This window comes from Stegodyphus dumicola, chromosome 6, assembly GCF_044657685.1.
Source record: "Stegodyphus dumicola isolate Sdum_Otavi_A_Nest chromosome 6, ASM4465768v1".
Lineage (NCBI taxonomy): Eukaryota > Metazoa > Arthropoda > Arachnida > Araneae > Eresidae > Stegodyphus > Stegodyphus dumicola.
Genome location: NC_140773.1, coordinates 106,534,342 through 107,040,226, shown reverse-complemented (window position 1 = coordinate 107,040,226; position 505,885 = coordinate 106,534,342). Strand labels below are relative to the sequence as shown.

General features: G+C 32.7%; 1 protein-coding gene across 2 annotated transcripts; it reads left to right on the top strand.

Annotated features, from left to right (window-relative positions):
* Nucleotides 1-79,504: 79,504 nt before the first annotated feature.
* LOC118192424 (dual oxidase maturation factor 1-like) lies at nt 79,505-372,798 on the top strand. Of its 2 annotated transcripts, none has more exons than XM_085818777.1 (10): nt 79,505-79,927; nt 170,946-171,135; nt 199,383-199,440; nt 257,928-258,062; nt 278,691-278,753; nt 308,993-309,146; nt 337,857-338,068; nt 358,666-358,768; nt 363,707-363,955; nt 371,585-372,798. In XM_085818777.1, the coding sequence occupies exons 2-10, from the start codon at nt 170,968-170,970 to the stop codon at nt 371,670-371,672; spliced, it is 1,230 nt and encodes a 409-aa protein (XP_085674903.1). In that variant the 5' UTR covers nt 79,505-79,927; nt 170,946-170,967; the 3' UTR covers nt 371,673-372,798. The 2 variants fall into 2 exon arrangements, with proteins under 2 accessions (XP_085674903.1, XP_085674902.1); XM_085818776.1 differs by lacking the exon at nt 79,505-79,927 and adding an exon at nt 165,351-165,613.
* The last annotated feature ends 133,087 nt before the right edge of the window (nt 372,799-505,885 follow it).

Below are 505,885 nucleotides of genomic sequence, written 5' to 3'. Positions count from 1 at the left end.
CAAAATAAAACGCTTGACGCTATAAGCAAATTTAATTATTTGAAATCCTTTTTGGGAGGTACTGCTTATAACGCCATTGACGGTTTCGATTTAACCGAAGAAAATTACGAAACTTCAGTTAAACTCCTTACAGAAAGATTTGGAAATAAAGATGTACTGATAAACGCCCATATAGATAAATTACTGAAAATAAGACCTCTAAAGGATTCTAATGACATTCAAAATTTCCGTGAGTTATTCAATTACATACAAAAACATATTCGATGTCTTGAATCATTAAATATGACCTCAGAAACATATGGAGCTTTATTAACACCTATTTTGCTTACAGTGTCTCACAAAAGTGATGGGACACTTGTGCTTTACAAAAGGAAACTGTAATAAAATAAATTAAAAAAAACATGTAAAAATTTTTTGTGGGTGTGTTTCATACTTAAATTTAGTAACAATTATTACATAACATACATTTTCTGAAAATATTAAAATATTAATTTAATAAAAATACAATTGTTTAAAACGGAGCAAAAAATGGCTCACATAAGTGATGGGACACCATTATATACTACTACGTACTATAATAAAAATATTTTTGGGGGTTTTTATTTTTACTCAAAAGCAATTGGTAATAATTTCTAAAATCGTCTGCTGTATTTCTCTCGAGTTTGTTTTGGAATTTTTGTGTTTTTTAGCTCTGTGCAGCCATGAATGCTAAACGAAAAGAAACTTTGCCTGAAATTCGAAAATTAGTTATTAATTTGCATATTGAACGTGGAAAATCTATTAGAGAAACTCCTGAAACAGTTAACTTGAGTCATTCGACAGTTTACAATATCATTAAACGATATAAAAAGAATCATATGATTCAGGATGAAAGAAGACCTGGCCAACCATCAAAGCTATCCAATGGAATAAAGCGAATTATCGTTCGAAATATTAAAAAAAAAAAATCCAAGAATGAGTGCTTCTAAAGTTGCTGCTGATTTACAAGCATTATATGGAGTAATTGTTAAAACTGAGACTATTAGAAGAGTAATTCGATCTGCTGGATATTGTGGTGATGGCGATAAGGAACGCGCCTTGCGCCCTCCGATAAGTGTGGCAACCCTAGAGGAGAAGTTTCTTACGAGTAGCGAGCAGAGCGAAACAGGCAGGCTGTCGGGCAGTGTGCGCGAAGTTCCGAAATAAAGCTTAATTTTTATTGTGCACTATGTCTTGTTAATATTTATATTAATGCAGTAAGAACATAATCTGTGATATGGAATTCGAGGATTGGTGGTAAAAACATAACCGGAAATCACTATAATGGTAACCCGGACTGTGTTAAATCGTATGAACAGTTCTCAAGCACTTTCGGTTTTGACTACAAGCCATCACTCAAGATCTCCAAACCAGAAGTAATGGATTACATCGGTTTTCGTCCTCCGGATCACAGATGAGTAGTAATTATAGATCATTTTATAATTCTGTTTTCTACTTATCATTTAATTTAGTTTTCTTTAGTTAAATTTTTGCTTTTATTTTGGCTTAAAAACCTTGCACAATGTCTGATGTTCATGCCGTCCAAATTCCGGTTTATAACCGATCAGACCCATCTTTATGGTTTATTATGTGTGAAAGTACTTTTGCTCTTGCCACCCCCAAACCTATCACAGAATCCATTACTAAATATAATTATGTAGTTTCTCGTCTTCCTCCAGATATCGCATCACTAGTACGGGATTTACTTATGAAACTAGACCCTATTGATCCATATGCAAAGCTTAAAACTGAGTTAATAAATCGTTCAGGAGAATCTTCTCAGCAAGAAATTCGCCAATTATTATCTGGAGAAGAATTAGGTTCTCGAAAACCTTCCGATTTGCTTAGAAATATGAAACGTCGAGCAGAATCTTTAAATGTTCCTGATAACTTAATGTTAGAATTATTCCTTCAACGTTTGCCTTCGACTGTTCAGTCTATTTTGGCAGCGGTTTCCAATTTAACTGTAGATAAAGCTGCAGAAATTGCCGACAGAATTTTAGAAGTAAATCCAACCCCAGGGACTTGTGCCGTTTCTCGCACAGTCGATCAGTCTCTTGAGGATAAATTATTTAAACAAATAGAAAAATTAAACAAACGTATTGATCGCATTTCTCTTTCTCGTGGTCGCTCGCCAAATCGCGGAGATCGCAATAAGGAAAGAAGCAATTCCAAAAGGAGAGATTATTCTGTTTGCTGGTATCATAGACGTTTTGGGAAAAAGTGTAGAGATGACAAATGTACAAAACCTTGTTCATGGCAGGGAAACGAAACCAGCAAAGAATGGAGGCGACTTATTCTTTGCCTCAAGTTTCACGTCGCCTGTTCGTTCGTGACCGTAGAACAAACCTTTCATTCTTGGTCGATACCGGCTCTGACGTGTCCTTACTTCCAGCAAATAATTCTCAAAAACGGAATTCGTCCCAACAAACACTTTTCGCTGCTAATTCTTCTACTATTCATGTTTATGGTCAAAAAACACTTTCTTTGGATTTCAAATTAAGACGACAGTTTACATGGACTTTTCTTATAGCAAAGGTTAGTACACCCATTCTTGGAGCAGATTTTCTCCATTTCTTTGAATTGGTGCCTGATCTCAGAAACAAATGTCTCAAAGATTTAAAAACGCATTTTAAAACCGTCGGTTGCGTGAAAAATGCAAGCATTTATTCAGTAAAAACTGTATTTAGTGATACACCATATCACAAAATTTTAAAAGAATTTCCTTCAGTTACTAGATTACCAGATCCTAACCAACCTGTTAAACATAACACCGTTCATTATATCATAACTAAAGATCCACCTGTGGTTGCAAAACCTCGTCGGTTAGCTCCAGATCGCTTAAAAAAAGCAAAACAAGAATTTCAAACTATGATGCAATTGGGGCATTTGAGACCTTCGAGCAGCAATTATGCATCCCCACTTCACATGGTTCCAAAAAAGGGAAGTCTGGAATGGAGACCTGTAGGAGATTATCGAGCATTGAACGCTCAAACGATAAAAGACAAATACCCTATTCCATGCTTAGCCGATTTTACTGCTGCATTGCACGGTACCAAAATTTTTAGTCATGTCGACCTGATTAAGGCATACCATCAAATACCAATTAACCCAGCCGACATCCACAAAACCGCCATATGCACACCATTCGGTTTATTCGAAAGTACCCGTATGCAATTCGGCTTATGCAATGCATCTGCGACTTTTCAACGTTTTATAGATGAAGTCACGCGGGATTTAGAAGGCGTTTACGCTTTCGTCGATGACTTGCTCATAGCCTCTAAAGATTCTGAGGAACATTGCAGGCATTTGAAAGCTTTATTTTCCAAACTTCAGGAATATGGACTTTGCATAAATGTTTCAAAATGCACCTTTGGTCAAACGTCTATTGATTTCTTAGGTTTTCACCTTAGTGAAAACGGAATTGAACCTCTTCCTGACAAAGTCAAATGTATTTTAGATTTTCCTCAACCTACCACTCTCACTCAGCTTCGCCGATTTTTAGGCATGTTTAACTTTTATAGATGTTTCATACCTAAAGCAGCACATATTCTTTCTCCTTTAATAAAATTGTTAGAAGGCTATATTAATAAAAAGAAATCTCGTTTTCGTGTTCAGGATTCATCCCCACAATTAAATTGGAACGAGAATGCTGAACAAGCCTTTATTGCTGCCAAAAATGCCATTGCTCAGGCTACCCTTTTGAGACACCCTATTCCCGGAGCCCAGCTAAGCATCTGGGTAGATGCCTCAGACGTCGCAATAGGCGGCACACTTATGCAGTTGTCTCAACAAACATGGGAACCTATAGCATTTTTCTCTATGAAACTCAATAAAAGTCAACAGAAATGGTCCGCGTACGATAGGGAATTATTTTCTATTTATTCTGCAATTAAGAAATTCCGACACATGTTAGAGGGCAGAAATTTTATAATTTATACGGATCAAAAACCGTTAATATACGCTTTTAAACAGAACCCTCATAAATGTTCACCTCGGCAATTGCGCCATTTAGATTTTATTTCTCAGTACTCTACTGATATTAGGCATGTGCAAGGTTCAAAAAACGTCGTTGCTGACGCTCTTTCAAGAATCGAAATTGATTCCATAACAAAATCTCCATTTTTGGATTTTAAAAAATTTTCGGAAGCTCAACGGCATGATCCGGAGGTACAAGACCTTCTCAAAAACAACACATCATCTTTGAAACTGGAATTTAAACCGTGCCAATATTCTGATGGTAATATTCTGTGTGACATATCAACAGACATTCCTCGTCCATTTGTTCCGAATTCCTTTCGTAGACTCATCTTTAATCATCTGCATAATCTGTCACATCCAGGAATTGCAGCTACTACGAAGCTTATTTGTTCTCGTTATGTATGGCCCGATATGAAACGTCATATCAAAAATTGGGTGAAATCCTGTGAATCTTGCCAAAAATCGAAAATTACTAGGCATACTAAAGCACCAGTGGGCACATTCTCTCTTCCTGATGCACGTTTTTCAGAAATCCATATGGATATCGTCGGACCGTTACCTCCATCAGAAGGCAACGTGTACCTTTTGACTCTAATAGATAGATTCTCCAGATGGCCTGAAGCCATTCCCATCCCGGATATGAAAACGGAAACCATTTGCAGAGCCATCTTCAACTGTTGGATATCTCGTTTTGGCTGCCCATCGATCATAACAACAGACCAAGGTTCTCAAATGAGATCCGCACTTTTTGCAGAATTTACGCGCATTTTAGGTACGAACAGAATCACAACAACAGCCTATCATCCAATGTCCAACGGCATTGTTGAACGATTTCATCGACATTTAAAATCTTCTCTCAAGGCTCACGAGACCAATAACTGGACTGAAACACTACCAGTTGTTATGCTTGGTATTCGGACAGCCGTAAAGGAAGATCTACAGTCATCTTGTGCTGAACTGGTGTACGGCACAACTCTCAAGCTGCCTAGTGATATGATAACGTCATCTAAGATATCTCCGTATGACACACAATTTATCACGAATCTTCGGCATAGAATGCAACAGTTGAATCCAATAGCAACATCTGCACATTGCCAAGAAAAATGTTACGTAAGTGCTACCTTAAAGTCGTGTACGCATGTATACTTACGTGTCGATCGAGTAAAGCCACCTCTGTGCCAACCATATACAGGTCCGCATAAAGTTCTTTCTAGAACGGACAAAACTTTCACAATTGATATTAACGGTCTGAAATCTACTGTGTCTATAGACCGTGTGAAACCAGCCTATTTGCTTTCGGACTCTAATTTGCCTGAACTAAAAACAAATAAAGACTTAAAGACAGTTCAGCAGAATAAATCTGCAAACGAACTCTCTAAGACACAAACTGTCACCAGATCGGGAAGATATGTTCACTTCCCTAAGAAACTTGCTTCTTACATAACAATTTAAAACATTTTTTTTAAATTCATATCTTAACATATTTTTTGTTATTTCATTTTTATTATATGTGTCAATACCTTGTTATATATTGAATTGCATTTTGATCTTTTCTAATTTTATATTCTAATTTTGTAATCATGTAAAAAATACCCGACAGCACGGATACTCTGAGATAATTTCATAACCTATGTCGTTCCTTTGAATAGCCATTAAAGGAACTGGGGGGAAACTCTGTGGTGATGGCGATAAGGAGCGCGCCTTGCGCCCTCCGATAAGTGTGGCAACCCTAGAGGAGAAGTTTCTTACGAGTAGCGAGCAGAGCGAAACAGGCAGGCTGTCGGGCAGTGTGCGCGAAGTTCCGAAATAAAGCTTAATTTTTATTGTGCACTATGTCTTGTTAATATTTATATTAATGCAGTAAGAACATAATCTGTGATATGGAATTCGAGGATTGGTGGTAAAACATAACAGGAAATTTCCATAATATCACGGTAGAGCAGCTAAAATTCTTCGTAAGTGAAAAGAATAGAAAACTCAGACTGGCTTTCGCAAAATCCAACATAAATAAGAATTCTGATTACTGGAATGAAGTTATATTTGCTGATGAGAGTAAATTTAATATATTTGGTTCTGACGGTAGAATCTTGGTGTGGAGAAAACCCAGGGAAGAATTTCGAAAACAGAACTTGGTGCCAACATTAAAACATGGTGGAGGAAGAGTTATTGTGTGGAGGTATATGTCGTCCGCTGGAGTTGATACTCTTGTTTTTATTGACAGTATAATGGGTCAGTACAAGTATATTGACATTTTAAATCAAAATTTGAAATCTTCAGCGCGAAAATTGAACTTTCATAACGATTTTAAATTCTACCAGGACAATGACCCCACGCACTTTAGACTCTGGCTGCTGTATAACTATCCTGAAATAATAAAAACACCACCACAATCTCCAGACTTAAATCCCATAGAGAATATTTGGCAAGAACTGGAATCAAGAATTCGCGAACACACCATTTCTTCAAAACAACAATTAAAATCGGTGCTTCAAGAAGAATGGGGTAAAATCACTCCAGAACTCACAAAAAAATTAGTCGAATCCATCCCAAGAAGATTAAATCATGTTTTAAAAGTAAAAGGAAAGCCAACAAAATATTAAAACCTTTTAAAAAGTAAAATTTTTAGATAAATATTTGATGGAGACGTAAGTGTCCCATCACTTATGTGAGTCATTTTTTGCTCCGTTCTAAACAATTGTATTTTTATTAAATTAATATTTTAATATTTTGAGAAAATGTATGTTATGTAATAATTGTTACTAAATTTAAGTATGAAACATACCCACAAAAAATTTTTACATGTTTTTTTAATTTATTTTACTACAGTTTCCTTTTGTAAAGCACAAGTGTCCCATCACTTTTGTGAGACACTGTAAAACATTGCCCGTAGATTTGTTTTTGGAATATAATTAAACAGTTTGAAAATCAAATTACGATTTGAATCACCTACTGGAATTTTTCTCAGCAGTTAATTGCAAGGGAAAATACAGCTTTGCAATCGAAAGAAGCGGCGTCAATTTCTCCTCCCACCCGACAAACAAAACGCGGGAGCAAGCTGTCAACTTGGCATGATAAACGGGTACCAGATGTATCGTCTGCCTCGCAGTTGCTGTCTACAAATGAGAATCAAAATTATAAACTTTCGAACTGCATATTTTGCGATTCAGATCATGAAAGTTCTGAATGTCGGAATGCGATTCGTTTAACCTTAGATGAAAAAAAGCAAAAATTGCTTAAGTACGGATTATGTTTTAAATGCTTGAAACGGAACCATATTTCCCGCTTATGCAAGACCAAAGTTAAATGTTCCATATGCGGTAAAGCTCATTTTTCAATAATGTGTAATACTGTTAAGGATGATTCTCACGGAAATAATTCTACAGACATTATTGGGGAGGAAACTAATAAAAAGGACTGTGTTCTGACAAATAAATCTTGCATGCAGTTAGTAAATTTGCAAACTTTAGTAGTAAAACTTCGTGGGGATGGAATCGAAAAATATGTGAGAATTTTAATAGATAGTGGTTCCCAGCGATCCTGCATTTCGAAGTATGCAGTTAGTATAATGAATTATAAAACAAGTGGTAAAGAAGAATTAATCCATGGTTTGTTCGGAGGAATTGAAAAGAAAGAAACTCATAATAAATATCTAAGTAGTCTTAAAGGTGATTATCACTGTAACTTTCAGGTTTTCGATCAGGATGAAATATGTACTGACATTCCTCAAATTCGTAGAGATATATATCTTACTGAACTGCGAAAACATGGAATTTATTTAACTGACATGCCGAATAAATCTGTGGATTTGATGTATGAAAAATCACCTTTAGAAATTCATGTTCTTTTAGGTGCAGATGCGGCAGGAAAGCTTCTAACAGGGAAGGTTAGACAACTAAAATGTGCGTTATCATGCGTACACACTAGATTAGGATGGACAATGATGGGGAAAACTGAAAAGCGTGAGTTCTCTAAGAGTACGAAAACTGTATTGTCACTTCATGTTAATGATGCTAAAATTTCGGATTTATGGTGTCTTGACTCGTTAGGAATAACGGATCCTGCTACAACCCACACAAGAAAGGAAATTAATGAAATCGTTAAAACATATTTGTGTCAGTCATTAAAGAGAGATAGAGAGGGTAGATATCAGGTCTCTCTTCCTTTGTTAGAAGGGCATGAGGTTTTACCTGACAACAGAGAAAAGGTTAAAATCCTTCGTCAAAAATCTTCAGTCAAAAAACTGTCCGAAAGAGTATGAAAATATTTTTAACGAATGAGCTGAAGAAGATATAATAGAATCTGTTGAAGATAAGAAAACCGAAAACTGTCATTACCTACGACATAGGGCTGTAATTAAGGAAAGTTCCACCACAAAGATTAGACCTGTGTTCGATGCCTCAGCGAAGGAAAGGAATGGTGTGTCCTTAAATGACTGTTTAGAAAATGGCCCAAATTATTTGGAATTAATACCGAGTATTTTAAACAGATTCCGCCTAGGAAAATACGGGGTTATCTCAGATATACGTAAGGCCTTTTTGCAAATAGGTATCTGTCCTCGAGATATAGACTTTCTTAGATTTCTCTGGTGGTTGGTTGGTAACGGAGGACGGGGACGCCTGATGTCTAACAGAGGTAAACAGGCATGTGTCCCGCGCCCTCCACTAACCAGGAAAAACTCTCTGAGGCCTCAAGAGGTCGCCTCGGGAGCTTTTTAGGATGTTAACAAGAGCATTTACATGGCCATACAAGGGCAGATTGCATTCGTTTTACCGTTTTGACATTTGTTGTTGCAATTTGCTATGGTAATTTTGCATATTCACAATAAAATTCAAATAAAAATACAAATTAAATATACAGGTACAAAAATACAGTTACAAAATAATAGGATTAAAATACAGGCTCATATGTTAAAAAATAAATAAATAAATAATTAAGTATTATGCATATGCAGAAGAGGAAACGTTAAATACATTTGATTGTACATTATTTGATAAGTGTCTGTAATAGGGACTTATGTAAGTTTTAGGAGTAGACTTATGTGTTTGAAAATGGGGAACTGCATGCTGACTTAGTGTATCATGCCTTGAGAGTTTTGGTTAATGAGGAGAGCACAAATCTTGGCCCATTCTCTTGAGCTTGTTAACAACTTTTCAAATTGTATTTACTGCCGGTTTGTGCTTTATAAGGAAGCGGTGATAAGCTTCACTATTGTTGATGGGAAGAGTGAGGTGATTTCCTGCTGTCAGATGGCATTCAAAAACATAGTGGTCTGGGAAGCCTTCCGCTCCGCAGGCGCATATGTCCGTGGTTGTTATGCCATGTCTATTGAAGTAGGTCGGGAATGGGCCGTGTCCCGTAATATAAGCCGTAAGAGGAACTATTGCAATGTTGCGTTCAGTGCTGACTTTCGGGAGGTAGCTGTATGTACGTCTTCCAGTTGTGCAGTGCGTCCAGTCTTCCTGCCAAAGATTTAGACCTTGACCCCGTAATAGCCCTTTGAGGTAGGAAGGAGGGGCTGGGATTGTGATTTTTTTCAGCTTCTGGATTAGTGGCTGCTTGCTTGGCCAGGCTATCAGCTGCTTCATTCTCCTCATTTTCTGCATGTGCATCCATGTTAAGGAGAGATTACATCCATGTTAAGGAGAGATGTTTTTGCGGGTTGCGCTGTAAAAGTTGTTGTAATTTGATGATCAAGGGCGAGGTGTGGTTGTGATTATCTAGTGCTAGAAGTGTTGACATACTGTCAGTGAAAATTTTCGCCCGTTCTATATTATTATTGAAAATGTAATCTACCGCGGTTATAATTGCTTGCATCTCCGCCTGTAACACACAGTTGTTTAAGTCAAGGCGTCCTTTCCGTACATGGATGATTCTTCCTTTGTCATAGTGTGCAAAGGCGCTGCCTACTCCGTCTTCCTGCTTAGAGCCGTCGGTGTATATTTGCGTATCCCTTGAAACTCGCGTCATTGACAGTGGCTGTATCCGTGAGATGTTAATTCTTATTCCTGTGCTTTTACGTGAGGGATGAGTGTGAAGAGTGTTACCTGGGCTTTGAAATTGCAAAGGGCTGTATGTTATGTTGCCAAATGTTGCATCTTTCCGGAGGTATATGAGGGTGGTGTAGACTGCCTCTTGTTCTGCCCATATGTGGAGTGGAATGAGCCCTGCAAGGACTGTCGCTGTGGTGCGGTACGCTTTACAGAGATTCAGGGCGAATGGTTGTTGAAGAGATGTAAGATGTTTGATCTTTCGTCCTCCCATCGGTTGGGCCCATACGGCAGCAGCATACAAGACTTATTTTTCAGCTACCGCATGGTAGAGGATCTTCTGAATATGATGATTCGGACCCCAGTTTCAACCTTGGAAGGCGCGCGCCTTTTTGGCTATAGCTGATGTTTTGCTCTTTAGTTCTTGTATGTGAGGGATCCAGGTTAGTTTTTTTATCCCAGATTACACCTAGGTATTTTAGCGTTTGGACAATCTTTATGTTGGCTCCTTGTAGTTTGATGCAGGGGCAGCGCGTTGGATTCGTGCCTGCTTTGGGTATTATTATTGCTGATGACTTTGCAGTAGAGATTGTAAGCTTTAAGTTGCTGCAGATATTGGCGAGGAGGGAGCAGTCTTCGGTGCCGTTTTTCTCGAGCTCCGCACGAGTGCGACCTTTGACAAGAAGAGTTGCGTCGTCTGCGTAGGCGATGACACTTGTATGTCGTGGCCAGTTTGCATCCAGTACAGCGTTGAATGTTAAATTCCAGAGAATCGGTCCAGCAAAAGAGCCTTAGGGACATCCTCTTTCTTGCACTTTGAAGGTAGTGTCGTTGTTGATGGCTATGAGAAGACTACGATTCTCTAGATAACTACTAAAAACGCTGAAGAGGTTGTTGAAAACTGTGCGTCTCGGAGGGCCTGTCTTATCGCTGGCCACCAGAGTGTGTCAAACGCACTCTGGAGGTCAATGGATATGAAAGCTGTATGGAAATCTGTGGTGCTATTGCGTTGAATTGTTTCACGAATTTTTCAGAGGGCATGCGTAGTGGACAGACCAGTGCGAAAGCCATACTGCCTGGGGCTGAGATGATTGTTGCTATGGAGATGATATTTTAGTCTGTTAACAATTAATTTCTCGTAAATTTTGCCCAGGGTTGGCAAAAGGCATATCGGGCGAAAAGAGCGCGGATCTTGCGGGCTTTTATTCTTTTTCAGAAATAGGACAACTTGTCCTTTCCTGAATGCCTGCGGGAATATTTGGTTGTCAAACAGTTGGTTAAAGAATTTGTAGAAGAAGGAGGGGCGTGCGTTGTAGGCAACTTTGATGATGCTATAGTCCACGCCGTCCGGACCTGGGGCCTTTTCCAGGGGTAGGTGTCGGAAAATTTGCTTGACTTCCTTGTCACTAAATGGTATATCATGTGGAGTCGGTGGGATGTTGGTATTCATGCGAACAATTTTCTGTGCTAGCGTATCTTCCTCCACGTTGTCTGTGGGGAAGACTTCGTTGAGGATTGTGGTGGCTGTATTTTGTACTGGATTGTCGTTGCTTGTATTTGGTGGCTGCATGAAGATTTGAGCTGGCTGATATATTTTACTTGAGGCTAGCTTGTGCAGGATTCCATACGGATTGCTGTTTTCGTTGCAAAATTTCCTCCAACTGGTAATTTTGGCCGCTAGTATGTTGTTTTTGTAAAGAACATACGCTCTTTGCGGAATGTCGCCAATAGTTGGATTTTCCTGTTTTCATTGGTGGTGATACGTATGCGGCGTCTGATAGCTCTGCATTTTTGCTGTTGTCTGAGCTCTTTCGTCCATCACTTAACTCCTTGTATTTTCTTTGCTGCGCGTGTGGGGAGGAGTTCACTACAGACAGCTTTAAGGTTTTCAAGTAGTCGTTCTGTGAAAATCTCCATGCCTTCTGGGCTGTTGTGAAGCGCAAGGTTGTTTTCCTCATTACTTAAGATGCGTGTGAAGGAGCGACTGAGGGGGCGGATCTTGTTGCCTTGAAGCCTGTACCTACGTAGGACTGTGATTTTCGTGTCACAGTTTATGAGAAAGTGAAGGTATTTGTGATCGGAGCAGCCCTCATCATCGACCACAGTCTAGTCCTGCACTAGGTTTGTGATGCTGCTTGAACAGAGGGTGAGATCTGGCCAGCCCTCATGATGGGTATTATCAAATGTAGGTGGGGAATCGGGTGTATTTAATAGATGAATGTTATTGGCTGCCAGAAAGTCCTCGAGCTCCTGTCCCTTCGTCGTAGTATCTGCACATCCCCATATGGTGTTATGCGCATTAAAATCACCACTAAGAAGCAGAGGGGTTGAAGGGCATCGTTGTATGGTGTCAAGAATGTTTGAGGTGGTGCCAGTGATACTGTCCGTTGGGGAAGAGTAAATTGAAGCTATTATGTACTGTGCGTTATTGAATGCTAGTAAGATGGCAACAAAGTCTCGTTCTTGCTTGATGACTAGTGGAGACCAGGATGGATTGGTGCATGCTATTGCGGCTCTGGGGGATTGTTAGTTAGTTTCTGCTTTACGTTGATAGACTTTCCACGATATAGGAAGGCTTGCTACTTGACCCTTTCTACAATAAGGTTCCTGTATCAGGAGTAGATCTGCATCGTGGGATGTTGCATGGGTGACTGCTTGAGATGTCGCTGCCTGCGCTCTTTGCAGATTAATCTGGACGCATTTTATGGGGCTAAATGTTACTTGGTTGTTGTGGTCTGTAGGCATAGATTGATGGATGTCCGCAGTGCTATTACTCGTAGGTTGTGCTGCGTTTGATTCTTTCAACGTACCTGCTGTAGGTGGGACAGGAGATATCATAGGCGGGGTGGGAGCAGGATATTTTGTTATTATTTCTGTAGTTATTGCAGTTCTTGACGTTGTGGCTTCCGGAGCAGTACGCACAGTAGACTTTGTTCTTGCAGTCTTGCTGCGTGTGCCCAAATTCCTGGCACTGGAAGCATCGTCTGGTGTTGAAGAATTCCGAAATTCGGTGCACTTTCCAGCCAAGATACAATCTGGGGTATTGCATGATGCGGTGAAAGGCTGATGGCTGACATTCCAGCACCCATTTGACGCCATTTGCTTTATCTTTTAGCCGGTATAAGATTTTTGTAGTGCTGCTGGTAAGGTTATATTCAGAGCCTAGTGCCCGTTCAATGTCCTCCTTGGTGACGTCTAATTTTACGTCGTGAATTGCGACTCTAGGTAGTCTGACTGCTGGCAGTTTTGTTTTGTCAAATTGTTTGCCTTGCGTGCTTTCTAGTGTCTTTGTGAGGTGGGTGAGATCCTCTTTGGTGGCGCAGTCAACAGCAATCCCCTCCTTCTGGATATTTCTAACTGAGTGTATTTTTACACCTAGTGATGGGAGAGGGAATTTGGCGTTTAGGTGTTCCTTTAGTACTTTCCTTGTGGCGTTCGAGTCTTCTTTTGGGTAAATAAGAAGTGTGTGTTTCGTAGAATGTGATGCCACTTGCGCGTAAGAACGCTCGATAACCGGAGCTGCTGCTGGGTGTATTGTTGGTTGAGGTGGAGAGTAGGAGAGTCCTGAATCAGTATTAACACCTGTGTTGGTTTTAGCTGGAGGTGGAGTGGCAGCAGGTCCTCTGGTGGCTAGAGTCTGGAAGGCCTCTAAATGGCCAAGAGTTTCTTTCTTTGCTCTGTCGGTAACAGGTACTTGTTACTTTTTGTACTGGGCCAGTGTCATTGGCTTTCTCGTAGATTCAGTTACTACGATTGTTGCTGCGTCGAATTTGCAAAGGCGCACTGACGCTTCTGCATCAGGCATAGTGCTGGTTTGTGCTGGAAGGAATATGGGTGATGATGAAGTTGAGTATAAGCAATCAAGGGGTATTTTGGTGTATTTACCAGTGTAGAAATGCCGCTAGATAAGTTGCATGTAAGTTGTATGAGTATACATAAGCACTGGTCATACACTGCTCAATCAGGATAGTAGGAATACTCTGCTCAATCTGGGAAAGTGACAAGTAAGGCAAGTAATACTCTGCTCAATCAAATATGACAGGTAACACACTGCTCAATTAATACAGTAGCAGTAGAGCTGTACACTTCTTAATTAGTAAAGATAAATTAATAAGTCTATGAGCCGTATAATAAAGGTATAGAACATGATATCACACAGAATACAAGCACTGAAACTATTCTCTGTATAAAAATTAAATCAATCAAATTATTATTATTAGCTAGAAGTATATAACATAAAATATCAGCATAAATACTTAATTAGTTAAATTATTGTAAGCCAGAATTATATAATTATACAACACATCAGGGGGAAAACTTGATTAATTAAATTTTTGTAAGCTAGAAATACATTACACAAGATACTAGCACTTACTGATATATAAACACTCACAAATATAAGTATAGTTAAATGTATAAAACAGGAAAATATACAAGATACGATCACTGAATCAAATATGACTGAATTAAATATGACAAATACTCTGCTCAATCAAATATGACAGGTAACACACTGCTTAATTAATAAAGTAGCAGTAGCGCTGTACACTGCTTAATTAGTAAAGATCAATTAATAAGTCTATGGGCCGCATAATAAAGGTATAGAACATGATATATATCACACAGAATACAAGCACTGAAACTATTCTCTGTATAAAAACTAAATCAATTAAATTATTATTATTAGCTAGAAGTATATAACACAAAATATCATTGTAAGCCAGAATTATATAATTATACAACACACATTAAGGGGGGGAAAACAATTAATTAATTATTATTATTATTATTATTATTATTTAAGCTAGAAATATATTACACAAGATACTAGCACTTACTGATATATAAACACTCACAAATATAAGTATAGTTAAATGTATAAAACAGGAAAATATACAAGATACGATCACTGAAACGAATCCTTGCAAAACTGCTACTATTTAGAAAGGTGGTATACAGGATTAAGGAATGAATACGCAGCTAATTTAGCAGCTCCTAATTGAACGCACAAAATCATAAGTTTAAACAGCTATTATTACCCTGATGCTATTTAGGTGATTGCTATTGTGTAAATGTAATGCAATCTTAATTATTGCTCGTAGGATTATCGGATATTTTGTTTACTGGATAATTAAAACAAGCCTACCTTAAATGCAGGGCTTCTTCTGCGCTTCCTTTGTTCTCTATCCTATGAAGTAAACACAATTATATTTATTAAGCACTAGTAGTGCTGAGTACTACACATACACTGTATTCGCACAACACTATTATTGTATCACTAATTAGCTCACACTACTACGTTAATTGTTGGTTTCAGCTGAGAAAACCGAAGTTTAAAGAACTAGCGAGAAAAGTTATAGAAAATGTACAATCCGGCGGACTTTTCCAAATTCTGAGCCTTAAGTTCCTGATTCGTACTGCTACGTCACACTGCTATGTGGATTGCTCTTTTCAGCTGGGAAATCCTTGGTCGTTTATCTTCTGTGTATTTCATCTGTTGAATTAGGTAATCCAAAAGCGAAGGCACAACACAATTAGAACAGATCACTATAACGCACTAATGAGCACTACACTGTAAGAACTGATGTCAACACACTCACCATGATACGCACTACGCTGTGAGAACTGATGCAACATACTAAGATGAATAATTAAGCTAAAAAAAAAGGCATAATTTGCGAACCACTAGTCAGAATTTCATCAGATAAAGAAACTTGGATCCGTCTCGATGAGCAGAGATCAAAGATGCTAACCCTCTCTTGGTACACTAATTAGTTCTACTATTAACACTGTGTATAAAAACCCCCACTTCTCTATTTTTGAAGCATTCCTTACGGTCACTCCGTAGCGAATTCCGTTGGGGAGGGGGAGACGAGTGCAACGGCCTTTTGCTCAAGGTCAGAGTTCACAATCGCATTCCAGTCCGTGTGTAAAATCAGAAATTTAATAATATTAAATTCCCTAATTAATAGAACGACTTGAGCTTGGTCTTAAAATGCTCCTGAAAAGCTTACACATCCGATGGTAAAAGTTACTTGAAGATCCAATGAGCGGCGGCTCATATAGAACGGTGGAAAGTTGTAGCTTGCGTAATTACAATACTTTTGCCATTTTAGAGTTTTGAACAATCTGAAAATTCATAAATCATTTTCTATCAATCTCTCTATCACAAATCTGGTATCTTTGTAATCCTTAGATTTTCCTCTTTACGATAATGCGACATTTGTATGCTTTAGCACAATGTTTCCGCAAGATGAACAGGCAAGAAGCGGAGCGATAAAAAACGCGTGCGTCTCCTCAGAAGGTTGAGGGGTCTCTGATTTCTCTGGTGGGAAGAAGGAGATTCCGAAAAATTGAAAATATATCGACATAAGCGCGTTGTGTTTGGCGTTAATACCAGTCCTTCTTTTCTCGCCGCCACACTGAATTATCATCTCGAGAATGTTCCTGAACATCAACAAGAGGTAGCTAAGAAATTAAGTGAATCAATGTACGTCGACAATTGTGTGGACAGCGTTAATACTATTAAAGAACTAAACACTTTCATTAATGTGTCGAAGGAAATTATGTTGACTGCTAAATTTGATTTAAGGGGATGGTGTTACGATGAACCTAGCGGTGAAACTTTAAAAGGAAATCCTTGCAATGAAGACTCCGATAAATCCGTATCAGTTCTGGGGTTGAAACTGAATTTATCAAATGACTCTTTGTCCTGTGACTTTAAAGATAGTTCTGCGAAACAGCCTGTCAGTAAAAGGAATATATTGTCAATAGTACACAGGATTTTTGACCCGATTGGGTTTACAGCTTCTGTTACTCTGATTCCTAAGCTAATGCTTCAAGAATACTGGAAACAGAAGATTTCATGGGATAACAATTTACCTAAAAGCATTTCTGACAAATTCGAAAGTTGGAAAAATAAATTGCACAATTTGGAAAAAATAGCTATACCCAGAAGAATTTTTGCTGACACAGAAAGAATTTCCGATTTATCTTTACACGTGTTTTGTGACGAGAGTAAATCTGCTTATGCCACATGCATATTTATGCGAAGCTGTAATGAAAATTCCGTTACATGTCAGCTCATCTCAGCTCGATCCAGTGTGGCACCTACTAAGCCGATTTCCATACCACGACTAGAGCTTTTAGCTTGTACGATTGGTGCTAGACTGGCACATCGTGTTAAGGAAGATTTGAGACTAGAAAGCTTGCCTATTTATTATTGGAGTGATTCTATGGATGCCTTATTTTGGATAAAAAAGAATGAAAACTGGGCCGTTTTCGTTCACAATAGAGTGAAAGAAATCCGTACTCTAAGTAATCCAAACGACTGGAATTATATTCCTGGAACGCTAAATTCAGCGGACCTCCCTTCCCGAGGATGCAGTCCGGAAACCTTAGTCAAATCGAAATCGTGGGAGGGTCCCGATTGGTTGAGAAATGATCCAGAAAAATGGCCTACTTCTGAAATTGTACCGAATTTTGACATTATAAATGCTGAAAGAAAGAAGACAATAATTTCTGAAGTTAATTCGAATGCTATGACTGAAGTTAATTTTGATAAGATTTCTTCGTACAATACCATTCTAAAGATAATATCTTGGATCTTCCGTTTTGTTAAAAATGTCAGACTAAATCCTAATGAAAGAACTTTTGGAACAATTACAGCGGAAGAAATTAAAGGAGCCGAATTAACTCTTTTGAGATTAGTGCAGAGTGAATTATTTTCTGGATTAGATGACAAAAGATTACGTGTACTTCAACCAATGATTGATTCTAACGGAATTCTTAGGGTCAAAACCAGAATTCTGAGAAGAAATGATAGAGAAAATTTTCTATTATTCTTCCTTCAGATCATTCTATTGGAGTAAAATTAATTAGAGCTAAAAATGAAATGAACAATCATGCAGGAGTACAATTTTTAATATCCGCTTTACGAGAACAATATTGGATTTTAAAAACACGAAAGACTGTCAAGAAAGTCATAAGAAGCTGTGTTGTATGTCAGAGGTTCGATACTAGTTCTTCGAAAACACCCATTGCTCCTCTCCCTGAAGACCGAGTAATAAGAGAAGCAGCAGTCTTTGAGATTGTAGGTGTTGACTTGACTGGACCGTTGATATTGAAGGGAAATCAAAAATCATGGATAGTGATTTTTACCTGTGCTTTTTTTTTTCGCGCAGTACATTTGGAATTGATTTTCTCGCTATCAACTGAAAGTTTTCTGCAAGCGCTGAGACGTTTCATTGCTAGACGTGGAAGATCCCACACCATCTATTCCGACAATGGAACGAATTTCAAAGAAAGTGATAGATTATTCAAAAGCTTAAATTGGGATAAAATCTTAGAACAAGCTAGTATCCACAGGATCACATGGAAATTTCTTTCGCCATCAGCTCCCTGGTGGGGAGGATGGTGGGAGCGATTAATAGGAGTCCTGAAAAGAATACTTCGCAAAGTTTTAGGACGATCATCTCTGAATCATGAAGAAATGATAAAAATTTTGTGTGACTGTGAAGCAATAATGAATAATCGTCCATTGACGTATGTCTTGGAAGATGTTGAAGATTTATCTCCGATCACACCTTCCATGTTTCTCCATGAGATTCGACAAATTGGAGTTCCTGATCTGGATAATATAGATGCGAAATCTTTAAACAAAAGGCTTATTTATCGACAAGAACTTTTACAAGATCTACGTAAAAGATTTCGAATCGAATATCTTGGACAGTTACGGCAAAATTATGAACATGTAAAAGCTTCACAACCTCTGAAAATAGGAGATCTTGTTTTAGTGTTCGATGATAATAAGAAGCGAACAGACTGGTTATTGGCGAAAGTAACCGAGATTTTCAGATCTCGGGATAGACATGTGCATTTAGTTAAGATCAAGACTAAGCTTGGAGAAGTTTTGCGACCAACCAAGCGTTTGTATCCTTTGGAGATAACATCATCAGATGAAGTCTAGATTTAGAAATGCGGCAAGCAGCTCTTCTGATGAAACAGAGACTTACTGCGATCCTGATATTCGTAATGACTTGCCTTGAGATCTTAAGAACGAAAAGATTCCATTGATGACTACAAGAAGTGGTCGAATGGTAAAGCCTGTTCAAAGGTTAAAATTTTAAATTTGATTTTTCAGCAAATTTAAAGGTGGGAGTATGTTGAAACTCTCACCGACAACCACGTGATTTGCGCATGCGCGCAGCAAGAACTAAAACAGAACTTTTTTAACTGAACTTTGAGAACTCGTGATGGACGTTTGAGTGAAACATGTAATCCTTCTCTTATGTGTTATATATATATTTTAGTTTAGTGATATGATTGTAAATTAAATATCTTATTATCTTAGAAGTCTCTCTCTTTCTGTGAGTAGTGCATCGATGAATGAAATTAAAATGTTCCCGGATATGCCTTTGGATTAGAAAGAAGATCGATTAAAAGGTAAATCTTTTTACCTTTTATTTTCTAAAAAATTATTATGATTAAACAAATACAGTTAGTTAATCTTAATGAAATTAGTAGCTTTCAAGTTTTATTTCTGAGAAGAATTAATTAGTTGCAAAGGGTTTTTTTTAAGTCCGTTTGCTCACGTCCAGATTAAATGGAAAGCATATCCATTAACAAAAATGTTTTCTCTAAAGATATTTCTGCTATGTAAGTAATTTTAGCTTTTCCTATGCATGATTTCCTAGGTATGGTCGAATAACTATCTATAAACTTTCGAATTTTATCATAATTGTTTATTGAAAATTAGATTTACATTTCACTCTTCCCAATAATGTAATGTCAATCAAAATGAGTACGTAAATGTAGCCTAAGGATGTATTACTTCACCTTGCTTGACTCTGTTTCCGGGTTTCCTGAAGAATCAGGAGGGTCAGACCTTTGATGCCTTTTCAACAACATTCGTTCTTGCTGACCCCCTTCTAGTGGCTTCTGATAAAGAGTCGCTACTACTTGAAGGAGGAAGTGCTTATTACCATAGTAAATATTCTTTTCACTTTGTTTTAATCCAAATAAAACTAACTTCCTTATTTGTTATGGAAAATATTTCGTCGCAAGTACCTTAAAAATACATGTAAAAGGATTTTAAACTTCGAAATAAGCATTACAGAAGAATTATCACAACCCTGTCTTCTTTCTTCTCTCCTACGTATTTACGGTTAAAATTTTTGGACCGTTACCAAATGTTGCATAACGTTACCATGCATTTATCTTAATTGAAACTTGACAAGTCTTGCCGTTGCGCGAAACATAACATCGGACTGATTTTAAACTATTAAATTAGATGGGTTGGACATGTTTAGCCGGCATCCTTATCAAAGCGAAATGCGAACAGATTCATAATTTAGTACAACCATGATAGTTTCATATAGTTGAAATGAATAAAAATGTGCATAAAAGGACTTGATGCATATTTATTTTATTTAAATGTAAAGCGCATAATATATCAAATAGAAATAGCGAAATTTGCACATAAAGTTGGAACTGCACGTTTCTTGTTTTTATATTTTCCCTTTCATTAATAACATCTGATAATTATAAACATTCATGAAGATCTTTTTTCTATAATTAACAGTTCTAGATCATTAAACCTTTTTTTGGGGTTCAATATGGTCTTAAATATGATTTCATAAGTTTGAATTCCGAAATATCTCCGCTTCACTAGTGGTCGAGCGGTCACTGAAATACATGTAGTTCAAAATGGGTGAGAAATCAGGCGAACCGGCTAGCTAGCTGTATGGTTGGTTTTCGTGGTTTTCTCCATGTGTAACGTGAATTCGAACCCTTTTTCCTTAGAAAATTCTGCACGAAGGCATTCCTTCTCTTAGGCAGACACCCCTATTGTGCTTTGCCATATTCAAATATCCCAATCGAAAAACTCCTTCTACTTCCATTATAATTACTCTAGTGAAGTTAAGCTAACTTGTAATGCGAGAAAAGCCCTTAAAAATTATAGAAAAACATCGGCATATAATATTTTGTGACATTGTGAAACTTTTTAATAAGCCTGGAATTACACGGTAATCATCTCATTGAAGGTATCAAAATTATTACTATATTAAAATTTTTAACTATATTATTAACTATATTTATTTGAAATAAACATCACTATGCAAACAGATCCTTAAAGTTCTCTTTTCAATCATTCTTCCTAATTTACAAAAAATTTAAACGCTATATTATATCCAGTTATATTTTCAAACTTTATTTGAATGGAATTTAAGGTCATGTTAACAATAATTGAACATAATTATCTTCTAAGCAGTTCTTTAGAATTTGCTTTTATCAAAATTTTCATAATCAAAATGGTGAAACATAGATCTACTCTTCACATTGAAAATTCTATTACTTAGTTTATTTTTTGCTGAAAAAAATTGCTGCATTCCTAATATTTATTAAATAGCTCGTTAAGTATGGCTGCTCTTAAATTTTTAATAAGCTCATACAAAACATTAAGAGGCTCATTTATATAAAAATGGAGATATAGTGACACTTTACTTGCACATAAATTTTTCACTGAATTTCCTTTCATACAGTGACTAATAAAGAAACCTGATAAATATAACCTGATCTAGTAAGTGTAGAGAAATATGTTTTGTTATAATTTTTCTGGAATTATCATTTATTATATCATTTATACATTTTGGTTTTATTTCAGTCTCTCATATTCTTTTATTTACAAATTTTGTATGTAATACAGTATAATAGACTGGTGATATTACGATTTAGTATATTTAATCTGTAAGAAAATGCAGTTGAAAATGAATACAGTTATTGGATTATATTATAAAATTGGCATTTTCAAACGTAACTTTAGCAACATCAAGTGCAGCTGGATTCAAGGCATGTGATGCATGTTTAAATGGTAAAAAGATTCTAAGATATGTGCAATTTATTCCCTAAACGAAAGTTTGCTTTATGCTACTTCGCATTTACAAAAGACGGACGTTTTTTCTATAAAGAATTGAATAAAGGAGAAAAAAATCAATCTAAGCTGCCATGCATATTATTATCTATTTCATATTTCAGGCAGGTCTTAATTTTAAAAATTAGAAGTATTGCAGGCTGAGAGAATGCTATCAGGAATGGTTAATAAAATAAAAATAACTAAAACAATAAGTGAGGTATAAATAAATAAAATAAATTGTAGAGATAAACACAAATATTAATAAATTTTACACAAAGTAATGATAGATTGGTAAAAATTAAGTAAAATAATAAAACAAAGAGAAGCAAGTAAATTAATAATAAATTAAAAAAGCTTTATCAGAATTGAATGAAATAATAGGACAAATATAAGGTGACTAAATTACTAATAATATAACAAGAGAGTGAAAGAAGGGTCATTACTCTGAACAGTATTTTTCGGTGTCAGATAAAAATGCTTTATTACTTCGGTTTTTAATCATTCAAAATGTTCTTGACGAGATAATTGAAGCCTTAGTTTTCTTGTCCTGGTGCCCATAAAAATTCCTCTTCCTGAAGGAATCCGCAGTTCGATGTAGGGGTTTCTTTCTCAGCTATTTAAGTTTACCCGCTTATTTTGTTATTCATAAGGAACGCGAGTATATAGTATCAATACCAATTTTATTAACTAAAGTTGCAATAATAATATAACTCTGTTAATGTTGAAATTTAATTATACAAAAAACAAGGCCCAGAGCTTATTTTTAAGGCTTCGGTTGGAATAAAGATTTTGCTCAGAAATTTTGACTTAAGAATTGAGCAAGTAGGTAGTGAAACAGTGTAGGTACTGGCTTTCGATTTACAAATTACTATCTTTCTCACTCACTGTCTCCTACGTTTTTTTATAACTACTGAGCTTAAAGTATTGTCGTCATGGCAACAGCTTTTTTTAAGTGGTAAACTTAATGTAAAATAACAAATTTAAATATGATTCCAGGACTTAATTGATTTATTAGTGAATGTGTAAGCAAATTTTTATTTATAACATATTAAAATCTATTACAAAGGTCGTTTTTTTCTCGAGGCTTGTCTCATAATTATGGTAACAATAACTTCGGAAGACGCTCGAGTCCCCAAATATTTTTCTTCTTCATTTCCATTTACCATGCTTCGTTTCACGAAAAGCGCACGAATGAAAGCCAACTTGAAATGCAGTCTCAAACTGGGTGAAGAAAATAATTGCTGTGCGGCGATGACGACAAACTACACGATTGTAAATGAGAAAGGGTCTTAAAGTTTTTGAAATGCCTACTTTAAGTTAATAGACTATAATTAGTTGTGTTACTGCTTCATTTCTGCCATCGACACCACCCACATATTAATATAAATCCTCAATCGTCAAAGTATTTTCAAAATTATTAGTGTTAATCCCACACCTCGAAACGAAACCAGTTAAAACGAAAAGTTTGCCAAGTTTCGCTTCTTACTCCGTGAACGCCTCGGGAAGTTCGCTTTTCTTCCGCAATAAAATTACTGTCCTGATTGTCGCCATTGCCATCAACTATGGACTTTACGCCAGAGCTTGCAGTTTGCTGGAAGGGTACGAGATGGTCTGAAGGGGCCCTAGAACAGATACGAAATTTTCATTACAAAAATTTATTATCGGTGCGATATGACATTATTACAGGGTATGAAAATAATTTACGAAAAATATTATACTGTGGAAGTAAAAATACAATGCAGAGGGAAAATTAAACACAGTCTGTATTTTTATTTAGTAGGAAATAAGTACAATGCTAAAATATGTATACATGCTTTCTGGAAAACTTAATTTCAGGATTAATTTAAAACTTTTTAAAATAAGAGTTTTTTTCGGGAAAATGTTACGCACATTAGTGTCTAAAACTGCGGAAACCATTTGGAAAAAATTGTATTTTTGAGGTCTAATGATTCATAATACCATATGTTTTTGAGTGATACCGTAAAATTATGGAACTATGAAATAGCTACGGAACGCATAACTATGGAAAGATAACTTAATTAAGAATGCAATACAATAACATATATGAAGGTTTTTAACAAGAGCAGCAGCCATAAAGATTATAAGAGGTTTAATATACGTGTAGAAAACGAAATATGCGAAAATTCTCACAATGTCAGTTAACTGAGTAATCTTTAGCATTAATCACGGCCTTGCAATGTTTTCCGACAGAGGAAATCAAGCTTTTTAGTTCTGCAGCAGTGAAATATGATTACGTTATAACTACATTTAGCCCAGGGCAGCAACATGGAACTGAATTCTGTTATATAGAAATGCTTCATTATCTTGAAAATGATCCTGTGCGGGAGGTTAGTTTCGGCTTAATTATTCCATTTATGTATTTTTGGACATTTATATTTCCAATTATTACACAAATTTCGCTCGCATCTTTTGGTCTCACACAACCGCAAATCATGAAACTAACTGTTTCACAGTAGATGTAATGAAATCAGAATGCAAAAGAGAAACTGACTGAGGATAATGAATTACGAAAGGAATTTGTAACTGCAACAAAAAATAAATGTGCAGTGGAGAATTCTCAATTTGTTTTAGATTTGAATAACTATAGTAACTTAAAACATTGAAAATTGCGGTACTATTAAAAAAATTCTTTGTTACATTTAGAAAGCAACAAACAGAAATGGAACCTTACACTGCAGCTGAATTCTTGAAGACAAAAAGTATGAAGAAAGGCTTGTGTTCCTTTCTAAATCAGAATGCCTTAAAAAGGGTTGACAAATTCCTAAGGAGTCATCTTTTTTTATAAGCTAGCCGCATTTTTAGATGAAAGCGTCATTTTACGCGTGAGAGGTAAGCTTATATAAAGCAGATTTTCCAATGATGAAATATATCCAATTATTTTACCCAAACAGTCAAAGTTCAGTAAGTTATTAATTTTAAGAGAACGTAACAAATTTTTCCATGGTGGAGTGTCTGCGACTCTTGATAAAATTAAAAACATATTTTTAATTACAAAGGGTAGACAAATTATACAGGGGTTTTTAAGAAAGTGTCTTATTCGTAGCAGATACTTTGCAAAAGCCGCTAAACAAATAACAGCTCAATTGCCAAAGAATTAAATATGCAAAATCTCCTATTTAATGTATAAAGAGTTGATTTTATGGTCCAGTCCTTTTTCGTGTGGGAAAGACCACTCAGCAAAACTCATAAGCCTTGTTCAGACGTGGAGTCACTAGAGCACTTCATGTGCAATTAATTATTGATATGGGGAAGAAAAGTTTTATTTTGTGCTTAACACGCTTTTGAGCAAGAATGGAAAATTGTAAGGTCATCATTTCTAATAATGCTAAGAATTTTAAAACTATACACATCATACTGAAAGGTTTTCCCAAATTTTGGCTACTGGACTTAAAACATTTCGTTGCCATACACGAAATACCATGACAGTTTATTACCCCTCATTCCCCATGGTGGGTTGAGCTCTATAAAAGGCTCATTAGAAGTACAAAAGACCATTTAAGGAAATTCCCTGGAAAGGCTTGTCTTAGTTTCGAGGAAATGACAACCATTATTGCCGAAATCGAATTAGTATTAAACCATAGACCTTTTACTCGTACAAACAATGCGTTAGTGAACCCATATTCTAGCCCATTTTTGTTTTCTGGTCAAGAAAATGTTAGCTATCCTATATACAATGTTGTGCAAAAATTAAGGACGAGACGGTTTTTTTCAATATAACTTTGTACAAAAGCTTTCCAAATCAACACATTTAATATCGTAAGATCCCCCATACGTAAGGACATGAGTAATGTAAGCAACACTTACTAAAAGAGAAATCGGAGGAATAAAAAGAAGCTTTATTGAAAAAGTAGCATGGAGCGCAATGCGGCTGAAGGCCGAAACATCCCTGTGATGGGTGTCCAGCAAGAAACATCCGGTCTTTAATAGGGGATATATTCGCCCCCGACTGCTAGGCAGGTTTCACAGCGTCTGCCCATGCTGAGAATGAGGGTGTTAGTGAGTTGTTGAGGCATTGCTGCCCATTCGTCTTGCAGCGCCAATCGAAGCTCCGGAATCGTTACTGGTGGTAAGGTACGAGCTACCAAGCGTCTGCCTAGAAAATCCCATACATGCTCGATGGGATTGAGAAACGGAGATCGTGCCGGCCAATCCATACGTTCAGTATCCTCACTCTCTAAGAGCTGTTCGGCAGCTACTGTGCGATGACATGGTGCATTGTCGTCCATGAAAAGGAACTGCGGACCCATAGCGCCTCTAAAAAGACGCACATATGGAAGAAGAATCTCTTTACAATAACGGATCCCGTTGACTGAACCTGCGTCGAAGATGTGAAGGTCTGTACGACTACCAAGCATGATGCCTCCCCAAACGAGAACACCGCCACCTCCATACCTGTCCCTTTCAATGATGTTCGAGGGATGATTGCGGCTTCCCCGCTCTCTCCAGATGAGTATGCGATGAGAATCGCTACTCGGACTGAATCTGCTCTCATCTGTAAAGAGTACTCGTCCCCATTCATTGTCTCTCCAATTCCGGTGTTCCCGGCACCACAGAGAACGCCTTCTCCGATGGGCAGGCGTTAGAGGTACACACCGTACAGGGCGTCGTGCAAACAGATCACCACCGTGCAGTCTTCTGGCCACGGTAAAACGCGATATCGGTCGTCCAGTCGCTTGTGTCGTGTGTCTAGCGATTTCTCCCGCTGTCTGCCGCCTTTTTCTTCTGACCTGTAAGGCAATATACCGGTCATCTGCGGGTGTGGTTCCTCGTGGACGACCACTACTAAACCCCCGGATAGCTGTTCCTGTAGTTTGAAATTGTCTCCAAAGTCGTTAAACGATGCTGTGAGCAATTCCGAACTCTGCAGCCACACTTGTCACACTGCGGCCTTCCTCCAACTTCCCAATGATTCGACGTTGGGTAAAAGCATCAAGATGTCGTCTAACAGATTGATAAGTCGCCATTTCTCGCTGAGGCAGCAACTCGGTGTGATTTTAACTGCTATACGGCGTGCAATCTCTTTGCCAGAAATACTGATCTTACACCGACAACATGCTTTATACTACTCAGACACTCCCCCATTACGTCTACCTGCATATATGCGCATGTGCTACCGTACATCACCTTACTTAATCTCCTGATTGGTCTTTCTGTCCGCTCTGCCTCTTCGTTCAGCTGATATGCTAATTTTTCGACTTCGTCCTTAATTTTTGCACACCAGTGTATTTCGTTGCAATTTTTGACAACGTTCTACCAAGGGTGGGATCATTCGTCAAAAATTGTACCAGACTAAACTTTTACATCAACTCTGGGCGAAACAGAAAGCTAATTATTTTATGCAACTGAGAAATGCTCATAATTCTGTAAATCCATCACCAGGAAAGGATCTTGCAAAAAGGAGACGTAGGGACCACTAAATCAAATTTTTTATAACCACTTGGTATTGTGGAAGAAGCGTTTACACGTAGTGAGGAATATATACGTTCGTGCCTTGTTCCAAATGGAAATGAACAATATAAACTGCAAATCCAGCTACTGTATCCATCTTAAATAATTTGATATTTCCCCATTAATATTGCTTTATGTATAACCAGTGTTCATAAGTACAGTGTATTGTCATAATCGTAGTACTATTTGTATATGATATTTTGTGTTTGTGTAAGTAATTTTCGTTGTATTTGTTTTCTTATTTATATTTAGTGTACTCTTAATACAGCACAGGTGGAGTACATTCAAATTTATATATTTGTACTGCGCTGCACGTTCACATGCTCAGAAAGTAGCATGTGCGCAGTAAGATGTAGTGCATAAAATATATTTTGCGTATCATGGCAGTTTATAAAAAATAAAGGAAAATGGAAGTTCGGATGATTTGTTTTTGTGTGTTTATGCTTCGATGATTTCTTATGACTGAGTTTTCGCGTCCGAAAGTGAACATAATTGTAAGATAAAGCACATGAAAAACATAAAAGGGAAGATAATATCAGTTCGCATGTGAAATGATGAAGTTTTGAAAATATTAAAACCACACCTAGCACTAAACAGCGTGTACAAATACATAAATTTGAATGTACTCCACCTGTGCTGTATTAAGAGTACACTAAATTCATTTGGAAGGTGAAGAAGTGTGGAAAAAAAACTCTGTTGATTAAAAAATCATCAAGGTTATTCTTTGCATCGCAAGAAAAGGAAAGAATTATTAGGACGGAGAAAACTCGGAAGTATGGTCCGTCCTATTTAAAATATGGTTTTGTGTCAGCACGTGATGATCGAGAGAAACCATTTCCTGAGATATGCATCAGTATACAGTCAAATGATTGAGATATAGAAAATTTATTCGCATTTATATATTGTTCACTTGAATAAAACTTAGAAAATATAATTTCTTGAATGAAAAGGGAATGATTTTGAAACTGAAAAGACATTTTTTACAAAACAGAAAAATTAATGAAAAAATTGGGAATTTTTTTTAAAATTGCCCTATTAACTGTAAAAAAGAAAATAATTAATGCATTTTAGGTAAAAATTTAATTTTGCCTGGTGGGGTTCAAATTATTAAACAGGTCGCAGTTCGGAAACAGGAAGATCGTTTAAAAAATTCCATATGTGTTTGAAATGGCTAAAATAATTGATCATATTTATGGGATTATTAGGCCCACGTAATATTTGGTTTCAGATATAAACGTGGTACCTGATATAAATCTTATTCAAAGATCTGACGATGCAGATTTGATTAACCTTTTTCATGCTTGTTGAAAGTTCAGTTATGAAATTTTGCGCGAATAACCGCTTTGTTTGGGAATGCATTTATATATGTGAACAGTCTTTTTTTTTTCCCCTCACGGTTGAAAATTAACACGAAAAGAAGCCGATTGACCAATGAGCATCTGTAATACGTGACAAAAAAATTGGCTGTGCAGCTGGATGAATCCAATCATAGTTCAAATCACAATATTATTAATCTTAGATATCTTTAATAAGATATTTCTTCAGGAAATAAATTTTCATTGGTTGAGAAATGTGGTTGCATTGACGATATTGAAGCTTCGAATTCTGCCGACTTTATTATAATGAAAAAGACATAGCAATGTTGATGGCGTGAACTTAGATCCATACCGAAGAGGAAACTTAGCAGCCCAGCAAGACCGGATTTAGAATTGATGAGGCTCTAAGCTATTTTAAATATGAGGCCCTTTATAAGTCTGTTATACAGTATTTTTAATTTTTTGGAGCCCCCAAGAAAGTGGGGACCCTAAGTTAAGTGGGGGCTTATACGTAAGCCCTAAAATGCAGCCCTGTAAGATTTAATTTTGGATTTTATTTCAATTGACATTTTCAGCCACAATTTAGTTGGCATTCTAATCATTCCCATTCAAGAATATTTACATTTTTGAAACTGCTGCGATAGGAAGAGAGCAGAGCCAAATAGCATCTTAACAGGAATAGAGGTAGAAGCTAAAGTGCGCAATTATCCAATATGGCAGCTTGTTAAGAGAAAGGTTTAGTTCTCGAAATTTTGAGTTCAGGTTCCGAATTAACTACGTAGTCAGCGTTATGCAAGCTATGTGACATAGATTTATCCAGAAATGAGGCAGCCCAGAAAAGTTATTACAATTTTTAGAACAGAGATGGAGAAATAAGGGCTATTGCTAGTTTAAATTATAATTTTGAGATTCACATACTTTTTACCTTATATATATTGGGATTTATTTTAGAGGGAAAAAATCTAGTAAAACATCAGTAATATTCATTGCATTATTCATGGGAAACCTTTGGTTTTTGGAAAAAATGCAGCCAAATTGGGAAATTAGCTTGCAATAACTTCAGAATTCTAGATTAGCTATAAAAAGCATGTCCTTCATTATCATACATGAGTTTAATGTTTTGATCCTGACTGAGATTAGTACAATTTAGAAGCGATTTGCTTGAATGTGTCTGCATTCTCTCCACTTTTTTATGTTAAAAATGAGAATAGATTTTGTATATTTACAATAATCATTAGTTGTCTGAGAACTGGGTACTTTTCCGTTTCGGCGGCGCAAATCCCGCCAAGCAAACGTTGTTGGCGACAGCATACAGTATGCACATAAAAAATGTTAACAAATGTTCGTTCTAAGAATTTTTTTTTTTTTTTGAAGGCATAAACATTTTAATATGGTTTAAAATTTTGTAAAAAGTCATTAAATAAAGACAATAAATTTGTAAAAAGACATTAATTTAAGAATTTACTATGCTTTCATGGTTCAACATCCTGATTTAACGGTTTGTATCACGTGACCCCAAGTGATCTCATCTCACGCAAACTACGCTGCAAAAATCTAATTCTCTCAGTAATTATTTACATTAATTTCAAGTTAAATTTTAATTTGGAGTACAAGTTTAAATGTAAAAATTATTTCAATTTGTAGGAATAGCTTTCTCAGAAATTATGCAAAACCTCAGTGCTTTACTTCGCTAGTTGCATTCTCGTTAGAATTGATGAATTTAAGCCTTCATTTTGCCTTTTCTATATTTTCGCCTTCGGGTGAGCTGTGTGATTACATCCTAATTAACTTAATTACTGCGAATGGTCTTAACTACGTTGTAAAAATTCTATGTAATTGAATTCTATGAATTTTATGTAATTGTGATTCTATGTATGCCAGTATTGAAAGACAATTGATCTGATAAGAAATGGCTGCGACTTGTTTTGAAAATGAGGTGTAAAAGGTTACCAACGAAGATATTCCGTTTGGCAACAGTTGTACCATTATTGGCGATTTTATCGTTTGGCCGGCAAAACGGAAAAGTACCAAGAATTATATTATCAGATTAAGATTTATTTGTGCCAGAATTTTCTGGCACATCTGTCACATTAGATAAATATCGAATAAAGGGCTTTCCGGATTATTTGAGGCCCACCAGCGGTCGAGCGGTAAAAACGCTGAACACTGGTAGTTCGGTCTGAGGTTCGAAGCCCACGAACGGGCTGGCTGCATGGGCGCTTTCATGGTTTTCCCCATGTGTAACGTGTATACGAGCCAGTTTCCCTTAAAAAGTCCTCAACGAAGGCATCCCCCCCTCCCTTTAGGCAGATAGCCCTCGTGTGCTTTGCCATAATTGAATAATCCTAATCCGGATTATTTGAAATTATTTTTAAGTTTGTTTTATTTTTATTTTGTATATTTTTATACCACATTTCACATGTTTAATTTGAAAATGACACAGCATCCAGAGGTATTAAAGATACTTTTATAATGTACCTTGAGGGTGGAAAGTTATAACTCAGCGAACATTGTATTACATTATGTTTATTTGACCTGGAACTTGGGCTGTAATGTGTCTAAGAAATAACGTTATTGTGAGCAATAATAATAATTTTAGAAGATCTAGGAAAATGACTTGAAAATTGGAAATGGAAAAAAATGAAGGGGGGGGGAATTCTCTCTAGATTAAAAAAAATTCTTTTGTTTTTTCCTTTAAAAAAAGGGGGGGGCAAAAAACCTCAAATGTCAGGTACTATCTTTGAACGAAAGGGAACCTGAAACAAAGTGGTAAATATGTATTATTTGAATATAATTTTTAAAGAAAATATACAATGAATCTTTCATGGACACCACCTTCTGTACACAATCGCCTTCAAAAGCATTTTTGAAAACATAAATGGATTAACATTCGGAGCGGGGACTTGGTGGATGAAGGTTCACCGTCGGGATTTGTGCCTGCCTCTCAGATCCGGTTAGCAAGTACGTCCGTCTCGCGTGGTTTGCCTGAGCGACCACGTGCTTCTGCTAATCTGATTGCATCAGCATTTTTCAATGCTATTTTACGGTTTGTTTTACCTGTGAAATGCTTATATGCTTTCACTATTTTAATATTTTAGATTATTTTTGGAGTATTATGCAAATTTTTGATTTTAATTACCACGTGTTTTGCCAAATTGCCTGATTGCTGGTAAGCGACTAATACTGCGATTTTGCAATTGATTAAGCTTAACTGCGCGTTTTGAATAATTAATTGGATAAATTTAAAAGTAATTTTGGCGCGTTTGACTTTGGACAACACACGTAGTTACCCCCAAGCTTTCGCTTCAGGTGACTGTCAGGGGCCTCGTGTGTTCTTCGCCTGCACATCCGTCTGTGGAGAAGGCTGTCGAGTCAGGGCTCCATTCCGGGGTGCAGGACTCCATTTTTATGGGCGCTGGATTTTTTTATTTTGCTGCGTTTAATTTCTGCGTAGCGGACCATGGAGAGGCTTGTGGAAATTTACACAAATCAGCTTAAGGAATTAGATAAAATCAAAGACAAAAATGAAGGGAAATTATCTGACATTGAAAGAACATTTTACAACTTTTTGCTTAGCTCCCTAGAGATCGTGAATGCATTAAAGGCACAAAGTAATGAAAAACAAAATGATAATGTCAATGATAACACACCTGTGCCTAGCACAAATAAAAATTATGATGAAAACAGCAGGGCTAGAAGTCCAATAAAATTACATGACGACTCCACTACCAGTACCGAAGAAAAAATTCTAGATCAAGACACAAGTTCAGACGAAGAACCCATTAAACGCCGCAGAGGCTACCAGACCGTAAGAACAAAAACCCACAAACCAAATGCTAAAAAAGTAAAACTCAGTATGCACACACAAATAATCTCACCGATCGTTTTGGCTAATCAAGCTAGCACTAGCACAAATGATCAAGAGGCAAATAATGATGTGAAAACACAATCTGAATCTAGACGGAAAAATGAAACTGACAATAACATGGATACCAACATATGCGAAACGGAAGATAATGTTAATTCAGATAATCAGATGTTAACAAATAATAATAACTCACAAGGAATTAACACAGACAGCAACACACAAAATTCAGTGAACAACACACAAAGAAAACTTCCACCTTTAATTCTTAAGGAGAATGTCATGACTTGAAATATTAAAAAAGTATTTCATACCAAAAAATTCTCATTTATCGGACAAAATTTGCGGGATGATGGTATAAAAGTCATTGCAGGAGACACTGATAGTTATAGAGGCATGGTCAAAGTACTCAAAGAGCTCAAAGTTGAGCGCCACTCATAAATATCGCCTCAAGATAAAAACTTAAAAGTGGTAATAAATGGATTCACTACTACTTCAGATATAGATGAAATACAAACTGAATTAGAGGAACTGAACTACAAAATTATTGAAATCAAGCAAATGTCAAGACGACGTGGTGGTGAAGTCATCCCACTCCCATTGTTTCTTGTAACATTACCAAAGAACGACGACTCGAAACGAATCTATAATGAATATAAACTCTGTGGTATGAAAATCAAAGTAGTCGAATACAAAGGCAGACAAGGGCCCATACAGTGTTTTCGCTGTCAGGGTTTCAACTATACTCAAGCCGGATGCAATTATGCTCCGAAATGTGTCCGATGTGGCGGAGGCCATTCAATAAAAGGATGCCCTGACAGAAAAAATCCTGATAAGCCTCTATTTTGTGCGAACTGTGGGGGACCTCACACGTCCAGCTTTAAAGGTTGTGAAAAGTATCCCAAGAGTAATAACAACACAAATAACACTGCCAAAAACAAAACCTACTCAAATCGAATCATAGAAGGTAAAAGTTATGCACAGGCCATATCATCAGGTTTTTACTCAGATACTATCAACGAAGCAAAAACAGTTTTTCCTAATCTAGCTGAGCTAGTAAAAATTATTAAAGGCGCTGGCTTCCTACAATTAACACAACAAACCAAACAGATAACCCAAACCAATCCGGAAAATACAAAAACACAGCCATTATTATGGGCCAACACAGGAATAGTCGTGCCCCCATTCAGTTCATGACCTGGAACGCGCGTAGCGTCCAGAATAAAATTACGGAACTACATAACTTTCTACTCGTGTATGATATTGACGTTGCACTCATCACAGAAACGTTTGCGACTCCTTGTTACAACATGAAAATCGCAAACTATAGGTGTTACCGATGTGACAGATTGAGTCATAGAGGTGGGGAAAAGCTCCCTGCAATCCTGCCTTATCAGTGAAGACCGCAATAATGGCTATGAAGCAGTTACAGCATTTGTCTTACTTCCATTTTACGGTGTTGTTTATTTTATAGCACTCTATAATCCTCCGAATAATCTACTTGACATAGACAAACTAGCAGAACTTCTTCCTAATAATAAACATATTATCCTGGCTGGAGATCTGAACTCGAAAAATACAGAATGGGATTGTCGAAGGACCACAACAATGCTGAAGTCCTGCTTGAATTCATAAATAACTATCCCATTTACTTTTATGCACCAACTGACTATACTTACCTCCCGGATAATCCTAGAAGAGGAGATATTCTAGACATCATCCTCACGAATACCTCCATACCAATGTATTTAGATGTTAAAGTTGAATTAACCTCTGACCATGTGCCTATATTAGGTACCAACAGATGCGATGACAACAAGTTTAAAAAAGTCACCGACTGGCAGCAGTATTACAATCATTTGTTAGAGAACCCCCCCCCAATTATCAATTCTCTTAAAAACAAGGAAGGCATAGATAATGCAAACGAAATCCTTAACAATAGTATCCTTAGCGCCTACAATACCGCTACCAAGAAAATCCCAGCAGATGAAGACAGTATCAGGTTACTTAGAGAAATTAGAGATATGATCAAACAGAGAAACAGACTGAGAAAGAGGTGGCATATCTCTTGGGACTCAGGGGCCAAGAAGGAATTAAATAGAATAAATAATAAAATTAGAAGCAAAATTAGAATACATCGGGACGAGGCTTGGAACAATAAAATAGAGATCTTTAACGAACCTGGAAATGCTCTCTGGTCTTTCGCGAGAAATCTTCGACGCAAACCCCCCTGCAACAAACCAATTTATAGCAACAGCAGAATTGCGCTCACGTACAAAGAAAAGGCTGCCCTCATGGCTGAGCATTTAGAAAAGCAGTTCGTTCCGAATCAAGACCCTTGTAATCCACTCTTCTCTTATAATACACGGCAGATCATCAAAGACTGGTTGGAAGGTCCTGGAGCCAAAAACGCACAGAATATACTTCGCCTACCAAGGTGAAGAACATTATCAGAAAAATGAAAAACCAGAAATCCCCTGGTTATGATGAAATATCGAATGTAGCAATTAAAAATATGCCCATTAACACTGTCACAAAGTACGTCAGCAATATTAATGCCTGCCTGGAAAATAACTACTTTCCTGACAAATGGAAAATCGCGAAAGTTATTATACTGCCCAAGCCGGGAAAGAATGTCACCAAACCGGAAGGATATCGCCCGATTAGCCTACTGCCAGGACCAGGCAAAATCTTTGAACGCGTCATTTACAAAAGAATCGAACCTTATATTGATAAACTCTCACCGGAACAATTTGGCTTCCGTAAAAATCTCTCCATGATTAAACAGCTTGTACGCCTCTGCGAATTCATTGGATCTGCTCTGTTCAGACATCAAAGTGTTGCCTTACTCATGCTCGACGTGGCAAAAGCCTTCGACCGCGTCTGGCATGAGGGGCTTATTCTCAAGCTCATTACGCTTAACTTCAGTAGAGATTTAATTTTATTGATCAACTCCTTCATACGTAACCGCAAGTTCTTTGTAAATTTTGGCAATGAACACTCCGAGACAAAATACCTTAAAGCAGGAGTAGCACAAGGATCTATTCTTGGCCCAATTTTACATCTGTTTTACGTCTCAGACTTCCCCAACACTGGTACAGATCTCAATACTTACCTCGGATGGTATGCAGACCACACGGCTCTTGCCGTGAAGTCTCATAGCCAAGAGCATGCATTAGTGAAACTCCAAGAGAAAATTCCAGCCATTGAGGAATGGTGTATAAAATGGAGAATCGCAATTAACGGCCAAAAATCACAGCTGATTATCATTGGCAAAAAACACTCAAGAATCCCCATTGACAAGAAAATTAAAATCTTTGACGAAGAAGTTCCATTAGTTAAAAAAGCTACTTACCTTGGGGTGGTTTTAAACCACAGATTTACCTGGAAAGATCACATCCACACTATTAAATGTAAAACCTCTTATGCCATTAAAAATCTCCTTCCACTAATTTGTAAAACTTCCAGATTAGATCTAGGAAGAAAGAGACATATTTATACGGCAAATAATCAGACCAATTTTTTGTTCGCTTCTCCCGCCTGGGATACCTACACTCAGAGCGACATGAAAAAATTACAAGTCACGCAGAACAAGCTACTTAGAATCATTACAAATGCGCACTTCTATGTATCCAATGAGACCCTTTACAGGGACTTACGTATCGAAAGTGTTGAAGAATTTCTTCACTAGGCTAATAAAAAGTTTTTTGAAAAGGCGAGAAAATGCTCTCATATGCAGCATTTTAAAGTGTTCGACTATCACATTTTTGCAGAGGACTCACGCATCAGACCACTCGCGGTCTTCCTCACCCGAGATTCAAATTTTCCAACGTAACTTTATCACGAGTGCAACGTAGCTGTATATATGTACATAGACTTTATTAATTTGTATGTAATTATCTATATTCATACTATCATACTTGATGTATAATCTCATGTATTTGTTCTAACCTAATAAACTGAAACGTATTATGTGTAACTCTTTATTATATCACGAACAACTGAACATGTCAGATTTTCACCCTGCCATCGCCTCTCCTGGTCTTCGGCTGCGTCTGTTTGATTCTCTACACCTGTGACGTCTTGCAGTCACCCCCTCTTCCAACTACCAAGCCTCCTTTCAATTGTCATCGTTACCCACCGTCATGTGCCCTCCGGGCCAAAGTGTCAAGAGCCGGAAACGTTGCGTCAAAACAGCAACATCCCGGCAATATGGATGATGAATAGAATAGAAAAAAATGGATTAAGCATCATCTCTTTATGATAACTACCTCCACAAAGAGAAGTGGATGGTTGCCTTAAAGAAATTTCACTCTATAGGTGCACATGTAAACAATGTATAAGGGCGCCTACTTCCGCCCTTCTCTACAGTCCTAAATTATATTTACGTTGGCTTCGCCAAGAGTATTTTAAGCGTTTTGATCGCTTTCAAACTTCGTATGCTATATCAGAAGACATTAATTGAACTTGAATTAATTACAATTTGAATATTACTTCATGCTTCTCACTTTACACATTTTTTTAAATTATCCCATTTTACACTTTGTGAGAAAAATGGAACTAAAAACGGAATTTGAATTTCATCAGCTGTTTTTTTCATATGTTATTGGCATTCGTAAGTAAATTTTACGAATTATTGTCGAATGATAAATTTTGAATTTCCATATTTCCATAATTTAGTTTTAAATACCCTTTCTAAGGGTTTGTTTGGTATTAAGAGCGAAAGTAATTTTCTATTCTAATTTATGTTAAGTAAAATGCTTAGCCTAAATAAAAAAGAAATGTAAAGTTTTTTTATCTTAGTATTTAAAGTTAGTAAAATAGCGTTAAGATTACCGGGTTTCGGAAAAATTTAAAAAAAAATTTATTTGATTTGAATTGTGTTCAATAGATGGCAGCACCATAACTATTAAAAATGGCTTCAGCTTTCGAAATTTTTATTGTTACATATTACTTTTTTTTTTTTTTTTTTTTTTAAATACTTTTCCTTTCTTCCTTTTTTTTTAAATCAGAAAGTAATTTATTAGCTAATTTTTCTTTTTATTTCGAGGCGACTGGATATTTTATCGAATTTACGCAGCAGGAGGTTAAGAAAGTTTTAATCATCAATTACTTTTAAATTAATTTTATTATTAATTAAAATTATTTTCCCCCTTCAGAAAATTTAAATTGAGAAGTCAATTTGAAACTTCAAAAATTTAAATATAGAAATAGCACTAAACATTAGTGTATCACATGAAAAAAATTAAAGTTTATTTAATTTAAATTTAAAGAAATTTAATAAATTAATTTACAATAAAAATGTAAAGAAAAATTTGAATGATGTTACTTCTGCTAAACATTAGTGCATCGTATGAAAAAAAAATCTTAAAGGAGTAAAATGAATTTCAATACGTTAATTAGTTAATTAATTATTATTGAGAATTATTACCATAATACTTTACTTCTACTTCGATGTTCAGAATAGTTGTATGTGTCATTGCTTGTTCTGTCGTGTGTGTTATCTTATGTATAAAATAGGATATCATTTCGAAAAACACAAAGCCGTCTTTTTTGCATTTCTATATCTGTTATCGGCACAGAATTGACATTTTGAATTTCATATGTAAATGTTCCTAATGCATTTTTAGAAATCATCAATTTATTGATGGTAGAAAGAACGCATCCTGGAATTAGAGATCTGAACTTCATATTTTACTATAATGAATCTGCGCTTGCAGCTGGTCAGCTTAAAATTGCAGTAAAGTCAATTAAAGGAAATGATGATTCAAATTTTGTTAAAAAACATTCTAAATTTTTGTAATTGTGGAGGTCCTAATTAACGTAAAGAGTAAAAAACCTCTTGCTAAAACCGAAATGTCAAATAAACAAAAAATTTGATTACAGAGATCCTTCTCTATTAAAGAATTGAAATGCCTGTGATATATTTTTCCTGTCGAAAAATAGGTCACAGAAAAAATAACTGTTATGGTTGTAAGTAAAATTAAAAACAAGGAATTGAATCAAAATGACAAGCTTTCATGACAACTGCAAATGAGAAGCGTGCTTCCAGTTGCACCACGAAGGCATGAAGAAAGAGAAGAAAAATACCTTATTTACACCCCTTTCTAAAGGACGATCGAGGATGAGGGGACCCAATCGCCAAATACTGGTGCGGACGAATTATCTTCCGCCACTTTTTTAGTTCGGGCGCCATTGCAGAGTCATTTAGAATTTTTTTCGATGCTAAGAAACTGAAGTAATACGCATTGCTTCCTCTGGGATTCGAACTGCGGACCTCTCGAATGCGGGTCGATGCTTCCAATTACACTACGACGGCATGCGGAGAGAAAGGAGAAAAGACCTTATAAGTTGTATCCTTCGTGAAATTTATAAATTTGAAAACAGTGTTAAATTTAAGATTCTGATTTGTGAAGTTTGAAATGACTGCAAATTTAATGCTAAACTCTAAAGTTTAAACTAATAGGGTTATTAGCACTACTACTACTTCTTGTATTACAACTTGGACATTTTTTATGTTCAGTCCAGCTATATATATCGTTTATTGCATTGAGAGTATCATATCATGCATAAAATAAAATGCCATCTAGACGAATACTAGGCTTTTCTTTCCTGGATATCTGACAATTATTAACTCCCAGAGTTTTAAATAATGAGAAAGACTATAGAGTCATTAGGGTTTTTGAAGCAAAAGACGTGAAAAATACGCAGTGCCCTCGTCGGGACTCGAACCCTGAACCTCTCGAATATGCTTCCAATTACACCACGAAGGTATGCGGGAAGCACGGAGAAAATACCATAAAAGACTTTCAACTTTTCACTAATGTAACAAAAGAACTCCCTTCTGCCTTTTTTTTACTTTAGGAGCGTAAGAATGTTTTCTTGAAAGAAAAATTTCCGTAAAATGAAGGAACGGTGTTATTCTTTATTTAATAAAGATAGTATATGTATTAATTTATTTATAACTTCAACTTGCTTTAAGTACTGTTTCGTTTTTGGTTCGCGTGTAGTGAAATAATATTTTTAAACACTTTGAGAAACCTCTTTGTGATGCTAATTGTTTCCAGTTTGCGATAAAATCGTGCGCGCGATCAACAGACGCTGTTGCCACGACCATGCTTGAAGTAATTTATTTGTCCTCAATATTATAAAAATGCGCTGTTCGACACAGTGTAAGCTCATTTAAAAGACATCTTACCAGAACATTTCAACAACAGTTATCTTATTCCAAGACTGTTATTAAAAAAGTAAGTTTCGAACGCCTTATAATCGGCAGATGCAAAAATTTCTGACACTACTTTTTATTGTGTCCACTATTCTGTCATCTAAAATGAAATCTAATATATAACATTTACGTCGCAGACTTCTCCATATGTTTCATTTTCAGATTTTATTGAAACTGTAATACTACACCGTTTTAATAGTTTAATATTCCTCTATTTTACAGCAGTTTATGTTTAAAAAATAAATGAATAACACAAATTTTTAAAATTAAATGTTTTCTTGAGCTGACATTTAATTTTAGTCAACAGTAACAATTAAGTTTTATGAAGGTAGCAATCAATATCTTTTTTACTTGATAAATTTTCTTTTGGTTTTTACTGGAAAATATTTGTACCGCTTCCTTTACTTCAACTTTTTAAACTGTTCAATAATAAACACTTTGAGATCTTAGACTGCATCTGGTGTTTCAGATTGCTTGAAGTCCCTTTCCTCTGACAAAACGACTCATTATGGAATTTTGAATTTTTCACAAAGATATCAGTTCTGATAGCTGGAGTAGATAGCAAAGATACTACAAAGAGTTTCCCGCTTCAGAAAACATGATATAAAACCCAGGAAATTTGAAATAAAAAATCACAGACCAACACTTGGCCACTTCTAAAAATACCAGCGAACACAAACTGAAATTTAGACCCTGTGTACCACCAACTGGTACCAAGCAATAGCGTTGATGTATTAGTCAGAAGCCAATTGGTTAAAACCGCAAAAGAATGATAGTTTCGTCTGCAAAATGAGCTAGTTATATGAGCGTTTTTATGGTTTCCCTATGTGTCGCGTAAATTCAGCCATTTCCTACTGAAAGTTTTTCTGTGAAGATTAAAACTGATGGCCCTCATGTGTTTTGAATATTTAAGCTTGCCTACAGCCAGACCAGATTTAAGTGTCATGTGAGGACATTGCACTCAACAGCTTGCTTAGATCTTGCTTAGAAGTTAATGCAAATATATTTATCAACTCACGAATTTTAATTGAGGAATTACTACCCATTCACTGAAATCTTTGTTGAGTCACGATGCTCCTTCGGGTTTGTCCTTGTCGTAGATTTTTAATATGCGATTTAGTGATGCTAATATTGTATTCGGAAACTTTTTATATTTGTAACTAAAGCTGCAATTATCTTAAAGGTAACATTATTAAAAGCAGTATGACCATTTACAAGCTTATGCATGAAAACAGGTATCATTACTCCTAGCACCGTATAAAGGCCAGTTACCATATGTCTCTGTGTGGTAGAATGTAAACAAAAATAATAAAAGGAAGTTGAAAAAATTGAATATCGTGCTAAAGGTAATTAAAAATCGCTCTCAGGTGTTAGCTTGGAATTTGAAGGTCATAGTGCAATTTTTTATTTCATTTCATTTATTTATTTATTCATTTGATTTGTTTGAGAATTTCTACAAAGATAGTGATTAATGATATAATGAACAACGAGTGTTTCGGAGTATTTTTTAATGTTACTTAGCACTTTGTTTATACATTTCCTTTTCATTTAGTATTGAAAAAATATAATGAATTTACATGTTTATTTACAGATCAGCCTTCTCAAAATATCTTAACAACAACCATAATATCTTTTTCAGTTTATTCAACACATCATTTGCTTGCTTAAGAAGGTTTATTCTTTTCATTTTAAGCGGAAATTTCCGCTGAAAAAAAGTTTAGACATTTCACGCATCAAGAGGCAGTTTAGTCAAGTTTAATACCGTCTGCGGTACCAGATCATTTCATAAAAGAATAGTTCAATTCCTCTCTCCCGATCATACACAGCTCATTAATTTGCTTTTATACATCAAAGCCATTGTTTAACATTTTACTATTCCAAACCATGCTTTTAAACTGTTGTTGTGCCTTAAACATCTGAATGTTTGCCACTTTTAAATAAAAAAAATGTTTTCCTTCAGCCACTTTGAAAAACTAATAACCACTTCCATTGTTTAGGTGACGGAAATTTCTAAAGGCCTTTATGTTTCGCCATGTTTGTTTATCGTTGTTTCCGTGGTTTTCAATAGCAATAGAGCAAAGAAAGAATCTCCCCCTTCTCATTTTCTTTTTCTGTCCGAATCTACATAGATACCAAAGGTTAGGACGTCGTAAGATTTCTGTCTTTGGAAAATTCACGCTTATTTTCTTAAATAAATGAACATCTGATTTTGGAAGTTTGCCATAATGTTTTTAATTTCATGCTTTAATATGTAAAGTTTCAAATTCACATTTATACAAACAGTATCCGAATTTCATGGTTTGACATGTAATATTGATTTCACGCTCTCATGTGGGATTCTTGGAGAATAAATGCGTCAATGTTTCCTGCTCAATTTCTGAGTAAACTTGTGTTCTTTTATAATGTCAATTTTCCCGAAACTGTATTAAATCCCTACCTTTTATGAAGATCTTATTCAATCGTAGGTAAATATACATAAAAAAAAAAAGCTTTGTTTTTATTTTATCTATTGGAGTTAATAACTATAACATTAATAATAAATTTGTAAACTTCATCTGATCCCTTACTTGTCGTTTAGAATCATAATATTGTTACGAATTTTGTAGGTTATGTAAATAACTTCAGCGAAATTATACGTGAAATTGTTGTATTTTTTGTATAATGTAAAACGAAAATCTAAATAAGCGAAGCTTTACCGCAAAAATAAGAATACAGGGGCAAGTCTATTTAACATTCAGTAAATGGATTTCAGCGAGATATTGCCAAGCTGGCAGACTAATTTGGCGTAAAATTGATAAAAGTCCCCAAATTTGGCGGCCATTTTGCGAATTTTGTGTCTGGTTCTTGTATAACTGTAATGGCATTGCAACTGAATAACTGCAACTAATGCTCTAGGTAACTGTAACCGTATCCGGCCCTCATATGACTCCCAGTAATTTCGCGAAGTACTAGAGATTTCTAGGCTGCCGGGGAAAACTATATAAGACAGGATGGAGTATCAGTTTTTCAGAGCTGAATGCGAAGTATTGAGACATCCTTGAGAGCTTCGCCTTTTAGATGCGTTTTGTATTGCGTTGTGTTTAACGTTCTTAGTAGTATGAAATGTAACTACTGATTGAACTCTGTATACTATGAAGAGCTGTACATCTGTTTTTGTGAAAGGTTCCTGAACTGTGAAGTGTTTCTTTTTGTGAAATAAATTTTATTAAGCTGTCATTGGTTCTGTGCTCATTCAATTTATTACGAACCGTACGCACGCAACAACATTCTACAGATTCTATATAGACTCAATATAGAAAATGTGAGAATACAAGTGTGCCAGAAAAAAGTAAAGTGAATCATAAAACTTTTTTTTATTAGCATACGGTTTATTCCTTAAATTAAAAAAAGTCAGCAGCTATGAATATATATTTTTAGGCAATCGTTGCCTTTAAATGAAGTTTCATTGCTCAAATATACTTTTTCTGGAAAATGTGTACTCTCAGTAACACTTACAAAACTGCAAAATCTGTCTGGATCATTCCCATAAAGAGTATTGATTAGTGTTAACAAATTTTTCAATAGACGGAGCTTAAAAATGCGATTGCCGCATAATTTTGAAATTCTTATCTCACACATGCTTGCCTTACATAATTTTTCTTGAGATATGATTCCATCACTTCATCTTGCTTTGGGATGGGAGCGCTGATGTCCGCGACGTTCCAGAACATTACCATGAATATTCTGGACAGTTCTATATGCTATAAACTCATCTCTTAATTCCAGTGGTCGGAAATCGCTATCTTTTTGAAACACTGGATGATAGGTCTATCTGAAACTCTCTTCTGAACTATCTTTGGACTTTCAAACTTTGGCATTTTCAAACTTCCAGTTGCATGTTATGATGCATTTTATTAATCTATAGCTTATTCTAAATTCAGCCATTATTTCAAAAAGGATCAACCCGAAAAGAGAGAAAAAAATTGAATCATCAGATAGTGGGACACTTTGTTATATTTCAGAAATCGACTAAAGCAATAATATGCTTCATTAATGTCGATTTACTCTGTTACCACTGAAAATAAACCAGTCACAGTATAAGCAGTTTTGCATTCTTGGTATGAAAATGTCATCGTATTTAATACTTTTACCTCTCAAGTAAAACAAATAATGGGTTTCCCATTATATCTCCTCTTTTCCTTATAGAACTTAATTACTAAAGACAGTTGCAAATATAAGACTGTTATATAACTGATATATGACAGTTGCAAATATAGGTATCTAAATGGAAAACTTTTAGCAAAATTATGCTCCTTTTCTACGGTTTGAGATCGTAAATTTGAACACGTTGCTCGAAAAAGTATCTATACAGTCTTGATTTTTTAAATATTGGTTTTAGGCATGTGCTTGCAGTTACAGATTTTCTTAAAATGGTGTAAAGAATTTTATGCTAATAATTTCAGCTTGCAATTGCGAAAAATTTCGGGTATCATATTTCAACAAAAATATCCCTTTTGACTCTTCTCGAATCCATTTGAACGATGTTTTTTCGTGACGTCTGTACGTACGGAGAGAATAAAGGACCCTTTTTCCCCAAACGAATTTAAAAATTGATTTAAAACGGATTTAGAAGATATTTTTTCGTGACGACTATACGTACTACTTACGTACGTACATGACTCAAAAACGAGTAGTTTCAGAACGTTAAAACTTTGTATATGAGACTGCCATAATATTTAGTTGTGCACCTCTTTTTCTGGTTGCAATCGGCCTCACCGAAAGTTTATAAATATAGATGTATAAATAAATATACGTATATATAGATATATATAACAAAGTGGATGTATATATATATATATATGTGTGGGGTTTCTTTTAAATCAGAGCACGAACGTAGCATTTTTAAATGCTTTATTTTAATAATAAGAAATAAAAAGTAATAAAGATAAATTAAGTAAAGATAAATGTTGCAGGATTAAGTTAACAGTCCACCGGATTCATATAATGATGCACAGACAGTCCTTTCACACAAACGACTATGGCTAGCTTTAAATAGTATGTACGGCTAATGGCATAACAGCTAAAGGCAACTAAAGGCGAAACATCAAAAGAAGACCAAGAAGACCGTCTGTCTTCTTTAACTCTTGAAGAGGAGCGAGCCGTCTGCTCACATCTACCCTCCACTCTCGACCACGTCTGGACGCTATCTGGAATGATTCGCACTGAGCTATGCTGCGATGACGTCATTGCTGGTATTCTAATACAGCATCGGGCGTTGATGATTTCCACAGCTTCGGCCAGCCTGAAGAGGCATCGTCCTCGATGTCTGTTGAATGGAAAAAAAAAAAAAAAATCAGGTCTTAGGTTTTGAGATGATACAAACATCAAATCAATTTGACCATGGCTTCAATATGGTCAGCCGCAGTAGATGTCAAATTTGGTCCTTCATGGCATCCTACTTTTTCGACTTTATATCTGTCATTTGGTCTTACAGCTACGATTTTATACGGTCCATGAAACTTAGGTCGTAGTTTCAAACCAGTCCCATACTGAATTCTCTGAATGGCTACCAAGTCGCCAATCTTGTACAGTTTCGGTTTCTTTCGTCTTTTGTTAAATTGTTTTCGATTCTCTTCTTGAATCTTCAAAATGTTGTTTTTCGCATCTTCTCTCATTTCATCACGTTCTTGCATCAATTGCTTTAGATATTCTTCATTCAATATCTCACTAATTCTCAAATCTTCTTTGTTCTTCATTTTCGTGCCTATGAGAAGCTCAAACGGTGAATATTTTGTACTTCTCGTAGTTGTGCTGTTGATTATTCTCTGGACATCTGGGACATACTTAAACCATTTCGTTGAATCTTCATGTGATAATTTTGACAAAACAGGAATCAAAATTCTATGAATTCGCTCAATCTGTCCGTTACCTCTTGAAATACCGGTAGTAATTTTGACATGTTCTATGCCTTCTTCAGTACAATACGCTGAAAATTCTTTCGATGTAAAGGCACTACCTCGAGATGAAATGATTCTGGCTGGATTTCCAAATACAGTCTGTTGTTGCTTCAATTTCGAAATAACTTCTTGTGTAGTTGGTGATTTCACTGGGTAGAACCAAGTAAATTTCGTAAAAGCATCGACAACGGTTAGAATGTGTTGGTATCTCTTGTTCATCGATGGAAGAGGTCCAATAAAGTCGACATGGTACGTACTCAAGGGAACGTTTTCTTGCGGTACAGGATGAAGAAATCCTTCTGCTTTTCCTTGCTGCTTGTTGTACAGTATACATTCTATACAGTTAGCAATTACTTTTTCAACTTTGCATTTCAGTCTGGGAATATAGAATTCTTTCTCTACAGCATTCATAGTTTTATCTACAGCAAAGTGACCTTTTTTATGTACCTTCTGTATGATTTCAGTCTGTAAGGATTCTGGCACTACTAGCAGAACTTTACCATTTTCAAATTTGTACAAAATATCATTTCTTACGAAGAATCCATTTTCTTCTCCCTTCTCAACTAGATTCTTTATCAATTTCACATGTTCATCTTCATTCTGTTGTTGTGCTAACCGAATCTTCTCAGTTACATCGGATGTGTATGATGTTAAAATTAGAGCATTTATACTTAAAGCATCGGCATGTTTCATTTGGCTTCCTGAACGACGTACAATTTCGTAATCGAATTCTTGAATAAACATTGCCCATCTTGCAATTTTAGGAGTTAAATCTTTCTTATCTAAAGTTTTCTGAAAAGCACTACAATCAGTTACAATTTTGAATTTAGACCCTAACAAATAGTTTCTAAACTTCTTCAGAGCTTCTATAACTGCAAGGGCTTCTAATTCGTAACTACAGAGTTTCTCTTGCTGCGATGAAGTCTTCTTACTCATATACTGGATTGGATGATAATTACCATCATCAGACAATTGGAGTAATACCGCACCAAAGCCTTGACTACTAGCATCAGTATGAAGTTCTAATGGATATCCTTGCCTAAATATGTGTAGAACAGGTGCTTGAGAGAGAATTTCTTTTAATCTGCAAAATGCTTCCTGTTGTTCGGAATCGAATTTAAAACCAATACCTTTTCTAAGCAAGTCACTAAGAGGTTTAGCTATTTTAGCATAATGAGGAATGAATTTACGAAAATAACCTGTTAGTCCTAAAAAGCTTTGTAGTTGTTTACAGTTACGCGGTTGTGGAAAGTTTCGAACAGCAACAGTTTTGGAAGGTGATGGTCGAATAGTTCCGTTTTCAATTACATGTCCCAAAAATTCAATTTTACGTTTTAAGAATTGGCATTTTTTGAAATTTATTTGTAAGCCATATTCCGAAGCAGTTTTGAATACTCTTTCTAATTTATCTAAATATTCAACTTCATCATTAGCCGGTATGACTATATCATCCATATAAATAATCAGTACACCTTCACTTAACAAGTCACGAAATATTGATTAAATATACCTTTGAAAAACATTTGGAGTAATACATAAACCAAAAGGAGCTTTAAGAAATTCGTAAATACCATTATGTGTTACAAACGCGATATATTTGGTGCAATTTTCATCTATGTCTACATGGAAAAAGCCACTTTTCAAATCTAGTGTCGTGAAGACCTTTGATTGCTCTAAACGATCAAGTATTTCCGGGATTAAAGGCAGTGGAAATTTGTCTTTAATAATCTTCTTATTTAATTTCCGATAGTCAATGCATAATCTTTTAGAATTATCCCGCTTGTTACACAAAACGATAGGCGCAGCATAGTTAGAGTTGCTAGGCTTTAATATTTTTTCTTTCAGCCATTTTTTAATTTGATCGTCAACAATTTTTTGTTCCGCGAAAGAGATGTATCTTCTATTTTGACAGACAGGAATTTCATCACATAAATTTATTTGCATCTTAAAGTCAGATTGTCTATTTTTCCGAGGCTGGTACGAATTAATTAAATTACTCAGTCTTTCTTTATGTTCGACATTCAAAATATGCGATAAATCAATCTCGTTGACAGAAATAGCATTCACCAGATGTGAAAGGTAATTAATTTTGAAGCCACTTCTGCTTTCGGGGTTTTTGTTTACATTAACGGAGACGCCAGACGATTGAGAAAAATCATAAACATTCTTCAATGACACAGCAATATTCAAATTTCCCATAACGCAACGTACGTTAGAATTTCGATATGACTCAGCAGTTATCAAGTCTACATTACTTTTATTCCAAAGAGAAATTATTTGAGGGCCATTCTCGGTAAAAGAGAAGTTAAACTGATTCATTACATCCAAACCTATTACAATTTGATTACATAAATTACATAACGACTTAACAACATAGATTTTCTTACGAAGTGAAAAACTATCAATTGAAATATCAGAAATGAAAAAGCCGATGGGATACGTTTGCTTTGATTCAATTCCGTTTAATGTGATATCGCTACAATTTAAATTTGGAGAACCAATTTGCTTGTGTAACTCTACGCTGCATATCGTCACATCCGAACCAGTGTCAACTAGACTATCAACTAAATGATTATTTATTTCTACAGTCTTCATAATTATATCCTTATCAAAAATTCGTTGTAATAAGGCTTGTTTCTCGGGGTTCTGCTCTAGACAGTCAGTTGATTTATGCTCGAACTTTTTACATTTAACACATTTTATTCCCTTCGATTTGTTTACACAGTGCGATGACCGATGCCCATATTCCTCGCAATTTAAACATTTGACCTTATTAACGTTAGATTGATTTCGATTTGATGACGCAAGCTTACTTCTATCTTTAACTTGCGTGTCTACTTTCGGTTTCGGATTTTTAAACTTATCATTGTCCGATCTCATTCTATAATAAATTTTAAGCCTTTGTTTAAATTCAGATATTGTTTCGCAACCATATAGTATAGTTTTCCTCACCACAGAATCAGGAATACCATCAATAACGTATTTAATTAATGAAGCATCTTCAATGTTACCTCGCGAACACATTTCTTTCATTTTCAAAAAATATTCATCTAAAGATTCATTAGGCATTAATTTACGCTTAGATAACATTTCATGCAACTCAGCAGAATTAAAAGCTTTACCAAATTCATATTTCAAAAGCTTTTTTAACTGACACTAGTCATTAACTTTAGGTTCACTCTGAATAAATAGTTTCGCTTTACCTTTTAATGATCTTTTAGCAAAAACTAATTTATGCAAATCACTCAATTTCAAAGAATTTATAACATCTTCAAATTCATCAATCCATTTATCAACATTTTCATATGCATTACCAGAAAAAGGATTAACAATACTTTCAATATCCGAAAAACTAAGATGAGGTTTAAAATGATCTTGAATTGGAAGCTGCATACTGTTGTTTACTTGAGACTCATTAAAACCAGGATTGTCTCCTTGATTATCATCAAGCATTACTTCAGAAATTTTATTAATATTTTCATCTTCAATATCACTATTTTCTTCATGCAAAATATTTTCAAATAATACAGATAAATCACATAGGAAAGAGACAATTCGGGTTACTACCTCCGATTTCAAACCTTCTGAATTTATGCACAATACATTGCAAACTTTAATTAACTCATTCAAAGTAAAACTATTCTGCACTGTATGTATTTTCTTATTAAATTCTTCAGAATCTGGTTTAAATGTAAAGCCAGAAAATTCACGTAATCTTTTCCGGTTATTTCGATCTCCATCAGTATTAAAAATAAGCTTATGCAAACTGTTGATTTCAGAACTTTTACCGTTCTTTAAAGCTGCTTCCAATTCTGGAATTTCTACTAACGTTATATTGGAAAGAAAGTTTTGTACTCACCCGACAGATGATCGTCTTCAATAGGGGTAATCCACACACTTTATACGAGTAATCCAATATATCCAATAGCATGAAAGAATAGTTTACTCAGTTCACAGTTCATAATACTACACGCACACTTTGGAGTTCGAGGCCGCACGAGTGGTCGCCATAAATTGTGGGGTTTTTTTTAAATCAGAGCACGAACGCAGTATTTTTAAATGCTTTATTTTAATAATAAGAAATAAAAAGTAATAAAGATAAATTAAGTAAAGATTAATGTTGCAGATTAAGTTAACAGTCCACCGGATTCATATAATGATGCACAGACAGTCCTTTCACACAAACGACTATGGCTAGCTTTAAATAGTATGTACGGCTAAAGGCATAACAGCTAAAGGCGAAACATCAAAAGAAGACCAAGAAGACCGTCTGTCTTCTTTAACTCTTGAAGAGGAGCGAGCCGTCTGCTCACATCTACCCTCCACTCTCGACCACGTCTGGACGCTATCTGGAATGATTCGCACTGAGCTATGCTGCGATGACGTCATTGCTGGTATTCTAATTCAGCATCGGGCGTTGATCATTTCCATATATATATATATATATATATATATATGATGTACCAGCTTTAGTTGTAGCTTAAATTATCAGACGATAAGTTTAAAAAAAAAAAAAGGATCCATTTATTATTATTCAGGAGAAATAGCAGTTACAAAATCAGATATCCGGAGTAAATAAAAAGAATTACTAATAACTTTTTGTATGAAGTTTACTGCATCGTGACATTTAAGAAAAAGCCCCCGATATTCCTTTGCGAGTCCTTTTATAGTCTCTGGAAAAGCGGAGCTTCCAAGAAATGACGTCAGCCTCTTCAGCCAATCCAGTTCGCTTTAAATATTTCCAGAACATTCTATAACTGTACGTGTACAAAAGGCGGGAAAATCAACTTGACTACGGGGCTGTGCATTTAATTCCACGAACTTTCAAATAAGAGACCGTCGCCATTAAAAATGAAAAGAACATACAGTTAGAATTTTAAAATGTATTCTTGACTATGGAATTTTGTTATTACAAATATATATATATATATATATATATATATATTTATATATATATATATCCACTATATATATTAATCCACTCTGTTACCCGGCTCGGTGAGCTCAGTTTTATTTATTTATTTATATGTTGGTATATTGTGCGTTTTTTGCTTTAAAAATGGTTTAATTGTGCTGTTTTTATGTTCTGGTTAAGGTTTTTATGACTTTAGTTAATCTGCATGCTAAAGCTATAGAATAATCAAATCTGCATGCAACAGTTATGTAATTTAAAAGCTGTGCTATTAGGCCTATCGAAGACGACATTTGTTTACATTTGAAACTCTTAGTAGCATAGTGAACTAAGTTTCTGCGCCTTTAATGTCTTTTTGTCGATTGGAACCAAAAGTAAACTTTCAGATTTGTGCTCCGAAAAATCTGCCCTCCTGCCCGCTGACCGAATTTCTTGTTTTTACACTATAGGCTTTAATTTTAATTGTAAAAATGTTTTTAACTGTTTTGTTGTTTACCTCTTTATTTGTTATTTTATGTTTTTCCATATTTTACAATTTTTAATGGAGATGTTCTGAGTTTTTATGAATTTTTGCCTTGCCGCGAAATGAGAACTGAATTAATTGAATGAGAAACATATCTCTAATGAAATTCGAGGAAATAAGTTTAAACCAAATGTGGCAAAAAATGTGTAAACTTTAATACGCCGTATACTACGGGGGGGGGGGAAAGGACGCAGTTTTATATTTCTCGTTCTACTGGGCTTAATTGACGAACTTCAAATTGCGTTTTTCATGCGACTTAGGATATATATTAGATTTATATATATATCATTGTTTTAATATAGGTATTTTGACACAAAATAGGACTTTTTATGAAATGACATGCCAATGGGTTTTCCATATTATGATTGTACGACTCAAATTATACCTAAAAACTAAATTTCGTAAAATTTGGTGCGAAATTTGCGGAGAAATTCAAAAATTTAACTTCGCGTATTTTTTTCAGTTTGCACCAAGAATAATTCACTTGGAGAACTTCTTAATTTATAGCACCCTAGTTTCTTTTCCTTTTTTTCAATGCAGACAAGTAGGAAAAAAACTCATCGTTCATACTTTCAAACAATTTTAACAACTGCATAAACCACATTTAGCGTTAGTCGCCAATATGTAAATTCATATATATCTTAAATTTTAAATAAAAACTCTCATTTTTTGCAGGCGTGCCTAGAAATACATCTACTTTAAGACAATGTTAATAATTTTATAGGTTATGATTCAAAATGTTTTCGAAAAATTTATAAAAATTATTTAAAAATACAAATTTTAAAAATAAATAATTAAAAATATGGGCGAATTTTATTCGGAATGAACATAAATATCGAAATGTGAAATGAAAAATCAAATGAGTTTAATAAAAAAAGAGATATTAACAAATATATGCCAAATTCAATTAACATTGAGGACCTAAAATTTTTGAGAGCTAATTTTTTAAAAAGTACTCGTGACTTCGCAGTTTGGCATAATTTGAGTTGTAGAATCGAAATACTGAAAACAATTGGCATGTAATTTCAGAAAAAGTCCGATTTTGTGAAAAAATACCTGTATTAGATTAATGCTATGTATAAATTTAATACATATCCTAAGTCGCGCTTTCAAGACATAAAACACGTAAGTTGAATTTCGTCAATCGGCCCAGTAGAACGAGAGATAAAGAACTGTCCTTTCTTTTTTTCTTTTTCTTTTTTTTTTTTTCTTTTTTTTTTTTTTCATAGTATACAAGGAAGTCATGTGGTGTCCACATCAGATTTTTTTAGTGTGTTTTAAATGATGGGGGGTTCTGCATATTTAAAATCCATCTTTTTATATTATTTCTCTAGAGCAAAACTTTTAATCGATAAACAGTGAAAACGCGCAATAAATTTAATTATCTGAATACTTAATATTTTATTCGTTGGAGTGCTTTATATTTAAGTGAAGTATACTTATATTTAAGTATACTTATATTTATATTTAAGTGAAGTATACTTATATTTATATTTAAGTGAAGTATACTTATATTTATATTTAAGTGAAGTATACTTATATTTATATTTAAGTGAAGTATACTTATATTTATATTTAAGTGAAGTATACTTATACTTATATTTAAGTGAAGTATACTCTGCAGAAATAACTGACTGACATACATTAAAACTTCCATACCTTCGCAAATAAACTTCTCAGAGTTATTTCATATATTTATGGGGCCAGCTAGAAAATTTTTGAATGTCGATCTGTGATGGGCACTCTGGTAAGTGATCTAAGTCAAATTTATTCTCGAATATCTCCAAGAATTTTCCACAGAAAAGTATAGAATTTTTTGTTCTTGGCTTGTCATAGCATAATAAACAATTAACCAACTAAAGCTTTTGTTTGAGGAGAGACACATAAAAATTTAACTTAATGTACTACAAAAATATTGAAATTGTCTTCGTAAATCTCTGCACGTAATTTCGAGCCACTTTGTGACTCGAAAGTACAATTTCAAGGATCAGCATTTAAGGAAATAAAAGTTGCAGTAATCCTTTTCCGATATCCTGCATAACTGAAGTTCTGGAATCAGGCGCAAATCAAACAGACTGCGTTTTGGTGATCTTTGAAATTCTGAGATTAAAAAATTTGTTATTATAAAGATTCGATTTCAAAAATATCTTTTTCTTTCATTCAACTTGCATTTTGTCTTTCATTCAACTATGGGTGTACATCTAGTATCTTCAACATTTACTAGTTTATATAGCCTTCAGTGAATGCGAATTTAAAGATCATTTACTATTTTTATGCTGAAAATTAAATTTAGTTATAGTATACAAGCTTCAAAATGTTGCACTTACAAAATAAAGAATATCAGGAATTTACGACAAGCTCCCGAAATCTTCGTTTTTAAATTTCTAGAATCTTAATTGCATAATTCTTTTCAAAGGAGTTTTGAAAATGGCAGTTTACGGAAAATGAATTGAATCCAGAGATTCTTTTGTAACTTAAAATTTTCTAATTAAAAATGAAAGATCCAAGAGATTTTAAAATAAAAATTAAAGTTTTTTATCAGGTAAATATGTATAGCAATCGTTATTTCGAATTAGTAATAATATGAAATTATGTTAAAACGTTTTAAATAATGCCGATATTAAGACAGTACAAATATTTACCATTGAATGTATATTCTTTCAATATTTTTGTAAAACTGCACTACATTAAAGAATAGCTGAGAAATATAACAGTGCATAAACTTATACATAAAAATTGCTGTCGAACAATTTTTATGCAGAATTGTTGTCGATTATTCATTATTTCTATTACTCTGCAGAAATAACTAGAAAAAGTCTTAGTTAGCTTTTTAAAAATGTTAACGTTATAAAATTGGGCTGCAGTATTGCATTTCATGCAGTTGATTTGGATATTTATATAAAAACTACAACTATTGATATTGTTATACACTATAACTGTTGCTATAACTTTAAAGTTTGGAAAAAAGCACAAGCATTAGACATCCTGCCAATAAATATATTTCGGGGAGGTGTTTTAGCACAAATGCTTCAGTCGTTAAATATCATTTAAAAACTGTTAAGAGTTATTATAAGAACCCTGTAAGTTCTTCTTTCGACATGAATTTGAATCCTAATCTTTAGAACGTTTTATTGGTAAAAACTGTTATTTAATTTTCTGGTATTTTTCCACCAGAGGGACTATCCAGAAAGATTTCGTTGCCAGCCTCGAAAATCGCGACAGTATCTTCAGGTTTGAAATATGGCTGAAAATAGGAAAATTCTAATTTGAATAAATAATTTAACAGTTTGAATAGATAAATAAAAGCTTTAATATATATATTAATAACTTTAAAATAGTATACAAGTAATACAAATATTTAATTAAGGGATTTAGAATTATAAAATGCATAAGTTTCCATCTATTTGATGTAGGCAATGATGGCTGATATACGTTTTAAATACTCATGCTAAATTTAACGTATGCTGAGTATTAAGATTTAAAAGTTGTCTTGCTAAATACGCACAGAATGTGATAAAAGTTTTTCTTTTATTTTTTTTTATTTAAATATTTTTATTAAGATGCGTAAAATGTATAAAAGAATAGCTTTAAGTGAAGCATGGAAAAAGTAAACTTTGCTAATTAATGCATATAAGCAGAGTACAGTTTTATTATTTTTGGTAAATGATGGTTTGCTGGTAGCAAATTGAATGAAACTGCTAAGTACTGATAGTTCGATCTGGTTCAAATCCAGTGAAACATGTGATTGTAAGGGGTGTGAGTGGTTTTCCACATGTATAATGTGAAAACGAGACAGTTTCCTTTAAAAAGGATCTGTATGAAAAGATTTCTTTCCTTAATCTGATAACCCTTGAGTGCTTTGTGTTCATGAAGGAACTTATTTGTACAGAAGCGAAAGAAAAGAAATACTGACAAACAGATAGATAATTTAACATAACATTTTAGTTATATATAACATAAAATCTCTCTATAGAATGACGTGCGGACAACATATGCTTACCTTCTGGCCACATGCGTTGATCGGAATCATCTAAGAAATCGCAAAGTTTTAGACAGACGTGAATAAAGCAGAAATTTATATTTTTATTGGTTTTCTAAAGTAAGCCCCAAGGACAAAGAATTACACTAAAGAAGGCTTAAATCGGTCGCTTCAGTTTCCCATAGTGTCCTTAATTTGGGGCTGGTGACTAAATCTACTCCTTGGATTGCTGTTGTTAATCAGATCATACCATTACAACCATCTCTTTCCAGGGTTAATTATTTTTTTCTGCTTTTCAGCAAAGAGTACAATCACCCAATTAGAAGAAAATAAAATTCAGAACCTTCGACGATTCATTGAATAAATGGCATCTGTTTGTTTCTTTCAAATAGCCGAAAGCAAGGCTAAACTTTCAAGCGCGCGCGTGTTCCTTATTCTAAACAGAGAAAAGCGGCATTGAAAGAAATTGAATCGTGAAGATGAACAATAACTCCAACTAACCGCTGTTACCCCCACACAAAGGCCAACGTACTGAGTAGACCGGATTTATTGTTTTCTAGAATAAAAGTACGGCGCCTTCCGAGAGAGCTGTAGGGCGCAGAAGACAATGAAGCTTCCACATAACTAGAGTGGTCGTAGGATGTTTTTAAGGTATTCAAAAATGGAAATTTGCAATTTATAACGCCACTTGATTTCTTGCGAGTGATATGATAAATTATATTCGTCAACACTGATTTTGTGTCTATGCAATTTCTTTATTAACTCACATTTTCAGGTCAAAAAGAATTCACTTCAAAAAGAACTTGTTTTACTTTCAGTAACTAAGCAGTATAGAAATCCGTTTCCTTTCGATATGAATTTTAATCCTAAAGACTTATGTCGGAAGGAAAGGAATTTATGCTGTTCCTTATATACTTCTGTGTGTTGACTACAAAAATAAAATCAAATTTTTTTCCCATCAGTTTTTTTTTTTTTTTTTTTTGTGATATATGAAATTACTTTGCATGATATTCACTGTTAGCCTTGCTTTTCCTTCTGCGATTACTGGAATATCCCGGCCGACAGAAACGTTTTATAAACAGATTTTAAATCATCAGAAAAAGGCTTACAAGAATCAGTCATTCTCTCATTCAATATACAAAAAGGTTAAATTGTGCTATCCATAGTCATTGGTTAGTGTTGTGTTAGTTTGGTTAGTGTTGTGTTAATTTGTTAGCGTTGAAGCGTTTTTTAGGCAACTTTCAGTTTTGTCGAATGTAACCCTAAACGCAATAAGTGAACCTTTAAAAAGGCTATTCTTTTAATATCGAAAGTTATACAAATAACTTTCTTGACGTCTTCAAAATGTGTATGTTAGATTAAAAATACGTAAGCGAAAATTCTAATTTAAGTCAGCAATAGCCTCTTAATTCCTCATTTTAATTTGGGTACTTCCCCTTCCTATACTAAAAATAGTAATAATGCGTTATTTCTAAATTAATTTTGTTTCTGCTTCCCTTGCCTTCAAGACGGTGCTGTACTGTTTCCTTTCTATCGCAGCAATATAAAAAATGAAAATGTTTTGAAATAGGCACAATTAGAGTGCCAAGTGAATTGTGGCCACACATGTCAATTGAAATAGAACTGAATATTTAATCTACCTCGACTGCCAGATTTGCTCTTTATTATGGATTAATACCTACGCTATCAATATTTCTACATCATTACATCTATTTCTACATTATTACATATATATGTAAGCTAAAAAATATGAAACTCAAAATCACTGTTTTTAATTTGCGTACTTCACCTCTTTCTAAAAATAGCAATAACTTTTTCTAAATCGCGTCACTGATAAAACTAATAGAATTCTTGGTCAATCGCCGTTCAAGACTTAAACAAAGGTTTTCAGTCTTATATATAGGCCTTGCGAAAGAGCGCATTAACTTTTTCTGCTCGAATTTTGCCTGGCTAGGTCATATCTTGTCGCTTCAGTATATCTTCTATTGTTTAAAAATGTGTTAAGTGTATATAAAATTATGGGATCCCACCCATAGTGATGTGAAAAGAAGGAAATATGTCTTAAGCAATTATTCTTCAAGAAAATAAAGTTATGTGGTGAATATCCAGATAATTGGGGTTTTCCCTCCATCAATGCGCATTTTATTTGTTCGCGATCTACAAATCCCTAAGATATCTCGGCCATGATAAAAGAGTAATTTGTGCCTTTATCTATGAAATTGTTACATGTATATAAAATAATCTAGAGATAATAATTAAATAAAAATTAGATCATGAAAAGGAACATCTATTTTGCAGGAGATATGCATAATAAAATCTAAACAAAAATATTTCAAAGTTGAAACAAACAAACAAACAAACAAAAAGGTTCAATAAAATTCAGTTAATTTAATAACATTAATAAAACTGATATAAAATTTTAAAAAATTGAAAATTTAGAAGAAAGGAGTTAAGGAGCAGTCGAAGAATTTTCTAAACAGCCACGTTTTTAAATTATATCTAGATAACTGTTAATACCAAAAAACATTTAAAGAAATTCTGATGTGTGCGCTACATGACTGCCTTGCACGGAATGTTAAATTATACACATTTTTTCCTGCCTTTCATTTAAACTTACTTCCTCGAATTTCATTAGATATATATTTCTCATTCAATTAGTTCACTTCGCGACAAAACAAAAATACATAAAAATTCAAAATATCTATGTTAAAAATTGAAAGATATAGAAAAACATAAAACACCAAATACAGTTATAACGATCACAAAATTTTCTCTCATAATTAAAATTACAGTTTCTACGCAAAAACAAGCGATTCGGCTAGCGCGCAAGAAGGCGGATTTTTTGGGACATAAAACTGAAAATTTACGTTTGGTCTCATTCGGCAAAAAGACACTGAAGGCTTAGAAACTGATTGTTGTGAACGCCATGATGAGTCAATATATGGGATAATTTAATAACTTAAATGATAATTCCAGAATAGATTAAGCATAATTTAATTCGCAATAATAAAAGAAGACGTTACTTTGTTATTGCGAAGCTTAGTCGTTCTAGATAGGCAACAAATCCATTATACTGATAAGTTTCAAATGTAAACAAATGTGGCTGCTATGGTAAAAAAATTAGGTTTAGCCGCACTTAAACAACTTTTAAATTGTTGATAATGCTACAACTATAACATGGAGGGTGACTAAAGGCATTAAAATCTTAATCGGAAGATAAGAACACATAATTCAATCCTTTGTAAAGCAAAAAAGGCACAATTTAAAAACATATAAGAGTAAAGAAACTGAGCTCACTGAGCCGAGTAACAGAATGAATATATATACATATATTTATAGGCTTTTGGTGCAGCCTATTGCAACCAAAATAGGTGCACATCGACATGTTATAACAATCCTATATACAAAATTTTAATGTTCTGAGGCTACTTGTTTTTGAGTTATGCAAGAAACATACATACATACGTAAGTACAGACACCACGAAAAAAATCTTTTCTGAATCTATTTTATATTCAGTTTTATAATTCGTTTGGGGAAAAGAGTCCTTTATTCTGTACAGATATCTTACGTACAGATATCACGCAAAAACATGGTTAAATCGCATTCGATAGCGGTCAAAATGGATATTTTCGTTGAAATATGATACCTGAAAATTTTCTAAATTTAAATTTTTCCTTTTTACTCTTTACCTTTTCAGAAACGTGGCTGTTTTGAAAATTTTTCGGTTGCTGCTTGACTATGGAATTTTTAACATATTTTTATATTTCATATCAGTTTCATTAAGCTTATTGAATTGTTTTTGTTTCAGTTTTAGTATGTATTGTTTTAATTTTGATATGTATATTTCCTGTTGGAGGGTTGCCGGCCTTTCATGATATAATTTTAATTTAATTATTATTAACAATAATTTTAATTTAATTATCTCTTGATTATTTAATCAGATTGACAATATACTGGCGGCTTTATATATCACCTTAATTTGAAATTTCTCAATTTATATATTAAAACCCAGGAAGAACCAGCTGAATCTAAAATTTTACAATTAAAAAAAAAGGGGGGATGATAAATGTTTTCAAGATGTGAATGAAAATATAATTCAAAACTTGCGTATATATTTCCTTAAAATTCTGGTAGGAAGTTTCGAAAATGCTTAAAGTTTTAATGCAATTTTCGTCTTTCTCAAGATGAAAGCGAGGTTCTCTAAGTTTTAACGCGGATTTATCCATATATTAATGGTTTTCGTTTTACTAATTAACTTGTTTGTAGATTTTGGGTGCATGGATTTTGATTTATGAAGACATAATAGTGAAGAGATTCAAGAAAACTGGAATGTTTAGTTCTGATGATGGTTTTGAAAATCATCGCACAGGGCAAGACTACTGAACGTTGATGAAGATGATGACAACGGTGTCGATGGCTACGACTTGCAGGCTGCTGTAGCAGACAAATACAGACAGCAAGCAGCAGTGGATGATTTGAGGCCTAGGAAGCTGCAGTGGACAACAATAAAACCGAACGAGTTTCAAAGTACAAGTAGAAATAAAAATATCTTATTAGACATTGGTAATGTTAATATTACCGCGTAAGCTTATTGTAATGCAGGTTTCTTTTAAATAAATAATATTGTGATAGTTATCGGTAGTTTATTCATGAATATTTTGCATTTGCTATATTCTTACTGTAACCGATTTCTTTGGAAATTAAATTACTCGCATAAGTTTCCCATTTCAATTTTCATTCGATAAAATTAGTAAAAAAAAAAAAAAAAAAAAAAAAAAAAGATGGGAAATACGTGAATGAACAGGATATTAAAACATTTACAACAGAAAATGCTAAATTTAGGTTAGAAATAAAAATTCATTGATTTGATATTGAGATATATTTTCCCGCGCTTTTAAGAAATATTTGCATTAAAAAAATTTCGAAGAAATTTTCTCAGAAAGAAAGATTTCAAAATAGATACGTGTCACTGAAACTGCGGTCAGTAAAGAGTCACCTCTTGCCTTTCGATGAATATCGAAACAGAAAAAATTGCATTAAGGTCATAGTATTGGAGCTTTTTAGTTACTTACTTAAGAAACACTCTTCACTTGAGAAAATGAAAGGGGAAACACGGTATTGCGCAGAAATGTGTGATGACTACTTTCATTTGACACGAAATCTTGACGAAGTTCAGATCCTTTATTTTTCTTTCTCAGAGTTTCCCGATCAGGTGGGCATGAAGCAACCAGGAATGAAAGTGGAAATGCAATCCAAAGTTTAAAAAAGGAAAAATTAAAGTACTTTACGTTTGATTTTTATTTAGCAATTATGCTGTACTTTTCCTTCTCGAAAGAATGCTAAAAACTGTGAGTAGAAAACAATATTTTTTCTCCTATCGGCTCTTGCAGCAATTTCGATACTTTCGCAACTTCTTTGCTGCCACTTTCCAAGTCTCTTTTGACCTCAATACTTACACTCGCATAGCTTCTGGCTTTTGTCTTGTCATACTAAGATTGCTCTTTGATTGTGATACTTTCTATCACTATCGCGGGACATTTTTCGGCTATCATTTTAACTCAGAAAAAAAATGTTGCTTGAGATATTGTTTGAAATTTAACTTTATAATGCCAGAAATTTCGTAACCCTGTTGAATATTGCCTTAGGATTTAAGGATAATATTTTTTATCACGCAAATTTCAAACAGAAGGTGTTTCAAAACGGGATAAAAAATTCTGCATGATAATAGGATAGGAAATAAATAGTAATAAATATACGTTTTTCTTGTCTTCTATATGTCGAGTAAGACTGAAGTTTTAACATAGAAATATATGACTGCTTCCATTACTATTGCGTACAAGCCATCCGAATTCAGTTTCTTGTCATATTTTTCCCGGTATGCCTTGCCCTTAACTTTAGCGCTGGCGGCAATATGTAATTCTGCCTCTTAATCTGTCTGTCATCTGCATAAAATAAATGCAAATTATTTCCTATTTAAATAAATTAAATTAAGACGTTTGTCGTTCAAATACATGCGATGTGTGATTTACTGTATATGTTATAGTATATTAGTATATGATTAATATTTTTTGGCTATACATTATAAAACATTGTAGAGAGACCTAATTAATGTAATTTAGAAACGAAGATACATCATACATACACTTGACGTTTTTAGAAAAACGTTACAAAGTGTCTGGCGGGCTAAGGTCTGAGATCGAAACATACGATTCAACACTTTCTTTTATTGAATTACAATTAACTAAAAGACAAAACCTAAATACAGAAGAAGAGATTGAAGAATTTTCCAGAACCGCTAGTAGCTAACTACGGCGCATTCTGTAATGAAGGAGGGTGAAAAAGTAATGAAAAGAAATAAAGCAAGTGGTTCCATCTAGGGCTCGAATGTATACAATTGATTCTGAAATTTGCTACCATAACAATGATTAAGATTTAAAAAATAATCATGCAGTTTTTGAAATAGTATAAAACATATTTATAGTTTCTACCTTAAATCTTTTAGTCAAGGCTTGATTTATAAAAGTAGAGGCCCGCAGTTACCCTCTTCGAAGCCGTACCCACTCTGATTTTCAAACGTAGCAAAAATTACTAACACAAATTACGTATTTTACAAAAAGGCTTAAGAATTCAACGTTTATTTATTTAAAGTTACTTAAATAAAAATTACATTTCTTTTTTTATACACTTTGTTTTTATGGTTTCAATTAATGATGCATTACATAAAATATAAACTTATGCATTTTAAACCCCAGTCTATTTTTCTTATTTATAACAAGTCTTGACTAGTTAAGTTACAAAGATAAGACCAATTTAATATAATTAAATTGTTTTCAATTAAATAAACATGCATGTAGATAAAACGCAGAACTAAACAATTCAGCTTTTCTTATCTTTCTGATGGTTCCCCCCCTACCACGTAAAAAAAATTGCCATCCCTATTTTAGATGCATAAAACTACACAGTAACTTAACAGTATCGCTACCTAATGATAGTTAAAAGTTTAAAATACTGTAGAAGAATTTGGAGGCTTCGTTGAAAGAAGGTCTGGGGCACATCCTCATTTGCCCTCCCATAAATCAGGCCGTGAAGGTATTCAAAATGTTTCGCAAATCATCAACCACAAAGAAGCTATATGACAAAAACACGGAAAAGAAGAAACCGGTAAAATATTTCGTAGATTCTGATTCCACAAATTCTTTCTACTTTTTCACTTTTCTTATAAAAGGGGAAAGAACTTCAATACCTAATAAAGACAAAAATCAAAATTTGATGAACCACCTTTGATGGAAAAGCAAACTAAAAATTTAAATAAAATCATCAAGAAAGAAGTAGAATATTTTCAATGGGAAAAAATGTTCAAACAACATCGTAAGATTTCCTAATGACTGCTAAATCAACAGGTGTAGAATATGGGAAAGCTTTCACAGTAGCTGGTTTGCTGGTTTATAATAAACAAAATATAGATCTGAATAACGAAATCGAAGCTCACCCAAATTAAATACATTGCGTGCCCCTTTTTTTAAGAGCAGTTGGTAAATAAAAGATAGGAACTAGATATATAAATATAGATTTGTAATAAAGATATAGGTATATAAATGCGTTAACTTAACACATATTATTTTAAATTGATTTTTATGTTTATATCACATCAATTTATATTTTATATTGAGAATATTCTTATTTTAATAAATTTTTTGTAATACCTGATTAAATTTTAAGGCCTATTTTTTGTTAATTACTTTCACATTTTCAACAAATGTTTTAAGAAGAAAGAATACTGATTAACCGGTTTTAATGAAATTTTACCAAATTATTGGCAACTGTAGGGAAAAAAAAGTAAACTTGAAATCCTTATTTATAATTTTAAAATTTAAAACTTTCTGTATTTCTGTAACTTTTCTTTCATATGTAAACAACTTTATTAATTAATTTCGAATTCACTGATATTTTCCGTGCTGTAAGTGCTGTAGGAAATATTTGAAAGTTTAAGTTAATTCAGCCTGCTGTTATAGTAGTGGTTCCTAGAAGCTCTAAGGGCTCCGCATGCACTTTCCAAGGGTTCCTCAGCCGCTATAAGCCAAAATAAAATAAGTAAAAATTGAATGAAATTTAAGAATACGTACGGAAAAAAAAAGTAGAATCAAAAACAGAAGTTATTTTCTGAAAGTAGAAAGTCTCCATATTAATTTTCGTGTCTCCTCTAGCAAATGATGCTTGGCATTTATTTGGTATTGAACATTCGGGAAGCTTCTCGCTCATTCTCAATTCTTCGAGAATTTTTGAAAGTTTCTGGAAAGTAAGGTCCATGTAAATACAGATGACTTGTCGATATGGAGTCAATTCACAACGATAGTTCGTAGCGAAAATATCGTGATTTCTTAGAGATTCTTTTACAAGATTTTTGTGCATTTGATTTCTTTAAGAGTTTCAAAGTGATAATAATAAACTGCATCAAGTCGCTATCTCTTAAAGACTGAATTCTATGCACTAATGTATAAAGTATGTGGGAAGCACCATAAATCCCTTCTGCCTCACGTTGAAATAAGATGGTTGCCTCGAGGCTTTTATATGAGCACAACAAAGCAACCATTGGCTCTCATTAAACTTTTTTCTTTATATTATGTCTTAATTTAGGCCTATAGTTGCCTAATAATAGAATTAAATTATAGTTGTCTTTTATAAAGACTAATAAATATTTCAAATAACAAGTATTGAGAAAATACGTGTTTGAATCGAACTATACGTAATGATTACTTATACAAACGAATTTATTGTAACGGCCTTAATGCTGCTGTCAGAAATAATGGAAAATATCTGTTATAGCAACAAATGATGTTTGCCGATCAAAAAGTTTTATTGAGCTTTGGAAGCATCTTTATATATAGCTAACGTTTGAAAATACCATGTTGAGAATAAATTGAGATATTATGGTAAAGTTTAAAATTTTAGAATGTAATTTCACGCAGACCGAACAACTGTTTACATATTTTCGTATTCTACATTCCTTTACTATTTACACTGTTTTCCTCTTCATGTAATACACAGATGACCTCGTTTGTTTTGCCATACTTAAATAACTTAACCTAACTTATTCAAATAATACAGTTCTTAAACATCATTAACTTGAAAGACTTAAGATGGGCGTAACGAGGTCTGCTAGAGGAGCTAATTCCAAAATGGGCTCAGCGAGTCAAAAGGTAAAGTAAATGCTATATAAGAGGGATAACAAAGGCGGCTCGTAAACTTTACCTAAAGTCACTGGACACTGGTAGTTCGGTCCGGCTTTCGAATGCTGGAATGCTGTCGAACGGGCAGCCTTCATCGGCGTTTTCGAGGTTTTCTCATGTGTAACGTGTATACAAGCCAGTTTCTCTCAGAAAGTGCTTCACGAAGGTATTCCTCCTGTTAAGCATAGAGTGCTTTGCCATAATAAAAAAAAATCAAAGTAAAACAAAGCAAACGCTATACGTTACCGTTCATCCGCTAATTTTTTGCTAGTTCTGTTTTCATTTCTTATTACATGAATGTTTAGTTAGAAGAAATCTTATGATGAAAAATGTGTGTGTTTATCATTATCTATCTATCTCTATATGTATAGCTACACTTTTTTTCGGTGTGTTTCTTTTCAGGAAATCCAGGTTCATGCAAACTATTTTGCAAATTCATTTGTGAGTACTATACATTCAAAAATATAATTTCTAGATCATTTTCAAATAATTGTGAATTGGTAATTTTGAATTTTAAATTTAATTATTTTTTATGCCTTTGATTTTCACAGAAATTCGTAAGAAATCAGAAGTCTCCAAACGTCCGTTTACAAGCAATGACACTGAAGCAAAGTTAAAAAAGAAAGGAAAAAAAGAAAATTAAAGTTGTTAAGTGAAAAATAATTCATGTAATAATTTTATCCTAAAAAAATGTTCCCTGTTTGGGGGCATTTTCAGGGAAACGTGTGAATTAGATCTTAATCCTAATTACAAATTCAGAGACTTATTGAACTAACTTCCTCTGGAGTACTATTTACAGTTATCAGTAAAATAACCAAATTAAACTACCTTTAGAGCAAATAGCGTGTTTAGTAGCTTTAGGCTATAAGTTAAATTGGCCAGCGGGAGGCAAGCAATTTTTGTCAATCACGCAGTCGATATTTTCGGCTTGCGTTTAAGTGCTTGCTTATTTGCATACTTTCGTGTTTCCCTGAAGAGAAGCGTGGGCCGAGAGAAAAAGAAATAAGAGTATTTAAAATCTGATTAGAAACAGGTTAGAAAAAAAAGAGGGGGGAAGTACACATCGGAACTACAAATTCCTGAAGACCTCAGAATATTAGTTAGGAAACTACTGTATGTAAAAAAACTTAAAATAGATAAATTAAAATAATAAATAGCAAAGCTAAATTTTGTTTGCTTTTGCAAACGAAAATTAAATGCATATTATTAGCGAGCTCTTACAATAACGACTGATTAAAAATAAAATTGGAAGATATCCAGTTACATTCCTTTAAGACAATTAATTCTTAAATTAACATTATTTATTTATTTATTTATTACTGTATAGAAAGTTGGAGGTATTCCAAATTCTTGTCTTCGCTGCGAATAAAAACAAACATTTGCAGCTTATTTGATTTAGTTATATCAGACCTTTTTTATCCCAACTGAATGGGTGCTCGGATTTTAAAATTGCTTTGAAATCATAAACTGATCAAGTAAGTGTGCTCTTATTTTCATAAACTAATTATGGATAAAATTAAATGACAGAATACGTAAAGATAGTACTGAACCATTAAAGAACTTCTCAGCTCAGAAAATAGATGCTAGATGTCCTACATCACAAAGATACAATCACTTTTATATATACTTTGCTGGTTTGGCAATTACGGAGGGAGTTGGTGTTAAATTGGCTGGCACTGTTCGAGAGGTATAAAAAAAAGCTTCTCTTGATAAAAAAGCTTCACAATTTCATGCTGAACAGCATCTTCATAGTCAGCTTTTTACTTACTAAATACTTCATACGAAAATTTTCACCAAGTGGCAGTGCGAATCCTGAGAGGCAGGGGATTTTTAGAGGCCAATGGGAGCTGTGAAAAGTTGGAATGCGGTTAAAACCATTAAGCTCAGTGTTACATTGCTGCACCTTTTGGATTTTTTATCAGCTGTAACATTTATCAACAAAGCGCCCTATGATTAAATTTTAAAGTTTCCATTACCCATGCTTCGAACTGTCATTTTTAATTCATGTTTCTCAATTTTTTTTTAATATTAGGTTTTTCAAGGTCTTTTAAATCGAAGGCTCCATGCTTCCAACTGTTCCTTCACCAGCTTGTTCAACAGTATGAGAATTACATCCATGTTTTAAAATGGAAGCAAGCACTACTTTGTATTAGGAGGAATCGGAGAGAAAAAAAAATCTGATAAATAATATGAAACTGCACATTGGCTTTAAATGAAACCTGGTGAAAGAATGCATCGCATTGATTGTCACTTCCAGATTTATACAGAGTTATGTCATATTTATTATCAACAAATTGCACAGGATGTTACTCATTTTTAGAACGATTTTGTAAAGAATTAAACAAAAGCAAATGTTTTGGATCGAACATTTCTGAAATGCAATTTGAAACGAAAAATTTCTATTTGAAATGAAAAATAGCATATGCAACTTTTAAATTTATTCTCCTTTCAAAATGTCGCATGAACACAAACTGTGGATTGAAAGATAAGTTTCTGCGTTTTCCGAAGAGAAATATTCTTTTTCCACAACATTAAAATAGTGTGAAATGGAAGGTACTAATATTTTTAAGTGAAAAATAAGCAACGTTATTACTCGGAAAGGGTAGGACAATTAATTATTACTTCCACTTAATTTCTGTTTTTAAAATTAAATCGTTGGTGACAATAGAAATTTTGCCTGCGCAGAAATCAGTTAAAAAAAAAGTGCACCAGCTCTTGCCGAAGCATGTGGTTCAACGCAAAACACTTTATAAACTTTTTATAAAAACTATTTAGCGGGAGATAAATGGAAATACATTCTGGCCTTTCATAAAGAATTGGTTTACCTAAATGATTGTAAAAAAAGAGCTCTACTTATTTCGAAAACAAAGAGGAAGAAATATACAATAATGAATTTATCAATGCAAAGAAAGTTTCAGTAAGAGGTTTATAATTGTCGTAGGATTCTCTTACAATGGGAAGCTGAAAATAAGAAGAGTAGAAAAAAAAAAAAAAGTTAAAATAAACTCAACGTTCTGTCAACAGAAACTTTTTGTCCGATATTTACAGAAGAAATTCCATTTCTTTATCCCAATAGCTTCATCAAGACAGGGCGGAAAGTTATATTTCGAAAAGTACCACTGCATTATTTGAAAACATGAAGAGTGATACAGGTATTGTATATATACCTTTATCATGTATTCCTGCAAAGTTCCCTGACATTTCACTTATGGACTATTATGCCTTTGGTCTCTTGAAATGAGATATTTTAAGCGCAAACCCACCACGATTGACGGATTCTGGAAAGTAGTGGAAATGGTGTGGAAGTAAATACCCATGAAAATTTTACGAAAAGTCCTTCTATCATGGAAATTAATAATGTAGACTTATAGTGGAGAAGACAGGCTATCAGATTGAACGAATTCTTTTCCTTTTAAGCATTAGCTAAATCGTTCTAAGAAAGTGTAAACACCCTCTGCAGTTAGTACGGGAGCTGATATTAAAAACAAACACACAAAGGATGAGAATGAATGCAGTGAGAAAAATTACCTCAATATGATATGATGATCTACAGTGGTAATTTTGCTCAAAGATCAGTATTGTTTTGACGCGGTCAGTTTGGCCAATGAGATGTAGCAATAATGATAAATACTTTTTATTTACAACAGTTTTAAGTTTTTCTCTTATGTTGGATTGAGGACAGCATTCCCTCACTGCAAGGCATCATAATCAGATTTAGAATAAGTCATCAAGTTGTAGAGACATTATAATTTTTGGAAGCAGGAGAAATGAAAAATTAGCAAACGCTATCGCCGGGAATCGAACCACGGACCTCTGGAATACCGGCCCAGCGTGCAGAACTGCTACACCACGAAGCCACGCTAGGAAAGCGGGAGAAATACCTTATATACTCCCCTTTTTAAAGGGCGACGGGGGTTTTCAGGGGACCCAATCGCCAAATCCTGGGTGTGGAGAATCCTCATCCAATACCCTTTTAGTTCGGGCGCCACTGTAGAGACATTAGGATTTTTGGAAGTAGGAGAGATGAAAAATTAACAACGCCTTCGCCAGGGGTCGAACCACGGACCACTGGAATACCGGCCTAGCGTGCAGAACCACTACACCACGAAGGCACGCTAGGAAAGCGGGAGAAATACTTTATAAAGTGGCCAGTTCATACTCCTAAAATGCTCTTCTGAAAGTCCAATTTCGCCTGTCGGTTTTGGTGTTATCAGTTTTACAGTGTTAAAGTTTATGCTGTAGAGCATGCACAAACACGTATTTCAGAACATCATCTCCATTAAACACTTCTCGTTGAAATAACATCTGACTTAAGGCTGCGCTACCTAATGGATTAATAGAAGTGATCAGCGGGTACGCATTTACTGAAACAACTTTAAGCATTACAGGTTACTCACTGTTACGTTACGTTACAAGTTACGCATTATTATGTTACATAAAACATAGCATGGCGCACAAGTTCGGGCTTTAATTGTTTGTTCTTACTTTATTCATAATGATTTTTATGTTGCTCTGTGCGTTTAGCGCATTTGGAGATTAAGCATTTGGAAGAGGGGAAATAATATAAGATAATAAAATAAAGATTAAATAATAAAACAACAATAAAGATTAAGTAATAAAATAATAATAAAGAAATAAAAATAAAAATAGAGAGAAAACATAACAAAAGAAAACAAAAAAAGGCTGAAAAGAAAAATACATATAGTAGGATTAATACTATTCTTGCATATGCAATACACTGTACAAACAAATAAACAGTACTTATTGTTATACAGATGAATGAAAAAGGCCAACTTATACAATGTATTGTTTCCAGCAAATCAGTAAAACATATTATTATATAGATAAATGATAAAGACCATCTGATATAATGCATAAGTTTAGGACTGTTGAATGTGTGTAAGCAGGACTTGTTTTCAATTAACAATAAGAACAAAGTTTGAAACCAGTAGAAATGTAAGTTGGCAAAATAAGTGTTGCTAGAAATATAGTATAATATTTACGATTATTAACGAGATTGAAATGCTTTGTTCGGTGTATGTTTGTATGTACTATATTACTAAGCAATACTTATACTTTACTAGGCATGTACTACATCAAAACTTCTACCATCCCAATTCAAACATTTAATACTGTACAAGCAAATAAACTAAACATATTTTTATGCAGAAAAATGATGAAGATTAACTGGAAGGATACATAGATTTAATAATGCTACAAGCAAATGGACAAAACATATTCTTATCCAGATAAATGACAAAGTAACTGATACAAACAATATATAAATTTAAGATTGTTGTAAATGAGTTTGCAAGACTTGTCCATTAGTAGTAGGAGCAAAATTTGAAAGCAGGGGTGAAATGCAAGCTGGCAACAAATCTGTTGCTAGAAGTATTAATACAATATTTATGATTAAAAACGAAATTGCAAGGCCTTGCTAAATACATAAACGTATATACTGTATTTCTATATTGAAATTACTTTTTACTGAGCACGTGCATCAAAAATTCCTTCCGACCCAATACATACATTTGGTACTGTTACAAACAGTTAAACCATGCATATTATTATGCAGATAGATAGTAAAAGCTGACTGGTAAGATACATACATTTAATACTGCTGCAGGAAAATAAACAAAACATATTTTTACGCAGATAAATGATAAATACTAATTAATATTATACATATATTTAGGACTATTACAAGTAAACAATCAAGACTTGGTATCAGTTAATAATAAGGAACATACGTTTGAATCAATCTATCAAATCAATCAATCAATCAATCAAAATATCAAATAGCATACATTTGGAACCAAAGTTTAAAAACTCCAATACTATCATCTCAGTTACCAATATCATTCTCTATACAGTAACTACAAGCGCCAAGCCTAAGACACTTCCAGAGACATTAGGTTAATTGGAAGCAGGAGAGATGAAAAATGAGCAACGCCTTCGCCGGGAATCGAATCACGGACCGCTGGAATACGCGCCCAACGTGCAGACCACCACACCATGAAGGCATTGCAAGAAGGCGGGAGAAATACCTTATATACTGCCCATTTTAAAGGGCGAATGTGATTTATTGGACACTATCGCCAAATCTTGGGTGTGGAGAATCATCATCCACCACTCTTTTTTAGTTCTGGCGCAACTGTAGAGTTATTAAGTTATTTCGAAGCAAGAGAGGTGAAAAATGAGCAACACCTTCGCCGGAAATCGAACCACGGACCTCTCTAATACTCACCTAGCGTGCAAACCCCCACACCGCGAAGACATGCCAAGAAGGCGGGAGTGCGTGTCATATTTTGTAAAACTTTAACGAATTTTTGATTAATAAACTCAGCGATTTCAAAGCGTGCAATGGCAACAATGTACGAAAAAAAAAACATTTTTACGTTCAGCATCCGAGCTTGTATATCGGAAAGTAAAGACATGCTGTTTTTAAATATTTTTAGCCCAAAGAGACATTACCCTAAATGTTCTCGAAACGTGTATGTATGTGTAAATGAAAAATCTCCCCTTTGAGCGTAATATAAAATCTGAAAGCTTTCAGATTTTTTATTAGTATTATTTTTTTTATTTATTCGTTAAATATATCTCATATCAAAACAATCGAGTTAGTTGCATAATGAATTCAAACATCAAAGCACAATGAAAGTGCAAATAACGGGCTGACGGTAACGCCTTGAAGACAATGAAAGATTTTTTTCAATGGCATGAAAATTATTCCATCATCCGAAGGAATGGTTGCATTAACAAGATCCATTTATGAATTTTGCAATAAAAAAGTCCAAAATAATTAAATAACTAGCTATTGCAAATGCAATAGTTTTACTTTAAAACGTTCATTTAGAAACTATCATTTTACAAATTCTGAAGGCACACTTCAGTGAGCATTGAGATTGGTGTAAAGATATACAGGGGATTGTAATCATTCGTAATTCAAGTCATCCTTTCGTAACACTTTCGATCAAATGATACATCAAATTAATATCTCATTTTCAGAGTTGCTAGACCGACAAATTTTAAACGTATTTATATTTAAAAGGAATATTGAGCCTTTTGTTTCAGATTTTATTCCTTGTAAGATAAAAGATTTTGACACAGACCTGTAGTCCGTAAAAAAGTTTATTTTTCGAATGAACCAAAATCTATCTTCTTTCCTTTGTTGATATGATATAAGTCAACAGAATCGGGAATTTGTGAAACTTTATTTGAATGAGTTTCGACATTTTGCCAATGGCTGAGCACCATTTGAGAATATCTGTTATTTTCCCACGTTTCTTATATGAGTTTATATTATAAGTGATTTTAAAAACGCTTTAACTTATTTAAGTGCAATAATATTTAAAATCTTTCACTTTGAAAATAGTGAATTTCCCGAAAATTCACTAAAAGAGAAAGAAGAAGTAGAGTCAACTTCTGATGAACCAGGGTAGCACCAGCGGCCGAGCCGTAAACTCACTGAACACTGATAGTTCGTTCCGGGATTGAATCCCAGAATAACAGGCTGGCTACATGGGCGTTTTCGTGTTTTTTCCCATGTGTAACTTGTATAAGAGCTAGTTTCCCTTAGAAAGTCCTTCACGAAGGCATTCCTACCCCCAGGAAGATAGCCCTTAAGTCTTTTGCCATAATTCAATAAGCCAAACTAAACCAACTGATTAACCGAGTTAATACCAGGAACCATATTTACGATTAATTCAAAATCACGGTACCTTATACTCAAAAAGTTTAATCTGGAGAATAAATTCATTTGATTTTGGAAAATGAATTTATTTGATTTTGTGCGATGCACTAGAAGGAAAGAAACCCAGACCTGGGAAGCACAAGGCTGCGCCTTAAGACAGTTAAGTAAATGTCTTAATCCCTAGAGGTGCTGCCGCAAGCCTTAGAAGTGCTCCATGGAGGACCGAGGGACGGTTTTTGTTTCTAAAAGTCTGGGTATTAAATCAATGGTGGATGGCTACGCATTCACCGAGAAAGCATAGAACACAGTTCGACATCGTCTGTCCGCCATACCGGACCAAGGGGATTAATTCTGTACAGCAAACAAGCAATCATATAAAAAAGAACGCACTCTACATAATAAAAGAAAGCAAAATCAAGGCTGAAAAAAAAAAAAAAAAAAAAAAAAAAAAAAAACAAGTTATAAATGAAAAATATATACAAGAGAACTTGAGCAAAGTCATTTGGTTTAAACACTTGGAAAAAAAATCGATTAGAGCTTTTCTAGTTTTTCCCATATAATAGTTACGTATTCCTGTACACTGTTGTGAACAAAAGCAACTAATACGAGATACTAGGCAATTACCTTACGCGTTTTCCTTTCTCTTTTTGTGCTTTCCTTAAGCAGTTTTGTTCATCATTTACGTGTTTTGATAATAACTTTTTTATCGCTTGACAGTAAACAGATATAAGATTTTTGAGGACTGGTTAGTTAGCAACCCGGTTAATCCGCCTCCAGTTAATCGAGAGTGCAATCAGTCGTAAAAAGGAATATTTATTTTATAAACTGATGAAAATCTGGAGGACGGTTAATATTAATATTTTTTAGTGCCAGTTTCAAGATCTTTCTATCACTGTCACATTTAGAGCATAGAAGAAGCACACGTTCAGCACTTTCCCTCGCCGCCAACGCTGCAATCATAGAAAGTCTCTGGACCCAACTTAAATCTACTCAGACAACTTTTAGGTTTCTATGGCCAGTAAAGAATTGGGTTACTTTATAATTTGAAAAAAAAAAAAAAGAAGATGACATGAAAATCTCATTTTGATGGAGGGGAAAAATCTTTTAGTTAAGTTTCCTTATTTGAACTAATGTATTTTTGATTCTACGACTCCACAATACTATAATTCATGCCTTCTTAAGAAATTATTTAGGATACTGAAAATAATGTCAGTTTCGCGCTTGGTGGCATGCGGGTGTTGTTCGTTCCCAAAAACACCCGTATGTCCACGAACATATGCAAAAGTATTCGAAATGTTTTTTTTTTCTTTTAGGTTTTTAAGTTGTCTTTGAATCTCGACGATTATGTTATTAGAAAAAGAAATACATGTTAGAGTCTCCAGAGGTGAAAGGGAATCGGTACAAATGAGATATTCTGAAGCAGAACTACTTTGTCCAGAGAAAAGTTTGATGGCTAAATTTAAGCACAGAAGTTTCGCTATAAAAACCTTTCATTCTGCTCGAATTCTAAACTGAAAGCGCTAGAATTCCAGACCATTTCTGCAAACAATAAATTCGAATTCAACTTTGCTATCGATTTTACTGTTATCAGTATAACAAGTTACAGGGAAATTATCTGCGATTTTATTACTAAATTGAATAATATTAACAGCATTCTTTCTGAGGGATAGATGGATATAAAACACAGTTATAACAAGAGATAGAAGAAATAGAGAGGTTTTCCTAAAGGCACTATTATGAAGAATGGCAATGTCAGTAGGAAGAAATCTAGAAATTGGAATATGCTCTAGCTTATGGTATGATATCCACGTATGACCTGCAGAAAATATCCACCATTCTATTTGAAGACTATTAACTTCATTTCCTAACTGATGCATTTCAATAAATGAAGTAAACCCTATTATTTATGAATAGGCGCATTGTAATAATGAGCGGGTAAAGTATTAATAATATCACACTAAATTGTATCAGATTATTAGCCAAAAGGGGCAATTTGCCCAGAAGGGCTATTAATTTCGAAATGTTTTTTGTTTTTTGCGTTGGTTCACTGTAAACGGCGTTTCACTTTTCAATCTGTTGCCACCAAATATTAGAGCCCTGTATTATATTTAAAGGATTTAAATCTGCATGAATATATGTATGTTTATCGCACTGTTAAGTAACAGCGGCACCTAGAGACATCAAATTTTGAATAACATAGTCCTCCACTCGAATATGGGCATCTGGAAGCCCAAATTTGGAATTTGGAATTAGTTTTATTATTTATTTCATATTTTGTAAAATTTTAACGAACTTTTTATTAACAAATTAAATGATTACAAAGCGAGCAATGGCAACACGTACGGAAAAAAATTATCTCCAGCGCGCGAGACTGTGTATCGGAAATTCCAAAGATATGCTCTTTTTAAATTAATTGGCGATACTGCTGTTGAATTTAATTTTATGGTTTAAGTGCGAAGAACATAACATGATATTTAATAAATTAAGGTAACGCACAAAACGTTAAAAAAACGCCCCTTTGGGCGTAATATAGAATCTGAAAGCTTTTAGACATTTTTTATACGTTTTATTTTTAATAATTTTAAATTAAACTTATAATGAATTACTTCGCAGTAAGTTGTATAGAAGTAGTTGAAAGTAAACCTTATATTACAATTTGATTTTAATTGTTTTTTTTTAAAATTAATTTATCCAGTTGGCATACTATCTATAACGAGGTTTCGCATTTGACCAAAACCCGAAGTGAATGTATATTCGAAACTGAGAGAGATGTTCGTAACTTGAAGTTATCAAAACCTCACTTAGGTTTGAAGTATTAAATAAAGGCAAACCACACAACAGAATTTGCAGGCTCTTAAGAGACACGAAAATTAACCATTACAACACATGTTAACACTTGAAAGGAAGAAAACGCCTATTTACGAAGCTCTCAGCTGCAACTTTTTCCTGACTTCATTACGCTACTCTTTAACATCTCTTGTCATCGTGGTTAGCTCTACGAATTCTAAGCTCTGAAATAATTAATATAACTTATGGGGCAAAAAATGGCAGAAGAACTAAAATTAATAAAACAAGAGCATCATTATCAAATCAATAGTAACGACTGTCAAATATAAACATGATGTCTTTCTTGTCTTTCAAGTACTTTCTTGGGAATGTATGTGAATTTTAATATAAAGAGTCGATAGAAAAGAAATGCATTCAAATGTTAGAAATATTAGAATAATCATAAAAGCCTTACAAATAATAGCTTTACAATAGTTTCTTTAAAACTTCTTTATACGGAGATAAAACTCATGTTTTTTGACTTAAATTTTAACATATATTAAAAAGTAATAGTAATAAATAATTTAAAATGATTTGTTAATTATTAATAATTTTAAATTATTTATTACTGCTAACTGTTATATAAATTAATTGATTAAGTATTATGTAAATTAACTAATTAATTGCTATATAAATTAACTCATTAGTTATTATATAAATTCAAAACATATATTTTGCATATTAAAATATACATTTTGTAGGAATCCATTTTTCTCTAATTTAAATTTTATATTTATTTTTCACTTGAAATGCATATTTTCTACATATGCGCTTATAACCTACAGTTGTCTTGACATATCTTATAGAGTAGTAGTTCTTAATTTTTCTTGCTCCATGCACCCCCTTCACTATTGCTAAACGATCATTCCACCCCACGCCATTCCCAAACTCGAAAAATGCATACATATTTATTTAAATTTAGTTTATATTTTAATATGTTTTATAAATTAAAGAAGAAAACATATAAAAAATATTAATAAATATCAAAACTTGAATGAAAGTAGTTTTTATATATAAAAGGCTGAACTGCATTCTATCCCCTGGAGCTATGAAATTCCCCTCTAGAGGTAACTCCCACCTGGTTGAGAGTATTTACTATAGAGGTTCTAAAATAAAAAAAATCACGGATTACATATATAATGCATCAATTCACAGTTTTCTAATATTAAGATTTTATAAAAATCATTTTTGGTGAAGAGACGTTAAATGGTGCTATGGCACAACGAAATGAATTAAGGAAATGGATATTTTTTATTGTTGAAAATACCAGAGGTTTAGAAAGGGTACTGTGAGAAGATCCTAGACTTTTAGTACCTGAAGATTAAGATTAAGATGAAAGATTAATAGAGCAATATCTGATAAAGTCGAGTGGTAGCTCGACTTTATCAGATGTCATAAAATTTTACACAATTTATGACATTCGAAGTAAGCTTTCTGATACTGTCATAAATTTTTACACAATTTATGACATTCGAAGTAAGCTTTCTGATACTGTCATAAATTTTTACACAATTTATGACATTCGAAGTAAGCTTTCTGATTTATTCACAACACAAATGAATTTATGTATGCTATATACATTCACTATTGCAATTAGAATAAAGCTACTGATTTTATAAATCGCCACACTGAACCTTCGACCTCTTTCGTCAAAAGCCATTCTCAAACTAAATTTTCTGATTTACATAGAGGGCGCTACTTACATTTCAGGTTAAGCTTATAAGAACCAGGCACTACATAGTAGTAACTTTTACGAGAGACAGAATAAAGGAGGTTGTCCTCAATGAAATAGAACAGATATTTGTTAAAGCATCTTTCTTGACATGAAAAAGTGCTGAGAAGTCGAAAACATAGTGAACTCGAAAAAACTGTTGGATGAAAGAATTCTATAGTTTCTCAAAATAATAAATGTTAAGTTTTAGCAAATATAGAAGTGATAGAAATTCTGATTCTCTAATTCTCTTGTTTCAAGAGAGAATTTATTTTCAGAGAGGAATTTTGTTGGATTTATAAAAAGTAACAGTAACTAATATTTTATATTTAATATAATAGTAACTTTTGCCTGATTAATAAAACAAAAGAAAGAGGAAGGAAGAAACTTGCAAATCTAAAAGGCCGATATTTTGCCGACATCAACTTTTAATATAGTTAGAGATCTGTTTTGAAGTTTATAATTATTAAAATCTATTCCTTTAGTAAAAGGCACTTATTTTTCAATCATTTTGTAAGGTTTCCTTTGCCTCTTACCGCTTCTTTCGTATTGAAACTTGAAACGTCCGGCTATCATCGGAAGGTCCGGAGTTCGAATTTCGGAGACAGCACAGCGCATTTTTCAAGCTTCCGGATCCACAATTAAAGTGCCTACTGGTCTGTATAAGTGGCTCCCGAACTACTGACTGTTACTTTAAAACAGGCATTTTAATGCAACTGTCAGCCCTCCACCAATTTGCAGTCGTAACTCATGACATCATCACTGCACAGCATTTATTTCCCGCACGTCATATGAGACATTTTAAGCAAGTCTTCATTCTTGTGCTTTTCATGAAACGAAACTCACTAACGGAAATGAAGAGTGGGAAAAATTTAAAAGCTAGTCACTTTTTTCCACAGCTGTTGTTTCCCATGGCTACGGGTAAATCAGGCGGGGAAAACAACTTTGAAGTCCTAAATAATACATTTTAAAATAACAGACTATAAAAGGCATGGAACCACCAGATTTGGCGACTGGGTCCCCTGCCTATCAACATTTAAATGAAAATATTCCAATTAATTTACATTGTAAATGATGCATAGGTGTAATCTTGCATTAAGTATGTACTAAGTTTAATTATCTGTGAGATAAGTACTTTATTTTTATCGCATTTTTTAACTCTATGTTTATGGTTTTGAAATGAATTCTCAGCGTTATGGACTTAAAATTCCGGATAGAAGGGCTGCTTTTGTATTCACCACACGTGAAAATTTCCGCCAGGTCTTAACGCATTCGATTAAAGGTTGGCTGCATTTTGGAAGAAAAGGAATCAAGGTACAAAGTGAGAGAGTCGTTTTTTTAATTATAATCAAGGAAATACCATTTATTCATGACGTTTTGAGGATCTTTAAAATTTCAGGGCAAAACCTGTAACGTTCGAAGTGTTAATCAGCGTAATAACATGATTTACTTTCATAACATTATTTAATTTATAACACGGTTTAAATAACAATTTAGTTTAGTTTATATAACAAAACAGATGTAATGACTGTATTTTATTTCTAGATATTTCTTCTTAACTTTTTATGTTACATTTATTTTACAGCTTAGAAAAGTTAAATTGTAATTGAAAAGGAGAAATGTAGCCTTCATAATAATTAGACTGCGAGTTAAAAATACCTTGCAGATTTCCATTTATTCTGTAGTGGGGCTGTTCCAAACAGGACGCTTTTCGGGAGTTTTGAGTTATATATAGTCAGGCTTGTTTTAATTTTTTTTTTCATTAAAAAATTAGTTGCGTCACATTCGCAAGTAACTTTAGTTTTTAATAGATTTTGTATTAAGTAGATTAAAAACTTTGCCTTTTATATATTTAACTTTCCTGTGAATCACGTAAGGAAAATAAGAGGAGTCGACAGTTAGAAAATAAGAGTGTTTAATTGATAGTTTTATTAGAATTATCATTTTCAAACTTGTTAAACGAATATTCTAAAGAAGTTACAAGAACGCATAGTAAAAATTATTACTACTGCAACTTAAAAGCATGGGTGTATACCCCCGAAAGAAATCAGCGAGCAAAAATTATGAAATTAAAAAAAAAACTTACAGTATTTTATAAATAACGGCAAGTCTCCAATTTCTAAAATCCTCTCTAGATTACTATCATCTTTATTGTTTTTCGGACTCACCAGCTAAATGTTATCTACTACTAAGAATGAATATCTACTACTTATTTCCAGCCAAAATAGCTGACCGTTATCGGTCAATTAAATTAGATTCAAAATGAGTTTTTCTACACTGCAGAATGAAATACATATACAGTACACAGCAAGCAACAATTATAGTCCTTCTTACCTCAGAAAATAAACATGTCGTAGAGAAAGGCTATAAAGATAGATTCCTGTAGATAAGCGTATTATTTCTTATACTTGGTTATTTAAGGGCGGCTTTCGTAGATGTTTATTTAGTGCACAGGGACCGCCAAACTTTATTTCGTGATAAATAAAAAAGCTCAAAATTAACTCAAAATTGTGTCTTGAGATCATAACTTATAATCAAAGTCGGCCTAATATTCCTAGTAATATAGAGCAGGTGCAAAAATAAAGCCATTAAGTATGGTCAGGGCGTGTCATTTAATATATTTAAGCTGATAAAAAAATTATTTTTTCACTGTGGGCTACGAAAAACCACTGTCACTTTCATATGACGCAAGAAAAGAAATGAGATACAAGCGATGACCCGCTGGGCGAAAGCTGTAGGGAAAAAAGAAAGAAAAACAGAAAAAAATACATAGCTAATAAGCAAAAAAATAATAATGAAAAAAGTACAAGTAATCAGGATTTGTGGACAAACCTCTGTATGTGAGTACATGTGCGTTTGTTATGAAGCAGTGTGACGGCAGCAGCGTGGAAAAGAAATATAGGTCGTCTTCGCTTTGCTAGCAAGCAACCAGCCAAGCCAAGCTGCAAAGTGGACCCGTTCTACTCTCTTCACAAGAGTCGCGAATATCCTACAGAAAAGAACTCGCCTCTTTTTCCCTTCGACTGAAAGAGAACGAAGCAGCAGCCCGCAATCATATGCTTCGTTCGAAAAAGGAAGCGACAGCAATCGGAAAATTCGTCTGCTAGCCGGCGAGATTAGATTCCGAATGTCTCACTCTCTTCAGTGAATAACGAATCCTTCCGCATGTTAATTTCGCAAGAGAGCAAGCAAAGTGTACTGTGCGTGTGTGAGTGGTTTACGAGTTACGAAGCGGACGTCCTTGTGCTGCTTGACGATTCCGAAGTTTTGTTTCGTTTTCGACCGCTTACATCGATGTCGACATTACAGTCATCTTCATCGTAAGGCCATCATGGAAGCGGTGGGTAAGTCATAGAACTTTTCCTTTTTAAATTTGTTTTTTCTTCATTTCTTCGTTTACCGGAATATCGCGTAGTGACGTCACTATGACGTACTGGTTTTGTATTCGAATTAGGACGTGGTTATCCCCGCCGATTAACAGCCTGTCCAAAGGGAAAATGAAGGTTTTGCTATCATTGAACAAGATCGCGAATTTCTGACTGTAATAGCTTTGCCTAATCTTTATATCGATAAATATATCTTAAAACAGTTTGCTTATTTATTTAATTCATTATTTAAATTTTTTATTTGCTGTGATAAAACGTGAGAAATTTAAAACTAAATCGCTTTACATACATACATATATATATATTTCTCAGTAGTTAGCTGGAAATTGGGACTCTTTTCAAAATTAAAAAAAAATTCCAGATAATTCAGAACTGCAAAACTCTGGCCTAAAAGTATTAAATTTGAATTCTTTCAGATCCTTAATTTTTTCCCACCTGTATTCGACTGTTTGACTCCTACTTTGACTCTAGTTTTAAATAGCAGATGCGTTGAGACTCTAGTTTTAAATAGCGTCACATATATTACATTAGCATTAAATACTAATGTAATATGAGTGATGGGATAATACAACTGAAATTTCATCCTTGTAATTATGCATGCAGAAAATTTATAATCTGTTTGTAAAATGCAAACGAAGTTTTGAACTTGACATCAAGTCTAAATAGTAATTTTTAAAGACAGTTTTAGAACTAAGATTTGTTTTGGAAAGCTAAAAGATATTTTTTCTCCCGAGAAATTCGTAAAACACATTCATCAGATCAAAGTTGTCGGCAAGGAAAGTTCTTTTGATCTTTCATTGAAACTCATTAATCTGATAACATTATTATTTTATTGGAAGGAATTAAGAGATTAGAGTCAGTTACGTTTATTTAACTCAGATTCTCAATCCGGTAGCTTGAAACAGCCTTAAATTGCATTTTACAACCCTGAGAATGTGATAAGTCGAGAAACAACACAAAACGACAGGATTTTATTATTTTAACATTATTTGTGAATTCTTTGAATCGAAATTCAGTTTTTCCGTATTTTCTACATTTATAAATTTTGTTATACAATATTATTTATCCTTATACAAATAAACCAGTACTGGAAAAGTACTGTGTATTTATATTATATAAAGGAGGTATTAAATTAGCTAAAAGGCAATGACATTTTTTTAAAGTTAATTCTAATTAGTTAAGTTTTAAAAAAGATAATATTTTTTTTCACACATTTTTCTATCAGTCTTTTTTTATCATCAATAAATACATTGCATAAAACATCATTCATTGTTATGGTAGTCTTTTAATTTTCAGTACTTGCAACAAACTGCAACTGAATCTTGGAATAAGCATTTAGAGTGATGATAAGTTTTGGCTTTTAAATTATTGAAAATCTAAAGCAGGAAGAAACAAGAAATTTTAATTTTCTAAATACGCTTATTCCCTGACAAAATTTTCAACAGAATGGAAAACGTTTTAATAGTCTCACATAATAAGGAACTTTACTAAGATATTAATTAAGATTGTTACTAACGTAGATTAAGAGTTTGAAATTAAAATGAAAATATAATTCCTCAGTTTTTAGAATGTCATTAGTTTTGAATTTTTGCTATCTGCTGTTTGGTGCTGTCATCTTCGTCCAATTTTTTTTCTTTTTAGAATTTTGTTTCTAATGATATACAGGTTTTCTTGAATTTTTGTTTTATATACCTTTTTTTTCCTCTAATGATCTAAAATAGAATTATCTTCCTTATGATCACTCTCTGTATATGGCTTGTATTATTTTTTAATTTTTGTGCGTAAACAGTAACTCCTTATCTTCCCTTATTAGTCATTTTACAGAAATATGATAAAAATTATGTTATGATATTATTCGACGATTCGACCAATTATTCTACTCCAAGTTATTTAGTGTGATTCAAAATCTCTTAAGTCAAAATCTCTCTCTCTAGAAAAATCCCATTTTTAACCACCAATCCCACCGCTGGCTTATTTTGTTTCAAGTGTGCAATATTAATGATTGAATCACGAAATTTCTAACAAGTATCTTTCTTTAGAAGATTCTGGAAATGATCACCATTTTTTCAATCCACAAATCCCCAAAACGATGTATGGGTCTCACTATTTTATTCAAAGTGCTACTTAGAGATCTCTCATGGTTCTGTATAATGTTGCTATCAGGGGAGGAAGGGCTAATTGTAGTGGTGCGATCAATTTGCGAAAAGGTGTTGGCATCTTTTTTGTGCAAATTGCCCGTTGTTTGTCAAGACACAAGGGGGTTGCAACATAAACACAGTTTTTACAACATAAATTTTTACAGACAACATAAAATTTTTACAGCACCTTAACGTTCAGCTTATGTCATGACGAATCCAGCCTTCATAAAAATGGCGGGACGCCCATGTGGATGTCTTTACTTTAATAGCCACAGATGTGGTTACCGATTTATCATCAAAGTTAACACCTTTTAGAAAACTTCGGGCTGTTGGGACATGAAAATTCCCTGCTTATAGGCTATACAGTAACTAATTAGATTCAACAGTAATGAATTAGCGATGATTTAATGACGACTGTGTTAAGACGATGGGTTTACCACTAGTTTTTTTTGGGGGAGGCATTAAATATTTTTCTTCCAATGAGTTTATTTTTTTCCCCTGCATGAATCTTACAATTATGATTAAAGTTTCATGCATTTTTAACCATTCACATAAGCTGATGAGTTATGGATACTGGAGCCTCGGAAAATTTCGCGAATTCCCTATAGCGCTATCCGTTTTTGGTTGCTACAGAGGTCTTTCAACTTCGAACAAAGAAAACAAAGCAAACATCTGTTTTTACATGAGATTCATGACTCACTGACTGCTTTTTCTTCCCAAATCCTCCGTTCTTTGGTTATCCGCCCTCATATGAATGCTTTACCGAAGGTCAAACATATATCCCTAATTGCAATACTTGCAGATATTTTTCATTGTTAATGTAAATTAGACTTGTGGGATTTCTGAATCGCACTATATATGGTGTTAAAAACATCTTACAGTAAATACAATATTTTATTATATATATATATATATATATATGTTATAATATTATTAAAAAATTAAGATTTAAACTATTAAGAAATGCGTTTATTGCTTTTGAATCTCTCAGACAAGGTTTTACGTTTCACAGAATGACAAGATTCTGAAAACTGATTATACGTGAGATTCGTGGAAGATAAACGCTTTCTATTTCTCTTGGCAACTCTTGGATTGATATGCTCATGATGCATAACGTAAAGGATCCATAAATTTTGCTAAAATTTCACTGAGGAATATTTTAGAAGCAAAATGATAAAGAAAGGGTATCCCTTCTTAGTCAAGTAAAAGAATATTTCTTACATTCCATTTTATCATAAATTCCTTTGAAATTTTTGAATATTTCGTCGAAAGGAATATATTACTTTCACGGAGAACGGCAACACCTTTTTAATAAATAAGCTGTCGAGTCACGTAAGAGCCAGAAGAAACAGAGTAGCCTACAAGAATGCTTTTTTGTGCCTCCTCAACTGTGGCATTTGCATATTAAAAGCAGAATGAAGTAATGCATGGGGTATATTTTTTCAAGAACTTGTTTTGCAGAGAGTTCAGGGTTCAGCGGAACACGTGAACGGAACAGACATTTGGCTAATGTTCTCTGGTCCAAACGAGGTGGGAGAAATACAAAATACAGTGTTACTAGAGAAAGAGGCGCAACTATTGCGGAAATGGTTTTTAAGGCCGAATTTGACTAATTCACGCTTGCCAGAGGGCGTGGAATTTATATCTACTGAGAAATTAGATAACTTAGTAAACATTACTAAAATGTGAAATTAATGAACAAATTAACATTCAGAATAAATTAAATGGTCTAAAATAATTCCAAATAAATAGTCACTATTTATGACACGTTCTCATTTTCTACCTCGTGGGTCTTAATAAATTCTGAATTAAATAAATAAAATTTAAAGTTGCAATATACTAGTTAGCGAACTATCATTCTGTAATATAACTATCATTCTATAATGTATCATTCTATAATATATATATATATATAATTCCATTATAACTATCATTCTGTAATCATTCAATATCGAATATATTCTATGGTGTTAACGTAGCTATAGTAATATTTATGAATATTGCTATATCTATAGGTGTTAAGAATATCTTTTATTAATTTCGCTATAGGTAAAAATATTTATCAAAATTAAATCAACTATATGTATTATGTATTATACAAATTAGATGTGCTACATTTAAAATTAATGAGATATTTTATTAAAAAATAAACATGCTATCTTTGTATCTAATAATCAGTCGTGGTACAATTTCAGGTCATCATGGCACAATTTTCTGCAGCGCAAGCAAATAATAATAATAATTATTATTTGATAATTATTATTTATTATTTGCTTTATTATTTGATGATAACCATAATAAAGCAGTGGAATCGGAAATCAATGAATTCTTGTTAACGCAGGCTCTTCTTAAATAATTTTTCAAACTTTGAATCAAACTTTCAAACTTTGAATCAAACTTTCAAACTTTGAATCAAATCAATTTTCAAACTTTTCAAACTTGAATATTATACTTCTATAAAAGAGAATGTTGAATTTTGAAGTTCTAAGTAACCTCCTCTCATTCGTTGCAGATAGTGAAAGATAGGTGTAACATTCAGAAATGTTTACAGATCTACGCACTGGTTGCAGAACAACCAATATTCGAAAAACAACAATTTTATTTTTATTTATAAAGAAAGTATTTTGCATATTCCTCAAACATCTGTGGATAAAAATAAAGCAAAATAAAAAATAAAATTATCTGAAAGGTCTTAGATTTCAATGGTTGCCCTAAAGAGTTTGCTAAGGTTTTTTACGCTCTCATTGGGCTCGCAGTCTGCCAATCTGCTTTTATACTCACTTTTGCTAATTCATTAAAAAAATTACAGTTTTAGAATTAAGAATCGTTCTCCTCGCCCTTACGCCACATACAGTTCAACAGAAAAATCACATAATTTTTAATAGCAACATATGTTTACGATTCTCAATGCAGTGCTAAGTGTCGGAATATAATTTTCTATGATTTTAAGTCTTTTCTGAGTTCAACATATCGATGTTCGATTTTTTTAGTAAAATGATTTACAAAACGTTTTTCTTTTGCTTTTTACTTCCTTGTACGAAGTAAAGGAATATATATATATATATATACACACATACACTTCCTGTAACTCGGCTTTGTGAGCTCAGTTTTTTTTTATTCTTATATGTTGGTAAAATGTGCATTTTTTGCTTTAAAATGATTGAATTATGTTATTCTTATCATCTGGTTAAGGTTTTTATGTCTTTAGTTAATCTGCATGCAATATTTGCAGAATTCTGAAAAAAATTAAAATAGTTTAAGTGCGGATAATCCTAATTTTTGTTTACTATTGCAGGCATATTTGTTTGCATTTGAAACTTAGCAGAATAGTGAATTAAGTCAGTTTCTGCTTCTTCAGTGTCTTTTTGTCGAGGGGGACCAAAAGCAAACTTTCAGTTTTGCGCACCGAAAAATCTGCCTTGTTGCCTGCTAGCCGAATTGCTTGTTTTTGCGTAGAAACTCTAAATTGAATTATAAAAATTGTTTCTTAATTGTTTTAACTCTATTTGGTGTTTTATTTTTCTTATATTTTTCAATTTTCAATGAAGATATTTTGAGGTTTTACACATTTTTGCCTTACCGCGAAGTGAGAACTGAATTATTTGAATGAGAAATCTATCTGTAATGAAATTTGAGGAAATAAGTTTAAATGAAATACAACAAAAATGCGTATAATTTAATATTTCGTACAAGGAAGTCATGTGGTGTCCGCATCAGATTCTTTTATTAATATTATGTTCTCATTTACGCCACAAACATTCAATTCAACAGCAAAATCACAAAATATTTTAAAACATGCTATCTTTAGATTTCCCGATAAAGTGTTAGAGGTTGGCATATATATTTCTATATTCGCTATATTATTTCTTTAAAACTAGCCCCTCGTGCGCCAGCCGCCTGAGACAGTTATCATAAAAAAGAAAAAGTATATAAAGATTTGCCCAGCTGGTGTAATTTCATAAAAATATTGACTATTTCTAATTAGACATCTCATGGTTTTGATACATGTTTATGTAAATCAATCACATTAAAAAGCAGAAAAAATATTCTTAAGAACTGTGTTTATTGCTTTTAAATCGTTTAGTTTACTCCTCAATAAATTGCCAGATTGAATTTGAAAGTATCTTCGGGTTTATTGAATGGCAACACACTAGCGCTTGGAAGATAAAAGTCTTTTATCTCTGGCCGCGGCAACACATTGCTTTCATAGATTCGAGTTTATTAATGAAAACTGAAAGATTAATATTTTGCATTTTCCCGAATGCCAACAGTCTCGAGCGCTGGAGAAAATGCTTTATTTCGAACAGAGTTGCCACTACTCACTTTCAAATCGTTGAGTTTGTGAATCGAAAACTCTTTAAAGTTTTACAAAGTATAAAATAAATAATAAAACAAATTCGAAATTCTGGCTTCCAGGTTCGGAAATTCGAATGAAGGACTACGTTGTTCAAATTTGGATGGCTCCAGGTACCATCGTTTTTTTAGAATGCGAGGAGAATACATGCACACATTCAGATTCTTAATTATCAAATTCCTTTAAAAATAATACATGGCGATAATATTTGGTGACAATAAATTTGAAAAGGTGTACGCCGTTTATAATGAACCAAAGCAAAAACCCATTTCGAGACTAAATAGTCCTTTTTGAGCTAAAATAAAGTAGAGTTACGATGAAATGAAAGCCACTGTAGACAGTCAGGAAGCTAAAGCTGTCTTTAAAAGGCTATAATTTTTTTTTGCAAAATTACATAAATATGTTAAATATACTATCATTTTTGCAAAAATTTCACTGCCGAAGACTTAGGTTAACGTTTCCAAAGTAACATCTATTAAATACGAAGTAGTATAAATAACTGGTATATTACTAAATAAATATTACATTACTTAATTCTTAAAACTGCCATTTTTAGAACCATCGTCGTTACACGAGCATTAGCACTGCTATTTCTTCCTTTAGGCTACACCAGCATTTTAGTATTACGTGAAAGGTGTTTTAATAAACTAGCTGGACCCGTGCAGATAATTTGTATGAAAATATTTTACTATTACGCTTAGTCCATCATTCTGTCTTACATCCTTCTCGCATCCCTTCTCGATCTTTTTCTATATTCTTTGAGGATTCGCCAGATTTCGTAGCAAAAGTAGAGAGACAAAAAGAATTTTTCTATTGAAATAATATATATAATGATGCCTATAGACTATTTTGGATTTTATAATCGAATTGTTGAATATAAAAAACATTTGATAGTTTAACTAACATCAGTACTTCCAGCATGTGCTAAAATTAGAATAAAATAACCAAAAATAATATAGCTATTGTTGAAGAGATCTGAAGGAAAGAATTAAACTGATATGTATTTCACTCTTTGTATTAAACTGTTAAATAATAAAATGCTTTTTCGGACTGAAAAGTAAAATATCGTATCTAAATTAACGCTAGCGTCATCGCAAATGAATAAAAAATCTTTATAATTAAATAATCTTTGGTTTTACTCATTAAAAATCTAAATAGGTCTTTTAAAATTTGAAAATTTTAATTTCTCCGGGGCGAGGTCATATAATACGCCTACATCATAACGATAGTAGTAAGCTTATAGTAGAGTTATAATAACCAAGGTTGCAGAAACAGTAAGATTTTTGATGCTGAGAGACGTGAAAAATGTGGAATGCCCTCGCCGGGACTCGAACCTGGACCTCTCGTATACGCGCTGAGTGTGCTAGCCATTACACCACGAAGGCATGCAGAATGGAGGGAGAAAATACCTTACTACAAGTTTTGCTATTCCGTGATGTCAATTACTCACAGTCAAAAGCACCTATTCTGTATTTCCTTTGTGATTCACTCCTACTTCTTCCACACGTTAAGTGATGTCATCGATTTGAGTGCATGGAGCTTATAAAAAATAGACTAACCCAGTGGGCGGGGCGTGCGTCACACACATGTCGGGAAGAGAAAGTAGGGACGATTTAGTTTATCGTAACATTGAAACATATGGCGTTTGTATCACATAACTCTTTTTAATTATTAAATGTGATACGTTGTACAAATGATGAGATAGTAAAAATCACAGTTTTTGCTAATAAGTTTTATATATCTCATGAAACCAGTTTTTAGTGCATTTTGAGTATGTTTTTTACTGCATTTTGAGCATAAGCGTAATTCTTGTCTAAACATCATTACTTTGATAAAACGGTAAAAACTCTAAACAAAAAATTTATGAATTTACTTTTGCCTACAAATAAAGTAAAATTAAGTAAGATTGATAGTACATGATGCTATGAAACAAATAAGGTAAAATTAAACAAGATTTGGTAATTTTTTTAAATTTTATGAACATTTTCAGGCAGTAGTAGCAAATATTTATCATTTCAAATGTTTATAGAAACCAAGGATTGTTTTATTTATTTTTTCTGTTTTTAAAATTATTATGGTATTAAAAGATGATCATTTATGACAATATTAATAACTCATAAAATTCGGAGCATAAACTTTTCTGAGTGTAATTAAAAATTTAAAAAAAATTCGCAGTAAATAAAAAAATCTTATGCGGAACTAGAAATAAATTTAAAAAAATAATTACTATAAAATACAAGATATTATATGTCCAATCTTAAATTTTTATTAATGCGCCTAAAGTAACCTTGTAATTTTATATACCTGTAAATACTTTAAGCAGAATGACTATACATCCATAAATACATATCTATGAAAGTAAACAATTTAGGATATTTGTTGCATTGAAAAATTCGCTTACTTCACCTTTTATTTCAAATATTTGTGGAAACAAGATTATATCTATTTATCTATTAATGTAAATACACACACCTATATATATATATATTTAGAGAGAGAGAGAGAATGAAAAACAGATAATATGGTTTATTGATGCTTAAATAAAATTAATTTAGTAAATCTGCTTCGAATATTTTCTCTCTGTTTAGATTCATTGTAACATGCAACTGCATGATGCATTTTGATTTTTAAATATTGAAATATCACTGCTTTAATTAATTTAATCAGGTGCTTTTTATCTGGCTCATCATCATAAATATGGTCTTGAAGAGAAGGAGATATATGTGTTCCTACGCTTTTTAAGACTTTTATAGAGTCATGAAATTTATAATATTTTTTTTATTCAATTTAAACTCCTTTTCAGTCTGCCTAAAAATTATTTCTGCATTTTTGCAGATCATTCGGACGTCACTGGAAGGAGAAGTCAAACCTTTACATCCAGATTTATAATATTTGAAACCTAGCAAACCATCATATGGTTCTGCTGAAACTAAAGCTGAGAAACAGATATTACATTTTACTTTATAAGCTAAGCTTTTCACAACAAAAACAGCTATATAAGATGTATACTTTTCGTTCTTAAATGTTCTTATTTTTGATTAGTTATAATGCTAGGAATTAAAATTTACCTATAATTTAAAAAAGCAGCAAAAAATTGTAAATTTTAAAGAAAAACTTTCAAAAATGCATTTTTAGGCATTTTAGTATTTAGCTATAGTTTAGTATTAGTTATAGTTTTAGTAATTGTAATAGAAAATTACTTGGTTGAATTTTTCTGTTAGTTCAGATTTAAAATATTTTCTAAAAGAAGAAGTTACAAATTCGCTTACATCATAGGAAAAGCTAAAAATATATACAAGCCTGAAAGCATGCAACAGCTTTATAATTATTTAGAACGTTAATTATGCTTGAAAAACATGCTAAGTATTTAAAAAGCAATCTCAGTGTCAAAAATAAAAATATTTAAAAATTCTTACTTGTGAAATGAGGCACTACCCCCAGCTTTTTCGTGACAATTGTACGCGCTGCAATAGCCAACCATTGCTAATTTCTGGAAATCGTCCCTACTCCTCCGGATGTGTGACAACCGGGAACGCGCCAGACAAGGGAGAAAACGCAATTGGATTAGTCTATTTCTTATAAGGTCCATGTTTGAGTGCTGAAACCTCGTTTATTTACTCTATGTACAATTATGTACTAACACCCTATGCACAATTATGCTTTATTATTATAACGTGCGTTCGGAAATAACATATGCATTGATTTCATAAATCTTAGTCCGAAATTCAGAATTTAGGCTTCGAGATTGTATATATTCGGGAGACTGTATGTGTTCATAAAAGTCTTTAGGCTCTAGGTGTCTCCATATTTCCGCAGTGGAACGAACTCACATACTCACAGATTCTTCATTTTCAAAATAAATTATTTTATTGTAATCATGTAGGTTTCCTTTCTTAATGCATTGTCTCTTGTCGTGTAGTATGTTTCTTTAATTTAGGAAAGAATTATTCAATATCGACTCTATTGGAAAAACGGGCAGACAACTGATGTCGAATTTAAAGAAGTTTTGTTGTATTCCAGAAATCTAGCAAACTTGCTCTAACATAAAGTTACTTTACATTCACATTACGTGAACGCAGTGCGTGCTGTCATATTCACGAAAGAAGCCCACGAGCGGTAAAATAGCTAAACACTGGTAGTTCCGACCTGAGGCGAATGGTTTGGTTGCATGGGCGTTTCCGTAATTTTCCCTATGTGTAACGTGCATAGCAGTCAGTTTACCTTAGAAAGTCCTCCACGAAGGCATCCCTACCCTTAGCCAGATAGTCCTAGTGTGCTTTGCTATTATCTATCAAACCTAACCAAACATATTCAGGAAAGACACATGAACATTGTTCAGTTGCTTGCGAATGTCATGTGACCGGTGGTGTTGAGGAATTGTTTCAGTTATAAAGTTCTGGTTTGCATTTCAGAGCAGAACAACTGAAAAGCAATCAGTGTAACAGTCTCAGAAATTCCCTTAAAATCCGCCAACATACTTATGGAAATTCGAGTTGCGATTAAATTCTTATCATGTAAATAATGTGAAAACAAGAAGTTTGATTTTTATACTACAGTTTTACAAATATTTTGACTAAATGATACAATTAGAAATATGTATCCGTTTTAAAAATTATGAATTCTAAATGGTCCTAAGTTCAGGAATTTTAGTTATAAGAAGTATTGAAATAATAAGAATAATTAGGTTTAGATATAAAGCATGTTTATTTAACTTTTTTTTTCTTTTGAAGACATCCAAGCACTCAAATACTATAGTTCTTTACATGTAATGATAATAATAAAGTATGTACAGGGTGTCTCAAAAGTCGTTGCCAAACTTAACATGCTGGTCTGTCATACCACGACAAGTAAGATTTATATAGTAACTTGTGTCCGAAAATGCGAACGCTAGAGGGCAATGTTAGCAGGCTTTTAGGAGAGGGGGAAATGTGACCATTTCAGGCGAGGACGTTGCAGGAGGAGGATGAACTTGTTTACTAACTTAGTTCTTTACGGACAGTTTGTGAGACATTTTGTGGAAAGAGTGCTGCCGGATCTCATGGCTGACATTTCAGCAACTACACGCCGAAACATCTGGTTTCAGCATGATAGAGCGCCTGCACATTTTAGCAGCAATGTGCGGGAATACCTCCATAGACATATCCTGATCGCTGGATTGGTAGAGGTGGAGCAGTCGCATGACCACCGAGATCCCCCGACCTGACTTCCCTGGATTTCTACCTATGGGGATACATGAAATCCGTGGTGTACGAGACGACCGTAACATCGGACATGGATCTCGTCTCCAGGATCTTGGAAGCGGCGGCTCGCGTCCGTGACACACCTACCTATTTTGAATGGATGCGTGAAACCATGTGCCGATGTTCTAAATCATACATTGTGGTAAATGGAAGGAATTTTGAACATTTTCTGTGATTTAACTATGTTCCTTAATAAAAGTCGTAGTAACACCTCTTTCGACATCCTTTCTTTCTTTCCCTTTACGCTTTCCAACTCTGCCTTCTAGCGGTCGCCTTTCTCAATTTCGGACACAAGTTCCTAAGCAAATTTGTTTGTCATGGTATCACTGACCAGCATGTTAAGTTTGGCAACGACGTTTTGAGAATCCTGTATATAGACATAAATAAGTAAATAAATAAACACATAATAAACATGTAATCTCTACATATAATAAAAGAAAGAGTCTGTGTGTCTTTCGTTCGTGCTGCGCGTAAGCAAACAGACCCAGGGCTACGAAATTTGGTATATACGTGCATCTAGAAAAGAGCCAGTGCACCTCGAAGCGATTTTTTTCAAAATTCGAATCTGATTTGTATTTATTTTATTTTTTCGATTTTATCGCATCATTTTTGAATAGTTTCATTCTTTTAGAAATGCGGTTTGGGCAACAGGTTTTCATTCGATTATATACTGGACTGCTGAATATTAAATCAGCACTGTTGCTTCTTGGAAAAATGAGGGCGATAATTCTGTGCAGATTTTAAATTTAATGTTTCTTTGGATACTGGACGTTTGTTGAAAGAAGGCAGCGGGAAGTTGGTTAATTTATTTATTAGGATTATTAATATTTGTATTAAGGGATATTGCTTATTTCATTATATGTAATACATTTTTTAAAAATTTGTGTTCTTTTTTAATGAAGTTTGTTCTGCAGAATAAAATTCTGCGCAGTTTTTTAAATTTAACGTTTGGTGTTCCCTTCAGGCATTTTCCCGGTACATTTAAAAGCCAGACGAAGGCTGGCAGCGTAGCTGCTAATATACACATATAATAACAATAAGGTACATCTTAAAATATGCTTATAAAATGTGCGAGCTTCAGGAAATTCTTTCTTAGACGATTTATGGATTTAAATGTTTTGCTTAATAGTAATTTGTTTGAGATTTTAGTCTTGAAGTAGATATAAATCTATGAATCTATGAAAATGCAAATTTTATTCAAGTATGCTCTCCGATGCAGTATGAGAAGACAACGTATTAGTCTCTTCTACAAGAAAATGCATAGAAATGCAGGAGGAAGTGATGAAGAATTTTATAAAATTCATTCATCTGTTCTTTCAAATTATTCCTTTCCCGAAGCTTTTTCTTAAGAAAACGAATATGTTCGCAGAAAAGATGATAATGCATTCCGAATTTTAATATTCTAATTTGTAAATTATTAGCTGAGATCGTTTATACGATCTCAGAATAGTAGATAAAAATTTATTTTTAATAAATTGTGATAGGACATGTAATCATTTCACTATTTCAAGCAGTTATTGTTATTTTATGCTACAATTCGTAAATTGGATATCGCATTTCATAAATAATAATTAATGAACAAATTAATTGATTAAAAAATCTTTGAATGTTTACAGGTCACTAAACATCAATATCTGTTAATACCAAATTGTTTCGTGGCAAAGCAATATTTTACCTAACGTTTTAAAGAAATACGCAGATTTTATTTTAGTACCAAATGTTATTTTACTTCGTTTTACTATAAAATTTAGTACATTTTAGTGAAGCAGACAATTTTGCGCTTTTAGAAATATGATACACACTTAATAATAGCTTTTATAAATACACTTTTTTGAGGTTTTCTAGCTAATTTACTCACAGTAGAGATGTCGCAGAGAACAAATTTCTATAAAAATTTCTTTTTTTATTACTTCCGATTACATGACATATTATTACATAACAAGATATGACAAACTGACAGTTATTGCATAATATGACATTTGAAAATTATACAGTATAACAAGTAAAATTTTCTATGATTGCGAGCTTTTTCACAATGCGATTAAAATGTTTTGAATTAAAGAAAATAAACTTTGAAGAGGAAATAAATAATCTCATAATCTGTATCAAAAATGTTTTTTTTTTCGCTTTAAAACGTAATTTGCTGATATTATTTGAATTATTGTTGTTATTCTTAAGATGTTAATGGTCAATATCTTGAAATCAGCGTTCATCAGATATAAGTTTATAAAATGTGTGGATAATTTCGATGTACAAAAATGAAAGAATATAGCGATTTCCATTTCTAATCTTCTTAGAATGTATAATTAAAACAAATACTGTTTGTTTATTGTTTTTCAGTAAGCTTAAGAATGTTAATAATAATTAATTGTAAACAGTATTAAGTTTATAGTAAAATGCTTATTATAAATACAACGTAGTATTAAACGTTTTGCTGTGTATAATAATGATTAATACTTTTTGAACGACGCTTCCTCGAAGTGTTCTATCAAAGCAACAATATTTTAAAAAAATCCTTCAAGATGTGTTTATCGTTTTCAATCAATGGATTAAGTTCCTGGAAAATATTGCAGCTTGAAAGAAAACAATTGTTGCAAACATCAAGCGAACCACTGAAGAGCAATGCAGAGCTAATTTTTAATAATTAAGTAGTTGTTTAGTCAACTGCTAATTCTACTTATTTAGCGAATAATAATAATACACATATTTGATTCTTTATTTCATAAATCTTCACACGAAATAATTTATAATGAAAACTTTATTTTTGACATTTGACTTTCTTATCTTGAACAACTCAATTTTAAATGGAAGATTTTAAGGGGGCTTATTCCTAAACTACTAGGCCCACCGCAACTGCTTAGTTTAAAACAGTTTTAGAAGTTAACATTTTTTTCTGTTATAATGAAAGATGGGATGAAAACAGCTTGATTTAGTTCAGATTTAATGATAATACAGTTCTGTTTATGGAAATTATTTAAATAAAAAGAAAGTTGTGTATGTAAGTAAAATTCTTCATTTTTCCGCATAATACAAGTGCTTTGTATTAAACAGAGGGCTTGCAGTTAAATGGTTCAGCAGGTGAGAAACGCTGCTCAATAGTGTTTAAATTTAGAGAGTATAAAAAATACATTCTCAGAACCTAGAAGAAAACGACTTAACTTTAAAGACTAGAAATTAAAATAAAGAGTTCTATTATTTTCTTCTAAAAAGATGCTTTAGAGCAGCATTTCTCAAACTATTTCATGTGGAGATCACTTTCAAAAATTAGAATGTTCTGCGGACCACTTTATTCCTGATCCCTTCGAGAGCAATTTTTTAGCATATTTTGCTACTAGTATATTTATATTTTTAAAACGTAAATAACTGAAATTAATTTTTATAATATATTAATAATGCTGGTATTAAGTAATTAAATTAGCTGAAATTTCTAAATGTTTTTAATAGTTCAACTTATAGGATTATTTTTATAATATTAATATAAGTTGAACTATTAAAAACGCTTTCCAAAAGATCGAGAGTTTACCAAATATAGTACATCGTGCAATGTGACAGTACGCTCCGCATCCAGTATTTATTAAAAATAATGATTTAAGACATAAAGAGACTACAATTTAGTTTCATTTCAATTTGAAATTCAAAAATTAAATTGAACATGTGTTTTGTTGTAATAAAAATAACAAATAAATACAATAAGTATACAGATGAACAAAATGAGATAAATATAATAAGTACTGGGAACACAATGTTATAATGAATTATAATAATAATACTAAAGAGGTGTCAACGGGATTATTGCAGTTATTAAAGGTTATTAAAGTTTATAAAGCTCACAAGTGGAGAACTTTTAACATATTCACAAGATCTAAAAGTTTGTTAAATTTATACAGTATGAGAACTTATACTTGACAAAGGTTTAAGTCGTAGGAAAAGATTGCATATTTTTTTAAACTTCAGATACTGTTGTTTATCTTTAATTAGAAACCTTTGTATCGTCAAGAGATCAGTTTGTGGGTATTTTATGTGATTACCCTCAGTTAAGGGGCATGAGAAAGTGTAATGATCGGGAGTCCACGAATCACACTAGCAGCGTTTCTTAATCTGTGATCCACGGACTACAGATTAAGAAACGCTTCTTTAAATCAATACTATTATAACATAATTACAATGCAGTCTTCTGGCATCGGCTGAGAGTTTTCGCGTGCTTATAAATATTATGCATACATCTCTCATAAGAAAAGGCTAAAAATGTCAAAAAGAATATGTTACTCTTTTAATATTTAGTTTACCTAGTCCGGCAATCAAAGGGGTCTCTAGTTTAAGATGATGCGAGTGTAGAGGTATAATTGAATATGTGACATGGGAAGAATTTCGTTTTTAATTATGAAATCTTCTCGTTTGAGAAATTTTAGAGTTTTCTTGTCTTCCCATGAGCTGCCATCGGTGTTTATTGAACTTGCGCCATGCTCAATAAACATTAATGAGTGTTAAAAAGAGTTTATGGTGTTTTTAAATTTAAACTTTATTTTGCATGGATATTTGTATGTAAGTTGTAGAATTCTATTTAGTTTTACTGATAATTATTTTAATTTGTTTGATTTCTGTAGCATTTCTTATTCCCCTCGCGTTTCCTCGCCAATATGCGAATCAGTTACGGTGAGAGAAAGAGTATTTAAACTGAAGTAATAGGGGGACCTGAAAGTAATGTCGCTTTCTTACATTAAATTCACACGAATAAATTTTTAACACGTTTTTATTTTTAATCAATAATGTAATCACCCTCGTTATCAACAACCTTTTGCTATCTAGTGTGCAGATTTTCAATCCCCGCACCGATATAAATCAATTGGTTTTGAGTAAAATATCTCAAGATGGCATTTTGGACATCATTCAAATTTTCAAATTTTTTGGCACTAAGAAAATGTTGCAGGGATCGGAATAAATGAAAATTCGAGTGTACGATATCGGGCGAGTATGGTGGGGGTGCAGCACCTCCCTTCCCAATTCATTCATTTTTTCCAGTGTCCATCTTGCACAGTGCGGTCTTGCATTGTCGTGTTTTCAGAATGATGCCTTTTCTATTGACAATCGCCGGATATTTTTCGATTAAAGATTGGTTCACTCGATCCAATTGTTCACAATAAAGATCTGCATTAACAGTTTGCCCAGGTTTCAGCAATTAAAAATGAAGAATTCCGCGAATACTCCACCAAACACACAGAAGCGCCTCTTTGGGATGTAAACCCTTTGTAACCCATATTAAAACTGCCTTTTGCGTTTTGGATTATCATATAGGACCCATTTTTTTGTCTCCAGTAATCCAACGATCAAAAAACGGTTCTGTATGGTGCCGTTGAAGCATGTGATGAATCGGTTGGCTTTGTTCTCTTCGGACAGATTATGGGGACTCAAACAGCTGCTTTGCTTACTTTTCCATTCTGCTTTAAATGTTCTTGGATGGTCAACCAAGGTTGGGTTAAGAGTGTTTGACATGAATTTGCTTTCATTTCTGCCCTTAGCATGTTGTTGTCGACATGCGCAGAAACGACATTACTTTCCTGTCCCCCGTTTAGTTACTATTTACTATTTAGTTGTAACATTTTCTGTTTTCTGTTGTTACTGCTTACTATTTAGTTGTCACATTTTCTATTCAGTTCCTCATCGCAGGTAGTTGATGACTGTGTAAGCACGTAAGTACGTGCCGTCTGCCTGTATTCAATAAAAAGGTATTTTACACCCTTCCTCTTTGTATTCATCTTCGAGTCTTTGCGAAAAGTCGCAAGAGAGACATTTAAGTAGATCTAGTTACATTGTGTGTTAGTTAAGAAATTTAAAATCAGGAGCTTTTATTTTCTATTCATAAATTAATTGCAAGACAAATTCTTATTTTGATTATAGTAATTAGAAATAATCTATTAAAGCCAAAGCATGCGATTAGCATCTATTTAGCTGAGGGGAGTAATGCTTCCATTAAAAAGTCTGAAGACAGTTCTCTTGTACTTAACAGATCATGAAGAAAACCATGAATTATGTATGAAAGCGTACCGGTGGGCAATGTCAAACAAGCCCAGAACAAATATCAATATGTCGTGCTGTTGTTGACATACAATGGCTGGTTACAAGATATTTGCCATGTTTTTCCCCTAGATTCAGTTAATTCATATTATAAAGTTGAATTGCTTTGGTAGCATAAACTAGCATCAAATTCCCAACACATGCTATGCGAACTATCGCTATGTCTAGAGAGAATTACAGAGTCTCGAGAGTATCGAAAAGTTATAACAAACTTTTTTATTAAATCATAACTGTGAATATAAATGTACGTCTCGTGCACAACAGGATCAGCCAACCACTTGTGGCGATGTAACTTATAACAACAATCAAATTCAATATTCAAACAAAGGCTATGGAATTGGTTGGAGGCGAAGTGGTTTCAAACTTCTTACTGGTATAACAAATTAAATGTTGGAGACTATAACGCAAAGCTGAAGAATGAAATCTTTTCTTAGCTAGCGGAAACTTAGTAACGTGGTCTCGAAAGGCAGAAACACGTTCTTTCTTACTAACAGCCTTAACTTAAATAATCAATTTAATTAAATGTTGTCGTAACTTTCAGGGTAGAAATGTTCTATTTATAAACTTTTTGGATACCCTTATATGTTTAAGGTTATGCAATGTAAAATCATAACGAGATTTTATATCATTAATATAAGACTAAGTTCTTTTCTTTTTTAAATAAAACTCTAAGAATTATTATTTCAGTCAGTAGTTGCTATTTCAGAATTTTTTCGAAATTTATCTTTTTAAAACAGCACAAACGACCAACTCCATCACTATATTCGGCTGTGTATTGCTATCTGAAAATTATAATCCTGATCAAATGCGCAAGAAAACGATCAATTTGTAGCAAACTGCTGAAAAATTAGTGAAAATGCAATGTCAAACGGGAGTCCTGACACAGCACAAGCAGACCGTGTCAAATACTCCTCTATTAGATAGAGCAAGTGTAAATGTTATAAAATGAGACTGACCTGCCTGTATTAAATGGAACGCTTTGGGATATTAGAAGCAAAATGCTCTGGTCTATATTCCAGTGTTAATCACAGTGAGGCATACCAAATACATTATTAAGCTCATACCCAGGTCAGACTTTAAACTAGAAACTGAATTTTTATTGTCTTAATAATAGCAGACAATTGATTGTTTCGTCACATCGTAAACAGATGAACGGGTGCAACTGAAAACTGCTACTTTTACTTGCAAATTATGGTTATAAATCTCGCGAACGGGTTCATGCTTACGGAAGTTGCTTTGGCTTATAATACTACAGTCTTTATTAGCCATTTGATATATGTTAATGACAAAATTTGGAAGTTACCTCATTATATATAAAGCTTAATGTAAGTTTTTTACGTTATTTAATGTGTATGCATTTTTAAACCTATCTGATGTGAGCGCCTGTGTTTTTAATTTTACATTTAGAATTTGAGGATTTTTATTAAGTTATCATTATTCAAATCAACATTTGTTTGATTAAAGCAAATCAAGAGAGAGCTATCTCAGCCTGTTGAGAAGATGGTTTCTAAGGAAAATTGGTTCATTTTCCTGTTGCGCATCAGAAAACTACAAAAATCATATGTAACTAACCTTCTTGCCGGGATTTGAAAAAAATAATGGACATCTGCCTTAAGAAATCTGCCTGCTTTGGTGAAAATTAGAAAATGTGGATGTGCGATTTCACTTTGTTTACAGGAAAAATTCAAGAAGTTCCTGTGGATTGCGAGGAAATGGTTGATGAGCTGGCACCCCATGGCATACAAATGTGTTAAGTAAAATTATTAATCTTCGGCGAATTAAAAGGCCAAACGTTCAACTGGAATTTACAGTAATTATTCAAACCATCATGGCACAATTATAGTCTTGTAAGATGGAATATTGCCCTGCTAGAAAATTCCATTTTTGCCGGGGAAGACTGAAGCCATGAAATATTTAAATGCCCAGCAATTATGCTCATATAGCCTTCAGCTCTCATAATGTGTTTTAAAACAATCAGTGACCTCAGGGACACCAAGGAAAGTATAATACCTCCACCACCGACCTGCTTACGCCTGTATATGCGTTGTTTAACTATTTGGCTGAAAGATAGGATGCCCAGACACTGACGCCGCATTTAATGCAAAATAAATTGCAATCCATCCGATCAGGAAATCTTTGTCATTGTCGCATGGTCTAATCATTGTGTTCAAGAGTCCACTGTAACAGTAAACGTCGATGACTGATGAGTAAACAGAGGCACATGAAAAAAATGTCTGCTGTGAAATCTCACATCCGACGAATCCGATGAACTTACTCTCAGAAATACTTGGACTTGCGTTATATTCAGCTGTCAGATAGACCGGCAGGAACTAATTATTTGCTTTCAAACCCCCTTACAAGTGGGAGAGTTTCCGAAGGTCTTCATTTATTGATCAGGCGAGACTATATAACTCTTCGGTGTCCATTACCGGTTTCCTCGTTTTTTTTTTTTTTAATTTTTTTAAAAAATTTTTTCATAATAAGGCCCACCATTGGCAGAGCAGTCGCTGAATACTGGTAGTTCGGTCTGGGGCTCGAATCCGGAATAACAGGCTGGTTACAAAAGCGTTTTTTTTTTTTTTGTTTTGTTTTTCTTTGTAACGTGTGTACGAGTACTTTGCTATAACAAAATAAAACAAATCAAACCGTAGACACTAGTAAGAGCAGCTCGTGAATAGTTCGCGAGAAATGCCGTTTCGGTGATACTCTTTGCTAGCCTTCGGACAATCAAAAACTGACCAAGTCGTCTATCGCATTATACGCACATGTAAATGATAAAATGATAGCTTACTGTCACTATTAACCGTTACATAAAATTCCCATAATTCCATGTGCCATTTACGGCATTTCGGCATTATTCTCAAAATGTAGAGGTGGTCATAACAGTTTTAGTGATCAATATATTTTTGATACTACAAAATTTATTAGTGCAATTGTAAAATTTAGTTTTATGTCTTTTGTTCTTAGAGATGACTTATATGAAGGACGTCTTTTTTAAAACGGAATTTTAGGCACTATTAAGTTTATAGATGCAATATTTTAAGAACCCTTCCTATCATAGAAAACGTGTATTCTAAAAATAATATTTCAAAATCATAATCTTTGAATTTTGAAAATTTCTAACAGGATTAAATAAACGTATCTAAAACTAATATTTAAAAGATGACTCAACCAGCTTTTGATGATTTTATATCTAGGTTAATTACGTTTAAATTATGACTTTCCAATTATTCGACAATGTTAAGCCTCTTAGGTGTCTAGTTCTGCTTCTGTAATTATGCTTCTTAAAGAAGATTATCTGGTTACAATGAACGTTTTTTTACACTGTTGAAATAAGTGTATTTGATAATAAAGGAGTTGAAATTATTAGTTGATTGCGGTCATCTACAAAAACTGCAGATAAAAATAAGACATAATGCGTTGACATTCATTACACAAGTATAGTACGCCTATTTTAGTTTAATTGGTAGTTATGAATTTCAACTCTATTATATAAAAAATATTGTGTTAATTTCTGAACATTAGTTGAGAATCTACTATAATTTTTGCCCTATTATTCTTTCCATTTCAAAGTTGATACTAAATTATTTTCGTATAAAAATCAAATTTTGAACCTGTTGCATACACTTTGTTCTTCCGCACATCTATATGATTACTGGATGCAGTAATAATACAAACATGCGTAAATAGTGTGCTATCTGTATTCTTACGTAACCAAGAAAATTGAAAAACAAGGTTACCTTTAGCACACGCAGCTCTCTTTTCAGGGACTAGTGAAAAGAAAAAAAGTTTCTTCTGAGTACTACATTCAAGATGTGAATATTATAAATATTGCAAAACTTCAATAGAATATCGATACACCCAAAAGAGAAAAGAAATCGTTTATTTAATTCTTCTTTCCTTTGTACACCTCGTACATGTTTCCTATAACGCAAATTAAGGGAATTTTTTTTTGTCGTATTTTGTTTCAAGAATTATTATAGTTATGATATAAAATTGTCTTTTTTTTGGCAAATCTAAATACAAAACATAATTTGTTTCGACAAAATTAAACAACGAAATTACTTTTTCCTTCAAATTTTGAATTTGGAACGTTGAAATTGAGTCTTGAAATTTTGTATTTGGGACTGCTGTAACATCTAGCTTTGCACCTCTCTTTTTTACTGCAATCAGCAGTACCAAACGTTATATATCCATACCCTCACCTGGCTTAAAAGTCTTTATCTACATTTTCGCAGTTGTTGGTCTTTCAAAACTACTTCCAAATCCAGAAGTGTTTTAAATGACAAAAATATTCATGTTTTGGAAATATCAAATTAAAAGATTTAACTTTTAACGTGGTCTCCCGGTTCGTATTCGAAAAAATTTATTCTTATTATGAAATAATAAAATTATAAGTAGTTTGATTCCCGTACGACAAAAACTGTCTGGGATATTTAATTTCAAAATCTGCAATTTTTGGAAATAATTCAAGGAAATAAATTTAAGTGAAATACAGCAAAAAATGTGTATAATTTAATAGGCCGTTTAAGGAAGTCGTGGTATCCACATCAAATTTTGTTTCTTGCTATCGTGCGGCTGCTATAGTCTTTACACTTCAAGGCCATTTCTCGTTCCAAACCCTCATTCATAACCATGGCAACGACTGCTCCGGAACGAATCCTTTGATTTGTTAAAAACCCGTAATTCCCTTTACGGAGTATTAACGATACACATTATGGAGCTGGATATTATTATGGTAAGCGATGGCTGGATATTATTATGGTAACGGGATAAGCATATTATTATGGTAAACGGGAGCTGGATCACTATGACCTTGAAAAGCTTATTTTTAAGAAACAGAAGTATAACAATGGCGGAGTTTTAAACCAAAGGATTTGTTAGCAACCCTACAATTTTAAGTGATGAGGAGGTCACGTTTTATATCAATCGGAAATTTCAACGACTTAAATTTAATTTATACCTTCAGATAACTTTGAAATAAAAGTGACGTCAGATTTTTCATTGCTACTTTGACCAGAGGGAATAATTTCCTTATGTTCGGATGCAATGAGTTTATTTTTTTTAATAATTTTTTGTTCTTTCCTTTCACTGAAATATTTAAAATGTGTATTGAAAATTTGTAGTTTTAAGGTTTTAGATAAAGGTTCTAAAATGTAAAAATATGGAAGTTAGAAGCTTTTAAATAATGCTCTAAAATGTAAAAAATAAATATTTTTAGGTTTCGCAACATTCTTGGTAATAAACAATTGAACAAATCGTGACGCTGCTAACATCAATGGATTTTCAATGAAAATATGGCAAAAAAAAGTTTTAAGGGATTGAATATAATCATTCTTATATATGCTATGTTTATGTCTTTGCCTCTATTCCTTACATTTCTTATGAGTACCCCATGATTATATTTTTAGCCATTTAAGACCGAGAAATTCGGAATACCTAAAAAGGTATCCTTTTACATTTTAAAGTATTTAAGGAAAACTTTAACTTGAAAGACTTTTTAAATTTTTTAGTTTTTACCCTAATTAAAGAGAGAAAAAAATGATGGGATACTGCCTGTTAAATTTGTTCCAAACGACTGCTGGGTTTAGATGCGTAGACTAGTTCCTAAGAATTTTAAATATTGTGTGCACAACTGATCAATTTTTTTAATTGGCAGACAGTGTTGAAGAATTTCTCCACTGTAATTTGGTAACACACCGAAATTTGATAGTTTATTATTGATGATATAGTAGAAGAAGTGGAAGCCCCTTGATTTATTTGAAAACTAAAACAACTTCAGTCGATTTTAATTTGTTCTTATTGTTGTCATAATATCGCTTGGTGCGTTGTTTCCTTTTTACAGCTAAATGTTCATTATTATCTTCTTTCAACAAATCTTTTTTTAATTTATCTCCTTGGCTCCTGCACTGCATTTTTAGTGCGTCTTAATTTTCGACATTTTATATTTATTTTTGTACAAACAAAATCAGCACGCCGCTCTCACAACCACTCGCCGTTCGACTCCAACACAGAACTAAACGATATTATACCCTAACTTGTGCGCGTGCACTTGTAACGTCATCGATTTTGCCTAACTATTGTGACGTCCTTCTGTATTTTTGCCTAACTTTAGATCGTACTGTGGCTCAACCACGATTCAAATTTTCAAATTTTTTTGTGTGTTTTGTAATGGTTTCCTTTAACTCTCAACGAAGTCAGAAACGAAAGTATAGGGTTTGGGGTTATTGAGATATAAGCGTTCTAATACGGTATGTTTTGCGTCTTAATATTTTTTTTGTCTCTGAGACCGTCAATGTGGAACGTTAAAAAGTCTTTTGTAAGACATGGTGACATTGCATCTCTTCCCAATAAATCTATCGCTTAGAAGCTGATCCGGAAACTTTTTTATGTGAAACTGTTTTAATAAACATATGCCCTTTGGTTGCATTAAGTTCAATTACATTGCTTAAGATAGATTATAAATTATATTGAGAAATAACAAACAATTATAAGAGATGTGCCACATTAAATTTATTGAATACGATTACGGTATTACGTAAGGCAATGAAATACTACGATGTCTCCAAGCACTGAGCGCACTTAATATCGATTTTGCAAGATCGAACCAGTTGCTGCTACCCATTGCTCCATTAAACCTCATTGTAATTCTTATTTGATGTTTACGTTATAATACATTACTTACTTTTAAATATTTTCATTAATATCTTAACACTTTATATGTTAAGAAAGAGTTCAGTTTGACTTAATAATAACAATGAGCTCGCGTAGTTACGCAACCAATTCATTAGCTGCTTGTGCCTCAGACATTTCAATAGAGGTTGTTAAGGAATAGTTCAACAAAACTAAAGCGTGAACTTTTTGTCTTGCACACAATGAAAATGACTTTATTCATTGTTAAAAGCTATTTCCGATACCAACTTTGGGCATCAAAAAGAGGCAACACATTTCTTTCAAATTTACGTACCACTTCCGAAAGCAGCATTAGCAATTAAAAACAAATATAAAAGATAATTTTTTTTTTGGTATGTATACTAGCAGCAATTTTCTTAGGTCACTCTGCCACTGGAACTTTTTTATATTATACCTTATTGTGTCAGCTAGATCGGCAAACAGCTAAAATACTGGATATTTCGCTATTAATCTTGCACTGAAAGGTAAAGGAGAAAAAAGAGTGGTTTTAAGTTCCAGTAAGCGTAGATTATCATTTCGATTTTTATAGGCTAATGTCCTATCTATTTATTGCTAAGACCTTAACACTAATAGCACGAACTCTCGAATAGCTTACCGGTTTATTTTCAATATTTCCAGCGAGAGTGATTTAATGTGATTTAAATTACATGCAGAAACACATAACTTTGCTAAGGATTTAAAGGCATAGAAATCAAGACATCCTAACATGAATTACGTTTGATTTCATGTGTGTTGTTGTTGTGACTTTTCTCACTTATCTGACAGTAATATCAAAGCAAGTCCACGAAATTCATCGAGGCAAGGAGTGCAAGATTGCACTTGTCGTTGGCAAGAGCCTTGAGCACCATACAAGTGACAGTACGACTTTGCTCAGTTCTGCCCCAGTTTTGATAGAGAGAACCCCGGGGGACGGGTCCGAGGCTCCCCTACCACCAGTCGCCTCTCTTTAGGACTTTCCTCTCGCCGCATATTTAGAGCGCCGCACAGACACTACACATTAACAAACAGCCATGCTTTCTCCGGGATTCGAACCAGGGCCCTTCGGCACGGCATTCGGCATCGCTAACCACTATCCCGATTTTCGGCCTTTCATGTGTATAAATATAATGAAGACCAACAGCAGGCATAGCTTATAGCAGTGTGATTGAGATGACTATTTCTATGAATACATGACAATATTGAATTATGGTTCATATGTAGAAGCGAGGGAAAAGGTAGGTAATTTAGGGCAAGGACTAGAAGACTTAGGGATTAGAAGATGTGATATCACTGAAGTCTTTTAAATGAAGACTGAATCGTTTTTATACCAAACAGCGCATCAACTGCTGGTAATCAATCTTGGGACGTTTTCCAAGCTTACAACGTTGTTATGCACTTCCGCCGCTCATCTGGAGCTTTCAGCTTCAAACCATGCCCTGACTACGGTTTGAGCATCGGATCTTCTGACTGCTAACTGGACGCGCTACTAGTCTTATTACGAAAGCCCGCACTGGGAGAGAAGAGAATTCTTTATATTCTCTTCACTTAAGGGACACGAGAAACAAGTCCCAAAGACCATATTCATGTGTTGAAGAATTTCGGTCACCCCTTGAATTTGGCTGAGCGTCATCATCTAGATTTGATCTGAGATGCGGCCCACCGCATTTTAGTTCAAGCGCAGATGTAGAAATATTTATATTTTCGAGCAAGAAATATAAAGAAAATAAGCTATACCTTCGCTGGAATTGGAATAAGGGTTCTTCCTATTGTTACCTGGACATGCTACTAATTAGACCACATGAGCATGCATGAGATAAAAATGGTGAACGAGATGGAAAGCTAATTAATTCCAGATGAAAAGCTAAATTATTCAAAAATTAAGTGGGGTGGTTAAAAGTAGTATTAGGGTACTGAGGTAAAGAAGAATGACTTTTATTAGATCTAGAATTTCCTACCTTAAGGTACAATATATAATATACTTCTGGTTAAATAATGGGTAAATTTATTTACAAAGATAAAATAATAATCATAGGAATAAAATTATGATTACTGCCACTTAGTTTTCACTGTTTACACGATTTTATTACCAAAGAGTTGCAGAGTAAATTAAGTTGTTCGTCAAATTGGGTGACCATAATTTCAATTCGCCTGTTGCTTACTGTGATCTCCTTTCAGGGATATTGCGCCTGTGCCAGCATGAAATGCTTACTTCAACCTAATTCCTCTTTCGTGATTTTAATGTATTTTTTATTTCCTGAATAAGTGTAAATAACAGGTAATTTTTTTTACTTTTGCGATTTCTTATGTCTTTTGAAGAAAAGCACTTAAAATGCACCGTATGCAAAATAAATGTGCTGCAAAACGTTATGTTGATCTCCATATAGAATGCTTTGGACAATGGGTCAAAATATCTCCTAACTGCTGTTTTCCAAATGAGAATCCCCCCACAAAGAACAGTAGACGGTTCTTAATTAAGTTTTATAGTAGAAATACTCCAGACATTCCTTTATGATGCAAAAGGAATCTTTTTTGAAGTCAAAATTTCATTTAAAAATTTAGCTGCTAAAGGGTCCATTTTAAATGATGTTACTCTTTGAAATATCATTTATTAGTTATTTTTAAACCTCTTAGATATATGTTTCGTTAATTTGTGTAAGAATCAAGAAAGTCAAATGTCAGCTGGAAGGTTTTGATGCTTTGATTCCTATTTCCTATATATTGCGATGTGTTTGAAAAATCCTCCACTGAGTTCTCATTTTCAAATTCAAATTATTATGTTTTTAATCCACGTATGAATTACAACGGAGCCCGCTTCAGAAGCCCTTAAAGACTACATATGTGTTATGGATTAAATACGCCTATTCTGTGCGATTACAATCTTGCTTTTGTATTATGTAAATGAAATGTATTATGAATGATTACAATCTTGCTTTTGAAATCTGAATTACTGTAAATAAATATCTAAGTGTAAGAACTGAAATCAGATTCCATCGTCCACTTGTGGAAAATGAGAAATAGTTTTACTAAAATCATTTGTAGTTAATTTTGTATCAAAATGCCGAATATTGAAGTAGGTTTGCGATGCAGTTGCGGTTTTAACAGTCGGATGAATGCTTTAAGTAAATACGTAATAAGTTTAAGTAAATATACAGGTAATGCGCGTAACAGTTAGCTCATGCTTTTATATAGACTTTTGGCATGTATTCATAGCTCGTTTCTGTTACTCAAAGAATTAAGCTGCAAATGAAATTTAATATAAAAATCTTCCGAGTTGAACCTATGTTTAGAAAAAATAGGCTCCAGGAAGATTTTAGATTAAATAGCTGAATTCAAAGTTCAGAGCTTAACCATTACGTTGTGGAGGCAAATATTCTGCCCCTCGAAACAAATCTGAGACAATTGGGAGAGTGTCAGGAACCCTAATGAATGTACCACCTGGGACTCACTATAGGACGTCATTACAAAACATGTAAACAAAAGCAGGAGTCCCCAATATATATATATATATATCATTATTCTCTTTAGTAAATTTTTATGTTTACAAATGCAACTAAAATTAATCTTTTAAGTTGTTAACTAATAATATTCCTTTTGCTTTAAAAAGAAATTCTGCACAGAGTAGAAGGTGCATTTTATGCAAAAAGTAAGCCTTGATGTAAAGAACAAGAATACAGTTTAAATATTCTTGTTCTTTATTACGCAAGCTTTCTTGTAAATGAAAGTTAAGTATTTTAGATATAAAGTTTAAAAACAACAATAGAAAACTTTTATGTTGAAACTAACTGAACTTCTGTCTTGCATTTTATTTCTCTCTCTTCATACACATTAAAAACTGAGCGGAAGAATTGCTGTTCTGGAACGAAAGGAAAGTAAGATTATGAAACCAAAAATCATCTTTTAATTTGTAATCGGTATGTCCAGTTTTGGGAAGGAATCCGCAACTTGCATTGGCCTTACGAAATCGGGACTGGTGGGAATTTCTGTTCAAGTTTGAGCTTACTTCGTTTAAGTTCGCTGTCTGAACCCTTCGGCTACTGCTTTATGGTCCATGCTGTGACTGCAAATTACGTGAAGGGAAATAACCAAATAGTTAACCCTGCCTATCTTCATGATTATTAGGTTTTTAATAACTAATCTAACATTGTCTTTTACTTCAAGAATAAAGATAAATGTTAGAGAGCTGCCCCGTGGTAAATAAGCTGTTTTGTTTTTATGTACTATGTGCTTTAGACTTGCAAAAACATACTCAGCATGTCAATAGAACTTTCACAGACATTATGCCTTAATTATTAATTCCTGTTTCTTAAGAGTCATTATTACAAATGTTATTGAACTTCGGTTTAAATGTATAAGATCATAAATTTTGTTCTTTAATAAAAAGGAAGGTTTACAACATATGCAGATGAGTGATATTTCATGAAATAAAATGAAATGAAATGAAATATATGAAGATACTGATAAAAATGAAAAAATAAAATAACGTATATTAAATATACGACAAAGTAAAATAATATAGATAAACTAAAAAATAAAATAATGTAATACAATAGTATCTAATTTAACATAAAGGAATAAGTAATTGCCAAAATATAGTATTATTTTTAACCCAAAAGGGCTATTAGTCTCGAAATACGATTTTGCGTTGATTTATTTTAAATGAATTGTTTCACTTTTATTTCGAGTCTGTTGCCGTTTGGCAAAGTATAAGATATTTAACTTTCAAATTAAATCTGTTCTTTACTGATTACCAAACTAAGTTATTTAAAAGCAACAGATGCAGTTATTGACAACATTATTCCTTATTTCTTAATCTGACTGATTTTAAAAAATACATTTAATTCATGCTTTATCTAATAAAAACTAATCAACTGGCTGCTGAAGCAAGCCTCTGTTCGAAAAGGCATCTCCAAAAGTACAAATAATAGCACATCCTATTAATTATTACTGATGACTTACGGTATCTTTGAAGGAATCTAGTAGTAAAATATAATTACCCTTTTTTATTGAACGCATGAACTAAGCATTGCAATTAATACTACATTGACTTTCTCTGCCTTTGAAACCGTCTAATGGTAAAATATAATTAATTGAATATATGAACTAAGCACTGCAACTCATATTATAAAAATTAAAACATTTCTTTAACTCTGTTGATCACAATAAGCAGTAACAACTTTTAATTAAACTTCAACACTCTTTTACCAATATTTTTAAAAAGAATTTAAAACAATTTTGAAATCAGCTTTCACTCATGATGACTAGCAGATCAGCAAAAACCAGTAAGATCGTTTCTGATTAGGATTTTATTTTTAAAAATTCCTTTTTAAAACAGAATATTTTTATACAACTGCGTTATATATTCTTTCATTTTTCAAATTTATCAAAGATATATATATATATATATATATATATATATAATGTTCTCATATTAGTATAAGTGTATATGCTTCTGGTATCGTATAAAATATTTAGCTATTCTACCTGGGCCAACTGTACTGACAATATCTGCTAATAAACCATATTAAACATTAAAAGAGCCCTTTTAGGCGACCGTTAAAATCTGAACTCAGGGAAGGTGACCCTTTGTAATAACATAATGAAACGGATAGCAATAGGAAGAGAAATCTAGAAACCGGTGGGCTAGCTACGTAAGGCAATTTTTCAAAACCTGAACGTATTAATAATCATATAAATAAGTATCTCGATTCAATATAACACGTAACGCGAACTCTGCGCTTTCGAAGTATGCCTAGGGGCACTACTGCTCTAGAGAAGTAGCATGGAAAGTTATACCTGAATGACCACAGCATAGAATATGTATTTTTCGCATCAGTACCTGCACCTGTATCAATGGGAATGATAAACGTAGAGAGGTGATTTTCTTAGAGAAGTGATCCTTTTGTTTCCCCAGAATTAATGGCTGGGGGTATCAGAAGAATGTTTACTGTAATTTTCTGTTAAACACCTAACTGTAGAACTTTGTTTCTAATTAAATATGCGAATCAAATAAGAATAGGATATTTTTGATTTCATAACACAGAAATATCCATAATTTTGATTTTACATATTCTTTCTACAAAGTATGTCCAAATTGATATTAATAGGGTCTTTAATAGAGCAAAGATATTTATTTATCTAAGCTTTTCTAATATATATAACTGACTGTGAAAAATGTAAAAATTCTACAACTTACATGCAATGAAGAGGTATGAAAAAGCCAGTTTTAGCGTCCGAATAATAACCGAATTGTATTAAATAATATGGTCTTAGAACGCGCCGTTTAGTCCAAAATATACTGTAATTCAATCGTTTCTTACACTGGGACCTTAATTCTTCCATCATTTCTTTTAAGAGATATTTAGTCGTAAAACGTATGCCTTAATTGCATCATAGATCCGACATTAAGCGTATTGTCTATGATGTCAAGTCTATTGTTTGTACGTAAGTTTCACTATTTTAAATCTATGTTAACTCCCAGTGTATTAGGTCACTAGATATAGGCGGGGTAATGATAAAAAGCTTGATTGCGCAGCATACGTAGACATCCTTCGATAATTAACTAACCAATTGGCTACTGAAGGAAGCCTTTGTTTGAACATGGATCCTCAAAAATTACAAACAATAACGGTATCTTTGAAGGCATCTAGTAGTAAAATATAATTAGACGTTTTATTGCAGATGTGAGCTAAGCATTGCAATTTATGCGACAAAACTTTAAAGATTTCTTTAACTCTGTTGATCACCCATTGTGATCAAAAACAATATTTAATTAAATTTCAAAACTTTTATTATTACTAACATTTTTTAAAAGATTTTAAAAATATTCTGAGATCAGCTCGCATTTATGAAGATTAGCAGATCGGAAAAAATGCTAAGATCATTTCTGATTAGGATTTTATTTTGAAAAATTCATTTGCACAATAGAATATTGATTATTAAAGGATCCTAATGTATAGTGTACTAGTAATCTTCACTTATTATTTTTGTCCGTGCATAGTTGATTAAATAAAATGTGTTGCAGGGACAAATCCTTTAATTTAACCATTAGTTCTGGACTCATTAGCTAGGTCTCAGTTACAGAAACTTAGTCTAATCATTAAATGAATACGTAAATAAGTGAATAATATTTAAAACTAGTAAACGTGTCAAAATTGTCTCCAAGGAAAAACTTTATATATGTGATGGCGTTAGAAGCACTTTTTGTTAGATATATTACTTTTGCGAGAGTTCATAATTACCAATTGGATATATTGCAAATTAAATGTACTTTAAATTACATCAGTTAAGTATGTTTTTAAAATATAAAATACAGATTCAAAATACCAAGAAATGCGTTTGTTATACACTTACAGTTTGAAAGATACATTACCAATCTCATTTCACGTCGAATGGCACGCTGTTTAAAATCTCTTTCTTCTAGTACACATGAAAACCAACATGAAGATTTTATGTTTCGCGTACAACCAGTACTTGACAGATCCTTCCGTTTTTACTTCTCGGGAAATAACATCGCTACATAAACAGAGCATGATAACACAGCTAGTAATATGTAAATTTATAGCTAACTGCAGATTTGTTAGAACTCTAAATAGACTTATAGTGATAAACAGCCCAATTTTATGAGGGGAATTAAAGATGATCTTGGAACCTGTCTCGAAACCCAATTTTTTTTAGTGTCAAACACTTCAAGTCTTGTGCGAAAAAAACCGCAGTTTTCAATCCTTAGTACAAACGATTACAGGCGAAAAACATTGTGGCAAAATTATTGCAAAAAATATGTCGTGGAGAAAACAAAGCAAGGCGAAGACGTCGTACAAAATTTAGTAGAGGAAAAGAAAAAAAAAAAAAAAAAAAAAAAGGAAGTCACAGCTCTAAAACATCATGGTACAAAACATAGTTGTCGGAAATAAAGCGACTAAAGATATTGCAGTTTTAAAGCATAGTTGTCGAAAATATCGTGTTAAAAAATAAAGCACTTACAGATCATCGCAGGACAGTAGCATCGCAGACATGCGTTTTTCAGGTTTTAAAACCTGTAAATGCATATTCACATAATGATTTGGGAGCACAAGAAGGGATGAAGAATATTTTTACTTTCATGTTTCATATTTTTTAATTAACTAAAAAATGTTTGCTGAGAAAGTAAGAAGGAAATTTAAATATTCAAAAACAGAAAATGAGTAGAAAATTAATGCTACGAGTACTTGCAGTTAACAGAATGCTAAACTTGCATAGTTAACTAATAAAGTTCAATAATTAATTCATCTTTTTATGAAGTTTTATTGTGATGAAAAATATAGTCAAAAAAGATTTAAATAAGGAAGAAAAATGAAGATAATTGCATCAGGTTGCTTGTATTAAAATTGTTCAGCTAGTTACCAAGCTGTTATTAATTTTTTCGCCTTTGTTAATCTGATACCCTTTTGATGAAAACTAAACCTTGTTTTGTTACTCTTCATTCGTCTTCTCAAACTGTCATTGACTTAGATCTATGTCAATACAAAGTTGTTGCTTTGATAATTTTATGTCATTAACTTTTTCATATACCTAATGAAGTTAAATTTATTAGTTAATTCAAAAACATGAAATATAAAAGTAAAAATACTCCTCATTCCTTAATGGTTTCGCAAATTACGCGAATGTGCACTTACAACTTCTAAAGCCTGAAGAACGCGTGTCTGCGAGAATTTGTAAAAGGTTTTTTTTTACTACGATATTTTGGACGATGAAGTTTTTAAACTGCGATGTTTTTGAACCGCTTTATTTTCAACGAAGTTGTTTTGTACCGCGATGTTTTAGACTGCCATGTTGCTCTCTTTTTTCCCACGCTGCTTTGCCCGAGATTTTCGCTTTGAGGTGTTAAACTGCGATGTTTTTGAACCGCTTTATTTTCAACGAAGTTGTTTTGTACCGCGATGTTTTAGACTGCCATGTTGCTCTCTTTTTTCCCACGCTGCTTTGCCCGAGATTTTCGCTTTGAAGTGTTTCCTCCGCGACTTTTTTGTCCGTGGTGGTTTTGGCACGATTGTTTCTGAACTCTACTGAAGTACTCATAAACTTGAAATAATTGCAGACTGAAACGTCTAAAGTTTGCAAGGAAACAGGTTTTTAATCTATTTTTTAAGTTATTTATAATAAAAAACTATGAGAAAATATTTCTTTCAGCTCCCTCTTTTTAAGGGATAATTTTAAGTTTTAAATCGTAGTTACTGAAAGAAAAAACCCAGCAACATCTTATAGAATCTTGATAACATCTAAATTTGATACTTCCCTGCTCAGCCTAGCAAGTTATAAATCTTGTAAAACGGCATTAACTCACACAAGAATTTTAATAGCTTGCAAATTTTTATTTGGTTTGATTTGAATACTTCTGGAATGAATAGTGAAATACAGAAAAATGAAAACTTAAGGGGCAGAATTATTTAAATTTAAATGAATAATTACAACAAGACTAAAATTTTAGGAACAACTGATAGAAATATTTGGATAAATAACAGTGATAAGGGAATGTGTCATACATTAAGTGTTGTAACAAAAATTGATAATTAGTGAATTAACAGACTGTGTTAATTAAAGTTGATCCGAGTGATTGAAATAACCCGTGAATTCATAGGTTAGTAAAGAAGTAATTGTTTGACGCCTTAACTGATGATCGGATGATACCGTCATAATACTGATTATGATAGTATTATCCAACCATCTATTATAGCGTTAGACAATGTAAAAAATCACCACAAATGATTAATTTTTTTCATTTCGTCACGATATGTGATTCTTCAATTAACCGTTTCGGAGCACTACCCTTTAATTTCACGGATGCGTTCATACAGCAAAAGCAAAGCCATGGCTGAGTGAAAGTTGAAAATGAGGTGAATGAGTGCACCCTTTCGGTAATCTTTACGATATTGATTAAAGATGTTAAAATATAAGGACATTATAGAAAGATGTAGTATTTTTGCCTGTAATATTTTTCATTAGATACATAAGAGCTATATGTATCAGTCTGATGCTAATTAATGTTTCAATATCAAACTGAATCATATCTCAGCATTCTCAATATGTGAATTTCCTGAATCCGACATCCTTCACAAATATCAGCGAAAACTATTCTTTATCCCAATAAGTACGTTTTAAGAGACGTCGTTCGCAACAACGGTATACACTACTTTTCGCTTTTTAAATTTCTCATGTGTGAATTATTTTTCAATTTACTATCCTTCAAGAATCTTAAAGATAATAATTACAAAATTTCAAAATGGGCAGGTGCGGCAGATAGGATTGTCTACCCCTATTAAAATGTTTACATAATAGGTGAAGAGATTTCTGCTTTTGAAATGCTATTTTGGGCAATGCAATGCTGTTTTCGTATTTGACTTAGTCATTCATCTTTACTTTATTTTGAAATATTTGATTTAATTCAGAATTCTTTGTTAGGGCTGTAGAGTAATTAGATTATTTTGAAGGAGACATGAAAAATCAGCAATGCTCTCGACCTCACAATTACGCGCCGAGTGGGCTGCCGTTACACATGAAGTCATACTGGAAGGAGGGAGAAAATACCTCATACAGGGTGTTTCATAGATCATGGGACAAACTTGGAGGGGTGGTGGAGCGTACTAAAACATGCATTTTTTGTATAGAAATGTAGGGTCTGAAGTAACGGGTTAAGACAGGAACGCAACAAAACCACACGAGAGGAAAATGTGTTTATGTATAAAATCAACGCAAAGTGCTTCTTTGCAGTAATATAGTATTTACAATAAATGTTCAAAAAAGGGAAAACAAACAGTAATAGGAACTACAGCTGTGATTGGCTGGCAATGCAGCGGTAGAGGACGGTAGTGAGCCGGACAAACCACGATCCGATGCATCAGAGGATCATTCACAACTCTGATGTCGAGCGTGATGGGTAAGTTTACGCTCAGGGAAAAAATGACATGCATCTATTGTATGGCGCTGCTAATGGGAACGGAAGAGCAGCGTTACGGTTGTACCAGAAACGGTTTCCGAACAGACGTATGCCGAAGCACACAATGTTCGAGAGGCTGCATCGGTCTCTGTGTGAAAACGGGTCATTTGAAGCCACCTCTGACACTAGGAGTGGAAGAACAAGTGCACGACAATCTCGCATTGAAGAATCCATCTTGAACATTGTGCATGAATCACCTCAGACAAGTACAAGAGCTATTGCACGTCGTTTGCAGCTGAGTCATTCCACCGTTTGGAAAGTATTGCATGAAAATGGTTTACACCCATTCCATTTGCAGAGAGTAAAAGCGTTACAAGAGACAGATTACCCTCTTCGAGTTCGTTTCTGTCATTGGTTCTTGCAGCAGTGTGCGGCGCAGGCGGATTTTCCATCGGATGTGCTATTCTCTAACGAGGCATCTTTCTCACAGGAAAGCATCTTCAATAGCCACAACATGCACGTGTGGGCAACGCATAATCCACACGGCACACGTCCACATGTATTCCAAACCCACTTCTCCGTGAATGTGTGGGCGGGTATTATTAACAACTACCTCATAGGCCCATACCTCTTACCTGCACGTACAAATGGCTTATGTTATCATATTTTTCTGCAAGAGGTGCTACGGGAATTGCTGCAGGATGTTCCGGTTGTCGTTCGTGATCGCATGTGGTTCCAGCATAATGGTGCACCAGCCCATAACCATGTGCGGGTCCGCAATTACTTGCACGGGACATTTTCGGGCCGATGGATTGGCCGTGGTGAACCTGTTCGATGGCCACCCCGTTCGCCAGATTTATCCAGCCTGGATTTTTTTTCATGGGGCCATGTGAAAGAGCATCATTTATGAGACTCTCGTTGACGCACTGGAGAACCTCGTTGCACGACTATCCATTGCGGCTGTAAGCGTGCCCGAAATGCCTGTCGTTTTTACAAATGGTCCGTCATTCCCTTCTGCGACGTTACCAAGCATGTATTACTGCTGGTAATCGCAATTTTGAACATTTATTGTGAATACTGTACTGCTACAAAGAAGCACTTTGCGTTGATTTTATACATAAACACATTTTCCTCTCATGTCGATTTTTTTGCGTTCCTGCCTTCACCCGTCACTTTAGATCCTACATTTCTCTATAAAAAAAATGCATGCTTTAGTACGCTCCACCACCCCTCCAAGTTTGTCCCATGATCTATGAAACACCCTGTAGAGCTTCCGTTTGAAGAAGTAACAAATAAGAGAAAGAAAATTCCGGAGTATGATCTGAGATACTATCTCCTCTTTCATGCTTTTGCTCAACATTAATACCAATTAGGCGTACACGTATATTTTACTCTGATGGTGGGACTGTTCTGCGATATGAACTGAGAGAAATTTTATCTACAATGGTAACTTCGTAGTTCATAACAAGAACAGCATCTAAGATAATACTTCAGACGACATTGATGCGGTTTAAAACTGGATAAAAACGCAGCATATATTGGCGTAGATTTTGAGCAAAACTTTTTCAAATTCGAGGGCATTGGGAGATCTGGCATAAGTCTTTCTTCTTTAGAAGCAAAGACATATTTTCCAAACTTGTTTTTATTTCTAAGTTTTTGATAAAGTTAGCATAACACTCAAGAATATTTACGAATGTATATTTGCGGTTTATGGCAATACAGCACGCTTCTCTGCCAGAATCAGGAAGAGAATATCATGTTTAGCCAGCGAAAATAGTCATTCACAGTTGAAGCAACACTGTGAATGCAACTACTTTAGAAATACGTGCTAAAGTCGATGAATATGTGATGGAAAATAGACGACTGACAGTTTTTCGAACTGGTGCGAAAGTGAATATCAGTGAAAAATTCCTGCACAAATTTGGGGTTGTTGAGGATTTGCGTCAGATTATTACACATAATTTTGACACCATAAATATAGAAATCAATGTTCTTGAGAACTGCTGTTCATAAGCAATTCATAAAAATTCTTGTTTACAGCTGGCAGCTGAAGATAAAACATCATTTTATTACTATGACACAAAAACAAAATAGGAGAACATGATATGGAAGTATAATGGAGCTCTCTGACCCAGATCCCAGAGATTGCTGAAAATATTTTTTGCAACACTTTTCGGGATGGAAAGGATATTGCTCATTTCTTAGAATCCTCACTGTGATAACAAAAATTTATTATATTAATCTGCTGACTCAACTCTAAAAATCCAGAAAACTGGAATGCGGTGGCAAACTTAGCAGAAAAATATCGGATTTTTACAACAATGCTTCAGCAGACAAGAATGATATTTTCCAGATTACTATTCAACAATACGGATTTCAACATCTCTCCCTCTAGATCTAGACTTAGCCCCAAGTGTTTCAAAAGCTGAAGTAGCGTTTGCATGTTTTTGTTTTACAGCGATGTTGACGATTTGAAGTTTAAGGCTCAGGAATAGTTTGAAGATTGTGACAAAATCTCTGCCTCAATACTGCTGAACCAAATAATGTTGCATGGATTCATGGCGGGATTTAATTTCGGGGAGAGACTTTTATCTAAAACCAATTTTTCTGTAACTGTATTCTATTTATAAACTGAAATATCAGATTCTCGGAGAAGGCTCCAGCCCCTTCAACTCCTTCCTAAATATGGCCATGCATGGATTTCACTGTTTTATTGATCGATAGCCAGTCTCAATTCTACAGAGGCAAAGGTGGCATGTATCCCAGACGTCCAAGTCTTTTATGGTGTCAATAATACGTTTTCTTATAAAGTTCTGCTGTGTTTTTAAAAATATAAAATTAGAAACAAAACCTATCAAAAGAAAAGATTTCTTCTTCTACTGGAAGGAACTGGATTTTTTAATTTATAAAGATTAGACTTTTTAACTATCATAAGTTGTAATCAAACTTTTACAGAATGACAGCAAATTATTGCTAAGTAATAAAAAAACAATTGCGACTTGAAAAGGGGGGTCTTAAAACAAAAGAAGAACAGAAGGCACACCTGGTACTTACAACTCAACCAGCACTTATGGCGAAATTACTTACAGTAACAGTACGTTCAAATTTAAAACAGTAGTCAATGATTACACAATTCAATTTTACTTGAAGTTGGGCCGCACCTAACCGGCGTATGTATTCAAATAGCAAGCCCAAAGACTACAAATCTTACATGAACTATCAGAAACTTAGTAACGTGGCCTCGAGAGACAAAACACGCTCTGTCTTACAATCTAAAAACCCCAGTTTAAATACTCACGATTAATTTGTATTCTGGAGAAAAACCGGAAGGGAGAAGTGACAATAAAAAGCCAAAAATTAAAATTACTGATTAGTTTGACATAATATAACGTTACAAATTCTAATTTTTATTCATATACTTAATTATTAAATTAATAAACACGTCATTTGTATTAACATGGTCATATCTCTGTAACTTAATTGAGGTCTGAAGTGAAATTAATAAGGATTATTTAGATTCTTCCCCTTTTTTCAGAACAAATACAAATTTGAAATTTATCTCTACAATTTTTTCAATTATTAAAAGACCACGAAACACAAAAATTAGAATATCGTTTCATTTTACAAAGATTCTTTTCCTGTTCATTTTTATCAACTTTAGATATATTAATTTGTTTTGATCTATTTGCTTGTAGTTACAACCAAAATGGTTGCAACATTGTACAATTGTTAAATGATTTATTGGAATCAATTAGATAAACAAATACATTGAAAGGTTTGACCTGCAGAGTCATTAGACTTATCGAACCAGTAAACACGAAAAATACGCATTGTCATTGCCTGGACTCGAACTCCAGATTTTCCAACTGCCAGGCGAATGTGCTTTTCAATTACACCTCGAAGACAAGCGGTAAGGAGAGAAAAAGATGCCCCAAATAAAAGGCGACTGGGGAGGTAGGGACCCACTCCCCAAGTCCTGATGGGGACTAGACATCGCCTGCCATATTTTAGTTTGGAAGACAGTGTAGAATCGTTTGATAGATTTCAGAGCAAGAAATGTGCAAAATGAGCAGTGCACTCGCCGGCATTGAAACTCTGGACCTTCGGATTGTAAATCGGACGTGCTTTCCATCTACACAAAGGTACGCGAAGGACGGGTTAGTTTATTTAATCATGGCAAAGCACGCTAGTGCTATTTTCCTAAGGGTAAGGATGTCTTCGTGGAGAACGTTATAAGGGAAACTGGCTCGTATACCCGTTGCACATGGGGAAAACCACAAAAGCGGCCATGGAGACAGCCCATTCACCTGGAATCGAACCCAGATTGAAAATAACAGTGTTCAAGACTTTACCGCTCGGCTGCTGGTGGGCTTCGCGCTATAAGGACGGAGAAAATACCTTACAGGTCTAACCAGTTCCCCTGCCCTGCCAGGGTCCAATTCCATACATGATGATTGGAAGCACTACATTTAACCCTTTGCGGCACAGTGTGTCCGGTCTGGACACACCTAAAAATTTCCTTCTGTACGCACAGAAAAATTGAATGAAAAAGGATTTACAAGTTACTATAGATTATTCTGAACCTTCTTTATTTATAGCAGATGGCAGCTCAACACAAACCAGTCCATATATTTTAGCCATGTTTAGTTTTTTAAGGCCCTCATTTTTCAAAGAAATCTTCCAGATTTTTTAGGGTATAAAAGGAATTGTTTGAAAAGAAATTTCTATATTATTTTTTTGGCTGTATGCTCTTTGTATTCTGTATTAGTTTTAAATTTTTACCTTGAAATCTTGCCTAAAATCAAACAGCGAATCCTAGGTGTGCCCAGACCGGGCTCCCAATGATCTAGGACAACTGAGAGTCTGTATTCTTTGTTTCTCCGCATCTCATCGGTCAGTTCATTGACAACAATGCTCGTTTCAGCACTCTTTTCGAAGCTCTATTCAATCAGTGTGCCACTTTGGGCACACCCACAGAATTCAAACGATAACTGCTATCTTCACAAAATTTTACTTGTATACTCCTTTAGACCTAATTAGACTGCCTACGTTTTTTTTTTTTTTTTTTTTTTTTTTTATAAAACTCCGATTTTAAAAGGTTGCGTGCCGGAAAGGGTTAAGTAAATCTTCCTCAGAATGGAGGATTTCAAGGCTGAAATCTCACCTGAAAACGTTCTTCTATCATTTAATAAAATCAGATCAGTTCGTCTTTGTACCAACTTAAAATATTCTATAAAATTAAATTTGTTATCAATCATAACGCCAAGATATTTCATATTATTTACAAATTTGATTCTTTTGCCTTGATATTTCAAATTTGGTAGTCTAGTCTTTTACTTCCTCTGGGAAAAAAACAATTCACATGTTTTTTCAATATTAAATTGTAATTTTTCTTTGTTTTGCCAATCACTTAGTATTAGAACAGTTTCATCAAATAATTTTCTCATTTTTTCAAGGGAATCGTGTTTTATATGAATCATAATATCATCAAAATATGCAATTAATTCCACATTTTGAGAAAACGTCTGCTTCAGCAAGTTATCCACAATAATGTTCCGGAGCAGGAAAGCACTGCAGGAGCACTGAGGGCATCCCCTATAAATATTCTTTACTAAATCTTTACTCTTATTCTTAAAACAATTAAAAACAATTTTTATAATACTAAAATAACTTTTAAATAGATAAAACACATTTATAGGTATTTTTAAATCAATTAAACTATGCTACAAGGAAGACCAATCAACAGAGTTAAATGAAGCCGAAATGTCTAGGAGAAATCAAAGCTACGTGTTGTTCATCCCTAAAACGTCTGACATATCTAACAACCCGGTAAACTGCATCCTCCGTACTTCTTCCAAAGGTAAATCCATATTGAAACTCACTAATTGGACATTTATTAACCATAAAGTGTAAAATTCAATTAGTTACTAATTTGTCTAAATACCCAAAAATTATATTCACATATTCAAAAATTCAAATTTACCCCAAATATCCAAAAGTATAATGGGTCTTTGCTTTCCATTAGGCTTAGGTATCAAAATAATTCAACCAATTTTGCAACAATCTGGAAAAAGAGTAAACTTAAGACAGGCATTATATAGGCAAACAAACAAAAAAATTTTTTTTTTAGTTTTATATTTAGTATTTTTGTTTGTTGTTTGGGGGTGACTGCTTTAATGGATGCCCTCGTTTGTGGGTATACGGGGCCCCTTCTTTTGAGCTATGGGGACACTCGTGTCCAGGTGGGCTGAAGGGAGCCTCCAATTCTTACCTCACAGGTCTTCTGATAACTAATCTTCATTAATAACAACGTATGAGCTTGTATAAGAAACTGGCTTTAAACTGATTGGCCACATATATCTTCCAGCATTATATGCAGATTCGTGAAAAATCTGTTCAGTTCACTGAGGCCTAAACGTCTGACTACAGCTGTTGATGAAGGAATTGATATAAGTATGTTGTTTCAGGCAGCATTTGGAAAAGTTTTGTTGTTTTAATAAGTGAAATCAGAGCATTAGGAATTTTGATCAAATGTTGCGCGAATCTTTAGATTACATATATGATGTGTTGAATGTCACTACTTTTAAGAGAAACTTCGAAAAATATAGATTCCAAATAACCTTGTTTAATAACTTTGCATAGCTGAGTTTAAATTATATCAAAAGATAAAACCATACAGATACTTTTCCAAACACTTAGAATCAATCTATAATGGTATTATTATTTGAAATAAACTCGTGATACCTTTCAAGAAATGTAAAGTTGACGCCATGATAACGGTGAAACAGTTATACCTTTGATACCCGAGGCTGTGCTCGAATTTGATGGATGAAAAACCTTATGCATTAAGAGAGGACTACTGCTTGTTTACTTTAAGATTGTTTGGAATTGACGCTGTCAGTGTTTACAGTTGACGCCCACGAATAAGTCCGATATAGATAAGCAGTTCTTTTTTCCTGACCTGTATTGCTTAAATGTGATGTTTTCTTTCGATGCATTTCACCCTAAAGGGAGGACCCGTAGCCAATCGTTTTAGTTTGAAATGCCTTTGAAATTCTAATGTATTTATTGTTTACTTTTTTCTTATTGAACGTTTAAGGTTTTAGCTTAATTAAAGCAATGTTTATTTTTTCCAGTATGTACTTATGAAATTACCATATTTCGTATACGCAAGAAATTAAAAAATATAAAATGTCAGTTCTCAAGTAAGAGCTCAGTTGGAATATAACAGAAAACATTTGTACGTGACAGGCTTTGAAAATTATAGAAAAATGATACCAAAGTAGTGACTGAAAAGAAACCTTTGACATTTTTTATGTTAGAAAGTAGGATAATTTCTAATGAACTTGCTTGTTCAGCTTTAAATACAGTTACGAGAAAATTTCTCTAACCAGTTTATAATCAGCTACCATTTATTTTTTTCATACCATTTGTGCCGCTGTTAGTGAAAACTGAATTTTAATAAAATGTGGCAAACCAACTCATAGCCACTCTTAGAATACTGTCATTTTATGATCAGGAAAATATTAATTCATGTTCATATTTTTCGGGAAGTTTTTAGAAAATTTCCGAAATCTTTTTTTTATTTAATTTTCGTTAATCATCGGAATGAAATGCAACAAAAACTATTACAGACAAAATACCATTTCGAAAAAGTTTCTCTAAATTATAGCCATGAAGTATTAGCGTCATTGTTGCTTACAGAGGCCTCATTTACTAATCTTACGGGCTGCAAATATATTCTGCTAATCATATCGTTGCGAGTTACGGATTTGTGGAGATCTCTTCAAATAGTTACCCCAGATGAGCAGGAAGAAATTGGTAGTTTATTATAACAAATAGAAGTACACCTTTTTATTTTATTTTTAACCCAAAAGGGGCGTTAGCCCAGAAGAGATATTAGTCTCAAAATGGCATTTTCTGGCCTTTCACTAAAACGGGGAATCACCTTTAAATTATACTACCAAATATATACCAAATATGCTACCAAATATTATCACCCTGTAACATACTTAAAGAAATTAAATAATGAAGAATCTGCATTAATATATGTATCTTTCTCGCATTGTAAAAAAATGACGGTATATAGAGCTGTCAAATTTTGTGTAACGTGATCCTTCTCCCGAACATGGGCTACTGGACGTACAAATTTTGAATTTCGAATTTGTTTTATTTATCTGTTTCATATGTTGTTAAACTTTAACCAATTTTTGATTAACAAACTCAGTGATTGCAAAGCGAGCAATGGCAATACTGTACGAAAGAAAAATTTTGCCTCTGCGTGAGATTGTCTGTTGGAAATTCTAAGGACATGCCCTTTATAAATATTTTGTGATATTGCTGTTGAATTGTATTGTATGCGATTTAACATGATATTAAATAAATAAAGGTAACACACAAAACTTTATAAACTCCCCTTTTGGCGTAATATAAAATCTGAAAGCTTTCGTATTTTTTTATCTCATTTTCTTTTACTTATTTTCTTTCTTTATTTATTATTTTAATTTATTTATTGTTTTTTATTAATTTTCACACGTTTGCTGTGTTTTTGTACATTTGTTTATTTTGTTAGTGGTATAAGATATTTGTGTAAGCCTCGTGACATACTACTCTGTAGATCACGAGGAGTTAAAATCGCGAGGAGTTTAAAAAAAGACCCTCGAGAAATAGAGTTACAGATATCACTCACTGAGATGGGTTACAGATATCACTCACTAAAGAAATTCTAAAACGCACTTCAGCGAATTCTGTTTCCCTTAGAATTAATTAGCAACTGGTTGGCGGAGCCGCATAAATACGGCTGTATATGTTGTTGCCCGTACTTCTGGAAGCTTCTAGAAAAATCGCTCTTAGAGCTTCGAAAATGTCTTTTCTGAAAACTTCCAGGAAGTTTCCAAACTGCTAAAAAAATTCCAAATGTTTCTAATGTAATGATAAAATTCGTCGCCAAGACCTATCAGGAGAATTTTGCCTACACCTTAGGCTCCTTTTGTTCTAGTTTTATAAATTAAATGTTGTTGGATTTAGAATTACAAGATATGAACCTTAAAATTATTAACTAAATGAAAAAAAAAAAAAAAAGAAAAAGAAAAAAAAAGAAAAAAAAAAAGCAAAACCTTATGCAAAACACTCAGAAACAACAATGCCAACAAATGAACATAGTTACCTATTCACAGCACTTTCAACAAAATTGATTGGCTAGGGATATATCCTCTGTTTCAAAATCATTGCTGTCATCCATCTTGTAATGAATATATCATCATTACTGTGTGTTTTTATTATTTGTGTTTTAACGTTTTAAATTTTAAGAATTGTTATTATAACTAGACGTAGTGTTACAGTTGTAATAAAACTGTTGAGTAATCACCGATAATTTTTCATACCAGCAGCATTACCATTTGCAATATCATTTATTTCAAGTTTAAAAAGTGAATTTTTTAAAACTCTTTCCAAGAGTAAGATCAGCACTTCTCTGCAGGACATTTTCCATGTGTTCTTACTTAACCTGGCTCGCATTTATCCATGTACGTATATTTTTGGTTATCATAGTCTGGGGGGGGGGGTTAATTGATCTGGAAGAGGTAATTAGTCCAAATACTAAATGTGAAGCAAATTAGCTATATCGGAAGATAACTACAAAGTCGAGAAAAGGTTTAATTAACCTTTTATTCAAAATGAATTTAGAATATAAACGCACTTTCTTGTATTAATAATATCAACCACGGATGATGGTGATACAACTAAAATAACAGTCAAATTTAAGTTAAACGTGGATCAGTAGTCAAAGATTACACAATTTCAAGGCTACGCGAAGCTAGCTCAGTAATTTTACCGGAGCGTCAAAACCAAATTGTCGGCAGTGAAATAACGCAAAGGTGAATAATAAAAAAAATCTGAAAGGTTTCCGAACTTTTTAACGTTTTCTGTGTTACCTTTATTTATTAAAATATCATTTTCTTTGCACTTAAATCATAAAACTCAGTTCAATAGCAATGCCGCAAAATAATTTTAAAATGAGAATATCTTCAGAATTTCCAATACACATAGTTCCGCGCGATGGAGATAAAAAGGTTTTTTTCCTCCCGGTAGAGTGGTGCCATTGCTCGCTTTTAAATCGTTGAGTTTGTTACTCAAAAATTCGGTAAAGTTTTACAAAATAAGAAATCGACAATAAAACAAATTCCAAATTTCAAATTTGGTCTTCCACATGCCCATATTCGTAGGAGGATTACGGCATTCAAAATTCGATGACTCTATGTATTATTTTATCACAATGCGAGAAATATAGATACATTTATACAGATTTTTCATTATTTAATTTCTTCAAATATAATGCAGGACTCTAACATTTGGTGGTAACAGTTTGAAAAGTGATTCGCCGTTCATAGTGATTCAACGCAAAATCGCAAAACGAAAACAATAGTCCTTCAGGGACAAAGCTCTTTGAACAAATAAATACAATATCCGAGCTGGCAGGAACTAAACACGTAGCGTGCACGCGAAGCCAGAAATGTGCTGTCTTAAAACTTTCAAACCCTCATTTTAAATATTATCTGTCTCATTTGCATTCTCAAGTCATAATAACTGGTTAGTTTAAAATAATAATCTTACAACTTTTTATAGCAATACACATTTTTTTATTATCATATTAAAAAGCATCCAATTTTCGGATGTAATTCTGTTTACTATAATAATTTTATATTATAATAATTTTATATTATAGTAAGTAACTTTGACATGTAAGTCTTAGAATGACACAATAATTGTTAGAATTATTTATCACTGTCGTAACTTAATGAATTAGTGTTATAACTGAAGGTGTTAGTGTTATAACTAATCTTGACAATCTCATTCCTTTATTTGTGATGCATTTCACAAGTAAATTATCTTTTTGCGTTGGTGTCGACCGATAGATATTCGGTGATTTCTAAACTTACTGTCTTCCGGTGATTACGGTGATTTCTAAACTTATTGTCCTGACGTAGTCTAAACTGTCGTTTGTCTCTTAGAAGACGAAGGCCTTGGTTCGCCATTATGAATTTTAGTGTGTTTTTCCTTTTGTCAAATGCATGCATTCTGTGTTACTAGTCATTTCTTTCATTTTTCAGTATATAATAAAATGCAAAAAGCAGACATTTAGGACTAATCGGTAAACATTAATCACTTTATGTATAAAAGACTAATTTGTCCAGAGACGTATCGCTATTAATTATAAATTCGCAATCAGCATATACGATTTGATGGCAAAAAGTAAGTGGTGAAGAAAAGTTCTCTTTTCCAAATGTCATTCAATCTGTGATAATTGAACGCATTTAATGTATCCGCTTTCAGAATCAGTTATAATTAATCTGTCCTGGAGCTCTTGTATTTTTTGGAAACAACGGCTCTTACTGCTTGTAACATTAAAATATTATTTATAAAGGTATGGGAAGTATTTGATTTACAACTGAATGTGAAATTTGCATTTCATACCTATAGTTTAACATCCATATTCTTATAATCATGTTTTAAGAAGTTTATATGAGGTATCACGTCCAAGTACCTTTTGAAATTGAAATTGATTATTTTTAATTATCTAATTTTATCTATATAGTGATCGTTATATCAAACAAGTATCCAATCACTGATTTTAAGTTAAAATTGAAATGTTAATATTTAAATTCTTTCAGAAGAAATTATCAGAAGCTGTGTACTAGCTACGGCAGTATCAGATTATCTTGCGAGTTCGTTGACGAAACACCTGAGCTCGAACTCATTTGCGAAACCTAGATGGTAATAGTACTAAAATCTTTGAGTAGCAAGCAGGTTCCTTCTCGTGTTTTGTACATGAAAACTTCAAATAAAAAGATAGAATTTGATAGCAAACTCTAATGAAAGGGAAAATTCCGCAAATGGATTTAAGCAAAGAGAAAGAGATCGCTGATTTCGATAATAGTATAATGGTATTCTCCACCTGTGAAAGAGAGAGACATGTTTGGGATCATGACAATAAATTTTGAGTCATTAGTATGAGGGATAAAAACATGACAATGATTAAGACATTCTCATTCTTATAAACAAAAAATCTGATGGATCTTCAAGAAATAGAAATGAGATACTTATTTTTGCCCATCTGCAGAAGCATACAAAATAATCTGCTATTCGTGTGCGAAAAAAGACATACTTGCTCATTGCCAAGAGCATTTTGATTTCAAATCCTAGTGGAAATTATGTCATTACAATTGTACTTCATATATATAAATATGTTAAGCTTGCAAAGGTCATTGCATTCATTATTATTATAATAAAATTACGAAATTGAGAGAAATTATGTGATGTTTACTTAACAGGATGATATTGATGTTATTAGAAGAAGGCGTATCCATGTAGAATTTGTGTTATAGTCTTATACAGATATCTGGCGTAAAGCAAATAAGTGTATCTGTTACTGCATTACACGATTTTAAGATTTGCTTCTATACGGAACTAAGAGCAGAAAGATAAGCCACCCAGTTTAAAAGGCAGCCATATTTACATATATGAGTATATAAATGAAAGGATACATTTTAGTCCAGTTTGTTTGAAATACCCGAGGGTCAAAATTAACATGGAATTTAATTCGCATTAAAAGTGCCACTTTACCATCATTAGGAACACCTAAAGCCGCTTATTTCTTGGAAATTTATGTGAATAAATACATTATTCTTTTGAGTTATTGTACGGTACAAAAAATTGCCATAAACCCTCAGTATGAGGAAGAATGATTACAAAAATTATTTTAAATAGCTTCCAGGATTTATATTTTTACATTTTGAAGACAAAAATGTTAATTAAAATGAGACACATAAAAATGCATGGACTAATTATGTATTTTTGTTGCTTCTAACTATGACTTTAAAGACAAAATTTTCTGCACAAGTGTTCCTCTTTCCAAATTCGAAGTCACTGTTTTGTCAATTAATAAAATTCATAACATTTTATTTACGCAACTTAAATGTTTGTGATCAAAATGAATTAATAACTTTTATAGGAAACGTATCATTATGCTTTAACTCAATTTTCAGTTTTTACCTTTAAATCCCTGTTCAATTTTTGTTGCTATAATTTTTTTTTAAATACAAAATCATAGTTTGTTGCTTGCAAAACCGTACGACTGTTACCAAAAAATGATGCAATATGATTAAAATATAAATATGAAAACTATGTAATTATTGTTAATATTTTGATTTTTTTAAATTTTGTAATTTGAAATTCTGCTTAAATGTCTGCCGAAAAGAAAAATTCATCGATGTGTTTACTATACTTTTTTCATGCTTGCATTTTCTCCGGCAATAAAACTCATTACAAGTTGAGTCAGTTGTAGACTTTCGTCACTTTTTGAAGTGCTTACAACACATCCCATTACGATATATTCAATGGTGTGAAAAAAATGGTCCAGTTTAGAAAGCTGCCCACGTAAAGAGAGTCCAAAATTCACCCTCAAGATATTTTGTTTTTGTGACGAAGAAAAATTTTCCAATGGGAACAGAAGTTCATCTTTTCACTTTTCCCCTTAAGCGTTTGTTCTGAAAGGGAATAGAAGGCACAAGGGCTCGAAAAGTTCACGTTAAGAAAATACAATGTCAGACCTTTAAAAACCACTTGTAACTCTTCCTATGAACTAAAAACTACTTAAAAGGGCCTTTCGAGAAATTTTAGGCCAGAATTTTGAATTAGAGACCATTTGAAATGAAGGTGGCCAGATTTTAAATTTTGAGATCCCTGTGAAGTTGTTCATTACGAACAAACCAAGGAGCTCTTGTGAGTTTACGAAGATAATCGTTCTGGAAGGCTTGGAGTTTGTTTATGTCAGTGCTGGAAGCTGTGTTCCAGGCAGGGCAGGCGTATGTGGGGATAGATCTTAGAATGGAGGTGTGAATACATTTTTCCGTGTTAAATCAAGTGGGGATGAGGCGTTAATAAGTGAATTAAGTTTCCTGGAAACTACGATGGCCTTTTCAAGACCTACGGATATATGTGTATTCCATGTGAGCGAGCTGTTGAAATGGACTTCTAAATAAGTGGCCTGATTTACATTGAGGATTTTTTTCATTAAATAAAGTAATATCGATATTTTTTTAATCTATGACGCTCTATCAGAAGGATATTTGGATGCGTTTATTGAAGTCCTCCATTTCTGACACTATTCCTCGATCTCGTGTGTGAATTTCTGGCTCCTTGTGGGATTAAGAGAGCTGGAGAGAATTTCGATGTCATCTGCGTAACAGTCAGTGATATTAGTTTGCGTTATCAAGCATGAGAAAAATCTTTTACATATATTAAATAGAGAATACTCCCTGTGGGACGCCACTTTTAATTAAGGTGTTTTCAGGGAGGTGGTCTCACTGTCTTACACAGAAGAAACGGTTATTAAGAAAGGAATGCAGGACCTTAACCATTTCCCCAGGAAGATCCAGATAAGTAAGCTTGTAAATGAGGCCGTCATGCGGGATGCGGTCAAACGCTTTTACCACGTCTAGCATAAGAAAAACAGTTTTTTGGTGTTTATGTATAACAGCGCTCACAAATTCCACAATCCTAACCAGCTGCATAGTAGTGGATAACCCCTTCCGAAAACCGAATTGTTGGTTTGGGAGGGTGCTTAGTGCAGGCTGCAAAATATTAAGGATTATCCTTCCAAAAATTTTACTCAAGGCTAGGAGCAGGCTGATAGGGCGGAATCCATCCACTTTGGAGTCATCTTTCCCCAGTTTGGGAATGAGGATTATAACTGCTTGCTTCCACTTCATCGGGAAATAGCTCAAATAAACATGCTGTAGAGATTGTTTATAATTTTACTGGGGAGCTGCTTAGTCATTGTATTATAAATTTTATCTTTCCTTCCGGATTTCCTGTTGTGAAGATAGTTGATTTTGGTGGTTGAACTTGACTTTAGGTGGGGAGGTGAAGACAAGGAGGTTAGTAGCACTGGGTTGACTCAGACAATTATCAACTAAAGCGCTGACATGGTTTATAACATTTGTGTCCTAGGGGCTGTCATTAGGTGTGAATTGCTTAGAAAAGTGTCTGGCAAACGCGTCTGCGTTTTCCTTGTTGCTATAAATGTACCCGGAGTCGGCTTGAAGTGGTTTGTTGTTAGTTCTATTTGCTTTGAGTTTGCGAAAAGATTTCCAGAATTCCCCATCTTCTGCATTATGTTTTTCCAATTTTGTCATTTCAAACTTTGATTACGGTGTTCTTCAATCATGCCTTTGATTTGATCATGTCAGTTGAGTTTATTAATTTTCGATTTGATGGTTGGGTCACATGAGTAAGTGTAGATTTTGCACAGCCTGTTACGTGATTGGATGACGGTTTTAAAGTTATGCGGTAGCCTGAAATGACGTATTTTGCTGGTGAATTCAGTGGCAGAATTTTTAAGGGCATTTTCTATGCGCTTATTGACATTTAAAATTGTCTGATCAATATCATTGATTGTTTAAAGGGGCCCAATGGCAGGAGGTGTTGGTTCATATGATTTTGAAGTTGTTCCAGTGAGGAACTTTGTACCGATATGCCGTTGGTTGCGAGGACCGACCCTTTTTATGCCATTTATTTATAGTGTCACCTAGCGACTCGCCGTTTGCATTCCAACCATACATTCTATGAGGAATATTGCTCGCATAGCTGCCTTCTATCAACCTTTAAAGTTTTGCTCACTTGTTCAGATTCACCATGTATACAACTTTAAAATTTGGATTTATTCTTTAGTTTTTAATTCTCCCATTCTCATTCTCATGCAATGCATACCGTGTCGAGTCTATCACTTTCGCTTATTCGATTCATTACAGAATCGGGGTCTTACTGGCATCTAAAAAAACCTTCCACATGTATGATAATTTAATAAAAAGCAAAAGTTTTTCATTGAATTCAAGTGACTTGGATTGCATGAGAACTTTGTGAGGATCATTTTCTCACTTTATCTTTCTTTTTTTAAAGATTATTTTGATTTTAACTGACATGAAGATGTAAATTTATCCATAAAATGAAAGATGGATAATAAGATCACGAAAACAGAAGATTCTTTCCGTCTTCGTGTTATTCCTGACGGAAGTTGTGCCAGATTTCGTAGAACGAACTCGACGAACTTTTCTTTACGTGATTCAGTTCTATTACGAATAAGCAGAATTCTTCAAAACAAAAGTTTTACGAGGTAGAATTGTTGTAACTGGTACGGATTCGTGACTATGGAAAACAATTTTAGTAGACTACAAATTATCTTAAATATATGAAACTTTAATGGAAAATCTTTAACATCGCATATCATGACTAACCTTTCTAAAATTGTTTGGCATCAACATAATTTTCCATTTTAATACCTTTTGGTATTGCCTGTGGGATAATATTTATTCAAAATACGAAATAAGCATGCTCAGTTTCTACTTAATTGCAAGCTCCAGAAGAATAGTTAGGGAATACTTGATTTACGTAGTCAATGCTATCAAACTTCTACTTATTTTAAGCATATTTTGCAACTTATCATTGAGACAGCTCATTATTTGTTCCAAAACTAATACTTTTAGACTTCTGACTAGAAACCATATGAGTAAGGTACCACGTTAATTCAAAAATATTAACGGAAACGATTAGAATTTCATTGCGTAGCGATTATGAACTTTCGTTGCCACCAAAACAGTTAAAATTATCTTTATTCGGAACTTAGGTTTCTCGCAAGAAACAAGTCAAGCAACTAATTTTATTGGAGAAAATAAAGGCCCGAGTTAATCCGTTTAATTCCGCAAAGTCATTCATTATCTTCAAATAATGCGATTAAAAAATCGTTCTATTCAGAACTAAACTATTGTACACCGTTTTTGTTGTTAAAGTTGATTTTTCCACTGTTCCATGACGATGCATAGTGTGTTTTCGTACGCGGTGGAAATATGCTAAAATTGATATATAAATATTGAAATTCATAGCCTTTCGAAATTTTTTCTACTGGTTGTGGAGTCTGTCTTGAACGAGCTATGCAAATACGTGCAAAGAGAAGAAATGAAATAAAAATGCAACAGTAGCCAAGTTTTATTACTATTGTTATTACGATTTTCATCAAGTAACTTATATATAGAAAAGCCTAATTAAATGCGGATTTTTAGATATGATTTCAAGAGATATTACGTCCAAAAACAGTTGTATACCAGATTCAAGAAGATTATTTATCTATAAAAAGTTTCAAAAAATTAGCCGATGTGTTGGTAATGAAGAGAGATTAATAACGACATTTCGAGCTATGTTCATGTGATTAAAAAGAGTTTGAAAAAATATCTTGTAGGTTTCTCCACTGTGCAATTCTAAGTTACCGTTAAAAGTGAAGAATCTTAAGAACTGAGAAGCGAATAATCGCTTGAGTTCGTGTGACAGGACACAAAAAGATAGAAGGGTAAAATAACCCTTTATTATTCAAATAAGATTTAACAGAACTTCGTCTTGGAGTTGTACACCTGGGCTTCATTTTAAGAGACTAAGAATTAAACTAAACTAATCTTAATTAAAGATATATAGCCGAAGCTATCAAAATTCTAACATAGTTGGCTCCTTAACTCTAATTGACTGCGAAGCTATCAAGCTATCTGCTAATGCCGAGCGTAATAATAGTTTACGAGAGAGTAGCCTAAAAATGGCGGACGCGTGCAGCCAGAATATCTGGTATCTCTCCCACTAAGACACTAGAACTTCGCGGTTAAATACAGCTCTTCCTCATTAGCATTCAGACATGATTCTAAAACTACATTCTGGCCGGAAGTAAGCTGAAATTTAGAAGCGATAGGAGAGGAAGTTTAACTCAAAATTTAACTGTTAACAAAATTAATGTAATCCTTACAATCTGATGTAGACACCACATGACGTTTTTGTATGGCCTATGATAGTATACACATTTTTTGTTGCATTTCAATTAAACTTATTTCCTCGAATTTCATTAGAAATATATTTCTCATTCAATTAATTCAATTTTCACTTTGCAAGGCAAAAATACATAAAAACTCTCAAAGTATCTTCATTAAAATTGTAACATAACAGATAAACATAAAATCCCAAATACAGTTAAAAAATTGGTTTTTTTCAATTAATATTTTAATTAAAAGGTTTCTATGCAAAAGCAAGTAATTCGTGCAAGAAGACAGATTTTTTCGGTGCACAAAACTGAATGTTCACTTTTGGCCTACTCGGCAAACAGACATTGAAGATGGTGCAGAAACTAATTTAATTCCCTCTTCTACTAAGAGTTTCAAATGGCTGCTCCGTTAGGCTTAGTAGCCCTTTTACAACTTTTATATTGTTGACAAATCTACAACTATTGCATGCAGATAAACTAAAGGCGTAAAAACCTCAACCGGAATATCAGAACAACGTAATTCAATCACTTTTGAAGCGAAAAGTGCACAATTTACCAATAGCATAAAAAAATGAGCTCAGCGAGCCGAGTAACAGATTGAGGATATATATATATATATATAAACAAAAGGTAAGAAATTTAGAACCCATTCTACACAAATATCCAAAAAGAGTTGGACCTTCGTATATAATGGGTTCTAAATTTCTTAATTTTTGTCTGTACTGATCAATTTTCAGCAGAACATTGCGCAAAACTACTTAGAATAATTATGTTTTTAACAAAAAACTTTCTGTGATATTGTAATATATATATGTTTCATAAGAATAAATTGAATTTAATTAAATAAATTTAATTTAAATAAATTTAAATACAAATTTAATTAAATAATTCTTTGCGCCATTGCTGCAAGGAATGAAATTTAAATTTAAACAAATTAAATTTAAATTTTAACAAACACGTATAAAAGTAAAAAAGCAAATTTTTAAAATATGTATATTTTTTAAAAAATTTTTTTGGCTTTAAATTTGCTTTTTTACTTTTATACGTGTTTGTTAAAATTAAAATTTAATTTGTTTAAATTTATATATATATATATATATATATATGTATGTATAAACACATACACGTTATTTATATACATTTGGTACGGCTAATTGCAATCAAAAAGGGAGGTGCATAACGTGTTATAGTAATCCGATGTACAAAATGTTTACGTTGTTTACGTTTATACTACTCGCTTTTGAGATACATACGTCGGTACGTAAGTATAGACGTCACAAAAAAATCCCTTCTGAATCCATTTTAAATCCATTTTACATTTTACATAATTTTGCATTTAAAGAGTCCAGTATTCTCTCTGTACATACAGATGTCACGCAAAAACATCGGTCAAATGAACTCGAGAGTGTCAAAATGGATATTTTTGTTGAACTATGATACCAGAAGTTTATTTTCTCCATTTATTGAACATTTGGTTATCTTTGTAAAAATAACTTTGTTTGTTTTAATAATATTTTGTTATTCTTTTAAAAGCTCTTGTTTTATTTTTTTATACCCTTTTATTCAAAATTGTATATGAGTCAGATTTATAATTGCTCCAATAGCTTGTTTTGTCTACAATTGCAGTTATATAATTCTGGGTTTGTATTGTGCAATATGACTATATTATAGGTCGACGTAGTTTTTCTAAGGAATTTAAAATAAAGAGATATAAAATAAAATACAGAAGATTTATACAGTTTTTGGTTGAATCTGATGTGTGGCACATATGCTTTCATATTTAAATTATCGGTACGAAAGGTAATTGTCACTTTATAATGAATATTTTACAGTACAGCCGAAAAATTTTAATAAAAATTCGTAACATATTTAGAGGTAAATATGATTTAGAAACAAAAATGTAGTCTTAAAAAAATTAAATCATGCTCTTGCTATTTTGATTGGCTTTGCAGATCAAGAAGCACTGTTATGTAGTCTAATAACCGCTAATTGCTATATGTAAGTTTGAGAATATCCTGTTTTTTAGTTCTCAAAGGATAAAATTAAGAGGTTGTAATTGAAAATAATGGTTTAATGTTCTTTATAAGATTGATATAACTGCAGATAACCAGTCAAAGCATCTTTTCAGCAAATAATGTCGTCTAAGCAAGATTGGCACAAGTAATTACTATATTCCTTAGCAATGGTGTGTCTATTCTTTTACACTTATTTAATCTATGTTTGAAGGGTTTGATCTGAATTCGGGAATGAAAAGGACAGAGAAGCATAAAAGAAAAAGGAAAAACAGCTATTTTTTTCACATCTTTGTGGTCGTGAGCAGTTGGGATCCCTGAATTTTTGAAATAGAGGGGCAGAAATATTCCACAAAGTAGCATCATTTTCATTACTTTATTTCTTTTTAAAATATACACCTTACAGAAACGTTAAAATGTACGTCAAAAATTACACTGAATTCTTTAAGTGGTTTGTGTTTCGAACATTCCTCATCTACGGACTTCCGAGGGAAGCAATCGGATCTCCCGATGGCACTCCGCACGAAACTTTCAGAGGTGGTCAAGTAAGCAAACAAAACAAGAGGTGTGAAGTGTGACATCTCGAAATCGCCCGTTATCCCCAGAACACAGCTTATGAAGTTGGACGCGCGTCCGCAGTTTTTGTATACACGAATTGGCAAATATAAACATATGTATGAGTTATGAAGTTAATTACAATATCAGGCTCACTTCTGGTTGCTAATACGTGGGATGCATGGAAATATCTGTTGCATGCGTAGTGTGGTACAAATCGCGGACAAATAAATCTCTAACAAACAGTGCTGAGAAGGAATAAGCGAGTTGTTTTATTAGTCAGATGGCTTCTAATTCTCATGCGGTGACGGAAAAATCACAGAGTGACCAACAGACAGGACAGGAAGAATATGCTTGCGAGACATCAGGACTTTATCCATATGGTGATATAGGTACTGTCCCGTGAGACTACTTATCCACTGAAATATCCTACAGATGCTCCGTGCAAATTTTCCAAAACTTTTAGAATTTATACGTTAATAAATATATATTTCATAATAACAATTATTGCTGACAAATATCTTGCCCCTGTAGCCATGAAGCTCACAATTATCTTGCCAAGGTTACAGTGTTGCTAATTTTGTGACGAAATTTTAGATTATTTAATATATATCTTCGAATCTCGAATTGGGTTGTAGTTGGTCTAATGCTGTGATGTGCTTGTGTTAATGGGCATTAAAAGAGGTAGTGTTCTGGAGATCCTCTTTCTTTATAAACATAGTTGTATGAGGAAGAAATACAAGATTGTATTTCCTTCGTAGTAATAAGTGGGGAAGGGTACATGTCCAGATATGAATTGATTTAAACTGGGGTTACTGAGTCATCTTTTCCCGTTTATTATGTTGATTAGTTTATGTGTTCTTCTGCCTTGGGGAATAAAATTCCATTTGTTCGCTAAGATATATTTTGTTGTGAGCTCCTTTCAAACAGCACGACTTCAGCGTACACTAACAATCGCTTTGCATAGAATTTGTTTAATCTGTCTGAGCAACTAAAGTCCCGAGCAGGAACTGCTCTAGACAAAAGCAACATTTTGGAGGGACTCTTAATATGAACATATTGCAGCGACTCTTAAGATAATCATATGGTGGAATAACAGAATACAAAATAGCACAAATTTGACAGTATCACACTACCTGCAGCCCAGATTTCTCTCATCATACTACCGTAAAACAGAGTATTGCACGTATATGATATGTGACATTTTTTGACGGTGTACGTGAACTTTGTTGTCCACAGAATGCTTCAAATCTCACAGATACATTACGTTTGCCAGTCTATGACTGCAAATATTACTACTGCCTGTTCCACGTTTTAGAGATAGCTGGCGATTACAAAATAACTTTCTTTGCATTCAATTTATGATTCCCTTGCTTCATCTTTCCTGAATGTTTCGTGGAAACCCATTAGAAAAACCAGCGCTTTCCAGTAACTACAAGTGACCATTTATTAGAAGAGCAAGGTGCTAGATAATTATCCTTAACGGGGTCAAATTAATGTGATTAAACAGAGTACTGAATTTCAAAGGGAAATGATGGTTAGCATAGAAAAAAAATGAGCATCACGAATTACCAAATGCAGCAAACGGCTGATGTGTGTAGATCAACGTATATCTTTCAGTTCTTCAACAGTTAAAATTAAATATTAAAAAAAATGACTTGCTACAAAGTACCATTATCTTTGTGTAACAAAGAGCCCAAACCAATCCACGAATCTAGAAAAGATTCAAAATTCGTAAACTCGAATCTTCGCGTTTTTAACTTTATTCGAATCTTTCGAAGTCTAATCTATATACTTTCGAAAACTTAAATTTTATTAAATAGTCTTTCCAAAGCTTTAAAGCCAATATAAGTGTTCATTAAACAAAGAGAGTGATTTCTATAATTTCAGTAAGCTTACCATAATATTTGTTGCTCAAACCGTGACAATTTTATGAAAATAGTCCCAACACAAATGAAATCTACTATAATCTGTTATTTTGAAGTAATACTTTTGATGTTATTTTCCGTTTTCGAGTTACTTCTAACCATGGGAACAACAGCTTCGAAAAAAAGGTCGAATTGCATAAATTCCCCGCCCCCTCAACTTCATTGCGTTCAGTCTGTTTCACTTCATGAAAAGCTCGAGAATGATGGTTGGCTTGAACTACAGCCTTAAATAACGTTGAGAAAACAGATGTTTAGTGTGGCGATGACTACACGAATTAAAGTCACAAATAGAATCGCTTGCAGCGGCCTTGAAGTGTCTATTTTATAGTAACAGAATATGGGATATGTACCTAAGATTAAAAAAATTAAGTAATAAAAAATTGTTGACAAAAAACAACATTAAGTTAAAAGAAATTTTTAATAACTGAACATATCTTATTATTAAGAAGAACATACCTTATTATTATGTAAGATAATAATAAGAACGTATCTATTATTACCTTATTATTGTTAGTTTATTGTTAGTATTTGTCACTAGTGCGAACTTTTCTTAAAATATTTTGTTACTTTTAATCCCATCGAAAAATTTACTGCGATTTAATTTACCGTTAATTTTGCAGTTGGTTCAGCCGTTCTATCTTTTTCTTCCGTCTACATGATATTCATTATTTAGAATTTCGACTGCTACCCATGTACCTGGCACGCTGAAAATATGTTCTGTTTTTTGAACAAGAGTGGAGAACGAAATGTTCTCTTTTTTGAAATGACTGATTGGATTGGATTATTCAGTTATGGCAAAGCACACGAGGGCTATCTGCCTAAAGGGAGGGATGCCTTCGTGGAGGACTTCCTAAGGGAAACTGGCTCGTAGACACGTTACACATAGGGAAAACCCCGAAAACGCCCATGCAGCCAGCCCGTTCGCGGGATTCGAACCTCTGAAATGACTGAAAAGTTGTAATTACTTTTCTCCACAATTTTATTTTTCCAAATTTCATAAATATTTTGGTTTTGCAGTCAATATTTCATCAAAATGTTGATATTTGTTTATTTTATTATTTGTGACAATTTCCTTAATTTTTCTCTTGACGTTTCAGTTTCAGACTATGGTAATTCATTGTTGTTTATCCAAATAAAAGACTCTATTTCAAGAAAATTATTTTTCCGTTGCTCAGAATAAGAAAGACATCTGTCACAAAATGCTGTAAACTCTTGTAGGATTGTATTGATATTAATGGTTCCATCATTTTTTAGTATTCGAAAGTATATTTCTTTTCGTTCTTGAAACATAATTTTAATATCACGGCTTTCTTCAAGGTTTGCTTTTAAATTTCCAATTCTACTGACAACATCAGTTGCACTCGCTTTTGTATTTTCCGTAATCAAGATAGCTTTGTTAAATAGAGACGTCCTTGCGCAAATCACAAACACATTTCATCACAATCATTAACAAAAAACTGTTTTATCTAATTGAAAAGTGTTGTTGTGAAATAAAATAAGATTTCCGTCCTTTATATATTTCAAGTATTCTGCCAGTAGCTGGAATATAGCGAAAGAAAACGGGTGTTGCTATATTGAAGAAACTTGTTGCATTCTACATCTACAAATTCACAGATCGTTTTTACTTTAGAGAGTAGAACCCAATAAATATGGAAATATTTATACGTTTCGACCACTAAAGCTTCTGATGTTCACATGGTAGAAAAATCAGTAGCAAACTGACGGCAGTTGTATATGATGTGAACAATACTAAGATTACTTCGTCTTACTTTAATCTATCGTAAATAAAATTTTCTCTTCCATGTTTGCCCTCCAGCGACTGAGTAGTAAAGTTGCTGAACAGCGGTAATGCTGTAGGGTTTATATTTATTTTAACTAACATTTATTTTAAGTTTAAACTATCTTTCCTGTCAAGCCTTACTTTCCCCTGGAACTGCCAATGCCAGAATATGTAAATTTTAGTAGAACGCGCAAGGATTCAAATTATCAGCGGAAGTATTATGATTTAAATAGGAAGGAAACGAGTTCGGTGTGTGATATTCTTACTTCACGAGCGCGGAGGTAGTTAGCGAGAAATTGAAGAACCCCGCGTTTCGGCCTATGTGCTTGGCGGGAAGTAGTGTTAATCGTTCAAGTGAGCTTCAAGTCTGCTGAATTAGCAGCGGTATTGTAAAACGCGGTGACTTAGTTATTTTAGAGAGCCTCGTAGTTAGAGTCTTGTCTTTAATTTCTTTTCAGGTTATTATTTTTATTTGACCGCCGAGTTGGCGCCGTCTGTAAGCGTCAAGAGCACGCAATTGTAATTTATTACGTTGAATAAAAAGGGACTTAAACCCTTCACAAGACTCGGTGTTTTATCCAGTTTCCACAGTCACCTCTTGGTTGCGTGCAAGTTGGAGGCGCGCAACGTTACAATGCGATCCGGGATTCGAATCCCGGCAAATAGGCTGGCTGTATAGACGCTTTCCTGGCTTTCATATGTGTAAAGTGTATGCAAGGCCAATTTCTGTTAGAGAGTCCTCCACAAAGATATCCCCCCTCTTATAGAATAGTTTTAATACTGCAATTATTTCTCCCAAATCAATAAATGCGTTTGCTATGTTACAAGTTATTATAACTGATTATTAAATGCTCTGTCAGCATTTCTGCAGTTCCGTCCAGAACTGATTAAAATTTTAAAAGTTTAACTTTTGCGCCACAGTGTGGTCCAAAATACTGCACAAAAATTGACCCAGTTATAATTTCTTTGCTGTTAAAAAAATCTATTGGTGCAGTCACAATATGTATTTTATTTAAATCTTCGTAAAGCTGCTGTAACAACAGTGGCTCAATCATATCGCCAGTGTCAGCTTCGCATTTTATTCTGGCTAGTATAAACTCTGTTTTAGAGCTTCGAAATAAAGTTAGATGAACGATCAGCTTGCTTAGCTGAAATTGTGAATAGCAACATGAAATGAAAAAGTTGTTTCTTTGGCTGCTACTAAGAATTCTTTATCCCTTAAATCTGTACCTTTAAAATATAATAATATATTTGAGGAAGTTCCTTCCGCTGCTACTAGGCTTGAGCTATATTTCTCACAGTTCTGCCACATTTCAAGTGATTTATAGTGTCCGAACGCCCACCATGAGCTAGTGAAAATTATGAAAGGCACAGTTCTCATTTCATTTTGTCGGTACGATCATAAACCTTTTTCAAAAATTGATAATCCTTTTTTTAATTCAGAAGTAAACGCACGGTTTCTTTTTGAGATTTTGGAAATTATATTAATTTAATGTACAGTACAAAATAATCTCAAATGCCGATGCCCAATTTGAACTCAGCTACGAAGGGACTTGTGCAACAATGATATGGTCAGTGTAATTTCCAGTGTTGTCAACTCTAACAATTGAAACAAGCACTCTAAACATGAAATAAAATATCTGGATCTTGTAAGCTACATGATATTATACATTCTGTAAAACGATATCTGAAGACTGAAGAAATAAAACATCTAAATTCATTAGGTCTCATGTTTCAATTGCAATTTGGGGAAAAACATTTGGACAGCATTAAAAGTGCTTAGGCACAAAATATTTAGATTGGAAACAGTAAGCGTAACAGAGGGAATCTTTTAATTGCCAAATAGCTGTCTAACCCGAGACTGTCCTATTTTAACTATTCGTATATTTGACACTTTTAACATTTTACAAATTATCCGGGACAAAACTGGTCAGAACGCAGGGACTGTCTCATTAAATCGCGACAGTCCCGGTCAAAGCAGGACATTTCGTAAGCCTATATTTCAGTGATATTTTGATTACCAGTATCACTTCGTAGGGACTCTGAGTGTAACACTTTCTTATTCCTATCTTGCTTATGCGATCGCGTTTGCTCGAAAGACATAGTGTAGCAGACTAGTTCAACTAGCCATATAAGAAGTAATAATCCAGTCTTTTCCATTAATATCATCTCGTGGGGAACCCGAGTGCTACAATGTTTCAAAATGCCATCTAGCGAAATCTATCGGAATTTTTGGGTAATCAAATCGCTGCACTTTCTGTAAAATTCTCGTCACTTATTATCGGATTATTTCGATAAGTCTTTCACAGATAATCTAATATGAAAAAAATCCCGGATCTTTCCAATTTTCCAAACTAGAAATAAAATTGAGGCTCCTTCCCACTTCCCTTCAAATCTCTTTTTTTACTATTGCACGTATGAAATCTAAATTATACTATTTCCATTTATTTATTTTAATTTGCGCTTTTACATTACTGTATCAAATAGTAAATAAGCACTTAATTTTGAGATAACCTGTAGTATTGGATGCAAGCTGAGACTTTAGTTTAAGAAGAGATCGTCGAATTGATCTTATAGTCATCAAATATTTATTATTGAAATGGTTTGAAGCTGCGTTTTGTAAATAAGAGATTTATTTTGACTATAATCTAAAACATTTTCTGTCATGCTGGATTACAGGGCACGCTATCTTATTATTTTTCGAGATAATTTGAAATATACTTTTATTAACTCTTTGTATTTATTAATCGTAGAAATAGGATGTGTTATAGCAGGTGGCCCAATGTAAACCAAAGCCAGAGCAAGTGAAGTCTTATATATCCGGTTCGGTTTTTGTTGGGCCACCCGATATAATACCGCTTTAAAGTTCCTTCACTGGCTTTGGGTTCGGTTTTCCCTTGATACATCTTGTATTTAACTATAGCCAGCTAATTTTTATTATTGACGAACATTTGACTGCCCAAACACGAAGATTTGGTGGTTTGGAAATCCATATTTTTTTAATAAGTACTAATGCGAAATATAAACATTAAAATTATAAAGCGTCATACCTGAAAATCTTATCCATCGATTATAAATTGTAAATGAATGATATATGAGATATATATATATATATTATAAAATTTTTCTTCAATCTGTTTATTACTTTCATTGATCACCAGCGATCAATAAAAATACAGGGCATTATATACAAAACTAGCTATTACATTTGATTTAATAGAAAACGAGTTAACTTCAGACAACATTTTATATCTTTTGTCAGTTTGGGAAGTCCTAGAAAATTTCCAAAAATGCATCTTTGCCAGAATAAGACAGGAAATTTGTTTTTGATACATTAAGTTAATTTAAAAATTTCATAGTATCTCTAAAGTGCAGGAGAGAAGTGTCATATTTTTTCATCTTACGTTATACACAAAGTTGGAAACTATAGCTACTACAAAAAGAATTAAAATTAAATCATAGATTTCTGAAGTTTTGTCTTTATAAGTAAATTCTTTATTATTGAGCATTTAGCGTCTATATTAACAAAAAAGTATGGCATATTACTAAATTGAGTGGGCTTTTCAATGGCCTGTTGTGCAAGATTGTTAAAGCCTAGAAGATCGCTCTTAGCTCGGTTCTTGGTAAGTGTATGAGGCTGTCGTGGTTTTTACAGTCTGGAAAGAGAATACACGTGGGCTGTCTTAGAAAGTCCTTGATGAGATCGTTCTTTGAGGAATAAATCTCAATTGCGTTGCCATGATAAATGACCTTAATCTGACCCAAAACGAAACAAAAAAGCATTTGTGCGATGATTGTATATTTATTCTTTCATGAGCAATTTTATTTGCTTTAAGCCTTTTAATAAAGAATTAATTACTAAAATAAAATGACTTGCACTGAACTACATTGCATCATTTTGATAATTCTACTCTGTACCTGCTATATCTACTGCACCGATCATATACATGTGGCAGATAAATTGAATCAAAGATCTACAGTATTTCCAACATCCGTTTCTTTATTTTGGTAATCTTCTAATTTATGTTATATGCTGCAGCAAACTATTCTCATGTGCTTTGTAAGCACTTTTAGGATATTATCTTTAATACGATGTGAGTGAATATTTCGTTCGAAGTCATTTCACGCAAGGAAAATCTTCGTTCAACATTCGACATTCTTCAGTTTTTGAATAACACGTAATTTTTACTCCTTGTTCTAATACAATTAAAGCCTACCTAAAGTTTAATGCATTGCATTTAATATCTGAAAGATGATATTTTGATTAGACCGTTTCCAAAAGAATGGTGAGAACTTTTTAATATCATTTAAATCAATATTCGAAAGGTGATATTTTTTTTTTTTTTTTCATTTGATGCGTAGGTGCAAAAATGCTTTCAAAACCAAAAGAAGAATAAGAGTTATTTTATGAAAATAAGGTTTGGGTATCATAAAATTCCTTTCGTAGCAATTGGTTTCATTCATTTGCTTAGTTTATTGTTTTGTTTCAAGCAATGTAAGAGCATAAACTTCCTCATTTTTCTGAAACGAAAGCTGTCCAAATGATCTTAAATAAAACTCTTGCATGTCTATTTTAAACTGTAAATCGCTATACATATTCGGATTATGCAGTCAAAAACTATTGACCGATAATCAGCTAATGGCTATCAAATATGAACCGGTTGGGAATCAGAAAAGAAAATCTGATGTTCGCGCAAACATGATCTTTGACATGCATAAAAAGATCGTCACGTTTTATGTAATCCGATTTTCCTCGAAGATACTTACTTCGTTATTAAGCGTTTATAAATTAAAAAAATATTGTTTTACCACTAATTGATATTGTAGTTGATGTAAATTTTTCATGGGAGAAAGTAGTTCAATCTCATTAATTACTCAAGTGGCATCTGTGATATTTCATTACAGTAAATTTTGAAAAGAGAGAATCCGGCAGAACGGCTGGCTGCAGGTGCAATTTCATGATGGTTTTCTTCAAGAGTAATATAAATGCGAGCGACTTTAGTTTTCCATAGAAAATCCTTCACAAATAAGCCCAACGTTTCTTTAGAAAGGCCTAATGCGATTTACTTTAATTAGTTAACCAGCCAATAAGCCGAAAAAATAATATATTGCTTTATGAAGCTATATTTTTGCATCAAACTAATATGATCAAAATATCGATCTTCCGTTTGTTATGTATTAACTGTTATTATTTTCAAGCTTTAAGTTTTGCTTACTTAATTCAGTTTTATTCCGTAATTAAAGTTTTAATTTTTGCTTTAGTTGTTTAAAGTTGATTGTAAGTTTAAACTGTAACTTTAATTTTAGGTTTGGTTGCTTTAAAAGTTTTCTTATGTTGAAGTTGTTTAATTTTAATTTGAGTTTAGGGACTTAAGTTTACTTGGTTCTTGTACTTTTTGTTTTTGACCCTTAAGGTTGTTTAACTTTTAACTTTAATTTTTTTAAAGCCTTGTTGCTGCACTGTTGGTGTGTTAATTTGAAATTTTTTTTGAGGTAACTTAGTTTTTACCCCTCTTTCTATTAAAGTTTATCGAATTCATATTTTCTGACTGCTGGCAAGGTAAATGAATTGTATTTGAAACTCAATCTGAATAATGAGTGTGTATACTTAATTTCTGCTGAAGAAACAATTTATTATTGTGCTTGACATTTTAATGAATTTAATTGTTATGCAATAGTTTAATTTTTATTGTCCTAAATTCGTTTATTGGGATGAAAATCTATTCACTGGTTCTGAAAAATTTTCACATACAAAGTGTCGGCTGATAACTTGTTTCTCAGAATTCCTTATCTGGGGATTACTGCACCCCGAAATTCTTTCGCCAAGCGTTTTAACACATGTTCTGATGACTGCACCATCTGGAGTTTTTACTTAAACAGGACCCCGTTTGCTGTGATATCTCTAGCGGCGAAATGTTCTACGAAGAGTTTGTTTATGAGGGGGAAAAGTCGTTGGATAGGAAGCTCGCAATGTTGGAGCTGCACCTCGAGACGAGGGTAGTTTCCCGCCCCCTTTTCCATCACCAGAGACGGAGAAAAAAAATTTCATATAGACGTTCGAAGAAAAAATAACGATGACACTTTTACGGTCCAGCGTGGAGGCCAGCAGTTTCGGAGTCTAGGATGTGAAGAACGTTTAAATAACCTGCACCGAAGAAAGGCGTATTGAATCTATAATTCTGGCCCAATTCCTGAATTAAGAATGGCCTGTGGATTGAGGAAGCCTGGGTCCTGCCGGCTGGAAGCGGCAGAAAGGAGGGAAGCCTGGCCTCCGAAGCATTTGCTTTCTACTAATTTTTTTTATCACTTGCTTTCTTTTCTTCTTACAGATGATTTTTCTGACTAATAGTAATTATTTCCTGCAAGGAGATTGATCTCCTGTCATTGTTTTCACCTGTATCAAGTAATCGAGATTGTGCATGATGGGTCCTATCCGCGAACTGTGAAATTTTATATATGTTAAAGAATGTATGTTTTTTTTACAAGTTATTCTCCCCGTGGTTTCTTCAGATATTTAGATGACCAGTCACCACCAATTTGAAATGTAACTTGTATTCTCAATCGTATCACTATGAATAAACGTTAGTTGATTTTACTTACCTTGTATTGTAACCAATTTTAATTAATCATTTTACACTGGACCAATATTCTTTATTTAATGGGTTTACACTGCAATTTTTACACATCGCAATCTTATACATTGACTTGTTTCTTGAATGTGATTTACCATGTATTGATGTCATATAGCACTTATACTCTGAGAATATTACTGATGTGGAGAATTTTCACGCCTTTACCAAATACATGCATTAACATGAATTTTCTATTACACAGTGATGATATTTAGTAGTAATTATTGCATATGACTATATGTTTATAATGTTCTATAAATAATAACTTGAGACATTAATATCATTAAAACTAATTTTGCATTATTAGCCAAAAGGAGCATTAGCGAAGAAGGGATATTAGTCTCGGAACGGCATTTTGAGTTGAGTCACTCTAAAAATCTGAATCACTTTTCAGAATATTGCCGCCAAATGGTACCGCCTTGTAAAGTGAGAGAAAATTAAAAAAAAAAAAAAAGAAATTAAATGATAAAGAATCTGCATGAATGTATGCATCATGTTCTCGCATTGTAAGAACACGACAGTACCAAGAGCCATCAAATTTTGAATTACATAATCCTCTACCGGAACATGGGCAACTGGAAACCCGAATTTTGAATTTTGGATTTGTTTTATTATCTATATCATATTTTGTAAATCTTTAACGAATTTTTTATTAACAAATTCAACGATTTCGAAGCGACCAATGGAAACACTGCACGGAAAAAAGAACATTATTTATCTCCAGTCCGCGAGACTGTCTATCGGAATTTTAAAGATATGCTGTTTTTAAATATTTTGTGATAGTGTTGTTGAATTGAATTTTATATGGTTTAAGTGTGAAGAACACTTAAACCATATAACGACCTTCGTTCCGGTCTGCCAAAGAATCCTCACCTCATATGATATTTAGCAAAATAAAGGTAACGCACAAAAAGTTAAAAAAATGTCCTTTTGAGCGTGACATGAAATCTGAAATCTTTGAGTTCGCCCCTTTTTTTCATTTTTCCACTTTTTTTTGTACGTGTTTTCAAACAGAGTATTTTTTTATTTATTACCTAATTCTGCAAACGATTTCATGTTTCTTTAAAAGTGTAGCAATGAAGTTACGAGATATTAAAGTTTAACTGTGAGATTCCGGTTAGACGTATTAAAAAATAACAGCAGGATGGATGCTTATACGCGTTTAGAAGTTTTTCTTAGATCTTAATTTACTTTGTTTGCTTGATTTAATATGATTGATTGTAATGGTTTATTTGAAAAATGCTATATAAAAGCAGACAAAGTATTACTGCTTTCTAAATTAACTTATATGTTCTGCTAAGTTTGATCACTTTCATATTATCCGTTCATATTGCATACTAGCTAATTCATAGCGCTGGTGAAAAATGATGACTACAAACTCAACTCATGATTACAACTCATCTAAGCATAATTACAATTAACAGATTAGTGTATGATGTACGACTTTTGAACAACCGTAAAACTAATATCATACAACATTCAATATTTAAATTATGTTGAGAAACTGTTAAAATTTTGGCAAATTACAACCACCTGAGCGCGTAACAGTTGCTGTATCATTTGATTCACTTTTTAAAACCTGGATGAAAAGAAAATACATAAACATGGAACTTTATTTTTATGTGTGTACATTTTAAAACTGCATTAATTTTTGGATAAAAATTCAAAATAAAAGTGTTTTTTGACGAGTATAGGAACTTCCGATTTCTCGAAATGTTTTGTGCTTCGTTTGTAAGGTATTTCTCCCGCCTTCCTAGTATGCCTTCGTGGTGTGGTGGTCTGCACGCTGGGTGCGTATTTCAGAGATCCGCGGTTCGATTCCCGGCGAAGGCTTTGCTCATTTTTTATCTCTCCTGCTTCCAAAAATTACCTAAGATCTCTACACGTTAAGTTTCGGCGAACTGAATTTCGACTGTATATATTACTTTATCTGAAAAGTTAAAATGGAAGAGAAAAGCTAATTATGTAACTGTAATGAACAATCCAGAATCTATAAAACTGGGATCTGATAAAGCTAAACATCTTAACAAGAAGAGCCTCCCAGATGGTATAGTTGTTAGACGAACCTACTACGGTACCGAAGGGTCCGGGTTCAAATTCCGGAGAAGGTATGGATGTTTGTAAATGTATAATGTCTTTGCGGTATAGGAGCATTCTAAATATATGACAAGCCGAAAGTTTTCTCTTGAGGTCTGAAGGTAGGGGAGAGTGGTGGCAGACTCTCGGACCATCCCCGTGTCCCTGAAATCTGTCCCTGAAAATTTTGGTAGAAGTTGAAGTCCAACCTTCTAGAGTCTCTGGCAATCATTCTTCCATGAAATACATGGACAAGAAAGACAACAACAACAATAACAACTTTACAAGAAAGAAGCCAACCAGCAACGATTAATGGCCTCTTTTGTCCGCTTTTGCAAGAAAATAAGCAGGGTTTAAAAAAAAGTATAGGTCGATTTTGGTCTCTCCTAAAATTTGCTAGGTTTTTGATCCTGTTAGTCCTCTTTGTAATCAGATGCTACCTGAAGTTTTATTTTTTTCTCTTGACGAGTTTTTGGTGTTTACTAGAGTTACATTAATAAAATGCTAAAATGTTTTCAAATTTTCGAATAAAATCCTTTTAGTAAAGGTAAAAGAGAAGCACACACATATTTCAGATATCAAAATTATAGTTCTGTATAAAAACATCAAGAGATGCAGGTTTTTTTAAAGACAATAAATTTAAAAGAATTGTTCCTGCTCCTTTAACCAAGTGTGGCAAGGCGCACGATGCTATCTACCAAAAAATGTAAATACTTTCGAGATATACGAGATATAGAGAGATTTCAAGGGATGTAATAGGTTCATAGAAGATTTCAAAAGTTGTTGACTGGTTCATAGAAAAGTTTCGATATATATATATATATATATATTCAAGAGATATGTTTCTAGGGACGTATTTCAAGCGTTCATAAACAGAACTCGTTTAATCTATAGTATTAAGAGTCCATAAGTAAAATTCTTTTAATTCGTTGGAATAATTTAATAACTGTTCAAAATTTTCCTCTTTTAATAATGGTTAAATACTTTAGGATCTTTCAGTAATTAATTTTTTAATGTTAATAATCTGAGTATAAGATTTCCCTACCTTTTAAGTTTAACATAAAACAAATTTTACATGTTAGTAACATACAAGTATACCCTTACGTGAGAAATTATCAGCAATATTTATAGGATATTCAATTTAACTTTACGATATCAAAATCTATTACTGCAACTAAAGCTTCAGTTCATTGTAAAACTATTAATTGTCTTAAATAATGCATAGAACGGAAGAGCGTGAATAATGGCTCACTTCTGTGTAATGAACGGAACGGGGCAGACCAGTTTATCCACCAGAGTCAGAGGTCAACGCTTTTTGCGGTCGCTTCCTTCTCTGAAAAAAAAAAAAATCATCGCCTACGCGCCAATATTTGGCGCCCATTTTGCCAGTCAGTGGATTCATTGACTATTAATAGAAGAGTTATTTTATCGCGGAAAAAATTGGAATTTAAATTCGAGGGTGGGAAAAAGTTTAAATCGTGAAAATTTTTAAAAACGTAATGGCCAAGAATTTATTACAAAAATAATTTCCCTATCAAGAATTTACACTAAATATTTTTTCTAAGAAAACAGATTTGCCTTAGTGAAAGCAGTACTATAAACAGCTAATACCTAAATAAATTAGCACTGCACTGGCGTATTATTTTAATTGGCATTTTTAGTAATCAGCTAAATTCTGAAAAAGCGCCGTTACGAGAATTGTTACAAGAGAATGTTGAAAACGCAGTTACAAGAGAGTAAAATTTTCATTTCTGTTGATGGCATTTCGATGCATTGTATTGTTTCGTACATAGATTTTTTTTTCTTTACTGTATGGTCTGTTGTCTTTCAAAATGTTTTTAAATTCAAAAACTAATTAAAATTTTATAATATTAAAATGATGTTTTCAGAAGTCCTTGAGCATTTATTACGCTTCTAAGTTACCTTAGACAACTATTGAAAACCATATATCACTGACTTGAGTATTCGTAACTCGAAACGCTGTTCGAGGCAATTTCTGTTTAGATAATTTGTTCTCAAATCGAACAGTTCGTGCGATGACGTATTCGTGTACCGAGGTTCTACTATATACTAATTTGAATTTCTCAAACGTAACTGGGTTTGCATACAATATAAGACAGCAATGTCTTCCATGTTGTAAAATGGTGTCTAAAGTGAGGCTGATAAAATATCAACTCTAACAAACATACATGTAGTACAGCGAGTCATTATACTGTTGATGAACAGTTGATGAACACTGTGGTAGCAGCCCCATCTACTCCTGCATCATAGCAGCTCATAGCTCCTGGATGTTTTTTCTAAAAAAGATTGCGTATTACAAATATTATCCCTAGCACATTCCGAACATGTTCAATTCGGTTCAGATCCGAAGACCTGGCTACTTAATTTTAAGACCTGGCTGAAGGTATTTGTCAGATGGATTCTGCTTAATCCATCTGCCAAATACCTTTTGTTCGAAGATAGTCCACTATTTAAGCCCTATGTGGACAAGTGGTTTTGTCCATAAGAAGGGATTAAGAGCACTTGCGTTGCTTAAAAGTCGCAAATGAGGGTTTAAGATCTCTTTCTTCTTTGTATCTTTGACCAGTTAGTGAGCCTGACCATCCAGTTAACTGAGTGATGGATGGTCTTATAAGTCATTTGCTGTGCTGTCCTATAGATCACTTCCTGATACTTGTCAAACCATTATATATCCACCTAATGGTTTTTTTATATTAGTAGATAAAGTCAGGTTTCAGACGACAGCATATTGAGAATCAATTTTGAGCTGAATTTACACTATTCGTTGAAGAGAATTTGACTACACTAAAGTTGGGTCCAAAGATGAGGCTTTGTGCGTCACGCCAGATGGTCTTTCTCATGTAAAAAAGGGGAATACCGTTTCTTATAAGCTTAAACACAAGCTCTTAAACTAAGGCCCTAGTGCAGCAGAGATTTCTCTAGAGTGCTTTGTGCCTACAGCTGCCCATTGGAACCTGGCTAAAAGGGCGAAACGCAGATCTTTACCAGGTTTTGTGCCCCCTGGGCGAATGTAGATTCAGTCATTTGAAGCTGGTTTCAGAAATTTAAAAAAAAACTAAGCCTTAAACAATGACAAACTGAAAAAGACACAATGAGCTGTTTTGGAATATGAAATAAAGATCGCCTTCGTTTTCCGGTCTGCCACAGAATCCTCACCTCATCTTATCATATAATATTGGTGGTTATTTATTCTACACACGGCTTAGGAAATTAAGTAAAAGTTTACAACAAATGGTATGATTATCACCGATGCTTACGAAGGAAGTAAAAGTAAACAACTACATTTTACATATTACTCTATTGAAGTAATGCAACTGCATATTTGATACCAGCGCTTGGGAATTATGATTTGCCCACATACATTCAATTTTTGCTCTAGTATTTCAGAAATTCGGAAAAATGTATACATTTTCGTAATTTTAAATATTAGTGTACATTTTTTAAAGTATCAATTAATAATTAATTAATTCTCGAAATAATTTACAAATAACAAATTTGCTAATCTTCTGAATTTTGTGGAGTCACATTCATCGATTATACTTTTTCTAAGCCTTTGAAAATTAATAAAATTATTTTTGTTTTTAAGATACAAATTTTTCACTTAGATTATCTTGTAAGATAATTATATGTGTTATGTATAGTAAGAAACGCATTCTCCTGCTCTTTAACGAGTTTTAATTTAATTAGAATATACGCAATTTTCAACGCATTTCTTCAGTTTAAATTATTTAATGATTAGATCAGCTGAGTGGGTGAATTTTTTGCAGATTTTCATTTATTCCGGTTGTGACCTATGCGTTTATTAGTATCATACTTGCTTAGTTTTTAAACGTTTTATCACTGGTGTGATAGGTATATATGAAAAGTCTTGCAGTAGAAGTACAATTGAATATGAACTGTGCCAGAGCCGTGCTTAAATATATCCTTTAAATACTTTTTATCTTTCTGATGTTAAAATTATTTTTGATTTATTATAGTTTTAAGCTTGCTGTCTCTCACATACTTTATCGCTTATGTCTCGTTTGCTCCACTCCTGGATGGCTATATCGTAGAATCATTATGTGACTTATAATCGTACCATTTCTAGAATAATTTTACTTTAAGAATTTAGAAATAATTTTTCGTAAGATCATTTTCCATTTCGAAAAAATGATACGATTAATCTTTGTTCCTTTTGAGTGAAGAAGGTATAAGTGCAAAAATTTCGATGATATTAGGATGATAAAACATTTGTAAATTTTCTTAATTTACAATACTTTTGTAAGTTGCGCTAAAAAGTAAAAAATAGCATTTTAGCTGTGATAACGTTCTTAGTCATAAGTGAATAAACATAAAATCTCGGGGTGTTATATAAATGGGATAATATGTATTATATCATGGAGCCTACATTTAATTTGAAGAAACAATAATAGCGATAGCATAGAAAGGGTATATACAAGAATGATTTCATTCACTTCATTTAAATATATTTTTGACAGTTTTGATTTAAATTAATATCACTCTTTAAATTTGAAGAAATGTTGCATTGTCAATCACAAATTTGTATGTGGGTAAAATTTTAAGAGCAGCATATCCGTAGAAATGAGTCGAACCCTTATTTCAAGATTTTTCTCAAATAAACAAGAAAACCAGTTTAAAATAAAGCCATCTGAAAGAAGTAGGAAAGAGAAACAGATTAAAACTAAGTAAGTTCGAATTCCTTTTGCATCATTTACGAAAAATTAGAAGTTTTAACAGTTATAACATTTATGTATGCATTATACGACATAAGGTAATTGTAATTTTAAAAACTAGGCAATGATCTTTGTTGTTAGTCGATTAATATTAAAAATAATTTAAATTAAATTAAAAATATTTTATACTTAAATTATATGCTTTTTTATTCGTTTCTTTCTGGTTTGTATTCTTTTTAAAAATTTTATCTCATTTGAGATAAAATTTTTAAAAAGAATAGCCCATAGAGGCATTATTTGTATTCCAGTCAATCAGCTGTTAGCTCTGACACTTCATTTCTACGGTTATTACAGATTGCCTGTTTTCATTTACAATGGCAATTATAGTGGTCCACGATAATGGCATTTTCAGGTTTGATAGTGATTTCAAATGCTTCTCTAATATTACTAACTATATAAGCAGTGTAAAAAATCGCACACAACCGATGTAATGCAAAATGGTGTCTGTCCATATGCAAAGGATGCTGAGAGACACTATTACGTATTACGTTGGGCTGTGAAAGCTCGCGTTTGAAGAGGTTCTTACATGAAAGATACATACTCAGAATTCTTTACAATTTATGCAGTTGTCATTCATTAATAACTTAAATCTTAAAATCTTTCATTACTCTTTCTAGTTTCCTACTATTGCCAAAATTCTATTAAATTTTTGCAGCGTCAATATTATGAGAACAGTTTTAAATGCGTAGTTCGTACTTTGTTCACTGAATTATGTTATTATTAGCCAAGAAGGGTTATTAGTCTCAAAATGGCATTTTGCGTCGAATCTCTAAAAGCGTTGATTTACTTTTCAAAAAGTTGCCACAAAATATTATCACCCTTCATTACACTTAAAAAAATTAAATAATGAGAATCCTCATGAATGATTATACACTTCTCGCACTGTGAAAAGCAACAGTACCTATAGCCATCAAAGTCTGAATAATATAATCCTCCATCCGAATATGTGCTCCTAGAAGCCCGAATTAAGAATTTCGAATTTATCATCTATTTAAAATTTTGTAAAACTTAAAAAAATTTTTGATTAAAAACTCAATGATTTCAAAGCGAGCACAGGCAATATGGTACGGAATAAAATATTTTTATTTCAAACGTACGAGTCTGCTATCGCAAATTATAAAGATATGCTATTTTTAAATATTTTAGTTCAAAAGAGTGTTAAGTTAAAGGCTCTCGAAACGTGTATGCATGTGTAAATGAAAATAAAAATGTACCTTGTAGAGACATTAGGCATATTTTTGGTAGCAGGAAAGATGAAAAATTAGCAAATGCCTTCGCATATTTAAAGAAGCAGATATTGAAAGAAGTTGAAATTACTATGTAAACTACTAATTTAAATTTTCACTAAAAAAAAAAAAAAAAAAATTCTTTTTGTTCAGGGATTTAAATTGAATATGTTTTTCTTGGAGATGGTATATGAAAACTTTTCTCATTATAATTAATTATGAATTATTAATTGCATTAATGTATATATTGATACAGTTTTGCGTGTGATCATATTGAAGTTTATAAAATAAAAAGAATTTTAATAACGAATCTACTGTTTGAATAATAAATGCGAAAATTTACGCGATTACACTTTCTGAGCGGTAAAGTCACTGAACACTGGTAGTTAGGTCAAGTTTCGAATCCCGGCGAACGGCCTGGCTGCATGGGTGTTTTCGTGATTTTCCGGTTGTGTATAGTGTATGCTGTATCTTCTGAATGCATACGTGAATAAAGCGGGCGCAGCCCGATCAAAACAAGTGAACACTGGTAGTTTGGTCTAACTTTCGAATACCGGCGAACAAGGGCTGGCTCCATGAGTATTTTCGTGATTTTCTGCATGTGTAACGTGTATGCAGTAGCTTATGCATGCATATGTTAATAAAGCGGGCGCAGCCCAGGTAAAATCGATGTACACTGGTAGTTTGGTCCAACTTTGGAATCCCGCTGAACGTGATGCTTCCATAGATTTTTTCATGATTTTACTCATGTGTATTGTGTATGCGGTTATCTCCTGTATGCATAAGCGAATAAAGCGGGCGCAGCCCGCCCAAAACCGCTGAACACTGGCAGTTCCATCCAATTTTCGAATCCAGACGAACAGGCCGGCACCATGGGTGTTCAAGTGATTTTACGTATGTGTAATGTGTATGCAATACCTTATGGATTCATTTATGAATAAGGCAGACGCAGCCCGCACAAAACCGTTGTACACTGGTGGTTTGGTCAAACTTTCGAATACCAGCGAATGGGCTGCCTGTATGAATTTTCCGGATGTGTAACGTTTATGAAGTATCTTGTGGATGCATACGTGAATAAAGCGGGTGGAGAAAACTGGTAGTTCGGACGAAATTTCGAATCCAATCGTACGGGCTGGGTCCATGAGTTTTTTCGTGATTTTCCGCATGATTATCGAGTAAGCAGTATCTTCTGAATGCATATGTGACCAAAGCGGGCGCAGCCCACGAAAAACCGCTGAACACTGGTAGTTCGGTCCAACTTTCGAATTCCGGCGAGCGGGCTGGCTGCATGAGTGTTTTCGCGATTTTCCACATGTGTATCGTGTATGCAGTGTCTTCAGGATGCATATGTGAATAAAGCGGGCGCAGCAAGCGCAAAACCGATGAACACTGGTATTTCGGTCCAACTTTCGATCCCGGGGAACGGGCTGGCTGAATGCGTGTTTACGTGATTTTCCGCATGTGTAAGGTGTATGCAGTACCGTATGGATGCATACGGGAATAAACCGGTTAAAATCGCCGGAAACTGGTAGTTCGGTCCAACTTTCGAATGTAGGCGAATTTGAACATGGGAATTCTTTTAAAAACGAACAATGATAAACGGGCTTCAGCCCGCTCAGCTGGCGGGCTTGCCCGCTAGTATTAAATAAAATCTGAAAGCTTTCATATTTCTTTCTGATTTCTCAGTAAGAATTCTTTAAGTATTATTTTTGTTTATCCCCTTTAATTAAAAATAACTGTCACCTGCTTCTGTAAGGAAACAGTTCCGTGATCAGGACTATTTAACTTCTTTTGAGCCTTAGCCGATTCTTGCTTGGGACGGAAGTGTAAAATTAGAATCTAATAAAACTATTGAAATAGTTCGCAATGGATGGAGATAACTAAGCACCACTTCAAATAATAAACATTTTAAGAAACATCTGAATATTTTTGTAATGAAACTCGAACATTTCTCCCTCTCTGTTCTAGATTAATTAGACGGAATTTTACACTTCCGTCCCAAGCAAGAATCGGCTAAGGCTCAAAAGAAGTTAAATAGTCCTGATTACGGAACTGTTTCCTGACAGAAGCAGGTGACAGTTATTTTTAATTAAAAGGGATATACAAAAACAATACTTAAAGAATTCTTACTGAGAAATCAGAAAAAAATATGAAAGCTTTCAGATTTTATTTAATACTCAAAAGGTTATAAGGTCAAAGGTTATAAGGTTATAACTCAAAGGTTATAAGGTTATTTCTCCCGCCTTCCTAGCGTGCCTTCGTGGTGTAGTGGTTCTGCACGCTGGGCCGGTATTCCAGAGGTCCGTTGTTTGATTCCTGGCGAAGGCATTTGCTAATTTTTCATCTTTCCTGTTACCAAAAATATACCTAATGTCTCTACAAGGTACATTTTCGTTTTCATTTACACATACATACACGCTTCGAGAGCCTTTAACTTAGCACTCTTTCGAACTAAAATATTTAAAAACAGCATATCTTTATAATTTGCGATAGCAGTCTCGCACGTTTAAGATAAAAATATTTTATTTTTATACCACCGCGTTATCGAAGCCACTATCTTTCTTAATTAATAAAAAATCTTCGTAAAAAAAAGACTTGATAAATAAACTTTGTAAATACTTCCACAATTTTTTTAAATCTAAAAATGTATACACATCAGTCTTATTATAATGTACTTTAAAATTAATAATTCATATAAAATTTGTCATTTATTCTGGATTACGTTTCCAAATTCGATTAAAATGTGGATTTTCGTTTCTTTCTTTCTTTTTTTTTTTTTTTTAATTCTTATTTTTGTAGTATTCTGATATTTTCCGTAAGATGGAAAAAGAAGAAGTATAGTCTGAAAAAAGAGAAGATACTGGGGTTTTTTCCATTGTCAAATTGCGTCATGTAGTAATTCATCACGTGCTGTTGCGCCAGATGTGCAATGTAGCACGTGATAATATGGCGATGTAAAAATTCTGCGCACGTCATGTAATAAACGGGTTTCTTACGAAAGTCTGAGTGTCAGACATAATAAATATCAGTTAGACCTGGTATGTAAAACATTTTGAGAATGTGTTTGCTCAGAATGTTAACCAGGTAGTCTTACTTTGTAAGTTGAACATCTATCGTCTAACTATTGTGATAAGTATCTCCTCAAAATATTTCAACAATCGAAATTCAGAGGTAATACGCATAATCTGTAGCAAAACTGTGAAGAATAAAACTGAAATGCAAATTGTATTCGTGGCAGAAAAAAGACTCATTCAAATAAACTACAACAATAGGTATGTTCTTCGCATGAAAAAGACAAATCCATACAAACATTTCCCATGCTGTAATCTAGGGATCTCCAACCCTATGCCCTCGGTAACCGTTGCGCACACCAACGGTTTTACGTATGCCGTTGCTGTGAAACCACGGTAAAACATTATTTAAGTTTTCAATAAAATGTCTGTAATTTTTTATACTTAATAATAACTTAGAACGGTTTAATAAGCATATTTGAAAAAAGCGTGTCTGATTTTTTGTAATTTTAAATAGGCTTAACAGACGTGCCGTTTCAGCTGGGATTGTTCCAATTTGAAGATCTTAGCTAATTTGTCATTTGAACCCGATTATTTGTTAAAAATTAAAAAATATCAGATATATTATTTTCAACAATCAATGTCGCAAAGTACAGATCTCGACTTAAAGATGAATGAATATCTTGATGACTGCTTACGAACAGGAGTCTCCTAATTATGAAGCAGAGTTTCCTAAACTGTGGATCGCGACTCCCATAGGAGTCACGGGATCTACAGCAGGGGCTCGCCAAAAATTTTAGCAGTTTGGACATTACCAAATATTTTTTAAAGATAAGGCAACGCAGATAAAGAAAAAACGAAAACGATTCGAAGCATTTTTTTTATAATATAAACGTTCATTTTACTTGCTTTGCACGTGACGCTGTCGTTTCGTCTGTTACTTATTTAAAATTTTCATATTGTTCTATGTCGTAAAATTAGAAATTAAAGTTAATGACCTAAAACTGCAATAGTATATTACAGTACAAGTGAAAAATTGACGGTTTCACTCACGCGTGTGTCGGATTTGCGCAATGCTTATGGGGTCCCACAAAATCTTCGTAAATATTATGGAGGTCCTGGGGTCGCGAAAACAATCTCAGTGATAAAAAGGGGTCGCGAGTGAAAAACGTTTAAGAAGCCCTGGCCTAATGAAATGCATAACCAAATATCACAAATTTTATTTATTTTACATAAAAATAGAATCAAGAACTTTTCTATTGAACTTTCTATTGTATTGTTTTGAATTTTTGGGTACATTATATGCACCTCGCACAAAAAAAGGGAAGGTCAGTTCGATATCTCCTGTTTCTCGGAACCGATTGACGACATTTAACTGCATTTTTCATTTATACAAAGCACAACTTAGGATATATTAGATTTATATATAGCCTTGTTCTAACTTAAGTATATTGACACGAAATCAGCTATTTCTGTAATGACATACCGATTTTTTTTCATATTTCCATTTTGCAACTCAAATTGTGGCAAAGTGCGAAGTTTTGTAAAAATCGCACGAGTAGTTTTTTAAAAATTTAGGTCTCAAAATTTTAGTTCTTTATTATTAATTGAATTTGGTGTATATTTATTAATATCTCTTTTTTATTAAACTTATTTCATTCCTTCTTTCACAATTCGAAATGTTGATTCAATCCAAATAAGATACTCTGTTATTTTCTGATTTGTTTTTAAATTTGTATTTTGCAGTAGTTTTTATAAATTTTTAGAAAACGTTTTTGAATAATAACCTATAAAACCTTTGCCACCACCTTAAAACAGATGCATTTCTAGGCAAACCTACAAAAATTTAGAATTTTTTATTCAAAATTTTCGAAAATGTACGTCAGTTTATATATTGCCGTGTTTTGAAAAATGGCATAGTTGTTATAAGCGATAATTACGACAAATATAGTTTGAGCATTTTGTTAAAACTATTTGAAAGAATGAACCTTTTATTCCGCTCATGCACAATGAAACGGAAAGGAAAATCGGTTACCATAAGTTAAGAATTTCGCCAAGTAAATTATTCTTGGCGTAAACTGGAAAAACCGTGCCAAGATAAATTTAAATTTAAACATAATTTCAGTCGTAGAATCGAAATAATGGAAAAAATAGGTATGTCATATTAAAAAACAATCCGATGTTAGATGTATGTTAGATCAATGATATATATAAATCTTATACATATCCGAAGTCTCACTTTCCAGATATGAAAAAAGAAGATAAATTTCGTCAATCGGTCTAGTAGAACGGGAGATATAGAACAGTCCCATTTTTTTGGGTACGAGGTGTACATTATTAACTATATACGCCTATAAAATTTAGCATGAAAAAATAACTGTGTCCACGACCCCACCGATAGTCTAGAATGTGTTTTAAGGTATAAAACGGCTGGGGATACCTGTTGTAACCTATTCATACAACACAACACTGATTTAGATAACTAAATTTACTTTTTATGGTGAAAATTAAATATGCATGGATAAGCTGACTTTATCGGCTATAGAATAGTAGTTTTTCATAATCAAAGTCAAAAAGTGGCATGAATACTAAAAGCTAACAAAGGAAGTATTGTAATCACGAAAAATTTCGGGTACCTTTTTTTAAAGGAAACATTAGCTGTAGTGTTGACTTTATTGTATAACTACAATGAGGGGATTACTGGATTAACTATTATTCAATTATTTGATGTTTTTTGGGCATCAAATTTCTAAAAAATTGGAAAAATTAGCACTGCTTTTGAAGCTTTGCAAAATTTAACATTGCTATTTCAAAAAGAAAAAAAAGTTGGGATTTCAAGAGAGCAGAAGAAAATAAGATTGAAGTTGAAGAATCTATCTAAAAGTTCAGTAAAACATATATTTAATTTTATATTCAGAACTTAATAGATTATGATAAATCTGAATTAAGTACTTAAAGTAATAAATGAAGCATTTTACAATCAGCCTTAAATAAACGTTACGCAGAGCAACTGTGCGAAAGTAGTATGTAATTAATTTCAAAATTTCCCAACCACACGGTTGTTGCATTTTATTGAATACTTGTTTTGGATTAAGCATTCAACAAGTAGAATTACTCTTCAGACATTCAGCTTCTAATTTTCTCGACATTTGATTTATAGTCCGATGGCCCGAATATTAATTTGATGGGTCCAACCCACCGGAATTTCCCGGCTATCTGGCCGCTTGATCAGTGGAGTTACCCAGTGTAAATTTACTCAGCTGCCGGTATGTCGTTTGGGGCATTGATCTGGTAGAGCAACTTTCTTTCTTCTTTTCTAAATCAAAAGTATTGCCGCTTTCGCTAGCCACTAGAGGCCGCTTTTGCTAGAACCAGAGGCGCTGCTGAAAAACGATTCAGAAAGTAAAAACGTGTTCTACTCGTTGGAGTCAGTATTCTTTCCCGCGTCAGCGAAAGCAGAGGAAGCGCTTGAGGCATGGTGGTAGGCCAAAAGAAGGAAAAGTATTTATTCTGTCATTGATGCAAATAACCTAAACTGAGGAAAATATGTTAAATGCTTTCAACAATCCTTAATACAGTTAAAGAATATTTGATTCTGAAATGAATTTATTCATCCGAAAATAAATTAAAAAGTGAAAGGATTTTCATGTCTAGCTATCATTTGCTAAGTGACTGTCATGCCGGAGGATCACCACAGCGCTTATAAAAATATGAACATATACATGTCATGAATCGAGAATAATTTTCCTTTTTAAACTTTAGAAAGAGAGGTGAGATCAAAATCATTTTTCCCAAAAGCTTTAATTTAACAACCGCTTGGCACAACGTATGTATCACATATTAATTCCTGTTTCAAACGTTAGAACTCAATATTATGAGTACGAAAATGAAATAAAGGGCTGTAATGATAAAACAACAGATGCTGATGTCACTATTCGTCATTTCCTTTTAACGTTAGAAGAATTTGTAATTTTTAATTAATTTCATTTCCTTCCTATAATCAATGCTGTTTTCTCAGAATGAAATTACAGAAATACGAACATACTTATGAATATATAAATTCAACAAATAAATATAAAACAGCTGAAAATAATAAGCGAATTTAATTTTGATAATACGAAATACTTTTTAAAATTTCATGATTATGACATTTATGCAAAACCGAAATTAAGAAAGATCATTTCGTACATACTCATTATATTTTTCGGCCGATGCAAATATCAGATCATATGAAAAGTATTTAAAATGTTAATCAAAAGTGGCAAACCAATTTATGGGTTAAGAAAATATAATTTACAGAACTTTGTGTTTCATTCCATCATCTAAATGTTAGATAAGCTGTAGAGAAATGAATCTTTGACCAATCCTAATATACTCGGCCAGTCATATGGGCATCGATCTCGATAACATCGAACCTCCTATTTCTCAGCCTTCAGCAGATAGTTAATATGAATGAAATTTTTTTATAACTAGTTTCCTTTTAATATCATGGGGAAAAAGTGGCGAATAAGATTTTTATTGTTGCTATATGAGAGTGAATACGTAAGTAACATCAGACTCTTAAAAGGAAATGATATGAACAATTTTCAAAGAATGCCGTTAAAAGTAAGTTACAATGTATAAAAGAATTTGAATCACATACCCATTTCAGATATTTACAATAGATTTAAAAATATACGCTGTAGGATGAAAATGACAAATATTTTTCTTATATAAAGAAATAGAAGAGAGAAGAAGTCGATTTGAAAAAAATTATTTTCGAGTTTCATAGGATGGAATCCAACACCTCTGATTTTATTGGTTTTAAAACTAGGTCACCAGCATGTTGAAGGAGAGAGTGTCAGCTTTTTTATTTGTGTTATATAACTATGAATACACCATTAGCATAAGACAAGTGTTGTATAACAGCTCTAAATGGAAACTCATGAAAGCAATTAAGTAATTACGCGTAAAGCAAACAAGGATGAGGAAAAGAAGAGTTTGATTAGAAAGGCGAATTTCTTAAAGCGATTTAAGGAATTATAAGAATAATTAAAGTAATACGCGTACATTAAGCAAAATTCTGATATTTTTTAAATCTCTCCTTGCAGTGTACGTTTATTATTTAACTGATATATAAATGAAACAAAATTTAAATAGAATTCTATAATTTTGGTGCATTAGTTGATTACATAAGTATAATGTTTTTCCAAATTTAGAATTATTTCATTACCAGGTTCAGAATCTATCATTGGCAAAGGTGCTTAATTCCTAAATGTTTAATACTTCTGGATCTTAACAGAAAATGCTTATAGAGCAGTTCATTTTTAAATATAAAAATTTAACACGGTTGAAGTTGCGTAAAAAAAATGGATTTCGCGAAATCTTTTTTGGACCCCGAAAATCTTTCAAATATTGTTTAGACCGTAAATAACCAAGTAGATCTGAAAAACGTTATTGCTCATTTTATTTCAGTAAAAGCAAGAAAAATAAATTTACGAAAAAGAGCTTGAATAGTAATGTAATACTTAATTATATTAATTGTAGTGTTATTTGTAATTATCGCAGAGTATTTCAGTTATTTCAGTGTCAAAAAGGCACATCTTAATGTTTTTATTTTAAAATTATAAAGTATTACATGTATTAATTTCCTAATACATAAATTTATAATTGAAAATTATTATAATAGTTAGGGTAGGATTTCGTATTAATTCGATCTTTATTGAATATAAGTGTATATATATGCAGTTAAATTAATTGTATATAGGGGCGTGCATTTACCTCTTTGCCTCAGATAAAAACATACATAGGCATGGCTCTGAGTAAAATTATCGGGTTTTAACGAAAGTTTCCCGCCACTTCAAATATCGTTTGCGCAAACACTTTGCATTGGCGTGTTTAATCATATTTTGTCAAACGAGTTTTGGCATTTGAAACAAGGAGATTTGCTTTAGAACATTGTGTCGTGAAATTTGTAAAAAAATATCGTTATCATTTAGTACAAGGTGTCTGAAATGGAACTATCACGCTACTAGATTAGAAGTATCATTTGCTTCCAGTTCTGTTGAAAAAAGTCAGCTACAGAATGTCACGAAATCATGTGTAAAGCTTTAGGTACTAATCTTGTATCATATGACACTGTGAAGGTTTGAAACCGAAAGTTAAAAAAAAAGAGGGGAGGGGCAATGTGACATTCAAGAAGTAGAGCGCTCTGGCCTGCTTATTGATGTTGATGAGACCTGCCTGCGAGAACTTGTGGAAGAAGATTAGTATGCAACCAATCGAGAGCTTGCTAAGGAGTTAGACGTTAGGGCCATCTCCATTAGTTGCGATATGCATCGTATAAACTTGACGTACAAGTTCAATCGCATAAAACATAATGTTCCATCAAGATAATGTAAAACTACATGTGTATGCATTCACGTGCTGAACTCTGTACGGAATCGGATGGGATCTTTTGCCACATCCACCATACAACCCCGACATTGCTCCTTCGGACTTCTACCTTTTTTTTTTACACCTGCAGCTACATCTTGCTGGTGCTATCATTCATTCTGCACAGAACGCCCGAAATGAGGTTAATCTGTTTTTGAACTCGCGGCCACCAAGTTTCTGGGCCGAAGGCTTTGAAACACTACCATATCGTTGGCAGGAAATCATAGATTTGGTTAGTCATTACTACCCGCACTAAAATATTGCTTTTATGTCTTTTTTCTAACTTTATTAAAAACTTTCGTTACAACCAGATATTTCCCTAGTGACCCTCTGTTAATAAATATATAATAGATATTTATAAAAGCATATTTTATTAAAATTTCTGATGAGATAAGCGTTATGGTTTCCGAAGAATCTTAAGTATTTGATTTCAATAACCTTAACCCTTTTTTAAAAAAAATGTTAAATATTCAAATTTAAAATTAAAAAAAAAAATGTTTTTGACAGATAATACTTCTAAATGAAGAAACACGCGCTAAAATAATTTCTGTTAGCATATGTAATCAAAGAGTTAAAAATAAAAACCAAATTAAATATTTCTGTAAATTCTATACATTTTTTCTGACATTGTGGAATTGCAAATAAAGTACTTTACAAGTATACTTATAGTAGGGAAATTAAATTATTGACAAAAGCGATAGCTTTTCTGAACAGTAAAACTGTGGAACAACATCGTGCAAGTTTGGTTTGGTTTTTTGTTTATGGCAAAGCACTCCACGTTTATCTGCCCTAAAGGAGGAATGCCTTCGTAAACGACTTTTTAAAGAAAACTTACTCGTATGCATGTTACACATGTGAAAACCACAAGAAAGCCTATTTGTTTGAAATCGAACTCAGGTCAAACTAACAGTGTTAAACGATTCGTCCCGCTCGGCCGCTGGTGGACCGAGAAAGTGTAAGGAAACAGTTATCTGGTTTATTAGGTTTGAATATCTAAATAATTTAAAAATAATGTGAGCATCTTTCAACCAAGCATATGATAATTAACAGTAAATTTATTATAAACTAAGTTAAAAGTATCAAGTTACATACATAATTGAATTAGTGATTACATAATTGAATAAATTAAATTAATTGAAACTAAAAGTACTAAACAGATAAAAAGGCGGAAGGAATTCTGGAAAAAGTCTAATTAGCCTGTGTTACATAGTAGTTATCTACACAAGCGTAAAACTCTTGTTTAGAAACGTAAAACATTATGCAAAAGAGAAAATTAGCTATATGTTTACTTTTAAATTTAGCGTCATGCAACTTTCTTTGAAGTTGCTTCATACAACCCACCTGCCTTAGAGCGATCACTGAGTGTGGCAGCATGCGAGATCAGCGGCTTGGAATGCTTTCCCTCCATCGACTTTTCCAGTTATGAAAGCATTTTCTCCACAAAAAACTTTCGCTCACCCCACTCATTGGGAAATACCCCTTTGCCACGCATGCGCGAGCACAGTGCCTCCACCTGAATGGCCACGCGACCACGTGCTGCCGAAACTTTCTCCCTTGCACAATGGCCTGCCTAACACAAACCGAATGCACAATGCTCAGTTTCAGCACTTGGGCATCAAGCAGCACGTGAGCCTGACTGCCAACGGCCACCCCTCACAGCACCGCCACCACAACAACAAACAGCGATCACGTGACGTCAGCAGCGAGATGCTGGCCCTTGACCCCAATCCCTTCTCTCGGTTCCTAACTTGTCGACAAATTTCGTAGGATCTGTGTGAAGGTCGAGTGAGCCAGGCAAGGAAGTATGTCAGAAACGAGGTTTTGCTCGTAATGTGTTTATAGTAAGGTATTTATCATCAGAACTTCACTTTCGCTAGCGGTCAGTCTGACTTGACTCGTCTGGGGGTTCGTTGGTCATCGCCGAATCATCCTCTCCGATTTCATATAGCAGTAGCAGTAGAAGACTAGAGCTTGAGCTAGAAGAGGGAAAGGATTTAAACGGATTTATCTCTAACCAAAGGTGCGCTTCATTCTTTGCTGCTATTAATTTTAAGCTGTTTTAAGATTTTTAGCTTTTAAAAAAAGTTATAATGACTGTAAATTGAAAAGAGTCTTAATTTAAATTACAGATTTCATTAATTTATGTGTAATATTAATTATAATATTCTTATGAATTTTAATCTCATGTTCTTATAAATTTTTAATTTCCTGCTTACGATTTTAAAATTTATTAATTTAATACTAAATGCAAGTCTTTTTTACATTTATTATTTTTAAACTGAGAATTTTAAATTTATTTTATTGCGAGAATCTTGTCGACTTCATTGACTTTAATTTAAAGTATTTATAAAATTTATGTTGCATTTAAATTTATTTTTTATTTAAAAACACTTAAAGAATAATCAATATATAATAGTTTGCCCATTCTTCTAATAAAAATTATTTTAAAAAAGATATCACAAATTTATTTTGGGGGTAGACTTATGAATACCTCTGAGACCATTTGTTTCGTCATTAAACAAAGCATTATTCTTATGAGATTATCAGTATTCATAACTCACACTTTGAAATTTTCTTTCTGTTTTCATATGCAGTGCTGTGTATATGGTCAATATGAATGTCAATTAAAAATTTTATTTCTTCTAAATAATTTAAATTTTGTTTTACTGAGATTTTAAGTTATTGTAATTGATGAAAAGAAATACATTCAGAAATATAAATAAAATATTAAAATTAGATCTAAAATGTATTATTCTTTAGCATCATACTTATTTTGAGTTGCTTTTGCTGCGGTAGATCTCTCTTAAATTCGTTGTATTAATATTGAAGCATTAGCCGGAAGGCGCCCTGGTATTTGCTTTCTCTGTATTAAACATCCATAAGAAAGGAAAAAACAACTTTACAAGATGGTCAAATTCTAAGTCGAAGCGCCACGCCTCATCTATACTATGTTGCACGACAGTTGACAGAAATTTCTTTACTAAAAATAACTCTCTATTAATGCCTAGTCCAATTTTAAAATTATGGCTATGGTATATTTCATCGAGTGATATTAAATACACTTTTATAAATTAATCGCTTGAATTTGCTTTTTCTTGTGTTTTTAACTCTTTAAATATCTTGTTAGTTGATAATTGTTTTTATGCCGGCCCATTATCATATCCAACCCACCCGAAAATCATTATCTAGGCTAAAAATAAAGTTTTTCATATTCACTGTCAAAAATCATCCTAATAATCTTTATAATGAAAATATTATTAAAAAATTAAATTCCCTCCTTCTCTAAATTTACCTAAATATTGATAACTGGGCAACAAATAAAATGAATGTTTATCGAAAGCATTTATTAGGGAAAAAGAACTATTACAACTTTTTCCATATATCTTTTCTAATTTTACAATAAGTTACTCGGGAAGAAAATTTTTAAAGAGGTTCTGCATTTTTAATAACATTTTGCAACAAGTGCTCTTAACAATTATATGATTAACATGATTAATAATAGAATCTCCTAATTCTATATATTAAGTGTGTTTGCTACCAAAATTTTTTAAATAGCCTGTCAGCATGCTATTGCTTGCATAAAAAATAATATATAATGATATTGCGAAGTTCTGTAGAAATATAGTTATTTTAATTTTCAAACTGATTTTGACAGTCTGAAAAATCCATATTGTTGGATATAATTAAATTTGACGAAAGTTATAGCACAATATTTTGTTTCAAAATGCAACTATTTTTACATAAAATTAGCAAAGCAACAACCTTGTATTTAGCATAGAATTAGTCAAAAACTCAATCGATTTCGAGGGTAAACTCTTCATCCCTCTTCATAAGGAGCAAAGATATCTGCAGCATCCACATCAACATTGTACATTTCTTTGCTCCTATTGAAGAAAGACTTGTATCTGTTTGTCATTGAAATTAATGGAGATCATGATTAAATCTACACTAAACTCAAGGTTGTTTCTTTGCTAATTTTATATTTTATTCTGGCGTACTTCTCTTCTGTTTTGACAATTTTTTTGTTTTCTAAAAAACATTAATAATGCCTTTTCATTACTTAATATGTAGCAAGATATTTTGTTTACACTTTCGATGACGGGCTGCTCAGAAGCCCGTCATCGTCATTTTCGTGGTTTTTCCCATGTGTAACGTGTATACGAGCCAGTTTCCCTTAAAAAGTCCTCCACGAAAGGCATTCCTCCTCTTAAGCAGATAGCCCTAGTGTGCTTTGCCATAATTAAATACACCACCACACCACCGCTGCTTATTTATTTCTTTATTAACAGTTTCTATCTTTTTCTTTTGAGAAGAAACGTATATAACGCCATCTGAACTCGCATTGTGAAATAGCAAACTGGTAGAGTTTTAAATCTATTTAATGTTATTAAAATAAAAAATATTCTAAACACCAGTAGTTGTCTGGCTATAATAACGCGTTAGGGAGAATTAAGGTACTGCTCATAAGTTAAATATCAAGCTAAAATTATTTTCGTAACTATCGCCAGACTACTACTGGTTTCTGTCTCTAAATTGCAAGATACAGAATCTTAAACGCTTAAATTCCCTGATCTATAAGATGTAGAATATTATGCTTTTAAATTCTCTAAATAGTAAGATATAGAATCTTATGCTTTTAAATTCTCTAAATAGTAAGATGTAGAACCTTATGCTTTTAAATAAGACGTACTTCGTATATCCATATTCTCTAAATAGTAAGATGTAGCATCGTATGCTTTTTAAATTATTTAAACAGTAAGATGTAAAATCTTATACTCTTAAATTCCTTAAACTGTAATATGCAGAATCTTATACTCTTAAATTCCTTAAAATGTAAGCTGTAGAATCTTATGCTTTCAAATTCTCTAAATAGTAAGATGTAGAATCTTGTGCTTTTAAATTCTCTAAATAGTAAGATGCAGAATTTTATACTCTGAAATTATCTAAATTAAGATGTAGAATCTTATGTTCTTAAATTCAGATATTAACATAAGGATTTTTCATAAACTGCTACATTTAATCTACTGTCTTCTATATATTGTATTTGTTTCTATTCCCCTATCAGTGACACATGCAAACGGTATTTGATATAACCAAATATTTTAAGAAGATGCACAATTACAACAAATTAATTTCCTTATGAAGACGTTTAAGTAATACACACATAATCGTAATTAATTAATTATAAAAACCTAGTTGTTTAACATAAGTTATTTTTTAATGACAGAATCAAAAATATGATTGGAGATATTAATAGCAGTTTGCAAAAGTACTCCAACAGCTATCATTTTTCCGACTTGAAATACATTTAAAAATTCTTCCATAACTGGATTGATATCGAAATTAACAACTTCAGTAAGGCATTCATGCATAGTGAGTCAATAAACCTTTATCACTAAGTTTATACAATACCGAAAACTGAAAGTGACGACATTCTCATTTCTACGCCTTCAGTATATAATCCTTACGCAACGTCTTACACTTTTATATAGCTGGTTAGATTCCTTCTTAAAAGTATCTATTGAAATACTGTTTAAGTATCTGATTATGGCTTTTCTAATCTCTTCAGTGTCAAAATAATGCCCTTCGAGTTGGCATTTCTCTTTAGGAAAGAAAATGTAACCTTCACGTGCCCAATCTGGAGAGTCAGAAGATGAATGAGAGCTATGACACGTTTATTTGTTAGAAACTATATGATGAGAATGAAGTTATGTGACACACTGTCATGCAATAGCAACCAGGTATTCTATAGGGCTTTCCCAGGTCTAACGCACTGAATTCTCTTCATTGTTGTCTGTTTGGTACGCCTCTATAAAACATGGACTTTACAATCTGTCCTCGGGAAAAAATTCTTTGTTAAGCATTTTTAAATCAAAAAGGTTCACTAATATGGTCTTTGCTTGAAATTTCTGAAATCGAATTTTCTATGGCCGTGATGAACTTTCTCCAACCGGAGCAAATGCTTTCCGTGTTCTTTCAGAATCATATGCAAAGTACTAAATTTCATCTTCCCGCACAATTTATTTGAAAAGGATAAAGAATAGTTCCCGTTTCGCAGCGACATGTATTTGCTATTTTTTTGTTCATCTTTCAAGTCCGTGAAAGCAAATGTTCACTGAGTCAAAATAAATAATTAACTGCATAGAAAATTCGACGATATATTAAGAAACCGACGTAAAATGCCATAATAATAATAAGTACTGTTAATTATTGTTTTGAAGCTTTCCTGGAATTTATTAAAAATACTAGTTTAAAAACTTTGTAGACGTACTTCGTATATCCATATTATTTTAATAAATGAATAAGTATAATGAAATAAAAAGGGAGGGAGGAAGGAAATCGAACAATGTTAGATAAAATATATCCAATTTTAGTGTCTGTAAGAGATCTTGGATGGAATTTTAACGAGCATTCTTGCGATAAATGTTTCTGTCCAGCAATTCCCTAGGGTTGAAGAAACGACCGCGAAGAAAGTAGGCCTTCGCATGAAGAAAAGAACCCGGTTACGAGCACTCAAAATATTTCCGCCGGCATTTTGAAGGAAAGAGTTTCTGGATGAGTTAATTTTTCTTAGGAGAAAAAAAAAAAAAAACTTACGTGAATCATTCCCGAAAGGGCGGAACTCTGCGTCGCCGATAGTGTGAATAATATCTCGGGAACTTCTTCCTTTTGAAAATACACAATGCTATTAAAATGTGCATGACTATATTTAACGAATAAAGATAAAAAATGTATTCGCTATATACTATTTTACCTTATGCATATATAACTATGTTTTATATAATTAATATACTAAAAATGTAAAATGTATATAAATTACGTATAGATTAATAATATAAATAAAACTATAAAATGTTATAAACTTTTATTTTAAACTTTATTTACTTAAGTTGTGAGCGTTAAAATTACTTATAGCCTAATGTTTCATTTCTCCGCATCGCATTACGTCGTGATGTCAGAGTATAAATCATCTGCTGCTCCTGGAAAACTGACCTTTTCGAAAGTTGTTGTCAGTCCTTGTAGCATAAGATCTTTAATTTATATTTCGAATTATTACAGTACACTGCTTATTAGTGAAAGAAACCGAGTGATTTAAAAAAACCTTTTATGCATTTCTTAGTAATTTGCATGCATATTTGTGGATTATTAGAGTACTAGCAACAATACGTGTGCATATTGTGTATACGGAGACCCTTTTGAAAACATTCTGTAGAATTCTTATGTTAATGCTGGAGTTCGTAAAATTTGCATGGAATTCTGTAGAATTCGTATGCCATAGATCGAGAAATTTTGGATAAAATTCTTGGTTGAAGGAAAACAATCTTCAAAAATTTTCTTAATTTCTTTTTCAGTTTCTTGCTTATTGCCAGGAGAATGCTGAGGGGTTGGTTCGATGCGTTCCGAAGCGACGGAGGCCCCACTCTCTACACATTCGCCAACAGGACCCCCGTCACAGAAGATGTCCGGAACGTTCTCATCTACGTGTCGTTCTCCACCATCTTCGTCGCCTTTCTCATTGTTTTCCCAGGAATTCGGAAAGAGGTAACTCATTCGATTCTTTTTTAAATTTATGGTTTTTATTCTTAATTCGGTCTTGCAGGAGTTAAAAATTTGGTTTTGCCTCAATAGACAAAACATTCATGTGAGCTATCATTTTCATCATTATTTGTTATTTCGTACTGAATAGCATATTTTATGTTTTATAACAAATTTTCCTTTAAAACATACTGACTGTAATTTTCTTTCTGAGTTCATGCCAAGAAGTACCTATAAAAGATCCAAACATATGTGTGCAGTATACCAGCTGTTTACGAACTTTGTGATGAGACTGTTTTAATGTTTGCATTCATACGTTGGCTTACATTACACATTTTATTATTAATTAACCATTTAAATTCACACCAGTTCGTAAATAGTGCTGACAGACATGGAAGTTAGGAGATATCATTTAGTTGCTCTATCGGTGATACGTTTGATATTTTTTCAAGGACATTGTAACCGAAATGGAAGAGTTCTTTTGAGGCGTTTGTTTTCGTTCTAATTAAATTTCGCTGGGGACTTAATAATTCTGTCATAAACAAACTATACTTTTTAAGGTCAAGATACGGAATTCAAAATGAGGGAAACGTAATTCTTAATCTGAAGGTTAAGAGCTACATATGCACTTAGTATTTGATATTTTATATTCCAAGGTCACTCATTCGCGGTATGCAAGAAGGAAAAAGAAAGATTATAGCTTTAATTGAAAGGTACTGCTAATATTAACTAAATGACACGTTGTCGAGACTATTTAGTAAAAAAAGTGCCATTGCTTAAAAATGTAATAATTGCAGATTTATATATTCCAAATTTACAGTTCGATCAGGGCCATTCAGCAACGGAATTGATACCGAATATAACGAGCTTTGCTTTCAGAGGTATGAAAACGATATCACTGAAAACAACAAACATTGAACTCGATTTAATTTATACTCATTTTAAATATCTTCTTCGAATAAGCTAATTTACATTTTTTCCTGTGTGAATACAAATTTGTACCCACTGTGAAATGTTCCGAAGCGAACATGAATATAATTGCTTGTAGACTGACTCTGAACGTTACAAGATAGCTTCGAAAGTACTTAAAAGTTAATGAGTTAGTTTTGCGAAACTCTGAAACGTAGCAGTTTCGATCTATCCTGGATTTAAGTTATCGCGTTATAAGCTTTGGAGTGACATCAACAGAATAAAACTTTTTAATTTATGAATGGGATCACCACTTCTCAACATATAAAAGTTACCTCCAAGTGTACTGTCTTCCTAAATTAGAAAATCACTCTTAAAATAGGTACAAAAATACCAATATTTGGTACGTTTTTATACATAACGTATTGTTTGGCTTTGTTAAATGCAGCATTATGCAAAAGAAAAAAAGCCATTGCTTGCTCTGTTATACAGGAAAATAATAAGAAATGTATGCCATCATAAGAGATTTAAGAATATGCTCTTGATTTCAATGATATAAAGAAGGGCATTATTTATAAACCATTAAATTGAATAATTCATAGGACTTCAGTTGTGATTTGATTCACAGCATTCAAGCTTTTTATCATTGAAGAGATTCATTTCATAACATTTTCTTCAAAACGTGCTAACCAAATTTACTATATTTCTTCTAAAAACTCTTTTGACTTAGTTTTTTTTAACTGCTATGCTGTAGCATCATAAATTCCTCACAGATGTTCTAAAGAATTAAAATCTGGGTTTCGTAATCACCAATCTAAAGTTCAATGTATTTAAATTCGTTTAAAAATATTGAAGTCAATTTCATGTTATTCATTTCAAGTTTTCAATTCATTTTAGGTCAATGTTCAGTTGATAATAACATTTTATAGCAATAAGAAAAATCCCCCTTCCCATATTAAGACGAATAAGGAATTTGATGAAACATTTTGTGACCCTACCTTTTAGCTTTGTACAGATGTCATATTCATTTATAAGTAAAACTGTTTAAAATAAGTGCATTTCTACCTTCACATTTGTGACAGTCGATATACCCTTGAATGTATCTTTCATTTGATTGTTGTCTTAACAGTGTGTCCTATCTGTATTGAAAGTTAAAAAAAAAAGATTCATTTACCTAGCGTGTGCTTGCCCACTTTTCTATTGAAACATCATTATATTTTCTAGCTACATATAAGCACTTAAGTTCAGGTTATACAGTAATGGGTTTCTTGAATTGATCCTTTATAATGAGATATTTTTTAAGTGGGTCACAGTTTTCTGTGTTTTATAGATGGCGTATATTAATCTGCGGTATCAATTCTTTCACCCATCTTACGCTTTTTAACTGAAGAAATTTATGATTGTTAATTTCCTCAGCCATCCTTTTCTTCCTGTTTCTGTGTTAATTCTAACATCTGGTTGTTTCAAAATATGTTACATTGCAAAATTAAGAAAAACTCTTAAAACTCTTTGTAAAGCTTCAAAATCCAGATTTCAGGAAACACAAAACATGTGAAATGTCAAGTATGAAATCTACTTAATCTGCAACAAAAGCACAAACAAATAGCACAAGAAAATTATGAGGTTTTCAATGAATTATATTGTAAATTCATCTCCAATTCGAGAAGCGACAAACGTTTGACCAATTGAAATTGCATAGGAAAGTAAAATCTGAAAAAAATAAATTTTTAACTTTTATGTATTTTAACGTTGAAGAAATTTTCACAAAATGGTCATCTTCTTACTCGCAGTAGTTAGGAATTATTGAAAAGTAGTTTCGACAACTAAGAACTAAGCTTTGTTCCAATACATTTGCAGATATTACTGTATTTCGCATAATTTAAATGAATTATTTTAATTTGACAAATTTGTTTCTTTGTCAGAAAATAGAAAGAAATAAAACATTTATTTTCGACACAAAACTAAAATTTTGTATTTTTATAAACTGAATTTTTCGCGATATTTATCTTCTTTCATTTTAATAAAAACTTATATACATGCTCCTAGTTACTTCGTTTCTATCTAAGAGGAAAGCTAAAACCTTAAGGAGTTATAAGCTGCATTCCTTTCAACTTCTGAATAAATATCTCAACTCCAAATGTTCGGAAACTAGTAAAACTTCCTTAGCGTTCTTTCATAGTGGTCATTTGTCGTACTGAAACTAAAAATATGTATCTCCCTTATTTTCAAAGTCATTGCAGGGCAGATTTGGAAACTAGTGAAACTTAGATGAGCTGAAATTCTCACTCTCTGCAACAAAATTGCAAACTATGATGAAATTTAATTTAAAATTATTTACATTAATTCCCTATTTGAACAAGGTTTGTTTTAACTTAGAAAAGTATCTATAAACAACATTTTTAAAGTGTTTTGAAAATGTTAAGTTCAACAGACTAATGTTTGAACTTAAGAGGTAAATATTTAGTTTTAAGTTTTGTGCTGTGCAGCTTGACTTCGACTTGTCTCATCATAATGCTTATTTTCAATTACTTCACAAATCTAGTCTCCCACACCTCATCCCGTACCACTAGCCTCTTGAGAGGACTTTCGGCTCGCCGCATATTTTGAGTGCCCCAATGTCGCACGGAAACTATACATTTACAAACATACATGCCTTTTCTGGATTCGAACCCGTGCCCTTCGGGTACGGTAGTCAGAACCACTAACCAATATCTTGCTTGAGCGGTTTCACAAATCTTAATGCTTGCTACTTTATTACCTAAATAGATGCGCCCTTTGCCAAATGGTTAAGACACAGATCTCTCATAAATCTCGGATTATATTCGCTACAGCAAAAGAAGCTAATTGCATGAATGCTTTTAGAAGGTCATCCAAGGAAACGTTTCTTCCTGTACCAGAGACAGCTAGTGGCTGCTTAAGCAACGCATCTTAGCTAAATTTTCGTATTTTTAGTTTAAAATTGAAATTTTTTCTGTAAAGAATAATTTGTCTTTTCCATTCAGAAGGGATGTGTTGTCTTAATTATGTGATTTTTAAACTTAAATATCTACTTTCCAATGTTAGTATGATAATTAAGAGCACACATTATTATTAAAAATACCCCAAAACAAGCAGAAATTTTAAAATATTAAAATTATTTGAGTATGTTTTGAGATTGGCTAGAAAGTGATCATTACTTGCTGAATTACTATTTTTAGTTAGTTGACGGATGGGTGCTTGGCGTTGCGATAGTTAATACTACGCATTGCGGCATTTATTTCTTTTAATCGTATTTCTCGTATTAAGTATTTCGTAAAATTAAATGATAGCCGCATGCTAGCCATCGTAACAAAGATACGCTTCTATATTCAGTCAGTCAAAAATAGAAAGTCTGATAAGCCAAGATATTTACTTTCCTTCTTTACTTTCGAGAGATTTGAGAAGGGACATGCATGTGTACCTTTATGGCACGAGGACATGCACAATCTTCTTATGTTTTACACACCAAAAAGTGCGAAATTTTCGGATTGGCGCTTACTAAATTCGAATGACCATTTTGAACGTACTGCAAAATCCTTATGTGAGATTAGCAGGTTTGAAATTTATTTTAAATTACAACAATGTAAGGAAAAAGTATTTCCAGAAAATGAGAATACAGCATAAATGAAGAGCTCAATACGAGGCATCTGTTCACATGAGACAATATTTTGGTTGGGCATAACAGTTTTAAAAGTGGAAAATCAGATTTTGTTTACTAATGCATAAGAATTTTTGCATTTCTCCGTCTATATGAAATCATTGCATCTCGCCTTAGAAACATAGGACTCCTTATAAGAATTTCAACAGTATGATGATCGTTCTTGCAGTATAAGGTATTTCTCCCGCCTTCTTAACATGACTTCATGGTGTAGTGGTCAGAACGTTCGACGCGAATTCAAGAGGTCTGTGGTTCGAGTTCCGGCGACGGCATTTCTCATTTTTCACATCTCTCTTGCTTCAAAAAAATCCTATCATCTCTACAGTGACATGCAAACTAAAAAAGGCGGTGGATGATGATTCTGCACGACCAGGATTTGGGTAACTGGGTCTCCCCAGTCGCCCTTTAAACTCCAGTCGCCCTTTAAAAGGGGCAGTATATAAGATATTTCTCCCGTCTTCTGAGCATGCCTTTGTGGCGTACTGGTCAACACGCTAGACGCGAATTCGAGAGGTTTGAGCCCCGGCGAGGACATTGCTCCTTTTTCATTTCTCCTGCTGTCAAAAAATGCCTAATAGCTCTTCAGTATACAGTGATGAAGTTATATTTGTGTTTCCAAGCTTTTCACCAGTTTCAAGTTTTTCGTTCAGTGTTCTTAGTGTTAGAGTTAATATCTTTACAATGTTTGTCCAGTGAGAGTAAGTTATCCGTAGTATTCTTAGCATTTTTTAGTTGTGAGAAAGCTGTTAGAAACTAAACTACTTTCTAATAACTAAAGTTATTAGAAAGTTTCTTAGTAGCTTCACTGAGAGAGAGATTTCGCCAAAACGTTTGTTAATTCCTTTAGAGTTTAAAAATTTCAGTAATCTTGAATTTCAAGTTCACTATTTATTTGTGAACAGTGCGCTATTAGTTTCTTCCTTGTAAAGTTGTAATTGAAATAATCTTTTGAATTTTTAGTAAAATAAATGAAATAATTATTTTTTAAATTTAATTGGTGCTGAAAATGTGTGCTAAATTATTGAAGATGATTAAAAATTAAATCATACGGAAAGAAAACTCAATATCTAAAGAGGAAATTCTTAAAAAACAGGCAATAATTTGTTCACAATGCAAAGTGAAACACACATTACACTTGCAGCGTTACCTATGGGAATCAAATTTTGAATAATATAGTCCTACACCTGGACATAGACACCTGGAAGCCCGAATTTGGGATTTGAAATTATTTTATTGTCTATTTAATATTTTATAAAACTTATATTATAACGCATTTTTAACTCAACAATTTCAAAGGAAGCAGTGGCAACACTGTAGAAAATAAAACATTTTTATTTCCAGCGCGCGAGGCTGTCTGTCGGAAATTCTGAAAATATGCAACTTTTAAATACATTTAGCACAATGTGGCGTTAGCCCAAATGCTCTCGAAATGTGAATGTGTCTGATAATGAAAATAACGTTCATTTGGGCATAATATAAAAATCTGCTTTCAGATTTTACTTTTTTTTCCTTCTTTAAGATAATTTTGTTACAGTTTAGGTTACAACTTGTTTTTGCTCCTATTATATGTTTATTAGAGAAAATTGCTGCAAATTTTGTTTCAAAACTGATTCTCTTTCGTTACAAAACGAAAATTCGCACTAGAAGCATCTTCATCAATTTTAAATTACGGTATCTCAAGGAGATGTTTAGTGTTTTAAAAATTTGCTATTATTAAATTAACACAAAATTTTTTTTCTCCTTTTCAATAATAGAAGTGGCATAGAATACTGTTATAATTTTTTTTAGTTTCTTGCAGACTTTGGAAATGGTTGTTGGTTGACAACCTAAATTTAGAAGATCATTCCTCTGTAATGTAACGTTAAATTGAGAAAAAAGCAGCAAATTTTTCAGCTTCTGTCTTTATGAAATATTGAATTGCTTTTAAAAATCAAAATTTAGGGATTTATGATATAACTTAAAAGCGAAAGCTTCCTTTTTAGAGGAAATAAATATGATAAATGATCTGAAACAGAATACCTGGTAATTAAAGAGATACCTGATAATTAAAGAGACATAGAATGGGCTGCACAATGAGTCATGAAGCTAACAAATAAATATTTTAAATGATTCATTTCAGATTATAAAATGACGCTTAATTTTGCTTAAGTGCTACTGTAAAATATAGTCTAAAATCTGAATATAAAAGCATCAAACTTTAAAATAAAGGGTGATTTTGTATAAACAAATTTCAATTATACAATTATCTATACACTTGACCATTATTTAATAAAACTGTAAAGTCATTAGGTTATTTTGAAGCAAGAGACGTGAAAATTTTGCTGTGCCCTCGCCAGGACTCGAACTCTGAACATCTCGAATATGCATTGAGCATGTTTCCAATTATACCAGGAAGGCATGCGGAAAGCAGGAAGAAAATACCTATATACTCTTCTTTTAAAGGGTGACTGGGGATTAGAGAACCCAATCGCCAAATCCTGGTGGTGACGGATCATCTTCACCACCTTTTAATTTGGGCTCCATTTGTAGAGCCATTAGGTTATTTTGAAGCAGGAGACGTGAAAAATGTGCAGTGCCCTCCCCGAGACTCGAACCCTGGACCTCTCGAATACGCGCTGAGTTTGCTACCGTTATACCACGAAGGCATGCTGGAAGGAGAGAGTTTGGTTTGGTTTATTTAATTACGGCAAAGCACACTAGGGTTATCTGCCTAGCGGGAGGGAGGATTTTGTGGAGGAATTTCTAAGGAAAACTGACTCGTATACACGTTACACATGGGAAACCACGAAAGTGCCCATGCAGCTAGCCCGTTCGCGGGATTCGAACCTCGGACCGAACTATCAGTATTCAGCGACTATTCACCACCGCTCGGCCGCTGGTGGGCTGGAAGGAGAGAGAAAATAACTTATGACACATGATTTGTAAAAGTAAGCAATTCCTAATAAAAAGAAATCACTCTTAGCATTACCTTGCCAGCTATTAAAGAGTTAATTAGTTAGCACTCCAAGTTAGCATTTAAATCTTGGATTAGATTTCCGCAAGGGTATGGTTTACTTTTCAGGATTTCACAGATAACTAATGACGTACAGTTTTATTCTGAAAAATGTAAAAAATGGTAGTATCATTGTACAAATAACTCACGTAATAGAATAAAGGAGAAATTCGTAGAATTCGAAAACGTTTCCTGCGGAAAAGAAATTATACCATGCTTTTTCAGGTTTAAGAAAAATAGCCCAAAATTATATGTCATCTCTTATACTTTTCTTTTAGTTGCAATTTGGTTTCTGTACAGAATGCATTATGAATAAATATATCCGTTCTTTGAGACTCAGCGCTTAGTTTAGTCTTTAATACTGTAATTTCAACATATGAATATAAGAATAATAAGAAACTGTTTATCGAATAATGAATTCTCCATCAATATAACAAAACAATATGAATAGATACGGTATAAAATATGGACTCTAAGATTGTATATGGAACTAAAAATTAAACTAAAACTAAAAAGAAATATAGCCGAAGCTATCAAGATTCTAATCGAATTGGCCCCTTAACTCTATTTGACTACGAAGCTTATCAAGGGCCTGAGTACGACCGAGCTTAATAACAGCTTTAAAGAGAGAGTAGCCAAAAGGCAGACGCGCGCAAATCAGAAACTCTCATTCTCTCTCACTCTGTAAGTAGACTTCGCGGTTTCATTAAGTATTCAAAATGATTCCAAAACTACATTCTAGCCGGAAGTAGTAAGTTGAAGTTAAGAATTTCACAGGAAAGGAACTTAAAATTTAACTGTTAATAAAATTAACATAATCCTTACATGGTATATAAATAATAAAAATAGATGAATTCTGTTATACAGAATAGAATTAATATGAACATTTTATTACGAAACTTATATTTTGAATTGTTAAAACAATTATTTCGCTCTTTTAAATAATTTTTTCAGGTAAAACGCTGAAATTCAGATTCGCATTTCGCATTTATTTTTACCAGGAAACAAATATGAAAATTCTTAGGGATGTTCAAAAGGTATTTCAATTTCTACCACGGGAGACATTTTTATCAGAACCGCAATGATACAAATACGCTGCAAAACATTAGAGCAATACGACAAGGCCAACTTATTTTTAATTTAAATAATTATATAATTAGTTAATTTAATATCGACATGTTCTAGTTTTAAAATTTTTATTTTTTATTTTATAAATGCCAAACATTAGAGCTTAAGCCCATAAGCTTAATGAGCTCTCCAGTACTTTTTAATATTAGTTTTAAATTAAATTATACAAATCCATTTTGTAGGATCAGATCAGTTTTTGCAAGGGGCCTGGCTACGAAAAGCTTTTTTTTTTTTAAAATTTAAAATAAGGTCTCTGCTTTAAATTAAAAATTAGAATTAGTCAAATAAATACTTGAAAGTTTAAAACATATACATATATTTCCAGTATTATATTACAAAATATGGACACAATCGTTGAAGATATATTTTATTGCACGTTTTGAACAATCGCCAAGCAGGTCATTAACTTTTAGTTTGCAAACCTCCTACACTTGAGTAAATCAAAAATGCCAGTACGTTGTTGCTTAATTGATATTGATAAAAAACAAAAGAATACAATGAAAGACTGTCATTCAATTATTCTTACAAAATCTGAGAATGTAATTCATGTAATTGATATGTATTGATTTCAAAATATTATGCAAATCTATTTATTGGCAAACAAACTCACGGCACTTTTCTCTCTTTCTATTGTTTTTCCCCTGCATCATAAAAATAGATTGCATATCAATCATTAAAGAAAGCAAATGAGTTTGCCATTAAACAAATCGGAAATCATTTGTACCGCGATGTGAAGAAAAAAGTTAATTTCAGCGTTCTCTGGTTCAAGGCTGAAAAGAGAAAGAGAGCATTACGGATTAAAATCTTTCAAGTGGATATTCTTGCAACTTTGTTCATTCGGGTCATTGCCAATGAGACTTTTAGAATCTACGACATTAATTATTTGTCAATCCGCGATCTGTGCACCTCCAAATCGTTTATCGTAACAGAATGTCAGATCTTGTAACAATGCTGAGAAAACGTCTTACGAGTTAAAACGAAATGATCACGTGACTGTGACAATTTCAAAACGTGTTGCCGGGCGTTGCTTAAGATGTGCAATAAAGCAACTGCTTTAATGAGACGACGCATTAATGAACATTAAAGTATCAATGATTTCGTTATGAAATCGTTCCTCACAAATGACTTCCTGTTTGTTGGTTATAAAAAATATTTTTCCAAATGAATTTATAAACGGCGATTTTTAGAAGTCAACAAATTACAGTTGTGAAAGCTGCGCCATTCTTTGTTCAGTGAGATGAGAAAATTCGATTACCGTTGTTGATTAATCTGAGTCCTCAAATGCGGACAGGTTAATGAACAGTCATGGCTGGGTCAGGCGATACGTTTACTGTTAGTCATAGATCATTGGACAAAAATGGTGACAGCAGTAAACATGCGGCAGATTTCAGATTCTAGTTTTTTTTACATTGTTGCAACTTTTCAGGCCTTTTTTTTTAAGGTTACCGATTTTCTAGTTGGTGTCTGTCTCACCAGAATTGAATTTCTAGGTTCTGGTAACTACACTAAGGCTATTAAGTGAGGGAATGTTACAGCCTTCAGTTCAGGGATCTTGGGGCTTGAGCGGCTAAGTTCCATGCGAAATCATGTGAGATCGGTTTCTTTGACTACCATGCCGATCAAATGGTTGGATTCTATTGCTAGCGGAGGGATACTCTTTATAGCGCCACTCACAGGAGAGAAAGACTTGTTGTAGTGAAAGACCAGGCTTATCGTCGATGTTATACATAAGGCTAGGTTATTAGTATTCCCAAATCTGAAGCCCATCCAGGACATAAAACAACAATTTAAAAAAATAATAATCAACGTTTGAGTAGCACAGTCACCCAACTTCACGCCGGGAAGACCTACACTTGATACACGTACGAAGCGAATATTTACAAAATTGCCTTAAGAATTCAGATTTAAGTATTATTTGAAAGATTCTTAAGGTTAGTCAGTCATACTTACATTTTAGAATACACTCATGGAAATTATATGTATATTTTGTGTAAAATTTGAACATTTTGCTCAATTATGTATAAAAATATTATCTTTAATTTTAATATTACTGCATTCAAAATTGAATGCATTTAACATTCCTGCATTTTATCTGCAATTTTAGTGTTAAAGCTTGCTTTCTTTTAAAATTTTAAACTTCTCCTCGGACCGCGTTGTATGAAAGCGATGTTATATGCCAGTTTTCAGCTCTGCCAGTATAACTTCACGAAAGCAAACCCGCGCTGTAGAAATGGCATATTTTACGAGGAATTACATGCACTGAGCAAACGACACATAGAAAACTAGATAACTTTTAAAATATAAAATTAATGAATGAGCTATTCTGTTCGTTCTCTGAATTAGTTTTATCAAGAATGCGGTTTCTAAAATAAGAAGCGGACTTCTTTATTTGAACAAAATTTAGATTCCATTTTTGTGTTATTTTAATTCAAAGCTTTGCTCAGTTTATACTATTTATTTATATTCATTAAGATATGAAGATAACTGCGGTAGTACTGGTACGTTCTAGTTTATTTTATGAATGAAATACATATCTTTCTGGTATATTTTATTTTCTTCATATTTTTTAATAAATTTATGAGATTTAAGAAATTTCTTAGATTACATTATATATAATTAAAAGAAACGGAAATAGATCTCCTATAATATGGTATTTTCTCTCTCCTTTCCGCATGCCTTTGTGATGTAACTAGAAGCACACTCAACGCATATTCGAGAAGTTCACGTTTGGAGTCCTTGAGAGGGCATTGCACATTTTCACTTCTCCTGCTCCAAAAAAACCTAATGACCCTACTGTGGCGCCCGAACTAAAAGGTGGTGGACGATAATTCATCACCACCGAGATTTAGCGACTGGGTTGCCTAATCAGCAGTCGCCTTTGAAAGGGTGATTATATAAGGTATTTTCGCGCTTCTTCCTCCTCTCTGTATGCCTTCGGGGTGTAATTGGAAGCATACTCGACGCGTATTCGAAAGGTCCAGAGTTCGAGTGCCGGTGAGGGCATTGCATATTTTTTATGTCAAAAAAATTAATGACGCATTTGATGAAAATCATATAATAAATTTAGTAATAAAATTCTACATGACAAGATACCTAAATTATTTTGATATAGGTCAAATTCAGATCTATACATTTCTCTTTGTGTAATACATGAAACAGTAGCATCGTTTTTAAAAAAAAATAAAAAAACTGATTGATATTATTATAAAATAGTATTGCTTTTAGATTGAAGTTTAATTTTATTTATTATATATTGGTATCCCTTATCTCCCTTGCGAGTCAAGTATCCCTTATGAGTTTAAATAAAATTTATCACTGTAGATTTAAGATTCATTTTATTTCTCAATAAAAACTTAGTAGTATACAATGAAGTTTCTGAGTGTTCTTTGAAGATTATATAGATACTAACATTTTATGTAAAAGCAATTTATGTTTTCTGCCTGAAATCCGTATTCAAAAACAAGAACAATATAGGCAGACTAAAACAAAGTCTTAAAAATTACCATAACATGAAAGGAATCCTTAAAGAAAAATAATTACGAGGAGGAGCAGACAAGATGCGTCTTTTCCTTAGCTTTTAGAAATGTCATCTGAGATCTGCAGTAATATTACTCCTGCCACATAGCGCGGTAATTAGTTTCTTGGTATCATGAAGATGTGATTTCACGATTTTTTTTAAATTTTCGCCTTATTTTATTATTCGTTTCGTTAATAAAAGTAAATTCTCTTCACTGCGGCATCTGATAATTACTTTTATTTTATACGGTACCAATCAAACCAAAGTGTCTTAAAAGTTAAGTATTCAAAACTTTACATCTGATAGTTTATTAATCACATAATAAATTTATCAATAAAATTTTATACAGAAAATTCATAAATTATAATAATTCTGTGAATACATGGCTTTGAAATGTGCCAATATTCCTGCATCTGGAATACGACGAATATTTTTCCGATTTAGTTATTTAATACAACAGCATTCTCGTTTGTTTTACTTTTTTTGGAGGATCTTTCTAAATTATTCATGATTTTTAACGTTTCATTTTGTGATGTTTAAAACATTTCAGTTATTGAAACCATATATTTAAATTTAAGAAAATCTGTAGCAATACTTAAGAACATAATAATGCATATCTCGGACTTGTTGGTACTCAAACCATTAAGTAAGTAAATTGTAAGGGATAACAGCTAAATATAAAATGGCGGGAGCATTTTGGTATTATAAATGGCATTTTTTATGGACGTAACAAGAATTTCTGGCATCGGGGTCACGGTTTTGAATTATAGTTAAAATTCAAAATTTTGAATTGTTTGAAAAATTTAGATTTTTTTGAATTATAGTATTTAGCCAAAATTTTGAATTATAGTATTCAGTTGATAAGATAGTTAAAATTTAATTAGCTTTTTGATAAATTATTTTTGTAAAACTAAAGCATGATGTAACGTTATGAAGGATTATTAATAAGAAAAGTTTAATCAGCACAGCGCACATGCTTAATTAGGAGACATCCACAGATATTACAAAAGGCAGATAAATCCTCATACATATATTATTCATCCAATTTTATTAGTAATGAATATTCATCTATTGACAGACAGATGTGTCCTTCAGGTTAGATAACTTACATACTTCATATTCGTTGCCGGTACCAAGGTATGTTGTCTCCGATTCTAGCAAATCAAAATAAATGGCCTTTGTATGACCACTTTTTTTTTCCTCAACGGAACTATTCTTTACCATTTTCCCGTTATATACCCGCTGACCAAGGCTTTCAAGGTAATCATCCATTCCATTCCGCATACCGTGAATGGCCTGCCTCCCACTTTTTGCATGCTTCTAATAAGATAATTAAAAGTCAAGGTCGAATCTATGATCTCTCGCTTAAACGACAAACCTCGGGCACCGCCCAAGCATCAATTCTGATAGTTGCAGCTGTTGGAATAATCCTGAATTGAATCTGCGAATGCTTATGAAACATCGAAGGCTCTCCGATGGCCTTTCAGTTACAGGTTATGTAATCTGGGAGTTCCCGGAACTAAAGGTCACAACAAAAGGAATTTTTTATCTCTGGAACGTATCACGTCTTTATTTGGTTAGTGAAAGAAGACCTGTATCAAAACGGAAAAGTAATATGACATAAAGTTTAAATTCGACTTGAATGAAATATATGAAATCCTAGATTTTATTTAGACATGTGCATAATCTTTTCATAAAAATCTATTAGCGTCCATTTAAACGTATCAGGCAGGTATTTAAACCGGAAACTGTCATCCAGATGTTCTTCATAAAAATATAGCTAGCATCTAAATGCTCTACCAACCTAAATCAAAACTAAATTCAGAACATGCTGCCATTATCTTTTCTACAGCAACAAAAATTAAAAAAAAAGAGCAGTAAGTTGAATTTTTGCGTAAAATATGGAACAAATTAGCAACAAGACAATTGCGTCTCAGTTAACGAAACAACAACCGCTGATATGCCAGTCTAACCTATAATAGAAAGTTTTAATAATGCATTCAAGCGATATTTTTCTGAACCTTACTTTTTACATGTGAATTATACTTTTCTTAAATAATTCTATTTTGAATTTAACAAATATTTGGAAGAATAATGTCATAAAAGTATGTTGCTTTTGAAAATCATCATTGTCTTAAGGTTAGTTGAAGCAGAAGACCTGAAAAATGAGCAATATCCACCCCGGGATTCGAATCTGAACCTCTCGAATGCGCGCCGAGTGTGCTACCGTTACACCACGAAAGCAAAGGCAAGTCAAATACCAGATATAGTGAATAGACACTGTCGAATAAAAAAATGAATTATTGACCTAAAATATCCCACCTAAACTATTTTGTTTATATAAGTGACAGAATGGGCAAGATTGCGAAATAGTGGTAGTTCGCCTGGGCTTAATGTTTCCTGCAAACTGGCTGGCTGCACGAGATTTACCCCATGTGTAATGTGAATTCGATTCATTTTTCATTAAACCTTCTTTCTTGTAAGCGTTCCTTTTAAATCAAATAATCCTCGTGTACTTTGCCGCAATAAATCATCAAACCGACTTTTATCTTATATGTAAATCCAGGTGTTCTTAAAGAAATATCCCTATGGCATAGTTTAAAGGTATGAATAATCTACGAAATAAGAAAAGTCATCAAATGAAAAATGTTAGTTGTAGATGTTACTTGAAACAAAGTATAAAAACATTCAAATTTCTGGTGTTAGATATTTAAATTTATTGATTTTATTATATTTGTGGTCGTAGCTATGAAAGTACTCGTAATATAGGAAGAGACACATAGGTGGTCAGAGCAGTGGGAAAATCAAGCGTGGGAAGACATTAATGGTTTTGGATCAAACACGTTACCCTAACTACTATACCGTCTGGGCGGTAATTTTTAGTAACAACACCAGAGAAAACTTACCTAGAGAAATCCATGTCATATTAACTGCATATAATGAAGGTTATTGATGCTATGCATAACTATAATGTTTGCTTATCGTGACAGCGAATATTATCTATAAAAGTGTACTGAGATGACAAAAGAGAAAGCAAAAGTTTGTCGATTGCTAATTGTTCAGTTGGCGTACCTCTACTTTAGCCGTTACTCCCGTCATATATTTCGTACTTTAACAATTGCTTTCTCCAAAAGTTACTTGCTGTCATTTTGTGTTATAAATGTTTATGAAGTTGATTTCCTCTAAGCTGTTAAAATGAAGTTATGGCTAATAGCAGTTTTCAGGTTTATGAGGATTAATTTTATTTTTAAAACAATGTTAGCTTTATTTAGTAGCCATTAATTAATTAGTTGTTGAATTAGGATAAATTATACGCATATATATATTAATTTAGTAGCTGTTTGAGTGACAGCTTTCTTATTGAAACCATATTTTCTCTATTATTAAATTTAGCTATTTATTCCTTCTATTCACTTAAAGGCTTCCAACTCTTGTGGGATGCTTTTACGCCGATGTTTATAAACGAAACTGACTTATACAAAAGAAAAAAATGCGATTTCAATATCTCGTTGGCAATCCATAAGCAGGGCTCGTGATGAACTGTCAGTCTTTGGTTTTATCCCCGTATCTGCCTCTAACAGATCTTTTATTTAGGAAATACAAGCGTTTGAAAGTTACTAGGGATTCTCCTGATAATGCCTTATCTTCGAAAGTTCTTGCTATTTTTTTCCTTTCTCATAATATTTTTTTTCTAACTGCTGCCAATATTATGGAACAAAGTAAATAAAAAAATTGCGAAAACATTAATTTCATATGCAATCCTATGCAATAAAATAAGCACTTAAATATATATAAATAAGTATATTGTTGGTGTTATTGTGATGTATCTCACGTGTCTGACAGTAACATCAAAACAAGCGCAAGAAATGCAAGATTTGCGCCTGTCGTTGGCAAGAGTCTCGAGCATCATACAGGTGACAGTATGACTTTGCCCAGTCCCCCCTCCCCCATTTTGAAAAATAAAAACCACAGGGGACGGCCCGAGAGTTTCCTATCACTAACCTGTCGAGAGGGCTTTCGGCTCGCCGCTGCGTATTTCGAGTTTTCCCATGCCGCACAGACGCTATACGTTTACAAACATCCATGCTTGCTCCGGGATTAGAACCCCGGCCTTTCGGTACAGCAGTCAGCGTAGCTAACCACTGTCCTGGTTGGGCGGCATAAATAAATATAAAAATTCTTAATTTTGAAATATAATTTAAGCCATGCTATTTGTGTTTATACATTTAAAGAAAAAGCAGTGATAGAAAGCGTTAATATTTAAGGTTCAGTTTTTTATTACAAAAAATCATTCAAGTTCTATTTGCCTTAAAAGCGATACTTTTTTGGAGAATTTTATCGTAAAAACCGTTTCATATTCACATTACACATTCGTAAACTACAAAACCGCATATAGACAACTAGCTTTATTTTACGGAATCGAATCAGGGGGAGATCTACTAGTGTTTGTTTTGAGACCTTATCCACTCGGCCGTTGATGGGAACATTAATTAAACAACACATAAATAAGAATTTTAATTATCATGTATAGTTTAGATATTTGTGACAGTTTACATTTTTGTCACTGAAAAGTTTTAAAATGTTTTCTTGAATACAGAGAAAGAGAATTCTTTCGTATTTCCTATTATCATTAAGAACAATTCTGCTGCACAATTAAAACAGAAATTTTATTGCTTTTTCCAGCTGACGATCATTATGTCGGAAAATCAAATTTTGTGGTTACAGTTCCTGCAAACACTCTTCTTAATAACTCCGAACTTTGATATTTAAATGCTAATAATACAAAGATAGCCTACACGAGCCAAAGAAAAGACAACCAAGGCCTATTTGCGGTATCTTTGTATTACTGTTCTTTAGAAAATCATTTCAACCTTGAACTTTAGAAATGTTCTACCTCCTGCCGTTAAAGGACAGACAGAAGTTTCACAGGATTAATAATTCACTCAGGTATTCCAATTACGATGGGAATTCCCCATCTCCATTTACATAAATTAGTGAAGGGAAAGAACGTGTAGAAGAAACTGTAGTACCTTTCTGAGCGTATACTGAAGATTTATTAAGGTTTTGCTAGAATGTAATGTATTATCAGTGTACACTTTAAGCCTGCTGACGATACATGTCTGCTAATTTTTGTTTACTGCAGGGGAATTAGAATATTTAAAAAAGAAAAGTATTTAAGTAATAAGAAAATAATTTAAATTTTATTAGAAATGAATTTTATTAGAAGAAATAATTTAAATTTTATTAGAAGTTTCAAAATAATCTTTTGAGCAAAATTACTGTTTTTTATATTTTGAGATAAATAATAAAATGTAGTTGAGGAGCAATGACGTTTTCTATTGCGTCTATATAATATTTATATATTATCAAGATTTTTTTGTTTTATAAATTTATTTAAAATAAAGTTTATTTTTTCTTTGTAATGGTGTAATGGGAATTATCCATTAGCAATTAATTAATTTTCTTAGATGTTAACTGTATTAACATAACAATTAACAATTAATTCATTTACTTAAGTGTTCACACCTAAGTAAATGAATTAATTGTGAGGAGAAAACACTAGCAATTTATTTGCTTTAATGGAAATGCTTTCCAAAAAAAAAAATATCTGTTTTTATAATACGCAGAACTAATGAAGCGTATTATTTCGATGTCGATTAATAAATAATGTAATAATTTTTTATAAATATAATACTTTTGTAAATTTAATAATAAATAAATGTAGTAAATTTAAAATAAATAGATAACTGTTTTAAATTTAAAAAGTTAAAGGCCAGTTATTGATCACACCAGTTTTTTGCATTCTATCATAAATTTGATTTATTTATCCCTAATTTAATATTTCTCATTCATAAATATAAAAAGAGAAGTTTAAATAGTGTGTTAATTTTGATTTTACTTATATTTAAAATTTTTAATTAAACTAATTTTTCTAAAAAACTGTTTAACCAGATTAAGTACAATGTAAAAGGTTCTTAGGAGGAAGATTGTTAGCAGTAGGACAAATTAATATATATCTTCTGTTAGTATAAAGAACATCAAAGCATAGATGTACATGTAACATAATATTCTGTGCCCTAATGCTGTTAAGTTAAACTACTAATTATACGCAATGCTGCTAAATATAATGCTGTTAAGATAATTTACTTAAATAGCTTAAATAGACTTATAAAATTTACCTTGTAAATAGTTATTTGACCATTAAATGCAAAACCTGGTAGTATCTCTTCATTAAAAAATCAAATTAAGGTAACTTTCCATCATCTTGGAAAGAAAATTTTGTTTTTGAAGTGAGTAATAGGAAGAAAAATGACGAGTGGTTGAAAGACTCATAGAAGAAACATAATTATAGAAATCCTATTGAATTACCGAGTTTTAGTAACACTCAGGCTACAAACATTCTGAAAAACTGGTTTTCTCACTTGAAATCTCATGCAAATCTAATAAATAAAAAATACTCTCAAATCAGCTTTCCTATCCGAGAACTGCAATAAAATCCATATTTATTCGAAGAGCTAGACAGTAGAATCTAGGAATGATTTCAAAATAAACTTTAAATACAAAAGGAAAGCGTATGCTTTACGCTCAATTTGTTTTAGATAATTAGTCAAATAACGGAGAATTTCTATCTCCGGGGACCAACGGCATTAACTCGATAACAAATCAGTGCTGATATAAATGAAACTAAATAGGAATCCATGTAAGGTGCGAAGGAGCATTGGACTACATTTCGTGTTAATGCACGAAAGTATAAAATATCATGAAAAATTCAAACAATTTCTACAGAGGATATTATCTGAAATTAATTCCCTCCGCGATTCGAATGGGTGGGCAACCCCTGGTGTTTTGGCTAAGACCTGTAGTTAGACAGACTCAGCTCCTAGAATATATATTCAGTCTTCACGTGACTAGAACCATCGATTCTTCGGTAGGGACCATACTGACACTTTTTTTTCTGTCTCTTTTTGTGGGAAAACTGCATGGTTAGATATCGGAGGTTATCCTTGTGGGTTTGGCCAACGCTCCCTAGAACTTAATTCAAGGCCTTGGCGCGGAGTTCGTGACGTTACTATAGTAGGAATTCTTTCGTCCTCGCTAACTTTAAGGATGCGTATATTTGCCTTCTTAATAGGCTTATACGTAAATTGAACTTAAAATTTCATATTTAGTTCTCATCGTTTATAAATCTGGAAAATTCCTTGTTTTTATTAGAATGTGAAGAACCTAGGTTATTTTTTATAATTTTTTGATACGAATAAATATAATTTTTAATTCTGTTAAAAGTTATCATTACTGATTTTATCAAATTTAATCGCTGAGACACTCTTGTTAAAGGAAGAAACTTCACATTTAATAAATCGGAATCCAATTTTTACGCACTAATTAAACAGAAAGACTGTTTAAGACATGAAAGAAAGAATATTGATACAGATCCTACAAAATGAAGATAAATCCTAACTCGTTTAAATTAGGAAGATATTTTATCTGTATCTAGGGGGTGCTGGTCTTTTGGTCAACGCCAAGAGACAGTCTTTAACCAGACTTTGTTCTCTTTATGGGTGACCGGCTGAAGCCCGGTTGCCATTGTTTTAAAAACTCTGACTGTGTGCATAATTGTCGCCTTGGGTTGACCAGAGGGATGCTCTGCCACCTTGGATCGCCTCTGGAGAAGGAGGCGCATTAACTGTGTTAGGGCCTTGAAAAATAACCAAGGTCTGTGAGTTTCCCTCTCTGTTGTACTACTACTATTTGAAGTTAATTTTAAAAAAAAGTTTATTGAAATTGAGAGTATTTCCATTTCACCCAGATATACAGCCAAAGAGGGTAACTGAGGTACACTGCAAAAAAGTAAAAAAAAAAAAAAAGGACATTTCTATATCTTGGGTTCTACTGGGACGATTGAGGAAATTCAATTTGCGTTTTTCATGTCTCGAAAGCGCCGACTTAGGTTATGGATTAGATTTATATATAACATTGTTCTAATATAGTATTTTTATACAAAATCGGACTTTTTTCTGAAAGGGCATGTCGATTGTTTTCCATATTTCTATTTTACTATTCAATTTACGACAAACTGCCAAGTTTTGTAAAAGTCGCACGAGTAGTTTTTAAGAAATTTTCTCTTAAAATTTTATCTTCTCAATCTTTATTATTTTTTATATATATTTATTAATATTTATTTTTTTTTTTACTAAACTTATTGATTTCTTCTTCCAGAATTCGAAATTTAGGTTTATTCCAAATAAAATTCGCCCATTTTTTAATAATTGAGGGGTAAATCATAATTTATGGGCAGAAAAAACGAAACCATATATCAAATATTCCCGAACTATTCTAGTTCTTCAAAATATAAATTTCAAAATTATTCAAAATTTAAATCCTGATGATTTTCTTCAAGTCCTTTTTCACTGGAGAATCACTTTAAAATTTTAATTTAATTAAAAAGATTTCTTTTCGCGTCATTGAGGAGCTTTTTTCCTATCCTAGAAAATCTTAGCTTTTCTATAAATACGTCTATTCCTAATTAATATGCATTTCATTTTTACGTTATTGATACTGCATGCAGAAAACAACATACTTAATTACTGTGTAGGTTTACCATTACAAACAAAATTAAAATGTTCCTAACTCATATTATTTCAAGCTTTCCAGTTTTCACATAATTTCATGTAAATGAAAAATGACTAATTCAAAATTTAATTATAGTACTGTATTGGAAATGATTCTATACGTTATTAAAAGTCAGTCACGTTTTTCAATCTCATTACATAGATGCCTCTAAAAAATTACGCTTCTTAAGTATGAGTAGGAAATTAAAATATGTTTTACTCATTTCTTCAGTTCATGTTTCCTGATAGAAACCTGCTAGAACTACAATAAAAAGACTTCAACCAGGAAACAAAGCAAAATATTTCATTAATCTTATTCTCTTCTCGAAAAATTACTCATGATCTCCCATTGCAATATGGCCTAATATTTAAATGAAAGCAAGTATTTAGAAATACGGAAGTGGAAATGAGAATTAAAAAGCGGAACTTCAAAATGTAGAGTAAAATTTGAGAGAAATTCAACTGGAGTGACGAAAGTACTCTAATGAAAATCTAATATCTCGGGCACATGGGATTTACGCTATGTAGTTCATACATTTGCATTAATTAATATTTTTTTAATTCCTCAGTTTTAATAATGATTTATTGAAATGCATATATATATTTCCTAATTAACAGTTATAAAATACCAAGTTTTTAATATTATTTTCATTGTGCTTCTGTTCTAGACATGCTGTTTTTATCGAGCATTACTGCTTAGAGTAGGATATGCACCGTATAATGTACCTTAAAAATCTGTAATTTATACAAAAGTGAGTGATTTCAGAAAAGTTATCACCGATTATGGCCCTTCTAAAGTCTTGTTTTTATATTTATTAACATTAAATATATTTTAAATATATTAATATTCAATACAAGAAAAACGTAAAAATATGTATCTGTTGTGTTCTAGAACATTTAAGCATAAACTGACAGGGTAATCAAAACAAAATTTTAAATTAAAATTACCCCAGAAAAATATTTCAACAAAACCTCTAAATCTAGAAAAAAATTTCTTCTGCTTTACGTCGCCCTTTTTGTTTCCCGCAAATATTCATGATGCAAATAATTAACCTGTAGTCTCCAAATTTCAAGGCCGATTAATGACTAAGTTGTTAAATACACGAACACAAGGAGTTCGTTCACATTTTGTCTTTATGTGTTGACTATATGAAGATTTCTCGATTTTCTATACGTGTAGCATAAATACAGATAATTTTCTATTAGAATCCTCCACGAAGATATCCCTCTGCAAAGAGTGATAGTCTTATTGTACTTAAGTCAAATAATTGAATCGAATGCATTCTACAAACTACTGAAGCTGCTTCCGTTAAAGCAAAAAGTAACCTTGATTTCTAAAACTAGATATTTTAGAATTAAAATATAATTTTGTACCTTTTCTTCATGAAATGAATGATTAAATTTCTACAGAAATGCTGAAGATACTCTCAAAGACTGAAATGTTAGATTTTTGTATTTAAAGAACCTTTATCCCAAAATTCTCTATCTTACTTTAAAAAATTTAAAAATTGTTTTCTTTAGGTCTAGTGTCAATATTTAAGGAAGCAAGGCAATAGCCATCATCACTTTTCTGGAACACACTATAAACAAGACTATTACTTGGTTAAAATCAGCAATTTATATTTTAATATTCTAATGACTGTTATAAGCGAAACTAATTCAATTTTCAGTGATATATTTTAGTTCATCTTTCTGAAAGCGTTGTTTTGGTACGAGAAATAATACGAAGTAAAATATATTGATGCAGAAATTTCAGCTGAAAAGCTAATCATTACACGAGGAATCATTGCGGAGTATGCGCAAACAACGATTCATGCTTTTCATTTTTTTCAGAAATTTGCTGCGAAGTTCTGCAAGCTGCTGAGTCTGTCCCTAAAATTGTCCAAATCGTTCTGTACTAGCGTCTCGTTTCTAACATCGCTTGACTGATATGATATTAACAGTGTAAGCAAGTCTAATATCAATGAACCGATGTTCGTATGACGAGTTAAGCAATAATGTTTGTGACTGTTAATGTGTATGTGCAATAGGATATAGGAAGTCTATTGATCCGAAAATCCTCTTTAGAGAGCAGTGGCAGAAAAAAATTACGTAACCGTTCGATAGTACACGTTTAGAGGGCTATCAATCCACCCTAAAGTAATACTGAGCACAAGTTAGACTGTTCACCGAGACTTTGATAAGCAATGAAATACCCACCTTTAACCCATTGATGATATTTCCCTGTTATTGGAATAAAAATAATTAACACCATCCCTATTTAATTTTATTCTCTCATTCATGACTACTATGATGGAAATAATTAATAAAGTATCTCTTATTACTAATGAGGAATTTGTCTTTGCAAAACATTTGAACTTGCTAGCCGTATGTTAATTATGTCCAGATTTATCGCGATTATTGGAGAGTTAATTTCAAGAGTTTTTGAGGAAGTGCAGAGCGCCGATTACTTGAAACTTCTGGTAAATATTTGCTTGATGTATGTTGAACAAGTGTTTCATTTAGACACTTCATTAGATGAAGTGGTACTGGTGATTCAGATACTACCGAAATTGCAACAATTCAGATTTTTTACCTCTCTCCAACCTATATACATAGATATGGGACGTAATGGTTTCAGTCCAAAAAATTTGTGTTTTCAGTGAATAAGCAAGTGAGTTTTCAGTGAATAAGCATGAATTAGGGTGCCCATAACACGTTTTTAGTACTTTTACAATGATGTCTTTCTGGGTATAGATTTGTGACGATTTTTTGGGTCCATGATAATGCTCATATCAGATTTTCAAAAATTTCTATTTTCCTTATTTAATAAGTTTCCTTATATAATAAGGTTTCTGCATTCATATAAAGGATTAATTAAATTTTGGATAAACTTGAACAACCAGAATTTGTACTTGAAGCACTCAACAGTTTCTAAAAACAACCAGAAGTGATATTTTATTTGAAACCTATAACAGTTTTGCAGCAATCAACGTAACACATTGCAGCATATATAAATCATAACATAAAATAGAACGAGTTTACTGATAAATAAATATCGCGGGGATATACACACAGATCAAAATAAATTTAGATTTGTTGATATTATAGAAATAACATAGAAGAAAATTAAATTATGGTTTTTGTTTCGAAATATTTATTTCGAACATATTAAAAAAGCTTAATTTTCTTTAATTAAAAACAAATTAAATTATATGTTTTAAACTGACCAATAAAATGGAAGTTTTAATAAAAATCTAAAGGAGCAAACATTTGATTATGTTGGTATAAATTTAGAAAAAACTGGTTTTTGCACATGGCAAATTATACCTAGCAAAATTTAATTTAAAATTTAGCATCACTGGCCTTTCTACTTATTGGAACAAAAAATTATTAGGTTTTGTTTACAAACGATCAACCGAGTGGGAAACGTTACTTAAAACTTTTTGATATTTAAAACAGGAAATTGGCGGGAGGTCATGTGTCAGCTACATCAAATTTTTTAATGAAAATTTTTTGTCAGATGTCAGTGAAGCTAAGTTTCCCAAACTTCTCAGTTTAAACTTGTACGATTTTTTATGTTAGGCTTCAAAAGACTAGAATAAAAGTGAGAAGATTCGAGTTTTCGGAACTCAAATATTTATAAAGATTCGTGGAGCTTGAAAATTGTGTGTTTTATCCCTAATAAAAATAAAATGAGAAGATCGAATAAAATAGAGACCTTTTTAAATTTTAACTGCAGTTCAAATTTGATAGAAGATTAACCCTCTATTCACCGAAATAAATCATCGAAATAAATACAAGATTTTCATTTCCTGCATAAATATCCATTTATCATGGTCCAAGTTCCATATAATACTTCTTTTATAAATTCTTCATACGCCTGAATAATCTATTAAGAAAACCACCAATGAAGGATATCTTCTTTCGTGAAGGTTGCTCGTGATTAGCTTTTTTATCACACATGTCAGGCTCTCGTAACTTTCCGTTTAAAATAGAAAGAAAATCTAATTTTAAATATTTTTTCTTATGTTTGCATACAACAAGGACATTGCTCCTTACTCGTTGATGAGAATGATTTCCTGTTTCGCTTTAGTTTCAGTTAAAGCTCATTAATAAGCTGCGTTTATCTTATTTTACACGGAAAATTTTGGATGAATCTTTTCTTTAATTGTTTGTCTTAAGAAAGCATTTTTTCTGACTAAAATGCTCAGTGTTTTATACCGCAAAGTAACATGTAAACGTCAATTTTAACGTTTTAAAGAGTTATACTCTGAGTTTTCTTGTATCAAGAAATGGAGACTGTTTTAGATTGAAATTAGATTTTGAAATCGTTTTTAATTTTTTAAAGAGACCATCTAAAAAGTTCCGTTTCTTCCATGCCAGAGTAACATGTAAAGAGCATTTTAATAAGTAAGTAAAATTTACATTACCTGAGTAACATTTTAATTTTTTTAATAATTCGCCTGATGCGGTATTCCTTGCATGATGATCTTTTGAAATGGATTATAGCAAAACACTCTAGGACAATCCGTATAAGTGGGAGATGATTTATTCGAGGATTTTCTAAGGAAAACTGCCTCATAGTCATGTTACTCACGGGCAAATCTAAAAACTATGCAACAGATCATACGTCAAATTTTTAACTCTGTTAAAACTACATATGTTCAACAATTCTATCCAACACATAGCCGCTAAATACTCAATTGTTTAAATTGACTAAAATTTGATTGCTGTTAGTTTAATTCATTACGTCAAAGCATAGGAGGGCTCTCTGCTTAAGGTAAGGGTTATTTCTTGAAGGACTTCATAACAGAAGCACGAAAAAAAAGCACGGAAACGCCCACGTAGCGGATGCATTTGCCAGAATCTGAAACCTGTGACGAATTAATGCATTCAACCGTCTTAACCATTAAGCTACTGGTAATCCAGGACATTCTATTTAGAAACATCCATACATTTTTGGGGATTCGAATCAATTCCTAATGATATAGTAGCGGGGTTTTCTGACTACTACACCTTTCTCAGCGGCCTGACAGTTTAAATGTTTTTTTCAAGAGTTTGCCCGAAATAAACTCTTTGTTTTTTGTACTATGAAGTACCATATAAGAAGATTTTAATTCTCTAAAATGATAATTATGGTAATGTCCGAATGGAAAATTCTTTTGCATAAATTTTCATGTTAGCATTCCCCCTGGCTTTCTCCAATGTAACTTTTCTAATTTCTCTTAATTGATACATAAAAGCACAAAAGTTTCCTTTTTTTCCCCTTTCTTTTTTTTTCTGAATAACACTTTTTAAAAAAATCTCATCAAGAAAGCGAATCATTATTATGTTCTTTAAGCGAATTTTGGAAACAAATGTATCTACCAAACACTTTGTTAAAGCTATCTGTCAGGTATTTCTTACGTTTTTCGCGTAATTTCTTACTTTATTTCGAGTTGTACTAACAGATCTTTCAATTCAATCAGTATCTTTCTTTACATTATTGCGTTAATCATATGCACAGGTTGATAGACTGCCATTTGCAAAAGTTGTTGTCACTACGAGCAGCATCTTAGGCAACCAGTAGCAAACCACATCTATGCATGGGCCGAAGCTACTTCGAAAAATCGCAATGCATTGAAACGCATACGCGACTGCATAAATATTGCACGCAAAATCTCAGACAGGCTGGAGTAATTCTCAGCTGCCATCCTCGTCACCAGTACAGCCCCTGTATGCTCTGTACCTGTAATGTACTAATTTTATCTTAAGTTAGCTTATTCGGCTTTTCTTATTCCCTGTACATACTTATCTCTTTGAACTGTAAACCCTGACTTTTGAACCTTGAATTATGTATTTTGCCTTATTTTATGTATTGTTTTCACAGTTTTGTCTTTTTTATTTTATGTATTATTTCGTTTTTTAGTATTTTACTTCTTATTATTTTTAGTATTGCAATTTAGTTTTTAGCCCTATTTTAGATATTACTTTTACTGGTTATCAGTCACTTTCTTAATTGCTCATATATTGAACTGTACTCATTTATTGTTCACGTTGTGGATGTCGTTTGTAACCACCTATCCATAACTCTGTAAATATGTAACTGAAATTGTTCTTCTCACCCGCAATTCACCCTTCTTCCATCACTACACTAGCGTCTCGTCCAGCATTTGTTTGCACTGCCCTCAGCACTCGTCTTGAGCACAATATGTATATATAAGTGTGTTATGATGATCAAGTTATTTCTGTCAGCGGGGCTACCTGGCCGATATGCTAACTACCCAGTGGACCGGCTGCCTCGCTGTCGGTGGAAAGAAAGAAAGTACGAGCAGCATATGATCTTTGATTTAATTTCAAAATAGACATTGGATTATTTATCGGTGCAACAAACTAAGCAATTCAAAACAAATATGCATACTAATTGATGATATTATTTATGCCGTACTTATAGTCATTTTCCACCGTGTGAAAAATTCCTGCTATATAATTGTTTTAATTGAAATTAATTATTAAATAGAATTTCCTTTAGAAGTTATCAATTATGTTGTAATTACCATGCTTACAATATCGCGTATTTTGGGGAAAAGGGGTTAAAGAATCAGAATTCTGCCAGAATTTCTGAATAATGTTTTTCGTTTCTAGTTTAAACTAACACAGAATTAAACGAACTTTTCACATTTATGAGATGATATAATTTGTTAAGATTCTAACTAAATTAAAGTTACTTTGTTGGCTAGATCTTTATTTGAACTCTGAAGCGACTATTAGCCAAGTTCCAGCTGTATTAGTAACAACACATAAGGATGGCGAAAGACCCTCTTATTCAACTCAGTATGTACTGTGTATGCAGAGTGGGTACTACTGTGCATTTACAGGGTCTAGTCAAAACTTTGGGCGGCAACTGTTGATCCAAGTCAGGATCCTAACGAAAGAGCTGGCTGCTTTGCGGTTTACAGAGATTTTCCATATGCAGCCTGAATTCGAGTCATTCTCTCTTAATAAAGTTTTCAACGAAAACCTCCTTTCCTTTAGGCAGATAACCGTAATTCTCTTTGTCATAATCTTAGAAATCCAGATCTGTTCTAATTACTTCGACATAGTAGGTTTCATTTTCTTCTAAATAAATCAAAACGTATAAGAAATTTAGCAGTTATGAGCAAGTTTAAACAAACTTTAATTTTATTCACACTAAAATTATGTGTATAATTTTTTTCTTTCTCTTTTAATGATTTTTTAACTTTCACGTTAATTCTTGACTTTCTTGCAATGTTAGAATTTTAAATTAATTCATTGTTTGCATTGTTCTATTGTATATTTTATTTCTTTATTGTTTTATTTAATTGCTTCATTCATCGGAATCTTAACTTAATAAAATGCGTTTTATCTTGCATAATGAATGCTTTGTTATGCTTTGGATAATATGCACATTGTAAATTTATTTATTTTCTTTTTTTTCAGAAATTTTCAACATTCATCAGTGTCACGATTAGTTTATTTGTAGGAGCTGTCATTCTCAGTAAGTACTTATTCTGTAATATATACATATAATCTTTTAAATCATATTTATTGTTGAAAAAATAATAAGGAAAACAATAGACACTTTATATTTTTTATATGATTTGTGTAGAAATAAATCCTTTGATATTTATAGCCTCATTCACAAGCATGCAATATCACAGTGGTCGTTTAAATTCATAAAGCGTTGGGCTGCTTTCTCAGGTCAAGGTATTCATTGATAGAAAACAATTTTTTGAAATAATTTCATGGTAGTTTAACTGATCAAAGATAACTGCAGTACTTCATTCATGAGAGTGATAATTTTTCTTATATGTGTGTGATGACGGAAATGGAAATTTTAAATAAATATTTTGTTTATATTTTTTAAATCTATCTGTTTATATACTTTTTTAATTTGTCTCCTTGCTGTATTATCGGTTGATAAGTAAAGGTTACCAGTCACAAGAATATATTTGAATGAAAATATACAGTCTAATGTTTTGATTACGCATTTTTTACTTATATGTAGTCAATCTAATTTTAGAACACTATTTTTACTTCAGGAAAAATTTTAATGGGTTTTGTAAAAGAATTATTCTTAAATGATTGAAAACCTCCGGACAAATGCATAAACATATATCATATGAGTGTGTCTGATTCATGACGCATAGGTTGCAAATTAAAAATGATTTATTTACATCCTTTTTATCTGAATTACCCATGATCTGAACACTGTAAAATTTGTTCGAATGTTCGGATGCTGGTGAAACTTTTGTGGTAAATAAGGTACAGAAGTAATGATCGAAATTTTTCTAAGTTTTTTTTTAACTCCAAGTAGCCAAAATTTCAGTTCTTGGATTTTCAAAATTTCAAGTGATAACATTTCTTGTTCTTCCATCCTGTAGATTCCAGACTGCCATTTTTACTTTATTGTACAAAGTAAAGGAATTATAGTGAACACGAAAATTTTCTGGTTTGGTTTTCTCATTTTAAGTTGATGAAGTGCTCTTTTCCATAATTTGATTCTGATTGGTCATTCTGAAGAACATTACAGATAATTACATAATTATGATAATTTAAGATTAACGTTTATCTTGGTAGGTTTCATTTCCTTCCATAAAAACGTGACTTCAAATTTAACAAGAGAATAGCTTTCGACGAATCTGAAGGTTTTAAATGACAAATAACGATACTTCAGTTAGAGGTCGAGAAGTTTGTTAAGTTATTTTAAATTGCTACATAACAATGTCAAGAAATTATTTAATTTCAGAATCATGCAATATTTGTAACTTTTCTTTGAAAATAAGTACTATTTCTTTGCTGCAATATTTTGCGGCTAGTTTTAGAATTGCCTTCTAATCTTCTGTTGGATATTAATTTTTTTATCTGATGTACTGAGTAAGTTAAAAGCATATATAAAGAACGAGCCAAATTCGAGATTTTAAAACAATGTAGTCTTGTATTATAATGTTGAATTATTTTTTATTAACACAAAATCTTAAAATGCTAAAATAGTTATACTTTTCACGAATCTGGGTGTTTCTGATTAATTTATAATACATTATTTTAAATGTATAAGGGAACAAATTTTAAAATAGTTTAAGAGAAACATAAAGAATTGAGAATTGCAAAACATTTATCACCTGAAGAAAGTATAATACCTAATTTATAATAATATATATTTAGCTGATGATGAATGTTGAAAATGCTGTGATAACTGTGAACTTCTTTATAAAATATTAATATAGGCATATAGTGGTAAATATCTATCCTCAAAGCTTATTAGATAATACTGCAAATACTAATAATAATTCCTTAGTATTTCCACAACTTAACATATTAATGTAGAATCGGTACTTACTGTCTAGGAATATGATGTCTGTAAACTTACTTCTTAGGTGGCTGTCTAATAAACTAGTCCGATTTATTTAAAACTTGAATATTTAACGAAACATGAATAGTTGCAACAAACTGCAAAGTAATTACATACGTAGAAGGAAATAGATGAGATTATTTACAGATGAAGAGAAGGAATCGTCTTTTACATGCAAACATCTTTCAGTCGCGTCATCGTCTTAATGGCGGAATCGTCTGACTTCCATCATCGAAAAAGGTAAAAGATTTATTCTCACAGCTTGTCGCGTCATCCGATTATAATGAAGGATGCCATCCCACAACTGCTCGTCCATCCTGACGGAATGCGGCCTCGCATTCTCGTAGCACCACCATCTACATCTAGGGATCTGAAAAATAAAATTTAAAACAACAACAACAAAAAACAAACAAAAAAAAAAAAAAAGATTTTTATTTACTACTGAGGGAAAATTCGTCCTAAATGGTTTGTTTCAGCCATCTTCCCTTATCATCTTAACATCCTCAGAAATAACGGCGTTAGCTCTTCTTAAATGCTCTTTCAGTGTTCGTTCATTTTGAACAGTCTATCTGAATACATGTATTTTGCAAACACGTCTTCCTTTGATGTTGTCTGGAACAATTCATCTTCGTATTTACGTCTTCTTAAACATCACATAGATACGTCTTCTGAATGCGTCGTCTTAGATACCGTCTGGATACGTCTTCTGAATGCGTCTTAGATATCTTCAAGATCCGTCATTCGAATGCGTCTTCTCAAAATCATCTTCTTTAAGCCGTCTTCCTTCATACATTTTATCCTTAGACATCATCTTCAGTCTTCTTAAATTAGTTCACGTCTTTAAAATAATAGTCCATTAGTCAAATCGGGAGAAATTTGTTTAGTCGGGAAAAACTTCTAAATCAGGAATTATTTCTTCTTTCAATTTTCTTCCTGGATCTTCTGAATCTGCTTTTTCGCTTCTTTTTGCTCACCTTCTTTAATTTCTTTTGTTCCGTCTTTGCTTTCCGTATCAGCGTCGTTGTGATCAGGTTTTCTGACTGACTTCTGCTTTTCAATCCTCTCTTCTTCTTCGGTGGCCTCTGTAGTTTCTTCGTCTCCAGTGGCTTCTTTTGCTGCTCTATTGCAAGGTATTTACTGAAATTGTTCTAGTAGAATTCACATTTGATTCATCATCTTTAGCAACTGACTCTTCTTCGGAAAAATGATTCTCTTCAGAATCTCCTTCTGCAGTGTCGTTTCTCCTCGTTGGCTTCGAAGCTAATTGTATTGTGCTTGAGTTTCCTTTTTGCACTAATTCAAATTCATCTTTAATAGCAACATTTTCACTTATATCAGAATCTGCATCACTCGGGACGTCGTCAGAATTCAGGAAATCATTGCCACTTGCTTTGATTGTGGATGAGGTATCCAGTTTGATCACATTCTGTACTGTAACAGGAACTATACTAACAGGATCAGTTTCTGGTTTTGGAAGTAAGAAACCATAATTAACAACTTTTCAAATCCTTCTTTAGAACCATTTCCATTGCAATAAGCTTTTTTTTTTTTTTTTTTTTTTTTTTTTTTTTTTTTTTCTCTCTCTCTCTTCAGAATCATTCTCAGATTTCTTGTTTTCTGCGATAAAACAAATATTTGATCTAAATGAAAAACCATCAATTTGGAATTCACCTTCAAATCTCTCTATAGGTTTGTTGCCAAATTCCGTTAACTGTAGATCTGCCGACTTAAGTTCAGAAGAACCTATCTTCTTATGTATAACTTCTCGGATTAGCGTTACTTGAATTCCAGTATCTATTAAAGCATCAATTTGCAAATTACCCAAATTAACAGTTTTATGCATTTCTTTCTGACAAGTCTGAGTTATTGGAGTAACAGCTTTGGCATCTTGGATATTTTTAGATGATGTTTTCGAACAATCTAGGGCTTTGTTTCCAAACAAATCGCATTTAAAACACTTAAATCCTTTCCTTACTCTTACTGCTACAGAAATTCGATTTATGGCCAAAACTTCCACAATTATAAAACCTTGGCTCTTTAATCTTACTAGGTACAGCGCGTGTTTTATTTTGTGTGTTAGTACTTGAATAACCCTTATCTTTCGTATCTGGAACGCGAATTTTCTCATAAATTTTTAATTTCTCTTTGAATTCAGAAATAGTTTTACACCCGTAAAAAACAATTTTGTTGCTACTCTGATCTGGTATCCCATTGATTACATAATCAAGAATTGATGAATCATCAACAGAACCGCGACTGGCTATTTCACGCATGGCAATTAAATATTCGGAAAGTGATTCACCAGGTTTTAAGTGTCGTTTCTGTAATAAATTATGAAGTTGTGCATTGCTTATTTTAGAACCAAATTCAGATAAAAGATTTTCTTTTAATTCGTCCCATGATATTATACCCTTCAAACACCTAATAAATACTTTAGCAGAACCAGTAAGCAATTACTAATTCAGAAGTCAAACAACAAAATTCAGCGTTATATTTACAAAATTTTCACAGGACTAGTTTCGATGGTTTTACCGAACCACCATCCTCAGCTGCAAAACCGCAAATGAACAAGATAGGAAATAATGATTAGATAAGATAGGAAAGCCTGGACAAGAATAAGCAAGTGGCGCCATCTGTTGGTGAAACCAGAACTAAAATATAATTCTTTAAAGGCCGAAGGCAAATTTGGATTGGAATTAGGATCGTTAACTAGAACAGAAAGATTTTTATGAATGTGAAATGCCTCTAGAAAATCCAGTTCTCCAATGGAAGATGTTTTTTGAATAATTTTGGCAGCAGAAAAATTGAAAGTGTGATTTTAGGACCAACAATGTTGAGCAACAGAAGACTTCTGTGTTTCCTTTTTTCTAACATATGCCTCATGTTCCTTGACGCGAAATTTTACGGCTCTCTTAGTTTGGCCAATGTAAATTAAACCACACTGGCAAGGAATCCTATAAATACCCCAGGAATTCATATCCGGAATGGGGTCCTTGAGTATGGAACTCGGAATTTTATTGATGGGAGAATAAACAACCCGAAAGTTAAATTTCTGCAAAATATGTGCAACTTTATAGCTAATTGATGGAAACAAGGGAATGACAACAGAATTTTTATGATCTCCTAAAACAAGATTGTGCCTTTTAGTGTGTTGAGATGAGAATTTTTTAACTGCTTGATTAATAATGTTGGGTGAAAAGCCCCTGTCAATAGCTATTGCTTTTAAATAATTTAGTTCTTCATCAAGGGCTAGTTTGGAGGAGCAAACTTGAAGAGCACGGAAAACATAGGAATAAAATGAAGTTAACTTTTGTTTAGTCGGATGGCATGATTTAAAGTGTGGTGGAAGGCAACCGATGAAGGTTTACGGTAAACCGTAGAACTGAAGTTGGATGTGTTACGTGTGACCAGAATGTCGAGAAACGGAAGAGAATTGCAAGTCTCAAGTTCAAAAGTGAACTGAATAGCAGGATCAATAGAATTCATTGATGAAAGAACTTTATTTAAATCATCTTTATTACCTTCAAACAGGGTAAAAGTATCATTTACGTAGCGGAACCATGCCGGGAAATTTAAAGTTTCAAACAATTTTGATTCATAATAATGCATGTATATATCAGCCAGGATGGGACTGAGGGGGCTTCCCATGGCTAATCCCTCAGTTTGCTTGTAATATTTATTTTGGAAAACAAAATGTGTTTGTTTCAAAAGTGAGAGATTGAGTGAGTGTTGTTGTTGACTGAGAGAAATGTTGTGTTGAGTGAGAGAAATTGGCTCATCAATTTCGATGCAAGAGAAATGAAATTCGCGAAGTCTGGTTTCTAGACATCTTAATGCACCCTCCACTGGGACGTTGGTGAATAATGATTTTACATCAAAAGAAACCATGAGTAAATTACTAGGAGAAATGTTTTTAACTTTTTTTACAAACTCTATTGAATTTTTTATGGTGTAAATGTTATTGTCTAATAGAGTGGAAAATCTAGAAACTAAATATTTAGCTAATGGATACGAGGCAGTACCTGAATTTGATACAGTAGGGCGGAAAGGAATACCACTTTTATGAATTTTGGGAAGAGCATATAATCTGGCACAATTCGCAACAGATGGGATAAGCGAATGTTTTAAGTTGCTTGAAATGATTTGCGAAGATTTGATCGCAGTTTTTATTTTTGAGAAGTCCGAAGGTGAAGGATCTTTAGGGATCGGATTATATGGTCCTTCGTTTAAGAGTTTAGTGATACCATCGATGTAAGTGTTCTTATCCATGACGACTATCTGGCCACCTTTGTCGGCCTTTGAAATGATAATATCCGGGTTAGAATGAATTTCGCGCATTGTAGCTCTTTCTCTCGCAATTAGATTTGGTTTCAAAATTTCGCATTCGCTTCAATATTAAAATCAGAAGGAAAGTTACGCAATCTAGCTCTATTTTTTCGATCACCCAAAGTTCCAAACACAATTTGATGTAAAAGTTTAATTGACTTAGTAGGCCCAGTCTTTAAAGAATTTGAAATTCTGGGAATAGAATTTAAGGTAGTCATCTTAATTCACAGCATCATAGAACACTATTCTTAGAAGTAACAATGTGGAAATAATCAAAACAAAACTTACTTATCTTCTTTTGTAATATTCATCACGCTTCTTCCTAGGCTCATACCGGCCTGAGCGCCCAGTTCTCTAGAATCGGTACTTACTGTCTAGGAATATGATGTCTGTAAACTTACTTCTTAGGTGGCTGTCTAAGGGCTAATAAACTAGTCCGATTTATGTAAAACTTGAATATTTAATGAAACATGAATAGTTGCAATAAACTACAAAGTAATTACATACGTAGAAGGAAATAGATGAGATTATTTACAGATGAAGAGAAGGAATCGTCTTTTACATGCAAACATCTTTCAGTCGCGTCATCGTCTTAATGGCGGAATCGTCTGACTTCCATCATCGAAAAAGGTAAAAGATTTATTCTCACAGCTTGTCGCGTCATCCGATTATAATAAACGATGCCATCCCACATTAATATCTCATATTAAGTATGTTAAGTTGTGCAAATACTAAGAAAGTGGTTATCGAATTGTATTTTGTGGAACCTTGGTGTTACAGGCTATTCCTCGTGAGGCCTCACAAGTCAAATATTACAATTTGGGAAAATGTTTACAATGACATTGACTGCAAAACTAACCATCTAAAAATAATTAATTCAACGACATATTTTATTTCTATTGTTATTGCTACTTAAAATAATATGAGGCAATTTTTTTGAGTAAAATTGTAATGAAATAATGATATTGTTTTCAGTTTCCACACACACATGCACAAACGTATATATATGTGCGTGTGTCTGTGAATTTCCGCTTTCTAGTCTAAAAATAGTATTCTTTTTCTGAACTGCGTCATTTCGAGATGAACCCATTTCATATGACTCTTGCATAACACTGACAATGTAAATGGGACTAAAGGTGAAACATCCAATTATAATTTTAGATGTATAATATATTAAATATCCAGTCAAAATGCACTGAGAACCAAAACTAACTCAGTCTCATTCTGTACGTAACGCACTTGCTTTCTACACTTCGCTCTAGCTGGACTGCTGCCTGCCGCTCTCTTCCTTTTGTAAATCTAATCGAAAATGTAAAACTTTTGAAACAGACACAAGTAGTATCCCAAGTTGTGTGTGTCTGCAACGTATTTATTTAAACAAAAATGAAGATTTAAATCGCCTCGGCTGCCAGTTTGCTGTTCATTACGGATTCAGCATTCTACGTTCTATGCTTTTTACGTTTCTACGTCATCAACTGTTTCTACAGCATCATTACTTATAAATTTGTTTTTATTACAATAAGTGGCTGCTTCATTACACACACACAGATATATATATATATTAGGAGTTCCACAAAAGAAAATAATAGTTTTAGGAGTTCGCCAAGTCGACAAAGTTTAAAGATAGCTACTCTAAGGAGCATAAACATAAATGTTCGGTATATACAAAAGTATGCGTTTAAAGATGTTAGTTAACCTATTGGGATCCAAGATTAATACATATATTAAAGTCTATTTGCTTTGGATTTGCGTGGTGAGCCCAAGACTGTAGTTTGGAAAGAAACTTAAGTGCAGCTTGCATGCCAGATTAAGGTATTTCAATAAAGCTTTTATAAACGGGAAAAATTCGCTGCTCATATTAAGTAAAAATTATAATAAATTATACCAAATTTTTTAGTATGCTTAAAGCGGGGAGGTGGAAGGAAGCTAGGTGTCTGCCATGTAGTCATGATAAGAAAACTGGTATTTGTGAAAGAAATCCATAAAATAGATTGGCATTTTATCGTCGAGATTGTGAGTATGTCTTACCCGAACCAAGTATGCACAATCAAACTAACAATAAAGACACTGTGTATTGTATGCTTTAAAGCAATATTTTAAACATGCTCTAACACCGAATTCTTGCAGTAGATGTACTATCTTTATTTTATTTGAATATGATTCACCTCTTAGAGATAACCTGACCTCAAGGAAGGTAATGCAGTAACATAAAAATTCTTTAATTATCGTCTTTTCACGTTCTTTCCGACAATTCCTTGTCTTTTTCTTTCAAGCAAGATGAGCATCAAAATGCTTGATGTGACTATCCATAAAAAGTACCTAATTATCTTCAGCATTTTTCAGATAAGCATTTTACTTCCTCTTTTACATGTCGAGTCTTGATAAATATTGTGAGGCTTTCTATAAATTTCATTAATTATTATTTTCTCCCCTTCTCGCTATATAAACGCTTTTTTTTACTTTATGACAATACAGAATATGGCAATACAGAATGTGATGTGGTAATAATTCTTTACGATTCACTCAATACCCAAAGTTTTATTATGGCAATTACCTTATCATATTAATATAACAATGAAACAAGAATTTCATTTTTCACTTCAGTAGATTGAAAGTAGCACTATTATGTCCAGAAGTTTACTTTCAATAAATAGCCGCTCGGACGGTATAGTGGTTAGAGGAGCTTACTGCGATACCGAAGGGCCCGAGAAGGCATGGTTGTAAAGCAGCGATCACTGCTTACGTATCTCAGTTCAATATAAGTAATTAATCGGATTATGAATAAATTTGTATGCTTTTAATACAGGGAGACACAAGGAAATTCGAACACAAAGCAAGTGAAGACATGATTGTAAGGCGTTATTGTATAAAATGGCCCAAGATAAATCAAACCAGGCATGGGAGACTTTACTTAGGTTCGGTTTATTTTGAATTACCTTATATTATTAATTTCTGTAAACTAAAGAATGTTCGATGACTGTAAAGCCCCCTCTACACAAGGAGATATATCTCTGAATAAGGCTGTCTCGCAGACATGTCTTGTGTCAGGATTTCTTCTTCACAGGGAAATTAAAGTTCCTCTGAGCTGCTAAGGCCAATCAGAATAGTCAAAGCAGATGACGTGATTTGTAACCAATAAGAGATCTCAATCGACCTCACAACAATCATAACAATTTGCAAAGTTTTCAACGCCTTTATTTTTCTGGTATTATTTTTTAAAAATAAATTGTAGTAATAATAATAGTAACAATAAACAGGAAGCCGAATTGTAGATAGAAAGCAACAGTGATTAAAAATGCAAAATTGTAAAATGAAATATAATAAAATTAAAGAAGAGGGAAAGGAAAGCAATTAATTGTGAGATGTAACGCATATATGCTCGTAACATAAAAGAAGAAAGTAACGAATTTTATTTGAAATAAATAGATTAACTTTGAAATCGAAGGAAATGTGTATTTTTGAAATAGATTTCTCTTTGCGATGACTGTTTACATGTTAAATTATTCCGAAAACAAATTATACTTAGAATTTTAATTTTAATTTTAATTTGAGGAGTTATAAATTTTAATTACCGTATTTGCCGCGTATAAGACGCGCCAGCCTATAAGACTCACCCCCTTTTTATACAAATTTTTGAAACATAAAATTTTATTATTGATCATTATAATAAATTTACAGTTTTTTAAATATAAAGTAATACAAATACAAAGTCATACTTTCTGAAAATACCCAATCTATGTGGGAAGGAACACCTTTTAATCACCTTCGTCAAAACCCAGACACTCATCTCCAGAGCTGAATTAAGAGTTACTTGAAACCTCTTTCTAAATCAGCATCTGATTCCTCATACAACAAGCTGTTCTCTGTACCACCCTGTGCATTACTAATGCCACACTTCTTAATGATTTAACCACTGTCTCTGTTTTCACAGAATCTGATGAAACTTTGGCCGATTCACAAACGACGTATTGACGCAACGTATAAGGCGCAGTATCGGCGTATAAGACGCACCCCGTTTTTCAGACCTATTTTTAAAGAAAAAATGTGCGTCTTATACACCGCCAAATACGATAATTAAAAAAAAATTTAAAATTTAGAATATGTATGCGTATTGCGAATTACATGGGTAATCTAATTCATAAATAGTCTGTAACTCAATGCTCTCTGATTATGTGATTAAAGTACTCAGTCACAGTTTTGCAAACAGTTTGCTATAAAATGTTGCATAACTGAAAAATGTTCCGTTATCTTCTATTTCATTATCCTTACTGAAAATGAAAAGTAATCACCGAAGCTGTTATTAATTGGCTTTTTTCGCGATGACTTGATTTTTAACGCTGTTCAAAAATATGTTATCGCTAATCATTTATACGCTCAATAGAAGAAGGAAGACAAAGTGCTGTTTATGATTATGAAATGAATGTTCTTCCAAGGAATAGTTACGAAAGGAGAATATTTATTTTAGTTCCATTTCGCATGAATTTTTCAAATCCCTTTTAAAAGATGAAGCCTTGTTTTCGTGACAATGACAATAATTAAGCTTAGGAAATCTTCTTAATGGAAAAACTATATGTGCAGTTTTAACATGAATCTTATAAAAATCGGTTAAACCGCATGAATTATCCAAACGCTAAGAATTTCAAGAAAGGAAACAAAGCTTAATTTTTGATGAAGTCCATTAGTTCGTTAAGGCCGTACCCTTAACTGTTTCTTTGTTTTCACTTTCGCGTTTTAGTTTTTTGGTGAAGTTTACAGCATGGATTACAAACTAGTTTTTTATAATATTTTTATTTTTTTTATTAGCCCAAAGGGGCGCTAGCGCAGAAGCGTTATTAGTTTTGAAACGGCATTTCAAATCATTGCCGCCTCCAAATATTATCGCTCTCTTATATTTAAAGAAATTAAATAACGCAGAAGCTGCATGAATGTATATTATGTTTCTCGCATTGTGAAAAAACAGCGGTACCTAGAGACATCAAATTTTTAATAACTTAGTCCTTCAACCGAACATGAGCACCTGGAAGCTGAAATTTGGAACTTCTTTTATTATTAGCCCGAAGGGCGTTAGCCCAGAGGGGCTATTAATTTCGTTTTGGCATTTTGCGTTGAAAACTTTAAATGTCTGCTCACTTTTCAAACTGTTGCCGTCAAATATTACAGCCATAAATTATATCTAAAGAAATTAAATAATGAAGAATCTACATAAATGTATATATGTTTCTCGCATTGTGATAAAACGGCAATACCTAGAGCCGCCTAGATAATTTTGAATAACCTACGTTTTCACCCGAATATGGGCATCTGTAAGCCCAATTTCCAAATTCCAAATATTGCAGTTTGGAATTTGCTTTATTGTCTATTTCATATTTTGTAAAAATTTAACGAACTTTTGATTAATAAACTGAACGATTTCAAAGCGAGCAATGGCAACACTGTACGAAAAAAGAATTTTATCTCCAGCGTGCGAGACTTTGTATCGGAAATTATAGAGGTATGCTCATTTTAAAATTATTTTGAATTTTATGGTTTAAGTGATATTTAATAACATATTATGGTTTAAGTTTTTAACATGATGTTTAATAAATAAAGGTTACCCACAAAACGTAGCAGAACTCCCTTTTGAGAGTAATGTAAAATCTGAAAGCTTTCAATTTATTTTTCTATTTTATATTTTTTAAAACTTTAACGAATTTTTGAACAAATTAACATCATGAAGTACATAGTTTGGTGAAGAAAGTTAATTACAGCGGCTTAGCCAAGTATTTGTTTTTTAATTATTATTTCCCGTACCAAAGAACCACTTGTCAGATTTCGTCTAATGATGCGTAGTATATTATTAATTTGTTAGGTTATTCATTTGCGGGTTATGTTATTCATTCGCCCTGATCAATATAAGGATTAATGATGCTGGCTGCTGTGTCGTGAGGCATGGAATTAAATTCTGAAGAAGTCATGGATGCTTTTTAGTGTAAAAAGTCTGCTCGACAAAGAGACACTTTTATTACTGCCGAGCTAAAGTTCTCTCGAGTAAGACAGTTCATTGGAGAAATTATGGTGTCCCTTCTACTTTCTTCTGTCCTGTCCGTTCGTTAAATTATCTGTTCGACTCAGTAACTTGCCAATCTTATGAAATGTTTTTACGATACGTAATTTTTTTTCACGTTATGCTAGTTCTACCTTGATCATAAACTCAGCTATTTAAAAGCAATATACGTATCTTTCTGTAACTTAAAGTTTTATGTGTCTGATCAGCAATCCGTAAGGAAGAATAATAAATTAATAAGAAATTTTCCTGACTTCATATGACGTTGTCCAAGTTTTCTGCGAGCGAGCATCTTTTTTCTGTTTTGTGCAAATGAAAATGTTAAGCTGTACTCTCATGCGCACTTTTTAAAACAACTGTTACTAAATGCAGAATTTTATTTTCACCGGAAAGAAAATTGATATTTTCTGCAAAAACACCATCTATAGGTTAAACATATTCATTTTTTCAAAACTCTTTCACTTGATATTTTAAGAAAAAATTCAGTGTCATATTTCATTCGAGAGCTGTTATTTTAAATGTGTTTATCAAGTGATTTTGATATTCCAAATTTGATATTTTAATACTTCTTAAGCAATAAGCAGATTTTGTTCTTTTATGTTGATAAACAATGGTTCAGTATATTTTACTGTAAATACCAAATGGCTTGCAGTACTTCAGTTCAGTGTAAGATAAATATTTCATAAAAATTTCTACCGACTGAAACTGCTGTAATTAATATATTTTAAAATTTTGACAAGCAAGAGGAGTTAAAATGTTTAAATACCTCACTTAGATATAAATAATTGATCATATCATGAATAAAATAATATAATTTTCATTAATACTATTAGTTTCTGTAATTTAAAAAAATATCGACGAGTTTAAGGCATAATGGTCTATGCCTGTAATGCATATTGATTTATACTATTTTCAGTGAGTTCTTTGCTGTAATTCAACCATTTTTATGTTTCTGATAAGCGAATCAAGAGCACATTAAAGACTATCCTATTAATGCTGTTGTTGTTGTCTTGTTCATATATTTCATAGAAGAATGGTTGCCAGAGCCTCAAGGAGGTTGGACTTCTACATCCATCCCAGTTTTGAGATAGAGCACCCCGGAGGGTAGTTCAAAGGGTTAACCACCCTCTTCCTTACCACCAAACTACACGAAAGGACTTTCGGCTCGCCATATATTTACAGTGTCCCATACCGCAAAGACACTATACATTTACAAAGATCCATACCTTCGGAATTCGAACTTAGGCCCCTCAGTACCACAATATGCTTCCCTAACCACTATACCTTCGGGGTGGCCAACTATACTATTAATAATAGTAATAAAGAATGTTAATTATGTAGCATACTAAGCATCTTTGTTACAGAATCAGATGTTAATTTTAAAGGGGCAAACTATTCGAGAAATTTTTTCTTGTATGACTTACTAAAAAATGTGTCGAAGTGATGTGAATAATTGAAGATAACCTGTTGCTAAATTGCAGTCCAGTGGACTGTAATACTTCATAATATACTATTGAACAGTCTGTAGCACCGTGAAGATCACGAACTCACAGACGAACATTAGCAATTATGCATCATTCTTTATTTACATCACTTATATAATGCATGACGATCCAAACATAAGTGGTAATTTACAAACACACAAGTATACCAATAAATCCTCGAGTCGCTGACATGTACAGAGACGACCTGTCGCTCACTAGCGGAACTCATCAACACTTCACACTCTAGAAACTTCCATGGACTTACCAGTCACTCACCACGCGCAGCCCACCAGTCGAGGCCGGCTGCCATCCAGCGCCAAGTAAAACTGTCTCTATTTCTTTACAAGTTATTTGGAAAACAAGTTTAAAGAAAGCGTTTGGTAATCTTTCGAGAGCTAACAATATATATATAAATTATTGGAGGGATGCCGGTTATTATTTGTAGCCCTCCAATAACTTTATCTCTAATAAAAGAAGCAAATAAAGTAAGAATATCAAAATTAAGAATTCAAAGCATAATGAATAATAATGTTTTTCAACCCACAGATTTTGAATATCTTAAGCACAACTTAGAGCTACATCCTACATATTTTTACACAAAATCCCTATTGGGAACCTTTGAAGTCAATAAATATGAACTCACCCTATATACTGATGGTTTGAAATCTGAAGCAGGCGTCGGTAGTGCATATTGCGCATTCCGAAAAAATTCAAATATTAAAAACTGGAATATTCGTTTAAACAATAACAACTCAGTTTTTCAAGCAGAGCCTTTTGCAATCAGAGAAGCCATATGCTTCGCAAAAGAACTTTCTTTACCATCCTGAATTCTCTCTGATAGCGCATCTGGTATTCAAGCCATAATTGGACACAGTCGATCGCCTATTGCACAAGAAATTCATTTTCTACTTTCTAAACAATAATAGACCACATTTCAAATGGATTAAAGCACACATCGGTAATAGTGGTAACGAGCTCGCAGATGAACTAGCAAAAGAGGCTGCAAACAATTCTTCCCTTCCAAATTACTCAATTCCATATCCAATAGTATTACTAAAAACAAAATTAGAAACAGAATTAATACACTTATGGAAGCAAACCTGGACTGAAGCAACTACCGGCAGAAGAACTGTTACTTTCATATCAAAATCTTCCAGATCATTAATATCTACCAACCGTTCAATTACATTTTTCCTAACAGCTAATGGTCCATTTCCAGAATACCTTCATAGATTCGGACTTCACCATACAAATTTCTGTACCTGTGGGAATGAAGGCACAATAGATCATTATCTCTTTCACTGCAACCTTACTAAAAATTATCACCTTAAAGCATACAATTTAACTTCTGCTCAGTTATGGCTTCAATAGCTATTAAAAAGTAATATTCTAAGAAATCATCTTCATAATATAATAAATTATATCTCCGCAAACATCGATAATCTTAAAGGAACTTGAAATCATTATTCTTTGTTCATTTACCTTACTTAATACGCCATTCTTTCTACTACCTCATTTTAATGCTTTGACTCAAGACTATCTTTATTTAAGTACACCTTCAAGATCTCTCAAGCTCAATCAAGAATTTAAGAATATTTTCTAACATTATCTCCTTAATATATTAATAAAGTCTCAACTCAAGATTTTTAGTCAAGTCTTTTACTCAAGAATGACTCTCTATCAAGACTTTCCACGAGCTTTTCATTCAGGTCATCCTAATTCATTCAAATACTATTTCTCATCAACTTTTATTCAATTACTGCTCTTCATTCTCCATAATGAAATACTTTACTCTTTACAAATCTTACATTCTCAGCCTCTACTATTCTCATACATTATGTTGTTCATTTTCAAAATTTGTAATGATCTTCTTAAGTATTTACTTACGCATTTATGTTTCATTTACTTACATACTTATTTAGGTATTATGTATTTATATATATAATTTCTTATATTTTTATTACATAATTCTAAAAATTCTGATACTTTATTTGACTTCATATATAACAACATTGTATTTATCTTATTCTAAATTTTTAACTTTTATTTATTGTATCTATTTATGTTTACTATTTATTGTATTATTTATTTATATATTTATTTCCTGATATCTAATTTTTATTATGCAATTATCAAAATTCTAAAATTGTATTGTATTTTACATAACAACACAATTGGTACATGATTCCATCAGTTGAGCGTAAAAGCTGAATGTCTTAAAGGCTGTGCATCTGATGGTAAATAAATAAATATATATAAAAATTAACTGACTATAAAAAATTTTGAAGGAATATCTGATTATGATTTCGGATAAATCGATACTTAAAGTACGCACTTGCGAAGCACATTTTAAAAGCTTTCAACAAAGCATGGATGTATTGTTTTAATAAATGAAAGTAATTAGCAATGAAGTTATTTCCATTTTGTTTTGATAAAAAATCACTAATCTTCTTTATTAGGTATAATGTTTTGCACCAGATCTCTTTTCATACTGGACTTCCTGATATCAAAGCAATACGGGCTTCACATTTCGAATATTATATCTGGTGTACTTTATGCATAGATAATCTAGTAGTAACTAATATTTTAATAGAATACGATTAAATAATCATTATATTTGAACTATTATTAGATCTTTTCATTGCAATCGTCTCATTCGGAAATTATATTCAGTTTTTAAAATGAAAAATTATATATTGCAATACTATGTTCATACTACTCAATAATTTATTTTACCATAAGAACCATTTCTATCCTTTGTATATTAAAGTAATAATATGGTGTATAAAATAGACAAATAAAATAAAATCATCGCATGAACTTACTTTTTTCATCTAATCCTATATTTTTTAATACCTGAGAAGTAGTAGTCATAATTTAAGAAACACTGGAAATCTAATTTAAGAACAATTAATACAAAGCAGACATAGATAATTAAAAATGCGACAAATTATACAGATTAAGATCAGAGGGCAGACATGTAAATGACAATGCTGCAGCAAAATATTACGCTGATTCTTATTACTTTAATTCTTCCAATAATCGTTATTTAGGGTGTTATTTTAACTCAAACTTTTCTCATATTTTTTATTCTTTGAATTAAGTAAATTATATGCATTTTAATTTATCAAGAAAGATAAAGCATCAGTAATTCCCCAAGCGACATCTTATCAAATCTGAAATCGAGTATAAGATACACTATTAAGTGTCGTCTCATACTAAGAATTCAAACGCGCCGATTCCGAATAGGTCATCATACCGTGACAATACGTGAGCAGAAGGAAATTTCCATCGCTACGCTGACCGTATGAACATAATTAGATATGAATTTCTTGTTGAAAACTGAACTTAAGATACAGATCTTTTTTCCAGAGTGGTCACGTGCGCAGAATATGATTATGAGTGACATCAGGAAAATTGAATGATAAGTTCTTAAACCTCACAGTTGAAATGATGAACGTGGAAATAAAATGGTTGATTTTGCTTCTCAAAGTTCTGATTAACTTCTTGAAAATTAAATAGAGTCTTTGGTTTGGTTTATTTAATTATGGCAAAGCACACTAGGGCTATCTGCCTAAGGGGAGGGATGCCTTCATGGTGGACATTCTAAGGAAGACTGGCTCGTATACATGTTACACACGGGGAAAAACACGAAAACGCCCATGCAGCCAGCCCGTTCGCGGGATTCGAACCTCGGACCGAACTACCAGTGTTCAGCGACTTTACCGCTCGGCCGCTGGCGGGCCAATAGAGTCATTGTTTAAGAATAAAATATCAGCACTTGATAACGTTTGCTACAGATTAAGATAGTTTAAATCAGTTTAAGTTATTCATTAGTTGAAAACTATTCATGATAATTTATGGTAACAATATGGGAATTTAAATTTGCTTTTATTGCTAGAAAAGATAAAAATGGCTTTTGTATGTTTGCAGTGTTCATGAAAAAGCTAAACCTTCCGAAATATCGTTTAGTTGTAGCAAGCAGCGAGCACAGCAAGTGAAGGTACAGCGTTAAAATGGAAGTCGAACTACTCAAGTTACTCTCAGATTAGCCTCCATTTGGCCTGTAAACTTAATAGACATGTTTAGTAAATGAAATATATTTTAAATAATGGTAATTAGGAAGGCTTTACTTGTTACGTAAGAATAGCTGAGGAAATTTTGCATGTTAATTGGAAGTTATTAAAAATTTTTTATATGTTAAGTAACAATAACTAAAATGCTTTAAGATATTTTCTTCCTCCTTTCCGCGTGCCTTCATAGGGCATCCAGGTCCGACTAGCAATCGGGTGGTCCGGTATTCGAATCCCGACGAGGCCATTGCGTATCTCTTCGATTTTCTGCTTTCCTCAAAAATAATAATAATAATAATAATTAAAAAAAGTCTGAAAGCTTTCGGATTTTATATTATGCCCAAAAGAGACGCATACATGTTTCGAGAGCATTTAGGCTAAAATATTTAAAAACAGCCTAATCTTTAGAATTTCTGATAGACAGTCTCGCGGGCTGGAGATAAAAATATTTTATTCCTTACAGAGTGTTGCCTCTGCTCACTTTGAAATAGTTGAGTTTCTTATTCAAAAATTCGTTATGTTTTACAAGTAAGCTAATAAGTCATTTATCAACCATTCGATCTGGCAGATTGCCTCATTCAAGAACTAAGATGCTCCTCCAGGGAAGACTTTGATAGGACCGTTGAATGTTGATAATTCGATTCGGGTTCCAAGAACGACAATTCGACTAACTGCATAGGGCATACTTATGGTTTTCCACATATTTAATGCAAATAAGTCAGTTTTCTTTGCAAAGCTCACTATTCCTTTTCTTAGATACACTTTGTATCTAAGAAATGTGTCATTATGATTAAACAAGTTAAACAAACAAAATAACAACAACAGGGTATTTAAATTCCACGCAGGCTAGCAGTAGCTAGTTCTTAGAGTATTGTCATTTGAACGAGCATAAGAATGAACGTACGCTCCATTAATCCATATTTCAATTTATAAATGTACTTGCTTGAAAAATTTACAGAATTTGGTTTTCTGCAATAACACGAACTAGATCTAAAATTCTAAAATACGATATGCGATTTATCGCTATGCCTCGTAAGTGCCATAATGACAGGGGGAGACTATAAAGGGCCTTTTCATTAACTCAAATAAATTTTGACAGTAGTGAATCTGACAATTTGTGTCTACAGAAGACAACATGTTTAGCTTAAAATCAAAGATAATAAACTTAAATTAATGAATTATACCGCGCAAGCTGGCTATGACCGAAGTCGGCGTAAACAAGCCTAATGACAAGAATATTCAACGCCGCAAAATTCTAATCGCTAAAGAATCAAAGCTAGCAACGTGGCATTCAAGCAGGCGGAACATACCCCGAAAGCTTCTTTCTTCCAGTACTTCCTTCTTTCTACCTAATATTAATATCGTGCGAAATGGATATGTGCATTCTGGCAGGGAAACGAAACGAGGCTTGATAGAAAGGGGAATCAAAATAAAATTACGGGTTATAAAATTAAAATGATCCTTACAAACTGAATAACGTAAAGGCAACAAACATACATCTTACGAGTATGATTCATGTCGTTATTGCATTATGTTTAACAATGTATCTCTCTGATATAATTTATAATACATTTAATTATAATATATCCAACAGATAATTTTTATGAACATTTAAACTACTGTATTTTAATTATTATTAAAAATGTTTCTAAATCCGTGTACCTCAGGATAGAGTAAACTTTCGTGCAGCTGTTTTTTTAATTATGCAATTTAATTTTGAAAAAAAAATTACTCACACTTTTTTCTGTTTCCTTAATTATTTATTCTTTTTGATCCGATTCATAACAAAATAAATTCCATAATTTATTCTTATAAAAATAATCAACTGTATAGATTGACAGTACTTCCATATTAATTCCAAAAATTAAACGCTCATTTTTGAGTCCATTTTCTTTTCGGAATTTTATGAAAATTTAATCACTATTTAATTTTAAACAACCTAAAGGAAAAAGGTTGCAATTGTAACAACTGAATTGTTAGCATTTCATTTAAAAATTTTTTTTCTGTTTTTCTTTTTCTAACAATAGATCGCATTAAGTATTCTTTTGTATCTTCTTCCTGTACTGGAAATGCTGCCTTTGAGTATAATGAAGCTTTGAGCTTCAAGAAGGAATATACATAAAAGTTTTAAGAAAATTTCTAAATTTTTTATAAAATTTATTAAAAAAATTTTAAACATCTACGTATATATATATATATATATATATTGCATATGTTTATTTCGAAGTGAATACGAGATAAATTTTAAACGTAGTATTTAATCTAATTTATTTTGCATTATTACCACCAGTTGCTGCTGCTTTGAGCGCAGAGTTAGATTAGGTTTTGAAATGCTTTTTATTTTGTATTTCTTTTTGGACATGTATATAATTTTAATATACTCATATATGAAGGCTATAAGCTCAAAATTCATATATATGTAGTATTTTAGGTGCGTAGTTGAAGAGATAGATACAGAAACCAGCAACTTCCAGACGTGGCCGTTTCTAAACACAACTTTTTCCATGATAATTGGCATCAGCTCACTTTTGGTAGACTAGGCATTTATCCAATACAATAATTTTTATATACACTGGTTTTTAAAGGTATGACGTAGGCATTTTAGGCTGGGAAGCAAAGCAGCGCGGAGATGTTAGAAGGCGGAAGGTAGAAAAAGGAATGCTGTAGTTGTTTTGCAAAGAGTATTTTTAATAAGTATGATGAATAAGTACAGTAATCCGTGATTGGTTAATTTTAGGTTGTTATGAAATATGCAAAGATTTCGAATTTTGGAGAACAGATGAACTTAGGGGAGGAGAACATTAAATTTAGAATGGTTAATTTTAAGGTCGCCAATCGTTTCTTAGAGCAACCATCGTATTTTTTTATATCAAAGTAAACTGGTAAAACGCAAATTAAAGAAAATTAGTTTATAAATTAGTTAGTAAGAAAATTAGTCTAGGTTTTATTTTCTTTTTCCTTTTGTTTTTTCTGTTTCTTTTTTTCCTTTTGTTCTTTTTGTTTTGTTTTCCTTTTGTTTATATATATATATATATATATATATTTAAAAAGCCAATGGTATCTTATATATATGCTCATTTCATTCGATTCTTGTTCCAGAAATGATTTTCGAAAGTTTTTTTAATTTTTAATTCAAGTGTTCCACCAAGCTTTTTATAAGCCTTTGCCATATTATATTCGGATAATGAAAAAAAATCAGGTAAAGCAGTGTTAAATAATCAACTAATTTCGCACGAATAAACACTGTGTAGTTACGGAATTTTTTTCAAACCTCTTCATTTGAATTTTTAACCTTTCGAAAATTTAATTTTCGTTAATCATATTCGAAAGTATTGATTAGATACGTTTTCGTTATATTAGTCTGAAGATCACAAACAATTTTATCCTCGTTAGTAAGTTACTTCCACGCATTAGTAAAACAGGTTATATATAAGCTATTTCTTAATTTGTAAGAGTAATAAAGCATTTAAAATTTTAGTACGTAAGCCTAATCTCAAAATATCCCAGAAAACTTGAAACTATATTAAAACCTGAAAATAAGTTTTCATAAAGGGGCGGTCTCACTTGAATGACTGAAGAATAAAAAAAAAAAAGAAAAAGAAAAAGAAACAAAATTTGAAGATTTAACGCATCCTTGAAGCTATGATCTCTAAGAACTTCCTCCACCTTCACTTTCACGTCCAAAAGGGTCACGTGACTAGTTTTTTCCCTTTTGTTCATCACTTCCTCCTTTGGCACTTTTAAATAAATGGCAATGCCCGTCATGTGCTCAAAAAGTAAATTCTGCATTAGCTTAACTGCAAATTTATAAATATTTGGGCAGAAGAATGAAAGTATTTTCCTGTATTTAATTCTAGAAAACCACTCTATAAGTGTAAGTATTATGCAGCTAAGCTGCCACAAAGTGTGTGTATTGTATAATAAAATTGTCGTTTTTCGCAGATTTATCATACATAATACCATCATTAGATATCTAGAAAATGATTGATTTTTCAACTTCTTTTTATACAGGAAAAACGGTTTATACAAATAACAACAAATTGTTTTTAAAAAAACTGTTAGTAATTGTTTACTTCGTAATTGTTTAAGAGTATCCTATGTTACTGTTAAATAATGTTCTGATGGGTTTTATTTCTTCATTGATTTGTATGAGTAGATTAAACGCTGAGTTTGCTGACAACGTATGCGTTTTCGTTTCTCCATGTGCACCGTGAATACAGGCAATTTTTCTCAAAATGTCCTCCACGAAGGCCATACTTAACACAGGCAATAGTGAAATAATCTAGTCTATTAAGTTAAGCATCATTAAACGAGACCGTTTTACTTCGAGGAGAATATTCTGATTCTGATTCTTACAAAGAATTTTACTTTCTAGGCTTCATTTATTTCCGAAACTTTCAGTGCGTTTTCTTAACATATTTTTCTAAGGTTTGATCTGTTTTGAATGAGAAGATCTGCAATTTTGATGGTTAAACTACAGTTGTTCGGCTAAATTATGCTTGCTTATATGTCTTTTAGTATACGATTAAAGAGTTTGCAGGTAGCATAAACGAAGACCAAACTCCTAACATACTTAGAGCGAATTATCGCTCGTCTTAAGACAATGACAAAGACATGACAGTAAAGATCTAAATAATAATAACTGGTTAAATGAACATAAAGAAATCTGGTACAGTTTTGAAAGTCAGAGTTTTCCTTGCCTTACCGCTCTATTAATTGTTTTTAGTACATTATATGAAAACATTTTCGATTTAATATACTTAAAATTTTAATAGATATAAAGTACTGTTTTTCTCTGGATTTTTATTAATGCAGTTTGTCTCTAAGCTAAAATTTCATCCTGCTAACTTTGTTTCCCGTGATGTTAACTTGAAATAACGTTGCACGAATGTTGTTTCATTGGGAGTTCTGACAGACTACTTTCACTACTCTTGTGTTAGCTGTATATATATTGCGAAAAGTAATGGGATTTTATATGCCATGCAATAAGAAAACGTTATAACTTATTCAAGCTATTATTCGAGATGAGGGATTCCTAAACACAGTTTTAAACAATTCATACTGTAAAAGTAATGGTTCTGCATTTATGCTTCACCGAAAGAAAATAGTATTATGAAGGAGATTAAATATCCGAAATAAGATCGGTACAATATAAGAATGTGGAAATACTAAATCTCTAAATCCTATTTTACTAAACTAATCGAAAATCATAATGCTACGATTATGATGTAACTTAAGCAGCTGATGTTTACTTGGAGTGCGGCCAGTATCTGTCCAGACTTTTTGAGGTTCAATATGCTGTTTTCATTTTTGTTTTAATCTTCGAACATATGCGAATTTTCATTTAAATTGATGGTGATGCTACCTACAAGAACGTTAAAAATTATTGTTGTGTAGAGACATTAGGATTATTTTGGAAGCAGGGAAGATGAAAAATTAGCAACGCCTTCGCCGAGAATAGAATCACGGATCTCTGGAATACCGGCCCAGCGTGCAGAACCGCTACACCACGAAGGCACGCTAGGAAGGCGGGAGGAATAACTTATATACTCCCCATTTTAAAGGGCGACTGGTTTTTTTTAGGGGACACAATCGCTAAATGTTGGGTGAGGGGAATCATCATCCAACACCCTTTTAGTTCGGGCGCCACTGTAGAGGCATTGGGGTTTTTTTTTTTGTTTTTTTGTTTTTGGAAGCAGATAAGATTAAAAATTAGCAATCGCCTTCGCCGGGAATCGAACCACGGAACTCTGGGATACCGGCCACTACAGAACCACTACACTAGAAAGGCGGGAGAAATACCTTATAGTTGAATGGAATGATTATTGTGCATCCAACTCATCAGTTAATTATAAACTTCATAGAATTCGAAAGACCTTTCAGCTTCATGATTACTTATTGAAGATTACTAATAACTGATACTGATTTTTACTTCGTTTTACTGATTCGTAATATGTAACAATTACCTATTAATAAGTACTATGTTTAACATGTACGTGATTAACACGTACATGATGATTTATTTGTAATACTAATTCTTAGTTCGTTTGTTACCGCATCACCGATTAAATGTAGAAAAGAATTTCTTACTCGTAACGCTCAGTTTGATTTCTTAATTGTTTGGATTGATTGCTTTGAGTGATAAATATTCAAATTTTTCCGTTTAGCACATTTTTAGAGAAATCCATGCGATTACTTTTAGACTGATTTTTTAGCTGCGCGAAGCACTGTGCCGTAAGTACTCATTTGCATTCTTGGGTTTTGTATCGAAAACTGAACGGTTACAGTCTCTTAAATGATTCGCACTATTAACCCTTTTAAATGGTATGAGTTGATAGTCCGTTAATAATCTAAGATTCCGGTGTCATTCCACCTTCGTTTCTTATTCATGCAAAAACGAAAAAAATAGTATTTTATATATAAATAAATAAAGAATTTTTTGTTATATTTTATCAGTGTTGGAACCTCTACATATAATAATAAAAACATTTACATGTTCCCAGAAATGTTAGAGATCTTGTTTTCTTAAACTGATCTTTGAGCTTTGTTTATAACGCTGAATAAATTCTTGTTGTTAATATTATAAGTTTCTGTGTTAATACTGCCAATAAAATATTTCAAATATTTATTATTAGTAGTAATTTATATATATATGTAATATATTATAATTATTTATTCATTTATAATTATATTTATTAATCCAAAGCAGAAGTTTGTTCCGAATGGTATATTAGTCTTAGGAAACGGCATTTTGCGTTGAATCATTACAAACAGTGTTTCACTTTTCAAATTACTGCCATTAAATATTAGCACCCTGGATTATTTTTAGAGAAATTAAATAATGAAGAATCTGCATGAACGTATGAATGTTTCTATCGTTGTGAAATAATCAACGATTTCTAGAGCCATCAAATTTTGAATAGCGTAGCTCTTCACCCGAGTATGGGCACCTGGAAGCCCGAATTTTGAATTCCGATTTTGTTTCATTATAAGCGCAAAAAGGTGTTAGGGGTATTTTTCCCGAAATAGCAATTTTCGTCGGATCACTAAAAGCTTGTATCACTTTTCGTTGTATCACTTTTCTGATTGTTGCCACCAAATATTATCTCCCTGTATTATATTTAAAGAAATTAAATAATGAAGAATTTGCATGAATATATGTTTGTATGTTATACATGTGTGTTTTTTGCTTCTGAAACAACAACGGTACCTACAGCTATTCAACTTTGAATAAAGTAGTCCTCCAACGAATAAAACCACTTGGAAGCCCGAATTTGGAATTTGTGTTATTGTCTGTTTCATATTTTGTAAAACCTTAACGAAGGTTTTGATTAAGAAACTCAACCATTTCAAAGCCAGCAGTGGCAACACTGCGGAGAATCAAAATTTTTTATCTCCAACGTGCGAGACTGCCTATTGAAAATTCTAAAGATATGCTGTTTTTAAATAGCTGGTGACTTTGCTGTTGAATTGAATTTTATGTCGCGTAAGCGCGAAGAGTGTAATATAAATAATGTTAACACATAAAACGTTAACAACAAAAAGACAAAATATTTTGTAAAGCCATCTTACTAAGAAAATTGAACATTAATATGATGAATTAAAAAAAAGTGAAAAAGCCAACACTTAACACTGCATCAGGAATTCTAAATTTTGTTAAAATAAGCAGAAATGTTGCGATTTTACTGTTGAATTGCATATGGCATAAGTGTGAAGAATATGATGTTTAACAAAGAGCTAAAGAGTGAGTGCAACAGCAGATTAAGTAGACTGCGAGCTCAGCGAAAGCGTAAAAAAAAAACTTTAACAATGTCTTTCAGGCGACCGTTAAAATCCTACTTTTCAGCCTTTTTAAAATGTTTTTCAAATATTATCAATGTTAAATGCAAATTTGTTTCAAATAATGTGATGCAAAATTTCAGTCTTAAGTTGAATGATGTATTGGACAAATTTATAAATGAATTTACACTCTGTTTCACTGCATCGGCATTCTATCCGGAAATGATCAAATATAATTCAAAGAGTGACAGACTGAATATTTCTACAACTATCTAAATGCAAACTTCTTATAACTTAACTGCTTAGTTTTACGCAACACAAAACTAAATGAAAGATCTTATACATTCTATGAAAAGTTATTGATGTAAAGTAACGTTTATCGGTATATCACATCAGATCATTCAAGATTTATCAACCTTGTCCGTTTCATTTTTCAAACTGTTGCCATCAAACATTATTGACCTGTATTATATTTGAAGAAATTTAATAATGAAGAATCTGCATAAACGTATGTATGTTTCTCGCATAGCGATAAAACAACAGTATCTATAGCCATCAAATTTTGCGTAATCCAAATTTGAAATTTGGAATTTGTTTTATTATTGATTTCATATTTTGTAAACCTTTAACGAATTTTTGATTAACAAACTCAACGATTTCAAAGCGAGCAATGGCAATACTGTACAGGGGGGGAAAATGATCTCCAACGCGCGAGATTGTGTATCGGAAATTCCAAAGGTATGCTCTTTTTAAATTATTCGGCGATACTGCTGTTGAATTTAATTTTATGGTTTAAGTGCGAAGAACATAATATTTAATAAATAAAAGTAACACACAAAATGTTAAAAAATGTCCCTTTGGAAGTAATTTAAAATCTAAAACCTTTCAGGTTTTTTTTTTTTTTTTTGTGCCGCTATGAAGAAAATGCTCAAGTAGCATCAATGTTGAGGAAAAAATAGTAATTAAATTTAAATGCGTGGGTAAGATTGCTACTGGGAACGAAGACGTTTCCCTAAATACAACGTTAAGGGAAATGAAGTATTTTATTATTGAGGTTATTGGAATACTGCAATATGTATTTAAACTTCAGTCCTTTAACTGCAAGAACAAAACTTATAATATATTTATTATTTTTTCTTACAAATGGAAAAAGTTTCAAGTTCAGTGAGCTTAAAAAATAATCGATACTTTAGTACAAACATTATACCATTCCAACTATGAAAGTTTGGATAATACAACTATATTTAAACCAAATAGTACGCATCTTATTAACAAAATAATGACTTGTTTATTTCTTACTCAATTAATCAACCTTAATGGTTCTTACACCTTCTAAATGACTCTCTAAATGTATTCCTTCATCATACTAAGAATGCCTGAGAGCTATTTTACACGTAATTGAATAATAAGCTTTTATCTGCAATATTCACCTACTTTTTTTTTATTGAACAATATACACCATTTCATTTACCCCATTTCTCTTCGATGAGTTAAATCTATTTGATAATGACTCATTCTCTTTCGGCAACTTAACAATTTCAAATTAACGGTTCAGCCATCCTTTCCTCTTTACATGACCGTATTTAGGCTGATCTAATTTATTTTCTATCTATCTTATTAAGTAACAGAACAAAATGTGTTTTGTAACATGAAACAATTGAAAGTTCAGTGATACTATGTTTTATCATGACTAAACATTTTTAAAGGTGAAAGTGTTAAAATTAGGAACTGTTTGCTATTATACGAAAATAGTAATCGGAATTGGAAAGGAATACATTTACTTGCAAATGCAGTAACTTTCTACCTTTTTTAAAAGCTTTATCTTTGTAACAACGAAATGGAATTAGTCGTACTGTTTCAAAATTCAGAGTCTGATTATTAAGAGCTTCTTACATGATGTAATTCACTCATACGCAAAAGTTAAGTTTTATATAAACACTTTTCCCCACTGAAAATTGTTTATTTTATTAAAAATGTTATAACGTTTACCGGTGTCCTCCGAAAATATCGCGGAAAAAACAATGCAAAGCGAAAACGTCTTCGTACAAAACATGGTGGGAGAAAAGAAATCAAAAGGAAAATATCTCAGTTCTAAAACATGGTGGTACAACATATCGTCGAAGATAAATCGGTTCAAAAAATTCTCAGTTTAAAAACATCGTAGTCGAAAATATCATGGTAAAACATAAAGCAGTCACAAATCATCGCATGACGATAACATCGCAGACATGAGTTTTTAAGGCTTAAAATTTGTTAAATGCATAGTCCCATAATGATTTATGACCTTTCTTCTTCTTTTGATTTTTAGACTACGTTGTAGAGACATTAGGATTGAAGCCAGAGAGATGAAAAATTAGCAATCGCCTTCGCCGAGAATCGAACCGCTGACCTCTGGAATACCGGCCCAGCGTGCAGAACCATTATACCACGAAGGCACGCTAGGAAGGCGGGAGAAATACCTTATAACGTTTTTTAATAAAAATTACCGCTAAAACTTTATAAAAACATTAATTTATTAATGACCTTTATTAGTTAACTATGTAAATTTAAAACTTAATTATATTAAATTAATATTCTACTCTTTATCAGTTTTCAAGTTCTTAATTTCCATCTTACTTTTTCAGCCTAATTTATTTGCTAATTAAAAAATCTGAAATATAAAAATAAAAATATTCCTCTTTCCATCTTGCGCTATCATTAGACAAATATTCATTTACAACTTCTAAAGCCTGGAGACATGTCTACAATGTTATCAAGATGCAATTATTTGTAAGTGATATATTTTTTACCACGATATTTTGGAAAACGATGTTTCTAAACTGGGATGTTTTTCTTTTGCTTTTTTTTTATCCCACGATGTTTTGTACAACGACGTTTTAGCTTTGCGCTCATCTCCGCGACATTTTCGTCTGCAATGTTTTTGCTTCAGTGTTTTCGGATGTAATAATGTTTACCACTGTAGTTAAGGAATTTTAATTTCTTAAGAGATTTCTTGTTGCATTTTAATCAAGCTTTGTCTGTATATATTGTGCAGTTTTTAGCTGCGATATTAAATAATCATAATTAATAGAAATAACGCATAGCAATTTTATGAAATAGATAAATGAAACATGCAATACATTAGGAAAAAATGGCATTAAAATATTATTATTATTAAGGTGTTTAAGGACCTCACAAAAGAATCTGTCTCACAAAAGTTTAACTTCTACCTTCAAACAGTGAGCAATCGAAAGAATTAAGTTAAAACGGAAATTTTCTATGACTTAAAAATAAGTACACCAAACGTGTAGCTCGCATTCAGTGACAGCTGGGTTTTAATGAGGAGTGCGGTGACCATGCAAGAAATATAGGCTACTTCAAATTTACTTGTGAAAACAAAATTATCTGACAGTTAGGCGGTTAAATGATATAACACATTGCTTTGAAAATTCTAGAAAAGTTTCTTTCCGGTGTAAGTCAATTTGAAGTAGCCTATATTTCTTGCATGGTCACCGCACTCCTCATTAAAACCCAGCTGTCACTGAATGCGAGCTACACGTTTGGTGTACTTATTTTTGAGTCATAGAAAATTTCCGTTTTAACTTAATTTCAAAATATCCTTTTAATATTAAATAGATAATAACAGTGTTAGTTTATGTTGAGACCTTGCATGGGATATGCCCATTTTTAAGATACTTGTTTGTTAGAAGAATCCTATATACATGAACATTCTTGCCATTAATTTATATCCTATGCTTAATGCATGTACAGTTGAAAGAACTTCACGCGAAACCTAATCGCAATATTGTGCACGTATAACATACATATTTTTTATAAAAATCAGCGATTATGCTAATGGTAATGTGTATCAAAAACGCATTATAAGCATGAGATGTCCTTTTTCTAACTTTTTTCTAACTAAGTTTCAATGAAGCCTAATTTAACTTCAGACTAATAATCTTGGAATACCAGTGTGTAATCCGTTTCCTCACTCTTAACACTGATGAAACGTTTAAGGGTTACTACCAAGGATACAACTTCTTGTAGACTTTCAAACAACAAAATGCATTTCCTGATTGATCTAAATATTAGTAATGGTAGATCTGCACAATTGTCTATCTATCATCCCAAATTACTTAAAAGCAACAATCATTGGTGACCGATCTCAGCACCTCCGCCTAAAATTTCTTTAAATACCCCTTATTTATTAGTAAGAAAACACACTGTATTTAAAAGGTAATAATTGTTTGAAAAATAGTAATCTCATCTAATATCTCATGAAAATATGCAAATTATTATGCAAACAGGAATATGCTCAAAGTGGTAAACTTTTATACCTCGTGACCGTGTTTTAAACTTTTTTACCATCGAGATAAATATTTAAACTGAGAGAAATAATGAAACGAATTAAACGAAAATGTAATATTCTTTGCTATAAAATATTATGCCTCTGTGCCAGATATTTTCCACTTCTTTTTCAAAATTTCTCTCGCTACAAAACATTTCTTTCAAGTTATTCATCACGAGTTCCTTCCACATGGTCGTCATTTCATCTGATATTAATTCGCTGTTAAAAGAATACAGGAAACCAGTAGTAGATGATAAAAAGTTGCAGCAATTTTCTCAGAACTGAATCATATAATACGTTCGCATCTTAGCATTGTAAGAAATGGGGGCACAGATTTCTCGCCACTGAAGAGGAACAAACAACAAAAACCATGAACTTTAACCTCCGAGTGTTGTAGTGAACATGCCCTCAAATGCGTATTCCAGAACCGTCACAATGTCTTGAGATATTAGGATGGAAAGTGAACCACAAATTATATGACGGTTTGAGGACATTATTTTCTTTTTCGAAGTGTGCCATCCATTCATGGATTTATATCTAAAATTGAGGCGATTTTGCGTCTGGTGATGTTCAGTTTAAGAGGTCGCTTATCACGTAAGACTCTGAAGTATTTTTAACGTTACTACATTCCTTACGTGTGAAAATTTTGTAGGTAGAAATAACAAAACTTGCTCTGAATATAAGAACCCGTTTCCCAATTCAGTATAACGCAGGGAGAATAAGTCTTTAGAATATATCGTATAAAATCATTGTTTTTTCTTTTAAATCATGCACAATTCCATATCAATAAAAGAAACGTTTGTAGAAATTAAGCTTATCTTCTCTCATTGTGAGAGTTAGAGTGCAGTGCTAAAGAATATACTGTTTTGTCTTCTTGGATTTTATAAAATCCCGTTTTAATTAAAGTTCGGTCTATCTAAATAGTATCTAAGGGTAAGCTAAGGACATCAGATGATGTAGCAGGAAACGACGACTGTCCGTTAGACGTATCCTGTCTTCGCTGCTCATTAGCGCCAGTAAATGGCCAGAAAGTAGAATTTAATCTATACTTGTAGCAACCAATCCAAACTGTTAATGTAAAGGGACCAGACGTTTTGAATTGCACATAATACTTCTTTATTTTTAAAGGAAATATCTCAGAATATATCCAGTATTCCATAAGTAAACTCTAATTTCCACATAGATAATGTAATTTACGCTTGTGGGATTAAAACAGAAACAGATTTGCTATTCAAACAGTCATGCGTCCTAGATGAAAGAAAATTCAGAAATACACGGAAAGGGGAAAAACATTAAAATGTAAAGGAATGTTTCGGTTTATATTCTACCTACATTTTATAGTTGGGAATATGTAGAATAAAGATAAGCTATATATTGAATCCTTTAATCAATCACTTTGACAAGTACTGTATAATAAAAAAAATGGCGAATGCTTAACATTTGTCAGAAAGTGTTTTGACGAAAGAGCGTTATCTGATAACAAGTTAGATAATAAAATATTACATTTAGAAAGATGTGTAACGGTAGAAGAAAACTATAAACAAATATAAAATAATTATAAAACTGAAACTAATAGGAAACGGATCGAGGTTTCTTCTATCTTTACAGTGATGATATTTCTTTTGAATCTGCGAGATAAATAAAGTTTAACTGTTTTTGTTGGCATGAAATGTTGAACTTATTAGGAGCAAACCACACTGCCTCTTTGGATTATAAACAATCATTAGACCACTTTATTTCATCTTCGACATGACAAATGTTCTACTGGAAGAGCTTATTAGCCTTTTTAAGTACTGCCACAGATTTTACTACCTCTCCACGGTTCTATGCTAGTGGTATTTCCCAGAAGGTGTAGATCATCGCTTCTCAACTAGGGGGACAGGAAAGAGGAATTTTATAATTTCACGGGAGCAATGAGGTATTTCTACCCATAAGATATTTCTCCTGCCTTCTTAGCGTGCCTTTGTGATGTGGCGGTTCGATTCCCGGCGAAGGCGTTGCTCATTTTTCATCTTGCCTGCTTCTAATGTTCTACAGTGCCGCTCTAATGTCTCTACAGTGCCCCTCGAACTAAAAGGGTCGTGAATGATGATTCTCCACACCCAGGATTCGGCGATTGGGTCCCCTAAAAACCCCAGTTGCCCTTTAAAAGGGGGAGTATATAAGGTATTTTCCGCGCCTTCTTGGCATGCCTTCGTGGTCTGCACGCTGGGCGCGTATTTTAGACGTCCATGGTTCAATTCCCGGCGAAGGCGTTGCTCTTTTTTATGTAGCCTCTTTCCAAAAATACCTAATGTCTCTACAAGCCTTTTATTTAGCTGTTATGTATTTAGTTTTAATTTATGAATATAAAAAGTAATTTAAGTTTTTGTGTTTATTAACATTTCAACATTTTCTTGTTTGATTTATAAATCACATTTAAAAAATACACAATAATATATATGCATTTTTTTAGTTTTGAAAAAGAAGGGGGAGGAATGATTGTTTAACAATTATGAAAGGAGTGCGCGGGGCAAAAAAAGGTTGAGAATCACTTGTATGATAGACAGACAACTTTCAGGTTTACCTTCTAAAGTACACTAAAAATAAATTCAGATGGAGATTAAAAAACTGTTTACTAACACGTTAGCCTGACAGTTAAGTAAACTAACCAACAATAAACTTAACAGCCTCTACTTGCGGAAATCATGGAATAAATTTTTTAGCCAAATTAAAGTATTAAACGCAAAGTAACACACCCCTTAATAAGCTTTTCCTTGGGCCTAAATATTCGCGAAGCATAAGCGGCTAGCGAAACTAAAGCCGTTAAATCAATTCAGCAGCAGGGAAGCGTAACAGAAAAATCGTTCAGCGATAGCTGCCAAATGCTTTTTTTTTTCAAACTCAACAACTCTGCGCTTATATACATTAACTAATTTGCATCCTGGTAGGAAATGATGAAAATGAAGTTATAGCGAGGACGAAAAAATAAACTAACTGAATTAATTAAAACAAAACTGTAGATATATAGACTAGGACCATGTCTCCAATGGCCCTTCATTGATGACAAGGAGAAGAAAAGCAGCTGATGTCTAAACTCTGGAATCTATGATATTCAGGAAACAATTTAAATATTGTAACTACGTAAAGAGCTCATCCAGTCAACAGACATAAACGCAGAATTCTAGAAGAAAATACCGGGGAATATTAGATAATATCTTTAAAGAATGTTATAATTTTCATAACCTATTTTTTTATTTTCTGTAATGAAATACTGATGGAATAAGAAATGCAATGATAACTTTTTAAATAATTTAACTAGTTTCAAGAGAAAAATGACTCCAGAATATCTCGTTTTAGGATGATTTCGTAAAAATTTACCCATTTTGCAGTATCATAAACTAAGTGAGATTGGTTTTACTTTAGTACCTCTCCGTCTGATTTACATAGGTAAGTCAGGCCTTTTTTTAAGTCTAGGAGTACACAGTAAATTTGTCTACTAAAAATTAATTTCATATGCTTGTTTGTCCTACGCCATTTTGTTTACAAAAGTTTCCATAAGAAACGCTTTATTTTTCGTTACCAGGGAAAGACGTATGCATGCAGTCCTTGCAATCGAATTTTTATCGACAGGAATTTACTACGTTTTTCCTTTAACAACCTGCAGATTGGAAAAAACACGTACGGGATCTTCTTGTCAATAATGCATTATTTATTTTGTTATCTTATTTCGAACAAGCAAATCAAGGTTTATTTATTCGATAAAAAAAAGAGTTCCCAAGGTTGTAGTTACTACGGGTACTCGATTGAAAGAGTAATTTATTATGTAGCTTTTGAAGTAAATAAAAAATCAAAGGAAGAAACAATAATTCAGGTGTTTAGCTCAAATTATTAAGGGAAGAAGTTGTTTGAAAGCAGCAAAAAAATAATGGTAGAGAGAAAAATGTTTCAGTATTATCGTATATACGCACATCACTTAACTGCGCATTTCACTAAGTTCCCAAATATTTTTTTATAACTAATTTAGCTTTATGATCTTTTACTTGATCTAGAACTAATAACCCGTAATAATAGACGTGAAACGAATTATAATTAGATCTGAAGTATCTACAAGTCATGATAAGGTTTTTAATAAAAGTTTTATTAAACAGAAATTAGAATATAAATGCACGTTCTTGTACGGACAATATCAGCCAAAGCTCGTGGTGATGCAACTGAAGAATCAAACAATTCAAATTAAACGTGGATCAGTAATCAAAGGTTACGCAATTTAAATCTCTCTCTAAGCTAACTCAGTAATTCTAACCCCAGCGTCAAAATCAATTTGTTGGCAGCGAATAACGCAAAGCCAAAATTTACAACTGTCAAAGCTGGCAGGAAATAAACGTAGCTTTCACGAGTAGGCCAAAATCACGCTGCTGTGCTTGCTGATGATTTATATTTCACATAAATCTAATTTCAGCGTATTTTATTAGTTATAGACACGACCTTATATACAGAAATATTTCCATAAGTTTAGAAAAATGTAATTAGAGAAAAAATCATGGTTTTTACTGTTTTAACTCAGGAGTTATCTCAACTCCTACAAAATTACATCAGTCATACCGGATAAAACCTAAACTGTTCTCATAGAAATTTTTAAAAGAGCATCACAAGTAGCTTCAGCAGATAGACTTGTGAATAGTATGAATTCCGCTCATTTTGAATGATTGTCTAATAGACAATCATTCAAAAGTCCATGTTTGTCCATGTTTATAAACATGGACAATGCTTACGTTTCCTTCCTGAACGCGGTGAAATTTCTCCAGTAATATACAGTCTACGCTATTAAAATCTGTGCTCGTCTGCATGTTTGTTTGTGTCATTGTTTCCTCCTTCGTAATGGCGGGAGTTGAGTTTCGAGAGAGGTACCACCGAATTCCAAAAATTCGTGGGAAGCCATTTCGACCATTCTCATCTTCGTACAATTTGAATGTTATTAAGGAGAGATATTAAAACTCCAAAAACGCTAATTTCCGCAATCATTTTTTTCTGAGTGGCAACAGTCTTGCACGCTAGAAAGAAAAATCTGCTTTATTACGAAAAGTGTTGCCATTGCTCGCTTGCAAATCGTAGAGTTTATTATTTAAAAATATATAAGTTTTGCAACATTTGAAATAAAAATAGGATTGTCAAACATTTAACATAATATTATTATATAAGGTCATATTCTAAGGCTGAGAAAGCACGCGATTGCATATGGCGTCATTGTATTTCAAAAGGTTTTCGTTAAAATCAGGATTTTAATAAATAGCTGCTCTTCGCAACCTTTTTGTTTCATATTAGGATAATTGACATGATATGTTATTGCCACGTTGATATTTTTATTGATTTTTGACAAGAAGATGTTACATTTAAAAACTCAATTTAAAATTTAAAAAAAAAAAAATTCTGAAATGTTTCAGATTTTAAATTACGTCCAAAGGGGCGTTTTTTAACATTTTGTGTGTTACCTTTCTTTATTAAATATCATGTTCCTCGCACTTAAACCATAAGATCCAGTGCAACAGCAATATCGCAAAATAGTTTTAAAACGAGCATATCTTTAGAATTTCCGATACAGAGACTCACGCGCTGGAGATAAAAATGTTTTTTCTGCACAACGTTGCCATTGCTCGCTTTGAAATCCTTGAGTTTGTTAATCAAAAATTCGTCAAAGTTTTAAAAAATAGGAAATCGATCATAAAACAAATTTCAAATTTCAAATTTGGTCTTCCACATGCTCATATTCGTTGAAGGATTACGTTATTCAAAATTCGATGACTCTATGTACCGTTGTTTTATCACAATACGAGAAATATACATACATTTATGCAGATTTTTCATTATTTAATTTCTTCAAATATAATGCAGGACTCTAACATTTTGTGGCAACAGTTTGAAAAGTGAACCGACATTTATGAGTCCGACGCAAAATGCCAAAACGAAACTAATAGTCCTTCGGGATTCAAATCCCTTTGGACTAAAAAAATTCTAAAACCTTTCAGATTTTATATTACCCACAAAAGGGCGCTTTTTTAACGTTTTCTGTTTTACCTTTATTTATTAAATATCATGTTCTTCGTACCTAAGCCATATAAAATTCAATTTAATAGCGATATTAGAAGATATTTAAAAATAGCATATCTTTAGAATTTCCGATAGACAGACTCGCGCGCTGGAGATTTTCTGTACAGTATTGCCATTGCTGGCTTTGAAATCGTTGAGTTTGTTAATCAAAAATTCGTTAAAGCTTTACAAAATATTAAATATATAATAAAACAAATTCAAAATTCAAAATTCGGACTTCCAAGTGTCCATGTTCCGGTGGAGATTACGTTATTCAAAATTTTATGACTCTATGTACCGTTCTTTTTTCACAGTGCAAGAAACATACGTACATAGATTCATGCAGATTCTTCATTATTTAATTTCTTTAATATAGGGTAACAATTGTTGGTGGCTGCACTTTAAAAAGTGATACGCCGTTTATTGTAAACCGACGCGCAATGCTGTTTCGAGACTGATAGCCTTTCTGGGCTAACGCTGCTTTCGAATAATCATGACATCATACGTATGCGTATTAACCTAAAGTGTCAAAAGTTTTTGTTTCCTGGTTTACAGTTTCTTTTCAGGTGTACATAGAACTTATACATTTTGCTTTCGCCGAAGCTCACTCATCTGGCGGGTTTGCCTGCTAGTATCTATATATTTACTGTATGAAATAGATTCTATTAGAAAATGACCGGCCTGGTTACCGTATTGAATTATCTGAAGTCGTAGCATAACCGCATACTTTCATCTTTCTTGCCCATACCTATAATTAGATATGCTATTTCAGCATCACTTGGCTCAATAAAAACCAATTTCTTTGTTTATCTACTGCAGGTTTCAAAGATTTAAGAATTTTATAAATATACAGCTTTTACCTTTCAGCTCCAGGTAACAAACGCATGTTATGTTCCGGTTGCCTATATTTTACTAGAGAACAATGTGCTTGAGCAAAAGCTCGTATAACTCCCTTTGTTTACTGTGACTCTAAATGATTAATATCCACCTTCTGTCTCCCTTGCTGGTTCGTCGCCGCAATATAGACACTGCAGACTGGCTGACCGCGGAGAGACATGCTAAGTTTTAAAATCCCAAACCTGTCTTTAAATACTAACAAACCCCTTTACATTATGATGAGGAAATGGAAAGAAGTTATAGTAAAGGTTGAAATCAACTGAATAATATAAATAAAAAATCTGATAGTTTTCAACTTTTATATTGTGTTCAAAAAGGCGTTTTTTCATTTATACACACATACACATTTCGAGAGTATTTGAGCTAACGCCCCTTTGGGCTAAAAATATTTGAAAACAGCATATCTTTAGAATTTCCAATAGACAGTCTCACACGCTGGAGATAAAAATGTTTCAGTTCGTACAGTGTTGCCACTGCTCTCTTTGAAATTGCTGAGTTTTTTAATAAAAAATTCGTTAAAGGTTTAAAAATATGAAATAGATAATAAAACAAACCTGAAATTCATAATTCGGGGCTTCCAGGTACCCATGTTTTGGTGGAGGAGTACGTTATTCAACGTTTGAACGTTTGATGTTGTTCTAGGTACCTTTGTTTCTTCACAGTGCAAGAAACATATATACATGCATATGCCTCATTATTTAATTTTTTAAATGTAATAAAGGGTGATAACATTTCGTGGCAAGAGTCTGAAAAATGATTCAACGTTTTTACCGATTCGACGTAAAATGCAGTTTCGAAACTACAGCCCTTTTGCGCTAACTCCCCTTCGGAGTAATAATAACCTTACAGCCTTTTGCTATTTTCGAATAAATATCGAACGCTTTCGCTCTGAACGACGGTAAGAATAATTTTTCAAACGCAGATGGTCTTCTCATGTTTCTTCTTTGATTATTTAACAGCCAATCCAATTATTCATCCATTACTGTGACGAAGAAGTAATCTCTTAAGATAGTAAATTTCACGTCCTTAATTACTTTGCACGTATGTAAATGCTACTGTTATATTTCATGGATGGTGGTATTTGCTAATGATGTTGATTTTTACAAACGGTTTGTTGGTAAAAGGGATCAGAAAACAATGCTTGTCAATTATCCTTCAATTTCTTTTTCCTGTTCAATCCTTCTTTTTTCTGTTTTACTTTGAAATCTCAAATCCCTTCTTTCTTATTTGGTCATTTTGTTTGACCTTGTCGTTAGAAAATGTTGTCATATCATTTTCATCAGTCGTTGTAGAAGTACCGTACGACCTTCAGTTGAAGTAAATGGTAATATTTAGGCGTTATTGCTAATTGGTTTTGGAATTTATCTAGGCTAGTTAAAAAAATAGTAAACTGCTGAGCAAACTTAAATCTGATTTTTTTTTAAAAAATTGTTTTCTTGAAGAACTTCTGTACAAAACTGTGTAATTAGTTGCATGATACCATTCTTAACGGGGATTTACGAATAATTCTTCGCATTATAAACTGAATGATATGCTTTTTAGTTTTATGTAAATTTTTTATTTTAAGAATTTTGAATTGTTTATTCAAAATGAAAAAATGTGTTTATGGAAGATGTAATGAAGACAAATTAATCTTCAAATCACATAGGCCAATGTTTCACGTTACATCTAATTACTGTTTTCGTTTACGAAGAAAATATTACGCGTATTGCGGTAATTTAATTATATTCAATGAGGATATTATACACATGTTCTCTCAAAGTAAAATGTTTCGTATTGATTACATGTTATATATTTTAGCAAATTAGCAGTTGTTGCGAATAGCATATTGGTATTTACAATGTTTACCAAAAGCTAAGATTTTATTTACGGACCTTAGATTACGCCAGTTATGCATGACGCTATCCATTTCGTAAAAAGTAGTTCACGTTACCCATTTCAGCTGATTTATGAACAGCTTATTTAAAAAGTTTGCATTTTTAATTAAATAATTTACTAATGCTTTCAAAAAATTAACTTATTAGAGTTAAAATAAGTTATTTCAAGAAGCGCGCTCAGTGAGTTTCTTGAGGTGCACTGCGTTCATCCAGGTTTTTCTAAGATGCAAAAATTAAACAGCAAAAACATCTGTGCGGTTAAGGTCTTTAACCAAAAATTAAAAACTGACAAATTAATAATCAGTAACATTGCTTCAATTATAAGAGATGTTGGTATTAATGTTTAAAGTAATTGCTTACAACCTGAATACAAATAAAAAATACAAGCTACATGCAAATTGTTCTCAGTAAACTTCTATCTCTATAACGCAATAGTCTATTTGATTATTTTAAACAGTATGATACCATCTCTGAGATAGGTTTTTTAATAATGATAAATACAAAATGGTGTATTTTTTATTAAACTTTACTCATGAATAAGACTTCCAGCAGCGTCTCGTCAAAACAGTAAAGCATTTCAATTCAAAGTAATATTATTATGAGTATGCACAGAAAAATAAAGTATTATATTTAAGAAATAATAATTAGGTTAGCGAAAAATGATAAAATGGCTCAAATTTGATTTTATCATTTTAAGTGTTAAGCAATAAGAGAATTATGCTCTAAAAATAAAATAATGTATCTGAAGTTAATTATCGAAGTGAAAGAAAAACTGTTTTAAGGATCGAACCCAGATTAATTGTAGTAGCTAGCTCGTGAGACTTTTAATTACGATAGACCCTTGCCGAATGCAGACCTGCGCGATGTGAAACACATGCGTTTTCGTAATTGTCTGCATTTTGTCCAGTGCGAAGATTTCAGTTATACGCTGTACGCTGCAGAGCGTTGCCCGCTCCGCGATAGTCCTCTTTAGCGACTGATTTGAAAATATATTTATTGATAAAGTCAAATATTGCTTAGAAAAGCAAAAGCAGAGTTTTAAAGTTCTTTAATTCTCGATAATGCTTCAGGAGACGGTACTGAAAAGCACTCACAACTTTGCATCCAAATATAGAGGTTTTATTTCTTCGACCGAACACCACGTTCTTAATCGAATGAATGGATAAAGGAATCATAAAACCATTATAAGCCTATTGTGTCACACATGTTTACATCTCTGCGAATAAAGCACTAGAAAATACTTTTCTTAAAACTTTTCCCTTTCTAGAAAAATACTTTACTTTTCTTTCTAAAAAAATATTTTTCATAGAATGTAATTCTAACATATTTCATTACTTACGTAAAGAGGAAAACAAAGTTTTGTTGCAGAAATAAAATGCATTTTGTGCTGTCACAGGTCGATTTACGTCCAATGTACTTCTTAGTAAATTTAGGAATCAAATTACATTTTCCTGTTTTTGACCATTTAAAAATACTACCAGACTAAAAGCGGATCACAGATTGATTGCGAATCACAAATTGATTGTGCATATTTATGAATTATATGGGTTTTCTTTGTATTTATTTCTGTAAAATTATTATATTGATATTCGTTTTTCAAAAGATGATTCAATAAAAGTACCGCCAAATGAGAAACAAAACTACAAACAAAAGGCAAAATTTGGAAGTCACGAGTCCTTAAATTTCGGTACGTCTGTCGAAGAAGTCATGTTGACATCTGCAGCTACGTTTCTCCACTTTATTTTACTCGAATGCGTAAGATCGCTAAACACTTCTGGCTTCTGAAGTAATAAGTGCTAATTTTTGTAAAAAAAACTTCACACCATCTTGTTTTAAAATATTATAGTTGTTTATCTGTGGAATGAGAAATGACAAATTTCCAGATGCGACAACAGCTAATTAACATAACAGTTTTTTTCTGTTTAATAAATGAAGTCAAAATTTTTGTGGCCCAAAAATAAATAAATTCATTAATAAAACCACCGATGAGCTATATAATGATACACGGATAACAGTTTTAACACCTCTTGTTGACTTGAGCGGACATTTAAAGATTCTTAGTGAAGAGTCGAAAGAAAAGAATAAACTTATCATTGGCATGTACCCTTGTATTACACATTTTAGCGTTAAGCTGCAATTGCAGGAAAGGCAACTCGAATCAAAATCTTTCATACAATTTCTACATTTTAAATCTTTCTCTTTAATTACATACGAAAAATCTCAGAAATATGCAAAACGAATAGTATTATTAGGTGAACAATTTGAGGAAGATTATCAAACAGTTATTGATTTTAAGATGTTAAGTCCAATTTAACATTATTTTCTTTACCATTAAGACGAATATGAATAACGCACCACAAAATCAACAAATAGAGTTAATTAATTTACTATTGTGATACAAATCTTATTCAAGGATTTAATGATATATGCTTGACTAATTTTTGTCTAAATTTGTCAAAAGATAAATACCTTCAAATATGAATGTTTGTAATAAGAATAATCGCTTTGTTTAAACCTACATTTATAAGTGAACAATATTTTTATTAACTGAAAATTAATAAATCTAAAAAAACAATCCGATTGACAGATAGACATCTATAATCCACGATGAAGACTGTTTCTGTCAGTTTTTCTGTCAGACTGTTTCTGCTACAAACTTTATCAGAATTGAAACGTTATCAAGAGCCAAGCTGTAGTAAGAAGTAAAGAAGTTTATAATTGTCTACATACAAATATATGTATTTTGTTCTTCACGTGTAGAAGAAAACTTTAATAAATAAAAGAAAAATATATGCCGTTATTTATTCTCATGTTTTCTCTCACTTCGAAATTTTTCTCCTGAAATTTGAAAAGTTTTCATAAATTATTCTTTTTTTAGTTTAAGTAAGTTATTTAGGGGTAATTCAATATATTATTTGAAATATAAGTTTAAAAAGTTTAACATTTATCTATCAATATTTTGGAAATGCGCTATGTAACAAACGAAATTTCTTGCAGGTACCAAAACTTAGATTATCGACAGAAAATATACATAAATTAATTTTTGTTGTCCCTGTTACTATTGTTCACAATATTTAAAAAATATCTGTAAGTCATTAGGCACCTAAAAACAGAAGAGAGAATTTAACTGAATGAAAGTATCATATAATTTTAGCCAGTATCATATAATGTTCCCTTTAGATAAAATAATCTTTTTCTGAAAACTTTAGTTAATTTTGTTTATTTATCTATTGTTCTATGTAAGAAATAGTTTGTTTTATACAATGCAGTTTGTATAGCATATATGTAGCGTTGGTATACGCAACCAAAATGCTAAAATATAGATGTCTCTGCAGCGTACAGTAAACCTGCTGCGTATTTAATATACGACATATCTGCTGCTGCGTATTACCATTGAGAAATAAGTTTGCTGCGTATTACAATTGAGACAGCCTAACTTTTATCTCAATTGAATCAAAATTTGCTAACGGAGTTTCTTTTTTTTATGTTCAATATGTACGAAAAAATAAAAACAAATCATGATTTCTAATGGTAACCTTCATAATCTACCCACAAAACCTTTCACAATCGTCATTCCTATCATTCAGTTCAATGAATTCGAGGAGGGATGGATAAGGTCGAGTTTTTTTACCTTCAGGTTTGGGGGGGGGAGAGAGAAACTAAGAAAATAGACATATTTTTTTTTCACACACATTTTGTGGTTTTCCTGTACAGAGTTTGGGTCGTCATGTGACAAAGAACATGTTTTTCATCTATGCGTAAGATTACTTCTATTACAAAAAAAATCGTAGATAGAAAGAACTTACTTAATTTGTGTCTAAAATACATACAGGCATTTTCTTTGACTAAAAGCATTTTCTGGATGTAAAGGACTGAGGACTTCAGAGATCTCCTAAGAATCAACGTTATAAATCGTTTATTTACAAATCTTCAATGCAATGAAATGAAAGTACAGTTGACGACGTTGCATGGGATAGCTTTCTATCCCCGGACGTTTTAAATCTAACTTTCAACTCTGAAAATGTAACTGTCAGTAGCCTACTTGCTGTCGGAAGACTTATGATTAACTTATATAACAAGTTGAAACATATTTCATTTGTTATATGTACTAGATACTATATTCTTCCAATTAAATAAGCTAGAAAAGACAGTGTCGCTTAGAAAAAAAAAACTTTAAAAAAGTTTTGATATCTAGAAAATAAGTTTCAGAGGCAAGAGGGGCCCACCAGCGGCCAAGCTGTAAAGTCGCTGAATACTAGTAATTCAGTCCGAGGTTCCAATTCCGAAAGCGGACTGGCTGCATGGGCGTTTTATCCCCATGGACCCAGTTCTCTTAGAAAGTCCTCCATAAAGGGCATGCCTCCCTTAAGGCCGACAGCCCTCGAGTGCTTTGCCATAATCAAATAAACCAAAGCAAGCAGAGGCAAGATAAATGTGCCTATGTGTCCGCTTCTGTGCTAATTCATTTTTTAATGCACAGACCCTTTTTTATTTATGTATTTTCTAAAAAATAATAATGTAAATTTAGTTCTTCGTTTAACATATTAATAATATGTGACGACATTAACTTATGGTTTGTTATATGGAATATTTTTACCATAGCACGCGTTCATTATGCCAAGCATCATTATACCCTACAAAAGTTTTAATAGTAGGGGATAATTAGCTCTCTACGATTTCTCATTTTAGCGTTTAGCTCGAAATTCAGCAGTGAGTATTCTGTGACGCTAACACATTTGCAGCTATTTAAAAATGTATATATTTAAAAAGCAATGAGTTGAAGATTTTTAGTCTTCATCATTTTTAAAATATGTGAATACAAAATGGCTAAGTCAACACATAACTTTAACTATTTAAATTCTAATGTTTGTAGTAATCTTCAAAATGTTACGAAAATATTGCCACCTGCTCAGAAATTATATTAAACTTCCAAATAAACTCATAAATAATTGTACTATAAATAAACATTTTTAATCGTTATTAACCTATCAATCATAATTCAAATTTATACATTTTATAGGTCAACAGTTTCTGATTATTAACAATTACTATCTATACACGATTTAATTCTTCGAAATTCCTGCCCTAAAAGGCTATTTTGCCTTCTTAAACTCTTATCAGACTGTATGCTATAGAAGACCAAATGTTTTTTTCTCTTAAATCTGAATCTTCACAATATAACTCGGAAAGATATTGCTCAGCTAAATCCTACTTTATAATTAGGCTCATCTTCTTCTGTTATTTGCATACTTCTGTAATGAGTAATATGATTCAGAGAACGACAGCTGAAAAGAAAAGTAATTTGAAAATTTAATTGCTTCATAAAATTCTCAGTAAAGCATCAAAAAGTTATAAGCTGAAATAAATTGCAATTAATATGTTGATCTGATGTGTTACGTTATGTCTTACACATTAAAACATTAATTTTTATAATGTCCTAAAGTTTTAAAAAACGTTAATTTCAACTTTCTTCTGTTAAAAAAAAATTTCTCTTTGTTAGTGCTTTCGGAGTAAAAATTCATTTTATATGAAAATGTAGTAATAAATGTTACCTTTACAAATCAAGTTGAAATTAAAATCTGAATTTCAAAACTGAGGGAATTTGAAATATATATATATTATTATTTGCCCAAAGACTATTCAAAGGGTATATTGAGTTATTCTCGAGAAATTTAATTGTTCGCATTTGTTAAATATCTGAATAAAAAAGCGTACGTGTAAGTTGGTTCTCATAATTCACATCCTGGCAGCTGCATATTATTTCAAATTCCATTTTGATGTCATAGTTTTACCATGCGAGTTTAGAAAAAACCGAGAATGAAACAGCTCGGAACACATACTTATGCATCATTCGCAATTTTGAATTTATTCTGCCATGTTTTCAATCAGATGGTGGCAATTACTTAAAAGCTTTCCGGTGATGAGATATACTTAAGCCATTTCTTCATTTGTTAGTGCTGTCAAATGTTGCCATGAACATTGCGTCATAATTATTCCTCCGGGATGTTATCGGTGCCTAAAGAGAAGCCAAGATTCATTTTTTGACCGTTCCATTTTTTTCTCTCTGTCGTTGCTCTAATTTCTTTATATCTAAACTTGCCAGTATTACTTCAAATTATTTCCAAATCAATTTCTGTTAATTCTGTTCCCAATAAAGAGCACTGGATCTAGTTAAAATGTTTCGGTGCTTATTTAATGTAGAACATTTTAAACAAAGTGCACATATAAGTATTAAATTCAAGTCAATATTAGTTATCTTTCGTATTATTATTTGCATAACATTTTCGTATAGGCATACGCTTTTTTCATTTTAAAGATCAATCCTGTGTATAAATGTTACAAATTTAGCATTGCAATTTTTTTATTTTCTGGGGATCAGGAGAAAAGATTTGCAGTTTGATGCTTCAAACACTTGCAGCATAAAAGTGATCGAAAACCCTTTTCGACCTTTTTCATGGTGAGAAATATTTACTGTTACCTAAATACCGCATGTAAGTTAGAAAAAGAAAATAAATAGAAGCTTATGCGGTCGAGTTGGCAACTCTTATCGGCTAGTTTATATCAGTAAAACTAAAAAAGGAGGGGGTTAAGTTACGAAATCTGTACTGCAAGTGCAACGGTCAGCCTAACTGTTTTGTTAAATGGAACAAAACATTATAATTCCACATATTGTTGAAATGGCTTCTTCCATACACTAGTATGTAATATTTAATAATATGCGTGTCATAATCCTTTTCTTTATTGCAAGTAAATCATGAGTACGAGTCATGAACATTCTCTAACATTGAGCCCCTGACCAATAAAATAAAATTTCGGTCTGTCTGGTATGCATAGAAAGCTATAAGATGTTTTAGGATATTGACAGAAGCAATATGCACATATGGGAGAAGGGAGTTTAGAAAAGGGAAAACCAACGATAAAGATAAACCAGTGGGAGGCCAATCAAATGCACACCCGATTTTTGTTTATTTATTTATCTTTTAAAGAGGATTTAAGAGTTAGATTCAAGGGCGGCGTAAATGCATTGCTTGAAATGTAGTCTACTTTGAGTAGCGCCTTCGTGTGGAGGAAGACACTCTAACAGCGTACTGGATTTAGACGATATGTGTCATAAATATAAAAGGCTTTTTTTTCGTATTTTCTGGAACAACTTTCTTGTATCTCAAATACCCTATACATTATGCCGCTTAGATTGGTAATTCATCTTATGTCTGTCAGAAATCGGTTTTGTTTGCATTTTAAAATTTTAGCTTACATAAATTAAAAAAATTGCTTTGAAAAGTTACAACAAATTAAAAATGATTTATTCTTTTCTTCTAACAGCATTCAAAGGTTTTATTTTAAAAATTGTCAGGTTATGGATATAATGTTTTAAGTGACAATTTACAGATTCATAGTTTATATAAGATGCATTAGACTGCTCTAATTTCTTCGTGTACATCTAATTTAGCGATTTTTATTATTCTCTAACAAGTCTAGGAGAAAACTGAATGAAGTATGAATATAAAAGGAAGTAAACTTAACTTCGCTTCATGTAAGCAGGAACGTAAATTCAATTTTATTTGGCATTTTTATTTTAGTTTTATTATCAAATATCAGATATTTTGTCTCTCACGGCATCAGTTCACATGCTTTCTAGGAAGGCGATACTTGTGTTAGGAAAGATATAAGTTCCTGAGAAGGTTTTCCTAAGTCAGATTTGTTTGCAATTTCGATACCTGTTGAACAGCTTATTTAAGTCGTTTTATATAGATTATTTTCCGTGAAACATTTTAAAAATTCATAAAAAGTAAACTACGCAACAAATATTAAATTTATTATTCTGCAATAGAAGTAAATTTATTAAGTATTTTTTAATATATATTTATTTTATAAACACTGAATGTGCCCATCTTTGCTGATGAAGCAGAAATTTGTGAGTCATTTGGAAGACTGACTGAGACAGATTGCGAAGTTGGTTGAAGGAAAAGTTAAATGAAAACAATTATGGTTATCTCTTTCAACAAGTCAATTATCTAGCTCCCTACCATAGAGACCATTTGCGAAAATACAGGGGTTGGACAAAAATATGGAAACACCTTTAAAAAAACGTTTCTTTGCTTAATATGGTGTAGGAAACCCGTTGGCATCCAAAACAGCTTGCAGTCTTCTTGGAATGGATAAATACAGTTCCTGTATGTTTGCCAAGGGAATATTATACCATTCTTCCTGCGAAACGGTGGCAAGTTCAGATAACGATGTTGGCGGTGGATAACGAGAACGCACTTTCCGTTCCAATGTAGACCACAAAGGTTCGATAATATTCAGGTCTGGTGACTGTGGTGGCCAGGGGAGATGGGACAACTCATCCTCGTGCTCAGAAAACCAGTCCTGGACAATGTGAGCTGTGTGAACAGGGGCTTTGTCGTCTTGGAAGACACCATCACCATCTGGGAACAAAGTTTGTACCATGGGATGAACTTGATCGGCCAAAATGTTCACATAAGTCTTGGCAGTCATGTGACCTGACACAGTTATCATGGGGCTAGCAGAGAACCACGATATGGCTGCCCAAACCATAACAGAACCCCCTCCATGTTTCACTCTTGGCAACAAGCAGTCTGTATTATAGGCTTGAGATGGCGTTCTCCAGACGTAAACTTGGCCAGAAGTGGGAAACAATGTGAAAGAAGACTCGTCAGACCATATTACTCGCTTCCACTGCTCTATAGTCCAGGCCTTATGACTTAAACACCACCTTTTCCTGTTACGGGCATTAGCATCACTAATGAGTGGCTTCTCAATTGCAGCACGGCCAGCAATTACCTATTTATGAAGTTCCCTTCTAATTGTTTTGGTACTCGCAGGGTTCGGTAACACAACATTCATTTCAGCAGTAACTTTTGCAGCTGTGGTCTTCTTATTTTTCGTCACAATTGCCCTTAATGATCGTCTGTCACGATCACTCAGGACATACTTTCGTCCGCGCTGTGATTTAGCAGATGATGTTTTTCCGCTTTTCAAATATGCGGAATAAATCTTCGATACAGTACCTCTTGAAACACTAAAAACCTCGGCTACCTTGCTTACGGAAGCACCTACCATACGTGCTCCAACAATTTGCTCACATTCTGTTAACTCTGACATAATGCAATGACAACCTCACATAACAGTACTCCGACAACAACTGAAATGTTTAGCACATTTACGAAGTTGTATAGGTGGCGTCAGTAGTCGAAAACGCCAGCGCCACCTACATATTTCATTAAAATCAATCTTATGCATTTCACAAGGTGTTTCCATATTTTTGTCCATCCACTGTACATCACTCAAAATTTGACACAATGATAGAGACCATCTATAGTTATCTCTTTCAACAAGGCAATTGTTTGGCTCACTACCATAGAGACCATTTGTGAAAATACCTTACCCAAAATCTGCCACAATGATAAAGACCATCTATGGTTATTTCTTTCAACAAGGCAATTAATTTCCTGGCTTACTACCATAGAGACCATCTGCAAAACCTTACTCAAAATTTGCCACAATGACATAGACCATCTACGAGATTTCCTTAATCAAAACTTTGCGCAATGGCGGGACAGAACACGAAGGAAGAGAAAATGACATTTTAATATAGTTGCCACACATGTCTTTAAATTTAATTCCGTGCATTTTTTTTTTTTTTTTGCCACTGATAATTTTTGTGCCACCTCCGCTCTCTAATATCCAGGTTTTTAGCAATCGTGTCAGCGATTTTACGGCTCTGCGCAATTTTGATAGCCTAAAAGAAATTGGTTCTAGTAAGATTTATCGCATAGATATTCATCACATAACGGCTGAGCATTTGTGAAATGCGTGAAAAATTGATGCATTTATTTTTATAATAAAATTTAAGCCAGTTGTGTTGTTTATTAGTTATGAATGTTTAAAATGTTTTACAGAATGATCATAATGATTCCTATGAGGCAAGAGTTTTCAAACTTTTTAAATTTTGTACCACATAAATAAGAATTAAAAATCTGTGTGCCAATATATGTACCAAAAGGGCCGCCATTTTCCATTCATTTATCTTAATCAACATTTGCCACGAAGATAAGATCATAAAAACCTTCTCTGTAAGAATTGTGCTGCCAGAAATAATGTAATATAACATTAGTGGTGCAAGTACTGTAGTTTTAGAAGCTGTTATGTAGTAAAAGTAATATATCATAATAATAACAATAACATACCTGTAGTAATAATGAAACTTACGATGGAGGAAACTTAAAGGAATGGAGTAGTAGTTACAGAAACTACTCCATTCCTTTAAGTGAAATACGCAAGTATAAATAAAAAAATACGGATGCAAAATTTAAGTAGGAAATAAAAAATATTAGAAAACCGTAAATAAATAACACTTTAATCTAATACAGGTTTAGTGTCTTATTTCGTGAAAGAAGCATTTTTAAGCCAAGAATACAGTCTCGTATTGATTGTAAAATAATGATGGTGCTAATGCTATAAAAATGAAATGAATGTGTGTTAAAAATCAAAATTTGCTGAGGAAATGAACAGTTATAAAATTTTAAGACGAAAGTTTTGTCCTACTTGAATAATAGTATGATCAAGATTAACCACAATTATAAAGATTCTGCACTATCGAACCCCTTGTATAACTAAGGTTTGTTTAGTTGTGAGGAGGATAAAATAGTTCTCGAATAATTAGTTTAATTATTTAATTAAAAGTTAGTCCTATAGGAAGCCTTAAACTTCCGTTTTTTAACAGTGAATACCATAAATTGGATCTCACAGAGACTTATTTCAGAGTAACACAGAGACTTATTTCTGAGTATTATTTTTAAAATCAGTAAAGTGTAAGTTTTCAAGTCATTAACCGTCACAGATTATCCGTATTTATTGTTTAGTGGTTTGTTATTAGACCACAATTTCAAAGGCACGAGTCATATTAATCAACGCTATTAAAATTAACAGAAAATGAATATTTACTAAAAAATGGTCCAAGATTAAAGATAAATATCAAGAAGGTTATCTTAGGTTGGAAAATGATTGGCTAAGCTTCGATGTTTTACTCAAAAAATTTGCATTACTTTTCTTACAACATAACTTACTGTTAATGAAGTTTGTAGTGTAAAATAGGCTTAGTATTATTCCACACTTCTCAAAAAAGTTTACAAACTTATTCCTGAATTTGAAAATAAATGAAAAAGAAATTTGATATTTATTCCCTTTTGTAGATCAAACGAAATCTCATAAGGAACAAAAATTCAGAAACGTTAAAAAACATATTAACATTTAAATATTGTATGTTTTACATCTATATTAGATTATCCAAAATTTGAATTCTAAGACTAAATTGTATACAACAGAAATAGGAATTTAAAAATATGTTTCATCAGAAGACTATAAGAATATGTAAAAACAACTTTTAAATATGATTTTTTTAACTTTTTCTCCTTTATACAGTCAAGTCACATTTTGTACGATTTTTATGAGATTTTAAAGTTACACTATAAAATATAGCACGTATTTTAATTCCATCTGTAATTCCCCGTTGCACACTAGGGCAGGTATTTGTGCGTAGTAACTGGACTGTAACTTGTTTTCAATATGTTAGATTCCATCCATGTAACTGAACGCATAAAATCGAGCATTAATGAAGTAGATAGTGAAACTTTTATTACCATAAATGAACAATCAGTTTATGAAAAACAGGAGTAAAACTTAAACAATGATATCAGTGTTGAATTGCTAGTACAAAAATTAAGAGCTGAACATCGATAAAAAATTTTGGAATAGCTGAAACTTTGTTGGAGCATATTACGGAAATTGATACCGATATTGCATATAGCAATCCAATTTAATAAAAAATATATAATATAGTTCGCTGAAGCAAAGAAATTTATGTAGAGCAGCGGTTCTCAGCTTTTTGACTAACACTTACCATCTAAACAAAAATTGAAAAACTTTAGTACCATCGCTGCATTTTACCATGATTATTTTTCAAATTCTCAATGGAAATATTAAAAAATATATATTTATTTTGCCTTTTGCATAAATTATTGCTATTTATGTTAAATATGCACACATAAAAATGTTAGATTAAAAATTGGTTACCATTTTAATTATCAAAATTTAAGTTATAATACTTAAATTCTAAAATTTAGGGCGAAATTTGAGTCTGTTTAAAAGAAATTAATTTCTTTATTGTCTGGCCTTATTTCACTTAGTTTTAAACTTAAATTGGGATCCACTTTTAATTTTGTTCGGTATTTATTTTTCAAATAAAGCATGGAAGAAATCCTTGTTCGCACAAATAGGTTGTGCACAAAGCAATTAACAAAGACAAAAATTTAATAGCTTTATTTGAGATGCCTTTAAATTCTTTTTTTGGTTCAGGCAAAGGTTAACGAGTGTGTTATTTTTGAAAGCTTCAGTTCGAGTTCGATTACAGGAAATTTCTACCAATTATTCTTTTTCTTTATTAGATTTTTAGAACTTGATAATTAAAAATACTTTGTTTCTTTGCGTACCACCTATTTTTCTCTTGCATACCACCAGTGGTCCGCGTACCATCGGTTGAGAATCGCTGATGTAGAGAAAGACGAAAAATATGCAGACATCTAAATTGAAAATTTTAGAAAAAAAAAATAATTATGAGAACTGTGCATTATTTAAAATTGTTTATAACAAAATTATTTTATTTATTAATCACGCTTTATTTTTATTGAACAAAAAAAAAAAAAAAAAAAAAAAACTTTTTTGACCAATCATCATTTTTTGGAATTACTTACGTCCTTGATTAGTCTGGTTTCAAATAGTCTGCGTATGGATTATTCGAACTAAGCGAGGTTTGACCGTATTTTAATTGAAAGTCTCTTTGATTCAACTTGAAGTTTCTGACGAGAACTAAAATAACTAAAACACAATATTGTAAATTTTAAATATTTTTCCATTTATGCCTAAAAATCATACTAAAGCTGACTGAAAATTTTATTATCAAATATAATCTGAACAAAGTGATCAACGATGTCATTATGGTAATGCTCAAGCAACCTGCATAATGAGAATAACGTTCGATAAAGTACTATGCATATTCACCAACGGACATTCATTTCGTTTAATTAGCTAGTAATTCCTTTTTCCATAGTGTGTATATCACAAATACTGATAATTATTAATTCATAATATAATAATTTCAAAATTTTCTAGCAGTATCCTATATGCATTTCTATAAGTTCTACTCTCTTGGCTGCGTGCTCCAGTTTGCTGTTAGACGCTGATTAAATCTTCAATGGTTTAAAATACAAATTCAAAATCTGAAGACAAATATCTTTTACATAAAATGTTACTGCGACAGTGTCGAGACACCCGCAGAACTAATTACCGAATTAATTAACCATACCGCGAATTGAGGGTCAGTTTTTGCGCCGGCGTCTTCTCCAAAGCGGAGCACTGGACCAACTCCGAAGACAGTCCAGTGTGTTTCGTTCTACTTCTAAACCACGCTCACGAAATAGGTCTCGGTAGGGCCCCGGGCCACAAAGAACGGCCAACACTTGGCCTAGGGATTCCCGGAAGTGAGCTGCCTTGCATACAATGTCACAGTGAGAGCCCAACCCCCCATACTTCACTCTCCTCCCTCTTTCTCTCTTTATTATGTATTTATTTATTTTCTTTAACATTATTATTATCGCCTTTTCTAGAGTGGAGCGTTGGAGCGGCGGGAATTAAAAAAAGGTCACACGGGCGAAAGTGTTTGACTCGGTCACATGGGTTCGAGTTCTTCCCCCCTATTGGACAATTATAAGTGTTGGACACGAGTGACCGCTAATTTAATACGTTCTTTCCGATACTCGTCACCTAATTTACATTCGTGGACATCGATAATTATGATTTGTTTGCGATTAGCAATACAATCTTCATATTTAGATCTCGGTCGTAACTCAGTATGCTGCTGAGCAATTAACAAACATTAGTAAAAATCAATGTAAAAACACGATGGAATAGGGGGAAATTGTAATTTTCAAAAACTTAGAAAAATGCAGCACGTTGATACGGAAAGAAACTTGATTATATGATGCGTGACTCCGCTGCCGCTAACCTTCGCTGCCTCTTCGCCCAGACTTCTGGACGTTAAAGGTTTGGTTTTTGGTTTAGTTGATTATGGCATAGCACACTAGGGCTATCTGCCTAAAGGAAGGGATGCCTTCGTGGCGGGCGTTCTAAGGGAAACTGCCTCGTTTACACGTTAACATGGAAAAATCACGAAAACGTCCATGCAGCCAGCCCGTTCGCCTGAAATCGAACCCAGGTCAGAACTACCAGCATTCAATGATTTTACCGCTCGGCCGCTGGTGGGCTGGATTTCAAAGGACTCTTCCTGTAAGGGAATCCTGTACAACATTCTCCTGTTGTACAGGATGAGTACAACAGGAGTACTTACAGGATAAGTCAATCAAATGAAGATTAAGAGCTAACACTAGCAGATTTAAGGAGGGGGTGTAGTTCAATAGAGCAGATACTTAGACCTTTCGCACTCATTCAAAAGAAACTTTTTTCAAAATATTTTCTGTTTGTGAAATCTTTTATTATAACTGAATTTTAATATTTATTTAAGGAATTTCTCGCTATTACTTAATAGTTAATTTGATCACTTATATAGGCAGCGAAACGCTTTTGAAAAATGTTTAATCTACTGGTGATACTTAGAACTTTTATGTAAAAGCAATTGAATAATGTTTCTATGCTTAATCTAGAATTGTTTAAAATAGTTTCAAAACATACTGGTCTCTTTTCTTAAGTATATAAAAAGACAACTTATTTTCAGTAACCAAAAACTTAATGTTTAAAGTGATTTTTTAAGCATTTCCGTTATAACTCCTTAAAATAGTCAAACTGCCAGTAACTTTTTTACTAGTTTTAGACGTTGAAATAAATAACAAAACTGCAGAAATTTTCCTTTCAGTTTAAATGGAAATAGCGGGAATGGAACGCGTAATTTAGTAATTGAAACTCTATCCCCATTGAAGCTTCGAACACCTAAAAGCCAATTTTCAAAACTATGCCTAAGCTATGTTTCTGATTTTCAGGAAACTATTGTCTGGTTTTTGTAGTAAACTAATCAGCATTTCTTTTTTTTTCATTCAATGTAATTACACTCACACATACTCATCTACTTATGATTTTCAATTATAGTTTGCAGCAAACAGGCGATGAGTGTGTCTTTGTGAAGAGATTTTATCAATATCTTTTAAAAAATTCAAACAATATTTCTTTATTTTGATAACGGTCAAAATTAATATAATTTTCACCTTCATCTAAATGTGTAAAACTGATCAATGTCATATTCTTTGTCTATTTAGCACTAACTCAAGTCAGTGGGCTGTCATATTAGTAAATGATGAGAAATTATTCAACAACATAATTTTAAAATAAATTAATTATTCACAAAAACCGATCGAGGATTAAAAAGGAAAAAATAATTTTCTTTGAAAATAAAATCTTTAGTTCCCAAGAAAAGAATCTAATTTATGCTGATCACTGTGAATGGAATGGGATGACAATGTAAGAATATTTTTGTGTGCTAAGCAGAGAATTTAGTAAACTAATTTTTCACACTCACAAGTGAAGATTTCTTCTTCGGGTTATAATAAAAGATTTTTAATTTCCTATTTCACATGTTATTTATTAAGCTTCTATATCTTATTAGCACAGTATGAAACTTTTGATCTGTGCAGCTTAAAATCTCGTTATTACTTAATGAAGATTACGTGTGTTGTTTTACAAGCTCAGCATTCGATGACCTGCATCCAGTAACTCATGCAGGTTAAGAATACATATAGGTTTTGTGATCATGTTATCAAGCTCATATTCTCTCAAAACTCATATAATCTGATTTGTATCTGTAATCCTTCCCAAGTGAATGCTAATGAAACGGTACAGATTCTTTAAAATATTAATGAATTACTATTATATTATTTGAAATATTGTATTATACATGCTGCAAATTATGCAGTATAAATTAATTGCAATGATATTATTTGAAACATTATATTATACGTGATAACGCATTTTTCTTTTAATTCTTCTTAAAAAAAGAAAAAAAAAAAAAGAAAAAAACTGGAAGCTTTCAGATTTTATATTACGCCCAAAGGTGCGCCATTTTTTTTCCATTTACATGCACATACCCCTGAGAACATTTGTGCTAATGTATTTAAAAACAGCCTATCTTATGTAAATTTCCGATAGAGAGTGTTGCGGACTGGAGATAAAAAAATTTTTCACGTAAAGTACTGCCACTGCTCGCTTTGAAATCGTTGAGTTTATTAATGAAAAATTCGTTAAAGTTTTACAAAATATGAAAGAGGCAATAAAACAAATTCGAAGTTCCAAATTCGGGCTTCCAGGGGCTAATATTCGGGTGGACGACTAAGTTATTCAAAATTTGATGCCTCTATATACTTTTTTTTCACAATGCAAAAAACATGCATAAGTTCATGCAAATCTTCATTATTTACTTTCTTTAATACAGGGCAATAATAGTTGATGGCAAAAATTTGAAAAGTGATTTAGAGTTTTATAGTGATTCAGTGCAAAATCCAGTTTTGAGACTAACTCTTCTGTGCAAACGCACCTTTTGGCTAAGAAAAAGTTAGTGATTGAAAGAAGCCTATTAGATCTCTTAGTATTATTTTTCAAAAAGCTTCCTTCCACTCCCAAAACACTGTAAAAATACAGAGATTACCATTTTAGATGACATCATCATTTATCGAATATCTGATATAAATGAGAATAAAAAGAGAAATAAATAAATAAACAATTAGATAACTATTCGAATTATTCATAATTTAATTTGAAAATAGAAAATTCTTCGTTTCTTATAATAATGATGTAAGCTGGTATAGGTAGGTGATAGTTGGAAAAAGGGATGTCAGATTATAATTTGATGCGTATATAATAGTTTAATTATATTTAAACTCTATAATTCAGAGTACTTTCCCTTGTACATGCAATATCATACGGTGCCTAAAAACCATTTGCAAATTTTAAATAAGGTAGTGTTTGTTAATTAAAATTGTAATTAATTACTGCTATGTATCAATTGAGACAGATTGGTTACTTCATATTTTAGTCAAAAATATCCTGATGCCAATCAGTCTGTGAAACATGTATCATTCAGTTAAAAAGTGTTCTCTAGGTAAGGATATCGAAATTTTTATTTACAGAAACAAAGTTGATATCTTTGACAAATTCATATTTTGCTTAATCCAGCATTTTCTTTTTAGCCGAAAGGAGCAGAAGGGCTATTTATTATACGCCTCGAAAAGAAATTTTGAGTTGAGTCGCTATAAAACTCTGAATCACTTTTCAAATTATTGCCGCCAAATATTATCGCACTGTATTATTTTAAACAAATTAAATAAAGGAGAATGTGCATGAATTCAGATGTGTTTCTTGCTTGTGAAAAAACGAAAATACCTAGAGCCATCAAATTTTGAATAACGTAATCCTCCACCCGAATATGGGCACCTGGAAATCAGAATTTTGAATTTCGAATTTGTTTTATTATCTGTTTCACATTTTGTAAAACTCTAACGAATTTCGATAAACAAACTCAAGGATTTCAAAGCGATCATTGTCAACACTGTACGAAAAAAAAAACATTTTTATCTCCAACGCAAGATACTGTCTTCGGAAATTCTAAAGATATGCTCTTTTTAAATATTTTGTGATATTGCTGTTGAATTGAATCGAATGTGGTTTAAATGCAAAGATTATGGTATTTAATAAATAAAAGCTAAGAAAACGCCCCTTTGGGCGTAATATAAAATCTGAATGCTTCCAGATTTTGTTATTTTATAGAAAAAAATATTTTCCTCATATGAAGCATTTGAGAAATTATAAAAAATTTCCCGAAGAGTATATTCCTTCTGCGTAAAAACTGCAATTTTTGTAAAAATTTTATATTAGTATTTTGAATTTCTTGCTGAATTCAGAAAATTCTTTTCCAAATCCTTTCAAGTATGTTTTACATAATCAGAAGATAAAAATTTTAATGATAAATGTTTGTTTCTGGTGCATTAGCGTACGATTTTCATATAAAAATAACAGGCAATTTCTATTTTAATTAATTATATTTTATTTTTTTTTAAATCACAGCATCGGTTCTTATAAATGCTTATATAAATGAAATTGTACGAAACTGAAAATAAGGATCTTCGAGACGAAGTACTTGAACTTAATGAGTTTATTATTTCTTTCGACGGACATTTTTTAAATTTATTCTCAACACGAACATAAGCTTTGAAATGAATTTATGAACTGGCAGAAAATTTTATATTTTATGAGTCAGCATAACAATTCCACTATATACTAAAAGAGTTATACATTGTCATCTTAATTTTGTATGATTCTGCTAACCAATTATTAACCAATCCACATTATAATGAAAAATGCTAATCATCAAAAGTTAAATTTTTCATTTATTATTTTATCAAAGAGTCAGTAAACTGTCATCAGCTGAGAAATTTCAAAATTAAGTACTTAACATCGAGCAGATATTTAAATCTCATTAATTAGGAATGCATTTTAATCTATATTTCCTATACATGAAGCAAGTGAATGTATGTCAACTAATATGGTATTTAACGTCAAGTAGTTGAAATTAATCGTATAAATCAGATTTTCCTGTTACGCAATTTACTTTTTGATTTGGCACTGAATATGTAGATATAATTAAACATTTTGTAAATTCGCAAAATTGATTAATAGAGTCATGTATTTCTGCATATGTAACTTCTGAAATTGAGGAATTTTATTTCTGATGGTTTATATGCCAAGAAGCTAAAATAATAAAAGCATGTTGAAGATGTTATTGAATCCTCGGGTGTAAAATAAAGATAACAGGTGAAGTTTGCATAATTTTATGATTAATAGAATGTTATATTTTTAAAGAACCCTAATGCAATTTTTAATAAATCCCTTTATGTGTGTATATGTGTGTGTAATAGGTATTCGAATAGAAGTTGATCATATTTCAAATCCCTCCAGTTTGTAAAATTTTCACTTGCTAAGCAGAAGTACTGACAAAAATATGTACTGCCTTTCCAGTAAAAATATCAAAACTTAAGACAGCTACGTGTTACAAAATATATCCTTTTCTATTCCAAAAATATAATTTAAAAAGTGCATTTGAGATAAGTTAAATAATCAAAAATCACAATTCTACATTTACCTTTACATCGCGAATCCACTTTTACTTTTTATCAAAAAATCCACATTTTCTGTCCACAAATTCTTATTTACTTTTATATCAAAATCATTTTAACTTTTTACTGCAAACTTACATTTATTTTATACATCCAGAATCCACTCTATTTATTTTACATTACACTTCAAACTTAACGCATGAGAAAGGAGAAATGTATTTTCAAGTTATTAAATTAATAAATCTAAGTTCACATTTGCGTTTATTTTTCTTAGAAATTATCTACAGTAGATTTAATTTCTGTCAAGAAGTTTAGATTTCTTATAGTAAGAAGTTTAAATAATTTAGTTATTTTTATTTAGATGAAATGCACGCCATTATAGTAAAATTCTTTTTGGCGTAGCCATACTCGATATTTCTATGGAAAACTGAATTTTAGAGCAAGCTTCAGTGTTTATTTCTGTTTTCAGAATTCATTTATTTTGGCAATGCACTTGTTTTTATGCATTAAATTATTAAAACATTTGTTCTTGTTATTTATTTAAACTAATCCCTCTTATTTATTATTGCAGTTTCCAACTATGGCACAGAATGGCATGTAGCCCAAGCCACAATATCTAGTCCTTACAGGGCATTCTCCAAAGAGAAAATCTCAGCTAACGTAGGGGTGAAGATAGGACTCAACAGTGTCAATATAACACTCCAAGGTATGTTTTTTTTAGAAATTATATTGCTTGAAAATCCAAAACTGTGTTGAAAATCATTTCCGAAATGAAAATTAAATCATTTAACATTAATACAGTAGAATTTCCTCTTATCTAAGCATGGATTAACACGTGTTGCTCATTGTTCGAGGCAAACTTCTTAGTATAATAATGAATATTTTTCTAATAATTTATAAAAGCCTTATAAATAATAATTTATAAATAAATAATTTATATACCTCTAATAATTTATAAAAGTTTTATCACTACTATACCGAGTGCTAAGGAAATCCAAATAAACTTTCTAATATGGGTGTTCTAAATTAAACAGAATGTTTTTGTTTAAACAAGAGAAAGATCGTAAGCCTGCAGACATTTTAATGCTAAGGTAATAGGACCAAACGTTTCGGATTGTGCGAGACGATCCCGGATACATAATGGATTTTAGCGCCCATTTCAAAGTATGCCCCGGATTTTGTAAGTTACTGTTATTTTGGAAGTTTTGGTAATGCTGCTCCATATAAACATGAAGACGAACTGGCTCCAACGTTTTCAGTAACTTGGGCAATTAATACATCTGGTATCCCGTATAAATTAAAACATATTAAACATTCAAATCAAAATATGCCTTTATTTAGTTGCACTTAGAAGAACATTTGAGCTCGCACCCTCGGATAACTGCTTGCCTATGCCGCCTATTATTCGAACCGGTCTTGCGTGGAGATTTTTTTGTGGTATCAGAACAGAAATGCATGATTTATTAAATAATCTGGAATTCTAAATGTATAGTTTAAAAAGTTCGAGTATTCCGCAAAAAAACTAGTTCATGAAAGAATTTTTGGTCGTTTTCTAAGTATGTTTCTTACTTAAAAATGCATAGCTCAATTAAAATATTTTCTGTATTTTAGTTGAATAACTTTGAAAAATATCGCGAAAAGCATTGAAAAAGACTTAACTTTGAAAAGAAACTTAACTTTAGCAAGAAAATATTTTAACTAGGGAATATATGTGGTAATAAGTTATTTAATAAATTTCTCGCATTCGTCTCCCGCCATTGTGCTGACTAGTTTGGCTCCTTTGAATAGAGAGCCCACCAGCCGCCGAAAAGCCACCAGCGGCTGACAGTAAAGTAGCTGAACACTGGTAGTTCCACCAGTTAATACCATCAGATATTATATGGGTTCGATTCCACTTGAGCGGTCTGGCTGCATGGGTGTTTTGGTAGTTTTTCCCATGTATAACGTGTATACGAGCCAGTTTCCCTTAAAAAACTCTCCCCGAAAGCATTCCTCCTCTTATGTGGATAACTTTAGCGTGCTTTGCTGTACTGAAACAAACCAACCAATCCTTAAATAGAGTGTTGTTGTTCACCAACGTGTAACGGAAATATGAGCGAGTATCCCTTGGAATGTCCTCCACGAAGTTGTACTTCCTAAGGCAGTTCTCGCGTGCCTTGCCGAGATGTCTTTCCTTTTCAGAAGACTAGATTTCAGATAACAATAAAAGTTTTAAGATTTCTTTCAAATCATTTGCAAACGAACCTAACAAGAAGACATGTATTCGGATAGGTTAAAACAAATATGAAGTCAAATCAATAAAGGGAGCTTAATGATATTAATAATGATTGCTGATCTTTTAAATGTATGATGTGTCCAAAGTGTGATCTTTCTAAACAGTGAAGATTTCGAACCGTTAAAGGAAATTTGTTATGTGAGGAATAATAAGAACCGATGTATTAATTGTTTTCCCTAAATTGCTAAAATTGTACTATGCCGCACTTAATCTTGTCATTTAATACTAAAGCGAGAGAACAGGAAAAGCGATAAACGGTTATAAAACAAAAAGAATATTAAAACGATAAAATGTGTTACAAAACGATCTGTTTAGTTGTTAGAAAGGTGTACGTTTCGTCTCGTCTAATACCGGTATTTTGATTTTTCGCGTCGCATTGCATTAGACTGCTGGAGCATTAATCACCCGTTCTACGGCAGAAAATCTTTCTTTATTTCTCTTCTAAAGATAATGTTGCATGGTGAAATAAACTGAACGCTTTTGAAGAAAATTTCTTGGCGACATTTATCTTTTCTAAACAATATATATATATATCTATTTAGCACAATTTATAAATATGCCTTAGTAATATAGTTCCTAATCATTTACGCTCTTGGCGTAGTTAATAAAAATATTTCTAGTACCTTATGTTAAGAACTTAGCTGTATAGTAATATTTCGTCTGCATATTACCAATAAAATTTCTCATTTTACACAGCGGTTCCTAGAAACAACTCACAACGGTATTTAAAGCCATCAAATTTTAAATAACATAGACTTACCTCCGAACATGGCTACCTAGAAGTCCCAATTTTGAATTTCGAATTTGCTTAATTATCTATTCCATATTTTGGAAAACTTTAGCGAATTTTTTATTAACACACTCGGCGATTTCAAATCGAGTTGTGGAAATACAATACGAAGAAAAAAAACATTTTTCTCTCCAGCGCGCGACACTGTCTTTCGAAATTTCTACAGATACACTGTTTTTTTAATTTTTGTTATTTTGCTGTTGAATCGAATTTTATGTGGTGCAAGCGCCAAGATTGTGATACTTAATAATTAAAGTAAGCATACAAAATAATAATGATAAGACAGAAAAAAATTTTGTAAAGCCATCTGCATAATAAAACTGGATATTGATATGTAAACTGAAAATAGACTGAAAAAAAAAAAAGAAAAATGTATGGCAACACTTAACGCTGCATCGGAAATTCTAAACGTTATACTTCTATGGTAATTTAAAAAGTTTTGTAATCTTGCTGTTGAATTTTATATGGTGTGAGTGGGAGGAAAATGATGCTTAAAAGCCAAAAAGTTTTTTTTTTTTTTTTTTTTTTTTTTTTTTTTCTAAATTGGGGAATTGGTTTAGAAGGTGTGAATGCAACAGCAGACTGGTAGACTGCAACTCTGCGAGAGCATAAAAAACTTAAGAAACACTCTTGGGCGACCTTTAAATTCTGAAATCTCTCATTTTCTTATTTTTTGTATTTATTATTTTTAAAAGTACATTATAGCTAATATAAAAAGTAAGGCAATATAAACAGGATGTTACCATCAAATCCTATCCCATGTATCATTTTTAAAGAAATAATATACCAAATTTTTTTTAAATGTATGGCAAAATTTAATAGTTTTTCGAGAATCCTAAAGATATCCGTTTTAAAATAATTAAACTTTCAAGAGCCAGCTTGATGCTGTTTGGTGAAGCGTAAGATATATAATTTTTCTTTTAAATTTAATCTGTTATAGATTAAAAATTTAAGCGAGTTATAGAAATAAACGCAGTTCTATATCTCTTCTATTAATTACCAGTTGGACCTATGAAATAACACTAGCTGGATTTATTAAAAACATTATACATATTTTTTATTTTTATTTTAATATTTTCAGACAGCTGGCCGCGCGAATGGCTGGTTGTTTGAAAAGGGAAACGAACAACAAAAGCGATTCAATGCAGAAGACAAGTCCGAGAATAGCAGTCCTTCTTGGCTAACAAATGTATTGCAATGCTTAACACTCTATCACAAATTCCAAAAATATGCTGTTTAAAAAATTTTATGATTTTTTGTTGAATTTTATGTGTCGTAAATGCGAAGAAAGTAATGTTTAAGAGTAAAGTTAAAAATATAAAAAAGTTGTGTCAACAAGAGTGCGTCCAAAAGCAGATAGATAAACTGCGAGTTCAACAAGAGCCTGTAAAACTTAAAAAAAAATCCTTTCCTTTGGTGCATTGTTAAAATCTGAATCATTTGAGATGTTCTTTCTTTTCCTTTTATTTTTATTTAGTTTTTAAAATTGCACTAATATTTTTCTAAGAATTTAATGTAATAAAATACGTTAATTTAATTGTATACTTCTGTATAATGTACCATAAAATTTTCCGTTCGATACCTAGGAGATTTGTTAATGAGAATTTCAAAAATCTAGTTAGAAATAAGTTTTCAAGAATGGTTAAATGATTTTTTTTGAAAATAAAGCGGATAAAATTCTCGTTGTCTAGATATATGCATGTATGATTATAAGCAGCAAAAATAGTTTTGTTGAAAAAGTTTGATTAAACATAAAATGTTTTGATTAAACATAAAATTTTTTGATTAAACATAAAAATAAATAAACCTTAATAACCCTCTGTTGCGACAATAAAACCTAAAACCTTCAGATTTATTTTCAATATTTTAATTTGATGAGTTATAATCTATTCACATGTACAGGTAAAAGTATGGTGGACATCAGCGATGTACCATGGGTGAACTGGTAATGCCTTCCTATACTAACTATTAAAAAATTGAAAGCTTTCTAAGAGGTTACAAGCAAAGGTTGAGTAAATGTGCAGCTGAAGGTTTTTTAACCTATTATGGCAGATCGTGCAATTCCACCCTACATCCCACATCCAGTAAAATGGCCACTATGTCTTTTGGTCCATGAAGTTTGAATTTTGTAGTTTGGAATTAAAGAAGAGAATTTATATCGGAAATCAAAAAAGAGGAGGTAAGGGAATAATTGCTAAAAAAGCTAAGAATTGCTATTTCAGCCACTGATTTTATGGCTGACAATTCAGCATGGAAAGCGCTATTAATATTACGGAAATGGCCTTTCCGTTTGATGATATCTGAAATGGCAATTTGAAAATAAACTGCTGAGCCAACTTTTCAATTTTTGATTCATTAGTGTATGTAATTGGATATAAACTACTTGAATTTTCCTCAGATATGGGGAAATTGTTTTTGCTGAAGTGAAGCGCTGGATGAATAAGACGCTCTATTCGCATTAAACTACAATTACATTCATACAGAGTTTTATTCTTAAAAATATTTTACATAATATCAGCTTTATAAATAATATAAAGGATTTTATGCGAAAGTGAAAGATTTTGAATTGCTTATAAATATAGCAATACTCTGAGACCATGATAATGTAGCATATACAACGCCATTTTAGCTGATATAGAGCAGTGGTTAAAAGAACAAGGCTCTTTTGCGGTTAAATCATATAACGGAAACAATGATAGCTGTGAAGCTGTACGGCGTCATTACAATTGCACCGTCATGATATGGCTCTGTCGGCCCACACTGTGAAGAAATGGGCGGAAAGATTTGAAGAACGGACTAAATTTAAATTTGAACCACGTAGGGCCAAGGAAAATAGTGAGATTATCAAGGACTATCCAACCAATAAATGAGCAATCGAGAAAAGTCCGCAAATTTCTTCAGGACGATATACCAAGTCATTAGGATTAGCACATCTGAGTTCGGGTAGAATATTGCATGAAGATTTAAAACAGCATCCGTATATGCTCCAGGTAATCTATGCATTGCATCCATCCAGAACTGGCGATATGAACTGGCCTACAAGATCGCCAGATCTGACCGAATGTGATTTCTGTTTATGGGACCATTTAAAGTATCGTATGTTTTCACTCTTCCTCATACAATGGGTGGACTTAAAACTGCGATATGTGAAGAGATTTGAACCGTTACTACAAACGTACTGCAGAACGTTATGAAAAACGTCCATTCGCGAAAGCAGGAATGTTACCTCAGAAAGGGATGCCATTTAGAGGATGTTATTTTCAAAAAATGATTTGTTTTTATATAAATCTAGTAGCTGTACCTTCTTATATCCAGAACTGCGTAAAAATATATTTAGTATTATTGTGCATTAGATAAGTATAGACATACATTTTTTGCTAATACTAAGGTATGAAAGAACGATTAAAAATTATTTTATACTAAAAATTGGTGACATGTTTATTTATTTTTATGCAAGGTTTCGTTTCAATTATCCTGGATAGCATCGATCCACATGATCTAGGGTTAGACTGGAATTGATTTATTAGATTATGGCAGCTTACACTGGGGTACACTAGGGTTAAAAGGGGGAAAATGCCTTGATAAAATTCTTTCTAAAAGAAGCCACTTTTCTTTAGAAAGGTGGGTCGTGTTTATAACAAAGAAATTTACGAAGCTGCTTCTTTCATTGATATCTAAACCTGGTTCGAGCTTTTAATATATGCACTGGATCATTGGAAGGCCATGATTTAATTCTGATATTTGATCTCGGATTCGACTGTCAACGATCGAACCGGCTATATAGGATTTTTGACTTTCCCTCTTGTATAATATGAATACCATCTTGTTCCTCTTTGACAGCTAAGCCATTCTTTCAGGAATATATGGATAAACGTGCTTTATCGTAGGTAGTTAATCAAGCCATTTAACATCGAATAATCAAGGACCTACTATGTTAAGTCAATGCACGAGAAAAAAAACCTACGAATGCAAACATTTAACCATGGCATAGCTAAATATAATTATAAAACATTAATTTAGTAAAGTTTTATCAAAATTAACTTTTCACATAAGGTTTAAAATCCTTTGTTAGAAAACAGGAAGATAAGGATAAATAGTGTTTTTACATGTTCTGAAACGTGAACCATGTGCGATAAGAACAAAAAGTAATTTGAGGACATCTAACACGTTTGTATTCTGAAATAATCGTGACCGTTGAGGCCCCAGGAATAACTGTGATATATTCATCTCTGAGTAGCCTTTAAAAATGACATAAGCATTTATTTTTCGCTTTTAATAAATTGGCAACTTAAAATTCTTCCTGTCTATTTCCTTGACTATATTGTAGAACGAAACAAATGAGGCATTGTAGTTTGAAGAATAGATTCGACCTCGAATTCAGAAAACTTAGGAATACTTTCAGAAGGTCCCTGGATACCTCAAAAGTGACAAAGAAGTTTTTCATACTGTATAATTTTACGGCCTTCGATATAGCGTAATTTGATTTTAGAATGGCTCATGTAATATTTACCGGCTTTCAAATAAAGCTAAATAAATAAATATGATGTTGAAAAATAATGTAACGTTAAATAAAATAATACATATATGGAAGAAATAAAATGTTATATGAAGAAAATAATTCCAAAATATATTGGCAAAATTTATAATAATGTTCCAGCATTTTATTAAAATTTACTAAATACAATAGGCTTGCGTTTTTATGAACCTCTAGTCCATAAACTGTTAGGTTTACGAATTATTGCTTTGGTTTACAAAATATCTTTTAGAATTAGTACTATTTTCCGTTCCGTTTTACGAATTGAAATTATGCATTCTCTCTCTCTCTTTCTTTCTTTTCTTTTCTTTTATTTATTTTCCTTCCAAATGCTAGTTCTCTATTTCATTTCGATATTTCACTCTCTCAATCTGATAAAGAAACAAAACATAATTTTGTATTCATAAGAATCATAATGTTTCACAAGGAGACGTGCTTTTGTGTCCATAAACGAAGTTGACAATACAAGTTTGGAAGTATGGAGGCAGTCGTAACTAGAGAACGTATTTTGTCTTGAAATTGTCTGCATTAGTCGTCGTCCTGTAAGTATAATCACATATCTGTCGTTAAAAGTTATGCTGAAAAATCGTCGAAAGAGTGGGATTAAGGCTTACATGGAATTTTATTAAAAGTATTTTTTTAAGTGAGTTTAGAAATAAAAAATATTTTTCCAAATTTACAACAAAGAAACATTAACGAAAATTATATTTATTTAATGGAACTCTCATATATGAGCTCTTGATTTCATGATTTTTCTTAGCGATCCGTATCAGTTTGTGAAACTGAGACCCTATTGCATTTTAAATTTATAATTTTTTCCTGGTAAATATTAGTTACTTCATTATATTTTTGTATTTTATATGGTAATAATTATGTATTCTATAGTTTTAATGAGGTTGTACAGCAGACAATCATTTCATTGGGTTTAGCTTTAGGTCTTTTTCTAAATATGTCGCTCGAACGTTTTAGTTACTTCATTAATATTGGTTTTCGTCAGTACACTTATAATGTAATCATGCATGTTAAAATAGGAAATAGTTTATGGCATCGTAGCATGTTTTTTGTAAAATCTTAGCTTATATTAACTATAGCTAAACAGCTTATTTACTAGCTGGCTAAACAGTGCTATTATTTCGGATTTATCCTTCACACGGAACTTCATTTTCTCTGAAACTACAACAGTATTCCAATTTACTGTGAAAGCATAAAAGCATTTTTTTATTAATTGAGAAATTAATTAAATCTGCATTTAACAATAATAAATCTGAATTTAACATTGATAATATTTAAAAAAAAACAAATAAAAATCTGAAAGGTTTTAGATTTAATGGTGGCCCAAAAGGGTTTGTTAAGTGTTTTTAAGCTTTCGCTGAGCTCGCAGTTTGCCTGTCTGCTGCTGCACTCACTTCTGCTAGCCCGTCTTTATTTTTTTGTTTTGTTTTTTAGCTTTTTTATTAAGCATCGTTTTCTTAGCCCTTACGCCACACACAGTTTAACAACAAAACCACAAAAATTTTAAAAGCAGCATATGTTTAGAATTCCTGATGCAGCGTTAAATATTGCAATACGATTTTCTACTTTTCCAGTCTTTCCTTAGTTTAATATATCAGTGTTCAGTTTTATTATTATTAATGTTTTGCATGTTAACTTTATTATTAATTGTCACGTCCTTCGCACTTACGCCACATAAAATTCAGTTTAACAGCAAAATCATAAAATATTTAAAAACAACATATCTTTAGAATTTTCGATAGACAGTTTTATTCCGTACAGTTTTGCCATTGCTCGCTTTCAAATCTTTGAGTTTCTTAATCAAACATTCATTAAAGTTTTACAAAATAGGAAATAAATAATAAAAAGTATATAACTTCATTCTATGAAAATACTAAATGTTTTTAATTATATAGATCCTGAATTAAATGCATTATTTTTATTATGTAAATCAATCCAATTTAAACGTAAGAAACGAATATTCTTAAGAACTGCATCCATTGCTTTCAAATATAATTACTTTGTTAAAGCTAAAGAGATTACAGTGGGTGGAGTAAGTCTCCTCCTTATGTCCCATGCAATGAAAATGAAGCTATGAAATGTCATAGAATGACGTCACGACTTATCACGGGACATCTTTCTGAACTTGCATACGTTGATATTTTCTCTCAAGTTCAGTGTAATTTTATTTAACAATATATTTCGTATTCTTACTTGTACGCTACACGGTGGCCACGGTAAGTTGTGGTGTCAAGTTGTTGACATTTCTTTAGCTTCATTTTTGCGACGTTATGCTTACTCTATCTATTCTAACCCCCTTGGTTAATCCACAGCAGGCAGATTCAGATTGAAAGACAAATAGCTTACATTTTGCCGAATGGCAACAGACTCGAATCAAAAGCGAAACGAGCATTTATAGTGATTCGCGCAAAATTCCATTTCGAGACATATAGCTTTATTTGGGCTAATGAACAAACGAAACTAAATAAATTATTTAATAAAGTCTAGGAGTAGCAGATGATGATAAAACTAATGCTAGTAACATTTCAATAGTTGCAGAATGCTAGTAACATTTCAATAGCAAATACTCAGTGACAGATGAAACTTTAACCAAATAAATTGTCACCGAATCTACCAATATTTAAATTCATTTAGCGGTTTCTGCTCGAGCTTCAATACTGTATTATGACTACTAAAAACGAAGCCTACAAATGCTAAATTAAATTCCCTTAATGACTTTAAACTACCTCATTTAGCTGCAATGTGATCTATCTTTCAATTAATGAACTAATAGTGAACGTTAAATCTAATAGCGTAATTCTCCTGGCTACTAACTTCCGTACCTTGAATGCAGGTCATATTCCCTAGTTGCTTTGTACTAAGCCACAAAGACCTTTAATTATATGTCAACAATCAGATCTCTTTCATTTAATTCGAATTGTAATTTATAGATGCAATGCCTATAGGGCAGGATCTATTATCATCTAGCATCATGAACTATAGTCTTCAGAAACAATGATTCGAAATCTTAAATTTTAAGTTACTGGCATTAATATGTAAATCATTGAAGAGAGGAAGTGGATTTTTTTCTATCGGCTATTTTGATAGACGAAGACTAGCCTTATCCATACAAGAACTTCCTTGTCTAACGACGGATTGGTATTATTTCTAATCTCTTTAGAACTTTGGATGTTAGCATTTGTTGCGTGCGTTTTAATACCAGTTAAATTTTAATATATCTGAAGTTAGAAAGGTAGAAAAAAGCAGCAGGATTAAAATAAAATTGATAAATTAAATCTAAAATGCAGCAGGATTAAAATAAAATTGATAAATTAAATCTAAAATGCAGCAGGATTAAAATAAAATTGATAAATTAAATCTAAAAAGCAGCAGGATTAAAATAAAATTGATAAGTTAAATTTAAGACCCTGGCACAGCCTTCAGATAATAAATATTTCGCTCATGGAATGACATAAACTGCAAAGCATATGCATCGACATGGTATAAATATTGTGGCAATGATAAGGAAAAGAAGATTCTAAATTTGAGGAACAATGTTCTTGGAAATTCCTATCAATTGAGAATGCCTAAAATTACTGTCTTAGTCTAATGAAAAAACATGTGAGTAAAGCATTAGTGTAACTAAAATGTAACTAAAAAGGAAATTTTTCGTATTTTCATGTAAATAGTATGTATGTGTCTACTTGCAATGAAAAAATTAATGTTAGCATTCCAAAATATTTTGTCCGACTGTGATTAAAATATTAATTTATTAAAAATCGAAACAATGTTAAATATTTTGTTAACCTTGTTTCTATTTGTGTGATCAGACGTAAATAAATAAATATATGTCTTAAAAATTGAGCGGTTTCAGATATCAAAACAATGAGGAAAAACGAAATACAATGGGAAACCATTCAATTATATTTAATGACATTTTGACCTAATTGCATTGTTTACTGTTTACAGAAAAACGGAATGAATACAGCATTGTTCCGCCTGGATTTTAAAATTTAAATTTATGAATATGAGATATATACTTTAATTATCCGATCACGAAAGATATCCAGTTTCTTTTTAAAATGCTATTCATATACGGTAGCCAAACTTTTCTGCTTTTGTAATGCTGTCGTAATATAACATTTCTCTTCTTAAAATGCTCTTGCAATGTATTTCTCCCCTTTTAGTATTTTGTTGATGATTACTACATTTTAATTTCTAGAACGGGATACAAAAGTCTGCTGCCTTTGATTTTGAGGCTAACAGTTAGTCTATGTACTCAGTCTAAGCATCAAATGTGTTTTAGAATTTATTATTCTATTAACGTACGTCTACTAATATAAAAATGAAACGTTATCAAAGCTTATTTGTACGTTTTACAATTATATGTACAAACAGTAGTTTGGTGGATTTATTTGTAAATTTGCAATTAGTAAAAAGCAGACTGCATTAACACAACGGCCATAAGCGTCACGAGCTTCTATCTCATTCGAGAAGGAAAACCAAAGACCTGTACCCATAAAATTATTACGATGAACAATCTAAACTTTATCTGGCGTATAAACTCTGCCACGAGAAATCTCATTTCTACAGGATTCCCCCCCTCCCCCAAGAAAAGTTAGAATTATACACACACACACAAAATTACTTTACTTTTTTCTTTCCTTGTACGAAGTAAAAAGGAAGTATTGTAATCGCGAAAAGCTTCAGGCAGCATATTTCAACGAAAATATCCACTTTGACCGCTTTCGAATGCAATTTAACGATGTTTTTGCGTGATATCTGTACGTAAGGACAGAATAAAAGACTTTCTTCCTCCAAAAAAACTAAAAAACTGCTTTAAAATGAATTCTGAAGAGAATTTTTCGTGGCGTCTGTACGAAAGTATGTAAGTACATGCGTACGTACGTATCTCGCATAACTCAAAAACGAGTAGCCTCAGAACGTTGAAATTTTGTATATATAGGACTACTATAACATGTAGATGTGCACCTCGTATTTTGGTTTCAATCGGCCGCGCCAAACGTATATAAATATATTTATAAATATATCCACTCTGTTACCCGGCTCAGTGATCTCCGTTTCTTTACTCTTATATGTTTGTAAATTGTACATTTTTTTCTTTAAAAATTATTGAATTATGTTGTTTTTATCTTCCGGTTAAGGGTTTTATGCCTTTAGTAAATCTGTATGCAATATGTTTAGAATTATCAACAATTTAAAAGTTGTTTAAGTGCCGCTAAACCTATTTTGATGGCGGCCATTGCTTGTTTACATTTAAGCAGCTGAGTAGTGAATTTGTTGCCAATCTAGAGAAACGTAGCTTCGCAACAACAAAGATAAACGCCTTCATTTATTATTGCGATTTAAATCATGCTTAATCCTTCCTGGAATTTTTTCGAGGAAATAAGTGTTTACGATTTACTTAATTTTTAATAATTTAATTTTTAATAATTAGTAATTTAACTTTTAATAATTAGTAATTTTAGTAGAGATATTTTGAGTTTTTATGTATTTTTGCCATGTCGCGAAGTGAGAACTGAATTAATTGAATGAGAAATACTCAATCGTCTGTGAAAAACTGTTCCTTTTTGTTTTGTTTGCTTAATTTCTTTTATACATCGTTTAGCTTTATTATAATACTTGAATACAACATGTGGCAACGATTAGATAATTCTTTAAATAATACAAATTTTGTGTATTCTGAGTTATAATATGAACGAAATATAAGACTGTTAAGTGAACCTAGCGCCAGAGTGTCGCTATGGTAAACAAATAGAGTGAATTTTAAAGAATGCACTTATTCTATTGTGGTTTATGCGCTGTCGGTGAAGTAGATATAATTAAATCCAATAAGTTTAAACAAAATGCAAGAAAAAATGCGTATAATTTAATATTCCGTACAAGGAAGTCATGTGGTGTACACATCAGGTTTTTTATATTTAGATAAGCAGGCACAGTAATAGATTCCATAGCAATTATCCTAAATTTACTCTAGATTGTGTTAGGTAAACTCGAATAATATACTGAAAGGAATACTATACCGATAATTGTAACATCGACTGATAATTCTAACATCGAGAATACTATACATTAACATCGTTAACATCGAGCATACCATACATCGATTTATTTTGATTATTTAATTTATATGTTATTGGCAGACATATAATAACTTTTAAAGAGGAATCCATTATTGTTAAAGTAATCCTGATTCAGAACTCTTTTAGTTCAAGGAAAGAGTATATAGAAATAATGGCTATTGTTGAAAGAGATACTGAATTGTTAATAGTAGGAATTGATTTTATTACAGACAACCACATGTAAAAATAATATGAAAGTACCACAGGATACAAAGAAGGACATAGTCAACTCATATTGTAGCTAATTTTAATGCCTATTAACCCACTCCGAGTATTTCCAACGTATCAGTGATGGCCAAAGTGCAGTTCGCGAATAGTATACAGTTTTTTAGGCTTGGAAATTCGGTTCGTTTTGCAAAAATAAAAAATTTTAATTTGAAATACTACCTTCATTAACATCGAAACCTTCTTTAACAACCAATAAATAATTTTTTAAAGTTATTAGTATTATGTATGTAATAAATTCAACATTATTATATTGATGATTTCAAAAATTAGCGCCGTAGTCTAATCTTCAGTGCAGTATTTGCAAGACAATGCTATATCTAAAATCAATAACATCAATAGAGACAAATGAATCGGCAGTATGGCGTGTTAATTAAATATATCGTCCATTACTCGGCGATGTTATGAATACGTGTAATTATAACTTATATGAAGAATAAAAACATCAAACAAAAAGGTCTCTGGTGATCAGTTTCGTATTTAAATTGGTTAGTTCGTTATTTGATTATAGCACAGCAGACGAAAATTATCTGTCTAAAGGGAGCAAGGCCTTCGTAAGGGCAGCTGGCTCGTATTCACACTGCAAATTCACGTCACCACGAAAACCAACTATGCAGCTAACCTGTTCGCTTGGGTTCCAATCCAGAACGAACTAGCAGTATTCAGCAGCCTTTAAGCACCCATTTCATATTTAAGAAACTGATTTAGCGGTCTAAGATATGGTCTTCTCATGCTGATCGTCATTTTAGAGAAACTAAGCTTTTTGTTTCCCTCTTCTTTTTCTTTCCCTTTCTCTGTATTGAGAACAGTTCCTGAATAACACTTGCTGTTCTAATGTTCTTTCTAAAGAAGCGTTAAAGGTAAGAAATAACCAGTTCTGCTTTTTAAATTATCATTATCTTTACCCCAAAAAGTATTTTATAATATTTAAGAACGTTCTACGTTTATTAATCAATTAAATTTACTCCTATAAAAATCAGTCATCATTTTTAATCAAAAAAATTCTTTTTAAATAAAAAGATCATGTAATCAGTGTTAAAGAAATATTATTATCCCGAATGGGTATTTCCCAAAAGGGCTATGAATTTCGTTTTGACATTTTGCTTTGGTTCACTGTAAAAGTGTGAATCACTTTTCAAATTTTTGCCGCGAAATATTAGAGCCCTGCATAATATTTAAAGAAATTAAATAATGAAGAATCTGCATGAATGTATGTATGTTTCTCGCATTGTGAAAAAACAACGGTACATAAAGACATCAAATTTTGAATAACGTAGTCCTCCACTTCAATATGGGCATCTGGAAGCCCAGTTTTAGAATTTGGAATTTATTTTATTATCTATTTCATTTTTTTAATTTTTAGCACAAAGGAAAGTTAGTCCAGAAGGGCTGTTTGTTTCGAAACGGCATTTTGCGTCGAATTAATAGAAGCGTTGAAACGCTTTTCAAATTGTTAAAGAAATTAAACAACGAAGAATCTGCTCCAATGAATGTATGTTTTTCGCATTGTGAAAAATGACGGTACCCAGAACCATCAAAGTTTTAGTAACGTAGTCCTGTATCCGAATACGGGCACCTGGGAGCCCGAATTTCGAATGTGGTATCTTAACCGTTTCATATTTTGTAAAACTTTAACGAATTTTTGATTAACAAACTCAACGATTTCAAAGCGTTCCATTAACATTAACACCGCGTACATCTTCAAGCATGGATATTTTATGCACGAGGTTTCTTTTCATTTCTTACTGGTATTATGTTGTAGCGTAGCAACGCAAAGACGTTGCAATGTCTAATGGTATTTTGCGTCGAATGACTTTGAACGTCTCTGTCGTCGGCGTAATATAAAATCTGAAAGCTTTCAACTTTTTTTAATTAAATTTAAATCAGTTCATAATTGAAAAGTAAAGAACTTCCGGATTAAGTTTTAGGCATGAAGGTTTAATCAATTCCATAACGCATTCAACCGGCTTTGCCATATCCAAAAACAAAAATGGGCATAATGAAAAATTGCACTCTACTGGCGATTAAAGAGATTTGCAGACTAAATTTCTTATTCCTGGTTGGACCATAGATTGAAAATGACCGAATCCATTGGTCATTTAGCCATTCTGTACTGTCAAGGGTGCATTCAACATAGGGAATGAACACAGGAACATAGCGGACTTTAATAATTTTGCATCGGTTTGTTGTGAGGTTTTTGCATTCATTAGTGTCAAGAGCTTTTCGTATTTCTATTTTTTAATGGTAGTTGTTTCTTTATGAATTACTTTTAATTTGAGTACAGATGACTATGAAACTTTTTGTAGATTGTAACCCTTCTCATGATTAAAATTCTAATGCAACCACCAAGACAGTCTTGTCTAAAGAGGTTTCAAAAGACATTTATAATCACTTAGTAATCTTTTGCAGCAATACATAATATATAGTTAAAAGCATATTTATATTTCAATCTCTCATTGCTCTTACATACTCTTTTTACTGTCCTTTTATCAGCATTATCTTTTGTTGAACCAACATGATCAGTTAGTGAAATGAAATAAGATATGTAATTTTTATTGTAAAATATTCGTAAAAAGAGTTTTCTATTTTCTTCAGTAACCCCTTCAAATGTTTTTCTATGAATATGTATTACATTTCGTAAAAATCGCAACTTTCAAGCGGAGACTCAGCTCCAAATATTCTCTGCTGCAATACTAATTTTACACATCATTTCAATCTTATACAAGTAACCACATAGCTTCACTGGTGGAACCAGCTGGTGGAATGCGTCATAAATTAAAAGCATGGCCGGCCATCGGAGGAAAATTCTCACAAGAAATTATGTTTTTCTTTTCCTTAAATTTTCAAAGAAAAAAGTTCTCAATATCTTCTTTTGTACCCCTTGAGTACTGCTTGCGGATCCCCGAGTGTATATGAGCAACAGGTTGAAAATAGCTGCGTTAGGTAATTAGCTGCATTTTGACGTACTGTTGGTTTTAAAATGGCTCTCTTTAAATTATCTTTTGAGGGCAATATTCTTAAAAAAAGACTATGCAAAAGTGTAGCTTAATTAACTTAACGTTAACGACGCTTATTACTGTTTTTTGTTTTTATTTGAAAAGGAAAATACTTTTTAGATAATAAGGGAAAACTCTTTGAATACAGAAATCACATAAAAGTTACAGCGTGTTTCTTTTTATTTATCTAAGAAAGGATAATTCCTTCAGCAATATCTCAGTCTGTTTCTAACTTACAGATAAGAATAAATTTCATAATAATTCACAATTATAACTTTGTTTGCTTCGTTCTGAAGCGAATTTACTGTAAAGTCAATTTATACAAATTATATCCTTTCGAGAAAGATCACGCTTATATTAAAGACAGGTTTGGACGTACTCTTTCGTTTTTTCTTCCTGTTTTAGAATATAATAAACATGTTAAACGCGCTACATTCGTTTTTATTTTCCTAAATCTGTCATGTTTCTATTATAATACAAACCATTTTCGAGCAAAACTAAAAATCAGTCCAAGGATATTTTGGCAAAATATACAATACGATTAGAATTTTTTAATGATATTTTTATTTATGGGTAGTAAAAAAGAGTGCTTTCATAAATCCGTATTTATACAAACCCGTGTTTCAAAAGTGAATTAAATACCATTGAAAATGAAATGTTTAACAAAACACATAGACTCATTATATTTGTTGCTTACCATGCTGTAATTATTTTGCATTTTCATTCATTAATCAAATAAGTTTAATATTTTATAAATCAAATTTAATGAATTAAATTTTAGATTACTTCTTTCAGGATTTTACATATATGAATACGATAACTTCTCACTTCCTCGTAAAGGAAGTATTGTAATCGAAAAAATAAATAAATAAATAATAAAAAAAAAATTAGGGTATCATATATCAACGAAAATATACATTTTAACAGCTGCATTTGAACGATGTTTTGGCGGTACATCTGTATGTACGAAACGAATAAAGGACTCCTTTCCCCCAAACGGATTATAAAATGGATTTAAAATGTATTCAGAAGAGATTTTGTTTCGTGACTTTTGTATGTACTTATGTATGTATCTCGCACAACTCAAAAATGAGAAGCTTCAGATCGTGGAAATTTTGTACATCAGACCGCTATAACATGTAGTTGTACACCGCCCTTTTTGGTTGCAATCGGCGGCACCAAGCACATACGTATTTATATACTCATCCTGTTACCCGGCTCAGTGAATTAAGTTTATTATTCTTATATGTTGATAAATTGTGTATTTTTTGCTTCTAAAGTTATGTTGTTCCAATTATGTTGTATCCATTATGTTGTTCCAATGTTCCGATTAAGGTTTTTATGCCTTGAGTTAATCTGCATGGAATAGTTGTAGAATTATCAAGAATTTAAAAGTTGTTTAAGTGCTACTAAGCCTAACGAAGACACCATTTGTTTACGTTTAACATTCTTAGTAGAGTAATTATCAAAAATTAAGTCAGTTTGTACACCAACTTCTGTTTTTTTTTTTTTTTTTTTTTTTTTTTTTTCCGAGTGGAACCAGAAGTAGTTTCAATTTTGTGCCCTGAAAAATCTCTCTGTCTTCCTATCCTTTGCCCGAATTGTTTGTTTTTGCGTACAAACTTTTAATTGTAAGGATTGCTTTTTTTTAACTGTTTTAACTGTATTTGGTGTTTTATGTTTTTCTGTATTTTACAACTTAAATTCTGTATTTTACAACTTAAATGAAGATATTTCGACTTTTAATGTATTTTTGCCTTGCCGCGAACTGAATTAATTGAATGAAAATTATATGTCTAATGAAACTTGAAAAATTTTAAACGAAATACAGTAAAAATGTGAGTAATTTAATAGGCTGTACAAAGAAGTCATGTGGTGTCCACATCAGGTATTTTGCTAATATTTTAATTCTAAATTATTTGAAGCATGACTGCACTGAAAAATTAAGTCTCTATACATATTGTACTTTGAACAAAGCGCTTCGAAACTATCAGATATCAATCCCGGCATTTTCACTCAGAGCTGCAGTTATTTGTTTCTTAGATGCATAGCTAACAATTTTGGAACTAACTACAATTTCCACTTTTGTTCCTAGATACATAAGGTAATCTAATATCTTTTAATCCTAGATAAGTCTTTTTCGACTGTGTTGTTAAATCATTACTTTCTTAACTGATTTGCTTATTAATTTTTATCATTTTCAGTGACATTTATTTTTTATCATATAAACACTGGCAGTCATGTATGGTAATTTAGCTTGTATAAAATAATTTTATTGCTGTTAGTTATTAGGTCGAGTAAATAAATATATATCGCTTTTATAGGGATTTTTGAAAAAATGCAGTGAGATATTTATGAATAAATGCAACTGAATGAAAAAAAGAAGCCTGCCAATACGAATTTTTAAATTTAAGGCTGAGTTTAGGCAATGTTCAGTTTTAAATTTACTTATATTTATTTAAAATTTCTTTTCATATGGTATTATTTATTTTTAAAAATAAGTACTTTCTCCAAAGCGAAATTCTTAAATGATGGCGATGCCTCTTCAGTAATATTAAAACAACTAACTTTTACTACCACTTCAGCTTATGTTAAATGTTACATTAATAAATAATTTTTCCCATTATTCCAAAATCTATTGTTATTAGATATTAGTTTCCTGTTTATAAAAGATCCGTTATCATTTGACCAAACATGATCATTTCGAAGCATACCTTGTATACTTCTTTGCGTTTGTTAAAATGTTAATTTAGTGAATAAAAGTAAACGTATGTAAGATATAATGAAATGCATATGCAGCTAACTCATTCTTTCTCATGAAAAGAAAGATCGCAAATAGGAAAAGGAGCATATTTTATTTATTTATTTTTGTACAGTAAAGAGATACATCAGTTTGATGCATAGATAAAATCAGAATATATTTTATCGCATAAAAATTAGAAGGCAAAATTTTGGATTGCTTTGCTACACGTGATCGGTAGGGGAAAATGTAAAATAATTACTGAAGGAAAGAGAAAACAAGGACATTTTTGCTTTATCTGAGAATAGAATGATTTTCGTCAATAACTTTCTTTGTACAATCATTAGCGGTTTTAGGATCAGAAGTCAGAAAACATGAGCAATACCCTCGCATGGACTCGAACCTGGACCTATCGAAAACGCCCCGAGTGTGCTAATCATTACATCACGAAGACATGCAGAAAGGAGGGAGAAAATGCCTCACATACTTCCCCTTCTAATGAACGACTGAAGGTTACGGGACCCAGTCTTCAAATCCTGGTGGTGAAAAATCATCATCTACCATTTTTTAGTTCGAGCGCAACTGTAGAGCTGTTAGATTTTTTTTATGCTAGAGACGTGAAGAAATGAGCAATGCTCTCCCCGGGATTCGAGCCTGGACTTCTAGAATACGCGCCAAGTGTGCTAACCATTAAACCACGAAGGCATGCTTAAAGGAGGGAAAAATACCTTATTACAAAGCAATTTAACTAGCGTTTCTGAATTTTTACGACATTTTTCTGTAAAGCAATGTAATTAGAATTTCTTACTCTGATGGTTTTATTTTAAATATTTCAATATAATAATTAATAGTCGCTAAACACTGATCTAGATACATAAGCCGTTTTTTGACTTCAGTACAGATGCATGCCTTCTTGCCAAACTGTGATTATCTACACAGTGCCAGATATCTATATAATCCCATCTTAAATACAGAACAAGGAATTAGCAAATTGTTAGACTTTCATAAAGAATGAAACTTTGTCATGTTTCCTTTCAAACTGACACGCTTCTTAAGCCGTTTTTGGATTCAAATAATGTGATCAGATCTAAATAATAGCTCTTTTTAATATCATAGCAGCACATTTGTTAACTGTTCTATGAGTATTTAAGCTCACAGTCAAATTCACAAACCCAGAGAAAATTCTATCTTATATTGGTTTATTAAAACACTTCATGAAGAGGAGTTTCCTTTTTTCAAATATCTAAAATATTCTATATTTTTGCCCCTTGTAAATTAAAGTCTGCATGCCTATCTCCCTTATAATGCACAGAGTTTTTCTAATACTCTCGTGCGTTCTAATACCAGCATTAATCTAAATTACAATTTAATCTAATAAATGTAAATTTTAGATTGGAATGTTGCTTTTCGAATACCATTAAAATATACTCGAGTTTAAAGTATTTCAGGATTTTATACTTCAGTGCTAAATCTTGCAAAGAAGACTTTACTACAATGTGATTTTATGTGATTAATGTAATAAATAAGAAATATTTGATTTCAATCTATCAAATCGTCTGTTTTTTATCTTCATATGCAGTAGAATATCTTTGCTGTAAACTTAATGACGGTAAACCTAATAATTATTTTTTTTATTCTAGCCACAGCAATACATCATCGAAGCGAAGACATTAATTATAATGAGAGATTCCGATGGGTCGGAGGTAATTATGATTTCTTACTTTTTTTTTTTTTTTTTTTTTTTTTTCAGTTTTAGTTCACTGAACTTTTAAGGAATTTTTTGCTTCTCACTACCAAACATCAGTAACTTCATACCTTTTTCTGCCTTCAGCTAGTAATTATTTCAAAAACAAGACATTTTAATAGCCGCACAGGTTATGCAAAGAATACAAACTGATTTGTTACAAAATCTGATATGCATCGTAAAATAACAGAAATGCTGCAGTGCGCAATCTGCTCAGATGTAAAATTTCAATTTTGTTCAAAATTAGCAACTGATTTTAGTGAATTTAAGTTAATATATATAAAGAGACAGCATTTTGTAAAAATATACAATCCATGCGTTAATAAAACTGTACGATAGTTGATGATCGAAGTCCTAAAACTTAACTAACAATAAAAATCAATCAAGCTAAATATATCTAGTACAATCACTTAAGTTAAATCTAAGCTGTTTCTTTTCTAACCTGTGATTGATCATTGTGATATAATATGTAAATAACTGAATATTTATTAATTGAATTATTTGCATATTCTCGCATCTTTTGGAAATAAATTATACCGAAGCATGATAGGATAAAAATATAAAATAAATGATTGGTTGTAAAAATTTTAAACATTTAGCAATAGAAATACAACACAGCTAAACTTTCATCTTCTTTTGGTCTTAATTGCAGAAAGATGAGTACGTTTTACAGATTTAAAGGATGACGGAAGTTTTCTTTAAATGCAGCTGTAAAACTTATTTGTGTTAAAGATTCTCCTTTAACGTAAATAAAATGTACCTGTTGATAGTAAAAATTGAGCAATTTAACCCATGAAATACGTCCTAATAATTTTAAAGAACACGGAAAAGCTGAATTTTACAATTTATTAATGGTTACTACTATGATATTTCACATTTATTGTTTCCACATACCTTACTGCACTGGGAATTTGTTGAAATATCCGACGAATTATAGTCCACCACCTTTTAGTTCGGGAGCCACTTGTCGAGTGATTAGGTTATTTTGAAGTAGGAACGTGAAATGTATGCAGCGCTTTCACCGGGACTTGAACCCTGGCCCTCTCGAATACACATCGAGTATGCTTGCAATTGCACCACGAAGGCATGTGGAAAGGCGGGAGAAAATACCTTACAGATCAGATACGGTCCCTTTTCTTCAAGAACAACAGTTCTGATTTTTTTTTTTTCTTTTAAAGAAGAGTGTCTGATCGCCTTCAAAATCGCTAGAATTTTGTTCAAATTTCTGTGCTAAAATAAGGATGCTTTTTGCCTAGTTTTAAATTTTTAATTGACTTCTCCCCCTTGCAATTTGAGTTTAAAATAAGCTTTTTGGACCAAATCCCACAGCATAGACTGTTCAATAGGGCAAGAAACATCATTGGTTACGGCTCACTAATGACCTTCCCTGCTCAAAAGAGATGCATTGCTTGACCCCATGTTTATAACGTGATAAAGGTGTTGGTTTCGACGTGACTGGAGAAGTATAAAGCCCCATGGAATAATCTATACTTATGGTTTGAGTGTCACCAACACTGAACCGGGATGTGATCAGCTGTAAGGTTCTATATGATTGCCATCCTACTCAGATGCAGTCGATCCAATTATTTCATCACCTTGTACATTGATGTTTGTCCACGTAGAGTAGATATTTGTAATGAACTGGCAATATACCATTGCCACTGTTATGCATGAAACTCGAAGTCTTAGAACTATCTCTGGAGGTAGGAGGGCTCATCTTTATGCACAATGCAACTTAATGGAATTAAGTGGCAATAAATCATGCATATGGTAGCATTGGTTACGTTTATCAAACATACTCTAAAACACAATTTCAAAGACTCTTAATGTTACGCCATAAATCTATTAGTCGACTACTGCAGGGAAAATATCCATAACCTTAAAGTAAAGCTCCTACCTAATTGTTCTGACATTTCAGCTTATTTTCAATATCTAAAGCATTTACTTGAGCAAACGAAAAATAGCATAAGAAAGTTTTCGGATATAGCTATTAATTGTAAGCTAAGTTCTCTTATTCCGTTTTTATCATTTTCTACGTATGTATCTATATATTCTTTTTATGTTTAGATTCAATTCAATTACATTTTGAATCTTTTTTAAAAATATAGTACGAATTTATCTGTTTTAATTGTTTTATACTACGTTATTCGTTTTAAAAACTTTGCAGTTCTTTCATAGAAAACTGCTATTTTTTAAAAAAATAGGTATTTGTTTCTTAGGTTTTTCACACTCTGTTTCATTTCACTTAATTTGAGAACAAAAACGATTTCCTAGGATTTACGAACTTTTTTTTTTTTTGTTTTAATTAGAAGAATTTTATTCATGAATTAAATACATAAAAACTGCTTTGGACTAGTTATATTTTTTCATTTTTTTTACGATTGACAATATGTTGTTCTGACATTTCATCTTAAATACATCAATCTTTTTAATGACATAATGTTTTTAAAATGCTGCTCATTTTCCTTTCCTTTATTTTTATTTTCCTCTTAGTTATACTTTTTAAATATCAGAAAATTTACCGGTAATAAGAAATTTCCTGATTTTTCTTTTAATTTTATGCCTATGCATTGTTTAAGTAAAAAAAAAAGACTTGTTATGGTTATTCTGCGATTTCCTCAATTTAAAGCCGCAGTATATTGCGAAAAGAAGTAACACGAATTAGCAAGATGATGACTTTCATGATGTACGCTCATCGCATATTTTAGAAGCGTGTGTGTAATTATGGCAAAGCCTCGAGGGCTATCTGCCTAAGGGGAGGGATGCCTTCGTGGAGGACTTTCTAAGGGAAACTGGCTCGTATACACGTTACACATGGGGAAAACCACATATTTTAGAATATTGGTTTCTTTTGTGGTGTTCATAATAACAAAAGAGAGTTTGATAAGCATTCTACATATTGAATAGTATAGTACACATTTAAGGAGAATGATGTAAGAATGAAAAACTAAAATCATACGGTACAAATTTCGATACTTCCAACATAAAATGAAGTTCTTTTTCGTAAATCTTGCATTTTCTCAAAAAGTCGTCAACATTATTTTTATCTGCTTTTCAATTTAAGTTTTAATACACAAACATTCGCTAAAATTAGAAATTTCGCTTTATTCACAATATAATGTTTTTAAAATTGTTTTCATAACTCTTTTATATATTTGTACAATATCTTCTTATGACCATCCTCTAAATTTTTTTTACGTAAAAAACAAAATATTTATACACTCTTTACCTCCCTATTTTCTTCTTCGAGACACTTTACCTTCCCTTACTTTAACTACTTATAACCGTCTATTTGGCTTCGCCTTATCTTTTAAATCGTCGATCCTGAAAAAATCCTGAAAAAGCTGAAAAGCTGCTAGTTCTTGTGTCATAAGCATTTTAATTTATCTTAACTTGAAAATGTTAAATTTAATTTGCATAATAATGTTTATTTATCTTCCAGATTAAAACTTTTTTCTGTTTATTAAAAGTGTAGCTGAATAAATAATTTAAAATAATCTATATTTTTTAGTAAAGATTTCATACTTTTCGAAAAGTTTTATTAATATTTGCGCCTTCAAGATGCATAAAATAGAAACATTTCTAATATTGTACAATCTTTATTTCAGGCACGGGTGTTTAATTTATGTACCAAATCTTCTCTTTACTATTCTGATCCTGTCGTTTTTCCTATATTGTGACAACATACAAAAAAGCAATGCTTTTCTGGAATCATAATATTTTCAGAAGTGTTCCGATTTATATAAGTGTCATTTATAAATATATAACGTTGTGAAGCACTGTTAGCTGTAAATACTAGGTTAATGATAAATTATTTCATTCAAATTTTTGTGCCAGTTTATTTTATTAAATTCATTAAGAAGAAACGAAAGCTTAGAATAACAATCCTTAGAATTAATCTCAAGTACTGCGTCGATTATTTTGAAACAAAATTAAATGGTGCTTGATGTTTTCTAAAATTCTAGTACATTTCTTAAGAGAGGCCAATTGCGAAAGCCGTTAAGGCTTCCATTCATCGTGAGTTACGGAAGAAGAGAGGTGAATGACAGAAATTCAAGTTCATATTCTCTTCAAATGCATTTCCGCAATTTTAGCGCCAATTGTCTTCTTCGCTGAAAGTGGAAAATAACAGTTTCCCGAAAAATAGAAGACACGATAATAAGCACTGTTATTTTCAGTGTTCTTCAGCCGTTAAATCACTTTGCTACGTAGATCTATTTATTATTTTCCCTGTTATTCAACAGGTGTTGCAGTTTTGGCGTATTCGCAATATTCTCGGAGATTTTACTTTTTCTTGGTTTCGTTTTTCTGGTGCTTATTTTACTTTTTCTTGGTTTTGTAACTCAAGTAATTGTGAAAGGATTTTATCAATTTTCTAAGACTTTAATATAAACTTTTTAGTTACTTGACAAAAGCAAGATTTAATAAATGAGGCAGTAATTTTCAGACATGAGAATTAGAGGCTAGAATGGGAAAAAAATGTTTCATCTTCCTTTAAGGTAAAAAATGTTTTAAAATGTATACAGGTTACCAATTAACAATGTGAGGATTAGGTGTCTTAAGCCCCGCTTTATCTAAAATATGCATCTAACTTTTGACTGCACCAACTTGGCTGCTTACAATATGCGTCTAACCGGAAATTCAATCGATAATATGTATTATCGGTGTCGCAAATTATTTCTTATGAAAAACGCTATAACTCAGCATTCTGTTTATCTAAATTCACTTACTTTATCTCGAAGACGAATCTGTTCTTTTATAGATTCCTACCATTGAAAGTGCTAGTTGTACAGAATACTCGTCGCTTTCTTACGTTTATCGTGAATATGAGCTAGCTCATATAAGACGGACTTTCTTCAGGCAGATATCTCGAATGCTCTGCTACCATAAATCACCAACTAAGCTATGCCCTTATGTTTAATCCAATGTCAAAATGACCTAGACAATATACTTAAGAGAATTCAAAGGAATTTAATAGCTTTATTTTAAATTCCCACTTTATCGGGCCCTAAGAATCGTCGAGTGGTGAAGACCGTTGAATCCCGAGAGCTTGATCTGGATTCGATGCCAGACGAATGGGCTTTGGTTGCATGCTTTATTTTCGTAGTTTTGTTTTGCTTAATAAAATAACATTTACCACAATAAATTATCACGATTAATTTTGAGAACATGAAAATTTACCTCGAATGATGAAAAAATTCCGCAGATTTCTGATTTTTTATTACAGTTTATTACCTGCTCAAACTGCAGATTTATGTTTCATAGGTAAACAACTATATCGTTTTCATAAGAATTTAACAATGCTCTCTGAAGTAATAATTCTTCAAAATACAACCTTTAAAAGATGAACCTGAATTAACTTAAGTTTGTTTTGTACTTCCAAACGCGAGGATGTATAATTTTCAAAGTATTATAATGTCACCTTTCACTTTATCTTAATACCAATAAACAATTTCGATGCTGAGCGAAATTAGAAAAATAAAAATTTAAAAACAGGCTACATATAATGAAGAAACTCTATGTGTATAAGTCAGAATTCTGTTCTCTGAAATAGATATCCTGATCTTCTAAGAAGGCCACTGATAGCATTGCTGAAATTTGACTTGCTTCCTTTACTGATACAATGGGCATATATGTGATAAACCTTTTGGTTTAAATCTCATGGCAGGATATATAACGATCATTCAGAGCCACCCTACCTGGGTATTTCTTGAGGATATTCTTCACGGTATAAGCGCACGTCCTCAGGACATCCTGGAATATCTCTCTGACCTCCTAAACACATCCTCCGGAAAGATTAATGTCACATCTCGATATATCCTCACGATTTCCTCATCAGCAATATACGGGATATTTCCAGGATTTGAAGTCCCACCTACTAGATCCTCAGGATATGCCTAACTATCCCACTACAATTCAAAACCGCATCCCATTATATACTTAGAACATCTTATCTGTGTGTCATCGACAGTATACGGAATATTTTTAGGGTATAGTCCTACTTACTACGTCCTTAAGACATCGAGGAATATCCCTCTTTCCACCTAAACACGTCTTCCTTAGCACTTAATGCCACATCCCAGTATATCTTCAGACATCCTATCTTAGTCCCATTGACTTCGTACGGGATATTCTCAGGATCTGAAATCTTAGTTACTGAATTATAAGTATATTCTTTAATCCTCTAAAACACATTCTCCCGAGCGCTTAATGTCACACCCCATTATATCTTCAGAAATCCTTTTTTAGATTTCACAGAAAATTTTCTAAATAGGATGTTTGCTTTTATTGCTGTGCCTTATCTTTGTGTTTCTACTTTAATTCTGACGGTATCACGACCTTCTGTATTTTTAATAATTGCAAACAAACAAACTGGTTTAACTGGCTTTCGTTATTGCAGCTGCAATTCTTTAATCAAAAATAAATTAGAGCAGTCTGTGGGTATTAATTCTGGATTACTTGGTGATAAGTGTTTCTCTTAATATTTTAATTAATTCCACTGAGTTCAAGATACATAAATATGATGCATAAAGAAGGAGAAAAATATACTCACATAAATAAATGAATCGAGATGTAGTACTTCAACGCACGATATATATGTTCTGCTTTCTCCCTTAACTTTCAATTATCAACTTTATTATTCTGAAGTAATTATTAAAGAGAAAGGATTTTGAGTTTAACTGACTGCTATCATAATCCCTTGAATAGTTATTAAAATATGAATTAATAAATATTTTAAGGAATGTACCGTCAATTGATCGGCATGATCAAGATCCCGTTGATTATAAAATAAAAACTATTAAGAAAATTTTTAATAAATTGTTTATTCATATAAAGCTGTATCATGTAATACATGCAATCATATGAAATAAATATAAAGGGGAAAATACATTAAAATTATCTAACATAGTTTAAATCAGTAATATATTTTTAAATACATAAATTCTTTCTGCAATAAGTGCTGTATAAAAAGGAATAAAGCAAGAACACAAGAAATACGCAATAGAAAAGTTCGAAGAATGCAGAACTAGAATGGAAAACAAGAAACAGGTTGAATATTTTTCAACAAAGTGATTTAAGCATTAAGCAGTTTTATGCCAAATATTAAAAAAATGCATAAATGCATTAGACGAAGCCCTCATATTAAATAAAATAGAAATTTTTTGCAATTAGAATCTGTGATTTTTATTTAGAAAAATATGTTTATATTTGTTAAATTAATAACAATAATAATAATCATGTAATAAAACATAAATATTAATAAACCATTTTTTCTCAAAAAATGTGTTCTTATTTGTAATCTAATTGTGGTATGTTATGCGTCGTATACTATATAGAAAAATGGTTACAGGGTCTATGAAAAAAAAGAGGGAAAATTACTGATTTAAGTTAATGTTTAATGTCAAAACTTCTTAGATACTTTGAAACTTTTATTGTTATTAAAATCAGACAATATTGTAATCAGTTCGAGAGATTATTCCATCAATTTAAACAATTAAAAAAGTATAGAACTTAAAAGTTTTAACTAAGTTTGATTTTTTTTTTTTTTTTTTTTTTTTTTTTTTGTAAACATTCTCTGATTTGTAACTAGATTTCCGTTAATTATTTTTATTTCTGTTTTTTTCTGATTTAAATATTCTGTTAATTTTCGTCATCTATATTTCGCTGCAAGAAGCTAGATAGCATATTTTGAAATTGTATAGCAAAGTAATGGTACGTTGAAAACGAAAACAGTGTGTCTTAACTATTAAAGCTTTATTTTAATCAGTCAAACCTTTCGCATTTATTTTTAAAGGCAATTTTATTTTTATTTCTGTGTAACAGAACTAAAAGCCTAAACTGGGCATTTCGATTTTAACATTAACATTTTTAACTCTAATCGTTATCTCTCCGTCATAAAAAGAAAATGGTGAAATGGTTAAAATTATATGATTCTGAGCAAAAATCAACCTAGGATTAACTCTAAGTTTATAGAAACAAATATCGTTTTCAAAGAAAAAAAGGTACAGGAACTCTGAAAATAACAGAAATTTTCTATAAAATTAAGCCCAAATTGACTTTTGCGTAGTTTTATTAGCCTGTTTCTCTTTCACATACTGGTATTCCTTGATTAACGTGGTTAATGAATGTCGATGTTACTATGTCGTATATGCGATACTTTATATTTGATAATCATGATTATGATCACGAATATCAAATATAATAATCAATAGTAAAAATAATTAATAGCCCTTCTGGGCTAACGCCCATTTGGGCTAATAAATTAACTGATATCTATTACTGCATTCATAATTCGTTTTATGGCATCTTTAGGGAAGAAATGAATGAAAATTAAGTATTTAATAAATTGTTGCACAATATTAGCTGGTTTAAATTAATTGCTAAATGAAAACGTTTCAAGAGTCTCTTAAGCAGTTTGGTTTGGTTTATTCATTTGATTATGGCAAATCACTGGAGGGCTGAGAGGAGCCTTTGTGGAAGACTTTCTAACTTAAGCAGTGAGTTTCTTTTTGTGAGCATAGATTCTTCGATAACGGGCGCAATGGCTCTCTAGATATTGTTAAACAAACATACTTAGATTAACATATGAATTGACAATCATTAAGCTAATGCTTCTATATCAATTCCAAACTGCAAATGTTGCATCTATATTGTTATCTTCTTTTCGAACCTTATATTTCCATCGGCTCGTCCTTTTCATATGTTGTTCCAGTTTCAAGCACATCATTGACATTCAGATCAGTTCAGTTGAATTCAGTAATTCGTTAACATTTTCTGCATCAATCTCATCAAAGAAAGTGTTTATTAATTGCAATTTTAATTTCAGCAACATTTCGCTTGCATATTTTTACGTGATAAATTTAAAAATGCGTTGTCGATAAAAGGAGTTTCGTTCGTAATTAGTTTCGAATGGAACGTAATTATACCTACGTTACGCTAACTGTTTAATTACGCGATTTGCTAGCATGAGTTTTATAATCAGAATAATTTAAAATATTAATGTGTTTCTGTAACTTTCTTTTTAATTCAATGTATGTTATATATCGTATTATCGTAATGAATTTGCCATAAAATTTTGAACTGTTGTATTCGTACTGCATCTCATTCTTTTCAAAGCAGCAATTACTTCTTCTAACAATATTTTGATGCTCCTTAAATGGTATCTGTTATTTAGCCCTTTGGAGCTAGTGTGTACTAAAACGGACAGTGATATTTCATTACCAAAATTATTTTATTTTTCTCAGACTAACTGCCCCTCTCAAAAGACATCTTTATTTCCTGCATTTCATTTAGTTTATTTTATTGAAGGCATAAATGTTTTTAATAGCACTAATTATTTTTCAGTCTAAAAAAATTTGCATTTGAAAAGGCTAATATTAGTTAAGCCAAAACCCTGCATAGCAACCGGTGGGGGAAAATGCATTTCAAAGAATTCAAATCTGAAATCATAAATTTCGCAATAAAAGAGAGCATTTTCGGTAAAATTATGTTTCTTTCAGAACTGATGTATTTAAATTAAACTGTATCCGTTACATTTCGTAAGCGGTTGTGAGGGAATAATGAATTAATTTTTTTATTTTGCCAGGTATTTAACGTCATTTTAAAAGAATGTTATTCACAACAGGCGTTCTAATTCTCAATTTCATTTATACATTCAGATGCGAAAACGGATTCGTATAATCTTCAGAATCGCTAACAAGGAATCAGTGGGAGTAATGTTACACCCAAGTTCACCAAACCTTGACCTTACATGCGCTTAATGAGCTTCATGCGTTTACAGCATGATTTATTATAGGGCTTTACCTTTCCAAAGTAATGTTAATAGCAGAATTTTATTTTTAACTTACATCTCTTATAATTTTCAGAGGAAAATAATTAAATTTCCGTCTGACACATTAACCTTTTACATCCTTAAATGTGTTTTCAAGAATGTACTGTAGAAACTACTATGATGTTAATTCGTAACGCGAAAAAAATCATTATTTTCATGGTTTTGCAAAATTTAAATGTTGCCAAAATTCTCTGTGAATAGTTCAAAGTTGTAACTTCAAAGGTGTTCAAAGGTGTAATAAGAACTGCGCGCTTGATCGAAGAAACTGTCTCCTATTCCTTGCTAAGATGTAATAAATGAGCTCCAAGATTTGTTCTTAAATACAATTATTGCCAGCTTAAAATTTGATGTAAAATATCCGGTAATTAATTTTAGTAGTTCAGTTTTATAAATAGCATATATATGAGTTCGTTCATTTGCATAATTCTCCAATGTGTGTAAACGGTTTTGAGATGTAACTTGATATAACACGATTTCATGAGCTAAAAAAAGATGCTACGGCATTTTTAAGATTTTAAAGATGACCCTTGATGAGACTTTATCTCTTTAAATTTATCTCAATTTGAAAAGATATATTTTACTTAATTTCATTACGTTAGGTTTTCCATTATACTTTAATATTACAACCCGTATAATTTTAAAGTAGTTTTAAGACTTCATATTTATGTTATATTTCTCTTTTGGATTCCCTTAATTTTCAACACTTTCTTTTGATGTTGTTTAGGAGCTGCGTTTTTAATTTCTTCTCCTTTTTCTAATTCTTGGTATCAGCTTCTAAAACTGTTTCATTTCACAGGTGTTGTTATCGCTTTTGCTGAAAATCATTTTAAACTTTATTTCTCTTTTTTATGTACACAGTTTTTTTACATATACAGGGTGCATAGGAAAGTCCCTTTAGCCTGAAAATTATTGCTAACGGACAGAACTACAGCTATTCAAGTAAGGTAACGATATGGTATAAAGCGACTGCACCCGACATAATGCAAACGACACCGACGCCTCTAGTCGCGAAATTTAGAATATAGACATTATAAATCGAAGCGAAAGGAGATACAGCAGAATTTCCAATTCGAAACTTTTAGAGCATCAATTAATTATTACGAAACGACATTTGATTCACGGGGGTAAGGCAAATTGTCACCTGTATACCCAAAGATGTGCTACGATTCTATTACTGTTCATATTCACATTCGGGAAATGTAGCAGGGCGCAATTGCAGATTGTAAAGTTTTACTGTATTGTATGCAAAACATTAATTTCCAATGCATTTAAAATTGTAGGAGAAAAGGTGTTGTCTCTCGTTTCATACAAACAGCATAATCTTAAACCTCATTATAATCTCGAAGACAGACATTAACTTACTATCACTGTGTGACAGTTTTTTTTTTTTTTTTTTTGGTTTTGTGTGTGTGTGTGCGTGTGTGCTCGCGAGCGTGGGATGTTATCAAACTGTATTAAGTACGTATTTTACCCAATAAAAAGGTGTATATTTCCTAACACTTAGGGCTATTCACTTCAAACGTTTTCACAAAATGGAATGCATCGATTGCGGACATCTTTGGGTACACAGGCGAATATTTATCTTATCCGTGTGAATCAAATGTCGTTTCGTACTAATTAATTGATGCTTTAAAATTTTCTAATTGAAAAGTTTTTCCCATCTCTTTTTATTATCGATTTGCAATGCCTGTCTTCCAAATTTCATCACTAGAGGCGCTTTTGTCGTTTGCATTAGGTCGGGCGTAGTCGCTTTGCTATACCATTACCTCACTTGCATAGCTCCATTCGCAAGAATTTTCATGTTAAAGGTATAAATGTTTTAATTTGTAATGACCCCTAAAGAGAGAAACATATTTTAAATCAATGTTTGTGAAGCGTATCAGTGCAGAATTAATGGTTATCATATCATTTTTATTTAATGCAAATGAAGCTCTAACTCATACAAGAATGAAAGTGGAAATGAAATTATTCATCCAACAGCACTCATTCCGAAAAGTTTGGCAACCATAATAATAATAAAGTGATGCTAAAGAACGGATTAGAACGAAAAGATTTTCGTTCTAATGCGGGTCTTCATTTTGTAATCACGTAGTCTGTCAGCATAATACTTCTTTAAGTTATATTATATCTAAGCTGAAGACATGTTATTAAATAATATCGTAGAACAATCCTTCTACATGAGTAATAGCTCCCACGGGTTATAGTGCTTAGTCACGCTGACTGTCGTACCAATGGCCTCAGGTTCGAATCCTGGAGAAGACATAGTTGTTTACAAGCGTATACTGTTTGGTGGCACTCAAAATACAGGGCGAGCCGAAAGTCTTCTCGAGAAGTTAGTGGTAGAGGAAGATGAATAGGAGGCCCTCAGAACGTCGCCCGGGTTGTTCTTTTTCAAAACTGGAGCTGAAGCTAAGTTTAGCAGTACCTTAATCACCTGTGGTACTATGAAGGTGCTGGTCTAATTTCTACCTGCCTGCACGAGTGTCATTGCATCATCATTTTCATATACGTTATTCATTAAAACGGTATTACATAGTATATGTATAGCTTTCTAAACGAACGCTCTCATTTTTTTCTTTTATACATATTGAGTTATAAATAACACAAAAATATTTACCGTTAAAATATGTGCCGGTCTTTCGTCATGTAACCGAGTTTCAATTACGGATTTCCAATAACGGACCTCATTTACACTTCAAGTGCAAGACGCAGCTGACACAATTGTCCGGTTACAGATAGATAAGTTTCACGCACCGTCAAGCAACCGCATAACCACATCGTTTAGATGTTTTTTATTTTTTTTAATCCACGTGACTCCGAGCTTTCTCCGGAAGACGATTTGATTTAACTGAGCTTTCAATGTAGTTCTGATTCTCGTTTTCGTTAAAAAAAAAAAAAAAAAAAAAAAAAAAAAGAGGGAGTCTTTCACCTGAACCTTCTAACCACTTTGGAAAATTTTATTCTAAAATCTGGGAAAAAATGTAACAAAAAACCTTTTTTTAAACTTTGGATGCGCTACCGAATTTCTAAATATGAAGGAAACTGTACAGGGCAATTTCTTCACAAACTGAAAGATAAAGTTTACAGAGATTTATGAAATCAATAAACCATCAAAATACTAGATGCGGGATGATTTCGTTGTCTGTAAAATTTGAGTTCCCTGTAATATACTTATTTGTATAACTATAAAAATTGTAAAGTATATAATAGTACGTATAATATTTGTAAAATTTATTTGCAAAATCAGATAATAGTAAAAAACGAAAATTATCTGCTTTTCTCGAAGAAATTAAACAGTTACTGAGGTTTCAAAAGAAATATACGAAATGTGATTAGAATAGAGTAAGCTGATGAAAAAAAAATAAATTTATGAATGATATACATATAAAATATGAAACAAAATTATTTAACTTAACAGGAATCAATTGACGGCAATATACTTTCAAATTCATAAATTTTAATTAAACACATCCGCGCTTCAAAGACACACTTTGCACTCCCGCTGTCTCATGTTACGTCACTCTTCTCTTATGAAATTCCCTGATTTCTTCTCTTATAAAATATGAAATAATTTTACTTTATATTTTACACAGGTGACAGGTGAGAGCAGGTCCGGACACCCGGGCGGCTTACTAGGACTATTCGGGTATCGTACGGAATCCGCGACTGTACAACGCGAGAACTACATACATTTGGCACCCCAGAAGCGTGGCATCAGGAGCTTAAAAGAAAAGCTTGTTGATGCTGCATACTGAAATTTGAGCATTTTAAACTGATATTTAAACATTTTACAGTTTCAATTGAAATTTTAAAGTGATAATTAAACTGATATTTAAGTTAGTTTAAAGTGATAATTAAACTAATATTTAAACAAATACAATAATTGTATACCGATGCATACACTGTAGCTTTTACATAAATATTATACACTAATAATTTATTATTACCGTGGTGCCCTTTATGTTCACCTAGGTTTAGACGCTGGGAATATATTGTTAGAATAATGCTTGTTTTACACATGCGTACGTTGTTGCGTATGCATAAACATTTCACACTAATAGTTAAACATTTTACACTGATTTTTCTTTTAACCATTAGCCAGTTCTACAAGGATACATATACATATATATAGTATATATATAATATATTCAGGGGCAGCAATTTTGATGGCGTAGAAGTTTTGATCCATAATGACTAGGAAATTGGAGGCGAAGGCGTATTAAATGTTCAGTTTTATTTTTAGCAACATGTTACGGCTACACACAAGTCTGCGCAATAAATGTGCCTATTCCAAAAGGCTTATATTTTTGATAACTTTGTAGCAAGAAAGCAGCAGCAGTCAGACAGCAGTCTAGATAGGCCAAAGCGTGGAAAGCAAGTGCGTAATGTTTTGGATGAAATCTGAAGTCAAATTGGGTTAGTTTGGGTTTTCAAAGCATTTTGATTGAACATTTAATATTGCAGTACAATTACTATTGGCTGGTTGAGTTTTAGTTCCATTTACATCATCCATGGACCTTATAAGAGATAGACTAACCCAGTGGGCGGGGTGCGTGTCACCGACATGTCGGCAAGAAACAGTAGGGACGATCTGATTTACTTTAACACTGAAACCTATGGCGTTTGTATCACATAACTCTTTTTAATTATTAAATGTGATACCTTGTATAGTGATGAGATTATGAAAGCCACAGTTTTTTCCAAAAAGGATTTAATATATCTCATTAAAGCACTTTTTACTGCATTTCGCACATTGTTTTCACGCGTAATTCTTATACAAACATCTTTACTTTGTTAAAACGGTAAAAAACTCTAAGCACAAAATTTATTAACTTAATTTTGCGTACAAATAACGTAAAATTAAATAACCTTGATAGTATGTGATGCTTTCAAATAAATAAGGTAAAATTAAACAAGATCTGATAATTTTCTTAAATTTAATGACCATTTTCAGGCAGTGATTTTCAAAACTATAATAATATTACAAAACAATAATTTATTTGATTATATCGTCATTAACTTATTAAAGTGGAATATTTATTTTAGTAATTTATAAAATTCGGAGCATCAAATTTTCTGAGTGTGATGAGGGAAAAAAAATAAGGTAAAATAAAATCTAGAAGCAGTCAGATTTCTTATTGCGCCCAAAAGGAACCTTTTTTTAACGTTTTGTGTGTTACCTATATTTATTGAATATTATGTTCTTCGCCCGTAAACCACATACATTTCAAAACAGTATATCATTAGAATTTCCGAACTGGAAATAAAACAGTTATTTTCCGTACAGTGCTCGCTCTGAACTTGTTGAGTTTGTTAATCAAAAATTCGTTAAAGTTTTACAAAATATAAAATAGATTAAAACAAATTCGAAATTCGGCCGTCCAGATACCCATGCTCGGGTGGAGGATTACATTATTCAAAATTTGATGGCTCTAGATACTGTCGTTTTTATCACAGTGCGAGAAACATACATGCATTCATGCAGATTCTTCATTATTTAATTTCTTTAAATATATTACAGGGCGATAATATTTGGTAACAAAAATTTGCAAGGAGACACGGACATTTATAGTAAAACAGCGCAAAATGCCGCTTCGAAACTAACAGCCTTTCTAGGCTACCACCCTTTTGGGATAATAAATTAAATTAACAGTAAATAAAAAAAATCTTATACAGAACTAAAAATAAATTTAAAAAATAATCACTATAAAATACAAGCAAAATTAATTATTACGGTTAAATACAATTTTAATATTAGAATTAAATCTATAAAACTTTTTAAGGAGTCAAAAGTGTTTATCACTATCATATATTATGAAATATAGTTGAAATAAAATTCCTTTATAGAAATTGTGCTATAATACTCATCTATAATTTTAAACAAGCAGCACAATTTAGAATTTTAAACAAAACTTTCAAAATTTCGTTTTTAAATATTTTAGTATTTTTTACTTATTTACACCAATAAAAAGCATAAAAATTGCAAGAGAAAATTGCTTGCTAGTTCAGATTTAAAATATTATTTTTTAAAAGAAATAGTTACAAATTTCCTTTCAGCATAGGAAAAGCTAAAAACATATCCAACCCTGAAAGCATGCAATAGCTTTATAATTATTTGAAACGTTAATTATGCTTGATAAATATGCTAAATTTTTAAAAATCAATCTCAATTTCAAAAATAAAATATGTAGAAATACTAATTTGTGAAATGATGCGCTATAACCAGCTTTTTCTTCACAATTATATACTCTGCAATAGGCAACCACTCTTAAATTTCTGTAAGTCGTCCCTACTCCTCCGGATATGATCAAGGTGACAGCCGGGAACGCCTCAGACGAGGGAGAAAACCCATTTGGGTTAGTCTATTTCTTATAAGGTCCATGAATATGACATATATTTTTCTCGAAATGACGCATCAGTGCAAATATATGTTGCTATTTTTAGAATAGAGAAGGGAAATTAATTTACGCTGCTAATTTAATCTTTTACATATTCATTATTTTTCTTACATAAATATGTAATTATTTTTCTTACATAAATATGTTAATATTATTTTTTTACATAAATATGTAAGAAAAATAAAGACTGTGTAAAAGATCAAATTAGCAGTGTAAATTTATTTCCCTTCTGTGTTCTAAAAATAGTAACCTCTATTTCCACTGCGTCATTTCTAGATTAATCCATGTCATATGATTCTTACATGATTTGGTAATGTAAATGGAACTAAAACTGAAGCAGCCAATAGTAATTTTGCAGCAATATTAACTATCCAATCAAAATGCATTGAGAACCAAAACTAACTCAGTCTGAATTAAGATTTCACTCTGAACATAACGCACTTGTTTTCAACGCTTTGGCCTAGCTGATCTGCCTTCGTCTCCAATTTCCTATTCATTATGGATCAACACTTTTGCGCCATCCAAATTCTGCTCGTCATTACTTCTAAGTTTGTTTTTATTACACATATATATAATTATATATATATATACATTTACACACATATATACACATAAGTTACCCTGGTACATTTTACATATAGTTGATGTGAATACGTTAGTTACTTCAGAGTGTTCATGTACAGAGTTCCATCATATACACACTAAATAGCACAATAACATGCCGCCTAAGAACAATAGTGCAATACAGTGAGACACCCAGGAGTAAGACAGTTAGTAATAAAGTTTGAGCATGAATCAGTTGTGCACTAGGTGACATGACAAAGGTCCTGCCCCAAACCTGCAATTTTTTCCATTATGAATTTAACGTTTTCTGAGTAGAGCAGGCTGCTTAATGTAGATGCTCATGATTGGTACATCATTACCGGCAGCCGCAAGTGCCACGCTTCTGTGAGTAAGCATGCTGGTTATGTGATGATATGAAATACCAGCTTCACCGCACACACAGAAGTTAGATGAGACAAATAGCCTTTTACAGAAATACTTTGGGAAGGGACTGTGGCCTGTTACAAATCTTGTTACAAAGGACCGAGATAAGTCGATAATGTAGTAAAATACATAGACTCTTCTACCTTGAGGTGCTGCGTCCCATTCCTCTTGCCATTGTTTTAATGCATTCTCCCAGATCTCTCTTTTGAGATGAGATCTAGGTAGCAAAATAGGCATAGGCTGAACACTCATGTTTCTTCATGGGTTTCTTCGGATAGTTTGGCCAGGTTTGTGAAAAATGATATACCTGGATTTTGCTTCCGAGATTTTAAGACGTTTCTGGACAAGAGATGATGGAACAGGCCTATAACTTCATTGCAGTTTTTCTGGAGAATATCTCTGCTATGCCTTCAAACAATAAACGTGAAGTCGTCAGCAAATGCCAGGGTCCGTATATGTGATGGCCATTGAGCTTTAAGAATAGAATTAAAAGTAACATTCCTAATGTCTGGACCAGCGTATGATCCCTGTGGGAAGCCTAGAGTCTGCTTTTGAGTGATTATCCGTCCATTATGGACCACAATATAGCTCTGGTTGCTGAGGTAGCTGATGAATACTTAGAAAAGATTATTAGGAATACAGGCTTCATGCAATGCCTCTATTATGACGGGCCGCCACACAAAATCGAATGCACTTCAATGAAAATTGTAACAAAAAAAAAAAAAAAAAATCACACTTTACACAGACAAACTGCAATGGTATTTTCTCATTCCTTTCCGCTTGCCTTGGTGGCGTAACTGGAAGCAAAAACCTATTGACTCTACAAGTGGCGCCAGAACTAAAACATGGTACACGATAACGCGTCACCACCAGGATTTAGCGATCGAGCCCCCTAATCCTCAGCCGCCTAATCCACGCTAAATTATTTCCAGAAAACTAAGTGTGGGGCATTCAAAGTAACCACAGTATGATATAAATGATCAACGTTCACTGAAATTGCAATAACAATTATTTTCGTTTTTTTTAAGAGCACTTTCAAAGGACGTCAATAAAGCTGATCTTAAGACACAATAACACGCCGAATAAATACTAATTCAGAAGTCAAACAACAAAAATCAGCGTTATACCTACAAAATTTTCACAGGACTAGTTTCGATGGTTTTACCGAACCATCATCTTCAGCTGCAAAACCGCAAATGAACAAGATAGGAAATAATGATTAGATACTCAAGGACCCCATTCCGGATATGAATTCCTGGGGTATTTATAGGATTCCTTGCCAGTGTGGTTTAATTTACATTGGCCAAACTAAGAGAGCCTTAAAATTTCGCGTCAAAGAACATGAGGCATATGTTAGAAAAAAGGAAACACAGAGGTCTTCTGTTGCTCAACATTGTTGGTCCGAAAATCACACTTTCAATTTTTCTGCTGCCAAAATTATTCAAAAAACATCTTCCATTGGAGAACTGGATTTTCTAGAGGCATTTCACATTCATAAAAATCTTTCTGTTCTAGTTAACGATCCTAATTCCAATCCAAATTTGCCTTCGGCTTTTAGAGAAATTATGTTTCAGTTCTGGTTTCGCCAACAGATGGCGCCACTTGCCTTTTCTTGTCCAGGCTTTCTTATCTTATCTAATCATTATTTCCTATCTTGTTCATTTGCGGTTTTGCAGCTGAAGATGATGGTTCGGTAAAACCATCGAAACTAGTCCTGTGAAAATTTTGTAGGTATATAACGCTGATTTTTGTTGTTTGACTTCTGAAAGCTGATCTTCTCAAAGTTTTAAGTTTAATTGCTTATTTTTTAGACAAGGATAACATCCAAGTGACGAAACTTATTCGATGATTCGAGTTTTCAAATATTGAACCTTTTCGTGGAGTTCAGGATTTCGAATGCTTCAACTCAACTATAAGATACGAAGAAGAGATGATCATGTTAAATGATCAAAGGGCTTAAGTTTAAGTTAGCTGGTTAATATTAAGTATTAGCTGTTGATGTACGCATATGCATTAAGACGCTGATCCTTGTTCTTTATAATGGTTTAGAAATTTTTACAGATAAAATGTTTTCATCTTGCAGATAAAATATTATCAAGATTATCACGATCTGTCACAGAAGGTAAAATCTGGTGCCATCAGTGTAACTAGACAGCAACATATCTAGCATGAGATTTATTACTTTCACTATTAAAATCTAATTATTAGACACTGATAAATATTATATTAACTTTCAAAATTGCTTATATTACCTAATTCCATGAATAGAATTAAAGAGAAATTTTTTTCTGTAAATCAAAATACCTGAACCCCGGAACTTCAAACTGCTAATAATCTGGCGAATCTTTAATCCTGAGCCACTTACAATATTTAATTTTTCCTAATAAGGTTTGAAACATCAAGAATTTTTTTCGAAATTGTTGAATATATTGTTTTAATACTTGTAGCAAAAAGGGACTGTTTTGTTGCTTCAGCTTAGAAAACTCTCGGTCACGAGAAACAGGGATAGAAATCTCAGCTCGTAAGATTGATAAGGTAATATGTCCTATAAATAATATTTTAGAGGGATATCGTGTTACTATTTCAGCTTTTCTATAAGGAAATAGTTTAATAATCGCTTTTAACATAATTTTATATGTTACTTAAAAACTGGTTAACTATTTCTAAATAATTTGTTAAAAATTCAAAAATTACTATTGAAGCAATTACAATAGAATAGTAATAATTCTTAATAACTTTATATAAAACAGATAAGGGAAACAGAAAATTAAATCCAGATTTATATTGGAGCTACTGTATACCTCAGTTTTTAAGAAGCGCTTTTGACCTCCCCTCAAATAATGATCGTACGTAAGTCAGATGGTTTGAAATTTTATAATTAAAAAAAACGATCATAAAAAAATAAGAAATAATGTGGCAGAGTATAAGAAGAAATAAAATAGCAACAATGCAAAATTGAAAATAGTGCTATATGAAAATAGGCAGAAAATTATAAAGCATGGTCTCATTACATAATACGGTTGTAATTTCATAAAATCTACAGCAGTTTTATGCACCATTAGATTATGAAATTCTTATATTTACGTGTAACATAGAATATTATAGATTATGAAATACTTATATTTATGTGTAATATAGAATATTATATATTATGAAATACTTATATTTATGTGTAAAAATGGCATAAGATTAGTGTTTAAATCGTTAATCTTCTATCTTCTGATTACTTTGAACCATAGAGTTAAAGCCATTAAGTGCAAAACAAGTGCGAAGTTGCCACTATTCTCAGATTGTCCCAAATTACAAAGATAACAAACTAGTGAGTACCTCATTTCACTAAAAAAATTAATCAGGGCCAAGATAATCGCATATAATTAAAAGACGAAGCAGAGCAAAATATGAATTGTAAAGAGAATTTGAATAAAGGATTTTGATTTAATAAAACGCTTCCAGGCGTTAGCCTCATTTTTCACGTCTAATTAATATTTTTCTTAAATTACGAATTTATCAAATTTGACGGATTGCTATGTCAATCGTGTTTCGCGTCCGAAGAAAAACAACTCTTTTCTTCAATAATTTCCAACAATAAATTTTTGACAGCGGTTACTAGCGATATTTTGTAAAATACTCGTAGCTTTGGGAGTATAGCAAGATGATGGCTCTAATGAGTTAGTTTCTATTGGTAATAAGTTGCCGTAAGGTTACATAAATAATTTCATATTTGCCTTTAGACTATTCGAACTCGTATTAACTGCCTTCTCTTAAGTTCATTTTTACAGTTCATTTCAAATTGCAACATCAGCAGCTGTACTCCCATCATCGATCCGTTTGAGCCTACTTCGATTTCCTATATTTACCCTCGCGTAAAATAAAAGGACAAAGCCTCAGTTAGTAAGACTATTTACCCCAAAACTTGAAGATCTTTTGGGAAAGGCTAACAACATTTCAAATCAAAGTTCTGAGAGTATCAAATGTAAAAATATTATTTCTTATCACTTATTACTACGTACAAATGTTAATTCTATGAGGAGTATGCAATAAAAACTTGATGCAATGATATGTCATTAACAGTTTTCACATTGTGATTAACTGATGAAAAACAGTTCCAGAAAATGATTTACTGTGAAATCTAAAACAAAATGAGTCATATCACAATTTCTTTGTGATCTGATTACTTCAAGAAGAAATTGCGATTTTTTTATCGTTTTTGGCGATGTTATTAATTTTTTGACTAGATAATTAGCTGCTTAATTGCATTGTGACCATTTCTTTTCTCGTATTGAGTAAACACGACAATAGCGAATGGCTAAAATCTCTGAATAGTGTAATTCGATTTCTGTTCGAATTCCAGAGAACGAGCTGGCTGTATAGCTTTTTCATGGTTAACGTAAATACGAACAAACGAACGTAAATTCTCATAGGAAGGCTTCACGAAGGCATTCGTCTTCTTGGGTTCATAGTTCTTGTATGTGACGCAATATACAAATAAACGAAATTTTTTAAGCGAGAACTATAAATAAGTTTCGTCAAAATATGTTATGAATGATTTAAAGGTTTTCAAAATTCATTTTAAGTAAATGCAATATAGTTACGTGAAATATGCGTATAAAATCCTGAGGCTAATTTTAAAAACAGTAACCTCTTAATTTGAATCATATGTGTAGGTTTAAATTATGAAATACTTATATTTATGTGTAATATAGACATTATATCAGTATAGCTATTATTTTCTTTCTACATAGATAATATATGCTGCATAGCTATTATTTTCTGCATAGCTATTATTTTCTGCATATTTGCTATTCTTGCTGCATAGCTACTATATGCTATATACATTTAATTAAGCATGAAATAAATTAAATAGGAACTTACCTAATTATCTGTTCGGATTTAGCTATTTTGCATTAATAGACAATGGAGATTATTATTTTTATGTACGTTGGGCGCCAGTCGAGGGACTTTAAAAAAGAAAACGAGAGGCTCATACTGTGATGCCTAATTATCATTAAAACTTTATATTTCTAGAACTAATTCAGTGATTGTAATGTACATAATACTTGCTAATATTTTCCAAACGTGTAACTTTTAACTCAAAGTGTTCTAAATATACTTTTTGCTGATTTTATTTACAAAATTCACGTAATATTTTCCTACGAAAATATATAGTTTTTTATAACTAAGCTGAATTAATAACGTGGACGTTTTATTCAACGACGTCAGATTATTTTTAATTAGAAAGGAATTCGAAAATTAGTTTATTCGAGAGCTCCTAATTCTATATTTTCATTTGCAGACTTACATTTTTGTTGTTGTTATCAAAAAGAGCATATTTATGCCTGACATTTATCCTAATTTTATATTTATTATTTGCAGATTTATATTTTCTTATTGTAATCAAAAGCAGCCATATTTATACCTTACCTTTACTTATACCCTACTTACACATTGGTGAATGGTAGAATAAATGTATAGTAAGCATTGTGATATGAGTCCTAAAGTTTATCAATTCGATTAAATGAATTAATGATTTTTCTTTTATCAGACTAAAGTGATTTTATGCTTAATTTATATTGTCATCATGTTTTACAAAATTTCACCCTGATGTTAGAAGCCGAAACTAATGTGTTAGTGTTTCGTATTTGTGAATTAGCGTGTGCACATACGTAACATATCTATTGCATTTTTAGTTCGTATTTAAATACAGGTTCGAGTCCCGGCGAGGGCATTGCTCATTTTTCATCTCATCTGCTTTCAAAAGTACCTAATGTCTCTGCAAGCTATTAAAATATAATAAAAGTTTAATTAATGAAAATTAAACATATTGTAATATTTAAATATATGATATATTTTTATGTTAAATGTGAAAATATGACACCGTTATCCTTCAGCTGATTAATAATAAACGTAAAGCAGTGGAAAAAATTATAAGTTGCTATTCTTGATATTTTGTAATCATTTCCGTGAGACCTTTATTCTGAGTCTTGCAATGAGAATAAATAAAATTTTATTATACTTATTTGCACGCTGTTAAAAAGAGAAGTGAAACATTTATGTCTCAAAGTACAGTTTCATCAAAAAATACACTTATTTATTTTAATATAAGAAACTATACTTTTATAACTGTTGAAAAACAATTTGGAATTTGGAAAATTTCGAATTTTCTTTCGACATCAACACAGCGCGTGGGAAAAAGAAACCACAAAGGCACGAAATTTGCTATTAATCATTTAATACAAAACTGACCTGTTTTGTCGTCTTTTGTGCTTCTGAAAAACTCGCATTTTCACCATGCCGTGGTTCCAAATGCATACAAATCGTTTCAATTTTCTTAGTGAGGAAAATCGTGATGAGGGAAAATCGAACGAAACAGAATATTTTGAATGATAATGATATCGTAGAGAGGAAACTGAGCCTCCGATTTGGGGAAGAATTAGCATTTTTAAGAGAATAGAATAATCGATTGTATGAAGAATGAAGCATATTCGCCATGAAGAATAAAACAAAATATTGTCAAATAGCCTTAGACGTTTAAAGATTTCGACACATTGCTGCTTAAATGAATATTTCTTTCGGCTGCTGTGCGAAAGACTCAAAATGAAATTCAATATACTCTGTGTTCCACAAATCCATAATCTAAGAGAATTTAGTTAATATTTTACCCTTTTTTTATAACAAATATATCTAATCGATAGCACCAATTCCAACAGCATTCGACATAATATTAATTACACTGAACTTGCATTCCACTGAACATAAGATTAAAATTATCTCATTTGTCTTCTTCTATACGTGCATCTCGAAATGTGTCCTAGAAATTAAGACAATATATTTAAAGTATACAATAACAGGTATATAGTAGCAAGGTAGCACGGCACTTTTAGGAATATTTAGGATTCCTTAGATAAGACTTCTGCCGTTTGAGGGATTAAGAAAAAAAAAGAAGAAATTACCCTAAGCTGCTTATTTAATTGTACCCGACAGAAACTATATGGGCTGCTATGACTCTAGACTGCCTCATGAGAAAGCAGACTCTTGCGCCAACCATACAGGTAGATGATAATATTAGCAATAAACTCCTTAATAATTTCCATTAATTTACGGCGTTTTCCTACTCGTATACAAGTGACGAATTCGGAAGGATTCATCTTGCCATCTTGATCATTGAGCGAATGAATCCGTTTGCATTTTTCTCAAAAAAAAAAAAAAAAAAAAAAAATTCCTCTTCACAGCCAGTTGAAGAGAACCCACACGGGAGCTGACGGTAGAATGAATTTGATGGTAAACTGTAGATATTTTTCTTCCAAGGTGATTTTAGCTGTACTGTTATTAAGATTTTTTAGGGTTCTTCAGCTAAAATTCAATCGGGATTTCTAAGGCCATCCTTATTTCCTCGGTGTTCAATATAGAACCTAGAAACCGGCGATTAACTTCTCTGATGCTACATTTAATGTACACTTGCATATTTAAAAAGGAAATCATGTCAGTCTACAATTAAAATTAGTAGAATTAAAGAAATAAGAGTTGAGATTATGCATATTTAAAACAGTTATTTCATTCCTAATATTTGGAAATAATTTATTTATTTAAAATTGTTTGATCAGAATGAAGTTTCTTATAACTATTCACATTATAGTCTCCTTTTCTTTGGTAACATAAACTAATGAGAGCTAGAAGACTTGGCGAGGAATTATCATCGAGTCTTAAGGACGGAAACTCTAGAGAATAGTGTAAAGAACCCTTTCATGAATTCAATATAATTTTCCCATTCGGGCTTACACAAAGGCTTCTGGCTTAACTCAAACAGGTAGCAATGAACTTAAAATTAAATTCAGTAAGTTTAGCCTAACGTCTCCCAGGATAATTTAACGCGCAGGAGGGGTCTGACTCGTAAAGGTCGGTGTAAACAAGCTTAATGGCTAGAAGCACTCAACACCACAGAAATTTAATCGCTGGTAATCCAAAATAGCAACATGGCCTTCAAGCAGGCATAACACGCTCTAAAATCACCTTCCAAAGCCTTCCCTTAAATACTATACTTCTTTCTACCTTATTTGAATACACGCGCGCTTAATAACATTCTGGCAAAAAAAGCGTAGGTTGGAAACGAGAACCAAAGGAAAGTTGCTTTAAAATACAAATAAACTGTTAGATAAACTAAATGAATTCCTACAATGTAATGTAAAGAATAACTGTCGTGATTAAGCATTAGGAAATCAGCATACTGTTAAAAAAGAAATTAGAAATCAAAAGGTTATAATATTTTGATATGCTTATTTATAAGCTACCGAATTTGTATATTACTCTTAATTTCACAATTCTTGTCGTTTATAACAGAAATGGGTTAGTTTGTAACACTATCTAAAACGCGTTTCATTGAAATGTAGAACCGTCGAAAAACGAACATCTTCTTTCCTAGAAATAAAAATAGCGAATATCTAATATTTAAAGAAGAAATGTAGGGAAGAATAGGAATAAGAAATATTTGATAATTCGTATAATTAAATTCAAGAATTATTAGTCATCTTTTTAGTAATATATTTAGTAAAGGTAGATTTGGGTATTATTGGAAAACATTTGATAAATCACGAGAAATTATCTAAAAGGTGAAATACAGCAATATAAAACTTGTTTCCAAATGTTAAACACAATTAGTTTATAAATAAATGCGTTAGTTTTATTTATATAGGTTGAGAAAATGATTGTTACCTGCTATATATAAACATTCCAAAATTGAAAATATTTCAGTCTTATTATTCATTTTCATTTTTTTTTTCGTACATCATCTAAGATTTCAAGTTTAAACTAGAAATTTTCATTAAAAGAGGAGAAATCTTAGGGAAATTTTAAGATTATCCTTCCCAGTGCCTCAAAAAAAAGGTGATCCAATGAAATTTGGATGCTGTAATACTGTAGATTTAAATTTTTAAATTAAGTTTATTTTAAATTTTAAATGTACGTGCATATAGTGAAAGATATTTTCAAAGCATTTTCCAAAAAATTACATCTAGCCTTTTATTAATAAGTGATCAAGTTCAAACAGATCTTTCTGCCCATGAGCTATCAATCGCCTTTAATAGAGAGAAATTGATAGTTTTATTATTAAATATTGTTTTATATTGATTGTTTAAAATATTGTTATTATTGATCAGATTTAATATTAAATATTGAATCGAATTCCCATTTATATGCCACTTTTAATCAAAACTGCTTCTTCAGCGATTTCGATAACAACCTAAACAATTATTTCTGATGGATGAATCGTGTCGTGCAAGGACTGGAACGGCACGTGACCTGAATAATCTGGTTCATTGGGTGGGCATCGAGGACGAACAGAGCCTTAACTGCCAGGAAAGGGTTCTGTTGGTCACTTCTTGCTATGGGTGCGATGCATTGCGAGGGATTAATCACCCGATTAATGGTCACACTTCAATTAAAGACTGCTGTTTATCCACCTCTTCTCTGCGGGTGACCATTTGTATTCAAAGCGCGACAACTGCAGGTCTGGGTTGGGGCGTGATAGGTTAGGAGGTGCCACTCTTGCTCGGACAGTTTACTGTCTGTGTCACAAAATGGGTTGGACAGAAAGGATTCCCACGGTTTGGAAATTACGTTCAGGTGTAAAACTCCGTTGGATATTTAATTTGTTGTAAGAGTAATAATTTCACGCTTGCAACACAGATCGAAAATTCAAAATCTTGTGAGAGTGCACAAATGTTACAGAATTAGAAGTTCAAAGAAATCTCTTTCTCAATTTTATGATATCATGACCATTAGAAGTTTATAAGTTAAACATAATATGGACACATAACACTCATCAAAAGAAAAGACCGTGAAAAAAATAGTATTGTTTTAAATATTTATGCTAAAAGTATTTGAAAGCATTTAGAGTTCCTTGTTTTAATATCATTTTTTTTTTTAATCTAATACATGTTAGAAGTTGAATTGTTTCTTTTGGCCTACTGAGGTACAATTAGTTATGTTATACAGGATGATTCAAAACCTTTGCATAACGAACATAAATATATCATGAACAGTTTATCATAGATCTGTGATTTCAATTTAAAGAATGAATCAAGTATAAAGTTTTCAGACGAGATAAATTTCATTAGGTGATGCACAGCAGAATCTTAATCAGTTCTAAAGTCCATATAAGAACTGAATTATGATAAATAAAACTTTCGAGTTTAAATTTCCTAAATAGCAAATTAGAAACTCAAGTTTATGTATTTATGTTTATCTGACAAAAAAGATATCTTTTAGAAATTTATATTCAAAAATTTAAATGTATATCTGTCTTTCACAATATTTAAAAATAGTCACCAAAATTTCTAACTCAGGAATTTTAACTTGATGATAATTAATCACCTTATAAGGTATTTCTCCCACCTCCTTTGCGTGCCTTCGTGGTGTAGTGGTTCTGCACGCTGGGTCGGTATTCCAGAGGTCCGCGGTTCGATTCCGGGCGAAGACGTTGCTAATTTTTTATCTCTCTGGATTTTCCAATTAACTTAATGTCTCTATAACCTGATTGATTGATTCGTTTTATTTATTGATCTAACTTGAAAATGACTTCGAGAGAACAATTGTCTCGCTGGCACCTACAGCAGCTGCATAAAGATTTAAGTTTCCAGTGCCTCTTTTAATTAAAAGGTTCGACTTAATCAAACTTTTGTAGTTTGAAAGCCTATATTAGTTCAGTCGTTCCTTTAAGTGAAATCGTAAATTTACGATCAAAAGGAATTTTTTCTTTTAGTCAATTCGAATCGCTACTCTTAGTCAATCGAATGTGATAGGAAAAAAACAAATAAGACCAAGAAAGAAGGGAATGAACTTAAAATAGAAAACTAATTTGAATTACGACTATCAGAGTTATTCATGTACTATCCTTTATCAAGTTGTTTAAGACTTCCATTATATGATACGTTAGGATCTAGAAGGTTTGTTTTATTAGAATCCACTATCAGTTTTATTGAGAAGTTTGTCATACTCTTTTCAGAGCAAAGCATAATTTGAATACTTTCCAGAAATAAAATATATATCATTACATTTGATGGGAACAAACGACATTCCCAACTGAAGTCCACCATTTATGAGAAAATATTATCAAACAATTATTTATTAGTAATTACCTTAACTACGCACCAAGTCTCGCTGCGTTCATTATCGAGAAATCACGAAACTTCACATTGGTTTAAATCTCTGTACTCCTGTTTCTCACTAGAGGCACTTTTATAGAAACGATGCTATCTGTATTTGGAACAGAGGATATCTGGCCTCACCAAAAGCACAATGGGCCAAAATGATATTTTCCTATAATCTTTCACAGAATACAAGTTGATCAGTTTTCAACAGATTTTGAAGTAGCTGAATTTTTAACTGGGCCTCACAATTTAAACAGCTATTTAAAGCGATGGAACTTGCTTGAAATGCTTTGTGCAGCTGCGGCAGCGGCGATGAAGATGTAAAGCATACTATCTTTGAACGCGTTCATCGCGTCCAGCAGAAAGCAACTTTGAAGCGCCTGTCTGTATCTTTGTCACCAATTTTTTCTGAACTTTTCGGACTAAAGGGAGAATTTCTGCTTTTCAGAATTTTATTCTCTTTTTAGATTATTGACTTCTGTTTATTTTACTAAGTTATTTTTTCTATTCTGCAGTGCTATTTTATTACATATATTATTACATTTATTTATTGATTTTGTTAGTGTTGTAACTTACTTTGTGCTGTAACTTTGTGGACACGAAAAGTAGAAATTAGAGTTAAAAAAAAGAAAAAAGAAAGAAAGAAAATTTAATTAGTATAGTTTGTAAAAAAACTATGAAATACTATAATTAATGCTCTTAATTGTTTTTGCTTATTCGTCCAAGAGGGAAATAATAACATTAATCTTCAGTATTCTAACAGCGATTCTTTCAGAAATTATATTTCTAGTCTTTTAGCCGTTAGAATTAAGCGTGATGAGCTCGCATTAAAAAAATCATGTCTTTAGTGTGACACACGGAAGTCAGCTTCAAGTCAGGAATGCATCGTAAATAAAAGAATATTTTATTTCCTTTTTTATGATGATGCAGTTATATACCAAGATTTATGCTTAGTAGAATTTAATGAGCTATAAAGGACACTGCGGGTATGCAGGAACATTTTTTTTATTGTCAAATTGCGCCAAAAAGCTGCTTAAAAGTTCACAAAGCAGCCACTAATAGTAATAAAAAAAACATTTTTTCAACGGTAAAGGGTTTTATGGTGGTTGGCATATTTTATTATAAAGCCTCCGATGAGATTTTCTTATTTTCAAGAGACAGTAGTAATAAGGAAACGTGCTTTGATTTAGTCACGTGTTAAAGTAAATTAACTGATTATATGCGCAGGTCTTAATGAAAGTAAAACACACGGATCTTAATGAGACTCATAAAAAGATAAGTACAATACATAATGTGCGTAAGATAATCAAGAAACTTTTCGCAACAAGAACAAAAATAATTCGCAGAAATTAAATAAAATTGTCTACAATAAATATACACTTTAGCAAAATTAATGCAGACTTGTAAATAATGATTGTGAAATGACATAGAACCACTAAGATTTTACCCTGTCATTTTGTTGCTGTTACCCATAAAGTTTCTTGGCATAATCATTCTTGTATTATGCAGGTTTTAGTTGAAATCGAAAATGGATGTATGATGCACTTCTGTCTTATAATGGCGTATATTTCAAACATAAATTAAGAGTTTGAATAAGAAATAATAATGTTTTATGCGTTTTGAAATGTAAAAGGAAACGTTTTGCATTTGCAAAATGAAAAATCGTTACGGCTATGGATCCAGCTGCATATATGCTGCATAGCTGCTGACTAGAATATATAATGAAAGCAGAAGATGCCTTCTGTCTCCAAAACTGTGGATGCTATGCAATATTTTCAAAAATATGTATAACTTAATTCATGTAGGTAAACAATATACTAAACAACTGCTACTATTTCAGCCACAGAAATGAAACAGGAGTACAGGCATGCCCTAGTGAAAGGTCTTCCATTCCCGTTGCTCACCATTGCAGAATATTTCACTCAGGAACTGGAAGGTTTCTGTTGGGGAAGACGTTACAGGCTAGCGGGTTATTATTCTCACATACTTCTATGGTAAGTACAAAATTAATTCTTGTTAGTCTTGATATATTTTTTTTCAAACTGCATAATATTTATTATTGAACATCCAAATTTGTGTATATAAGAACTATAGACCAGGGGCTCTCAACCAGACGGAATTTCATAGTTTCTAGCGAGGAGAAATGCGATTAGCCTTTTATTTAACTGTTAAGCATTTAGTTTTAGTTTGTGATTATAGAAAACTACTTTTATAACAGGTTTTTAACGTGTACTTTAGTGATAGAATCCTCTCTTGTAACTGTTGGAACTTTATAGACCAGGTGTGGCCACCACGATCCCCCTACCTAATTCCGATGGATTTCTGGTTTTGGGATTATTTGAATTCTAAGATGTATATCCAACCCACGAGATTTGTCATAATTGAAAGATCCTATAAAACGGGAAGCTATACAGATTCCTCCTGCGATGTTGCGTTTGTAATTGTTGTGAAAGAATCTCCTACATGCAGTGCGTTATCGTCTGCGAAGGTGGGCACATTGAAAGCTTGTAATTCCAATAAAAGATTTTTACTATTTGATAAATGATATTTTGATTCCAATAAAAGATTTTTACTATTGATAGCACTAGCACTAGAAGAGGACCAATGATAGCACTAGCACAAGAGAAGATTTTTACTTCTCTTGTGCTAGTGCTATCATTGGTCCTCTTCTAGTGCTAGTGCTATCATTGGTCTTCATTGCAAAAGTTTACGCCGGCACTTTTCGTCATACGTGTAGCGTTCCAACGCCATTTATGGTTTTTCAATGCACTGATGAATTTTCCCAGGAAAAAAGTGGGTGTTGCTTTTCGAAAATTTCGAAATATTTTCATTGTAACAGAAACCATGAAAGCTCTATAGTTTTAAATCATCACATCGAACGCATACCTTAAAGTAAGAATACGTGAAGTTTCATTTCGATTAGTTCAGCGGATAGGTTGCTAGGGGCTCGGATATCGGGAAAGTTTTCCTTGCGATAACCATCAATATTCACATACTAAAAACAAGCAAGACTGCTATAAACTGCGCCTAAAGCTGAGCAATATATACTTTCGTTTCCCTTTGGCCACTAACTGATTTAAACCAGTTGATATTTAACTTGTTAGGATTTCGATTTCATTATGTAATTAAGGCAAAATCTCTTCCTAATCTCTGAGAAGATATCATATATGATAATGCGCACATTGACATTGTTAAGATCGTGAGAACCTAAACGTTTTTACCTTTACCTCATCCCTCCACCTACTTTAACCCTATCCCTGCACGCCAAATTTCACATTGCACGACTTGTTCACCATCATTGCTTTTGAAAAGTCCGTGATAGGAGATCAGTTCCAGTCGAACTATATCGTGATTTTTAACTTCGGAGAAAAAAAAAAAAAAAAAAAAAAAAACCAGTCTTTGATCTTATAAATGTGTCTTGAATGAATTCGAATTTTTCGACGTTATCTTCTTGAAAGTATTTTAGAAATTAGATAAGCTTACGAGCACTTTTTATAAACAATTAATGATTAACAATGTCCGTTAGACAGAATTCCTGTCTTATGATGAATACGTGGAGAATCGGATTTTAAGGCAGCATGGACTAACTGTCATTTTTGTTAAAAAAAATTCTGAAAGGTTTCAGGTTTTAAATTACGTCCAAAGGGGCATTTTTTAACGTTTTGTGTATTACTTTTATTTATTAAATATAATGTTCTACGTACTCAAACTATAAAATTCAGTTCAACAGCAATATCGCAAATTAATTTTAAAATGGGCCTATCTTTAGAATTTCTGATACAGAGTCTCGCGCGATGGAGATAAAAATATTTTTTTCCGTACAGTGTCGCCATTGCTCGCTTTGAAATCGTTTAGTTTTTTAATCAAAAATTCGTCAAAGTGTTACAAAATCTGAAACTGATAATAAAACAAATTTCAAATTTAAATTAGGGATTCCACATGCCCATATTCTATGGAAGATTGCGTTATTCAAATTTTGTTGGCTCTAGGTACCGTTGTTTTATCACAATGCGAGAAACATACATACATTTATGCAGATCCTTCATTATTTAATTTCTTTAAATATGAGGCAGGGCGATAATATATGGTGGCAACGATTTGAAGAGTGATACAGCCTTTTAAAGTTTTCGACAAAAAATGCCAAAACGAAATTAATAATCCTTCAGAGCAAATTGCCCCTTTGAACTAAAAACTAGACCTTTTTCTTTGCGCCTTTGTAATAACCATTTCGCTCCGGGTGTTCGCTTGTTTCGAAAATGTCTGTGAACCTATGCTATAATATGGGTTACTAGTATACTTATATTGTTGCCTTGTTCGGTATACAGATAGGCGGTTTCGGCTGCTATATAATTAAACCTAGATTCGAATCTCAAAGAAAGCATGGATATTTGTAATTGTCTATAATCTACCTTCTTGCGGGTGTAATATCGGTTCATGTCTTGTAGTACACCCCGAGAAAAGCTCCCACTGATGAGTCGATTGAATGGCTGATGGGATCAGCTATTCCTAGCTAGTACTTAATGTGCAAGTACCTGGCCCTGAAAAATATCTAGTTTAGACACCTCTTCTCTTTGATTTTTTTTTCAAAAATTAACATAATATTCTGAAAATCATAACTGCCCTTTACCTTGATAAAATGAAATTAGCTTAACCTTTATCTTGCATTATCTTTTCATCGTAAAGAATAAAATAAAAAATGTTACATTCCCGCAGAGAATATATTGTATTACACGGCATTATGCTTTAGGCGCCATCGCCAGAGAACAATTATGGAAAACTGAACCTACTTCCCGAAATTTTGAAGGTCAAACTTTCTTTCACACATTTCGTTGTTTAAATCGTATTATACTCTTCTCACGATACGATAGGCACGCATCAAAGCACTCGGCGAAACGGGAGGGATTGAATTCAAACGCTGGAAAAGAAAGAAATGCCTTCTGGCGGAAGATGTTCATTTTTTGGAGAAAGTAAAATAAGTGGAGCATGAGAAAATGCAGAAGGAAGTATAATACGTTAGAGCCAAAAAAAAAAAAAAGTTAAAACTTTTTTCATTGACATTTTGATTTAGTCGTTTATTTTCACGCGTGTTCATCAAACAAGTCTTTTTGTCATGTTTTTGCAGTGCACGAATCTATTTTACTTTATTCATAGATCATGCGCTTTTCTGCTCAAGTCAAGCTTTTAGCAAGCAAGATAAAGCTATGTATAAATAGGTGAAAAGGGGTAAAAATCTGCTTAGAAAATTGTTTTGAAACTGAGGTTGTTAATATTCTCAGTTTCAAAACTGTTGATTAAACTTTTTTTTTTTTTCCAATATTTGAAAGCACTGTAATAAGCTGCTTTTAGATTTTTCAAAACTAATATTCTTTTCTGAATGTTATACCTACATTTTAGAAATTATAATGCTTATTAAGATTTATACATTTCAAATTTTATAATTTTAGTTTTATATCTAGCGATTCATTGGGGACCGTACAGAAACTTTATTTGCTTAGGTAATAACGTATTTCCTCCCTCCTTACTGCTTGCCTTCGTGGTGTAATTAGCTAGTACGCCTTCGCGCTTAAGTTTTGGTAGTCCTTACCGTTTGCAAATTTAGCGAATACATTAGCTTTGTAATTCGGTAAGCCTAACTTCTTACCGCTTGCAAATTTAGTGAATATATTGGTTTTATAACTGGCTAGCACTCTTTACCGCTTGCCTTCGTGGTATAATTGGCTAGTACGTATGGCTAAGTTAGCGAGGTCTAGTGTTCGAAATCCGGAGAGGGCACAGCACACTTTTCACGTCTACTGCTACAAAAAAAGTTCCGCTTTACAAATAGGAAGTTGTAATTGTTAGCGATGGAATATTTTGAAGAATCTGTAGTCAAACATTTTTATGAGGAACTTTCTGTACTAATATTTCTATACATATTTATCTATCGTAAATATTAATTTATGGGTAATTTTAATTGGTTAGGGATAGCTGTTATCCCCTTCTCTTTACTTTTTAATTAATTTAATTATTTCAGAAACATTATGTTGTCAAATCCTTCATTTAGTTTTCTTTGGGTGCATGGAATAGAATTTACGTTGTCTCATTAATGTATGCATCCTCTCAAAAAGCAATGAAATACGAGCATCTTATTGCTTAAGTCAGCCCAGTCGTCTTAATTTCTATCACTCTAAAGTCTTTCTAAAGCATTTGTCCACTCGTGTACAAATTGATAAGAGAGTTGCACACTGACGGTTCATGTCGAATTCAAATCCTTGAGAATGGTTGGGTTTTCGAAGTTATTTTTATCAGTTTTGGCGTACCTTAGTTTGGCGTAGATTTATAAAAATCTAAGTCAAATTAAGGTTGCCTTTTTGCCTAATTTTAATTTACATGAGTTTGTATACAGTAATTTCATAAGTTTGTATACAGTCAAATTAAGGTTGCCTTTTTGCCTAATTTTAATTTACATGAAATTTCTTTACGTTAATTTAAATTTTGTAGTGATGAATGAAATTTTGAGTGACATTAAGCTTGCAAAAAATTGCATTTTTGTTTTATTTGATTCACCGCGATTTCGCATCATTCTAAGACGCTATTTCACGTCATGCACTTTAATTGCATTGACACACCTACCCGCACTTCAGTTAGGGCGAGTAAATATGAAAATTAGAGTCGATATGAATAAGAAAGGAAATAAGCTTAAGTACTTCAATTGATAAATCACTATAGGATGATAGACAAATCCTGCATCGTGTATTTCATAATCGCTGCAGGAATTTATTGAGATGTATATACGATAAATATTTATGCTTTGACAAGTTAGCTTGTTTCATATATGTTCTAGCTAGTATGAACCTAAAAAACAATTATAGTCATTTCGAAAGAAAACATTTCTTTTAAGCAAAATTATTCTTTTGATTATTTGATTACTTTTGCATAATAATGCTTTTTTCTAGAGATAAAATGCCACTTATCGTTTAATGCACATCCAAACTTTCCTTTATTCCCTACTACCCACGGATGATTTTAGAAATTTTGCTCTCCCCCCCCCTTCCGTGCAATAGCATATTTCGTGGCTTCCTTTCCATTTAAGTTGTTGTTGTTGTTGATAATCCTACTTTTCTGACCTATATCTGTTTAAGTACTAATCAGCTGTGCAGTGTACATCAATTTTAACTTTCTCAAAATAACACGCCCAGGGAAAATGCAGTTTTTGCTTCATCGATTAAAATAATTCGGTGTTACTCGTGTAGATATTTATTTATATTGCTACATCTTCCTTAGATAAGTCTATTAAGAAGGATAAAAGCTTATGCTCTCTGTAGAATTTTCATAAGTTTGTATACAGTACAATTTTACAAATCATAATATAAATAATAATATGTAACATACATTAGTAATGAAAAGAGAAGTAAAGTAATTAAAAGTATGATCTGAATTTTTTAATATAATATCTAAATTTTAAACAAAATTCGCCCTATCATTCAGGTTAAAATAGCATGCCGAATAACGATTATTGGAGAAGTTCAAAAAACAAGAATCAGCGTAATGTATTCTTGTTGTTTATTTTCTCCAAAAATTCGCTCCTGTAAGATGTTCCATAATATTGCAATATTACTTTTGTTGGTGCAAAAATATTTTTATCACTATATTTTCGCACTTTTATGAATACACACTATTGAAAACAAGCATGTAAACACCGGATTACAAACTACATTCGATTTTCAGATTATTTGATTCTTGTCTACGCTAATCCACCGTTAATGTGGTTTAAGATGATTAAGTCGAATATCAATGAGATCTAAAGTATTATGGTACTTTTGACACATAGAGATGACCATGAGAAGCTCGTTTTAAGTAGACTCATAAACATCTACACAAAAGAAGAAGCACGAAAAAGGCTATGAACGCAAAAGGTTTATATCTAAAATTCAACCAATACTCTCGACGGTTCTGCGGCTATGTAGTAATAATGTAGCTGAAAAAAGCATTAAGAGGATTAGACTGAATCAAATGTCCTTCTTTAAATAATCCGATTTTCTGCCATAGCATAAATTTCAGAGGAACTATTATTTTAATTCGAGACCTAGATGAATTACAACTTGCATTATGCCTTTAAGTCCATAAATTGTGTTCTAAGTTATGTTATGAGTATAATTAATTTCCATCAAAATCTCTAACAACTTTAAGGGTTGTTAGATTCTTAATGATGTTGTATGACGCTATGTAAAATGATTTGGATGAACTTCTATTCAACATTATTTCGTTAAACTTTTTCTCGTACTGGAGTCACATTTTTGTGTTTTATTTTTTATAACGAGTCCTAAATGTTTTTAAATGTTAAGTGCAGGGACCAGAGGAATGTATAAAAATTTTAATTTCATAATTTTCATAAAATTGATTTCTTTAAATTTAGAAATGTCCAAACATAAATATTTGCGTCATTTAAAACATTTTCGAAATTGAAAGTACATGTATACGTATTCGCCTTGAAAATCGGCTTTCATCCACGAAATCTACAATAATTAAGACATTTTCTTGCGATTTTTAATATTTTTATTGTTTGTACTTTTAGTTTATTGACTTTTTAAACTTCTATTTCTATAACATGTTTAATAGTTTCATATAAGTCTTCTTAAGTATTAAATTTAAATACTTTCAGTTACAATAGTTTTACATTTTATTTCCTAGAAGATAATCATAAAAAAGGAATTGTTAATTGTTTATGTTTATGTAAATTGTTGTTGTGTATATAAATATGTAAGATAAAAAATATGTAAATCAGCTTTATAATTCAATTTATTAATAGGCTTTTAATTCCTCCTTTTTAATTTAGGTATTTCCTCTCTATTCTAAAAGTAATAGTAATAACTTTTCTGGACTGCGCCATTTCTAGATTAATCTATATCGCATGCCTTGCGTAATGCTGATGGTATACCTCATTTGGAATTTGAACTCAAAATTTTGAGAAGTGAACCCTTTCCTACCTAACCCAAAATCTTCTCACTTTCACAAGAGCTTTCATGCTCACCAAGTTTTTTCATTCTGCTCTCTTTATAACGCGACAGTATAAAAAATGTAAATATTCTGGAAATAGGCATGATTAGAGAGCTAAATGTGAAGTGTGGCCAAATGTCAGTTGAAATAAAATTGAACGTGTAATATTACTCAGCTGTCAAATTTTCTAGTTATTGCGGATTCAATATTTTACCATTCTGCGCAATCAGAATTCTTCCTTTTCGATACGGATCTATCTCCTGTGCTATCTACGTTCTACGCTATCAACATTGCTACGTCATTTTCTCTTTTCATCGCACACACACACACACACTATAATCTTTACTTTCTGTAATTCTGAAAAAAGATTAATTATCTTATCTATTACGCAACTCAGTATCTGGGTATTAATCTGTTATGTGATCCGGAATGTAAATCTGGTATAAAAGGTTCTTTGCTGCTCTTTTGTTTCGACTCTTCTTCCTGGCCGCTCTTTAGTTCGCCACTCTCTTTGCTTTTTCTCGTTGCTAACTACGCCGTTACCTAAAATGTGATACGCTATATAAAACTGTGGGATGCATATTGCGCCCATATGATATGCGCAGAAGAATATGTTTCGATAATTAGTTCATTCTCCAGCAATAAAAATTGTGTTCAATTTGGCCACGTCTGTCTACAAGTCTGTCCTTCGTTATGCATCATTCAAACTACGCAGTGAATCAACTGCCCAAATCTTTTACGGCTATCGCCCAGTCATCAAGATAATTACAGTTATTATTATTATTACATATAATAATTTTAACATTTTTTATGGTTTTAAAATCATTTTCTAAAAAACTTTATATATATGTTATTAAATTGCACAGTTCATCTGTAATTTTTTGAAACTATTGCAAATCCCAAAATAATTTCCATTACATTTATCAAAACAAAATATGACTTAAGAGAACATGTAGTTTAAACCCCTAGTAGTTCCTCTTTATTAGTCATCATGAGTAACATGTATACGAGCCAGTTTCCCTTAGAAAGGTCCTCCAGGAAGGCATCCCCCCCTTAGGCAGTTAGCCCTCGAGGCTTTGCTGTAATCACATAAAACAAACCTAACCCTCTAGTAGTCAAGTATTATTATTATTACATATAATAATTTTAACATTTTTTGTTTTAAAACCATTTTCTATTTTTTGTTTCATGTTATTAATTGCACAGTTCATCCGTAAAGTTTTGAACAAAGGACAACTTAAATCCTGCAATATATTGTCAAAAGCCTTTCATACCAATGAATGAGATTTTATGTAAAAACATGTCTAATAAAATATTAAAACTTAATGTTGCAGAACCCATAACACAATATTCGGATTTATTGTCTTTTATGAATATGAAAGAGATTTGTAAGAACCACTGCTGTTTATTAAATCATTTACTGTTCAAAATAAAGTGCATTTGTAACACGAATTACCTCAAAAAATGAAGTAATATCTGTGACCAGATATGGATACCGATTTAGTTGGTATCAAGAAAAACAGAAATGGGTTCAAAATCTGCGGATAAAAATTCATATATTTCAATAAAAGAGGATAATTCGGTTTATTGTTAAATAGAAATCCCAAATAACTTCCTTTTTCTAAGACTGATAGTGGAAAGTTTAAGTACTTCAATGTACGCAAATATTTTAAATCATTTTCGTATTATTAAACATAAAAAATATTTAACCAATATAAATACTGTTCATTTGTATTGGATCAAGCACACGAATAGAATATTTTGTATTTGGCAATAAGTTAGCAGACTATTAAGTATTGGAATAATTTATTATATAATTTATTATACAAATAACTAAGGAAGATGATTTGATTGTTACTTCCTCTTCTTGCATGTCTGAATATTAAATGAATAAATCGTCCATTAGAATATTCTCGAAAAAATCCTTTTGTAATCGATTTGGTTCTTCCATATTATCATACCTTACAACAGCAGTTGTCTCAAACTGAAACTGAATTCGAGCCGAATGCACGATCTAAAAACAGTATTGATGGGTCAGGATTTTATCTTTTTCTTTTTTTGGAAAAAATTAATTTTTTTCTTAACAAAATAAAAAATATTTTAAATAACTTCAAATTTCGCTTACTAAACATTTATTGAAACACACATAAACAATAATAATAATATCGCAAAGGAAAACTTTCAAGTTTGTATCTATCTGAAATTTATATCTCTCTTTTCTATCTGAAATTCAAGGTTTGATAATCACAAGGCATTTTTGTCTGTTATAACTTCTAAGGTATTTTTCCCGCCTTCTTGGCATGCCTTCATGGTGTGGTGGTCTGCACACTGAGCACATATTCCAGGGGTCTGCGGTTCGATTCCCGGCGCAGGCGTTGCTAATTTTTCACCTTGCCTGCTTCCAAAAGTACCTAATGTCTCTACACTGTCTAATGCCCGAACTAAAAGGTGGTGGATGATAATTCTCCACACCCAGAAATTTGGTTATTGTGTCTCCTAAAAACCCCAGTCGCCCTTTAAAAGGGGGAGTATATAAGGTATTTTTCCGCCTTCTTGGCATGCCTTCGTGGTGTGGTGGTCTGCACGCTGGGCGCGTATTCCAGAGGTGCGCGGTTCGATTCCCGGCGAAGGCGTTGCTAATTTTTCATCTTGCCTGCTTTCAAAAATACCTAATGTCTTTACAAACTTTGCTATTGAAATATTAAAAGTATTTTAATACAATAACAACTTCAAATGCAATATGACGAACATGTTAGAAATATTTTAAGTTGTGAGAGCATTCAAAAAATAAATGACGTTGGAACGATACATGTACGACATTTATTTAAAATAGTTTCAACATGTTTAATTAATAATTAAATAACGTTCATTAATTTAATGAATTAAAAAGAAACAAATTTATGAAAACTTTAAAAGTTTCAGAAAAATATTTCCAAGTGAGACGGAACTTGAGAGTATATAATGACAACCTAATGTCTTTCTTTTATTTTTCTTCGACGCATAAATAAAAATATGTACGTTCGTATGCAAATAATTATAAACTTCTTTATGTCTTACTGCAGTTTGACTCTTGAAAACGTTTCGATTGCAATAAAATTTGTAGCCCTGGAGAGAAATTATTAGAAAATATCTTCCTCACGTATTCTAGAGGTTCATCCGTCAATCGTTTTCTTTTCTTATCAGTTTTTCATTACAAAAAAAGCTATTCACATATCAGTGTATTACTAAATAAAGCGATTACACTTAGTGCAAAAATTCGTAACTGAGTTTATTTAGTTTTTACAAAAGTATAAGTAAAAATTAGCAAAATGTGTATCTTCAAATATTCGAATAAGATTTATAACACAATGAATACTAATTAGCTTCATTTATATATTTTCTGTTGTGTTAACCATGTTCATTTTTAATGGTAATGAAAATATTGTAAACGCAGACTTCAAATAACTAAAATCTTGAAATCCTTAAAATTTTGTATTTGCAAGAAATACAAAATTAAAATATATTCGCGAGCCGCATAAAAACACTTCGGGAGGCACTAGTTTGACACCACTGTTGGTCACACTGTCAAAGAAGAATTACTTATAGCTTTCTTCAATTTCGTACATTTAACGTGTTCATTAGGCAAACCTGTTATAAGAATTTCTTAAGTATTTCCATCTATATTAGTTATCATTTGCCAGAGCTGGTGAAGTTTACTTACTGTTACTGGAGAAAAAATTCTAAATTAGATGTTTAGATGTCTTAGCTGCATCTCTGGGAGAATTAATGCAAACTAAGTATTACAAAATGGATACCAACTTTAGCTAAAGAAAACACTGTGAGCAACCTAATAAATAGATTACTTTAGTGCCTGCTCCGAATAATTAATATTCATATTATATATCGCCAGTAGCTCCTTCCGAAAGCTCTCCAACACCCAGGCCACGATGCTGAGGAGATTATTCTAACTTCATTTAAATTCACGTCTTGTCCAGCCAAACCTTTCTCGACCTTAATAGGTCCAACTGGCAATGCGGAAGTGCAGCACAGAATCGACCCCAAAATGCAAGTTGAAAAGCAGGAGGATAATAATAATAATAATAGTAAGAGAAGAAAAGCTTTTTTTCTGATCGCTTGGTCTTTGAATACTTGAGTTGGATATTATCTGTGTTAGTGGACGACAGAATTCATTGCTGTGCAACAAATCGAACTGATGCAGCATTGTTCAAGGTCGAATTCTGAACTATGTCGGCACGGCTCAAAACCGTCGCTTCTCAAGCTGTAATTAGTCTCGGTATCGGATAGCAATGGACTTTTGTCGTCGTTAGTTTACCCAACCGTTCGATTTAATTTTATGTACGGAAACGTGACTCTTAATAGATGTAGGTAGATTACATGAAAATGAAACCGGTACTGTTTCTGTAGATAACAATTAAAGTTTTAAAATTTTATGCTGTTTAAATGATGTTACTCTTTGTAAGAAATTTATGCAAATATGTTTTTGCCCTTATCAGGTAAATTTACGTTTAGGGAGCTATTGCTGAAGATACATGAATAAGTTTTCATTTTTAATAACTAGAAATCTTAAATTTAAATACTTAAAAGCAAGTTTAATTTAACCAATGAAATTTATTTATTACTTATTAAGTAATTCTTTTAATATATTGAACTATGCCCAAAACATTTCACAGATTTTTTTATTGCCGTTCTATAATTTTAGTTCTGTATGAGTTTTTTAAAATCTAGTGTCTCTACCACAAGTGAATCATTAAAAGGCATTATTTATAAATTATAAACATTCCATTAATTGTACACTGCGCAAAAAAAAGGGGGGGCAGTTTTATATCTCTCGTTTTACTGGGCCGATTGACGAAATTCAAATTGCGTTTTTCATGTCTCAAAAGCGCGACTTAGGATATGTATTAGATTTATATATAGCCTTATTCTAGCATAGGTATATTGACACAAAATCGGACTTTTTCTGAAATAACATGCCAATTTATTTCCATATTTCATTATACGACTCAAATTATTCCTAAATCTTAAATTTTGTAAAATTTGGCGCGAAATTGAAAAATTTATCTTGATGCATTTTTCTTTCAGTTTGAGCGAAGACTGATTTACTTCTGAAAGTAAGTGAACTTCATAATTTATAGTTCATTTCAGTGAACATTCATATAGTTCATTTCAGTGAACTTCATAATTTATAGCAACCTAGTTTCCTTTCCTTTTTTTTTCATTGGAGACGACCGAGGAAAAAAGTCATCATTCCTACTTTCAAATGATTTTAAGAAAGTGCGTAAACCACATTTGGCGTTATTTACAAAACTTTTACAAAACTTGGCAATTTGGCATAATTTGAGTCGTACAATCGAAATAAAGAAGAAATAGGCATCTCATTTCAGAAAAAGTCCGATTTTATGTCAAAATACCTATATTAGAACACTGCTATATATAAATCTAACACATATCCTCGAGATATTTCGAGACATGAAAAACACAAGTTGAATTTCGTTAATCGGCTCAGTAGAACGAGAGATACAGATTATAATGGGAAATAGGAGAACGGGAAATATATTTTTTTTTTTCGCAGTGTACATCATCTGAAAGGTTATGTGGTTCAAAATAGTTCAAAATACTTTATTGAAATTAAGTTATTCTAAATATAGAATATTAGAAATATTTCGGATGACTAAATTTCGATTATTAAAAATATTTTTCATAATCTCGGAGGATATTTTTCAAGACTTTTAAATAACTACATTGCAGTACGTTGCATTTCATTATGGTTATGCCACGCTTCAGTGATAGTATTGTTCTACGCTAATTAGTAAGTGAAAGCAGATAATTCATGGTCTCCGTACATTTAATGGACAACGATGTCTTTGATTGTGGTAATTTTTGTTCTTCGACTTCGTTACTTTTAAAAATCTGTCTATTTCTCTGTCCCATTCCAATGATATATCTGTTGACTGCTAGAGCAGATTCTAATATCCTTTTGTTTAATTTTATTTTAGAAGTTTTAATATGTATCGAAATTTGCACTACCGCCCTACTCTGATGATCACAAGGTCATTCAGCTTGCAAGACGTCAATGACCAACTGTCTTGGCAAGCTCAACTTACTAATTATTTCAAAACAAATTTGGTCTCTCGGATTTAGTTTTAAAATTTACCTAAATTTGATTCACTGGAACATATCGGTGAACTGGGTTGTAAGTGACCGCTAACTTATAAGTCATTTGTAATCCAAACTTTTGATGAAAACCAATATGCTTCATTTTAATTTTATTTAAAATTTTATATAAATTTACTTCTTTACTCCACATTGACAACTTGTATGTTTTAATCTAAGTATCCCTCAACTGCGAGTCATTAGGTCATAGCAGTCTTTATGGGTACCAGTATTCTTCGATTTAATTTAAATAATTATCTAAATTTAATGTACTGCCGAATGCTTGTGACCTAATTGTCGATCGCGGGTGACTGTCAAACTGTAGATAACTGGTGATCAAATGGAGATCATCTTCAGTTTAATATTGTTTCAATAATCTATTTAATGATGCAAGTTTAAAAGTAAACCAATAATACATACAAATACATGTAATTAATAATGCATCCAAATTATAGTTTTCATTAATAGATGTAGAATTGTTTATACTGATGAAGGTAAAGGTAAAGGTAAAGGTATGAGGGACACCAGCGACGTACCATAGGTCAACTGGTAATGCCTTTCCATACTAACTCTTTGAAAAAAAAAGGGGTAGTGAATTGCAAGTTTTATAAGAATTTGCATAGACTGAAGCTTTCCAAAAGGTCTAGAGATCGCCTATTATGGTACATCGTGCAATCTCACAGTACGCCCCGCATCCAGTATTTATTAAAAATAATGATGTAGGGCATAAGTTAGATTACAAAATAGTCGGAATACAATTTGAGATTCACAAGATAAATTGAACATCTGATTTGGTGCAAAAATAGGAGATAAACATAATTAATAAATAGATAAACATAATGAGATAATTATAATTAGTACTGGCAACACAATGTTAAAATGAATTGTAATAATAATGCTAAAGAGGTGGGTGTCCATGGGTTTTTTCAGATATATTGGTTTATTGCAGTTATTATAAAGTTCCCGAACGGAGCCATTTTGTCCATAAACACAGCATGTAAAAGTTCACTAAGTTTAAACAGTATGTGGACTTACACTTGACAGAGATCTAGGCCGTAGGAAGAATCTTTGCATAATTTTCTGAAACTTTGGATACTGATGTTTATCTTTAATTAAAAACCTTTGGAATGCCAGGAGGTCAGTTCTTGGGAATTTTATGTGAATATCCTCAGTTAAGGGGCATGAGAAAGTGTAATGATCAGGTATTTCTAACACCATGTATTCTATGTCTGATTAAGTATCTTGTTTTTACTTCCTTGTACGAAGTAAAATAAGTATTGTATTCGCGAAAAATTTCGGGTATCATATTTCAACGAAAATATCCATTTTAACCACTCTCGAATCCATTTGAACGATTTTTTGTATACGTACGATAGAATAAAGTACTCTATTTTCCAAAACGGACTGCAAAAGGGATTTAAAATGGATTCAGAAGTTATTTTGTTCGTGACGTCTATTCATGCGTGTATGTATCTCATCTAACTGAAAAACGAAGTAGCCTTAGATCGTTGAAATTTGTATATGGGACTGATATAACACGTAGTTGTGCACCTCACGTTTCGGTTGCAATCGGCTAAACTACATACCCACTATGTTACCCGGATCGGTGAGCTCAGTGTTTTTATTCTTATATATTGGTACATTATGCGTTGTTTGCTTTAAAAATGATTGAATTGTGTTTTTCTTATATTCCGTTAAAGTTCTAATGTTCGTTGTAATCTTCCGCTTAAGGATTTTATGCTTTAGTTAAACTGCATGTAATAGTTGTAGAATTATCAACAATTCAGAAGTGGTTGCTAAGCCTGAAGAGGCCGTTATTTGTTTACATTTGAAACTCTTAGTAAAATAGTGAATTAAGTTAGTTTGTCCACCAACTTCAATGTCTTTTTGCCAAGTGGGACCAAAAGTAAACGTTCAATTTTTTTGCACCAAATTATATGACTTCCTGTCCGCTGGCTAAATTGCTTATTTCTCCATAGAAACCATAAGCTAAATAATAATACTTCCTAATTTTAATTGTAAAAGTTTTTATTTTAACTGTTGTTAACTGGATTTGGTGTTTTATGTTTTTCTGCAGAGTTTATGATGAAGATGACTTGAGATTTTATGTATTTTTGCCTTCCGCGATGTGAGAAGTGAATAATTGAATGAGAAATATATCTCTAATGAAATTCGACGAAATAAGTTTAAATGGAATGCAGGAAAAAAAAGTGTGTATTGTAATAGTTTGTACAAGGAGGTCATGTGGTGTTTACATCAGATATTTTAAATTCTTTTTAAGGTCTGAAGTGATTAACAGTAGATGGTTTAATAATTTTGGATTATGATGTCTGCAAAGAAAAAAAAAGCTTTCAATTTAGAAGAAACATGATTAAAATTTATTAAAAATGCTGCTGACGTAATAAACAGTAATATAATCTTACTTTAAAATGGTAATAATGTGATGAGTCAAATAAACAAATTTCATCAGATCAGTATTTTTCATTTGAAAGAAGCTGCCCCTTATAATACTGAGACTTTTTACGGTTAATGTTTACAGTTTTTTGTTTTATTCCGTGATATGACAATTTATTAAATCCTTTTTAAATTTGAAGTATAAGATTGCTTTAGTCGTTAGTTTAATCTTCGAATTATTAAAAAATTAAAACGAAATTGGAAAATTGTTAAGTAATGAACTACATTGTTACGGAGGCATTTTTTTCTAAATTTAACAATTATTTCAAAACGAACTTTCATATGTTTTTATTTTCCTGGCGTTGTATTTGTTCAAGAAGGACTCAGTTCATTTGTTTGTCATCTTAAGCGCAGTTTCATGGAACGTAGAATATTATAATTATAAAGAAATATAACGTAGAATCGAAGTTTCTTGCTTTATCAAGGGATAATTCAATCTGCGAGAACGAGAAACACAATTAGATTGTGAAAACATATTTATGAATTAGATATTAGCTGTAAGAAGGAAAAAATATCGCACGGAGATTAAAAATACTATAAACTTTCCATCAACGGAGTGTAATAAGTTCTGTAGGGTTATGTCTACGTTTTCTGTTAAGAGGGGTACAGGAAACGTCGGATGGGGAAGCTTTCACTTCTAGTGGCGATTCTACAGTATTTATAATATCTCACGCAGGGAGCATCATTCTAGGAAACACATAGGCATTAAAGTACTTTTACATCTCTACATTAAGACAACCGCAATTGAATTCATATTTCCTAAACTTTTCACTCACAGAAACTACTGACGACGATGCATGACTCTTCGGTGAAATCCTTTTCTAAGATTTTTCTTGAAAAATCAGCTAATGACTGTACGAATGTGAATTTGAGTCAAAGCTCTTTACAACAAAAATTATAAACTATAAATTTATCTCTAAATTTTTTAATTTTCCATTTAATTAAAAAACATTTTTAACTTTTTAACGTCTGAGACATCAGTATGCAGCAGTACGGTTAATGAGAATGGAAATCCAATATGCGTTAGAATCATTAACTAATGTGAGACCCTAGTTTGTATCAGTAAGATTTATTTTATGAAAATCAAAACGGAGCAACACCTTTCCTTTACTGTTCTTATACTCTCTTTTAAATTCGGAAATAATTTGATGGAAATTTAATGTGGTAATCAAAGCAAAATTTATAAATGAGTAATAACGATAACACATTAGACATTAGAATAGGCTGTAGTTCTAATTATTTATTTAGGTTACTATAATAGTATTTTTTATAAATTCTTTTACATACCGTAATCCCACTGTAACCCTTTTGATAGCATGTTAATCAGAGAAGGGGGGCTGCAAAATTATTGGGCTTAGTCCCGAATCTCAGATAAGATACGGATTTTCGTTTCGGCACAGTTTTTTAGCGAAATAGGGGCACTTAAATCTGCCTAGCGATGGGAAAAGAAGAAAAAGGAAACTTTCTGATTCTATCCACCCGGGCCTATTCTCGTTCAATATTAGAATGAAATTTAACAAGATAGCCTCCTGCGTTTTGTTTTATTTGAGTAATCCAATCCAGTCATAAATCGTAGTTCATACCTGAAATTTTAGGAAAAAAAAAAAAAAGAAAAGAAAAGAAAAATAGCGAACAGCCGGTACTATTAAAAACCGCTGCATTTTCAGGAAAAAAATAGCGCTTAATTTCTATATAAATTCGCTGCGTTTAAGAGACATATGGTGAATGATTAAATCATTAATTCAGAGTGAAAAGTAAGAAAAAAAATTAAAAGCAAACAAGCTAGTTTGTTTGTTTATACTTCCATCTCCAATATCATATTCCATCCAGACTACGATTTTCCGTTATCCTAGCGACTTCTTGCAAGGCCAGGACGGCAGGAAACTTCTTTGTTAGCAAACGGTTGTTGCATTTAGCGTCAAGTACGAACCAGATCCAAGGACGTTCCAATCATTTTAGACCACCATTCAACTATCATTCCCTCCCTCTGAAGACTGCTATGACTGGTTGGGTGATACATCGGAGGAAACTCTATTTTTATTTTGCATTATCCGGTCGATACCTGAAGGACACTTTTATTATTAGTAGTAGTATTTCTTGATATGGGGGAGAAATGCTTCTATTTGGAGGCTGGGCACCGGATCACGTGTTTCACGAAGTGTAAAAACCAGTAGTTAGAGGAGGTTGTTCCATTGTGGTAACCTTGATTCCCATGTGTCACGAAAATTACGTACAGAATGACTGCAACTATTATGACATGTTAATTAACCATTAAAATTTTCTTGTAATGGAATGCAATTAATATTCAGCTATTAGAAATTAAAATTAAAACTTAAAAAATTAAATTTCAGTGCTTACGTTGGTAGATCTTTTTTAAACATATCGAAGAAACAAAATTATTCACAGTGTTTATTCTTTATTTCTGATAAAATTATATTACTTTCTCATAAAATTGTTCTAGATATTGCCCGGTTGATGATAAGACCTTTTTCAGTTATGTCCAGTATTCGTAATAATACATTAATCAGTTTAACATTAGGAATTTAGAAAGTCATAATATTTAATGATTATAATTTCTGGCAACATAAAAATGGCAAACATGTCTATGTACTTTTGTTTTTAAATTTTCTTCAAACGATTATGTACTTTTTGGATACTTTGATACTTTATTCTGTTTATACCAGTTTCCTTAAAAAATACAGAAAGAAATGGAGGTTTTAAAACTGAAATTCGTTTTGAACTGAATTTTTTAATTTCAGTCATATAAATATTTAGTATGGTGAATTGTGAGCAATTAATATAATGCTTATTCAACAAAAGAAGAAAATAACTTTAACAAAAAGCGAAAAATTTTTATGCTTTTTCTTTTCACAATTTTCAAATTTATGTAGATTTTAAAATTTTTCAATGTCCTTCTTTGAAGTCTTGAGACTGTAATCTACAGTATATGGTAACCTGAAATTTTAAATGATTGTAAGATTCTGTTAATTATTCATGTACGCAACATTAGTGTTAGAAATTCTCGAAATATGCTTTTTATTATTTTAATAAGACTGTTGTCACTGTCATCATTCACATAATGTCATTTTGATTAGAGAAATGCATTATACCAAACACAGTACTAAACCATTAGTTAGTGTAATCATTCATTCGCTTTTTATTATCAGTTTAAAAATCTGTGTGATAAAGTAAAATTTCCCCAAAAGATGCAGAACCTGGAACAGTCTTTGGAGCTTTGTGATGAAGATGTAAACATGAACTTACTAATAATAATGCGTTAAATCACTACTGTAGCTAGCATTTAATTCGGAGAGGGAAGGGCTGTGACCTTTATCTAAAACAAATGATCTTTATCTAAAACAAATATTTTTGAAACGTATTCTATTTATAAATTGAAGTTACATAGATTGATTCCAGCTCATTTTGATAGTGAGCCGGAATCAATTTATGTAACTCTTCAGCAAGTTCCCATTCGCCAGAATACCTTCGAGCGCGCTATGATCACCTCCGATTCAACATCTGCTCTTCAGGTTTTATTATCTAATAAAAGACACCCCATCCCCCGCATTCAGTAGTGTAGATTTCTATTTGTGAGAGTTAAACGTGGGTACCGTCATACTGTGGTGTTAAGGAAAATGAGAAAGCGAAACTTTCGTAAAAATAGATTGCCGTTTAATTTCAGAAAGAAAACAGAAATTTTCTCTTTTATTCTTTAAAACTGGAGATTAAAAGAATCTTCAGACGGTCCTTTCATAAAGTTTCTGCTCATTGCTTTTGTGCTAAATCCTGGAATGTCTTCAGTACCAATTTCCATCTTGTTTGGACCTCCTCGTACAGCTGCGGTGGCCGCTTACTGCTGACTGGACACGACTGTCTCTGCCCATTTATTTCGTTCCAATATTATCGACTCGTCTGTCTGTATTTTATGTTCGACTAGACAAAGTATGACCGCTGCTCACGTTGACGAATGCTACGTATTATCTCATTTTAACTGCCTTAGGTAAAAACACTGGAGAGCACGCAGCCTAATAACCTAGTGGCCAACAGGCTGGCATTTGATAAACAAAAAAGATATAAATAAATAAATGAATAAATCGAAATTTCAGTTTTGGTGGTAGGCTACAACTTCCCCCTAAATATTTCCATGTGTCAAACTACATAAAAAATGGCTATAAAATGCATCGAATTGAATAATGGATAGTTTACTCAACAGAGAAACTGAATACCATTTATTAAACTTGCTAGCAAAGAATAAAATTGCATGTTTTACTTTTCCAAAACCTTGGGGTTATAGGAAAAAAGAATCTAGATTTACTTCAGCGTTTTACCTGAAAATTTATGCAACACTTATAAATCCGGACTTTTTGGAATGGACGATGATAAGATCTCTATTTTATGACCTTTCCTTTCACAATATAAACTTCTTTTAAACAGCATCTTTGTCTTCCACAATCATAGACACCATCGAACTCTTCATACGGCATGGAAAAGCCAATTCCGGAGTGCGCATATCATCTTAATACTTTTCAACAGTTTCTTTCTTCACCTTCATGGTGATCCTAATAATATTCTTTGTAGCTTGACTTTTCTCATTAATTTTTATAAAGTTAATTGACTAAAAATATTTACCCAAAAGATCAATCGAAAATTCAGAATCATAGCACGGGTTGTTTAAGGAATATTACCACCAGACATACTGATTCTCATGGACTGTCGTAGCGTTGTCTCGCAAGCAGTCGTGAGTCATCGAACTCAAATCGTAGTCTAAATAATTTCCATATACTCCCAAAAAAATTTTAATATATTTTTCACTCGAACAGGACGAAGTTGGACGTATCTCAAAGTAAACATATTCCGACGTTCCACTGTACATATAAGAATGAGGAGTGAACAATAACTCAGTGCTAATTTCTTATTTCTACGATGATATTGACTGCATATAATGTTACATGTTGTTGTTCAATAGTAATTCTATCTTTAAAAATACCGAATCTAGTTTTAAAAGGAATTTATTTGAATATCACAAAACTAAATAGTTTGACATCTCATGAGCAGCATTCAAGCTGCATCAAAGCAAATCGAAAGTGTTTTGTTTCTCACTGTTGCCACTTATCGTTTATTAAATTAATGCGCTTAAACTACTACTTTTCGCATTTCCGTTCAGATGAAAAATAGATCTTCAAATCATAATAAGAATTTAAAAATATGACGAACTATCTAATGATCTTCACAAAAAGTGTGAAAGTCTCTTTGATATAAACATACGTGGTTTTTCGTGCTTGGACTTATGTAACTGTTGTAAGGATCTTAAGTTTTACTAACGTTTATTTTATTTTAAAAACTGTACTGTCCTCTCTTATTTTCCACTTCCGGCCAGAATAACCGCGTGAATATGTTTATGCAAATTGTACTTTCTAACGCTTAAGTATTTAAGTTGCAGCTTTTTGCCAAGAGCACAGTTAGATGGGGAGAGAGTGAGCCTTCTTGCCACTATACTTCACGTGAGTTTGCAATCAGTTGGTGTCCGTTTTTAAAGCCAGAGGTTTTAGTTCTCTCGAAAGCTAAAGAAGTATTGTAGTTTTCCGCAGTTTGCGTACTACATACGTAATAATTTAAAAGGTCCGTCTTAGTGTCAGTCATTTGTGTAAAGTATTCAAAGTTAACTCTTATTTTAAATTTAGTTATTTGGTAGTTCTTCTTATATTTTTACATTCAGACCACAATTGGTTGGTCTTTGTATCCCGAAGTGCGGGAGCACCTGTAATATCGGGAAAATAAAGGTTAATTAAACCCTCCAATCTTTTCGTCTCTTTTACACTCCATAGGACATAACTAGACAGTGAGTTTGTAGTCAAACTCACTGTCTAGTCAGAACAGGCCATGTTCGCCAAGCAGATAAGGAGAAACAGGAGTCCTGATACCGTTAATGAAAGAGCTTTCGACGTCAATAAAACAAGCACTATTTTAAAACCTGAGAAACAAAAGGCATTCATTCTAAATGATAAATTGTAAAAGAGTATTTTATTTGCTATGTAAAAACACATATTTTAGCGTTTCTGCAAAAAAACTGCAAATTTAAACTCTTCCAAAATACTTTTATACAACAAATTATGTAATATATTTGCTAATGAGATTGGACATGAGTAGAATAACCAGAGCAACTATCCGCATCACTTGCTCTTTCTCGGCCAGTTAAAATTAAGCTTGTTATTAATTTATTTGCGTGTACTTAATTATTTCACTGATTTAAAGAATCAATTAATGTAATACCTAACTTAATACTATACAGTACGCTTATTATAGCGTATTAAATTTATTTATACGAGTATAGATATTCGGGAAATATGTAGCTCTTATGCATTAATGGAAAAATCCTCCTGTTCTGTATAGGAGCCCACTGCTCTTTGTTTGCTTCACGAGTCTTTGCTTAGCCATAATCAGGCTGCTTTATAGGATAATAGATGACTTTATCTCAATTCCTCTTCATCACAAGCCTGCAATAAATACTTATTTGGTTTAGCGAAAAACGGCAACTATGTTCTCTTATTTAGTGTGTATATTTGAAGTTCTATTTTATTTTCTTTTAGGTTTAAAGTTACTTACAAATAAGTATTTTATTAAATCTTTTCAGGATCGCCGGTGGATAGAACATTCCAAATGAACGAAATTTCCACAAAAAAAGCATAAATAATTCATGAATTTTTCGTTTTCTGTGACCTTCTCAAAATTGATAATGAGAGTTTTACCGGTTCTCACATTAAAAAAATGTGTGTTCTGATTTAACGGAGCCCCATATTTATCTGAAGTGACCTTCAATAAGACATATGCGTCTAACCTTGGAATTGTGATTTCGAGCACAGTAATCAATAACTTCAGTTATCTTTGAGCGTAAGCTATACTGACTCTGGGAAGGGGGAGTTAAACTAATTCTCAGCTGCAAGTTTAGAAAAATAATAAAATCTAATAGATCTGAGACCATTAGCTAAACATTAGACTCAAAATATTTCTGTTCAGGCTCAGACCAGAGATACATTGAAGAATTTGTCACATCTTGTAACAATTATTAATATACCAATCTTCTTTTGCACATCCAACAAAAATCAATTTATTCTAGACTAGTACTGTGTTTTGATGATACTTCAAAATAATTACTACACTTTCGTTATAAAAAGAAGTAAATTTCCAGTGAATTCTTGTCACCTGGTAAATTAAGAAATTGTTCTGGATCATTGAATTTCAAACCACTGAAAAGAGAAATCTTGAATTATTGAATCCCGGGGTTTAAGGAATTATTGTCAAAATTTAAGGCCCAAATTTGTTGCCAAATTGCTTTTATGTTTTATAAAATGCATTTTCATTCTTTAAATATGCAAAAGAGGTATTTTAAAATTATATTCTTTTACGTCTGGGAAATTAGTTCTTATTCACCTTTACATTGCGAGATTTTTATTAAAATGTGCATGTGAGAGTGGGCAGATTTTCCAGTCGCGACCTAAGGAAATTTTTCCAGTTACATTTTTATATGAAAAACAAATAACATAACGTAACAAATGGCTGTTCTCTCAAGCCGCTTATACTTTATGAGAGATACCGATTAAATGCCTGTAACAACTTACCCCGTAAAATAATGGAATTCCTGCTTGCTTGGCGGTACCGACAGATCTGAGAGGATTCATGTTCACTTATTACATAAGCAATCCGTAATAAGTCTTGCTTTCCTACAATTTTATTTCATAACAGTTTCGAAACATATTTAACAGACGAAGTAATTCAAATGTATATTTTTAGGACTTTCATTACGTATCAGCCACGCTGTTCGATAAGCTGATTAACGGAACCAGCTGCCATATCGTTAGCCATGGTTCGAATCTCGAAGAAGTAATTTATGTTTATAGCTGTCTGTCCCTCTTTTTACTGGTGTAATATCAGTAGTCCACTGTGATGATTCCTAGGTTAAAATGTCAATGAAGAGACGGCCAGTCTACAGCATCACCATATGAGAGTTATGATTATGAATAATGGTCGAGCTATTTCCCACGAATGCGAAGATCCCATCGAGAAGCTTTTGAGATGTGAAAATCCGACACTCTTCAACTGGACTTTGAACTGTTTCATTTTCTGAACAATATTACATGATAGGAAGAACAGAAAGCGGTACTGTAAAGCGATATTCAGCTGGTCAGTTCATTTAGCGAACTTAGAGGGAAAAACCTTTTCTAGACTTTTTTTACATGAAAACTCGAAATGTATTAGAGCGTAAGTGAGAACGTCTTTTTGAAATGTTCAAAGAGTGATCTTATAATTTTTTAAACATTTCTTTCTACTTCACATCTAGTACCCATATATATTCAAGTAAAATCCCACCTTAAAAATTTAATTTTCCGAAGGGATTTTATAAATTTAAGAGTTATTTCTTCCTGAACGAGAACTGTTTGTTTAATAGTATAAATCCTATGTAAATAATAAGTTTCCTGACAGTAACATGAAACGATTTAACATCTGAACATATCGTAATTGCATTTGTTTCTCAAGTTTATTTTTAACAATCAATAATGTAGTGATGGATGGTATACAACGATTTGGAGTTTGATTGGGACGCTGCATCCTTCTTATGTACAAACTACCTTTCGCCTGAAACGACCAGTTCATTTTGAAGCTTGCTGATACCAGTTGTCCCATCTAAATATTCGGAATATAATACAAGTGTCTCAATCGTACAGTAATCGTACAGTAGTATAGTTATTGCTGCAGTACGTTGTGTATGCCAGAAAAAAATTTTCAAAAGACAAATAAGCAGTATCGATGTGTAAGAGTTTTAACTACATTTACTACTCATTTTCGTGCTTGCTTACACTTCCCTGCCATATGCAGTATTTTACTGGAAGCTAGTTACTATTATTTGTTTATTAAATGGAGTCTTGGTTTAAAACGCATTACATTTTTTGACACACCAATTTATCGCTATAAGAATGATAATATGCAAATTAACCGTTATAATATTGTATAATTGCTCATTACATTTGAAAACTTTATAGTAACTCAAGTTATTCCGAAGTGTGCAAAATTTTAGCATTTATCAATGAAAAAATTCCGTTATATTATAGAACACATTTAATTCTCCATTGTTGTCAGTTTTCTTTCCTCAATAAAAATATATAATGATCGAAAGAGATGATATTCGGCTTGAATAATATCCCGCCAAAAGAATTTCAAGAAAGCATGTGCAGTACGAAATTTCTCCAAAACTTATATAAATTCGTCAAAACGAAGTCAAAACTCTATATGTGTAACGTTTTCCGATATTATTAGGTAATATACCCTCTGACTATTCACTAACAAAGAGCGCTTTTCGCTCAAGCCATATCAGAAGCAGTCCATCTATATGGATTAACATCATCGCCTTTAACAGTTTTGATGGTTGCAGAAGCTTCCAATAGAACATTCCTTTGAAATCCTACTGGATATTTAATAAAACTTTAACTTACTTTGGTGGATATTATCCTAGTTTAGCGCGGAAGCCTGGAGACTTGCACAATCCACAAATCTGACGTCGTTTCATGCTGCAGAGAACTAATCATCACCAATTACCATTTGACGCAAAACTGCGACTACTTTCTGTCAAGCAAGTTTAAAAACGGATCATTTCATCCTCTTCTTCCAGTCTTTTTTAAATTAATCATGTGAGATCAAGTTCTAAAGTTTTCTCAAATTCCAAAGCATAATTCGCCTTCTTCACCAATTGTTGTACTACAATAATACTGTAATCATTCTCCAGTATATCACTGTTTTTCAGTTTCTGAAGTCCTTCTCACCATTACTAAAGCTTCGAAACCAATATTCCCATGCACGTTCTGATACAGAATTATTATCATGCACGCCACATATCATTTCATACACGCCACATATCATTCAATGCTTCTTTCATACCGTTACCTACATTGCGCTATGTAAAAGACAGTGTCGTATATACTTCTTTTAAACTTCATTCTTTTCTCTCTTGCTTATTTCTTTAGAAAGGAGTCTGAAATGCTCTTATCAGCGTTTTTTACTAGACAGAGCTATTAACTAGTGAGCATTAGCAAAATGTTCCAAGGTCAGTAGTGTTACCACAAATAAATGTAAAAGTTTTAAATGTATCTAATACTAACTTATCAATGTAATGGAAACGTATTACGTAAACGTAATGGAATATTTACTCTTGAAAATCATAATATTAAAATAATTTTATTTTTTAAAAGATAATACAAATACAAATTACTACGTCAAGGAATAATAGAATTCCTGCTAATTAAAATGTTACTCCACTGTGTGCCATCACTTTGTAATTTTAACGATCGTAGTTTCCAAGCCAACGCAAACCCATCTGAGCACAAAATCAAAACTTGCATAGAAAATTGAGACGGGCACTTGTAGACTGTGAAGATCCTATTAAACTTGCAAGGTATAATTTATTATTATTGTCTTCTGTCAAGTTTGCGTCTTTTCTGCCGGAAGTTAACGAGTTGGCATTGGACCGTCGACTCTCCACTTTCCTTCCAAGGCAAAATGTCTTTATGTTGTGATTCATTCCCATTCATGTGTCTATACTATTTATTTTCCTTTTATGGAGAATTTTTATCAAACTGATGATTTCCTGCAATGAAATGATACCATAATAAGTGTATACATTTCCCTCCTCGAAGGTTGGGTTGATAGACGCATATACAACATTCAGTCTTGATTGCGATTAAAAAAATAATTTTAAAAGCGTATTTATTCAACCGCTATTGAGAACTTGAGAAAAGCCTTGAAGGTGTATACTAGATCCTGGTCTGAGGTAATGATTAGGTTCCTGAAATATCTTATGCAAGTTCAGTTAGTTACGGCAAAACACTCGAGGGGTTACCTTATCTTAGAATGCTAATTAGATGCATTACGTCCATAAAAATTATGAAAATAAAACAGCTTATTTGTTTTTTTCACAGTGTTGTGTATCTATTACTTGAATGCATATAAAATGGAATAATTAGCGAATAAAAACTTTAAAATGAATAAATAAGCAAATAAAATATAGACTTATGTATGATGACTTCCTTCAATTTCTTTGTTTTTGCATTCTTTCTTTATTTTTTAATGATGCTAATATTTGCTCATATTTTTATTGCTTCCCTTTTTAGCTTATCTCTTTATGTGATCTAAATTTTAATTTGGCTCGCTGAACGCTTATTGGCTTTTAATTATTAAACAATATGTTATGAAACTTGCTTAAAATCTGAACTTAAGATTCACATTTTCGAACTGCAGTCGTAGCCAATTCAGATTCGAAAGATTTGGATAATAAGGCTCTCTTTTTCTGTAGACTGAATACGATTGTCCTATAGTGCAAATGAGACAATTTCCTTTTTTTTTAATCGCATTTTATTTCAATAAAGATTGTACAGTTAAGAAATAAAATAGCAAAAGAAAATACAAAGCAAGCATTTTCCGACAAAATTTGACCAAGTAATTATTGCTTTTTTCTCTGAACGCTCAGCCCGTTTCTATTTTCTAAATCAAAGCGGCAAAATTAATTTTTAATTAGTTAGGTTTTAAAAAGAGAAAAAGACACTTTAAATTTCTTTTTACTGTATCAAAGCTGAGCCCTCTAGTGGTCGAGCAGTAAAGTCGTTGAACACTGGTACTTCGGTCCGGGTTCAAATCTCGGGGAACGGGCTGGCTGTATGGGCGTTTTCGTAATTTTTTCCAGGTGTAACGTGTATATCAACCAGTTTCCCTAAAACGCCCTCCACGGAGGCATCCATTCCCTTAAGCATATATCCCTTGAGTGCTTTGCCATAATCAAATAAGCCAAACTGTATTAAAAGTAACCAAAGGTTGCTGTTTTTTATTCGCACAAAACAAATTGCATGCCTAATTCTATTCAACTACAATTAAAGTAAAAAAAAAAATTATTGGCTTACTATATTCAAATCATAAAATTAAAAAGTAATCTACATTATTAAATATTTTGATTTTAAATAAAGGAAAAAGTTAATATGAGTTATTATTTCGCTGTGAGCTTGCCTTTCTAAGCAGCATTTTCATAATTATTCATATATTATGTATTTATCGGACACCGTTGGCTAGAATGTACAAGCTTAGTTCAACAACTTTACAGTTTTGTAAAAATAAGAAATGGCTTTGTATTATGTTCCTGTAATCTTTAAATCAACGAAATATTTAAAATCGTAGATAACAAATTAACAACAAACCTGAATTTATATGGCTTTGAACGAGCATTTCGGACAGTTAGACACCTAATTTAAAAAAAAAAAAATCGTGTTAGTTCTTCAAGCGTTTTCTGAGTTTAAAACTGCGTTTTCGTAGTGAATAAAATTAGAATGAAAAACTGAAATTCCAGGTTGGACTCCAATTATGTTATACGATTTTGTACTCCAATAACCAGTTTCGACTCCAGTGACCAAAATTATTCAACAAAAATAACTTCCTCAACATTTGTCAAGCGAAACGAAAAAGCTATGCAAGGGTTTTTAAATTTTCTCAAGTGTCATATAAATTCAAACTAATATGCACCAAAATGCTGTTAATTTGGTTCCACTATTTAAATCTTGAATTATCTCAAGGTCAGTTAGGTATTCTAAGGTGATCGGTAAGCCTCATTAAGAAATCAGTCCTCTCGTTTTGTAGTCCTCACAGTCTTCTGTAAAAGAAGCGGCGTTATATAAGTTAGCACAGAAAATTTAAAATTAATTTTCCTGATATCCAACATATCGTTAACTATTACTTTCCAAAATGATTTTCGAAGTTCATACCTTGCGTTTTTAAGATCGCACATTAAAACTTTTGTGACCTGTGATATTACAGGAATATTTTATTCATGTTAGGGGAGGAGATTTTGCGACCAAACTCTTAATTCTGTGACTGAATTTGTTAAAATAAACTGAACTTACTTTAAAATGACCTTTATGCAGTAATTTTTAACAACGCATATTTAACTAACATAGTTTTATTATTCTTATGTAAACTTCTTCAAAATTATCTCTTAAGTTATATTTACCATACTTTATAATAGAAATTCATAACCTTATCTAGTTACATATCCACGTACGGTTTCATTTTAGTAAATTCATTTATTCTTCTAGGGCTGCATTTTCCCTGTGGCTGTTGATGAACATCCTCCTCTGTACAGTGCCAAGGTACGGAGCATACACAATGCAGCTGACGGGTGCAGTGATGTTGCTGACGAATGCCATTTACACATACCTTCTGCCTCGGAAACCCTTAGTCATACCCTTCGAGGGAGGATCTCTTCATTTCAAATTCGGATGGTGCTTCTGGATCGTCCTTTCAGCAGGTTTGCTTTTCTACTCATTTAAAATTGTTTGTTATTAAAGTAAATAAGTAGTTTCGGTCAAATTTACAATAAATTTCGAGCAGATTCGATGGACGTTTAAAGGCAAAGAAAAGATGATAGAATATGTCCCCTAAAGATAGTTATCTGAAGTTTTGATAAAAGGAAATTTTGGATCCAAACAATAACATCTTTCTTATCCTTTTCCTCTGATGCATTCTTCTTCGTACCCTCTCTTTTGTACAGGGGCATTAAAATTAAAATTAATTTAACTATTTTATCTGTTTAATATTCTGTTTATTTTTTATATTTAATAACTTACATTAATTTTGGATTAAGGCTTTGTGCACGAAGTACACCTGTAAAGTTTATATAAGCAGTCCTTTGTGGTTCATGAACGAATTAATCCAGTTTACATTTATTCCTAGAGAAAATTACTTCGGTTTATGAACATATAGGCTGACGAAAGGCTTTCAGGAATAAATTAAATTTGTGAAAAGATGTTTCTCTGTACATGAAAATTTTTAATCTCGTCTTACCGTTTGTTGACTTTGCTAGAATATGAGTGGTTTATAAATGTCAACTTTAATAAAGGTATAATGTAATACTTACTTTCTTATGTACTAGTTATTTTTGTTTTTGCTTCATAACTTCCTTACCTGTAAATGTTTTTTAAATGAAATTTTTAATATAAGCCTCAGGTCCCCCTGCAAAGATAAAATCTGTTGGACTAGCATTATAAGAGGGAACTGTAACATTCATTTAGATTCTTTTGCCGTATGAAACTGAATTGTGACGACCATCCTTTTCCACTTGGTGTTCATCATTACTATTCGGTATCGACGACAGAAAGTAAATTTGACTGCTTATCGAGGTATAATTTGTTATCCTCGGACTCTGCTATTCTAGCAACACAGAAATGTCATTGTAAAAAGCATCTACAGTGATGCAGAGGAAATCTTCCAGAAATCACAGCGGCATTACGTAATCTTCAGTGACGGCTCAAACTTCTACTTCTTTAAGACTTGTGATTCGTATTCGGGAAAGCTGATGATTAAGGTAATCCCATATTTATACTGGAGCTTCATATGCGATGAAACCCCGATGTCATGGTATAGAATACCCGTAAATATGGAACGTCCTTCAGTTTAGTGCCGTCATAATTAGAACCAGTTTAACGTCAATAAAATATGCCAAACTGTTTTGCAATAAAATTTGCTAAACTACCTGCAAACACTGAAAACCTCAATTTTCGACAAAAAACGTGTAACTGGATATTGTTAGGATTTCTGTTTAGCCTTCCTATTAAACTTAATTCTCTTCCCTAAATACCGCATTAATCGACCTTATCGCTTATCTAACACTTCCGGAATGTCTGTAGAGTCATTAGGTTAATTTTTAAAGCAGGAGTGATGAAAACTGAGCAACGCCTTCGCCGGGAATCGAACCACGGACCTCTGGAATACGCGCCCAGCGTGCAGACCACTGCACCATGCAGACCAGCGTGCACTACTACACGAAGGCTGAAGAAATACTTTATATACTCCCCCTTTTAAAGGGCTACTGGGGTTTTTAGGGGACCCAATCGCCAAATCCTGGTAAGGAGAATCATCATCCACTACCCTTTTAGTTCGGGCGCCACTGTAGAGACATTAGGTTAATTGGAAGCAGAAGAGATAAAAACGGAACAGCGCCTTCACTTGGAATCGAACCACGGACCTCTTTGATACGCGCCCAGCGTGCAGACAACTACACCACGAAGGCACGCCAAGAAGGCGGGAGAAATACTTTATATGTCTTCAAGTGGATCTTTACGTCAATTGCCAATTCTTCAGCGTAGTTAATAAAGTATAGCTACAGATCTTTCATAATGACCTTCACAGCTTAACTTATGCCCTTACTTTGTATTTACCTCATTTATTGATGATAACATGAGTCATGCTGTAGATTTATTAGGTTATTTTGAAGCAAAAGAGGTGACGAATGTGTAATGCCCTGGCCGGGACTCAAACTCTGAACTTCTCGAATTCGTGTCAAGTATGCTTTTGATTACACCACGAAGGCCTGCGGAAATGAGGGAGGAAGCGCTTTATGTACTGCCTCTTTTAAAAGGTGACTAGGGATTAGGGGACCCAATTGCCAAATCCTGGTGGTGACGAATTATCGTCCACCACCTTTTAGTTCGGGCGTCACTGTAGAGTCATTAGGTTTTTTTGAAACGTGAAAAATGTGCAATGCCTCGCCAGGACTTGAACCTGGACCTCTCGAATACGCGTTGAGTGTCCTACCGTTACACAGCGAAGGCATGCGGAAAGGGAGGAGAAAGTACCTTGTAATACAAATTAATAAACTTTTGCCATGTTTGTTTCTTAAATTGTTCTAAGAATGGAAAGGTTTAAAATCATTATTTAATTAGCTTCTCACCACTACAATTAATTCTGATTCTCTGCCAAACAGCCTCTATAGATGAAACATTTCAGCGGAATGACGAAAAATTAATCTTTAACAGCCAGAAAAAAACTAAGTAATTAAAATTTAAAATTAGTAACTGTTCTTAGCCTATATAAATTAGAGTAGCTCTTGGCTTCACAACTGTTCAATTAATGGAAGATATTCCTCGATGGCAACTTTTGCAGATATCGGTTTATAAATTCTACAGTTTTTACTAAAAACGTAATACCTCACAGATTAACTCTTTCGCATCGAAGTCGCCCCAAGCGCCCGAGCATTCAGACATCGGCTGGACGCCCGAAACGCCTGAATAATTTCCTACCCAGTGCTTTCCCCCATCACGTTACTTGCTTTCAGGTGTTGTTAAATCACATGTCAATCATTCTTTTGAAGCTACTAAAAGTAGCTTCCTTGTTTCCTTTGTTCCTTCCTTTCCTTTGTTTACTGTCAGTGTTTAGCTTTTGATGCCCGAAGTTACAATCCCGTCCTAAGGGGGAACTTCACACAGTGTCAAAGCGTCGAAGAAAGAAGTTCTCGCTTTACTTAAGTAAGGCTATTGTTAGCGCTGTAGTATTCAACTTGTCATGGGGCAAGGAAAAGCATTCCAGGAGAAATTCTTAGATACGGGCGTTTTTGATGTTTGAGGAATTGAGATTTTGCCCTCTCTCGATGCCAAAGAGTTAAAATGCTCCAACAGCAACGATGTAACTTGTCTAATACATGTCTAATACATTAGTGATGTAAGTTTTTACTGCATTTAAAATAAAATATCTGATTAGAATTAAGCAACAAGGACAAAATGACCGCATCGTGGAAAATTATGTATGAGACCTTCGTTTATTTGCCAGATTAAACCACAGGCATTTTCACGATTGCTGGCTATTGGTAAAGTTTTTGAACGCGCCTTAAATTACAGACCTTTAATTACAGATTAAATCATTTGGAACATCTTGATTTAATCGTTAAAGTCAATCTGCATTCTGGGAAAAACATAATATCACACATCAAGTGCTGAATCTCATAGAATACATATCTGATGTTCTTCATAAAGCCGGAGTTGCCGCTTGCTTTCTTGACCTGTAGAAAGCATCTGACAAAGTTTGGAACCAGGGTTTAATCTATAAATTAAACAACTTTATGTTTCCCGTCAACTTTGTTAAACTCATAATCTCATTCCTGAAAAGAAGAACATTCCAACTTCCAGTTGGAGATTCCCTCTCACAGAAGAAGATAATTACAAACTGTGTTTCTCAGGGTTCAAGTGTTGCACCAAAATTGTTTAACATTTACGTTAACAACTTGCCAAATCTCTTAAATGCGAAGACTCTAAAATATACAGGTGATACAGTAATACTTTCTAAATCAAAAAAATCCCGAGGCTGTTCTGGACAACCTGCAATTGTACATCTACATTGTCGCCACCTGGTATCGACTTTGAAAAATTAAAATTAATACTTCAAAATGTAAATATAGTTCAATTTAGAAGATACGGAAGAAACATGCGTACAAACTTTGAAATAAAAATCTCCGATGAAATTATCCCAGTTTCAAGCTGTGCAAAATACTTGGGAGTTATCCTAGATGATCGCCTTTCATTCAAAGAACATGTCACCTATCAAGTAAATAAAGCAAATAAGACCTTCATGGCTCTATACATCTTAATCGGAAGAAGATACAAACTTAATATCAAAGTAAAGAGAATGCTCTGCTTAACCCTAATCCGACGGGTACTTCTATATGCAGCTCCTGCATGGGTCACTGCTATTAAAGTGGAAAGAAGGAAAATAGTCTATTTACAAAATAAAATTCTCCAAGCAAATATGAATGCCCCTTGATTCCTACGGAACACAATTATTCACATATATTTAAATATGAAACCAATCCCAGAACAAATCCTGATGGAAGCTCATAATTTCTTTGAGAAAATGCAGATCTCTTCAATCAACACTCTACGTGAAATTGCAAATTGCGATCCTCCGGTGGAAAGCATGGTAAAAAGGTCCAGGTCTATTCACCACAATGCCAAGTGGTGAGTGTAAATATGTACATATTATTTTGACAAAGCGAACTGGACTTTGGATTTTTCAAAGGATTTGGCAAAGCAGGAATGATAGACTTTGCATTTTATTACTTGTTACTTTTACTCTTTCATATCATCATATTTTATCTGACTTACTATTACTGGAAAAGCAAAAGGACTTTGTGCCGGGTAGAGCAGGCTAAGGGCTCTACTTAGATATGTTATTTTATGTTTTTCATATAATATTATCTTGCAGATTTTTACTCAAATATCAGTGTAGGCATAAATTCACCACGCCCACCACTGTGATTCAAAACTCTATTCGCCCGTACTCATCACGTGACTTCTAAACTACTATCGAATTCTCTCAGTAAATTAAGATTTGTGCTAAAAGAATTTATTTATCGCAAGAATTTATTATTAATTTCAAATTGAATTTACTCAAGATTAGTGATTTTATGCTATCGCAATGTTCTCAAGAGTGTAATCTTTAAAGATTTCGAACTTCGTTGTGTTACGCCTATCTTGACTTGCCACCCCAGACTTTATCGCCTGATTTATTCAAGAACTTAATTTTCGCCCTCGAGTGAACGGTGCAACTGCACCCTAAATTTAAAATTACTCTGTATTGCCATCTAAGCACACTAGAATGAACTGGTTAAAAATTCTTTCAAATTCACACCAATACTGAAAGTGATCCGCATGGGCATCGGCATCCGCATCCACCTTTGCTAGCTTCAGGTCGTTGCAAGTTTTCTATTCTCGCCTGCTCAACGGCTTTTTTCTCTCATTTGCATCTCTTGCCTTTACACATTTTTTGTTTTTCGCATAAAAATTTCTTAACGCGATAGCATATGCGGGGCTTTGCGCTTATTTACCGCCATTGGAATTAGAGCTCACCCAAATGTAGGTAATAGCTCCATGTAACTGAATGCCTAAGTACCCACCAGTGATTCGGATGTTCCCACCTTTGCTCGACCTCTCTCAAAATCGACTGAATTTTATTTAAAATCTACGGCACTCTGTAATTGCTTTCTATTTAATTTAAAAATTTATTGTTTACTTGAAAGCAGTAAATAAAACATATATGTATATTTATTTCTAAATACCTTAGAAGGTCAAACTAAGGCGCATTTCTCCTCTCAGATAAGTAATGAAATATTTCACCTTCAAATGCTCAGAATTACAGTTTTTTCAGGCGTAATCTTTCTCCTTCTCCTTTTCAAGGACAGGCATACCTTTGTCCGTTTAAAACAGCCAACGAAACGAGAAATACCGTAAATATATGTTTCAAGTCATTGAATGGATCGTCAGCTTGTTACCTTACATTCGCTGTAACGCGTAAACAATACACGATCATCGTTTGTTATTGGTAAAAACCCACACTTCAAAGGACATTCACTTTTGCCTATCATATTTGAAGGTAAACAAAAAAAAAAAAAAAAATGTGCCCATAGCGGTCTACACCCTTGTTAATCCGGTATGAATACGCTTTTATTTTCTTTATTAAAAAAAAATCTTACCCCTTCAGACCGCGCCTTTCAGAAGCTCGTATGATTGAGGAATAAATTAAAACGAAATGACTGACGTCACGGACATAGTTCCCGATTCCTCACTTGTCAAGTGCCACACCTTTTTATGTCTGCTCTAATGGGCCTTAATGAGACGGGGCAACACAAAACAAATAAATATTCCTTTTCTCTCCCCTAACGTACGATAGAATTTTTCTCTCTCAATTATAATTTAACATTTAACATTAGATATCTGTTGCATATAAGTGTTTTTTTTTTTTTTTTTTTTTTTTTTTTTTGTTGTTGTTGTTTTCGAAGGCTAGAGGAGTTTTAACTTAATTTGATTTTTAAGTTAAAAATTTTAAGTTTAAATTCATTACGAACCAACATTTTAACATATATTAAGGCGGCAAATACACCTTAAAACCCTTAAAGGTCTTCGAATATGGGACTATTGCAAGAACTGGGATATTTTATTTACTTTAAAAGCAATTACTTCCAGCTTTTTACAGCTGACTACATAGTATAGCTGCTTTCTGAGCTGGTAACCAGAAAGTTTGTGGTACCATAAATATTTTTATAATTTAATCTGCTCTGTAACAAAGTGTTTTATGCGTTCACGCCATGTTTCCACCTTGCACGCACAGTTTGAAACATTCTGTTGCGTAATTTAATTCTATATTTAATATATAGCTTTTATAACATTTAAAAACTACTGTGAACTAAAAATCCTAAGAATTTCGTATTAAAGTTTTATTATTTTATATGGAGTTGAGTTATAAAACGTATTTTATTAAAAAAAATCTGTGATATTTTCGTGCATAAAGTTTTTTTATTTAATTATTCATCACATTTTTGATTCAGTTACATGATAGTGTCCATGTAAAGAATTCCATCAAATTTCAAGTATGTACCGTTAACCGTTTTTAAAAAATCATGCGCGCAAGGTGAAAACATGACGTGAACGTATAAAAAATGTTGTCACAAAGCAAATTAAATTATAAAATTATTTGTAGCAACACAAACTTTCTAGTTACTAGTTCCCAAAGCAGCTATATTATGTAGTCAGCTGTAAAAAGTTGGAAGTAATTGCTTTTAAAATAAATAAAATATCCCAATTCTTGCAACAGTCACATATTAGAAGATCTTAAGAGTTTTAAGGTCTGAGATTTTTACTGAGACCATGGGACGGAGGAGATTAAGGTAATTAAATGGCGTCTTCTTCATAATGAGACTTGTCATTAGCTTATCAATATATTATTAAGCAATAATATTTGTAAACTTTCATACATTTGTCTTATTACCATGCTGTACTTTTTATCATGAAAGATTTCATTTAAAGTTTTTTCATAACTTCCAAAGTCAAAATTTTGAAAAATACGCGTCTAAGGATTAGTGTATTTAGGGGGTCTCATGCCGTGCAATCGTGTAGAGGACTTGCGCTCCGGGGGGGGATGGAAACACTCTCCGTAGTTACACAACAGAAAAGCATTTGGAAGTATACGATCCTGCAAGAAATGTGTGACAAAAATGCAATATCACAATTATAAAGAAAATAAGAAAAATTAATTATTAATTAAATAAGAAAAAAAGCACTTAGTAAATGTAATAAAATATTATTTGAAAGCGTTCGCTTTGCGTCTAAAGTTTTACAGTTAGATTCTTGAACAACGCCAAGGTTTAGGAACAACTGTGTGTATTGGTCTCCCAAGCCGAAGCATAGTTTTTAACTTCCTGAAAGTTTAACTAATAATAATAACTACTACCTCTTATTTACTGGAAGCCTTAACGTAATCTAAATAGTAAGCTAATAATCAAAATCGTAAAAAACAACCTTATATTTAGCGTAGGTATAATGAAACACTCAATCGATTTCGAGGGCAGCTAAAGGTCCCTCCTCATCAAGAGAAAGAAATACATAGAAAGAAGAAAATAGGAATCACAGAAACACGTGGTGCTTATCAGCACTGCACGTGGTTATAACTAGATTTTTAATCAGAGTTGCACTGGCCGCCTACTTTTACTGAGCCAGGCTGTCTGATCAAGCATAAAGAAATATTAGCGAAGTTAAAATAGGGAGCGAGGGGCAAATGCACATTACGCTCAAAATCTGAACTTCAAATAATGGAAAGCAACCACTGAACGGATTTTTTATACCCTCTGGTAGTACCAAGTGCGAGGAGGTAACGCCATCTATCGGCAAAAATAATTGAATTAAGATAGTAGAATTTTAAAGGCATTAGGAAGGACTGGATTGGACTTCAAATCATTAACTAAACTTTCTAAATCTTTGTGAATGTGAAAAGCCTCAAGAAAATCCAATTCGCCTATGGAAGAAGCCTTTTGGATGATTTTTGCAGACCCAAAATCAAAATTATGGTTAAAAGTCCAGCTATGATACGCTATTGAAGACTTGTTAATTTTCCCTTTTTTGACATAAGATTCATATACCTACGCTAAATATAAGGTTGTTTTTTACGATTTTGATTGTCACATTAGCGTGTTTCTCTTCTAGTCTAGACTCAAGTTTATTGCAGGAGATTTTATTTTCGATGTTCAATGATAGTAATAACTATGATATAAAACCTTTAAAGTCTTATTTGATATAAGACAATATTCGCGTAGGCACAAATAAACAGAATCTTTTAAACACTGGATGTAAACTCAGGTACAGCAATGAATACTCTAGAATACTGTGAATTTTTTTTTTTTTTTTTTTTATTTGAAGTTCAGATTTTGAGCGTAATGTGCATTTGCCCCTCGCTCCCTATTTTAACTTCGCTAATATTTCTTTATGCTTGATCAGACAACCTGGCTCAGTAAAAGTAGGCGGCCAGTGCAACTCTGATTAAAAATCTAGTTATAACCAGGTGCAGTGCTGATAAGCATCACGTGTTTCTGTGATTCCTATTTTCTTCTTTCTATGTATTTCTTTCTCCTGATGAGGAGGGACCTTTAGCTGCCCTCGAAATCGATTGAGTGTTTCATTATACCTACGCTAAATATAAGGTTGTTTTTTACGATTTTGAAACTTGAGTCTATTTTATTGCAGTTAATTATAAAAAAGATAAATAACTCTGTACTGTATTATCCATCTATGGCGATGATCACCCTACCTACAGAGTTATTTGTTTGAAAAATGGTCATCTTATATGAACAGCCTGAGAAATAAAATATATATTTAGATAATTTATTATTTATTTCTCAAAAGTTAAATTTAATGAAAACTAAAATATAGTATATACATTATTTGATATTTTTTTAAATAAAAACTTCATCAACCAGTCTTTTATTTTTAAGTTGCCTTGTACATAAGCTCTTTTTTCCTTTGTTAAATTTATTAAAAACTGGAAATTAAAAAAAATTTTTAGAAAATGTAATCTTTGATTGTTAGAAATTTTGAATGAAACTCCATCACAAGAGCAATATAACATAAATCTCTCTTCTTTCAGGAAACGAAACATTTGAGTAGGTGGGAGGAGATATAGTGAAATATATAAAGAAATCAATGGGTACAGCAAAGCGAAACATGAATATAGCGCCTTCTAACAATGCAGTAACAATTGTAAATGTAGCCGGAAGATTTGAATTGGAATTGATTAGAGATAGTAATTTTTTCAGTTTATCTCTTTAAGGAAATCCTTTTCATTAGCTATAGAAGCTTTAATTAAAAGCTGACAATTCTATAAAAGCTGATAATTTTCGGAGAACGAATTTTTAACAAATTATGGTTAGGTGACCAACTATAATTAGTTGTCGAAGATTTGCGTATTTCTCTTTTCCAAATATAAGACTGGTTTCTTTAATTGAAAATTCCAATGCTAGTTTAGTTTGGCCGATATATGTCAAGCTACACTAATGCCATAAATTTCCCACGAACCGGAATCAGATTTGAACTCCTTAAAAATAATCGAACAGTTATTTTTAATGATATGAAAAAAATGACATGAAAGAAGAATTAATGAAGAATCCGAATAATGTTTTGAACTTATAGGAGAATATATTGCGATAATTGGAAGCTTAATTAATAACATAAACAATCGAAACGCATTTTCTCTATAAGCAGTTTGCATTTATGCTGGAAAACCGAGGAAACGTTTTCGATAAAACGTTGAAAATACTATAAACAAAACTCTATACACAAAACATTGCAAATGCGTTTACCCATCTAGCACATAATGTTTAAAAGCATTCACTGCTTAATCGATCTAAACAGGAAATTTAGAATACATAAATCTAACTATATTTGGCGATGCTGAAGATTTTACGAAATGTTGTTAGAAAATTCGTCATTGACGCTCAAACTTTGCACATTTAATAATTTTTGGATTACCTGTAGAATATTAACAGCTAACTTTTCAATGTTATACATTTCTAAAGAAGTAGCTTCAAATAGATTTTTTAAAAGAAACCGAGTGTTCAGATTTAGAAAACTTCATTTCCTCGTAGAGAGGCTAAATGGGTTTCTGTCGTTTTATCCAAAGTGTTTCACGAAGACGATACAGCTTTCTAGGGATTTTCTACCTCATTTGAATACATGCGCGCTATCTTATTAATATTCTGGCAGGAAGACGTGAGTTGAAAACGAGAATCAATTGCTTTAAAATAAAAATTAACTGTTATACAAGTAAAATGAATCCTCACAACCTTAATTTCACAAGAAAGTTCTAGTGTTTAGTTATCTTCACAGTTTCAGAGCGCTACCTCTTCTCATGCCCACTAACACAAGCACATTACAGTACACCACCAACTACAAACGAACTCGAGTTTCAAAGATATATTACAATTCAAAATCAACAATATTGACAAATAACTTTCAGAACAAAGTCAAGATATTTTTTAACAGTAATTGTAATGAAACAATTTTTGTTTTAGTGTACATACCCTTATAAGTAAAAATTACGTGAAAATGTTTTTGAAAACTAGCACAGAGCCTCTGTAAGATACTTCACTCACGAGACAATACCTGCATCCCCATATAGTAAAGTCAGGATATTCCGTATGCTTATATCTGGCCTGTTCCATCATCGTAGTTTACAATGTCACAAGTTATTTCGTATGTTATTTTAAATGGGGAAATAATTTTCTAATGTCTGACAAAAGAAGTTACACCCACTTTCTTTCCATTCATTTATCTATGTTAAATTCCAACATATAATAATGTAAAACAATCTGTGACTAAGTTCTGTAGGATTTCATAGCTCCAAGTCATTTGAAAAGAACTGAAGTTATTTATCAGTAGACTTCCTCTTATTTAATATACACCAGTTCATTCTGAAATTACCATTTTTAAACTGTAACTCTCTCGCTTGTTTTGCTTAAACGTTTTCTACACTGCTTTTCAAAAATAGCACTGTTAAATATGTAACTCGATTATAACTAAAGTTGATAATAACGATAATAATCTTTAAACAAGGTATTTATTGGAATAAAAGTAACCTGACGGCGTTTGTGCCCTACCCGGAACTTCTTAAAACTATTATCGTCTATTAACGATGCCGGGCCGTTTAAACTTACTACTTGAGTAATAAGAACGATTTAATGATCGTATGAAAATGCAAATTGAGTTGATTTCATTGAGGAAAGTCTACTTGAATGTACGGCAGTTACTATAAAAAAAGCGTGATTTTATTAAGCGCATTTATTCGCAGTTAGTTCAAGTGCCTGAGGTGACAAAGCTAAATACGTTTAACTGGTCCTCGCATGTTGAAGCTAAATCAGGAAATATTTTAAGCTTTTCTTCTGTTGACGCTAAATGTAAAGAATGTTTTAAGAGGGTACTCATCCATCTTTGGAAATGGTATTTCGGAAATGAGTTAAGTGCGCGCTTTAGAACAGTTGCCAGAAAGAAATATAACAGGTAACATGTTAATTTTTTCTCGGAGTTAGGTGCGCTAATTTATTCATATTGCGCCAGTTAGTGCCACAGAATTTGAATGCGCAAGTGAGAAATTAATTTAGAACAATCATTTTTTGATGCATTAAAGTATAGTATAGTGCTGCAGAAAAGTTTCCAAATAATTATTTCAAATGCAGTTAAGTGGAGGGTAACGTGCGTAATAAAAAGCACAATGGTATTAAGTATGCTTTAATTACAAAATTATACACGAAGCATTAGTTATCAGATGTTACACGAATCTGTTTTCATTTTAGTTTTCAACTCATATTTTAGAAGAGGTTTTTATTTCTGACATTTAGCTTTAAATGCTAAAAAATAAACATTTAGAAATTATGCATTTAGCCTTAAAAAATAATCAGACATAGGGAATGAAAGCTTGTAATAAAGGTGTGCAAGGAATATACGTAAATATTAATATTAAAATTAATGACATATGCCAGAATACAAAATAAGTTCTGCAATCGCTTCTGTTAAGCAAGTTATTATATAATTTTTTCTTGCCTTTCTCAACTATGAAATAAATTCCGCAAAATAAATAAAACGAAATCGTACGGCATCTAAAGAATGTTGAAAAGGTGTCTGGTATGTGGCTTGATCCATGAACACGGAAAAGTGAACTTGGGAATTTCCACCTTTACAGATATTCAGTTCACAAGTTTCGCTCTTAAGTACACCTTTTGCTGATAGCAAAGGACACACGTTCGCAAGGTCATGTTCAGATTACGAGGCATAAAGTTTGTCGAAAGAAATATATGAATAAAACATGCTCCAAATTTATGGAATATATTTACCATAATGAAACTCAATTGTATATATAATCAATTGATTGTATTCCTCTTATCTTAATTATAACAAAATGTATTAATTGGCATTATTATCTATAAGTAATAATCTCTTTATTTTTATTATTATGTTTCATGTTATCGATCAATGTACTATAACTTTTTCTTCCATTGTAGCAAAGCGTTATTTAAGTTAATCTTGCCTATTGCATTTACATGTCATTAATTTCATGATATTTTGTATAATGTAAATTGTATTCAATAAAGATGTTGGTGAGGCCAACACATCTTCTAGTCAGAATTCATCAAAATTCATACTAGGTGTTCAACAAACTTCTTAAATTCGGTTACTAATCTCATTGAGCATTAAGCTTTAAACTTGCAAAATTCTTAGCCTATGGCTCTGGTGATACCTCTGCTTAAGAGGTGAGAACCAGATTCTCCACTTTTATGTTGTATCTACTCTGTTCATTATGCTTATATATGTATTTCCATGTCTTTACCGTGATAATATTTAATTGTAAAATTAGTACCTGAAGCTAAATATCGTGAATGAAAATCTACTGAAAACTACTAAATTAAAAATTCCGTAAATGAGAATATTTAAATCGTAATATAAAATCTTTAAATAATTGCAAATGTTAGGCTATAGTTTTAAAATTGAGTTTTAAGTAAAGTATTCGAAGAAGAAGAATTTCAGCCTGCATTAATTGCGGCAAATGGCATTTTACTGAGTTTCTCTTTCATAAGAAAGGAATTTATTTGATGCTTATAGTCTAATGAAGGAATTCTAAATCTCATAGAAAGCAAATGAAATTTGAATAGGCTAGAATTACATGATTTTTTTTGAAAAACATTTATGTTGGCAACAACCAAAAAATCATGATACTAACATATCAAATTATGATCTCAAGACACTGTATTCAATTAAATTTCTTCTTTTTTTTTAAAGAGGAATTAAAAATTAAAAAAAAAATCTGAAATGTTTCAGATTTTAAATTACGTCCAAAGGGGCTTTTTTTAACATTTTGTGTGTTACCTTTCTTTATTAAATATCATGTTCCTCGCACTTAAACCATAAGATCCAGTGCAACAGCAATATCGCAAAATAGTTTTAAAACGAGCATATCTTTAGAATTTCCGATACAGAGACTCACGCGCTGGAGATAAAAATGTTTTTTCTGCACAACGTTGCCATTGCTCGCTTTGAAATCCTTGAGTTTGTTAATCAAAAATTCGTCAAAGTTTTAAAAAATAGGAAATCGATCATAAAACAAATTTCAAATTTCAAATTTGGTCTTCCACATGCTCATATTCGTTGGAGGATTACGTTATTCAAAATTCGATGACTCTATGTACCGTTGTTTTATAACAATACGAGAAATATACATACATTTATGCAGATTTTTCATTATTTAATTTCTTCAAATATAATGCAGGACTCTAACATTTTGTGGCAACAGTTTGAAAAGTGAACCGACATTTATGAGTCCGACGCAAAATGCCAAAACGAAACTAATAGTCCTTCGGGATTCAAATCCCTTTGGACTAATAATTAAAAATAGGAGTTAATGACCTCCCTGACTAACAAATTGGTGATTCAGACTGATAAAGCTAAATAAAATAACAGTAAAAAGGAATAAAAAGAAAAATCTGAAAGGCTTGAGGTTTTAGCGTCGCACAGAAGGGTTAGTTAAGGTTTTTTTATGTCCTTGCTGAGCATCGCAGATTACCAATTTGCTGTTGGACTCATTCGTTGTTAGCATATTTTTCCCTTATCTTTCCAGTTTTATTAAGAATAGCTTTTCTCCCACTTACGCCATATTAATTTCAGGAGCAAAATCACAAAATATTTTAAAACATTATATCCTCAAAATTCCGGCTAGATTATTCGGAATTGTCGTACGTTCGGAGTCAGCTGCCCTAACCACTATTACCGTCTGAGCGGCTCACTGAAAATGTTAGAAAAAAGGCTTACAATTGAAATATTCAAATTACAAATTAATCGTCGTATCTTTGAAAAATAGAATAAATGTTTCCCGTACTTACAAATTAATTAAGTCTATCAGATCAATAATTTCTGAAACTTCAGCTTATGATGAAAATCTTCAGTGAATAAATATTTTAATGACTTCTTAAGCGGAATTAAATTACTATTTTTCATATACAAATGCACCACCGACCTTCCGATCATATACAGGTGTACTATTTCCTACTCAAGTACTAATTTTTGTTTAGAGAAAACTAAAGGAAGTGCTGTGCCTGTATATGATCAAACGGATTCACATCCTCCTTTAATTTGGAAAACAATTACAAGAGAAAATTAAAAAATTTTGTACCCGCTATCCTAGTTTACTCTCCGATCTCGCGCCAACCAATCAGTAGCTCTAATGACGTTGACATATTTGGGAAGCTATACCAGTTTATATTTCGTTCGAACCTGTTTGAATGTCAAAGAAGACTTGATGTTTGTTAGTATATGGTGTCTGTGCGGAAGTATACACTTAAAATATATAATATATAATATTAAAAGTATAACTTAAAATCCTAATGGGTCGAAAGTTCTCTGGAGAGGTTCGATGGTAGGAGAAGAGAGGTAGGAGATACTCGGAATCTGCTTCTCGGAGTTTTCTGTACCAAGACCGAATCAAAAGATGTGCAGTTAGTACGGTGGGAACTATATACCTGTAAATTCTCTGATGAAGTTCTGGTGAAGTTCCGCGCGCTTTCTGTCCTGAATGTATTTCGCCCTAACGGTTAAAATTATCAGGCTTACTAACTTAATTACTGCGATTTAAAAAAAAGACGTGTCAAATGTGAAACCTAAGAGAAAATAGTAATGATTTAATTTACAAAACCAATAATATCTTGCTCTCAACCTTATTTTAGCTTTCAGTTCTTATTACGCAGTTTATTATTTAAGCATCAATAGATGTTTTTGATCTCCTTATTAGAGATACTTTTGCGGAGAACATGTTTCAGATTCCGTGAAGAAAATCGCGAAATGCAGCTATTTTATTTTTATTTTTTAGTCCAAAGAGGCTTTGTCCCTGAAGGACTATTGTTTCCCTTTTACCATTTTGCGTTGAATCACTATAAATGTCCGTTTCACTTTTCAAACTGTTGCCACCAAATGTTAGAGTCCTGCATTATATTTGAAGAAATTAAATAATGGAAAATTCTGCTTAAATGTATGTATATTTCTCGCATTGTTATAAAACAACGTTACATAGAGCCATCGAATTTTGAACGACGTAATCCTACTGCGAATATGGGCATGTGGAAGGCCCAAATTTGAAATTAGGAATTTGTTTTAATATCGATTTCATATCTTTAACGAATTTTTGAGTAACAAACTCGAAGAGCGAAACTCGAAAAGTAAACTAGTAAACTCGAAAGCGAGCAATGGCAACACTCTACGGGGGAGGAAACCTTTTTATCTCTAGCGCACGGAACTGTGTATCGGAAATTCTAAAGATAGGCTCATTTTAAAATTATTTTGCGACATTGCTATTGAACTGAAATTTATGGTGTAAGCGCGAAGAACATGATATTTAATAAATAAAGGTAACACACAAAACGTTAAAAAAAACGCCGCTTTGGACGTAACTTAAAATCTGAAACCTTTCAGATTTTTTTAAAAACATTTTTAACTATTATTTTTACCCCTCCTCTTAAGAAATAATACTGGATACACTAAGAAATAACGAGGGGAGCTTAAAGTTCTTTTGCTGATTGGTGAGCAAAGCATAATCTGCGAAAAAAATCTAGATTTTCATACATATGGGGAACATATAAATAGAAGGAGTTTTGACAGCATTCATGCGTACTTTCGCTCTCCGAAACAAGATCATTAATACTACAGATGCTCTTTGACATCTTTCTCATTACAAGAGTTCCTCTTTTTTTTTTTTTTTTTTTTTTTTTTCATTAATTTAGAAAGTCTTAGTGTGCACAGTTACACTTTTTTTCTATTCTTTACACTATCTAATGTACAGCGAAAGCTTAGTCTTGATTTTTCTTTCATTGTTAAACAAGCAAAGTATCTTTAATAAATCATTCGGAAACACTATAGGAGTGTCTGACTTTACTTCATTATTGACAGTGAATCGGTATGAACAGAATAATAAATAAAGCTGCCTGTGTGAAACGAATATTAAATAGAGTAACGTGGGAAGCTATAGATAATTGTTAAGCACAATTAGAGCATATAAATCTGTGTCAGTATCAGTTTCATAATATAATGCACCAAACATTGGTCCTTCAAATAAGCGTTCCCATCGAGATTGTGTCTCCTTATCATAAAAATGTTCACGACTAACCAAATATAAGAGATCGCGGTTGTATGAAACTGCCATTAAATTGAGCAAAGATACCTACAAACATATTTTCATTATTTTCAACTCAGTGGTATTAATTTTGTAGCATTTATGTGACACTGTTATCAGAAATCTCTCATTTGAATACAAGTACTGATGAGCAATACAAACTGTTGGTTAAACAAAGAATCATTTATGACACTAAAGTTTTATTTACTGTTTGTAATCATTACAGGTACTTGATTTTTATTTATGAATTGAGACGGGTACTGATATTTAATATTTTTGTCTTCACATACACGTATTAAAATATCATTTTATAAACTATACAATTTTTAGTAATTGACTTCACTTATTTGAGTTGTATATCAAATGTGTGATAATTACAAAATTATGCGAAATTAAACTATTTAAGAAATTAGATTTTTAATGAACATTACCAATTTCAAAAAGCAAACAAAAAATGTTAAAACAAAAATATTTTATACATAAGCAAAAAAAAATCAATCTAGAGTTAACCTACCTTAATAAAATAAATCAAGCAAAGGATTTTTATACTGATGGTGGATGGTGCACTTTCTCATACCGTTTAATTATTCGTTATTCAATAATCATTGTACCGTTTGGTATCTTATATATTTGAATTTACGAATCTGTGTTATAATAATTCTAAATTTCTTTAAACTTTACAATAGACTCAAACGCTAATGAAATGATAATTGCAACCTAAAGCTATAGGTTCATTTAATTATAACAGAAACGCGAAAATGAATCCTCCCAACTTTAGAAAAAAGTTTTATGCAGCGTGTTTCAAAAAGAATATATGTATTTCGAATGAATATATTTATTAAACTGAATGACATGCGATTATGAAACTTTACAGACATATGTACAAACCTCTCTAGCTCAGATTACAGATGTTACAGATGTTCAGCATGTCCTCCATCAGCGACACGAACAATACATATCAATACTCAAATTCCTTCCATACTCGGGCAAGCATATCCGTCGTCACTGATGTTATGACAGTACGGATCCGGTTCTTCACATCTTCCAGGTTCTGTGTGAGTGGTGGTACATAAACGTTGTCATTAATGAAAACCCACAGGAAGAAGCCACAGGGTGTCAAACTCAAGAACACAAAATAATTTCTGCTTCAGAGTAGCCATTTTAAACATGTGACGATTACCACGCAAAACAGAAGACAACTGACATCTAGCGGCTATTAATATAAACTAGACTATATATTCGTATCGCCAATAGCCGAGCCGAGGCGCAGTGATCAATAGTTTGGACAAAATAACACTTTGTAATACTTATATTCTTTTTGAAACACGGTGTATTTTATACGATTAATCTTATTGAATTTATTTTAAATATTGCATTCGTCAAAATGGAAATTGCAGCACCATGAAGGTATGAACGCAGCAATGTGAAAATGAGAGAATCAGTAGAGGTAAGACACATATGCAGATGATTAAAAGAAAGAAATAAAGATATGAAAAATTAAACTGTTTATTCAGTATCTAATGTGGCCCCACGTGCAACTATATAGGCCTCTGAACGTGGGGTATACTGTCTGTGAACCTATTAATAGTCTTATGAGATATTCCTTACGAAGCTGAGTCCATTGTAGCTCTCCGTTCCCTGTTCCTATCGAATCTCAGCTCCTCATTTCCCATTGCAGCTCTCAGTGCGCCTACGTTGCATTGTGCACCACACTTTCGATGGCAGCCCTCTTAAGCTCGATGGAAAAGAGATCGAGTGAGGCTACCGGCCAGGGAAGGATGTTAGTTTCACTAAGGTTGTTCTGAGTGTGACGTGCGACATAAGGCCGAGCACTGACCTGCTGGAATAACGTGCCGGGGGCAGCCCGCACTACTGACCGTACAATAGGCATAACAATTTGCGTTGCTTATTGGTTCAATGTTAACCTGCCAGTAATGTGCACAAGGGTTGTCCTCTATCCGAACATGAAGGCAGCCTAAACCATGAAGCCAGGTGCGGCGCCATTGTGACGATCGACGATATGGTTTGACATGTAACGTTGTCCAGAGAGGCTGCCACACATATCCACGACCATCATTTTTTCCACAAACAAAATCAGGATTTGTCTGAATGCAATACTCGATGGAATTTGTTCCTTCCTTGACTTCCTTGACTTGTGTCTAGTAGCACTGGCTGGCCGCGGTGCGCGCATTCTCACCTCTTGCAACCCGAAACGAATGGTTTTGCAGGAGACAGCTATCACTTCTGATAATGGAAGGTAGGTTTGAATATGACTTGCCGGCTCCTCACGAACATTTGCCGAATTTGCCTACCAGGGCGGTCTGATATGCACCTGGATGATCTGCTGCTTCCTTACTGCGTCCATCATGCCACACATCACTGAACTGTGCTTACGTCCCGTTCAAAACGACTAGCAGTTGCGCCCCCAACGCTAAATTCAGCTCATCATACTTTCTCATTCCTCAGCGGATAACTGCTGATATCTCTGAGGAATTTTCTACCCGTCTTCAATTGTTCTATTATAACAATCTGTCACTGATAGCATATACAAAGCAGCCAGCTATTGGCTTTTGTAGCAAGAAACTAGGAATCTTTTGACCAGATGTGCACGCGAATATAATCATTTGCATATGTCTCTTACATCTACCGATCCTGTTATTTTCCCATCGCTACGCGCATTTCTTCATGGTGTTGCAGTTTCACCTTTGACGAGTATAATTTACAATTACTATTCTTAACATTTAATAATTAGCTGTAAATAGCAACTGAAAATTTTAATTAGCTCTTAGCAGTTGATACTATACTGTAGACAAAACTTATGAACATTTAATTAATTCTAAATGTTGCTAATTTTACCTTTAATTGAGATAAGTAAAATACGCTATGAATTTCAGGCTTTTATTGAAAACTTTGATAAGTTTGACAATAATTTATTTAGACAATTTTCTCAGTTAAATTTCGAATAGCTATTCAAATGCTCTTTGACGTAATGCTCTAGCTCAAATAAGTATAGTTTACCCTATATGTTATTTCTCCCGCCTTCTTAGCATGCCTTCGTGGTGTAGTGGTCAGCCCGCTCGGCGCGTATTCGAGAGACCCGTGGTTCGACTCCCGGCGAAGGCTTTGCGCATTTTTCATCTTTCCGGCTTCGAAATTACCTAAAGTCTCTACAGTGGTGCTCTAACTAAAAAATTTGTGGATGATGATTCTCCACCCCCACGATTTGGCGATTGGATCTCCTAATCCCCATTCAACATTAAAATTTGCTCATTTTTTAACGTTGCTCATTTTTCATCGCTCTGGCTTCGAAATTATCTAATATGTCTACAACCCAAGTTACGGTTATATTTTTTTAATTTATTATTTTTGTTTATAAGTGTTTCTTACTTGACATTTTGAGTAAATCTTTCAATATTATTTCTTCCATGAGTGATTTCAAAATATTATAAAGTAATTGATTTTATACATGTTAACACCTAGCATGTATTAGTTATGTAATAATTTATTCTACTATTAATTTGTATGTGAAACTTATATATTGATAATCAGAATACTATATAATGATAATCATAATACTGATGAAATAATTTCCATTTGCTCTTTTTTCAGGGATTATTTCCGTCATTGTTGGCGGTGCAGTGGCCATAGTAGACCTCTTGTTTCCAAACAAGTTCACAACTATTTTAGAAGTTGACTATGACATGCCGTACAGGTAAATTCAAGACCTTTACCGAAACTTACTTCTTTTAGTTTGCAGAAAAGTGGAAAACAACAGTAGTTTCTATCAGCTAACTGCATAGTTACGATGAAAATAGCCTTTATCTCTTTCGAGGATGAAATGCAAAGTTATTCTGTTTGAAGGTTCTAATATCGAGAATAGCAACCAATGAGGGATTGTGTAAATATTACTGAGGCCTGTAGAAGCATTTAAAAATTTTATTTTTATGAATGATCAGATAACTAGATTCTTATCTGTAAAGGTAATGTGTTACATGTTACTTTTGGCGCTTACATAAGGTGTCCCAGAAAAAAATGCTACGACGATACGTAGCATACTCATGGGATTAGAATATACAGTGCCGTTGGAATGATTTCGGTACAACGCTGTATTTAAGAGATATACGATTTCAGAATACCATTATGTCATTTCCGGCCAAGATACCGTGATATACACAGACCTGAATATTCTGCATGATCTGTCTCATAGTAAGTACTATGGCCAACAATCGCGGGCCAATGACATCAGTACAAGTAAAGTTACATCGTTGAAGTATGGAATGTTTATAAAATGGTATTTTCCCTTCCTTTTCGTGTGCTTTCGTGGTGCAGCTAGAAGCATTTCTGGCTCGTATTCGGAAGGTCCAGAACTCGAATCCCGGTGAGAACACTGCGGAATTCTTTAGATTTAAGACTTCGAAAAAAAATTATAAGGACTCTACAGGTTGCGCCCTAACTGAAAGGTAGTGGACGATAATTCGTCACCACCAGAATTTGTCGATTGGGTCCCTAATTCCCAGTTCTTCTTTAAAAGGGGGACTATATAACATATTTCCTCCCTCCTTTCCACATGCCTTCGCTGTGTAACTGGAAACACGCTCGACATGTATTCGGGATGTCCGAATTTGGAATCCCGCAGAAGGCATTGTGGATTTCTTCAGTTTCCTGACATCAGAAAATTCTACAAGACTCTACATTTGTTACATTTACAAAATAAAAAATAAATTTTAAAAAATGTAAAACTGAGTTGTGTCGAAGGCAAAGGAAATGCATGTGATGAGTTTCTGTGTGGTGTTTAAGGCCTCCTACATGTTAATTTATTTACATTGTCCAGTAAGATGAATGCGTTTCAGGTGTGACGATCTATGGACAGACAAAACATCATCGAGAATGAATCATAAATATCCAGTGCTTAGGCTGGTCGGAAATGACGTAATGGCATTTTAAAGTCGTATAGCCTGCAAATAAAGTGAGGTATGCTAAGCATTCGAAAAGTATATTGTTTCTTCTGACTGTACGCATGTAAAATTTTCTTCTGCTATGTAATATTCTCACTGTATGCCTAAAATGATATCCTATTCGTTATTTTTTTTTAATTTAGGTTTTGGTTGTGTAATTTATTTTTATGTTTAATTTATCTTTCTGCGTAGTTTATTTTTTAAATATATTAAACAGTAAAAAAAAAAAACAGAATGAATAATTCTAATGCGAAAACAAAATATCTTAAGAAAGCTTGGAATACGTAGGAATGCCATAATTCTATCGAGCTTCAGTTTGTGAAACAACAGATAAATCATTGTTGGTTCGAGTCGTCCCTCTGAAACCCAGATATAAGTAGTACTTTCATTTTACTTGTAGGATACTCAAGGATACTAATACTTGTAGGATATAAAAAGATTGTACTAACCTCTATAGTCTGAAAAAAAGGATCCTTCACATTTGTCACCAGATTATTCCTGTAATCATCAAATGTGTATTATTAAAAAGAAAATATCGAGTGAATCTGTTTATGGTACACAAGTGGGATCATTTTGAACAGGCTCTATAAATCTGATGTGATGCCAAATTCACTAGATATCCTTTTACGCTCTAAAATTTTTAATGACATTGTGACATTGACAAAAATAGTTTTAAGGTGTGTAGATTTTTCTGTACAAAATGCAGATGAAACCAAATTACTAATCTTTTTCATATCCAAACGGTACTTACTTTCTGGTTGACCTTTGTAAATATCTAAGCTTTTACTTCTACAGAAACGTCCTAGATAATTTATTTTAAAAACTTTTAATATTTCAATTTTGCATATATTTCATTTTTATCACTCAGTTAGTTTCTATTTATTTTTATTATGTCTTTTACGCTTCCGCTTTCTACAATTTTAATTTTTTTCTGTTGAATTTCCTCTTTTTTTTTTTACCCTTATGTTATTCCTTCCTTTTATATTTATTTCTGTTTGCCGCTTCAAATTATATGTATGCATTTATATATTTAATTTAATGAGAATTTTCGGCTGATCTTTGGAATATGGTAACTGGTAGTTTGGCGACATTTGGGAAGCGATAAAGGTTACTACCTAGGACTTTGGTAATAATGTGAGAAGTACTCACTTCCGATTACGCATTATTTTGTGTGAGGGAAATGAGAGATCATGAGATATGTCATGGGACATTAATGGACGAATTACAGTTCTTTAATCGGAAAAGGGGGGAAATCTCGAAAAATTCTGGAAATTTTGTATTTAGCTTTATTTTATGTTGTGTGAAACAGGGTATACGTTTGAGTGGAAGTAAACGTGCATTGAAATAATATAAATATTTGACACTAAGTATTTGTAACCATTTGTAATGTTAGCGGTATGAATTCGTTGGTGACGTTTATGATATAATAGATAATTTAGAGGTAAACGTTTTTGGATATTTTATTTATTTTATACGTGGAAATGTTCATCTTTGGAAAGGGTATATACTTTTTCGCGATCAGGTAATTTCATATATGTTCTTTTTACCGGATTTAAAGATTCAGAAAATTGTCATGCATTTTCGTGAAATTTTTCTAATTTATGAGAAAAAAGCAGTGTACATGGATATAGTGAAGAGTGTGCGCAATGCCATTTTTGTGCAATTCTGGGATGTTTTTTTAAGTAAAAAAAAATCGATGTGTACATGGTTTAGTGATATTTTAATTAAATGATAGTTATTTTGTGAATTTTATGTTTGTAGGAATTTTGTATACGTTTCAGTTGAAGTAAACGTGCATGGAAATAATTTAAATATTTGACACTAAGTATTTGTAACCATTTGTAATGTTAGCGGTATGAATTCGTTGGTGACGTTTATGATATAATAGATAATTTAGAGGTAAACGTTTTTGGATATTTTATTTATTTTATACGTGGAAATGTTCATCTTTGGAAAGGGTATATACTTTTTCGCGATCAGGTAATTTCATATATGTTCTTTTTCCCGGGTTTAAAGATTCACAAAATTTTCATGTATTTTCGTGAAATTTTTCTAATTTATGAGGAAAAAGCAGTGTACATGGATATAGTGAAGAGTGTGCGCAATGCCATTTTTGTGCAATTCTGGGATGTTTTTTTTTAAGTAAAAATAAGTCGACGTGTACATGGTTTATGTGTATGTGCTATTCTGAAAAACGCGCAAGGAGTTTGCGATTGTGCACTTTTTCCCGATTTTGCAGTTAATATTTGTCATGATTAAGCAGTTTTGTTACATAAAATTTCTAGCATAAGTGTAATTCGGCTAGTAGATTGTTGGAAAAAGTGTTCAGTAAATAAAAAGAAAAGAAACATGTCTTTACTTCGTGAAGACAAAATGGCGGCGAAAAAGAGAAAATAGAGGGTTGCTGTAGCAGAGTTAATCGCCAAATTTTCGCCAAAAAATCGCCAAGTTACCATAATCCAAAGATCAACCGAATTTTTTAGATAATTAAGTTTCTTTTGGCTTTACTAACTTGTTCAATGATTAGCTCAGAAATAAAGTTATAATTGAATTTTTCGTATCACCACACACCTGCAGGAAATTCTATAAGAAATGTATAACAGTACAGTTTATAAGGTATTTCTCCCACTTCTCTAGCGTACCTTCGTGGTGTAACGGTAGCACGCTGGGCCGGTATTCCAGAGGTCCGTGGTTCGATTCCCGGCGAAGGCGGTTGCATATTTTTCATCTCTCTGGCTTCTAAAAAATCCTAATGTCTCTACAAGTATAGCTTTTATGATCGTTTCTTTTTTCAACTTCACTGCATTTTAGTTCACTGTGATAATTACATTATTCTTCTAGCATATCGCTAATTAAATATAGCTATCAACGCATTATTTAGTAACAGGTTATTTTGAGATAATTCCCTCTAGTTTTTAAAAGCTATATATATATTAAGGCACAATAACACGCCGAATAAATACTAATTCAGAAGTCAAACAACAAAAATCAGCGTTATACCTACAAAATTTGACTAGTTTCGATGGTTCGGTAAAACCATCGAAACTAGTCAAATTTTGTAGGTAATAACGCTGATTTTTGTTGTTTGACTTCTGAATTAGTATATATATATACTATACTATATCAGCGTGATCGTGAGTGTTATGAACAGTGGATCTGTGGTGTAAAGAAATGCAGCAATACTTTCGATTTATATTGCTCAGAGTAAACTGTTATTATCCCTTGAAGCAGAGTTATATATCAGTTACTAAACGTTACAAAATATTGAATAAGTACTCATTTTTATTGCTTATACATACGCATAATTATATTTCAGTCAAGATTTTTCTATAGCTTTTGTAAAAAAAAGCAATAAATTCTATGTTGGAAAGTCGAAATATTCTGCATCCCATGACAAATTTAGCAGTCCTTTTAGTTAAATTACTATGTAGAAAAGGAAAGCAATAATTGAATAGGGGTCGCTTATATCTGTTTCTCTCTGTTAATGTTCTAATAATTCTCTTCTCAAATGCCAAATTAACTCCTTTTTTTGTTTGTGAAAGTCTCTTTCCAAGACTTCAGAGAAACTTCTTATTTTCCTTCTGATCAGTTTATGCATTTTAACGCTTCTTCTAAAGCAAAGAAAAGATTTCATAGTTTTCGTAAGGTTGATTGAATGATGCATTTAAAACTGATACAAAAGAAAAATTTTTCAGGTACTTTGTGTCCCATCCGGAACCCTTGAAAAAACAACAGTGTTCACAAGCCAACAGCTCTGCGTCTGCACAAACGTCATCTACTAATACATCCCAGAAAGGATTTGAAAATAACGCTTACGAAACTGACGAAGAAGACTACAGCACCATTGTGAATGGAAAGAGGGCTGTTAGCCTCAGAAATTTTGGAAAATTTGCCCAAAAAGAAGGTCTTAAGAAAAATCCTCTGTCTTCTTTCATCCAACCCAAGTAAGTTAATGATCATTATGCTATGCTTCAATTCCGGTGTTAACCTAAGTTCTATAAGATCTGTAAAAACATTTTGATCGATTATTTTTAAATTTCTCTTGAACGCTCCACTGGTTTGTTAAAAATAATGTATTAAATAAATTATCAGTATTTTATTTGCATAATGTGCCTGTTCAGTAACACTTTTTATGTATGGAAACAAGATACTTTTTCATACCTGAAAAAGTAAATGTTGTAAGTAAAGAACAAGTAATTGATGTTAACTACTTGAAAAATCTCCCAAAAAATTTAATAGTGGTTCTGCTGGTGTATATATACTTTTTCTCTTCTTTTAATTTCTGAAATTGCAAAAAAATTAAAACATTGAAGATATTCCTTGTATGTCATTTTGTTAGGAAACAGCTAATAAATCAAGCCGGTTATTCGGAGATTCCTTATTTAACTTCGGACGCAGGCATGGTGAACATTTCAAGGTTTCCAGCTCCTCAACTTTTTCAATAGTACAGTTTACTAAAATAATGTTTCTCAACCACTGTTCCCTGAAACCCTAGTTATATGTATACGATAATGTAATGATGAATAGACTAGTCATATGCAAATATATGTAAAATGTTTATTGAGGAGATCCTGAGATATGGAAGTCGTTTTAAAGTTTCCGCAAAAGTAAAAAGAATGGGGAATCTTATACTAAAGCATGGTTTTGTGGCCTTTCATTGATGGATTTAAAAGGTCTTTCAGTTTTGGAATAAAATAAATGAATAAAAGAAATCACTTTGAAAATTGGGCTAAATATTTTACTAGAAAGTCGTAGTATGGTTATATTGCTGGCTGAAGATCTAAAATATCTCTTATCAAGTCTAATTATTATTTTATCATTATTAGTCTTATGGGGTAGCGGTTAAAATACGAAAGATTTGTTCTTACTTAATACAACTCCAAAAATGTTACAGTGACTTTATATATTCTGGTTTATTGTTTTGAGTAGACATTTTTATTAGTCCAAAGGAGCTTTGTCCCTGAAAGACTATTGTTTTCGTTTTGCGATTTTGCGTTGAATCACTATAAATGTCCGTTTCACTTTTCAAACTGTTGCCACCAAATGTTAGAGTTCTGCATTATGTTTGAAGAAATTAAATAATGAAAAATCTGCATAAATGTATTTATATTTCTTGCATTGTGATAAAACAACGGTATCTAGAGCCATCGAATTTTGAACGACGTAATCTTCCTACGAATATGTGTATGTGGAAGATCAAATTTGAAATTCGGAATTTGTTTTATGATCGATTTCATATTTTGTAAAACTTTAATGAATTTTTGAGTAACAAACTCAACGATTTAAAGGCGAACAATGGCAACACTCTACGGCAGGAAAAACCTTTTTATTTTTAGCGCGCAGAACTGTGTATTGGAAATCCTAAAGATATGCTCATAAAAATTATTTTGCGACATTGCTATTGAACTTAATTTTATGGTTTAAGAGTAAAGAACGGGATATTTAATAAATAAAGGTAACACACAAAACGTTGAAAAAACGCCCCTTTGGACGTAATTTAAATTCTGAAATCTTTCAGTTTTTTTTTTTTTTTTTTTTTTTTTTTTTTGTTTTGTTTAGCTTTGTTATTATTATTTCTTATTAACGCATGCATAACCAGGAATTCATTTCTATGAAAAAGAGGAGTAGTTTTCAAGTTTAAACACTATATCCCTCTGTAATACTAATGTTAAATCTTTAGCATTACAAACTTATAACTTGTAATGCTAAAATAATAAGTTCAAATAATATATGCTTAATAAATAAAATTCTAATAGCAATATTTCTACTGGGGTGCTCTGTGGCGCGTTAGATTCAGTCAGTTAGCAATGAAGCTGGTACAAATCCTAAATTTCCTCGAATTCGAATCTGAATCTTGAAAGGTTCTCGAATATTTATTGTTAAAAGTTATAATCAAGTCCAAATCTGAAATCTGCAATTAATGAAAACAAATTTAGAATACGTTTTTTTAAATACGTCCCTATTTATTAAAAAGATAAAATGAAATTTATTTTGTAAATGAAATTTGGGGAACGAAATAAGTAATTAAAATCCTTGCATCTTCATATTCATTTTGTTAATATAAATCCATAAAATATCTGTTAACACCAATTCAAATATTTTCAATTTTTCCATTGTTTATTGCAATGCAACACTAGAGAGCAGATGACTATTTCAAGAGTTCAGCCAGATAGCACATTAAACATGAAGCACTAAATTCTCCGCAGAAAAATTAACGACGTGACATTCAAAGCCGCCACTACTTGATATTGATAATGCAAATGAAGCTGAGAATAGGAAAAGTAGAGTAGATTTTTTTAATGTAACTTTTATGCGATATCAATAAAATTAAACAAATTTGTTAACTGTAAAATGTACAAAGATTATTTAGGTAAGGATCTGAAAGGTTTAAATGATGATAAGAGCACAAAGAGTTTTTTAAACTGAATCTTTTTCAATATTCGAAGGATCCCGGAATTGGATATCCCATTCCTATTCTAAACTTTTATCATTAATTTCAAAAAAATTCCAAAAAGGACTCTAAATTTTGGTAGAAATTTTTATTTAACTTTATTGATATCATTCAGTTAAATGCATTCGTGTCTAAAAGTTAATTTCCAAGAAAAAAGAAATATTTTTTCATTTCGGATATTACAAATCATTATGTTAAGTCCTGATCAAAACGTTTCTGTTAGAGGGCCATAAGAAATTACCACTAATGTTTAACAGCTCTCATATCGCTATATGAGGATACCAATATGCATCTGGTGAATTACTAATAAGCATACAAGTCTGAAACGTATTTTGATTGTAAGAAAACTAGATCGACTTCTGCAATGCTTTTCGTCTAGCTACAAGGCTACATTTCCTTTAAAACAGTGAAAATTCAGTATCCACGAGCCTACATGTTTGTGGTCACTCGATATTTCATCAACTTTTCTAATTAACCTACTTGCAAATTTTAAACTCTGTACGTCCTTCAAGGTCTTCCATCATCGCCTTCCTCTTTCCTCTGAAAACAAATCAAAGCGCCTGGATATTATATTAGCTGAGGACATCAACGAAGCATGAACTGCGATTAATACTTAACCGTATCCCTTACACATTAATTTTTCCTGTCTATGCAAATAAATTCTCTCTATTTTTCTTTTGTACAGGCAGATTTATGATACTTGTCATGCTTGGGTGATATAATAAAGCGGGAATGTTCCTTCCTATTCTACGTATTTTGAACCTTGGGATGCTGTTTCGAAATCAATAAACCATTGTTTACTTTTCGTTACATTAACTCGCTTTTCGAAGGAGGTCAGGGATGCCCTTCGAAGCGAATGACCTTCGAATGGCCGGAAAATGACCTCTTGCGAGAGTGATAACGTCTTTAAGATGTGATGTTATCTGAACAGACCTCCGCAATAGTTGTTAGATTTACGGGTTCTGAAATGTTCGTAAAAGGTGCTTGTGTTTCAATTATAATGGGTGTCAACTTGGAAAGAAAGTATGATTGCTTTGTAAAATTAAATTTCATTACTTTAAAAATTCATATTTTAAAATGATTAGTTATTCCTAGCTGAAGAACATTCGGAATACTCAATTCTTGCGAATATCGAAAACGATTCGAGAGTCGAAAACTCGAATCATCTCATTTGTTATAAAAAACCTGCATTAAGCCATGGCAGCCTGTACATCAACACAAGCATCCGGTGGTTCAGTTGTAGAATGCTCGCCTACCACGCGGACGTCCAGGGCTCGATTGCCGGCAGATGCACCATTGTAAGGAATCTGCATTAAACTGTGGCGGCCCGTACAGGAACACAAAGCATCTAGTGGTTCATTTTCATTTACCATTTATTATCGTTATGTACATATTTACATTTATCCTATTATTAGGTGCACCAACCTTCACAGAACTTATACTGCCTAATCAACCGATACTTCGTTTCTGCCTTACATGTAATCAGTTCTGCTGCCAAGCAGCGTCCTCTAAATTCTCTCTTTCCAACACTTATTTTGTCGTTCGAATCTTTAGTATCATTAAACTTTTGAATTCAAAAGTGTAGAAATATCAGTCTTATTGGCATCCCATAGTAGCGATCATTTGCAACGTGGGCAGTCCTATTATGCTAAATGCCTACAAACCGAAACAGCCAGAATTTTTGAGTAATTAACATATAAAGTCTCGCATGTTTTGCTATCATAAACTAAGCTTGATATTCAAAAATTGTTTAAGGAATTATCTCTAAGACTTAAGGTACGACAGAAGTCAGGAGAAGATGTAAAGGACCCTTTATTAATTCAGATAAAGCTCACAAATGGCACCAAGTCGTGCTTACAAAACCCAATACTTTTGGCCTAACTCAAAAAGTAATGATTAACTTAAAATTAAATGAAGTTAATTTAGCCTAACGGCGTCACAGGTTACTTGTCGCGCAAGCCGGCTGTGACTCGTAAAAGTTGGCCTAAACAAGCCTAATGGCAAGAATAGCTCAATGCCACAGAAGTCTAATTGCTAGGAAATCAAAAGTAGCAGCGTAGCCTTTAAGTAAGCAGGACACGCTCTGAATTCACCTTCCAAAAACCTTCCCTTACACCAACTTCATTCTACCTCATTTTAGTATACGTGCGATAGGTTATTTGTATTCTAGCAAGAAAGAGTGAGTTGAAGGAAAGCAAGAGCCATAGGAAAGGCTGCTTCAGAATAAAATAACTATTAAGTAAATTAAATGAATTCCCACAAATGCACTGCGCTTTTTCTAATGTTCTCGAATCATCTGAACAATTTTAAACATAGGTAACCTACTACTGCTAAATCCTGGATATTCCTAACATTTCTGCTATGCTATGTAAAACCTGCGTCTTGCACAAGACTCTAGTTTTCAAAGTTGAATTGCTTAGCACCGATTGATGACTTATGAATGGTTAACTGGAATCTGAACTCTCAGTCAAAAGTTTCTTCTCATATTATTTGCCAATACAGAAAAGGAACTCCAAGATTTCATAATTTCAGTTTAATTTCATTCATCTTTCTAATAAATATAGGTAAATTTTTAAAAATATTTTTGTTAAATTTCATTTTTCGTTGCACGCATATTTCAAATTTTCTTAACTGTTAAAATCTTAACACTGAGTAAAAATGTTCGTCTTCTCATTTCGGTCTGGAGCATTCGAGAGATTCACGAACTTTTTAAGATTCGGGTTCTAAAACATTAAGGTCCCACTTCTAGATTTCTCGAAACTTCTTGATAAGAATTTTTTCACTAATTTTTTCATCAAGACGATAAGGGGAAAATATATTCAGAATTCGTGTATGTAATCTAAATTGGGACTTCAGTTGCAATTTTAAACTGGCCTTCTAAGCTGCTATTTTAGTATCATTATTCCAAGCTCCTTGCTTTATTGGCATATTTATTTAATGATTTCGCCAGGTATTATTTACGCCTCATTTCATACAATCGCCTCTATTCTATATTATAGGTTTAATGGGAGACTTCTAACATCTGCTCCATTTTCGAAAATAAAGGCATACAGCAATTATTACTGTTATTGCGGTCTTAAAAAGGATTTGATAACTTTAAGAATCTGCTTATTGAATTTTCTGTATATATGTTTAAAATGCAAGATTTAAATGCGAAATGCATAATCTTAATTAATACAACAGCAAAAGGGAATAAAATAATTATAAGTTTTAAAGAAAAGTATGTTTACTTCAGGTAAGAGATTTACTAAATAGTTTTAAAACATTTCTTTGATAATTAGTTAATAAAGTAAGTATTAGAAGAAAGAAATTACTTCAAGAGTTTAATAAATTAATTTGCTGAATGAGAATTCACTGTTACAGTCCTCAGAACCAGATTTATACTTGATAAGGCCCTAAGCTATTTGAGATATGGGGCCCTTCATAAGTATGTTATAATATATTTTTTTAAATATTTATACTACATTTTAATTTTTTTTGGGGGGGGGCTCCCAAGAAAGTGGGGGCCCTAAGCTATAGCTTGTGTAGCTTATACGTAAATCCGACCTTGATAATCCTATGCAATTATATAAATTGTATTTATGAAAATTCGATTTAATTTCATAAATTGCATAAATATTTGAAATAATTTAAATTTTATAAAGTTTAATGTTTTAAAAGCCTTAAATATAAACTTATTATTTATATTATTTTTATGCCGCCCAGACAGTATAGTGGATAATGGAGCCTACTGCGGTACCGAAGGTATAGGGTTCGAATTCCGAAGAAGGCATAGCTTTAACTGTCTATCCCTTCATAAGAGGTAACGGTTGCCCACCTATTAGGTGCTTCCACACTAAAGTGGCCACCACTTCCGGCCTGAGTAGCGCCCAAGCCTAAGTCGGTTAAGTACCTCGTACCTCCCAATGAAAGAAAGTACTTCGTTTCATTAATTAAATATTAAAAATCATTATTTAAAATATCGTATTGTTTTCATATCGTATTGAATAAACGACCAAAACATAACTATCTATCCGATATGATGCTGAACCTCTGCGTCTTGCCAGACACTCTTGCCTGGTGAAGCATCGGACACCTCAATATATCTAAAGAAGTTCTTGTGATTTCTGGTACCAAGCGATTTCCAATAGATCATTTAATTCTTGAAATTGTGTATTGAATCTTCAGTGAGTTGTGAGTGTATATGAGTGAAGTTCAGAAATTCTCTTTTGTGTTCCCTGAGCCTTTATTTTGAAGATTATGCATAGTGTCGTTAGCATTTCCTGAGAGGAATTCTGATGCAATGAAAAGAAATATGAAATAATTAATTAACATTATATTCAGCAGTGGTACTTGAACAGAAAACAGACATTGGAACATTGAAAACTTTGGCACATGAACCAAAGTGCCCAGTTGCTTCCAAAGTAGCTATGCCAAAGTGCTTCCAAATTACGTGAACATAACTGACAATCTCCCATCTCATAATAAAATATTAGAGTCGTTGAGTTCAAGTTACATTCTACCAATCCTTCAAACACAAATTTGGATTCTGATATGCTCACTAAAACGCATTCGGTGCAAGACTTACAGCAAGAACTCTCTCAATGACCGCTGGCTACGCAGCACCATTTTCGATGCGTACGTCGTGCATATTATCACACACTAATGCAGTTATTAACATTTGCAAGTTATCAACCAACTATGCTATAACATTCCATATAGCGGCTGATAGCAACTTCTATTTTCCTTGTAGTTTGGATTAGTTTTACGTCTATTATGTTTTTTGAAAATAATAATGATGTGTGATTGACTTCCATTTCCAAATCTTTTTCTTGAAAAACTTTGGCTTGAAAAGATTAATCACAAAATTCAGAACTTTGACGATAATTATTCGGATTTTGTAATATTTCTTAAATCCTTGCCTTTTTCTTCAGTAAAAGAAGAGTAACACTGATTAGCGGGTTACACATGCTTTCATGAACATGATATACGTTATCGTTTGCCTGTAGTTGCTTCCATTTGTATTTTGTAGAACTTTTGTTACAAAAACATTTTATAAATGGAAATCTTTTTCTTTTTCTTTCTGTTGTGAGATTTTAAATGTTCTTAACATGTATTTCATGTAAGTTTTTACTTATTTCAGGAGGATACACAGCTTTACCACTGATGCATACCGACCATCTACTTCCAAAGACGTGAACATCGACATTTCTGCTGCTGCTATGTGGTGAAGCTTGTTCTAATAAGGAAATATACGGACGTGCCTAAGCAACGTACTGTAAAACGTTAGTGTAAATCTGTCAAAGGATCCATGGATCCCATTAACTCTACAAGTTCCTCGTGCAAGCCATTTTGTCACTGTATTCTTGTTGTACCAATTACGAAAATGAATGTAAACGTGCAGGTTACTGATAAAGAAATGTTAAAGAAGAAAGCCATATGACTTTATTCGCAATGTTCCTTAGTCAATGTTCATGATGAAATGGATAAATATTTTGCAACAGTAATTTAATATTTTATATCGGTTTATAAACTGCAATCTTCTATGAACGTCACCAATATCTTCACCACGTTTTTCGTAAGTGGAAAAATATTTCAATGGTGTTCTGACTCAGGCATGGGAAATTCGTGACAAATCTTTACAAAAATAAGAAGCAGGAAAACATCTGTCCATTTATGTGCTGCGTTCTTGCTTTCTTTGTCGTAGTGAAGGCGGATTGAGGGATAATATGGGAAATGTAAACTGCAAATAGTTAACCAATCCTGACTGAGTTCCTCTTATAAAGTTTGAAATAGGTGTGTTTCATTAAATTATTTGGAGATTTGAAGAAGTTTAATATGGAAAACGCATGCATCGTGACTGACCTTTTGGTATGCTTTTATGTAAAATTTACTGCCATTTAATTCGATCTGTGTGATATCTTCTAAGAAAGTTCGCCATATTTAATTGAATGAATTTTGTTATTTGTGTTTTAAAATTCAGGCCATAGTAAAGGTAACATTTTCAACGGGTAATAATGTGTGTAAAATGATTTTGGCCCATAAATCTACACTGAGAGATTTTGACTAGATACGTTTTTGCCAAAATCGTCGCAAGACTTGCAAGAGTGACCATTTGTAATGATTATTTGTGAGGTATGGATGTTTAAATTAATATTACTTTGCATGTACATAATTTTAGATAAAGAAATGTAACCATGGTCATATCATTGTACATATTTATTTATCGATGTCTAAGAGTGGAATGAATATTATGAAACTCGAGGTTTGTTTTTGTACACATTATAAAAGTGCAATGTTCTGTTAAACTGAATGCGTAATTGTTTTAGAAATAAATAAATAATTTAAGTCACGAAATTGTGCTGATTATTTTACTATGATTTCAATGCAATCTGAAACACATAAACATCCATTAGTATGGGTTCATGTAAAAATAATTATTATATTACGAACAGTATTCAATTTTATAAAACAGAACTTAATTCTTCTGAGTGAAAACTTAAAGATTTAAATGACAATATTTTATTAATATATAAAAAATATAAATAATCTTAGGTTTTAACACTACTAGAACTTCCTGATCACTACATTGATCGAGAAGGTTATTTCCATTTCGGAGGACCAAGTAAATCACGTACTGGGAAAGGCACAGATACTTGTGATAGTAAGTGTTTATGTGTAATGTGTGCATTGAATTCAACAGTAGGGAAAGCTTCTTAAGATATTACTGGAGGAGGAAGAATAGTACTATGTACTCAAATTCTATTCGTTGGAGTCTTTTTGCCAATATTTGCATGAAACTGAACGAATACGTCACCACTGACGCTCGAGACAAGAAAACTTATGAGAATGACAGTTATCAACAATAGACTTGCCTCTGACTCCATATGATTACCCATGAATATTACTTTTTATTCATCATAATTAATACGTTTCAGTTATTCTTCAGTCTAATGGGGAAGGACAGTTCTACTGGGCCGATTGACGAAATTCAATTTGCATTTTTTATGTTTCAAAAGCGCGACTTAGGATATATTAGATTTATATATTGCATTCCTCTAACATAAGTATTTTGATGCAGAAATCGGACTTTTTCTGGCGCACTTTTTTCAGATTGCGCTAAGTGTAGTTCTTTTGGCGAAATTCTTCAATTTATAGTAATTATTTACCTTTCTCTTTCTACACTGTGCACAAGCCGAAAAAAATGTTGCATCGTTCATTCTTTCAAATAATTTTAACAAAGCGCGTAAATTTTAACCATCGGCCGAGAAGAACGGGAGATATAGAACTGTGCCATTTTGTTGGGAGGGGGATTGGGGTAAACTCAGTTTTAAAAAGCACGATTAAAAACTTTCTAGAAAATTTAATAGTATTTCTTTCTAAAACTGGATTCTTAAAAAGGTTCTTAAAAAATGTGTGATTATCATGTACGTAACCAGTATATTTTAGTACTAAATTTCGGCTTCGTATAGACAGTCAGGCAACTTATCACCCTGTTTAAAACTTCCAGTGAAATAACACTGCTGAGAAGAAGATTTAAACCAGGGGTTCTCAACCGGTGGTGCGCAAGAGAAAAATAAGTGGTACGTAAAACGAAGCAAAGTATTTTTGCCTATTAAATTCAAAAATTAAAACCCCAACATCCTAATTGAGTTTTTTTCTGTAACATTCGTAAATTTATGCGATCTGAGCTTTGTTCAAGAGTGGTGGTAGTAGTACTTTGTAGTCGTGGTACTAAAGTTTTCCAATTTTTGTTTAGATAGTCAGCGTTGGTCAAAAAGCATTTTACCACTAAAACATTTTGCTAGAATTTAACAGCTTACCCTGCTCCCTTATTAACAAAACAAAGTCCTGCTTCTTGCAAGATTTAACAAAGCATAAACGCTGACCTAAAACTTAAGTATGCAGGTTTTATGATATTTAAGCTATATTATGAGCTTTGGTTCAGGCGTTTTAATCATGCGAACGAAACGTAACTTGCAAAGGCTAAAGTCTATTCGGGTAAAATTGAGCGAAATTGGTTTGGGGAAGATCAGCAGTCGCTATTAGAAGCTCTCTCTTAACTTCGTGAAATCTGTTCTCATATACATGAGCTAATTTCCTTTCTGGAGGAAGGCGATAAAAGCAAAGATAAAATTATAAGGTAATGGATTTATACACATAAAACCCTACAATTATGTACAAAGAATGTATGTTATTGATACTTGAAGAAATAAATGAGCCTAAATAGATTGTAATATCAATGAACATTTTTAACGACAGAGATTAACTTAAACATAGTTGCGTACAGCAGAAAAAAAAGGGCGAAGAAGTAAGAATGGTATACATATACATACATACGTAATAAACAGTTACGTCATCATCACCGAGCCATGAACCTTATAAGAAATAGACTAACCCAAACGGGTTTTCTCCCTCAACTGAGGCGTTGCCGGCTGTCACATTGATCACATCCGGAGGAGTAGGGACGACTTACAGAAATTTAACATTGGTTGCCTATTGCAGTGTGTATAATTGTCGACAAAAATCTGGTTGTAGCGCCTCATTTCACAAATTAGATTTTCTACATATTTTTATTTCTGAAACTGAGATTGATTTAAAAAAATTTAGCATATTTGTCAAGCATAATTAACGTTCCAAATAATTATGAAGCTATTGCACGCTTTCAATGCTGGATATTATTTTAGCTTTTCCTATGCCGTAAAGAAATTTGTAACTACTTTTAGAAAATAATATTTTAAATCTGTACTAATAGAAAATTTCAAGCAAGCAATTTTCACTTGCAAGTTTTATGCTTTTTATTGGTGTAAATAAGTAAAAAATGCTAAAATATTTAAAAACGAATTTTTGAAAGTTTTCTTTAAAATTCTAAATTGTGCTGCTTTTTTAAAATTATAGATGAGTAGTATAGCACAATTTCTATAAATGAATTTTATTTCAATTATATTTCATAATACATCATAGTGATAAACAACTTTGACTCCTTAAAAAATTTATACATTTAATTCTAATATTAAAATTGTATTTAATCGTAATAATTAATTATGCTTGTATTTTATAGTTATTATTTTTTAAATTTAATTTTAGTTCTGCATAAGATTTTTTTTATTTACTGTTAATTTAATTTATTAGCCCAAAGCTGCGGTAGCCTAGAAAAGATGTTAGTTTCGAAGCGGCATTTTGCACTGTTATACTATAAATGTCCGTGTCTCCTTGCAAATTGTTGTTACGAAATATTATCGCCCTGTATTATATGTAAAGAAATTAAATAATGAAGAATCTGCATGAATACATGTATGTTTCTCGCACTGTTACAAAAACGACGGTATCTAGAGCCATCAAATTTTGAATAATGTAATCCTCCATACGAACATCGGCTTCTGAACGGCCGAATTTCGAATTTGTTTCAATCTATTTCATATTTTGTAAAACTTTAACGAGTTCAGAGCGAGACTGTACAGAAAATAACAGTTTTATCTCCACTGCGGAAATTCTAAAGATATGCTGTTTCCAAACTATGTGGTTTACGGGCGAAGAACATGATATTCAATAAATATAGGTAACACACAAAACTTTAAAAAAAAGGTTCCCTTTGGGCGTAATATAAAATCTGAGTGCTTCTAGATTTTATTTTATCTTTTTTTTTTCCCCCTTCATTACGCTCAGAAAATTCTATGTTCCGAATTTTAAGAATTAGTAAAATAACTAATCCACTTTAATGTTAATAATTTAATAATCATATAATCAAATAAATATGATAGTTTTGAATGTTATTATAGTTTGGAAAATCACTGCCTGAAAATGTTCATTAATTTTTTTAAAAACATTGTCAAATCTTGTTTAATTTACCTTATTTATTTCAAAGTATCACGTACTGTCAGTCTTACTTAATTTATTTAATTTTACTTTATTTTTACGCAAAATTAAGTTTATAAATTTTGTGCTTAGAGTTTTACCAAAGTAAATATGTTTGTACAAGAAATTACGTGTGAAAAAAATGCGCGAAATAAGTAAAAAGTGCTTTAATGAGATATATTAAATCCTATTTGGAAAAAACTGTGGCTTTCATAATCTCATCACTATACAACGTAACACATTTAATAATTAAAAAGAGTTATGTGATACAAACGCCATAGGTTTCAATGTTAAAGTAAACCAGATCGTCCCTACTCTTTCTTGCCGACATGTCGGTGACGCACGCCCCGCCCACTGGGTTAGTCTATCTCTTATAAGGTCCATGCACTGAGCGGATAAACGCGAACGGCGCATGCGTCAGGAGAAGCTCTCTTAAGCTAAACGTCGTATTATAATTTATGATACAACAATCCCCCTTTCGACGTTTGGCGGCTGAAAAAAAAATAAACACTAATCATTTACAGTTATTCCAATTAATTTACAGCACTTAGAATGTTTCGAAGCAGTCAATGTTTTTGTCAGTACATCAGCAGGCATTTTCTCTGTTGGCACATATTTAACGTCTATTTCATTTCTTTCATAAATTTCACGAATGAAATGATGTCTAATATCTATGTGTTTAGTGCGTGAGTGATAAACAGCATTTTTCATAAGCTTCTGTGCACCTTGATTATCACAATATATAATGGTTGGATAATCAGCATTAAAATTTAATTCTTTAAGGAAACGACGTAACTAAACTGCTTCTTTGACACTTTCTGAAAGACTGGTGTACTCTGCTTCAGTACTTGATAATGCAACAGTTTGTTGCTTTCGTGATTCCCATGTTATCGGATTTCCAGCAAACTTGAATAGGTAACCTGTATACGATTTTCTAGTATTAACATCAGACGCCCAGTCGGCATCGGTATATCCAATAAGTGCTTTTCCAGTCTTTCGAAATTTTAAACAATAATTTTTAGTTCCTTTTATGTATCGAAGAACGCGCTTTGCAGCCAACCAGTGTAATTTTCCAGGATTGTTATCAAATTGGCTCAGGTGACTGACGACATATGTAATATCCGGCCTAGTAAACACAGAAAGATACATAAGCGAACCAATTAGACGGCGATAAGGTGCATTGTTCATTTCTTCCTTTTCAGTTTCAGAAGGACACATTTCTTTACTTAATTTCACACTAGGATCTAAAGGAGTTGCTACTGGTTTTGCATTTTGCATATTAAACCTTCGTAGAATATTATCAACATATTTCTGCTGAGATAAACTAATAGAATTATTATTTACATCTTGATTAAATTCTATTCCAAGACAATAATGAAGTTTGGCTAAATCTTTAACATGAAATTCTTTAGAAAGATAACCTTTAAGTTCAGCATATAGATCACAGCTATTTGTTGCTATTATTAAGTCATCCACAAATAAAATAGAATTAACTCACCTTGAGATGTTTTCATCCTGTATACACACTTATCTGATGGTAATGGTTGTAATCCAAAGTTTTTGAGTTTTTTGTCTAATTTTTCATACCACTGTCGTCCACTTTGTTTCAAACCATAAAGAGACTTTTTCAAAGCATAAACATAATCAGGATTATTTTGGTCTTCAAAACCTTTAGCTTGTTCCATGAAAATTTCTTCTTTTAAATCTCCGTTAACATAAGCCATAACAAATTCTAGTTGATATAACATAAGGTCTTGTTCAGCACTGTATGCAATCACAGTTCTTATAGAACTTGCTCTGGCTACTGGAGCAAAGGTTTCATTGAAATCAATTCCAGGTTCCTGTGCAAATCCTTTAGCAACCAATCGAGCTTTTCTCTTTTGAACTGTTCCATCTGCATTATATTTCGTTCTAAGAACCCAGCCACATCCTATTTACCTTTTTCTTCTGTGGTCGCTTTACTAATTTCCATGCACCATTTTTAACAAGTGCTTCATACTCAATTTGCATAGCCTTATGCCATTCTTCAACTTCCATTTAATGCTTCTTCTAATATCGGATTTGTATCTTCTTCAGCAATTTGTGCTTCTTCCTTTTCTATGTTTATATTGTGGTACTCCTTTTTTGGTCTTCCTGGCTTCCCAGTCTTGACTTTCTTTGGACTACCTGCCCCCCTTTTAATCTGCATTTCAGGTACTGCTTCGGAATCAGAATCTTCATTATCAGATGATTCAGCAGATGCTTCTGCCATATTTGAGGGGTCTTCTGTTATTTCATCAGCCGATATTTGCTTTACATTCAGAGGTTCTTCCTTCTTTTTATCAGGAATATTTTCGAGAAATAAAACTTCTAAATCTTTATCATAATTAGTACAGTTTTCAAATTCATCAATGAATCTAACATCTCGGCTTATAACGATTTTTCTGAAATTTTTATTCCACAGCCCGTATGCTTTCGATTCATTTGAGTATCCTACAAATATATGTTCTTCTGATCGAGGATCGAACTTCCCTTTAGACCTTTTATTAAGTACAAAACATTTCTGTCCGAATACTTTGAAGTGAGATACAGTTGGCTTGATGCCAAAAAATAACTCATAAGGTGTTTTGTTTACTCCCAGGCAACGATTCGGGCAACGATTACGAATATAAACAGCACAGTTCAAGGTTTCAACCCAAAAGGATTGGAGAAGATTACTTTGTAGTAACAAACATCTGGCCATTTCAGTTAAAGTGCGGTTCATGCGTTCAGCTCTCGAATTCTGTTGAAGAGTCATTGGTGCAGAGAATTCTCGTTTAATCCCGCATTCTTGAATATATTTATTAAATTCTTCTCCGCGATATTCGAGACCGTTATCAGTCCGAAGGATTTTTATTTTCTTTCCTAGACGATTTTCGACCGCAGCTTTGTATTTAATGAATGCATTTTTCACTTCATCTTTAGTTTTAAGAAAACTGACTTCGACATAACGCGATTTGTCGTCTATGAAAGTAACAAAATAACGCAAACCAACATGGGATGGGACTCTCATAGGTCCACACAAATCTGAATGAATCAAGTTCAGTAATTCATCACTTTGAAATTTTGATTCTTTTTGAAAAGGTTGCACAGTTTGTTTACCTCGGATACAAACTTTGCAGTCTTTTAGAGATTCAGTGTTATTAAAATTTAAATTTCTAACCATGTTATCAGACTTAAGTCTTTTCAAATCAGACTCATTTAAATGACCTAATTTAAGATGCCACTTTACAAAATCACTTACCTGTGCTATTGCAGCTGTTTCAGTGCTTGGATGTATATAATAAAGATCACCATGACGAATAGCCTGCACTAGTATAGATCCATTTGGTTCTATTATTCTAGCATGTCGTTCTGTAAAAATCACTGAACGATTATTTGCAGTAGCTTTAGATGTTGACAGCAAATTACATTTTAATTCCGGAACACATAACACATTTTTGAGCGTAAGTTTAATTGTCTTATTTCCGTTAGGTACTGTTATAAGGACAGTTCCAACTCCTGTAATTTTTGCTGTTTTGTCAACTGCTAACTTTATGGTTGAATTCGTTCGAGGGTGAAATTCTGAAAATAACCTTCTGTCATTGCACATGTGAGATGTACAGCCACTATCTAAGCACCATGAGGAGGTCTTCTGATAAGCATTGTTTACTGCTGAACTAATCTGCTCTTCATAATTAGAAGCCATCTTAGAACCTTGATTTCCCTTATTTGATTGCGCATATTTTCTATCAGCTATTTTCTTTCCGCATTCAGATGCCTTGTGCCCAATTTTCGAACAGTAATTACGCTTCAAGTTTCGAAAATTTCTTTCAGCTGGAAAATTTTTGTTTGAATTTACCTTCCATTTTTCATTTTTCTTCTGTTCTTGATTTCTTCTTTTATAATCAGTATAGTATGCATTTTGTGAATCTTGAGACGTTTTCCCTTTTCTTGCTTCTTCCCATTCTTCTAACATTTTGATTTTCAAAGATTCGGGACTAGGTAACTGATCTCTTGATTCCATGGCGCATCTAAAATTTTCAAAATTTTCTGGAATACTATAGAGCAAAAGAATCGATAATAAATCATCAGCTATGTCAATTTCCATTTGTTTAAGCTTATCAACTATTTCGAAGAAATTATTCAAATGTTCAGACATCGTTTCGCTTTCCGCCATTTTTCTAAATAAAAGCTGTTTTAATAATGTAGCCTTCTTCGCAGGTCCTTTCGATTCATATACTGATTTGAGTTTATTCCACACGGCATTTGATGTCACACAATGCTTTATATGACACAGTTCACTAGGATTAACAGCAAGAATTATATCTGCGCGAGCTTATCAGGTTCAGTGTTCCTCCTTACTTGCTTGGGGAACATTAAATGACCTGACTCGGAACAGGGAGCTTACTAAAGCTATATTCAATAAATGTGGGAAGTAGACAAGATACACAGGAAGGGTATACGAAACCCTTTATTTTTCTCTCTTTACAATGATTTCCGGGCTTCGGAATACAGAGACCAACCACTTGTGGTCTGAACGTAAGAATATAAAAATATTAACTAAATTCTAACTAAACTAACTTTGGATTAATAAACAAGTGTCTACTTGAAGATTGGTCGTATATTAACAGAAGGCCGTATGTAGTACAGAGAACTGTTAACACTACGATACGTTTAAAATTATCAAGAGGATTAAACCTCTGGCCTTGAAGGCAACCAGCAACCGAGTAAAACTGCAATGGCAAGCGGCCCGCTCCTAATCACTCCTTCCTCTCTCTTGCTTGGCAAAAAGCCACAACTTGGCGTTCGCAAGACAAATTTGCATAAATAAGTTAAAGCTTTTAATTCTGGCCGGAAGTAGAAAATAAGAAGTGATAGTAAAGATTTAAAATAAAATAAACGTTAGTAAAACTTAAGATCCTTACAAGCTTTTTGATCAGCTTGGAGCCATTTCTTTTTGTCTTCGGTTCCTTCAGCAGGTTTTAGCGCTTTACCGGTTGCATAATCCCAATGGTCATTTTTAATCAATACTGCTTCTATTTGTAATTTCCAACTGTCAAAATTATCTTTTCCGAGCTTTTCTATAGTAGTCAAATGCGACATAATGTTGTAATACAGTCTCTCACAGCCAAAAAAAAAAAAAAAAAAAAACATTGAGCGCTATAAAAATAGGCTTAACTGAACGCTGATCAGTTCTTACCGTTTATTAGACGTAACAGTTCTTGCACTGAATTAGGCTTAAGAGTTCAATGCTCGAAAACTTCAAAATGTTCATTTTAAAATAGGTATTTTGCTAATTAAGCACAGTTGAAACGTTCCTGGGCCCATAACTATTGAAGAAATAAATGAGCCTAAATAGATTATAATGTCAATGAACATATATAATTATAATTTAATGACAGAGATTAACTTAAACATAGTTGCGTACAGCAGAAAAAAAAGGGCGAAGAAGTAAGAATGGTATACATATACATACATACGTAATAACAGTTACGTCATCATCACCGAGCGGATAAACGCGAACGGCGCATGCGTCAGGAGAAGCTCTCTTAAGCTAAACGTCGTATTATAATTTATGATACAACAATACTAATGTACAATATTTATCACGCATAATTAAAATATATAAGGAAAAGATTCTGTTTATTTTGATGCGCTTAATCAATCCCTATAAAAACAAATGGTGCCCTAGAAACAATGTCCTTTCAGAGGTTCCTGAGCTCTACCTTCTAGTGTATTTCCATCATGGAAAGACAGGATTATGAAAAGTAATAAGATGCTTTTTCGAAACCCTTAAAAAAGAAACTAGGCAAGAGCCTTTTGGGGTTTAATATTAACACTAAACCGAAACTTCTTGACACAATACAACAACTTCCACAATGTGTTCATTAAAGTCAAATTTTTTAAAATAAATCTGGCATTTGAAAATTATCATTTTAACCTCTCTTTAGATTTATTAATAATGCTTATACTCTATATATTTCTAAATATGTTAAATTTAAAAAAGTATTATTACATGTCGTGGATCATGAAGACCTTTTGAATAAATAGGCTAGAGGAGGAGGAAAACTTGAATCTTTAATGTAACTCTAAGCGATAATTATTTTTACAAGTGAAGACTATCAGCTAAAGATAACTCAAAACAGAACTAGATATAGAACCTAAATTCTCTTAAATTGTTGCTAAAGGAAAGCCTAAAATAGTTTAGCATCAACTCAAAGTGCACGTGAATCTTCAAAGAAATTGCGTTCTCAGTAAAGTGTCGTCTCAGCTTCCTATTTATATTATAGAAACAGCTATTTATATTATACATTCCAGATAGCAGCTGCCTCGCGCACGACCAGAACATTCTACAAAATTCAGCTCTAAAATGTTTTCCTAGGAAACTTCTTGTAACTATTCTTGTAACCATTCTTCTTGTAATGTTGTCTAACTGACAAAAAAATCACAAATATCACTAATTTCGCAAAATGTTTTCACAGCTACAGTCCAGTGTATTTCAACAAGATGTGCTTCTAATTAAGCATTTTTTTTATAATCCAATGTCTAATTATGCATAATTAAAGCTACTGTAAAATAACTGAACACATAAAAATTCACCATTCTCAAATTTAAAATAAGATGCGAATCGCACAATAAAATAAAATATTGCGCGAAATAAATAAGAAAATAAATAAAAGCAAACATAAAATAATACAAAACTAATATACTAACATACAAAACTAATAAACAAAATACGTGCATTTAACGCTATTTTTGAACTTTTGTTTGGGAACCAAATGTTCGAATTACAAGTGTAAATTATATTTCAAACTCATGGGGCATTTGATCACAAAGCGTTTGAAACCAAACACATGTGTTAAATTCTATATGTTAAAGTATATATACTGACAGCAATGCCATTAATATTGCTCTCAGAGGCGATATTGAATCAATTCATTATTAATTCTGTTAAATATTTTCATCAATTTAACATCGATTCAGGCGCATGCTATCTGCTTCATGTGGTTTTTCCTGTTCTATAATCTTTCTTTCAAAACTTATGTATACTTATAACCATTTTCTTGCGTCAGCATCTATCTTTTGTGGAGAGACACTGGAAAGTTGCTTCCCTCCCATTTCTCTTAAAATTTTCTTATTATTGTTAGTTTTATTCTTTATTTTATTCCACTTCTATTAATAAAAAGTCTCACACTGCTCATCAAATATAGAATGCATTCTCTAAGCACGTGAAGGAAAAGAATACTAATTTTTTAAACTTAAACTCTAAAGATCTTTTGTAAATATTGGCAAATTTTCAAAGACATTTACGAAACTCCTTGTAGTATTAAATACTCTTGTTTCTGAGTACTCACAGAGTATACGTTGTAAATAAACAGCTTATTATGAAATTTAGCGATATGCGGAAACTTTAAAAAAAAAACGAATATTATTTTAATGGTTGTAGCCGGATATATTGTGCTTCACTGGTTTTCAAAAAGACTAGAATCATATCACGTTATTTTATTTATTATGATGTAAATCTGACAAAAAGCTTTTCGGCCTTCACTTTGTGACGTTTCTGTGTTAACATGAGATAACGCAACTGCGACATTCATCTTTTGTCTCGGTTGATTTACCTTCTACGCCCTGTATGTTTCTGAATTAGCCGCAAGCTTAACATTCACTATTATCTTACCATACCTCAACATTCACTATTATCTTACCATACCTTAACATTCACTATTATCTTACCATCTAAAATATCCTCTCCATGACTGAAGTTCATATAATTAAAAGTAATTGGTAGAATAATTGCTGTGTGTTTTCCCTGTAATAAACTAAAAAAGAAATACTTCTTCATGAAAGATAAACTTTTTGTTCTAAGAGAACACCCACTTACATATAAACCCATTCTAAAATAATTTATTTATCTTTTTGCATAAAAGAAAGTTAATTTAAAAATGCAGTTAAAGGTCCGAAATAAAGAAAATTATTATCTGGAATTTCATACGTTCTGTTTACGAATGTTCGCTTTAATTCATTATGCTTTTGCGGCAGACTTAAATTAGTATTTATCTGTTTTTATCGATTAACTCTTACGAAGAAAGATGAAAATCTAAACTACCATTCAGTTTTTCTTTTAGGTAATGATTTGAGAAATGAATGTTATATGCTGAGCAGCAGCTAAGCTTTTATATTTCGACCTTAACATACAAAGCACAATAGTAAATGACGAATATCAACTTTCGAGTTAATGATCAGATGTTTGTCCTGGCTGGGATCACTTTGTAATCAATAGAATATGCACTTAACAATCTTGGAACAAATATTAAATTTATTATGAGCATTATGATACTATGCGCCATGGCCATAAATGTCTTTCTGCGGCTTTTATTTTCGGAACCTTTGTTGTATAAACATACATTTCCAGTTACAAAAATATTTGAAATGGAGAAAATGTTCATATTTTAGAATATTTAATTAAAAAAAATCATTTTTCTAAAAATTACAAAATCTCATTTTTTCTACAAGAGAAAAACGACGGGGGACAGCGGCACCTGGTGGTTAATAGAAGTACACAAGTATTTTCCCCGCACCTTCCACTTATCTAGCGGAATCAACTCCTTGCAGCCGCTAAAAACTGCATCGGGAGTTTATTGCAAACTACTCTGAAATTACATGGCCTAAAAGGGGCTTCATGCATGTGAGTTATTTAACAGAAACCTAGCTTATAAACTTTCTTTACTTCCTCGTACTAAGTAAAGGAATTATTGTGATCGCGGAAAATTTTGGATATCATATTTCAGCAAAAATATCCATTTTGACCAATCTCGAATCCATAGGAACGATGTTTTCGCTTGACATTTGCAGACGGAATAAAGGAAGGTACAGACAGAATAAATGACTCTTTTTTCCAAAACGAATTCTAAAATGGATACAGAAGAAATTTGTTTCGTGACATCTGTACGTACGTGCGCATGTATGTATCTCACATAACTCAAAATGAATACACTCAGATTGTTAAAATTGTTTTATGGAACTGCTATAACATGCATTTGTATGCATCCCTTTTTGGTTACAATCGGCTGCACCAAACATGTGCTACACGGAGCATATATATATATAGTATCCGGCCTCTGTTACTCGGGTCAGTGAGCTCAGATTTTACTCTTATATATTTGTAAATTGTGTATTGTTTGCTTTAAACTGATTGAATTACGTTGTGCTTGTGTTCCGGTTAAGGGTTTAATGCCTTTAGTTAATGTGAACGCTATAGTTGTAGAATTATCAACAAATTAAAAGTTGTTTAAGTGGTACTAAGCCTAACGATGCCACCATTTTTTTGCATTTGAAACTTTAGTAGAATAGTGAAATAAGTCAATTTGTCCTCCAACTTCCTTGCCTTTTTGCCGAGTGCGACCGAAAGTTAAGTTTTGTGCACCGGAAAATCTGTCATGTTGCCCGCTAGTCGAATTGCTTGTTTTTGCGTAGAAATTTTAACTTTAAATTGCAAAAATAGTTTTTAAATGTATTTGGTGTTCTATGTTTTGCTGTATTTTACAGTTTTTAATGAAAATGTTTTGAGTTTTTATATATTTTTACCTTCCCGCGAAGTGAGAACTGAATTGATTGAATGAGAAATATATCTCTAATGAAATCCAAGGAAATAAGTTTAAATGGATGTGTAATAAAAATGTGTATATCATGTGATATTTGAACATATTACACTGGTAGTTTTATATTGATATTTAAACAATTTACACTGATTTTATTCAGAAATTCATTATTAATGCGCGTATATGAACATAAGTTGCCTTAATGCGTTTTATGTGCAAAACGGTTTAGACACTGAGAATGCCCTAATACGAAATATCTGTTTAACACTGATGTGTACGCAGTGGTCCATACCTAATTATATTATACAGATTTTTGATGTTTAAACATTTCAAGTAGTTTTTCAAGCAGAACTTCTCTGTATTTATCTTGTCCTCAATAGGATCAAGGACAACGGGACTGCATCCTGAAGGATATTCTGATTCACTTTCTTCTCTCTACCTTATGAACAGTATTACCAATAGCGACAAACTAGTAACCGAAACTTTGTTATTTCGTTTAGAAATAGGGGAATTGTATTGTTTATGTACGTACTCATAATAGAATGTATGGAAGTGAAAGAGCTGATTTTGTAGCTAAAGATGTTTTCGGGGTCAATATTAGCACTCCAAAGCATTATTGGAAGTCTTTTATTGTAAGAAGCATTTTTTTAAGTGAAGGATATATTTCATCTTGTAATGCTGACCACACCAAAAGGTTTGTTTTCCTTCTATTTACCGTAGACTGCATTCCAAGTCCTTCTTCTGTATAAATTTTAATGTATCTTAGTTTTTATAGGGCCACAATAAATAACTTACGTGAATGTTCGAAAAACGTACGTTAAGATGTGGAACATTTAATTTTTTTCCTGTCCTACCCTCGATGGCTCTAGATCATGCTTGCAGAGCGATTTCAGAAAACCTTGGTGTAACTTGGTCAGTAAACTCGTCTGTTTTTGTGAAATCTAGACTGCTTTCTGTGTTTTTTTAACTTACTTTTGCGAGCTCCGTGTTGCACATTCGTGGTGCACGGAGAGATTTTACGTATTAAAATTAAAAAAAAAGATGTGTGAAGCAATAACAAAAGTAATTAGCATGTAATTAATACCAGTTATACTACAGTCGTGTCGCCCATAACAAACGCAATCCTTTCTAGCATGATTTTCGTGATACTGGATGTTGTTTCGCATTGGTAAGTACAGATTTCCGTTTCTGATCTCAATTCTAAATAGTAAAATTTAAGAGAATGTTCAAAATACTGCTAGTTGTTGCGAATTTGCTAATTTATTAATAATTAAAAGCATTTATTATTATATGTATAAATATAATAATAATAATATATGTAAAATATAAAAAATACAATGGCTTTGCTCTTCGCGAACACGCAACCTATAATTATACAGGTTATTATGGTTTCATTTGTTTCATTTGGATGCTTCATTTGGATTAGCCTTACCACTCTGCAAAAAACATGCCTGAACTTTGATGCTGAAATATCATATTCAGGGTGTTCGGGATAAATTTGACAGTTTCGTAAGGAAAAAGAAAATCCGCTTGTATGAGTAGTAGAGAAGGTTTTCATTGAGTGCAAGTTTCAAAGTAGAGGCTGCAACATTCATTTCACGTGACAAAGCCCGAATTTCAATGCCAGGGTTATTCAACACTTGTTCCTGCAGATTTGCGAGGAATTCTGCTGTACGAACGCAATCAGATCGTCTGCTAGGTATCTTTCGTCTTACTACATCCTCGTAGTCACCATTGCAAGTCTCTAGTTCATGCCTGATTGTTTTTACTGTGTTCAGGGAGCATGGGGCAGCAGTCATAATATCCTTATTTTGATGGCCGGCACGAATCATCATTATGCAAGTTATTCTCTTCCATGATTCAGGTGGGTTCCAGTCATCCATCCTTTCTGACATCTTGTATATGAATGAAGAAGGGTCCAAACTTTTACGGAGTTACGAAATTTATTGCATCTTATTCTTGAGAAACAATATCTTAATTATACATCATAATGAGCGCAATCTGCTCACCCGTGTTATCGGCATTTTTGTCTATTCTGCATCTTATGAAAATGCGATTGACAAAAGAGAGTTAAATCGCCATATGTTGGTAAGATAACAAGCAAGAGCAGGAATATTCAAGATGAAAGTTGAGTTAAGAAATGATTTGAGCAATGATTACCAGTGTTTTTCCTATTATCTAATACAAGGTTTCGGTATTGGATGTTAAATGTTTAGATTCTGCTTTATTGGCGTTATGCTAGTATCATATTATACGGATAAATTTTGAAAAGATGCAATCTAGATATATTATTATAAGCAGTTACTATCCTTAGGTGGAATAGCTAAATTAAAATGGAAAGTTAAAGCACAAATGTAAATTAAAGTTAGAATCTTGCCTTAGATATTTTTGTCTAACATGTATTGTATATAGTCTTACGATTTTTCAGTTCATTAAGCAGAAGACACGGCTGTCCTTAACCTTCTTGCATATCCGTCTTTTATGTTTAGAGGAAGTTTCAGTTTTCAAGAAATTGTCTAAAAGAGATTAGTTTCTCCTTCCCCTTTAACATAGCGTAGTCTTGAACAGAACTTCAGCTTTTTTTATATCAGTTTGACTGGATTACTACTGGCTTGAATATCATCTGGACTCCATTTTCCACCTCTCCAGAAGAAATTACATCTGAGGTTCTTCATGTTCCCTTCATGGAGTGCTTGTAGTTCTTTTGTTATTATATATTAAGAAATGTATTTGGTTGCCAGCTTCACTGCTCGTTGCCTTTGTCTATATACAGGTGCTATTTTTCTCCTTTTCTTCTGTATTTATGCAATGGGAGATAAAACAGCGGCATTTGGTATATGATGAAAATCGGACCGAGTTATTATACGGTAAACTTGCAGTCGTGTACATGTTCAAACCGGAAGTTCATATCAACGAAAAAATATGGAAATTTATTTCAACAGTGGGCAAACAACAATACTGAAATTTGTTACAAACGAGCTTTCAATCATATGCAGTTTTGTTATGCAAGGCACCACTGTATGCAATCTTTAATTAATACTACTTACCTTTTTTAATTATTTTTATTCTAGCAGTTCCGTCAATCCTGAGATCAAGATTTCCATATAAATAGACGGCGTTTTGTTAAATTGTATTTTATATATACATATTTTTTGCTTTAACACACTGTCTTGCAACGGAATTATAAATTTGGAAAAGAATTTTCGGTTTTAGTGTATGAAATACATTCTGTTTCTAGAATTAAAATTATTTGTGCCTTAATCAAAATTATGTCTTTTTTATCGCTTACGAATATAGTAAATTAATTTGTTAAAAAGTAGAGCAATATTTGACAAGACGAGAAACCAGAGTTATATCAAAGCAATAAGTAACATAGAAAAAAATTGAACTGCCATACAAGAAACCTTTCGCATATGCGAATGAATGCTTTCTGTTACATAATTTAAATCTCATTACCAAATTTTAAAATTATTATTAAAATTATTATTAATTTTTTTTCTATCCTCTTTTGAAATAATATTTTTCTTGAAAAATAATGCTTTAAATTTTGTAGCAAATTTTTTTAAAAGCTGATAAAATATAGATGGCCATTCAAGCGCGTTTAAAACTGTGTTTCTTATTTACTTCTATTCATCTGTGATTTTTCAATCGTGCAATAAAGAAATAATTTTTTTAAAACTGGTGATTGATCAAGAGGTTCACATAATCATTTCCGTACAAACACAGTTTTAAATTTATTGTTATTTAAATATAAATTCAATTGTTGACAGTCCAATATGTCTCTCCATTACTCCATGTTGTAGTTTTTCAGAAAATTTAACCTCTCTTTAATGCTTTAATGCTTCACTTCACTAGATACAAAATGTATTGTATTGATGAAGGAAGAAAAATTAAATTAACCAATTCTTATTCAGATGTATGAAGTTTAAATCTGTTGAGAAATGTAATGAAATTAATAACAAGAGCTCTAGATATCCGGACTAAATCGGATCACAACCCATCCGAATAATTTTGCTGCCATTCCTTTTTCAAGAAAAATACATATTTAGTGTAATTTAAGTGAATGAATTTTATGTTTTCGTTTATTACATTTTTAATTCAAAACAAATTGTGCAATTAGGAAAGAAATACAGTATTTTTATTTCAGTAAAACAAAATACGAACGAACTTTTGAGATAAAATTAAGCAATGAATTTTTTTTTATCTAAATAGCAAATTAATCTAAAACTAATTTGATTGCACTAAAACGAACTTAATAAAATTAAAGAAATTAAAGTAATTAAACTAAAATAAAGAAATTCATTTCGATTTACTTTACAATCTAAAATTTACCTTATAATCATTTTTTATTATTTTTACACGTAATTAATCTGTAAGTTTTTATAGATGAAAAATAACGAAATTATACAGTTAGCAATACACCTTAGTCACCAAGCTCTTCCAACATTTTAACCAATGCCGAGCTCTTTCAACCTTTTAACGAATGTCATCAAGCTCTCCCAACCATTTTTTGATCTTTGGGAGAATTTTACAGACATTGTTTTTGTGCTCCCACTGAGGACAACACAGCAGCAGCTGTAGGATTATTTTACAGCTGCTTCAGTGATAATCAGAGGGGAAATGATATAATATAGCGGTAGAAATGGAATATAAATTCGACGAATTTAGTGTAGCAAGAGGAGCGCACATCGAACGGTTACAATATTATGACTAAAATTTGGAATATTTTTATTTCATTTCGTGTAATACTAATTACATATTGCAATGTTGTACGAAACACAGCGCTTTAAAACTCTGTGAATCATTTGAAAATCAATGCGTAAATAAAATTTTTAACTTGATTAATACTTAAAATGATTACAGATAATTTCTTCAAAACTCTTTTTCAATAAACATGACCTCTAAGGAAAATTAAATCTTCAGTAAATAATTGCACTTTCCCTCCTTTTTTGGTATTTGAAACAAATAACTTTATTAAATTATTTATCAGAATTGATAACAATTTTGATATTCCTGCAGTATCCGATTTGTTGGAATTAACATTTATATATATATTTTTTATTTTTATAAATAAAACTATTAGTAATACAACGTTACGTAAATAACGTAAATAGGCAATAAAGTAATAAAACATATGCATCAAAACATAGTATATATTAGTAATAAAACATATGTATAAGAAGTATGTCAGTTATTAGAAAAAGCAAATTAATTAAAATTTGGTTGTTCAATATAACAAAATTAAGAATTAAAAATAAACTATGAAAATAATAACACTTGTGAACATTATATAGGCTGAGTGGTTAAACAATGAACGCTGGTAGTTTGTCCCAGTATCTATTTTTTAGAGAATCGCTGCTTGTGCATGTTTTTCTTGGCCTTTCTCCTTAAGCATGAATATGAGCTAATTTCTCTTCAAACTAAGACATTCTTTTTCTAGGAGATAACCACTGCATGCTTTAATTTAAGTAATGGTATAATAAAGACAAGCCAGACAAGCACATAAATCTTTAAAAATCAAGTTTGAATTTACACATAAATTTGGCACCTTTCTTACATATATATATTTACACATAAATTTGGCACTTTCACTTAAACATATATTAATGTAACTAACACGACACTTTGATATCGTAGGCGGAAAATAGAAAATAAAATAAATGTTTCCAAGTTCTCCGTTCAGCATTAATAATAAGCAGCATATACTGCTCTGTCTACTCCTGCGTACGATTCCAAATTAAGGTATTTGTTTTTAAATACAATTGCGACTATCATCAAAAACTTATTTTTCGTCTTTCTGTTCAAAAACATGACTTAAAAATAACTCTAAAGAATGAAAAAAAAGCTATTTTATTCGCGTCCTCGAAAAATATTCGGAAACGTCCAACGTTTTCGTGGACAGCAGACTGTGAAATATTCCGAAATGTAATTGCGAAGCAATTGTCTTGCTTTGAATGCGTGACGACTCAGAATAGAGCCACACTTGACCTACAATAAGCGGTAATAACCACGTTAAAAGTCTAAGCCGTTTCAAAACATATTTTTCTGAGTGCGTCATTTTAACAATTTTTGTCTCTGGCACAAGTCAGTTTTTTTATACATTACGTTCTACCGTCGACATTCGAAGGTGGGTTCCCGTTTATAATTTCTTTCAATAAAGTATGTTCTTTATTATGGTTTTACACCATTTCTTTATAAGGACCAACCGGTGAAAGTGTTATCTATCTACCATCTCTCTGGGACACTGAAATGAAAAATTAATATGAAGAGAGATTCTAAAAGAACAGAAACATCCTATTGCTGTTGTAAGTGCATTCACCAATAAGCAGCTTTTATTCTAAGCTGGCAGCCTTTGGAATGCATCTAGTCGGCTTCACATTCTTTGGATGGTTGCTCACATTTGAATGCTAAACGAGTGATCTTGCCTGTTTTAAATTATAATTTGTCACAGATGATGATAACATCAACTCCAGTACTCTAAATGTAGCAGTTTTAAACATCTGAACTGGTTGAGCAAACATTTAAAATTATTTGATGGCTTGTTAGACTGAGAAACGAGTTCGAAGAATAACTATTTCAATAAAACTGTGGATTACTTCTTCCACCATTTCAAATTTGTCTGTTAATAAAAAACAAGAAGACTTCCTTATTTTGAAAAATCTGTTTTCTCTTTCATTTCGTTGAATAAATTCATAGCTATGAAAATTCACTACATCAAGTATAGCTAGATATGTTCGAGGTGCATGTTCTATGTGCAAATATACAGTATTACTAAAAGTGTACAAATTTTGTTGCCAACCAAAGTACGGTTAATATTTTTCAGTATTATATTTACCTTTTTTCTCTTGCTTCTTTAATTGTTAATGCTTTCTAATTAAGTTATGCACTGGCAAAATTATTGTTTTGTATGATTTGTTTTCAGCCTTTTCGCCCAATATGTTTCGTAATCTACATAAAGCAACTTCGATATATTTCTTTCACCTCGAAAATCAAAAACTGTAAATGTATAGTATTAGTAGACAATACAAATTTCAATTTAAATGCATTCAGAATTTGAGGAATCAAGTTCAAGATCACCTGAGTTTGCATCCTTTCGAGACGATTCTAAGATTCACTATCAGCAAATTATTTATTTTTAAAAATAAGTTATAATCCTTCCACATTTATGAATGAAACCTTTCAAACCTATGAAATAAAAAGATATCAGTTAAAAATAACAATAAATAAAATGCTAAGAAAAGATATCACTTAAAGATGCAAGTCATATATTAAAAGAACATTTGGAGTGGCACTTTAAACCATAAAGAGAAACAGAAGAAATGTCTATTCGTATAATTTCCTTAGAAATATGTGTACATCAAATCTGGATTTGGATGGCCAAACTCACTCGTCTTCCAAAAAGGAATCCAAAAATATTTATTTTGGGAAGCACAGATATTCTGAGTTCAATTGCTCACCAACTTTAAGCTGTATGTTGTAGTTATGGTGCTCGATCAACCTGGCCTACCTTCAATACTATAATAAGATTGTTTTGTTTTGCCTTCTTTTTAACAATTTACGCACGCTTTAATATTACAAATTCATTAACAATATGAGAAATAAAGAGTATGCTAGAGTATTTTATTAGCCAAATTGTTAGAATGATATCTTTCATTCTTAAAGCCTTTTATTTCTTTTCGATTTTGTTTATTTGATGCGATTACCCTGATCTTCCGTGTGATAATACAGTGAAATGTAAGCTTTAAAGATATAAGCAAATATAATACTATAAATCTGAATACTTCGACTCATGCTCACAGATAATTTAAAAGTTTTATTGCTTGAGAAGGATAATTTATCCAGTTATTATTTTTAGTGCTTGATTAGCTTTTGTGTCTATGAATGTTTTAATGTTTCCTCTTAAAAAATTGAAGTACTCAACATTTTCATCGTTTAGCTTTGCTTCGAGTGATCTGAAAGTTTAGAGATTTTAGGTTATATACATTGCACCAAGAATTTGCCTGAAGCAAATGTTACGTATTATATCATCAGTTGTCGTAAGTATTTCTTTAGGTGTATATATTTAAAGCAAACTCACTAGCGGTATGTCTTTATGGAAAGCAATCTAGGGAAAATTGGCTCATATACCCACTACTAATGGGAAAAATTACGAAAACGTCCATGCAGCCAGCCCATTCGCCGGAATTCGAACTACGAACCGAACTACCAGTGCTCAGCGATTTTACTGTCCGGCCGCTGGTAGGAAGTACTTCTTTATTGGCAAGCTTAGTATATTATAAAACGATATTCTCTCCTTTCATCAAAATATTCGGAAAAACATTTCAAAAACTTGCAAATAGTGTTTCACAGTAATTCAAAATTTTACTAATAAGTTAAACTATAATTTCCATTCGATATTTTAAAGTTCTTGTATTCTCTGAAACATTTCAAAGTACAACAATGCATCAATGCTATTCACAAATACTGCCTTACTTAGTGAAAAAGTAAGAAAATGAATATAAATTATTTCAAAATTGCATTACATCATTTGTTAGTTAGAGCTTATTTTCAAGTATTTGTTATAATAAAATCAATAGTTTACTTATTTTATTAAAGAGAAATAACTCATATATATTATGATTAAGTAATATGTTACTTAACATAGTAAAGCTATTTTCTTTAACTTATTATGACATTCAAGTTTCGAATTCTGAGATTTTAATTTTCTACTTAATATCATTTACTACTCATTACGAAACCTTCCCGGTTCTATGAATCTACTTATTTTATCAGCCGATGATTCAGTCGTTATTAACATAATATAGATTAAAAATATCAGTATCAACAGAAAGAATTTTAGCTGTATATTATTAAATTGCTAATAACTCAAATTTTATGTTAGTGAACTGATAAGTGCTGGTTGTTTAAATTCTCACGCGCTCATCTCCTTTTGTCAGGTGTTGAAGAAGGTGAAGGTCAAGTTTGCTGTTATCTGAGTGGGCACCATTATCTGATGAACTTCAGAACGCCAGGAGAAATAAACAGACCGCAGTTAAGAAACCATATATCAGCTTAGAAGTCATCGCCAGAACGGTGCTCATGTTTCACTTTAAGCAATTCTTTGTCCTATTTCCTGTGGCCAAAAACAGGGGCTTAGAAAGTCTCCTTGAACTTTATTTCATAACATTGTAACATCTTTAGACACTTTTGTTTGATTATTTAACTTAATAATGTCCAAAAATCTGCAGTCACTGCACGAATAGGCGACATTGAAAAAGTTAATTAAAATCGGAGTAGTTGCAGTTGTCACGCTATGTATGTGGTCTTTGGTATTTAACATAAGTAAAAGTTGAACAGTATTATATTTCATCACTACGTCTGTTATTTTTTGCACGCAGTAAGGCGTTTCGCCTGCAGATAAATGAGAAGATTAATTTACGAAATGAGATGATTTAGAAATAATTCTAATATTAAAAGCTCTCATTTTCTGCTTTGGATTTCTTACTCATTTTCTGGTAATAGGTTTTCTAAAAAGTGTTTGAATTTTACACGCATTTTATAGACTTTTATTACAATTCGTAATTATGAATAACTGAGCTGATGAGTGTATTATCATAAGACAATCAATAAGTCATAACGTTGTAATAATTTATTAGTTAGTTCGGTTAGGCACAAAAGTTTACAGTCGTCGTCTATTGACCTGAAAAAAACTAACGCAAAATCTAATTTTACAAAACTTTTTACAAGGTTTTTATCACGATTTCTCTAAATACTATAAGCACATTTTTCACGGTAATTGCATATGAAATAAAACAATACTGTGTAAAAGAACGTTAACAAGTTGCACTTTTTATGTTGTTTTTTGAGATAGCATGATAATTTTACACTTTTTCCTCAAAACACGCTATTTATTTCTGTGTGATGTGACGTAGAATGTATTTGTAGCACAATAGAAGGAATTCAGTTATCTATCTTCGAGTTATAATCCTTTGAATGTTTATTAAATAACTCATATTGTCCTCGACCTATTAAAGAAGGCTGTTCTGAATACTCGCAAGAAGTTCATTTTAAATGTACTTCGGTAACCAAAATCATTGTGTAAAAAAGGCCTAAACAAGGAGAGAATATTCATTAGGAATTCGAGTAGGACCATAGACATGACTGCCTTCAGTTTCACATTTAAGTTTTGATTATAAGCAAATTTTGTCTTTTTTCCGTACCGTAGGTAATATGAATAACCAAAGAGATAAAGTAGTAAGACAACAGCTCGGAGAACACCCAATCTCAAAACCTGTAGCGGGCGGCTAAAATTTATTTATTTAACTTATTTTACAAAGTAAATTTTTTAAACTAAATTCAAAACTATTTTAATCATAAGGTCAAAATATACATTAAAATTAATAATAATGACACAAATAAAATCTTTTAATTCATAGCTATTTTCTATCTGAAATCTAAAGGTTGCGATGTGCAAGAAATTTCTGTTATTTATACTTTGTAATTCAAATCTATTGAGAACAAAACATGAAGTTTTTAGATAGATATTTATTCAAATATTCAAATAATTCTGATATACTGAAGTCACCCCTAAATACTTGCTTTTAACTTGAGCTGAAACTAAACAACTTACGGAAACTTTCAACGAGAGACAAAACGTAAGAGTAAACAACTACAACAAATTCTCTTTCTTTTATTTATTACTACTAGTTTGAGACCATTGGCTTAGATTAGCAGCATCCGTCATAATATTCGGACGCGCGATCATCAGAATTAGTTAAGCCGCAGGATCTAAACTACCAATCTTTCCAACAAAAAGCGAGAACATCTAGCAGTAGCACCCTTTTCCCATTAGATGTATAATTAAGCGCTTTCCATTAAATTAAATTGAAATTTAAAGCTGGAACCTGAGAGATTAGATCTTAAAATTAAAATGCCATATTTCAAAATAACCAGGAAACCTAGCTCCAGACTAGTGTTATCATAAGTTAGAATCATTTAATATGAGCCACACAAAAAGGCCTTTCGAAATTATAGATATAAAGTACCCTCTTTTCCTTTTAGGCACGATGATCACAGATACGTACCTGCGTTTAAGCTCATAATGTCATTTGTAACCGTAATTTTGTATGAGGCAAGTTCTTTTGCGCTAATTCTTATTTAATATTCAACCTTCTCGAGGTGCAGTGGAGAGTTATGCAAAAAATATATTATGCACAAGTACAAAAGATGAAACCTTACAAAGGAAAAACTCAAAAGATGAAAAGTAAGCTAATTTAATTTACAGTGGTAACAGAAAGAGGTCTATCATTCAGAAGAAATGTGCCCAATTTATTTCATTTAGAGGATTACAGAGCTCGTAGTAACTTTGGAATCAATACTGATTAAGTATGGATGTTTAAGAAAGTAATAATTTCATTTAATGAGACTCAATTATGCTGTTGTTCTTCCTATTAAGCGTTTTGAAATATTTTAAGTTTTCCTGGATGATTTTGCAAATTTTTCTTTAAAAAGGTTTAATCTTGTTCATTTTTATATGTTTTTCGACTAGTAATTTTAAAGTAAGTAAGGAATATCGTCATTATATCGATGTATTGATTGTGTTCAGTTCTAAGCACGTTCTTGCAATGCAGAATGAATTTTGATCTCGTATGTAGGTGTTTTAAAATTCTTTGAAAAATTCCGAGTCAGCTGAAACCCTCTTCTGTCACACTCATTACAACTACCAATATATCGCGGAATTATTATATACTTTCAATAGGCATTGTATATAATATGAAGATGTATTTCATACTTTGCTGTTTTGTCATTTGGCATTTGCAGAAAGCCTAGGCAATGTATGAAATGTTTAGTCGTTTCATACATTGCCGACCAGTTATCAGCATTCTATAAGATGCTTAGATATTCTTTAAAATGCGGGCTTTCATACTTTGCCTGTAACATATATATTTGACTTATTAAAATTCTAGCCGATTAATGACTTGCAGCATAGCATTTTTCAGTTACATACTAGCATATTTTTCATTTTTGAATAGCGAATTCCTTTTATTCGGTATTACCTGGCGTTTCACAAAAACCTTTGCAAATCCTGAAACGTATTACTTAAAGATATAAATTATAAATTTTTTTTATCAGCAATTTAAGCAATTAAAGTAAGTTTAGGAGTTCTACTTGTACATGCGAAATTTAATCATGATAATAAAGATCGCTTCAAGTCAAAATACAAGCTTTCGTCAAAACGTTAGCTTGAATAATTATGACGATTTCTATGCAACGTCCCTTTCTAGATAAATGTGGAAAAAAGGTTAAGCAACATCTACCGAATTAAAAATTTTAACTCAGTATTATTTTAATATTTATGTTCCTAAATAGTTTTAGAGATATATACTTTCTTTGGAATCATTTTGTTCTTCTTTGGAATATTACACAATGACACGATTGACGAAGCGGAACCTTTTAGAGCAGTTTAGGAAAATTTTCCAAGATATTACCTCACAAAGCCATTACGAGATTAATATACGAAAAAAAGGTGATATATGACCTATTTTAAAACTGTTAGAAAAGTGTTATTTTGCTATTTTGAAACGAACAGCGAACGAAAAAATTTTAATTTTGCTTGATGTTTATTATCCAAGTGATCGCAACCTAAACATATGTTTCCTGAACTCAATTGAAAATTACATTTATGGCGTTTCGTGTTATTTCTCAATAAGGAGTAAAACAAGAGAAAAAAATATTTATTAGTTAACTCATTTGAAGTGGGCAGTACAAAATGCTCACGTAAGATAAATGTTTCCAAAACATGCAAGTTTTGCGTTCTTTCTTTAAATAGGAATTTTTGACTTAAAATGCTGCAATACCATCAGCGAAAATGAAAAGCTATCTAATAATTGTGAGAGTACCTGCTGTAAGATAAAGGTGACAGACTAGCATTTCTAATGCCTTACTTCATTTAATTTAATAGAAAAATGGCGAGAAAATATCCGATTTCTAGATTCTGTTTATAGTGCATTTTTATCACATGCATGTTATAACTCACCACTCGTGCAACGTCACCTTTATTCGTATACACAGGGTGATCCAAATTTAGCAAACATTTGGAACATTTGTATTTGAATATGAATTTAAAGCATACATTTAAAGTGAATTTAAAGCATACATTCACCCAATAAGCACAAAACTACATAAAACTATCGGGCTTTATCCTAAAAACTTTATTCTGAGAAATTTTAATTACTCTCGTATCCACTGGATTGTAAGGAAATCTGAATATATTTTCATGCTTTTGAGGTAACACGCATCACTTACATCATTAATACTTTGGCTTTTATCAAACGGCTAACAAACGTTACCCTAACATGAAAGAAAGACAAACATCATATGGTAGCACACTTTCTGATGACTTAACGTGATACCGAACCGCATCTCTTTTAAGTCAACTTTTGGTGAAAATGGAGTTGTAAGTTAAAATAATCATCCAGATATTCAGTCATAAAAACATTTGCAGATTTGTTGTCACATATGACCAAGAATATTATGACAGCTAAATAATTATTTGTTATTTTTCAATGCATTTAGTTCACATATTTTGAATAAATTAAACATTAACTTTAAAAAAAATTAAAATTATATATATTTTATTTCACAAATTTTAGCCCCAAAATTGCGGAAAAGTTATAAAGAAAGACAATTACCGCCTCCAAACATAAGAAAACCATTCCTAATCCTCAGTGTTGCAACGAAGCATGCGTAACGATTTGCCTTTTACTTCCCTGTACGAATTAAAGGAAGTATTGTAAACGCGAAACCTTCGGGTATCATATTTCAATAGAAATATCCATTTTAACTCCTCTCGAATCCATTTGAACAAAGATTTTGGGTGACATCTGACAGACAAACTAAAGGACACTTTGTTTTTCCAAAACGGATTCAAAAGAGATTTTTCAGTGACGTCTGTATGTATGTATCTCACATAACTCAAAACGAATACCCTCAGAATGTTGGAATTTTGTTTATGAGACTGCTTAACTTGTAGTTGTGCACCTCTCTTTTTTGGTTACAATCGGCAGCACAAGACATACATAAATACATATCCCCTCTGTTACCCGGCTTAGCGAGCCCAGTTTCTTATTCTTATTTTTTTGGAAAATTATACATTTTTTGCTTTAGAAGTGATTAAATTATGTTTTTTTATGTTACGGTTAAGTTTTTATGCTTTTAGTTAATCTCCATGCAATAGTTGTAGAATTATCAGCAATTGTTTTATCAGCAATTTAAGTTGTTTAAGTGGTACGAAGAATAACGAAGCTTCCGTTTGTTTACATTTAAAACTCGTAATAAAATAGTGAATTAAGTCAGTTGTGAACCACCAATCAGTGTCTTTTTGCCTCCTTCTAACCCATTTTTCTGTCTCTATTATTAAGCATAATTTTCTTCGCATTTACGCCATGTACAATTCAACAACATAATTGCTAGAATTTTAAAAGCAGCATAGCAGTATACTTTTAGAATTCCTGATGCAGTGATAGGTGTTGCCATATATTTTTCTGTTTTTTTCAGTCATTTCTCAGTTCATCATATCAATGTTCCGTTTTCTTAGTAAAGCCGGCTTTACAAATGTTCACTTTTCTTACTGAGACGGCTTTAGATAACGTTTTTTGTCTTTCTATTACTAATTTTGTGTGGGTTTGCTTTATTTATTAAATATCAAGTTCTTGTCTCTTATGCCACATAAAATTTGATTCAAAAGCAACATACATCCTTTGCCAGAAAAGTTCCAGGACAAAGGTCGTAAAAAATAGAAAATTGCATTTACCAAATAATTATCCTAGATGCATTCATTCCCTTGGCTTCCGTACGCAACTGCCAACGTTTCTGGAGGCCTTGCAAGCAAGCAGGGAAATCTTCAACTGCGATGCTTGCAAGCTCATTTCTCACAGACAGCTGGATGCCGGCAATAATCTTGATGAAGCTTTCCTTTCAGTGACCTTCAAGAAAAAAATCACAGTAATCTTCGACACAAATGTGGGATCACGTCTGGCTCTATCCCCCAATAGTTTAGCAGAAATGCTTCGTCTTTTCTCTTTCTGTTCATCTGTTAGTGAGTAAGGGACGATTCATGCGTTTACCTAAATCTTCGCATAAAATCTTAATGACACACATCACGATTCAAATTAAATTCTTCTGATATCATACGCAGAGTTACACGACGGTGTTCTTGCAATAACTGCTTTACACGCTCCAAAGCCCCCTTTGCATCGGTATGTGCTATAGACGGGCGAGCAGTTCTGGGATAGTCTTGCACTGAATCTCTGCCTTCAGGAAACCTTTGTCGGCACTCGAAAACATGACTTCTTGAAAGTGCCTCAACTATGCTTGCTTAATCATGTTCCACATTTCACTAGGGGTTTTCTCGAGCTTAATGCAGAACTTAACGTTCACTCTTTGCTCACAATCAGTATCTATTGTGTCAACTTAATGAATGCGACAACAATACAAACAGTGTGTTGCTAAACCCTAGTAAGCACAGCCCTAGTAAGCTTGGCAGGAACATGGCCAGGATCATATCAAGTAAGAATACATACCAGGTAGCATAAAAACAACATTTGTTCCTTTTTAGTGCTGCAAACAAAGAAATAAAAAAATTGTTCTGGAACTTTTCTGACAAAGGATGTTTTTACAATTAGCATACCTTTAGAATTTCCGATAGACAGTCTCGCGCGTTCTAGATAAAAGTGTTTTACCCTACTGTGTTCTATTTTTCGCTTTGAAATCGATGAGTTTGTTAATCAAAATTCGTTAAAGTTTTACAAAGTATGATATAGATACTGAAACAAATTCGAATTTCAAAATTTGGGCTTCTGGCTGCCCATGTTCGGGTGGAGACTTGCGTTATACAAAATTTGATGGCTCTAGGTACCATTGTTTTTTCACAATGAGAGCAACATGCACACGTTCATGCAGATTATTCATTATTTAATTTCTTTAAATATAATATAGGGCGATAATATTTGTTGACAACACTTTGAAAAGTGAATAGTAATTCAATGCAAAATGCCCTTTCTAGATTAATATCCCATTCGGGACTAACGTCATTTGTGGGTTAAAAAAATGCCTAAAATATAATAATAAATTTCACCAAATTTAAGCTTAAAGATTGCATTTCAGCCTGATGATATAAGCCCACTACATGCAGAAAGGAAACTTTTGACCGTTCTTTTCACGTCGGGACGACAGAAAGGAAAAGGTTTGTAAGTCCCCCTTGTAAGATCAGAATCAGCTGTAAATTATGGGTAGTCAAAGCTGCTCACAGTTTTTCCTTTTCGTCTTTTTTAACACAAGATTTAGTTCTATTGCTATTTAACTGAAAATATGCTTTTTTGATATTATTTGTAATATTACTGCTATTGCATAAATTTCCTGCAGATTTCAAATTGGTTTTCTTTACGTAAGAAAAGTTGCATTTCATGATAGTTAATTCATTCTAAGCAACCACGGGAAATGTAGAATATATACATATGTATACCATCTCATAACGCAGTTCTCTAACATTATATTTTTTTAAAAAACAGAAACCTATTTGACTACTGAATTGAGAAAAGGGTGCTTCTTTTCACAGGCATACATATTTTGCATGTTTCAATGAAGTATCTTGTACATTTATGCTATTGAGAAGCATTACCGGTGCTCAAATGGCATTACTGTAGTCTGCTGACAAAAGCTTTGATGCTCTAAATTCACTTACGATAAGTTTAGAATAAAAAATTACCACTTAATGGGGTTAGTGTAGTGAAACGCAATGATGATGATATCGCAAATGGCAGTGACACATTTCTTTTGCCCGCAGAAACAAAAACGAAAGTTTATTATGTTTGAGTTTAAGAACAATAAACCTATGACTAACAGTTGTAGAAAATCGCGGAAATTCTTTTAAAAGGAAACTTAGAACAAATGTATAACAAGTAGATTATCAAACTAATTTTCACTAACAGCTCTGAAATGGAATTTCATGCTTCATTGTCTCGTTTCAAAACAGTGGCATAAATCTTTATAGTTATTATTCAGTTCTTGAAACTTACTATCAGTAGTAAGAGAAAGTACTATATTATCTTTCAGAATAAAATTAATGATATATCTCGAAAAAGCATCATTTGAAACTGAATTATATTAACATATTTTTGCATGGTTTCATTTAACTTGGTATCTATGCTTACCTGATGTCGTAACTATTATTAGTAGTAGTAGGAAGAGGAATTTTGTTGGCTAGTTTGCATCAGATCTTGAAATTAGTTTTGATCTCTACCTATCCATTCCTCGATCGATTTAAATTCTCGATTTTCAAAATGATTTGAGAATTAAAAACTCGGATTTCTAGTCTTTTTCGTCATTAGAAATTTAACCTAAAAACTGTTAACTCAAAACTTTGGAAAGATTGTTTAATTAACTTTCAGAAGTATTTATCAAAAAAGGAACACGGTTGTAGCATTTTAAGTGGTATTTTGAGCACTATTATGACTATGTGGCGCGTTTAAGGGATAATTTCCAATTGCGCATTAGAAATTCTTATAATATATATGTTTCTGATATTTTCGATTTCTATGAAAACTTCAGAGTTCTGTATTTATACCAGCTTTTAAGGAAATTTTCCTCTGTCTATACTTGCTTCGAATTTAAAAAAAAAACTCGAAAACTGTAAAAAATTTTAACTATAGCACAATTTCTTTTTCATATTATGCTGAGAAAATAAATCTCAAGGTTTAAACGTATAATTACGCTCTTTACTTACTAAATTTCTTTTGTATGTTCTTAATAAGTATATTTTTAAAAACTGTGTTCTTAAATTTATTTTAGAATAACAATAGTTTTCAAAATTTGCTTTAATTAAAAACTTAATATTAAGGAAGGTTTGGTTTTGGTCTTTTTAAGTTTCTTATAATCTCTTGCATAAAATATTCGAGGAATTCAAAATTTTAAATTTCGGATTCAAGAAAATTTCGGATTAATTCCAGCTCAAATTACAATAAAATAAAAACTTTGTGTAAAAGTAAAAAAAGGGATTCATATAAAACTGATTAATGAAAAACAAATATGGATCTTGTTTGCAACTTACTTAAAATGTAGGTCTCCAACTTTCAGAAGGAGATCAAAATAAATTTTGTATCAGTTGGAAAGGAAAAAATTTAAAGTACGAAATCGTTTAATACCTATACTCAGAATACTTTCCTTTGTCCCTAAGCATATATTGCATGCTTTTAACTATATAAAAAAGTAAAAAATTCACATAGCGATCTTTTATTTCTTTCTGTGCAATGTACGTTATTCTTTTCTAAATCCAGTTTGGGTCTCGTTCCATGGTATTAATACATTTACCAGCCAAAAGAATCGATTGTGAAGATTATATTTACGAGATTTAGCTCTGAAAAGAACTGTCGATAAACACTCAAAATGGCGTAGAAAAGCACAGTAACTACTTGACCCAAAGTAATCAATAAAAAGACGTGCCGCGCCTTCTCGTGTAAAGAAAAGAACGTATTTTTTAAAGAACGATAATATTCGAAATTTATTGTGTAACTAAATTGAGGCCACAGCTTTGCATGAAGGTAAACCTACTTTTGATCTAAATTGCATATTTATATAGGTTATTTTTAATATTTTGAGAAATATAATATTTTTATTAAATTGTGAAAGAATAAAAAAGAAAAAAATCTGAGAAGATATTATTCTAGATAATAATATCAAATGAGAGAAATTATAATGGAAGGTCTTAAATTTATTTTTCGGGAATATTTAAACAACTACTCAGTAGTTCTAAACCTACTGAAAATCACAATTTTTATCGTTTTAAATAAGTAATAGCATTCAAAAACACTTTTAATATTTTCTGAGAATATCATCTGTTATTTCGTACTGTTATTCTGTAAATACGTTGCAATACCATTCATCATGTTTTAAATTAGATTAATCCAAATGATGACTCCTTAAAATTTAATAATCCTCTCCCGAAATAAATTAAAATGCATGCCAATTTAAAATTGCTTTTTGCTTAATTTTAAAAGCCCATCAGCGGCCGAGCGGTAACGTCGCTGAGCGCTGGTAGTTCGAATCTCGGCGAACGGCCTGGCTGCATGGGTGTTTTCGTTATTTTCCCCATCTGTAACGTGCATACGAGCCAGTTTGCCTTAGCAAGTCGCTTCACGAAGGCATCCTTCTTATTAGGCAGATAGCCTTTGAGCGCTTTGTCATAATTAAATAAATCAAACCAAAAATATTTATAGAAACAAAGTTATTCTGTGCTTATTTCATATCATGTTAAAAAAAGTGTAGATTGACCTCGTTTTGCGAATGTATTGCTTTTCTTCGAAATCTGAAAAGAAGCTGATACTACTTATGTACAGTCAGAAGGCTTTTAGTAATAAATAATTTTATTTTCTGCAAGAAAATACCTATGATATTGCCTTTCGTTTGGACAAAGAACTAGTCGAGTCAAACAAAATTACAAAAAAAAAATTATTTAAATTTAGACCCAAATCCGTGGTTGAGTAGATAGAACCGCTGAACTCTAGTAGCTTCATCTGGCTTCAGATTCTGATTACCGTTAGGGTTCGTGAGCTTTTCCGTGGTTTTTCATTTATTAAGTAAATAAAAGCAGTCTCCTTTAGAGAGGTCTTCTCGAATTCATCAATCCTTTAAGTAGCTGTCATTTGTGTTTTTTGCCTTAAACAACTAATCACTCAGTCAACGTCAGCATTTTGGATTTATGCGCTTCGTTTGAAAACTATCCAGTATTTCTAAGCGATGTAGTGATATTCAATTTTGTTTCCATTTTGATCAAAACCAAATGCAGAAGCTAATTAAATGCTTTATTCAATTTATTAGAATCCCATTACATTTCGGTAGTCTGAAAACAAAATTAAGAGGAACGTGAGAATTCTAATGAGTGATCTGTCCTCTGCTTTTAATATTTATTTAAATCAGCAAGTTTAAAAACTCTAATAGCATAATTATTGATAGACAATCATCTTCCATAAAAATTAGTAAGTAATAAGTAATAATAAGTTCAACAGCAATATCATGAAATATTTAAAAACAGCATATCTTTAAATTTTCCGATAGACAGTCTCGCGCGGTGGAGACAAAAATTTATTTTCCGTACAGTGTTGCCATTACTTTGGCTTTGAAATCGTTGAGTTTGTTAATAAAAATTAGTTAAAGTTTTAAAAAATATGAAATAGATAATAAAACAATTTCGAAATTCAAAATTCGAGCGTCCAGGTGCCCATGTTCGGATGGAGGACTAAGTTATTCAAAATTTGATGGCTGTAGGTACCGCCGTTTTTTCACAATACGAGAAACATACATATATTCATGCAGATTCTTCATTATTTAATTTGTTTAAACATAATACAGGACGATAATATTTGGTGGTAACAATTTGAAAAGTGATACAGCCTTTTATAGAGAAACAACGCAAAATGCCGTTTCGAAAATAATAACCCTTCTGGATTACCGCCTCTTTGGCTAAAAACTACATAAAGCTCAAGATATGTGAGACTGGTTGTTTCCAGCAGATTGCGCAGCGACACTTATAAAATGTCTGCTTCAGTTACGTTACAGTCTAACTGTTGTCTCGAGTATTTCTTCTCTTTATACTATACATGCTATAAATATATACTCTGCTTATTATACACAGTTGAGAAGACTAAAGGGTAGATTTTCAGGCGAAATATAAGCTGTAAATGCTTAATAATTTACTATGAAAAATTTCACTGTTGTTTCTCCCAAAAACTCTTGTAAAGGGCAATTACGACTAAATTAAACTTATTTCATTCGGAAGATAATATAATCAGCTGTACAGAAGTGTTAATACGTCAAATAAAATACACAGTGTGATTCAAAACTATCTCTCAAAAATATAAAGACAGTTAGAATAGGCCAAAATAAATAGCTTTTGAAATGGAATGTATAAGCAGAAACTGGCCTTTGAGTGGTAGATAAAAACGTATTACTGGTCTAAATTATCGTTCTACCTGCGGGTTTTAAGTGAAATGCATCTTTTTACGAAAGAAGAGCTCGCTAGTATGTATTTTATCTATGGCAATTTGATTAAAACGAAGCAAATATTCAAAAGAAATAGAGAACTATTCCCGAGTATCTTCTTTGAGTAGCTGCTCACTTTTTCATCTGCAGCCCCAATAGATAAAATGTACGTCAGGGAGCTTTTCTTTCGTGTAGCGAATGCATACCACTAGAAATCGCACGAGAAATGACGACTTACGCCAGCAAAACGCTTTCATCTACCCCTCAGCAAGCGCCAGTCTCACCTGAACACGCCATTTCCAAAAGCACAATATATTAAAAAATTTGCTTATTTCTACCCCCTCCGCATTTATACCGGATATTTTTTAATCCTTCTTTATGTTTTCCAGATTATGTGAGCCTTTTTGATCTGAACATTCATTGTGTTTTTTTCAGAACATTCAGTGACAAATAACATTTATCAGTAAAATGATTAGGGTAAATAAAACAAACGTTAGTTGCGAAGTTAGACAAATCTCTGATTCCAAATCCTCGAATATAACAGAGATATAATAGCAACATCTCTTCAGACATTTTCTTCTACAAACTCTGAGTAGTGGAGTTTAATTTTAAGCTTCGAAATTCTTCATTTGCAAACAAGAACTTATATTTCACTCATGATTCATTTTTAATTATTGTATCCCAAAATACATTTTTAAATTCCTCACTCATAAGTTTCGATACTGAATCAACTAAAAAGCGCCTCTATAAGAATGACGTGGTTCTCGTTTTTAAATCAATTTCACGACCAGTACCCATTTAGCACCTCCATTGCCTAAGTATTTTAACCATTAAAATACCTTAATTAAGACAACTATTCTAAGAATTTAAACAAAAAAGAAATCTTTAATTAGGTTGAGTATGCTGAACATGGGACCTTTGTTTAAAATTAGATCGTCTTTACCACTCGATTGTCAGCTGTCAGGGACTACAGACACCTGACCGGTATTTCACAATATAGACCAATTCCATAGAGCGTCCCCTCCTTGTCTAACACCTGCTGCATTGTTTCGGTACCTTTCGAATGCGACCTCGATAAATTATGCAAGTTATCTGGAGTGAAAATCTTGAAGAGTTTCCACTCCCTGCGTATTCTAAGAACTAAATTGCGAGAGTTGCAAACATGATCGAGATCGGCATGTTATTGTAAGGCTACTAGTTTAATTGGGTTTAGTGGTAATAAAGGTCATCAAAATTATACCAAACATTTAAATTTGAAAGATGACGCAATACGTAATTGAAGGATACACGAAAAATATCAGAATGTGATAAGGTGTGTGGCTTGCTGTCGATGCCTATTTGAGTCAAGAAAGAACTGGATTGAAAGATAAAATGGAAAAGAAGTAATGGCTATTAAGTGCAATCTTTTTCTCTCTTTATTGTCCTCCATTTAAGTGGTGAATTTTCAATCTATACGAGATGCACAATATTGCTATTTGTATACAGTCGTTAGGTTTATCGATGTAAAAGACATGAAAAATGCGTAAAATAATGTGCTCGCCGGGATCAGAACCGTAGTTAGGGTTTTCAGCGCTAGGGAGCAACTCGCACCTCATCTTGTTCGCCAAGAATAGAAAACATTTTTTTTTTTTTTTTTTTTTTTGAAATTTTGTAACACCAGTTTAGCGTCCCTCAGATGCTGCCCTCGGGCACAGATATACTCCTTTGCTCCATCCTAGCTACGCTACTGGCTCGGATTCGAACACCAGACCTACCGAGCGCTAAGTGCGACTGGGGATGAGAGGACGCAATCGTCAATCCTGGGGGTAAAGGATTAGTGTCCACCACCATTTAGTTCCGGCCCCAAGTGTAGAGTGATTGATTAGGTTTATCGATGGTGAAAATATGGAACGCTGTCGCCAGAATTCGGACAGCAGAACTCACGATTGCTAGCTGGAACAAGTTACATTATCCTAGTTACAACAAGAAGGCAAGAGGGTTTGCTTTGAATTGAATTATTTGATTATGGAAAAGCCCTGGAGCTTTATCTGCCTAAGGTGAGAGATGTCTTCGTGGAGGAATTTTAAATGGAAAACTGGCTCGTATTCACGTTACACATCGCGGACTGGAGGGAGGAAATATATAGTGCTAAAAATATTAAGATATGTATATTGAGGAATGAGAGATGTTTTTCTTAACAAATTGCAAAACCCTGAATAAAATATTGATCATTTTCTTTTCATGGTGCGTAAAGTGTTGTTAAACTGCTATCATTATACTATAACATGAATTAATTGTTTTTTCATAAATTAGTTTGGTTTGGTTTGTGTGATTGTGGCAAAGCCTCGAGGGCTATCTGCCTAAGATAGGGAGGGATGCTTTTTTGGAGGACTTTCTAAGGGGAACTGGCTCGTATACACGTTACACATGGAGAAAACCCCGAAAACGCCCGTGCAGCCAGCCCGTTCACAGGATTCGAGCCTCGGACCGAACTACCAGTGTTCAGCGACTTAACCGCTCAGCCGCTGGTGGCCGCCACACTTTTCCTTAGGATTCATCCTTTTACGTAAGATTCAGGCACCGAATGCAGACATCTTAATTTCCTAATAAACTCAGTTAAGATAATAGCATTCTTGCTGCAAAACGTTTTGAAGCAGACTCTGACCATGATTAAAAATGAAAAAATTTCTAATTTGAATAATAATAGTAAATGTTACAAATTATGCTACAGATTCGTTCAAACTAAAGATTTATATTTTGAAAGGACAAATATTTGTTTAAATTAAATTTTACAGTAAACATTAATATATTTAGAGGGGGTGAATTTTACAGAATTTCTTTTTTGCACATCGAAGGACGTGTAATATCATCACTTAATGTATTAAATTTTGTCCTGTCAAAACAGACTCATGAGGAAATCGGAAAGCATCTAGAAGCGGTTTTTAGCAAGTACCACTATTGTGCGATTACATGAGAACTTGAATTTATTTTCCACGCATTTTGGTTCATAGCCAACTGTGAGAATACTATTGCGTAAGAGCATAAGATCTAAGATTTATCATTCAAATTTAATTAATCTATTATTGATCGTTTAACTGAACGATTTAAAAGCAAGAAATGTCTCTCTTACTGATTTAGAACTTTATTTTATTTTTAGTAATATAATTATCACTAAGCTCCTTTCATCTTTCAGGATGCTTTCTGAGGAATAGTCTCTACATTCCGTTGCACAGGTAAAGCGAAAATAGAACTTTACGATAAAAATATAGATGATGATTGCTACAAGAACGATTACCGTATTCACTGCGAACGAATTCTTTGATAAAAGGAATGAAGCAATCAATATTTGAGCTAACATTAGTCAATATATTCTAAAAAATAAAAGAACATACAAAAAAGTAACTGCAAAGATATGAAGGAAACAAATTAGCTGATCCATATTTCATTCTTCGTATTTAATTTCTAAGCAATAAAATGGTTTTATCTACTGTAAAATAAAATGGTTTAAGAGACTTCTTTTTTCATTCAAGTCTTTTTCAGAGTTTAATTAAAATATATCAAGGCTATTTTGCAATGAGCTGTAGTGTTCACTACAGCTTATTGTATAACTTCTCTCGTATATAAAATCTAGAATCGCTGAACTAGAACGATTGATTAAATTATTGTTATCTAAAAAACAATATTTTCGGTTTATTATTAAAATCATATTATTTTTTAATTAAATTGCGCGAGCTTCATTTCGTGAATTACACTAGTTGAACTTATTAAAGCTGTAATATGTTTTGTCTTTTTTATAATAACTATTTTTGGCTGGCTGCGCAATTAATTAGTGTTATTAAAAAAAACGAAATCTCTGTGAGTGAGTTCGTCACATTGTAGAAAGATGGTAGCACACCTAGACCGACCTAGTTTTGAACTCACGTAGGCCTGCACTTAGACATGTGCCCTTCGAAGCTCAAATTTTGTATTTCGTTTGTTTAAGAAACTTAGCAATTTAAAAGCTCTGTGTTGCCAGTGCTGGAAATAAAAACGTTTATTTTTCACTCGCCAGTGTGTTGCATTCGGCAAGGCGTGAGATACATATTTTTCAAGTTTATTCTGTCTTTTGTGGATTAAAAAAACAATAAATGCAGTTATTAATAATATTTTTTTTAACTTTTTAGTAATACATTGGAATTGATTTAAATAAAAATATATTTATTATTCAGGATATATCTAATTAATAGTTTTTATAATCATTTACATTTACAGTTCTCTCCACTTATTTATCTATCTATGTATGTATATATACATATAGAATTTTAAAATGCGTAGATGAAAACATTAGAACTTTTAGCAGCTTAGATATTGCGTATATGGCTGAGAAGACCGCAGTGGCTTGAAGGTAGGGCTAAGTGGAAAAGCATGATGACGCATATAGCACAACAGATCTTGAAGAATCACAATCTTTATTTTTTTACGTATATCTTTTGCAGACAAGCTGTTTCCTAATTATATTTGAAAACAGTAAGTTCCATTTTGAAGCACGACGTCATCTTAAGGCAGCAACATGGATGAAAAGCGTCTTGCGAGCGGGAGAGAGCTTATGCGAAAAAAAGGAAGAATTTTATAGTACTTCGGAGGAAAATGGTCGGGAGTAGGAAAAGTTTCAGTTTCGAGTTTTCTTTTACAATTAGATTGGACAAGAGGTATCTGCATTAAAACGCGACGTAACATAGAAAAATCTGGAACCTGCTAAAAACGATGAACCTAGGGGGGAGATCACCAAATTTAGACTGTTAATTTTGAGGTCGGCAAATATTTTTTTTTTTAAATAGCTATCATATTTTGTTATATCTTGCATATTCTCCCACCCTTCAAAAGAAAGTCTGGGTCAGTAGGGTGGAAGAAAAAGCATTAGAACAGCAAAATGTGAAAGATATAACTTTGGAAATACAAAACATATTAACAAACTTATTAAATTTTAAACAAAAAAATTATTGTCATAGAATTTTGACCGATATTTTGACTCAATTTGGCATTTCACTGAAAGACATAAAATTTGAAATCAATAATAATTTTTAAGCACTATATTCTTTTAAAACAATTGCACGTTTTAGAGTTCTGAGATAAGAATGTCCAATGAAATTTTGTAAAGTTCTTGATTAAAATAGCTCCACAAGGTAAAAGTTCAAATTTTTTCACAAAGTAAATGTTCAAATAAAAGTCTTCCCAATTTTTGTTGATGAAAATATTTCTATTATAACACTATATATAATATTCTATTATAATAAATTGAGATGCCAATTCTCATGTTATTTGTTAGAATCACTATAATTATATTTTAGCGAAGGCATTTTAAAATATAAAAAATGTGTATACATCGTTCATAAACATAACAAATTTCAAACTTTTCACTATTATTAAGACATTCAAAATTTACTTATTCTTTACAAAACTGAAGACTCCGCAACTTTCTCTAAATACCAGCGTATCCGTCATATTGGTTTATCAGTTGAGCAAACTGGTGCTTGCTCTTCACCAGTGGCCAAAAGATTTGCCAAATTAGCAGTTGCTGTAGAAAAGGCCTCTGTTCCTTCGATAGAGGCAACTGGCCTTTTTCGAATTGTTGTCATTCCATAATAAAAAATAAAAGCACACTCTATTTTATGAAAAAATAAAAGTACTTAGATTTCAAAAAATGTATTTTTTCATAAGGTGAGCGTCTTCAAAGTTTATCTTGAAAACATTAAAGAAATACCTACAATTAAAATATTCCAAACAAAAATTTCACTCTTAAAATACAGTAAAATTTCATAAATATAAATTCAAAGAAATTTAAATAATAGTACAAAAATAGTGTTTTTACAAAAGCAGTTTCAATTTTGAACTTACAGATACTCGATTTTTAAAGCACTTTTGAATATGCTGTTAAATCACACACTGGAAACGAGTTTGATGATTCACTGTAAGTTCGAAGACCATTAGGGAAACTTTCACCCGGTTTATCCTGTCGACTCTTTAGATATATATGTAAGAAAACGAGTATGTAAAAGATTACATTAACAACGTACATTAATTTCCCTTCTCTATTCTAATAATACCAACCTCTTTTTGCACTGCGTCACTTCGAGAAAATTCTATGTCATATGATTCTTACGTAGTTATGATGATGTAAATGGAACTAAAACTCAACCAGCCAATAGTAATTTCAGAACAATATTAACTGTTCAATCAGATTGCTTTGAAAACCAAAACTAACTCAGTCTGACTCGAGATTTCATCCTGAACATTACGCACTTTTTTTCTACGCTTTGCCTTAGCTGGGCTGCTGTCTGTCTGCTGCTGCTTTCTTGCTACAAAGTTATCAAAAATATAAGTCTTTTGGAACATTCACATTTAATCCGCCGACTTCTGTGTAGCCACAACATATTGCTGAAAATAAAACTGAAGATTTAATCTGCCTTTGCCTCCAATTTCCTAGTCATTATGGTTCAACACCTGTACGAAATCAAAATTCCTGCTCTTCAGTTACTTCTGACTTTGATTTGCTTCTGAGTTTGAATATATTACATATATATATATGTGTGTGGGTATGTGAGTAATATTCTGGTTTTCGCAGAATAAGTAACCAACTCATTTTTTAATCATGGCCAAAAATACTATTGCTTAGATGACGACTGGTGCGAACATCCCACCTAGCTTGATGGTTATAACATCGTTTTACTTTTGCACAAAAATCAGTATTCAGAAATGTACTTATGCTTAAAACTGGTGCAATACTTCAGATACTAAATGCGCCCCGAGGTTTCCATACACAGTTTACATTTTAGACAATAAAGAAAGAAAACGAAGCGAGAGACGTGGTTTATTCAAGTAGCGGCAGACGACAAGAAACAATGCGTCCAATAATCCAATAGTCATATTTGTATGTTTACTGACCAAATAAATGGGTATAAAGCTCACTGAGTTGTCGCCTCTGGGCCCATAAAGTCAGAATTATAAAGGGAAAATTCCCGAAAGGGAGCAAGAAAATAGATGGGAAAACTAGAAAACGAACATCTCGTGAGCAAGTGCGAACAAATCATCAAAGAATGCAAGCTTCCTGGGAGTCCAAAACATGGGAGAAATCATATGAGAAAACCAAATAAAAATGGAAAATAAAAAATAAAAAATCAAATGAAGTAATGCGTATTCACAGCCATCAAATTTACAAAGTCTTAGTGTAAATCCTGAACAGCGATTGGAATGAAGTTTTATCAGTGTAAATAAATTGTAGAGAAAGAGAAACGTAGCGTTGGGCAAAGTGATGCAAAATAATGCAAAGTGTATCTTTGAAACGAGGATGTGTTTAATTAAAACTTTCTGAATTTGAATGCCTGCTGCCAGTCGGTGTCAGTTAAATTTAATATTGTTGTCTCATATTTTATATTTTACACACACATATATGTATATTGTTACGAAATGTACACGCGCGGTGAGATGGCTTCCCCGCAAAGCAGTTTTATAGTTGCCATAAAATGGCAAGGGAAGGCATAATCGCCATATTTGGTGAGAAATCGCTCATTTGGCGACAAAATTGGCGATATACCATGGACGGATGGAGAACCTTTTGGAACGAATTCTTACCGGTTTAGCTCAGAATGTTCTCGAACACAGGCCGAAAGCTGTATAAATCCTGCTGGTCCGCAGTCAGTTAGTGTGTGTGTGCCTCGCGTAGAGTGCGAGAGAGTTGGTGTCTCGTCTAGCGAGTCAATCCCTGCGGAGTCGATCGAGTTGACAGCCGGGCAGCGAGTGCCAAGTTGGTCGTCGAGTTTACCGAAGGAGTCTCTTAGTGTATCGCGGTTAGTGCATCGTCGAGAGAGCATGTTGAGCTCCGGGAACGACTGAACCGAAGAGTCGGGAGCCGTGCTCTGTGTGTCGTCGAGTGCATCGCGAGTTGTAGCGTGGAGAGTCTCAAGAGTACGTGGAGTGCCGAGAACGACCGAGCAGAGTCGGGTGCTTTGCAGGAAGCTGTCTCCACCGTTATTGCCTGCCAGTGTGAAGGCTGTGTCCCTGATTGTTCAGCGTGTTTATAGTAGATCTTCGACGACTGTAAAAGTGTTTTGGAGCTGTCCTGATTAATATTGATAAATAAAGTGTGTTTCGATACTTCATCCAGTGTCGCTGTTATTCACTCCAGATCTACAAACCCCGTACGAACGTGAAGGAAGAAAATAACGTAACAACTGGTGTCAGAAGAAAAGAAAAACGCAACAATATATTGTTACGAAATGTACAGGCGCGGTGAGATGGCTTCCCCGCAAAGCAGTTTTATAGTTGCCATAAAATGGCAAGGGAAGGCATGGTCGCCATATTTGGCGAGAAATCGCCCATTTGGCGACAAAATTGGCGATATACCATGGACGGATGGAGAACCTTCTGGAACGAATTCTTACCGGTTTAGTCCAGAATGTTCTCGAACACAAGCCGAAAGCTATATAAACCCTGCTGGTCCGCAGTCAGTGTGTGCTTCGTCTAGCGAGCTGATAGTCAGTCATTAAGCGAGTGTCTCGAAGTCTAGCGCCGAGTTGGTCGTCGAGTGTATCGAGAAAGTCTTTTAGTGTCGTGAATGAGCGCATCGTCGAGTTTCGTCTTAGACTTTGCTGAGTCGAGAGCATCGCGTATCTCTCTTGTGTATCGTCGAGTGCATCGTGAGTTGTGAGTGGAGTTCTGAGAACGACCAAGCAGAGTCGGAAGCTGTACTCTGGTGCTTTGCTGTGAAGCTGTCTCCACCGTTATTGCCTGACAGTGTGAAAACTGTGTCGCTGATTGTTCCAGCGTGTTTACGTAGATCTTCGACGACTGTAAAAATGTTTTGGAGCTGTCCTGATTAATATTGGTAAATAAAGTAGCTATTATTCACTCCAAATCCATACAAACCCCGTTCGAACGTGAAGGAAGAAAATAACGTAACAACTGGTGTCAAACGAATAAAAAAACGTAACAACTGGTGTCAGAAGTGGGATTTGAGGGTGAATGCCAGTGACAAGAACGATGGAAGAACAATTAAGACAGCTCGTGACTGCCTTTGCTGCATTCCAAGAAAAGATGTAAGCTCGACAAGAAAAGATGGAAGCCGGACAGGAGAAGTTGAAAGCCGGATATGCTGAGATTAAAAGTCAGATATGATGAGTAAAAGCTGGATATAATGAGATAAAAGCTGGATATAAAGAGAGGACAGCTGAGATCAAAGCCGGACTAGAAGAGAAGCAAGGCCGACGAGAAGAGATAAATGGCGGCCAAGAAAATGTGCGAGAGCTACTCCAACAGCTGAAAGTGGAGCTTACAGAAGAAACTAGAGGTGTAAAAGACAATGTGGAAATGAGAGAAGTGATATTTGAAGAATGAAAGGATGAAGAAAGAAGGAAGTAGCTAATGAATTGCCTGAGAAAAGTCAAGAAATTAAGGATGAAACATCTAACGGGATTGAAGAATAAAGACGAAATGTCCTCCTGTTGAGCTGCTGTGTATTTCCTTCGGAACACCAGGTATTCGGTTTCGAGGAAGCAGCAGCTGCCATCTCAGCATATCCGGCTTTTACCTAAATGACAAAGTGATTCACATAACGAAATATAATAATAAATGTGGACTTATGATCATGCATTTTTATTGTTATTTTATTTTATCTTAGACAGATAGCTAGCAAGTTGCATTTTGTATATTCCGCCTTAATTAAAGGGGTAAAAAGGAATGTAAATGTACAACTTGAACCAACATGTGGGACTTATCGACTAACATAATTTGAGAACAGTAATTCTAAAAATACGTGACTATTTGTGTAATTAAGATAATATTTTTGCATTTGTTTTAAAAAAGTTTTAACAATTAAATTTTCTAAACGCGTTCTTATTATTAGTTTTCTTCTCCAGTTACCTTACTTTCGCTTACACTAGTAACACCCTAGATCTCAGCAAAACTCACTGGTGAGCGGAAGCATCCACGTTGGAAATTATGATCTATACCTTCTTAAAATATGTTAGTTATTATACTATATTATCTTTTTATATTATTTAGATTTACAAAAAGTATAATATCCCATAAAATAAACTGAAACAAAATTTTACTCGTTCGAGAACGAAAGACGATGAGACTGAGTAATTAGAACTCTGGAAAACTGAAGTCCGAATAAATGGAGCACAGTACTACAAATTAAGATGTCTTAAAGAAAATATCAAAAGAAATATCTCAAGATAAAAAGAAAAATATCAAACAAAACACAAAATTCATTCAAAATAAGCAAAATTTTTAAAATTGTGTCTCACGCAAATATTGGCTCTGCAGACTGTTTCTATTATACAGCATTTTGACATATAAATTACGTAAGATTATTACGAATAAAAGCTTTTCAGATTCCCTTGGCTAACCTCCTTTCGAGCAATGCATGCAAATAGCGACCAGATAGAATTTACTATGTAAAGAGTTAATATAAATTACGGCTTTTCTATTTCATCTTAAGCATCAATGACAGTGACACAGTTGCGCCAAAATATCTCACTGACGAGAGTTCTCGAGAGAAAAGGCAACGCTCTCATTGGCAGGACAACCTTGAACCATTAGCTACTGCAAAGCGTAAACACCGTGACAGTCCGATTTTGTAAATCGCGCGATTTGTTAAGTTAAACTGAAGCATTTCGTTCTTCAAATTAACTTGGAGGAGTAGGAAATCGTACCAGTTACGTCATCTCCTTGTCAAACATTGATGAAATGTTTTGTAAGAATGTAATTACTGCTTCCATGCATCGCTTCATAAAACATTTTTTAACAAAAATAAAACGTCTTTTTCTGGATAAAATAATTCAAATTCGATGGCATAGATAAACTTTTGTGAAGGTGGTGATAGTGTGTTCGTAGCATGATAATTCAATGTTTGTGAATGCTTTAAGAAGAAACATGATTTAGCAAAATTAATCCGGAGCACGTGTATTTGTCTTTCAAAAAGTATTATGTAGTTGCTAGTATGCTCACGCTCTAACGCAGCTTTCACGGCTACTTTTACATTGCTCAACAAGTGGTCAACGGAACAAATTCGTTCATCCGTTTCGGTTCATGCATCTAGTTCTTAAACTTGGCCGCCCAGATGATAAAATGGTTAGACTCAGACTGCCGCAGTGAAAGCCCGGGTTCGAGTCCCGAAGAAGGCAAGGTCCGTGCCTTCAGGGGAAGCAACGATGGCCTGCTGGTTAGATGTTTCCATAATAAAGGGACCACAGCTTCCGGCTTTAGTAGTGGACAACTTTCATATAATGCTAGAGTCCGCCGTTGGAGGGTGGAAAAATTCTTAAACTCGTATGCCATATTCATTCGCATTTTCAGCCCACGTATCTTGCACACTCGCTTCACTTTCTTTTATTTAATGAACATAAGGATATAGCTTATGTACTTGCTATTTAAACTCGGCAGACCAGACGGGAACGTGGTTAGTGACTCTGATTGCCATCCGAAAGGTTCCGGTTCGAGTCTTGGAGAAGACATGGATATAATTTGCCGTCCCTTCATAGGAGCCAACGACAGCTCACCTGTTAGGTGTCTCTATAATAAAGAGACCATCGCTTCCAACTTTAGTAGTAGCCAGCGCCTATGAAACAGCAATTTATTTTCTTTCCCTTTCAATGCTAAGACTAGGGGACTAGGGGAATATTCTCCATCTATAATAATTTTGGACAATGAAGAAATCTACATCAGTCGACTCTCCACTAAATTTAATATTATGTTGAAAATATCTCCTATAAATTTGTTAAACCAGCCATTACTTGCTTGAAACATCGTGTTTGAATCTGAATTTAACCTAATCTTCCAGTCTGCATGCAAACTAAGAGCCTTAGTTTGAATAAAAAGTCAAAGGAACATTATTTTCATGTTATCATCAATCCAGATGACAAAGATCATTCCATTTCATCCACCACTATGTCGTGTCTTTCGAAAACCATCTTTAAAGACACAATTGCGCAATTTTGAACGTATTCCTTAATTTTACTCTTATTTTTTAAAAGTGAACATATCGTAGATCTGTTACATAGTTGTTTGAGCATAGTTGCAAATAATTATTGACACTCCGCATAATAACAGCATAACAGCATCTTTTTATGAAGGTGAACATGGAATATTTATCTTTATAAGGTATTTCTCCCGCCTTCTTACCATGTCTTCGTGGTGGTCAGCACGCTCGACGCGAATTCGATTCCCGGCAAGGACAGTGCTCATTTTTCTTCTCTCCTGCTTTCAAAAAATAATTAATATCTCTACAATCTTAAAAAATATTGACTTCCAAGACATGATAATGAATAGATATATGATTTTAAAAAGACGAAGCAATGGCACATAAAGTCCTAGTCTTATTCTCAGATTGTATTCCCATCCGTCCATTCCAGATATTTACTCTGCATACTTAGTCCTTTATGGATATTCAAAAGATTCTATTTACCAAACAAAATCAGCAGGCTTAGGAAACCTGAAAAAGTTATCTTCAGAGAAAATAAAAATATTGGGCATGGCATGTATATGAGATATTAAATTTCAGAAATAAACTTCAATTTTAAGTAGAATAAGATGAAATCTCAAAAGCAATTATTTTGAAGCATTAGGGTTGATATAACTGTTATTCCAGTATCAATAATTGTATGATTAGCAGTATTTGTGTCTGCGTTTTAGATAATGTTTTATTTCAACGCAAGTTAATTTCGGTACCGTTTAAAGACATGTAATACATCATAATTGCATTCTTGTTAAATTGAAATCAACAGCAATTTACGTCTAACCCCTTTGCTGATATCAAAAATTTGTTCCAGTTTCATTTAAATTTTCATCTGAATATCCAGGTCCCTTCAAATAATTGGTATGAAAATTATTCTTAATGTATTTATCAAGAACTTTGAACTAATCACCATCTTTCGTCGCCATAATTTGATTTTCATTACCATTTTCTAATCAATAACATAGCAACTGGATTCAAAAACTGGATTCCATTATTTCATTACGATGTGTTTAACTTTGTTCAGAATCAATTTTTTTTCAAACATTTCAAAACTCAGAAAAACTTAATTTGTAAGGTTTATTTTTAACGAAAGCTTTTTTTTTTATGCCAAAATTTATCCTGTATTCCTACTGCTTTGTCTACTCCACGAGAAAATATGAAAATGAGAGGCATTTTAAATAGGAATAAACATCTGAGTTTAGAAGACTGGCATCATCAGCCAGATGTAACTAAACTCATTTGTTTGTGTCAGGTTTTATACTTAATTGTGAATTTTCCCTGATAGTCAGTGTTCACAATGTCTAGCATCATCGTTTATTCGGTGGTAGGTTCAGGCTCGTCAGGGACCGTACTGGTACTGTTTTGTCTGCCCCTTGATTGTGGTAAAGTTACATAATTTAATATTGAAGGTTGTCCTTGGGATTTGGCTCCCCTTGGTCAACACCTGGGGACGGAATACGATATAATACTTTGTTCTTCTATTTGCTGATGAATGCTTGCCGTCCACCTTTGACTTGAGTACTTATTCCCAGAGTGTATGTATCATGCCAATGGGCTGACCGGGAAGTTAGGTCTTTTTGGATCGCCTCTAGGGCCTGGGGCATTATAACCGTGTAAAGCATCTAATGAGCCAGGTCTGGGAGCTCCTTTTCTTTAGTGCAGTAGTCCACTGCACTTAATTGTGAATTGTGAATGTAAATAATTTATTTCCTTGCTATCTGTCATTCTTGCGAAAAACGAAAGTTAATTCCTATCAGTTTATTTCTGTACTACTAACAGTAAAGTAACTAAAGTTCATTATAAACCTTTAGTTATTTTACTGTTAGTAGTATTTATTTTTACTGTATCCATTTAGTATTCTGATACTGCTAGATACAAGACAAAGTTTCATCCAACATTTTGGAATGCTGGATTAAATTAAAAAGAATTAAATTAAACCACGCACAGTCATTAGATTATGTCAATGCAGAAACGTGAAAAATGTGTAGTGTCTTCATCGGGATTTGAATTCTAGACCTTCCGTTTAAGCGTCAGAACTGCTGTCCATTTACACCACGAAGGCACAAAGAAAGGAGGGAGAAAATACCTTATAGCCAAACTGAGTTTTTTTACACTTTTAATCAAAATAACGCTGAATTAAATGCTTTAACATATTTCCTATTAATAAACATATAAATCCGTTTTCTCTCGTGGCCCTAATATCATCAGATCATCAGATACGATTAATTTCATCCCATTCAGATGCCTTTCAATTATCTACAGATACATTTATCTTGCCCCATCTGCTTCAATCAATTTCGAAAATTAGCTCATCTTTGGTTTTACAAATTTGTGTTGCATACTCTCTTCAAACTTCTTGTATCAATTAAATGTCATTTTATAAAGTACTTTTTAAAAATAGTTTCTTTTCAAAATCCATTTACTTTACACTTTGAGGCACCCCTAAATCAAAATACATCAATAACGAGTTAATGTTATCATTTTCAGAGAAAGTATTCTTTTAACACCTCCCTAAGGAGTCGGAAAATAATTATGTGGGGAGCTGCAGGAGTACCTCCTTTACCTGTCGCTTTATCAGATACTGAGCTTCACGTATTTTATCTTTATTTAAACAACTAAGTCATGTGCGGCATACTAAGAATAAAAAACAAATTTCCAAACAAATAATTGCAGCAAAAGCATTCTACAAAAACCTTGAAAACTTTTTCACTTTCAATTGAAAGAATCCCTTGCTGTCCAAAGAGCGTCGGTATTGTTGTATAAGACACCTTGGCCTATTTGGTTTCTCTAGCATAAACTCTATTACTGAAACTATTGTATTTGCGTTGTCTGATGGGACCTTTAATAAACGATTGCCGATTTTCTCAAAGGATAATTGCATTTAAAGACAATATTCATTGGCCGTGAACTACTAATAGTAAAAAAATAAGCTTAAATTAAAACTTCCTCTGAATTCAATACCGTAGAGATTTGCAATGAAAACTTTACTAATCCAAGCTTACCTTCAGTTAAGATGCTTCTATTCTGTATATTTTCTTTCTCTTTTTCGATTAGATGAAGGAAATGGATGTTTCTTTCTGTCGTTATAAGCTTGATTTAAATATGAGCTCCATTTCATTGTCGTATTGAGTGACTTAAGAATACCTTAAGCTAAAGTTCGCGAACTATTAAGTTACCGAAAATATTAGAATTTTTTTTATAAACATTTTCCTTTTTTTTCATGAAATAAGCATTTAAATTAATTCTGCAATTACAAACACAGGGCTATTCATATGAAAATGAAACAAAAATTTTCAGGAATGAAGGGCACAAACAGTAGATAATTCCCAAAAAATAATTTATCTTAAAGTGTAATGAAAATGCAAGCACAACTTCATCTGCAGGAAATTACATTTATCCCTTGAGTGTTTCGGTACTGTTTCGGTAGAAGCGAAAATTTTTGAAGTTTCAAATTCTATGAATTTTGAAAAATATTAGAAATTTGAGAACTCTAATCTTCGCACCTTTCTCTTCTTTCGAATTCTAACGTAAAAACTTCTTTGTGGACATCACATGACTTCCTGATATGCCTTTTTTGCTGCACTCCATTTATACTTATTTCTTTGAATTATTCTAACTTAACCGATCTGTCAAGGAAAGTTGAAAATGACATAAAAAATTTCAAATTTTGAAATTAAATACCGCGATCAATTTTTGCTGTCGTGGAATCAAACTTCTTATACTTTTATTTTTTTACAACGAGTATAAAATTTTCCCATATATAAGAAGAGGAACCTGCAGACCACATTAAAAATTAGATTTCGTTATTTGTCTAAAATTAATTTTTTTTAAATTTAGTATTGTCAAAATATGAACATTTTCGTCATTTAAAACACTTCTGTAACTGGAGTTTTGTGACTACAGCTAATGATTGTAAAAACAAAAGCCGGATAAGGAATTTAAGCCGGGTAACGATATATATGCACTTTTAGTGCTTCCGATTGCAAAAAAAAAAGGAGGTGCACAACTGGGGGTAATAACAGTTCCATATACAAAATTTCAACGTTCTATGGTTAGTCGTTTTTGAGCTATGCGAGATACATGCATACGTACAGCTTATACAGAATTCACGAAAAATCCGTTCTGAATCCATTTTATAATCCGTCTTGATAAAGTCTTTTATCCTGTCCGTATATGTAAACGTCACGTAAAAAAAAATAGTCAAAATTAATATTTCCGTTGAAATATGGTAACCGTAACTTTCTCGATTACAATACTTCTTTTACTCAGTACAACAAAGTAAAAGTACATAAACACTTTAATTCAAAACTTTGGTAAAATTAATTTTATGGCCCTCCAGTTCCAGTAAAAGCATCCAGTGAGAAAGTTATAACTCCAATTATAATCCGCTTGGATTATCAGTACCATCTCGCTGCTATATCAAGTGTCCTACTTGACACTCAGTATCCAAACCGAGTGAAATTTTCAGAAGAGAATTTAGTGTTCCATATTTAATGTCAATCTGTGTGAACTCTTTATATAATAATTAATAATAACTCTATATTTTTATACTTGTTTTGAATCCAAAGTTCTAGGAAACTGTAAAAATTTGAACCATTAAGTAAATATTTTTGTCACTTTATATTGAGAAAACGGTTCTCAGCTTAAGGGTTTAAATTTACAAATTTCATTTTTGTTTTTTAATAATTATAAATGCATTTGTGAAAACTTTCCATTCTTAAAATTATATTTCAGTTTTTTACGTAAATTTAGAATTTTGCCTAAAACAAATTTCCATATCAATTAAGGGTTCTTTTTCTTCTTATATTTATGTGAAGAATTCAAAGACTAAAAAACGTTTCAAAATCCAAATTCAAGAAAATTTAGGATTCGTCCTTTATATAGTACTTGATAACCCGGTTCGATTGATTTTTATAAAAATTATGTGGGACATAATAAAATTATAATGTGGAATTGGGATAGAGAATTTTCCGAATATGGTGTGAGATGCCATACTTCTGTTAGTCCATGGCGAGAATTAAGAAATTTTTCAACAACTGCATAGTTTTTAAGAATCTGGGATCTGCATGGTCGTCCAGACTCACTGATTTTTCTTTGGGGGGGGACGGAAATTACTTTTAAAAAATGGCCACTAGAAGACTTACTACATTATTTTTCAAAGGGACCACTTGCAATTTAGCATTACGCCCCAGTTATCAAAAATATACAAGGCAACGCCCACATGTGCCATACTGACGACGAAAGTCAGTTTCAACTAGTATAAGGGCGCGCGTTTAAAACTTTTCTGTGGGTTTTTTACATTAATGTAGAGTGTTAAATTTAAATTTGTCATTAGTATTGCCGCTTCTATCAATATTTACAACCTTGATGCCAGTTTCGTAAAAGGAATATATTGAGCTTACCTTTAGTATTTCTTTTAAACAGATATACAGTCAGTCGGGTTAATTTGTAGAATAAATTGTTTCTTAGTTCAGTCGTGAAGCTAATTTGTATTTTCGTCATGAAACGTTTTTAATAACATAAAATTACTTGGTAATGTAAAAGCCATAAAATGACAAAGGGGCGTGCCAAAAACTTTATTTTGATGCAATAATTATGTTTTACTCTTTCATTTGGTTCGGTTACCTTTCTAACTACCTAATTATGCAAACAATCATCACTTTCTCCCTTACGTGTTCTTGGAATGTGAGTGATTAACACGTCCAGCTAGCAACTGCAAGATTTGTGGTTCAAATTTTCCGCGAGAACGCCGTTCCTTTTACATGTTTCCTGACCATAAAAATTCTCTGCAGTAGCGCCTGAACTAAAATATAGTATAATATAACTGTTCATCTTCTAAATTTGCAAATGGATCTAGTATCCCTGTACAGTCGTGATCTAAGTGGCAAAGAATGTAAGAAATAATTGCGTTCCCCCACGTACCCTGTCGTAGAGCATGTGGTCGCATATCCCTCTGGCAAAGTGACACGTCTCTGGTGTGAATCCAGGAGAAAGCATAATTAATTTAACAAGTCTTTTGCTCCAAAAAATCTGGTTTATATAAAAGGTTGCAAACAAGAAAGGCTAGTTGTCTCCCCGCTTTTTTAAAGTTACTTTAAAAATATGAAGATCTGCATAGTTCCATTTTAAAAATTGCATTGCCATATTTACTTTTTTTAAGTTTAAATGACATAGTTTAAGTTAATTTTAAATAAAACTTTGATTTTTTTCAATATAAGCCAGAGGAGCTTTGCGCAAAAGAAGAAATTTTTATTTAAAATACAGTTTGTTTTTAGCAGTGAATATCTTCATATTGTGAAGATATTTTGTTCCAAAGACTAATGTTTAACAAAACATTTTAAATAAAATTTGAAGCTGATATTTTTAAGTATGTTCTTTAAACCTAAAAAATCATTCATTTTGTTTTTAAAAATAAAATTTAAATAAACAACAAAGTTACCGATTTTTTTTTTGCGTCCCCCCCAAAAAAAAAACCTAAAATTTTATGCAACATAACGGTATATAATGGCAATAACGGTATAACGGTATATACATGGCATATAACATATACATGGTAATAACGGTATATACATGGCAATTCAAAATAAATTTGTTGTAACTTTCCCTTCTTGCTTTATATTAGAGCCAAACGACATTTATAAAGAGATCAAGAAAGTTGTCAAAGAAAATGGATTTTAATTTTCTATTCCATAACATGCTGCAGATAATCGCAAAAATGACAGTATTATTGAGCAATATATTTTATAGCCAACCAATTTCTTATAACTCATAAATCTTTCGATTCATAATTTAGTACGTAAATAAACGTGTTGAGTTATAATATGACACGATGAACGCAATATATTTATACAAATAAAAGAGTTGAATCATTTACTAAAAAACATGATTTTTCGCAACCTATTCCAAGGGCTGTTAAAGAAAGCGACATCTCGCTACATACTTTTTCTGCAAATCGTAACATTAACCCCTGAGTAACCAAGCTTTGGAAGTGAGTTTCAGTCCACCCCAGCTGCTATAATATTGTTAAACAACCCAATATCGAAAACAAATCTTCTGCTGTGTATCACAAAAATTAATAGCGCTAAAATGTTGACATCATCTGATTATGCGCTGTTAAATTACACTTTCAGTAATTTTATAAACCTACGTTTACAGCAGAAATGATCTTAGTGCTGTGACGTCAGTTATATCTGTAGTATGCTTGTCAAGCGCACTTGAATTTCAAAGGTCGCTTGTACGTCAGCATTGCGTCATAAAAATCTCCACTTGTATCCTTGAACTTGTAGTAAGGTCTTGGAAGGTAAAATGAAAAGAATTGAAGTGACGTAATGGAGTATATTTAGCAACGCCCGATCCGACCCTGAAACCATTTCAAAGGCTCAGTTATTTAACCTCAGATTTTTCTCAATAATTAATTGATCATTAACCTGTCTTCTCCTACGTCTTGTATTTAGCTATAAGCTATTCCCGACTTCAAATGTAACCTGAAAATAGAATTAAAAAAATAAGATAATGCGGGCTTTAAGAAGAATAGAAAAGTCCATTTATAAGTGTTGATGCTAATTTTAATTAATTATTAGAGCAATGTATGAAATGAATAAAGGAATTGTAGTTCATCTTTATTTCGGTAACTTCCGCCTCTAAAATTCCAAACTGATCAGGCTTGTTCAAGATTATCATGTAATTATATGTTTTGTATTATTCTGGCTGCAATGTATATAATCATCAATACGAGTCGCTTTGAGTTTTACGGATTTACAATTTAAAATTTCTGTCAAACTCTGAAATAGATGTTCTAAAATCGATAGTGTTAAGCTTTAAAGTGGTGCAAAAGAACTCCAAATATCTGGCTTTACTTCGTCCACAGCCCATTTGGATTTTCAAAATGGCTTCTCTTTTTTTCGAAGGCCAGATATATATTTACCGTACAACAAGTGAAGAGCTTTAATTTTTATTTTTATCTAATTTTATTTCAGTGAAGATTATAGAACAATTAAAGTAAGGAAATTTTATGTTTTGTGCTTTTTCTTTATTTAGGCAAACAAGCAACTTAAAGTCTTTTTCATGTAATAAGATTAAAAAAATAAAGACTGCATACATATAAAAAAAACTTATTTCCGGGGAACAAAGTTCAAAACTCACTTCTTTCCCCGACATATGTAAACAATAAAACTTCAAATTTATTTGCCTGTTTCGTCTAAACGAAAGCAAATAAATCGCATTTTGTTTCTGTAAATCCTAAAACTAAACATTTCTTTTTATTTTTACATTTTAATAGAAAACTTGGTTTTTATTTTCATGCTATTATAATAAACAGAGAAATATTTGCTTGCTTTGAGCAATGCAGGATACTTCTATTCAACTATAATTAAGCAAACCTATTACTTTAGTGATTTTATATAACAAAACAGTAAAATCAACATTATAATATATTATTAAATTTTTGACATTGCAGTTTTTAATAAAGTTACGATTCTAACATCACTGTGCTTGCTAACAGCATGTTTTGTAGTAGCTGCTTTTAGAAAAGAACGTGATATTTAGTAAACAAAGGTAACAGACAAAATGTTAAAAAAAGCCCCTTTGGAAGTAATTTAAAATCTGAAACCTTTCGGATATTTTTGTTTTGTTTTGTTTATTTTCTTTTTGTATTATTGTAATTATCAAGACGATTAAAAGAACACTAAAAAATTACCTAAAAGTGCTACTTTTCTTGTCCAAGAAAGACTAAAAGCGATTCGGTTAACTGAAGTTTGGGACACTTCTATTTCCAATCACTCTGCTGTGTAAAAATTTTTAAAACAGAATTCTCTTTCTGAATTAATTTTATTTAATTAAATTTAATGTAATAAAAATAAACTTTTGCATTATGGATTTTAAGCACCTCAAAGTTAGATTTGAACTTCATATACGTCTTTAATGCAATATAGAGATTTTTAAATGGTTTTGATAAAGCAAATAAATGAAACTAATTAAATATAAGGAAAATAATTTTCAACGGTATTTTTATACTAAGAGAGAAATCTATTTTTTTTTTGTTTTTTGTTTTCACTTTCTGAAGGATATATCCTCTTATTTTTCAATAAGAAACGATGTTGGAAATTTGAAGATATTCTAGAGTATAGTAAATAACATCATTCATAGAAAAGGAAAACGAGTTGACCACCACTGCTTCTGTAGGATATAGAGTACCAATTATTTATCCAAAAAATATACATTCCTAGAAGACCAGTTCAAAGTTTAAGTCTATGGCTGTAAAACAGAGCCTACTCTTTCTCAACGAGCAACATAAGTAGCTTTAAAAATCCCTGTCTATACTATGAATAAAACAATAAATTAAGATTAAAAAGTTCTAAAATTCTCCCCTCCCTCTCCAAAAAAATTTTTCTGTATTCTTCGTCTACTTCAAACACACATGGTAAAGCGTAAGATCAGATCAGTGGTAGAATTCTTTACGAAAAATTATTCATTGTGCGAAAATGAAAATTTATTGCACATAGATCTACGTTTGAATGGCTGAAATAAAAGCGAGAGTTTGCTGTAGTGAAAAAAGAGGGAAAGACTTGATTTTAGGAATCAAAAGAAATTTTTAGTAAAGGTTTATTAGGTCGTTTTTCAAACAATGAAAACTAAAGAAGACTCGAAGTGTTAAATTAAGTTTTACATATTATTAAAACAAAGCTTCCATAGTTGTTCCCACATCAATGCAGGAAATTCCGCTTCTTTACCCACATGATAAACTGTACAAGGTATTTTTTTCCTCCTTCCAACATGCCTTTTGGTGTAACGGTAGCACAATCGGTGCGTATTCGAGAGGTCCGGTTTCGAGTTCTACCGAGAGAATTACACATATTTCATGTCTCCTACTTTAAAAATAATCTAATGATTCTACAGTGGCCCCCGAACTAAAAGGTGACTTCTCTTCGTACAACCGTGCTGAAATAGTGAAATTAGATGTGTGAGACATAACAAGCATTCTAAAATTTACGGTTATTATAGTCCGCCTGGTAACAACAGACTTTGTCCTTCTGAATTTCTCCAGTAAATCTATTTTTTGAGGATATTTGAATGTTGATAGCAACTTTGGAATTACAATTTTTCCAAATTTTCTGAAATTGTGATGGGATAAATTTTGATGTCTAATTAATAGGAGCTTTCGTTTAATGACACAGATGCTACAACCTATCTGCACTACGACGGCAATTGTACTAAGCCAGATTTGGCATTGACCTCTGACATTGACGAAGATGCTGAGGCAGATGTTATTTACAATCTCTGGCTCGGGTCAGCCTATGATTGCTACTGGCTTCAACTTCTTCACTAATAAGACTTCAAAGAAAATTTTTAGAGAAAGATGAAAGTTTTCTATGGCTAAATGGAAAAGTTTTTCTCTAGAACTCGAGTCTATTTTTGTAACTACTTTTGATTTCTGCGAAGCTGGCGAGAGTATTGATAATGCTTTTGCTAGATTTTCAGATATTTTTGGTATTGCAAAAACATGGACTCATAGAGGTAAGCTATTTATTATCAGCTCTTTTGGAACGAATAACTATTTCTAAAGAGAAATCTTTCTTCTATAGCCGGTTCAACTGCTGAACAATCAAAATCTCCAGAGGGCATTCAATATTGGAGATAGAGTTTTGCTGTGCTGAGTGAGGAAAATTCTGAAAAAAAATGTGTTGTCAGTGTAAGAAATGTTTTCTGAAGACAAGAGATTATTTCATTTGCCTCATCTCAGTCACCTGGACATGAGGTTTTTCATCGAAAATTCTAAATTTCGGAACTTAAAGAAGCTATTAGAGGCATGAAGTGTGGCAGAATCCCTGTACCTGTTAATTTCTTTCCGAAATTTCTGAAAACTCTTTATAACAATGCTTTCTGTGGGCTTTTGAAACTTTATAGCTGTAGCTGGAATTCCGGTGTCCCTGTAATTTGTAAAAAAGCAATTATTGTACTTTATACATAAAAAGAATAAACTACCAGAAGATTTAAGTAGCTACCACCCTACCACGTTGATGAGAGTTTTATCGTAGGTCACTGAAAGACTGCTCACGTCTTTTCAAACTTTTATCTTAAAAATTATAACTTTTTGACCCCCAACACAGGCTGGATATAGAAAATGTCAATCAACAGACCAATAAGTTACTTTTTTAAACCAGTGTATTAAGGATGCTCTTGACTGTTTTAGTTGTGTTTGTGGCCTTTTGAGGCTGATTTTGATAGTGTTTGGAGACTCAAATGCATCCAAAAATTAATGCCTTAGGTGTGTGCAACAATATGCTTTCGTTGATTAGGAATTTTCTTTCCCAGCGCTTCTGTGCCACTCGTTTTGGTGCTTCCATGTCTAGCTTTAAACAAAGCGAAACTGGCTGACCCCACGGTATTATTTTTAAATGGCAACCCTTCACGCCTCATCTTATTTATAGAGGTGCTTTTTTGCAACATAATGATGTTTCAACTTATTTGGGTTGAATCTTTGACAGCAAATTTAAGTGGGCCAGGTACGGTAAGCATGCTGTGTCATGAGCAGGGAAGAAACTCCCCATTCTTAAAAGGTTGTCAGGAGTTAAGTGGGGATGTAATAAGAAAATACGGTCTACAGGTAGCATATTTGTAAGTTTTATTTTCTTATAAGGCAATTCGTTTGTTGGAGTAACTTGAAGGTTGATTCAGGCACCCTAAATACAACCTACAATTTATATATTCACCCGGTTCTGAATTATTGCAATGAAGTGTTAATTTCTACCTCGGATAAAGTCTTCAAACTCCTTCCCAAACCCAGGTCCTAATCAGGATCACTGTATGAGTTAAGACCACTCCTGTGCTTGCTATGGAATTACTTTGTGACCAACAGCTAATGGCTAAGTTAACTCAGAAGAATGAAGCTATTCTTTTTAATAGCTAATTATACTCTCAACCAGTCCTTTCTAGCGTGATTTTACAACAGCGACAGAATTCGTAATCTAAAGACTCAGAGGTGCTTCAGCCAACACGTCCGTGAGAAGGCCCATTATAACGAACGAGAACTATTGAGAACGCCCCCGATGTGCCCTACGAAATACTATCTTTTGTGAATCCATTTAAACACAAGGTACTCGATGTTAGATTGTACGTGGCTCTGAATTTCAGAAAATGTGACCTTAATCCTACTGCACTTCGTATAAACTACACCTTATAAACTACACTCGCTTCCCATCTAAGCCGATGGGTCTCTTTTGCGTTTTGCTCAGGGTGTTGGTGCTGGTGTTTTTAGTGACTTTTTTCTTTTCGTCTACATATTGGCTCATTTATAACTCAATTTGATGGAGAACTGGAATTTATTTATATAGTCTTGCAATAACTTGCTACTTGTCTTTCTCGTCTCGAGAAGGCTGGAATTTTTTTCAGATTATATATCTGCTCTTCAGATTTTTGGCAATGGAGGAGGAAGGGGCTTCCAGCACATAGAGTTGCAGGGAGATCCTTAAAAGGATTCAAGGAATGTTTGCTTTCCAATGGGTGCCATCACAATGTAATCTCTATGGAAACAAAATGGCAGATTTTTTGGCCAAAAATAAGGAACTTATATTCTCCAAAGGTTTCATAGAGACCTTCCGCTCCACTCTGCTAAATTAGAAATAAAGAAAATTTTCAGACAATCGTTTCGTCGTGTGGCTTCTTACGCTGCTGGTGTTAAACCCTGGAACGTGCTCTGCGATACTCACAGTTTCCCGGACTTCCTCTGTCCCGTGCTACCGATGAGGCCGAGTTTAAACGTTTGACAGGACACAAATGTGTTAGTGCCTATTTGTTTCGTTTTAAACTAATTCACCTAAATGTGTTTTGTGTGACTCCGAACAAGACATAATTACTGCTCATCTTGACGAGTGTTCTGCAGTAAATGATTTGGATCGTATTGTTAAAAAGTAAAGGAGAGCTCGTGGGCTAGTGACTTGATGGTCATTGGTCTGGCATTTGTTTAATAATAATAAATTTGTAACTATTCATTGTCTTACATGCAAAGTGTTTCAATGGCGTATGACTTTTAGTTTAATATTGGAGACGAGATAACCTGATTATGTAAAATGTGTGTGATTTCCTTTGTGTTTACCGTAAATCAATCTTCACAGATTCCCGGGAAAGCTATTTTCGATTCAGAAAGAAAATCAAATAGCATTTAACTGCATTTCTTAATGTTGACAACTGGTAAACTAAACAGGGCAGGAAATCTTCTCTTACTTTCTGATCCTGTGCTGTCAGTTTGTCTTATCCGTGATATCCTGAGCAATTTTACGTTTATAAAAAAGCATGCAGAATAAAATTATCCGGAATCTCGTGATTTTCTGTTGAAGCTGATTTAAGTAACTTTAAATGTTTTCGGTTTTTCTCATTGATTTTAATTAAGAATAAAGCAATACAGTATATATTTTAAGAAATTATTAAATTATATAAATTAATGTCTATGACTTATGTGTTGACCTGAAATTAAAACTAATTTACTGAGATCTATCGGAATATTTGTCTTCACTTTCCAATAATATGACATCATGTACGAATAATAGAAACGTAATTATGTATTGTTTATATACTTATTTTCCCTTATTTACTTCGTGAATCATGGCTTAATCATAGCAATTGTTTCTCATCTATAAACCAGCCAAGCAATTGAGGTGACTGCCTGTTTTCTCTTTCTCTTCTTTCATACTATATGCAGAGACAATGAAGTCACAATCACTTCCATTAGTCTTTTGATATACGCTGATATATTTCCACGACATTTTTATTTTTAGAGGTTAAAATATTCTTTTCTCCTTGATTGTAAAGTATAAAATATTTTTTAATTATAAAATCTCTGCGAAATAAAATAGGGTCACTAAAAATGTAAAATTCCCTCACTTGCCAAATTGTGCTCCTCCAATATTGGCGACCATCCCAAGTCAAGCCGTGTGGATTTGTATGTCATACCAATAGATGGAATTTTCCATTTTAAAAAGTTCACAGAATCATAGCTCAGTACATAATGGAACCAAATAGCGTATAAATACTTTTTGTATTACAAAAATCATTTTTAAGCTAATAAGGCACGTGCAATCTTGCCTGCATGAATACATGTTATACATCCATAGATTTTGATTTATAGAAACTTTACTAAAGCTAACATTTTACAAATATTGAATTCGAAATTCAAACTGATTGTTTTAGAATTTTCATTTCCTACGAAGAAGCCGAAATACAATGTGTTTATACAGAAAGAAGGGGATTAATCTAGAATTATATGTAAGTAAAACGTTTAGTTTCGGCCGCCCAACCGGGCTAATGGTTAATGTACTGTCGTACCGAAAGACTCGGCTTCGAATCCCGGAGAAAGCAGGGAGACTTGTGAATGTATAGTATCTGTGCGGCATTGGGGCACTCGAAATATGCGACGAGCTGAAAGTCCTCTCGTAAAGTTGCTGGTAGGGAAAGAGAGATGGAAGACCCTCGGACACATCCCCTACAGGGTGCTCTCCTACAGAACTAGAGGCGGAACTGAGACAAGTCGTACTGTCACCACAGGCGCAGTCTTACCTTCTTGCCACGATGAATTTCATGGGCTTTTTTGATATCAGCCAAGTGATATTAGCGACAAAAAACAACAGAAACACTTTTATTTTTTTAATGTTGATGTTAGAAAGGTAAAGTTACAGCGCCGCTCAAAAAAAAGTAGAGAATTTTATGGAAACAGTTAGAACTCTGGTCTTGAAAAATTTCGTAAATGCAAAATTAGTTCCAGCAGAATAAAAACGCCCAGTTATGAAAACGTTCAGCATGCTCTCACAAGTTAAATAGAAAATTTTCCATACATTACATTCACCCTGTGCAAATATTAACTACAAAATTCACAGAATTATTTGTGGTTAATATTTGCATAGGGCGAGTTACAAAGTTAAAAAATAATTTTTTGAATCTTAGCTGGAGTAAATAGCCAAAATAAGCAATTTTCATTTGGACTTTCTGCCTAAATTGAAAGGAAAAATATTCCTTTTCTATGTGAAACGTGCTTAAAAGAGAGTAACTAATTCATTCTCTTACATCTAGGCGAATTTTCAGAGATATGTGTTAAAAATTTACCTAAATGAATAAGTTCGCTCTCTTGTATTTTCGCGAATTTTCTGTGTAAAGATATGAATAATATTCCGCTAAAAAGTATAATAAAAATTTTACTAATTGAGCCTTTTGCTCTATTATCATCATATAAAGACTTAATTTTGTGCTTGCAGAAAAGTCCTTCTACTTGCGGTAATAAAATGTTTTCCAGTTTATTTTGAGGAACTCTGAAGGGACTTTAGCATTCCTAGTAACAATGATAATGCAAGTATATCAATTAGTCACATTCTTTGAACATGTTATATAATATTAGTTTAGAAATCAAACAACCTTAATTATGTTATATAATTTTATATATTTTTATCATTAACAGTTTATTTATTATTTTTATTATTTTATTATTATTATTATTTACTTATTAACAGTCATCAGTTATAGAAATAGCATTTTTGTCAATTTAATAATTAGATTTAAGAATTCGAAAAGCTTTCGAAATCTTTAAATTATAATGGCTTTACAAATATCGATTATTTACCAGAAAATACAACAAAATGAAACCAAAAATGTGACCGAATATTTTTTTTTTAACTGAAACTCTTTCAATCGCAGTTGATCTTTGGTACAAATCTGCTAAATATTGTTAAGTTCGTAGCAGCATCGTGATAATAGGATCAGATCCCTCCCATAATAAATATATAAAAGATGAAAATATTAATATTCACACGCCGTTTCTATTCAATGAACTGCAGTAGCACGAACGTAATTATGACATTCACTGTAGAAATGAAGTCGTGATTAACTTTTAAAAGAATTATTTTTGAAATTGGGTCTGTTAACAAAAAAATTGCCAAGTTTGAAAAAGTCAGTAGACTAATTTCCATTTGCCTGACGCGTTTTTATTAGGATCTCCAAAGTATTACTCGGCCTTGAATGTGGTATTCTAACCAAGTTAATAAAGCGCTATTATAGTTGTTCTAATTGCGTTTAATAAATTTTTACTGGCAGTGGTTTTATCATATAAAATCTCTTAATAAAATGAATTTTAAAAACATTTAGTGCTTGCACATAGTATCTAATTTAATTAATTTGCATTGTATTCTATGATATTTTTTAGTTTGAAAGCTAGCCAATTTTTGTGCGTCAACTGACGATATGAGTTACCATTAAGGCAAAGTATTGTCATATACTAATGTATTTCTTCAGTCTTTTCTCAGTTCATCATATCAATAGTCAGTTTCATTAGGAAGGCAGCTAACAACAAAAAATTTTGTCTTTTTATTACTAACTTTTTATGTGTTAATATATTTATAAAATATCACGTTCTTCGCACTTACGCTATATAAAACTCAATTCAAAAGCAAAATCACAAAATATTTAAAAACAGCATATCGTTAGTATTCCCAATAGAGCGTTAGAGGTTGCCATATATATTTCTTTAAGAACTAGCTGCCTAAAATAGTTATGAAAAAAAAGGGAAAGTATATAAAGATTTTAATAAGCCCAGCTAGTGTAATTTCATAAAAATATTTAATATTTCTAATTATACATTTGATGATTTTTATACATGTTTATTTAAACCAATCACATTAAAAAGTATAAAAAAAAATTTAAGAACTATGCTTATTGCTTTTAATCACTTAATTTAGCATTATGTAGCCTTAAGGATTTAATTTTAAAGTATCTTAGGCTTTACTGAATGGCAACACGCTGACGCGTGGGAAATAGAAGTATTTTATTTCCAGCCGCGGCAACACATTACGTGCATAGAGCCGAGCTTGTTAATTAAAATTGAAAAATAAATATTTTACATTTTTCCGAATGGCAGAAATCTTGCGCTGGAGATAAAAATGTATTATTTTGAGCAGTGTTGCCGCTGCTCGCTTTCAAATCAGAGGTAGTTAATCTCTAAAATACATTAGAGTTTTACAAAATATGAAGTAAATAATAAAACAAATATAAAATTTAAGATTCGAGCTCCCAGGTGCACGTGTTCGGGTGGAGGACTACATTATTCAGAATCTGATGGCTCTATGTGCCTTCGCTTTTTCACAGTTCGAGGAAAATATATAACGTGCATGCTGATTCTTTATTATTTAATTTATTTAACAGTTATGCAGGGCGATAATATTTGGTGGCACCAATTTGAAAAGTGATAAAGCGTTTACAGTGAAACAACGTTAAATCCCATTTCGAAACTAATAGCGCCTTTTGGGCTGAAAAAAATAGTTCTATAAGTTAAGTAATCCATAATTCCACGTGCAGTTCTTGGCATAAGGTCAATAAGTTAGGGTTGCGTTATTTCAGGAAAGATAAGCTCTTGGACCTATTCATTTAGAACAGAGACCTGCATTTATTTGATCACTGTCAAAATCAATACAGTTTCAGTTCCAACCTACACCAAAATGCTGTTTTACCTAATTTTAAAATTTATACGAATACGTGGAGGTGAAACTTTAGTACTGGAGCTCTAAAACGTTCCTTTTACAATAATTGATTCTTTAAATTTTCAAGGAAATTTTATTTCATTTTACCTTTTAAAACAGATTTAAAAAAGTCTTTCCTTTTACAAGGTAGGTCGGTCGGATGATTATGTATTACAGACTCAATAACAAAGCTGTCTTGGATTTTTCTGAAACTTTCAGTCTTTCCCCGCAAAACAACGTCGGGGAAAATTATACAGTATTAAATATTACCTCTACGAGGTAAATTATACAGGTTATTGTCATGTACGAGGTACCTCGTAATTCTCAGGTTTCAAAATTACTAATACCTAAATCAGTGGACGGTCTTTGTATCTTTAAAACAATCTAAGAAACATATAAGATATCCTTAATCTCTAAGCAAACTTAAAGGTTAGAGCTGTAGGGAATATTATATTAATTAGCCCGTTATTTAGAAGTGGTTAGTCTTTAGTATAAGTCTTTAGAAGTGATTAGTCTTTACTGTAACTTCCCCTTTAATATAATTTCAAATCACTTGTAAAGACTTATAATATAATTTCTCACCAGAATGCAAATGAGTAGCGAGCATTCAAACTGAGCTTTTGGGATTTTAAGAAATACCATGTTTTAGCATCGAATGCGCGTTAAGTTGTTAGTTTCCTGCTAGCTCTGATTGTTGTAATTACTGGGCTTTGCATTTAATTCTGTACATTCTTGCTGCCGACACTTTACTTCTGATGCTCTGGTAGAGTTAGTGATACTGTTTCCATTAGTATTTAATTATGTATCGTTTCAGTCTCTTAGGATTATTGGTCTAAAATATCAAGTTCAAACCTAGAGACATTAAAGGATTTAAGTAATTAAACATTTGTTTTCTTGAAATGAATGCAAGTTTGTAAGAGTAAAACTTGTTCCGCTTAAAAGGTTACGGGTCAACCCCTACGCTGCCGCATCTCCGAAAATGAAAACTCTAAAATAATGCATACTATGTGCTAAAATATGTTAAATTGAATTTATATTCACACTCTATTGCATAAAATCAAAATATTTAAGTGGGAATGTTTTAACATACTGTAAGAAACATACAGGCATTTTATCTTTCCTATGACGTCTGTTACCTTTTTTCATGCTTTTAAGTTTAGCAAAAACTCCTCAGCAAATTTTTAGTCTAAAATCTGTATTTCAGCTAATATTTGCTATTTGAGAAAGCTAAGAATTCACTATTCTCAAGAATTCGCTCTGCTATAAAATTATTTCCTCATTCTGAACAATATCATTCAGCATTCGCACATGCAAAACCATGTCAATCTAGATAGGAAAATGACCTGTGTTAAAAATCAGATGAAATGGGTTACAGCAGCTAAAGGGAACGTGAATTTATGGTAAATAGAATCTAGCATAAAATATTTATGACTTTTAAATAAGCAAGAGTTCCACAATTGAAATCTCTGCATCTCTCCTGCTATTTGGCATTCACTGAAAAGGCAAAATTATCCGAATATTTTTCACACATTAGCATGCTAAAACCTATTGGCAGGCTATTTACTATGAACAGCTTCCTTTTCCCAACCGTTAGTTGGTTGATTCCCTAAAGATTTGTGTTTTTTCCCTCCTTTCACAGAGTAAAATATTTCTTGAATTCAGACTTTATTGTAATCGACTTGAGATATAATAAGTAACTGTAGCAAATAATTAAATAACAGACTGTTTTTCCTCCGAAGTTTTTCTTTGTTGGTAATTGTCGTTTAATAGTATTAACTAATTATATGAATTATTTTTCTTTTCTTCTTTTCACTTTCTATTTGCCGCTTTAGAAGAAATTGCTTCTCTCATATTTACCTTTTCCTAGATGGAGAAATACCAAAGAGTTCTGTAGAGGAATTAAATGTAAATGGTATGACTCTGTAAAACTTCTGGAAAAAGAGAGAGAGAGAGAGAAAGAGGTCGCAAATGAGGTCGCAAACCACCTGCAAAGTTTAGATGAATATGCGTACTTTCGCTGAAACCTATCTGTCACGTTTTCAGGTAAACAGGAAGTGTAACGGAATGAATTAAAATTATTTAATAATGTACGATATATTACTTCATATTACTTCATTCTTGCAAATGTTAGCTATTGACAAGGTAAGAGATTTCTTAAGTTACACCATATTGCGTTTCGGTAAATATTTAGCTTTCCGGTTTGCATTTCGGTTCGCTATTAAAAAATAGTTAGACCATTAACAGCAATTTATATTTGTTATCACGGTAACTTTCACTTAAAAGCTACGTTGCAATCACGGCGTGCCAATGGCTTATCAGAAAGATCGCCGAAGTTTTAATCCTGGGTAACGGCTGCTGCGTGGATTTCCCCATATGTGGTGTGAATATAAGAGTCTTTCTTGATAAGTCTTCTACAAAAGAATTCCTCCTCTTTATACAAATAGCGTTCAAGTGCTTTGTCTTAACCAATTAACTTAATCTATCTATGTTACAAATTAGAATGGTATTATTTAAAATAATACTTTTTACTATTGTTTTCTATTATCAATTAATAAACATATAAATATATTGAAAGAAAGTTTTTTCTTAAGTCTCTTAAAGGGTTTGTTGCAGTTTCTGTCATTGATAAATATATTCGAGAAAAAGTTATAAGGTAGAAATTCTACATAAGATTCAAATAACAAAATACATGGTTTGGGTTTGAAATAATTATTAAGAAGCAAGAGTATTTGAAATTTTTCTTACGAACTAACAGGGCTGTAATGCTTCCTTTAAATTTTATATTCAAAAGAAGTTTCATAGAAATAACTCATATTCAGTGTATTCGCTCCGTAAATAAAATTTGGCTATGTATTTTAATTAAATTTAGTTTCATTTGAATTGCTAAATCAAAACCTATATAAAACTCTTTCAAACATTAAGACTTTTATCCTTTCAACTCCATATGTAGAGATATATATAATGTGTGGTCTATCTGTTGAACAATCCTAAATCTGGGGAAAGGCACTGTCTATTTTCTATAATATGTCTCTTCAAGCCTCTATAAGGTATTTCTCTCGCCTTCCTAGCGTGCCTTCGTGGTGCAGTGGTTCTGCATGCTGGGCAGGTATTCCAGAGGGCCGTGGTTCGATTCTCGGCGAAGGCGTTGCTAACTTTTCACCTTGCCTGCTTCCAAAAAAATACCTAATATCTCTATAACGCTTATTCTCTAGAAGTTTCTTAAAAGGAAACTAAAATTTGTGAGCTACAAAAAATATTTTAGATATAAATAGGTAACTCCGAATTTTCTACTCATTCTTAATAAATAAATTCCTTCAATATCTCTCACAAAATAGGCTTTGTTACAAAATTGTTAATATTAAATGTATAGGAATATTTATATGCAGGCATTTTATTCGGAATGAAACGTTCTAGGCCCTATACATTAGGTGTATGTATCACCGTCAATCCCTCATCGTCCCTTTTAGTATTATATTATCCGAAGGGAATACATTTAACCAAATAAAATTTATTGCATGACCTTTTAGTTAAAATTAAGGATGATATACAAATCTACGAGAATAAAACAGATAAAAAATCGATTATTAAAACTGTGCCGTCTCACCTAATTGTTATGAACCGACATCGAGAAAGCATTAACATGTAATAATGAATTACACATCGTTTAATTTTAATCGATTACAGAATGCCTTGCTTTGATAAAAGAAGATTTATAAATAAACTTCTGCAGCATTTTAATGGCATTTCTGCAGTATGTAGTAAATGCTAATTTAATATTTATCACAAGTTTTGAGAAGCTGATCCACATACTTCCATTCGTCGTTTTATGTTCAGGCTTGGAAAGACAAGAGCTTCCAGAAACATACCAAATACTCCAAATTTCTAAGTATGGCAAATTGAGGGCATGGTACTACCCTACTCGTCCCTCTATGGCAACAAACTCTGCTGCATATGGCTTTGTTATTTGTGGTTTAATCTTTTAAAATAATATAAACGCGGACTTAAAAACAGTTTTGAAATCTTTGCGACACCTTATTTATAATAACTGAAATAGTTTCGTATAAATTTCGCATAATGCTTCTAGGACCGCGTGTAAATTACATGTAGCCCGCGGGCGGCCAGTTTGAGACATATGGCGCAGATGGTATTACGATTACAGATGCCACGAAATATGACTATATCATAACATTGATTTGACTAATAATTCATTAACAAAGTTCTGAGCTAATTTGCATATCCCACTCTTTAAGATTATAACGAACTCAATTTAGCAAGTTAGATGTTGAGATGTTTATGTGACTCCAGTGTTATTCCTAGCCCTGTTTTGGTATAGGCATTGGTTAATCCAAATTTTAGCACGAAATCGAGGGGGAGACTATATAAATATTCTATAAAAGCGTGTGGGAAATTTGGGGTAAGTATAGTACGAGTATTTACCATATATTGCAGGAACATCATTAAGGGACTCATCTGTAATGAAACTTACGTCAAACAATGTATTATTTCCTACCTGTTGAGTTATAGATGATAATTATCATCTTTTGGTGCACTGCATCTTTAGTTATCGACTCGCATAAAGTAGATGAGGTTGCAGGTTACATAAGTTTGTAACTAGCCGTTCGCTTCATTGTAGTGTTATATTTGATAATTTATTTCTGTCAGAGGGTGCTAAAGTCTCCTTCATTTCATTCATTGTTCATTCATTGAGAGCATTTGTTTCAAAGTAAAGGAATTTCCATTAAACCCTATCTCAAAGGCATATGTTGTTAATAAAACACTGTTTGATAAAATCACTCACTCTGAAATTCAATCTGTTCATTTTCAAAAGTCATGAGAAATACTGTATTGGCTGTACGTCTGTAAAATTTTATTATTTCGTGAGAGTAGTTAGCATTTTATCAGAGTCCTTCTAGAAATCTTTTATGCTATGCAAGTTTTCAAATAATTCTAGTTGAAATAAAAGATAAAAGTTTAATTGAATTATGAAGACACATATTCCTCAAATCTTGATTTATTTAGAGCAAGGGCGAATTTCTCACGACATTCGCTCCATAAGGAATCTTGTTTTTCGCACATGTTTTCATTAATACTTTTTCTTTTGTGTTTCTGAAAGCTACTACAAAGAAATGATATTTAGAAAAGAAAAGCTAAGCAATTAATAAATAATTATTGATTTAACTTTAAACTTTTACATTTCTAATATATTTCCACCTTAATTTTTTTGTTTGTTTTTCATTTTCATTTTTATTTTAATCTAATAAAGGAAATATTACACGGTTTTCAAACATGTTCCATGACGTGAAATATCTACGTTTGATTTATATTTATCAAAAATGAATTTGTCTATGCTTACATTTATAAGTCATTGCTATGTAGAGTCATTAGGTTTATCGAGGCAAGAGATGTGAAAAATGGGCAATGCTCTGCTCCGGGATTCGAATACCGGGTCTCCTGATTGTTAGCTCGGCATGCTATCCAGTTACACCATGAAAGAACGTGGAAAGAAGGTAGAAAATACCTTGTGAGGTTTATCTATTTATTTTTAACTAATAGTTTATTTTAAGTTGAAAGATTTTCGGATTACTCTTTTTTCACCCACACTTTTCAAACCAGAATGTAAATGACTTAAGAGAGAGTTTATTCACATTAAGGTAGAATGAAGTGCTATTTAAGCAAGAGCTTCGGAAGTTAGTTTTAGAGCGTGTCTGCCTATTCCAGACCACTTAGGATTGTGATTATTAGCAACTTTCGTTAGCAGCGTTGATGTGTTCCCTCCCGCATTTAGGATTGTCTCGCCGGTTACTACAGACCAGATCTCTTCCTGCGCGTTAAAGCATTCTGTGAGCCGTTGGGCTAACCTACCACACCTTGAAATTATTATTTGTTACGTATCTTTTTTAAGCCAGAAGTGTTGGCTTCCTGCAACCCAAGTTGGGTCATTTTTTAATTTTAGGCTTGAATAAAAGGTTCTTATACAACCTTCTTCTGATCTCTGCTTAGTTTCACACAGTCTAGAAGATAATTTTTCAAGAGTCCGTTTAAAAGTTTATGTTCCCAAGGAGAAATAGACTTTATAACCTTTAGTTATCGACTCGCATAACTAAAGGTTATAAAGAAGAGACATAGACTTTATAACCTTTAGTTATCGACTCGCATAACTAAAGGTTATCCCTATAATAGTTATATACTATTATAGGGAATACTAGTCTACGGAAATTATTCACTATTATTATACATGTTATACTATTATATGAAATTATTCAATATTCTTATATATGTTATACTATTATATGAAATTATTCAATATTCTTATATATGTTATACTATTATATGGAAATTATTCAGAGACATAATAATGTCTTTAAATAATTTCCATGTAATAGTATTACTTTTTTAATTTAATTCCTGAAATACTTGTTGTTTCTACCTCTAAGTTTTTTTAAAAAAATCAGTAGTACCCAAAAGATTTATTTACAATAACTTATAAATTATAATATACCTCCTTTTGAATGAAACAAGTAATTTTAAAAATCAGTTTCATTCAAACAGGAACTGAAATAAAGGAGTTTTTACTTAAAAACCTAAATATATCTAAGTCAAGTAATTTTTATAATTATTCTTAATCAGGAACATTGTCAGATAAGCAATTAAACAAACTAAATCAGAATCAGCCATTTTAGGAAGATACTGATGCATATAATCATTGCTCGTTTCTATGTAAACTTCCATGGCGAGTTAAAATGGTGAAGTTGATAAAGGCTTCTGCACATAGTTTTAAATTAGAACTATAAAATTAGAAATTATGTTCCACAGTATTGCAAAGAGGGTAAGAAGACTTTACCATTTTTTAATGAAAAATGTTTATTGGTGGTTTTATATATTTATGAGCAACTAATGTGTAGTAAGTAATCTTCCGTCAATGATATCGAGTAATTTCTCACAATTATCATGAGTCCTGAGATACTTCAAACTGTTGTCAATTATATAAGTAATTTTTTCGGGATTCCATTTACGAAAATGTCCTCTATCGGTTCCTTTTTTTTTTTTTTTTTTTTTTTTTTTTTTTTTTGTAGTACGGAAAGCTACTAGAGTACTTATTGCGCCATTAATTGACATTTTTTGAACCAGTCCATAGGAAGGAAAAGTCCATAAAAAGATTAGCATTGTTAAGTATTTTAAATACTATGCTGAGCTTTAAGGATTTGGTTAGAATAATCGTTTTAATTAAGAATATATTAATAAAATGTACTATATAGGCTCTTTCATGCAGAAGTAAAATTATGTGTTAATTAATGTCCACGTAGTCTCCGGAAAAACTGGGTAATCTAAAAAGGAGTTTTTCTAAAATTATAGTAAATGTCATGGAACCTTATGAAAAGAGTTTCATACAGGATTACTTTAAGAAAAGGGTTTCATATTCATTCATTTCATAAGAAACCAAACATTCAATGATTTAAAATAAAATGTAACTAAAATAATAACCAAATTTTTGTAGATTTTTCAGCCCTCCAATAATTGTTGGTATATATATATATATATATATATATATATATATATATATATATATATATATAATTTATTTACTAAGGAAATATTGATTATATTATCTCCTAAGATTAATTTTAGTAGAATTATCTAAAAAGAGTGAATCCATAGTTAGTAAATTAATTCCGAAAATTGTTTTAAGGTAACTTGAATGTAAATTGTTAAAAATGCTTAACGGAGACTTGAACTAAATTATGAATAACAAAATTTTGAATTGTAAAGAGAAATTAAATTAAAAGCAAGTAATTAAATTAAAAGCAAGTAATCATTGCCATTGATCGGAAATTAGTTGACTTTTTAAGGGGAAGAAACCAACTCCCGTTCAATAACAATAATTAATAATTAAGAAATAAATACGAATGTGTTTCGTCCTTTACTAAAGTAATAAGGTGATGCCAAACTGGCAATTTAAGTTAGGCCAAATATTTCCGTGAATTGAAGGGATCAAGAACCAATCCAGAGCACCAAAGAACTCATTCTGATTAAGCATTTTCGCTAATTCAATTTTGAGTGAAAAGCAATTTATGCAGTAAAATTGATAAATTACTTGATTAATTGTCCTCCTAAGGACAATTACTAGACTAAAGGGGGACAATTACTCAAGTAATTTATCAATTTTTAAAGGGGGACCATTACTCATTAATTGTTTATTAAAGGGGTTTATTAAAGTTTATTAAAAGGGGACAATTACTCAAGTAATTTATCAATTTTACTGCATAAATTGCTTTTCACTCAAAATTGAATTAGCGAAAATGCTTAATCAGAATGAGTTCTTTAGTGCTCTACATTGGTTCTTGATCCCTTCAATTCACGGAAATATTTGGTCTAACTTAAATTGCCAGTTTGGCATCGCCTTATTACTTGAGTAAAGGACGAAACACCTTCGTATTTATTTCGTAATTATTCTTCATTGAACGGGAGTTGGTTTGTTCCCCTTAAAAAGTCAGCTAATTTCCGATCAATGGATATGATTACTTGCTTTTAATTTAATTTCTTTTTACAGTTCAAAATTTTGTTATTCATGATTTAATTCAAGTCCCCGTTAAACAATTTTAACAATTTACATTCAAGTTACTTTAAAACAATTTTCGGAATTAAATTTACTAACTATGGATTCACTCTTTTTAGATAATTCTACTAAAAAATTAATCTTAGGAGATAATATAATCAATATTTCTTTAGAAAATAAATTATTATTAACTTAACTTTGCAGCTATTGCGCAAATAGTAAAATAACTCGATTTCGCACTAAGTGAATTTAAGATCTTACAACATTATATATATATATATACAGGCCGTAGTCGTGACAAGAAAAACAATTATGCTGCTGATATTAATAAAAATGAAGTAACTGTAGTCGTCAATGAACAGACAAACTGTCGCTTCCTATTATTGGTTTAATAGAAATTTCAATTTGATTATAATTGTATAAAATTATTATTGATTTGATTATAATTCATTTGATTATGACTGTATTGTTTCACTTTCACTTTCACCATTATGTCAGTAAGTATATGTGTTATTAACGTTGTATAAGATTCATATGCCATTAATTAATTTTGAACTGACACATTTCGGAAAGATTTATTACAAAGATCTTAATACTTTTAGACTAAAAAAATAACTACATTAAAATGAAGATTTTATGGGTTATTGAACGTTAAATTTTTAGCTTTTATACAAGTATTATTATCAGTCATCTAAAATTCTGTTAAAAAGACCAAGAAAAATATAAATGGATGGATCTGCGCGATGAATCTCTAGAGTATCTGAGATTCCCTACCAAGTCATTGTATATACCCTTCCGTCAAACTCTCTATCAGTGGTGACCTAAGTACTCATTTGAAGATTGATGATTAGATTTATACGTTTTCGTATGGTTTACGCTCCTATCATCCCATATTTGTAACTATGAAATATCGTGAGGAATGGACTAATATGTAAAATAAATACAAATATTTCTGAATCTCTCTATCACAAAAGAATTTTTTATATCATTGTTTATTATAACCTCTAAACTTCACACAAATCATCAATGATTTGTAGATAATTTATATCAAACCAGCGTTCATTTTCAATTTATTTAAATTAACTATTAGATTACTTTGTAACTGCATTCAAGTTTTCAAAGTTACTAATTTATGACCGTGGGTAACAGCTGTCATATTATTTTTTTACATTCAGTAAAAATTCTGTTAGGAAACATTATACTATATTTTAATAGATTAATAGTAATGTTATCGAAGATATTAGACTTTAACATTGTTAGCTTTTTATTATTACTGTTATTATTATTATATAAACGAAATACATTTAAAATGTTACATTTCCTATCTTCTTCATTAAACTTCATGACTACGGTATCTTCAAAGGAGGAAAAAAATAAATGAAAAAAATAAAATTTGTGTCGGTTTCTTTCGAATCGGGCACAATCTTAACTTTTCCGATCTTTGTCGAAGATGATGTTGCCGAAGATAAAACTGGTCCGATGATCCCGGAACCTCTAGAAACCGGGGTATTCCGCTGACGTCATCTATGAAACGCCCACGTTCTCCGTTACCGAGGCAATATTTCAAAAAAGAAAAGGAAATGTAATATTAACGAGGCGTGCGGTCTTTTTGTATAGAAACAGATAAGAAATACTTCAGACACGATTTTACAGTAAAATATACCTCCTAACAACCAAGGACACAGTTAGCATTTATAGCGAAAGTTTTACAAAGGGAGCTTACTAAGAATTAACGACGACGTCATTCGCGAGTTATTCGTAATATAAAATTCCTTAATAGCGCTTGCATGCTAAAAAACTTATATGTAGCAAGCATATGCTATTGCATTATTTTACACTGTAATCAGAGTGTAGATGTAATAAAAGTTTTTATGTAATAATTATCATTCTTATTAAAAAATCAGCGGCTGTCTTAAAATTCATTTAACTTGCTTTTCTTCGTAAATTATCATTAGTGCTTTTAAAATAAGAATTATTCACAAATATGTTTTCTGCATGAAGAGCTGGTAAGTATTTTTTATTTTTATCGGTTGTCTAAATGGTATTTTACCGTTAAGTTCTATTACAGAAGTTCTTATGAATAAACATAGGAAAGCTAGCAGGTGCGCTTGTCGTTCGCCTGAGGGTCCTTGGAACAGAACGGTTTTTGTTTATTTCGATTCAGAAAATCCGAAGAATTAAATTAGAATCGTATTTTTCTTTCTTCTTTTACCACTGATTTGAAACTGACAGGTTTTAAATATACTACATTCATAAATATCAATGTTATCCAAAATTTGAATCTAATCCGACTATCCTGCCTTTGCTAACCAACCTATGAACCGAACGGCATGTATTACCCTTTATTTTTCTGTTTACCCACTAAAATTAATTTATTATACTAAAACAAAATTGCATCTATTGATTTTGAATAAGTTTACTGCATGGTGAAAAAAAAACATTATCATGGAAATATATGAGTATGTTCCACAAAATTGTATGAAATAGATTAGTTACTTTAAAATGTCTATCTTTTTTTTTTTAATTTGCCATTGCTGACTGCAGAAACTAAACGACTAGACTCGATAAAGTGTTGTTCAGGAAGTGTTGAACCATAAAGCTCAAAACCTGTAGGTACACTTTTACAATTTGATAAGACTAGTACTAATCCACTAGCACGGAATACTTACAGTCCGTAACCGACTACACGAGTTTATATTCGTATATATATGCGAATATGGCACTTAAATAACCAGAATATCTTTTCGAAAAGATGTGTAACGGAAGTTAAAGTCAGTTTTTTAGAAAGTCCTCCACGAAGACATTCCTCCAGCAGATAGCCTTCGTGTGCATGACGATATTCAAATAACAAAACCATACCAGACTCATCCTCAAAAGTATTCCTTCTAGGTAAAGTCTTTGGGTGTTTTAACGTAATTAATAAACTAAGCTGCATTGAGAAAATTGGTGAATTATTTAAGAAATGTAAGAAAAAATACAACTTTCTTTTTGCAAAAGATTTTTAAATGTTTAGATTACAGTAATCTGATTTGTATCAAAATTACCTAATTCTTTCTGAGTAAAAAATTAGGAATACAAATCTTTGCAACGATATTAGCCTATTTAATCAAATATTCGTAACCAAAGGGCCAGTAAATTAGCACACTCGAGATACGATTGAGGGGTGCTACCTATTGTTTAGAAGCTACTGGTCTAAAATGATGCAACAAATGCTGCTGTTTGCGCAACACTGAACTCAGTGTGGGTTGAAATTGGGAATCTAAACGGTGCAGATGTTCTCCACAACCTTGCTTATATGGGATCACAAGGAAGAAAAGAAAACTGCTGGGTCTTTCTACCGCTCCCACGGGAACGTAAAATCAAGGACAATTTAATGTTGTTTCCCTATTCGTGAAGAAAGTCTTAATATTATGAGGTCGATTCATTGAGATCAACTCCTACGTTAACTTTCAGAAAACAAGCCACAGAAGGTAACAAGATTTGCAATCAGATTTATATGAGAATAAATTAATGTTTTTTACATATTTGTTAAATTTATAATATCTGATCCTTTGCTATACATTGTTGAGTATTATTAAAAAGAATATCTTCATATCCAGTTTAGGAGCGCAAATTTTTTAAAGCATTTTTATGTAGACAATCAAAATCTTGAACCTAAAACAATAATAATGAATTTTTAATCCCAGATTGAAACCTATTTTTCAGTTTAATTACGTAATAGTTATTGTTACCTGACAAATCCCTAATTTGACAATATAATTAGTTTCTTAGCGTAATAAATCCAGGAAACGCTAAAACATTTAGTAAATCCCCTGTCAACTATCTCAATTATCAAAATGAAGCACAGAAGTTTTAAACATTTAGTGAACTGTGTAAATTTCTTTCGAAATCCTTTTAAAAGCATTCGGCATAAAACATAAATGAAAAATAATGTTGCTAAGATTTAAAATAAAAGCTTATATATATATATATATATATATATATATATATATATAAGTAAAAAAGTAAAAAAGCAAATTTAAATTCTAAAAAAAGAAAAAAAGCCAAAATAATTTAAAATAATTTTAAAAATGTAAACATGTAAAAGATTTATTTATACATGTAAAAGATTTTTTTTACTTCGTATCGGAAGCGTATTCTTACCCCAAAAATTATGTTTTCCTTTTCTCAAAAGCCTAGAATAATATGCTTGTGCACACCTCCATTGAATACAGCCCATCCTCTTTTCAGAATAACTTACTCCTTCAAGCCTTTCCCCATACACGCATAGAGCATCGCACATGTGTCTTTCAGGTTTTTTCGTAAAAAAAAAGGTGCGCGTTATACGACGACCGTACCTAAAAATTAAAAAATATAGTTTGAAATTATGGGTGCGCGTTATACAGTGGTACGCTTTATATGTTGAAAACTTTAAATCTCTCATTTTATTTGCGAAAATTGATTTTTTAAATATTTTTAATTATTTTCAGTGCTTTAAATGTTTTGTATTTTACGACTTTAAATGGAGATATTTTGAAATTTAATGCGTTTTTGCCTTGCCGCTGAGTGAGAACTGAAATTATTGAATAACAAATATGTTTCTAATAAAGTTCGAGGAAATAAGTTTAAGTGAGGTGCAGCAAAAAACGTGTGCAATTTTACAAGAAATGGATATGGTCTGCACATCAGATTTTTATTTTTCATTATCTTCTGATAGCGGAAGAACTGAGAGAAAAAAAAAAAAAAAAAAAAACAATTGAGTTTCAGCTTGGATTCCGCTGCTAGCTGCTGAACGAGCTAGAGCAGTGAGCCATCGTTGCCCCTTCCTCGCGCACAATTCACAATTACGTTAATATACACGTCAATATACTACGTTTTATACCTCGTTAATATACCACTTCCACAATGTGCTTGCTATTTTTCCAGCTTTGGTGATTGAAACTAACATTGTACGTAATATTATTTCCACTTACATAGTCTGTATTATTTTCGACTTCATTATTTGATTTAATGTTATTTTAGATTTTAAGAACAGATTAGTATGACTTGATCTTTGAAGATGTGAAAAAACTAAAAGACGTTTTTCATGTATTGAATTATTGATAAAAGACCTTTCGCTTTATGCCCTTTCACTTTACGAATACTCTATTAGAAAAACTCTACTTTAGTAAAACGGCGGAAACCTCTGCTTTATTCTAGTTTTTTATCAATAAAAATAATACATAAAACCCTACTAAGAAATAATTCTTATTACAAATATTCGGTTATAAAAAAAGAAATTAACAATTTTGCATTTAAATCAGACATGGAGGAAACATCTCAAGGCTTTATAGCTGACCTTGGCATTTAAGGTCCTAATTTAAGATAACTGAAACTTGTTAAGAGAAAGACGGGAAAGAATCGGTCTTTATTTTTATTCGTAATACCTACTTTTTACGGTTATTGGTTTTTACGGATCATGTTGATGCAAACTAGACATTTGCGTGGAGATTCGAAATGAAGAATAGTGGATTTTCCCGGTCATTTTGCAACTGTTTTTCGAGAGCCAATGGAAAGAATTTTCATCATACTTGACATTTACTTAGACCATAGTGTCTGACCTTCGAAAGTGAACTTTTGCTCTCTTACAAATGGAGGGGACAAAAAGGAGGCGAGGGGAAGTAATCTGCCATAAAATTCATATTATGATTAAATGCCACAGTTTTTCATCTTGCAGATTTGTTTTACGTTCCTAAACGTTTCATTTTTCCTTCTCCCCAACTGCCCTTAATTTTTCTTCATTTATCGATTACGCAAAACAAATGGACTTACCTTTATTCTCTACCAGCTGAAATACCTAATGTTGCAAGGGCTTTTACGCAGAGTGAACATAAGTATGGCATTTAAAGGGATGTGGGTAGTCTTTTTTTTTTTTTTTTTTTTTTTTTTTTTTAATCTCAGGTAAACAGTGATTTTCAAGGGGAGGTGGGCGAATTCTGCTTAGCTCGAATAAAACGGTAGGTTTTATTTAGACAGAAAACAAGCATTATTTTTCTCTTCACCTTTTATCGCAAAACTTGAAGGTACACAATTTCCAAGTTACATGGTGCTTTCAGTCTAATACCTGCTGCACAAAACGATTGCGCCTGTGCCTTGTTGATAACCATTGCAAATGCAAACTCGATGGGAAATTTCATTCGCTTAAAAATTGAAGAGCATCAGATTTCCTGCGATCGTCGACATCTGCCTACCACAGCGCTTCGAAAGACCCTTTTTTACCCACAGACAGGATGAAGTTGTGCAGCCTATTTTGCCTATTTCTGGTAATAATAGTGAACAGGATAGCCGGATGGATTGGCCAGGCAGGTCACTAAATCTAAATTCTATAAACATGTCTGGAACGCTCTTGGGGGGGGGGGAGGAGCTGCAATCATCTTCTTCCTCCTAGAACTTTCCAGTACCTGAAAATAGTGTTACTGAAAGAGTGGGCCACCTCTCATAGAAGGTTCATAATTGCCCTTACTTCCAGTATCAAGCGACGTTGTGGGAGCTGTATGAGTGGTGGAGGAAACTATATTAGCCTTCTTTTATATTTAGTTTTGAAATCTTAGACCTTTCTGCGTTAATGAGCCTTACGCGCTTTAATGTGGCATATTACAAAAGGGGAGTAGATATTATATCTATTGTTCTACTGTATTAGATTTATATACAGCATTGCTCCAACTTAGATAAGTTGACCCAAAATCGGACTTTTTCTGAAAAGGCATACCATTGTTTTCCTCTATTTCGATTCAACGACTCAAATTATGCCTAAATATTAAAATTAGTAAAATTTGGTGGGAAACTTACCGAGAAATTTGAAATTTATCTTGGGGCACTTGTTTCAGTTTGCGCCAAAAATAATTCACTTGGCGAAAATTTTAATTTATGGTAATCTATTTTCCTTTCCTTTTCATTGAGCAGGAGCGGAAAAGATACACGTTGCTTCTTTCAATTAATTTTAACAACGTGCGTACACCACATTTCGCGTCACTTTTAACAAATGTGTCAAATTTCAAAATTTATGTTATTTTGCCAATGTATAAATTCATGCATATCTTGGAAAACTTTGAATTAAAAAAACTAGTATTTTTTGCAGGTATGTCTCGAAATACGAGGGCTATCCAGAAAGTAGATTACGTTTTGGAATAAAAAAATAAACAAAGTATAGGAAACAAATTTTATTATATACAGATGAAAGCCACACTCAAATACTACTTTTCTACATAGTCACCATACAAATTAAGGCATTTATCGTAGCGATGTACGAGCTTGGAAATTCCTTCGTCGAAAAATTCGGCCGCCTGCGCCTTCAACCACTTCGTTACCTCTTCTTGCCTTCCATCTTGCACAAAACTTGTGGTAACCAAGCTTTTCGCTGATGATTTCGTGCAACAAACTTCGCGAAATTTGTGGAAAACTCAAAGAAAGTTCCGTTATTGTGAAATTTCGATTTTCACGGACTTTAGCATCGACTTTTTCGAGAAGTTCGGCGGTCACTATGCTGGGTCTCCCACTTCGATCTTCGTCGTGAACATTGGTTCGGCCATTTTGAAATCTTATGACCCACTGACGCACTCCACCTTCAGTGATAATGTTGTCCCCATACACTTCACGAAGCTGCCGATAGATTTCTATCGGTTTACAGTTTTTTGCAGTCAGAAACCTTATTACTGAGCGCACCTCGCAGCTCGCGGGATTTTCAATTAACGCAGACATTTCAAACCGTCACAGTATCTGAACGGAGCACAGCACGAACCTCTCACTAGCACGGCTAGATGCAGACTGAGCTGCGCAACGCTCTGACCCCAAGATGGCCGCGCTAGCCCCGCCCCTAGCGGACACAGACGGAAACGTAATCTACTTCCTGGATGGCCCTCGTACATCTGCTTTAAGGTGATGGTAAAAATTTATTGCTTATGATTAAAAAATACTTTCGAACAATTTATAAAAGTTACTAAAAAATAAAAATTTTAAAAATAAATCAGAAAGCATCTGCATTTTTTTTAGATTAAACCTAAATTTTGAACTGGGAAAGAAGTAATCAATAGAAAAAGAGATATTAATGAATATGTACTAAATTCAATTAACATTGAGGAGCTAAAATTTCGACAACTGATTTTTTAAAAACTTGACATTTTGGCATTGTTTGTATTGTAGAATCGAAATATGGGGAAAAAATCAGTATCTCATTTCAGAAAAGTCTGATTTCGTTGTCAAAATATTTTGGTTACAACAATGGTTTGGTTTATTAGATTACGGCAAAGCACTCGAGAACGATGTGCCTTAAGCGAGGGATGCCTTCGTAGAGGGCTTTTTAAGGTAAACTGTCTCGTATACACGTTACACATGGGGAAACCCACGAAAATACCCATGCAGCCTGCCCTTTCGCAGAATTCGAACCTCGGACCGAACTACCAGTGTTCAGCGACGTTACCGGTCGGCCGCTGGTGGGCCTGTTGCAACAATGCTAGCTACAAATATAATAGCCTATCTATAAATCAAAGTCGTGCATTTGAGACATGAAAAAGGCAATTTAAATTTCGTCAATCGGCCCAGTAGAACGGAAGATATAGAACTGTTCCACTTTTTTGTGTACAGAGTGTGCAATAACTGTTGTATAGTATATTTGTTTTGTTATATCAAATTATGTCCGTACTAAATTTCATTATAATCTGTCTATCAGTTCTGAAGATAATCAACCAATTGTAAAAATTCTCTAAACTGTTAGTATTGTTAAGTTTCTCCTTTTCTGACACCAATTGTTGCGTTATTTTCTTCGTTCACGTTCGTACGGGGTTTTTGGATTTGGAGTGAATAACGACGACACTTGATGAAGTATCGAAACACACTTTATTTAGCCAATGTTAATCAGGACAGCTCTAATAACACTTTTTACAGTCGTCTGATATCTACTATAAACACGTTGGAACAATCAGTGACACAGCCTTCACACGTAATACTCTGCCTGGAATGCTACCAGAAGAAATGAGATCCTTTGGAAATCTTTTTTTCTTCATCAATGCACTTGATCGAAATCCTTCAATTTCCAAATAAAAGTAAGAGTGCCCAAGCTTCTATTCTTAACAAAAAAGAAAGAAATGAAAGTGATCGATAGCTGAATCAATGTAAACAGCCTAATCATGCATAGCAGATTCTTTGCTGAAAACTCGATCGAAATATGGGAAAAAATACCCAGATCTTCAAACATTTAGTGGAAATTTTTGTTCCGGACTATTTAAGATGGCAGGGGGGAAGATGAACTACTGCGAAACTATAAAAAAGCCCGCTAAGAATACAAGAAATGATAAATGCTTCCCAGCCTTAAATGCTGAAGGTATGACTCAGCTGTATATGAAATAAAACTGATATACTCGAATTCTCGAATTGATATTCTCGAAATTTTGGATACTTGGCAATATATAATGAATAAGAAATAGAGCTTTCACTTCGCTTCATTGAAGCCTGCTTTTGCTTTTTATTAGTCATATATAAAATATTAAATAAAGTAGTGTATTAAAAAAAAACGAAATCATCGTTAGTAGGACATGTTCAACTTTCAGTCCCAATATGGAGAAACACTCGAGCCATATTGGTAACAATATGCCAGACAGCTTTTCGAAAGTAAAATTTACAGCTTCTTCAGATAAGGAGTATACTTGGCTTTATTTTTGATAGATATCTTTTACTGAATACCCAAGGTCTCATCATCATTTCTAATAAATGGTCTGAACAAATGGACTTCTTCACCCCTTCAGCAAGTTGAAGGCATTCCATAAATCAAGAAAGGCTAGACATGTAAAATAACATTCTTCGGCAGATACAGATAATCTTTCTTTGTCTTGGACATCCAGACTGGTCATGACATAACCTTGATGGGAAATTACTATAAATGAAACATGGCGTAGAGTAGAACACCTAGAAGATAAGATCTTTACTTCTTGACAGACTCTCTTTCACCCATCCCGAGGTCTTTGGGAGATATTTATACTAATGGAAGGAATTACCATAAGCCCAGACAAAAGAATTATTCAGTTAGCAGTTGGATTTTATTGACAAACGATAAATAACTTTAGTAACTATAATTGGAGGATGGATCAATTAAACGTGGAATGAATTACAATAAATATAAACTAACTTAAAAGTACAACTATAAATGGTAACTTTAAATGAGAGGAGGTTGATTGACATATTAAATGCGAGTATGTGATTAATGGTGCTCATTTCATTTGGTGTTATAGTTTTACGTGTTATTTTAATTCCACCTAACCTGCAATTATAGATGTCAAAAAAGGTATGCAGTTTGTTTTTTAAGAGTGATTTTAATCGTTCATACAAGTTTGAACTCTGTAATTTTCCCATACCTGACTAATTAAATCGCCTGTTTAATTTAATTAAGATGGAACCACTGTTGTATAGATAGGTTGATGGATGACTTAAAAAGCATTATTTTTCATCCTTTTTTTTAATTTATCCTTTCAAATTTTATGGGCGGCACCTGTTTCTGGCTATATAATAATTATCTTGTGTAATTAATTTATTGTTATAAATTGGTAAGCCTGCAGGATGCTAATTAGGGTGTCAAAAAAGTAATAATGGGTCGAGTTTTTATGACAGCAATAGTAATAGAATCTCGGGAAGCGCTTAAAATAATAAATGCATTTACAGTTTCTACCATTTAAAAAAGAACTTAAATTTTTAACTATGAATGAAAGTTCTATTCCTCTTCAAGGAAATTATTTTTACTAGAAGCCTAACTTCGAAGTATTTTAGGAGTAGATGTTGATTCAGATCAGGATCTTCTTACCTCTCTAGTCCCTTAATAGCTTTTTCTAAACATTTATTCTAAATATTATTAAAAGATTTTTAATAATATTTAGAATAATTAAAATTATTATTGAAAGATTCATTTTTTGATGAAAATTATTAAAAGATTTATCACATGATAAGCCTTTATTATATTATTTCTGTCATTCCTTTTTCATCTTAAATAATGATGTATCACAATCATTTAAAACATGTTATCCAAGATCATTTACATCTATCCGGCCAGCCTTCGTCTGGCTTTTCCGAGTGGCAGCAGTGCTGGTATAATGAGAGAGGATTATCGATTTGATGCGATTTCACCAAAAAACATGAAAAAAAAATCTCATTTGAATTTTGAAAAATAGCCCTTTGAGGTGCATAGCTGTTGTCTAGATACACCCTATGTACCAAATTTTGTTGCTCTCGCTCTATTAGCTTACACGCAGCACGAACCAAAGACACACAGACAGACAGCCTCTTCCTTTTATTATATGCAGATATACTTGTAAATTAATTTTATTGGTTATCTAACTATCTTTCAAGTAACATCCATCAAAATATAGACATTTGTTCCTTGCTTTTTCTCCTGTTGTTTCTGTTAGCTCTGGGATCATACCTCTTTTATTGTCTGCTGTAGACTTCCCGCTGCGTAGTTTTAGATAGCTAGAATCTCCCGAAGATATTGATCCGTAATTCCGTCTTAACAAGATAGTATAAGGTATTTATCCCGCCTTCTTAGCTTGCTTGCGTGGTGTGATGGCCAGCACACTCGGCGCGTATTCGAGAGGACCGAGGTTTGAGTCCCGGTGAGGGCATTGTTCATTTTTCCTGTCTCCCGCTTCTAAATAACCTAATACCTCTACAGATATCTCTACAGTGGCGCCCAGATTAAAGAAGGTGATGGATAATAATTCTCCAACACCAGGATTTGGCGACTAGGTCCCCTAATCCCCAGTCGCCCTTTAAAAGGGGCGTACATAAGGTATTTCTCCCGTCTTCTTAGCATACCTTCGAGGTGTAGTGGTTAGCATACTCGGCGCGTATTCGAGAGGTGCGGGGTTCGGCGAAGGCATTGCTCATTTTTCATCTCTCCTGCTTTAAAAAAATACCTTTCTCTACAATGGAACCCACTGAAGTCTAACCAAAAGTAACCTGGCAAATAAAACGAATGGCAAAGATTTGTTTCTCCATTAAGAATACTTTAACTGAGATAGTTTCTCTGATTGGAAGCATAGTCGTGCTGCGCAATAAATCCAGTTTTCTATAATTTTTGTAATTTTTCATTCTGTAGCCCATCGCTGATTATTTTTTACACTTACTACCCAGCATTGACAGTGAGCTTTGGTAAGACAGCTTCGTGATAAACGATGCTCAAATTAAAGAAAATTATAAATACCGCCACTTTGATTTTCAGTTTGTTGCCTTACTCTCATTTTGGCCTAACAACATATTAGTGTTTTCTAAGCTAAAAAGTAGGTTTGCTCTATAAACAATATCTGAACCTCGAGCTTCTTCCTTCAAAAGCCTTTTGCTCAAAATGCGACATTGTACCAAATAATCGAAAGATGTTTTAACGCCGTTTGCACAGGAGCATAAACCACACTCTCGCAAATGACAAATTTCATACATTTTTCTTGTACACAGTACACTAACGCCCTCTGACAACCAAATTCAAGTAATTTTCTTGCTCTTTTGTTGAATGTTTTGAGTACAGCGGTGTGTCTATACAATCCCACAAGAAGTGATCCAGTGGGTTAGAATTTAGGGTTCGTGGCGGATTTATGAATTTTTTCATTTCGTCCAGTCTGTGATTCTTGAAAAAAAAAAAAAAAAATAGCACATCTTTAAAAGATGCAATGAGGCTTTATCCTGTCGAGCGATGCTATAATCCTGCTCTTCGATATCCTCAATTAGGGAAAAAAGAAGAAGAAGGAGTTCTTCAGAGTATCTAACTCTATCTAATAAAGATAAATGATGTCGTTAGCAGTACAAATCCTATCGTTACTTTTTAAGTTGCTTAATACTATGACTTTATAAAATCACTAGACCTTTATATTAAATTTTTGTCAGAATTGCATCATCTTTTTGTTTGAACATCGTTAGTACCATTCAAAAAACTTTGCCTTCACTTAAAGTATTACGTTAATATTTCCAATGAATGCTAATTAAAGCATTTATATGCTTTGTTGAAACAACAGTAAAAACTTGTGACCTACATATACATTTTAGAAGGACAAAAATATCGTAATATATAATCAATTTCAGAACTTATCTATAGTTTTTATTCCGTTACATTCAGGTTTCCGAATACTTTTTTGTTCATTATGTTATGAGCGCGTGCCTAGTATTTGCTTTTTTTCCCTCTGTTGCAATTTAATTTCAATAAAACCTCATATGCTAAGTATTACTACCAATATTATAAAATCTTTACGACTGAATTTACCTTCTTTTATGTGGTTAGCAACAAAATATTCAGGAAACGAATCTGAACTAAATACTGGCAGATCATCCATTAAGACAAGAACAATCGAGAGATATGTTGTCGAAGATGTTGTCAGGACTTGTGTTTCTCTTTATTTGCTTTGCAAGCATGATGTGTCCTGATTAGGAACAGGGAGCTTACTGAAGCTATGTTCAAGATTTGCGTGTATCAGACGACAAAAGCAGGAAGGGTATACGAAACCCTTTATTTTCTATACTTTTACAAGTACTCCCGAACTTCGGGATACAGAGACCAACCACTTGTGGTCTGAACATAAGAATATAAAACTACTAACTAAAAGCTAACTTTGAATTAGTATACAAATGCCTAGCACTAAGATTGGCCTTTATTTAAAAGGGTACATATGTAGTACGCCGAGCTGCTGAAACTACACTACGTTTTCAAATATCAAGAGGGCTAAACCTCTGGCCTTAAAGGCAACCAGCAACCAAGTGAAAACTCGTAAAACTGCAGTAGCAAGCGGCTTACTTCCTAAAACTCCTTCTCTCCCCTAACTCTTGGCAAAAAGCCACAACTTAATACTTGAGCGTTAGCAAGACAATTTGCTTAAACAAGTTAAAGCATTTACTGGAAATTAAGCTGTCAATGTACAGTCATCTTTTCATCCAATTAATAATGGGCTCTTTTCGTTTGAAATTTATTTTTGTTGGAATTCACCTGTTATTTTTTAATTGCATAAATATTCTGATTCTATCAAAGCACTAAATAATGAAGCAATCATTTAAGTTTGGAAGATAGATGTTAATGTTATATAACGTTTTTGCATGTTTATTAAGTAATTAAAATTAACACCTAATTTCGTTTCTACAGTATGTGATGTAAATGATACGGCCTTTATCTCCTTTTATATAATTTAGAATACCACACAACTGCGAATGTCACATGCAAAATAATGGCAGCCAAATTTGCTTTATTCTTCTGTTATAATTTTTAAGATTGCCTTTTAAAAATATAAGAATTGTAAAATTGCAATACTCTTTAATTTTTCATCTGTACTCTAAATTTTAAAACAAAAATACTGACATTTCATAGCAAATGATTATCAATAACATAAATTCTGTTTTACAAAATAATTTATTCGCACTTTGCTTGCATTTTCTTTGTTGAATTTTATTACTACTATAAAATATAATTCTTGTAGTCAATCTTTGATTGATAAGAAATATGCTGATTATAATGTTGCATAACGGATATTCTTTGAAGTCATATATTTCTTTGGTAATTTAGTGACGTATTTTGATTGCTGATCGAAATCATAACGGAATTATAAGAGAAAATCGTAAAAAATAAGATCAATAAACGAGTAAATTATTTCTGCGGTGAATGAAATATAATTAACATACGGCTTTCAATCTACAAAAATTTGTACGCTTTCCATTCTTACCATCGAATTGTATGTTTAACTTGACTCTATCTCTGAATTCTTATATCTTTTTGTGTGTGTGTGTGTTGCAATTACTAAACCCGCACGAAATATTTGGCCAGCGTAAAAGTAGCTGTGCTGCCATCTGGTGAGTAGCATTTGCATACTTATCACGATTAAGTCTTAATTGTTGATCACGTTTTCTCCGCCCTTCCCCTTTGAAATAAAAAAGGCTTTAGAAGAATGTCATCCTAAAAAATGAGGCCATTAGCCAAAAGTGAAAAGATATAACTCTCCGCATGTCTTAAATTGTATTTTTTTTTCTACTTAAATTAAATGAAATCTTGGATGCAGCTTGCAGGGCCAGCCCTAAGCATAGTAAGCATAGGCGGTAAAGGCAAGTGCTAGGGTACAAATTTTCCAAGGAGGACGTCAGTCAAAGTGTTCTCACAAACAATTGCTAAATAAATTAATCGGAAGATGTAAAAAGGAGCGATGTTACAAAAATCAAGTTTTACAAGAATAAAAAACGTTCCACTAAAGGTATTCCATTCCTTACAAGAATGTCAGAAGACGTTTGAAAAAAGCTGAATTACATGGATCTCAAAATTGTTTGTTGTTGACTTCTGACATTCTTGTGAGAAGTAAGATAATTTTTTGTTATTCCTGTAAAATTTGACTTTTTTCTCGCAACCCCGTTTTACATCTTCCTATTCAAATGCATATTTGGGTTTTAAATTATTATTTATATACGTTGCTAGTGCTGATAGTACAAGGCACTGAAAATGCTGGAGTCGGGCCTGGTAGCATATCCAACAGCTATTCAAAAATTCAGTTCTTACGTTTTTACATAACATTTATAACAGTATCCAGCGTATTAGTTTAAGTTAGATCTTTGTGAAAATAGGAATATTTAACAAATGCGGGAACACATGCGTAACCCTATGAAAAGATAAAATAAGAATTTCCATCTGGTAAGCTTGAATTCAGAGTATAGGCTTAAGACACATGAAAACGCTAAAAAAGTGATAATAAAATAAGAATTTCCATCTGGTAAGCTTGAATTCAGAGTATAGGCTTAAGACACATGAAAACGCTAAAAAAGTGATAATAAAATAAGAATTTCCATCTGGTAAGCTTGAATTCAGAGTATAGGCTTAAGACACATGAAAACGCTAAAAAAGAAACCTGCAAATAATGTTTATCAATTTATATAACTCGTCATATAACTGAAGTTTTTTTCTCGTAAACTCTCAACTCAATTTTTGCAAATTGTAGTTGAAACGTAACAGAATTTTGCTCTTAATGCAAACCAAGTCTGCTCTCGAAGTACTTTGCACTTAAATGAGGCTGATGAATATAAATTTTTATCGGCATTTTCTATGTAAGACTATCACACTCTTAATAAAACTGGCACAATAAAAATTTTTAAAAACTCTAATTCTTTTCCTATAAAAGTAATTTGATTCGACACACAAACAATATGAAGGATTCTTATAAATAACAAATGGTACATAAACAAGGAATTTTTTTCAATTAAATCTTAATAAAAATTCTTTATTTCACGTTAATACTGAATTAGTATTTTACTTTTAATTTAAAGAAATTTTTAAGAATTTTTTCAAATAATAAAAAAAGATTTAGCTCCAGGTTTCTTTTTTTTTTCCGCTGGAAATGCAAAAATGACGAAAGCAGCATTATATGAAACAGTGTTTTAGCTTTAAATCGTTGGTAAAGGTTCTTTTTCCTTTAAGTAAGTACATATATTTAGGACTAAATGAAACTTTCTTTTAACAGTTTTGAATAGTGGGAGTATGTATTAAAAATAAAAGAAATGATGTCCTGTACCTCTGTTATTACATTCTTTTTACTCTCTAGGGAATGAGGCCTCGAAAAATGTCTAAACTGATCTTAGAAGTAGAGAAGAGAGAAAAAATAATTTTTAAAAAAATAAAGGCTGGCCTTGACCGAAGTTACGAGACAAAGACATCCAATACTACTCCTAGCCTGAAGCAAACTAATCGCAGCAATCACTGCTATAGCTCATCTTTTATTTGCGCAAGAATTTATTTAGTAATACCTGTGTGAAAACGCAATTTAAAAATTTCTCGGGGGGAAAAAACTGAAACACGGTTAAAGTTTAAAACGTACGGTAGCATTTTCGACAATTTATCGCACTATCAAAGTATAATAAAAAAATAATATGAAACAGAGTGAAAGAACAGTAGTTTTGCTACAAATGAAGCTTTGCATTTCATTTCTCAATTACATAAATTTGGAGTTTTCTTTCCTAAGGTTAACGAAATTTATTTTTATTATAGTTTACTGCAGAATTTCTGATGTGTGTGAATTTTTATGTGTTTTTCTGAATTTCTAAAAACAAAAAGGGTACAATTGTGCAGTTTACCGATGGAGTTCTAATACATCCCCCCTCCCGTATCGCTGAAAATCGACGTCGTACTTAATGGTTGTCTCAAGAATCTTCACAGTATTCTAATTAATATGTATTACACTGGCTGTCACAAAACAATTTGCGCACATTTTGAACGGTTAAGAATGCATCATTTACTAAGATATGAACATGTTAGTTTTTTAATCCAAATTGAAGGGAAAAAAATGTACATTCAATGAAATCTATCAGTTCTAGAGGATTTTAATCATCTGTACAGAAGTATTGATCTAATTATTTTCTTTTCGGCATCACTAAGTTTTGTGAATTCGAAAATGTTCTATTAAATACTAGTGCTGAGGTTTCAATCAATTTTTTAGGTAATATTAACACTTTCCAATAACTATGGCGGTCCAAACAATTGGAAACTGCAGAACATATTTAGATAGTGTAGTGTAAATAGTTGCTTAAACTGATAATTACCGATTTTATTACATCCTTTCGTGAGTTTAAAAGCGACTATCTTTATTAGAGGATCCTGGTGATACTGAATATGATATCGAAGAGCCGTAGTTCATCCAGATGTCTAGAGTAGCAGTACTTGGATCAGGAATTTTTCCTTCAGGGCTAAGTAAAATAAAGCTTGTTAATTTATTTATGTATTTTAATTTTCTTGTTGATTTAAATAATATAAAAAGATAACATAGAGCAGTTCTTATTTTTGAAAACGTTATAAAATTTATTTAGATGAATGTGTTCGGCATGTAGATCGATTTACAAATTTTGGGCAAATATATAGCTTATAAACATTGAGCGGAAAGCTATTACATATTGTAAATAAAGTTATTGTTCTTTGTTTGCTTTGCAAATCATTGTCAAGTTATAACAAGACCTGTTTTTCTTCAAAGAAATAGGACTAAACAAATGTGCGGTCTATGTTAGTTTTCTCCCGCAACAAAAGATTTCCACCAGTTAATTAAACAAAAATAAAATCTTAGTTTACTGTCACTTGAAAAGATTTAGCTTTTAACTCAAACAAAAAATATTTCCCTTGTTTAATTTTAGCACAATAAAAATAAAAATATGATTAATTGCTCAGGTTTAGGACTTAGCAAGTAAAAGCTTATTTATTTGTTCCGTTTTAATCGAAGCTGAAGTATAATTACGAGGTATATAAAAAAATAATAGTTTAATTATGCCAGAAAATGATATTCTGTATTTCATTTTAGAGCAAAGCTATTTTATTTCTTTTACTTTCATAATTGTTATTGAAAAAACAGCAACTTAAAGAAAAATTAAGATTTCCACAGCCAAATTACTATAGAGCCTATAGGGTAAAAAAGCATTACTTATTTATCTGAATTCTTGGATATCCGGCTGTCACAGTTCATCCGAATATTTGGAGTTCTGCTGTACTCCAATTCGCAGATCCTGTTAGATTTCAATTATCAATCTTTTAGATAAAAATTTCCTTTATTATAAATTCATGCGTTAGTTTGAATAAAAAAAAATGGAAGGCAAACACAGCTCATACCGAAAATCCTCCCCTTTTTTACTTGGTTGTGCAAAGTAAAATAAGTATTGCAATTGAGAAAAATTTCGGCTAACATATTTTTAAAAAATATCCATTTCGATAGCTCTCGCATACATTTGAACTATTTTTTTCCGTGACATGTGTACTTACGAAACAAAATAAAAGATTATTTTTTTCCTAAAATGCATCGTAAAATGGAATTAAAATAGATTCAGAAGGGAAATTTTTGTGACGTCTTTACGTACGTCCGTACACGTATGTATGTATTTCATATAACTAAAAAATGGTTAGCCATAGAACGTTGAAGTTTTGCGTATGGAACTGTATATAACATGTAGTTATGCCCCTCCCTTTTTTCTTGCAATCGGCGTTGCCAAACATATATATATATATATATACACATTTGGTTCTGCCGTATAAAGCATACCTATATTTATAAATACCCACCGTCTTGCCCGGTTCTGGTGAGCTCTGTGTTTTTATTCTTATATATTGATAATTTGTCCATTTTTTTGCTTTAAAAGTGATTGAATTATGCTGTTCTTATCTTCCGATTAAGATTTTTATACCTTTAGTTAACCCGCATGCAATAGATGTACAGTTATCAACAATTTAAAAGTTTAATTTGAGCTGTTAAGCCTAACGAGGCCACCATTTGTTTATATTTGAAACTCTTAGTAGAATACAGAATTAAGTGAATTGTTGAGCCAACTTATAAGGTATTTCTCCCTCCTTCGTAGCATGCCTTCTTGGTGTAACGGTAACACACTGGGTACGTATTCCAGAGGTCCGTGGTTCGATTCCCGTCGAGGGCGTTGCTCATTTTTCAATATCTCTTGCTTCCAAAAACTCCTAATGTCTCTACAGTGGCGCCCGAACTAAAATGATGATTCTCTACATCCAGGATTTTGCAATTGTGTCCCCTAAAAACCCAGTCGCCCTTCAAAAGGGGGAGTATATAAGGTACTTCTCCCGCCTTCTTAGCGTGCCTGCGTGGTGTAGTGGTTCTGCACCCTGTGCCGGTATTTCAGAGGTACGTGGTTCGATTCCTGGCGAAGGCTTTGTTAATCTTTCTTGCTTCTAAAAGAATACCTAATGTCTCTACAATTTGTATTGCAGTACTGAAACATATTGATCAATTTATTAAGTGCACATTTGTGCCTCATTAAATGCAATGTCCGGTACTCACTTATTAGACTTTCCAGTACTCACTTATTAGAAAATAAATGGGTGAAAAACTGCGCATTGCGCCATGGTTTCCCCCCAGGCTATAAATATGTCAAAATTTTCTAGCGATGCACATCACGCTTCCTATTCAAAGAATATGACACATTGTGAATTTTATGTATTCTAAGTTACCTCTGAGTAACTGTCACCTATCATAAAGGCGATGACATCTTTACATTAAACTGCCATTCGCCATCAACACAGAAACCTTTTCTAGTATACCCCAGTATAAATATGTAACCCCCTCACCAACAATCGTTCTAGAAAGGAACTTTCATTAGCGTCTCGGAACTTTTGTGCTGTGATAATGTTATGCAAAAAGAGTTTTAGTTGCTGGGCGCGTATTCCAAAGGTTCATGGTTCGATTCCCGGCGAAGGCGTTGCTCATTTTTCCTGACTCCTGCTTCCAAAAAGATAAATAATGTCTCTACAAACTCCTGTGTCATTTTGCTCAGTGGAATCAAAAGTTAGCTTTCAATTTTGTGCATTGAAAATGTTGCCTTCCTCACCGCTGGACAAATTACTTTTTTTTGTGCAGAAACTCTAATTTTAATTGCAAAATTTGTTTTTTTAACTCTATTCAGCGATTTAAGTTTTTTCTTTCTGTATTTTACAATTTTTAATGACGATGGTATAAATTTTTATGTATTTTTGCCGAAGTGGAACTGAATTAGTTGAATAAAAAATATATTTCTAATGAAATTCGAGGAAATATGTTTAAATGAAGTTAAGCAAAAAAATATAATTTAATAAGCTGTACTAGAAAGTCACGTGTTGTCCACATCAGAATTTTATCGTGCAAGCACGATTAGCAGCGACTGCATGATTCAGCAAAATAAATTCGTACTGCATGTGTCTGACGTAGCAAGATTAAAAAAAATTGTGCAAATTAAAATATACTGTAAAGATTACTTATCTGTTGCCCATAATAATAACGTCCATGCATAATTTGTAAATCTATAGCTAATTGTTTCAAACATTTAGAAATTGAATTTCAACTTGTAAGTTTTTTTTATAAAAAATTATCTTTCTTTGTATTTTGTTTTAAATTATGTTCACCCATAAATCAGCATTTCCCACATACTTCGATTTTCCGCTTGCTTTTCTTTAACGGAAGCATATTTTTCAAAAATAGTTTTGAGTTTCTCTATCGAGCTATCCATCTTTAATAACAGCCTAACGCTTTTCACTTAGTGTACTGTCTAGTTTCTGACGCGCATCTAATCAGTTTAGAAGTTTTTGTTCCGGATTTACTCGAAGTGATATTCGAAACAGGTTTTCATTCTAATCTAGACACAATCAACCTCTCTAAGACGACCACTCACGGTTCCAGATGATTTTGATCTATTGAAATAATTGCTTTAGGGAGGTGGTTTAAAACAGTCTATTTATTTACGTTGTCAGAAGTGCTAGTCACAAATGATCATCTTAAAGAAGTAGTCGAGAGGAAAGAGTTCAGTATATAGACACTATTCGGTTTTTGAAAACAGTAAATATGAAAACTCATCTGTGTCTGAGCAAGGTTTTAAACCATGAAGGTTTCAGGTTTTAAGTAATAACTTACAACGGGACAACAGGAACGTGGGTATGCAACTAAATGTGAAGATATTTAAGATAACGTCTTTCACAATTAAGCAAAAATGAAATTGTTAAACAAATGAAATATTAATTAATAACATAATTCAGTTACTTAAACGACAATCTAAGACAAGAAAAGAGTGGATTTTACAATTAAATTTTATAAGTAAAGTATTAGAGGAATTGAAAAATTGGGAAAATGTGTAATTAATAAAAAATAGAAAATTAGCAAAGAAATTATGTGATAGTTATTCTAATAAACTGTAAACTGCAATGCAATGTAATATGTATTTTAGCCATTTACTTTTCATTGTTTTAACCACATGATGTCACTCGACTCCTTAATGACTTTTAGAAAAGATTAATATACGAATTTTGAAATGTGAAAATTAAGAAGAATGGAAGGCATCATACTATTACGTGCTTACCATAATAGATTGAATGCACACAGGTCCGATGATAGGTTAATAAAATTTATTTTATTGGGTCAATCCATAAATTCATGCGCCTTTTTGGTAAATTTTTAAATGATGTAAAAAAACACAATTTAACATTTTAATCAATTATATATTTTCCTCCATTATCTACGATGTCTCGCCATCTTACAAGCAGCTTTTTTATGTCATTGCTGTAGAAAAGACTCTGGTTTTGATGCAAAAAAACTTTAAAGTTTATTGTCTACATCCTGTTTAGAATTTAATTTTTTCCAAGAAAAAAATTTTTAAGGCACGAAATAAGTGAAAATCACTCGGGTCAATATCTGGGGAGTAAGCAGGATGTGGCAAAAGCTCCCAATTAAATTCACTAATTTTTTGCAGCATTGTTCGAGCCGTATGCGATCTAGCGTTATCATGATGAAACAACACTTTCTTGATATTCACCAACCGTGGGCGTTTTTTGATCAATTCTGAGTTTAGACGGCAACGTTCTTCATTATAAACTTCTGAATTAATCGTTTGATTTGGTTCTAATAGTTCAAAACGTCCTGAACGGGGTTCACCATTAAAGCTGCTTTTTAAAACTTAAAATTTTTAAAACCATTTCTGGGCAGTTCTTACACTAATAGTGTGTTCACCATGTACACTATTAATTTTAATCTCTGCAAACCTGGCAGATTCACCACACGAAAATAAAAAATGTAGCACAGCACGTTTGTACTGACTATCTAGATTTATCTTCTATGGGTGCTAAACTGCGTTCGATATTTACGAAAGTTGGTGATGAACTGAATAATATTTTAATCAAACGATGACAAGTTTCAACAGGTTCAAAATTGTATGGTTTTAGTAAATGCTTCATAGTGAATTGCACGCATACTCTTAATGCGTACAAACTTATGGATCGACCCGAAATTTAATAAAATAAATGAAAAAGGAGGAAAGAAAGAAATTTTAAAAATATCTGAAAGGTTTCAGATTTTAAATTACGTCCAAAGGGGCGTTTTTTTAACATTTTGTCTGTTAGCTTTATTTGTTAAATATCACGTTCTTCGCACCATAACATTCTGTTTAAGAGCAATATCGTAAAATAGTTTAAATCGAGCTTATCATTAGAATTTCCGATACACAGTCTCGCGCTCTGGAGTTAAAAAAGTTTTTTCTGTACAACGTTGCCATTGCTCACTTTGAAATCCTTGAGTTTGTTCATCAAAAATTCGTTAAAGTTTTACAAAATAGGAAATTGATAATAAAACGAATTCCAAATCTCAAATTTGGGCTTCTACATGCCCATATTCGCAGAAGGATTACGTTATTCAAAATTTTATGTCTCTATGTACCGTTGTTTTATCGCAATGCGAGAAATATACATTCATTTATGCAGATTTTTCATTATTTAATTTCTTCAAATATAATGCAGGACTCTAACATTTGGCGGCAACAGTTTGAAAAGTGAAACGGACATTTATAGTGAACCGACGCAAAATCGCAAAACGAAAACAATAGTCCTTCAGGGACGAAGCCCCCTTTGGACTAATAATAATAAAATTTATTTAATTTAATAAAATTTATTTTACTTCCCACAGAAATACTCGTACAGATGTTCACAGTAACACAGAGTGCAATCAGCAGAAATACGATGCAAGCAAAGTGCATCTAAAAGCGAAGCTTTCAAGACTCCGAGGTCACTCTTAACCAGCAACTCACAACAAAACCAACTGAGAGTAGATGCTCTCTCTAGTCGTATATAGTTCTCGCTTAGCGGCCAAGATATTTCTAGTACTTCTGATTATTATATTTCTAGTTAGATATTTCTAGTAATTCTCGAAATTACTGGAAGACATATTAGGGCCAAATACAGTTACAGTTACACATGAAATCAATTACAGTTTTTCAACTACAATACTTATTACAGGGATATAAGTCCCGAACCAAAAAATCGCCAAATGGTCGCCAAGTTTGTCAACTTTGGGCGATTTCTCACCAAATTTGGCGACAAAAATTAGTCGCCGAAACCGTTGCAAGCTAGGCGATATTTCGCCAATTTAGCGAGATAGCCAATGTTAACTAGACTTGCTCTCGTATTCTTCTTGACTCAATGTTATGTATGACTCAATGTTAACTAGACTTGCTCTTGTATTCTTATTTTCCTAGCAAAGCAATCTCCCTCTAGATGTTCATGTTATTTATACAGAAAAATACAACAATTTCATGTATAATTTTACAAAAATTATCCGCATATGTACAAAATTCGTAACACTACTTCATTCCTTTAATAATTTCAGAAATTGTTTCTGAAATATATTACATTCTGAAGAGTAGTATAAAGTAAATCGAGTGAAATTTGTTTTCTCTTCTACCAATAATTGAACACACTTTTTGAGATGAATGAAAGGTATCTGTGCTAATTTAAGTTGAAAATATTCCTTCAGGTAACTATGTAATGTTTAACTCTCTTGAATATCATCCAGTATTAAACTCTATGTAGACGATAAGCGTCTCATCGCTAACTTCTAAGTACAACAGAAATTTGGGAAGGGTGTAAAAGACCCTTTCTTGGAAACTAAATAAGATGATTAGAAGACACTTCTGGAGCTTACAACTTCGCCAGCATTTGGCAACAAACTCAAAATCAGTAATTCAAATGTAAACCTTAAATTTAAATAAACTAATAGCCAATACACAAAACAATTTACTGCGAAGCTGGCTTAGAACTTAATGGGTATGGATTCCAACTATCGGCAGTTATAATACAAAGCCGAAGACACGAATTGCAATTTAAAATAGCAAACCTAGTAACGTGGTCGCGAGTGGCAGAACAGGCTCTATCTTAATAATCTGAAACGCTCACTTAAATACACGCAAAATAATTTGCATTCTGGTGGGAAAACGGAAAGAGAAAAGTTACAGTACAGATTCAAAATATAAAGTAATATAAACTAAACTATTATTCAAGTTAAACGAACCTCATAATTATGCAAAATAATGTTTATTTTTTTTTTTTTTACATCTTAACATACATATATTAAGAATATTTTAATTTTTCATGTTAAATTAACACGATATCCAGTCAAGTTAATTCAAAACTTTTTTTATTTATTATATGTGTTGACAGATAACGTATACACTAATAAAGGTATTTTATTATCTTAGCATAAACAACCGAATAAATTACAGTAAATTTCTTCATTTATAAATTAGATTTCTTCATTTCCTTCATCGAAAAAAAGAAAGTATGATTTCATGTAGATTTACATGCAGTTTATGCGACTTACCATAGAAAGATTTAGCATCGTTTTAGTATGATTAAGTGAGAAAAAAATGGCTTTGGGTAGTCATTTGATAACATTTGAAGTTTTCCGTTTATGGCCCAACTGAAGAAGACCACCTGATAAGCATATCTAGAAGTTTCTGTTGAATTCCAAGCGATGTTTTAAAGCAAGAAATCACGTAACAAAAATTTAATAGACAACAACAAACGATACATTTTAAAGGCTGATTAAATAGCTAACTTTCAAATTAAAAAGAATAACGGCGCTGGCACTTACCTATCTATCTCTCATCAATAGCATTCATTAAAATATTAAGGATATAAATTTTAGAGACATTTTGGGGGATAAAATACTTACTATAAGCAATAAATTGGTTATTTAAAGAAGTACGATGCTTTGGAATGGGTTTGTAAATTTGGAGGAAAGGAAAAATAAATGATAGATGTGCAAGTTAATTTCAGAAGAAGCATACAGTTTCAATAAGTTATACAAAAATGCGTATGACATTGTACGTTTTTAATCCAAATGTACAGAAAATCTGAAAGTTTATTTCAGCAATTTGCAAATTCTCCATATGTGCACCGTTAGTAATTCGGTAGCACTAAATTCAACTTCGTTTTTTCATACAAATGTTGCAATTGCTCCAGTTTGTACAAAATGACTTTTAGCGGTTTTCATAACACTTTGTTAACATGAGGCTGTGAATCTGAAGTTCGAGTCTCATTTGCTTATAGGTTTTCTTGCATTTTACTGAAAGGTGCGATGAAAGCTTCCAACTTGTTCTTAAGATCTACCAGGTCGCCCATGGCTTTTATTTTTATACAGTCCACATTTCTGAATTTGTGGTGCAATTGGGGAAAAAAATGTAGGAGTATATTTTCCGAAACTTAATCAAAGCTTCAGGTGACCCAATAAAACGGATTTTTATTTAACTGAATTTTGAAGCATAAAATACAGTCTCAGCTGCGGAATATTGTCTTTTTGTCTGCTGATTCAGATGACAGACGGTAATTGCCATGGGACACATAATTAGTGTCTTTCATATGCTTTTGTTTTAAGTTGTTGAAACACCACACTTTATTTCTATATACTTAAAACTCTATATAGTTTCCTCATTCGTTTGCATTTAAAATTTTTATTTAGGAATCTACAGCCACTCCTATTTGCTGCGCCGAGAAAGAGAAATGACATCTTGAAAATCTGCTGCATAAGCGAGAACGGCTTTAGGCTCTGCTAGCCTTTGAGCTTACTCTGCTTGCTGTTCGATCTTACGGAGTCTTCAACATTAAGTTCCAGAGATTCCATCTCATCGGTTCAAGCAATGTGTGGGCGATTTTTGTGCCTGCTGGCCGAAACAACTAGATCGTCCCAGTGTTAAAGAATGCCATGTTACCGGATCCATATTTTGTCAGCTTGAACAACGGAATTCCTGTACAGAAGATTAAAGGCTATAATAAAGTTCCAATACCGACTACCAACTCAGGTGTGGAAGACAACAATCAAATTATGCTCTTATAGATTGTGCTGAGTCACCAGTATACCGTATTGCCATTTAGATTGTATAAAATTACAGACGTTCCCTTTCTGTTTTTTATTTCTTTTTGCTAACAAAAACAATGCATAAAATGGCATGAACAGTTCTGAGTAACAAAATTTAATTAGAGAGCTTCTTTCGAAGCTATCTTCAGACAAAAGCGTGATCAAGGATATTCTTACTGTTACATACCCTGTATTACAAGCAGTAATAATTCGAAGATAATCATCAATTCAGCAACGTTTGCGTGAGTATGGAGACAAGTCATTAAATCAAAAGCATTGTTTCAGATCGAAAGATTATTCCATGCTTTCAATGATTTCAGATTCGCCTTTTTTCCAATATCAGGTGCGCAGTGAATTCCTCACGACGGTTCCACGATAACATCTGCATAAATGCTATGGATTCAATAAAGATCGTGGGTGTATAACATTCTGTATACCTGCACCTTTCAGCATTCTACTAATAGAATACTCTTCCAAGGCCACTATGAAATTTGATAAATATTTTAAAGTACAATTTACAGTTAAGCATAGAAGCTTATTTTCTAGAAATGAGAGGTTTTTTAAATAAAAGTGCAAACACTTGCACGTAAAGGAAATTGCTTTTGATATAAATTTTTGAAGTGACAGGGTATTCCGCTTCTAAAATAATCTATTAAAATTTTAAACAAAAAGAAGCATAAGAAAGATAAAATGCAGATTATTTATTTTTCAGTAATCAAGCCTTTTGTTAGAATGCTCTCAAACAGAATATTAAAACCTCTAGTATGAATATCACCGGAGCATTCACAAGAATGAAGATCTTCTGACAATGGAATGCTGCTTCCTGTTTGATTAAGATGTAAATTAACCGCTGAATAAGAGTTTTCTGAAAAATAAAAGCGCAAACAAAATTTGCTTGAAAATATTATTAAAAAGAGCAATTTTTTAATGACTCGTATTAGTTGATGTTCATGAGCAGTGTATTGTTACTGTTTTGAAGATAAATGAGATGAAAAATCTATGGTCTAGTGAAAGATCGACAGGCATTTGAATTTTTCACTACGATGAAATCTGTATGAAATGAAACACAGTAGTTCTTCATCTACTTTTAAACAAAACTTTCAACTTGCTTTCAGTTTTATTCATAACCGACTTCAGTTAAAAAAAGTTTTAAGGTATTTTCTCCCTCCTTTCCGCATGCTTTCGTGGTGTAATGGTTAGCACACTCGGGGCGTATTCGACAGATCCAGATTCGAGACCCGGAGAGGGCAGTTCTCAGTTTTTGTGTCTCATGCTTCAAAAAATCGTAATGACTCTACAGTGGCACACGAACTAAAAAAGGTAGTAGATGATGATTCTTCAAATCTTCAATAAAATTCACCAAACTTTATTTGATAACTTCTGGTGAAATACTATTAAGGCTAGAATTTACCAAAAATAAATGATCGATTGTTTATCGTCAACAAATGACTGCTTTCTTTATCATACCCTCTGCAAGAAAACATTTGGTTCTATCGTTAGCTAAAAAAAGGACACTTATCATACTTGAAAAGAGTCTGTGCAGTTCTAGCCATTATTAATTTTTTTCCATGTTCATATCTAAAGAGAAGCATGCAATTATGACAGCAAAGCACTTTTCACAATATAAGGCATGGGTTGAAGTTATAATCTTTTCTAGCTGTCGTTAGCTTTGAACTGTCTTCCACATGCTTTTCTTTTCATTGCCTTTTTTATGAGCAAATAAATATAATGTTTATAAAAAGGACGAGAAGATCCTGTTTAAATTGAACTTAACTGTTAGTAAAACTTTAAAAAAATTTCTTAACTACATGCGCTGCTTTCAAACAGCACAGCTGTCCATCTGACATATTCTTTCAGGTGGCATTTCGGCTACGTTGGAAACTGTTTTTACTCAATAAATATTGTAATCAAAACCTTCTTAATAGGAATATCGTCAAAAGAAACGAATTTTTAAAGTAAAAATAACTTTTATTTTACGCATCAAATGTTCTTCTACTGGAAAAATCGGTAATGTTACTTTTTTACTTGTTCTCTTTAGTCTTGATGACAAAATCTCTTCAAGACTTTGAGAGAACAGCATATTTCTTTCTCCGCTTTTCTCAAATTTATTTTATCTTTTATCTCATAATAGCTTGCTCTGGTGAGAACTAAGGTCTTTCATTCAAACAAATCGAAATATATCCAACGGATTTTCGCACTATGTCTTACTAATCTTCGCATTACATCGTATGATTATTCACATTATACCTTACGAATTTTTAATTATTTCACACATTGTTCATATGCTATTTAGAAATTGATTCTATCAAGACTTTTCATTTAACGTTTTAGCTCAAAAGCATTTTTGCAGTTATTTCATTCTAAATAAGCACCAATTAAACTTTTCAATATAGCTCCCTCTTTCCCCACGCAGATGTATTAACTCTTCTTTTGATAATTTCTTTTCAAAATAGCTCACGAGAAATCAAAGGTAAAAATAAATACATCCAAAATGCGCTCTATTTCAAATTTTTAAATCTTTTAAATTCAGTTTTACTTAAGATTTGATTTTAAATAAAAAGCGCATTGAGTTTGAAGAAGCAATTGACAGGTTATTCCTCCTTCACAAACGAATTTGCTATAAAATACTCTTCCTTCTTAAAAAGCATATAATTCGTCTGAACAATACTCAGTTATTTCTGTCTATTTAATGTGTCTTTCAAACTGCGTTGATATTTTTCTTACGTATTGATATCTTCAGACGGATATAAAATTTTGTCATTCATCCTAAAACTCATGCTTTCTGTTTAAGTTTCGAGAAGAAAAAAAAGAGAGAGAGAGATCAGTACCAAATTTGAAAATTTGTATAATTTATTTTATTGGTACTAAATGAAGCGGCATATTTAATCATTATCAAAAGAAATATTGGGTGTGATGTAAATAACTTTATTCAGAATTTTTAATAGTCTTTATGTCACATATTATATGGTTTCTTAAAAAATTGGACTACATATTTATATTTTTAATATAAATATTAAATATGTAGTAATTTTAATCAAATGATTTTTTTCAGGAAAAGAAAATATTTATTCAGATTAGACAGTTTAGAGATAATTTGTGGAGAAAATCGTCTGATAGCTCAACATAGGGAACGTGTTATAACTTTTAATAAAATGCTTTTACTGTAAAATATTTAGATGAATTTTCTTATGAGCTCACCTAATGTCGATTTTAATACTTTAATACATTTCACAACTATATAATTATGCAAGTTTCCTAATAATTGCTTATATAAATCAGTTTTAGATTTAGTTAAACCTTCTTTATTTTTCATTCTGTATACTTGAATGTCTTCAAAAGAACTTAGCTATATAAATTGTTCCCATTGTGTTTAATTTAGACAGAATAAAGCAGAAGAAAAACTGGACTAGAAGACTGTGATTTACTTACCTGTCGCCAAGCTATAATTTTCAAATTAATATTACTTTCAGAGCTCCAGATTTAATATTTGAAAAGTTGTATTTTAGATCTTACCACCTATGACGTGAGTGATAAGTTTTACAGTTTGAATTAATGAATAGCTTCATGAACAAGTCTCGTTAAAAATCTTTTGGTTCATAAAATATTCCAGACTAGTTATCAAAAACAGTCTGAAGATAGAGACAACAAAAAGATAGCAAATGTGACTGGGATTCTTCTGTTTGAACTAAAGATTCATTTGCAGATGCTTTTCTGTGGTTTCCCAAAAAACTAAAAAGACAACTTTGTTGCTTTTTGTTTATTGTTTGATAACCAATTATGGTAAACTTCGTGAAATATTTCAATGGACTCACAGTGATAATCATTAAAAGTTCCTGCCACAATTTTTCAGCACTTACCGTATATAAATCGCATATTTCAATGTACCTTTAAAAAAACAAGATTTTAAACAAAAGCTATTTTTTAAAGAAAGCTTTAAAGCTCCTTTTTGGTAATAATTTTAGTTTTCCAAGAACAATCATATTTACTATTAAAAAATCAAATAAAAGCCTTGATTTAAAAATAGCAGTAAAACAGAAAATTTGACAACTTTGCATTTTATGCAAGATGGGTTGCTTAATTTTGGATTATTTGTGATCTCTTGAAAGGTAAACTCAATAAGCATACATGCAGAACGTTCCATAGGACCGCCCAAACTCTACAAAGTCAGACTCCTCGCTTGGAATACAAAAAATGCCCAAAGAACTGTATCTGTTTTTAGATAAATGCGAACGAAAACTGTGACATTATATCTGGAGCAAGAAAAAATATTTTATTGGAACCATAAACAGTGGTATTTGCATGTGTCAAACATAAGAAGATATTCAAAATGTCCATCGCGCATATCGAGGCATGCATGTGCGCGCCATGGAATGGCTGCTGTACACGTTGCAGCAGCGTGGTTTCGACCAAAGTACGGGCAGAATGAGGGTGATAAATTAATTCACATTCTATAATAACTAGGTCTCGATAGACCAAGTCCTTCAGATGGTCTCATAGGGAAAAATCCAAAGGTGTCAGATCTGGCGATCGTGGCGGCCATAAAACCGGACGCCAGGTTCAATCCAGTGGCCTGGATATTCCATACTCAGTCGATCTTGTTCAAAAGCACTGAAATGCCCCGTAGTTTAATTATGCTGGAAGCATACCCCATTATTGTCGGTAAATGTATGTCATCTAGAATATCGGTTAATACATGAAGCAGAAATACGAAGTATGAATTCCTCGTGAACTGTTCAGGCAGCGGATATCTGCCAATCATATGGTAAATATATGCAAATACCGGCATTCATGTTTCTAATAAAGTTTTCTTTTTCCTTGGCGAAGGATATGACGTCATGCTTTTCTTTCGCATTTACTGTAAAACTACGGGTCGTACAGTTTAAGTGTCCTTCTGTGGTAGATTGTGCAACAAATGGAGCAACTAGTCAGCGAGTTAGGACGTATTTGTACACGGCTAAATTTGCGTGCCTAACATGTCCCAAACATGTTCGATACGCGACAGATCTGGAGATCCGGCAGGCCACTTGAGGCCATTAACATGTCGAAGACATTATTGGGAAACTCGTGCTGTGTGTGTCCAAGCGTTGTCCTGTTCTCTTAAGTTCGAATTTCAAATTTGTTGTATTATCTATTTCATATGTTTTAAACCTTAACGAATTTTTGGCTAAGAAACTCAAAGATTTCAAAGCGAGCAGTGTCAACATACTGCGCGGAATAAAATAATTTTATATCCAACGCGTGAGATTATTGGTAACTTTAACGATATGCTGCTTTTAAATATTTTGAGCCCAAATGATCTCAAAATGTGTATGTAAGTGTAAATAAATAAAATTTGAAAGCCTTCATATTCTTTTCTTTTGTCCGGTATTTGATCTAAATTCATATATATATATATATATATATATATATATATATATATATATATGAATTATAATATATATCATATATATATAATATATATATATATATATGAGTTTTATTAATTTAGTGTTAGTAAGGATATATTTTCCTATAAAGTATTTTATAGTGTCTGTTACAATGATCCTCTTTCCATCAGCCGCACGAAAGCAAAAAATTGGATATTTTTGTAATAACCATGAAAGTATATGATAAATTTTAAATTGAAATTACAACCTTAAGAATGACTGATACCTAGTGAGAAAAATCCATTTTACATTAATTCTTGCCAGAAATGCACACGTTTACTTAAAAACAGATTTTTCCGCCAGCACAACACATTCTTGATGATTATTTCTTAAATTTGAGGGCTTTGCAATACATGCATAATTTATTCATCTTTCCACCGACCACACTAGAATGAAGAACTGTAATTACAATTAGCATCGTAATGGATTGAATCAAAATTTAAATCAGCGCGCAGTGTCTGTCTCGATCGAACAGTGCGTACTCGAACATTTTCCAGTCTTGCTTCCCTTTGCTCGTCTGTTTCAGAAGAACGGACTTGAGCAGTGCGTACTCGAATGTTTCTCCGCCTTGCTTCCTGTTGTTCATTTGTTTCGTACAAAATGGCTTGAGCAGTGCATACTCAAACGTTTTCCAGTTTTGCTTCCCGTTGCTCGGTTGTTGCTGAAGCTCGTGATGCCTTTTTTTCGTTCATTTTGGTGCTCATTTTGGTGACGTAACTGATTTCATAAAGAAAGTGAAGCTTTATGGTGGCAATTACAAGTTCACTTTCAAAATGCGTGCTTGTTAATGAGTGAAAAATTAAATATTTTACGCTTTGCTGAACGATAACATATTTTAAAATATTTTAATTTCGGTAATGCAACACATTTCTCTTAAGTAGCCGAGTTTCTAAATTAAATTCGAGACAAATTGATGTAATTGCGTTTTCCGAGTGGCAACAAAGTTTTTTTATATTGCCAATTTTCTGATTAAATTTGAAACCGATTATCTTACGTTTTGCAAAATGGCAACGCAAAGCTATTAAATCGCTGAGTTTTAATCAAAAGTTCGCTAAATTAGCGTAAAATATATGCTTATAAAGAGTGCTGACCCCATGGTCTGATTTTTGAGAAATCTTATGTCGACAGTGATCTTCCTCTTGTTTTGAAGGTCGAGTGTGGCAAATTTCATAAAGATCGGAATTAAACTATAGATTTGTATAAAAGACAAACAAACATTTATTTATATATATATAGTTTGAAACACATTAACTGATGTACATGAAAACATAGAAAAATAGGAATTTTAAATAAATTCATATTTTAGTTGAAAGAAATGAATGCCTGATATAAATTTTAATAAGAGCATATTACTGTAATTGCGGTTTCCTTAATATTGGTGAAAATATTTAAATGCTTCTGATTTTTCTTCCGATCCGGAAGTATTCCTTCACGTATCTTGCAATTCCATAATGTACGAGCAGGGCACCTTATCTACAATCTAACTGCTTAATAAGTTAGAGGTTCTTGATTAACCTCTGAGAACTTGCATTTTCTCACAGCTTCATCTTAACATAGCAGAACTGGTTCGGTCTCATTTATTCTGCTATTTCATTTTCATCTCTCTGTAATCTGAAATTTTCCTACATTACACTGCTATTTTTATCCGAACCATTTAACAGGTCACCGACTTCTAGACATATTCTCAAGCATTTATTTTTTGTCCTTCGGAGCAAGTTAATAAATTAAAAACTTTGAACATGATTAGTAATGTTGAAAATTATAAAAATTCCATTCCAAATTTAAACGACTAAAATTATCAAGATACAATTGAAGAGTACTTATAAAACAAGCACTTTCACTATCCCTCAAATAAATATTTGTTTATATGAATTCCTCTAAAATTTAATAAAAATGCACAAAACATTTACGAAAATATAGTTGTTCAGTAGCACAGGTCTTGTACGTCTATTGTCAACCAATTAGAAATTTGAAGGAAGATTTTAGAGAATAAAAGTTTCCCTATCTTTTTTAGTATTATTCCCACCCCCTCTTTTCCGTAAGTTTCTTCATTTTCACGTAATCAAATTTTTAAAAAAAATCTAATATTTGTATTTTTAATTTGTATCAACGGAATTCTGGAAACAGAATAAATTTTAGAAGTGAGATATTTGAATCCTCGAAACCCAAGAATCTTAAAAAATTATTTGACATTCTAACACTCGAATCTTTGCTTTAATTCATATCTTTCGAATTTTAACCTAAAAACTGTTAAACATTTTTATTCAAAATATTGGAAAAATTATTTGTATTGACATAAAAAAAACACTCATTGAAAAAATATAGTGAAACCTCGGGTCATCATTGCCTTTCATTAAGACCAATTAGGTTCACTAATCAATATTCTGTACAAAAAATATCTCAGGTGACCTAAAATATCTCGAGTAGCAAACGCGGAAGGCGGCAAATAATTATTTTCAATGGTGTTTCAAGATATCCTCTTCAATTCAAATTAATAAACACTGAGAGATTCAGAATTAATACTTAGAGACTTCTAGAAATGTCATTTTAACTTTCTCTGTTGGTTATTTCTCATTGATAAAGTTTTGCAGCAAATGACTTACATGAGTATAAATTCGGGCTAGAAAAGAATATGGCTGATTATGTAGTTAATAGGAATTTCGAAGACTTTGACTCAAAAGATTTTTTTTTTTTTGTTTGTTTGTTATCTATGACATTTTGTCTCTATGCAAAACTGTGGGCTTGAAAGCTGGCCCGGTTCTAGCACTTTTAATCTTTTAGTCGACCAGAATAGTTGGCTTTGAATATAAATTAAAGATAATAATAGTTAAGCAAAATGTTTGTAGAGTTATTAGGTTACTTTGAAGCTGGAGATCTAAAAAATGTGCAATGTCGTCGCCGGGACTCGATCCTGGACATCTCGAATGTGCTACCGGTACACCACGAAGGCATGCTGGAAGGAGGGAGAAAATACTTTATATGTTATTTAGTTTAATTTGTCCCTTGTAAGAGCAATTTAGCTGGAACTATCTGAAAACATCAGGGCTTACCTGTGCTTGGGCCCGGTTCTGCTTAGAAGTTAATAATGAAGACAAAGATAAATTACTAGAGGACTAAAAAATGAGCCTAGCACAGAAGAGTTTGAACAACTTCAAAAGTAGCAACAAAATATATTATAGAAAAATAAATGTTTAGAGGAAGATCAAGGAAGCGAAGATGATCTTAGTTCCTTAATCGGAGAAATTTTTGCTGAATAGGGTGTAAAGGAAATCTTTACAGAACGACATTATCCGGATAAAGCAGCAAGAATGCGCAGCATAAATATTCTCAAATACTTTGCCATTTCTCACTTCTGAAACATTTTAAAGCATCCACAAAAGCAGATCATATTGGACACTATTTTAGTAAGACAGAAGTCAAGTGAATCTCAGACAGAATAGAGTGGAGTTAAGACACAAAGAAGCAGAAAAGAAGAAGCCTTGCAAAGATTTGATGATTTTATGCAAAGGACTTTTCATCCAATTATAATATTTCTTATCTCTCCCGTTCTCACCATCTTTCACTTACGCCATCAAATATCCTTCGTACAGGCACAGAAAAGGTAAATTGTCTTCTTTCTAATTTGTTTACTGCTGTGCTTATTTTATTTGTCTTATATGTAAGGATTCCCATTATTTTTTATGTTGCTATGAAGCTATACAAATAGTAATGTTGTAAAAATCTAAATAAGTAATCATTTGTAGTCTAGGAACAAATTAATCCATTTTTCATTAATTTCGTCGGAGAAACTAATTTCGTTTTATGAAAATTCAGATGGCAAGCGGCCTTTAGGAGCGAATTTACGTTCGTGAGCCGAGATTACATTACAACGCGATTATTGCTATTTTAGTTCAGTTTATTCAACGCTATTTTAGTTCAACGCAATTAGTGCTATTTTAGTTAATGAAAAAGGTATGTTGGAGATTTCTCCAGTATACCTTTTTCATAGTGCCACACTCTTAGAAGGAAGTTAGCGTTTGTTTAGAATTTATCTACATTAATGTTTGACAACGTAATGTTTTCCCCTTCTTACCGCGTGTTTTCGTAATGGAACTGGAAATCACGTCCTGTTAGCAATCGGAAGGTCTGAAAGTCGAGTCCCGTCGAGGACATAGCGGATTATTTCACCGTTTCTAACTCCAAAAAATTTTTAAAGACTGTACAAGTGGCGCCCGAACTAAAAAGGTGATGGACTAGACGATAATTCCTCATTACCAAGATTTGACAATTGGATCCCCTTCTCCCTAGTCGATGTTTAAGAGAGAGAGTATGTAAGTCCTCCCTACTGCATGCTTTGATGATGCAACTAGAAGCACATACGGCTAGCAGTCGGGAGGTCTTGCACTATCCTCGGGGGAGTTTGAATCCCCCGAGGAGAGTGCAAGAATTCAAGATAATTCCCAATCTACCCCATATGCCTTAATTTACAATTATTTTAAAAATGTAAAAGTCTTGAGACTTTATTCAAATGTAAAAGACTTTATTCAAATATATTCTATCGAACTTTTTGGGAAAGTGAAGTTCGGATAAAAGAGTCTAAAATGCATACACTTCTTTTATTAAATTTTATTTGTATCTCTTTAATGAATATGTGTATATTTTTAAAAACATCTTAAATCATTCAAATTTTTATCTATCATTTTATTTGACATATTTTTTAACACTGTAATTTCATATCTCTTAACATTTCTTAACAATGTAAATCTTAAAGAAAGTTCATTCTTATCCGAATTGTAAAATATTTGTAATACCCCCTCTTTTTATTTCATGCTTCTAGGCCGTTTTATAATTAAGCTTCTTAATTACTCTTCATATCTTGATAAAATTATCAGTTGTTAATAGGAATTTCTCCTATCGGAAGTTTAAAAATACAGACCAATTTTAATAAAAAATTGCTCTGAAACTAACCTAAACTATGTTAAAATTCCTAAATTATATTAAAAACGGATGATTTCCATAAATATTTCCAAAAAGAAAATAAAAATTAAAACCAGTCTCAGAAGGGGGGTTAAAGTATTTTATCGTCTTATCACTATGTTAGTAGGCCAAGAGTAAAACAGATGGCTATTATACGAATTTAAAAAAAAAAAAAAAATATTTCACCTTTCTTCCCACTTATTTACTTCTCGTTGGGTGGCGATCCCTAATAGAGATTAGACTTCTGATTATTATATAAGTCAAGGTAAAAAGACCGTTAAACCTGGTCACTATTTATTGCTGCAATAAGTTGTTAGTAATTTGATAACACATGGATAGTTGTAAAAAGAATTTAAGAAAATGCGAGTTTTTTTTTTTTTTTTATCAAGATAACGACATAGTGGTGAGCTTCTTTAAAATTAGGTCACAGTTATTTCTGAAATGTAAAAAGTGCTGCAAAAGAATTTTCGAGTTTCCCCCCTTCCCTCCTTTCTTAATCCCCAAATTTGAAAAACATGACAACAAGCATTTGTTGTCATGTTTGTTGGATATACTTGTTACTGCTCTGAATTGTTACTAGAACGTTAATATTTGTTTTTACAATAACAAATAATTTAATATATAGGATAATTAAACGACATCCAGTAAAAATGTGAAGGCAGATAGAAGAGCACAAAAAAAGCATATTTTGAAACGTGTTTGTGCGGAAATGGCGTTTTGAAATGGTACAGCGTGTTGTTGAGCAGTAGATAACAGCATTGCGCTGTAGTAAATCCTCATTCTTCGTGATAATTTCGAGAAATATGCATCATTGCATGAAAGTGGAGCTCGTCGATATGCTTTTTTTTATGAAACTGAGGCTTTAAACTGTATAGTTTCTCATACTGGATACTCGGAAATCGTTCTCTGTACATCCTCTCAGTAGCTGTTCTGTTTTAGCCGCAGATCCATAAATAAAATGCTAGTTGGTGTAGAAAATAAAATGCTTGTTGGCTTTCGCGTAGCAATGCATAGTCGAAATTCATACGGAGATTAACAATTTATGTCCCCAGAACGCTATTATTTACAGATCAACAGCATCCTATACGACCTCAACACGCTTTCCACCTTCCATTATAATAGTTTATTTCGGACCCCTTTACCTATCGTTACATTTTTATGGATAATTTTGAATCCATCTGTGTAATAACTTACTTAAGATTGCTTTTAACTAAAATAATTAGCAATCAAAAGTTATTTTCTTACTAGAAGTACTCTTTGTTGAACTTTACAATAGACAAGGGTTTCTCGTGTTTTCAGAGAAACTGCAGCAAAAGGTTGTGATTTTGCAAATCTAAATTTTCTAAATTTTGCTGAAATGCGAGATCTTTTAACCTTTTTAAAATGATATCAAAGTTTATAACACTAAGCCTTAAACTTACATAAAGAGACAGGTGACGGAGGACGGGGACGCCTGGTGTTTAACGGAGGTAAACAGGCATATGTCCCACGCCCTCCCCTATATAGATACAAGAACTCCCTGGGGTCCCACAAGGGCGCAACGGGAGTTACTGAGCCTTCATGAAAAAGTTTACATGGCCATACAAGGGCTATTCCAGTTTGACATTGGTTATGTACAGATTCTTATGTTAATGGTTGACCTGGGTGTTCATAGGCCATAATGCATACATGAAACATAACATTACATACATGATATATGACATGACATTAAACTTATAATACTTGAATGAATTAGTACATACATACTTTACACTTCACATGACATTAGACTACACATACATAATGCATGACATTAATCTACACTTATTAGAGTTATAACCTGACTGTATACTACGTTAAGCTAATGGTATTGCGAACTTGCTAAGTTACTTTATAACTGGATTACTTATAGTTTACATTATTGCTATTACTTCTTAAATGACATTATGCTATATAACAAGATAGGCACACATACTTTGCCTTATAATCATATATGCGTTACTTAAAATAATACACATGGGGCACGCGCTAATGACTACATTACCGATTACGTTATGTTAAAAGTACACATAGTATGACGTATTACACTCATTTATTAAATTACTTACATTACACTATTACTTACATTACTTACATTACACAGTTACTTATACACTTACATATTTACAATTTTAGACATAGAATTATTGCGCTGTGTATGCTATTATTCCTATGTTGGTTGGCAGACATCCTGCCCTAGAGCGCTCAGCTGCTGTATAATTTTACATATATTTCTTATCGCAGGTGCGTGTTTGATGATGAACCTCTTGTAAGGTACTATATCCGTAGTGGGATATGGTAGGTGATGGCTCGTCGTGAGGCTACAGTTGAACACGTAGTGGTCGGGGGAGCCAATTTCCCCACACACACACGCTTCTGTCATGGAAATAGCACGCTTATAAAAGAAGGTGGGAAAAGGGCCATGCCCCGTGATATAGTTTACTAAAGGGGGTATGGCCTGAAAGCGTTCTTTATCTACTACAGGGTAGAACTCGAAAGTCCTTCTGCCGGTATCTCCATTCTCCTATTCGTGTTGCCATTGTTTATTCCCTATGTCTCTTAGTTGTCTTTTTAGAAATGACGGCGGGATTAGTGCTGAGACAGCCTGTGCATTATTGTTGATTGCTGCCTCATTGGCCAGTTGATCTGCCATCTCATTGCCTGCGATCCCAGAGTGGCCTCTTACCCATTTTAGCTTGATGTTAGATTGCTGGTTGCTATGCAATGTCTGTTGGATTTGCAGGATTATGGGAGATGTGTGATGATGATTCTTTAATGCCTGCAGCACTGACATGCTGTCTGTGCAGATTTCTGTTCGTGCAAGTTGTATGTCATGTGCGTACTGTATTGCCGCTTCAATTGCTATGGCCTCCGCCTGGAAGATACTATTGTGAGCTGCAAGATGACCTTTCCATTGACTGTGAAGTGTACCATGCTCATAATAAGCATAAGCACAACCCACTCCGTTATCATGTTTGGAGCCATCTGTGTAGAATTGCGAGGCGACTGCTACATCCTCTATTCGCTGCGTAGATCTCTTTGCTATTTTGACGTGTATGCCCGAGTTTTTATGTGCTGGGTGCACGTGCTGTGTGCTGCCTGGTGTTTCGTACTGCAGCGTGTTGAAGACTGTGGTGTCGAGTGCAGCATTCTCCTTTAATCTTATTACCCGCTCATATATTGCTTCTAACTTGGCCCTGATGTGAAGGGGTGTGAGCCCGGTAAGCACAAGTGCTGCATTTGTCGCGGTTGTTCTATATGCCTTGCTAATGTTGAGAGCAAAAGGTCTTTGAATTGCTGACAGGGCTTTTATTTTACGGCTGCTCACTGGTAGTGCCCAAATAGCTGAGGCATAGAGTACAATCCTTTCTGCAACCGTCAAGTAGAGCAGTTTTTGAATGTAAGGGTTCTGCCCCAGTTTTGTCCCCGAAACTGCCTGGCTTTCTTTGCAATGTTAGCTGTTCTGACTTTGACTTCTTGTAGATGTGGTAGCCAGGTCAAGCCTTGGTCCCACGTGACTCCAAGGTATTTCAACGTTTTGGTGATTTTCAAGTTTCTGCCCATTAGCTTAATACAAGGTCGTCTCGTGGGGTTTGTACCTGGACGCGGTATGACCATGGCCGTAGATTTCTGGGCTGAGATAACGAGTTTCAGCTTTTGGCACGTGTCATAGAATTTGGAGCAAGTGGCGGAGCCGTTCCTCTCCAGTTCGTCTCGCGTACGGCCAGTAACTAGTAGTGCCGCATCATCGGCATACGCCACTACTTTGGTGTGGTCAGGCCAATTGAGTTGCAGTAGCGCATTCCAAATACTTAAATAATAGTGTCTTAATTGAGTAAGAGCTACCCTACGGGAACCTGCACATAATTATCAGCTTGATTTTCATCATAAAAGAGCTCCTTGGCCAAAGTGTAAGCCCTCTCATTTCCAATAAAATTAGCAGGGTCTTTAACCTAAGGAAAATAGACTCCATGTCTTTCAGACAAGGAACAAACTTTACTATCGTATCATTGATAAATTTGTTTTTGTGATAAGCCTATGTAAGGCCAGAAGATACTGTAAAGAATCTGAAAAAACATGAAATAAGCACAAAGTTATATTCATTTTAAGTCAAAGCATAGTATATCGCTAACATCTTTGCTTGATATAAGAGTTAAAAACATGCAATTGATATTTTTTATAATCAGTTTCAACATCAAAGTAAAACAGTTTTTCCCTCCAGACCAGATCTATCGGTATAGATAATAGATTCTGTGTGAAGATATATATGTCTGTCAAACGTACTAATCTTATCTGCTAAACGTGTGCAATTCTCATTAAAAATTCAAAAATATCACTATGAATTAACGTTTCTCCTCAAATAACATGGATTACATGGATTTCTTTCAGGAACATTTCTTGCTCCTGAAAGAAATTTATCATAGTAAAATTTATATGGTGGGACGTCGGCCAAGGCACAGACAGCTTCATTTGAGATGGTTCCGAAACAACCTATGAGTTTTGTTACCAGGAATCTCAAGCCTCTATACCATACAAAGTTATAAGCAGAGTAACACATTTATAGATACTAAGTTATAACGTCCTTCCTCAGGGCCAAAGTTTGAGAAAAATGTATCTTCAGAAAATTCAAAATTGTATAATATCTTCTAAGTACCTCATAAAAACGTTTGGCGTACGTAAGTTTACCATCGAAAACAACATCCCAATATTTCATAGATTAAACTGATGTAACTGTTTTTTGTCCAAATGTCAATCTTGGCGTTCTATTAGTTCCCTCCTCCCTTTCAAAAATGCAAGAAATTGGCTTTCTTTAAATGAAAACGCATGCCTTCTTCATTACTTCAAGCATTAGGGCATTACAGACGAACTAAATGAGTATTCAATTTTTTCTAATGTAGTGTCTTCCAAAACAAAACTTAAGTCGTCAGCATAAAAAGCCATTTAGGTGATTTCTTCAATGAGACGTGTAATAAGCTTATTTACAATAATGTTTCAGAACGGTGGAGCGGAGTAAGAGCCTTGTGAGCAACATTTAAGTAATGCTATATTCTTTTTGATCTAATTCATAAAGAACTTTTCTATCATAAAAATAATTTAACAAAATCTTATATATATATTGACAGGAATTTTCACCTGCTTTAATGTACGCATCAGGGAGAGCCGCCAAACAGAACAAAAGGCCCACGTGACTTCAACAAAACAACCACAGCATGTTTATGAAATCTTTGTTCCTGTATCATGTTCATCAATCAATGCAGTGCTTATTCAGTTGTTCTCTCAGCCTTGAAACCAAATTGATAATCATAAATGATTTTATCTTTAGTAAAGAAATACATAAGCCGATTCTCAATCAATTTATGCAGTACCTTTCCTAAATTTTAATACATAAAGAGGCCGATCGGTATCCTTCCTTTTTGGAATTAATATCAGTTTACCTGCGCTTCATTGTAACGGAAATTTATCAATATTTCCAAACATTTATTGTGCATCAAAAGGAAAAATTTTAATATTTAAAATATAATTTCTTCTTCATAAACTTAAATGTTGTAATTAACATTATTCAAAAAGCATATAAATGCAATGGAAGCTTTCGTTTCACGTTCTGAAGATATCATCATAATAAACTCCAATCATAAAATACCTAATATTGTGGTCATATTTAGTCTCCATAATATGTCTCATACAGAGATAATACTTCCTTATATTTTATTCTCTTATTCTTCACTTATATCTTTTGTATGAAACCTCCAACTCAGAGTTCTAATTTTTATTTTATGTCTACACAGTTCAGGGTCCACTAAGAAATGGCCTTTTTCTTTCTTATATTTAACTTTTAAATAGACTTGAGCTTTTCCTCTTACATAGTTTTTCAACTGATCAACAATTCCATCAATATCCACCAAGGTCTTTGTATTATGCAATTGATCAGTCAACTTACGTAAGCAAGATTTCAATTTTGTACTAAATTTCGCGATCTTCCGAGTATATATACTCTAAAGTAATTCGAACTTGTCCAGCGTAATTATAATCCATTAAAATATATTTATGGTGACTAAGCGATTCCACATCGAGGATATCAAGTTTTACCTTATCAGCCTCAAAACTCGATGACGTCATAGCCAAATCTGTCCATCCTATACCCATGGTTGACGAAAATGTAGGAGCAGATTCCGTTTAACAAAACCAAATTATTATCGAAAATAAAATATCTCACTAAGCTCTTAAAGTGGCGTACCTTTGACTGAGAGGATAGAACTATGAAATACCTTATTCTTTATTCGATTCTGTAAACTGGAGTTTAATTTATTTCAATAATGGCATAAAATGCTAGGGTTATTTCCCTAAGGGAAAAGATTTTTTTCCGTGAAGAACTGTTCTCACATGAAGCCAGCCCATTCATTTGAATTTTTATTTCTAATTTTTGAGTGAAGAGAGAAACCACGTGGGACTTTGGTCGTTTTTCGTATATTTAATGTATATCAATCCCAGTTTCTATCTTAATATCCCGCGTGAAACAGACAATACTCATGTACATTGCCATACATAATTAATAAGTCTCATGGCACAGTGTTCTTTTCCTGAATAAAAACTTGTAGAGACATTAGGATTTTTCTTAGAAGCAGGCAGGATGAAAACTTAGCAACTCCTTCGCCGGGAATCGAACCTCAAAATCTGGAATACGCGCCCAGCGTGCAGACAGCGACACCACGAAGGCATGCCAAGAAGGCAGGAGAAATACCTTATGACCTTTTCTCAAACTTTACTAATATCAAAAAGTACTCTGATTTGTTAAAGAAGCTACGCCGGTTTCGTGACAATGACATTTCTTGCACTGTGAAAAAACAACGGTACGTAGAGTTTTCAAAGTTCGAATAATATAGTCCTCCACCCGAACATGGGCACCTGGAATCCCGAATTTGGAATCTGTAATTTATTTTATTGTCTGTTTCATATTTTGTGAAACATTAACGAATTTTTAATTATAAAACTCTACAGTTTTAAATTGAGCAGGGACAACACTGTAGGGAATAAAACATTTTTATCTCCAGTGCGCGAGACTTTCTATCGTAAGCTCTAAAAGATTTAAATATTTTCAGCCTAATGTGGCGTTAATTCAAATGCTCTCAAAATGTATATGTGTCTGTAAATGAAAAGAAAAGCCCGCTTGGCCATAATATGAAATCTGAAAGCTTTCAGATCTCCCCTAGTGTTTTCAGTCTAATATGTTAAATTAGACTTTTTTGAGGTTATGTAGAATCTCGCTTCGTAAAATATGCAGCTACTTTGTTTTATTAAGTAACATGTTTTTCAAAATTATTATATTAATCACTGAGGTTTAATACTGGCTCTATTGGATTTGGTTTTCATGCATTTTTGCTAGTGGTGTGTGTATACCGTCGCTTATTTTTATTGTCACTAAGATTTTGACTTGGCTGTTATATCACACATTAGTATGTTTTTTAATAATAGTATGATGATATATTTTTTCGTTTATTAATAATTGTTAATAATAACCCCATGCACACAAATACATATTTGCTGTGCTAACGTACAAATGTGCCGTAACAAATCTGATGAAAAAGACACTGTGTACCTTTTACAACACAGTACACAATGTCTTTTTCATCAGATTTAGTAAATCTATACATAACCCTCTGAAATAATGATATTGCTTTCAAGTAACACTGCTTGATAAATGGTACAGATACAATGCATCTTCAAATTATATTTAGTAAAACAATTTATCATCAACGTACGATTAACAAACTTCCTTTATCCAAAGTGACGTTTTCAAAGTTACGTAACACTGTCTTTCAATATAACTAGTCAAGGTGCATTTCGAAAAAAAGTAGCAACGCAAAGCTATGAAATTTCCACCTGCGCTGATTCAATGTACCAACAATCAGCATTATAAGTAATAACTGTTATCAGTGACTCAATAGAATCACTTATAGATTTTGAACAAATTAGGGCAGCGCATTAAAATGTAAAATTTGTTTTTTAATGCTTCGCAGAGTATATTTTATCTCTATCTTACGTAGTAAAATTGAGCGCAATATTAAAATGTAATGTTATGTAACTTAATACTGACTATTTTCAATAAATGTCAACTAATCTGCCGGGTGGTCTTGAATGTGGTGATAGTTTTTTTTTTTTTTTAACTTTTTTTTTTTTTTTTTTTTTTTTTTTTTTCCCCGAGGGATGATGTATCCTGTTTGTTGTCTTTTGACATCCTAGGTCAGAAGTCATCTCATCAGGTTGAGTCTTTTCTCGAGGAGCTGTCGGTATTAATTACAGATAAAAATATTTCTCATACTCTTAACTTTTAAAAGCTAGTTTACATAAACCATTATTTCAAAGCTTATTATTTTTATGAAAATAATTTTTTTAATTGTTTGCAGTTCAGTATGTTTTTGTTCTTTTGTGTCTGTTATTCTGTTACTAAATATTTTACTTTTTATTTCTTATTTAAGACTTTTTACTTTCCTTCCAAGTATTTTCCAGAGATAAAACATACCGTCCAGAAAAATACATTGCTTGAATTTTCCCACAGCAGTATCTCAACGTAGGTAAATCCTGATTCCTTTAACATGAGTCAATGTAAAAGCATAATTAAAACTAATTCAAAAAGACAATTTTAATGATTCATTTTAATACAAATTCTCGTCTGTCTTTGAAATGCAGATGTCTCAGTCCGTTTTCACGGAACTATCCAACCAGATAAAAAATGCCGCCGACAAATTAAAAAAGAATCATATAAAAGAAACTACCTCAAAAATGGCTTGAATAAACGCAAAAACACGTGATCAGAAGGACCCAAACTTTCCCAGTGTTCAGTGAACCGAAAACTGGGAATTCCCAGACTTGTTTCAGGCATACCCAAAGGGGTAAAATGCTTTCACTTCTCGTGACCTTCTAAGCGTGAAAGGGAGTTAAAAAAAATGCTTCATTTTTAACGGTAATGAGGAAAATAGATCGCTTACTTCTATCGAAATAAAGGTGCTCTGCGAAGCATTATTTCACAGGTAAAAGTAAAAATAATAAAAAATGGAAGAAAGTTTATCGTACAAGGTCAGAACTTCGATTACTTTTCCTTTTGAAGGAAGTAAAATAAAATTTTATTGTAGATAATGATAAGGGTGTTTCTTTACTTGTTTTTCGACTACTATTTTGATGTGAAGAACTTATAACAAGTATCTGATGAAAAAAAAAAAAAAAAGATTTGCATATTAACTGCATGATTTCAATTCCCTTTCAACATAAGTCTCAGGGTTGTTGAAACTTATTGTCAAAAGAATTATCGAGAACAAAATTCTTTTTCGATGCTATATCGTAATACATTTTTTCCTGCTCACCCATCGTCCTCCTGCTAATTTGATAGCACATGTTTCAATAATCATTTTAATATGTCCAAACACAAATGATACATTCAAATTTTCCGGGAAAAGAAATCTCTGACAATTAACTAATATGCAGTAGAGTAGAAAAAATTTTAGCAAATATGATGAAATAAAGAATTATCATTAAGTCAGACGAATCAAGAGCTGAGTATAAATTCCCCTAGTTATGAAGCATGGATTTGGGCTGCATGACAGCAGCAGTTGTAATATTAATGACATAAAAAGTGATAATAAATACATACTCATAAGTTGTTGTTCTTCAGTTGGAGGTACAATTGTCTGTTAAATTTTTTCCTCGAGATTACTTTCCGATGAATTTCTCTTAAGTTATACATTTTTTTTTATGCCGTGAATGACTGAATTTTAAAAGTTTGATAAGCGTATAAAGGTATAGATATAAAATATAAAATTTTAATTTGTAAAAAACACTAAAATCTACATTTTAGCTTGATTATTTCCTTTTCTATTCTAAAAACTGTATATTAAACTGCATTTATGTTAAATTTTTCTAAAGTGCTTCAGCTCAAAGTTAGTCTTTTTCATATGATTCTTGTATAATGCTGATGACGCTATAATGTTCTTACGTTAACTAACCAATTATTATGATTTTGATCCGTATTATAACTTCTTTCCGTGTTCTTTGCTAGAATGCAAATTAGCTTTTAGAGTACATATAAGCTGACGGCTTCGAATCTTAGAGAGTTTCTAATACTTGTGCCGTGCTGTTACAATTTCACCAGCTGTAAAAGTGATTATTCCAGCTTTTGTATTCTCTTGCAGCAGTTACTTAAACTTAGGCGTGGGTAAAATTAATTTACCCAGCTTATTTATTTTACTGTACAGTCTTAGACTACTCTATCAACGGTTAAATTTATTGCTTAATTTACATCGCCAAGATTGGTGATTTGCCCGTAATATATAAAACTTATATATGAAATTTCTTAACTTTAGATTCCCCTGTCTCTCTGTGATTATTTACTGATTATGTTCACTAGTCAATGAAAATTTATTCGATCATATGGCGTCTAATATTATTCATAGTCTTCATTTTATGTCATTACATTTAAATTTCTGTCAGTAACTATATATATATATATATATATATATATATATATACAAATTAGACTACTTTCAGATAGAGATGAGAAATGAGAGTCCTATATTTCTTTTCTAAAACTCAAGTAACTATGTCTACGAAGAACTAACCAAATCCACCGGTGGCCGAGTCATGCAATTCAGGACTTAAAAAAAGCTCTTCTAAGAACCTGCTACGATCGCAGAATACTCGCAGTTGGCTCCTGTGCTGTTCCCTTTCTTCACGGCCGTTTTAAGGATTTTCACTCGGCATAATAATCTGTCAGTTCTGTCTGTATTTCTGTCAGTTTCCTTTTCTTCAGAAAATTCTCTACGAAGGCATCCTTCTAAAGCAGACAGCCCTATGCTTCGCCATAATCAAATAAATTAATAAATCGAAGGAAACCAAAATATGTCATGTTGTTTGTATAGTATTTCTTATAGTATTAATACTTACAACAAGCGTAGGGAATAAAACTTTGTTTCTAAGTACTATTCCATGCAGTCATTTTAATTGCACTCAGAATAAATATATTTTAAAAATATACATAATATGAAAATATAGTTTGTTTCAGGAACACAATCTATATTTTTGTTAACTCAAAGCAAAATTCAGCTATCTAAAATTCTAAATTTTTGTCTTATGCTGTAGGATATTTATTATTTTCTTTAAAACATAATGTTTTGAAATCAGCTCCTCTTTTTACTCTATTCCTATTAATAGTTTTATGCAGTGCCGTGCCCAGGTATTTTTTATGCATGCGGGAAAACAAGGAGAAAATGCTTTATGAATTCTCCCTTTTAAAGGGCAGCAGGATATTAGGGGACCCAGTCATCAAATCCTGGTGGTGACGAATTATCGTCCACCACCTTTTAGCTCGAGCGCCATTTGAAGCCTCTTTTAGAATTTTTTGAACCAACGAAAGTGAAAAAATCCGCTTTGCCGGGATTCGGACTCATGATCTCTCAAATATGCGTCGAGCGAACTTCCAGTGACATCACGCAGATACTCTACTAAGTCATGCCGTAACTTATAATATTTGCAATCATAAATTTATGCATTTAGAAAATTAATACGTGCAAAAATTTATAACCTTTAAACGAAAAAAGTTCCTTTTGGATAAATAGCAAATAACACTGAAATAATAAAAGAAGGATTACATTTATATTCAAGCTTATAAAAAAAAGTTCTCGCTTTCAATGAAGTAAAGTCGACAATGATTTTTTCAAAATCTACTTAATTATTTAATTTATACTTTGCAAAGTGATTTTTTTTTTTTTTCGACCAACGCAAAATTTTGCAATTTTTTTAAAATTTAGTTTTTATTTGAAATTTTATCAAACTTCTTTCAATTCGACAATAGTAAATGTCTATGTTAAAAATACTTTTAACACCAGTTCCGAATTCAGATATACTTGAACTAAACTGTATTCTTGAATTATCTGGCAGAAGATCTGATTTTATTTTAGTTATCTGAATTACTCAAATAGCGTGTTTTTTCAAACTAGATATTTTTGATGGAGTATTTGGATTATATAGCATTTATATCATTTGGACATTTAAAATATTAAGTTAGAATTTTTTATTTTTAAATACTTAAGCATCCCACCCCTTAGGCAAATATCACACATGCATAAGCCAGACTCGGAAGCTGAAAATCGGAAGCTTTCTCGTATAGCATTTGACGCCTTCATTTCAGTTGTGAGACTAAAATAGCAATAGTTTCTTACGTTTTTATTATGAAAAAAATATTTTTCTGAAAAATTATTCCGTTTATTCCGTTTTCCAACAATCTGATTTCATAACCTTTCTTTTTAACATCCTTTCATTTTATACACATATTCCTCTTTAAAGGTAAGTTTTCACATTTTTCAAGAATATTTTCTCTAATTTTCCGTAAAGAACTAAAATAAAACTTCTATTCCGTTTGTTTATTTAGTTCATTATGAAAAACGTATGAGGTCTATTTATCAAAGGAAAGAGATGTCTTCGTGAAGGATTTTCTAAGCCAGAGGGCTTCTTAAACTTTTTTCAGTCGCAATCGACGCAGTGAGATTTTTTTTCGCTATAATATTTACGAAAATTTTGTGGGACCCCATAAGCATTGCGCAAATCCAACACACGCGTGATTGAATCCATCAGTTTTTTCACTTGTACTGTAATATACTATTGCAGCTTTAGGTCATTGACTTCATTTTTAATTTTAAGACATAGAACAATGTGAAAATTTTAAAGAAGTAACAGAGGAAATATAAGCGTCATGTGCAAAGCAAGTAAAATGAACGTTTATATTTTAAAAAGAATGCTTCGAAACGTTTTCGTTTCTTCTTTGCCTGTATTGTGGATACATTTGAGTAAATTGATACGGAATCTGACTGCCTAGAAATAACTGAAAATTAGATTTAAAAGAATTTCATTCCTGAAGGAAAAGCACGTATGTCTGATAACTCTCGAATCTGATAGAATCTTAATCAAACTCTACACCAATTGCTTTTAACTAAGTTTAATTTCCGCATGTTTCTCCTCCAATTAAATGTCTTTACATACTTTATATTTCATAATTTTACGTTAAAAATTATTTACATTTAGGAATATCATGCGGTTAAATTTTACGCTTACAATCTAAACGAAAGAAATTTTATTTCCAGATTCTGTTGAAAGATTAGAATTAACATGACATAGTTTCTATAAGAATGCCTAGCAAACCTACTCTCCATGCATACACTAACATAACATATTTATTTCAGCGAAGAAGAATAACGTTCTATTCTTTCATCATTTAAATGAACTGTAATCGGATATTAATGGATTGTTATTTCCTTACTTGGACAAGACTCAAATAACGAGTTAGAATAGAAGTTTAAACATATTTCAGCAAAGTGAAACTGAACCTTAAAAAATATTAGTTTGTACTTTAATAACATATATTCTGATGTTATCTGATAACATTTCGTATTCACCGGTGGGTTTGGCATCGCAGGAAGTTTTTTGTTGCCGATGTGTCAAGGTCTTAATATACGTAACTATATTATGCTATAACTTCCAAACCAGCTCAAGGTGTTTTGCTACCTTCCAAACAGGCGATTAGGCGTCTTTATTTATTTTCTTCCCATCTTTAGAGTACTATCTGGCATTATTTTCAAGAGATGGTGTTATGCAAAAAGAGGTCACTGTGCCAGGTAATGCACGAGCTGATTTTCGAATTAACTTTCACCCACTATTGAATAAGAATAGAAACTGTCATCTGTGGCGCCATCTGTAGGGAGTAAAACCATAGTAAAGAAAAGAAAACAGTTTTATAGGGTGTGGTAATTCCTTGTACTTTCAGGCTACCGTTGATTACTTCCAGTTAATGTCTACGTTCTAATAACGTAGAACGTTCTAAATATTATAAATGATGCAAAGATTCATGCTGCGACATTTTTAAATTTAAAAATTACAAAATCTAACTTTTGAGTCTTCCGGTCCCTATACTTATAGTTAGAGGAATGTTATACGCATTACAAATAAATAAAACACAAAAAATTTGTGTTTCGTACGAGACCTTATGAAAAGGTAAATATCATGATTTTTTTTCAAAGCTAATTTCTTTAAATTTAAAACTGCTGCAACGTGAATATTTGCGTCATTTAAAACATTTTTATATCTACGAACAACGTTTGCGAAAATAAAGCCCTAAATAATCTGTCTTAATCTAATGCAGATATATATAGGTCTTTATACGAAGATTTCAAAAAATAAGAAGATTTTTTTCACATCGGTATAAAAATACCATCAATATATCATAAATTCAGAGCTTAAAATGTGCCGCAACCCAGCTCATCTAATACTTCTCAATTTCGAAATAAAATGTTAATTCCATTCGGAGCTCAAATACATTGTTAATTCTATACCAAGGGCACTCAACCAGGGAGAGAATTCTCCTCTGAGGAGGAATTTCATTGTTTCAGGGAGAAAAATGCGGTCAGCCTTTTATTTACCCGTTGAGTATTTAGTTTTAGTTTATCCCTAAAAACTACTTTTATCCAAGTGTTAGTATTTATCAATAATTCCTATACTTTTTCTTGTTTAATTTGTAAAACATATTAAAAAATAATCTAAATTTAAATAAATGTATATGCATTTTTCGGGTTTAGGAAAGGAGGATTGGGGAGGAGGAATCGTTTATCAATCTTGAAAGGAGTAACACTGGATAAAACTAGTTGAGAACAGCTGTTCTAGATGGATTGCACCGGACACTCAATAAGAGAACACCAGCACGTAACTCAACCCCGTTTCTGACCTGTACTGAACCATCCTCTATGTAACTGAACCACAATTTCAACTGAAAATTCTTTTGATCTCAAAAATTTTATTTTAATATACTGCTGTTCATTAAAATTACTATATCAGGAAGAAAGCAAACAGTAGAATCTTATTTTTTTGTACATATACCGTTTAATGGTGTAGGGTTTATATTTATTTTAACTAACATTTATTTTAAGTTTAAACTATCTTTCCTGTCAAGCCTTACTTTCCCCTGGAACTGCCAATGCCAGAGTATGTAAATTTTAGTAGAACGCGCAAGGATTCAAATTATCAGCGGAAGTATTCTGAGTTAAATAGAAAGGAAACGAGTTCGAGGTGTGCTGTTCTTACTTCACGAGCGCGGAGGTAGTTAGCCAGAAATTGAAGAACCCGCGTTTCGGCCTGTGTGCTTGCCTGGAAGAATTGTTAATCGTTCAAGTGATCTTCAAGTTTGCTGAATTAGCAGCGGTATTGTAAAACGCGGTGAGGTTAGTTACTTTTAGAGAGCCTCGTATTTAGAGTCTGTCATTAGTTTCTTTTCAGGTTATTATTTTTATTTTACCGCCGAGTTGGCGTAGTTTGTGAGCGTCAAGAGCACGCACTTGTAATTTATTACGTTGAATAAAAAGGGACTTAAACCCTTAGCAAGACTCTGTCATTTATCCAGTTTCAACAGTCACCTCTTCGTTGCGTGCAAGTTGGAGGCGCGCAACGCTACATTGGCGCCCGAGCACTTATCGAACTGAAATGGCCAAAAATTGGATGGAAACCGCTGGACAACACCAAGAAATTACAAGCAAATTGGAAGGATTTGGATACCTGGTCCAGACTTTGAGAGCGTCAATCAAGCCAAACGTCAATTTCGACGGAAAAAATTCGGTGGCGATATTTCTAGAAGGCCTAGAAAATCACTTTCAGCTCTACCCTGTGCCTGAAAGACAAAAAGTTGCCATCGCCACATCCGCACTAAGAGGACAGGCCGCGCTATGGTGGAAAAATATAGGCAAATTTTTATTAGGGGAATTTGGAAGCCAGACATATACATTTGAAAATTTCAAAAAATCGTTAGTAAAGGCCTTCCCCATAATGAAAGATCGAGCAAGGCCGGAAGCCGAACTATATAGTTTCTATCAACGGGATATAGAAGAATTGACGGACTTTATTCTACGAAAAATTAAGCTGACGGATATGCTGTATGGGAAGAAACCCGATGCGGAGATTATTGAAATAATCTTACCAAGATTGTTACCCGCTGTTCAAGACTACTTCGAAATTAGAAACCCAAGCACATTGCAGGAGCTCTTCGAATTGGCGCTGAAGTTTCAAAATCGCAGAATAGCGGAAAAAGGTAGAGGGGCAACTTATTCTCAAAGTACCCGAAGGAAATCTTCAAATGAGGAATCCAGAAATGGAAATCGCTATTATGGGGGAAAGAGCTATCAAGTTAACTCATCGAACCTCGAAGGTCAAGGCCCAAAAAGAAAATTCGAAAATAAACATCCGCGTACCCAGAAGGCACAAATTGAAAGGAAAGCTTTAAACGAGTGGAGGGGCCTGTGAAAGGGAGGGTCCAGACCCCGGAAGTTTTGAAAAAACCCTCAAAAAGACATTTAAATACGGTCATCGTAAAAAACTCACATCTACCAATTATACAAGTCCTGGTTGGCGATGTACCAGTAGAAGCCCTCATCGATACACGAGCAGAAGGAAATTTTATGAGCGAAAATTTCTTCAAAAGAATTTTTATAGGGTACGATTATTTAAAACCAAAAATACGGAAATTATAGCGGCGCAAGAAAAAACATGTCACTGCATCGGGAAATTATCATTAAACATACAGGTAAAAGAGGAAAGCCTCAAAGTATTAATTTTTGTAGTAAAAAATTTGCAAAATCCACTTATTTTAGGTATGGAGTTTTTAACGGCCGTGAGGGCCAAATTGAATTTCCAAGACAGTTCCGTGGTGCTGGAGATGGACCAGAGGGTGGTGGAACCTGTGGAACAACCGCAAGTGGACCTTAGCCATCTGAATGACCATGAAAGGCAAGCCATCCAGCAAGTGGTGAGTAATTTTTCTAACTTGTTTTCAGAAAAGCCGGGAAATTGTCAAATAGTTACGCATAAGATAGAATTAACTGCCGAAAAACCTTGTAGGACTAAACCTTATCGGTACGACAAACAAAAAGACGTAATCATCGAAGAACATATTCAGGAGATGTTAAAGAACAAAATAATAACGCCCGTAAATAGTGAGTACGCGAGTCCAGTCGTACTATGTAGGAAAAAGAACGAGTTTCCTCCTTCGGATAAAAGGGCTTGGAGGTTTGCTATTGATTACAGAAAACTAAATAGTATTACTAAATTCCCAGTTTACCCTTTGCCGGTTATAGAGGAAATTATTAGACAGATCAAATCGACAAGATACATGTCTACTTTGGACTTAACGTCTGGCTATTATCAAATAGCTATGAGACCCGAACACATACATAAAACCGCGTTTATAACAAAATCGGGCACTTATGCATTTTTACGCATGCCCTTTGGGTTGTGTGGGGCCCCATCAACATTCCAGAGAGCTATGGACATTGTTCTAAAGCCTGTCCTAGGAAAATCGACTTTAATCTATCTAGATGATATAATTATAACGAGTAGTACGTTGAAACAATATATTAATGATCTAGAAGAAGTTTTTAAATTATTAAAGAGGCCGGTCTTACAATTAACGCCTCAAAATGCAAGTTCGCAACTAAAGAACTTAAATATCTGGGTTATAAAATTTCGCAAAACGGTATAGAAACTCAAGATTCAAAAATAAAAGCAATCAAGAATTTCCCACCTCCCAACACCGCCAAGAAACTTTCTTCTTTCCTTGGGTTATGTTCTTACTATCGGTCATTCATAAAAGATTTTGCTAATATTGTTGAACCCTTGTTAGTAATTAAAAGAAAGAAAAGTAAATTCACGTGGACAGCGGAAGCAAATACCGCTTTTGAAAGGTTAAAAGAAGCGCTCATCAAAACCCCTGTTTTGAAATTCCCGGAGGGGAACGAAAACCTGGAAATTACAGCAGATGCGTCGGACTATGTGGTGGGTGCGGTTCTTAATCAAAATAGCCATCCTTTGGCATTTTTTAGTAAAACGTTGAATCATACACAAAGGAATGATACAGCTACAGAGAGAGAAACATTAGCCGTATTAATGGCTGTACACAAATTTCGAGTTTATTTCGGCAAAGCGCCAGTAACAGTCTTTTCTGATCATGCGGCTGTTGGTAGACATTACTCGGGGAAAAACCTAACGCCCAGGTTAAAAGGATGGGCTTTAAAATTCCAAGAATATAATCTAATAATAAAATATAAACCGGGTAAGGAAAACAATGTAGCTGACGCACTTTCTCGTATAAAACTGGACGATGAAGGAAATGAACTTAAATGCGCTGTGTTGACTTCAAAAATTTTAGATTCTAGAGATAGGATTATTACTGAACTGAAAGCTGATCCTGAATTTGGAAATATCTATGCATATTTGAAAGACCCCGAAAGCTTTGAGCACACAGATATCGATGCGATAAGAAATAGAGCAGAAAACTATGAAATAATAGATAATTTATTATTTTATACGAAAACAACAAACGAAAATCTTGAGTACAAACCAGTCATCCCAGCCTCGCTTCGATTAAGCATTTTGGAGGAATTACACGACGCGAAAACAGCGGGTCATTTAGAAGTCAGAAAGACTTTAAAAAGGGTACGCGAGGCGGTATATTTCCCGCAATTATACAAAATAGTAACGGCGTATGTCAGGTCATGCAATCAATGTCAGTTAATAAATGATATTAATTACAGCCCAGCCGGGTACTTAAATAGCATTCGCGCTACATTTCCGAATGAAATTTTAGGCATAGATCTTCTTGGTTCCTTCCCCCAGAGCGAGTTAAATAAAAATCGTTTTAATTTAGTAATAGTAGATCATTTTTCAAAATGGACAGAAATTGTTCCACTTAAACGCGCGTCAGCCAAAACAGTCGCAGATGCATTCTTACACAGATACATTTTAAAATACGGTGCACCGATAAAAGTCATTAGCGATAACGGAAAACAATTCATAAGTCACATATTTGAAAACATATGCAATGGACTTGGCATACGCCATATCAAAATGGTTCCGTATAGACCACAGGCAAACATAGCAGAAAGAGTGAATAAAAACATAGTAAAAATAATTCGCAGTTACGCGAGCACACATCACAAGCGCTGGGATGGCTACATAAATGAATTAGCTTATGCTTTAAGAACGGCAAATCACGATACTACGGGAAAAACCCCAGCAGAATTATTTTTAGGCCGAAAATTAATTACGCCTTTAGATAAATTATTCTTTGTGCAACAAAGAGAGCAAGAGTTTAAACAGAAAGATGTGCAAAAACTTATTGATCAGGCGCTTAAAAGCTCGGATACGGCAAGAAATAAGCAAAAAGCATATTATGATAGAAAACGTCGTGAAGCAGATTTTAAAGTTGGGGATAAAGTATTGAAGCGGAAATTTTCTTTATCAAGTGCCCCAGACAATTTTACGGCAAAGCTAGCTCCAAAATTTGAAGGCCCCTATGTAATTCAGGAAATCAAAGGAGTCGTATTATATCTTAAAAACGAGAGAGGGGAGATCTGTAAAGCAAGTCCCGACCAGGTGAAAAAATACTATAATCGAAATGATTTTGAAATCCTTAAAAGTTTCTTGCAGGACTCAAGTCTAAAGGAAGTAGAAGGTCCAGAAATAACAACAACTGTTCCACCACCCAAGAAGCAGAGAATTAAAGAGAGACCTAGCCCTTCCACAACCCGGACGACGGTACCAAAAAGAAAAAATAAAAACTTTCAAACTCCAGCATTTAAGAAAAACAAGAATACAGATGCACCGCGTAAAGAAACCGTGGTAAAGAGCAAAACACACCTACAACGGATCGCAGGAGAAATTATACATCAAGGAGAACGCGCCCAGGGCCAGAGAGTCAGGTGCCAGCAAGGCCGCCGTTCCGGAAACTGAAACGGCAGCAGGAGGAACAAAAATACCAGGAACAGTAGAAGAAATTCAAGAAGGACTCCAGACCGAAGGACGTCAAGACCAGCCGTCCCATGGAAATACGGAAACGACAACAACCCGACGATTACTCCGCCAAGAGGCCAGCATGCAGAGGACGCAAAAGAAAAACTAATGTGGACGACACTCGGAGGTCAGTAAGGAGAAGATTGACGTCCATGAAACCGATAACTTGGGAACAATATTGCCAGAAAAGAATGACGGAGTTTCAATCATCGAAAACTCAAAGATAAGTTAAAATCTTCTATAAATTTTTTTTTTCTCTTTTGTTCCGAAATGTTATGCATAAGTACGAAGTTCTATGTTTTGACGAAAGTCAGTATGTCTCGGTTGAGACTTAGTTTTGTTTTACTTTATTTAGCTAAGGCAAAAGTATTATATTCTTTAAGTATAAAAGCTAAGAACAAGCATTTTCTGTTGGTCGAAAGACTAATTCTGTTATGTTAAAGCCAAAAATGTGGCCGAAGACAAAAATAACTTCGTATTCTTGTATTAATAAGAATTTTAGTTTCAGTGCCGCCAGCTTGGCGAAGAATGAGTAAAGTAAAAATTTATTTTCTCTTATTCATTTTATGGTAAATTGTAAAAATCATATGTATTAAAATTTTGTAAATGTACGTAAATACTTGAATGTTATGGAAAAGTAGAATTTAGTCTAGAAGCATAAAATTTTAGATGCTAAAAGTAAAATGCTCAAAAGCAATGAATTCAAAATTTAAGTATTAAACTGTAGATAAAGTCATGCTTTAGAGCCAAAGCCTGCATGTTTAAAGATGAATGAGGGGGAAGTTAGAATGAATGTGTTTTTTAGGGTTCTCCACCTACACTTGAATTTCTAAGAATGTTAAAGTAGCTCATCGAGTTGTAGAATGTCGAGTAAGGTGTGTCTATTTGGTCGTTGAATTCTAACAAATCATGGTGGTTAGGGGAAGTGTTGCAAGACTAAAACACGAACATTCCCGTTTGACACCACACATGGTGGAGAGCCAGGGCAAAGTTAAATTAATGCTTGAAAAATTGAATGAATGTGAATTAAGCAATAACTAGGGAAAACGATTCGTTTAAAAACAAAAATTTATTGTGCCAAGAAAGTGTAAATTATAATGTATTTAGAAAGATACTGATACTTATTCCTTCCAGCATCTGGAAGGAAAAGACCAAGATTGATTGATGAAGTCCAGGAAAAGTTGCTGTAAGAAGAGAGAGTTATAAGTAACCACAGAAATTTAGTATACAATTTGTTACATAAGTTTTTTTTTTTTTTTTTTGTGTGTGTGTGTGTGTGTGTGTGTGTAAACGAGGTTCTCGAGAGTTAGTTCAAAATTATAGAAACTTACAACAGATCGTTTGTAGGACCTGCTTCCAAGTTTTCCAAATTCTGGCAGCGGCAAATGTAGGGTTTATATTTATTTTAACTAACATTTATTTTAAGTTTAAACTATCTTTCCTGTCAAGCCTTACTTTCCCCTGGAACTGCCAATGCCAGAGTATGTAAATTTTAGTAGAACTCGCAAGGATTCAAATTATCAGCGGAAGTATTCTGAGTTAAATAGAAAGGAAACGAGTTCGAGGTGTGCTGTTCTTACTTCACGAGCGCGGAGGTAGTTAGCCAGAAATTGAAGAACCCGCGTTTCGGCCTGTGTGCTTGCCTGGAAGAATTGTTAATCGTTCAAGTGATCTTCAAGTTTGCTGAATTAGCAGCGGTATTGTAAAACGCGGTGAGGTTAGTTACTTTTAGAGAGCCTCGTATTTAGAGTCTGTCATTAGTTTCTTTTCAGGTTATTATTTTTATTTTACCGCCGAGTTGGCGTAGTTTGTGAGCGTCAAGAGCACGCACTTGTAATTTATTACGTTGAATAAAAAGGGACTTAAACCCTTAGCAAGACTCTGTCATTTATCCAGTTTCAACAGTCACCTCTTGGTTGCGTGCAAGTTGGAGGCGCGCAACGCTACAATGGAATGAAGAGATGATTAAATTTGCAGGTGGTTTGAGGTATACAGTGCGCAGAATTCAGTATATTGAGCTACCACTTCTGGCAGCAACAACGGCTGTAATCCGGCAGGGCATCGAGTGAGCTTAAATGACAGATATGGGTACTTCATTCCATGTGGGCTCAACTCTATTCCAGAATTCATTAGATTTCATTAGTCGTAGTGTTTAGTGTCTAATGCGTCCAAGAGCATAATGCATTTTAACAGCGAATGCTTATACAGTGGTGGCCAAAATTGTGGACACTTTTGGAAATTTTTATGTTTTTTAAGTTTCTATGCTTATAGAAAACGTTACGTTTCACAAAATGCAAACTTGTATACATCATATTTTAAAGAGAATTTATTACTGAATTCAATACAAAACACAAAATTCAATTATTTGCAATACAAAAAAAGTTAAACGATAATAGTTATCGATATACATTAGATAGTGATGATTGCAGTGAGTTATCACTTCTTAGTAGGGTACCCTTTATTTTTGATTACAGCTTCACATCGACGTTTCATTGAGCTGACAAGAGTTTTAAGCTCTTCTTTCGTTATTACATGATGCCAGGAAACAATTATAGCCTCAATTAGCTCCCTTTTATTTGATGGGCGCCTCATTCGGACAAGAGTTTTCAAACGGTGCCACAAATTTTCGATAGGATTGAGGTCAGGATTATTTCCTGGCCATGACAACAATTTGGATTATATAGCATTTAATGCTCTTTGCACGAAACCACTCTTTCCGTATTTTGGCCGTGTGGCAAGGAGCAGAATCCTGCTGAAAAATAAATGAAGCATTGTTGGGAAAGAGATCTCTGATGGAAGGTAGAAGTTTTGGTTCTAGAATAGTGTCAATGTATTTTCTGGCATTCAGTGTCCCATCGATGACATGAAGGCGACCAATAGCATCTGCTGACATGCATGACCAAATCATAACACTAACTGGGTTCTTCACAGTTGCTTGAATGCAGTCAGGATGTAGCTCTTCTCTTATTGTACGTCTTGCATATTTTCGCCCATCACTACCGAATAACGATATCTTAGTTTCATCACTCCATATAACTTGTGACCACTGATCATCTGTCCAATTAATGTGTTCCTTTGCCCACTGTAGTCTTTTATTTTTCGTTGCTGAAAATTAAGATAAGGCTTTTTTCGTGGAATTCTACCTCTCAGTCCAACATCTGTTAATCTTCTCCTGATTGTTCTTGAACTGACAGAAACACCAGCATCATTCAGATCACTTCTGATGGCCAAGATGACATTTTTCTATCTTGGAGACATAGTCTTTTTATTCTTCTGTCATCAATAGATGTGGTGCACCTTTTTCGGCCTTTTCCTTCTTTGTTTTTTATTGAATTTGTCTCCTGATATCGTAAACAAAACTTTCGGACTCCAGATGTAGTCACTGAACCACCCACCTGTCTTGAAATTTCAGCATAGGAAAGACCACTTTCTCGTAACACAATAATATTACATCTCTTTCTAGGTGTCCAATTTACTCTTTTATTTGACGTCATTGCTTCTTGACTAAATATTAAAAATTTTTACAAAAATTTCTACTTGTAATTGCAGTGCATAAGAAACAGGTCCTCCATCTATGGTTAGATGGTTAGATAGCCTTTCGGCAACCCATGACTAGATATTTGAATGGGTTAAACATATGCAGAACATACTGACCAGAACAACAGCCTAGCGCCTTCTTTACTGAGAAAAGTCAGGACAACGAGCAATATGCAGCCCTGCGTTATCTTCTTGAAAACTGGCGTCACGCAGGCTGTGAAAGTAGAGCACATCTAAGTGCCTTAACAGGTCAGAAATATAACGACAGCTGTCTACATTACCAGCTATACGAACAAGAGGTGATCGAGATGGCACCCTATATCTATACTCCAGATACTGAGCCCATATGATGGTCATAAATGCAAGCTGGCAACGCTTGTCCTTCTCGGCGCCTTCACACACCAATACATCCATCATGATGTTGTACGCAGAACCGGGAATCGTCTGAAAAGAAGACGTAATCATCACTGTCTGTCTCCACACTGTAGACGCACCTTGCAATACTAGTCGCTGTGC

Bases quoted from the DNA above. Each gene is read 5' to 3' on its own strand.
- LOC118192424 (XM_085818777.1), top strand. From the start codon at position 170,968: ATGCTGAGGGGTTGGTTCGATGCGTTCCGAAGCGACGGAGGCCCCACT. The intron at 199,441-257,927 runs GTAAGTACTTAT...TTATTATTGCAG, and splicing joins TGTAGGAGCTGTCATTCTCA to TTTCCAACTATGGCACAGAA. The intron at 258,063-278,690 runs GTATGTTTTTTT...TTTTTATTCTAG, and splicing joins TGTCAATATAACACTCCAAG to CCACAGCAATACATCATCGA.